The sequence below is a fragment of the Pseudorca crassidens genome, chromosome 11 (genome assembly GCF_039906515.1).
Source record: "Pseudorca crassidens isolate mPseCra1 chromosome 11, mPseCra1.hap1, whole genome shotgun sequence".
In the NCBI taxonomy this organism is placed as follows: Eukaryota; Metazoa; Chordata; class Mammalia; order Artiodactyla; family Delphinidae; genus Pseudorca; species Pseudorca crassidens.
In genome coordinates, this window is record NC_090306.1 from 87,942,207 (window position 1) to 88,518,922 (window position 576,716).

The 576,716-nt window shown below is 43.0% G+C and overlaps 7 protein-coding genes and 1 pseudogene across 34 annotated transcripts; 5 read left to right on the forward strand and 3 right to left on the reverse strand.

The window, feature by feature from the left end:
- Positions 1-96,257: 96,257 nt before the first annotated feature.
- LOC137202941 (voltage-dependent anion-selective channel protein 3 pseudogene) lies at positions 96,258-97,687 on the forward strand (annotated as a pseudogene).
- A 3,133-nt stretch (positions 97,688-100,820) lies between these two features.
- On the forward strand, positions 100,821-266,859 carry STAB2 (stabilin 2). The gene is made up of 69 exons (XM_067697744.1): positions 100,821-100,898; positions 104,829-104,962; positions 107,436-107,551; positions 130,363-130,448; positions 131,313-131,382; positions 137,972-138,067; positions 143,095-143,220; positions 144,718-144,914; positions 146,687-146,820; positions 157,977-158,110; positions 159,992-160,074; positions 161,450-161,599; positions 162,868-163,011; positions 163,423-163,479; positions 163,629-163,754; positions 168,688-168,741; positions 169,017-169,097; positions 171,403-171,555; positions 173,563-173,625; positions 176,250-176,336; positions 177,417-177,503; positions 178,971-179,082; positions 181,552-181,732; positions 183,723-183,816; positions 185,019-185,177; positions 189,823-189,918; positions 191,578-191,673; positions 194,168-194,215; positions 195,707-195,843; positions 196,275-196,389; positions 199,209-199,286; positions 201,333-201,431; positions 201,519-201,626; positions 206,176-206,307; positions 209,020-209,148; positions 210,606-210,662; positions 211,694-211,789; positions 213,365-213,560; positions 215,038-215,133; positions 218,421-218,466; positions 219,726-219,802; positions 222,500-222,625; positions 223,417-223,490; positions 224,185-224,256; positions 225,697-225,816; positions 226,591-226,638; positions 227,481-227,564; positions 228,830-228,976; positions 229,815-229,955; positions 231,020-231,079; positions 232,405-232,581; positions 233,960-234,049; positions 236,451-236,597; positions 238,193-238,249; positions 239,375-239,501; positions 241,065-241,214; positions 242,968-243,072; positions 244,375-244,482; positions 246,215-246,408; positions 247,513-247,654; positions 251,436-251,569; positions 253,124-253,289; positions 253,435-253,541; positions 256,070-256,189; positions 256,978-257,118; positions 259,331-259,438; positions 260,370-260,498; positions 261,483-261,599; positions 266,346-266,859. The coding sequence occupies exons 1-69, from the start codon at positions 100,821-100,823 to the stop codon at positions 266,394-266,396; spliced, it is 7,650 nt and encodes a 2,549-aa protein (XP_067553845.1). The 3' UTR covers positions 266,397-266,859.
- Positions 266,860-268,706: 1,847 nt separating this feature from the next.
- Positions 268,707-323,897, reverse strand: NT5DC3 (5'-nucleotidase domain containing 3). Of its 2 annotated transcripts, XM_067697745.1 has the most exons (14): positions 323,645-323,897; positions 305,574-305,758; positions 299,570-299,644; positions 299,060-299,115; positions 293,429-293,519; positions 292,345-292,482; positions 290,543-290,603; positions 290,019-290,121; positions 289,773-289,874; positions 287,418-287,499; positions 286,056-286,142; positions 281,085-281,225; positions 275,822-275,886; positions 268,707-273,096 (listed from the first exon to the last, which is right to left on the reverse strand). In XM_067697745.1, exons 1-14 carry the CDS (start codon positions 323,844-323,846, stop codon positions 272,844-272,846), a joined length of 1,641 nt encoding a protein of 546 aa, XP_067553846.1. In that variant the 5' UTR covers positions 323,847-323,897; the 3' UTR covers positions 268,707-272,843. The 2 variants fall into 2 exon arrangements, with proteins under 2 accessions (XP_067553846.1, XP_067553847.1); XM_067697746.1 differs by lacking the exons at positions 305,574-305,758; positions 323,645-323,897 and adding an exon at positions 300,186-300,306.
- Positions 323,898-326,161: 2,264 nt separating this feature from the next.
- On the reverse strand, positions 326,162-407,215 carry LOC137202343 (putative tetratricopeptide repeat protein 41). Its single transcript, XM_067697749.1, has 8 exons — positions 406,277-407,215; positions 405,353-405,422; positions 392,753-398,015; positions 388,633-388,810; positions 371,752-371,950; positions 350,613-350,761; positions 326,914-327,038; positions 326,162-326,822 (listed from the first exon to the last, which is right to left on the reverse strand). The coding sequence occupies exons 3-5, from the start codon at positions 393,090-393,092 to the stop codon at positions 371,752-371,754; spliced, it is 717 nt and encodes a 238-aa protein (XP_067553850.1). The 5' UTR covers positions 393,093-398,015; positions 405,353-405,422; positions 406,277-407,215; the 3' UTR covers positions 326,162-326,822; positions 326,914-327,038; positions 350,613-350,761.
- HSP90B1 (heat shock protein 90 beta family member 1) lies at positions 407,173-424,434 on the forward strand. Its single transcript, XM_067697748.1, has 18 exons — positions 407,173-407,359; positions 408,377-408,479; positions 409,184-409,325; positions 409,889-410,005; positions 411,359-411,690; positions 415,650-415,761; positions 415,988-416,107; positions 417,396-417,512; positions 419,220-419,357; positions 419,441-419,518; positions 419,653-419,718; positions 420,188-420,457; positions 420,727-420,972; positions 421,489-421,625; positions 422,934-423,012; positions 423,104-423,259; positions 423,522-423,644; positions 424,141-424,434. The coding sequence occupies exons 1-18, from the start codon at positions 407,311-407,313 to the stop codon at positions 424,168-424,170; spliced, it is 2,415 nt and encodes an 804-aa protein (XP_067553849.1). The 5' UTR covers positions 407,173-407,310; the 3' UTR covers positions 424,171-424,434.
- A 23,464-nt stretch (positions 424,435-447,898) lies between these two features.
- On the forward strand, positions 447,899-473,129 carry TDG (thymine DNA glycosylase). Of its 9 annotated transcripts, XM_067697759.1 has the most exons (11): positions 447,899-448,114; positions 455,451-455,484; positions 455,871-456,007; positions 458,188-458,429; positions 459,253-459,322; positions 461,143-461,278; positions 461,477-461,559; positions 461,639-461,733; positions 463,889-464,060; positions 464,482-464,607; positions 472,774-473,128. In XM_067697759.1, the coding sequence occupies exons 3-11, from the start codon at positions 455,920-455,922 to the stop codon at positions 472,980-472,982; spliced, it is 1,221 nt and encodes a 406-aa protein (XP_067553860.1). In that variant the 5' UTR covers positions 447,899-448,114; positions 455,451-455,484; positions 455,871-455,919; the 3' UTR covers positions 472,983-473,128. The 9 variants fall into 9 exon arrangements, with proteins under 9 accessions (XP_067553860.1, XP_067553855.1, XP_067553856.1 ...); XM_067697754.1 differs by lacking the exon at positions 455,451-455,484 and having other exon boundaries at positions 472,774-473,129; XM_067697755.1 differs by having other exon boundaries at positions 455,451-456,007; positions 472,774-473,127.
- GLT8D2 (glycosyltransferase 8 domain containing 2) lies at positions 452,134-525,337 on the reverse strand. 15 transcript variants are annotated; one of them, XM_067697774.1, is made up of 13 exons: positions 523,620-523,779; positions 521,277-521,416; positions 513,305-513,660; positions 490,228-490,274; positions 488,017-488,109; positions 480,589-480,760; positions 477,900-478,017; positions 476,520-476,604; positions 475,779-475,891; positions 473,342-473,508; positions 470,791-470,903; positions 460,336-460,363; positions 452,134-453,213 (listed from the first exon to the last, which is right to left on the reverse strand). In XM_067697774.1, exons 4-13 carry the CDS (start codon positions 490,244-490,246, stop codon positions 453,081-453,083), a joined length of 1,041 nt encoding a protein of 346 aa, XP_067553875.1. In that variant the 5' UTR covers positions 490,247-490,274; positions 513,305-513,660; positions 521,277-521,416; positions 523,620-523,779; the 3' UTR covers positions 452,134-453,080. The 15 variants fall into 15 exon arrangements, with proteins under 15 accessions (XP_067553875.1, XP_067553881.1, XP_067553867.1 ...); XM_067697766.1 differs by lacking the exons at positions 452,134-453,213; positions 460,336-460,363; positions 523,620-523,779 and adding exons at positions 464,316-464,693; positions 467,786-467,906; positions 525,204-525,333; XM_067697765.1 differs by lacking the exons at positions 452,134-453,213; positions 460,336-460,363; positions 523,620-523,779 and adding exons at positions 464,316-464,693; positions 467,786-467,906; positions 524,353-524,449.
- On the forward strand, positions 524,462-571,242 carry HCFC2 (host cell factor C2). Of its 5 annotated transcripts, XM_067697751.1 has the most exons (17): positions 524,462-524,669; positions 526,102-526,250; positions 527,724-527,884; positions 536,811-537,019; positions 537,762-537,846; positions 539,398-539,504; positions 539,609-539,797; positions 543,549-543,716; positions 544,256-544,308; positions 554,578-554,755; positions 557,870-558,073; positions 558,588-558,661; positions 560,573-560,710; positions 562,076-562,135; positions 562,308-562,493; positions 563,129-563,414; positions 570,497-571,242. In XM_067697751.1, the coding sequence occupies exons 1-17, from the start codon at positions 524,507-524,509 to the stop codon at positions 570,502-570,504; spliced, it is 2,418 nt and encodes an 805-aa protein (XP_067553852.1). In that variant the 5' UTR covers positions 524,462-524,506; the 3' UTR covers positions 570,505-571,242. The 5 variants fall into 5 exon arrangements, 4 of the variants coding, with proteins under 4 accessions (XP_067553852.1, XP_067553851.1, XP_067553853.1 ...); XM_067697750.1 differs by having other exon boundaries at positions 563,129-571,242; XM_067697753.1 differs by lacking the exon at positions 524,462-524,669 and adding an exon at positions 525,002-525,147 and having other exon boundaries at positions 563,129-571,242.
- The last annotated feature ends 5,474 nt before the right edge of the window (positions 571,243-576,716 follow it).

The following is a 576,716-nucleotide window of genomic DNA, read 5'->3' on the forward strand; positions in this document are numbered from 1 at the left end:
AGTCCAATGAATTCACTCAAAGTGCAAATGACCTCAAGATCCAGTCTTTCCTTTTCTGTGGAACTAATAAGTGAATCTTATGAGTCTGGACCAAAAAAAAAAAGCGACTGAAGTGAGCCTCTGAGAGACATTTGTGCTGATGATGACAGCATTTTCATGGTAATTTGTCAATGTTCTTGCAAAGCAATGGTAATTTACTTCAGGAAAACCAGCTAATAGCCTTGTAGATTTGAGGCCTTCTTCCAGAAAGGCCACATGCACGCCATGTCTAGTGCCTGCAGGTCCCCATAGCCACGCAAAGATCCCCAGCTAAACTTTGCTCTGCCTGGACCCCTGGAACCTCCAGACCTGCTTTCCCCATGGTCACAATCTCAAAGTCAGTGCCCAGTATGGGAAGCCCAACTGGGGTGAGAGGGAGTAGGGATTTGAGGGAGGAACAGGGCACAAGGCACAGTATTAATGAACATCAGACTTTTGAGAGGTCTTAACGGGACCGCTTTCTTTCTGAGCAGAAACAAGATCAAAACAAACAAACAAAAACTGTGTAAAAAGACATCTATCAATACCATTCATTTCCTTTTCTGATTATAAAGAAAACACTCATTCATTACAGATTTTTGAAAAACAGGAAGATCCAAAAAGGGACAAAATCATCAGTAATTTTATCCAGATATCTTGATTCAGTTCCTTCCAGTTTTTCTCAATGCAGACTTTAATTACTCTATGCACGTTTATCGTGTATGAACACTTTTTTTGAAAATACAGTTCTTGTAGCCACATAGTATCACTGTCTCTATGCACCTGTAAATTACAGAATGTTCCTATTACTGGACAACATAGGTGGCTTCAATTACTGCATAACTAAACATAACATCATCATGACCATCCTTGTACAGAAATCTTGGTCTCACACTCTAATTATTTTCTTAAGAAAGATTCTCAGAAGGGATGAGTGGTATCAATGAATATGGACATTTCAACACACTTGATACATAAAATTGAGCCAGTGGTTAGGACTCCATGCTTTCACTGCCGAGGGCGCGGGTTCAATCCCCGGTCAGGGAACTAAGATTCCGCAAGCCTCGTGGCATGGCCAAAGATAAAATAAATAAATTTTTAAAAACTTTTTCTTAAAAATTGAGCCAAATTGCTTTCCAGAAAAGCTGCAGCAATTAGACACTTGTTCAAAAGCAAAATAAGAGAGTCTCATATTAATGCACTTTCACCAACACTGAGTGCTAATCACGGATCAAAGTCATTTTTGTAGTTTATGTATAAAAAATACATTATGTAAGGCTTGGTCTGCTATAAAATTAACATATTTGGCCCATTTGGAAAACCACAGGAAACAGAGTAACCTCAAAGAGCACATGATATGCCGAAATTGAAGCGGTTTGCCCTGGGGTCACCTGACCTTTTAACAATGAATTTGGGACTAAAAACCAAGATTTCTAATTCCCAACCTTGTTCCTAAGTAGTAGAGGTTGTCAGTAAAAATGAAAGCTATTTTAAAATGTGGAGAGAATGGAGAGATAGGAGAGACTTTTGACTGTTTTTTGGTAAATAAACTTTTTCCCCACTGATGTTTCATGTCTTTACAGAACTGCCCCACGCTAGCACTCCTTCCACCCAGCAGTTCACCAATTATCACCTCCACCTCTCAAAGGGGGTCCTTTGGGAGGAGAGGAGTCACAAAATGCAAATACTATGTTTCAGAAGTAACCAGAGCAGTGTCATTAGGAAGCTCAGTCTATCCTGAAGATCTCTCAAGTGACAATCTAAAATCAACTACAAATGGGTCCTCCCTACCTCTCTGTATACTCCCAAGTTGTCTGTGGCTCATTTATACTGAGAACATTAAAGTGAAGGCCATCACTAAAGACTTTCCTTCACATCTCAAACCTCCCTTTAATTTTTGCATTCAAGTCTCTTCTCCATCGGACCCTACCGTGGCTTTAGAACACAGCCACAAATTCTTCCTGATGAAAGGAGGCATCTATGTCCCCTTCTCTTGAATCTGGATGGCTTGTAACTGCTTAGACCAACAGAGTACAGGAGAAGTGATGCTAGGTGACTCATGAGGCTTCGTGATAAAAGGCTATGCAGCTTCCTCCTGGTCTGCTGGGGACTCTTGTTCCTGGAGCCATCGTGTAAGGACCCGGACTACACTGAGCCCACCATACAACGAGGAAGTCCACATCACATTGAGAGGACCAGGGAGACGCACCAATGACAGTTCCAGATAAACTCGGCCTTCACGTCAGCCCAGGCTACAGACATGTGAGTGAGGAAACCCAGACCATTCCAGTCCCCAGCCATTCAAGTCAACCACAGCCTTCATGATTTCCCACTAATGCCCCAGGCATCGTGGAGCAGAAGCAAGCCATCCCCCCACTGTGCTCTGGCTCAATTCCTGACTCACACAATGAACACAATCAAACGACTGCTCTTTTAGTCACTGTGTTCAGGGCATTTGTTATGCAGCAGTAAGTACTGGAATACCTCCCCTCGGGCCACACCCTCACACCCTGCCCCACGGCATTACTGCTATGGTCTAAGCATTTGTGTCCCACTCCCCCATCCCCAATTCACATGTTAAAATCCTAATGTCCACTATGATGGTTTTAGGAAGTGAGGCCTTTGGGGTGATTAGGTCATGAGGGTGGAGCCTCATGAACAGCATTAACGCCCTTATAAAAGAGGCCCCAGAGAGGTCCCTTCCACCATGTGGGGACACAGGAAGAAGTCCCTAGTCTACAACCTGGAAGAGGGCTTTCACCAGAACCTGACCGTGCCGGCACCCTGACCTCGGACTTCCAGCCTCTAAAACTGTGAGGAGTAAATCTCTGCTGCTTATAAGCCACCCAGACTGTGGTATTTTGTTTACAGCCTAAACGGACCAGGACAATTACTCTCGCTCTTTTCCTTTTCCTTCTATAGTCCATGAGCTACCAGGTCTCCTACCTTTCTTTCTGGCTGCTCCTAAATGGTACAGCCAGAATTTGAATCCAGGGTCATAGGACCTCAAACCCAGTTCTTAACCACTACAACAGTAGCTTTCAAGCTTTTGGGCCACGTCCCATGGTAAGAAATGCATCTTACATCATGGCCGATGAACACCCACACACATGAACTAAAAGTGTCAGGAAACAATAAATACCTTACCAGGTACATAGCACATTGATCTTCTCTAATTTTTTTTTTTTTTGGTCTAGTTCTCCTTTTTAAAATGTAGTTAGTGTTCATCAAATTGTATAACTTGTTGCTAACTTATCACAGCACAGAGGCTAAAAAAATCACTGCATACCTTCTCCAACTTGACTTAAAATCTGGGAGATTACTCCAAGGCCCTTTTCTACTTTTAAACTAAAGATTACTCCCCAAAGAGCTAAAAACAAAAAGTTTTAATACAACCTTTTTTTTAAATTAGAAACAAACTTTAAAATTTCTATCAACATCTTCTCTTTTTAGTGTGAGACTGTTTAATAAAAAGCTGTATTTGATAAATTTAATGAACAAAACTGAAACCTCAGTCACATACTAGATCTACTTGCTGGACGGGAACAGAAGATACAGGAAAGATATTCACCCCGAACTTGCCTCTGCTCCAACCCCTTCCCAGGAGAGCTGATGGCCACAGCCCCTGCCAGACACCACAGTGCGGGACACCACTTGCCCCTCGTCACTCCAGCTGTTTGGACCATCAGCTGCGTAGAGAATGGTGATGTGTCATGGCACGAGAAGAGGAGCTGGACCAATATCAGGAATGAGAGTGAGATTGATGGGGAAATAACCCAAAGAATCAGGAAAGTAGACACTGAAAGGTCATGAGGCAGCATTGGGCCTGGAGAGGCCATAGTGACCACGGACATACCACAGTGATGATGAAACCGGAGAGGGCACGTGAAGGGCAAGGAGGACGGAGTGCATGTGAAGAGAAGGGCAGAGAGGCCCTGTGCCCCTAGATGGTCAAAGAGAAGCTAGTCCCTCTCCTGGCGGTAGGTCCCACTGGCTTTCTGGTTCCACTCCAGTGGTGGGTACACTCAACATAAAGACACATCTTTCTTCCTGGAGATTTGAAAAGCTTTTACTTCTTTACAATCCTAAGTTTCTTAATTAAATGGACTCCCCATATAGCCTCACAGCAAGAATCCGAGAGAAAGGCAGGGTGGGACAGCCAGAGAGTCACAGACAAGAGACAGGACTTCATAGAGGACTATTCCCCTGCTTCTGCCTCCTGGAATATTAAAAATATTAATTATAATGCCTTTTATTTGAATAATACAGTACCTCATAGTACACACACAAAAGAATGATTACACACAATCATCTGTAAAGTGGGGATAATAATTGTACTTGCTTCATATTTTTGTTGTGGAGGGTAAATGAGTAAACACATGTAAAATGTTTAAACTACTAGATTCTCAGTAAATAGGACTTGATCCTATGACAATACTGTGACATGGGTGGGTATTACATTTGATAGGTGAAGACACGGGCACTCAGAGAAACCCCAGGCCATGCTAAAGGGTACAGAGCTAATACGTGGTAACAAAGGTCTTTGGGCTTTGTGACATCCATAAATATTCCATAGATATTTATGGAGTCCAGGATCAGTGCCAGTTTCACACCATACACAGTGAATGAGACAGATGCAATTCCTGTCTCCACAAAAATTACAGCAAAATATTCCTTCCCCAAGTCTTATCATATTTCTATAATATAGGCATCAACTAAAGACTTGTTCTTTTTTTTTTTCACACCCTACAAATAAGATTCAATTAAGCCCTAATAAAAAGCCACAAGACCAGAAAGGCATGCATCTCCTGCCGTCTTGAGAAATTAGAGTTGGTGGCTTCTCTGTGCCTGTCCACAGTCTCCCAGGGTCACTGCACTGTGGCACTGGGCACACTGTATTGTAATTCTTTGCATAATTTTGTCCCCATCCTTCAACCCAAGATTATCAGCTCCCTAAGGACAGGAACTATCCTCAGAGTAGCACAGAGCAGGTGCTAAATAAATATTGGTTGATTTTAGTTGAATAAAAGGGTTCTTCTCATATCAGTGCAGATACCTTGATTTTTCTTAATACTCCAGTTGGCCCTAGTTTTTAGAGTCACTGAGAAGCTTTTATTCCTTGGGTTTTCTAAAGTGTCTTTGTTTGTGGGCTTTCCCCCCATGGTGGTTTTCAGTTTAAGAAGTGCATAAAGGGGCTTCCCTGGTGGCGCAGTGGCTGGGAGTCCGCCTGCCGATGCAGGGTACAGGGGTTCGTGCCCCGGTCCGGGAAGCTCCCACGTGCCGCGGAGCGGCTGGGCCCGTGAGCCATGGCCGCTGAGCCTGCGCGTCCGGAGCCTGTGCTCCGCAACGGGAGAGACCACAACAGTGAGAGGCCCGCGCACCGCAAAAAAAAAAAGTGCATAAGGCTCAAGGAGACCAGGAACTAAAATGGCTTCCACCACAACCACCAATGACACTTCAACACCTTTCTTAATAATTTATGTATACATTTATTAATATATTGTTATTTATTATACATATTAGAGAGAGAGAAAAAGAGAGAGAGATCAAGAAAGATCAGTGAAAAACTGGTGTAGAACCCTTTGAAGTCTTTTATTAGAAGTAAACCTTATTCTAAAGAACTACCATAACTGCAAACGTAAAATCCACTGTGTTCAAAGAAATCTATCCACCAAAGACACAGTTCTCACTATGAAATAAAACCACCGCTTTGAGTGGATTAAATCTTGCCCAAAATGGGTTTTTCTTCATTATTAACATATTTCATTCCTATCAATTCAGAGTAGAACAATTTTGAGATCAAAATGGCTTTCCACCAAAGCCAGAGTTTACAAAGTCAACAGTTCTAAATGTTAATGGATTCAGCCCTCACGAACCAGGGGTATGGGAAGGTGGCTGGATCATTTTGAAACGTCATAAAAACTTCATAAACACCAAAGATTGGGAGTTAGCAGTGAAGAGATGAAGGTTTAGAGACACTCAAGATAAATTTTCCAGCGTTTCCAGAGTTAGGCTTCTCTCCTGGTTAACCTAAGTCAATGGAGTCTCTGGGGAATATAGTAAGTTTGAACTTTTGTGTGGCCTTTTTATTTGCATGTATGTGTTTTAGCAAGCACCCTGGAATGGCAGAGGCTTCCTCGTCCGTGGAACCATGTAGATTCAGAAAAAGCCATCTTCCATTGAGAAGACAATTGTTTTCTATAGAGACAAGAAACAAATGCCTGTGACCCAGGTCACCTCGTCCCAGCAGGCTTTTGCTGCGGCTTCCTCTGAGCAAACACAACAAAGTCCGGAGCAGTCAATCCTGCCGCCCCACACTGGGCCCCTGCAGTTGTGCTCTGCTATTTACCCTTCCTATTAATCTGTCAATGTTCTAGTCAAACATGCAAAACAATATGGTGGGCGCATAGTTTGATTGGCCATTGCTAAGTAACTTGGGCCAAAGATGAAGAAATGGAACTTCCAAACCACAAAATGTGAGGCCCAATCTGATTGTTAGAAAATGTTCAACAATACTGGCGCATGACGATTTTGCAGGGTGGCTGTGACTTAGCTTCCCTCTCACCAGAAAAGAGTGGTCCCATTAGTGACATTCCGTTCTAGAATCTAAATTCAGCCCGTGTTGCTGTTCCTATCATTGTGGGATAGGACTGTCTGGGCATTTTGTAGAGGAAGGTGTTCCATGTAAGATGCCATCATCCTGTTAATGATGGGACTATTGGATTTGGTTTGGCACACAGGTAAGGCCCTGGCTAACAACTGAAACATTCTTTGAACTGAAAAATCATTGTTGTTGATTCAACACTCCCTGAATACTAAAACCTTATAGCTCCACAGTTCCAAGATGTAATTCAAATTATCAAATATTTTGAGCAAATTTAGCAGCTCATTTCCTCACTCCACTTTCCTCCTTTTCTGCTAGCCCAGAGTAAGCCTCAGAATCCTTCTCAACACAAAGCTCTAGGTAGCCATTTCTAATCCACTGGAATTAGCACAAAAGATGGAGCCTATTAGTCATTCCAGCCCTGGAGTATCAAGTAAACAAATTCATCAGAACATAAGATGAATAAGTGATCAACAACTGTCTTTTAAGACATTCCCTGCTAGTAATACAAGGCATGCATTTCCCTGCTGTGTGTTTTCAGAAATCACACAGAATGGGAATAATAGGTAGAGTTATTTATGAATCTGAGAGGCCAGGACACAATACAACAAAGTGTAAGAAAATATGGCTATTGAAGTCAGGCTGACTCAGGGCTCAAATTCCCCCTTTTATTATTTACTGGCTACCCAACCTCTGGCAAGTATAGAAGTCTGCTCTATGTTTGCTCATTTGCCAAATGGAGGAAACAAGGCTGTATACTGTAGAAGTCAGGACTTTTCAACTCCTGTCCCTGATTCATTTTTTCCAACTATTTACTTCACAGACCATAGGCAGCTTTGGGTTCAAAACTACAGCTTTGTAGTTTTGGGTCCAAGAGGAAAAGGAGCCCTCTCTTCCCAGCTTGAGTTTAAAAATTGAGAAAAAAATTCTGATTGGCTTGACTGAGGTTATGACACTCACTGGACTCCCACTATGGGGACTCTGATTGGTCCAGACTGGGTCACATGCCCATGTACTGCCAAGGTCCTGTGCTCAGGCTATCCTCAGAACCAACTGGTCGGAGTGGTAGGAGCAGTTTCCCAAAAGAAGTCTTGAGTGGAGGGAATACTTTCCTGGGGTAGACAAAATAGTAAATGCATGCTCTAAAACCACATGGGGTGAAAAAAGTAAATAAAATAATACAGGTAAAGGGCTCAGTAACTGGCACATAGTAAGTATTCCATAGACGGTAGCAAAGGTGATGGTAATTATTATTATCAATCTCCAGTCTAGAAAGGTATAATCAATAGGAGGGGTATTCACAGAAGGATACTTAATGTTTCAAATTGAGTTCCTCACTTCCTGATGTCAGCTTTAAAGCCGGCTACTCAGATTATACACTCAAATAGCACCCTCAGTGAAATAACTAAGTGCAATGGTCATACTTTGCATACTTCAATTTAAATTCAGCTCATAATTCCACTTATAGAGATTTCACTTCAGTCCAGGCTCACTAAAGAAAAGGTTATGTTAAAGGATGCAATTAACAATTTGATTCACTTATGCATTTACTTGAGCTCCTACGTGCCAGGCACTGGGCTAGATGCTGGGTGACACAGGGGGAGCAAAAGTGACCAAGTCCCTGCCCTCAGGGGAGCCAGAGAGGAGTGAGAGGAGCTACGGGGGAAAATGAAGCACAATAAAATGTTAAAAAGCACAGAGTGGATTTTAGATAGAGGTGGGCCCTCTGAGGGGTGGCATCTGGACAGAGATATGAACAAAGTAAAGGAGCTATGAGAGTCCCTGGGAGGCAGCATTCCACATCGAGAGAATGGTGAGTACTGAGTCTGGAGTGGGGCAATGTGGTCAGAGCAGGAGTGAGCAGGGTGACAGGGACAGGAAGTGATGGTAGACAGCCTGGCCACCCTCTAAGATGTCCGTGTCCTAATGCCTAGATATGTTACCTTACATGGCAAAAGGGACTTTGCAGATGTGATTAATTTAAGGACCTTGAGATGAGGGTATTAGCCTAGATTATCCAGGTGGGCCCAGTGCAATTCCAAGGGTCCTTAAAAGCTGAAGAGGGAGGGAGAAGAGGAGGTCAGAGGGATGCACTATGAAAAAGAGTCAACCTGGTATTGTTGGCTTTGAAGACAGAGTAGAGGTGACAGGAGCCATGGAATGTAGACAGCCTCCAGAAGCTGGAAAAGGTAAGGAAATAGAACCTCCCCTAAAGTCTCCGGAAAGGAATGTAACCTTGCCAACACCTTGATCTTCCAGTGAGACCCATGTCAGACTTACAACCTGCAGAACTGCAAAATAATAGATTTGTGTTGTTTTAAGCCGCTAAATGGATGGTAATTTGTTACAGCAGCAATGGAAAACTAATACAGTATCATCCTTAACCTTACCAGACGTTACGTGTCAGTGAAAAGTCTCTTTCAGTGAAAAGTCTCTTTCTGTCTTCTCTCGAAAGCCTTGACTTATGCAACTTCTCAGAAGTAACGCCAGTTGCTTTCAAGTGAGTATGTAAGCCTCACGCCAACAGTCTGGAGCCACCTTATAGATACACTAAAGAAAGAATGGCAAAGAAAACGGGCTGTGTCTCCAGGTTTTCCTAGCAGAGATGTCATGTATCCCTAGGGTGGTAAAATTCTGTATGAAAGGATATAAAAATACGCTGTAATTTACAACGATGTGGATAAATATGGAAACTAAGGGGATGTTCCAAACTGTAAGACCAACAGCACTGAATCAAAAATCAAAATTATTGGCTGAGGGGCTTCCCTGGTGGCGCAGTGGTTGAGAGTCCGCCTGCCGATGCAGGGGACACGGGTTCGTGCCCCGGTCTGGGAAGATCCCACATGCCGCGGAGCAGCTGGGCCCGTGAGCCATGGCCGCTGAGCCTGCGCCTCCGGAGCCTGTTGCTCCGCAATGGGAGAGGCCACAAAAGTGAGAGGCCCGCGTACCGCAAAAAAAAGAAAAAAAAAAATTATTGGCTGAAATGGAGCAAACCTACTGACCTAAAAAATATGTAAGAAGATGCATTATCTCTCATGCACTACCTTCATGCTAATTTGAAAGAGTCTGATTTGTAGTCAGTGAAAATGCCTCTTCTCCCATTGCTCTATATTATATCTCTTTAGACATCCATTAGCTGAGTTCATCTCCCTAAAAATAGTATGTGGAGAAAGAACAGGCTTACAATGATGCTACAATGAGGCAAAAAATGACATTTTTAAGATACAGAATCATCCTAACTATGAACATATTTCTTCCCAGGGACTGTCAATAAAATTTTATACTTTTCTACATAAAGTTCTTGACCATCTTTTGTAAGATGTAATCCTAGGTACTGTTGGGATTTTTTGTTTGGTTAGTTTTGGTTATTTTGCATTATAGATGGTATCCTTTATGGGATTCCCCCAGTGGTCCAGTAGTTAAGAATCCACCTTTCGATGCAAGGAACGTGGGTTTGACCCCTGGTCGGGGAACGAAGATCTCACATGCTGTGGGGCAACTAAACCCGCACGTTCTAGAGCTCACGCGCCACAACTAGAGAGGCCGAGCACCACAACTAAGACCCAAAGCAGCCAAATAAATAAATATTTTAAAAAAGATGGTATCCTTTAAATTACGTGTCTTTCTAATTATGTCCAGCGTATAAAAATGTGATTTAATTTTATATATTGTTTTAAAACAGCAAGTTCGCTAAACTCTCATATTAATTCTGAAATATATGTCTATAGATTATTTGGGGGTTTGATGTGAACAACTGTTATCACCTGCTAATAGTGACAGCTTTGTTTCTTCCTTTCAATTTTTTTATTGTCTAATACTGCACTAGCTTACATCTCTAAAACAGTGTTGAACAGCGGGCATGGTGGTAGTGGGCAATTCGTGTTTTACCCCCAGATTTACTGTTGATATACTGAAGCAAATAAAGCTTGCTTGCACAGGCCCCTGTGAGTTCTAGAAATTATTAGAATTTGCACCGTAGAGAGGGAGAAGAGGGGAAGCCTAGTGAAATTCTAGGTAGAGAGGGGAAGCCTAGTGAAACTGGGAAGCACTTCCGATAAACTGCTTTAAAAGGTCTCAAAATGACAAAACTAAACACACTCTCACAATATGATCCAGCAACCATGCTCTTTAGTATTTACCCAAAGGACATGAAAACTTATGTCCATACAGAAAACCCTGCATATGAATGGAATTGCCAAAACTTGGAAGCAAGCATCAAGTACAAAGTTTGCTGTCTATTTACTTATATGCTCTTTGTAGATTGCTTTATGAAATTAAACAAGTTCTCTTCCTTGTTTGCAAAGGTTTGGGGTTTTTGGTAAGGGGATGTTGTTTGTTTTTAATTAGGAAGAGACGGTGAATTCTATTGAATGTTTTCTCTGCATCTATTAATATGATCATATTTTTCCTTTTAATCTGTTACATTAATTACATTTAAGCTGTTACATTAATCAAATTTCCAATATTAAACAAACCAAGCATTCACAGGATGAAAACAACTTGGTCATAATGTATTTTCTTTGTAGTATATTGCTGGATTTCATTTGTTGATATTTCATTTAGCTTTATTGCTTCAATGATCATGATTGAAATTGACCTTTTCTCCCTTATAATGTCCTTGCCTTGCTTTGGTATCAAATTATGCAAGCTTCATAAAATGACTTGGAGAATATTCTCCTTCTCTAATTGCTGATAAAGTCTGTATAGGATGGAAATTACCTATACCTTAAATATCTAAATGACTGTATTGGTAAAACTATTTTATTCTGATGCTTTCTTTAGGGAAAAATTTTAACTACTGATTCAATTTATCTAATGGCTATAGGGCTACTTATGTTTTCTACTTCTTTTGAGTCATTTTTTAAATTGTGTTTTTCTGGGGAATTATTCTTTGATTTTCCAGTTTTCCAAAATTGACATTAAAGTATAAACATTATCCACTTATGCGTTTAATCTATTCATTAAGAGTATATGTTCCTGTTTTAATTTTTAATGTTATTTATATTGCATTTCTCTCTTCTTTCTTGACAAATCTTGCCAAAGCCTTGTCAATTTTATTAGTCTTTTCAAAGAACCAACTCTTACCTTTGTTAATCCTTTTTATATGTTTATTTTCTGATTTATTAGTTTTTATTCTGTGCTTTTTAAATTATTGTCTTTCTTATGCATTTTGGAAGCTTATCTGCTATTTTCAACTCATTGATATTTAGTTTTTTAAATAGTTTACCCAGCATTTTTGATTTGTCAATTTAGAGAGTCATATTAGTCTGCAATTCCCTTAGAAATAGAAAACCCCCACTGTATTTTCTAACTTATGTTTATTAATATTTTTAAATTATTAAATGTACTTTGGTATCAATTAGTTTATTCAACATGATCATTTTTCCACTGATTTTTCTCAGATTTTATTGGTGAGCAATACATTATCTGTAATTAGTAATCTTTTTCTTCTTTTCAACTGGCTATCTTACTTACTACTGCTTCATGTCTTTTTTAATTTCCTAGAATTTTCAGAATAATCTAAAATAATAGTGACACTTAGGTATCCTTCTCTTACTTATAATTTAAAAGTCCTCCAGGATTTTTTTAATTAAGTATGATAATGACTCCTATATTAAGATAGATTCTTTATATATTAAATTAGTATCTGCCTGTTCCTAATTTATAAAAAATTTTATAAAGAATAGTTGTATGTTATCAAAATGCCTAGTATTTAGTAACATTCGCCTATGATTTTTCTTGTTCAATCAACTATTGTGATATATTTGGTTCCTATAATTCCTAACATTAAAACAATCCTGAAATAATATCTACTGGGTACATAAAATATGAGATAATACATTGATATTATTTATATATTCATATAAAATAATATATTTTATGTATAGTGATGAATTTAATGTGTTCATGGGGATTTTAGGACATGGGCATCTATATTCACAAGTAAAAAATTTTATTGACTTATTTTTATTATACTAGTTTTGTCCAGTTTGGCTATCAAATGAATTAAGAAAATTTCACCAGTTTTTATGTCCTATAACAATTTCTATAATGTAGAACTTCTATTTCTTTAAAATATTGAAAGAACTCACTTGTAAAACTGTCTAGGCTCAGAGCCTTTTTTAGAGTTAATTATTTGAAAGAATTTTTCATCTTTGTCATGACTACTGTTCTAGTTAGGTCTTCCATCTCTCCTTGAGTTAATTTTAATTGTTTTTGCACATTAATATGATAATTTTATTGAGGGTTTTAAATGTATCACCACAAAATTTTACATAGTAGTTCTTATATTTTAAATCTCTAAATTAAGGGAAAACTCTGGTTCACCCATTTTATTTCCTTGGAATTGTAGATATAGTAGTTTCTGTTCTACTCCTCAAGAGAAAATATAGAAACAAACAGTCTTCCCCTCAAGAGATAATCGGCGAGATTAGAAAAAGGCTTATATCTACAGGGCTAAATTTACCAGGAGTTACACCATTTAAAAGGTAATAAGGGGGACTTCCCTGGTGGTCCAGTGGTAAAGAATCTGCCTTCCAAAGCAGGGGATGTAGGTTCAATCCCTGGTCAGGGAACTAAGATCCCACACGCCGTGGGGCAACTAAGCTCACATATCACAACTCCTGAGCTCATGTGCCTCAACTACAGAGCCTGCATGCCACAAACTACAGAGCCCATGTGCTCTGGAACCTGCACACCACAACTACAGAGCCCACACACCCTGGAGTCTGCACGCCACAACTAGAAAAGAGAAAACCCACATGCCACAACTATAGAGAAGCCTGAGCGCCTTAACAAAGAGACTGCGCACCACGATGAAAGATCCCTCATGCCTCAACGAAGATCCCGTGTGCTGCAACTAAGACACAACGCAGCCAAAAAATAAATAAAATAAAATAAAAAGGTAATAAGGGTATATATCTCATTCTGTGTTTTTATTATGCTTCCTCTTCTGCCTTCCTGTGCCCAGACATAGCAGGTATGGTTTCTACATGGCAAGCAGACCTCACAGACCTTGGCAATAGGCCTGCCAATCACTGTTTTATGTACTCAGCTTCTCCACTGTGACCTGTGAGTTATCCTCAGTCATTTCAGACTGGAGAGAGTGGGAAATCCATTCTGGCTTAAAACTCAAGCCTCAATCACCAATTCATCTTTATCAGGAGCCCCTTACTTGGAGAGTAATTTGGCCTACGTTAATACAGCTGATAAGTTGATGGAAAACAGGCCTTTATTCTATGAAGCAGAACTGAAGGGGGATGAAGGAATTACTGACTTCCCAAACATAACCCCTAACTTTTTAGACACACTTCTTGTCATTCTCAATTTTACGTGTTTGTGATTTGTCTTTTTTCTTAAATCAACTTCCCAGCAATTTGCATGTCATTATTATTTCATAGTCTAAAATAAGAGACTCAGTCTGGGTCAAAAGTGACTGTAAAGATCTCAACGGCATGACTTTATACATCTTCATTCTAATGTCACTCTAGTCATATGGCACAGTTTCCTTACGTAAACTTGCTTCTCTTTGCCACCTTCTCTTCTCTCTAACAAATAATTTCCTCCCCCTCAACTGTATTTCCTTCCACTTAAAGTCATCCATTTGATTATGATCTTTAATGATTCTTTCTCCAGCTCATGACTTTTCACATCCTCTGATGCTCAGTATTTCCAGTTAAGATTCAGGAGGTAGGGAAGCTTCCTAGCCCAGCTCATGCCTTCATGTCAAGCCACATGACAGATCCTGAAGAGCACAGGGAATGACAGAGGGCCTAGCGCCTGTCAAGTGTCTGTCCATCTTGACTTGGCCTCCTCAATAACGGCTCAAAATCAATACAGAGAAGCAGAATTCTTGATTCACACCCTTTTTCGAGCCTGTCTCCCATCTTTGTTCTCTTCCGCATCTCCATAATGTGACCACTGTCTCCAAGTTATTCAGCCCTATATCCTCTCCTTGGTTCCTCCCTTTCTCTCATCACCTCACTCATACAATCCCATGCATCAGGTCCCATCGTTCTTTCTCTAAAGTAGATCCCAAATTCATCCATTCTCTTCATTTTCATGAACATCACCTTAATCCAGACACCAGTATTTCTTATCTGGATTATTATAACAGCCTCCTAATGGGTCCCTAACCAGTCACTACACTCCTGATTCTTTCCATCATTCTCGCCATACTCCACACAGTAATGACCTTGTTAAAATATAAATTCAATCAAATAGCTCCCTCACTTAAAATCCTCCAGTAGCTCCCTACTTTTCTTAGAATAAAATAGTCTTTTCTCCTGTGCCTGACACAGCTTTCCATGATCTCATCCTGGCTAATCTCTCCACCTCATCTCACGCGTTCTCCCCCTACTTACAGTGTTCCAGCCACACCGCCTTCTTTCAGAGACCCAAGACCCTTAAAGCTGTTTTCTGCCTTAGGGCCTCTGCACACATCGCTCTGCTTGTTTGACTGTCCTTCTGCTCCTTCACTTGCATTAGATATTTGATCTTCTCCAAGTGTCTTTACTTGGCCACCCTATCCAAAGGAAATTTCTCCCAACTTGTAATTCTTTATTTTATTGCCTTATGCTTTCACATTTTTGCCTGTCTCCCTAAATTATTGGGAAAGAAACTACAAAGAGCAGAGCAAAAGAAAATGCCAAAAAGAGAGGCAACAACAACAAAAACCTTCAAAAGATAAGAAAGATGGGGGAAAAAGCAAGAAATTGAAAGGAAATAAGCATAAAATTATTAACCTTCCTGGAGAAAAGAAGTTCATAAAATTTTTAAATAAATGCAAAGCTTGTATGAACCACTAGTGAACATTCTAACCATTATTTTTCTAAGTCTTATGTACTGATTTCTAACTTTCCTGCCTTCAAGATTTATGTAAATCGATTTTCCTTGAATTCTGGTGATGACAATATTCTGTAGTTTGAGAACTTATCATAATGAAGGCTCAGAAGGAGTTAGAAGCATTTGAAAACGTCATTATGAGCCACTAGAAGAGTCTAATGCTTCTTTTCTCATTGTAAGTCTGCATAGCAAGCATCCAAGACAAGTTTTAACATAAAACAACTCTTAGGGCCACGGGTACACGGGGCATCATTTCCCCACAATAGCCTGGCTCTCTCGCCTCCTTTTCTCTTCTGCAATGCCTCTTTGTAAATCACAGGTGTTTGTGGGCACAAAGCCCATCAGAAGGGAGTTGATTGTGAAGAGTTCTTTCTTTTCCACTTGTTCTAAACCTGTTCAGAGAGTGCTGCATGCCTTAGACCAAATCTCCATAAAAATCAAGAAACAAGAAGTTTTCTGTACTCCTGCCCAACAGTCACACTATGACATCGCTTCGACAGCTCTGTGACCCTGTATTGTCCCAACTTTATTCACTAGTTTCTTTTCTCTTTCTCCCTCCCTTCCTTTTTTTAAGCCTTCATTGGCATTTTTTTATCTACTGTAAAATGAAAAGGAGGAGGATGGTTTTTTGTTAGGTTTTTTTTAAGCGCCCTATGTTGCAGCTAGAAAAAGCTATCTGCAGTTACTGTAGTAATGGTTTCAAGAAACACCTGCAAATCAAAGAAAGACACCATAACAGTGTCTTCAGTTTTTTGTTTTTTTCCCTTCCCTCAGAGTTCCTTCTTGACCATTATAGAGTAGGTCGGGAATGAATTTATGTGACAGCTATGAAGTTAGTATTAAAATTGTGAATAGTGCCTAGCAGTTTTCATGCGCTTACTATAAGATCGCCTCAATTTGCCACACAGCAGTGAAAAGGGTAAGGGGGGTGGGGGGGAAAGGGGGGTGTCCAGTGAATGGGAGGAGGAAGGTCTGTGAATGGGAAGGTTTCCCTGGAGCGAGCAGCACGGGACTCACAGGAGAAATGTGATTTATTTTTGAGATTCCAGAAAGAAAGCCCAGGAGAAGCTGCCTAAAAGTCCTGAAGCATGAGGGTGAAGGATGTGAGATATACGATATGTCTGTACACATTTAGCAAGTGTCAAAGCCAACTCTAGAATCATGGACTGGGCGGGGGCGGGGAATGGGGGTGGAAATGGAGGTGCGATGGTAAATCCATTCCTCTGGTCTTCCAAGATTGAATATTAAATGCCAGCAGGGAGCAGACGCGGGTAGGGGCTACAGAATGGGGGTAAGGGGCATGGAAGCAGGGCGTTAAGCGTTTATCTCAATGGAAATGAACCACTCGAGGAGAATCAGAAGAGAGCTGGAGCGGGCTGGGCAGGGGAGACTGTCTCTTCTGTGCGGGGATTTGAGGAGCGCCTTCAGAAAAATGAGGTGAGCCGGGCTGCAAAGAGCAAGGCGGGGCGTGCCCTCCGCAGCCCCCGGGGCCCCGCCCCCGCAGCACCCCCACCCCCGCATTAGCATGCGGGCCGCAGCGGGCCGGCCGGGCGGGGGAGGGCGGCAGTGGGATCGCCGCGCTGGGCTCTTTGTGGGCCGCGCTCGCCTCCGCGGGGGACCATCTGCTCGCTGTCAATGCATCACCTGCTCGTCTGGGCCGTCGCCGGGGCAACGGGGGGCGGGGGATTAAGGAGCGTGTGCGTCTGGGTCCCGGCCGCGGCGGGGGCGAGGGCGGGGCGCTCCTCAGCCGCCCCAGCCCCGGGACAGGTCCGCCCTGCGGAGGGGCCAGGCGACCACCGTGGCGGGCGCCGCCGCCGCTCGCTGCTGCCCCTTGGGCTTGGCAAAGGCACCCGAGACACCTACTCGCGGAGGCGGCAGTCTCGAGGCGGAGCAGACAGCCGACGGCCCCGCCCTTCAAACTCACCGGGAGGGCTAGAACTGCGACCCGCGCGTCTACCTGGAGCAGCGTGGGCCAGGTCCCGGCGGTGCCGCCTGCTGCCTCATCTGGGGAGCTGGCCCGCTCAGCCGGTCCCTGGGGGCGCAGTGCAGCGCGGTTCTGAGCGTCCCGCAGTCGCTGAGCCACCGCAATGGGATCAGCATCGCGGGTAGAACCTCCCGGCTCCAGACTGCCATCCAAGTCACAGATAACTTCCACACGTCTCCTCTGACATTCTCGTCGGCCGCCCATCGCCAAGCCTGGGGAAGCCTTGGAAATCAGAATATGAGTGACACCTGCTCTTTAGATTTCTCTAAACGGTTGATTTTCCACAGAGGGAGTAGTTCTGGAGATAAACCCCCCCCCGAAATCCTGAAATCCCCCTTCCACCCACTCCTATTCCTGCACTCGACATAATTTTGAATACAGGAGAAGTGTAGTGAGTGATTTCAGCCAACAGCAGGGGGCAGAGCTAGGCTGCAGATGGGACCACGTCCACTCTGGGATTATATTGGATCCAAAGCCATGCTCTCTGGTTTAGAAACTTCCAGGAAAATCTATCCTCTGCCCTTGCCCATCTCCACCCCACCCCCCAACTGGTCAAGGACGCCAGCTGCACCAACATAAGTCAATCATGTCTGCCAGAGGATTCCATGCCCCTGAACTATAAGAGCAGCTAACTCCCCGACGTAAACTTAACATGGCCTACACAGAACCAAGGAGTTCAGCTTTAATCACAACTCATATATTTTTTTTTTCTTTATGGGCTGGCCAACTGCTTTTATTCCTTTGCAGAATAACAGAAGCTGCAGAAAGTAGAGATTCACTGAGTCCCAGGCCCGACACCCCTACCTCCTCCCCAAACCCACATCTAAAACACTTCCAGCCGGGTAAAATTCTAGCTTTTTTTCTAAAGCTTTCCGAGTTAAGAAAGCCCAAAATCTTTCGGGAATAGATCTCATTCCAGAAGCTGGCAGCCCTTGAGGAACCAAGAGTCTTTGACTAACTTAGTAACTCAAACCCACTTCCTGCAGTTCTGCTCTCTGAAGGAAGAGAAATTGGCCTCTTTTCAAATGAACCCTTTGTGTTGAAGAAATTATTAAATTGTCTATTAACCTTCTCAAATTTTCTCCAGTCTTTACTATTTTTCTTTTCTTTAACAAAATCCATATTTCAAGTTACACCAAATCAAGTTTGTGATATTGACCCTACATAACTTCAACTAAAATCTCATAATCATCAAATAAAATTTCTCCCATACTTTTATGATTTCTAGATATGAACACCATGAATTAGACTACTTTTGTGATTAAAATCAAAATTTTAAAATTTACTGTTACCATCATTTATTTGTTGTTCCTATCATTTAATGCAAGAGAAAAAAGTCAACCATAAAAATATACATGCACTTTGACATGAAAGGAAGGAAAACAAAAAACAAGTGTGTAATGTATAAACTTGCCCAAAAGATTAAAAAAACAATTTCACCCATCCAATACTGCTTTTAATTGTGACTTTTAAGAATTAAAGGTGAGAGTTCTTAGAAGGCATGCTCTTTGATTCAAAAGGTACTTCCAGATAGACAGAATCATGGCATCATTCCCACTTTAAAAAGGATGAGTTTGAGTCTAACCATCCTATCTATAGAAAAGATAACTGAAACCAAAAGATAAGCAACTAGCCCAAGACTGTTATAGACAGTGGCTGGGGGTGCTCAGACCACCTTCAGCCCCACTAACCTCCCAGAGGAGCAGGCTTCCACACCAAGAACACCTCAAAATGCCCTTAATCCACTCTATTCCCACTGCTACAGCTGCTGGCCACACAGCAGAGATGAGAACTCTTCACCAGTTCAACAAATAATCATTGAACACCTGCCATGTGTAAGGCAAACTAGACAGACACCACCCTCATGGCGCTCACTGTTCAGTAGGGGTAAATAGATTTTTTTTTAACTTTTTATTCATTTACCCAACAAACATTTCTTGAGCACCTAATCAACTACTAGGATAGGGGGAAATACATCCACAAGTAAGATGTGGGTATCTGTCTCAAAAAGAGAAAAACACACACAAGAAAAACCAGAGCATAATGTAATTAATTAGAAGATCATATCAGTACGCCAAAGTATCATGGAAGTATAGAGGAGGCATCAGATGATTTTGTCTAGATACTGCCACAGAGATGTCATAAACTGGGCTATCAAGAATTAGTAGGCATTCCCAGCACCTAAAACAGGGCCTGGCACATAGCAGATGCTCGATAAATAGTCATTAAATGAATTACGTATTTTCCAAGTAAGGAAGAAATTCCAGGTGAAGAAGTTACAGTATGAGCAAAGGCTCCAAGCATATTGTTTAAGGAATGAATGAGCAATTCATTATGTGCAAAACAATACAAGGGAGGAGAAAGAGGATGATGGAGTGCTGGTGTGGAGGCATGTGGAGAAGGGATGTGGGTACCGTGCCAGGAATCTGGACTTTGTCTTGGAGACCAATAGTTTTTCAAGAGCAGAACACTTTCTTTAAACAGAATCTTGCAAGAAACTCAAATACAATAAAACTGATCAAAATACAGCTGCCCTAGTTGAAACAGGAATAGGATCTGACATCCTGCTCCCTGGCCACAACCTCACCCTTTAGGCACTGCTGGGGAACCCTTCTATTGCCCCTGGAACACTTTAAAAAACAGTGCCATGGGGGCTTCCCTGGTGGCGCAGCGGTTGAGAGTCCGCCTGCCGATGCAGGGGACACGGGTTCGTGCCCCAGTCCGGGAAGATCCCACATGCCGTGGAGCGGCTGGGCCCGTGAGCCATGGCCGCTGAGCCTGCGCATCCGGAGCCTGTGCTCCGCAACGGGAGAGGCCACAGCAGTGAGAGGCCTGCGTACCGCAAAAAAAAAAAAACAGTGCCATGGGCAACGGGCTATCACTGAACATCACTAAGCATGAGAGTGTGAGTTTGGATGGGAAGGAGTCTAGGAAAGCATTTAGGTTGCTACTGAAATTGTCCAAGCACAAAATAATGAGGACTTAGTGAAATGGATGATAAAGAGATTTTGAAGATGGAATCCTTAATACATATGGTCTTTCTGCTTCAGGGAAAATAATTTCACCTCTGGTACATTCTGAATTTGGATATTTTTAAATAGTAATATGTAATAAACTGTGCTGTGCATGATAACTGTTACTATGTCCAACACATTCCCACACTTGCAAAAGTTTTGAAAAAAATACAAATTCCTTTGCATTAGCTGCTTAAGATGTGGCCCATATGTCAGAATATAGATTTTTGGATCTTAAGATGAGTAAGTGGAAGATTTATAAATCTAACCAAAAGGAAGGCAGAGATGAGAGATATCTAATGCTCCTTTAACTTACTAATCAGGGGAACCAATTTTTGAGCAATGATCAAAGTTATGGTGTACGGTGACCCTTCCCTGCACCCGCTCAAATGTAAGCATTCAGGTGCTTTTCTTAAAAGTCACATGAAATTCATCACTGATCACTTACAGTTAGCTATAATTGCCCATTAAAAGCCCCTCGTGGGTAGAAAACTTGTGATTTAAGGAATCCATGGCACTTCTGAACTGGGTAAAACAAAGATATATGCTCACGCAGGTAAGCTGAAGGAAGAGAGGCAGCAAAGGGGAGCTGGGAAGCCAAGGAAATTCACATGACGAAGATAGCTGGCATTTAGCCAGAAGTGAAAACTATAAATATTAATCAGATGAGAATCAGTGTCACTCTACTTCAAGAATGTTCTGTAATTAAAAGGGTGGGTATTGTGTTGTGCATGTTAGCACAATTGTCACCGATAATATTGGATGCCAGCAGCTCCTGAGTGCCGGAGAGAACACAGGTTCCTGAGGATGTCACCTAGCAGAAAGTTTACTACATAAACATCAGCCATTTGTGTCCAATCCAAATAACACTCTAAAATAAAGGGGGAAAAAAATACCTGGGTTTCAAAATTGTGTTTCTGTTTTTAAAAGAAAAGGCAAGGAAAGAAATATTTGTTGGATACCTATTATATGTCAGGCATTTTCTAGATGCTTTCCATATGTCGTGTCACTTAAACCTTACTTCAAGCTTGCAGAAAAAGTGCCATCATGACCACATTTCAAAGATGCGGCAGTTCCTACGTTGGCTTGAACGTCCAGGGTGTAGCTGTTGCTGAGTGTGTCTGAAGTGGAGGAGAGAAGTGGTGTCCCTGACATTGGTGAAGTTACAAAGTCATGAGATTAGGATGCTCGGTGGGACATCCACATGAGCACTGAGTCTCCCAGGAAGCTGACGACTTGGAGTAGATGAGAAGGGTAGGAGGAAGGCACCAAAGCTCTCATTTGGGGACATCAGCAGTCACTCTACTCAGTGGTCAGGCAAAGGACGTGTGAGCAATATACCAAGTGTGTCAAAGGAGAGGGGGTTGTTAGAGATCAGAGGAGGAATGGTTGAAAGAGCCAATGGGGGACAAAAGTATGTTGTTCTCTTCTTCTGCGTCTGGTCAAAGATGAGCAAGGATGAAGAGCTTATGCTCCGGGGGGTACAGAGGAAGTCACCTCGTCAAAGGAAAACAAAGTTTTAGTTGGGTCAGAAGTGGAGGGGCCTTTGAATGAAGAGGCGAGGAATGCAGAGGAATTCTGATGAGGTCACTCTCTTGTCTCTCCCTTGCCTACAGTTGAAATCCAAATCCTTAAAGGTAATCCCAGCCCTCAAGGATGTGATCTTGTCTAGTGGTGCCCTGGTCAATGTTTAACAACCAGCTCTCAGGGAGGATAAAGCCCTGATTTGTAGCATTTGCCAATTTCCATGGTGTAAATACTCCTACTGTGACTGATTTCAAGCTTCCAATGTGACATTAGTGCGTGCAGATTTGGGAAAAGATGTGTACAATCAGCTTTGATGAGTCAGTGCAAGTTGGCTCAAACACACTACTGCCCTTGACTATATTTCACGTTTCCTGTCACTTCTTCCCACCGTGTATACTTGTTCAAAGATGGGGCTGCTAACTTGTGCAAACTCTACACTGCACAACTCTAGGAGTGTCACGTTCATCACAGTCCTCACTGGTATGTCTAAGTAATATGACAATTTCCCTTCAGATGGTGGGAAGTATAAAGAAGGATACCTTCCTTAATTTTCACAAAGGCATCATTTGGTTGTCGTGCTGCTCAAAGACCACATACCACAAGTCACAAGCCAAATCCAGTCCACAGACATGCTGGGTTTTAAAATGTTTGTTTTTTTAAACTACCTTGCTGACGTTTAAAAATAAGGAAACAATGGGCTTCCCTGGCGGTGCAGTGGTTGAGAGTCCGCCTGTTGATGCAGGGGACACGGGTTCATGCCCCGGTCCGGGAGGATCCCACATGCCGCAGAGCGGCTGGGCCCGTGAGCCATGGCCGCTGAGCCTGCGCATCCGGAGCCTGTGCTCCGCAACGGGAGAGGCCACAACAGTGAGAGGCCCGCGTATCGCAAAAAAAATAAATAAATAAAAAATAAAAATAAGGAAACAAGAACTCAAATTTCTAGGTTCTCTTGGAAAAATCAGAGCAGGCTGTATTATTAACACATGGAAAGTGCCGATGCCTACAACGAGGTCGTCATTCAAAAGACGTCAGTATTCTTCAGCCCACCCTGGCTGATACTTTATACTCACCATTTTTACCTCCATAATCCATGGAATCCACATCATCTGGACTCTATCTCCCCTGCAGCTCCTCTCTTACCGTCTCTCAGTTTCTAGAATAGTCTTTCCACCTCAGCACCTTGTACCTGCCATTCTTCCTGAAACACTCCTCTCTCCACCCCCTTCACGTGGCCAAGTCCTTCTCCTCCTTCCGTTCCAACTTAGACATAATCTCCACCATCAGCTCTCACCAAGACTCCCTAATAGCCTCCAACCTGCTGGTACCCACATCATGTGCCACAGAGCACTCGGAGTGACCTTTTTAAAATGTAAATCATAGTGCAGTGCAATTATAATGAAACACAAACTCCTTAAAACGACCTTTAAAGACCGAAGTGATTTGGGCCCTCTCTCCATTTTTCAGTCCCACTGTGTCCCTTTCTCCTTCACAAACACACCATGCCTGTACTCTGGCTGCCCCTTCTGCCTGGAATTCTCTTTCCCAGGTCTTTATAGAGACCACAGCTGCGTATCATTCAGGTCTCAGCGCCAATCACCTGCACGTGCTCAGAGAGGCTTCCCGGCCATCCACGTAGAATAGCAGCCCTCCCCACTACCAGCCTCCCTGCAATGACTCTCTCTCTCACCCTTTGTTACATATCTCAGATACATCCCCACACCTCCAAATCGCAGTTCCTGCTGGTGGGCCTGTCAACCTGTGCTTCTTCTGAGCTACCCTTGATGATTCTGACGTGCACCAACTTGGGATGCCCAGGCTATGGAACAATGGGTGAGAGAAAATAGTGGGCATGTTAAAGAATGCTGTGGTTCATTGTTAGTGATTTGTTCCTTCTGAGTTTTTGTAGTTCAGTATTGCAGTGATAGTATAATACCACATGCCCAGCATAATTTTATGACCATCAGTTCTCTGCCTGTTTATTAGTGATTTCTAAAGCCTCGATCATCAAAATTCCTCTAATCCCCATGAAGAACAGTTATGATCATACTAGTGAAGGGATGGAATGAAGGATGGACACCTAGAGGGGAACTCGACAAACTAATAGGATGAAATAAACACAGACATGTGTTAAAAAAAAAAAAAGCTGGAGAACCTGGGGGTGCTGAAGAATCACTGGCAAAGTATCTAATGTCGTGAAGAATTGTAAGATTAAAATCTTACTTAATGGTTATGAAAATACAAAGACTAAAGGAAAAGAAATGGAAAATGCCCATATGATCAGCAAAGGTTAATAAATCGTGTGAGTGGAGGGACTGTTTTCCTGACAGGGTGAACATGAGAATCACAGAGAAATTATTTCCCAGCAGCTTTGTAAGCTATTGAGTTTGTCTTAGCAAAATTGAAGCCATTTGGGATGTCATTTCCATGGCATGCTTCCAAATTTAACACTTAAAGAGGAAAAAATATCCCAAGTCAAATTTGAAAGCCCACACCAATAAATGGAAATGCAATTCAGTCAATATAAGACTGAAAGTATTGCAACTGTCCAGACCCCTGCTAAGAGGAAATATCACCCTTCTCTGAAATATTCCTCATCTCCCCATTTGATAGAATCTCTCCTAGGATCTTTCTCTTTTTTCCCTGGAAATTACAGTTTTATATCTATATACCTATATCTATATAGATATACATAGATATCGTCCCTTCTGCACTATAAGTTCCTTTAAGGCAACATAATACAGAAGGTCAATAAGCCTAAGCATTGGAGGCAGAGACACTTGATAGCAAGTCCTGGCTTGGCCACTTGCCAACTGCATGACCTTGTACAAATTATTTGACCTCTCTAAGTGTCAATTCCCCCATCTATAAAAAGGTTGTCATCATTTAAGTAATAATAACTAAATAAATAAATGCTTATGGGCCAGGTAAGTACTAAGTGTTCTAAACGTTTTACATGCAATATTTTAGTCAATCCTCACAAGAATCCTTTGACGTAGCTACAATATTTTCCCCATTTTATAGATGAGGCCAACTGAGGCTTAAGGCTGTTACATAACTTGCTCAAGGTCACACAGCCAACAGGTAATTAAGATGTCATTTAAATCCAGCCTATCTGATGCCAGAATGAGATAACTTGTAAAGCACAGCAGCTGTATGCCTAGGGTGATCTTTTCACACCGGGGTCTCCTCACGCCATCTGTGACATTTGGTAGTATTAACCTTAAACTACCTTATGCTTCAATCATGCAATGTTTGTTGCTGAAGAATCGGGGTGGGGGGTGGAAATATAAGAGTAAGTCTGTAAAGTATCTCACTCCTTCTGAAGTTAATCACCCAACTACGAGGCTCAAGGAAGAACTATTTTGCCGAAACATTTCCAAATCTGCCATTTTCAAAGGGAAAAAAATTAAATCTCAGCCCCTGAGCCGAGACTGAACACCTCTAGATAGGCTTGAAAGTGCGATTTAAAAAACAACCGAAAAAGCATCTTTGTATAAAATACAGATGGTACTGCCGAAGAAAAGAAAATGGTAAATCGAAGTTAATTTCCAAGCCTGAACCAACTTAGCATCACTTCTGAGCAGAGCAGGTACTGGATGTTATACATGGGGATACTGACCCTAGTCAACTCACATTTTTATTCTGAATTCCTGTTTTGAGCAGTACAACCCAGCTAGCTTTCAGAGGTCACACCTATACATGGTATAGAATAAATCCTAACAGGGAGACTTTCTCTTTTCTTCCCTAAACACATAATAACAATTTCCACATCCTGTTTCATCTTAGCCCTTTAGACTTCTGAACCCAGGGAGTCCTAACGTGGAGATATAATTTTCTTTAAATCCCTCTGAAGCACTCTTTTCATTTGTGATGAAATTACTGTATCACACTCCCACCCTGGGCTCCCTTGCTTTGTGCTGTAGGCTCGAGAGAAGCTGGGTCATAAGCGTTCGAGAACAGAAAACTTTGAAGCGAAATCAATAATCTTCTATTTTGCCTCTTCTCTAATGGCTGCAATTTGGTTTTCAGCCCATCCTTAATCCCAGTTGCACTTCAGCACAATGCAGTTCTCTTCTGTATCCTGTCCATGCACATCAGGTCCAGCCCCCTCTTCTACCAAGAGACTACACGTCGTTGGGTGTTCCCAAGCTAGTAAGTGAAAGACATTACCCGACCACATTGGAGAGCTGTCAAGGTTCCCTTCCTTGAGGCCGGGCACAGGATCTTCCATCCTAACTCTCAAGAGGCTCTGAGACGAAGCCCTAATTTTTAAAGCCCCCAGAGAAGAAATGGTGAGGAGGATAGAAATACCTTTGAGAAGAGAATTTCATTCACTTAGGATGCTAGCCTCATCATGACCTTCAGTTGGATCCCAGTGATGTTTAGAAAGTCTAAGAAGTAAAAGAGAACCAAAATAAATATATTTTTAATATATGTTTAGTAGAATTATATTTTATATAATTTATAATTATATACATTTATATAAGTATATTATAAAATGTATGTAATAAAATTATATAATATGTGTGTGTATATAACGCATACATGTATATACATTCATATATATATTGGATGTAACAAAGATTATCACTATAAAAACACCCTTTAGTCCTCACTTGGGGGTGTAAGGTATTCCAAGCTGGTTCATTCCATTGCTCAACTCTCCTTTTTCTTCTCTCTCCTGACTTTACTCTCACACTCTCTAGAGACACATATAAACACATTCACTTACTCAAAAGAGCCACTGACATGTTTCTGCATCGTCAAAAAGTACAACTAAAAGCAGGGCCAAACAGACACGTGTTCCATGGTCTCCAAGTTGGCCAATAATGTAACATCCCCGGTGAGGTCAGTAATGCTTTGACGCCTTTCCAATTGGTATTCCTTAAATTTTTACACATCTTTACATTACAGTAAGTCTTTAAACATATAAATATACTTTTTAAACTTTTGTTTAAAGGACTAGCTTCACTCATAGGAATTGGAAAGCTACGCTCTTGCCTCAACTGTGCTTTAATCTACTCTGCAAAACAGAAGCCCGGGAAGCACCCTGACCAGTCTCCTTAGAGAGTAGTTTGGGAAATGAGTGCTTAGATTCGAGCCTGCTCCTTGGGAGTCCTGGTCCCTTCCCAAGAGAATCAGCCATATTTTTATTCCTGTCACTATGGTTCTCTCCTGAGAAGTACTGGTATATTTTATTTTCTCCCTCTCATTACATTTTCAGCGAGATTTTGCTTCCTTTCATGGAATTTATAGCCCACAGCCCCGGTGGCCTGCCCTCCAGTGAAACTTTGGGAACCTTTCAGGACAGTCGTCTTGACTGTGCAGCAGACACCTAAGACACCTATTGCTGTCTGCCCAGCATCCATTCCTGTTTCTTCAGGTAAGAGTTTGCTAATAGTCCTTTGGGGAAATGCTCACCCTCCACTCTCAGTTCATGTGTCCAATGGGGCATGTGTCCCAGAAATGGCACAGTAACCGATTCAGAGAAGGACATGTGACCTCATCCAGGCCAAGGAGAGTCAGGATGCTTGCATGAACTCTCAGGAAGGGGGAACTCTTTCCATGGAGTTTCGTAAGCCAGCAGGAGAGAAACCTGTAGCTCCATTTGGCTGTTTGCTGCCATCATGTGAAAAGGAGAATGAAGCCACAGGGAGGGAGGACAGATCCAGGAAAGAGAAAGGTTCCTGAGGACACGAATTCACAGCCAATCTAGCCACGCCTAAGGCCAGTTATGACCCTGAATATCAATTACATAAGCAAATACCTTCCCCTCTTTGCTTAAGCCCATCTGGGTTAGGTCTTTTTTTTGTCCCTTGCAACTGAAAAAGTCCTGATTAATAAAAGCAGTTTCGCTATAGAAAATGGGTAGGAGGTAGCAGGGGGCAAGGACAGAGTCTGAGAGATGATGTCCCTCGGCAATTCCACTCAAGCTTTTTTCAGAAGCAGTTTTATATAAAAGCCTCCAAATCCAAGTAGTCTGTCAGAAGTCTACTATAGGCTCTAAAATGAAGAACTGAGGACCTCTGAAAACAATTCTCAATTATACCTGCAGAGAGTTCGAAACCATAGTGCATAGATAATTATCATTTTAGTCCCTCATAGTTCTAGACCAGTGGTTCTCAATCAGGGGACATTTGGCAATATCTGGAGACCTTTGGGGTTGTCACGACTGGCAGCGGGCAAGGAAGGGAGAGAGCGCTCCTGGCGTCTTGTGGATAGAGGCCAGGGAGGGTGCTAAACAGCTACAACGCACAAGACAGGCCCTCCACAACAAAGAACTATCCAGCCCCAAAGAGCAATAGAGCCGAGGCTGAAAAACCCGAGTCTAGAGAATGCAAAGAGTCATTGTCCTTAGTTTTTGCGTTAGTGACTCTTAAACTTGCAATAAATATGAAATCAGAGAAGCGCAAAATGAGTTTGATTATTTTCCTCCTTGGCTAATCATCTGAAAGGCAAAGACTACAGTTGCTGTTTTACATTTAAGACCACTTACTGGAAAAAAAAAAAATGAATAGTGGCCTATGTTCTCAAACAGACCATTAGAGGGGAAAAAAATAACATAAGAATATTCCTAAGTTTGCGGTGGAAGAAAACTTAATTTTTTTTAATATGAAAATGTCATTCCAGGGAAACAAAAGTACCTGGCACAGATTTTGCTGTGGGGAGGAAAATGCCTTTGAAAACCCAACTAGTTGTATAATTAAGTGATAATGAATGCAGAGCTGTACTTTGTATTCCATTCCAGCACATTGGAGTTGAATCTGAGCTTGAAAAGCTAAATCCCTCAGTGTTCTGGCCCCTCATCAGTGAAGTGCAAATCGAGGCCTTTAACTGCTACAGAAGGGGTGGCTCCAAAAAAAAGTGTGAACTACAAATATGATGTTTTCCAACTGCCTGCTTTCTAATGATATGCTAACTGTGTGTAATAAAAAGAGATATTTCATTGGAACAAGAGAGCAAACCATCATATGTGATGTTTTACGTACAATGGAGCAATAATCTACTTAAAATAAAAGAAAGAAAGGCTCCTAATTTCCATTTTATATGGAGAATAGAAAGGCTTTCTGGATTTTTAACTCACTGATGATTTCACCTAGAGAAAGACTAAATAATTGTTTATGTTTGTGCTCTAGCTAACATCACGTATCAGAAAAATGTGTGAGAGTACATATGCACGTTGGAATGAGTTTTTGCTTGGTTACAGAAACATTGGGTTGGCCGAAACGCTCGTTTGGTTTTTTTTTCCGTAGCATGGCTCTAGCAGCCCTTAGTTGTCTTTAACTTCATTTGAAACAAGTTTGTTAGATTGTATGTGACAGCTGTCATATCAGCGTGCATTTAAAAAAAGCCTTATCAAAATTGGTGAATTTTTGTGTAGCCATTTTAATACTGAAGATGGAAGAAAAAAGCAACATTTCCAGCACAGTATGCTTTATTATTTCAAGAAAGGTAAAAACACAACTGAAACCCAAAAAAGATTTGTGCAGTGTTTCGAGAAGGTGCTGTGAGATCGAACGTGTCAGAAGTGGTTTGCGAAGTTTTGTGCTGGAGATTTCTCGCTGGACGATGCTCCACGGTCCAGTAGACCAGCTGAAGTTGATAGCCATCAAATCAAGACATCAGTTGAGAACAATCAACATTGTACCATGCAGGAGATAGCCGACATACTCAAAATACCCAAATCAAGCACTGAAAATCATTTGCACCAGCTTGGTTATGTTCCGCTTTGATGTTTGGGTTCCACGTAAGTTAAGTGGAAAAAAACCTTCTTGACTGTATTTCCACTGCGATTCTCTACTTAAACATAATGAAAACGTTCCATCTTTAAAACCAATTGTAATGGGCAATGAAAAGTGGATACTGTACAATAATGTGGAACAGAAGAGATCATGGGGCAAGATACATGAACCACCACCAACCACGCCAAAGCCCAGTCTTCATCCAAAGAAAGTGATGTTGTGTATATGGTGGGATTGGAAGGGAGTCCTCTATCATGAGCTCCTTCCTGAAAACCAAACGATTAATTCCAACAAGTACCGCTCCCAGTTAGACCAACTGAAAGCAGCACTCGACGAAAGGTGTCCAGAATTAGTCAAGAGAAAATGCATAATCTTCCATCAGGATAATGCAAGACCTCCTGTTTCTTTGATGACTAGGCAAAAACTGTTACAGCTCTGCTGGGTAGTTCTGATTCATCTGCCGTATTCACCAGACATTGCACCTTCAGATTTCCATTGATTTCAGTCTTTACAAAATTCTCTTAATGGAAAAAATTTCAATTTCCTGGAAGACTGTAAAAGTACCTGGAACTGTTCTTTGCTCAAAAGGATAAAAAAGTTTTGGGAAGATGCAGTTATGAAGTTGCCTGAAAAATGGCAGAAGGTAATGGAACAAAAGGACGAATACATTGTTCAATAAAGTTCTTGGTGAAAATGAAAAATGTATATTTTATTTTTACTTAAAAAACAAAGGAACTTTTTGGCCAACCCAATACAACATAGTACAGTTAATTAGTTAATCCTTGGAAACTTGTTTAAAGAAAAGTTGGAGAAACATTAACCTTAACAGAGGACCTGCAAACGTAAGAAATTCATAACTTGATGGGCTACTTAATATTTTCTCATCGTAATTTAAGGACATAGTATACTGACCTGAGGCTAAGCAATCATTCAAAGGAGCCACTATCATCTGATGTTTTTATCTTGAGGTTTAAAAACAAACAAGAATAAAGTTGGAAGAGATGGAAATTTGTTTTTGTTTCTCTACAAATTGGTATTTTCTAAAAGAAGGACTAAAACAAAAATTCCACATACAAAGAATTTAGGAGGTAAGCCTGATGGGGAGCGAAACAGACAATCTAATACATGTTCAAGTTCAAGCAGCATTTCTATAAATAGGTAGAGTTAAATATTTGAAGAAAAACAGGGCTCTACAATAGAGGGGCGGTAAACAAATGACCGAAGCTGTGAGAAAATACTTATCCATTTAATACAACTGGTGTCTGCCAGCTTTGGTAGAGAGCACAGATTCTTGCCTAGCTTTGACCCAGGCACATGCCGTGGTGCAACAGCCCTGGGAAAAGAACCAACTACTCACAGGTCTGCTAAGGGGACCACCAGGGAAGACCAGGACAGCAGTGAGACAAGGCTGTCCAGACCAGGCTGTCCAGTCATTCTATTCCCTGCACAGTGGTGACATGATAATGGAAGGAACAAGTTTGGGCAAACCAGTTTGGTAACACAGTAAGACAGCCCCAATATACATCTCCCTTTTGTAAATACACATCCATCCAAGTCTGTCTGCTTAAGAACTTTCTGGGTGAGGCAGGCAAGTAGCTGCTTCGTCTGGCTCTGGTCAAACCAGTATAATTAATTAATCATGGAGTTGCATATCTACATCGCCCTGCCTTTACTGCAAGTCGCCACTCCTTCACCAAAAAAACTGTGGACTGGGAAGCTTGCAGTCTGCAGCAAGAGAGTTTCGTAGAAGTAGTCAAAGCCGTAGCACCGAGAGCAGGATGTGAAGGAAGTCGTTGGGATGCCTTTGCTGACGCCAGACATGAAATGGAGTCAGCCTGCTTGAAGTTCGAGAGTGGCGTGATCCACCTGATGGGTGACCCACAAATTAAATAGACCATTTCAGGGGAGTGGTTAGAGTTAGATGAACTAAAACTTCTTTTCTGATATTTTCTGATTAGGAGATACCCACAAGACAGCCCAGTGTCAGAAGAGAGGCTGGTCTCTGGGAAATGTATTACTTGAGCTGTGCTTTGAATTATTAAATTTTTAATTCAAAAAATTGGGTATGGGGCTTCCCTGGTGGCGCAGTGGTTGAGAGTCTGCCTGCCGATGCAGGGGACGTGGGTTCATGCCCCGGTCCAGGAAGATCCCACATGCCGTGGAGTGGCTGGGCACGTGAGCCGTGGCCGCTGAGCCTGCGCATCCGGAGCCTGTGCTCCGCAACGGGAGAGACCACAGCAGTGAGAGGCCCGCGTACCGCACAATAAAAAAACACTTCTGTCAGGATATAAGGATTAAAGAAATTGTGACTTTTGAGAAAGATGCACAGATGTTTCTTTGAACTCCAGGCCATAAACTGGCTCACAGGCTTGCTGCAGTCTGACACTGTATCTGTCAGAGTTCCTAGTAACAAATAACAGAATCTACTTTGGCTGGTTTAAGCAGAGAAGGATTTATTAAAAGTTATGTGATGTAGCTCATAGAATCTTTGAAAGGGACAAGAAGACCTGAAGCCATCTGACCAGGAACCCCAGCCATCCTATGGGATTCTCTAGAGAAACATCACTGCTAACTCTACTCAGCATCCTCTCTTGGGACCAAATACCAGAAGCTTCCACTGTTGCCCCAGATGAAGTGGACATCATTGCCCCACCACACCCAGAAAACTGACTCTCCTCCACGTGCGGCCATCTCCTCCCACTGCTGTCTTCTGAATCAAGTCTCTTAAGGGTGGACCCAACTGACAGAACCTGTCACACACGGGCATCCCAGGCGCAAGAGTCCAGGGACATGGACTGACAATAATGTGGAACAGAAGAGATCGTGGGGCAAGCTACATGAACCACCACCAACCACGCCAAAGCCCGGTCTTCATCCAAAGAAGGTGATGTTGTGTATATGGCGGGATTGGAAGGGAGTCCTCTATTAGGACCTCCTTCCGGAAAACCAAACGATTAATTCCAACAAGTACCGCTCCCAGTTAGACCAACCAAAAGCAGCACTCGACGAAAGGTGTCCAGAATTAGTCAAGAGAAAATGCATAATCTTCCATCAGGATAACGCAAGGTGAGAAGTTATCAGAATGTAGAGAGAATGTTCAAAGGTGGCAGGCAGCCACAAATGACTAAAGTCCAATATGAATCCCAATCTACCTCTTTCATCCATATTTCTTCTTTCAACCCTCCATTCTAGGCAGCCCGATCTCTTTATTATTCCCCATGCATCCTACTGCCCGGCCTTACAATATGAGGCTTATTTAAGTAGCCTACTCAAGATCACACAATGACTAAGAAGTAAAAACTCTGCATTTGAACCAAGTCTATTCTGACATCCTGGGTTTGCATCTCAGTCATGTGTTGAGAGTAAACTTAAAGTCTACCCTTCACGCTGTCCCCAAGCACCAAGTTCTCTATACTAGCTACTTAGTACCAGGTACGAAGCAGATAGTAATTTAATTCACTTCAACTGTTATGTTTTTAATGCTTGGAATGGAGTCTTAGATCAGCCACCTAGAAATTATGTAATGTTGGACAAATTACTTAACCCTCTGAGTCTGTGTCCTCATCCACAAAGTGAAATGATGAGTTTCTCACAGAGTTGATGTGATGACATTTTTTGGAAACAGGGCGCAAGCTTGGACTGGAATAGACACACAATGAATATCAGGTCCACACATCAAGGAGACGGGAACAAGCCTTATGCTTACTGGAGTAAGCAGGTGCCTAGCTGTATGATTACCAAGGTCCCAGGAAGCCCTTCCAGCCCTCAGCCAGTCCCCTTACACACACACACACACACACACACACACACACACACACACACACACACACACAGCTCACTGATGACTGAAGTCAGGGAGATGCCGGGATCCAGCCATGAGAAATGAGGCTGACAAGATCATGGATTTGAATAACCCACTTTGAGACAGAAGTAAGGGTTATGAGGTCCCATTCTGAGAGCAGTGGTACAGGAAGAGGAGGGAAGAAGGTAAAGGATGCTGGACGGGCTAGTGGTGGCAGGAGATGGGCACCACAGAGGGCCGTCGAGAAGTGAAAAGGGATGTGGTGGCCACTTCAGTGGCCCAGACATCCCTCAAAGGGACAAACGACAAACTCTGCTTGACCAGTGTGAAGAGTGAGCGGTGAGTATAAATGACCCACAGGACCCAGGATAGGAATCACAGAAGACTGGAAAACCCTGATGGCCGACATGCCTATTTCACCTTATAGAGGGAACAAACCACCCACAACTCCTTGGCACAGGCAGTCCCAGGTAGGGGAAGGGGGGAGCAGGAGAGATTTCACTCTATTTGGACCTCAGGGCAAAGGGTTGAGTCTATCATTCCTGGCCTATCAAAGACCCAATCTAGGTGTGCTCCCTGATCTCCTATGTATCACCTTACAATAAACAACCCTCCACAGGAACCCTCTATTTCTTATGACCAAAAGCAAAACAAACAACAAGAACACTAACTAAAATAGTGGCCTGAGCCAGGAACCCTTGAGAGAAAGAATGGCCATGTGAAGACTTCATGGCATGCCCAAGACACACATGCTCTGCCATCTCTCTCTGTCCTTGTGTGAATGCCCTTCATCCCTGTCACCACCTAGCAGACTCCTACTCATCCGTCAAGACCCAGCTTAATTATTTACTGCCTTCTGTGCAAAGCCTTCCTCCAGGACTACAGGAGGATTCAGCCATTCCCTCCCCAGCTGCAAGAGGTTTTCATGTTTCCATCCACTACAGTGTTTGCCTGCCTCCCCAACTAGGAAGTAAGCTCTTCCTTTATTTTGTCATGTCATACTCCTCTGTGTACTATGGACTGTAGGCTATGACACGCACTGTGCTCCATTAACCCTTCTAGCTCCAGCAGCAAACGCAATACATGGTACAGAGATGATGCCCAACAGGTACTGATAGTGACCAGCCCTGATCTCAGCTCTACTTTCCCCTTTGTTGTGCTTGTTTTTCCCAAGAAGTCCTGGGCTGGGGGTCTGCACATGGAGGTCTCTACGGCTTCAGAAATCTTGATTCTCCTTGCTGCCTTGATCTGGCCTTGCGCTGAGAACATCAACGTCTACCAGTTTCTTTTAAGCTAATAAAGGTGTGTCTGCAGAATTCAAACCCCGTCCGGCCAGCGGCAAGAACTCTGTCTTCCTAAAGTGAAAGGTCGGGCACCTCTTGTGTCCCACCTCCCGTGTCCCTAGTTCACTTTTTGACCCAGCCCTTGCTGTGGCACCAACCGTGTCCAGGAATTATCTGGCAATCTCGTGTCTCATCCACACCCACATCTCTCACGTTTTCCATCACAGCCTCATCCAGCCATCTTGACACAGGTGCAAACCTAGAAGGAAAAGGGAATTAACACCCCATGGGACAACCCTGACCATCAGAAGACAGGAGCCAGTGAAAACAACGCCCCACCCTTTCATGTCTCAGTGGATTTTAAAGTGCCTTCCACACAGCTCTTAAAGGTCCCCAATGGGATTGCATTCCAGCTGCCCTCATCAGTAACCGGGTAACAATACACCCTCCAACTAGCTTTCCAATCTTCCCAATTTCCCTGTCTTACCCCCCCCCCAACAACACACTCCTTGAAATTACTTCCCTAAATAAGCTACCTGCAAACAAGCCCTCATCTCAGGGCTCTGCTAAGATACGAGTTCACAATGGTTTGGATTGTAAAGTGCACGGGGAGTCAAACCGTCCACCACAACAACTACTCTCCTCAACAGGTCAGCTTGGAAACAAGTCCCATTGTTACGAGGATTATGGAAGGAGCTGGTATCTAGCAGGCTCTTGTGGCTGGAAAAGCACACACCTCTTGCTCCCAGAGAGGAAAATAACCCCAACTTTGAAATATGTGAGTCTGAAGAACTATCTTTGTATAGCAAGGCCATCTCCTACATCTAACTTGGCTCAGTATCAATAGCTAAGATACATGAATCCTCTCTTCTAAAGATGGCCCCCTATCATCCAGTCCTTTCAGATGGCGGCTCCCAGTCACCTGCTTTTGCAAGGGCCCGTGATAACTTATATGAGCATTGTGCCTTGTCTTCAGAGAGAATAAATGTCGCCTCATTTTCATCTGACCAACTATGTATGTAGATGTGCTGTGATTAATCAAAGAGAAATTCATTCCAAAATGTTACTGTATTATTTTCTCCGTCAATAATACATATCCTAGCATGAGGGGTATCTGCAAATTACTTTAACATTATAATGGGATGCCCATATTCCAAAAGCTTGACAACTCCTGTTTTAAGTGATATTAATATAAAACAATAATTGCTTAATAATATCTTCTGTGCATTGAATGCCTACATATATTATTATCTTAAACCTCTCAACAACCCTGCAAGAGAGTATTATTAGTCTCGTATTAGAGGTAAGAAAACAGATTCAGAATGTGTAAGGGACTTGCCTAAGGCCACAGAGATAGTAAGTGATGAATGAAAGATCAAAAATCCAGGCTTCTGAAACCTTGTTGTCATTATCACTCATTCATTCATCTACTCACTGAACAGGCATGTTTGGGGACGTGGCATGTGCTACAGACTTTGGGTAAACATAGTCATTACCCAACCTCTGCTCCTCAAAAAATGTTCCTTCTGCCAATTTAATTCAATTATTCTGTCTTTCTACTCAGTTTAAGCAGGTTGAAAGGGTAACAGAATCTGACCTTCTCTTTTGGCTTATTTTCACAGCCCCCAAGACCTATTCTGCCTATCCTTTTTCAAGGATTTCTTGTTTTTTTATTATCTGTTTGTTCTCTGGCCTTTATCTCACCTACAAAGGAAGATGAAAGAGGAAGTAGGCCCAGTGATTTGAGTCTCTCCAGCCACCCCGACCCCTTCCTTTTGTCTGGGAGGAGAGCTTGGGTCTATAGAGAGGAATCAAAAAGTTGGCTACAACAGGGCCCTGTCACGCCAGCCAGGCTTCCTGGAGGCACGGAGTGGGAGCAAGAGAGAAACGCATGGTCACATTTCCCAAGTGTGCCCTTCTCGTTCCAAAACCAGGGAGACACGCTTCCCTGGCCCCCTCCCCCATGCCTGCTCCCCTATTCACACCAAGTGACAGCTAACCGTGGGCAAGTCCTCCCTTTAAAATGCCACCAGTGAACAAACCCAGCAAACCCAGGCAGCCATCAACCTTGCCACTCACCAGAATGACCGTCAGCCCAGTGACACAGTAAGGCTGGACCGAATCGACTCTGATTCACTTGAACTGTACGATTCACTAAGTACATTTATTTGTCACAATGGCTCTGGGCATTCCCTGACAGGGTGTCTCGTGATGAATGGCTGCTCGGGGGCAGAACAAACAGAAGTACTGTTCCCAGATCCATCAACAGATAGGACATGGGTGAGCTAAGTGCCAAGAGAATCACAAGACATCTCCAGGAAATATTCTCAGGGACACCTTTGCTGTCACAGTGGCAAGAGAAGCCCAGCATTACAGCACCTGAATCTGGTTTTGATCAGCGCTGCCTCCTCTCCAGTCCAAGAAAGGCTAATGACAAAACACACCTGGCCCGGCTGCTAAGTTAACTACCGGCTCCATTAGATGGGGTTCTTGAGTCTTAAAGGAGCTGTGTGGCAAATGCTCTTTGCCTCAGCAATTCAGCTCTTCTGGGGACGTATCTTAAGGCACGCAGACATTTCACTACAAAGCTGTTCATCGCAGTGTGACGATGATGGTGATGATGACGACAGCAGGTCAAGCTTGGCACTGGTCGATGCACTTCATGTCTATTAACTCAGTTTATCTTCATAACAACCCCATCACGTAAATGCTGTTATTGTTACCACTTTACAAACGAGGAAACGGAAACATCAGTTAATAAATTTCTCACTATTACACAGCCAGTAAGAGGCAGAACTGGGCACGTGGCCCTGGCGGTCTGATTTCAGAGACTGTTCTCTTAACCAACTATGCTATTTGCAAGAAGCCAATCATCCTGGTGTGTTTCATTTTTCAACTATGCAGAACTTTCCAATTTACACCTTTTAGTCCTCAAGAAAGAATAACAGAGAATCAGTAATGATATTCCTATAACAGAATTACCAAGCTATCTTTGGGGAGAAATAATATAATCCTCAGGCAGAGTAAGACATAGTTTGCTTTTCTGAAGTATATTTAAGCTACTCTGGCTTCCTGGCTTGCAACAGCCTGCTGTATTCTCACATGGTGAAGGGAGAGGTCATCTCTGTCATGTCTCTTCTTCTAACGGCACTAATTCCAGTCTTAAGGGCTCCACCCTCATGACCTTATTACCTCCCAAAGGCCCCACCTCCAATTCCTATCACACAGAGGGTTAGGTCTTCAATTACATGAATGTTAGGGGGACACAACATTCAGTCCATAGCACCAAGACTCAGAGAAGTTAAGAAATGTGTTCAAAGTCACACAGCCAGTGAGTGGTAGAGCCAAAGTTCAAATGTTGTGAACCCAAAACTCAACATTCTTTCTACAATTTTATGTTTCTAAAGGACCACGAGAGTTTGTACCTAAAAAAAAGCACCAATGCAAACTAGCTTTAATATTTAATCCCATGGTCTTATGAAAACCAATAAACGCCTACCCTCCAAGTACCTGAGAGCTTCCATGAACGACATGACCTAAAAATGGAGATGATTCGCATCCCTTACCTATATTTGGTCTCAGACGATCCCAATAAAAAGTAGCTCAAGATCCCAACCTTTGCACCCAGTTACTTCACTCTTCTCTTTACCACTATTGATGGCCACAAATATTAAGTTTTAGTGAATCCTCTATGATTTCTTTTGATAAACAAGGATATAACTCTAAGGTGGATTTCCTCAGAATGCGATGCCTGTAATGCTAGATTTTGTTGATCTATTCATGGAAATGCTGTGATGGCTTTCTTGGTTAATGAACTATTTCAACTGCGCCTTAGCACACCCTCTGTTCTAAGGATATTCACTGCCAGGTAAACACCCCATTCTGAACGATACCACCACATAAACAAACTGCACTGAGCACAAAAACCCACCGGTCTGGGCTGGCAGCAGGAGATAGCCAGGGATGCGCGATTTGAGAATATGAGCTCTACAGGCTACTCTCTGGAGTGTACTGCAGGGTCCGAGTCCTGCTCTTCAGAAGCCTGGCAGCTGGAATAAATGCATTTCCACAGATTATTTCAACCTGCAATTTGCAGAAATCTGATTCCTTCTACAATGTTTGGCTATTTCAGTGGTGCGGCAGTACCAGCCCTCCACTTGAGCACTGAACTCCCAGCACTTTTTAACTTCTGCTTCCCTCACCTCCCCCTGCCCTGAAAAGCTACTTCCCAAAATTTCCTTTACGGTCACCTTCTGTCCTCGTTCTCCCTTGGATAGCATTACCCCTCTGACACTGTCAGAATTCTCCCCAGAGACCCAGGGAATGGGTCTTAGAAATGTACTTGTGCAATCCCCCCGTTTTGGTTTTGCTTCAGTCAATACGCTTGGGGCACAAGTTATTAAAAAGTGTATTACCGACTTGACCTTAGGCTTGGAAAGTACAAAGGAGGCTGCTCTTGACACAGCCAGCGGAGACGCTGAAAATAATCAAGCCCGGGATGGGAACGTTTCCATTTCATCCTTTTCAGAGCTTCCGAAGGTAAACCGTGCCAGGCAATCAGAATTACCAGGAAGTGTCTGCAGAATTGTCCTGGAGGCCCTTCTCTTCTGGAATCCAAACTGTCACCAGCACATGGAGCCGGCTGACGTATGAAGAGTGGGATGGGGGCCTCTGGTATTCTGCGAAGGCGGCGGCGCACGCTGGGGGCCCCCCGGGCGGGCTCTGCCAGGCTTGCTCTCCCTGCAGCTTGCCCCTGCCTCCCAGCAGGAGCGACCCGGGCTTGGAAAAGGTTAACTAGCACAAACAGCCATCATTTGTGCCGAGTGGGAAAGCCCCATGTGTTGCCCCAGCTTCTCTTTATGCGGCGTGCGGGGTGGCTTTTCTCTGTCGTTCAGCCCGTTGGCACGAGGTAAGTGCCCAGCAGGCTTCTGCTTTAGGGACGGGAAGGGCCGGACTCCAGGCGAGTGTGCAGGAGGCAGAGAAAGGAAGCCATCCATCGGCAACCCTCCCGTTTCCAACCCGGGGGAGGTGAGGGGTGGAGGGGGTCGGCAGAGAAGTTGGGGTGGGTGTCGCAGCAGAATAGCTCTTCAGTGTGCGCTGAATAAAGGCGTTCACCTCGACCTAATCGGTTCAAATGCTCTGTTTTCAGACCCCATCTGCTTATCTCGAGCGAAGTTTGGGGAACAGCTCCGTCCTATTGTGAGCCCATCATTTTGCAAATCTATTCCCGTCAGAGCTCTCATTATAGCAGATGTCAGCGGAGGAATCCGAGCTGTCGGGGACCGCCAACCATGAAAAGGAGGGGCCCGGGGGCGGCGAGGCAAACAAAACAGCCGCCCCCAAAAACGTAAACAGGCCTGTGTGTCACAATATTTTCCCACATCGCCCGGCCATTCCAGGGGACTTATTTCCAAAAGAAAGGGGGGGCGGGGGGGAATGACTGTAACAATACAGAGGCAGAAGCCGTCAAGTTCATTTCCTCCAAGTGGAAGGATTCGTAACCTCTTCCTAAAATCATCTTTCTCTGCAACAAAAGTTGATATGTTTATTCCCTATCAGAGACGTTCTTGCTAACATTAAAAATGGTGCACTAACTTTTAGTCTGGGCAGCAATCAATGTAAAGAAGTTGAATTCTTTTAGTTTCTTTTTTTTTTTTTTTTTAAATAAATCCTGCCTCCCCCCGGATTGTGATCAACACAAGACCTAACGTTTTGCACCTTGTAGAACGGAGAGCACAAGTTCTTGCCAGCCCTGTCCTCTCGTCAGAACATCAGGATAACCCAGGAGGGCCATCTGTAGCAGCAGGACATGGTCAAGGGCTGCTTACTTTGGGAGTAGTTTGTCTAAACAGAGTTTCCCGTTGTCAAAGGAAAGCAGAGTAGGGTTTGGGAACCGGAAATATTGAAGGATCTGGATTTTGCCCCTGCTCATTTCAGAGGTTTGAGTGGCAAGTTCTTCTCACTATATTTTAGGTAAAAGAATATTAACCTGGGAACTATTAAAAATTAGCATTCATCGAAACATATTAATTCCTGGACCCTGAGAGGCTTCCCTGAACTCCCACCCAACATCAAAGCCCCCCAGTGATTTTGTTTGAAGACTAAAGCCCTCCCGATATGTGCAAACAGGAGCTTCAGTCAGTCACACCAGCTCTTTGTTGAAAAGAAGACAAATCCGTAAAAGTATGTGCTGGTTCTTTAAGTTTTATTTTACTCAAAACTTTAAAAGCCGCATTAGGAGGAATTGTGGGATTAAAGTTTTGACATAACTTGGGTTGTGATGTTTGGTGGGCTTGTTTTTCTATTTTTAAGACCAAATGATTAGGCAGACTCCAGTGTTATGGCCCATCTGTGAAGTGTTACCCACACGTCCCATAAACACACCTATAAACAAGAATCCTTTACAAGCATAGCCTGTTCTAGGCGTCACAGAAACTCACTTAACTGTCATGACAACACTCCAAGGAGGCCAGTGAAATGTTAGTACTCCTATATAGTTGAGGAAAAATGAGGCCCTGGAAGAGCTGTGGTTTAAACTTGTGTCTTATTTTTTTTTAACATCATTATTGGAGTATAATTGCTTTACAATGAATGGTGTGTTAGTTTCTGCTTTATAACAAAGTGAATCAGTTATACCTATACATATGTTCCCATATCTCTTCCCTCTTGCGTCTCCCTCCCTCCCACCCTCCCTATCCCACCCCTCTAGGTGGTCACAAACCACCGAGCTGATCTCCCTGTGCTATGCAGCTGCTTCCCACTAGCTATCTATTTTACGTTTGGTAGTGTATATATGTCCATGCCTCTCTCCCGCTTTGTCACAGCTTACCCTTCCCCCTCCCCATATCCTCAAGTCCATTCTCTAGTAGGTCTGTGTCTTTATTCCCGTCTTGCGCCTAGGTTCTTCATGACCATTTTTTTTTTCCGATTCCATATATATGTGTTAGCATTCGGTATTTGTCTTTCTCTTTCTGACTTACTTCACTCTGTATGACAGACTCTAGGTCCATCCACCTCACTACAAATAACTCAATTTCGTTTCTTTTTATGGTTGAGTAACATCCCATTGTATATATGTGCCACATCTTCTTTATCCATTCGTCTATTGATGGACACTTAGGTTGCTTCCATCTCCTGGCTATTGTAAACAGAGCTGCAATGAACATTGTGGTACATGACTCTTTTTGAATTATTAAACCTGTGTCTTTCCTCTACATCCTATGTATAAAAAGCCCCAGAAATGTTCACACCCATTTGCATCACGGAATACCAAACAGCCACAAAAAATTAAACAGGTAAGAGATGACTATTTATCAAGACAATAAAATGTTTACAGCATACAAAAATGGAAAAAAGTCTGATACCAAAAGTATGTATAGTGCGATGCCAATTTGTTTTATAAATGGATTTATACCTAGGTTAGAAATATGTACCAAAATATTCACTGTGGTTGTCACTGAATGGTTAGAATTTTACTTTCTTTTCCATAGTTACTTTGAATTTAAAACATTTAATACCTTAAACTTGTAAAACAGTTATTTTGTCTATCAGGGGGAAAAAGTATTTATTTGTTCTCAAGGAGAGCAAATTTGATAAGAAAGGAAAATAGCTCTATTTTATTTTGTTTAATTTTCCACAAACTCCAGAAATTTCTTGGCTTTCAGATCTACGACCTCCACAGCAAAATCAAACATTGTCATCTGCCATTTGACTGATATGCTTATTAAATTATCATTAGTACTTGTGACCTACTATGTGACCCAATGCAGGCAAATGAGGATGACCGCTGTGTCCCCGTCCCGGGGTCTCCCGGCTTGCCAGCCTTCTCTTAACAACGGGGTGAGGCACAGGGAATTGTGTGTCTGCTGACAGGACTGGAACCAATGCCAATCACACTAAAGCTCGGCCTTCAGTTCAGTCCTTCACAGGATGCGATTCCTTTCAGGCCGACTCTGCCAACAGAGTGAGCTCCTGAATATATCCCTGCTGCATTTCATAACACTAATGATGTAAATGAATATTGAGCCTCGGATATTCACTTGGAGCAACAATGCCGGTTATGTCCTCTAACTCAGTAATCACTGCGCTTGTTAAATGCTATGGTGATTTGTCATGGCTAAAAACGGCAAATTCGTTTTGGGGAGCTTGAATTTTCTCAAATTGTCCCTTCAGATTTCCAGCCAGGAATTCACTCTGGCAGTATAAACTTTAGTATTTGTAAGAGCCCAGAAGATGGTTTGGCTCATCTGCTGTTCACTAGCTCAGTGATTTCAGCAGCTGCTGTCTTTATTATTGTTCTTTTCCACTGTGCTTTTTGGCCCTCATGGGTCTTAGTTGAGAAACATCCTCTCCCTGGTCCCTATTTTCTATGAAAAAGTCCCCTGGATGACCTCAGGGTCTAGGTAAATAGTAAAACTATGGTGCCAGGCATGTGTGGGGAACCAAAGCACATCCTGTACTCAGAATATTGATGTTTTTGAAGCTACTTTTTTGAAAACCACATTTTCTGAGATGTTTACAGCACACAGTTGAAGTGGAAATATGTGAAAGGGACATTTTTTAGGGCCAAAAGGTTCAAAGGTCAGCAACTTGATCTTGTTCAAGTGCACAATACTTGTCAAGCTACAAATTTTCAAATCATAGGATCAGATACTGATTCACTGAAAACACAGAGTATAGGCTGACATTCTACCACCCTCCTTCTCAATAAATGATAACCCTCCAACACTGGCATTTTATGGGCAGAGGGATGCTTTGTGTGGACTCATGCCTAGGTCTGAACACCAGCCCAGCACTTGCTAATGGCGTTGTCATGGTGAGTCAATTTCTCTAAGTCTCAGTTTCCTTGTCAGCTAAATAGGGCTAATATAATACCTACTTCATAGGGTTACTGTGCAAATTAAATGAAGTATGTTAAATGCTTAGCCCCACACCTAGTCCCATGCCTGGGCATATAGTGAACATACAATAAATTCTTTACTTCAATCAACAAAATGTATTAAGGCCTTATTATCTCCAAAAATACCCTCGTAGAGTTTACATTCTGATGGATGTTAACAGTTTTATCAAAATTCTTTGAGGATTATTTAAAGATTCTTCTTGTACCAGAAATACCCACCAGTCCCCAGCCTAGAGATAGAGTTAGATTTCAAATAAATATCACAGTCATTATCCTGAGGTTCTGTACACCCAACTTACATGCTCTGGAAGAGGGGAAAGGAGAAGGAGGATATTGGGATACCTCATAATCACATCATCCTCCTATTCCTGCAATTACACTCCCAAATACTTGCCCAAGCATGACCCAGAGGATCTATGACCCATTAGAACCCCAGCACTGCTTCCCAGATACTGCACTAGCCTTGGATAAGAAGAGCTAGATATGGAGCATCAATCCCAACCCTGTGTCACAAGTAGAACTGAGGGCATTCATTCATTCATTCATTCATTCATTCCACAAACATTTACTTCACATTTACTATGCACTAGTCACTGTCCCAGAGATAACGCAATGGAAACAGATTGTACCCTGCCCTCAAGAAACTTACAGTACAGTTAGAGAATATGTCAAATGAACAATCAGTTAAAATAACCTGTAATAAGTGGTATGAGACAAATTCTCCGTGGGTCTCTCAAATTTCTGCATGCCTTGTGAGCAGAAACATTCACTGCCCTTTTGCTCAGACTATCTTTTCAAGAATGCTTGCAGAGCAAACAGCCTTGGGAGATAGAAAGAGTGTTTCCCTCCAGAGAAAGGACAAGTTTTTTTACTGTCCAGAAAAATAAATATAAAGGCTCTCCCCGAATAAATTTTGGGCAGGTTTACTTGCAACCCATTATAAAAGATTCAGCTTCTCTAAGTCCAGGGTTCTGCCCGTGTAATACAACGCCGTGCATGTGCAAGTGTCACCTTACCCTCATTACCTCACGCTGTAGAAACTGAACTCAGAGAACCAGTAAGTACAAGAAAATGATACTCTGTCAGCTGCTATTTCTGTGAGCGATAAGCCTTCCCTTGTCTTTGACCCAGGAGTCTGTGTCCTCTAGGAGACTGGGGCAGACTAACATTTTCGAGTAGTCTTCCCAGAAGTAGGGATTGAGAGGCCAAATCCTGAAGGCTGTGTAGAGTTCACTTATCAAAGGGGAAGGGAAGTTGCCTCAGATGGAAAGAACGGTGTGGATATTGTTTTCCTGAAAGCTCGAAATGGCTTTCCTGACCTTCACCCACCCCCACACCCTGTAACAGATCCCTCACTGCTTGAAATACCTAAAATGGTTTCTGTTTTCCTGGCCCAAAACTTACTGATACAAAGAGACTGGCGAAGCAAGAGAGGACAGGATCGTTTATGGAATGAAGCATGGAGGCAACGGAGATGGGGATGGGATTCAGAGTTTGAGTGAAGGAGGGGCCTTAAAGAGGTGCAGGAATCCTTCCTTAATTATCTCAGAAGAGAAAGAAACCAGGATGAGTATGAACAAATCCAGGGGAAAAGGAGGGCATGGTGTCCAAAAAGTCTTTTCCCTCTCAGAAACAATAATCATAATTGCTAACATTTACTGATCCTCTAATCCATGCCAAACAATGATTTAAGGACTTTAAATGTATTAGCTCATTTAATGTTCACCAAGATGTAATAAGTATAATGATTATACCTCCATATTACAAAGAAGGGAACTAAGATACAGAGAGATTGAGTGCAGAGCCAGAATTTTAACTTGGGCAATCCATCTCCAGATATACATATATAGATAGAAATAGAGATAGAGACAGAGATAGACATATACTCAGTAGCACAGAATTTGATTTAAATGATCCTCAGTTCTTGTTTATTTATTACTTTAATAAGGAAAAATCACCTATCTACCCACCATCCAATACATGGACTAGAATACTAAGTTACGTTTACTTATGTGCTTCTCCAGTTCTGTTCACATACCTCTCCCCATTTGAAATGACTGTTATACTGGATCTTGTCTTCATCAAACCTTTACTTTTTAAATATAGTCTGAAGACATACATCTGGGAGACCTTGAAGACGGCAGAGGAGTAAGACATGGAGATCACCTTCCTTCCCACAAATACATCAGAAATACATTTACATGTGTAACAACTCCTGCAGAACACCTTCTGAACGCTGGTAGAAGACCTCAGACCCCCCAAAAGGCAAGAAACTGCCCACGTACCTGGGTAGGGCAAAAGAAAAAACAGAAACAAAGGAATAGGGACAGGACCTGCACCTCTGGGAGGGTGCTGTGAAGGAGGAAAAGTTTCCACACGCTAGGAAGGCCCTTCACTGGCGGAGATGGGGGTGTCGGTGGGGGGGAAGCTTCAGAGCCACAGAGGAGAGCACAGCAACAGGGGTGCGGAGGGCAAAGCGGAGAGATTCCCGCATGGAGGATCGGTGCCAACCGGCACTCACCAGCCCGAGAGGCTTGTCTGCTCCCCCACCAGGACGGGCAGGGCCTGGGAATTGAGGCTCGGGCTTCGGAGGTCAGATCCCAGGGAGAGGACTGGGGTTGGCTGCGTGAACACAGCCTGCGGGGGGCTAGTGCGCCACGGCTAGCCGGGATGGCATCCGGGAAAAAGTCTGGAGCTGCCTAAGAGGCAAGAGACCATTGTTCTGGGGTGTGCGGGAGAGGGGATTCAGAGCACTGCCTAAACGAGCTCCAGAGATGGGCGCAAGCCGCGGCTATCAGCACAGACACCAGAGATGGGCATGATGCTAAGGCTGCTTCTGCGGCCACCAAGAAGCCTGTGTGCGAGCACAGGTCACTGCCAACACCTCCCCTCCCAGGAGCCTGTGCAGCCCGCCACTGCCAGGGTCCCGTGATCCAGGGACAACTTCCCCGGTAGAACACACGGCGCGCCTCAGGCTATTGCAACGTCACACCAGCCTCTGCCGCCGCAGACTCACCCCACATTCCACACCACTCCATCCCCCTGGCCTGAGTGAGCCAGAGCCCCCAATCAGCTGCTCCTTTAACCCCGTCCTGTCTGGGCGAAGAACAGACACCCTCAGGTGACCTACACACAGAGGCAGGGTCAATCCAAAGCTGAACCCCTGGAGCTGTGCGAACAAAGAAGAGAAAGGGGAATCTCTCCCAGCAGCCTCAGGAGCAGCTGATTAAATCTCCACAATCAACTTGATGTACCTGCATCTGTGGAATACCTGAATAGACAACGAATCATCCCAAAATTGAGGCAGTGGACTTTGGGAGCAACTGTAGACTTGGGGTTTGCTTTCTGCATCTAATTTGTTTCTGGTTTTATGTTTATCTTAGTTTAGTATTTAGAATTTATTATCATTGATAGACTTATTTATTGATTTTGTTGCTCTCTTTTTTTTTTAATATATAGATTTTTTTTCGTTTTTCTCTTTCTGTGAGTGTGTATGTATATGCTTCTTTGTGTGAATAGAATAGCTTTGTATAGCTTTGCTTTTACCATTTGTCCTAGGGTTCTGTCTGTTTTTTTGGGGGGGGGTTGTTTGTTTGTTTGTTTTAGTATAGTTGTTAGTGCTTATTATCATTGGTGGATTTGTTTTTTGATTTCGTTCCTCTCTTCTTTCTTTCTCTCTTTTTTATTATTACTTTTTTATTTTTTTATTTTTAATAACTGTATTATATTTTATTTTTCCTCCCTTCCTTCATTACTTCCTTCCTTTCCCTCCCTTCCTTCCTTCCTTCCTTTCTATCTTTCTTTCGTTCTTTCGTTCTTTCATTCTTTATTTTTCTCCCTTTTCTTCTGAGCCAGGTGGCTGACAGGGCCTTGGTGCTCCGGCCAGGTGTCAGGCCTGTGCCTATGAGGTGGGAGAGCTGAGTTCAAGACATTTGTCCACCAGAGACCTCCCAGCTCCATGTAATATCAAATGGTGAAAGCTCTCCCAGAGATCTCCATCTCAGTGCTAAGACCCAGCTCCACTCAATGACCAGCAAGCTACAGTGCTGGACACCTTATGCCAAACAACTAGCACGACAGGAAAACAACCCCATCCATTAGCAGAGAGGCTGCCTAAAATCACAATAAGGTCACAAACACCCCAAAACACACCAACAGATGTGGTTCTGCCCACCAGAAAGACAAGATCCAGCCTCATCCACCAGAACATAGACACTAGTACCCTCCACCAGGAAGCCTACACAACCCACTGAACCAACCTTAGCCAGTAGGGTCAGACACCAAAAACAACAGGAAGAACGAACCTGCAGCCTGTGAAAAGGAGACCCCAAACACAGTAAGATAAGCAAAATGAGAAGACAGAAAAACACACAGCAGATGAAGGAGCAAGTTAAAAATCCACCAGACCTAAAGAATGAAGAGGAAATAGGCAATCTACCTGAAAAAGAACTCAGAGTAATGATAGTAAAGGTGATCCAAAATCTAGGAAACAGAATGGAGAAAATACAAGAAACGCTTAACAAGGACCTAGAAGAACTAAAGAGCAAACAAACAATGATGACCAACACAATAAATGAAATTAAAAACTCTCTAGAAGGGATCAATAGCAGAATAACTGAGGCAGAAGAACGGATAAGTGACCTGGAAGATAAAATAGTGGAAATAACTACCACAGAGCAGAATAAAGGAAAAAGAATGAAAAGAATTGAGGACAGTCTCAGAGATCCCTGGGACAACACTCAACGCACCAACATTCTAATAATAGGGGTCCCAGAAGAAGAAGAGAAAAAGAAAGGGACTGAGAAAATATGTGAAGAGATTACAGTTGAAAACTTCCTTAATATGGGAAAGGAAATAATCAGGTCCAGGAAGCGCAAAGAGTCCCATACAGGATAAATCCAAGGAGAAACACACCAAGACACATATTAATCCAACTATCAAAAATTAAATACAAAAAAAGTATTAAAAGCAGCAAGGGAAAAAAAAAAACCATACAAGGGAATCCCCATAAGGTTAACAGCTGATCTTTCAGAAGAAACTCTGCAAGCAAGTAGGGAGTGGCAGGACATATTTCAAGTGATGAAAGAGAAAAATCTACAACCAAGATTACTCTAACCAGCAAGGATCTCATTCAGATTTGACATAGAAATTAAAACCTTTACAGACAAGCAAAAGCTAAAAGAATCCAGCACCACCAAACCAGCTTTACAACAAATGCTAAAGGAACTTTTCTAGGCAGGAAACACAAGAGAAGGAAAAGACCTACAATAACAAACCCAAAACAATTAAGAAAATGCTAATAGGAACATACATATCGATAACTACCTTAAATATAAATGGATTGAATGCTCCAACCAAAAGACACAAACTGACTGAATGGATACAAAAACAAGACCCATATATATGCTGTCTACAAGAGACCCACTTTAGACCTAGGGACACATACAGACTGAAAGTGAGGGGATGGAAAAAGATATTCCATGCAAATGGAAATCAAAAGGAAGCTGGAGTAGCAATTCTCATATCAGACAAAACAGACTTTAAAATAAAGACTATTACAAGAGACAAAGAAGGACACTACATAATGATCAAGGGATCGATCCAAGAAGAAGATATAACAATTGTAAATATTTATGCACCCAACATAGAAGCACCTCAATACATAAGGCAAATGCTAACGGCCATAAAAGAGGAAATCGACAGTAGCACAATCATAGTAGGGAACTTTAACACCCCACTTTCACCAATGGACAGATCATCCAAAATGAAAATAAAAAAGGAAACACAAGCTTTAAATGATACATTAAACAAGATGGATTTAATTGATATTTATAGGACATTCCATCCAAAAACAACAGAATACACTTGCTTCTCAAGTGCTCGTGGAACATTCTCCAGGATGGATCATATCTTGGGTCACAAATCAAGCCTTGGTAAATTTAAGAAAATTGAAATTGTATCAAGTATATTTTCTGACCACAACACTATGAGACTAGATATCAATTACAGGGGAAAATATGTAAAAAACACAAACACATGGAGGCTAAACAATACGCTACTAAATAACCAAGAGATCACTGAAGAAATCAAAGAGGAAATCAAAAAATACCTAGAAACAAAGGAAAATGAAAACATGATGACCCAAGACCTATGGGGTGCAGCAAAAGCAGTTCTAAGTGGGAAATTTATAGCAATACAATCCTACCTCAAGAAACAAGAAAAATCTCAAATAAACAACCTAACCTTACACATAAAGCAATTAGAGAAAGAAGAACAAAAAAACCGTAAAGTTAGCAGAAGGAAAAATATCATAAAGAACAGATCAGAAATAAATGAAAAAGAAATGAAGGAAATGATAGCAAACATCAATAAAACTAAAAGCTCATTCTTTGAAAAGATAAACAAAATTGACAAACCATTAGCCAGACTCGAGAAAAAAAGGGAGAAGACTCAAATCAACAGAATTAGAAATGAAAAAGGACAAGTAACAACTGACACTGCAGAAATACAAAAGATCATGAGAGATTACTACAAGCAACTCTATGCCAATAAAATGGACAACCTGGAAGAAATGGACAAATTCTTGGAAAGCATAACCTTCTGAGCCTGAACCAGGAAGAAATAGAAAATATAAACAAGCCAATCACAAGCACTGACATTGACACTGTGATTAAAAATCTTCCAACAAACAAAAGCCCAGGACCAGATGGCTTCACAGGCGAATTCTATCAAACATTTAGAGAAGAGCTACAACCTACCCTTCTCAGACTCTCCCAAAATATAGCAGAGGAAGGAACACTCCCAAACTCATTCTACAAGGCCACCATCACCCTGATACCAAAATCAGACAAAGATGTCACAAAGACAGAAGACTACAGATCAATATCACTGATGAACATAGATGCAAAAATTCTCAACAAAATACTAGCAAACAGAATCCAACAGCACATTAAAAGGATCATACACCATGATCAAGTGGGGTTTATCCCTGGAATGCAAGGATTCTTCAATATATGCAAATCAATCAATGCGATAAACCATATTAACATATTGAAGGAGAAAAACCATATGATCATCTCAATAGATGCAGAAAAAGCTTTCAAAAAAATTAAACATCCGTTTATGATAAAAACCCTCCAAAATGTAGGCACAGGAGGAACTTGCCTCAACATAATAAAGGCCATATATGAGAAATGCACAGGCAACATCATTCTGAATGGTGAAAAACTGAAACCATTTCCTCTAAGATCAGAAACAAGACAAGTTTGTCCACTCTCACCACTATTATTCAACATAGCTTTGAAAGTTTTAGCCACAGCAATCAGCGAAGGAAAAGAAATGAAAGAAATCCAAATCAGAAAAGAAGAAGTAAAGCTGTCACTGTCTGCAGATGACATGATACTATACATAGAGAATCCTAAAGATGCCAGCAGAAAACTACTAGAGCTAATCAATGAATTTGGGAAAGTAGCAGGATACAAAATTAATGCACAGAAATCTCTGGCATTCCTATACACCAATGATGAAAAATATGTAAGAGAAATTAAGGAAACACTCCCATTTACCATTGCAGCAAAAAGAATAGAATACCTAGGAATAAACCTATCTAGGAGATAAAAGACCTGTATGCGGAAAACTATAAGACTCTGATGAAAGAAATTAAAGATGATACAAACAGATGGAGAGATATACCATGTTCTTGGATTGGAAGAATCAACATTGTGAAAATGACTATACTACCCAAAGCGATCTACAGATTCCATGCAATCCCTATCAAACTCCCAATGGCATTATTCACAAAAATGAAACAAAAAATTGCACAATTTGTATGGAAACACAGAAGACCCCGAATAGCCAAAGCAATCTTGAGAAAGAAAACTGGAGCTGGTGAAATCAGGCTCCCGGACTTCAGACTATACTACAAAGCTACAGTGATCAAGAGAGTATCATACTGGCACAAAAACAGAAATATAGATCAATGGAACAGGATAGAAAGCCCAGAGTTAAACCCACACACATATGGTCACCTTATTTTTGATAAAGGAGGCAATAATATACAATGGAGAAAAGACAGCCTCTTCAATAAGTGGTGCTGGGAAAACTGGACAGCTACATGTAAAAGAATGAAATTAGAACACTCTCTAACACCATACACAAAAATAATCTCAAAATGGATTAAAGACCTAAATGTAAGGCCAGACACTATAAAACTCTTTGCGGAAAACATAGGCAGAACACTCTTATGACATAAATCACAGCAAGATCCTTCTTGATCCACCTCTTAGAGTAATGGAAATAAAAACAAAAATCAACAAATGGGACCTAATGTAACTTAAAAGCTTTTGCACAGCAAAGGAAACCATAAACAAGATGAAAAGACAACCCTCAGAATGGGAGAAAATATTTGCAAATGAAGCAACTGACAAAGGATTAATCTCCAAAATTTATAGGCAGCTCATGCAGCTCAATATCAAAAAAACAAACAACCCAATCCAAAAATGGGCAGAAGACCTAAATAGACATTTCGCCAAAGAAGATATACAGATTGCATGTGTATATCCATACACATGAAAGGATACTCAACATCACTAAGTATTAGAGAAATGCAAAGCAAAACTACAATGAGGTATCACCTCACACCAGTCAGAATGGCCATCATCAAAAAATCTACAAACAATAAATGCTGGAGAAGGTGTGGAGAAAAGGGAACCCTTTTGCACTGTTGGTGGGAATGTGAACTGATACAGCCACTATGGAGAACAGTATGGAGGTTCCTTAAAAAACTAAAAATAGAGCTACCATGTGACCCAGCAATCCCACTACTGGGCATATACCCTGAGAAAACCATAATTCACTAAGAGTCATGGACCACAATATTCATTGCAGCTCTATTTACAACAGCCAGGACATGGATGCAACCTAAGTGTCCATCGACAGATGAATAGATAAAGAATATGTGACACATATATACAATGGAGTATTATTCAGCCATAAAAAGAAACAAAATTGAGTTATTTGTAGTGAGGTGGATGGACCTAGAGACTGTCATACAGAGCGAAGTAAGTCAGAAAGAGAAAAACAAAAACAAATACCGTATACTAACACATATATATGGAATCTAAAAAAAAAAAAATGGTTCTGAAGAACCTAGGAGCAGTACAGGAATAAAGACGCAGACGTAGAGAATGGACTTGAGGACACAGGTAAGCTGGGACGAAGTGAGAGAGTGGCATGAACATATATATACACTACCAAATGTAAAATAGATAGCTACTGGGAAGCAGCCACATAGCACAGGGAGATCAGCTTGGTGCTTTGTGACCACCTAGAGGGGTGGGATAGGGAGGGTGGGAGGGAGATGCAAGAGGGAGGAGATATGGAGATATATGTATATGTACAGCTGATTCATTTTGTTATAAAGCAGAAACTAACACCACTGTTAGCAATTATACTCTAATAAAGATGTTAAAAAAGAGACATACCTGTGTATTCCTAAAAATTATGATTAATTTTTCTTAACTTTAATAAAAAGTTGACATGCTAAACAGAATCTGAAATGATTTTTCACTTTATATTTTATAGAACATGAGATCATATTTATTCTTTTCACTTTTCAGTTCTTTGATATATTTTTTTTAATTTTATTTATTTATTTTGGCTGCGTTGGGTCTTCATTGCTGCGCACAGGCTTCCTCTCTAGCTGTCGTGAGCAGGGGCTGCTCTTCGTTGTGGTGTGTGGGCTTCTCATTGCAGTGCCTTCTCTTGTTATGGAGCACAGACCCTAGGTGTGCAGGCTTCAGTAGTTGCAGCATGAGGGCTCAGTAGTTGTGGCGCATGGGCTTCGTTGCTCTGCGGCATGTGGGATCTTCCCGGACCAGGGTTCGAAGCCATGTCCCCTGCATTGGCAGGCAGATTCCTAACCACTGCGCCACCAGGGAAGTCTTCATATTATTATTGATGGTTTTGTCCACTTGATTTATCAATTACTGAGAAACGTGTATTAAAATCTCCCTAGTATGCTGTTAGATTTGTCAGTTTTTCCTTGTAGTTAGTTTCGGTTTTATTCATTTTGTGTGTATGCTGCTAGGCAAATTATCTTTAGAATTTTTATATTCTTCTCAGAAATTGAACCTCTTCTCATTACATGGTAACTTTCATTATTTATCATGGTGTTCTTTGTCATAAAGTCTAAAGTTATTAACATTGCTACACCAGCTTTCTTATGACTAGCATTTGCCAGTTATATCATTTTCTATGCTTTTAATTTTTCTGTACCTAAGGTTTTACATTTCTCACTTTTTAAAGAGCATATGGCCTTATTTTCTTGAAACCTAGTCTGACAGTCTTTGTCTTTCAATTGGAATATTTACAATTTAATTTTTTGCAATGACAAGTACATTTGGTTTTACTTCTACCAATTTATTTTGTACTTTCTACCTGTCTCATCTTTTGTTTAATTTTTTTTCTTTCTTACCTTCTTTTGGATTGATTTTTTATTTCCACTGCCTCTTCTGACGATTTAGAATTTATAATCGCTACTTCTATTGTTCTAGATTCCCATATAAATTACAGCATGTATATTTAAGTTATTAAAGTCTAAAATTAATTATATATTTATGTTCTTCCCATGAAATTCAAAGCCTTAAAACACTTTAATCTAATCAGTCACTTCCAATTTGCACACTATCGTTGTTCTGTGTATTTCATTCTCTTCGCTTATCACCATCAATGTTTTATACAATTGATCTTCGTTTTAGACTTATATTGGGTTGGCCAAAAGGTTTGTTTGCTTTTTCCATAAGATGGCTCTAGTAGCACTTAGTCTTTAACTTCAATTTGAAACAATTTGTTAGATTGTATGTGACAGCTGACATATCAGCGTTCATTTAAAAAAAGACTTATCAAAATTGGTGAATTTTTGTGTAGCCATTTTAATATTGAAGACGGAAGTAAAAAAGCAATATTTTCGGTATATTATGCTTTATTATTTCAAGAAAGGTAAAAACAAAACCAAAACGTAAAAAAAGATTTGTGCAGTTTATGGAGAAGGTGCTGTGACTTATTGAACGTGTCAAAAGTGGTTTCTGAAGTTTTATGCTGGAGATTTCTCACTGGACGATGCTCCACGGTCCAGTAGACCAGTTGAAGTTGATAGTGATCAAATTGAGACATTAATTAAGAACAATCAACGTTATACCACGTAGGAGATAGCCAACATACTCAAAAATATCCAAATCAAGTGTTGAAAATCATTTGCACCAGCTTGGTTATGTTCATTGCTTTGATGTTTGGGTTCCACATAAGTTAAGTGGAAAAAAACTTCTTGACTGTATTTACACATGCAATTCTCTAGTTAAGCATAATGAAAACATTTCGTTTCTAAAACAAATTGTGACAGGCGATGAAAAGTGGATGCTGTACAATAATGTGGAACAGAAGAGATCGTGGGGCAAGCTACATGAACCACCACCAACCACGCCAAAGCCCGGTCTTCATCCAAAGAAAGTGATGTTGTGTATAGGGTGGGATTGGAAGGGAGTCCTCTATCATGAGCTCCTTCCGGAAAACCAAATGATTAATTCCAACAAGTACCGCTCCCAGTTAGACCAACTGAAAGCAGCTCTCAGTGAAAAGCGTCCAAAATTAGTCAAGAGAAAATGCATAATCTTCCATCAGGATAACGCAAGACCGCCTGTTTCTTTGATGACTAGGCAAAAACTGTTACAGCTTGGCTGGGGGGTTCTGATTCATCCACTGTATTCATCAGACATTGCATCTTCAGATTTCCATTGATTTCAGTCTTCACAAAATTCTCTTAATGGAAAAATTCCAATTTCCTGGAAGACTGTAAAAGGCACCTGGAACTGTTCTTTGCTCAGAAAGATAACAAGTTTTGGGAAGATGGAATTATGAAGTTGCCTGAAAAATGGCAGAAGGTAGTGGAACAAAAGGGCAAATACATTATTCAATAAAGTTCTTGCTGAAAATGGAAAATGTGTCTTTTATTTTTACTTAAAAACCAAAGGCACTTTTTGGCCAACCCAAATACATAGATTTACAACTTTTTCACTAATCATTCCTTCTTGTATCTAAGAACCTTCCATCTGGAGATACCTTTACTATTCTTCAAGCACATCTTTTTAGAATTCTCTGTAGTAAGTGCCTGTTGGTATCAATCTTTCCCAGTTTCTATTCTTCTTGAAAATGTCTTTATTTCGCCTTGACTATTAGATATTTTGCTGGGTAATACTAGGTTGACAGTTATTTTCTCCGTACATTCACAAAATTCTACTTTTTTCTGGCTTTCATTGTTGCTGTTCAGAAATCAGTTCAATTCAATTGCCATTCTTTTGTAGATAGTCTAGTTTTCTCACAGATGATAGCTTTGAAGATATTATCTTTTTGGAGGGATTCTAAAGTTCGACTGTGAAGTTTCCAGGTGTGTATTTTTTATTATTTGTCCCAATTGGGATGGATTAGTTTCGTAAATATGAAGATTGATGCTTTTCGCTGGTTCTGAAAAATACTTAGCCATTATCTCTTCAAACATCCTCTCTCCTTCATATATCTCTTCTCTTTTTCTGAGACCCCGAATATTAGGCCGTCTCACTCTAGCCTTGTGTCTCCTCTTTTAACTATTTTTCATCTCTTTGTTTCTTGGTGTTTGATGCTGGATACTTTCTTCAGATCTAGCTTTGAATTTATTAATCCTCTTTCTCACCATGTCTAATCTACTATTAAAATCCATCCATTGATTATCTTTCTTCCTAGTACCAAGTTTCAAGGCAGACCATTTTCCTTGCTGTTCCCTACTTGGGGGGCTGGCAGCTTTATTTTTAGTTTACCCTTGCATACTCAGCCCGTTTGGGCTTGTGGGTTTCCAGCTATATGTGGGATTTCCCTTATGCTTCCTACATTGCGTGGAATCTAGTTTTTTCTCCTTTCTCCCATCCATAAGAGGCCATTACAATCAAAATCCAGCTTCATTGGGGTTTCGTCAGATGTCCTCAGAATGAAAGTATCTTTAGTAATCTGTTTACCTCTCTGGATTCATTGCTTCCTAACAGCTCATTAATGCATTTTAGGATTTTTAAAATTTTATTCTGCATTTGAGGATTTCACTGGGAGGTAAGTCAGAAATAGAAATTATCTACTATCTTATCTACTATTCTTCCAGAAATAGAAAATTGGTTTGTTTTCAGTTGGGAATAAGAACAGACACCAAATCTAGCACACATTCCAGGTTTTTTATGAGCAATTCAAACAGATGTTGGATATGTGTAATATATGAAGAGCAAGTTGTAAATAAGCATGTATAGTATAACACAATTTTTGTAAAAATAAACATTAAAAAACCTTTAAACATATATTTGTTTACATATGTGTATGAGCATAGGGAAAGATGTAAAGAGCTACATATAAACTGTTTTGATCACTTCAGAATGGCTAAGACAGGGTGTGAGACAATAAGGGCAAAATACTATAAAAAGAGGGAAAATATACAAGTTATTAAAATGTACATATTCTTTCAAATATGTAAAAGTTTAATAAGACTACAGACAAGGACTGAAAGGTAACATGGACAAATATCTCAATGGTTTAGGTGTTATCTTCCCCAATTATAAATGAGTTAACCAGATGATCTTGCCTCTATAAAAATAGGGACAACTAGTATTTCTTGAGCACTTACTATGTGTCAGGCACTAAATAGGTGCTTGTTCTGCATTATTTTATTTGTCTTTACAACAACCCGGTGAGGAGAGGTACAAATGCTGAGAGAACGCATCCTAGGGAAATCTGATTAGTGATGGAGATCAGAAAGTCATCCTGAAGAAGGGATGATGAAGCCAAGTCCTGAAGAATGGGTAGGAGTTAAACTGGTGATTCAATCCAAGAAATTCAATCTAGGAAACTCAGTATATAATGACTCAATATTAACATTTTAATTGATTGGCAAAGGAAACTATATAGATTTTTTTAAGACCAAATTACAATTTTGCCCCTAAAGGGGAGCCAGTGTTCGACGTCCCAATGAGCTTGAGGCTTTGACCAAAGGGTCCTGTCACGGCTCTCTCTGGAAGGACCCAGGACACGTCTTCTCTAATGGAATGATAAGATCAATTCTATTTTTTAATTATTACTATTTTCCTTGTTGCTTTTAGGTTTTTTGTGACTTTGTTGTTTAGATGATGGGTTAAACAAAATAAACACTTAGGAGAAAGAGTACTGCCTGGGGATCTTAAGGGATGTGAGAGAATAAGAGAAAGTAGAACCTGATGGGGATGTGGTACAAAATGTGAGGTGTCTGAAAGGCTGTCATTATAAGATAAATGATGAATGCTGAAGTTTGAAGCTACTACCCTTAATCATTTATCATCTAGGTTTTCTGTGTTGTCCAATATGACGCTGCTAGCCACATCCAGCTATTTAAATTATTTAAGCTAAATAAAATGAAAGATTAAATTCCTCAGCCACTAGCCATATTTCAAGTGCTCAATAGATATTTGTGGCTAGCAGGTAATGCCCTGGAGAGCTCAGATATAGAACATTTCCACTGTTGTAGAAAGTTCTATTTGAACTGAGAACAATAGCTCAGAAGGGAACAGCCCTCTCTAGCGTCCTACTACACACTTACAAATACAATTTTCAGTGCAGCTTGTAATTGTCTAAAGTTTGATGTCTTACGTAGAAATTCTACCAACCTCAGTCAACATTTATTAACCACCTTCTAGATGCAAGCCATTGAACCAGCCACTTGAGGGGGGATTTAAAAAAAGAAAAAAAATTAGACATGACCACTGCCTTTAAGAAGTTCATTACCTGGAGAGGAAGAAAGATATGTTACCTGCTTCACGGGCTGGAAGAACTCAGGAAACTTCTCCTTAGGCATAATTTCTCCCAAGACTGAAACTGTCAAAGACACCACATTCCAAATACCCCAATTATAGTGTTCAAGTGAAGGTTTCTGCAACTTTGGGGACAATGGAATGAGATTTGCACAGTGACAACAAAGGCCTTTAACAGAGAATCCAAGACCAGGATTCTTTCAAAGCTTTCTCCCTTGCCCATTTTGAAGGCAGAATGGAGCATGGCCACACAGCATCACGTGGCCCAATGTGGTTCGCTGCTGTCCTTTACTAAATTTTCACGTTCCTCCAAAGAGGGAATGTAAATTGGCTTGTCTTGGCCTATTTTCTCATTTGTAAAATGAGCAAGTTGGACTACAAGACAATTCACTGCTGCTGCAAAAAGATCCTGCTCAAATGATTTATATTAATTTTTATCTGAAAATACGAGAAAGTGGGTTTCACTCATCTGGATTGACACGAAGCCCTCACCTGGGGGCTGTGTCAGAGGGTCTGTGGTCACATAAGGTTTGTGAGGAATCCTGAGGGAAGAGCAAGAACTCCACAGCGTGGAGGCTCTGCAGCTCTTTGCCTTATGGTGACGCATTACAGTTGGGGACCCAGTTAGTAGATGTGTATGTTATACCAATTAGATAATCAGTTTTTCTAAGATGGACAAATGATTTAAAAAATTCTGCCAAGGGCTTCCCTGGTGGCGCAGTGGTTGGGAGTCCGCCTGCCGATGCAGGGGACACGGGTTCGTGCCCCGGTCCGGGAAGATCCCACGTACCGCGAAGCGGCTGGTCCCGTGAGCCATGGCCGCTGAGCCTGCGCGTCCAGAGCCTGTGCTCCTCAACGGGAGAGGCCACAACAGTGAGAGGCCCGCCTACCACAAAAAAAAAAAAGAAAAAAAGAACGAAAAAATTCTGCCAAAAAAAAATGTAGACTGAAGATAACGCAAATAACGCACCTACAGGTTAAACCACATGAAATTGCCAATATTCGCTCAGTTTTTACATAAGAAAAATAGCAATTTAATATGGTTCAAACTAACGCTTGCAAACAACAAGGAAATGGCACTATTCCTGGTGCCAGCCAATCAGCCACATTATCAGGCAAAATAATGCCCACCCTAATGAGACTTTACAGAAAGCGAGTTCGAAGAAGGTGAAATTATCAAGATAATTAGAAATACGGACAATATACCCACTCACCTTAACTACGAACCTGCCTGTAAATATATACTCTGCCTTAAGATATTAGCTAACAACAGAATGAAGATACCAACGTGGCTTATTTGCTTCATCCTTACATGATTTTTAATTCTCTTTAGTGGTTTATTTTATAATGTACATAATATGTTAGTATAACAGTGCTGATTGGACTGTACAATCAAAACCTGTGTGGATGACTTCTTGATCGCCAACCACAGGGCCTCCGCAGGAACTCTGATGGGGATGGTTTATGTTCTGCTGCCATCTCGTGGCGAGCAAACTGGGAACATGCTTTTGGGAACAGTGGGGAGGATTGGTTTGGACGAGTGAACTCCAAATTTCTGGGGATTCTAGAGCCCAAAGAATCTGAGTTATCAAGCGTGTCACTGCCACAACACCTGGAAAGTTTCACAACCCAAACCAGTCTCAGGTCAGAGTCTTATGACCTCAGCAGGTAATCTCACTTCTTTGGACCCCTCTTCCCTTACCTGTAAAATGTTGACAATTTTCTAACTCTAGATGAACTGCAAAAACACTTGCAGTTCTAAAATGGCTATGATATTAATCGTGTCATTTTTTACTTTACTAGTTTCCACACTCTTATTTACTTTCATTTCTTATTCCATAAAGAGCTCTAGCATCTCAGAGTTAGTGCCCCTTTCTCTGTTTCTATCACATTGTGTAAACATCTGACTCTTACAGTGCTTACTAGGTTAGTGTTTCGGTTTTTGTTGTTGTTGGTTGAGTTTGGTTCAATTTTACTTCTTATTTTGATATAACTATAGATTCACAGGAAGAGGGGGGAAGTGTACAGGGAGATCCAGTGCATCCTTCTCAACCTCCATCAATGGTAACATCTTACACAACCACGGTACATGAGCAAAACCAGGAAACTGACTTTAGTGCAACCCACAGAGTTTATTCAGATTTCACCAGTTTCATACGCACTTAACGTTTGTGTGTGTGTGCGTGTGTGTATAAGTTGTTCTTATGCAGTCTGTTATTTTAGATTCTCCGGCTCCTAGCATAGTGCCTGGCAGATAAATAACTTCCCTCAAATGTTGGTGAAGGGAGACAGAGGAAGAAAGGAAAGAAGGATGAGGGGAGGGAAGGGCAGAAGGGACTCCTGTTGATTAATAAAGTAAATCAAACAATCCACAAAGTAACAGCAATGCTTAAGTAACTTTTTCTGAGATAACATGGTAGATCAATGTTAAAACCCAGCTTTTCTAGAATTAGTCATTTTTTTAAAATATTACCCAACAGATTTTTATAATCCAATCTTCAAGACATCCATGCAAATTATAGACTTGGAGTTTTCAGAGGCCATTTCAGTGGCTGATGAGGCCCTAACGTGCATGTTTTCTTATTCTTTTCTTCTTTTAACACCATTTCTAAACGTGCTGCTGAAGGCTTGTTTTACTGCAGATAGTGACTTTACTCTCTGAGCCTCAGTTTTTCCACCTGAAAAATGGCAAGTGTCCCTCTCAGAAATGATATTCTAGTGATTCTGTGGTTCCACAATATCAGACTTCCTTTTCAGAACTACTCTTTTTATTACAAATAAAAGATCAAATATGAATGTATTTGAATGTATAAATATTTGTTTGTAACAAAAATATAAAAAGCATTGAAAAAGTAAATTCAAATCACCTATAATCTCATACACTGATGATGCGGTATTAATATTTTTACAAGTTATCTGATTTCAGTCCTTTTTAAACCTGTTCATTTCACTTTATGTATGTGTGTGTGTGTGTCTATACACACATACAAATACCTATAGAAAAATAATATATTTAATTGGGAATCAAACTGTACTTGAAGTTTTGGGGCTCTAAGACCCCCAGAAGTTCTGAGCTGTGTGTCTTTTTCTATTTAAGTTATCTCGAGGGTACTGCCTCAGATCATGAAAGTCTTCCAGTATTTGTAGGCTATTCCATAATTCTGACATATTGTTAATATATTTAATCATTTCCATATTGTCAGACATTTACTCTCCCCTGCTCTTTTTCCTACTATGAATAAACCTGATATGAACACGCTTGTATGATCGCATAGTCAAAGCATATTTATTTAAGACTCTTGATACAAGCCTATACTGATGAATAATATTCCAAAAAGGTAGTTACAACTTACATCTCTGCTAAGTGCAGATGCATACTTTCATTACACCTTTGCCAAAATAATTATTATTTTTAAAACGTTGCCTAGGGCTTCCCTGGTGGTGCAGTGGTTGAGAGTCCGCCTGCTGATGCAGGGGATACAGGTTCGTGCCCCGGTCCGGGAAGATCCCACATGCCGCGGAGCGGCTAGGCCCGTGAGCCATGGCTGCTGAGCCTGCGCGTTCGGAGCCTGTGCTCCACAACAGGAGAGGCCACAATAGTGAGAGGCCCGTGTACCGCATTAAAAAAAAAAAAAAAAAAGTTGCCTAAAATCTTATAGTTAGAAAATTATATCTCCTTGTTTTTATTTATATTTAAAAGCTAATAAAGCTAAACTTCTGTGTGCTTATCAAATAACATTATATTTATCAAACAGCGTGGTATTATATTTGCAAATTCTCTGTACTTTGCCCCTTATTTCCATTAGGGTGTTAGTGTTTTGTTAGTAATGTCATATTAATTTATATATTATGGATTTGAAGCCTTGTCATATTTGTTGTTCAATTTTTGCCCCTAATATTTATGAAAACTATCTACAATTTTCTTAACATCTCTTTCACGTTCTTATTCTCAAAAATCCATTCTCTAGAATCACTGAAATATTTAGGTACTTTTTTCCTTTCACTTATGATTTCAGTTTTTATATTTAAATTTTAATACCTAAGAAGTGACTATGGTATGAGGTGAGCTACTGTAGCATCATTTTTTCCTGACTAGTTCTTCTTCTCAAGAATTTAGGAATCTACCTCTTGCTTGTTTCCGCCATATTTAGACTGGAACTAGGCCATTGGCTTTCCTGGGTCTCCAGCTTGCAGGCGGCAGATCGTGGGACTTCTCGGCCTCCACAACTGCATGAGCCAATCCCTCATGGTCAATCTCTTCCTACATAGGTATGTAGATCCTCTTAGCTCTGTGTCTCTGGAGAACACCGACTAATACAGTAGAGGAGAAGGACAAATAAATAACTGGCATAGAGTGTGATCAGTGACACAGAAGAGCACCTGTTACAAGAGAAGGCTGAGAAGATGTCTCTACGGGGATCTAAAGAGATCTGGGAAGGTTTCACAGAAGACACAATGCTCGAGGTAGGAATACTGGGCCTTCAGTACAAATACCGGGACCACTCACACCCTCCAAAATGTTGCTGGTGAGCACCCGGTCTAATCCAGGGTTTCTCAACCTCAGCCCTATTGATACTGGGGACTGGATGATTCTCTGTGATAGTGCTGTTCTATGCATTCCAAGATGTTTAGCAGCGTCCCTGGCCTCCACCTACTAGATGCTAGGAGCACCTGCTCTCACACACAGCTGTGACCACCAAAAGTGTGGTGGTCACAGACATTGCCAAATGTCCCCAGGGGGCCACAAAGAACCTGGGTTGAGAACCACTGGTCTAATTCTGTCTCTTCTCTTTCTGAGAGCAAAAATGAAAGTCTGGATAATGTAAGAGAGCACAGGACTCTCAGGCTTCAGTTGGTTACCCATCCTCCCCAGAGACAGTGTAAATAGTCCTGCAGTCCTTAAAGAAAAAGCTTCTTTAGTCAACACAGCCTACAAGGAAGAATTGCATGAAGAGAAGGTTGTCCCATACTCCTTTTGAAAGATTCAGAGACTCTCATAATATCAGCTCCTTCACTGGCAGCACAGCATGAACAAAAAATGTTTATGCACAAAATGTATATATCCATAGAAGAAGCCCATTTTATCGAGTTATTTACAGCACCATGGTATTCTAGTACCACAAGTTCATTGGAAATTGTTTAGGTCAGTGGTTCCTAAACTCTCGTGCTGCTTGGCAAATGTGCAGATTCCCAGGCCCCGCCCTACCCTCTTGCTCCCTGCAGTAAGGAGCAGAGCCTGGGAATCTGTTTTTGGTAAGTGCCCCAGATGGTTCTTCTGATCAGGGAAATTTAAACAACACTGTTCTAGGGCAGCCTTTCATTTCCCCAGAGGAGACAGCTGAGCACCAAGGAAGTGATTTTCCCAGGATCCCCCGAGTAGAAAGTGACAGATCCTGGACTCTGGCCCCAGAGCTCTTTCCCTTTCACCAACCTGAGGCCAGCAGGGTCAGTGAATCCCTCAGGAAGAAGGCATGAGAAGGGGCTCTCCCAGGTGGGGTGGCAGGAGGGTTCAGAAGTGGTTAAGCAAATCATCTGATTTTATATAGGTCAGGGGTCAGCAAAGTTTCTCTGTAAACGACCTGGGAGGAAAGTCTCGACTTTGCAAGCCCTGTGATCTGTCTTAAGTGGATGTGGGTCCGAAACAGTATAGACAATACCTAGACAAATGGGCATGTCTGGGTTCCAAAAAACACTGTGTTTACAAAAAACAGGGTACTGTGGTTTTCTCACCCTTGATGTAAATGACATTTGGCAAAAGAAAAAAAAAAATCAAAAGTAGCCTTGAAAGGGGTTGAGGGGGAACAACTGGTAAAGAAGGAGGGCTGAAGTCTGGTCAGTAGTCCAAGAACTGCAAATAAAAATTTTATGCTACTCAGTAAAGTGTGTCTTAAATGACCTTCGACAGGATAAAAAGTCAATAAGTAAGTAAACTAGATAAACTGCTGTCCTTGTTTGAGTTCTCTAGAAGGCAACCCTGAAGTCAGGAGTCAAGTAAAAATACTCTTAGGGAATTAGGGATGTGAGACAGAGAAGGGCAATCAGGTAATGCTAGATTCTTTTCAAGTTCACTACCACTGTGGGCTTAACCCTGTAGCAAAGCAGAAAAGTAGGAGTTTTATGTGTTATGTCAAAGATTTAAGTCTTTAAGCCTTTTTGAGTTTATTTTTGTGTATGGTGTGAGGGAGTGTTCTAACTTCATTGATTTATATGTGGCTGTCCAACTTTCCCAACATCACTTGCTGAAGAGACTATCCTTTCTCCATTGTACATTCTTGCCTCTTTTGTCATAGCTTAATTGACCCTATATTTGTGGGTTTATTTCTGGGCTCTCTATCCTGTTCCATTGACCTATGTGTCTGTTTTTGTGCCAGTACCATGCTGTTTTGATTACCATAATTTTGTAGTATAGTTTGAGATCAGGGAACTTGATAACTTCAGCTTTGATCTTTCTCAGGATTGTTTTGGCTATTTGGGGTCTTTTGTGATTCCCTACAAATTTTAGGATTATTTGTTCTAGTTCTATAAAAAACGCAATTGGTAGTGTGATAGGGCTTGCAATGAAGATTGTATGGTAGGATGAATATGTTAACAATATTAATTCTTCCAGTTTATGAGTATGATATATTCCATTTATTTGTGTCTTCTTCAATTTCTTTATCAGTGTCTTATAGTTTTCATTTTAACACCTCCTTTGTTAAATTTATTCCTAGGTATTTTATTCTTTTCAATTATAGGTGTATAAAAATGCAACCAATTTTTGCATATTAATTTTGTATCCTGCAACTTTACTGAAAATATCCCACTTAATTATAGCCTATGATCCTTTTAATGTATTGTTGAATTTGGTTTGCTAATATTTTCTTGGGGATTTTTGCATCTGTATTTATGAGTGATATTGGCCTATAATTTTCTTTTTTTCTTTTATCTTTGTCTGGTTTTGGTATCACGGTGACACTGGCTTTGTAGAATGAGTTTGGAAGCATTCCTTCCTCTTTAATTTTTTGAATAATTTGAGAAGGATAAGTATTAACTTCTCTTTCAATGTTTGGTAGAATTCACCTGTGAAGCTGTCTGGTCCTGGACTTTTAGTTACTGGGAGTTTTGAATTACTGATTCTATTTCATTACTAGTAATCAATCTATTCCGATTTTCTATTCCCTCATGACTCAGACTTGGAAGATTGTATACTAGACATTTATCCATTTCTTCTAAGTTGTCCAACTTGGTATATAATTTTTCATAGTAGTCTCTAATGATCCTTTGTATTTCTGTGGTATGAGTTGTAACTTCTCTTTCATTTCTCATTTTATTTATTTGGGGCCTCTTTTTTTCTTGATGAGTGTGGCTAAAGGTTTGTCAATTTTGTTTATCCTTTCAAAGAACCAGATTTTAGTTTCATTGATCTGTTCTATTGCTTTTTTAATCTCCATTTATTTCCACCCTGATTTTTATTATTTCCTTCATTTTACTAACTTTGGGTTTTGATAGTTCTTCTTTTTCTAGTTCTTTTAGGTATAAAGCTAGATTGTTTGAGATTTTTCTTGTTTCTTGAGCTAGGCCTGTATCGCTATAAAGATCCCTCTTAGAACTGTTTTTGCTGTGTCCCATAGATTTTGGAAAGCTGTGTTTCCATTTTTTTTGTCTCAAGATATTTTCTTATTTCCTCTTTGATGTCTTCATTGACTGATTGTTTAGTAGCATATTGTTCAGTGTCCACATGTTTGTGTTTTTTCCAGTTTTCTCCTTGTAATTGATATCTAGTTTCATACCATTGTGTTGGAAAAGATGCTTGATATGATTTAAATCTTCTTAAATTTATTGATACTTGTTTTGTGGCCTAACATGTGATCTATACTGAAGACTGTTTATGTACATGTGAAAAGAATGTGTATGCTGCAGTTTTTGGATGGAACATTATATATCTATTTAGGCTATTAGTCTAATGTGTCATTTAAGACCAATGTTTCCTTATTGATTTTCTGTCCAGATCTATTTATTGATTTAAGTCAGATATTAAAGTCCCCTATTATTATTGTATTATTATCAATATCTCCCTAATGTCTATTAATATTTGCTTTACATATGTAGGTGCTCCTAAGTTGGGTGCATACTTACAAATGTTATATCCTCTTGTTGGATTGACTCCTTTACTATTATGTAATATTCTTCTTTGTCTTTTGTTACAGTCCTTGTTTTAAAGTCTATTTTATCTGATATAAGTATTGCTACCCCAGCTTTCTTTTTGTGTCCATTTGCTTGGAATATCTTTTCCATTCCTTCACTTTGAGCTTGTCTGTGTCTTTAGATCTGAAGTGAGTCTCTTATAGGCAGCATATAGATAGGTCTTCTTTTTTTATCCATTCAGTCACCCTATGTCTTTTAATTGGAGAATTTAATCCACTTACAGTTAAAGTGAATATTAATAGGTATGTACATATAGCCATTTTGTTGACTATTTTCTGGTTGTTTTTGTAGTTCTTCTCTGTTCTTTTCTTCTTCTCTTGTTCTCTTTCCTTGTGGTTTAGTGATTTTCGCCTTTAGTATTATGTTTGGATTCCTTTCTCTTTATTTTTGGTGTACTTATTATAGGTTTTTGGTTTGTATTTACCATGAGGTTCATATATAACAATCTATATATAAAGTAGTCTATTTTAAGTTGATAGTCTCTTAAGTTTGAGTACATTCTAAAAGCACTATATTTTTACTTCTCTCTTCCACATTTTGTTTTTAATGTCATATTTTACATCTTTTTATTTTGTATATCCCTTAACTACTTATTGTAGTTATAGTTGATTTTACTACTTTTGTCTTTTAACCTTTCTACCATCTTTTAACCTTTCTACCAACTTTATAGTTGACCCACTGCCCTTACTATATATTTGCCTTTACCAGTAAGATTGTTTTCTTTCATACATTTTCCTATTTCTAGGTATGGCCTTTTCTTTTCTACTTAAAGAAGTCCCTTTAACATTTCTTTTAAGGTTGGTTTAGTAGTGATGAACTCTTTTAGTTTTGCTTGTCTTGGAAACTTTACCTCTCCTTCGATTCTGAATGAAGCTTGCCAGATAGAGGATTGTTGGTTGTAAGGTGTTTTTCCTTTCAGTATCTTAAATATATCTTGCCACTCCCTTCTGACCTAGAAAGTTTCTGCTGCAAAATCCACTGATAGTCTTATGAGGGTTCCCTTATACTTAACTAGATTTTCCTCTTGCTTTTTAAATTCTCTCTTTATCTTTAACCTTCGACATTTTAATTATATGTGTCTCAGTATGGATCTCTTTGAGTTCACTTTGTTTGGGATTCTCTGTACTTCCTGGACCTGGATGTCTTCTTCCTTCCCCACATTAGGGAAGTTTTCAGCCATTATTTCTTCAAATAAGTTTTCTACCCCTTTCTTTCTTCTCCTTCTGGAACCCCTATGATATAAATGTTAGTATGTTTGATGTTATACCAGAAATCCCTTAAATTATCCCCATTTTTTTCAATTATTTTGTCTTTTGGCTATTCTGGTTGGGTGATTTCCATTACCCCGTCTTCTAGATCACTGATCCATTCTTCTCTATTATCTAATCTGCTTTTGAATCCCTCTAGTGTATTTTGTTTATTCCTGTTGTATTCTTTAGCTCTGATTGGTTCTTTCTTATATTTTCTAACTCTTTGTTGAAGTTCTTCTGGATTTAGTGAGCATCTTTATGACAATTACTTGGAATTATTCATCTGGTAGATTACTTATTTCCATATCAATGAAGCGTTTTTCTGAGGTTATGTCTTGCTCTTCTGTTTGGCACATGTTTCTGTTTTCTTACTTTGCTTGGCTCTCTGTGTTTTTTTCTAAGTATTAGGCAGTCTTGAAGGAGTGGCCTTGTGTAGGTGAGGATCCTTCTCATTCAAGCCTGCCCTAGCTCTTGATTGTCTCTCAAATCTTTGTGGCTCTCTATACGACCTGATTTTTTTTTTTGGCTATATCCCACAGCATGCAGAATCTCCCTGACCCAGGATGGAATCCGCACCCCCTGCAGTGGAAGCACAGAGTCTTAACCACTGGACCACTAGGGAAGTCCCCAACCTGATTTATTCTTGATATGCCCCTGTCAAGGGTGTGCCGAGACCTGCCAGTGTTCCAAGGCAAAGACTCTCATTTAGCACCCAGTTTCAAGCTGACTGGAAGCCAGACCCTCAGGTAGCAGCTGTTAAAGTACACAGATATATACAGTCCTGTGGGGTCACAATTGTAATCTCTGCTGGCCTCTGGACCAGGAGATCTGGAGGTGTCCCCTGGATGACAGTTGCAAAAATCAAAGCTCCTGATGAGGGTATAAGCTCCTTTCTGGGGAGTCTCACTGAGTTGTAGCAAGGCTGAAGGGGTACACAATGATGGTGTTTCCCTGCTTACATTCCCTGGGAGTGCCTCCTTAGCCTCTAGGTGTGCGGAAAACATGAAGCCTGTCCCTCAGGGTGATACTCCAGGCTAAGTAAACAGGCTTTTTTCATAAAAAGACTGGGATGTGTTCCAGTCTGCTGTCAGTGTGGTGCCCTGGGGGTGGTGACCTGCCAAGAACTGTATTCCTGATTATTACAGTCCTATGGAGCTCAGGAACATCAGCCTCCTTGACCACCAAGTGCAGACAATCAAGGGGTGTGTCCCCTGTGTGGACTGCATGTAACTCAGCAGCTGAAGAGTGTAGGGGTTAGGACTTGCTCTCTTGCTTCAGAAAGGCATCAGGAAATGACTTGACTGCATGCACCCACAGGTTTCAGCAATGCAGCAGGAGAGAGCCTTGTATGTACAGGTATCAGTTTTAACTCCAGCCCCAGCCAGGGAGTGGGGAAGTGCTACAACCAACAGGGCTTTTGGTTTCAGCAAGGCTGTTAATGCTGTGACTGCTCACCCATATCAGAGCTCTCCCACCTGTGCTAGCAATGTTAGGTGGGAAGCACAACAATGGTGTCCACCAGTGCCTACATCTCCAGGGACAATTTCTACCATCCCCTGCCCATCCAGCCAATGCTTTTAGCTTCGTAAATGACTCTCCTTCACACAGAGTCACTGCACTTTTCAAACTGCTGCTGTTTTACTGGGTCTCAGGGTGAACGAGGCCACAGGCAAGCCTTTTAAGAGGGCACTTCGGGATCTTTGGTTATCAGCTCCATTGGTTTTCTAAGCCAGACAGTTTGCAGGCTCATCTCTCTGGTGTATATTCCAGGGGACAGGGTGCCTGATGTGGGATGTCAGCCCCTCAGTCATGCAGGAGAAGCAGCCATCTGGTGAGATCCCTCCCTATGTGTGCCATCACACCAAGGTGAGGTTTTGGCAAGAGTGTTTCTCTGCCTCTCCTACCCCTCTCAGTGTGGTCCTTTTTATCCACTGTTGTGGAGCAGGTGTTCAGCCAGTTCTCAGGTTCTTTTCAGAGGGAACTGATCCGCATGTAGCTGTATATTTGTTGTGTCTGTCAGAGGAGGTAAGTTCAGACTCTTCCTATGCCACCATCTTGATTCAACTGCCCTCCCTCTAAGTTTTAGTCTCTATCTGCAAGTGGGGATATTTAAACTTTCCCTGATTGCTTATTGTCATGAACATTATAAGCAGTCAAAAATAATACCTATTATTACCGTTTGGGTATTTCTGCCAAGCTATGAACATTTCAACACTGAAATCACTCAGCCTCACTCAACACTGAAATCACTCAGTATCACTCAACACTGAAATCACATGGACTAAAAGTCAGGGCTTAGTCATAATGAATATCAGGGTAAGAACTCAGAAAACCATGTGTACTAGTCAGGGATCTCCAGAGAAATGGAACTAATTAGATAATAGAGAGATATACAGAAAAAGATTTATAGTGAGGTATTGGTTCATATGATGATAAAGGCTAAGAAGTCCCACAGTCTGTAAGTTGGAGTCCCAAGAAAGCCAGTGGTATAGTTCTAGCTCAAACCTGAAGGCCTAAGAACCAGGAGAGCTGACAGTGTGAGTCCCAGCCAGAGTTCAAAGGGCCCAAGAACAAGCACCACTGATGTCCAAGGGCAGGAGATGCATGTCCCAGCTCAAACAGAAAGCAAATTTGCCCTTCCTCCACCTTTTTGTTCTATTCAGGCCCTTAACACATTGGATGACGCCCAGCCACATTGGTGAGGGTGATCTTTACTCAGCCTATCAATTCAAATGCTAATATCTTCCAGAAACATCCTCACAGAGATACCCAGAATTAACGTTTCATCAGCTATCTGGACATCCCTTAGCCCAGTCAAGTTGACACATGAAATTACCCATCACACCATCCTCCAAGAGGTTAGTGTTGAGTGTTACTTTATCAGAAGCTTCTTCTGTTTGGAAAGCACCCACCTATATTTTAGAACAAGAGCTCTGAAGAAGAGCAAAGTAGCAGCAGCCTAATGGAACTCAGCTGGTTATGGAGAGGTCACGTGAATGAGTCTTCAAAAACATACATTACCTACTTTTAGACGAGAACTTTTGGCCCATGTGAATATCAGAGCGTTTCAACTAACAAACCTCATAGGGACTATAGTAGGTTATATGGCAAAAAGAAGTGTCCATGTCTTAACCCCCAGAACCTGTGAATGTGACCTTGTTTGGACAAAGAGTCTTGGCAGACATTAAAGGTCTCAAGATGAAATTATCCTTGATTATACGACAGATGGCCCCTCAATCCAATGCCAAGTGTTGTTCTAAGAGGCACACAGAGGGGAGACAGAGGGGTAAGAGGAGACAACCAGGTGAAGATGGGGCAGAGATTGGAGTTATGCAGCCACAAGCAGGGGAACACCTGGAGGAAATAAGGCAGGACTCTCCCCTATAGTCTTCTTAGGGAATGTGGCCTCCAGAACTACAAGATGATAAATTTGTTGGTTTTACGCCACTCGGTGGTAATCTGTTATGGCAGTCCTAGGAAACTAATATAGTATCTAAGAGCAAAAGAAACCACATTCAATTCCAAGAAACGATTTGAGCTCATCCAGAGCCATGTAAGGAAAACTATCAAATGACAGGAAGAAAGGTTGAGCACAGTAAAGAAGACAAAGTTTTGAAATCACAAAAAGTATGTCAAAAAATTTTAAACGCAAAAAAATTAAGTTTTTTTAACTCAAAACAAAAATGAAGTGCCTGTGCTTGTACGTGCAATTCTCCGGTCCTTTGAAGGAAAGCCGTGGTACGTTCTGTTTACAGAGCGTTTCAGTAACTGCTGACGCTGTTTTCACTGTGTGGTAAAAGCTGTCCAGCCCTCACCATGAAGGCCTTATCACTACAGTGCAATCTGGCCCAACTGCCAACATCTGCGCCTCTTTACCTGGGGTTTCCTCTGGCCACCAGAGCCTGCTCTGCCTGGGACACATGGCAAGGTGGAGTGCTGGGAAAGATAAGGCCAGCAAGTATCCATCAAGGAGTATGGATATCCATACTCCTTGATGGATATCCATCAAGTAGTATGGATATCCATCAAGCAGGGTTTATCCATCAGGAGTATCCATCAAGCAGGGTTTAACTGGAGTTGAGATATACACTCCCCCATGCCCCAAATCTTGGCTGGGATTCTCTGACCACTGAGTCACCAGCAGGACTAAGCCCCAAATGCCTAGAGCACTGACCTGCTCCACGATGGTTGCTTCCCTTCCCATCTCCTCTCCCTACTCCCCTACCAATGTCTCCTGGGATCACCTCCCAAATAAACCACTTCCCCTTAAATCCTTGTCTGCTTCTTGAGGAGCCCAAACTAAGACAGATCGCAAAAGCACTGAGCTGGAAGCAGTTCAGAACCAAAAAGCATAACATGAAGCCTTTGTCTTCTTTAAGAATTCATTTGGAACCACCTGCCGATTTCACGTTAACATTAGAAAAGGATCTAAATGTTAAACTGCCCTTGCTTGACATCCACATCTGCCACATTTATTCCAAGGAGATACACGCTGAGCTGCAGAACTCCTCTCTTTTTCTCAGCCTCAAACCCACCTTCCATCAAGAGGTGAGTTCTAAACCCAAAATATATCTCACATCAGTCCGCTACTCTCCTTTGCCACTGCCACTTCTCTGCCCTGATTCATCCCATCGCCACCTCCTGATAGATTGGCCATCCCCTGCTAGGCTGTCACAACAGCCTCCTGACTGGACCGTCCCCTCTTCCACTCTGGACTCTTGCAATCTACTCTCTGCAGAGCAGCTAAAGAAATCACCTAAAAACAGAAATAAGTTAGTGTCACTCCCTTCAGAAAAATCCTCAGCAGCTTCCCACTGCACATAGAATAAAATCCCAACTCCTCCTCCTGGCCTCCAAGATTTCCCCAGCTTCCATCTTAAGCCACTGTCCTCTCACAATGCTCCAGGAGCCTCAATTTCCTCGCAGTTCCTAGAAGGGACCCAGCGTCTCCCAGCCTCCAGAACTCTGTGCTTGTCCTTCCCTCTTCCTCAGATACTCTGCCCAGACTCCGGATATAGGACTCCTCCATATCTTTCAGCTCTCCTTCTCTGAAGGTCTTCTCCAATGACCTTCTCTAAAATCATCCATCCATGTACCCCACTATATCATCCTCTAGCATTTTACCTTGTTTACTTCCTTCACAGAACCAATAACAAGTGCTATTTGTTTCATTTCTTTGTTATTCATTCATTCAAAGAAATATACACTCAGCCCTTATTATGTGGCAGATCCGGTCCCCCTGCCAGGTGTGGGAGGTTTACAGTGATTAAAAAAACAGCCACAGCCCCACCATCACTGGGGAAAGAGTCTATTGAGAGAGATAGTTTTTTAAAAAATAATAACACATGCAATTTAAAAACTGGCAAAGTGAGAAGTGTTATGTACAGGGTACCATGAGACCTCAAACTAGAAAAATTTGGCCTAGTTAGGGAAAGCATCCCCAAGAAAATAAAAAATGATCTGAGGGTCTCTGCAGGAAAGGGTTAACTCAGCAGACCTGGGTTGTTCAAACCCTGCACATTCCCAAGAAAGGTTAGGATGGGCCCTGGAAGATGAGCTCTGAGCCCTTTGGAATGTTCTGCCTGTCAAGAGTGTTTCTGTATGCCTAAGGCCCTGGGCCATGTGGTACCAGTGTGATCAGCTAGTTTATGTTAACAGTATGATTATGGAGAATGCCAAGTTTTTGTTCTGGGAAGTTGGAGTCTGAGTAGCTGAGGTCGGTCACAAGGTACTGCCAGCTTACGTACAATCTTCGGTTAAAAACCCTGAACACCCACTTGGGCGAACTTCCCTGGCTGCCACCACTTTACTCGTGTTGTCATCATTGGTGGGAGGATGAAGGGGGTCTGTGCAACTCCACTGCGAGAGGACACCTGGAACCTTGCGCCCGGTTTCTCCTGGACTCTGTCCCATGAGCCTTTTCCATTTTCTGATTTTAATCTGTTTCTTTTCACTGTAATAAGCTGTAACCATGAATACAATAGCTTTTCTGAGTCCTGTGAATTCTTCTAGCAAATCATCCAGCCTAAGGTCGGTCTTGAGGCCCGCAGACACAGGGCTAAAGAGAGCATTCAAGACAGAGGGGACAGCAGGCCCCAAAGCCCTGTGAGAGCCCTGAGCACAACAATGTAAGAAGCCTGACCAATGCTAGTTAGGTGGGAGTGGAAAGGCAAGTAGGAATGGGATACAAGATCCCTGCATTCTCTCTTCACCACGAATGGCAGCCCCATAACGGTGGACACGGACCCGCTTGTTTACCAAGGCATCCCTAGCACCTACCAGGATGCTTGACACATCGTAGATGCTCAAAAAATATTTGTTAAATAAATGGATAACAAAGGAACAAATAAATAAATGAGTGAGTGAATGAATGAATCTGGGCTTTATGTTACATCCTATAGCAAAGGTAATTATTTTTTTTAATTGAAATATAGCTGATTTACAATGTTGCGTTAGTTTCTCGTGTGCAAAGGTAATAATCATTGATAATTGTTACCCATAATCATTTCTCAATAACTCAAGCTTGCTCAGTCAGATGTAATTACTTGGATAATACAATTGCAGCAAGACAGTCAAAACACTAGAAAAAAAAACTTATCCTAAAATATTTCAAACTTCATCTGAAGTTTGCAGATGATTTCCTGAATGTGCTGCAGTAACACATGGAATATGTAGAATTTACCTGCAGGATAGACTTTGAACTTGCACAGTAATAAAAGTTCCTTATAACTTCCCAACTTTTATAACTTTCCCCTGAGTCAAGTAGGGGAAAGTTAAATGGGGTCATTATTGTTCCCATTTTATAGACAAGAAACTACAAAATTACTGCTCTGTCCAAAGTCGCAAGCATATTAGCAGCAGAGCAAAGATTATACTTCTGGACTTCTAAATGTTCCTGGAACGGAGCTCATTACCTTCAGGGAAAAGCAGATTGGAGGAGAGGAAGGGAGATGCGGCCTTGGGTAAGGTCAGGCTCTGACGCTCACTAGCTGAGTGACATGGACACATCCAAAGAAAATTCCCGTTGAAGCCTGTGCATATAATTACTGGTGCAAGGACGCATACTTAGCTTTCATTAGATTCTCAGAGCGGTCGGTGACCCCAAAATGGTGAAGAACAGCCAGTATCTATTTGCGTGGTCAGTTACCAACAGGACAAGAAATGGCTGTGTTCAGGTTCTGGAGTGTGACTGGTTTGGAATCCAGTTCAGCTATTCCTAGTTCTTTCCTGAAGTCTGTGGCTCAGTTTTCTCATATATAAAATGGGGGTGAAAGAATACAGACCTCATGGAGTCACTGTGACGACTAAACAAGATAATGCCTGTAAAGTGGACAATATACCGCGCGTCTCAATAAATGTCAGCCACTACCACTATTGCCCCAAGTCATCCAACATGGAAATCTGTGGGGTCCTTGTGGGTCATCCTCTCCCTCACCCACAGCGTTCAATCAACAACAACTATGACTGATTTTCAACCTGAAACTCCTCAATTCATTCACCTCGTTTTCACCCAAATTTCATTTCTCTAATCAAGGTCCTAGCCTGTCTTCCAGAAGACCTCCATGCTTTGCCACCCTTGAATCCTCCCTCCACTGGGGTGACCAGTAGGCACTAAAATCCTAACATGACTTAAGACTCTAAGACCTTGGCCTAAACAGGGCTCTTCACACCACGCTCCAAGGGGCCTCTTGAGTGGCTGTGGGGAGGTGAAGCCCCTGCCATCCTTACTTGAACCAAAGCAAGGCAGGCATGTGGATTCTGTACACTGGGCTTCCTCCCAGTGTGAAGACAGGGCTGCATTGCTTCAAACAATCAGACCAAAAAAAAAAAAAAACACAAGCAATCACACCCACCACTCTCTTTTGAAAAATGGCGTAAAAGGTCCTAAACACCATTGCAACATGGTCCCCGGCTGCATCTTTGCCCTTTTCTCTATTTCCACATCACTCCCCTCTGCCAATATCACTGATCTAGATGATCCAGGACAGCGCTTTTCAATTTTTCTGGTCTCAGGATCCCTTTACAGTTTTTTAAAGTATTGAGCCTCAGTATTGCTTTTTCTATTACTACTGAAACAAATTACCACAAACTCAGTGCCTTAAAAACAACCCAAATGTATTATGGTACAGTTCCGGCAGTCAGAAGTCCGTAATGGGCCAGCGGGGCTGCATTCCTTCCAGAGGCTCTAAGGCAAGTAATTATGATCCGTTCTGATGCAGGCTTTGCAAAAACAATTTCTTATACCAAAAACCCCATTCCCTGGAGCTAGAAGTACTTAATTTCAGTTTTCACCTTTGCCATTAATACCCAACTGCTGATGCCAGAGTACCTGTTCCAAGTAGGGCTGCTGTCTTTTCTCCCCTTTCTCCCTCTTACTGTCGGAGTCATCTCAGAACTGCCGCTAACGTCATTTGGAATCTGGAAATGGCCCCCATTTGTCAAGCACTTCCTGTGTACCTGGCATTTGTTACCTCATCCTGTGCTTTCTCCCCTTCAGTCTTCTCCACAACGCCTTGCCAGAGGAATGGTCATTATCCTCGTTGGACCCGTGAAAGGGGACATTCAGAGAAGCCATGTGACTTCCCAGCTCACGCGATGAGAACACAGCGTTCACTGATCTAGAGAACAGACACCGTCCCCCACCACACAGCTGACGGTCTCCGCCAGGGTGACAACCCCTCCACACGGGGCTCCAACACAACTGCGCTGTTTCAGACAGTTCTTGTCCAGGAAGATGAAGCTCCAAATAACTCTGTTCCGGGAACTTTCTGAAAATCCACGCATCCAAACTAGACTATTCAGCTAGCCCACATCGGGGTGAATGGGCCCTTTCTCAGAACTCTCAGCTGAGGTCATCAAACCGCTGCTTACTCTGCAAGGCTCACTTCCAAACCACACCTCACCACGCGCAGCAGTCCCCCACCACCGTACTTCAAAGTGTGTCCCCTCACTGTCAGGCCCCTGCTTTGAAAGACCCACATTAACCAGACCCCTAAAACACTATCAATTTCCTGCCTTTGAAACATCACTTCCCCTTCTGTGATGTTCCTAAGACTGGTAATGTAGTGGTCCCCCTACTGCAATAAGCAATGTGTTTGGACTTGCTTGATCAACAGGTTATTTTGCCTGACAGTCAGAATGAGAGCCGACAGTCAGTCACCGGTTTCTCAAGTAGCTTGTGTGCATTCCCAACGTGTATCTACATTCTCTTCAGGTCCCTTGAGCAAGTAAACCTTCACAGGTACCTTGTCCAACAAAGCACTGAATCACCGATGGTACATCGATGGGAACCTGCCTCATAGTCAACCTGGTTCTGCTCCAGCCTCCAGAGTATATATCCTAGACTTATCCCAGATATTCTCTGGTCCCCTTGTCAGTTTCCATTGTATGCTACAGCCAGTTAGAGTCTATCCAAGAAAAGATCTAGAATTGCCTTGAAGATCCCAGTTGCACTAAAAATACACCTGGCATTTAAGGGCTGGGACAGAAATGAAATTCCCCGGGTCCATATACCAGTAAGCTTTCACTGCATAACAAATAACCACAAAACCTCATTGTCATACAACAACAGGCATTTACTTTTCACACTTTTGAGCTCAGCTGAGGTTTGGCCTGGGGGTTCTGCTATCTTAGCTCAGCTCAATCCCATGTCTGAGAGTTGGCTGACTTAAGCTGATCTAGACTGGCTTCGACTGAGGCTACTGGGGGTGACTCAGCTCGGCTCCTCTTGTCTCTCACCCTCCAGCAGGCTACCCCTGGCATGTTCTCACGGCGATGCCAGACGATCAGGAGATCAAGTCCCGCTGCTCAAGGCAGTTACAGGCCTCTGCTTACGTCACATCTGCTAACATTCCACTGGCCAAAGCCTGAGCTCAGGTCAAGCAGGGAGGGTACTACAGAGTTCTATGGCAAAAGGCACAGATGTAAGGAGAGGCAAAGAGCAGGGGCCAGACGATGGCTTCTCCTCCAAACCTCTACCTCACAACACATGCTTCTGTACAGCTCCCCATAAAAAATAAGTTCGTCCCATGAGGTTCAATCCCTGGGTTTCGAGTTTATGAACAATTTGCTTAACAAATCAAGACAAGAAAGCAGACCCTCTTGCATTTTTCATGATTTCTTATTCCTATGAGATGTCATCCCTGTCAACCCCATCGTTTAACAGATAAAGGTACTGGGACCCAAACAGCTGAAAAGACCAATTGAAGTTTACATAGTTCTTTGGAACAGAACTGAGTCTAAAGTTCAGATTTTCTAAAACCTAGTCATTGTAGCTTCTACTATTTCTCCAATTACCTCTGCCATAGCATTTGCATTTGGGGCTGACATTGTAGCACTTTAAATTGAGTTGAGAGAGAAATCCTTCTCATCCCACATAAACACTAACTGTGTGCTCTACCAGAAAGAGGCAATGCATCCCCAAAGCAATTTGCTCCCACAGAGTACAGGGATCTCCTCCAAACATGCACATGACCTAGCGCAACCCTAACTTGCAAAATCCAGGAGAAGGTGAGCTCTCAAATGCACACTCAGCATCCAACTCAAATCTAGCCCACTTGGTTCAGCACGCTCCCCAGGGCAGGCCTGTCCAGCTCCTGTTCAAATACAGCTTCGTTTTGCTGACAGCAATTGCGCCAGCTGAGCAACTCTTTTGAACCACACAACAAAAAGACACCCAAAGAGGCAGCTTTCAAGATCTAATCTATGGGTAAGACCACACCTCCCCAGGCAAGCGGGGTGGCTGTCAGCTGTCGACGCAGGGCCACGTTCCAGGGTGAAGCAGCCCAGAGCCTCTGCCCAGAGCCACCCCCTCGGCCTGATAAAGGCCTGGCTCCATCCCACAGGCAACATTCCTCCACAGAGCAGCTGCACTTAGGTTTTCATACATCCCACTGTCCTGTTGGTTTAATGAGGCCTCTTGGGCACTGTGTTTGTAAATGACAGTCATCGTAATGCCAAGGCCACAGAGACACAAACCATCTTGTATGCTGTCATCTCACAAGCTTGCACCATAAAAGGAAAATGTTTTTCACTTAAAAATAAAATACGATCGTAATAAAATCTACATGACTGTCTGGAATTTATTAATTTATTAATTCTCCCCTAGTCCGACAAGTCATTATAGCAAAGTGGTGAAAAGCATAAGCTTTGGAGACACAAACAAGTCCCACTCCACACTTGCTGAATGGCACAAGTTGTTAAACCACTTGGACCTCCAATTTCCTTGGCTAGGAATGGATATCAAAATTCCACCTTCCTCAAAGGGCTGCTGGGAGACTGAGCGAGGTCATGCGTGGACAACACTTAGCTTGACATCTGGTATTTTGTAAGATCTCAACAAATATCTATATAATTTAAATAAAATAAGTGTGTGTGTATATATATATATTATATATGTAGTTTATCTTACCAAAATATATGTGATACTGGAAAATAGCCAAAATTAAGTGTGTGTGTGTGTGTGTGTGTGTGTGTGTGTGTGTATCACTATTAAATAAACCTCTTTACCAGGTCTTAATCCCTTCTCTACCAAATCAGAGAAAACGAGTTACCATTTGGAAAGTGATTACAGAATGATTACAGGCAATAATAAGTGCTACATAATTGTCGGCTATTACCTTTATTCTTTTTGATCACGTTGTTGTTATCATTATTGAAAAAGAAACAAACTCTAGAACCTCTGGAACTGGAATTTAGTTAACTTGACCAATTGATTAACTAATGGGCTTCTTTGCTCTCCAATTCTGGGAGAAAAAGGAAGGTGAAATCTTATAAGGGATGGAGATGAACTATGGTTAGAATTAGGTCAGCGTAGGGGTCAAAAAAACTAGGACCACAAGGCAAATCTCGGCCACTGCCTACTTTGGTAAGTAAAGTTTTATTGAAATACAACCCCACTTGTTTACACATTGCCTATGGCTGCTTTTGCAGTACAATGGCAGAGGTGAGTAGTTGCAAAAGAGATCTTATGACCAACAAACCTAAAATATTTACTCTCTGGCCTTTTACAGAGAAAAATTTTCTGACCCCTGGGCTAGAAGAAAGCAACGGGCCTAGAACAGCCTTTGGTACATAGTAGGTCATCAGTAAATATTTGTTGGAAAAAATGAATGAACTGAATAAATAAAAAGGCAGGAAGCAGCTGATTTACTGCTGGTCCTGACCTATCAAGGACTTCATGAAGTCACAACCACTTCCTACTGATGTGTCAGCTCTATTCTTGTCCCAGGGAATTGTTTGAGCCATTGTTGGGAATGAATAGGGCATATATATCACCTGTAAATCAGACACAACAGTACTGGGTCCCTGCCAGTGGGTTCCAAGGGTCCCATCCTCCATTCAAGCAGAAGGAGAGAGGAAGCTGGGAATAGCGGAAAATACCCTGAACTTTACATTGAGATAATATAGGGAATAGAGAGGAAAGGGGGCAGACTCTAAAATGTGCATTTTGTCTCTAGTTGCAGCAAAGGAAAAGGATGTGGCCTATTCCGAATCCTGCAAAACTCTACAGAGAGCAATAAGTAAAGCAGACCTCCACATCAGAGAGATCAGTGAGTACAGGCATTCTGAAAACAAAAACAAGATAAAACCTTCAGTTTAGATTTGGCTAAGGCTTGGGTTGGACAAAATTATTTGAACATAATTGTCTGCTAAAACTTGTATCAAAATCCCTAGCTGAGGGGCCTAATCAAACTTACAAGCTTTTGCACAGCAAAGGAAACTATAAACAAAACAGAAAGACAACCTACGGAATGGGAGAAAATATTTGCAAATGATGTGACTGACAAGGGCTTAATTTCCAAAATATACAAATAGCACATGCAATTCAACAACAAAAAAACCCCAAAAAACCCAATCGAAAAATGGGCAGAAGAACTAAATAGACATTTCTCCAGAGAAGACATACAGATGGCCAACAGGCACATGAAAAGATGCTCAATATCACTAATTATTAGAGAAATGCAAATCAAAACTACCATGAGGTACCACCTCACACTTGTCAGAATGGCCATCATTAAAAAGACTACAAATAACAAATGCTAGAGAGGATGTGGAGAAAAGGGAATCTCCTACATTGTTGGTGGGAAGGTAAGTTGGTGTAGCCACTATGGAAAACAGTATGGAGGTTCCTCAAAAAACTAAAAATAAAGCTGCCATATGACCCAGCAATCCCACTCCTGGGCGTATATCCAGAGAAAACTCTAATTCGAAAAGGTACATGCACCCCTATGTTCATAGCAGCACTACTCATAATAGCCAAGACATGGAAAGAACCGAAATGTCCATCGACAGATGAATGGATAAGGAAGATGCGATACATACACACAATGGAATACTACTCAGCCATAAGAAAGGATGAAATAATGCCATTTGCAGCAACACGGATGGACCTAGAGATGATCATACTAAGTGAAGTAAGTCAGAAAGAGAAAGACAAATACCATATGATATCACTTACACGTAGAATCTAAAATATGGCACAAACGAACCTACCTATGAAACAGAAACAGACGCACTAACATAGAGAACAGACTGGTGGTCGCCAAGGGGGACGGGGTTGGGGAAGGGATGGAGTGGGAATTTGGGGTTAGCAGATGCAAACTATTATATAGAGAATGGATAAACAACAAGGTCCTACTGTATAGCACAGGGAACTATATTCAATATCCTATGATAAACCATAATGGAAAAGAACATAAAAAAAGAATATATATATACAGATATCTGAATCACTTTGCTGTACAGCAGAAATTAACACAACATTGTAAATCAACTATATTTCAATTGAAAGTTTTTTAAAAATTCCTAGCTGAAATGTGAATGCCAGGTCTTCCCTCCTCGGAATAAGGGCTCTGTGCAGGCCCAGGCTCATCTTTGATCTCTGTTTCCACCCACAGAGCTTAGCACATTGCCCTGTGCTAAGGGGCCTCACATACGGGGCCTGAGCAAGACCAGATGAAGAACTGAAGCAGGTCTCAAAGAAATTGTGAACCAGCTGTCCCAGAAGGCTACTGGATAATAAGATCGACACCTGAGGACATCCTTGGCAAAGAGATCTGGAGCTGGATTCCTGGATCCACAGTTTGCCCTGAGAATTTGGCCCAGTATCTCCCTCACCTCCTAGTACCAGTAACCTGAATTTCCTCCAAGAAACTATCCTTTCCCTATTCCCAGCCATGTGCTTTAGCTGATGACCCCTTTCCTAGTCCCAGGGATGGCTCCTAATTGATTTACATGTATCACATCCCTCTAGCCATGTTGGCAAGCTATTTTATAAGAAAACCACTAAAATCTCCATGTCTTCAGTATAATAGGGTTTATTCCTTGCTCACATAACTGATGGGTGACTTTCCTCCATGCAGTGATTTAGGGACCCGGCTCTTTCTGTTTGGTTGATCTGCCCACCTTATACACATGGCTCCAAGGTCGCCCTGGGGGTCATCTCCATTCCAGTCATCCAGAAAGGAAAGAAAGTATCAGGATCATGTCACTTCTACCCATATTTATCAGCTAGAATTCTGTCACAGGGCCACATCGAACTACAAGGGAGGTTGGGAAATGCCGAGCTGTTTACACAGAAGAAAGAGATGCTTGATTTGGTAAACACTGAGTTGGTCTCTGCCACAGATGCATTTAACTTAATCAGAGCCAATAATGTGTGAAGATAGGTTTAAGAGAATTCTGGAGAAAAGATATTCTCTTTTCCCATTGATTGGGTGGGAGTGGGGGGAGGGTGCCTGAAATCCTGGGACTATTAAGCAATCTGGGAATAGGGCTAGCCTGGAAAAGCAGAGCTGAGACAAGGATGGTAAGTCATCATTCGAATCCTGAATCTAGCGATGCCTGAGCCAAGCCAATCTCGGGAGTTTTCACTATTGAGAACCAATACATTCTTTTTTTTTTTTAATTTTATATTGGAGCATAGTTGATTAACAATGTCGTGTTAGTTTCAGGTGTACAGCGAAGTGATTCAGTTATACGTATACATGCAACTATTCTTTTCCTTTCTTTTCTTTTCTTTTTTTTTTTTTTTTTAATTTTTGGCCACACCACAAGGCATGTAGGATCTTAGTTCCCTGACCAGGGATCAAACTCGTGCCCCCTGCATTAGAAGAGCAGAGTCTTAACCACTGGACTGCCAGCGAAGTCCCCATGCATCCGTTCTTTTTCAAGTTCTTTTCCCATTTAGGTTATTACAGAATACTGAGCAGGGTTCCCTGTGCTATACAGTAGATATACATTCCTTTTTGGTTTAAGCCAGTTTGACTTGGGTTTTCTTTCACTGGCTACTAAAATTATCTAAGTTACACCATTACTGTTGGCTATCAAACTCCACCCTCCTCTCCTCTCAGTTCTATTGATGGCAAAGAGACAACAGAAAGAGGTTAAGAGTTCAGAATCTGTAGCTGAACTGCCTGGATTTGAACCCCAAGCTTGCCCTTGGGCACATGACATCTTGGTCCCTCAGTTTCCTCACTGATAGATGAGGAATAATAATAGTACCTGTGGCATAGGATTGTTGACGATTCGTGAGATCACAGGTAAATGCTGAGAATAGAGCATAACACTGAGTAAGACTATAGAAATACTTGTCATTATTATGCAGTGCTGTGCCAGACCTCTGTTGCTCCCACTGACGACACTTCCAAGACTCCATCACCTTTTCAGCTACTTGATGCTTCCCCAGTCTCTCCTCTCTTTCCCTCCACAGCCCTCTCCTCTCCACCCCTGCCTCTCCTACTATCTTAATGGGCATGGATTGTGGGGGAAAAATTCTTTTACTACCCGAAACAGATCCACGAGCTCACCCTGCATGAAATGGACTTTTGGACCTTCCAGGTGTCATATACTAGCAACTACTGATACCCACAAGCCAAAACTGTCCAAGACGCAAAACTGTATTTTCCATCTATTGGGACTGAAAATCCTCCCTTGGAAGGTGGCAGGAGGGGACCCAAGTACACAGTCCAAAATGCCACTTTCACTCTATTAAAATGTAAGGGACATAAATATAAGGAAGATAGGTATTAACAACATTAGCAAATGTTAATAATTGTTGGAACCGGTTTAAGGGTACGTGAGGGTTCATCATACTCTTTAATCTCATATGTCTGAAAATTTATATTTTATGATAAAATGTTTAAAAAAAAAAAAGTAAGGGACATGAGGTGCTCCATGAACCAGAGGCAACTGTTTATTTTCTCAAATCACCTGTCAAGGCCCCATGAAACTTACTTGACATGAAATTTAGCATCTCTTTCTAGAAGATTCCTCCCCACCCCATCTCCCCATAATCCACAAACCCCAAGGAACTGTACAGTCCAAAAGCGGGGCTCACGTGGCTCCCACGCCCAGGCTGGGAGAAAATTGGAGCCTCGGGACCTGTCATGGCCCCTTTTCGCCACACGGGGCCACTGTTAAAAACAGATGCTGTAGGTCCTCGCTGCCATAGCTTGCGAGGGTCCTGGTACCTGCGCAGGCTGTCCTGAACTGACTCCCCAAGGAAGTCCACCCTGATCCCCGTGCCAAGCGCAGCAAGCAGGCCTGTGGCACTCCCAGGGCGACCACTTTTAGGGATCGGCTCTTTCAGTCCACATGCTGAGCCGCCTTCTAGAACATCAGCCAACCCCAGACTCCCAGAATCAGGATTCCTTCTAGCATCCTCCTCAAGGCTTCATTTTTTCAAATTGGTTGCATTACGCCTCCTTTCTGAGGAGACCATCCTCCATGGCTCCGAGGTGTGGTGCATTTGGAAGGGAAATTGCCCTCAGTGATTCCAAGCGGCACCTCTCTCTCGACAGAAAAGGGCACACGACACACTTAGAATCAGGCAGCCCATCCTGCGACAGGACCCAGTCAGTCTCTTGCTAATTCCTCGTGTGCGGGAAGGGAAGCGAGAAGGAAAGGAGCTTGAGGTCTGTGCAGTTCACCTCTGCCTGCCACCCTGTCCGGGTTTTTGCGGGCTCTTACTTCAAGAGATTGCTTGCCCTGCGTCTGCTGATACAACTCCTTCCATTATTTTTATTAAATCTACAGGACACGGAAGAAAATATAAATTTTGTGTTTCTTTTTGCTAAAATCCCATTGACTGTCCTTTTTGGACTGTTTCGGATAGTCTGTGGACTATCAGGGGGTGGCTCATATGCCTTTAGAGCAGGACCACAAAGGACCACAAAACGAGCCATGACTAAAGGACATGAGATGTTTTTTTAACTTGTTTTTTACCTAATCTGCATCCCAAAGCATGCGGTAAGTGATTTTTTTCATTATAATTTTTTAATAACCTCAATGCATACAAAATTTAGGTAATCATTATACAAATATACACTGTATTATAACAAATGCTGGCAGCAGGTGTATTTTTTTAAGAATAGGATTAAAAAATCAGATCTTTGCTTTTTCAACTGCCTGAGGTTTCTTCTCCCTGTTTTTCCTTCTGCCCATTCTTCTCCTGCTGTCTTCCTCCCTCACTGTCTCCCACTTTTTACCCTCTTGAGGTTTCATTGTTTTGCTCCCTTGATTGTTGGCCATATCCAACTGCAATGTTTTAATCAATTATTTATTGAAGAAAATATAATATTCCTGTTCTTTAAGAAACAGCTTTAGTGAAACTTTTTTTTACATCAAAGACACAAGCATACACAGGATTATGAGAATGTAAGGGCTAAAATTATAAAAAGCTTCTAAAAATGTCATAGGGGAAAAGTTTCATGACATTGATTTGGCAATGATTTGTTGGACATGGCACAAAAGCAGAATCAACAAAAGAAAAAAAACAGACAAATTGGACTTCATCAAAACTAAAAGCGTGAAGTGAAAAGACAACCCATGGAATTGGGAGAAAATATTTATAAGTTATATACATGATAAGGGATTAATATCCAGAATATATAAAAAACTACAACTCAACAACAAACAACCTAATTTCAAAGTAAAGGACTCAAATAGACATTTCTCTAAAGACACACAAATGTTCCATAAGCACATAAAGAGATGTTCAACTTCATGGATCTTTAAGGAAATGCAAATCAAAATCACAGTGAGATACCACTTCACATCCATAAGGATGTTTTCTAGGAAAAAATTTAAAATAACAAGTGTTGGCAAGGATACGGAGAAACTGAAACACTTGGTCACTCTTCCTGGTAATATAAAATGCTACTGGCGCTGTGGAAAACATATAGCAGCTCCTCGAAAAATTAAACAGAACTATCAGATGAGCCAGCTGCTGGAGGAGGTCACGGAGAGGACACTGACCACCGATTGACCCTGGCATCGGAAGCTCTTCACCCCTCCCCTGTCCTTGGAATGTGCATTCCGCTTGCCTTCCCTGAACTAGTAGCTGCCCCAAGGACACAGCCTTGAGATAGCAAGGGGTTGTCGAGACCATCTGGACAGTATAAGTGACTGAACCCTGTTAAAGCCTCTATCTAAACTTTTAAGATTCTGGCAGGCGGGTGCGGAGATCTGCTCATCTTGCAGCCCCCGTGACAAGCCTCGTAAGTAAGCCCCTTTGCTTGTTAAAACTGCACTTACCAATCTGGAACCATGTGCCTCTTTCTTGGGTCTCTCCTAGCCTTCAGCTCACAGGGGCCGGTTTCAGATTTTACCTGGGAAGCTCCCAAGTTTATGAACTGACACCGGCAACTCCACTCTCTCGGGAACGTGAGAGGATTTCAATCTAAAATGGACCCGGAGGACAGGAAATGGAGGCCCTCAGGCATGCGCCCTGGGAAGAATGAAACTTACCAACTGAGACTGATTTTCCATAAACGCCTGATTCACAGAAGACGGAGACTTATCTCCTGACCAATAAACGTCCGCCATGAATCTCTCCCCATCCTCAAGCCAGTGAACTCGCTGATTGGACTCTGGCTGGACTCCCCACTCTTTGCACTATTTGCTCGTAAATATTGATACAACCCACCCCAAACCCTCAATGACTCACCTGTGGCTTATACGGCATGCGTTTCCCAAACTGCAATTCCTCTGCTATTCCTGAAAAATCAATTTCTGCTCATTTGAGCTTGCCCCAGTTTACCTCTTTATTTGGGTTGAAAGGTCTAGACCCAAAAGAATTGAAAGCAGGGACTCAAACGGATATTTGTACAACCATTTTCACAGTAGCATTATTCACAATAGCCCACAGGTGGAATCAACCCACATGCCCATCAAAGGATGAATGGGTCAACAAAACGTGGATACATATACAGCGGAATACTATTCAGCTTTAAAAAGGAAGGAAACTCTGACACACGATTCAGTATGGATGAACCTTGAAGACATTCTGCTAAGTGAAATAAGCCAGACACGAAAGGACAAATATCATGGTTCCACTTATATTCGGCACCTGGAATAGTAGTCAAATTCACAGGGACAGGTAGTAGAATGGTGGTTGCCAGGGGCTGAGGGGAGGCGGGAAATGGGGAGTTAGTAGTTAAAGGGTATGGAGTTTTGTTTTGGGATGATGAAAAAGTTCTGGAGATGAATAACGGTTATGTCTACACAACAGTGGGAACATACTTAACGCCACTGAACTGTACACTTAAGAATGGCTAACATGGTAAATTACATGTTATGTATATTTACCACAATAAGAAAAAGAAAAGAAAATGAATTCCCTTTTAACTTATGTACCCTCGAACTGTATTTTTCTTAGGTCACTGGTCCTCAACTAGAGAGAGGCAGGCAAAAGAAAAATGAAAGAAGAAAAAAGTTCTGGTGCAGATCTCCAGGAAGACTCAGAGAAGCTAGAACAATAAGTCAAAACCAGAAGGGACTCAAGTTTTGAGCTCTTGAGGAGCTCAAGAATCCTAACAGTTACATGGCTTGTCCAAGATTACACAGCTCATAAATGGGAGAGCTAACATTTAAACCCTGGAGAATGTATGACAGTTTGGTGATTTCCTCATCTTGGAGTAAGAAGTTGGGAAAGATCTATTTCAAATGGTTTTGGGGTCTTGTCTAAGAGTCTATGACAGCTCCACATCCCCCCCTATTCCCAACAAAGGTATTCACTCCAGCAAAGTGAAAAGGGGTAAGATGTCCTGGAGAACTGCACAGACCACCCCAGCCACTAAAGACTACACATCTCGAGGACCAACCCTAGGCTGGGGCTCCAGTGAGGAATGTGGGGGGGTGGGAACGTTAAAGTGAGAGATGGGTGGAGTTAGGGCATAAACCACTGGTTTATGGGTGTCACATTGTTACTTAGGACAGAAAATGTGTGTGGGGGGTGTGTGTGTGTGTGTATACTAGACTCTTTTCACAGAGCCTTTTTAAAACTTATCTCCCTTTCATCTGGAATACAAACACAAGGAATAGTTGGTTAACATTTGAAAGCTTCCATCAGAAGCCTAGAGGCCAGAAGTAACCACCAGTTCAGTATCTATGCATCACAGTAACACCAGGTAGTGAATTTAGTATGATACAGATAGGGATGGTTTTTCAATATTGAAATTAATCATGATCATCATCCCATTTTCCTTCCCTGCTGGAACATTCCCACGAGCATACAAAAATGCGGTTATTTCTCACAACTTCCAAAAATCTTTCCTTGACTCATTTCCACCCTCACCAGTTACTGCTTTATTCCTTTGCTCCCCATTTGCTGCAGAACCCAATTTTAAAAAAATCCTATTTCTCTCCTCTCACTCTTTCTTAAACCTATTCCATCCAAGTCTTCTTCCCTACCTCTTCACTGAAATTGCTCTTGACAAGTTCACTCAAAGCCTCCATGTGGCTAAGTCCAGAGACAGCATCAGTCCTCTCCACCTCTCATCGTTATTGGACACAGGTGAGCACTCCCTCTTGCCTGACCCATTCTCTTGCACCTCTTCATATCAGTGTCCCTGGAGCTGGGATCTACTCTCTACCTACTCCCACTCCTTTGGTGATGTACCCTGTCCCAAAGCCTTAAATAAAATTTACAGGGCTGGTGACTCTCAAATGTCTACGTAACTCCAGACTCATTTCTTCAACTACTGCTTGGCGTCTCCATTTGGGTACCTAACAGCCATCTCAAACGTATCATCAAACTGAATTCCTCAATATCCCCTACAAAATCCTGCTTTACTCACACCCTCCTATCCCAGTGGATAGCAACTTTATTCTTTGAATTACTCAGGCCAAAAGCGTTGGAATCATCTTTGACTCCTCTCTTTCTTACTTGCCCCCCACGCAAACTATTGACAAATCTTCTTGGTCCTCCTTGTGAAATGTATCAAGAGTCTGACCCCTTCTCATCACCTCCATGCTCCTCCATGGTTCAAGCCACCATCATCTCTTGCTTGGTTTATTGCAATGCCTGTTGAGAAGCCTTCTCACTTGCTCCTCCAAGGTCCATTCTCAGTACAGCAGCTGGAATGATGGTTTCCTAACAGAAGCCTGATCATGTCTTTCCTCTACTCAGAACCCTCCAATATTTCCCAGAACCCTCACAGAGGCCCTCTACCTTCCACCTCCCACCACCATGTCCACCTAAGGGCCTTTGCTCCTGCTGTACCCCAACTGGAATATTTCTCTTGATTATTCACTCAGCAAATTCCCTCACCAACTTTCAGTTCTTTCTCACCTTTCACCTTTTCAGTGAGGATTACCCTGACTGCCCTACTCAATATGCCTTTTCTAGCTCTCCAAAAATTCTTTACCCAGCCCGGCTGTCTCTGCCTTAAAATTCTTGATAATTTTTTAGCAAAGGGCCCTGCATTTTAATTTTGCACTAGACCCTACAAGTTATGTAGCCGGCCTTCCTTAAAGATCTCTACTTGTCTCTGTCTTTTTGATTTGTAAAAGAAAGAAAACAATAGTACCCTTTCCATAGGAATTTTGAGAGGATTAGGTAATATATGTTAAGAACCAGGCATACTAATATATATAAATTCATTCAACAATAATTTACTATTTGTCTGCTGTGCATCAGCCACTGTTCTTGGAACTGGGGAAATGCCTAGAGAAAATGGCTTTCATGGAGCTTGTATTCCAGTGAGGGAAAGAAAGCCAGTAACAAACAAGATACTGTCACATGGGGTAAGTACTACGCGGAGAACTAAAGTGGAGTGGTGTTATGCAGTGGCTAGATGACCACTCTTGCTTAGGTGATCAGGGGCAGCTTCTCTGTGAAGTGACATTTAAATGAGAACTGATGACAAGAAAAAGTCAACTGTGCAAAAATCAGAGGGAAGAGCATTCCAGGCAGAGGGAACAGCAGTTGAAAATGCTGAAGATGGGAACTAACTTGAGGTGTGGGGGACACAGAACAAAGGCAGGATGGGGGCAGCAGAGTGCATTAGAGAGGGCTTCAGGACAAGGCCAGAGAGAAGACCGGAGCCTAGATCAGGTAGGACCCAAAGCCACAGCGACCGGTTGCTGCTTGATTAAAAGTGTGATGGCAAGTCATTCAAGAGTTTTAAGCTGGGAACATTTGGTCTTACTTATATGTTTAAAAGGTAATTCTGACTGCTATTTGAAAAATGGATTGGGGGGACAAAGGTGGAAGGAGGGAGGTCAAGCAGAATGTTACAATGCTACTGTGATAATGTAAGTCAGAGATGATGGCAGCTTGAACCAGGGTGAGAGTGGTGGGGATGAAGAGAAGTGGTCAGATTCATGCCAGGATTCCAACCACTGAAGGTAGAATCAATAGGAATTGCTGGTACTCTTGGTGGAGAGGAAGAGAAACAAAAATAACTCGAGTAATTGGGAGGATAAATGTTCACTATGATCAAGTAAATATGAAAAATTATTATGTAAATATCAAATAAAAACAGCTACTAATAGTTGATTAGTAATGAATCCTAATTAAGAATTATGATGCTATCTTTTTTTTTTTAAGTCTTTATTGAATTTGTTACAATATTGCTTCTGTTTTTTATGTTTTGGTTTTTTGGCCATGAGGCATGTGGGATCTTAGCTCCCCAACCGGGGATCGAACCCACACCCCCTGCATTGGAAGGCAGTCTTAACCACTGGACCACCAGGGAAGTCCCTAGGATGTTATCTTGAAATAACATCCTAATTAGAAAGGTGCCCTGAGGATGGTGAATGCCCAGTAAACATTAGTTGATGGAATGAATGAACTGGGGGGAGGGAGACCGCTGACAGGGAGGGAGAGGGGGGAGGCCGGAGAGAAACACTGCCTACTTCACAATTTTGCCTAAAGCAGGACCTGCTGACTGGTCTTCACAAAAAGGAAAAACAAAAATCACAAAAAAAAGAAAGTTTGCTGCGTGGAAAGATTTGCCCTAACAAAGGAAAAGGAAAGGGCCAAGGGGACAGGGAGACACGTGTTTGGACACATCCCCTGCCTGGGAAAGCTGACTCCTGCAAGGGCCAGGATCTGATGAGTGTGCAGGAAACCCTTTTGCCCTGTCAGTTCCTAGTAACAACCGGGCGCATTTATTTACTCTCTCAAAGCACGATGCAGAGGAACCAGGAGGGGTGTTCAGGGCCAGGTGAAGGCATGGACATTTATTTATCCATCTGTGCATTCAGCACTTTCCGTCGGTTGGGAAGCATAAAGGAGAAGCGATGCCATGACCCCAATGTACTGCTACCTGGAGACATAGCACTTCAACCCAAACCAATAGTCTCTTGAGCCCTGGTATCTTTTTTTTTTTTTATTTATTTATTTAGGGCTGTGTTGGGTCTTCATTTCTGTGCGAGGGCTTTCTCTAGTCGTGGCAAGCGGAGGCCACTCTTCATCGTGGTGCGCGGGCCTCTCACTATCGTGGCCTCTCTTGTTGCGGAGCACAGGCTCCAGACGCGCAGACTCAGTAGTTGTGGCTCACGGGCCTAGTTGCTCCGTGGCATGTGGGATCTTCCCAGACCAGGGCTCGAACCCGTGTCCCCTGCATTGGCAGGCAGATTCTCAACCACTGCGCCACCAGGAAAGCCCAAGCCCTGGTATCTTATACTCGCAATAATAACCTTCCTATAAATTCAGCCCCTGAGAAATGGCAGGGTACTAAGAGGATGCCTCTCCTTGAAGATTAAAAGTTTAAACTATTTCCAAATCGTGAACAGTGCTGCACAGGTACATGTGGGGTGCACCATGTGAAGTTTAGTCCATTTTTGACTTAAAAGAGTGATATTTCGCATGGTTCGGCCTGATATTTACCTCTGCAGGCTGATGAAATAGTTTAGGCAAAACACCGCCATGACAATAAATCCTAGCTTAAGTATAGCCCCACTACACTCTCCTCAAAATCTTAGAATGTTGGTTTCCTTTGAGAAAGTCATTTTCAGGGATTTAAGCCAATTCAGATGACTTGGGGGAGAAAATAATTTACCTATAGTCCTCTAGGATGCACCCAGATTTCAAGCCAACCACCAAAGGTGTTCAAGGCTTAACGAAATTTGGAGGGAGAGAAATCTTAGGGTGAGAAACGTGAAAAGAAATGGTTTATGATATCCTGTAAATGTGGAGAAGCAGAGTGGATATCATGTCACTCAACCCCCTTATTTTATCATAGAGGTTGAAGGGCTTGCTTGAGGTCAGGGTCAGTGGTTTGGGGCACAACTGGAGCCTGACCCTTGTATGTATTGAACCAACTCTCTTTTCTGAACCAATATGCATCACAGATGGAAAGAGTCTGGGACTTGTGGATTAAAACCATTTTGTAAGAAATAGAAAAATATTTAACACAAGTTACAAGAATTTGATTTCCCAGGTATCAAAATAATAATCCAAAAGAAAACGATGTGGAAAAAACTCACCAAGAAACAAGGACACTTTAGAATGAGTCATTTAGAGGAGATTGCTGTGGCAGAGCTGAGTGGCATCAAGAACAGAAAGAACTGATCTTGGGCTCAGGGAATTTAAAGAAAAAAGAAGAGTATGTTTCAATAATGTTTGGGGGGGTGATGGTGGTATTTTACTTAAATTATCCAACCTTTTTATCTATATAGCTGAGAAATTTTCACTTCTGTGAGTTATTCTGTCAATCATCTGTATTGAGCCCCTGCTGTATACCAAGCACTCTTCCAGATATTTGAGATCTATCAGTTAAGTAAACAGACAAAAATCCCTGCCCTAAATGAGCATGTATTCTAATTAGGGAGAGAGGCAGCAAACAATAAATATAATAAACTTGTGGACTGTATGGTGACTTAGAAAGTGATACACGCCAGGGAGATAGAAAAAGATAAGGATAAGGGCTTCCCTGGTGGTGCAGTGGTTGAGAGTCCGCCTGCCAATGCAGGGGACGCGGGTTCGTGCCCCGGTCCGGGAAGATCCCACATGCCGCGGAGCGGCTGGGCCCGTGAGCCATGGCCGCTGAGCCTGCGCGTCCGGAGCCTGTGCTCCACAACGGGAGAGGCCACAACAGTGAGAGGCCCGCATACCGCAAAAAAAATTTAAAAAAAGAAAAAGATAAGGATAAGAAGAAGCAGGAGTAGCGGGGTGGGAGCTTTCGGTACAGTAGTCTGCATAGGTCTCATGGAGAGGGTGGATTTGAACAAAGGCTTGAAGGAAATGAAGGAGTTAATCAAGTGGCTCTTTAGGGGAAGATTTTTCCCGGACTAGACAAGTCATGAAGGGAGAGGCATGCGTGGCGGGTGTGTGCTCCACCACGTGCTCTGTAGAGCTGGTGTGGTAACTGGTCCTGGAGCATGGCTAAGTCCTTTTACATAGAATAGGAAGCCTCAATCCATCCAATTTGCCCATGTCATGCTATGCCATGGACAACAAGACCAGTAGATCACGGAATGGACCATCTGGAATCGGTGACACTTCAGTTCTGGCCCAAGTATGCCTGTAGTTGTATGAATCACAACCGTATGCCTTTATATTTGCTCTTCAGGACTTCTGGTGGCCATGACCTTGTCTCATGTGACAACAAGTAGACAGGACTAAATTCAGTTTAGCATTTTAATGACTGAATTAGATGAACCACAGATAATCCATTCATCAGCTTAGGCATCAGCTATCAGAATGGTGGTCTATCATAACAGGCAAAGCACACGATTAGAGTAAGATTACCGGGCATCTGTTACTAGCTCATGCTAACTTACTGACACTGAATAAATCACTCAATTCCTTTAGGCCTCCATTTTCATATCTACCAAATCAAGATATCACCTTTTACCCAGTCTATTTCCCAAGGTTGTAATAAAATTTAAGATAATATGTGCAAAAGTATGGTGGAAGTTATAATGCACGAGGCAATGTTACTTACCCACTTCTGTGTCCTCAGAGCCCAGTATAGTGTTTGGCATTCCATAAATGTCTGCTGAATGAATGAAAGAATGAGTGAAATTTACAGTGTGATGGCAACTAAAGAAAAAAAAAATCATCCTACTAACACGACATATGTCTATACAATCAAAGGTATTAGGGAGTATTCAGGACAACTACCTATATAAATCAAGCCAAATAAAATATTACTTAGACTTTTACTTGAAGACTTTTTAAAGAGATTATTTCAAACCATGATATTAAACTACAGGCTACTCTCAGTTTAGCTTGTTAAGTCCTTTGATTCAGAAAAGTGGAAGCTATTCTTACCCAAAGAGAAAGGAGAAGGGCAAAGAAAAAAAAAGAATTCAACATTGCTCAGCAGACGGGTACAAGAAACAGCTTAAAAAAAAAAAAAAAAACAGAAGAATGTGGGTTTCTTTTTAGTAATTTCTATATCTGGAATATAAACAACTATCGAATTGTTTCAATGTTGACTTAAGATATGAAGGAGAGAAGAAACTATATTGTGCTCTGGCCAAGATGTTTCAGGTGCCAAGAATTCTACCCAATTAGTACACAAAAAGAATATCGAGGAGAATCAACAGCAAGCTATTCCTATAATAAAACTGGATTCCACTGAAAATGCCTACTCAGCATAAAATCCACAAGCTAGGATAGAAAAATACATCTCTTCTCCTGGGAGACTACCTTTAATGCTACTTGAAATTATGAATTGAGATTCTGAAAGTCTGTTTTGTTAGTTCTGTTTGTTCCACCTTGGCCTGAATTTAAATTTTATCAAGGACCACATTTCCAGCTAGTTCTCTCTGATTTTGAAACCGTGGGTAATCATTAGTTAAATCCATTTCACCTGTTACCTGCCTTCACTAATCAAGGTCGTTTTAATTGTTGCTGCAAAATACTCACAAGTCCTGCAAGCTGCATGTAGCGTAAACGATAAGATGTTTGCCTGAGTCGTCGTCAGGAGCTTGAAGTCAGCTGCGTCTAGTTCGAGCTGAGCTGGTAAAGACCTGTTAAGACCACCGACTCTCCAACTGGGCATGCGCGAGTGTCCGCCCAGTGACCTTTCGAACTTGCGGAGGCCTGTAGCCTAGTTACACCTGCGCAGAATGTCAATTACCACCCCTTTTCCAATCAGTTTCCCCACGCTCCCCACGCCTCAGACAGTCCTGCTTCTTTGTTAGTTGTTCCGTAGATGCCCCGGAGCCGCTTGCCTTCGCGGAGGTGGATTTGAAGTTTGTTCTCCAGTTTCTTCGTTTGGTTGCCTTGCGAGTAAGCCCTCTCTTCGCTGCAAACCTCAGCGTTAGCGTTTTTTGGCTTGCTGTGCAGCGAGCAAGTCGAACCTGGTTCGGTAACGATTTCTCATGCTGAAAGTTTTCAGGGATGTAGTATTGTTTTCCCTTTTCTAAGTTTTTACTTCCCAAGGCACCATCTTCATTTGGAAAAATTCTACGAGTTCTTGGATTTGTTGAACCTAACGTGAAGCAACTTTTTCAATTTTCTAGACAGCTGCTCAAGAGAGACCAACAGGTAGCTGCTGTTCTGAGCTCTCTTTCTTCCTTAGTCTAGGAAAAATTGCAGGGAGAATGAAAAATAAATCTTGACCAGAAAACTCACCTTAGATATCAATTTCTGGCCTTTTTTATTCCCCTGCAAAGCAAAAGATACAATTGATTCCCCAGTAAACAGGTTTGTTCTACTTCAGAAGCATAAGCTTTGACCCGTTGGCCGTCTCACAAGGTCCAGAAATACCTTGTTCAAGATTCAAGATCCAAAGCAGTTCCTGGAGATGATGTTTCGGCATCAACCAGTGGCTTCACACTGCCTGGGTTCAAGTCCCCGCTCCACCACTTACTAGCCTTGTGACCTTGGACAAGTGAGTAAACCTTTGTCTGCCTCTGTCTCATACTGCAAAATGGGGATAGTATATGATACTAATACCTCTGTCCTAGGCTTGCGGTGAAGACTGAGTTAAAAGTTTAGAATGTCTGGCATGTGTGAAAGGTATGTGTGTGTTTGTGATGGTGATGATGAGGACGCTAATGTTGGTGATGGCGAGGATGGTGATTCTCCCTCCTTGGAATGCTGGTCAGGGCACACGTGAAATGCTTTATTAGTCCAAGTGACCAAGGACTAAAGTCTCGGTAGCTGGCATGATGTAGAGAAAGGACCACTGACAACTCAGAATGCTATAGCCATAGGGGATGCACAACAGTATTACCCAGGAAGCGTCCCAGCCCCTCTTTTGCCTTTTCCAATACGGGAAAAGCCTCCACATTCCAATCAGGAAATTAATCCTCTCACCCAAGAGGAAACTCTCACCTCTCATGTTGTCACCGCTGAGGACAGATCGCGGGGACAGAGGAGGTGAGTACTAGTCGAGGGGGACATAAGGAGGAAGCAATGAGAGAGCAGGAGGGCAGCCCTGGGCAGGAGAAAGCCATTCCCAGGTCTTAAGTGCAGCGTAGTAGGGGATACTGGAGAGAACAAACTACCTGTGTAGTATTGTTGATTTAAAATCCTCGTCTGGCTTCAGCGGTGCCCTGGCGGAGCGGACGGGCCATCCCGTCAGAGATACGTGTAACACGCCGTCTTACTGTGACCTAGGAAAGTCTGCCGAGGATGTCTTCAGCAAAGGATATGGGTTTAGCATGGTCAAAATAGATCTATGTAGTGGAGTGGAATTTTCTACTTCTGGTCATGCTTACACTGTTACAGGGAAAGCATTAGGCAACCTAGAAACCAAATACAAGATTTGTAACTATGGGCTGACCTTCACCCCAAAGTAGAACACAGACAGTACTTTTGGGACAGAAATCTCTTTGGAGAATAAATTGAAACTCAACTCAAGTTCATTAAACTCAAGGCATAAGTTCAACTCAAGGGTTGAAACTGACACTCGATACCATATTTGTCCCGAACACAGGAAAGAAGAGTGGGAAATTGAAGGCCTCCTATAAACAGGATTGTTTCAGTCTTGGCAATAATGTTGATATAGATTTTTCTGGACAAACCATCTATGGCTGGGCTGTGTTGGCCTTTGAAGGTTGGCTTGCTGGCTATCAGATGAGTTTAGACACAGCCAAATCGAAACTGTCACAGAATAATTTCACCCTGGGTTACAGGGCCGCAGACTACCAGCTGCATACTCACATGAACGATGGCATTGAATTTGGAGGGTGGATCTCCCAGAAGGTGAACAAGAAGATTGAAACATCAATAAACCTCGTGTGGACGGTAGGCAGGAACAACACACGTTTCGGCATCGCTGCTAAGTACAAGCTGGATTGTAGAACTTCTCTATCTGCTAAAGTAAATAATGCCAGCCTGATTGGACTGGGTTGTACTCAGGCCCTTCAACCAGGAGTGAAACTGACCCTGTCAGCTCTCATCCATGGAAAGAACTTCAGTGCAGGAGGACACAAGGTTGGGCTGGGATTTGAACTAGAAGCTTAATGTGGTTTTGAATAAAGTATCAGCTTTGTCCCTGGAGGTGGTAAGAAATGAACCCACTATGTTTTGGCCTTAAAATTCTTCTGTGAAATTTCAAAAGTGTGAACTTTTTATTCTTCCAAAGAACTGTAATCCTCCCCACACTGAAGCCCAGATATCGAGTCCATCCTAAGGGAGGTGCTTGAAGGCATGCCCGGAAGTTGTCATGTTCGTGCCACATTTCAGTTCAGTCCCGCAGTGTTATTTTCAGTGTGTTGCTCGGCGACGGTGTAGTGTCATGTTACAAAGGAGATGACCTGACCCTCCAGTTGTCCACACGTCCTGCACCACTTTTTCATGACCTTGTAATATATTGGTCTCTGTGCGATAGTGGAATCTTTGGTTTTGCATCAGAGTAAAATAAACCCAACACATTTGGGAAAAAAAAAAATCCTTGTCTGAAAACAACTTTGAATGGTTAAGAGACAAACTATAACAATCAGCAAAAAGGAATATGGACCGCAGTAGAGAAAATGACATGCCACCCCGTGAGGGACACACAGATCAGCAGAACTGTGTCAACCCGGGACAGAGGAAATCCAGAGCTACCTCACAGCTACACTGGGCTAAGGGTGTAGATTTGTGTAGCTGTTGTCTGTGACATTAGCATATTCTAATAATAATATTAAGAATGGTTGAGCACCCACTATGTGCTAGGCACCATTTTAAGCACTTGTTCATTGCAGGGAGGCAGTGGTAGGGATTTGAAATAACTTGAAGAACCTCTGTTCATAGCAATCGAATGAGCCTCACAGAAATAAAACTATTCAATTCCTAAACAAATCCACGTGTTTAGAAATGTTTCTAATGCAACTAGTAGATAAAGTCTATGAACAGGTCCTGAACTGCGGAATCCCCACGGCCCCTGGCAAGCAAACTTCTACATTCTGGTAATTTAAAAATGCAACATTCAACCTGCTAAAATCTAGGATAGTATTTCCCTAGTATTGCAAGAGCAATAGAACATAGATCTGGAGGTGCTAAGGTTAGTTTGCAAAGAGAAAACATCCCTTGGTCTAAAAGTTCTGGAAAATACTGCCTTAAGCAAAGTTGAACTGTTTTTGTTTGGTTTTGTTACCTTATGTTTTACTGAGGGATGTCTCAGAACCTTTAATGAGCTAACCAGCATGGTCAATCCCTAAGAAAAGGATGGCAGAGGCAGGGTTTTCCAAATTATCTGATAGAATTCTTCCCCAGCACCCCCTGCAGCATCTTTCACAACTATTTAGGAAATGCAAGTATGGTTCATTCTCCCCCCTCCAGGAATCTAACCCATTCCAAGACCCAGACACTTATCCATGTTCTTCAGAGAGAAAACAATCAGAAAAAAGCTTCCAATTTCTCTCCTTCACGTATTAGTTAAGGTAACACAGCTGCTATAACAGATTAACCTCAGTCTCATTGACTTCACACAATAAAATGTTTTCCTTAAGCAGCAGTCATCCATGAAAGTGGAATCACCTAGGAAGCTTTGAAAAATACGATTTCTGTGCCCCACCCCCAGACGTACTGATCTGATTGTTCTGAAGTAGGGTAGACATTGGGAAAAAAAAAAAAATTAAGCTTCTCCAAAATTCTAAATGAGGTTGAAATCCACCGAACCAAGGGATTGTAAGGACTTCCTCATCTGGCGTCTTCTCATTCAGACCTTTGGGTTAGCCTCTGAAGGGCTCATCTGTACCAGAATTTTCTTGGATTATTGATCAATATAATGTAATGTTATTTCAAAAATCCAGAGAGAAAGATTTTGCAGAGTAAGGATTATTTAACCAAAGCTAGTCTCTAACTGCCAGTCTCCCAATCGACTCAGTGTCATGAGATGTACCCTCATAAGCCTGTCTTGTTGATTAGCACAGACGTTATCCTTTGTGTTACTCGGCCTGACAGTTTTCTATCATGTCAATGAGATCGGAGCACCACCTGCTATTTATTCATTAGCTATTGTTTTAAGCAGTAGAGGGTAGTGGTTAACAGTACTGGATCTAGCGTCACCCAGTTTGAAAACTGGATCCTCACTTACTAGCTGTGTGACCTTGGAAAAGTTGTTGCCTAACCTCTCTGCCTCAGTTGCCACATCTATAAAATGGGGAGAACAATCCTATTTCACCAAGAATTATGAGGATTAAATAGTTAATCCATGGAGAAGTCTAACATAGTGAGAAACACATAGTAAGTTTTCAACAAATGTTGGCTATTGTTATTTTTCTTACTTTCAAATGCAGGTCTCTGCTCTAAGCTGCTGGGGACACAGAAGATGAAGGCTAGCCCCTCTCTGCAAGGAATTCACAACTGGGCACAGGAGACAGACATATAAACCAGAGAATTATGATGGATATGACTGGGCTTTTGTAGAATGATGCGCAAAATGCTGGGAAGGTCTCCAAGTTGATATTGGAGGAGCAGGACAGGAAGCCTTCTTGGAAGAGATGCCATTAGATCCGGGCCTCGAAGGGTAAGATGAGATCTGTAGACTCAGTTATTTGTTACTGAAGTGACCTGGAATAGGGGAGAGGATGGGTCAAAAACCCAACCAATGGCATCTGCAAAGAGACATTTCTTTGTGGTAGAGTTTGCCACCATCCTCGTCCAAGTCAAGGACCCGGCCTTCTGCAACATCCCCTCCATGCCTGGAACTGTGCCCATTTATGGGCATCCCTGCTTAAACTGCCTGATGGCAAGCTCAGACCTTTGCATTCAGGGGCAGAGGCCTGCAGTTTTCCATGGTATGGCTGCGTGAATGTTGGCAGGGCCTGGGGCCAGAAGTAGGCAGGACCAGAGGCGGATGGGCAGGGCAATAGGAGGCAGGAGCTTTTTCTTGGGAGTTTCATAAGGCACCCAAAATTCCGGTCCATGTCTCTGCCTCAGCGCCTCGAGGATATCCTGTCATTGAGCCAGACGTGTATACAGTTGAGAGTGGCCGATTTCACCACGACCTCTAGATTGGCCATTTTTCCTGTCTAGAGGCAGTTCTCACAGATCATCTGTTTCAATCCAGGAAAAGGAGAGGAAGAGATTTAAAAGCAAACACTGAAATGAGAAAGAATTCACTGGGCGTTCATCAGACTAAGTTAATGTAGCTAAATAGTCCTGACAGGTGCCTGACGTGGAGAAGAAGCAAATATTTCCTCACCATGCTACAAATTTTAATACTTCTTTTTCTTGGATTGGCGGCACAAACTCTCTGTTCCCTGCCTGAGACTGCAGAGCAGGTAAGATGAAACTTGCGTTTTTTTAAAATATGTTTACGTTCACGATTGTGTACATAAACTTTTTTGCTTTCCTACGTTGTCCTAGGTAAATGGTACTATCTGGACTTCACAAAATAGAAAGCTTGTGGAGAATAGGATTCTAATGGGGATCTGTCTGAAGGGGTGCGAACCCAGTTCTATTCCTGCGTCAAAATGCCATTGTTGGGATCTCTGATTTAAGTGCTAACATCCCTCTATCTATTGTGGATTTTGCTATCCTTTTTGTCAGTCTGCTTTACTGAATACCTCCCATTGCATCATTCTGAATGTAGAAAATAACAATGGCTGTAGAGAGCTGAGTAGAGAGGAGCTCTGGGGAATTCCAGGTTGGGTGATAACTGATGGAGAAACACAGTGTCACCAAATGTGCCGGGAATCCATCCATCTACCTACCGCGAGTTGAGCAGAAGTACCCAGGGCAGTCGAATGGCCAGTCCTTGTGGATGACGCCAGCACTCCTGCCTGCCCAGCAGGCTCGCGTGAGCTGTCATCCTATAGCAGGTTCAATACCAGTTCTGCAGCAAGTCCAGGCTAAAGGAGGGTATGGGAGGGACTCTCCTGGCAGTCCAGTGGTTAGGACTCCATGCTTCCACAGCAGGGGGCATGGGTTCAATCCCTGGGTGGGGAACTAAGATCCTGCATGCTGCACAGACAAAACTAAAAGTAAATAAAGCGGAGGTATGTGAGAGGCAATCTGAGTGATTTATTTAAAATGTATTTCACGAGATAGGATTTCTGCTCTATTAATAATAAAACATAACCATGATTCTGCATCTGTGCCAGGCAATTAGTTTTACATACATATACACTCTTCTTTCATATTCCTTTCCATTATGGTTTATCACAAGATACTGAGCATAGGTCTCTGTGCCGTACAGTAGGACCTTGTGATTTATCCATTCTCCATAGAATAGTTTGCATCTGCCAACCCCAGGCTCCCAGTCCATCCCTCCCCTATCCCCCCACCCCCTTCGCAACCACGATTCTGTTCCCTGTATCTGTGAATCTGTTTTGTGCCAGACACATTTTTATCAACACCAGTTTTACTCCAGTTGGCTATACTCTGATGAGGTTTTTCACTGAAACATTGGAAGATGGCATAAGGGTTAAGTGCTCCAGCTATGAGGTTAGATAGGGGCACGTTTGAACTGGGGCTTCTCTTTGTTTAACAGCTATTTGAGGACCAGTCACTGCTCCATGGCTTACTAGCTGTTGAACCCTGAGCATGTTACTTGGTCCCTCTAAGCCTCAGTTTCTCCCCATCATTGCTCCACAGACAGCAGTCATTATCATCCACGTCACCACCATCATCATCATTGTGGAGTGCTTGCTTTAGTATACAAGTCAGGCCTTGACTGATTTTAAAGCTGAGTTTACTTTTTAGACGGGACTGTGTGAGAGAGAGAATGAGCCTTTCCATTGGAAAAGGACAGTCTGAAGATCGAGGGGTTCCTCGAAGAGAGAGTATTCTGGCTTACTAAGAAAAGAGAAAGTACTGTCACCCCATAAACTTGTCCAAATGGGAAACCCTAATGTAAAGAAAATCCTACTTAAAAGAAGTGTAGGTATGCCCTAACCATTAAAGGGAATCAATTCAAACAATATCTAAGAGCGGCTTTTATTATTTCACAAAGAACATTCTAGTGTTGTTTTGGTTCATAATGATCACCAAATGAAAGCTGCCAGTAAAAACAGATTTTGTTTTCTATACACCACTGTACAGTATGGGGAAGAGCAATGACTGATCAAGGAATCATAAGGCCACTAACTGACAGTGTGACCTTGGGCAAGTCACTGGACCTACCCCCACCTCAGTTTTCTCCCCACTAAAATGAGGATGATGATACCTCCCCTACTTGTCTTTAGGGTGGTCAAGATCAAATAAGATGATGCCTTTGGAAGTGTGCATAACCATATATTGCCCTGTAAATGTAAGCTTTCTTCTTAGGCAGCCTTTACGTATTTCAATGAACTTAGAAGTAGTTATTTTCCCACCACCCGTAACCTAATGCTGGGCCCAGGGGATAAGCTGTGGGATGACAAAGAATTAGGAGAAGTGGACCTCTCCAGCAAGGGGTTTTTAAGTGGAGAGAAAGACAACAGAATGTGCTCCACTGTCCAGCCATAGGGAGAAGTCGAGAAAAGGAAGAGAAATGAGTGTGGTTTTGTGGACGTGGTGTTACACGGGGTGTTGAGGTGTGGATAGCCAAGGGGAGGGGAAAGAACACTCCGATGAGGAGAGGCAACAAGCCAAACACAGGTAAGAACAGAAATGTCACAGGAACAAGCATTTATGGCCTATGATATTCTAGATACTGGACTAGGTGATTTGCACGTGTTATATCACTCAGGTCTCAGTAACCTGCAGGGTGGTTATTCATATCCCCCCTTTACAGATGATGGCAAAAAGTAAGGAATTCATTCAAGACTGTATGCTTAGCAACATACAAAAGTTGATTCTAAACTTAGGTCTTCTGAGCCTCAAGTTCAGTGTCTCTTCATCCTACAAAGCTGCTGCTTCTTAAGCTTGATGGGGAGATGAAGGAAACTTGAGAAAGAGGATCATATCCATGAAGGATCAGCAACAGGATCGTGCACAAGGGATCCTGAAGACGAGGCCAAAGAGTATCTGTGTCATTCATTTTAACAGTGAATTCTCTGCCACCTGATGTTGCCAAGTGATTATTTCTAGTGTGTCTGTGATTTCCCACAAGTCATTCATTCAGATGTCCATTGACAGACGAATGGACCAAGAAGATGTGGCACATATATACAATGGAATATTACTCAGCCCTAAAAAGAAACGAAATTGAGCTATTTGTAATGAGGTGGGTGGACCTAGAGTCTGTCATACAGGGTGAAGTAAGTAAGAAAGAGAAAAACAAATACGACATGCTAATGCATATATATGGAATCTAAAAAAAAAAGGGGGGGCACTGATGAACCTAGCTGCAGGGCAGGAATTAAAGTTGTAGACATAGAGAATGGACTTGAGGACACGGGGTGGGAGGGGGAAACTGGGGCGAAGTGAGAGTAGCATCAACATATATACACTACCAAATGTAAAGTAGTTAGCTAGTGGGAAGCAGCCGCATAGCACAGGGAGATCAGCTCCGTGCTTTGCGATGATCTAGAGGGGTGGGACAGGGAGGGTGGGAGGGAGACGCAAGAGGGAGGGGATGTGGGGACATATGTATGCATATGGCTGACTCACTTTGTTGTACAACAGAAACTAACACAGTATTGTGAAGCAATTAACTCCAATAAAGATCTATTAAAAAAAAAGTCAAATATTTACTAAACACTACTATGTGCTAGATGCTGCTCTAGGTGCTTAAGGTACAGCAGAGAACAAGACAGGAAAAGATCTCTGCTCTTACGTAACCCACGTTCTAGCTGGATTATCATCAAAAGATTGCAAACATCTTTGGAGCAGGAACTGTATGCTTCACAGCATTTAGCACCCAAACTAGACTATTCCTATGGAATCAATGCTGAAAGAATATTCTTGAGACCTATTGATCTGTGATCAATTGATCTTGAATAACCTGCTTACAATTTCCCATTTGAAAAGTGTACCCTGCCGTATACTTCCGGTTTCGCATTTGGATATGTGTAAATAGCGACATTGCTCTACTTTGCTAGACTCCAGACTTGAGATCAGTTATGGCAAGTGGGTGGTATAAGCAGCACCTTCCCTTGCCCACAGCCGTGGTAGACATTGCTTGTTGATTCCAACACTCCTTGCAGATAAGAGGGAAAGACCCACCAGTCATTACCAATCAACCTCATTGCCATCCCTGTCGTTTCATTTACATGAAGCTAATGGAGAAGATTGGTCAACCCAGGCTCTGCTAATGGGACTTGATTTTTTTTGTAATGTTTTCACAGGCAAAAAGATGTGATAAGAAGTCTCGCCTTACAATTAGGACTGAGTGCCGATCCTGCTCATTCAACTTTGGAATGAAATGCCCAGATGGTTACACCAAGATTACCAATGGCACCATAGGGATCCGAGATTGCAGGTACCCATTATGAGAAAATATGTGTGCTGGAGTCTTGGAACTCAAAGGATTGTGAATCCAAATTGAAACCTCCCAATTCAAAAACTACGAAGCGGGCTTCCCTGGTGGGGCAGTGGTTGAGAGTCCGCCTGCCGATGTAGGGGATACGGGTTCGTGCCGTAGTCCAGGAGGATCCCACATGCCGCGGAGCGGCTGGGCCCGTGAGCCATGGCCACTGAGCCTGCGCGTCCGGAGCCTGTGCTCCGCAACGGGAGAGGCCACAACAGTGAGAGGCCCGCGTACCGGGAAAAAAAAAAAAAAAAAACTACGAAGCATTTCCATGATTTTCTCTTACTCTAAGGTTATATTGAACCCAAACTTAAGTAACTTACAACTATGACCTTGAGTCTAAAAAATATATTACAATTCATGTTTTCATACAAAATTGCACCAAAATATTCTGCCTTCATCTTGCCCTTCTTTATTTTGAAAATCTGGGGTTTGTTTCCTTTGGAAAAGGTTCTAGTCAGAACATGTTAAAAGCCTTGGGTCTGATAGTCATCTTACAAACTAGCTATGCACCCTGATACTAATTAGAACCCAAAGAAGGGAGACAAAGGAATTACAGCTTTCTTGCATTGTATGTGAGTGTAGCATTTTTGAAGCCCTCTTATGATTCAAAGCTCTCATAATTCAAGGTTAATCCTTGCAAAGGATGACAAGCAGTTCTGCCTGCCAGCTCGTGGATGCAGCCATGCAGCTCAAATGCAAACACAAATTTTAATTTACTCAGTCTACTAATTCAAAAATTAGTACTCAATGAGTTTGTTTTTAATTCAGGGGTGAAGAATTAGAAGAATTTTGTGTAAAATGAAACCATTAACACTGTGAGATCACACTGTTTTAAATTCACATTTGCTTAATGCGACTGTGCTATAGCCTAAAACCCCAAGTCATCATTTTTAATAGACATTTCCCAACATTACCTGGCCTGGAATTAGCAAGCATACACAGCAGTTAACCACTTAGTTACCAAAGTGGGCATACATTTGTAACCAGATCCCCTGAGAAAGTACATCAGAAAGCTTTGGGGTTCAAGGTTAAAATTATATGGGGACTTTACTGAGAACTCTTTATACTGATTTTTTATTTTCACGGCCAAAGTGCGTATTTGGTTGTGTATCCCACCCCACCTTCCCCCCACTTCCCACACACACAGCAGATAAGATTATTGCATTCAGGCTGTCTGTTTCAGAATTGAGAACTTTGATCTGTCATTCAGCTATGCTGAAACAAACCCAAGACTGGTGTTTTTATATAAATTTTTTAAATTGTAGTTGAACTCCAATGTTGTGTTAGTTTCAGGTGTACAGCAAAGTGATTCAATTATAAATATACATATATATATATTCTTTTTCATATTCTTTTCCCTTATCGTTTATTACAAGATACTGAATACAGTTCCCTGTGTTATACAGTAGGTCCTTATTATTTATCTATTTTATATATAGTAGTGTGTATCTGTTAATCCCAAACTCCTAATTTATCCTCCCCCCTCCCACTTTCCCCTTTGGTAACCATAGGTTTGTTTTCTATGCCAGGACTTGTTCTTGAGGGGACAGTTTGGTTCTCTCTTGGGCTCCCCCTGTCCCTTTCTTTGTGAAGAGATGTCCCTGCCAATATGCTCAACCTTTCAAAGAAATCATCAACTCTATCTCCAACTCAACTGCCCATAAAGCCAGTAGCTCTTTGGTGAATCAGCTACATTCCAGGGACTGGTTTAGGAGCACAACCTTGAACTCACCATCACACTATTCTTAACAGCCCCATAGTAAGAAATGATATTCATGGCTCTAGATATACTGAAGTCAAGTCCTAGAATAAGTCATCCATACAGAGATCCCTGTAAATAGACAAGCATTTAACCTCTGTAGACTAGCTATTCCAGAACTGTTCCTCAGCTGGTGGTACAAAAACGGTTCTAAGGAACTCACGATTATAGCAAGAAAATGGTGGCAAATTTTGCTCACTACATTACAACACCTCTCAGAAATTTTCTATCTATGGTATATGCAAAACATGTGCAAATCCTGAATGGTCAGTTTATTTTAAATCCCCAGGTACTGTGCATCACAAAACTCTTGATCTTTCCCTTCTTGCATTGGCTGCTAGGACACTCAGTGACAAGTCTGAAGCCCACCTCTAGTATGTGCCTAGAACCTAGCATCATTTCTTTCATCTACTAACCTCACTTCTAACATTTTAGATATCTCACCCTTACTTTCATCCTTCCCTGATTTTTTCACGTTTCTTACAATTAAAGATGAATCATGATCATGCTTTATTTTACCTAGGAAGCAAAATGTGCTCAATCTACATATTTTAAAATACAGGCAAGTATAAAGGCCTAAATAAAAATCTATGGAAATCTCGCTGCCCAGAGTTCACTGTGTTGCCCTAATTATGGGTTAATGTCCTCTCTTTACCCTCCAAGGTACACCTTTGAGGTCAGAACATACTCGCTGTCTCTCCCTGGATGCCGCCATATCTGTAGGAAGGACTATCTCCAGCCTCAGTGCTGTCCAGGCCACTGGGGCCCAGACTGCATGGGTAAGTGTCACAACACTTTCCTTTGATGGTATTTGGTTCTCAATGTCTCGTTTTACAGAAAATCAAGAGGAAGGAAGCCTGATAAAAGAGAATGTTAGCATCTTTTTCTAGAAATTTCCATTTCCGTCTATATGTAGAAAATCTTTCTAGCCCTGTCAGCTTTTATATCGATATCTGCTTTCCTCCATTTAGAGATCTCTCTTTAAGACAATTCCTTTACAAGTCAGAAAAGGGGACAATTGAAAGGATATCCATTTCTATAAAAAAGATTATTGACCATAGAGAGGAAGTAAGACTGCTGGGCTATTATAACCTCAATACAATTTTCTTTAAGAAAATATTTGATTACAATACCTCAAAGACTGTAGTTATTGTTTAGCAACCAAGATAATCATTAACTCTTCTAAAACTTTGTCTTAGGATGCAATATCAAACTCTGTAAAGGTCAGGTTCCATTGTAAGAAAAACCACTAATCAAACCTGAGTCAATGGTATAGTTAGACTCCTCTGGTCAAGCATAGCATCTGTCAGCTGAAATTGAACTTCTATCCTGATTAAAGATGTTAACACTCAAGTAGTGACTAAGTCCCTGATATGACGTGCAAATTACGTGAGATCCCTTTTGGGGCAGGAGTGATAGTAAAAATCAGGCGTTTTAATCATGAATTTACCATTTGTTTTCCATCTTCTAAGATGTAATGAAAACATCTCCTTAAGGATCTAAATACTTAAAGGGAGAGATTACTTCTCTTTTGCTTTGTTTTTCTCGTTGAAATAACATAAGCAAATTGTACACAGCTTGTAAAGTTTAGAAAGGTTTAAAGAAAGAAAAAATAGTGACCTGTATTCTGCCGCACATAGAAAACTATAAGTAGTTTGGCTTATTTCCTTGGTGTTTTTCTTTTTCCATATGGCTTCTAAATAGTTGAGCCCACATTATATGCATAATGTTTCCTCCTATTTTCTTAACTAATGATTAAATGAATAATAGTATCCATTTACTCCATATTGCTGACATTAGGTAATAGAGAAGTAGTTGGCCTATATAATCATTTCATTCTTAAAGCTAAACTTTAAGTTAGACTTTTTTATCCCCATTTTTCCTATGAGGAATCTGATTTAAAGATGATCTCTGTCTCCTTCGGGCTGGTAAGTGAAGCAAGTTCAAGTTCAGGGCTTCCTGGCACCAAAGCCTGCTCTCTTTCTACTCTGTCCCACTGCCTGGAGCAGAACTTGTCTTAAAAAAAGAAAAAGAGAGAGGTAGAGTCCCCAACGTGTTTCTAATTTCTCTTTTGTTCTGTATTTTGTATTTTATTTTTTCCCATTTTTTAATTTTTTTATTATTTTTTATATAAATTTTTTTATTTTTATTTATTTATTATTTTTGGCTGTGTTGGGTCTTCGTTGCTGTGCGTGGGCTTTCTCTAGTCGCAGCGAGCGGGGGCTACTCTTCGTTGCGGTGTGCGGGCTTCTCGTCGCGGTGGCTTCTCTTGTTGCAGAACACAGGCTCTAGAGTGCGTGGGCTTCAGTAGATGTGGCGCTTGGGCTCAGTAGTTGTGGCTCGTGGGCTCTAGAGCACAGGCTCCGTAGTTGTGGCACATGGGCTTAGTTGCTCCACAGCATGTGGGATCTTCCCAGACCAGGGCTCAAACCTGTGTCCCCTGCACTGGCAGGCGGATTCTTAACTACTGCGCCACCCGGGAGGCCCCCCATTTTTTTAAATTGAGGTATAGCTGCTGTACAATATTATATGTTACAGGTATACAATATAGTGATTCACAATCTTTAAAGGTTACACTCCACTTAGAGTTATAAAATACTGGCTATGTTCCCTGTGTTGTACAATAATTGTAACTTATTTTATACCTAATAGTTTGTACCTCTGAATCTGCTACCCCAGTATTGCCCCTCCCCCCTTTCTTTTCCCCCACTGGTAACCACTAGTTTATTCTCTATATCTGTGAGGTTGCTTATATTCACTAGTTTGTTGTATTTTTTAGACTCCACATATAAGTGATATCTTACAGTATTTGTTTTTCTCTGTCTGACTTATTTTGCTGAGCATAATACCCTCCAAGTTCATCCATGTTGTTGCAAATGGCAAAATTTCATTCTTTTTTTATGGCTGAGTCATATTCCAGTGTGTGTGTGTGTGTGTGTGTGTGTGTGTGTGTGTGTATATATATATATACACCTCATCTTCTTTATGCAGTCGTCTGTTGACGGATACTTAGATTGCTTTCATATCTTGGTAATTGTAAATAATGCTGCTATGAATATTGGGGTGCATGTCTTTTTCGAATTAGTGTTTTTGTTTTTCCCAGACATATACCCAGGGGTGGAGTCGCTGGATCATATGGTAGTTCTGTTTTTATTTTTTTTGAGGAACCTCCATACAGTTTTCCACAGTGGCTACACAAATTTACATCCCCACCAACAGTGTACGAAGGTTTCCTTTTCACCACATCCTCGCCAACATTTGTTATCTGTGTTTTTTTGGTGATAGCCGTTCTGGCAGGTGTGAGGTGACATCTCATTGTGGTTTTGATTTGCATTTCCCTGATGATGAGCGATGTTGAGCATTGCAGTTTCTCTTTCGATTGGTAGGTCCCTTCAGCCTTCCCAGTCAATGTCTGGATTATGCTCCTTACCCTGGAAAGGTCAAGGTTTTGGGGTTTAGGATACCCTGGCCCTTCTGTGTTAACCACTCTGCTCTGTTTCACCCCAGCACACGGGCACTTTATGTTTCAAAGCATTTGTCACATCAGAATCAAGCGATTAACCCAGAGTTCACGAACTTTTTTAGCATCAGATAGGGTCATGGTCACATCCAGTTCATATAGTCATCAGAATAAAATTGAATTTTTTATTTGCTTTTCTCTTTCTAACCCATGGAAACTAATGTGATCTTAAGTTAATTAGACACACCGTAGACAAGAAAAGGCTTTGTCTAAGATGCAGTAATGAAAGTGAGCACATCCAGCGTAGTGAATGACAGAATGACTTGCTGCTTCTCCAAGTCTCCTGAGCTGTCAAATGCGGGTAAAAAGTCCTACTCTACAAAACTCTAGGAGGGATTTTAAAACCTCAATATAGAGGAAAGTACTTAGCGGAGTCTATAACATAAAGAAGGCACTCTGTAGACATTTTATGAATAAATGAATGAGCGAATCACAATCAAAACAGACCTCTGATCATGAGAGGCGAATAAAGTGACTCCCTTTCCCTGAGCCCTTCTTAAACAGTGGGTTACTCGAAAAAATAGGCGCAGCCAACAGGATTCAGGATCTTCAGTGGGTTTCATGCATCGCTCTGGGCTATGCAAAAATTGTGCACTACTCACCCCTACAGTCAAAGGAGTCTGCAGGGTTCCTTGAATGTTCAGGTCTTTCCTTGTGATAGGTCTCGAGGCCAGAGAAGCAAAACGCGAAAACCAAGGCTGTCCTCTCATTGGGGCAAAAGGGCACTTCCCTTTATCTTCATCTCCCAAACATACTAAATGTCTCAAAAGACTTCCTTCCTTTGGCTCAGGAAAGAGATCAATGCTCTACTCTGCCACGTATTTCACGTCTCCCACTCTGTGGTGATGACAAGTGAGATCTTGGCTATCGCTGTACATTTCTGCAAGGATAAGCCCATTTTGGAGCTGCTGACGTATGTTCATCTTTCTTTTTGAGGAAGCACAAGCTCTGGAATAGCCTTCTTTCCAAGTCAAGGGCAGAACCCACTTCCTTTCTGACGCACTGACAAAGACATTCACACTTAACACCTCTGGGTTATTTATTTTTATTTTTTTTTTCTTTCCAGTACGCGGGCCTCTCACTGTTGTGGCCTCTCCCGTTGCGGAGCACAGGCTCCGGACGCCCAGGCCCAGCGGCCATGGCTCACGGGCCCAGCCGCTCCGCGGCATGTGGGATCCTCCCGGACCGGGGAATGAACCCGCGTCCCCTGAATCGGCAGGCGGACTCTCAACCACTGCGCCACCAGGGAAGCCCTGGGTTACTTTTTAAATTATTTTAATAGTACCTTATTCAAAACCAGAAAACTCGACGATCAATTCCGAAAACTTAGAAAACAAAGAGAAGCACAATGAAAAAAATTAGTTATCTTCTAAAGTTAGGAATAAGGCATGAATTCTCACCTGAGGAAAAAATATGTCATCCTGATGTAAGGAAGGTGTTTCTACTCAGGTTTAACTTGCTTTTCCCTCATTGAAACTTCTACAGCTTTGTCAGATCTGCATATGGGAGTCTCATATGTGTGTTATTAGCAGAGAAACGTATTTTTAAGCTTGAAACTTAAATCACATTTGAACAACCAATATTCTGTTTCAGAGGAAATACTTTTTTAAAATTTGAACATCCCAGTTCTTTATTATCCCATGGTGAACGGTAACAGATCTGTGCAAAAACTCAGAGTAATGGAAAAAGAATGTGGGCAGAGGGTTACACAGAAACTTGATTTTGGCCAAAGCAGTCTGATTATTTCAGAGAAAAATGGTCTTGATGCTCTGTGAGGCCAGTGTCATCAAATTATGCACATTTATTTTTTTGCATCATGTTATTTGCATTTCCAGACCTCTTTTTCTTTCCTCTTGTATGTTCCCTGCCGTTCACTGCCTGGGTTGCAGAAAATGGACTACGTGGATTTGAAACCAGTCTGTGAGGCATAAATAATGCTGAGTTCACGTGAGGAACCTATTTTCACAACAGTTTCCCAGGCAGACAGTTCCAACCAGAGCTATCAATGGAATATTTACGATTTTTAAAAACCAGGACATAGTCTCTGCCTAGCACTGTGCACCAGGCTTTGAAACAAAGGTGGAGACACTAGTAGCCACTTCTGGAGTTCCTGGGAGATAAAGTTACAGGGAGGTCCCTGGCCTCTTCCTGGCCAGGAAGTTCATTATCTGCCTTTAAAGGAACAGAACAGCTGATGATTTGCTGACAGCTTGTCAGGGGTAAGCCTCCTGCGTGAGCAAAGTCACGATGCAAGAGACCCCCAGAGTAGCAGTGACCAAAGGGAAATGTGATAATTATTGAAAACAGCCTTATCAGCCGCTTGAGCCCTCCACCAGGCCTTAGAAACGTGCCCTTCGAACAGATTCTGGAAGAGCTCTTTCAAGTGTGGTTGCTGAGAATGTCAGTTTTTACCATCTTTTTTTTTTTTTTAAACATCTTTATTGGAGCATAATTGCTTTATAATGGTATGTTAGTTTCAGCTTCACAACAAAATGAATCAGTTATATATATACATATGTTCCCATATCTCTTCCCGCTTGCATCACCCTCCCTCCCACCCTCCCTATCCCACCCCTCCAGGCGGTCACACAGCACCGAGCTGATCTCCCTGTGCTATGCGGCCGCTTCCCACTAGCTATCTACCTTACGTTTGGTAGTGTATACATGTCCATGCCTCTTTATTGCTTTGTCACCGTTTACCCTTCCCCCTCCCCATAGCCTCAAGTCCATTCTCTAGTAAGTCTGTGTCTTTATTCCTGTTTCACCCCTAGGTTTTTCATGACATTTTTTTTTTCTTAAATTCCATATATATGTGTTAGCATACGGTATTTGTCTCTCTCTTTCTGACTTACTTCACTCTGTATGACAGACTCTAGGTCTATCCACCTCATTACAAATAGCTCAATTTCGTCTCTTTTTATGGCTGAGTAATACTCCATTGTATATATGTGCCACATCTTCTTTATCCATTCATCCGATGATGGACACTTAGGTTGTTTCCATCTCTGGGCTATTGTAAATAGAGCTGCAATGAACATTTTGGTACATGGCTCTTTTTGAATTATGGTTTTCTCAGGGTATATGCCCAGTAGTGGGATTGCTGGGTCATATGGTAGTTCTATTTGTAGCTTTTTAAGGAAGCTCCATACTGTTCTCCACAGTGGCTGTATCAATTTACATTCCCACCAACAGTGTAAGAGGGTTCCCTTTTCTCCACACCCTCTCCAGCATTTATTGTTTCTAGATTTTTTGATGATGGCCATTCTGACTGGTGTGAGATGATATCTCATTGTAGTTTTGATTTGCATTTCTCTAATGATTAGTGATGTTGAGCATTCTTTCATGTGTTTGTTGGCACTCTGTATATCTTCTTTGGAGAAATGTCTATTTAGGTCTTCTGCCCATTTTTGGATTGGGTTGTTTGTTCTTTTGTTATTAAGCTGCATGAGCTGCTTATAAATTTTGGAGATTAATCCTTTGTCAGTTGCTTCATTTGCAAATATTTTCTCCCATTCTGAGGGTTGTCTTTTGGTCTTCTTTATGGTTTCCTTTGCTGCGCAAAAGCTTTTAAGTTTCATTAGGTCCCATTTGTTTACTTTTGTTTTTATTTCCATTTCTCTAGGAGGTGGGTCAAAAAGGATCTTGCTGTGATTTATGTCATAGAGTGTTCTGCCTATGTTTTCCTCTAAGAGTTTGATAGTTTCTGGCCTTACATTTAGGTCTTTAATCCATTTTGAGCTTATTTTTGTGTATGGTGTTAGGGAGTGATCTAATCTCATACTTTTACATGTAGCTGTCCAATTTTCCCAGCACCACTTATTGAATAGGCTGTCCTTTCTCCACTGTACATTTCTGCCTCCTTTGTCAAAGATAAGGTGACCATATGTGCGTGGGTTTATCTCTGGGCTTTCTATCCTGTTCCATTGATCTATATTTCTGTTTTTGTGCCAGTACCATACTGTCTTGATTACTGTAGCTTTGTAGTATAGTCTGAAGTCAGGGAGCCTGATTCCTCCAGCTCCATTTTTCGTTCTCAAAATTGCTTTGGCTATTCGGGGTCTTTTGTGTTTCCATACAAATTGTGAGATTTTTTGTTCTAGTTCTGTGAAAAATGCCAGTGGTAGTTTCATAGGGATTGCATTGAATCTGTAGATTGCTTTGGGCAGTAGAGTCATTTTCACAATGTTGATTCTTCCAATCCAAGAACATGGTATATCTCTCCATATATTTGTATCATTTTTAATTTCTTTCATCAGTGTCCTATAATTTTCTGCATACAGGTCTTTTGTCTCCTTAGGTAGGTTTATTCCTAGGTATTTTATTCTTTTTGTTGCAATGGTAAATGGGAGTGTTTTCTTGATTTCACTTTCAGATTTTTCATCATTAGTGTATAGGAATGCCAGAGATTTCTGTGCATTAATTTTGTATCCTGCTACTTTACCAAATTCATTGGTTAGCTCTAGTAGTTTTCTGGTAGCATCTTTAGGGTTCTGTATGTATAGTATCATGTCATCTGCAAACAGTGACAGCTTTACTTCTTCTTTTCCGATTTGGATTCCTTTTATTTCCTTTTCTTCTCTGATTGCTGTGGCTAAAACTTCCAAAACTATGTTGAATAAGAGTGGTGAGAGTGGGCAACCTTGTCTTGTTCCTGATCTTAGTGGAAATGCTTTCAGTTTTTCACCATTGAGGACGATGTTGGCTGTGGGTTTGTCATATATGGCCTTTATTATGTTGAGGAAAGTTCCCTCTATGCCTACTTTCTGCAGGGTTTTTATCATAAATGGGTGTTGAATTTTGTCAAAAGCTTTCTCTGCATCTGTTGAGATGATCATATGGTTTTTCTCCTTCAATTTGTTAATATGGTGTATCACGTTGATTGATTTGCGTATATTGAAGAATCCCTGCATTCCTGGAATAAACCCCACTTGATCATGGTGTATGATCCGTTTAATGTGCTGTTGGATTCTGTTTGCTAGTATTTTGTTGAGGATCTTTGCATCTATGTTCATCAGTGATATTGGCCTGTAGTTTTCTTTCTTTGTGACATCCTTGTCTGGTTTTGGTATCAGGGTGATGGTGGCCTCGTAGAATGAGTTGGGGAGTGTTCCTCCCTCTGCTATATTTTGGAAGAGTCTGAGAAGGATAGGTGATAGCTCTTCTCTAAATGTTTGATAGAATTCGCCTGTGAAGCCATCTGGTCCTGGGCTTTTGCTTGTTGGAAGATTTTTAATCACAGTTTCAATTTCAGTGCTTGTGATTGGTCTGTTCATATTTTCTATTTCTTCCTGATTCAGTCTTGGCAGGTTGTGCCTTTCTAAGAATTTGTCCATTTCTTCCAGGTTGTCCATTTTATTGGCATAGAGTTGCTTGTAGTAATCTCTCATGATCTTTTGTATTTCTGCAGTGTCAGTTGTTACTTCTCCTTTTTCATTTCTAATTCTATTGATTTGAGTCTTCTCCCTTTTTTTCTTGATGAGTCTGGCTAATGGTTTATCAATTTTATTTATCCTTTCAAAGAACCAGCTTTTAGTTTTACTGATCTTTGCTATCGTTTCCTTCATTTCTTTTTCATTTATTTCTGATCTGATTTTTATGATTTCTTTCCTCCTGCTAACTTTGGGGTTTTTTTGTTCTTCTTTCTCTAATTGCTTTAGGTGCAAGGTTAGGTTGTTTATTCGAGATGTTTCCTGTTTCTTAAGTAGGATTGTATTGCTATAAACTTCCCTCTTAGAACTGCTTTTGCTGCATCCCATAGATTTTGAGTCGTTGTGTCTCCATTGTCATTTGTTTCTAGGTATTTTTTGATTTCCTCTTTGATTTCTTCAGTGATCACTTCGTTATTAAGTAGTGTATTGTTTAGCCTCCATGTGTTTGTATTTTTTACAGATCTTCTCCTGTGATTGATATCGAGTCTCATAGCGTTGTGGTCGGAAAAGATACTTGATACAATTTCAATTTTCTTAAATTTACCAAGGCTTGATTTGTGACCCAAGATATGATCTATCCTGGAGAATGTTCCATGAGCACTTGAGAAAAATGTGTATTCTGTTGTTTTTGGATGGAATGTCCTATAAATATCAATTAACTCCATCTCATTTAATGTATCATTTAAAGCTTGTGTTTCCTTATTTATTTTCATTTTGGATGATCTGTCCATGGGTGAAAGTGGGGTGTTAAAGTCCCCTACTATGAATGTGTTACTGTCGATTTCCCCTTTTATGGTTGTCAGTATTTGCCTTATGTATTGAGGTGCACCTATGTTGGGTGCATAAATATTTACAATTGTTATATCTTCCTCTTGGATCGATCCCTTGATCATTATGTAGTGTCCTTCTTTGTCTCTTCTAATAGTCTTTGTTTTAAAGTCTATTTTGTCTGATATGAGAATTGCTACTCCAGCTTTCTTTTGGTTTCCATTTGCATGAAATACCTTTTTCCATCCCCTTACTTTCAGTCTGTATGTGTCTCTAGGTCTGAAGTGGGTCTCTTGTAGACAGCAAATATATGGGTCTTGTTTTTGTATCCATTCAGCCAATCTGTGTCTTTTGGTGGGAGCATTTAGTCCATTTACATTTAAGGTAATTATCGATATGTGTGTTCCCATTCCCATTTTCTTAATTGTTTTGGGTTTGTTATTGTAGGTCTTTTCCTTCTTTTGTGTTTCTTGCCTAGAGAAGTTCCTTTAGCAGTTGTTGTAGAGCTGGTTTGGTGGTGCTGAACTCTCTCAGCTTTTGCTTGTCTCTAAAGGTTTTAATTTCTCCATCAAATCTGAATGAGATCCTTGCTGGGTAGAGTAATCTTGGTTGCAGGTTTTTCTCCTTCAACACTTTCAATATGTCCTGCCACTCCCTTCTGGCTTGCAGAGTTTCTGCTGAAAGATCAGCTGTTAACCTTATGGGGATTCCCTTGTGTGTTATTTGTTGTTTTTCCCTTGCTGCTTTTAATATGTTTTCTTTGTATTTAATTTTTGACAGTTTGATTAATATGTGTCTTGGCGTATTTCTCCTTGGATTTATCCTGTATGGGACTCTCTGTGCTTCCTGGACTTGATTAACTATTTCCTTTCCCATATTAGGGAAGTTTTCAACTATAATCTCTTCAAATATTTTCTCAGTCCCTTTCTTTTTCTCTTCTTCTTCTGGAACCCCTATAATTCGAATGTTGGTACGTTTAATGTTGTCCCAGAGGTCTCTGAGACTGTCCTCAGTTCTTTTCATTCTTTTTTCTTTATTCTGCTCTGCAGTAGTTATTTCCACTATTTTATCTTCCAGGTCACTTATCCGTTCTTCTGCCTCAGTTATTCTGCTATTGATCCCATCTAGAGTACTTTTAATTTCATTTATTGTGTTGTTCATCGTTGCTTGTTTCATCTTTAGTTCTTCTAGGTCCTTGTTAACTGATTCTTGCATTTTGTCCATTCTATTGTCCATTCTATCTCCAAGATTTCGGATCAACCTTACTATCATTATTCTGAATTCTTTTTCAGGTAGACTGCCTATTTCCTCTTCATTTGTTAGGTCTGATGGGTTTTTATCTTGCTCCTTCATCTGCTGTGTGTTTTTCTGTCTTTTCATTTTGCTTATCTTACTGTGTTTGGGGTCTCCTTTTTTGCAGGCTGAAGGTTCGTAGTTCCTGTTGTTTTTTGTGTCTGTCCCCAGTGGCTAAGGTTGGTTCAGTGGGTTGTGTAGGCTTCCTGGTGGAGGGTACTAGTGCCTGTGTTCTGGTGGATGAGGCTAGATCTTGTCTTTCTGGTGGGCAGGTCCACGTCTGGTGGTGTGTTTTGGGGTGTCTGTAGACTTATTATGATTTTGGGCCGCCTCTCTGCTAATGGGTGGGGTTGTGTTCCTGTCTTGCTAGTTGTTTGGCATAGGATGTCCAGCACTGTAGCTTGCTGGTCGTTGAGTGAAGCTGGGTGCTGGCGTTGAGATGGAGATCTCTCGGAAATTTTTGCTGTTTGATATTATGTGCAGCTGGGAGGTCTCTTGTGGATCAGTGTCCTGAAGTTGGCTCTCCCACCTCAGAGGCACAGCACTGACTCCTGGCTGCAGCACCAAGAGCCTTTCATCCACAGGGCTCCTTAATTTGGGATGATTCGTTGTCTATTCAGGTATTCCACAGATGCAGGGTATATCAAGTTGATTGTGGAGCTTTAATCCGCTGCTTCTGAGGCTGCTGGGAGAGATTTCCCTTTCTCTTCTTTGTTCTCACAGTTCCCAGGGGCTCAGCTTTGGATTTGGCCCCGCCTGTGCGTGTAGGTCGCCGGAGGGCGTCTGTTCTTTGCTCAGACAGGACGGGGTTAAAGGAGCCGCTGATTCGGGGGCTCTGGCTCACTCAGGCCCGGGGGGGTAGGGAGGGGCACGGAGTGTGGGGCGGGCCTGCGGCGGCAGAGGCCGGCGAGAAGTTGCAGCCTGAGGCGCGCCTGTGCGTTCTCCCGGGGGAGTTGTCCCTGGATCCCGGGACCCTGGCAGTGGCGGGCTGCACAGGCTCCCCGGAAGGGCGTGTGGCTAGTGACCTGTGTTCGCACACAGGCCTCCCGGTGGCGGCAGCAGCGGCCCTAGCGTCTCATGTCTGTCTCTGGGCTCCGCACTTTTAGCCGCGGCTCGCGCCCGTCCCCGGAGCTCTCTCAAGCAGCGTTCTTAATCCCCTCTCCTCGTGCACCAGGAAACAAAGAGGGACGTAAAAGTCTCTTGCCTCTTCGGCAGTTCCAGACTTCTCCCCGGACTCTCTCCCGGCCAGCCGCGGCGCACCAACGCCCTGCAGGCTGTGTTCACGCCGCCAACCTCAGTCCTCTCCCGGCGCTCCAACAAAAGCCGGAGCCTCAGCTCCCAGTCCCGCCCGCCCCGGCGGGCGAGCAGACAAGCCTCTCGGCTGGCGAGTTCCGGTCGGCCCGATCCTCTGCGCTGGAATCTGTCTGCTTTGCCCTCCGCAGCCCTGTTGCTGTGCTCTCCTCCGCGGCTCCCAAGCTCCCCCACTCCGCCTCCCGAAGCCTCCACCCGCGAAGGGGCTTCCTAGTGTGTGGACACTTTTCCTCCTTCACAGCTCTCTCCCGCTGGTGCAGGACCCGTCCCTATCCTTTTGTCTCTGTTTAGTTTTTTCTTTTGCCCTACCCAGGTACGTGGGGGGTTTCTTGCCTTTTGGGAGGTCTGAGGTCTTCTGCCAGCATTCAGTAGATGCTCTGTAGGAGTTGTTCCATGCGTAGATCAAGAGGTCATTTCTGACTGGTGTGTTCTAGGAAAGCATCTGAGTGTAAGGAACTGTGTTTAACCAATCTTCAATTTTGTCTCCTGGAGGTAGCTTCATAGTCTATTGTTCTTCATGACTCTTGACTTCACCTTCTGGGAAGTCCTTCCTTTTCCAATATCCTGTTTGGGAGAAACTTCTGTTTTTGGATGCCAAACAGCTTCCTTATCCAATATCTGTTCCCAAATATTTCAGTTCACAGTTCTGCATTCTTGCTCACATCCTTCATTATGCGCATCCTTTTCTGACACCTTATCTGAGAGTAGGAAGGGGTTTAAGAAGTTAGCAGCAGTTCTCAAATGTATCTGTCATTCAGGTAGAAGTTGTCACTGGTCCCTTGTGGAGCTCTCTGTGAAGCTGCTTGGATGTCTTCAATGACATGGCATCTGCCTTCCCCAGAATGAGTGACCCCAAACCGGCTTCGGCGGCTCCCACTCCAGCGGCTCCAGCTCCAGCGGCTCCGCCCCCGCGCCCTCACAGACCTTCTTTACCATCTTTTTTTGCCTGATGGGGACCTGAGGTGATAGAAAGTGATTTGAGAAGCAGGAAAGAAATGTACACTTTTACTTTAAACTTTTTATTTTAAACCCGAACAAGTTGTTTTCATAAATTGTTAAAGCATTCAGTTTAGGACAACACATGAAGGACTCTGTATACTCTCACATTCCTGCTGTCTTTTTTCCAAAGTTCCTTCCGGGCTTGGCCAACTCATAAAGGTCGAGCATTTCTTGAGCCCCTACTGCTTGCTGCACATAATCACCTATATGACAAGCCCAGTCCATAACCCCAAGGAGCTCACAGACTAATGAGGGAGAGGGACACAAAAGCAGATGAGGAGAAACAGTCACACTTGAGGGTCCAGGTGAGGACTCTGGGACTTTGAGGGGGTTTGCAGCTCGCCCAACGAGAGCCAGCTAATAAGTGCAGAGCAGGGTAGGAAACAAGGGCCGTCCCACTGCAGAGCCCCAGCTCCAACCTGTCCCTGTCTCCTTACCCAAACACCTGGGTGTGTGGCCAAGTCAGCTGCTGGGAAGGCAGCCCTCCCGCCATGAGCCTGCTCCTGGCAAACTTGCTTCCATTAGCTGGGTGCCTGTCCCTGCATGGAGTTGATTCCATGACACCCGAGTTCCCCCTAGTTCCAATCTAGCCCTGAGGGGCAGTGTGGTTTTACTGTAAGATTGTAGACCCTGAAGTCAGATTGCCCGGCTTCCACTCTCAGCTTTACCACATTCTCCTTCTGGGACCTTGCAAGTTACTTCCCCTCCCCGCCCAGTTGCCAGATTTAGCAAATAACAATGAAGGATACCCAGTTAAATCAACTGCAGATAAGCAACAAATATGCCTACAGTATTGGGGACATGCTTATTCTAAACATTTATTCATTGTTTATCTGCAATTGAAATTTCACTGGCATCCTATATTTTATCTGGTAAACCAATCTCTCAGTCTCGGTTTTCTCACGTGTCAAATGGAGATGGTGATGCTGATACGACTACCTCCAAAGGCGGTGCTGAGGACTGAGTGAACTCGTCCGTGTAAAGAACGTAGGATGCGCCTGGCAGGTGGTAGGCATTCAGAATATGCCACTTACCGTTTCTGTCTTTTGTGGTTCTCAGATCACTGGCTGGCCTCTTGACTTCAGGAGGTGTGTCTTGGATTGGTTTTTTATTCTAAGGTACTGATCTTATGTAGCCTGGCTTAGTGTTAAGGACTCAGAATCTTGAGTCAGGCCTGATCACAATGGTAGTTCCAACCGTCACCAGCCCTGTGATCTTGGGAAAGTTCCTCTGCTCTCTGAGCCTCAGTTTCCTTATCTATAACCTGGGGAGGAGGACGGGAATGGTAGCTTCCCGTACGGTTGTTGTCAGAAGGAGACCGTGCATGCAAACTGCTTAGAAATAGTAAATGCTCAACAAATCCTCTCCGTCTATTATTGAGCTGATAACTATCTCCCTGCTCAGTTTGGTAAGGACATTTCTGTGCATCTCATTTTTTATGTAGCTTATGATCCCTTGGGTTTATTACTTTTCTTTGCACCATTGTCTGCCTTTCCGTGGACCCCGTGGGTCACCCTGATGCCTCAGGTCAAAGCAAAGGCCTACCCCTTCAGGAACGTGGGGACAGTAGGGGCTTAGTCCGCTCGAGCTGCTATAACAGAATACCATAACAACAGACATGTATTTCTCATAGTTCTGAGGACTGGGAAGTCCAAGATCAAGGTGCCAGCAGGTCCAGTTCCTGTTGCGGGCCCTCCTCCTGGCTTGTCGACAGTTGCCTTCTCTCTATGTCCTCAAGTGGCAGAGAGAGAGCTCTGCTCCCTCTTTTTCTCATAAGAGCTCTAGTCCCATCACGGGGTCCCCACCCTCATGATCTCGTTTAAACCTAATGACGTCCCAAAGGCCTCCCCTCCAAATGTCATCACACTGGACGTCAGGGCATTAGCATACGGATTTGGGGGGCATAGATATTCAGTCCATAGCAGTAAGCATTCACTTTGCCCTTTAGCCTGCTGACTCACAAGCCACTGGCAGAGAGCCCTGGCCAGAACGAGGAACACGCTGCAGAGAAAGCCTCCCATCCCCTGCAGCATATGTGATGTTAAGGCTGAGGAAAGCCCCAGGAGACAGCAAATTCACAACCGGCAGACACCCAATGGGCCCTGAGTGGAGAAGGCTGCTCATTTCAGAGAAGGAGGCATTGGGGCACCTCTCGAGAAATAAGCCCGAAGCCCAGAGGCTGCCTCATCAGCCCCTGCCTGCCCACAGCGAGAGGCAGGCAGGCCCCTTTCTGTCCCAGCTAAACCTTCACTTTCTTGTGAATAAACAGAGAAGACGTTGCCAGCTTTGAAGATGATTCTAGGCACTTAATGAATGTTGAATTCATTAATTAAACGAATGGCTTGTAAAACACTTGAGCCATTTAAAATAATTATATATATAAATATATAATTTATATATAATTATATATAGTTATAATTATATAAAATAATTATCCATACAGAGAAGCACAATTACAAGCCTTTAAAGTCAGACAGGGCTGAATGGGAATCGTTATCTCTGAGCCCAATGGCCCTGTGTGACCTATCTATGCCGCAGTGTCCTCATACGTAAAATGGTGAAAATAACCACTTCACAGGGCGAAGATTAATAGTTCACAGTTGTGGAGATTAAATATACTGAGATAATAAGTGTAATGTTCTTGGCATTCCACCCAGGGTCTAGATTGCTAACAATAACAATAATAATAACAAACAAGGACAGGACAGAAAGGAAAAACAAGTCATACTGGTCTTTCTGAGACCAACATCTGGCCCAATGGTTTGCTAAATGGTTATTTGGACCTGAAGAAATACTTCCAGTACATTGATTTTCTTATAACCACACTAAAGTATTCAAATGAAAAGATTTAGAGATTGAAGGTAGGAAATTGTATAACTTACCACGTGTTTAAAACCAGCCGTTTCTGATTCTAGTGTCCTAGTTAGTGTGTTTTCCTTTCCAGTGAGTATAATCTACGGAAATGGACACCCCTGAGGTCTACATAGAAGTAAAGTTTAATTATTTATAGGGACATTGACCACCTTTTCCAAATCTATCATTGAAGCACACAATCTGCTAATGGATTTTTTTCATTTATTCTTAAGTCATAATTTACATACAATGAAATTCACGCTTTTTGGTGGACAGTTATATGAGCTTTGACAACCCTAAACAGTTGTGTAACAAGCACCACAATTAAGATAGAGAACAGTTAGGTCATCCCCCAAAATTCCCTTTGTGGTCAAGTCCTCCCCCAACTCCCCACCCCTGGCAAATACTCATCTGTTTTCTGTGCCTATCATTATGCCTTTGTGTCCTGTAATCAGACTCCTACAGTACGGACCTTTGTGAATCTGGCTTCTCTCCCATAGCATAATGCATCTGAGATTCTCCATGTTGGTACATGTATCAGCAGATCATTCCTTTACAGTGTTTCATGGTCCACCATTATGTGGTTCTACCCAGTTTATCTATTCACCAGCTGAAAGACATTTGGGTTTCCAATTTGGTGCAAGAGTAAAGCTGCTATGGACATTCATGTACAGGTTTTAATGTGAACATACGTTTTCATTTCACTTGAGTAAATACTTAGAAGTGAGAGTCTTGGATTGTATAGTGAATGTACTTTAACTTTATAAGACCTGCCAAGATGTTTTCCAAAGTGTGTGCATCATTTTTTCATTCCTACCAACGTATGAAAGTTCCAGTTGTTCGGTATCCTTGGTAGTACTTGGTATAATCAGATTTATTTTTTAATTTCACCCATTCTGATAGGTGTATGGTAGCATTTTATTGCAGCTCATTTTAATTTGCATGGCTCATGTGCTTATTTGCTATTCATACATCATTCAGGTTGTTTTCTTACAACTGAGTTTTGAGAGTTCTTTAAGTATTTGAGATTCAAGTCCTTTATTTGATATGTGATTTGTAAATATTTTCTCAAAGTCTGTGGCTTGTCTTTTCACTCTCTAAAGAGTGCCTTTTGAAGAGCAAAACATTCTTAATTTTAGTGAGGTCAAATATTTCCATTTTTCTTTTCTAGACGTTGCCTTTTGTATCACATCTAGAAATCTTTGCCTAATCTAATGTCACAAAGCCTTTCTTCTATATTTTCTTCTAGAAGCTTTACAGTTTTAGGCATTACGTTTAGATCTACCATCCATTTTAAGTTAACTGTAATATGTGACTCATGGTCTGAATCAGGTTCATTTCTTTACATATAGATATCCAGTAATTCCAGCATCATTTCTTGAAAAAGCTATGCTCTCTCCATTGAATTGCCTTTGGACCATTGTAGACAATCAACTGACCATCAATGCGTGCGGTCTCTTTCTGGACTCTCTATTCTGTTCCATTGATCGATATGTCTATCCCTTCACCTTACCACACTGTCTTGATTACTATAGCTTTACAGTAAGTCTTGAAATTAAGTAGTATAAGTCTTCCAACCTGGTCATTTTCAAAATTATCTTGGTTACTCTAATTCTTTTACTTTTCCATATAAAGTTTAGCATCAGTTTATCAATTTCTACCCACAAAATTCTGCTAGGATTTTAACTGGAATTACAGTAAATCTATAGACCAGTTTAGGGACCACATAAAATATTGACTCTTTTCATCTATAACCACAGTATATCCCCATTCACTTAGGACTTCTTTTATTTTTTGTCAGTGTTTGCTAGATTTCAGCTTATAGGTTTTGCACAATTGTTGTAATATTCCCACCTAAGCTCTTCATGGCTTTGGTATTATGTTTAATTATATATTTTTATTCCAGTCACCAGCTGTTCCCTGTTAGTTTATAGAAATGTAATTGATTTTTGTATGCTGACCTTGTATCCTGAGAACTTATAAATTCATGTATTAGTTCTAATGAATTTTTGGAGATTCTTTTGAATTTTCTGTATAGAAAATCATGTCTGAGAATCAAGACAGTTTTTATTTCTTCCTTTCCAATCTGTATCCATTTTGAGTCTTTTTTCTTACCTTTTTGCACTGACCATGATGTATTATCTGTTTTGTATATTGTTGGATTCAGTGGGCAAAATTTTGTTTTAGAATTTTTTGATTTTTAATTGTTGTTTTAGATTTTTAAAGAATTTTACATCTATGCTGCTTAGGGATGTTGGTCTGTAGTTTTCTTCTCATAATGTATTTGTCAGGTTTTAGAATCAGTAAAAATGCTCTCCATATAGAAGGAGCTGGGAAGTGTTCTCTCTTCTTCAGTTTCCTAGTTTTTATATAATTGATATAATTTCTTCCTTAAGTGTGAGGTAGTATTCACCAGTGAAGCCATCTGGCATGAAGTTTTCTTTGTGGGGAGGATTTTAACTTCAAATTCAATTTCTTAAATAAATACAAGGATATTCAGATTATCAATTTTCTCTTGAATGATCTTTGGTAGTTTGGAACAATAAATTTATTCACCTCATCTACTTCATCAAGTTTATTGGCATAAAGTTGTTCGTAATATCCGCTTATTATCCTTTTCATGTCTCTAAGATTTGTAGTGATGTCCCCTCCCTCATTCCTGCTATTTCCTGATGAAAAATAATTCTAAATGAAGGAATTAGACTGTAATCTTCCTGAAGTCACAGAGTATATCTTTTTGATCTCGTGTCCCCAGTGTTCATTGAAACCTAGAATGTAAGCTCCATGAGGGCAGGACGCTGGCCTTCCACCAGCTACTCGGTGCTGCACTTTCCTCTGAAGTAAGTCTTGGTCCACTTGAGTGTCCAGGCACTCCCTCCTCAGTAAGCTCATTCACAGCAGAACCTTGCTGAAGCACCAAGGGCCCTGCCTGGTGCCCAGCCCAGGCATCACACAACCATCCCCATGCAAAGGCAGGCCCATCAGCTCATCACCTCCCAGCAGCCTAAGCAGCACCTTCACAGCCTCCCTGTCGGGGACCATTCACATTAACTCCTACAGCATAGCCGGCAGTTCTCAAACAACGCTGTGCAGTAGAATTACTGTCAAGCCTGTTAAAATGCATATTCCTGGGTCTTACACCCAGAGATCCTCATTCAGTGGGTGTGAGGTGCCAGACTTTGCAAAGTGGCAACAGGTTATTATTGGCCAACAGGGCGAGCGAGTCTAGACTGAAATCCAGCCCATGTTTGGCTCACCAAGCCACGCACTCTGGTGTGGGCCTGGTCCACCCTCAGGTAGGGCCACGTCTTGATTTGAGTTTCATCTGCTTGCCAAGTCTAGTGTCTGTGGGGATATATCCACAAGGGCAGTTGGGGTAGGGAAGGCTTTTTCCAATTTGCACAAAGCCTCTCTACGCCCTGGTGTATTAGCCTACATCCTCTCAAAGCACATGCCGAGGTAGGGCTAGAGGTGCGTGAGATTAATTAAAAGGAGCGCCTGCAAGGGAAGGTGAGAAAGAAGCCAGGAGAAGTGGGGAGAGCCATCAGTCAAGGATGGAGCGCTAACCCTTGTAAGAGAGAGAACAAAGAAAGGCTGGATGGAAGAGTCTTAGACTACATGGAGTTCTAAGAAAACTTGGTAAAGCTGATGGGGAGTCCTCCATCAGCCACAGTCACTCAACAGAAGGGGTCCTCTGTCTTGTGAGAATGGACCTACCCTGGTGTCCCTGCTGTGCTCAGTCACTGGCTGGAAGTGGAAAGTGTGGCTTCGTGAAGAGGGTGGTGGATTTCAGGGAAATTATGCCCTGAGAGGTGCACTTTCACAGCTACTGTTCCTGGAGAGAGGAGGGTCTTCAGAATCTGCCTTTGTAACCACTCCATCACAATCACACTTAGAGGAACACTTGCCTACATTTTTAAAAAGAAAGGATTGCTAACCATCCCCTAAGGAAAAAGGGAGGCCCAGACTTCCTGGATACAATGTCACAGTCTTGGGGGCTGGGATGAGGGGAAACTCCCCAATTCCTCTGCAATCAGCCTGTAGCCTAGAATCTAGTTATATCCACAGTGGATGACTCTGCCCCCATTTTCTGCTCTGTATGTGGTAACAAGGGATGAGCCGAGTAGAAGGGACACCCAGAGGATGGAAAAGTTGAATCTGCCTCAGAGACGGGGTCAGGGAGAACCACTTTGAGGGCGGACAGGCACAGGCAGAGTGTGGAGGGGAGGGCACTGGGGGGTAGCACATGGTGGTCTGCTTGGGCTGGACAGAAGGGAAGGGAGGGGAGCTGGCTAAAGGCCTGGAGGAGACTATTGGATGGAATGTGTTGGGGGGAGCCTGGGGTTCAGGCATCATTGCCTACAAAAGTGAGAAGGCCTGGGAGAGCATTTCTGCAAGGTGGCACTGATGACTGCGTCTCGGGGTGGCGGAGGCCCTGTGCTCTTCTGAGCCAGCCCTGAAGGCAAGCTGGGGGTCATCCAGAGAGCACCTTGAACACCTAGCCCTAGGGAGAGGCACGGGGGTCAAGAGAGAGCAACAGTGGCAGAGCTGTCACCTCTGTCCTGGCTCTGCCCAGAGCTGGGCCTGGTTCCCAAAGTACCATCTTATCCCAAGAAGGGTCCCATAGCACCAGGCAATGGGAGAAGAACTGTTTGATAGCCCATTGTCTATGGAAACCCTCTCTTAGCACCCCTTGCTCAGTATCATGAATTCAAGTGGTTCAGTTGGTTTTCAGATGAGCTTCAAAGGTGGACCTGGCACCTGCCTGATTAGGCCCTCTTCATCCTCACCTCCTGATGCCTTATTTTTTTTTAAACATCTTTATTGAAGTATAATTGCTTTACAATGGTGTGTTAGTTTCTGCTTTATAACAAAGTGAATCAGTTATACATATACGTATGTCCCCATATCTCCTCCCTCTTGCATCTCCCTCTCTCCCACCCTCCCTACTAAAGACCACGCTCTTTAACCAGGCCCTTCCTTAGTGATCCAGCTGTTGCCCTCTGTTGAACCCAAATCTCAGGGACCCGGGCCATGCAGGATTAGTGGTTTGAGGTCAGTGTTGGTGCCCTCCAGTAGAGTGATCAGAGCTCTAGGTCTCTTCCCTGGACAACCTCTCTCCTGGTTTGTAAACCAGTACTTATCTGATTGTCTGTTAATCCATGACTCTTCCCACACTGGACTGGCAGGACCGTGGAAACAGGGACCAGGTTTGTGTGCTCACCCTCTATACCCAGGACCTTCCATGGTCCTGATTCAAACAGGTGCCCAATCATTTTTTTCCTGAGTGGTGTTATCTGCTACAAGGCCAGCCTGAAAGAACAGAACCTGGAGAGGATGGAGAGTATCCACTCTAAGTACTAACTACCACCATTTCTTGGGCGCCTAATATTTCCAGTCCCTACCACAACCTGCCAGGAACATGCTTGAACCAAATCTCAGAGCCAGGCATCGACTTTCCCAAAGAGGTACAGCTAGCAAAGAGTTGTGCTGGGATTCAAACCCAGAACACTCGGATTGAAAAATCTGGGTTTTTTCCTGACAGCATTTCGTCTTGTGTAGTCACTGCCCTATAGCTGGTGAGAACAGCCCAAACCAACGTACTCGCTTTCTAAGTGATTTATAAACGGGAGCTACACCTCAGCGTGTCTTCTCCTTTACTCACTTCATAACCGCGTCTGCATCTGTGCTGTGATTCTGGGCTGGAGCGGTGCTGGGTGAGGATGAACAGCGATGAACAATGTAGTCGACTCTGGAGTATCTACCAGGGTTGGAAGCCTGGCTCTGCCACCGTTGTGGAAAGAAGGACCACAGGCTCAAATGGTGTGATCTAGCCCTGTGGTTGACTCAGATTCTGCATGTCTCGGGAGATGTATGACAGTAAGTTCATGGCACAGGAGAGCTTTGGACAAAGGTCTTTGTCCGTGGTGGTAGAAGGGGAGGGAGGGCAGGAAGGTTGGGTGCTTCTGGTAAGCGAGTCTCTCATTAAGCTTACCAGCTGGCTGACTTTGGCCGAGTCACTCTACTACACTGTGCCTTAGTTGCCTCATCTAGAAAATGGGGCTAAAAATGGGGCTTAACTTCAGGGTATTGCTTTGAACCCTTTATTATTATCTAGAACTCCATATCATTAGCTACTTTTTGGAAAGCATTTGCCTTGCTAACTTTAATTTGGGATACCATTTGATCCTGTCTCGTTCACACAGACAAAATTCATGAGCATTGCACCATTTCTGCTTGGTGTTTGCTAGTCCAGATCCCTCATTTTAACAATCAGAACTCAACCAAACCAGCATTAAACCCATGTCAACTCAGCACTCAAAGTGTAGAACAACAGCAAGTGTAGAAAGAAAAAAAAAAAAAAACCTTTTGTTCATCCTCATCACAGCAGTACCTTAAACTTCTGTCTCTTACCATTACTTTAAATCTTGTATTTAATTTTGGACATTTACTATCTGACTTTCTAGCTAAATGTCCCTCCACCCCAATGTGTAATATAGTGCCTGGCACGTGGTAGGTATTCCCTGAATGTTTAGTGAATGACTGTGAAATCCTCTCATAAATGTCTATAAACACTGATGCAGGTCTCGCACAGCCCAAACGTGCAAACTGATGTTTTTTTGGAATTAGCTTCTGAGTAAAAACTAAATTCCTTTGCTTGCCACACAAAGTACTTCATTAATTGGCTCCAGCCAATCTATTATTCCTCATCGACTACCATTTCCCCATACCCTCCCCCCAACTCCCAAGTTCCAAACCTGCCAAACTTTATAGCATTCCCAGAACAGCTCATGCCCTTTTACAACTCTAAGACTTTGTACTTGCTGTTCCCTCTTCCTGAAATGCTCTTCTCTTTTAAGCATGGCCAACTCCTACTGAGTCTTCAAAACCCCAGCTTAAATGACTCCTCCTCAGGGATGTCTCCTTGACTCCCCAAGGCAGTATCAGTAGCTCCCTTCCCTGGGCTCCCTCAATTCCCTGTCTAGCACACTGACTAACTGGCCTGGCTTTAGAGTCATACTAAGGGCTGAGCTAAACCCCTGGCTTTGCGACTTACAAAGCGTGAGACTTTGGGCGAGTTATGTGACCTCTCTGAACTTCAGTCTCCTCGTCTGCTAACTAGCACCAGTAGGAACCCCTGAGGGTTGTAAAGGGGATGATTTAATTAGATGATTGTAAAGTGTACAGCGAATGCTCAAGAAATGGCAGCCAATCTGATGCGTCCTAGTACAGCACCTGACTACTCTGTGATTCACTTGCCTCCCCTATGTAACCCTAGATGAAGCAGGCAAGGTCTTCAGTTATTTCTTATCCCTGGCAACTAGCACACTACCCGGCATGTAGTAGATGCTTGATGCGTCCTTGCAGCATGTTCTGTGCAGTCACAAACCAATGAATCTGCCCTTTGATTCCCCAGAGTGCCCGGGAGGAGCGAGGGCGCCCTGCAGTGGCCGGGGCAGTTGTGCTGACGGCATGGAAGGAAACGGAAGCTGCTCCTGCCAAGTGAGTTCAAAACCTTGTTCTTCTCCCTGACTCTGCTTTCTCCTTACCTGTGGGGTCCCTCTGTAAACACACACTGGGTGGAGACTCTAAGAAGTAGCGATATTAGTTAAAAAATTTAAAAAAAAAGATGCAGTGTACAACAAAATGACATGTTAGAGGCTGGGGGACCTTTGAGTGTATCCATCTGTAAAATGAATTTAAGCCTTAGGTGTATTCACCTGTAAAATGAGTCTAATAATAATACCTACGCGATTAGACTTGTTGAAAAAGTGAGATGAGATCATGTATATGAAGATACTTTGTGAAACCATGCAGGGCTACAGAAATTTGTCATTGTTACTGTTAAAAACCACCGTTATTAACAGACGAGTCTTCGGAGCTGTCCTCCGCACCCATGCTTGAGCACTGCGCCTGCCCATTGAGGCATTTCTTTGCTGTCCCACGAAAGGGACTTTTGCAAGCTTCAAGCCTTAGACAATGGAAATACAAAGAAATCCTTCTGAAAAGGATTGAGCTCAAGTGTCTTCAGAAATGCAGAACTGAAAGCGTTTTCATTTCCCCCTTGGGTGGAGTTATGGTTTAGCCGTCAGTACTTGTTCTCTGTATCTTTGGACTGACAAAGCAGCTTTCTTCTGAAGAGCTCCAGACTCTTAGTAATAACTGATGCAGGGCTGGATGTACAAATTATAACACAAAAAGAGCAATGAAGGAAGAAAGAGAAAGAAGGAGTTTCAGGACAGGCACAGAGGGAAGATAACACTTGAGAAACAAACGCTGACCAGACAAGTCAGTGAGAAATCCAAGGGCTTTGTGGGCAGCGCAGATCGCTTGGGTCTAACATCCTCTCCCTGGGGTGTCCTGCAGGAAGGATTTGGCGGGACAGCCTGTGAAACGTGCACTGATGACAACGTATTTGGACCCAGCTGTTCAGCAAGTATGTCTCGCTTTTGTGTCATCGAATGCAATTGTGAAGGTTGAAAGTCAGACATGGCTTATACAGCTCAAGACCCCAGAAATAAAGTTCCTTGGGGGAAAAACACAGAACAGTTCTCTATAACCAAGTCTACACAGGCAAAACAGAGAGTTGACAAGAAATCTGATAAGGAGAGACAGTGTGTCTGTGGTTTTCAGTGCTTGCAGGCAGCTACTCACCAGGAATGCTTCCTGGCAAACTCTGGGGCATAGGTTCCCTCTCTGCAGGCTCCAGGATCCAACATCCACCAGTTCCTTGCCTGCCCAGCTTCTCCATGAGGTCTTTCCAGACCATGGTCTCAGCACTGACCTTCTTGTCAGGGACCTCTATATCCCAGCACATCTAATCTGTCCTTCTTTGGGAAGTTCACAGATAAATACCTGAGGGTGATCAGAGGTGATCAAAATTGTCCCACTTTGCAGATTATGGCTTTGTTCCTGACATGGGTTTGTCCACTCTCTTATTTCTGGTTCTCCCCAGAAGTTGACCCGGAAGCATTCTGCAAGCATTCTAGTACAAGTCGCATATTTGAGAGGTGACCCAGGGAAACACTGAGAAAGTGACACAGAGGAAATAAAGGGGTGTGTTGTCAAGACAGAGGCCAGTGTGGATGACCAGAGCTTAATCCCCTGGGGAACTCCGGAGTCCGTGTAGAACACTCACCTTGGGGTTACTTTACCTGAGGGGGGAGGGAGCCATGGTGTCGTAGGCAGAATAATGACCACTCCCCAGAATGTCCACATTCTAATCCCATGGACCTGGGAATATGTTGCCTTCCGTGGCAAGGGAGAATTAAGGTAGCAGATGGTATTATGGTTGCTAATCGTCTGACCTTACCATAAAGAGACTATCCTGGATAATCTGAGTGGACCCAGCGTAATGACAAAGGTCCTTAAATGTGGACGAGGAAGGCGGAGGCAGAAGATGCGGTGTCAGAGTGAGGAGACGTGAGGAGGACTCCACCAGCCCTTGCTGGCTTTGTAGGTGGAAGCGGCTCACGAGCCAGGCAATGTGGGCAGCCTCTAGAAGCTGGGAAAGGCAGGGAGAGGGATGCTCCTCTCAAGAAAGGAACACAACCACCAACACCTTGATTTTAGAGCAATTACTTTGGATTTCTGACCTCTGGAACTGTAAGACAATAGATGTGTGTTGTTTTAAGATGCTAGGTTTGTGGTAATTTGTTACAGCAGCAATAGGAAACTAATCCATGCGGTCGTTAGAGGGGAGTTGTTCATTCCCTGGCACTTCCAACCCCCAGTGGGCACCCAGGCAGAGCAGGCTTCCTAGGAAGTGTTCACAGGCTACTGGAAGGCAGCTGGATGTGTGGGCTTGGTAAGGAAGGCCTAGAGAATGTGGGCGTAGTAGGGTCAGTGTCTGCCACATTCATAGTCTCCCAAAAAGGACAAGTCAAGTGGCCTTTGTCCAACACCACCTCAGTTTGGCTTTTATAGAAAAATCATATTTGGTAGACGCTGCATTGATTCAAATATTTTGGGCAAGAAAAATACACAGACATCCCAGCCCCCCCCAAGTTAGCTCACTCTGTAATAAGTTTCATCTGCAATAGCAAAGACATGGGATCCTTGAAAGCAGGTGTTGTCATACCTCTTTATCTCCAGTACCTGCCACAGCGCTGCCTGCGTGGTAGACACACACTACACTCTTGGCTGGATGAATAAACAAACGAGTGAGTGAATGAATGATGTAACTTGCTCCAGCCCTCTTGTCCTGACCAAGAAACATGTTATTGGGAGGCGTCGTGTAGAGGTGATTAGAGCCCCAGCTTTAGACTCAGACTGGGTTTCAGCCCCAGGGCTGCTGTAAATTGTGGGAACCGTAAGTTTACTAAGCATACTCTGTGCCTCTTCATCTGTAAAAATAGAAATAACATCGCCTCCTTTAGAATTATTACGAGGAACTCATGAGATAACCACTGCACAACAAATGATAGCAATTATTATTATTAATACCTACTATTCCCTAGTGTCCCCCAATCTTAGTTTTTTCTTCATCCACCACTTTATAAAAGATTATTTCATAAGAGTGTTAGCAAAAGCAAATTTAAAACAGATGTTAGCATTCTGAGTGGGTTTTTTTTAACATTACATTATATTAAAGGACAGTAAACTATTAAGTATAATCAATCATTTATAAAGAACATGTCTTTCAAATTGACCCTTCCCTACCATAATAGAATTTAAATCACATATTTTAAATAAATATTGAAATAGGAAGAAAGACAGCAACCAACACTGCTTACTCACCAAGAAAGCCAAGTAATTGTTTGTGGATGAAAATTTATAAAGAAGATGAGCTCATGTTGCCTCCAAGAAACTGGTGTTGGTTGCCAGTGAGCACAGATGTACATGGAGATTCCAAACATCCCTAAATTTAAAAATGGCTTCCCTTTCCACTTGTTTGTGCCATGGAGAAAGGGCAAGCGAAAGGGTTTGGAAACCCGTTTTTAAGTAAGAAAATTGGAAACCTAAACTGAGACTCGGGAGATAAGACTCCCACTTCTGGGTTCCGACAGAACTTCGTGAGATGATAACGTGTCCTGACCTACGCTCTCCAACATGGTAGCCGCAAGGCACGTGTGGCCATTGAGTACCTGACATGTGGCTAGTGCAGCTGAGGAACTGAAGGTTAAATTTTAGCCCATGTGACTCAGTTTAAATTCAAATAGCCTCACGTGGCTAGTGGCTACCATATTGGATAGCGCAGCTCTAGAACATGATGGCTAAGAGAGCAGGCTTCAAGTCAGCCGGTCTGTGTTTGAAACTAAGTCCAGTTGCTGTGGGACCTGGGGCAAGCTATTTAACCTCTCTAAGCCCTCCTCATCTACAAAACAGGAATAATAATACCTGCCTCGTGGGATTGACTCGTAGAAAAGCTCCCAGCAGCAAGTCATAAGCACACAAGAGAAGCAAGTATTAAGCAAGGACAAGAGCAATCCCACAGTCAGCTGAACATTCATTCACCTATGAACGAATGAGTGATGGCTGGTCATTTCCCATTGGCAGGTTCCCATAGAGGAACCTGGAAACCTTTTCAGCCAGGCATCCACTGGGTGCCAGTGTTGTTTCACCCGTGAGGCAGTGGTCGTTGGCGGTGGCAGTTCTGCCCGTAAGTAGGACAGCGCTATGAATTACAGTTTATTTTTAACGCTGACTTTAACCTGCTGCCAGAGCGTTCTCCTACCTGACTCTCGATTTGCTTAGAGATGATTTCAGGCTGCATCAGCCAGGGGTGTTCATCTCAGCTCCCAAGGCCCTCGCCTGCTCAGTGCCTCACCCCAGGTGAGGGCAGAAGGCAAAGCCCACTTTCTCTGATATGGCCCGAATCAATCCCACAATCGTGTCTTGTTAATAACAGTAGCTAGCATTTGCTGAGTGTCTGCCGGGCACCAGGCAGTGCACAAGGTTTGGCACGCAGGATCTCTTTGGAAAAACTCTGCAAGCTGGGTTCCTCATTTTATGGATGAAGAAGCAGAGAGGTTGCTCAAGGTCACGCAGCTATTACAGGGACAGGGGCAGGGTTTGACCCCAAGCGTCTGACTCCAGAACCTGGGCACAAAACCACTGCACCATTCAGCCCTGGCAGGCACCCGCCACGCATTAGACCCGTGACAGGTGATGGGCATCCAAAGAGGGGAGAGATTAGGTCCCTACTCGCAAGGAGCTGGAAATGTGGGAGACGCTTATGAGCCTGTGTGCACGGTACACATGGGATGCTATGGGAACATGAGAGAGGGCAGCTCAGTCTGCCAGGGGCACGGCACAGGGGCTCTGAGCTCTGTCCCTCTGACCCCAACGGCCCTGGCTTTGGCTACTTTAAAGTCATACACCCCAGGTTTCACATGTCTCTAGAGATTTGCTGAAGCAGGTTTAACAAATACTCAGGGCTCTTTAAATGACCTTTGGGAATCCCTCTGCCACTCACGTCTCCTTCCCAAGGACACTTTCTTGGCGGTGGCTGGCGGCCCTGCAGTGTGTGTCAGAGGCTCCCGAAAGCTACCCGTGCCAGGTCAGTTAATCCAGTACATGGGCTGTGCTGGAAGACAGGACTTGGGGAGAGGCTCGTGCCTAGAAGGAAGGCTCAGTGGCAAGGACGGCCCTTGTAGTTAGCATCTAAGTTGGGAGCAGGGGCTGAGTCACATTCGACTCCCTGCTTCCGCCCCCACAGCCTCTCCATGGGCTGCATGACAGCATTTAGGACGTGCAGAAGCAGTGTGTCTCTTAGAGTTCAGCTGCCCCACTATACTGTGAGCCGCTTGAATTTAGATATTGTGAGTTACTCTTATTTGTACACCCAGTGCCTAATCCAGTGCCCGCCCCTAGGTAGGAGCTGGGTAGATTTTTTTTTTTTTTTTTTGCGGTACACGGGCCTCTCACTGCTGTGGCCTCTCCCGTTGCGGAGCACAGGCTCCGGACGCACAGGCTCAGCGGCCATGGCTCACAGGCCCAGCCGCTCCACGGCATGTGGGATCTTCCCGGACCGGGGCACGAACCTGTGTCCCCTGCATCGGCAGGCGGACTCTCAACCACTGCGCCACCAGGGAAGCCCTAGGTAGATATTTTTTAACTGAATTAATTCGCGTCTTCTCTACTGAGCCCGTAGTACACCCCCTCCTCACCCCTATTATCTCCATGATGAATTTGACTTCCCTCTGAAACTCATCTGTTCCAAAAGCTACAGCCATGGGTGGACATCAAAGTGCTCTGCTAACATAGAAACAACAGCAAATCAGTTTTTAAAGGGAGGATGACAATTGCAAATCCAGTTTAATTCTTCAGTAATTTGAATGAGCGCTGGAGCTAGTTGTCTCCCATTTTCCATATGTAGTACCTCACCAGATTGAGAGAGAAAACCGCAGCCCTGACAGCTATCGGCTGGTCGCTGGCCTGCAATTTCATAGAATGTCACCATCAATGGCTCGCTCTATCTGTGCTGGAACAAGACGAAAACTAGGCCACTGCCTTATCCTGTCCGAATAGAGAAATAAACAGTGACAGTGGGCAACCCAATGGCCACCTCTCCCGGTTAACACGAGTGGCTACTGCTGCTTCTTCATGACCCCTCGCCCCTACTGCCGACTTTGACCACTGTTGTGTTCCTGGTGGTACTTGGCTGGCTGGCGTGACAAAAGTAGTAGTTGCAGCAGGAGGTGATAGTGGATGAGGTACAAAGGAAGTGCTGCCCAGAGGAGCACAGACTCTGCTTTGGCACCTCTGAGACGGCACCACCGAGGAGAGGGGCTTTAGCTGGCCTAGAAGGATAAGGAGGATTTCAGCTGAACGCGGAAGGGAGCAGAGTGCGGGCCTCCACAGGGCGTGCTCTTTCCTAGACCAGCTCCCCCCATCTCTTCCTGGCCAGCCCCCATGGCTATTGACCTGTCACATCTTAGCATCTATCACACCTCATTATGATGGGCTGCTTTCTTCTGCCTTCAGACTGTGAGCTCTTTGGGGGCAGGGACTTTGGGTCATTAATCCCAAGCACAGCGCCCTGTAAGTAGTAGATGTTCAACATGTGTTTTGAAGGAAGATGAACTCTAGTGAGTCATCCCGTGCACTTCAATCCTAAGACGCATAAAATGAAGTGGCAAAAGATGAAAATGAAAATTTTTAAAGGTTGGAGTCAGCTTGGAGAGGGCCTTGTATGCCAAACAGAGGAATTTAGATTTCATTTGGTTAGCAATTGGGAGTCACTGAGATATCTGGAGGAACATCACCTTGATACCATTACTGATCAAATGAAATGGATAAAAGGGAGAGGTGAGAAATCGAATAATGAGTCCAGGTAAAGTGCTACTGCAATAGTCCAGGCAAAACAAGATAAGGACCTGAAGGAGGACAGTTCCCGTGGGGATGAAGGACAGGGGATTGAGGTGGGACATGTAACAACCTTAGAGTTCGAACCTTCAAGTTGCAAACTTTCAAAGATGTGAGCATGCATCTGGTGGCAGCAAGGAACCAGAACCTGTGCCATTAACGTCAGGCGTGAGTGGAATTGCAGCTCGCCCTCCGTCTCCTGTTGCTGGCGATCCTTCAGCCCTACCATCCCCCACCTCCTCCAGTCAGTCACTCTTCTCGCCTGTTCACTAGATGCCAGCCCCTGTATGCCAGCTGTTGTACTGTACTACTGTACTTTTCAAGGTACTGTACTATAAGATTAAAAACGTTTTCTTTATTTTTTGTGTTTGTTTTTATGTATTATTTGTGTGAAAATCATTATAACCTATTACAGTACAGTACTATATAGCTAATTGTGTTAGTTATGTACCTAGGCTAACTTTGTTGGACTTACAAACAAGTTGGTCTTACGATCCCACTATCAGAATGAAACTTGTTCGTATGTGGGGACTTACTGTAAACTGAAGCTAAGAAAAAGCCAAGGTTCAAACTAGGGTCTCTAGGGCTTCAAACCCATGGTTTTCCCCACTTCATCAAGCAGAATCTCAATAAACACTATCTGAAACAGTATACCTCCAGAATCTTTGGAGGAAGTGTACATCAGGTAACGAAAAATTCCCATTTTCTGTCTGCAGTGTGCAGCTGTGTTCATGGAGTATGCAACAGTGGAATACGTGGCGATGGGACCTGTGAGTGCTACTCTGGGTACACCGGCCCCAACTGTGACAAGCGTAAGTACTGCTAGTTCCCTTAATACCACACCAGATCAGATGGGCACAGACATATGCATTTCAGTTGTGCATGCGTGTACTGGGGCTCTACATGTGTGACGTGTCATCAAATGTTTTGCTGGAAGATAGGCAACAATTTTAAAAGAAAGGGGACAAAAGGAGAGGAAGGGAGAGAAGGGGAGGGGAGGAGAGGGGAAGGGAGGAGAGGGAAGAGATCGTATAGAATATTGGAAGTCACGGAAGACTTGGGAACAATGCAGTGACCTGGCTGTAGCTATGTTTTAGGAAGGCCAAGCTTGTGGCAGTGTGAGGATAGACTGGAGAGGAAGACATTGGGGCCATTGCAACGAGTTAGGTACCTGAAAAGGGAGATAAGGCATGTTCTCCATTATAGGTCTGAAAGAGCACATCAACAGGAAATGGAGGCTTACCAAGGCTAAATGATTCACCAAAGTTCACAGAATAGCCAATAAGTGAGCTGGGACTCAAGTCATTGAAATTCTCTATACAGTCGATCACACTGGGTTTAATCAAAAGATAGAGACCACAGGGTGATTGCAGCAAGGGAAGTTTAATATAAAGAATTAGTAAACTATGTTAGGAGAGTGGCTATAAAAATGCAAAATGAACTGTAGGGCTGATGGGGCATAACAAAGAAGGGCAAACTTGGAAGGGGACAGCCATCCCCAAGGCTTGGCTCAAATCTTGCTGGAGAAGGGGTGGTGGCAGCCCACTTAGTAGGGGAGAAGTTTGCTGGTTTGCCCAAGCCAGCATGGGAGTACAGTCACCCAAAAGGCAGGCAACAACCCTTCAGGGCACTGATGAGCCGAGACTGGGGGACAAGTGGACAGAGGGAGTTGGGGCACCATGGGTGCTAATCCTGGAACCTTCAATGTCTGTACGTGGGGCGGGCTGTGGGAAGGTAGCCACTGGGTCCAGGCCAGGGATGCAAGGTCACCAATGAACTGTGTACTCTGAGTGCACAGTTGGGACAGGGCATCCCTGGATGTCCTCACACACCCACACCACTGGCAGGCTGTGCAGCAGCAGCAAACACAGCAGAAGCACAACACTGCACAGCAGAACCGGCCAGTGGAGCCCCTTCCTCCTGCAGTGGCCCTCCAGCGCCCTCTACTGGCCAAGATTAACATATCCCTGCAAAGGAGAAATGTTCAGAGTTCAACCCATTATCACAGAGCAGGTGGTGAAGGGTGAATTTGGAGCTTAGCCATTAGGAAATTGGACATGCTGCCTGCGACAATAGCTTCACTTAAGTTATCCTCTGGACTTTATTCTCCTGGTCTGTAAAATAAAAGGATTAGACAAGAATCAAATTCAGCAACTTCAAACTCGCTTTATTGAAAGTCGTTGAGAAGATATGAGCAGTGGTAGAAAGGAGGGTGAATAAAAGACAGCCTCTGCCTTCTTCCTGTGGAAGAGACAGACAGTCAAACAACCAATATGAATCAACGGCAGAATGAAACTCAGGTGGTTAGGGTGGACCCCTTCCATAGCCCTCAATCAGCCTCCTTCCCCAGCTACTCCTGTACTGCCCAGTGGACTCATGAGGAAAAAACACAAACAAACAAAAAACCCTTTTTAATAAGACCAGAGATCCAGCCTAATAGACAGCGTGAAAAGATTTGCTTCCAAATGACAAAATAATTCTGTTGAGTCAGAAGATAAATATAGACTGGGACAAAAATATTTGCAATCCACGCAGCAGAAACGTTTTTATAATAGAAAGTCCATGAGCCCACCTTTAATATCGGCCAAGGAGCAGCTAATTCTCAGGAAGAAATGAAAACTGGCCAACAAACATAGAAGAGGTGCTTAACCCCACTAGGAGTCACAGAAATGCAAATTAAAACCATAATGAAGTAGTACTTTGGAGTTTGGGAGGTTTTGTTTTGGTTTGGTTCTGGTTTTTTGCCCACCGTGTTACACAGGTTGCAAAGCTAGGTAATATCTATCTGTGGGTGTGAGAAAAATTACGCTACTGTCAGTGGGGGTGTGAATTGCTACAATCTATGAGAGATATGTATCTATTAAATTTTAAAGGATGCTTACAGTTTGAGGCTACAGCCCCAATTCTAGGAATTTACCTAGAGGACTGGAGGGGTGGGTAGGTGAGAATATATGTACAGAGAAACTCATGATAGTATTGTTTTTAAGAACAAAGCAAGCTGGAAACAACTTGAACGTCCATGAGTAGGAAGTGGTTGAGTGAAGTGTGGTACATTCTATTCTAGTTAGAAGAATGCTGGCTGCTGAAAGAAATCAACACAAAAACCCAATGGTTTAACACTACGGTTCCATAACTGCACCAAGGCATCCCAAAGTACCCCGTCAAACTCACAGGGCTGCTATGGGATATTTTTAATTTCTGAGGGAAACGGTGATACATCTGTAGATTATCGTATGAAATGTTAACCTGAGTTAGTACACAATTTCAACATTAGGTAGCACTACATTTTGTCCGGTGGTGTCATTTCTTTACAAAGCTGCATTTCCAGTGGTCACTGTGGTAAAAAGTAAGTACCACGCAAAAATCGTTTCAACTGGAAGGAGGGTGGTAGTTTCCAATCTGATTCCAAGGCTGCAGAAGTTGTGCCATCTCCAACAAGCTCACGGGTCCCGTTAGGAAGTAAATGTGGTTGTTTAAGAATAAAATATTTAATCTTCCTATTAACCATATTACTTTTTCAGATGGCTGCTACGTTATCATGACATAAATAGTCACTGAATTCTTTGGTTCTAACAACTTAGTAAATGAACCTGTAGATATTCCTTTTGTATTGGGGTCCCTTGAAAAAAATACTGAAACACTAAGGGCACTGTGACCTGGGAATTTGGGCAACCTCTAGCCTAACACAACAGAGGTATATTTCTTACTAATGTAACAGTCCAATGTGGGTGTTCCTGGCCTCCACCAGCTCCCCACCACATGGTGTTTAGGGATCCAGAGCCTTCCATTGCATGCGTCTGCCATTCTGTAGCACCTCCAAGTGCTCTGCTTTGAGCCACAGAAGGAAGGAGAGAGTGTAGAGAAGCATCTGCTTATAAAGTTCAGAATAATACATAGAACTTCCAATATTCCATCAACGTAGACTAGTCATATAACCCCACCTGGATGCAAAGAGGGGTGGAAAACGTGATCCTGAAAGGGCAGCCCCTTCTCAGCAACAATTCTACTTTATGGAAGAGGTGAGGGGATATTCTCTATGAAGTTTTGATTCAACTAGCCACTGTTGGAAGACAAACGCATACGTCACATTTGTGCACATCTTGAGAGCAGCACACTGACTGCCCTTTGTTCCAACATCTTTACAAGGATGTTTGTAGCGCGAACAGCCTTGGCAGATACAGGACCTCCCTCGGGAACAAGTGCGGGCACGCTTACTGCCTGTGCCAGTTATCAGTGGATTGCCTCTCAGCTCCAAATTCACCCTTTTTGCCTGCTCTGTGAATATGGAGGTGGGCTTTGGAATAGCTCTCATTTGTCAGCCAGTAAGATGTGAAGCCTTACCAATAGAGGGTGCTAAAGGGACACCGAAGAAGCAAGAGTTTTCTCTTCTTGTGTCTGGGTTAGCTCACTCACCAGGCTCCTGAAGAACACGGCTCTGCTCCGCTGCTCAGCCCTGCACAGTTTCTCCAGCACTAGGTTCCGGCAAGGCTTAGCATCCTCCAGTATTTGACCACTGCATACATTGTCTAGTGCTTGGCTCGGGCGGCAGAGCATAGCCAGGAGCCCTAGACAGTGCAGGCTGGTGGCCCAGTTCAGGAGCTGTTCTGCACACCCTCGCCTCAGCCCCATGCACAGCAAGGGCCCCGCAGGACCAGCCATCCAGAGAGCTGACCACCCACCTCCATGCCACACAGCTGGCCCCTGAGACCACCCCGTCCCGGTCACGCACAGGAGTACACCGTGCTTCTGAGAAGGTGGGCTTCTCAGCTCCTGCTTCCAGTAGCATCCAGAGGCAAGCCGCTTGCCCAGGCTTGGCAGCTCCCTGTGGATGACCTTCCTTGGGGCCCCAGAGGGGTGGCCTCCAGCAAGTGTCACCAGCGGACACGTCAGCAACCTCTCTGCTGTAGAGTGACCAAGGCCATGTCCTTGCCGGTGACATCCGGGTCTCAGCTCTGGAAGGGGAGGACTTACCCTTATCTTAACCCGAGAGGAGTGGTTGCTCTTTATTTTTCTTCCATTCCTTTATGCTTCTGAACTCTTTTTAGCTGTCAGGAGCCAATTCCCTGTTATTCCACTCTGTTCATGAATCTTTACACTAAAATTTTCACTGTTCAAACAATTGCATGGTTTCTCTCTCTTGCCTGGGCCCTAAGTAATGCACTGCCTATTATTTAAAAACAAACTAAAAATCATTTCAGTTCCCTAAGCTCAGGGCTCCTCTTCCGTAATGAAATCCACTGCGTGCTCAGGTCTTGTATGGCCCTCTCTGCATTGCCCTGTGGGACCCGGGGCTTGGAAGAACTGGTCCAAAACTGCTGACATTCTGACTACTGCTCCTGATGTGAGTGATAAATGGTCCTTTAGCTCTGACCCTGGCATCTCATATCTTCTAGCAGCAACCATGGGACCGTGTCAGCCCAACTTTGCAAGTTGGCTAATTATGGCAGACTCTATAGTATTTAACAGCCATCTAAGCCCCGTCTATCTTATAAAATACTATGCAGTCATTAGAGATTAAGGTGCACCCTTACATACCTCCATAATATATTCTTAAATTAAAAATCAAGTTCCTAAATATTTTAACAGGATCCCATTTCATCTTTTGAAAATCTTACACACAAATGTATTATATTGGTTGTTAACGTTGGTTATTGTGGGAATGGGATGGGAGAATGAGAATAAGAAGACAGCTAATTTTTGCTTTACTCGTTCTGTACTTTTTCAGTTGTTACAGTGAATCTGTGTCACTTTTGTAATAATAGGGAATATTGCATTTGTTGAGATTTTTTAGAACTGGTTGTTCTACTAAGGCCATTACCTCAACAATCTTCCTTTCCAGCCATCCCAGAATGTGCAGCCTTGCTCTGCCCAGAAAATTCCAGGTGCTCACCTTCCAGTGAAGATGAAACAAAACTAGAATGCAAATGCATCCCCAGTTACAAAGGCGATGGCAGACACTGTGAGCGTGAGTAGAACTTCGATCCTACTGGTTTATCCATTGAGACGGTTAGATTCCTCAACAGAAAAAACCTCACAACCTTCTTAATATTAACGCAATGACCACTTCCGTTTCTCTCTGTGTAGTTGCATGACATATATTAAAAATTCTAAGCAAAATCTCATCATGAGGTAGCTCTTCAGTAAATGGCAAGTTCTCATGTTATCAAAGCACATATATAGATTTTTACACTTTTTTAATTAATTTTTATTGGAATATAATTGATCTACAATGTTGTGTTAGTTTCTGCTGTACAGCGAAGTGAATCAGTTATACATATATCCACTCTTTCTTTTAGATTCTATACCCATATAGGTCATTATAGAGTATTGAATAGAATTCCCTGTGCTGTACAATAGGTTCTTATTAGTTATCTCTTTTATGTATAGTAGTGTGTGTGTGTGTCAGTCCCAGCCTCCCAATTTATCCCTTCCCCCTCCACTTCCCCCCTAGTAACTGTACGTTTTTCTTCTTCTATGTCACCTAAATCAATGTTAAGATAGAATGTAGTTTCTTACTTCCTTCTTCCTTCCTCCCTTCCTTTTTTTTTTTAAATAAATTTATTTTATTTATTTTTGGCTGCATTGGGTCTTCACTGCTGTGCGCAGGCTTTTCTCTGGTTGTGGTGAGCGGGGGCTACTCTTCGTTGCAGTGCGTGGGCTTCTCATTGCTGTGGCTTCTCTTGTAGCGGAGCACGGGCTCTAGGTGTGCGGGCTTCAGTAGTTGTTGTACGTGGGCTCAGTAGTTGTGGCTCGTGGGCTCTAGAGCACAGGCTCAGTAGTTGTGGTGCACGGGCTTAGTTGCTCTGCGGCATGTGGGATCTTCCCGGACCAGGGATCGAACCCGTGTCCCCTGCCTTGGCAGGCGGATTCTTAACCACTGCGCCACCAGGGAAGTCCCCTTACTTCCTTTCATGCTGTTTCACTTCATGAGTGGTTGTGTGTTGGTTATGAACATGCTATTGGAGCCCGGCTGCCCAGGTATAAATCCCAGGTCTGCCTGTTACTAACAATATGACCTTGGACAAATGCTTTAACCTACCTGTGCCTCCATTTTCCTATCTATGAAATGGGGATAATAATAGTAACTACGCTAGACGGTTGTAAGGATTAACTGAATTCACATATGGCAAATGCTTAGAAAAGGGCCCAGTACGTATTATAAATTCTATTAATATCAGTGCTTTCTTTCATGCGATTTTATATTTAAATCCACACATAACATGGTATAATAATACATCATCACAGTACTTGTAATTATAATTTCTAATGGCCATATGTAAATCTTTTTGGTCAATGGGGGTGATCAGGAGGGTAAGATGAAATGTTTTTTACTCTCTCCCTTGAAACTGTTGAATTGCCTTTGCAGCTTGGATAAGCTGTGATTTGCAATCCCTTCACAGTTCAGTTTTCCTTCTCCTTCCCTGAGTGTGGTAACCACCTTATTTTGTCATTGCTTCTCCAGCCATCAACCCATGTTCACAAAACATCTGCCACCCTCACGCTCGGTGCACCTACCTAGGACCAAATCAGCACAGTTGCACGTGCCATGAGGGCTACCACGGGGACGGCCAGGTGTGCTTACCAGTGGACCCCTGCCAAGTTAACTTTGGAAACTGCCCTACAGAGTCCACGGTGTGCAGATATGATGGGCCCGGACAGGTGAGCTAATGATGTTGGAACTGATGAGAATAGAAGTAGGACCACCCGCTGAAGGTAAAACTGTGCCGTCTCAGTTCTCCCTTTCCATGCTCAGGTCGGGCTTCCTGTCCAGACAGACCTCCGTGTGCTTGGGGTCAACCTCAGGGAGCCATGATCTACCCTCTGAACTCGCGCTTTCCCAGCTCTCCAGTCGAAACTTCACTGTCTCCTCCATCCCAGTCCTGTTTGATGATTGACAACATATATACACATAGCTCAAATTCTATTAACAAATTAACTGTTAATGAAGTCTTGGGAAAATATGTGATTGACTTTCCCCTGCATTCCTCCAGTCTCTCTAATGTCTTTTCAAAGTGAGAGGGGACTCTTAGGACCAAAAAACTCTGTCCCAAAGGGATGAATGCTGATAAAATGTCAGGCAGCACAGACAGATTTGTAGGGAGGAATGAAGATACTCTGGAGTGAGACATATGTGATTCTCTAAATCACGTCATGACCTTGACTGGTAAAATGCAGCCTAGCCGGGAGACCTTTGCTCCAGAGTCCAGATCAAAGAGCCCTTTCCTCAATATCTCATTCACCCACCAAATTTTAGTGGGTGCCCACTGCAGCCACAACTGCATGTCAAGGGTCCAGTGGAGGAAACCCATCCATACAAGAGACTACTGCTGCCTGGGTGAAAGGAAAGCCTTCAGTGTCTGACCAAACCCAGGCATGGTCCCCAGCAGAGAATCCACCCGATCTCACGTCCGAGAAAAAGAATACAACATATGACATTTCTGCTATCAATTTCTGAGGCTAGCTTGTAAGAAATTCAAAGGGCTAAATTCTCATCCTCTAAATGAGGTCCCTTATGGGAAAAGTCATGTTACATCATGAACCAAAGCCCCAGGACCTTGGGAGTGAGATTAAAACATATACTTTGTCACTTTAAAAATGGGTCCCGGGGCTTCCCTGGTGGTGCAGTGGTTGGGAGTCTGCCTGCCGATGCAGGGGACGTGGGTTCGTGCCCCGGTCCGGGGGGATCCCGCATGCCGCGGAGCGGCTGGGCCCGTGGGCCATGGCCTCTGGGCCCGCGCTTCCGGAGCCTGTGCTCCGCAATTGGAGAGGCCGCGGCAGTGGGAGGCCCGTGTACCGCATAAATAAATAAATAAAATTTAAAAAAAAAAAAAATGGGTCCCAAGGCATATTTTCAAGTCTTGGAAACCCTCCATCGTTCACACAGCAGCAGTGCCTTCATTATTCCAGAACAGGTTCCTCATCCTCGGTATGATTAGCGTTTTGGACCTGAGAATTCTTTGTTGTAGGAAGTATCCTGTGCATTGTATGATGTTTAAGAGCATCCCTGGCCTCTTGTGGCACTGTCCCCCAACCCTGTTGTCACAATCAAAAATGTCTACAAGCCCAGTGTCCCTTGGGTTGAGACTCCCAGTTGAAAACCACTATTCTAGAGAAATAATACCTCCCATCTGAGCCTCAGTCTCTACTCACCTAAATCTGAAAGCGGGAAGTACGGTGCCAGGGAGGCCCAGGGTTAGCAAACCAAAGAACTGAAAGTGTGAACTACAAGCAAGATGTATGAGTTTCCAAACAGCTGAGATGTGAACATGATTTCCAATTCTGGATCTGCTGACAAATTTTAGTTTCAGCCCACACTTTAGACCTACCCCAAGTCAGCTTTTATGGCAGAATAAAGATAGGAATTTAAGAAGAATGTCAGCCTAAGTGACTAACGAGAACACTCTTTGCTCTTCTCTTCCCATCGACTGAAGGCTCACTGCGAGTGTGCGGAACACTACCGCAACTTTGTCCCTGGAGTGGGGTGCAGCGTGACCGACGTCTGTGAGTCTAAGAACCCCTGCCACAGGGATGCGAACTGCACCACCATCGCGCCAGGTCTCACCAAGTAAGGCTTTCCAATTCCACCACCATCTTTCCAAGCAGTGAAGGTGGTGGCCGGTCAATGCGGAAACTTCTCGGGAGGTTGGGAAATGTGTCTTATTCAGCCTTGCACCATCCTCACGTAGCACAGTGCAAGGAGCACAGTAGGGACTCGATACCTTTGTATAATCAGTGAATCATTCAGTAATGGCTTCCTTGGTAATGACCGTGCCAACACCCTGAAATATTGACCTGGCCTGAGAACATGGTATGAAGTGATCAGAGCGTGGGAGAAAGAATCCACCGTCACTGGGAAAACAGATGTCTATTGTGATGACAGAGGTTTGACCTCTAATGTATATGCCTGTTTCCGCAATCTATGAAATATTGCTTGTTAGTGGTGCAAAACAATGGGAAAGGGAAAACTAGGGAAAGTGAATACACACGAGTGGTGTTTCCCAGACTCCAGGTTTCAAAAGAAGGGGTTTACTGTGAGTTAAAATATTTGTGTGAAAATTCCCAAGGCAGAGGCAGCTTGCCTGGTGGGAAGATGCTGTTCAGAGTTTAAAGACCTGGGTTTGAGTCTCCACACTGGTATCTATCAGATTCATGACCTTGGGAATGTGACAAGGTCTCTCTGGCCCCAGTTTCTCCATGTATAAAATGAGCACAGTGGCGTCTACTTCATACTGTTGCTGTGAAGATTCATGAGAGAATGTTCTGGAAACTCCTCTCCAGCTGTGTTTTGGTTTTTATCAGTGGGTGAACCAAACCTGGAACCCTAGCCTTTTGACTCCCAGACGGAGGCTTGCATCTTGGTGCCGCTTTCAGGTCTCATTGTCACCAGCATCAGCAAAGAACCTGTTCTCCTGTAGTGAGCTCAAAGCCACGGTAGACATGGAACAGTTTCTGTGCTTCCAGAGCCCGCCTCTGTCATTCCTTTTATAGCTGGGTCTTGAATGTGTAGATTCGCCCAGATAGGTTTTATGATCACTATGTTCTCTCTGGGCAAATAAGTGTATCTGTATGCACTGTGGGTGGAGTGGAAAGAGCTTGAGTGTCAGAACCCCTGGATGCAAGCCCCAGCTCTGCTGCTTCCCTTACTCTGTGATTTCTATTTCCTCTGTCGTAAAAGGGGGACAATTGTGCCTCCAACCAGGGCTGTGATGAGGATTAAATAAGGTTACATTCATCAGTCTCTGAGTGGAACCTGGCACACAGAAATCACTCCATACACACCCTGCACACGCAAACCCCTCCCAGACGTCTGTACAGGCACGTACACACCTACACAGCTATGCATACAGGCACGTCCTCTCCTGAAACCCAGGTTCTGACACTGACAACCGAACCAGCCAGCTTGCACACTTGGTACCATCCTCTGAGAAAGCTTGAGTAGAACACTTTAAACACTTTCTTTTGTGTTTGAGAAGATAAAATCGAAAAATGAAACTGGAACATCAGAATAATAGAAGTTGCATTAAAACTTGTGCCTAGAATGTCAGTGGAACTAACCGTCGATTTTAGGGGTCTGTGTGTCACTCACAAACTTCTCGACATCCGCCCCCCTCCAAAACCTGACTGTCTTCAGCTGGGAAGAGGCCTGTGTTAAGGCTGGCTGAGTGACACTGATAAAATATGGGGCTGCCAATAATTTAGTTCACCCCGGAGAGGGATTTATCTTGTTTATGCCTCCTCAATGTGGCAATCAGTCTATGCAGAGTATTCAAAGTCATGCAGCATTAGTCAGAGAAGACCACCCAATAAAGAAGAATGAGTTCCAGTGTGGGCTCCCCCACTCACAACTGGGGTGAACTTGGACAAGTCACATAACTTTCTGGAACCACAGTTCCCTCCCCTGACAGGTGGAGCTATTTCCCTGGGCAGAGCTGACAAGTTAATGTGTATAAGCCTGCTTTAAACTCTACACTCCACTTTCAGTATTACTAAGAAGAACCATTACTTCCTGTCAGTTAAAATTGTGCCTTTCTATTTTTACGTGGCAGAGGTGGGAATTAAGGCATGACAGAAGAGAAGGGCATTCCTGTCTTATTTGAGTCTGCAAAGCCTGGACGTGACAGAGAAGGCATACCGGAAAATGGGGACATTAGTGACACTAATGACAGGGTTTATATGCGACGTGTGCAGGTTAGGATTCCTTAGTGTGAACCATCTTCCCAAGAATCCTGTCCGAAGCAATAAGGTGCCTCGGCACCATGCAGCAGGATCATGGGCTTTCCCAGACAGACCCAGCTTCAAACCCCAGCTCAGCCACTTCCAGATGTGTTCCCAGCAGTGTGACCCTCAGACCTGGGCAACAGGGGCCCCTGCCCTGGGCACTGCATTTTAGAGGACCCCATTCTGGCCCTCCACTGACTACACTGGGGCAAGGAATCTGAAGGACGAAGGGGCCGTGATCTCCCAGAGCCGGAAGGCACACCAGAGACCCCACTCAAGTAACCAGGACCTCATTCTCTGCTCAGAGGGCTTGAAACCAGCCTCCGGAACCTGCACGGGCTCTTCCTGGGACCACTCCCCCCAGGGGATGGCCGAAGATGGCTGTTTGCAGAGGGTGTGCATGGGCCAGCTTTACCTCCACCACTGCCGTCAACGCACCCTTGGCTCTAGTGCCATTGAGCTGTTTATTGTTCTTCAAACATATTCCCCCAGCTTAGACCGTCCTTGCCTCCCCACCTCCTCTGAGTCAGACCAACACGCTGATCCTGCAGTGTCAACTTGAGTATCTTCACCTCTCTGATGCCTCCCCTGTCTTCCTGGTCCACTCAGGTGCCCCTCCCTCTGGGCTCCCAGAGAACCCTGGAATGCTTCTGTTATAATATTTATCACCGTAAACTTTGGGGGCACCTTATAATTTAACTAAATTTTATCCAACATTGAATATAAATAATTCCATCTCATAACATAAAATGCAGGTGGCTTGTGGGTGTTTTGAAAGCCTTGGGACAGCAGGTAAGAACTTTATACCTAGTAAAGAACCAATTTATAAAAGAGGTGATGCTATGAATGGGCCGTAGCCCAGCTGAGTCAGAAAATGGTCTCATAAAGTCTCAGACTTGTGGACCGAGATTTTAAATAAAAATTGAAAGAATATTTATGTCTCATACATTCCATTCAGCACAGAGACCATTAAAATATAATTCTCCTGCCATCCTTAGGAAAGACAAGTTAAGTGTCTTTAGACAAAATGGATCACTGGCCTCATAACAACTTAGGGAACTTTCAGAGAGAAATATAAAAAGTAACTTATAAAAGTTACTTGTCTTTCTATTGACTTCACATAGAACTTACATAACGTACAGCATGATTGGTTTTCCTTTTTTCTTTTTTTTTTTGCGGTACGCGGGCCTCTCACCATTGTGGCCTCTCCCGTTGCGGAGCACAGGCTCCGGACACACAGGTTCAGCGGCCATGGCTCACGGGCCCAGCCGCTCTGCGGCATGTGGTATCCTCCCGGACCAGGGCACGAACCTATGTCCCCTGCATCGGCAGGCGGACTCTCAACCACTGCGCCACCAGGGAAGCCCCCAGGATTGGTTTTCAATAGTGACTACTGTATCACTTCCAAGAGTTGCCAGTCTCCCTCTTTGTCACCTTACATTCCCCATCCTGAAGCTCAGTACTTACAGAGAAGGTTGATGTTTAAGTAGGAAACTGTCATTTGATTGTATTAAATAAGCTATTGTTTCATGGTTATATCTACCTTAGTGATTCTTCATAACAAGTTTTCTCAGCCTCGGCACTATTGACCTTTGGGGCCAGATAACTCTTTGTTGTAGGTACTGTCCTGTGCCTTGTAGCGTGTTGAGCCGCATCCGTCACCTCTATCCACTAGATGCCAGTAGCACCTTCACCCCCGTTGTGATGACCAAAAATGTCTCCAGACACTGCCAAATGTCCCCGGGGCGGGGGGGGGGGAGCAAAATTGTCCCTGGTTAGAGCAACTGCTCTATAAAAGCCCCTAAGGCTCAATCAGTAAATGATCTCCCAGTCATTTGTCTGGCTGGGAATCACATATGCATCCTTTTAGAATTAGCTTAAAACTTACTTCCTCCTAGAACTTGTTCCATATTTCTTCAGGCAGAATTAGTCACTTCCTCCTCCATGCCCCACCGCATCCTATTCAATCTATCACAGCGCTTCCTATGGAACTCGAGTCGTCTGTTTATGGACTTGTCCTGCTGCATCCCAGCCCCGTCATTGTCATTATCGCCACCGTCTCCATCGCTCTCATCATCTGCCAAGTACTGAGCTTTTTCTATGTGTCCATCACTGTGCCAGCTGTTTTCATGCATTGTCTCTTCTATCTACAGCCCTAAAGGTGCTAGTAAACCCATTTCGTAGATGAGGAAACTGGGACTCAAAGATGTTAAGTAACCTCATCATGTTGCCATAAGTGATTTGTTTTCAGGTTCATCTCCAGCATGTGAGATGCTAGAAGAGCAAGGTATCTGTTGTTATCATCTTTATAGCTCTCTTGCCTAGCTCAGTTTATAGAATTAAGTAGGTACCTAGAAAATAATCAGTTCGGGCTTCCCTGGTGGCGCAGTGGTTAAGAATCCTCCTGCCAATACAGGAGACACAGGTTCAAGCCCTGGTCTGGGAAGAACACACATGCTATGGAGCAACTAAGCCCGTGTGCCATAACTACTGAAGCCCACGCATCTAGAACCCATGCTGTGCGACAATAAGCCACTGCAATGAGAAGCCTGCGCAGCACAACAGAGTAGCCCCTGCTTGCAGCAGCTAGAGTGAAAGCCTGCGTGCAGCAGTGAAGACCCAACACAGCCATAGATAGATAGATAGATAGATAGATAGATAGATAGATAGATAGATAGATAGATAGGTAGATAGGTAGATAGATAAGGTAGATAGATAGAAAATCAGTTCAACAATGAGGCACTGTCCCAGGTGCTGGAATACAAGGGAGAGAAATAAGGTGAGAGAAATAAGGTGGGATCCAGGTTCTAGGAGAGCGTGCCAGCTGGCAGAGGCGAGAAACCCTGAAGAGGTCATTTTGGTACGATGAGTTGTGGTGGGGGAGTAAGTAGGGAGGCCGGGTAGGGCTGCCTAGGTCACACCTGAGCTATGAGGAGTGGGTGAGAGCACTCCCGGCAGGACACACAGCCTGAGAAGGGTATAACAGTCTAGAAAAAAAAGCGATTTGGTGTTGCTGGGATTTGCATGAAGGCAGGAAGGACACATAAACAAGATCCCTCCACCCCACCCTTTGTAGCCTTGCATGCGTGCTAAGCGTTTACACTGCATCCTGTAGACAAAAGGAGTCCCTGAGAGTGTTAAGCACACAGATGCCAGATTTCCCTTTGGGACAGACCCCTCAGGGCTTGTGTGAAAGACTGATTTGACGAGAGGAAAACTAAGGGCAGAAAGACCACGTAGGGAGTCATTGCAGCAATCCAAGCAGGGGTGATAAGACTCAGAAATGTTTGTTCAGCAAACTTGTTGGAAATATATCTGTGTGCAATGGTACCAATTTAGAAACACAAATGGATTAGCGAGTGTATAACTGTTCTTTGGAATCCTCTCCTAAGCATGAGCCACCTCTGTGGTATGCATGCCCAAGCATCCCTGCCTCTCTCCTCTCTGCAATGTTCTTCCCCTGTCTCCTGTTTGGTTCCTGACTTATCTCCAAGATTTTGGAGAATGTCACCGTCCTAAGCACCTTGCCAGTTTCAGCCAGCTGTCAGCCAGTCTTTGCCAGGTAGCAGTGGTTTGCTAGAGCCAGGGCTTATGGGTCACAAGAGCCAATGATTAAGTTTTCAGGGATGTGCCTGCTGGTTAGTGTCACAGTAGTTTGAGATTGGCCAAGGTGGGAGTGTGAACCATGGGAAATCGGCAAATGCTGCAAGGCAGGGCTATTTGTTCCCCCTGGAGAGCTGGATGTTTAACATCTACCAGCACACCACTGCTAGTGCCTTTTTTTTTTTTTTTACAGCTTTATTGGAGTATAATTGCTTTACAATGATGTGTTAGTTTCTGCTTTATAACAAAGTGAATCAGTTATATATATACATATGTTCCCATATCTCTTCCCTCTTGCGTCTCCCTCCCTCCCACCCTCCCTATCCCACCCCTCTAGGTGGTCACAAAGCACCGAGCTGATCTCCCTGTGCTATACAGCTGCTTCCCACTAGCTATCTATTTTATGTTTGGTAGTGTATATATGTCCATGCCACTCTCTCACTTTGTCACAGCTTACCCTTCCCCCTCCCCATATCCTCAAGTCCATTCTCTAGTAGGTCTGTGTCTTTATTCCTGTCTTACCCCTAGGTTCTTCATGACATTTTTTTTTCTTAAATTCCATATATATGTGTTAGCATACAGTATTTGTCTTTCTCTTTCTGACTTACTTCACTCTGTATGACAGACTCTAGGTCCATCCACCTCATTACAAATAGCTCAATTTCATTTCTTTTTATGGCTGAGTAATATTCCATTGTATATATGTGCCACATCTTCTTTATCCATTCATCCGATGATGGGCACTTAGGTTGCTTCCATGTCCTGGCTATTGTAAATAGAGCTGCAATGAACATTTTGGTACATGACTCTTTTTGAATTATGGTTTTCTCAGGGTATATGCCCAGTAGTGGGATTGCTGGGTCATATGGTAGTTCTATTTGTAGTTTTTTAAGGAACCTCCATACTGTTCTCCATAGTGGCTGCACCAATTCACATTCCCACCAGCAGTGCAAGAGTGTTCCCTTTTTTCCACACCCTGTCCAGCATTTACTGTTTCTAGATTTTTTGGTGATGACCATTCTGACTGGTGTGAGATGATAATCTCATTGTAGTTTTGATTTGCATTTCTCTAATGATTAATGATGTTGAGCATTCTTTCATATGTTTGTTGGCAGTCTTTATATCTTCTTTGGAGAAATGTCTATTTAGGTCTTCTGCCCATTTTTGGATTGGGTTGTTTGTTTTTTTTTTGTTATTGAGCTGCATGAGCTGTTTGTATATTTTGGAGATTAATCAATCCTTTGTCAGTTGCTTCATTTGCAAATATTTTCTCCCATTCTGAGGGTTGTCTTTTGGTCTTGTTTATGGTTTCCTTTGCTGTGCAAAAGCTTTGAAGTTTCATTAAGTCCCATTTGTTTATTTTTGTTTTTATTTCCATTTCTCTAGGAGGTGGGTCAAAAAGGATCTTGCTGTGATTTATGTCATAGAGTGTTCTGCCTATGTTTTCCTCTAAGAGTTTGATAGTTTCTGGCCTTACATTTAGGTCTTTAATCCATTTTGAGCTTATTTTTGTGTATGGTGTTAGGGAGTGATCTAATCTCATACTTTTACATGTACCTGTCCAGTTTTCCCAGCACCACTTATTGAAGAGGCTGTCCTTTCTCTACTGTACATTCCTACCTCTTTTATCAAAGATAAGGTGACCATATGTGCATGGTTTTATCTCTGGGCTTTCTATCCTGTTCCATTGATCTATCTTTCTGTTTTTTTGCCAGTACCATACTGTCTTGATTACTGTAGCTTTGAAGTCAGGGAGCCTGATTCCTCCAGCTCCGTTTTTCGTTCTCAAGATTGCTTTGGCTATTCGGGGTCTTTTGTGTTTCCATACAAATTGTGAAATTTTTTGTTCTAGTCCTTTGAAAAATGCCAGTGGTGGTTTGATAGGGATTGCATTGAATCTGTAGATTGCTTTGGGTAGTATAGTCATTTTCACAATGTTGATTCTTCCAATCCAAGTACATGGTATATCTCTCCATCTATTTGTATCATCTTTAATTTCTTTCATCAGTGTCTTATAATTTTCTGCATGGAGGTCTTTTGTCTCCCTAGGTAGGTTTATTCCTAGGTATTTTATTCTTTTTGTTGCAGTGGTAAATGGGAGTGTTTTCTTGGTTTCTCTTTCAGATTTTTCATCATTAGTGGATAGGAATGCCAGAGATTTCTGCACATTAATTTTGTATCCTGCTACTTTACCAAATTCATTGTTTAGCTCTAGTAGTTTTCTGGTAGCATCTTTAGGATTCTCTATGTATAGTATCATGTCATCTGCAAACAGTGACAGTTTTACTTCTTCTTTTCCTATTTGGATTCCTTTTATTTCCTTTTCTTCTGTGGTTGCTGTGGCTAAAACTTCCAAAACCATATTGAATAAGAGTGGTGAGAGTGGGCAACCTTGTCTTGTTCCTGATCTTAGTGGAAATGGTTTCAGTTTTTCAGCATCGAGGACAATGTTGGCTGTGGGTTTGTCACTTATGGCCTTTATTATGTTGAGGAAAGTTCCCTCTATGCCTACTTCCTGGAGGGTTTTTATCATAAATGGGTGTTGAATTTTGTCAAAAGCTTTCTCTGTATCTATTGAGATGACCATATGGTTTTTCTCCTTCAGTTTGTTAGTATAGTGTATCACATTGATTGATTTGCGTATATTGAAGAATCCTTGCATTCCTGGAATAAACCCCACTTGACCATGGTGTCTGATCCTTTTAATGTGCTGTTGGATTCTGTTTGCTAGTATTTTGTTGAGGATTTTTGCATCTATGTTCATCAGTGATATTGGCCTGAAGTTTTCTTTCTTTGTGACATCCTTGTCTGGTTTTGGTATCAAGGTGATGGTGGCCTCGTAGAATGAGTTTGGGAGTGTTCTTCCCTCTGCTATATTTTGGAAGAGTTTGAGGATAGGTGTTAGCTCTTCTCTAAATGTTTGATAGAATTCACCTGTGAAGCCATCTGGTCCTGGGCTTTGTTTGCTGGAAGATTTTTAATCACAGTTTCAATTTCAGTGCTTGTGATTGGTCTGTTCATATTTTCTATTTCTTCCTGATTCAGTCTTGGCAGGTTGTGCATTTCTAAGAATTTGTCCATTTCTTCCAGTTGTCCATTTTATTGGCATATAGTTGCTTGTAGTAATGTCTCATGATCTTTTGTATTTCTGCAGTGTCAGTTGTTACTTCTCCTTTTTCATTTCTAATTCTATTGATTTGAGTCCTCTCCCTTTTTTTCTTGATGAGTCTGGCTAATGGTTTATCAATTTTGTTTATCTTCTCAAAGAACCAGCTTTTAGTTTTACTGATGTTTGCTATCGTTTCCTTCATTTCTTTTTCATTTATTTCTAATCTGACCTTTATGATTTCTTTCCTTCTGCTAACTTTGAGGTTTTTTGTTCTTCTTTCTCTAATTGCTTTAGGTGCAAGGTTAGGTTGTTTATTCGAGATGTTTCCTGTTTCTTAAGTAGGATTGTATTGCTATAAACTTCCCTCTTAGAACTGCTTTTGCTGCATCCCATAGGTTTTGGGTCATCGTGTCTCCATTGTCATTTGTTTCTAGGTATTTTTTGATTTCCTCTTTGATTTCTTCAGTGATCACTTCGTTATTAAGTAGTGTATTGTTTAGCCTCCATGTGTTTGTATTTTTTACAGATCTTTTCCTGTAATTGATATCTAGTCTCATAGCGTTGTGGTCAGAAAAGATACTTGATACAATTTCAGTTTTCTTAAATTTGTCAAGGCTTGATCTGTGACCCAAGATATGATCCATCCTGGAGAATGTTCCATGAGCACTTGAGAAAATGTGTATTCTGTTGTTTTTGGATGGAATGTCCTATAAATATCCATTAAGTCCATCTTGTTTAATGTATCATTTAAAGCTTGTGTTTCCTTATTTATTTTCATTTTGGATGATCTGTCCATTGGTGAAAGTGGGGTGTTAAAGTCCCCTACTATGAATGTGTTGCTGTCGATTTCCCCTTTTATGGCTGTTAGTATTTCCCTTATGTATTGAGGTGCTCCTATGTTGGGTGCGTAAATATTTACAATTGTTATATCTTCTTCTTGGATCGATCCCTTGATCATTATGTAGTGTCCTTCTTTGTCTCTTGTAATAGTCTTTATTTTAAAGTCTATTTTGTCTGATATGAGAATTGCTACTCCAGCTTTTTTTGGTTTCCATTTGCATGGAATATCTTTTTCCATCCCCTCACTTTCAGTCTGTATGTGTCTCTAGGTCTGAAGTGGGTCTCTTGTAGACAGCATATATATGGGTCTTGTTTTTGTATCCATTCAGCCAGTCTGTGTCTTTGCTAGTGCCTTTTTAACTGCATCTTTAACTCCATTTCTCTTTGGTGAACCTAAACTATCATATACGATTCTGTGACTTCCATTGTTTACATATTTCTTTTAATTCAATTACTACTTATTTTACAACTATTAATTAAATACCTACTATGGACCAAGCCCTGTACTAGATCTTGGGGTTACGAGAGTGAATAATTACACACATAGCCCTTGTCCTTACTCTTTTCTCAAATTAGATGGGGAAGCAGATCTTAATCAAAAAACCACACAGGTTAGGTTGAAATTACAACTGGGACTGGTGCTGCAGAAAAGAGCTACATGGCACTGGGAGCTACGTGGCACACTAAGGGCGACACAGTGTACAAAGGGATGGGGAAGAGGATGGAAAATCAAGGAAGGTTTCCCTAGGAAGGCACAGTTGAGCAGAGACCTCAGGAAGGAAAGGGAGGGGAAGAGTCTTCCAAGCAGATCCACAGCTCTGACTCTTGAGGCTGGCTTCAGCAGCTTATTCTGATTTCGTGGTTCTGCAGTGGGGACCTAGACTCTACATTGATAGTAAGTACTCCTAGTGCTTCTGATATACATGGGCTCTTGCTTATGCTTTGAAAAAATACTGAGGCAAAGAATATACAGAGGGCTTCCCTGGTGGCGCAGTGGTTGGGAGTCCGCCTGCCGATGCAGGGGACGTGAGTTCGTGCCCCAGTCCGGGAAGATCCCACATGCCGCGGAGCAGCTGGGCCCGCGAGCCATGGCCGCTAAGCCTGCACGTCTGGAGCCTGTGCTCCGCAACGGGAGAGGCCACAACAGTGAGAGGCCCGCGTACCGCAAAAAAAAAAAAAAAAAAAAGAATATACAGAGTTATCTAGTGTTTACATATACACACATAATTTATTAAATATCCATTTCTTGTGGGGCTGCTCTGTGTCAGCCAGTACACTAGGAATGCTCACTTGTATTTGTCCCACTCTTCTGGCCTTGTCTCTGTCCCGCTCTGAGCATCCAGTCTGACTGTCCCAGTCTTCCCCATCTGCACAGTGAGGGGTTTGGACTGTATGACCTCAACATCCAATGGCTTTGAGACCCTGAAAGTGTGTTTTCCCCCTCTCTGTAGATGCACTTGCCGCAAAGGTTACGTTGGCGATGGCTCGACGTGTTATGGAAACATCATGGAGCGACTCAGAGAATTAAACACTGAACCCAGAGGAGAATGGCAAGGAAGGCTGACCTCTTTCATCTCACTCCTGGGTACACAGCCATGGGTGCACATTTCCACAGAAAGCGCAGTCCTCTGATGGGCAAGGACATCTGCCAGACACACAATCACTCAGCAAGGGGTGTGCAGGATAGGCAAGTCTTGTCTATTGGGATCAGCCCTTTCTAGGAAGGGCAAGTGGGAGGAAAAGGACAAGCAGCTGTTCCAAGGAGATGAGAGTTAGTGCCAAGAGATCCAGCAATGCAGCAGCTAAGGACAAGGTCCTGGGGTCACTGTCGATTAACAGGTCTGCAACAACAGTGAGATAGGCAGCTACCGATGTGAGGATGGAAATCATCCTCTTTCCCTTGACCTTATGGGTCCTCCAGATGGGAAACAATGTTGGCAGGTAGTACTGGGAGGCACTATCCATGCTCCTCAGTGAAGGTGCCATTTGAATGTGGGGCAGAGTCTTGACGGTGTGCGACCGACCATCTCACATATCGCTGGGTGTTTAGCATCCTTGGTCCCCCAACCACTAACAGTCTATAGTGACACATTCTCTGCCAGCCCCCAGGCAGGGTGACAGCCTAAAACGCCCTCCTGCCTTTCCGAACACCCTCTAGAGGTCATGACCTCACACTCCCATAAGAATGAAATATAGCTGATCACAGTGTTAGACAAGATTTCCAATAAAACACAAATTTTGCCAGTCGACAGGAAATAAAACACAGGCTTGAGCAATCAACAGAATCCTTAAAATATTATCATCTAGAACTGCCCAGTCACCAAGCATGATTTCCCAGAAAGAGCACGGGCGGAGGAGGAAGTGTTCTGCACTGGTCAGTGCTGTGTTCTCAGCGCAAATAATGTGCCTCCTACACAAATGACCCGCTCTTTGCAGGACACCCCCCAGGGAGTCAGGCATTACTGGCAGACCTCAGGGCTCTCCTGCCTTCCTCTACACACTCTTAGAATATCAGTGAGAGCAGACAAGGGGGACAGTGTCCTTTAGACATTTCTCTGGACAAAGTCCAGTCACCCTGTCACCTGCCCGGTTGATGAGGTGCGGGGCACACTGCCTCCTGTGTGAGAGCACAGAGCCCATCCTGCTGTCCACGCCTCCCCAGGGGCATGGAACAGGACCAGCTATAAAATTTCTAAAGCCCAGTACAAAATGAAAAGACCAGGGCTTCTTTGTTCACAAACTATTGAGCATTTCACGATGGCAATGACAAAGCATTGAACCAAGAATGAGACGCTTTTTTTTTTTTTTTTTAAGTATTTATGTTTGGCTGCGTTGGGTCTTCGTTGCTGCGCACAGGCTTTCTCTAGCTGTGGCGAGCGGGCGTCTCATTGCAGTGACTTCTCTTGTTGCGGAGCGCGAGCTCTAGGCCCGCGGGCTTCAGTAGTTGTGGCACGCGGGCTCAGTAGTGGCGCACAGGCTTAGTTGCTCCATGGCATGTGGGATCCTCCCGGACCAGGGCTCGAACCTGTGTCCCCTGCATTGGCAGGCAGATTCTTAACCACTGAGCCACCAGGGAAGTCCCAAGAATGAGGCTCTTCTGAGCTGGCCCTGATGGAGCAAGGGCTGCATCTTCACTCACTGAGATGGCAACAGCTCAGAAAGTCAGGCACAGAGGCAGAGGTTGTCCAAGGATGTTGTCACATGACCCTCATGGACCCTCTCATCCCAGGGTATCTTTGAGTCAAGACTGTGGCTATAGGAAAAATCACACAGTTGTGAGGAACACTTGGGGGCCTCACATTCTTAGCTTCCCAGTTCACCTAGGGCCTGCATAATACCAATTAGAATGGAGAAGCTCAGGAGTCAGAGGGTCTAAGTGGACCACAAGGGGCATTGCCTGATTTTACTCCTCGTGAGCTACTGACGCATTTAGTGTTTTCTTTCTTTGTGTATTTCAACTCCTAAGACAAAGCCTATGCTTGGCCACTGAGTAACCTGGGACCATTTACCGTGCTGTTGCCGACAGACAAAGGATTAAAAGGATTCAATGTAAGTATTTTAAATAACCTTGTTTTATAAACAAGGACTAATGTAAAAAAAAAAAAAACACCTTAGCAGACAGTACCCTCTTTATTTAAAGTGGGAAACCCCATTAAAATTAAACCTACTGATCATGAGATGCAAATTTTTTTATAAAATTCTTTGAGCAAAATAAAACGTCCTTACGGATAGTATACAAACAGTAAGTGCACAACTCAATGAACTGTCACAAAGTGCATGTCGATGTGTCCAGCAAGACTCCCCCAATGCCCCCTTCCAGTCATCACCCCTCAAGGGTAATCACTAAAGGTTCTTAACTGTAGTCACGTGATAAATAAGATTTGCATAATGCAAAACTGCTCACTTCCCACAGAAAGAATTAAATTAACATACCAGCTAGGTATTTGTTTCTTTAAAATCATCGTAAGTGGTAACAGTGGTAGGGGAAACTAGAAGAGAATTGTAGTCTTCAGTGTGAGCAGCTGCTGTCTCAGATAATGTCAACCAGTGGGAATGAAACCCATAGTGCCCAGTGGAGGTTTCCCATGGTATCAGTGCCATAGTTAGATTTGGTTTAATGTAGGTAATGAACACACTGATTTGTGTGAAACTGGTTTATATTGGTTTATATACGATCACAAAAATATCCAAGATACTTTGTGATCATAATTTGTGCTGCAGTCAGTTAACACCCAGCGAGTTTCAGACTCTCTCCTCCTAATATGCCACCACCATTCATCCGTCCAAGATGAATCTGTCATTAATCTTCAGAGATGCACTCACATGTCTCCTGTGGGGAAGGAGAACTAGTGAATATTGAAGGCATCTGGGCTAGACCCTTTGCATGTGGTCTCTTGTTTAATATACAGATTGAATTTCCACAGTTGAGAAAAGGTCTCTGAGTGATTGTTGACAATCTAATATTGACAAAACGTCAGTTTGATCCAAAGGATTTCGAAAATCTTAATTTTGCTCTTCAAAAGCTCCATCGGTCCACTCTACTGGGTCTTTTCACACAATTTCACATTTCATTCCCAGCTGCTTCCTGGGCTCAAGATGACTGACCTCTCAGCACCTGCCAACCACGTTGGTCCTCCCCGCCCCAGCGCTATGCTCTCCCCATGATGTCCGGTTCCCTCCCCGAGCACCCCCCATGGTTTGAGAGCATACCGTGCCTCACCTCTAGATTTCTGCTCCCTTTAAGGCCTGGCTTAGGGCAGCTTATCTCTGGGAAAGTTATCTGTATCTGAAAGAGCCCAAACTCAAGTCAGGGTGAACTAGCTTGGATGTTTTTGATGCTAAACAAGTCATAACCTGAATCACAAACCTCATTTTTCCCTTCAAACCACAGTAGAGACTGAAGGAATCGGCTTGCTTTTCTCAGGTAAAAGAGCTTTTGCTGAATAACGAAGCTGCTCAGTACTTTGTGAAACTCCACATAATTGCTGGACAGATGAGCACCGAGCAAATGAATAATACAGACACATTCTATACTTTGACTGGAAAGTCAGGGGAAGTCTTCAGTGATGATAAGGTAGGTGAGGGTCTCTCTGATTTTCACTCCCAGAATGAAGCCGCTCACTGAGTCGATGGCCATAGCCAGCTCTCTCTTGGTGTCCGGGGGTCATGAAAGGTTCCAAAGAACTTCTTTCCTTGTTCCTTATTTGTCAGAGCACTTCCCTACACAGGAAAGAAATGGAGAACAGCACTGGAAAGGGTCAGGTGGGAGAGGGGTGGGCTGTTACGGGAAGGGAATTGTAAAGTGATTTTGCTCTGGTCTGAATTAGTTTTCAAGGCAACCATCATTTAACTACCAGCAGGAAGGAGAAATTTACAGTAAACCTTTTTCCTGGAAGCATCAGCAGATCAGCACTCCTCTTACGAAAGGAAATGGATTGTTTGTTTTAGATTACCAGGGTTTATCCATCCTCTCCAACTCAACACTGCATCTCTCCTAATGCCATCAGTTCCGTTTTGTTTTTAAAATATCTTCCTTCTCTTTCACAAATAACTCTTTTTGTGATTTTACTGAGCTGAAGGGCACATGGTCAGTCAACAGAGAGAGTGTATGGGGGGAGGGGTTATGACCTATCCTGTTGCATTTCACCAAACATCAATAGTTGATAGATTAATGAGCACTTACTACGTGCAAGGTACTGGGGTAAATCTGGATTTGTGTTACATAAGGCTCACAACAGCCCTGTGAAAGCTTTTCCAATGGGAAAACTGAGAGGTAGCACAGTAAGGGCCAGAGCCACGATTCAAAAGCAGGTCTGCCTGACCCCAAAGCCTGAATCCTTCGCCAGTGGGTTGTACTGTGTGTGTGTGAGGATGGATGGATGGATGGATGGATGGATGGATGGACGGACAGACAGACAGAGGAAGATGTGGTTTCCTTTCTCACAAGGACATGCATTCATTCCTTTATTCATTCAACAAATATGTTTTATTGTGTGCCTCTTCTGTCCAAGACACTAAAGTAGGTAATGAATTTGCAATAAATTGAATAGTTTGGGGCCTTTTTGTAGCTTGCCATCTGTGGCAGGGAGACTATAATGCCTTATTCTCATTTAGCAATCACTGGTAGGCAGAAGTGATTTCCTATGCTATCTCATTTGATCTTAATGAAAGACCTGTGAACTCAACTGAGCAGAAACCGTCATTCCCATTTTGCAGATAAGTGACTCATCCAAGGTCACACAGCCAATAAGTGGCAGAACCCAAGGATTTAAGGCTTCTTCTAATCCAGTGCTCGATTTTTCAAGGGCACACATTAATTTTTATTTTTCCTTGGTGTTTTAGGACAGACACCTGAAGCTTAAACTCTATGGAGGCAAAAAGAAGGTAAAAATTATACAAGGGAACATAATTGCTTCCAACGGGCTCCTGCACATCCTCGACAGAGCCATGGACAAGGTGGCGCCCACGTTTGAGAGCAATATTGAGGTGAGATATTTCAGGTAAAAGTGACGTCACCTCAAATCCATCTCCCTTTGCTCCCTGGAGAGTCACTCCCAAAAAGAAAATGAATGCCAGCACTATGTGCTTGTACTAGGACCCCAACCATGGGGAAAATGGGATAATTTCTGTTTTTAGTAGAATTCTGGGCACCTCTGAGAGAGAGAGAAAGGCATATCGGAAGTGTAGGAAAGATGTTGATTTTGTGACCTTTTTCATAGTCACACCTGACAACTCAGACCAGCTGTCATGAAATTTACCCCTTCCTTGTGCTTTATGGAGGAGATCCACAGTTACGTGTAAACTCTGTCATCAGTCTTTTCATGTTAGAGCATCTAAATATTTCCTAAACCACCTTATTTTTTTTCACTAAATTTTAAGCAAGATGTCTCTTTTTAGCAAACCATAATGACAATGCTACAACCAAGATACAGCAAGTTCAGATCTTTGTTAGAGGTATGTACTTTTCATGAATTTCTAGAAAGTGTTTTATGTCCAGTCCTTTGTAAAATTAGCAGGGGGTATCAATTATAAATACTTGCTGGGGAATTCAGATATTTATCTGAGATAGGTTGCAGATATACATTTTCATTTCTCAAATGCAGGAAACCAGTGTGGGACATGTCTTAGATGAGGATGGGATTGGTGGACAATATACCGTTTTTGTTCCAAGTGATGAAGCATTGAATAGCATGAAGGATGGCACTCTCGATTATCTCCTTTCTTCAGAGGTATTGTATCCTACTGACTGTAATGGTGTCATGTCAGGATCACTGCTTCAGTCTCTGTCCATACAGGCTTTTTCTAAATTAAGGATGACAAGTAGCACATGTATCACCATCTATCCTTCTGCAAAACAAAGGCAGACATCATTAATCAATCACTGTACTCTGGAGCTAAGCCTAGATGTGGCTACAGTCTCCTCAGTAGAGTTCCAAGTAGCTAAAAGACCAGTCGATCAGGCTGGGCACAGGAAATAGAATCTATATGCAACCCCAGCTCTGAATGGTTGGTTTGATTTGTCCTGGCTCTTCTAATATTTCTTAATAGCAAAATCATAATTTTAAGTTCCCTATAACTCTAAAATCATCTAGAAAATGAAGCCTAATGTAGGGCATTCTGGGCCAGGTCTAGGCTAAACTTAAAAGGAATAAATGTTATTTTTAGGGGCTCCCGACTCTCCTTTCTGTTGTTTTCAGTTCTCTCCACAATAACCCTCTCCTTATACACCATAAACCTTCAATTCTCTCACGTCCTCCTCAAGAAAGGAGATTTTTTACTCTTTCACTCTAGGGTATAAATGACTGATACCATTTAAAGTGTTTCCTCTTCCAGGAATATCAGCCTTAAACTGAAAAGAAGGTTAGCTAATTATGGAATTTTTTTTCATTAGAATGTCAAATAGTGGAATTACAGGAAGGACCACAGGCTTTCTTTCAGTACCCTGAGGCCCTGCTACCATCTTGGCAATGGGGCAAAACTACCTATGACCTCATATAGATCAGTGTTGACTATATAGAATGAGGGGGTCTGAATCTTTTAGAGTAGTGATCCCCAAACTTTAGTATGCTTAAGAATTACCCATGGAGCTTGTTAAATAAGCTGATTGCAGAAGCTCACCTCAAGCGTTCTGATATCATGGCAGTGGAATGAGGTCCAGAAATAGACATTTTGGTAAGCACCAACTTTCTAACTCAGGTATCCCAGGTCACACTGGTTTTTTTGTTTTGTTTTGTTTTTTCGGGTTTTTTTTGTTTTGGTTTTTTTTTTGCGGTACGCAGGCCTCTCACTGCCGCGGCCTCTCCCGTGGCGGAGCACAGGCTCCGGACGCGCAGGCCCAGTGGCCATGGCCCACGGGCCCAGCCGCTCCGTGGCACGTGGGATCCCCCCGGACCAGGGCACGAACCCACGTCCCCTGCATCGGCAGGCGGACTCTCAACCACTGCGCCACCAGGGAAGCCCCACACTGTTTTTTGGCACTCAGAAACTTGTTGCCTGAATGATGTAGAGGCTCACATTCCCTTTCTGGGATACTTTCAGGTACCTACAGGATATCTTGCATTCAGAATACTTTGGATTAAAAAAAAAATAGGTATCAAGGAGCTAAGTCAGAAGGTAATCTCTTACATTACAAACAGATGTTAAACGTATTGATATGTGAAGATTTGCTACAGGTTTCCATTTAAAAAGCCAGATTTCCCAGTGCCTTTAAACTAGGGTGTTATTTTAAAAATATGATTCACACTCAAGTTTCCTGAAACCTAGCTATTACAGGAAAACTAACATTCTTCTCTTTAGAACTCACATTCATATTTAATTTTAAATCCAAGAAGTAATCATTTCTCCCCTGGGAAGGTATTAAAATTCTGAGATTATATGGCTTCTCTGAATGCATAGCTTCTAATTTGATACATATATTTTTGATAATAATAAAGGAGTTCTCAGACACCTAATCGGGTACATTTAAAATTAAAACAAAGCCTTTAGACTAGGACAGAAAAGATCAGCCTCCCTGCTTTTCTGTCAAGTACCTTGGCTCGGGAAGCTCCCCTCTTTCTCCTTGTAGCTCCTTCCAGTGGTGACTGGAGCTGCCTCACTCAGGCTCTCGAGAGTAGATATGTCTCTTCTCGTTCAGTGAGATCCCATCGGTAGCTTGAAATCAGCCTCTGGTAGGAATATTGACACCATGGAAATTGGCCAGCACTGTAAATCGGGGCTTATTTTCTTCCCCATAGAAGGGATTTACCAGCACACCATTGCCCCTGGCTCTCAATCTCATTTCTCTCAAAGGCAGTATCTTTCTGCTCGCAAAGAATATAAAACCCCAAGTCTCTTTATCCTGAGTCTAAAACAGTTTTTCCACTTCAACTTCTAGGTGAGGAATAGAACAATCATTTCTACCAGTTTCTCTGGTCCAGAGTCAGTGTGGGTTAAAATTCCTCAACCTATGGGAAGCTCCTTCTCTCTCCACCCATCTTAAGAGCATCCTTTAGCTTTATCTTCAGGGAGGAACCTTAGCTGGAGACAAGAAGATCCCCATCAGTTATGTGCCAATGAAATGGAAAAAAAATGATTTCCTCAGAAGAATACTTTCTAATTCTGCTTTGGGAATGCATCGTTTCCTTTCCAGTGTATCTTTCTGCTTCTCTTTGAAGCAAAATTTCAGTTCTGAACCATCCCATCCCTGCAGAGACCATGGCTATCAATCACAAACCCCAGCTTATGACTTCATCTAGACAGAAATAAGAGCAAAGGGAGCAAGAGACCAGCCCTTGCCAATTCACAAAACCTTGCAAGCTAAATGGGACAAAAAGAGGTGAATTTACGGAGTTCAAAGTCATAGTCACAGTTTGGTAGAAAACCTTTCCCTTTCTGTCTCTGGCACCGAAAGGCTTGGTTTTTGTTGTTGTTGGTGTTCGTTTGCATCTAAAACAGCAAGTAGGAAATGAATGTCCTCGTAAAGGAAAGAATGCACTGCTCCAAAAGGCTCTCCAGCGACAGCACCTGAAAGCACAGCCTGTTGCCCTGAGCCTAACTGGACTAAACTCTCTGAACGATATGGCCCCTGGCCAGATAAGGTGGCAGGCACACACGGTGGCACAGTGATGCTGGTCAATTCCTTTGTCCCTTTCATTCTCCCGTTTCTTGTAAAAAGGATCCAACGCCAATTAATTCTTGAGGCTTTCGAAGTGGATTATCCAGTTTATCAGGTCTTTGTATAGAATTAGAGGGTGGAAGGGGTCCATACAAACCCTGTTGTTTTGCAGACTACAGGTGCTGAGTGGCTTGCTCAAGGTCACACAGAAGCAGAACCACAATTAAACTCAGGTTCTTGAGGTCCAGTTCAGTGCCCTTCTCAGGACTCTTCCCCTCCTCGTTTTTACTTATTGACACAAATGTTTATGTAGGTCCTGTCGTGTGCCCTCTACTATGCTGGCCGGGGACACAGTTACAGACCCAGTCCCTGCCTTCTGGGAGTTTGCAGTCTACTTCTGTCTGATATTTTCCAGCGGTCCCTACTTTTTCCCACCCTTTCTGCCACTTAGCATCCAAACGTGTAGTGGGATTGCTTCTGCCTGCAAGTCCTCAGTTCTGGGTACCCTAAAGTAGCTGTAAGGGGAAGTTAAGACACAGAGGCTAAGTGATTTGCTCAGAGTCTCACAGTAACAGAACCAGGGCTACAGAAACCATCACTTCCAGGGCTGGCCAACTGGTGGTCAACTTCAGCATTCTTATTGGTAACCCTGCCCTGTACATAATGCTAGTGATGTATAGATATGGTGGCCTGACGAGCGTCCACACCAGGACACTTCCGAGAGTGAATGGGGCTGCCAGGATGACAGGTATAAAAGCCAGGGTTGTACTAGACAAACCAGGATGCGTGGTCGCTCTACTTACAGGTAATTCCCCTGGCATAGGGGCCAAGGGGGAATGCAGAGAGGGGTCTGAGTGAATGGAACTCAGGTTCGGCAGGGCTTTCTCTCCACCTGGGACCTCATGCTGTTGGAACATGTCCCTAGCATGGTCAGCCTCTTGGAGGTTATGGTGATCTTGATTTGTAATCCTTCACCTTTCCGAGATAGAGTAACCGTGGCAGTGCCACTGAAGTAGCAGAATTCAGCGCTTCGAAGCTTGTAACCCAGCTCTGATTCAGCTGGGAGATTACAGACATACCACAGCCGACCGCCACTGCTGCTGCCGTCTTCTACCAGAGAGAGAGGCCCTGTGTTCCTCAGTTCCATACACTGTCTCCAGGGCACCCGTACGGGGACTGTTCATCCTGCTTAGAGTCCCAAGACTCTCTTTTTTCCTCCACTGCTGCTTCTGTTTCCTGAAGCATGAGAAACCCTCGAAACGGCCTCGATGGCGAGATGAACATGTACCATGAGAACACAGAAGGAGAAAGAGCCCTGGCCAGATATTCCTAACAAGGACTGTATGTTCCTAAATAACCAGTACATGGTCTAACAAGCACATGGTTATGTAGAGAGAGTGAAACAGAATCATAAACTGAGGCTGTCTTAGAAAACCTGGAATGTAGCCTTAGACATGGAGAGAGGTGATGGAGCAAGGTGACTGAGAGCTTGAGTGACTTCTTCGGCTTGTATCCTAAGTTAGCTTTGTGACCTTGGACGTGGCTTTAAAACTCAGTGTTCTCACACATGTACTGAGTCAATAGTATCCCCACCTCACAGGGCTGTTGGGAGGCTTAAATGAGATGTGCATATAATGTTTTCAGAATAGCCCCTGCCATAAAGTAAAAATTTGAGGGCTTCCCTGATGGCGCAGCGGTTGAGAGTCCGCCTGCCAGTGCGGGGGACACGGGTTCGCGCCCCGGTCCGGGAAGATCCCACATGCCGCGGAGCGGCTGGGCCCGTGAGCCATGGCCGCTGAGCCTGCGCGTCCGGAGCCTGGGCTCCGCAACGGGAGAGGCCACAGCAGTGAGAGGCCCGCGTACCGCAAAAAAAAAAAAAAAAAAAAAATTTGGTGAATGTTAGCTGTTTGGGGGATGGGGCTGTTCTCACCCTGGACTTCCCAGTAGAGAGATTATGGGTCATTTGTTTTTCTTGACCAAGTGTCCAACGTCATTTGAGGAAGTTTGAACAAGAGAGGGAAATCTGTGTTTTCCTCAGTGACTAAAGAAGTATTTTGATTCCATTGCAGGGATCTCGGAAGCTTCTGGAGCTCGTCAGATACCATGTTGTCCCTTTTACTCAGGTCAGCCCCACTTTTCTCTGGTATTTTTTCCTTGCTTTCAAGATATCTGACCTTAAATTCCAATATTTTAGAACGTGTGACAGGTGTTCTTTATCTGGTGCTCTGAGCACACGCTGAACAGTGAATAATGAGCCTGTCATCAAAGAAATCTTCCAAGCCACCAAAACGCATGACCTCAAAGCTCCTGTCACTTATTTCATAAGCTTTCAAGCTATTTTTTCCAGCGAGGATTTGGGTGCCGCTCTCATGTCTCTATTGTTCTCTTGTTCTTGCAGCTAGAAGTGGCTGCCCTCATTTCGACCCCTCACGTTAGGAGCATGGCCAACCAGATCATACGGTTTAACACAACCAACAACGTAGGTGAAAACTCTACTGCTGACGTCATTGCTCAAACGCATTTTTCTCTGCTTATGATTGTTCATTGGGTTATCCTACCTCGACGCTAATTCACAGGCTTCGACTCTTTATGATTATTTCATTCATTTGTTATGTCTTTCAGCAAATACCTACTGAGCGACTCCATGTGTGAGTCTGAACTAGAAGCCAAGAATAAAGCAGTGAAAAAAACAGGCTTACATCCCAGCAAGGAAAACAACTTTAAGCAACTAATTAGTGACCAGTTAATTATTTAATTACAATTATAAACAGGGGCCCCAAGAGGAAGTTAAGAGGGCTGTGGGAGCTCACAGCGGAAGGAGACCAAGCAGATCTGGGAATCTAGAAGTCCTCAGTCAGGAGAGGATGCTTTGGCCAAGCTTCAAAGGATGAGTAATGTGAACTTGGGCAGAGATGAGTAGAAGAGAGTTCCAGGCAGAAGGGAGAGCAGGTGCAAAGGCCCTGAGGTGGGAGGGAACATGATTTATATAAGAAACTCAAACTTTGAGTTTATGTAAGAAACTCAAAGTATTATTCTGCTAACTTCTCAGGGTTGTAATATCAGCAGAAATATGGCAGCATAGAGCTTATGTCTCCTGTTGATTCACTTTGGATTGTGATGATGATGCCCTGTCGTCCTTTCAGCAAGTTCCTGTTTGTTTTGGTTTTATTTGTTTGTTTTGTGTTTTTGGCCAAGCTGCACAGCTTGTGGGATCTTAGTTCCCCAACCGGGGATTGAACCCGGGCCCACGACCATGAAAGCACTGAGTCCTAACCACTGGACGACCAGGGAATTCTCTCAGCAAGTTTCTGTTGAGTGCCTCAGATGTGTCAGACACCATTCTAGGCCCTCAAGGTTGGACCAATAAGCAAACAGATAAAAGTCCCTGGTTGCGTGGAACTTTCGTTCTAGTTCATAGGACAATAGATAATAAATGAGTTAAATATATCATATATCAGAGAGTAGTATGTGCTGAGGCAAAAAACAGCAAAGCAAGGATGGGAACTAGAAAGTGGGAGTGGGGCTGATGTTTTAGATAAAGTGTCTAAGAAATCCTCATGGAGAAGAAAATATGTGAGCAAAGACCTGATGGAAATGATGGAAAAGGCAATGTGAATAGCTGGGGAAAGAGCATTCCAGAGACAGGAAACAGAAAGTGAAAAAGTACGAAGCAAGGCGCGTGCTGATCGGGTTGGGGAACAGCAAGGTCCCCGGGGCCAGAACAGAGGGAGGAAAGGAGAGAGGTAGGAGGAGGACAAGGCGGTAGGAGGGAGGAGAGGTGGGGTCAGGTCACACATGGCCTAAGAACTTGGGGTCAGGATGTAGGTTCTTACTCTGAATGAGATAAAAAGCCATTAGAGGATTTTGAGCAGTGGAATGACGTGATCAGACATACGTTTTGGGAGACTGGTTGGGAGGTGAACATAATAGAGAAGAATGATGGTGACTAGTGGGGAGACAGGCCGAGGTGTGAGGTAGGCTCAGGGAAGTATTGTGCAACACGGGGCATAGAGCCAACATTTTCTAATAACTGTAAATAGAAAGTAACCTTTAGAAATGGCGTAAAAAAATTTTTAACGTATAAAATAAGAATGATGGTGACTCAGAGCAGGGTAGTAGCAGAGACATGGTAAGAAGTGGTTGAATTCTGAAGATATTTTGAAAGGCAGACCAACAGAAGGTGCTGATGGATTGGGTGGGGGATGAGGAAGGAGGAAGCCAAAGATGACTCCTGAGCTTCTGATTGGAGCCACCGGAAGGATGGTGCTGCCATTAATATTGCTGGGGGAGCAGATTTGGGAGGAAAGCAGAGATCAGAATTCTTTGCTGATTGGTTCATTTTCTGCTCCCTCGCCTACAGCATAAGCAGGAACCTGTCTGGGCTCGTTCCCTGGTATCTCCCCAGACCCTAAAGCAGAGTCTAGTACAAGGCCACTAAATGTATCTGAATGAACGGATCCCCATTTCACCACAGGGATAAAGCAGTTTGCCCAAGGTCTCCTAGCAAACATATTGCAGAGCCGGAATAGTTATGCCTCTTCCCCAGTCCGGCACCGGCAAGGACCATATCCGCAAGGACATCCTTGCTTGGAGTCAGTCAAGAATTCATTCAACAGGTTCATCTTTCCCTGTCAGCCAAGCCCTTCTAATCACCATCTTCCACTCAGTGGAAGGTTAAGTGAAGTTGAAGCCTCTTTCGAGAGGTCGCCGCCATTCAGCCCTGCGCAGGGACCCCTGGCGCTCCTCAGTACAGAAGGATGAAAGATGCCGTTGCTTCCTTCCAGGGACAGATTCTGGCAAATGATGTGGCAATGGAAGAAATGGAGGTCGTCGCCAAAAACGGCAGGATTTACACACTGACTGGAGTCCTCATTCCTCCCTCCATCGTCCCAATCCTGCCCCACCGATGTGATGAAACAAAGAGAGAGATGAAACTGGTAAGAAAACTAGGAAGCTCCACGAGGACCCTGAACAGCCCCACAGAGCAGACCGTTCTCTCCTCACAATTCTGAGGGAGCTGACGAGGATAGTTTCACACTTGAGCCTCGTTCGGGAGGCCTTTCCGTCTTTGTGAAGAGGCAGGAGGGTCGGAGGTCATATCTCCTCAAACGTGAACCGAAGTTCCTGGGGGAATTTCCAAACTGATAGTTGCTACCCTGGTATATTCGTTTTCTAGAGCTGCCATAACAAGTTACCACAGACCAAGTGGCTTAAGGCAACAAAAATGTATTCTCTCGCGGTTCTGGAAGCTAGAAGTCCAAAATCAAGGTTTCCTGTTTCCATTGCAACTTTTTGGCTCAGCTGGTTTTAATCAGAGCAACTAAAACTCAACAAGATTTTGAACAACCAGGAACAGAGCAACCCTGCAACAAGGCAGGGAGTTAGGGCTGCCCTTGTCCTCCAGACTGCCTTCCCTGAGCTTGAACGGCAGCTGCTAAGGGAGGGGTGGGGCGGGGAGCTCTGAGCAAGTCTAATTATTGACTCCTAGTGAGTCTTTTCTGCAGGTCGTTCAAGAACTTGTTCTCCATCTCCCCAAAGAAAAGAATTAAGATGTGGGTTTGAGCCACAACCAAAAAAACTTTGGTTAAATAAGAAGGGCTTCCCAATAGCTGCCTTAGACTGAGGTCTTCTTTTACTGTTTTCTCTGGGTTTAAAGTTAAATGAGTCTGCTCTGTGTGGTTTAGGGTGGTTTCCATTAGGTCTATTAAAAGTACAAATGGGGCTTCCCTGGTGGCGCAGTGGTTGAGAGTTCGCCTGCTGATGCAGGGGACACGGGTTCGTGCCCCAGTCCGGGAAGATCCCGCATGCCGCGGAGCGGCTGGGCCCGTGAGCCATGGCCGCTGAGCCTGCGCGTCCAGAGCCTGTGCTCCTCAACGGGAGAGGCTGCAGCAGTGAGAGGCCCGCATACCGCAAAAAAAAAAAAAAAAAGGACAAATGTATTCTCTGGAAAGTATTGATAACTAGTAAACAGTAGAAGCAGCCAGTCTCTTCTAGAAGTCTCAGTTTTCAGCAGACTGAACCCATAGCTGCCTTTGGGCATGTATGTTTGAATCTTAGAGGCTTCCTTAATAAGTCTCTGTACTAGTTAGGGTCCCTGAAGGAAGCAGAATTTATACCAAGGGTTCAAATTAGGAGACTTCAATGAAGAAGCTGCTACAGAGGGGTGGGCAGGGCTGAGGAAGCAAACACATGATGCCGGGGCATCCAAGGAGAAGCTCTGGCAGGAAACCATTACCACCAGAGAGTCAATGGTGGGGAGCGGGTGGAGTTACCTGAACCCAGTGAGAGTGGGGAGAATGGAAGAAGAGGTATCCATCAGCAGCTGTAGGAACGGTGCTCGAGCAGGGAGCGAGCAGGAGAGAAATACCTTGACCTCGTTCTCCCCCTACCCGCCAATATACTGCCGGTACCTCACCGAGACCAGTTGGAAACTGGCAAGGGCCCCAAGTGACCATCCTTCAAGGTTTACCTGCTAGAGCACAGAGCACAGTAGAGAAGGTCAGAGAATAGATCTGGAGCAATTTGGAGACACGCACCCCTTTTCTTCCTCCTGAATTCAGAACCAATGGAGGAAGAAGCCCAGGAGACTGAAAGGCAGAGGGTCAGTGTTCAGCCTCGTTACTGCTAAGCTAATTGGAGAACAGGGACTTGAGTGTGTGGCCAATGCCACCTGGCACAGGTGGGCAACTGCAGTGTCCCCTCAGACCAGAAGCCTGAGGCCTGTCAGACCCTGAAAGAGGATGAGGAAGGGGCTGCTCTGAGCGGGCCCACTTCCTTCTCCCAGGTTCCTTCTCTCTGGTGAGGAGGCAGTAGGGGCGGGGAGAGAGGCCAAGAGTGGTACACTAGTAGGACCCCTTCACAGGGAGGATGCATGAGGCCAGACACGTGGCCTGCCCCTCCTTCTTACAGACACGCCTGTACTGACCTGCAGTCTTTCCTTCCAGGGCACTTGTGTGAGCTGTTCCCTGGTGTATTGGAGCAAATGCCCTGCCGACTCTGAGCCCACAGTGAGTGTGACAGCTTCAGGGAAGCACACGTCACCCAAGCAACCCCGCTGGTGTGGTTTCTCATCCTTTCCATCTTCCCCTCTTAAAAGATATTCGTTCCAACTGGGATAACGTAAGGTTAGCTCTTAGCCTACTCTGTCTGGGGGGATGGTAGAAAGACAGCCCACAGATCTGTGTTTGAGTCCTTGCTCATTTATCCAAGGTAAGTTGCTTCACATATTTACGCTAATTTTCTTATCCACAAATGGTAATAATAATAATAACAACAAGAACGGTAGCAGCAGCAGCAGCAGCACAGGTAAAACTCCAAGTGCAATGCCTGAATCGCATAGCCACTCAGTAAATGTTCCCTCTCTACTTGCCCTGTGAAATAAAACCCAGTGTTTGCATAAGAGAGGCAAAGCTCTACCCTCACCCTCTTGCGGTCTCTGGCTGGGCCTGAGAATTAAGTTGACATAAGACAAATTAACAGGAGAAAAGCACAGGTTTTTACACATACCTAAGAGCTTCCATAGGAGAATGAAGACCTGGAGAAACAGCAAAACCCAAGTGTTTATATAGTATGTTGAGCAAAGACAGGTAACTGTGGAAAAGTAACTAAAATGTGAAATATATTTCACAAGAGATACCTACATCAAATCATTATTACTATGTTGTACATCTTAAACGTATACAAGTTTTTTGTATCTGCTATATTTCAAGTGCCTCTAGCACAAAATAATCCATATGCCAAAGTGGCACGTGTGGGTGTGGCATGTTCTGCTACCCTTCATTTGTATCTGCTCTTCCCAAGCATCATTCTGGAGAGAAATACAAGACATATCAAGAAAAATGACACTAGGACCATCAAAACCTTGTCAAGCTTGATAGAATTCTGCACACGTCTATTGAGGATTATAGATCTGGTTCAGGGAGCATAGAGATGAATAAGATATTGCTTTGTTTTGTCTTGGTCTTGAGAAGCTCTAATCTAAAAAGGAAAACAGGTAATTTTTCTTGGCATAATTTATATGCCAAGTAAATACTCCACTGGTAGCAAAAGCAACGTGTTCTAAGGTAAGATTGGTGATAGAAATTCCTGCCTCTAACTTCATCCTAAGAAAGGACTTCCCAACCAGCCAGTTCATTCCACACTAGCATAGATTGCTATTATAAAGAAGGTGATGAGTTTTTTTAAACACCATCCTATTGTGGAGCATTTCATAAAGAAAAACATTAACATTAAATAGGCACAGGTGTTCAGATATTTATTTTGCTCAGGGAAGCCTTCACCCCTGAGTCCTGCAGGATGCTGTCGACCAGGGAATAGGGACAGGGAGGAGGGAAGAGGAAACTGTGGTGACTGGCATCCCAGTGAGTGCTGTGTGCCAGACATTGTTCTAAGTGCATCGTGCAGCAAACCTACGAGGGGGGCACGTTATAACCAGAGCGTAACCTGGGAACTAAGGCGAGGAAACATAAAAGCCCTCCCACAAGGTCACACAGCTGGTACACGCACACCACGATCCTACATTGCCTCAGCCCAAAGGAGGAGGGAGAGAGGAAAGGAAAAAATGAGACACATGGGTCAGAGCCAACAGAACACCTAAGCTGCCCCTCCCGTGCTCCCATGGTCTATACTTGGCTAATTTTCCTGACAGCCAACAAGGGGGTTGAAGAGTCCTTCCTCATCGACCTCAGAATTCCTTTGGACATTTAAGATTTTAGGATTTTACTGCCCATGGTTTTCGCTGCTCTCTTCTTAAGTAGGAGCCTGAGATGAAGGAGTACCTCCATATCCATTTTTGTCTAACATAAAATTTGAGCCAAGGACTAAATGCTCAGCACAAACCTTGAGCTCAGCCTTTCGTCCTGTTTCACAGATGAGGCAGCTGAGGCTCACGAGACAGCATGACTTGCCTCTGAGATCCTAAAGTTAGGAGGTGGTAAGATCCATTCTCTCGACCTGCCACTTACTATCCGTGTTCTTAAGAAAAAGGATTTAACCCGTCCGGGCCTCAGTTTCCTCATCTATAGAAAAGGGATGAGGAAGATCCACATGGAGTTGAAGATTGATGACCTCCTACAGGCCATGCGTCTGACCCTAGTAGGTTCTCAATAAATGGTAGTTCTCCGTAATTCTGAGTGGGTATCAGAGGTTAGAGCATAGAAAGAAATCTGCCCCTACACCCCACAATTCCTAAGAGGAAAACTCAGACTCTCACTGTTTTTGTGGTGGAGCTTTGTACAAATTAGGAGGAAAATCTCTAATGGCTCCAAAATGTCTATATAGGAAGTGGTTAGGGATGGTTATTACTTGGAAGGGGAGGCTAAGCCACATCCTGGAGGCACAGGAACATGTTCCCTGATTGATTAACAATGTCTTCCAGGGCATGAGAAGGGACGGAAGGGTACGTATGCCCTGCGTCGTGCAAACCCTGGCCTGTATTCTTCCAACAAGGAAACAGAGGCTTAACAGGGTGGCAGCTCCGCCTGGGCCCTGTGTGTGCTCTGTGCTCTAGCACTGTTCCCTAGCGCTGACAGTAACACAGAATTAGATTGTCTAGTGTCTGCAGAAGCCGAGTCATGCCCAGAGGACCTCAAAATGCAGACTGCGATGCTCTTCCTCGTTGGCTTTCTTCCAGACACTCTTCATACGCAAATGTGTCTACACTGGCCGAGTCAGGAGCCTGAAGAATGGCTGTGCCAGATACTGTAATGCCACCGTGAAGGTGAGGCTTGTGTGTGGCCGGGGCCCTTAGCCAGGCCACCAGGGCCTGCACAGAAGCCCACAGGGCTGGGCGGCTCTTGGGCCCCAGGGTCTGTGAGTCACAGGTTGCCCTTGGGTTGGCCCACAGGTTGACCATGTCTTCTTGCGAAGGAAGGGAAGGGCAGAGTCCCCACACAGCGGCCAGGTCACCCCCTCCCTGCATCCATTCATCCCATGATTCCTATCACTCTTTTTTTTTTTTTTTTTTTTTTTTTTGCGGTACGCTGGCCTCTCACTGTTGTGGCCTCTCCCATTGCGGAGCACAGGCTCCGGACGCGCAGGCTCAGCGGCCATGGCTCACGGGCCCAGTCGCTCCGCGGCATGTGAGATCTTCCCAGACCGGGGCACGAACCCGTGTCCCTTGCATCGGCAGGCGGACTCTCAACCACTGCGCCACCAGGGAAGCCCCCTATCACTCTTAATATGGAGCCCACGCCCTTGACACTACCCTGCACGGCCCACCCTCTGCAGTGTCCCTGGCCTGTCTCTCACCCTCATTTCTACCTCAGCGGGTGTGCCTTTGCCATTCCCTCCTGGAAGAATGTTCTTCCAGGTTTTCTTGGGGCTGACTGACCTCTCAAGTCTCCATCCGACTCTCATCTCCTCTGTCACCGCCCAGTCCACGGTGCCCCCGCCAATCTCCCCACACCTCTGCTCCCACCTGCCACCACTTGGTAACGGCACTTTGATTTCCCGGCATTTACTGCTATCTGAAATCCTCTTTTTTTTCTTTTTAAATGTATCGTCTCTTCCCTGACTAGATGGAACACGGGCTCCGTGAGCCCAAGCCTTTGTCTGTCTTGCTGTCACGGTACCAGAGCCGAGCCAGCAGCCCGGGGCGGCCCTCAGGAGATTGGTGGTGAACAGGTGGCTGAGCACAGGCCACGCCGTCATCTGCAAGAGAAGAAGTCGTGCTCCTAAGGGTGGGAGGGGGCTGACACTGCTTGAGATCGTAACGGAAATTAAAATGTATTGATGTTTCCTTTGAGGAACTGGCGCTCTGCCTGGGATTCCAAAAGGCAACACACATTTTGTTTCTCAGGTACCAAAGTGCTGCCACGGCTTCTACGGGCCCGACTGCAACCAGTGTCCAGGAGGCTTCTCGAATCCGTGCTCCGGGAATGGGCAGGTGATAAAGACTGAGGCTTGCTTTTTCACAAATGCTGAGGTTGACCCGTGTTAAGTCGAAAAGTAATTTTTAAAACCACTAAACCAAGAAATGGTACAATGCCAGTCACTGTTCCCAGGGAGTAAAAGAAACAGCTCAGTTGCTAAAAGAAGAGAGGGTGTCTGCAGGAGAAGGAATTTGGCCTGGGGGAGTGGCAGGGGGCAGGGTGTCCAGTGATGTCGCTTCTGGTCTGCTTTCCTACTGCTGACGGCGTGACTTTGAGCAACTCAGCAAGGCTCTCTGGACCCCAGTTTCCCCGTGTGGGGTAGCAGGATTGGCCTGCATTGGTCGCCAAGTCTTTTTAGGGCCGAGATTTTACTATTCTTAAGGGGAAAAAAAAAAAAAGCACTGCCCAGTGAATGCTTTCTTTAAGATTTTTTTTTTTTTTTTTTGGCTGCCTCGGGTCTTAGTTGCGACACTCGGGATCTTCATTGCAGCGCATGGGCTTCTCTCTAGCTGTGGCGTGCAGGTTTTCTCTCTCTAGTTGTGGCACTCAGGCTCCCTGGCGCGTGGGCTCTAGTTTGTGGCACGCAGGCTCTCTAGCTGAGGTGCGCGAGCTCAGTAGTTGTGGCGCGCAGGCTTAGTTGCCCCACCGCGTGTGGGATCTTAGTTCCTGGACCAGGGATCGAACCCATGTCCCCTGCATTGGAAGGCGGATTCTTTACCACTGGACCCCCAGGGAAGTCCTGAATGCTTTTTTTTAGCCCATCTGCAAAACCTATGAAATGTAAGAGCCAAAACTGAACTCACCTAGCGTGGAGGCCAGGGCTAAACATACAAAGGTATGGTTCATATGGGGAAATTATGGATCTGCACATATAGGAAATCCACCTCGAAAACACGCCTCTTTCAAGGGGAAGGAAAAACTGCATGACCACCAAGTGGGGACGCCACACAGGCCAGGGGGATAGGGCGAAGCTGCTACCAATTAACTACTGTACCTGGGTGGTCCGGGACCCAAGCCCAGTTCTGATACGTGTCAGTCAGTACAAATCTAACCTGGAAATAGCTGGGGAGATGAGGGGTAAAATGCTCACACTGAAGGGGAAGACACTGCCGTTTGCAGTCACATAGCCGAGCGTGTGAGCATCTGGAGAGAAAGGCCTGCCTTCATTCTGAAGGTCAGTGGCTTATGGGGCTGCCCCTTAAGCATTGTTTAGAGGTTCCATTTCACCACTGTGATACCCTCCCCTCCCCGACCAAATGACTTCCTGTGAAGTTCTGAATCCTGGCTCGGGTCACCCATATGTCACTGTCTTAGCTTCCTACCCGATATCCGCGACTCCACTTTCCACAGGGGGCCCCAAAGAGTCATTTCAAGCAGAATTGAATCTGAGTCAGAGAAGCAGGCCAGGAAACGAAAGCATCTGGGACTCCTCGCCCGGGGCGTGTTGTCCTGACGGCCAGGGGCCCTGCCTTTGTTTGCAGTGCGCCGACGGCCTCGACGGCAATGGGACGTGCGTTTGCCAGGATGGCTTCCAGGGCTCCCAGTGTCAGTTCTGCTCGGACCCCAATAAATACGGACCTCGGTGTGACAAAAGTAAGTGTCGCTTCCTGAGCTGCCTTCTGCTCCTCACCCGGGGTCCCTGCAGCACTGCAGTGCAATCCTGGTATCAGGTGCCCCTCGGCTTGGTTGATGCCCTTATCACAGGGTATTTCTTAAGCACTTGGGTCCCAAACAGTGCACATGCCAGGTTGCTGGGCCCCACTCACAGAGCTTTGAGATAGGAGGCCTGGGTGGTACCTGGGGATTTGCATCTCTGACAAGTTCCCTGAGATGTCAACACTGCTGGCCCAAGACCACACTTTGAAAACCAGTCTTTTAGGGTTTCCCCACATACCTGAAGTGATTGTGGGCTCCGTATCAGAAAACAGACTCCCCACCTTTCAAGCAGTCCTCCTCCATCAGCTCCTCCCTTTGCTAAGTGTGCGACCTTGGGTTAGTTACTACACCGCTCTAGGCCTCAATTTCCTCATCTATAAAATGGGGATAATAATAGTAACTACCTCGTAAGGTTAGCACAAGTTATAAATGGAAAGCACTTGCCTTAGAACAATGCCTAGTGCCTAGTATGCACTACCAATATTATTATGTTATTGTTACTATTATCTATTATTGTTGGTACTGTTACTGTTATGCTAAGTTCAGTGATATAAACGTCCAGAAGCTCATAGAACATGTAGGAAGTTCCACAACACTAGGCATTGGAAAAAAAAATGCAGTTATATAATCTTAGAAAACACATTATGTTCTTAAAAATAACACCGTGTGAATATTTAAGTACCTAGATAGAAATATACATCTATCTGTCTAAGCTAAGATTAGAACTTGATAGAAAAAAAAAAAATGAATAGATCAGAGCTTGCTGTGGAGTCAAACCAACCTGAAGTTCAGTCTTCACTCTGCAACTTACTGGCTCTACGACCTTGGAAGAAATCTCTCATTGAAGCTTAACTTCCCCATTTATAAAATGAAGACAGTATTGGTACCCACTTCATAGGTTGTTGATTAAGTTAGATCATAATTTAGGACTTTAGCCCAGAGCGTGCACCTAGCAAATAATCAATGAATGAAGCCATTCTTATTACTATCACTACTAACTCCACGCATCTGTTACAAAACACACCACCCCTCTCCTCTCTTACTTTGTCTGATCTTCACGGCTACCTCTCAAGAAGGACGGGACACCAGAGCCCAGCAGATTTGTGGCTGCTGATCCTAGTCTGATGCTCTTTTTGCCAAATAAGGTTTCTGAGGGAAAAAAAATAGGGGTTTATTCCAAAGCCTGTTGACATAGGCATTTTTATGAGGCCAGTAGTCACGATGCCGAGGCCGGGGCGGCAGTGGTGGCTTCCCGCCCCAAAGCCTCTTGTCCAGGTCTGTTGCCGCCCACCGCCTCATGCAGGGGAGCTTCCTCTTCATTCTGGGGTCTTGTTCCTTGCTAACCAAGCCCTGACGTCCTTAAAAGTTTATGAAAAGTTTTCTTTGTTTTAAAACCAGCTGTGCTTTGCCAGCCCTCACTGTGTTTCTCTTTCCTGGACGCTGGCTCCAAGCCCCGACACAAATCCCTTTCCCATCAGTCCCTTCTGGGGCAAAACCACGCATTCCTTCATTTCTGATCACATTTAAGCCCCCAAATCCTTGCCACCTGCCTTTGAGAGTCTCCAGGATGTTCTTTTCACTTCCACATGCAGAGGAGCCTGAGTCTGATGCGCTGGCTCACGTTGCAACTTTTAAATACCTGTAATCAAAAGCAAAGTTAGCAGCTAAAGTCTAAGATGATAACAGACAGTGGAAATGGCAGTCGATACACTGATCGCCTGGTTACTCATGGTCACTAACGGAAATGGAATTTGAAGGTCTGAGTTCAAGTCCCTGTTTGGGAACTTGCCAGCAAGTCAGGCAATTTGTTTTACCTCTCTGGGCCTCAGTTTCCTCATCTGGAAAATGGGGCTGGTAAAAGTATTGATACCTAACTCCTGAGGCTGGTGACTATGAATGAGAGGGTACAGGTTAAAGGCTGGCCCGATGCCTAGAACAAGGTCAGTGTGCAAATATTGGGCATGAGTTAGCATTGGTTTGCTGTGATGGAGGGTGAAGTGCAAATATATAAGCCACACATCAGAGGCTGTGCCGGCAGGAGAAATCACTTCCAGAATGTCTTCAGGAAAAGGTGAGAAATTTCCAGACTAAACTCTCCTCCCGTGAAGTAGGTGAAAATGGAGCTCCTTGGCCTCTTTCACACCATCACAACCCACCCTCCCCCTGCACCCCACACACAGACACACAAAGCATCCCGAAGACCAAGCTCTTCTCACCGAGAGCTGTCCTGGCACACGAGAAAGACGCTGAGAAATAGCGTCCAGAGCCTTCCGCGTCTCAGCCCCGGGTTCTGCGCCTACAGGAGTGAGTGGGGGGTGAGGGGAGGGGGCCCTGTCCTCCATGACCCATGTGCCCATTGCTAAGCTTGTCCCCAAGCCCTGAACGGCCCTCTTCCTTCCCTTCCAGGGTGTCTGTGCAGTTTCGGAACGTGTGACAACAGAATTGACAGTGACGGCGCCTGTCTCCCCGGCACCTGCAGGGACGGCTCCGCCGGGAGATTCTGTCACAAGCAGACCTCAGCCTGTGGGCCCTACCTGCAGTTCTGTCACATCCATGCCACCTGCGAATACAGCAATGGGACAGCAAGGTAGGCCGGTCGGGGAGTGGGGATTGCCATCCTTAACGGCCCGTGGCCACTGTGTTACCTGTAGACACACCCAACCCATATCTAAACTCTTCATAAACTAAGCCCTGTTCTCTTCAGCTGCCAGTATGGCTTTTGTGGAGAAAACCTCAGACTGAGCTGGGTTCAAAGTTTGCAGCATTCCCTGCTTTGAAACTTACCAGCTGTGTGACCTTGGGCAGTTACTTAACCTGTCTGAGCCTCACTTTTGTCATCAGTACAATAAGGGTGATGTTGCCTACCTAGCAGGGCAGTTGTGGAGATTCGAAGAACTGAATGCCAAATCATCCAGCCCCAGGGCTAGTACATCATAGGTGTTCAGTCATGGAAACTGCAGTTATTACCATCACTCATGTGAAGGAAATGAAGATTTGCCCACCAACTTTCCAACCCTTTAAAAACGCCTTTACTTCCTAAGGTCATTAGTAACTACGCCCCTGTTAAAGGCATCTTACAAAATTGGATCGTTGGTCACTGGATCACCATTTGTTTTCTTAATGCTATCTAACATATGAAGTGGGCATGGGGGGAACATGTCAGAGGAAATTTTCCTCTCTGGGAATATCTGGTTCAAAGGCAGTAACCATGCAAAAAATATCCTGGGAAATGCAGACAACATGTAGAATTCTTAGCCTTATTTTTGCAGCACTTTTCTTAATTTGTAATTACCTAATCATTTGCTTACCTGTTTGTGATCTGTCTCCCCCACCAGTCTGTAGGAAGCATGGGGCAGAGACTGACTTTGCTCTTCCATGGTGGTACAATAGAAATGCATCCTCCTAAGGAGCTCGTATATACATCAGTGCATAAGGCGAAAGTCACAAGTCACCACAATTGCCCTTAAAACCTCTTAAGGGAATTCCCTGGCCGTCCAGTGGCTAGGACTCGGCGCTCTCACTGCTGGGGCCTGGGTTCAATCCCTGGTCAGAAACTAAGATACTGCAAGCCGTGAGGCACGGCCAGGAAAAAAAAAAAAAAGTAAATAAGTAAACAATAAATAAATTTAAAAACCTCTAATCACCCACAGGGGATCATCAACATGGGTCTGTATTTCCTATATAAACTTAGGTAAATCAGTGTTGAAACAGATCAATCTATTTCTTCATTTGGGGACCACCTAAAGTATTTAGTTCTTCTAGGATTCTTGATGCATGAAAAATAATTTTATTTAGAGTTTGGTGAAGCACGTATGACTGAAGCTGCAATAGTGACGTGCGCGTGTGATAGGCGTCCCAGCACCTATCACAGGGCACTCAGTAAATACTGGTTGACCAAACAAACGAATGAATGAATGGTCCTATCTAATAGCTAAAGTTTCAAGGTGGAGCATTTTGAGAGGAGTGCCTGAGGGCGTGGTGGATCATGGAATCAGGCACCTGAGAATGTTGTGCTCCAAAAAAAAGAACATCTGAGAGATCAGAGAAGGGAGAGAGGGAAGGTCTCACCTGATTGTCATGTTCAAATCACTGAACTGTCACACAGAAGAGAGCGTTGTTCTCTGCTGAACCAGAGGTAATGACTTGAGGTATAAAGAGACAGATTCCAGCCCCATAAGAACAGAAAAGCCGCCCAGTGTCGAGCCTGAGAAGGTGCAAGTGTGAGCAAGTGCCCTGCTGAACGCCCCATGTGCATTCACTCTATACCACAGCTTTATGAGGGAGATGTTAGACCCATTTTCCGGGTGAGGAAACAGTCTCCCAGAGGTTAAGGGACTCGCTCAAGGTCACATAACTGCTAAGAGGTGGGGCCTGGATACCCACCCAGGTGTATCTGACTGCAGACCCGGGAGTGCTGGTGGCCATCATGGTACATGGCTCCCCCGACAAGGGCAAAGTGTCAGGCCACCTGGCCGTGAACACGTTCACCCCTGGCTGGCTGGTCTTCTTGGGGAGCGGTGGGATAGTTGGTGCTTATATTTCTAGGGCTGACTTTGTGCGCTCACTCTTCTTTGCAGCTGTGTTTGCAAAGCAGGGTATGAAGGGGACGGAAGCCTCTGTTCAGAGATGGACCCTTGTTCGGGATTAACCCAAGGGGGCTGCAGCCGCAATGTGAGTGTTGGTCTTTATTTCCAAGCTGCCAGGTTTTTTAGGAAATCCTGAGGGAAGACCTTCCAAAAGGCAGTGTCCGATGACTTCATTGCATGAGGCACATTTTCTTGAACCCTGCATTTTAAAGATGGTGCCAGGTACCTTCTGTGAGCCTCCACTTCCTAAGTCCACGTGTGCTGGGGGAGCCCCAGGTTCACATGTGCAGGGGTATTGGGCTTCTAAAAACACAACCAAAGGATCAGATACTGGAGATCATTAGTAATAAACTTCTGATTCAGACATTACAGCTTACAAGTGACTTTCATGTAAGTGATCTCATTTGCTCTTCCCACCAACCCATTGAAGCAGATGTTGTTTATCCCCGTTTTACTGATCAGGAAACTGAGGCTCAGAGACCTTAAGTGACTTGCCTTAAGTTCTGTTAGTGTCAGGGGTATAGCCCAAACTGACTGTTGCTTTCATTAATACCTTCTGAATATCACCACCACCACCCGGCCAAGGTCACCTTCATTCCTTACCCACAGTTTAATAACTGTTCTCCCTGATGCTCCTCTTGGCTATAGCCACAGCCAGAGTGGATCAGATCATGTTTCCCCCTTCGGGAACTTCTCCTGGCTCTGAGGATGAAATCAGGTACAAACGCCTTGCCCAACCCTCCAGACTGGGCCTGGGCAAGCCCCACCCACTCAGCCTCATCTGGACAGCTTACCTTGCACCTCTCACTCTGTCCTTCAGCTTCCTGGTGTGGTCATCCTGAAAGGCCTGGACTTGGTACAGGTAGGAGCTTGGGCTAAAGCATCATACAGACCTGGGTTCGTGCCTCTTTACAGCTGTGTGACCTTGGGCAAGTCACTTACCTCCTCTGAGCCTCAGTTTCCTTATCTGTAAAATAGAGATAATCACAGTACCTTCCTCAAGATGATGGCTTACACCTACAAGACATTCAGAACAGTCCCTGGCTCAATAAATGGCAGTGACGTTGGTTAGTCACGGTGGCCATTAGCTGGCCAAAAACAAGCAAATTTGTTAAGTCATCTTATCTTTTCCGTTGATCTTAATGCAAATGTGTGTTTTAATCATTTCCTTTGCACTCCATGTAAATATAAGCTTCTTCAGTGTACCTCTGGAAGTCCTTGCTTTGCACTTGGAATCTTGCAGCTGGACTGGGGTTTCAGAGGTGTTGCTGCTGCTTCCTCCTGTAGGCAGAATGCATCAGAACTGGCAGGGGAACCCATGTCTGCGTATGCCATCAGGGATGGACGGGGGACGGAAGGGATTGCTCAGAGATCAACACCTGCCTGCTGCCCAGTGCTGGCAGCTGCCACCACAATGCAACCTGTTTGTACGTCGGCCCCGGGCAGGTAGGTGTGATGAGTGGAGAGCCAAGAGGAAGCAGGATTCCTGGAGTAGATGGTTTTCTCCCCTAGACACAGAAGTACTTTGGCTAGAATTTACTGCAGCTCTTTTATCATTTGTAGCAGTGGGAAAGGGTTAATTGTCGCAACAAACCTATGATGTAGGTACTATTTTTTTTTCACCTTTTGACCCCATTTACCCTCACCACACCCCACCCCACCCAGCCTCTGGCAACCACCAGTCTGTTCTCCATATCTATGAGCTTGGTTTTGTTTTGTTTTGTTTTGTTTTAGATTCCACATATAAGTGAGATCAGATGGCATTGGTCTTTTTCTTACCTATTTCACTTAGCATAATGCCCTCAAAGTCCATCCATTATGTTGCAAATGGCAAGATTTCATTCTTTCTTTGGCCAAATAATATTCTAATGTATAGTAGGCCACATATTCTTTATCCATTCATCTGTTGATGAGCAGTTTGGTTGCTTCCGTGTCTTGACTATTGTAAATAATGCTGCAATGAACATGGGGGTGCATATACCTTTTCGAGTTGTTTTTTTTTTTATTCAGGTAAATACCCAGAAGTGGAATTGCTAGAACATATGGTAGTTCTATTTTTAGTTTTTTGAAGAACCGCCATAACAGTTTTCCACAGTGGCTGTACCAATTTACATTCCCACCAACAGTGCACAAGCGTTCCTTTTCCTCCACTTCCTCTCCAACACTTTATTATTTCTTGTCTTTATCTCACTGTGGTTTTGATTTGTGTTCCTCTGATGATTAGTCATGTTGAGCAGCTTTTCAAGTACCTGTTGATTATCTGTATGTCTTCTTTGGAAAAATGTCCACTCAGATCTTCTGCCCATTTTTTTAATTGGATTGTTTGGTTTTTTGCTGTTGAGTTGTATGAGTTCTTTATATATTTTAGATATTAACCCCTTATCAGATTATGACTTGTAAATATTTTCTCCCATTCCATAGGTTACCTTTTCATTTTGTTGATGGTCGCCTTTGCCATATAGAAGCTTTATTAATTTTTTTATTTTATTTTTTTTTGCGGTACACGGGCCTCTCACTGTTGCGGCCTCTCCCATTGAGGAGCACAGGCTCCGGACGCGCAGGCTCAGCGGCCATGGCTCACGGGCCCAGCCGCTCCACGGCATGTGGGATCTTCCCGGACCGGGGCACGAACCCACGTCCCCTGCATCGGCAGGCGGACTCTCAACCACTGCACCACCAGGGAAGCCCCCAGAAGCTTTTTAATTTGATGTATTCCTACTTGCTTATTTTTGCTTTTGTTGCCACATAGGTACTATTATCATTCCATCTTATAAAAGAGGAAACTGAAGCATGGAGAGGTTAAATACTTTGCTCATATCACACAGAAACCAAATTACAGTGTGAGATTCACACCCAGACAGTCTGACTCCAGAATTGCCCTCTCGGTCACCACCCTTGACCACACTCTATTTCTCTATAACACTGTGTAATACTCAGTGGTGGGTCACTTTTACTTAACCTCATTTAAGGGAGACAGAGGCAGAGAAAGCTACTTCTTAGGAGTTAATCAGCCCCAGGGGAGGTGATGACAACTGTCCTAGGATTGTAGCCATGAAAAAGTCCTAGTCATGAAAGAACTCACTGCATTCTTATGTCTTGCCAAGCAAGTACCAACAATTCAATCAGTTTTTGACTCACCTGAGTCGCCACGTCGCATTTGAGAGAGAAAAACAATTTCTTGGTGTCAGTATCAGTTTGCTAAGGCTGCTGTAGCAAAGCATCACTAACTGGGTGTCACAGAACAACAGAAATGTGTGTCTCACGGGATTGGAGGCTAGAGGTCAGGATCAAGGTATCAGCAGCTTTGGTTCCTTCTAAGAGCTATGATGACAGATCTGTTCCATGCCTCTCTCCCAGCCCTGGGTGGTTCGCTGACAGGCTTTGGTGTTCCTTGGCTTATACACGCATCACCCTAATCTCTGCCTTCGTGTTCACGTGGCATTCTGCCACGTGCATGTCTATGTCCAAATCTCCCCTTTTTATAAGGACACCAGTCATATTAGACTAGGGACCCACCCTACTCCAGTAGGACCTCATCTTAACTCATTACATATTAACAATTCTTTTTCCAAATAAGGTTACATTCTGAGGTACTGGGGGTCAGGACTTCAACATATGAGTGCGGGGGTGGGATTGGGGGAGCACAGTTCAACCCATAAGAGTAGCTATTCCCTTCTGCTCTATCATCCTTTCTGCAGACAAATTTGAAAAGCATTCTGATGGGGGAGATAGAGGAAGAGAAACGACTTTCTATAGTGTTACATAAGAAATAAAACAGGCCATATCTAGGATTGCCCTCAGTAGTGTTATTAGTTGGCTCGAAAGCTTGTAGATATATTCCAAATAGGCACAAATCCTGACTACCATGAATTTTTATTTTAAAAGACCATGTTTGGGTCAATATGTCAGGGCTGTGGGTGCAGGGACGTGCTACCCCAATACCAAGTACAGAAGATTAAACACTCTTGCTTACAAGGTCTTGCCCTCTCGTGTAAAGTTGTATACATGTGCATATATTTGTATATAAGATACCCAATTGGGCTTCCCTGGTGGCGCCGTGGTTGAGAGTCCGCCTGCCGATGCAGGGGACGCTGGTTCGTGCCCCGGTCCAGGAAGATCCCACATGCCATGGAGCGGCTGGGCCCATGAGCCATGGCCGCTGAGCCTGCGCGTCTGGAGCCTGTGCTCCGTGACAGGAGAGGCCACAACAGTGAGAGGCCCGCAAACCGCAAAAAAAAAATATATATATATATATATACCCAATTTACCTTATAAAGCATATATAGCAAATAATACTTATACCCTTAAAGATAAAAATTCATAAATAGGAGTTCTATTCCTTTCTTCCCACAACTTAATGGGTTGTCTTGTGTCACCTCAATAACTCTTCACCAATCAAATGTTCCTACTTTCCCACCTCTGTTTATTTTTCTGACATGTACCCTCAGCTTTCATGGACTCCCCACTCCTCCCACCCTCTCCCAAGGTCCAGCCATGCCCCACTTCCCAGAAGAAACTTCCCAGCTCATCCTCCCTCCTCTGAAGAGCAGTGGTCCTCATCACAGAAGCATCTCATGTGCCAGTTCATCCATAAGACTTAGAGCATCTCTTGTTTTCCAGTTAAGATTGGACTATTCTTATTTACGTTGTATGCTTTATCTTCTTCTCTTTAGTGAAAGCAGCTTTGAGGTTCATTGCTGGTTCCATAACCTGTGTTTGTTATCTGTTGAAGAGATTACTCCTGTTTAAATTATAGGGTTTTTTTTAATTAATTAATTTATTTATTATTTATTTTTGGCTGCGTTGCGTCTTTGTTGCTGCTCGCGGGCTTTCTCTAGTTGCGGCGAGCGAGGGCTGCTCTTCATTGCGGTGCACGGGCTTCTCACTGTGGTGGCTTCTCTTGTTGTGGAGCACGGGCTCTAGGCGTGTGGGCTTCAGTAGTTGCAGGCTCAGTAGTTGTGGCTCGCGGGCTCTAGAGCACAGGCTCAATAGTTGTGGCGCATGGGCTTCGTTGCTCCACGGCATGTGGGATCTTCCCGGACCAGGGCTTAAACCCGAGTCCACTGCACTGGCAGGCAGATTCTTAACCACTGCGCCACCAGGGAAGCCCCCTAAATTATGTTTTAAATACAAGATAATGTTTAATAATGGAAGACATTTGGGAAAGTAAAAGAGTGGAGAAAAATGAAAACCATTCACAGCACTCCCACAATCACCATTTGTGTGCTGATGTATTTTTTCTTTCTGGTCTTCTTAATGCACAGGTTTTTATTTTTCTCTACCTTGTTGCGATCCACTGCGGTTTTGTTTGGTTCCTATTCTGTACTTAGCACAGACATTCCCCCATTTTATCATACAACCCACCACTATCATCATCATCGTCATCATCTTCGTCATCATCATCATCATCGTCATCATCGTCATATTTAATAACTGCATGATCAGGGCCATTGCTTCTGTGGTGTAGTTTGTGTACTACACAAAGTACCCAGCCTATGGGGCAAACAGGGGCTGAAACCCAGCCTGCACCCTGCTCACCAAGGTATGTACCCTGGTGTGGACCTAAAGCTTCCCAGATGGAGGGGGGACTTTTTTGTTGCATGATGACCCTGTCTACCTGCTGAGCCACTAGCCATGGGTTGTCCATGTAGAGATTTGCCTGCTCAGAGGCAATGCCTGTTCTAAATTACACAACGTGCCTTCCAGACTCACAGTGGCCGTGTGCATGGATCTCCACCAAGTGGTTGCTCCATGACTTGCTTCATCTTTCCCTCTTAGGTGGAGGGGCCAATTTTTCCAATGTGACGCTCTTTAGGATCTAAGTTCTCTCTGAGACAAACTCCACATGGCCCCTCTAGGGTAATGAATTCAAAACGCACCAAAGGACTGTCAGACTGGGAAATGTAACGTAGAACGTGGAGCCCAATAGCTCCGGAAGCTGAAGTGTAGTAAACGAAAGACGTTAATGGTGTTCTCTAAAAGAGCCAAACAGCGATGGCTTCCATACTTCATTTTGTGGTACAGTGTGAGGGCAGGGCATGCAAGGCAGTTGTTTTCAATAATCCGTTTGACTTTGCTCTTGGAATTACAGAATGAGTGTGAGTGCAAGAAAGGATTTCGAGGCAACGGGATTGACTGTGAACCAGTAACGTCATGCTTGGAACAAACTGGGAAATGTCATCCACTGGTGAGTGACTTGATTTTTTTCATTAATCCTTAAAAAAATGACTTGAGAAAGAAAGAAGGTTGGGTTATTTTTTTATCTGGGCCCAGTAATGAACAAAATCTCTCTTACTCCCAAAGGGAGTCCCTGAGCAGAATGTGAGTAATTATTTCAGCCTTCACTCCATTCTAAAGCTTGGAAGAACCAACATACGATTGCCAGATAAGATCCCGGTTAAATCTGAACTTCTAGTAAATGATAAATAATCCTCCAGCACAACTATGACCCAAATGTTAGATAGGACAAATTTAAACAAAAAATTCTTCATAACTTAGCTAAAATTCGTACTTGGTGTTTTTATTTGCTACATCTGGCAATTCTAAATCACCAGGATAATTTAAAGGGTAACTAGACTCCCATTTTGAATGTCATGACAAAGTTTTACCCAAATTATTAGTGAAAATGCCCATTCAAGGGTAGGTTGAGCCTTGTGTCTAAATTAGGGAAGAGCAGGCAGAGATGTTAGAGCTGGTCGTGTTCATGTTTTTAAAAGAACATCACTAAGCACCCAGCGTCAGAACCAATGAAGACGACACCTTAGCCACAGTGCTTTTGCTTGCAAGTAACAGAGTCCACGCAAATCCACTTAAGCTAAAAAGGAATTTGTTGGACAGATGCCGCCAGGGTAGCTCCGTAGTAAGGAGTTCCAAAACCTCCCAAGGGCTTAGCATCAACATCAAGGCAGCTTCTTCTCTCGGTCCTCTGAGACCATGCAGTTTCTCGTTTTGCCACTCCCTGTGCCTTTACTTTCTCTTTGTCTTTGTCTCCCCCTCTCTCTCTCTCCCAACTTTAAGTGCATTCTGTGCATCTTGGGATAGGTGACTCCCTGTTCTTAGAGGAACGTCTAGCCCACTACCAGAGATGCCCACTAACTTAGCAGCCCTCTGTGTCCCCATTCTAACTCATAGGAGAAAGGATCTGGCCAGCCCAGCTGGGTCCAGGTGTCCACATATGAGACAGTCAGTGATGGCCAGGGAGTGGGGTGACATATCATGAACAGGACTGCCAGACCCACGCCTAGTAGTGTGGGCAGGTGGGTGATAGTCAAAGACAGAAAAAATGGGAGGAGATGCCTCTAACGTATCCGTTACCCAGGAATCATGAAAGCACTTCATAAAACTGAAGAAGCTCCAACACTCTTGCTTAATTTCAGCCCAACCAAGCCCTGACATTCCACACGTGAGAGGTTATTGGAACTTTCACTTCATTCCAAAGCGTGGAAGAACCAGCATAGGGTTGCCAGATAAAATGCAGAACACCCAGTTAGAATTGAATTTCAGGTACACAGTGAATTCTTCTCTGGCACAAGCGTGCCCCCAAATACTATATGGGACATGCTTATACAAAAACCTCTTGGTTTATCTGAAATTCACATTAACTGTGTGTCCTGATTTCTGCTTGCTAAATCTTGGCAGGGATGAAAAGAAAGAATCTAATTGTGATTCCGTAAGAAGTGCACCAAACCTGCAGAAAGGGCTGAGGGCCTGTGGGTTACTTCCACCATCTTTCAGCCCCGAATTTGCACTTCTCACTGTAGACGGAGCCTGAGGATTCACAGGTGTACCTCATATCTAATGCTTTAGTTGGGAAAGCAAATCGTTTCTCTCATTTTCTTTGTATCAGGCAACCTGTCAGTTTACCTCTTCTGGTGTCTGGAGTTGTGTTTGCCAAGAGGGCTACGAAGGAGATGGCCTTCTCTGCTATGGAAACGCTGCAGTGGTAAGTCCTCTGAGATCAACTCCAGTACAGAATAATAAAGACAGAAGTCTTCAAATTTAAAAGAAAAAAAAAGCTCTCTTGGCTAGGATGGCTTTAAAGTGCTCTACGAATCATTTGCTCCAGATTTTATCTGAAGCAGACTGCTTCTCATAAATGGCATATGTGCTCTGTGGGTCACAAATTTTCTACAAGTTGAAGGGAGGTAACTTTTATTAGGCACCTTCTGTGTACCAAGCAGTCCTGCCTTCCCTTTCTTGTCATTCTGCCTCTTGCTAGTCCCAGACTTCCCAAATGAGCAAATAACTGGTCCCTGCTGAGCTCTTGGGCACTCCTGTCCGGGCTGTGTGCCTCCTATAGGCACCCAGAGCACCTTGTGCTTACCCCTGTCTGGGGGGGGTGGGGGGTGCATGTGTACACACGCGCACGCATGCACGCGCACCTTCTGTGTACCAGGCATCTTACTAAATCCTTAACATGCTGCAGCACCCCCTTTAAACCACAGCCTCTGGGCTTATGCTATTATTATGCCCATTTCATAGATGAGGAAACTGAGAGCCTAAGCAAACTTGCCTAAGGTCGCTCAGCTGTCTCCGTGCAGAGCCCAAGCACTTAACCGTTAGTATGTTCTATCAGCGTAGGGCACGTCCCACCTAATTGTCTGTCTCCCCACTGGACTGTCAACTCTTGAGGGCAGGTCTTTGTCCTTGTTTCCTACTTCACTCCTACTGTTCATAAAGATTTGTTGAAATGAGAAAGTAAATTGGTGAATTTTCTCATCACTCACTTTTTGTTTAACTCACTGGAGTTTGGTTCCTACCCCTCCTCTCAATGGAAACCACTGGCGTAACAGTGCCCAGGGCTGCACCTGCCCTAATGTGCTCCCTGGCAGCTGCAGCATCTGACCTTGGCCTCCCTGCCTATCAGGGTCCTTCCTGCTCTTTACTAAACCTGTTTCTCCTACTCATCCCATCAGGCCTGTCTCCTGACATTCAGACCGTGGAGCGTGGACCCAACATTTTCTCTGCACTGTCCATGGGCCACATTTCCTAAAACCTTAAAACCCTAACACCCTGCTTTCACAATGCCCCTCACCTCCCACGGAAAACAAGATCAAGTCCAAATGCTCGGCCTGGTAACTCTGAGGACTTCACATGGACTCAACTCACTTCAACCCGCTTAGCTGAGCTGTCGCCTATCCAGCTGTCACCTTCCTGGCTCCGTTCCCCGCCCCCATGGACGCAGCCTCAGGTCTTTCTGCCAGCAGTTCAGGTCCAGCTCATGCCCTCCTCTCCTTGAAGGGATTACCAGAGCATCTCAGCTCTCGTACTTACCTATTTACTAACTGATTTACTTTTCAACCGGTATTTACTAACTTATTCCGTAACCTCAACCACTTTCAAAAAGGAATTAAGACAGCTCTGAGATGTATTGCCTTTTGGTAAATTTGCACATAATTGTTGTTGCCACTTTCGTGGTGTTTAATAATTTTTTAAATGTTTTCACATACATTAATGCATGTAATGTTCATAATCCCAGGAGCAAGGCATCATCATTTTCATTTTTCAGGTGAGGCACTTGAGTTCTCAGAGAGGTTAAGTGACTTGCCCAAGATCCCACAGCTGGTAAATGGCAGACCCAGGAATTGAACCCAGACTTTTTAAACTCAAAGTCTAGAGCTTTCTTTAATCTATCACACCTTCAAACATCACTGATCTACCAGCCCCCTGTGTTATTTTTTCACACCCTAACATCCCCAAAACAACTGTAAGTTGCATGAGATCAGGGGCCATCTTTTCTCTTTCATATCTTATATCCTCCCTCACTCCAACCTGGTGCCAGTTGTGATGGTTCAGCATATATGTTCATTAACAAACCCCATGGCGGATAAGTTAAAAATAATAGTGGCTAAAACCTACTGACTGTGTCCTGCATGCCATCCTCTGTTCTAAGCACTTTAGAAACGTTAACTCTTCCGGTTTCCACATCAACACTATCAGCTGGAGCTTTTATCATCCCCGTTTCACAGCTAGGAACGTTGAAGCCCAGAGAGATGAAGGAACTTGCCTAAGGAACTAGGAAATGGCCAAACCAGAAAGAAAACCCGAGTGGTTTGGCACTGTGTCCCAAGCCCCTGCTCAATGCTAGCTCTGGAAGGGGGCAGTGTACTGAGTTCTGTGGCCCTCCTGTAGGGCTGGGTGGCCGTGTTCTTACAACATAAATTCTGATTGGGACGAATTCGACGTTGTCGTTTCATTTAACGTTTCTGGAATTACTCCTTTCCCTCGAATATAGAAGATAATTTAAGCCATTAAACATGAAAGAAATGCATGCCTCTGGCAACATGGGGATTCATCCAGCCTGGGCATCATTCATGTCGGCATCGACAAGGCTGGCAAGGACGACGCCCAGAGATGCCCTGGGATTATGCCTCTCGTTGATCCTCCTCTGTGTTCTCTCTCCTCTTTCCTCCCTCTCTTGCAACGAAATGAATAAGGAATTGTCCTTTCTCTCTGCCGCAGCTATATTTAACCAGTGGATAAATGTGAGTACCTTGGTTGGAATTAGGATTGGGAATATATAATAATTTTAGATATTTGGACTACATGTAACAGAAAACTGAAAATGCAGCTGGTGAGGGGGAGGGAGGGAAATTGTCTAGAACAGTGGTTCTCAGCTTTGATTGCACTTTAGAACCACATGGAACAGATGATTTTCAATAGCCATGCCTAGGCTCCCACCCCCAGACTCTCTGATTTGATTGGGTAGAGGTTTGACCTGGGCATCAGTGTATTTTAACACTTTCCCAGGTGATTCTAACATGCAACCAGGGCCAAGAGCTTCTGGTCTAAGATAAGCTGGGGTGGTCGACTTTTCAACCAATCCAAATATATATGTATAACTTCGTTCATCAAAAGAGGTATTTTTGAAAAGTCAGCATAATTCATCACGGTAATTCACCAAATTATATTTGGCATTTATAGTTGCAGTACTGTCTTATTTCATGTGTGTTTAGCCCTCAGCCCAACATGCCCAGAGGAGCTTTTCCCTCTCCTTTGGAAAGTTCTATAACAGAGAGTCTAAGCCCCACCATCCCCAGTTGTCTGAGTCTCTGTCATCTTTGCCTGAGTGGCCCAAGGTGGCAGGTTCAGCCAGCCATCGTGACAAGTGGTTTGTCCCTTTTAAGAAGACAGATGCCAAGATACGCAGTGTCTGGTCAGCAGCCACTCCAGGACGCCTTCCTGTTGCTTCCATGTGGGGTCCCTCTGACCCCCATCGCACGGGACAGCAGGGACTGAGGGTCCTAGAGCAGGTGCTCATTTTCATACAGACCCACCCCACACTCATAAGCTTGCCCTGTGGTGGGCTAGACCCACTCGTCCTAGCTCACAAGAGCACAGCTTCCCCAACTCCACTTTCTATGCTGTTATGACGGTAGCTTGGAATCAGCTATGATGGGAGAACTTACACCACAGAAATCAGCAAACACTGCGAAGCGGGGCTTTTGTTTGTTTGTTTTTCCTGGAGAGCCGGTTGTGAAACATAAGCCCACCACTGCTTCTACCCAGAAGTAGCTCTAGGTGAGTAGATAAAGTTTGATTTCAGGCCTCCAGTCTCTCTCTCTCATGCTGAAACTGTTCCTGTAATCTTGCCACCATCCTTATTCCAAAGGCATCCAAGGATTCTCAAGGTTCTCTGTACACACGTGTGCACACACACGCATGACACGCTCAAGAGTGTTCTCTGCCTCTTCATTTAGACTAAAGGGTGAATGACTGATAATGATTCAAGTGTGACCTGATCAGGAAAATTTGCCTTTTGTCAAGGTTCACACGTTTAAATAAAAGGGATGAGTCTCAGAGGGAAGAGGAGGCGTCAGCCAGTAGGTGGGATCGATTTGGGAAAGGGGTCCCTAGGACCTTCCCAGTATCTCTGAAATTATATCACATGGGAAATTGTCATCTCTGCCAAGCATTAAGTCAGCATTTGTCCTCTGACATGAGTCAGGCCAGTTTCTTTTCCTTCTGCGATTCAGAATGCTTCCCTACAACCCATGCTGTCAGCCGCCTCAAACCTCACCATCCTCGTGCCTTCCCAACAAGCTATTGAGGACATGGACCAAGATGAGAAAGCCTTTTGGTTGACCAAGAGCAATATTCCCACCCTCATAAAGTAGGTATTATGTGTGTTTTATTGTTCATGGTATCTTACTGGCATCAGTGTGAATGAAGTTCAGTGAAGGGAGGCCACGTGGTCCTTCAGATCCATGCAACTGACCATGTCCCAGGACCCCCTCACCTCCTTACCCCACGATGGAAGTCGTCAACATGACTGACAGCCAATTCTGTGCTAACTGCTCTATGTACAACCTAGTTAATCCTCCCAAGGACCCTGTGAAACAGACAGAATTATTCCCATTTTATAGATGCGGAAACCGAGGCACAGGGTGGTTAATTAACTAACCCCAGGTACCATGGCTGAAGTTGCAGGGGGAGATTTTGAACCCGGTAGTCTGGCTCCAGAACCTACTCTCTTAACTCCTCACAATGCCACTGCCTCAAGCATTGATACCTCATTACAGCCCTTATGGACTGTTGTCGTAGGTACCATACGCTCCTGGGCACGTATGGAGTGGCCGATCTGCAGGCCCTGCCACCTTCTGACATGCTGGCAACGTCTTTGCAGGGCAGCTTCCTCCACCTGGCGAAGGCGGATGGGGTAAGAGAGCGTCGTGTTGTGTCTGTTTAGTGGAAACTTGTGACCTACGTTCATAGTGTACTTTTAGTTTTTTTCTGTGAGGGAAATTTCCAAACGTGAGCAAAAATAAATGGAGAATAAAACCTCCCTGTAGGTATCACCCAGCTTCAACACTTAGCAACCTGTACACACACACACACACACACACACACACACACGCACGCGCACACACACACACACACACACACACACACACTCTTACTCTGTAGCAGGGAGAGTATGAAATGAAGCTCTCTGCCCACTGGTTGGCCACAGGCTCTTCCTGACAGACAACAGACTGATCCGGAAAGGCAATCCTTTCATTTCTTCTGGGTGAAGGCCGCGCAGTTTCACAACTTTGATTTTTATGTGTGGTTAAGAGCTGGTTATTGGAAACCTACTAATTGAGTCATTTGAGATTACTACAATTTTGTATTAAGCTAGGGTCAGTCAACAGATATTTATTGGGACTCCTCTGGTGATCCAGTGGTAAAGAATCCGCCTTCCAATGCTGGGGATGTGGGTTCGATCCCTGGTTGGGGACCTAAGATCCCACATGCCGCGGGGCAACTAAGCCTGCACGCCATAACTAGAGAGCCCACGTGCCTGAAACTACAGAGCCCACAAGCTCTGGAACCCGCATTCCACAACTACAGAGCCCATACGCCCTAAAACCCAAGCACTGCAACTAGAGAGAGAAAACCTGCACACCACAGCTAGAGAAAAGCCCACGCGCCACAACGAAATATCTCGCATGCCTCAACGAAGACCCCGCGTGCCGCAACGAAGACCCGATGCAGCCAAAAAATAAATAAACAGATACTTACTGAACACCTCCTATGCTCCAGGAACTGATCTGGGTGTTGGAGACAGGACAGTGCACAGGAGAGCAGAGCCCTGTAGAAGCTCACCTTCTGGCTTTTTCTATAATGTTTCAAGGACTTGGATTCAGTTTTCTGTGCGGAAGTCTGGCTGCCCTGCTGAATGCGGCAGTGTTTTAAAGTTCTTTCTGTGAACTGAACAAGATGAAAATGGAGACTCTACTGGGAAATGAGAACTGCCCCATCAATGGAGCATGGGCCAGGGTCAGAATATTCTAGAATTGCAGCTCTAAAGCATTTCTGCCTATCTACCCATCAGTGATGGCGCTGTGAAAAGGCTCTATGCCTAGTATTACCTAAATATATGTGCTTCCTCAGATCATTCCTTTTAGAAAGCAGAAAAGAGTTACATACGGTCCCATGGACTCTTTACATTTTATTACAATAATTCTAGAACGTTACATGCATATGTCAGACAATGGGTGGTTTTCCATTGCTGTTTGAAATCACTGATGCTCTGAGCAAGCATTAGTCGAACACCCACCCTGGGAAGGTTCATCCCAGGTTCCATAGATTCAGAGGTAAATCAATTAAGACCTGTTTGCTAGAGCAGCCAACCATCAAAGACACAGTTGTAATGGGTTCTTTCTTACGCCTGATATAAATGTCTCCCTGTAACCAGAAGAGATGTGCAAAGTAGCCAGGAACGTTTGTTTCAGGACCTCTGCTGATGTGCTCAGGGTGAGGCAAGTCCCCTCTGCACCCAGGGTTCCCAGGAGGAATTTCAGACAGAGGGCAGTGGTGGGAGAAGAGGAGAGGAAACCAGAGAGAGCGGAGCCCAGATGTGTCATGCTTGGTCGGTGGCTGCGTGAGCGGGCATTTGGGTTTACTTAGCTCCTTTCCCCGTGTAATTAATATTCTTGAAAAGTCAGTAACTATCTGTATTAGTTTGCTAGGCCTACTATAACAAAGAAACACAGACTGGGTGGCTTAAACAACAGAAATTTTTGTCTCAGAGTTCTGGAGGCTCGAAGTCCAAGGTCAAGGTGTGGGCAGGGTTGGTTCTCTCTAAGGACTGACGTCAGGCTCTCTCCTTGGCTCGTAGATGACCGTCCTCACGTTCACATGGTCTTCTCTCTCCATAGCTGTCTGTGCCCAAATATCCTCTTCTTATAAGGACACTGGTCATATTGGATTAGGGCCCACCCTAATGACCTCATTTTAACTTGATTACCTCTGTAAAGACCCTGTCTCCAAATAGGGTCACATTCTGAGACACTGGTGGTTAGCACTTCAGCATACGAAGTTTGGAGACGCAGTTCAACCCACAACACTATCTGCGGTGTTTTTCCAACTGCAGGGTCACTTTAGTGAGCCTCAGCCAGCAATTTTTTTTTTTTTTTTTTTGGCAGCATTGGTTCTTCTTTGCAGCGCACGGGCTTTCTCTAGTTGCAGCGAGTGGGGACTTCTCTTGTTGTGGAGTACAGGCTATAGGCAGCGCGAGCCTCAGTAGTTGGGGTGCATGGACTTCAGCAGTTGTGGCACGCAGGCTCAGGAGTTGTGGCTCGTGGGCTCTAGAGCGCAGGCTTAGTAGTTGTGGCACACCGGCTTAGTTGCTCTGCGGCATGTGGGATCTTCCCGGACCAGGGATGGAACCCGTGTCCCCTGCGTTGGCAGGAGGGTTCTTAACCACTGTGCCACCAGAGAAGTCCCCAGCACTTTTTGAATGAAATAGAATGAAATAGAGTAGAATCGATGATCAGGTGCCTCCCATATAATAGAGGAAAGTATTATTTCATTTCAATTGTGTGTGTGTGTGTGTAATGTCAAAAGGCTCACAGTTTAAAAATATTTCTGACTTTGTGTCATGGTCCAAAAGTGAGGAGGTCACTACTACTCAAAAAGTGGGAAACCCACAAATAATTCAATCCCTGGGTGTACTCTGTAGGGACTCACCTTCTCACTGTGGTGCGTTTACAGAATATCACAATCGAAGGAGCGAGCGTCATTGATGGTGACAACGCAGCCACAAACGGAGTGATACACATCATCAACAAGGTACCAAATCGCTTCCTCCCGCACACGTTGAATCTCTTCTCCTTTTGTTATTTATCCTCCTGTGCAGGATCTTTTTTGGGAAAAAATACTTAGCCTTAATATAAAAACAACCTGTATTGGGCTTCATTATTTTTGTTTTAAAACCATTTCGAGGCTCTACTCATTCAGTAAGACTCAGTTACTATATACTCAGCCTATATCCTGCAGTGGGTCCCGTATAATGTGTGGCCACATATATCATATTTCTTAGTTATCAGAACATCTTACAAGGTACACGGGAACCTTAGTATTGGGAAGTCCATATGCCCAGATTGGATGTAATCAAGAACTGGAGGAGACGCAACTGGCTGTGTGTCACTGGTCCTCTCCCCTCTGCATTATTGTGCCCTGGAAAAAAAAATGGAAAAGGGTAGGAAGGGTATTGTAGAATTTTTATTTTCTTCTAAGATGCAATTCAACAGTATTCAAAGGTATGAAATAGAAAAAAAAAAAGTTTAATGGGAAACAAGCTTTTAAACTATCCTGTAATTTTCAGTTACTATATTAATATCTTCATTTAAAATTAAAGTTCGAATTTAGGGTATATTGGGAAATTTTGAAAAGCGGAAGATTAGAAAAGACAATTAACTAATTGCATTTTAACTAAAATTATTCTCACTTGGCACTTACATACTTTTCTATTTCAAGTTACAGAACACATTAACTGTTTCTGTTCAGAAAAGAGAGGCTTTTTATAAGACTTCTGAGTGCAACACTTTGCAAAGACCTTGCAATTCTCTTGTATTACCAAGAGGCATTAAAAAATACACCATATTTTGAGCAAGTGATAGGTCATTTGCAGGGAACTATACTGGGCTTATGGCTTCATTTATCAGAAAGCAGTATTACTAAGAGTATTTTTCTTCTCCAATACTGGCTTTTCAAAGTACTAAAAAAAAAATTTTTTTTAAGTGTAAAATTACCTCTTCTTCTCATTTACATTTTTGATTAACAAAACCTCATTAGTAAAATGGCATCTCAACCCATGTCCTGCACTGAGCGTTATTATCACGGGGGCCAGGTCGAGTCCCACCTCCTCTGTGAAGCCATCCCTGATCCCTGCAGCCCATATCACCGAGGCTGACATAGTGTCAAGAGGGTAAGTTCTAGAATCATACAGCATCTCGTTCAGGCGCTTAACTAACTGTGTAACCCTGGGCAAGTTACATAACCTCTCTGAGCCCCATTTTTCTTCCCTATGAGTATTAAACAACACCTCCTCTCTCACTGCTGCCTAGGGAGACCTCGATAAATGTCATTTTTATTCCCTTTTCCTTCCTCTGAAATCCCGTGGGATTTCTCAGTATAGAACTCATTTGGCATAACTGTGCCCCCTTGTTTTGATAGTTCTTTATGGAATAGGTCGTGAGCCCCCATATAATGGCGTGTCCCGGAGGGGCGGAGCTGCCTCTCTTCTCTGTCCCTCATCAGCATTACCACCCCACCTTGTGTGCAGTAATATTGGAATGATGGCCAGCCCTCTAGGTGCCAGGTGTCATGTATTGCATTATCTCATTTGATGTTTATAACAACCCTCAGAAAGTGTGTGCCATTCTCCTCACTTCTCAAAGGAGGCCACTGAGGGTCCTCACGGCTGGGTAGCTGGGTTGAGGAAGAAGTTTATGTGGGCGCAGAGATCCATGGCTGCGCATCAACTGATTCAAGTTCACTGCTTAGCCTCTGCAGTGGCTCATTAAGGGGCTCCTTTTCTACCTGTTCATTGGACACTGTGGTCCCCTTTGTTAGGGCCACCATGAACAGTTGTGCAGGTTGTTCCCTGCCTAGAGGTACCTGGTCTGGTGGTGGAGTAGGGCTGAAATCAAACCCACTTCACTTCCCAAACTATGCACCCCTTTGGTCTTGCAAACGATCAAAGGAAAAGGTACCTTGTTCTCTATTTGCAGAGGCTTCATGATCACATATTGTTATGTGACATGAACCTATGTACTGGAGAGCAGCAAGTCCTACCAAGGCAGGCTAACAGAATTTTGGGGCTTCCTTTCCCAGGTTCTGGTTCCCCAAAGAGGTCTAACTGGCTCCTTACCAAACCTACTCACCCGGCTGGACCAGATGCCTGACTATTCCATCTTCCGGGGCTACATCATTGCAAGTACCACGTCCTCTGCATGACCCTCTGCTCGGGTTACCTGGGAACAGAAGTCCCTCACGCGCTCCTGTCTCTTTCCATCACAGCAACATAATCTGGCAAGTTCGATCGAGGCTGCTGACACTTACACGGTGTTTGCTCCAAACAACGACGCCATTGAGAGTTACATCCGGGAGAAGAAGGTCACAACTCTGGTAGTATCAGCAATAATAACCTGGGAAATTATTTCCTGGAAATTCAAACACTTAAAGTTTTTCAGTCCATCAACCATGTACCATTTCACTCTTTCATCAAAACTTCCTTGTCGATATCCAGATATTTAACGTAAACTTGAGCAGAGACTCTCTCATACCCGAACCTCCCCCAAGCCAGAGCTACTCATATATTGAGTTCGTACCCCTGGAAGCACACACTCAGGCTCACATACACAAGGATGAAGGCATCCCAGGAACCTGGAAACATCTTCATGGCCACCCCTCCTCCCCTCCCTGGCTTCTCCCTGGTCCCATGCAGTGAGCTGTCAGCAGCTGGGACCTAGAGGGAGTGCACTGTCTCTGTCTTCCTCCTATTCTCCCCGTCTCTGTCTTCCCTGATTCCTAACATCTGGGGTGAACAGTCAGAACTTGTCAAAAGACTTCGTGAAATAATAAAAAGCTCCAGTCCTGTCACTCTCTGGCTCAAAACCCTTGGGTGGATCTCCATTTCCTGAATGACTAAGTCCGAGCTACCTCCCCAGGTTCTTAGGGTCTCCATAAACTGGCCACGAGTACCTTCTATTCAGTGCTGGCACCAGAATTTCCATTTAGAAGGATCCCAGGGGTGCCCTGCACCCAGCCCCAAGTTTAAAGCTGTAACTGCACAGCAAGCACGCTGTTTTCACTTCTCTCTTTATATAGGGTGACTGAGATGAGGATGCTAAGGAGATGGGGGCTGATACTTGAAGTCCCGCTAAGCCACCCTTGGGCCCACTGCTGTCTCCCATCCATTCTCTGCAGATACCATGTGGTCTAACCAGAGTGATGTCATACAGCCCCTAAAGAAAGCAAAGGCATGTTCAGTACCTTGCTCCTATCTACACAAACAAACACACACACACACACACACCCGCCCCCTCAGTCAGGAAGGCTGCCCTTCCTCCTTCGATGCCTCCTGAAACCTCCCCACCCATTCTTTTTTTTTTTAACATCTTTATTGGAGTATAATTGCTTTATGATAGTGTGTTAATTTCTGCTTTATAACAAAGTGAATCAGCTATACATATACCCATTCTTCAAGTCCAGTCTCACCTCCTCAGACAAGCTGGCTCTGGCCCCTGAGCTGCAGAAAATCTCTCCTGCCTCTGAATTCAGACCATTAGTACGCCCTTCAGCACTTACACACCTGGTATAAGGAACTGTCTTTTCAGGTGGGTGTGTCTTAGCTCTCCAATTGGATGAAAACCCTGTGAAGGGAGGAACCGTGTGTTAGACTTCTGTAACTGCCGTGTTGAGCAAGCAGGACTCCTGGGATGGAAGTGGAAGCCCTCTTTACTGTGTCTCCTCACCCCCAGCCCTACCCCAGCCCTTTGAACCTGTTCAGTGGGGAATATTCTTCTCCTGCCCTGGGATAAACCCTCAGGCAATCCCACAGCCTTTTTTTTTTTTTTTTTAACATCTGTATTGGGATATAATTGCTTTACAATGGTGTGTTAGTTTCTGCTTTATAACAAAGTGAATCAGTTATACATATACATATGTTCCCATATCTCTTCCCTCTTGTGTCTCCCTCCCTCCCACCCTCCCTATCCCACCCCTCTAGGTGGTCACAAAGCACGGAGCTGATCTCCCTGTGCTATGCGGCTGCTGCCCACTAGCTATCTATTTTACGTTTGGTAGTGTATATATGTCCATGCCACTCTCTTGTTTTGTCACAGCTCACCCTTCCCCCTCCCCATATCCTCAAGTCCATTCTCTAGTAGGTCTTTGTCTTTATTCCTCTCTTACCCCTAGGTTCTTCATGACATTTTTTTTTCTTAAATTCCATATATATGTGTTAGCATACGGTATTTGTCTTTCTCTTTCTGACTTACTTCACTCTGTATGACAGACTCTAGATCTATCCACCTCATTACAAATAGCTCAATTTCGTTTCCTTTTATGGCTGAGTAATATTCCATTTTATATATGTGCCACATCTTCTTTATCTATTCATCCGATGATGGGCACTTAGGTTGTTTCCATCTCCGGGCTATTGTATATAGAGCTGCAATGAACATTTTGGTACATGACTCTTTTTGAATTATGGTTTTCTCAGGGTATATGCCCAGTAGTGGGATTGCTGGGTCATATGGTAGTTCTATTTGTAGTTTTTTTAAGGAACCTCCATACTGTTCTCCATAGTGGCTGTACCAATTCACATTCCCACCAGCAGTGCAAGAGTGTTCCCTTTTCTCCACACCCTCTCCAGCATTTATTGTTTCTAGATTTTTTGGTGATGGCCATTCTGACTGGTGTGAGATGATATCTCATTGTAGTTTTGATTTGCATTTCTCTAATGATTAATGATGTTGAGCATTCTTTCATGTGTTTGTTGGCAGTCTGTATATCTTCTTTGGAGAAATGTCTATTTAGGTCTTCTGCCCATTTTTGGATTGGGTTGTTTGCTTTTTTGTTATTGAGCTGCACGAGCTGCTTGTGAATTTTGGAAATTAATCCTTTGTCAGTTGCTTCATTTGCAAATATTTTCTCCCATTCTGAGGGTTGTCTTTTGGTCTTAGCCTTTCTGCTTCCCCAGAAAGTCCTATCATCACTGTAAGTCACAAACACAGTCTCAATTAAGTAAAAAAAAAAAATCCAGCTCCTTGTAAAAATCGACATTTTGAATTGAATTTAGAATTAAATCTTCTTTCCTCACTGCTCCATGCTGGGCTTTGTCCAGAAAGGAAACTAGAGGAGGGGGTTTGGTCCTTGAATCAATCAAGGTCCATCAGAGGGTGGCAGGAGGGATAGACTGGGAGTTTGGGATTGATATGTACACACTGCTGTATTTAAAATAAAATGCCTTTCCATGAAAAAAAAATCAGTATGGAAAGCTAAAAATGATTGCTAAAAAAAAAAAAAAAAAATCAAGGTCCATCAGGAGACGGAAACCATACCAGAGGGAATTCAATGTTATGAATTGTTTATTGGGTATAAAATTATATAAATATAATTGAAAGGTAAAAAATATAAAGGTGTATAAAGGTATATAAATATATATAAGGTATATAAAGGTATATAAATAAAATATATAAATATAATTGAAAGGTAAAAAAGAGATAGCATAGAAGCATCTATAACCCCAAAGGCTGGGAGAACAGAGGAAAGAGGTCAGAACAACTAAAAGTCAGAAATCTGGAGGAGCTGTAACGCAGACCTCTGAGGCTTGAGGCTTGTGGCTCTGACATTGGAGGAGGGTCCCTGGGGTCCAAGACCCAGGCGTCTCGGAGGTGCCATTGCCCAGCTGGTGCTGGCGTCTTGGGGGGAGGGGGACATGATAAGGCCAGTCTGGGAGTGACAGGCCTCTGCCGCTCGGATCCAGCTGCCGCTGGCAGGGCGATGAAGTGCAGCTGGGGTGATGCCCCCAGGACCAGGAAGCATGCAGGAAGAGGAGATCCCTCTAACAGGCCTCACGGTCTCCCTCGAGCACTTTCCACTGGTGGCGCCAAACAGGAGACCTGGCAGAGGAGAAGCGTGGGCTGTGGTCCCAGCTCCACCGCAGAAACAGTGTAGAGGGTGATTTGGAGCTGAGACAGTAATTCACCATCTCTCCTTCCCCATATGATGCTTCTATTTCCTTTCCTGATCTTACTGAATTCAGCTTTGGTCTCACCGGGTTTGCAGTTAGGACCTGTTGATGGTCGGGAAGAGATGTTAAGAGGGTAGAAAGTTCTTATCTAACTGGTACCGTCTTGAGATGCCATTGCTCTCTCGCTCTCTGATGGGTTCTTTGGAGACCCCACCCATCCCTGGTGGTCTCTGACTGCAGTTCCCCCCACCTGTGTGCATGCGTCTCTTCCTACAGCCACTTTTTTTCCCAGTGGACCCTCAGCGTCCAGAGGCCACCTCCAGCCTTTCCCTTGGGGAGGCCCGTCTGCCCTTCCAGAAAGCCATCTAGGATAGGACCTAAGGCACCAGCTCTCTCAGACACGGCCAACCCCCTGGTCCACAGGACACCTGTACTCTCTTGTCCCACGTCAGTGCTGGGAGTGCAGGCCTGTCTCCGTGCGGTGACAGCCTGCCCCCTCCGCTGGGGGTCAACCTGCCAACAGTCCCTGGCACAAGATTGCTCAGGCCTGAGTGACACCCCACAGGCTACCCTGTCTGCAGAGGACACAGATCAAGCCCTTTGAAATACCCCATTGAGCCTCCTCTCATGACCCCTGAGGTGAAAGGCAGGCTGGGGTGTGAGGACTCTCTTCACAGCTGTTCTCACCAAAGAAATCAACTTTAAAATCCCCCCCAACCTTTTCTGCCCTCACTCTGGGTTTTAGGGTCCCGTAGTGAGTTCCTGACCATCCTACATGGAAAGTCTGCAGGTTCCCCAAGGTGATCTGTCTCGGGTTTGGTATTTATTATCTACTGTGCCCTGATGCCTCGGGTGAAATTTCCAGTTCAACAAGCTATTGCTCTTAAACCCCGCGGTGCCTGGACATCAGGGTCGCCCAGTAAGTGCCCGGGGACCGGCTGATTTGTGGGTTGACTTTCCCTTCTGTGTGTTGTCCAGGAGGAGGACGTACTCAAGTATCACGTGGTCTTGGAGGAGAAACTGCTGAAAAATGACTTGCACAACGGCATGCATCGGGAGACCATGCTGGGCTTCTCCTGCCTCCTTGGCTTCTTCCTCCGCGATGACCAGGTGCGATCCTTTCCCTTAAAACCCACAGGCGGGTGTCCTAGCTCCATGTCCGCCATCACTTTTGCGTTGCATAATCTCCCCAGCACTTCCTAAGCCTTCTCTACAGAAGACGGTTGTCTGTGTTTCACCGTAAAGTAATGACTCAGCCAGACTGGGAAGCTCCCCTTCCCCTTGCCCGTCACCAAATCATCAGTGTGGCCTGGCTGACGATGGGATTGAATCCCAGCAGTCACAGGTGCCCTTCAGTTCTGATTCCTAACAAACAAACAGCCCCCCAAGCCACCTCCAAGAGGGAAGGGAGCCCGGCAGCAAAACCTGACGCCCAGGAAGTGGCACTGGCCCCAGGGTATAAGGAGCCTCACGGACTCCAGCAGCTACATGAATAAACATTATTATCATTGCTTGATCATACAGACGGCAGACCTCGGACCAACTGACCCCCATACCAGTATTCCAGTATTAATCTCACACAACCCCTAAGTACTTAAAGTGTTTAGAATTCGTAGAAAGAATTGAGACTAAATACATATTTTAAGTATTTCAATATAAAATTCTTTGTACCTACTTCAAACATCAATCAATCTGAAAATTCAACAAGAAATTCACTACATAACTCTAGTATACATTCTCATAAGAAAAATTAATAAAAACACATGATTATTTAGGATAAACTAAGCACTATATTAAAGTAAAGAAGGTATAATTGCAAATTTTTAAGCAATAATAATTGGTCCCTGTAAAAAAGTGCAGTTTTGAAAATAATTTTCTCAGTGTTATCATCATTGAAGTACAAGTGAATTTTGTGTACAGTTTTTCTTTCAACATGCTTGGGTTAAAAAAACAAAGTCTTCATGGTTCTTCATTACTTAGGGAATAATCTAACTCCAAATATTTCCCTCTGACTCCTATAAATAATCCTACCTATTGTGCAATAATTTTGAGGAGATCCTTTCAAATACATTTTCTTTTTTTTGCAGGTAAGGCAATTTTTGTCGGTAAAGACCTTACATTTTTGTTTTTAATCTATGTCATCTTTTATTTCATCATGTAGAGCTGAATATTCCAGTGCAGTTAGTTGAATCAGTTTTGATTCCGTCACATTTATTTTTCATGTGTTTGGAAAGTCTTTGATCTAGAGCTTTTTTTTTTTCCTCTCTCCAATAGAGGCTTTATCTTACAGTAAACAAATAGTTCGATCTTACAGTAGAGGCTTTGCTTTTATTGATAACTCATTTACTCTCAGGACGAAGAAGATGTAGAAAAGTGCTCTCTGAGTAAACTTGTGTGCAGCTCAAAATTTTAATGCAACCCGTAATTCTTCGAACACATCTCACAGTAAAAATGATTCAGACTTTTTCTAATGCCAAATCAACAGTATTACAGCATCCAAAGTTCTGCCATTTTGATATTTTAAAATAGCTCAACGTCTTGGAATTCTACAAATTTGTTTTGCAATAACCGTTTGACGCCACAAGTAAGGCCCCCTGCTTCTTTTCCGAGTCTACACGGACCCTGGACCACTTCTGTGGACCTTAGCCGTGATTTGTCCCAACATCCAGTGGAAATTCACTTGACTCCAAGTAAATCATCAGGGACTTTAACAGTCAGTGGAAGTTCAAATTTAAACACTTAGCAGAGTCATTTTAATCGTGACGCAGTGGGGAGTTTGAGAGATGTTAATCATTTTTAAACCCTTATGAGATATGAAGTTGACATCTGTTTAGTACAATAAAGAATTCCCTCTTCTCCCAACCTCAGCCCTGCTACACACCCCCCACACACACACCACCCCCCAATTTTTCAAACAACCATTTGTTTTCAGTTATATTAGTTATATTAATGAATGAATGAATGGCTTTACTTATTTTGCTAAGCAGTCATTAAGGTATGCTCCCATTTAAAAAAATCGAAACAAAACAAGTTACAACTCAAAGTTGAATTTAATTTGGCAACATTTAGAAATTTCGTTCCCGTGTCTTGGGTGCTTAGGGACACACAAGGCAAAGACAATACAAACATACCATGAACTCCTAAGAAGCCCCAAGGGAAACGTGGTATGGTAATGCAGACCTCAGAGCAGTCTCCTCACACCGGGAAGTAATGCTATCTGGTGGAACACTTTTTACAAACTCTAAAACACTCAAATATGCTAGTTGTTTTTATTCTTATATAACAGCCACTTAGCCTTACTTAGGGGTGCTTGCAAATGAACCAGGAAGTAGAGATACGCTAAAAGGACACTGAGTTTCGTTCTCCATGTCTTGGCTTTGGAAGGCATCCACACTTCCTGGACCACCAATATCCAGCACAGCCAAGCACATCCATCGTCCATGGAGCCGATTTATCAGGGGCACTAACATAACGATCATGACTCAGAATTTTTAAACAATAAAAACCGATCATTTGAAGGGTGGAGAGAAACCTTAGAGATCATCTAGAACAACCTCTTCCTTTTACAAAAGGGGAAATTGAGAGTCACAGAGGAAAAGCAACTAGCCCAAGGTCACACAGCTGGAAGGTGTCAGATGCACGACTGTCACTCAGACTCCCCTCTCCTAGGGCAGAGCTCTCTCCACTACACTGTGCTGCCTGCCAGGTGAATTTTGGAATATCTCCTAGGCCATTGTCATATTGATATCCTCCAATCCCCATCGTCCTTATTTCCCTTAAAATCACGGTAGTAAAAACTTACAGTTAACCCTCTGTTCACAGCTCTACGTAAATGAGGCTCCGATAAACTACACCAATGTAGCCACTGACAAGGGAGTGATCCATGGCTTGGGGAAAGTTCTGGAAATTCAGAAGAATAGATGTGATATTAATGACACTACTATCCTACGAGTAAGTTCTATCCGAGGCCAATGATGAGCTAAAGAGTGTTGGCTTATTTTTTATAATTTTGAGCATAGGACTCATCTATCAGAGTATCTCAATTCAGTTCAGAACACACTGCATGAGGGCTTCCCTGGTGGCGCAGTGGTTGAGAGTCCGCCTGCCGATGCAGGGGACACGGGTTCGTGCCCTGGTCCGGGAAGATCCCACATGCCGCGGAGCAGCTGGGCCCGTGAGCCACGGCCGCTGAGCCTGCGCGTCCAGAGCCTGTGCTCCGCAACGGGAGAGGCCACAACAGTGAGAGGCCCACGTGCCGCAAAAAAACAAACAAACAACACTGCATGAACATCTCTAAATGCCAAGGAGCATACTTGGCTGTGGCTCCACAAAGATAAATAAGACATGACCCCTGCCCTCAGTGGGCTCACAGTCTAGCGCCTTGAAAGGCTGCCTGGAGGGTTATGTTGTGGAGGGAGGAGGCTTCTGGAGCCACCAGCCTTCCTCAAAGGGAAAACGTGCCACACCCAGCATAGGCACGGGAGCAGGGGAGGCAGGATATGGTGCACCCATGACAGGTTTTGGCCAAGCCTGATCTAGCGGGAGAGACAATATGGAAATGGGTCATTTCAGTATAATATAGGATGCAGTAATGGAGACATTTTAGTCCATGAGATGGTGTAGGGTCTCTCAATAATAGTAATAACTGCTGAAATTTACTGGGCACTTTTTATGTGCCAGGCACTGCTCTAAACATTCTACATGTATTAACTCAGGTAACCCTCACAACACCCTTCAACGCAGGTACTATTACTCCGCCCATTTTTCAGATGGGGAAAAATGAGCCCCAGAGAGGTTGAGTAACACCCGCAGTGTCACAGAGCTAGCAAGTGTCAGGGAAGGCGTTCAAATCCAGGCAGTCTGGCCCTAGAGCCAGAACTGTGAACGACCACACAATACCGTCCAGTAGGTGCCAAGTTAAGAACTAGTCACATTGGTCTCCTTCTGTTTTAGGAACAGGCTGCACTTAAAAATGCTTGTCATTCTTACCTCGTGCTCTTTTATTTACGATAGTGAATATCATCTCCACGCGGACCCCATGGCTGGGCGCTGGGCGTGATGCATCCTTTAGTCTCTGAATCCGGCCCAATTCACTGAGTAGTGGGTTTTCAATAAATGAGAGTTGTTGTTAAAGGAATTAGGATTTAAGTGAGTTAAGACCCCCCCACAGGTTACAAGATGATGAGCATCTGGAGTGTATAGTAGAGAAAGTGATGCTCCAGTGTCCACAACCCGAAGTAGTTGAAGTGTTTGTCTCAAAGGACATGAAAGAGGTTGACCAGACGAGCTTCTGGTTTTCAGTTTTATAGCCTAAAACCTCCAGCGCCATGTCTGGAAAATATTTGTAGCCTCATTTTGCACTAAATGTAATAACCATGAGATACTCACTTTGGTTGTGTTTTACTAAGGGAAAGTGTGGGAAGTGTCCCCAGCAGCCGATCTGCCCGTTTGGAACTAAGCCACTAGTAAGTATTTTGTCTGCTTTGATAAAACTGTTTCTGGATCCCAGGGAGGTCCAAATTAGAAAATGCGTCTCAAGCACGACTCATTTCACTGCTTTCATTCCTTCACTTGATTTTAATTTAATCTTACCTTCTTACCTTATATGCATCTTTCTAAAGTCTTAAATCCATTTTTTTTGGACCAAAGCAAAAATTTAATTAATACATAAATAGAAACAAGGGTTCATCTCAACCAACGCCCAGTGCAGGAAGGGATTTTTCACTTTCTACATCTTTCATATTCCAGTAGCTGGTTAAAGACAGGAGCAAGAAAGCTTATCAAAGGAGGCAAACTCCATATCCAACTCGGTATCCAACCTGGAGGAGTCCCACCTTCCCGATTCCCTTTGCAGTTGAAGTTACAACTAACTTTCTCTAAGAAACACATGACAGACCTGCGGGGAGGTAGACATGTCTTTGAATTAACTACCCATCTGTATTTCTTATAGCTGTTTATTGCAAGAGCTAGCTCTGATGATGCTCCAACCATTACAAAGGATCAACTCTCATGTACCTTCCGTTGCATAATAGTAATTTATAGCTAACAATGCTGACTCTTCTCACTTGAGTTTGCATTTAATCTTGTATATTAGAAGTCTTTGTAAGCAGCCTTAATCTTGGCTCAGACCAAGGCAGAATATCAACCAATAAATAAACAGAAACCAAGCACCATCTCAACGTGGAATGTTGGAAGGACGTTTTCATCTGATTGACTCTGTGAGTCTTCCTAACTTGAAATGGTTCTAAAGAAAAGTTCTTTTTACATCGTACTACCATAAGGGATAATTATCTGAATTTTGCCACCTGGTATTCTGGCAGCCAACATTGTGATTTTGCATTTTCTTTCTTATGAAACAGCTCCAAGAAGCCAGCCCCCTCCTTTTCCAGAACGTTTCAGTTAGAGAGACAGCAATGTGCCACCCACCTACTTGCTTTTAGAGATTGGAAAGCTTTGTTCTAACTGAAAAGCTGATATAATCATTATTATTTCATAGGGTGCAGAGACGAAGAGATGTCTCTATACCATTTATTTCATGGGCAAGCGATCCCTGTTCATTGGGTGCCAGCCAAAGTGTGTGAAAACTGTCATTGTGAGTATAATGATTTAATAAGCCTTCTAACTATTGCAGCAGCATTGATAAATGTAATCATGTGTTATACTTTTCAAAGTGCCTTTCCATGTTTTTTTTTTTTGGCCGCTCGTTGCTGCACACAGGGTTTCTCTAGTTACAGCGAGCAGGGGCTACTCTTCGTTGCAGCGTGCAGGTTCTCATTGCGGTGGCTTCTCTTGTTGTGGAGCACGGGCTCTAGGCATGCGGGCTTCAGTAGTTGTGCCACGTGGGCTCAGTAGTTGTGACGGACGGGCTTAGTTGCTCCACGGCATGTGGGATCTTCCCGGACCAGGGATCAAACCTATGTCCCCTGCATTGGCAGGTGGATTCTTAACCACTGTGCCACCAGGGAAGTCCCCCTTTGCATGTATTCTTTCTGCCACCTCCCCTTCCTCCTTATCATCTTCATTACCACTGTCTTTCAGAGTAGTAGCGGTAGCACTAAAATTCAGGACAGCCCTGCAAGTCAGCCCATTGGTGAAAGCTGCAATATTCTGTTGCATGATGAAGAAATAGAGGGGGGCTTCCCTGGTGGCGCAGTGGTTGAGAGTCCGCCTGCCGATGCAGGGGACGCGGGTTCGTTCCCCGGTCTGGGACGATCCCACATGCCGCGGAGCGGCTGGACCCGTGAGCCATGGCCGCTGAGCCTGCGCGTCCGGAGCCTGTGCTCCGCTATGGGAGAGGCCACAGCAGTGAGAGGCCCGCGTAACGCAAAAAAAAAAAAAAAAAGAAGAAGAAGAAATAGAGGGACTGAGAGGCTAAGAGGATCTCCCTGTTCTCACAACAGAGGAAACGCCCCGTGAGCGAAAGAGACAGGAAATGGGCAGCTCTCCAGGGAAAGAACAGGTGCACCTGGTCATTTAGAAAGCGGGACCCCAGAGCTAGGCACCTCTGACCTGTAATTTTGGAATCTGCAGCAAAGTCTTTATAATGTCCTGTCCTGCTGCTTTCGCCGAAGACTAGACGCAGCCTCTGCCTATGCTGCAGAGGCAGCTGATTTGGCCCTTAAGTTGCGGAGCTTGCAGCTGCAGGAGATCTTGTGTTTTAACGCACTCAAGAATAAAGGCAGGCGCAAGCGAGCAGATATCCTGCAGGGCTTCCCTGAACTCAAAGAGAGTCATTCATAGAATGTCAAAGGTCTCACTCACCTCCCAACCTTCAGTACCAGGTTGAAATAACACACAACGCAAAGGTGCCAGGTTTGGGGATGGCGAGGGCCCCTCTGGCATCACTTGCGTTGTTTTTACTTTGTTCCTGCTGCCCCTCCTTCTTTCTCACTTTTCTTCGTCCTCTCCCCCTGCTTGCCTTTTTCCTTCCCCTCCTTCCTGCCTCCTCGGCAGAAGCCTCCACGCTGCTCCTGGCACGCCTGGAAATTTCATAGCCTCACCTGGTTCTCGGGGGCTGCTCTCCCCATCCCTCCCAACCCCTCCATGAGGGGTCAAAGCTACGGACACACATCCAGTCCCACCTGCAGGATGTCCACACCATGGCTGGACAAAACCAAAGGATGGAAGTGTGGCCTTGCCCAAGCCCAGCCTGGTCCTTCTGTTTCAGACGAGAGAATGCTGTGCGGGCTACTTTGGTCCCCAGTGCCAGCCCTGCCCAGGAAAAGCCAAGAACGTCTGCTTTGGGAACGGGATCTGTTTGGACGGAGTCAACGGCACGGGCACGTGTGTGTGTGGAGAGGGCTTCAGCGGGACAGCCTGTGAGACCTGCATGGAGGGCAAGTACGGCATCCACTGCGACCAAGGTGCGCACCCTCCCTGACCCAGGCAGGCTGCCCGAAACCAGCCGGAAATGCAGGAGAAAAGAGTGATTCGGCACGTGCTCCCTCACCAGCCTGTCTGGGGGGGGCGGGGGGGGGCAGACTGGAATCCCGCCCATTATCATGTGAATTACAAGAACTTCTGTGTTGTGTAATTTGCAATGGGCAGTGATTCCAAATATTTTCAGTTACTAACCTGGACTTATCAACCCTCCCCAATCTGCTCACTGACATTCTCCAACCCACCCACATTTCTGTATTGGCCTGCGTGTGCCGGTCCTCTGTGGGTACGCTCTGTTTTGGACATTGCTTGATCGTTTGAAAAGCAGATCTGTGCACATCATCTCATTTAATCCATACAGGAGCCATGTATAGTTGAGTATTCGCATCCCCGTTTTACAAATGAGGACTTAAGGCAAAGAGGTTGAACGACTTCCCCCAAGGTCACACCTGATGAGACTGGAATGCACACCCTGCTTCCCTCCAAGCTTTGTTCTTGAATCATGTCCCTTACGTGAAGGTCACTCTATTGATTCATCCTTTGCCAGACACATGCTTTATGTTGTTTTCACAAAAATCATGATCTGTTTTAGCCGAGTCATCTGCATTCTCTCACCTGACTTTCTCGTGCCCAGGGACACACACCTCTGAGCGGGCTGACGTGGAGAAGGGGTTTCCTAATCCATGATGGGAAAACGAAGCATTATTTTCTACTTTGTATTAAAAACTACATATTTGACCTGGCTATCGCTGTTTTCTCAACAGCTAGTCTAAGCCAAACAAAATCAATATATAATTGAGTCATTATAATCGGACCGTATAATATATAATTGGCATTATAGTGCTGATTTTTTTTCTGTGTTATATGGAAGAATTATCTGCTTGCATTTATGCAGGATTTCCTAACCTAGGATCCACAGATGACCCTCATGGGGTCCAGCACACCCCCAAGGCTGAATGCTTTCTTCTGAGGAAGGCATCCTTAACTTTCATCCAGTTCTCAAAGAGGTTCACAGTGTTGCTGCGTAACCAAGGAATCGGCATTTCTGTGTTGTCCAAGAAGGTGGTGGTGCACCGGCTTTATAGGAACCAAGTGGGCTTCTCTCTGAAGTCTACTCTCAGGGGACAAACATGACTGCGTCCCAAATGGGTCCCGTATAACCACGATTCCTCAGATAACCTCAGCCAAAAACACTCTCACACTGCTTGGGTCACTGGCCCACAGTGCTACACGGTCCCCAGACGGTGGTCTTTGTTGAAGCATGACCTAATTCACCTGTTAGCTCCCTCCTATGCCCCCGCCCTTCCTGGGAATCCACCCCCCAAACCCATGAGCTACAACGATCATCTAGAATCAGACAGTAGAATTACGTGCACCGAAGTGAACCTTAGTATTAGATGTAAAGTGAATTGTTGAACACGGGTCAGAAGTCTAACAATGTGTGGGTGTTTTTCCACTTAGTGTGTACTTGTGTCCATGGGAGATGCAGTCAAGGACCCGCGGGTGACGGCTCCTGCGACTGCGATGTGGGCTGGCGAGGAGTGAAATGTGACGATGGTAAGAGCCAGCCTTTCGGTACTTATGATCTGTTCTTAGCCTCACTTCTCAGCAGCTACATGTTTTTCTCCTTCTAAAATAGAAATGGCATCTTTATTTCTTCCTTTGGCGATAAGGTAATTCCTACTTGCAGCCAAAAAGATTGTAAAATAAAGAAAAGCATTAAAAAGAAAATTAAAATTACTCATACTCCCAAGACAGGGACAAAACAATCATTAGTGTTTTGTATTGGCCTTCCAGCCTTGTTCTAGGTATATACATGTGTGTATGGGACTGTACTCTTCACACAGTTTTGTAACCTACTCTTTCACTTCACAATATATATAATCAGTATCTTTTCATGTGAATAAATATAGGTAAATATCATTTTTCTTAATTTCTATACAATATCCCATTATCTGATTGTACCATGCCTCTTAAAATCAATTTTCTGCTATCATAAACAATGCTGCAATGAGTATCTCGTTCATATATATATATATATATATTCGTATATATATTCGTATATATATTTGCATTTGTCTTATTAATTTATTTGGTTAAATTCCTTGAGATGGTGAGTTAGAAGTTGGCAGTTTGGGGGAAAGTTTTGCTGCTTACTGCCAAGTTGTCCTCCAGAGACTGTATCAATTTATTTCCCCCCGAGTAGGGTCTGAGCAGGCTCATTTTCCCCAGCCCCCCACGCTGCACCGATGACTCCTAATGTGCCCCCATGAGAGTGATGAGAGGGGAGAGAATTTCAGGCAGAAAGAAGCTCGTGGCCCAGCCCAAAGATGTGGGAAGGCTCTGCACATCTACAGGACCAAAGGACTGCAGAATGGGAGGGATGTAGAGGCAACGAGGGAAGTGGGATGAGAACAGGCTAGAGGTGTAGGCAGGAGTCAGCTCGTGAAAGGCTAAGGAGAGCGGACCTTCTGCCGCAGCCAACAGGAGCCATTCAAGGGTTTTGAGCAGGGCGGCAATGTGATGAGATGTGCATTTTACAAAGATCACCCTGACACTGGGTTGGAGAGAATACCCCTGGAAGCAGGTATCAGAGAGTCCCCCTCACCTGGGGCAGGGGCTGGGGAGGAGTCACAGGTGCCTGCCAGCCCAATGAGGGCTCCAGGGATGTGGGGTTGTCAGAAGGAGTGTCTTTGCCCAAAGCTCCAGGTTATGTTAAAATCAAGAGAACTCAGATTTTGTTGAAAAGCTAAAGTCGGAAGTGTGAGTGGTCTCGAGCCAAAAAGACATCCTAGAGCAGATATCAAATGCTGGTGTGTGAAGCCAGGGTTCAGAGGGCCTGGGAGAGGGAAGCAGGGAGCAACAGGGTCACATAAACAGGAAGACAGCCTGGGGGAATCCCTAGATCAAGACATAAGTGGCAACCAGGGTTAATCTGGGGGTTTACCCTTGACTGTCATTTATATGCTTATAGGAGCATGGTGTATGGGAGGACCAGCCACATTTAAAGGGACAGGGAACAGTCTGGAGGCTGTGACAAGTTTTCAAGCCCGTCCCCCTGCTGCTCCTCTCACCAGCAGCCTTGTGATTCATCTCTTTGCCTCCTGTCCTATTTCCCTCCGTTCCATACTCCACATTGCTGCCAGACAGAACTTTCTAAAACATAGATATCTTAGTCTGTTCTGGCTACTGTAACAAAGCGTCGTAGATTGGGCGGCTTATAAACAGCAGAAAGTTATTTCTCATAGTTCTGGAGGCTAGAAGTTCAGGATCAAGGTGCCAGCATGGTTGGGTTCTAGTGATGGCCCTCGTCTGGGCTGCAGATGGCCGTCTTCTCATGTTATGGCAGAAGGGGCAAGGGAGCTCTCCAGGGTCTCTTTCATAAGGGCACTAATTTTGTTTGTGAGGATTCCACCCTCATGACCTAATCACCTCTCTAAGGCCCGACCTCCAAGTACCAGCACGTTGCAGATTAGGTTTCAAAATACGGGTTGGGGAGTGGGGACATAAACATTTGGACTATAGCAGCACTGTTACCCACCCTCCCCAGTACCTGACAACCTGCTCTGATTCTCTATAGCCTCCAGTAGGAGGAACTTCACTGCCTGTAGGAGACACACCTTAGCAAGGTGTGGTACAGAGCTGTTCACCAATTGGCACTCACCCAGTTTTCCAGCCTGGTCTCCACTGCACACTCTGCTTAAGGGGCTTCAGTCTAGTAATGGAAATAAATGTTCAATCGTGTTCAGAAAATTGCGATATGAGAGTGCAGAGTAAAGCGCCTCTAGACCAGACTAGACTGTTCTTTGTTCGCATGCAAACTCCCCACTCCCAAGCCATGTCAGACATCATTCATCGATCATTGCATTCCTTCCTCTGAGGTCAGATAGGGGCACCACATCCTTTTCAAAAGAGCACACCATGTAGTCACTTCCAATTAAGTGAAGTTGGCTCAAAGGTTTAGAGCAGATATCAGAGAGGAGGACCTAAAAGGTGATTGGGATTTCAGAGATAGAGAATGGAGAGAAAGAGATTTTCAGGCTCAAGGAAAAGCACACATAAAGGCACAGAACTGCATTGCATCTACTCTAGCCCACTGGAGCCTGTAAATGTTCCCTCTGACACAAAACAGACCACTTTCGCAGCCAGGTCTCTGTTTCAGGACCTTCTATACAACCAGGCCAGGCCTAATGAGATTTCTCTTGGCCAGGCCTAATGAGATTTCTTTCTCAAAAGCTCTTAGCCTGAGCAAGCAACCCTGTGGGTCCTTTTTCTCATCTCTAACAATTTCTTTCTGGATCTTCCCCTGCCAGGAAGTATCTGTTAGCTGGGCATCCAGGGTAAAAACATTATGCTGTTCCAGGAAATTTAGGAACTAATTTGGCAAATAGGTGGTGAGTACCTGCCGCATGCCAGGCTCTGCACTATTTCTGCACATGCAAAACAATAACAACAACTTCATCTTAATTAGAATTAGTATTTGCTTATTTATATCACTCTGTAACAAGATGATGAAAAATTAGAAAGAATAAGGAACATAGGAAGTATAAATAAAATAGAAAATTAAGCTCCAGGGAGGGATGTGCATCCTCACCACCTAGCATGGGGACCGGCACACAGGAGACACTCCATTGGTGTAACTGACCTTCAGATTTGGCTCTGAGCTTCCTAGATGCCAAGGTAAAAAAAGATTTACATGGTCACATAGTTTTACATAGTTCACGTGATGCATACCAGTTACTTGTGAGGAAGTAAATCTTTTCCTAGCATCAAGTACTAAAAGAAAGTTCTTGAGTGAGATTTAGTAAAGAAGGGCTGACACAGCATTTGGTTCTCTTTTTCAGAGATCACAAAAGATGAATGCAATGGGACCTGCCACACCAGTGCCAAGTACGTCCCCTTTAGCCTCCTTTGGAGGCGATGCAAGGGTTTTTTGGGGTTTTTTTTTTAAACATCTTTATTGGAGTATAATTGCTTTACAATGGTGTGTTAGTTTCTGCTTTATAACAAGGTGAATCAGCTATATGTATACATATATCCCCATATCCCCTCCCTCTTACGTCTCCCTCCCACCCTCCCTATCCCACCCCTCTGGGTGGTCACAAAGCACCGAGCTGATCTCCCTGTGCCATGCGGCTGCTTTCCACTAGCTGTTTTACATTTGGTAGTGTATATTTGTCAATGCCACTCTCTCACTTCGTCCCAGCTTACCCTTCCCCCTCCCCGTGTCCTCAAGTCCATTCTCTACGTCTGTGTCTTTATTCCTGTCCTGCCCCTAGGTTCTTAAGAATAGTCAGAAAGAGAAAATGCAAGGGGCTTTTTTTCCTAGTAGCGTGTGTCCACCCAGGCCTTATCTTTAGGGAAATAGTTTCCTGAGACCATTTCTGAGGATTTATGATTAATTTAAGTACGAAACTAAAAATGAGGCCACCATCAGCTTGCAGGTCCAGCCTTTTGAACACGCTGCCACCTGAGTTACCTGACATGCTGGCAGAGTGCCAGTTGTTACCCCCATTCAAGCCACAGGGACTCTTCCACAGAAGCAGAGGGAGGCCGGTGGGCCTCAATTTCATCAAACCTTACTTGCAATTCACAGCCAAGCCTTCCTTCTTTATAATGGAACTTCATACTCCTAACTCCCAGAGGGATTTAATGGGTTAATTAATTAAAAGCCCATTAGCTGGAGTTAGACCTGAGTTCAAACCAGCGTCTGTCATTTCCATTGACTGTGTGACCTTGAGTCACTTATTTAATGCCTCCAAGCCTTGGTTTTCTCATCTGTAAAATGGGAATAATGATAATACCTACCTGTTAGGGCTATTGGATATTGTGTAGGTTACATAAAATAATGTGTGAAGCACAGCTCCCAGCACATAGGATGCTCTCTAAAGATGGGCAGCTACCCTCCTTATCCTTGGGCCAATGCCTACATATACACACTCTGTAGTTTGCCTGATAACTGACTCCAGTTTTAGCTGCTTGTGGCAGCGCCATGCTAGGGATGGACTCTCCACCCAAGCCTTGGGCGGGGACCTCAGAGTGCCTCATGGGGGTAAGAGCTGGGATGCTAGGGGTGAAGGGTATTGTGAGTCCCGTGGCGGGGTGCTGTGCGTTTTTCTACGAACACCACTTGCCCTTTCTTGTTGCAGCTGCCTTCTCAGTCCGGATGTCGCCGCCTCATGCAAATGTGCAGCAGGGTTCCAAGGGAACGGGACGGTCTGCACAGGCAAGTCAAGAAGGAATTTGCTAGGAGGAGAATAGCATGAGCTGTTGAGGGATCTGTGTTCCTGCAGACTAAATGGGCAGCTGCTGCCAACCATTGCTGGTGAACTGGACGTAACAGGGCAGCTGATCGTGCCCGGGGAGCAGGACACCTGTTCACGGATAGGGCGTGTTGGTTTTGGAATGTGTGGGGCAACCGCCCCTGTTCTTTTCTCCCAGCCTTGGCCACAATTGGAATCATCTGGAGAGCTTTAGAAACCACTGATGTGGCTGACCTAGGATGTGGCCTGTGTGGGGGGACTCCGGAGTGGGGATAGAAAGAGGCTTGAGCCCTGGTTCTTCCCCCCAATCCCCACATGGCCTTGGGTGGGTCTCTAAACTACCCTGGGCTCCCTTAGCTCATTTGTAAAGTAAACGTAAAACTCTCTCCCCTCGCAGAGTAGTTTGGGGATGAAATGACCTCTCCACGTACAACAACAGAATGAGGCAGCTGTTAAAAACAGCCCCAGCGTTACACTCCCTGGGTTCGAATCTATGTTCTTATAGTTCGTGTCACCTTGGGCAAGTGGCTTGACTGCTCTTTGCATCATTTTGTCATCTGTAAGTTGTAGCTCATAAGAGAATCTCCCTCACTGGATTGTTGGATGATAACCTGAATTAAATAATACCTGTGAAGTGCTTAGAACATCCCTGGCACAGAGCACTCGATAAATGTGAGCTACTACTCTCATGGTGCCCAACACGTATTTGGTGCTAGAAAAATGGAAACACTTAGCACTGTGTCCAGGCAGGCTTCAGTGCAGATTGTGGTGGAGCTAGACAATGACCGCACCAATTTGTCCCCGATGTACCCTGCAGTAGGATGTGTACAGCACGCCAGTGAAAACAGCTGGAAAGGCAAATAACTGTAATGTTTCTCTTGCCCCCTGCTTTGGGGAAAAATAACAAAAGCAGAGGACACAATATAACAACCAACATTTCTGTAACATTTTCATATACATTATCCAAACCTGTAAGTAAACCTATACAGGTGGATCCCAAAGTTCTTATTAATTGAGTGATTTGTCCAAAGTCACACGGTGAACGAAGGCCAAGCCAACACTCAAACACACATCTTGGGGTCTCCAAATGGATCTAGGTCTTTGATCCACTTTGCATTAATTTCTGTATATATTGTGAGGTCCAAATTCATTCTTTCCCATATGGATATCTAGTTGTCTCGGTAGCATTTGTTGAAAAAATTATTCTTTCCCCCATTGAAATAACATCTTGGCCTCTTTGTGGAAAATCAATTGACCCTAGATGTATGGGTTTATTTCTGGACTCTTAATTCAATTCCACATAGATCCTTATGCCAGTTCCACACTGTCTTTATCACTGAAGCTTTGTAGTAAATTTTGAAATTAGGGAGCGCGAGTCCTCCAAACTTGTCCTTCTTTTTCGAGATTGTTTTGACTATTCTGGGTCCTTTGAATTTACAAATGAGTTTTAGGATAATCTTGTCAATTTATGCAAAGGAGTCGGCCAGGATTTTGACAGCGATTGCCTTGAATCTGTAGATCAGATTTGGGGAGTAGTGCCTTCTTAACAATATTAATTCTTCCCATCAATGAACATGGAATGTCCTTCCATTATTTAGGTCATCTTTTATTCCTTGCAACAATGTTTGTAGTTTTCAGAGTGTTTTATAGTTTGTTAAATGGAGTCCATCTTCTAATGCTATTGTAAGTGGAATTGTTTTCTTCATTTCATTTTCAGTTTGCTCATTGCTACTGTACAGAAATACAATTGATTTTTGCCTACTGCTCCTGTGTCCTACCCAGGATCATTTATTAGTTCTAATTGTTTTTAGTGGATTCCTCAGGATTTTCCATAGCAAGATCATGGCATCTGCAAATAGAAGTGGTTTTACTTCTTTTCCAATCCGGATGTCTCTTCTTTCTTTCTTGCCTAATTGCCCTGGCCAGAACCTTCAGTACAGTATTGAACAGAAGTGGCAAAAGCAGACCTTGTCTTACTCCTGATCATGGGAGAAAGCATTTGGTCTTTGATCATTAAGCATGATTTTAGTGGTGGGTTTTTTCATCAATGAAAAATGTCGTTTATCAGGTTAAGGAAGTTCCCTTCTATTCCTAGTCTGTTGAGTGTTTTTATCATTAATGGTATCGAATTTTGACAAATGTTTTTGCTCATTCTGAGATGAGCATGTTTTTGTCTTTAATTCTACTGATGTGCTATATTACATTAATTGATTTAGGGATGTTAAACCATCTTCTATTCCTACATAAGTCCCACTTGGTTATGGTGTATAATCCTATTTATATATTGCTGAATTTGATTTGCAAGTATTTTCTTGAGGTTTTTCTATCTATATTCATAAAGGATATCAGTCTGTAGTTTTCTTTTCTAGTGATGGCTTTGTCTGGTTTTGGTATCAGTAATACTGGTCTCCGAATGAATTGAGAAGTCTTCCCTCCTCCTTCAGTTTTTAGAAGAGTATGTGAAATTTTGGCATTTATTCAACGTTTGGTAGAATTCACCAATGGCATCTGGTGCTTTGCATCCTTTTGAGCCATCCATATTTAATCCAGTGCCTACCGTTTTGGAGTATTTTCCATTTCTCAGTGATTCAAGTAAAAGCGCATCGATTCCCCCCCCCCCCCCCCCCCGCCCTGCTCTGTGTCCTCTTTCTCTTCTGTAGCAATCAACGCCTGCGAGATCGGCAATGGAGGTTGTTCTCGCAGGGCTGTCTGTAAAAGAACCACCCCAGGAAGCCGGGCGTGTGTGTGCAAGGCAGGCTATACTGGCGATGGCATCGTGTGCATAGGTAGGTACCATCCCTCACCCGCGATTTCCAGCTGCCTTTAATTTTGACCCCTCGGTCCAGGTGCTGTCTGATTGCTCCACCGTACATTGACTTGTTTCCCCTTTGCTGCCCATAAGCAATCGTCTAGGAAACGCTTAACACCAAGCACATATCCTGCTCCACCCCAAAAAGTCCTCCTGAATTTAGCACCTACTGATGGTTCTTCTCTGAACCAATTATACGGTGATGGTGACAAGTGGTATATGTTTTAAATTCCTACATCTCTTCATTCACAGCACGTTAAGTGGCACTCCGAAATTTTATTATTTTGAGTCCCTGGCTGCAAACACTCATATTCAGTCAATAGAGGGACTGCGTCAAGCCCGCAGACATGCCTGAGGAGCTGGTTTTGAGAAACCACAGCTGGTGCCCTCCCTGTTGGGTGACTTCTGCCTCAGCGTTGTCAGAAAACCGAATCACGCCTTGACACTTGCTCCCCTCGGTCAGTTAGCCATCCTGGCTGGTACCTCAAGGCATTTTTTTACTTAAAAAATGAGGCTTGGGCTTCCCTGGTGGCGCAGTGGTTGAGAGTCCGCCTGCCGATGCAGGGGTCACGGGTTCGTGCCCTGGTCCGGGAGGATCCCACATGCCGCGGAGCGCCTTGGCCCGTGAGCCATGGCCGCTGAGCCTGCGCGTCCGGAGCCTGTGCTCCTCAACGGGAGAGAGTGAGAGGCCCGCGTACTGCAAAAAAAAAAAAAAAAAAAAAAAATGAGGCTTGACTCTCATGCCAGCTGTTGCTTTTTGTTTTAAAGAGATCAACCCGTGCTTGGAGAACCATGGTGGCTGTCACCAGCATGCAGAGTGCACGCAAACAGGACCCAACCAGGTGAGCTGTGTCTCCGCGGGGGCCTACGTTTTCCTAGGAGCAAATTCCTGGGTAGTTAGACCCAGGCCTGAGGGACAAGGGCTGAGGACAGACCTCTAGGGAGCAGCAGCATGAAATAAATACATTAGAGGAGGTTCTGGAAGAATTCCCCAGGAGGCCATTCTTTGGGAAGCAGGAGAAAAGGGGAGAGGGGCAGGGGACAAAGCGTGCACAGGGAGAAGGGCCTTCCCTAGAGTGGGAAGAAGTGGCATTTGCAAACACCACATGGCTCCAGAAGCACCTAGAAGGTCTCCAGCAATGCTCTCCTTTCGTTCAGCTTTCTGATGCCCAGAATCTTACCATTTTTCTCTGTCTTGAGGCTCTGAAATGCATGTGCCACAGCAGAAGATCACGGTGTTAAGGCCTCTGTCAGCCACATATTCCCCAACACTGTGCCCCTTGCGCCTTCCGCGGGAGCAGGTTTGGGGACGTGGGGAAATGTGAGGGCTCCAGCACAAAGGAGGGGGAGGTCGAGGGGTGAGAAGACTCAGGCGGGGAAGCTGGAGGCTCGGGGACCCAGGCTGTGCCTCCCTCAGTCCATGTCATGTTGTGAATGAGCAGGAAATTGCATACGTCAGAAACTGGATGATGACCAGAGCTGACAGCCAGCAGAACCTCTCTGTGAAATGACCCATTTCCCCTTCCTCCTGGACAGGCCGCCTGTAACTGTTTGTCAAAATATACTGGAGATGGGAAGGTCTGCACACTCATCAACGTCTGCTTAACCGTGAGTACGGCCCCCCACCGCGAGGTCTGGCCTGCGGTGCCCCCTTCTCCGCGTCTAGGGGCAGGGCATTGAGGTGGGCCCTGTCAGAGCTGCTTCTGGGCCATTTCTCCCTCGTGTCCCAGTTGCAGTGTTGGAGAAACTCCAGGCTCTGCCTCCATCTTCACGTGGCTTCCCCTCTGTGTCTGTGTCTCCTCTTCTAGTGAGGACGCTTGTGGTCTTAAGACTCCCTGGTTAATCTAGGACGATCTCATCTCGAGATCCTCCACTGCATCTGCAAAGACTCCTTTTCTAAACAAGGTCACATTCACAGATACCAGGGCTTAGGCCATGGACGTAGCTTTGCAGGGGGCCACGATTCAACCCACCGCAGAGCAGGAAGAACAGAGGTCTCTGCCCCAGCTCACAGAGCGAGCGCCCGGCACAGCCAGAACTTGAGCGCACGCCTGTCTGACTCAGAGGCCACACCCTTGACCACTTCTCGTGGCGCGTGGTGCTTGTTCCTCCCGCGAGGCACCGATCCCCCGCGGGGCCCGGTTCATACACCTTCCTTCCTCGTTCATGTCACTGCCCACCTGAGAGCCTCCCGCTGTGGGCGTGAGTACAGCACAGACAGCCCGTAATTAAAGCCCTTCCTCTCCAGTCGAGGTCCCTACTGTCCCCCGTGCTGGCCTGTTTCATACTGACTGCCTTCCAGCTGATGACTTTTCCCTTTGCTATGATGGATTAGAGTTCAGCCTAAAGCTGAGAAGTATCCAACATGCTTGCTGCCTTTCTAGTTAACCCCCAGGTGCTGAGAAATTTCCCATTTGGCAGCTCTGGGCTGAGCTATTCAGGGCTGGAGATCTGCTGGGATGGGCTGCCATCCTGAGATATGGGCATACCTCAGCGATATTGCGGGTTCGGTTCCAGACCACCAAAATAAAATGAACGTCGCAATAAAGCAAGTCACAAAAATGTTTGGTTTCCCAATACATATAAAAGTTATATTTACACTGTACTGAAGTCTATTAAGTGTGCAATAACATTATGTCTAAAAGACCAATGTATGTAAACCAACTATACTTCAGTTAAAAACAAAAGACATTAGGAGTTAAAATAAATAAATAAACAAGGTACATACCTTAATTTAAAAATATTTCATTGCTAAAACTTGCTAACCATCATCTGACATCGCCACAAACCTCCAATTTGTAAAAACCACATTATCTGCGAAGTGCAGTAACAGAAGGTGCGCCTGTGTAAGGCTGCAGGAGTGAGATGGCCCTTATAACTGTAGAGAGTTGGAAGGCAAGTTCAGGAAAAGGGCAACTAAGGCAAGCCGGTCAGTTACAGAGTGAGACAAAAAGTAAATTTCAATACAGAATCGCTGCGTGAACATTGGCAGAGCTGGCAAACTAACTGGTCTCATTCCTATCCCCCACTCCTTGGAAATTCTACCAGAAAAATGGCGGCTGTAGTGAATTTGCTCTCTGCAATCACACCGGAGAAGACGAAAGGACTTGTACTTGCAAACCTAACTACATTGGGGATGGGCTTACCTGCCGTGGCAACATCCATCAGGTAACACGAGGCATGTTTCCATAGAGTAAACTCCACCTTCCTCCCCGTGCCAAGAATCCAGGGAGCTAAGGAGGGTGCAAGGGTTTTGTTACCTATAAAACTATAAAATACAAAAGACTATTTTCATATAAATGGACAATGAAAAGAAATTTTCTCTCGCAGTGGGAATTCAGTGATTCAGATCAACAGTTCTAGAGGCAGAAACACCGGGGTTTGAATTCAGCTCTGCCGGTCAGTAACGTGGCTTTGGGCAGATTATATCACCTCTTTGTGTATCTGTTTTCTAACGTGTAAAAGAAAATAACCATGGTACCAGCCCCAGCAGGTTGTTATAAGATTTCAATGAGATAATGTGTGTAGTGGGCACAGAGCACACAGTACCTCAAAGGCATCGCCGTGATGTGGATTGTTGTTGGAGTGTGTGTGTGAACGCCCTCGGGCGGAGAGGGTGAAGCCTTGGGATACTTGTAAAGTTCTACCTATTACAACGTGAACATCCTGTTATTTGGTTTAAAGAGGGACTAGAGCATTCTGGCTGATCAAATATTCTTGTTGATAAAGAAACTAAATCTGCCATAAACCTATAACTGAGTTTTTTAATATTGAACTTTTAAAAATGAGTCGTTCTGAACATCAACTGTGAGCCTATAGATGAGGCAGATTTCCAGTTGAAATGATGGTAGATACTCTCAATCTTACAGAATTTGTCCTCCAATGACATTCTGGTATGTAATTCACAGATGTTAAGTGAACCTTCCTTGTCTTTGTTTCCAGGAGCTTCCCAAGAACCCCAAAACATCCCAGTATTACTTCCAGTTGCTGGTAAGAATGTGTGTGTCTGTCTAACTAGAAGAGTTGGGTCTCAAGCCAGATATGGGATAAATCTGTAACCTCCAGAGTAGGTGAGACTAGAATAAATCTGGGAAACTGCATTTCTGGAATAGGCTCTGTGTTGGTCATTTGTGAACTTCTCAGGCCCCAGGTGGGCAGCATAAAAGAGTGGAATAAATGTTGCACTAGCCCACTGCACACGTGAGAATGTAGTTTATAAAAAAAAACCTGCCATCATACCTGTGGAGACAAGAAGCATTACTGGGGCAATTGACTAATTCTCCCGGTGAAAGTATTAAGTTAGATCTTTCTGCACCTCTTACATCAGAATACATTCCAGATATATTGAAGAATAAAGGATAAAAATCTAGAAGAGTAAAATCATAAAACCTAGAAGAAAATATAAGTAACCGTAGGATCTTAGCATTGGCAAGAAGACAGTTAGAACAGTAAGTCATCTTATTGCTTATATTTGTATTGTTATCCCAAACAGAAAACATTTAGTATGTGGAAAAGACACTGGAAAAAATTATCTGGAAATAACAGAGATCCTTCTAGATGGTGGGATTATGGGTAGTTATTTTCTTCTTTATACTGTATTTTCAAATCTTTAATACAGTCAGCATATGTTATTTTTATACCCAGATAAAAATAAACATTATTTCAACATCTCAGAATCTGAATGACTCTGAATCTAAGACTAAATAAAACACCGGTCTCCCTATCCAGTTTTCTCTCCCCTCTGCCATCATGTACTCTCTGCTAGTTGTTTGAGCCCCTGCCTGTACTTATGTTAAGTACATGGCACGTGGCCCCCACCTTCCTTCCTACAGGAGCATTCTGTACGAGACCTGGTTGGTCCTGGCCCCTTCACTGTTCTGGCACCTTTATCTGCAGCCTTTGACGAGGAACCCCAGGTAAGCATGAAGCTAGAGACAGGTGAAAGAGGTTTGAGATTGGAACACAGTCTCTGGGCATTACCCTGGAGACAACACTGAAGACATTTCTGGACAGTAGATCTAGGATCGGCTGGAGCTGACCAGTAATGGAAGGGGCTGCCTCTCAGTGTAGGGACCCCTCTCAGGGGAAGCATTCAAGTGGATTTGGGGTAAACACTGGCCAGAGACTTTCTAAAGGACATTCCTGAATAGGGTAGGAGGTTAGAGAAGACCAACAATTCTTAAATAATTCAAAGCTCCCAGCGACCACCCCCCCCTGAAAAAAAAAAGGAATGAAAAGAAATGCTGTATTAATGGGATATAAATAGGTTCTTTTCTTGCAGGACTTATCAGAGCCTTTACTGTTTAACATTCACTTGGACTCTTCATGCTGGATTACCTATTAATATATAATAATGTAGCAAACATTTATTGATTGTGCCAGACACTGTTTCTAGTACCTGGCATGGATTAACTCATGAGTCTTCATGACAACACAGTAAGCTGCATGCTATTATCATCCCCGTTTAACAGTTGAGGACATTGAGAGAAGTAACTTTCCCCAGGTCACACGACTAGCAAAATGTGGAGCAAGGACTCAGACATGACTCTAGAACCTGCGTTCCCACCCACACTGCTTCTGTATGCATATATTTTGGACACCAGTGAAGCAGGGACACAGAAATAGTTTTTGGAAAAAATTTGACATTTGATTTTTTTTAAGCACCAAAGAGTTATCATGAAACGTTGATAACCTCGTGGGCTTTATTATCACACTGACTTTATGGTTAATATTGTTTGTCGTTTGATTTACGAATGACGAAGCATGGTGGGCTTCTCCATACTAACGGTGTAAATCTGGCCCAGGCATCTCCGCAACAGGGAGCTGTACTACGTGGTATTACCCGGCATTTTTTCACAAGAGCGCTTGTTTTTCGAGTAGCGTCTCACGGGACTTGGGGTCCTTGGCACATGTGCTGTGAAATGCTGGACCAGAGGAACTCCAAGTTCCCTTTTACTCTGAGATTCTACAATGGAAGCAGGAAAGGAACTAGGGCTGCCTTCTCCCTCTTGCCTGAATAATCTCTACCGTAACCGTGACTACAAGCCAACCCCGACTGCCGACTTCCCGGGGTCTGGGTGGGGACAGAGGTATGGGGGAGAGTCTGGAGGAGAGGACAGCGAAAGGGAAAGTTGGAGCAGAAGGCTTCTGACTCTGGCTGGAACCCTCTGATCTACGGCAGATTAAGGACTGGGACAAACAGGGCCTGATGCCCCAGGTTCTTCGGTATCATGTGATCGCCTGCCACCAGCTGCTTCTGGAAAACCTGAAATTGACCCCCAACGCTACTTCCCTCCAAGGGGAGTCGATTGTCATCTCCGTCTCTCAGGTAAGAGAGGCCACCTCTGGAAGGTGCCCGTTTTCCTTGGGCCCTCTCTCTTTCCTCTTCCTTAGGGTAGTAAGAGGAATAATAACAATAACAACTAACGCATGTGGAGTGATTGCTATATGCCAGGTACTACCCTAAGTATCTTATGTGTACTAACTGATTTAATCCTCAAAATAATCCCATCATGTAGGGGATTTCCCATCATGAAAACACTACTATTTTCCCCAATTTACAAATTAGGAAACTGAGCTTAGAGAGGTTAAGCAACTTTTCCAAGGTCACACAGCAAGTAAATATTAGAGCTGGAATTGAAACTCAGAGGCAAGGCAGCCTCAGGTGGTCAAGAGATCTGCTTTTGGTAGCACTGGTCAGAAGCTGGAGAGGGATGAAAGCTTTTGTTCAAAGCATTTGACCCTGCTGATCCCTTCCCTCCCACAAAGAGAAAGGAATGGTGGCTGTGGAATCCATTACAAAGGGAAAAAAGTGTGTAGTGGGGTCAGCAGGGGGGCTGGTGGTGTAGAGAACACATGTGAAAGAGAAGCCAATTTTGATGTGCTTTTTATTTCATAGTTGAGGATCACAGTGAAGTGACTGTTTTGGTTATTTGCTATTAACTTCTCCAGGTGAAAATTACATTCTTGTCTCAGTTTTTTTTAATATAATCATAATAAAAAACGTGCTCAAGTAATTTGTATCTTCAGATTTTTCCCGCGGCTCTACGCAAGTGTTCACTTTCACGATGATGTAACATGTTCGTGAAACGTTTTGAAAAAAGTGATTTTGTGTCTGTTTCTCCTCGTGCTCATTTCCTTTTTTTTTCTTTTTTGATTGATTTCAGGACACAGTGTTGATAAATAATAAAGCTAAGATCATATCCAGTGATATCATCAGTACCAACGGAATCATCCACATCATAGACAAGTTGCTATCTCCCCAAAACTTGCTTGTCACCCCTAAAGATGCCTCTGGAAGGATTCTGGTGGGTGAACTCATTGTCAGGCTCTCAGCGTGGAATGACTCACAATACTCATCATTTATTACCTCAGTTCTGATTTTGAGGCATTGTTTCAAGACGTTTTAATTTCGCTGCTTCAATCTCAAGCTACTATTAAAAACCTCATAAATACCATTCTTAGTAAGAAGTAAATAGGCAAAAGGCTATTTTAAATAAGTGAATGGATTTTATACGTTTTTCTTTAGTGTCCACAAGGGCAGGTGGTCTTGTGTAGATTTGGAAGATGGAGAAATTACATAGATGGATGGTGATGATGATGTGTGAGAGAGACAGATGACAGGTGATTGATAGATGATAGATAGATAGATAGGTGATAGGTAGGTAGATAGACAGATACCACTAAAACTGAACCAGGAGTAAAACGTCTTCTCAATTGACAGAAAAGACAATTTCAACTTTTTTGTTATTTATTAGTATTGGGTTCTTCGTTGCAGACAGCAGAACCCACTATATCTCACTTAAATAAAAAAGAGTTTCTAAAGATATTAAGTATATCACCAAATCTCTTAGAAAACCAAAGAGCCTAATTCAGATGCTACACAGCTGGGAACAAAGCAGCCCAGGGACACCTACAAAGGGAGGACACCTGACTTCACCGTAGGGCTGTCCTATACCAGCTACGCCCATGCCACCTGTCTCCAGCCTCATCACTAGGACATGAGAGTCTGGATACCAGATGCCTCCACCCTGTGCTCGTCGGAAGATCTGATATTCCTGCTAGCAGCCGCCACCACCTCATGTTGTTTCTTTTCACCTCTAAGTCTTGCACAAGCACCTCCGCCTGGGGTATCCCATATCACATATGGGACTCTAGCTGCAAGGCAGTCTGGGAAAATGCAGTGTTTGGCCATCCAGCCTCTGTAAAGCAGGAAGGCATGGGTACAGTGGAGCTGGGGTGGGTGCTGACGAGCCAACCTACAGTACCTGCCACGCTATCTTCCCCTCGTTTTATTCAGTTGAGCTTTTGTTAAAGTGCTTTGTGAACTGTAGGCAGAAAAGTTTCATTCCCATTCTTATTGTCTTTGCAGCAAAATCTTACAACAGTGGCAATAAACCATGGCTACATCAAATTTAGCAACTTGATACAGGTAAAAACCTAGCAGGAAAGTTACCTCAGGGGATATAACCTACCTAAAGAGGTTTGGTGTTTGGAGGGTTTTTTGTTTGTTGTGTGGTTTTTGTCTGCGGCACTAGCCAGCTGTTGTGGGATCTTTGGGAAAGTCCTACTTTTCTGAAGAACAAAGTATGCTCTGCCACTCCATTCCCCAAATGTTGTAGGGTTTGTTCCCTGGCTGAGTTAGAAATTGAGGTATTTGAGGCTGGAGCAAGGGAAAGGAATTAGGATGTGCCCGTTCCTGAAATAGGTGCTTCACATCTGGAATTATCACCCCTGTTACCAAGATGGGGAAACTGAGACACAGAGATGGGAAGTCTGTGCTGATGAGACGGGCAGAAATTACATTTCAAACCACATTTTTCTGACTTCAGGGGTGACTCCCACGAATTGAGTAGAGAAACTTCTTGTTCAAAGATTTCGGAGGAGAATCAGGAAAGAGCGGGGTTCTCCAAGACCCCTCTCCGCCACCTAACCCCAGCAGTCCCAGGAGGGCTCTAAGAACCCTGGGGCTCCCACGGCGCAGTCAACAAACCTGGTGTAGTGATTTCCAAAATGGCCTGGGGCTCGGGTTCTCTGGGGAGCTTTTTAGAAATGGAGATTTGAAGGTGTTCTTAATGAGACTCTCCAGGGGTGTTACAGACCAGTATCTTTGCCCACGCACCCAGCCCCTAAACCTTATACTACCCCCCATACCTGGACATCAGGTCTGCTTGAACACAGGCTTTTATTGCAAGGTAGCAAGCTTCTCTGGGGCTCAAAAAAAGGGAATAATAAAGCCTACTTCATAGTGTTGTTGGGAAAATTATAAGAAAACAAAGGTATGCTGTACCCCTGCTAGAGAAGGTTCTCAAAATGATTCTTACCCATTCATCTGGCAAGTTCTTTTTTTGACTCTGTGTGATCTAGAAGTCTTCTAAATATACAGGAGTATCTCAATATTGCATAGGTTTCACGTTTTTTTAATGAAATATGAGAAAAGTGCCAAGTGGGTCTTCCAGAAATTAAAATATTTGGACGAGAGTAGTGGCAAAAAAAGAGAGAAGGAGAGATACTTGCTAAAGTGTTTCCCTATTAACAAAAGCCCAGAATTTGACTTTCTGTTTTACTTTCTAAGAAAATGAAGCTCAGGATGACTGGAGTCTGATGGGCCCCTAGTTTTAGGGACCAGCCAGAGTCCCCAGAAGCCCCAGGGCAGGCACGGAGGGGACCCCAGGCTGGCTGGCTCTGGTCCTCAAGGAGAGCCTGTGCCTCTTGGCTGGGCTCTGCTGCGCATGTGACCAGCTCCCTGCGTTTCAGGACTCGGGCTTGCTGAGTGTCATCACTGACCCTATCCACACCCCGGTCACTCTCTTCTGGCCCAGCGACCAAGCCCTCCAAGCCCTGCCCCCTGAACAACAGGACTTCCTGTTCAACCAAGACAACAAGGACAAGTTGAAGGAATATTTGAAGTTCCACGTGATCCGAGATTCCAAGGTATTTTGTTTTCACACAGACGGGAGTTGCAGGGGTGCCCCTGGGGTGATCAAATCCAGGAATTGTCCATGCATCTCCCGCCCCCCCCCCCCCATGGTACGAAGGTGGCCTGAGCATCCCCTGCCCCACTGTGTCCTCCTCTGACTGCCTGTGGTGAATTGACCCCTGCAGTGTAGCACATCTCGTTCTGTTTCTCCCACTGGCCACTGTTTTTGTCCCAACTTTAACCAACACCCAAGAGCATCCCTCCCCTCTTGTACTGCAGACCAGCTTCCTCCCTGCCCTAGTTCACATGGCAAAGTGGCCGTTGACGACAGTCCCCAGGTTTCTCCCAGAATGACTCTATCTCTCCCAATTCCAGAGTTTCTAGGCAAAGGTCTGATTCATCCAGCTGTGGCCAGCTCTTGGCTCCTGAGCCGATCCTCTGTGATCAGGGAAGCAGGATCTTGTGGGAACATGGCAGCTCTTGCTAAAACCCTGTCTCTTTGGGTCCTCAGCCGGGACCCTGTTTCCCTCCAGGAATGAGACACCTAATCCAGGAAGGCCAAATGCCCTCCCTCTGGTGAATTCGTAGGACCTGTAGTGGTTTCCTAGGGCTGCCATAACCAATTACCACAAACTGGGTGGCTTGAAACAACAGAAATGTATTCCCTCGGAGCTCTGGAGGCCAGAGGCCTGAAATCACGGTGTTGACAAGGCTGTTCCTGCTGAAAGCTCTGGGGGAGGGTCTGCTCCCTGCCTCTCTCTTAGCTTCTGGTGGTTGCCAGACATCCTTGGCAACGCTGCCTTGTAGTGCGTCCCTCCAGTCTCTGGCCCTGTTGCCACATGGCTCTCTATCTTCTCCCTGTGTGTTTCTGTGTCTTCACGTGGCACTCTCCTCTCTTCTTAAAAAGGCACCAGTCATATTGGATTAAGGGTCCACTCTACTCTGGTATGACCTCATCTCAACTAATTACATCTGCAATGATCTTATTTCCAAGCAAGGTCACATTTTGAGGTAATGGGGACCAAGACTTCAGTAAAACTTTTGAGGGGACACAATTTAACCCATCACAGCGCCCTATGCCATCTCCCTAACTCCGATCCTGCCACAGGCTTCATACACCAACGCACCATCTTCCATGGACTCCCGAGCATAGATGGGGATGGAAGGCTGATTGAAACCAGCTGGAGGAGACTTTCCCCACAGAAAAAATGTCCAACTTCCTAGAGAGCCCACACTTATTCTTGCATTTGATTATATCTACTGTCATTTTAAAGCTGGAATTATTAGAACTCTTAGAAAAATTGTGTCTGAATTTGGTTTGTTGGGGAAGCTCCTTGGGGCCATTCTTCAGCCCAGATTTGGGGTGTTAATGTGGCATCATCACTCCTACAGGTTTTGGCAGTAGATCTCCCCAGGTCCGCTACCTGGAAGACCCTGCAAGGTTCCGAGCTGAGTGTGAAGTGCGGAGCTGGCAGTGACATCGTGAGTATCGCCACCCAGTGGAAGTTGGGAGTGCATTCTCCAACCACTGCCCCTTCCAGGAGTTGTTCATTTTTTCCCACGTTGACAGCAAGCTCTTTTCTCTCACTGCCTTCAGGGCTATCTCCCCTGAGTAAGTGGATATGAAAAACCTGAAAAGTCCTGTCCAGCCCAAGCCCTCACCAGGTGTCAGGGAGCCTCCCTTGACACTTGCAGAGAGCAGCTTTTGGTTGATTTTTGGGGAAGATTTATTTTCCAGTGTGAGACGCTTCCCTGAAGCAAGAAAGTACACTGTCATTCCTTTTCCTTCCTTCCCAGCCCTACTGCAGCTTCCCCTCCAGCCCTCTCAGAGCATGTCAGAGCCAGCTCTGGGTTACATCTACCTAGATAGGCCAACAAAGAGAAAATTTGCAATTTTCACCTTCCTTGGCTAGCTCCTTAACAATATTACCTTCCTGTAATTCCATGTGATGAATGGGTCTGATGGGATAATAGTAGCTACATCCTCTATCTTTTATTTAATGGAAAATGGCAGTGGCTTAAATATGTAAGGGTTTCTCTCTCTTATAAAAAAAAAAATCTGGAAGTAGCCAATCCAGAGCTAGTATGATAGCTCACTGGGGGAGCTCCTTCTGTCTTCCTGCTCTGCAGCACATGTTTCCAGCCTCACAGTCACCTCAAGGTCCAACATAACTGTTGGAGCTCCAGCCATCATGTCCACTTTCCAGGCAGTAGAAAGGAGAAAGGGCAAAAGGGATGCAGCTCCAAGCTGAGTTGATGACCTTCAAGGAGCCTTCTGAGAAGTCCCAGATAACATTCTGTTTACATCTTCTGACAAGCCAGAATCCCTTTGGTGATTGGATTGGAATTGCATTGAATTTGTTACCGAATGTGAAGAGTGTTAGCATCTTTACATCCCAACTTCTGGAAAGTTATCCTAATGTACGTACTCTCTTGAGATCAACTATACTGTCTCCATAGACCAAACTGGACATTTATCAAAGAAGAAGAAGACAAATGTTCACTGCTCATCCTGAGTGCTAATAGAACTTTCAGGCACTTTGTACTCAGAGTACTATTTTTTTTTATTTTTTATTTATTTAGTTTTTTGGCTGCATCGGGTCTTAGTTGCAGCACACGGGATCTTTCGTTGCGGCGTGCGGGCTCTTCGTTTTGGTACGCAGGCTTCTCTCTAGTTGTGGCGTGCGGGTTTTCTCTTCTCTAGTTGTGGTGTGTGGCTTCCAGAGCGCATGGGCTCTGTAGTTTGCAGCATGCAGGCTCTCTAGTTGAGGCGAGCGAGCTCAGTAGTTGTGGCACACGGGCTTAGTTGCTCCACGGCATGTGGCATTTTAGTTCCCTGACCAAGGATGGAATCCGCGTCCCCTGCATTGGAAGGCGGATTCTTTACCACTGGACCACCAGGGAAGTCCCCAGAGTACTATTTAGTTGGAACTTTATAACAACTCTATGCAATGGAATCATTAATCCTATTTACCTGGTAAAAACAATTAAACCTCAGGAAAGTTCAGGGACTTGTTCACACAGTGTATAAGTAGAAGTGGGGGGACTCAACTGCAGTTTTCCAGTGTCCTTTCCACTGAGTTACACAGTGTACATCCCATCAAACACTAGAGAGAGATTTATCTTTTTCTTTTCGTGGAACTTTCTAAAAGCATTTGCTTCCTGGGAGGGAAATATATCCATCAATTTACTAGCTGGGTGGACCTTAGGAAAGAAAGCCTGAGGACTGTTGCAAGCATTAAACAAAATCATGTATCTAGAGCACAGTTTAGACAATGCCTAGTATACGTGAAAAAGTTATCGTTAAAAGGGTAAAGCCCATCAGTGTATATTTTGGAAAGGAAGTTGTACCGGTAGCTGTGCTAGGTGCTGGCACTAAATATGAAAACCGGGTAACTGCACGCGAAGTGGCCATGTCAACCAGGTTTATCCTGGGCCACGGCCAGGCCATCCCTACCCCACCCTGTTACCCCCACTGCCAGCGTTTCTACTTTGGTAGAGGCAGTGTTGCCGAGTGGCCAGGGGTGTGGGCTGAGGCTGCCAGCCTGGGCGTGAACGCCTGCACCACCACTTACCGACTGCGTCACCTTCGTGAGTTATCTAACCACTCCCTGCCTCAGTTTCTTCATCCGTGAATGGGGATACCAGCAAGAGTAGCCACATCCTCGGGATGTTGTCAGGATTGAAAGAATTTGCACAGGTAAAGCATGAAGGACAGTACTCGGATGTAATACGTACTGCGTGTCTGAGATGAAGATGTTGGCCGTCGATACGTAGCAGTTCTTTGTGACTCTAGCAGGTGCTGGCCACATTCCATGGCCTGGGAAGAGGAGAAGTCTGAGGATTGTTGACTGTTCCCCTGCTCTCTCTCCCTCTGTCACAGGGCGAGCTCTTCCTGAACGGCCAAATGTGCAGAATTGTGCAGCGGGAGCTCTTATTTGACCTGGGCGTGGCCTACGGCATTGACTGTCTACTGATCGACCCCACCCTGGGGGGCCGCTGTGACACTTTTACCACGTTCGATGTCTCGGTCAGTCCTAAAAACACTACTGTAGTAAGGGAACCTTGGGTCAAGGAACAGCCCTCATGGGTTGTGGGACCCTGCTGTGAAGCCACAGAGGGCTGGTCCCCAGTGAACACAGGACCCAAGGGATCAGAGCACCACATGACAGTGCTCTTCATAAATTTATTTTATTTATTTATTTTTGGCTGCATTGGGTCTTTGTTGCTGTGTGCGGGCTTTCCCTAGTTGCGGCGAGCGGGGGCTACTCTTCGTCACGGGGCACGGGCTTCTCATTGCAGTGGCTTCTCTTGTTGCAGAGCACGGGCTCTAGGCGCGTGGGCTTCAGTAGTTGTAGCACGTGGCGTTAGTAGTTGTGGCTCGCGTGCTCTAGAGCGCAGGCTCAGTAGTTGTGGCGCACGGGCTTAGTTGCTCCGCGGCATGTGGGATCTTCCCGGACCAAGGCTCGAACCCGTTTCCCCTGCATTGGCAGGCGGACTCTCAACCACTGCGCCACCAGGGAAGCCCGACAGTGCTCTTCAGATTAACGTCTCCTTAGTCCCGTACGAGCCTCGCCCGCGCTCATTTATCCACCCACACACCCATCCATCCATCCCCCGGCCATTAAGGAAACAGTTGTTGGGAAGCAACTGTGTGCCGCTGTTCTACCAGCCATTTTCAAGCCCGCCCACCCGTTCAGTCATTCCCTTAACCATTCTACAAGCACTTTTTGAGCCTCTGCCAGAAAAAACCATGAGAAGTGCCGTACTTGACAGGGTATGACTACAAAAGTGGCAGTTTCATATGGTTCGATCTAATACATGCCACCATCCCTCCATTCATTTGCTCATTCATTAACACTGGCTGAACTTCCGTCCCGGGTCCTGCACTGTATGAGGCGTGTGTACATCTCACACACATTCATCCATCCAATGCTCATCTTACCCCTATCCAATAGTAGAAGCAGTTATCATCTGCTCTATTATGCAAACTTGTAAATTGAGTCTCAAAGAGGTGAAGTGACTTACATGGCAAAGTCTGTCACCAGTTGATTTCTGTACCGGGCGACTTGTAATCATTCAATAAATATCCCAAATTACTAGGATAACAGCCAGAGTAGGAGATGAAAAACCAGTTGTTAATTTCTTCACTTTCAAAGTATATATACAGACAGTTTTTTCAGTTAATCATTTTTCCTCACCCATCAATCCCCTGAAAATCAAATAGCAACAAGAATTATTATCCCTGTTTTATAGATCAGAAGACTAAGCATCAAAGAATGTGATTAGCTAGAACAATTACAGCTGATTTATAATGGAACTGACACCTGCATCCACGTTTCCCACTGCTGCTATACCGTGTGCCTGTGTGACCCCGCCCTGGTCCACCACCATCTAACAGGGAATTTTTACCTCAAAGAACTAGACTAAGGAATTGAGGTCCACGACATACCTTCAGAATTCTCTATGGCAAAGTTACAGAGTGTTTGCTTTTATATTCTTGATCATAGCCAGAATCTTAAGATTCATTAAGTTCTTAGTCACATAATCAAGGCATTAACCTGGGGCATTCCTTGTGTTTCCCAGTATTCTGGATTTTTAAGTGTTTCTTTTCTTGCGTACTAGGGGAACTGTGGGAGCTGTGTTCATACTCCCAGCTGCCCCAGGTGGACTAAACCAAAGGTAATTATGAACACAGTGATAACGTTTGGAGAGTGATAGGTTTGTTTCCCTATCAGACCCCAGTCTCCTGGTAGCTATGCGTGTGCATGTGTGTGCATCTGCAAGTGTGTTATAACTGTGTGTAATTAGTTCATGTCTTTCTTTCAACAGTCAGGCCAGTGGGATTAGAGATGAACATTCTTAGCCCAGGCAGCCTGTCAACCCACTATCCATCTTTTAAGAAACTGTCTAGGAGAGTCATGGGATTACAGACCTAGAAGGGGTTGCAAAGATAATTATAATTATAAAAATAATAGTTGTATTTTGTTAGTTGCTGTTCATGTCCCTGGCTCTGTGCTGGCCCCTTTGACATTATCCCTATTCCCCATTATAATATCTATAGAAAAATATATTACCTCCACTTACAACAGATGAGCCTCAGAGAGGATAAGCAATCAGCCTGAGGCCACACAGCTAGTAAGGAGCAAAGCTAGGATTAGAGCCCAGCATGCAATGTAAGAGTAATGGTTAAGCCAATGAAATTTGGGGTCCACAGTTATGGGGTCAAATTCTCGTGGGTAATCTTTGGCAAGTCATTTTATATGTTTTTGCCTCTGCAAAATGGAGCTAATAACAGTTCTGTGTGTGATTATTAGGAAAAGTAAGTTTTTAAATGTGGGTACAGAGCCTGGCACATAGCAAGTGCTCATTAAGTATTAGTTTTAGTACTTACTCCAAAGCCAAGCTCTTTCTACTCTACCAGTAACCCCTCTCACAGAAACACCCCTACAAAATGAACTGTAACCCCATACCCTCTCTACTGATGTTCCTGGGGCCAGGCCAGACCCCTCTTCTGATAGAAAGCCACCTCTTTCCCACTCCCTTCTCAGGCAATCACACCTTTTGCAAACAGCTCTAAGGGTTAAGATGGGGAGAAATCTTCTTTCTGTGGACTCCACCTCTGCCCCCTCCCCCATTCATTTGTCTCTCTACACCCCTAAGAAGAGAATTCCCTGTACAGGGCTCATGACCGTTGAGTCCCATTTTCTACTTGGGCAGTACCCGGGATTTCCCACTGGGGGCGCACTAGAGCCCAAGAGCCCAAGGGGATGGAAGGTGGAGGGATGGTTCAATCTCTTCCTTTAGGGTGAGAAGCGGAAGTGTCTGTACGACTTGCCCTTCAGGAGGAACCTGGAAGGCTGCAAGCAGCAGTGCACCCTGGTGATACAGCTCCCCAAGTGCTGCAAGGGCTACTTCTGGCCAGACTGTCAGGGTAAGGGAGCCTCTTACTGCCTTGCAATTCTGAAATGATTGTACAATCACTGTGGAGCATTTGAAAGTACTGTATGGGGGACCGGGGGGGGGTGGGGCACGGGGAGCAGGGGAGTATATCACTCTTCATGATTCTGCTAAGAAAAGATCCAAAAGCAATTATTCTGAAGAGCTGTGCAGCTTTCCTTCTCCTTTTTTTTTTTCTTGTCATATTTGGTTTTTACAGAGTTGAGATTCTACTGTGCATAGATTGTAAATCACGTGTCATGCTTTTCTGCTTGACGTTATAGCATAAGACATTTCCCATGGGGTTAGAAACACCATATTTCATTTCTGACACCAGTCTATGATACTGACAAGCATGCTAGTTTAAACGCGTCTAAAGACATCTACCTTGGCAGGTTGCTATACAACTGTGATATGAATGGGCCATTATTTCCTGAAATCTCCCGTTATGTGTAACATCGCCCTCCCTCCCTCACCTCACCCTTTCAGGAAAGGGCTCCTGAAACCCCTTTGTCTAGATACGACTTCTAGCCAATAACGCAGCAGCAAAAGCATAACAAATGCCATAGAACTTCCCATCCACCATGCATTGATTTAAGTGGGCACATGTATTGAGTGCTACTTCCCATATATGGGAACATCTGAACCTCACAGCAACCCCTAAGCAGTAGGTTCCATTGTCATCCCCATTTTACAGATGATGAAATCAGGCACAGATTGGATAAGAAGCACGTTTAAGGTCCCATAGTATGTCTCCAGAAGCCATGGTTTTAAGTACCATGCATACTCCATTCATCATGGTCCAGTTGAGAAAATTCTGGGCTGGGAGTCCACGCAATCACTCAGCCTCCACTCCACTGTCCATCACTAAAGCACAGACCATTGATAAAAGTCAGTGTCATCCCTTACATTTGTTCAGCGCTTTATATTTTCAAATGCTCTTGGTTACAGTGTCTCATCTGATCCTTAGAGTGGGTACTCTGTCATCACCCTCCCCCTCCTCCTCTAGAGCTAAGAGAACCGAAGCTCAGAGCAAGTTCATTATTCAGCCCAGATCAACACAAATCCAGGTCTCCTGACCCCCAAATACAGTGCACAGTTCAGTATATTGCTCTGCCAGTCCTATTAGATAGATAGATAGATGATAGATAGATAGATTTTTTTTTTTTTTTTTGCGGTACGTGGGCCTTTCACTGTTGTGGCCTCTCCCGTCGCAGAGCACAGGCTCCGGACGCGCAGGCTCAGCAGCCATGGCTCACGGGCCCAGCCACTCCGCGGCATGTGGGATCTTCCCGGACCGCGGCACGAACCCGTGTCCCCTGCATCGGCAGGCAGACTCTCAACCACTGCGCTACCAGGGAAGCCCCCCTATCAGATATAGTTAAGCCATAGGCCAGTGGGTTGCTCTGAACATCCAGTGACACTATGTGGCTATGTCCCCGGGGCCACAGAGGACAGAACCCACAGCTGAGGACGGTTTAGCAGCATGTTCACAAAGGCGCTGAGCTGCTCTGGGTCTGGGGAGGCTGTTGAGTCACTGCTGTTTCATCTCTTCCAGCCTGCCCTGGAGGACCAGATACCCCATGTAACAACCGGGGTGTCTGCCTCGATCAGTACTCACCCGCGGGACAGTGTAAATGCAACACCGGCTTCAACGGGACAGCGTGTGAGCTGTGCTGGCCAGGGAGATTCGGGCCTGACTGTCAGCGTATGTGGCACCCACTCCCCTGAGCTCCTGCCTGTCATTCGGCTCTGTGCTCCCTGCCCCAATGCACACCATCCACCTGAGCTGGAAGCATCCTTCTTCCTCTCTTTCCCGGTCACCCACCTCCCATCTGCCTGCCCTCACATGCTTTTTTCCTCCTTGGATATATTCCCAGTTTCCATCCACTGAAAGAGCCTCCCCTCTAGAAGTGAAACTCACAACCCCTGCAGCCACCAAGGCAAGCTGTGGCCGACCAACACTCATTCAGTCATTCAACTATGACATATATGCTGAGTCCTTACTAATGTTGACAGCTAATGTGTGTGGAGTGCCTGCTATGTGCCAGGCAGGTATGTTGTACCATCTAATCCTCACAACAAGCCTCTGAGGTGGGTACTCTTTATCATCCCCACTTAGCAGATGAAGAAGCTGAGGCACAAAGAGGCTTAGTGACTTGACCAAAAGCCAGGAATGGTTCTAAGTTATAGAACTTAGCTTTCAAAATCCCAGCTTTCAAGGAGTGTACATTCAAAGGGAGGAAACAAAGATGACAGAAACAAAAATAGATAGAAAGGCATAAAGAAGATGAAGCAGATGAAGGGAATCGAGATAGAAAGGAGGCACTGGTCCAGAAGACATCTCATGAAATATTTGAGTAGAGACCTAACAGAGGTGAGGGGGCCAGGAGTGGGACTGTCAATAGCAGCTCTGTCCGGTCAGATTTCAGTGGCGATGGAAATGCTCTGTGACTCCGCCACGAGGAGTGGTAGCCGCTAGCCACAAGTGGATGTTGAGTACTCAAAACCTGTGACTAAGGAACTGAGTTTTGGTTTTTTTAATTAGTTTACATTTAGATAGCCACGTGTGATGAGCGGCTGCTCTGATGGACAGTGCAGGCTAGAGGAGTGGCTTTCCTGGAAGAGAGACAAGCAAGTGCAAAGGCCCTGAGGCAGGCATGGGCTTGGCTTGCAAGGAACAGCAGAGCGGCCAAGGTGGCTGAGCAGGGTGGGCAAAGAAGAGGGAGAAAGGGAGAAGAAGGAATCTGAAGGTCGCCAGGGGCCAGATAACATAGGAGCTTCTTGCCCAGAGACAGGTCTTCAGCGTCTAATCTAAGTGTGATGGCGGCCAGTAAAGGATTGTGAATGGGGGGCGGGGGGGTTGTCCTGAGCAGATTGGAAAGGACCACCCCAGCTGCCCCGTGGAGAGTGCACCATGGGAGCGCACGAGCAGAAGCAGGGCCAGCTTTGGGGAGGCTAATGCCACGTTCTGGGTGAGAGCCGGTGATGCCGTGGGCTAGAGTGGTGCTGCTGGAGGTGGTAAGAAGCAGAAGGATTGGTATATTTCTTGAAGGTTTGACCATTCAGTCCCTTTCTCTGTTAGGAGGCCCAGATGATGTTCCCTCCCCCTACTGTTCAGTTACATACCCCATGATACCCTCTACTTCTGTGTTTACAACAATCACTGTATTTATAATTACGTGTTCGATAACCAGGTACTGCTAGACTGTAAGCTCCCTGAGAACAGGGACCTTATGTCTTGGGTTTTCTGCTGTAACCTCATTGCCTGGGAGTGTCTGCCTCATGACAGCCGCTGAATTGGTTATTTTTTGAAAGTCTGAATGAATGAGTGAATGGACGTGGATAAACACGGTGCCTTCCGAACCAGCAGCACAGCCAGCATGTGGTCGGTGGGCTGGGTTGACTGGGTTTCAATCCCTGACCTCTGCCGACTGATCACACTCCAACTCGCTCCACAGCCTGTGGCTGCTCGGACCACGGACAGTGCCACGACGGGATCACGGGCTCTGGGCAGTGCGTCTGTGAAACGGGGTGGACGGGCCGCTTCTGTGACACGCAGACAGGTCTGTCCTGGGGGCGGCCACCTGCCGGCAGCCCTGTGCTGCAGCGGACCCTGCCGGAGAGCGGCCGACTGAGGGTGGGGGTCTTAGCGACATCGGAAAGAAACAACAAAGCAGGGGTTCCCTTTTCCACGAGGAATAGATGACTTGGCTGTGTGGCCCCAGGGTCCAGAGATCTGGTGACGTGAAGGAAACTAGATGACACGATTTAACTCAAACCCATGAAACCAGCATGCAGTCCTGTCAATCGTGGAAGGACCCACCTCAAGCAAAGTATACGGGATTGGGCAGGAAGGGTCCCTCGGGATCGTGGTCCAGGCCCAGATGTGTGCAGACACAGAGGTGAAGGGTTTCACAGCAAACGTGCTGTTCCCTGGAGTCCAGGATATGACCCCTGATTCAGCTGCGTATTAGACAAACGGCCGCAGCTAAGCCACCCTCTCCGAGGCTTGATGCTCGTCCGAAGAAAGAGAGCCTGTTGCACGGCTTTCGGGGGAGGATTGTTGTGAGGGTCGGGGTCATGGCTTCGGGGTGTCCGGTGCATGTGGGGCACTCAGAAACAGTAGCTTCCATTATCACCATCCGTCATTGTCATCCTTGTCATGACCTTGGTCCTTACCGAGCTGTCAGTTTTCTGAGGCCTCCCTTGAAGCCCAAGCCTCGTGTTCCGGTCAAAGGTTGAATCCTCCAATGTAAAGCACTGTCACTTCATCCTCCCTGGGGGCAGAAGGGCAGGACCAAGCTCTTCCTGTGGGCATCAGCAACCTGAAGCTCCAGCAGCCCAGCAGTCCCCTTAACTTCAGTTCTTCGCCCTCTTCTCTCCCCTGTCCTCCTCCCGTGGCTTCATGCTGCCTCCTGATACTGCAGCCCCTTCCAGCCACCAAAGCCCCAGACTTCTCCCAGGCTCTGCAGCGCCCACAGAAGGCCTTGGAATTTCTCCTCCAATTTAACCATCTCCTCTGGAACCCCATGCCCTTAGGGCCAAAGAGCTAATCTGCTAAGTTCACCCTTGCTAGCGGACTTTGAGGTATAAAGTGTTCATTGGTTGCCCCTAATGGTAACATATTTGCATTTTAATCTGGATAACATTTCAGAAGTAATGTCTTAGTAATACAAAGGAGTGATTCCGGAATCTCAGAATCTCCAGGCTGGGAGGGACCTTAGCAAATCACCCCGTCCACCTGCCATAAGGGGCCACTTTTGAAACACAGTGGCAGGCCAGATGGGGTCTCAGGAAGATGCCTTAGGTGGGTCCCAACCCTTCACATCATGGTGTGGAATGAATGGTGACCTCTTTCTTTGCAGTTCTGCCCCTCGTGTGCATGCCTCCTTGTTCTGCTCATGCCACCTGTAAGGAGAACAACACGTGTGAGTGTAACCTGAATTATGAAGGGGACGGAATAACGTGTACAGGTAGGTCCCATCCGTGCATGGGTGGAATAGCAGCGAGGTGCTAGGAGCAGAGCGGCTCTTGGTCAGGGTGCCTGGGCTCCATCCCGGCCCTTCTGCTTCCTGCTCGGACTGCTTCGGCAATACCCACCCTCTCTGCGACTCAGTTTTCCTCGATGGGTTTGCTCATGCCTGACCTGCCCACTTCCCAGGTCATGACTTTGAAACTGCTTTGCCAACTGTGATGCACTTTGTTTTATGGTATTTCTGTGACTTTACAGATAATCCAGTCTTACTTCAAAAAAATTGAGAAACTATACTACAGTATTTAAAAAACAACAGTGAAACCTACACATGCTCTCACCACTCGGTGAGAACCACATTGAACACTGAAATGTCTCTGTCTCTAGTAGTTACAATATAGGTTCAGCCACACAGAGACCCAAATGAACAGTGGCACAAACAAGGCAGATGTTTAAATGTTTATTTTTATCTCTTATAGCAGTTTGCATGGAGGCATCCAGGGCTAACATAGGGTTTCACTCTGAAAGGTCACCTGGGGGCCCAGACTCCTTCTATCTTGTTGCTCTGCCATCGTTCACTTGCCTGGCCCAAGATGGTCACTACCAAAGCACATCCCAGGCAGCAGGATAGAGAGGGAGAGAGAGGAGGCAAACCTCCTCCCTTTAAGGACACACCTAGAAGAGGCTAAAATCCTGTCTGCTTCCACCCCATTGGCTGGAACCTCATCATCTGTCACACCTAGGACAGGGCAGCCTGGGAAATGTAGTCTTCAGTTGGACAACCATGAAGGCCAGCTGAAAATCTACTACTATAGAGAAAGAAGACAATAGGTACTGGGGGGAAGCTACTAGTCCTGGGCACGCATACTTTCTAACTGCTCTCGTGAGTGCATCTTCATATGGAGATATACACTTCCTTTACAGAACTGAGATCTTGCTATACCTGTTGTTCTGTGATCTGCTACGAGGCAGTCTAGAAGTAGCTCAGCAACAGCAGTGGCAGCAAAGACCCAGGTTCTGTCTTTCTGCTCTGCCAGCCTTAGGCCGAGGCCTTTTGTCCTCATGTTCATGCTCTCAGGGTCTCAAGTGGCTGCCACCACTCTAGCCAAAAAGTCAGACGAGAGAAATCAGAGCGCTTTCCAGCTACTCCTGAGGCTGGAGCTAATCTACTATTAGGTTGAAATTTGGGGGATCAAGAAAACAAAGGTTAAGGGGCACACAAAACAGTGGGGAAAGTGCAGGCTTTGGAGTCAAACCAACCTGGCTTTAAATCCCAGCCCCTCCACGTTGTAGCTGGTTTGCCTTTGTCAGGTCAGTTAAGCTCTGAGTTTCCATTTGTTAATCTGCAGAATGGGGGTAACAATGTCTATGTCACAAGGTGCTCACTAGTGCACTAACCCTACACACACACGCGCGCGTGCGCACGCGACTATGTCCTAACACTAAAAACCCAAACTCATTAGAAAACTACTACCAAAGTAAAGTATGTGATTAAAAAAAAGAGCAGAGGTAGACAGATGTCACCAGGCCTGGTCTATGAGGGTGTTCGCCACAGGACACTAGTGTTGGCAAATGCAGCACAGAGGCCACCAGGCACAGGGAGAGAAGGCACTGCAATGTTGGGGCCCGTTGTCTCGCCCAGCGCCACTGGCCCTGGGGTGACCCACACCTCCATCTGAAGCCTGTGTTACACAGAGCGTGGTTCATTGAGCCCTTGTCCGCTGCTCTTGCAGTTGTGGATTTCTGCAAACAGAACAACGGGGGGTGTGCAAAGGTCGCCAAGTGCTCCCAGAAGGGCACGAAGGTCTCCTGCAGCTGTCAGAAGGGCTACCAGGGAGATGGCCACAGCTGCACGGAGATAGACCCCTGTGCGGACGGCCTCAATGGCGGGTGTCATGAGCATGCCACGTGCCAGATGACCGGCCCGGTGAGTCTCATCTCCCCGGGGAAATTGGGGGTGGGGAGCCCTTGTGCCTCGCTCAGCCTTGCTTCTCTACTCGGGTTACCGTTGGCCTCTTCCTAAGCCTTCTTCCCACGTGAGTCTATTTCTTGTTAAGTCGGCGGGCTAAATACGAAGTGGTAGAAAAAGGACCTTACTGGAAAAGCTGGTGAAGTCCACATAAAGTCTGTTGTTTAGTTAATCATAATACACCAACACTAACTTTTTAGTTTTGACAATGAACTATGGTTTTGGAAGATGTTAACGTTAGGAGAAACTGAGTGGAGGATATAAGGAGACTCTCTCTCTGCAACTTTTCTCTAAATCTAAAATTATTCCAAATAAAAATTAATTAAAACCAAAAAAGTTGGTAAGAGGTGGCAGGAAAAGTGCAGTTTGGGCACTCACTCAGGTCTTTCTAGAATGGAATCAGTGCCCTGTTGCCCCATTTCTCTGGTGGGAAGGAAAGTTGGTGGGAGATGATGTCAATTATATTATAGTTATAAACATGAACTCAGAGTCAGGCAGCCTTTGAGTCTTTGTTCCTGGCCTGACACGCTGTGTGGTCTGGGGCTGGCTGCTTAACCTCTCTGAACCTCAGTTTCCTCATTCACAAAGTGGGCCTCATAATACTGCGAACCTCACAGGATTGTTGTGGACATTAAATGGGATCATTCATTGACTCAACAAACGGTCATCAAGCACCTACTTTGTGCTGTTGTAGCTGCCAAGGATGTAGCGATCAAAAGCTTATACACGAGTAGGGGGAGGGGGCATCTTCAGTACAGAAATGAGTGTACAAGATACCTTCAGAGAGGGCCAAGAGTCAGGAGGAACAAAAATCAGGCCAGTGTGATAAAAAGGGACCGGGAGTCAGGGAAGCGACATCTGAGCTGAGATGTAAAGGAGGACATTCCATCCTGAACCTGTGCAAAAGCAAGACAGAGCAGTAACTCAGTCCCCACCGGACCGGACAGGCATGTTTCTTACCCTTCTGAGCACCTCCTGTGCTGGATGGTGGCCCGCGGAGCACATGGGGTTCTGGGGGCCCAGAGAAGGGCCTTTTTCTTCTTTCCCACTCTTCCCTCCCAGGGCAAGCACAAGTGTGAATGTAAACGTCATTACGTGGGAGACGGGCTGGACTGTGAACTGGAGCAGCTGCCCATCGACCGCTGCCTGCAGGACAATGGGCAGTGCCACGCCGACGCTGACTGTGCTGACCTCCACTTCCAAGGTCAGTGGCCCGAAGCACCTGGCCTCAGGCATGGGGAAGGGACCTCTGCAAGAGCAAAGGGTCAGGGACTTCCCTAGTGGTGCAGTGGTTGGGACTTCGCCTTCCAGTGCAGGGGGGTGAGTTCGATCCCTGGTAGGGGAGCTAGGATCCCACATGCCTCAAGGCCAAAAAAGCAAAACGTAAAGCAGAAGAAATGTTGTAACAAATCCAATAAAGACTTCAAAAGTGGTCCACATCAGGAAAAAAAAATCTTAAAAAACAAACTGGGACCAAACAGCCCATGCATTGCCCAGGACCCAGTGGAGGCTGACATCAAGCACATTGAGGGTTCGGATTTCAACATACAAATTTGTGGGGGACACAGACATTCAGTCCCTATCACGCATCAAGTCCTAAGACACCTCAAGTCCATTTTGGGGATGAAGTGGAGGAAATATAAGCAGGAGAAATACACAGGAGATACGACAAATATATGACACTGTCTCTTCTTGCAAGGAGATTCCCAATGGAGTTGAGGACATTTTTTAATCAATAAGACCGGGGGAAGAAAGGTAATAAGACAGAAGATAGCGATTTATCTCATGCTGATGGTGCAACTGAAGGGAGAGAGCAAGCTGGTTAGAGAAAAATTGGAAGCAGGGACTCAAGCAGATATTTGTACACCCACGTTCACAGCAGCATTATTCACAACAGCCAAAAGGCAGAAACAACTGAAATGTTCAACCTATGGACGGATAGATAAAATGCAGTATACGGTGGGACATTACTCACCCTATAAAAGGAATGAAATTCTGTACATGCTACAGCGTCCATGAACCTTGAAAACATGCGCCATGAAATAAGCCAGACACAAAAGGACAAACATTGTACTCTTCCACAGACAGAAGGTACCTATAATAGGCAAATTCAGAGAGACAGAAGGAAGGATAGAGGTTACTGAAGGGTGGGGAGAGGGGCTCATTCTTTAATGGGTACAAAGTTTCTGTTTGGGATGATGGAAACATTCTAGAAATGGATAGTGGTCATGGTTGCACATGTAAATGTACTTAATGCCACGGAATTGTACACTTAAAGTGGTCAAGAGGCGAATTTTATGTTATGTGTATTTTACCGCAGTAAATTTTTTTTAAAAAAGAATAGAGAAGGGAAGGATCTCTGGGTGGGATGAGAGAGGGAATCCCAGGGAGCTGAATAGAGGCCTGGGGCTACAGTAGACGCTTGAAAGATGCTGGAGTTGAGCTATGCACAGAAGAGCTGGCAAGACTTTCTGCTGGGAGGACTCAGGGACAGCAGTTATCAGGGGTCAGCTGAGAAGGACGAGGCGATGGTGGGAGGGACAGCATAGTATCAAGGCTATGACCCCAAGGTAACAGGATCTCTGCGGGGAAGAGGAGTAAGATGAGGGAGAAAAGGGCACACCGTGGACATGGAGAGTGAAGAAAAGGAAAGGGTCAACCATAATGTAAGGTTTCCATCTCGAGAGACCAACCCAGTGGTGGTGTTAAAGCAGTCTGGGAGTGGGGGGCCCAAGAATTTTGAAAGCTTTGCTGGGGACAGTCTATGTTCAAGGTGATGATGGATCTTCCAAGTTCTATTTCAAGGTGATGGTGGGACTTCAAAGCAGGGAGATTCTGTAGGCGGTTGTTATTTAGGATGGGGTCAAGAATGAGCAGTTGGGACCAGGGACGTTGATTCATGAGTCATTTGCCAGGAGGAGTGTGGAGTCAAGAGGTGCTTGGCTTTTTTCTTTAGGGCGCGATTCATTCAGCCAGTCCTGCCTGTTCCCACAACTCACTGAATCTATTCAGTTCGTGGAACATCGCCCATCTTCTCCAGGGGGTTTTTCTCTTCTACTTTTTATGAATACTGAGACAGTGATGGTAGTGATATTAAGTGACTGAGCGTCACACTGGACCCACCTTCTGTTGTGGCTGAGTGGTTACCCTTAAGACGACGAGATGGCATTGGGATGCCTCAGCTGTCCCGGTGGGCAGGCTACGGAGGCATCCCACACTCAGGAGGAAGTGCCTACTCTCACACAGTTCCGAGGAGGGCAAACTCACACAGCCTCTGTGGCATCCAATTCGGCAATGTGTGCAGAGAGCCTCATGACATTCAAGGGACACATCCTATTGAAATAATCTAAGAATTGAATAACGGGAAACATACCATCCCAGCATTACCTAACATCACAAAAAATTAGAAATAACAAATATCTAACAGTAAAGGATGATCAAATATACTGTTATATCCACTCAAGGGCACTATTAAGAATTGTGGGGACTTCCCTGGTGGCGCAGTCGTTAAGAATCCGCCTGCCAGTGCAGGGGACACGGGTTCGAGCCCTGGTCCGGGAAGATCCCACATGCCGCGTAGCCACTAAACCCATGTGCCCCAACTACTGAGCCTGTGCTCTACAGCCCGCGAGCCACAACTACTGAGCCCGCGCACCACAACTACTGAAGCCCACACACCCTAGAGCCCGCACGCTGCAACTACTGAGCCCATGTGCTGCAACTACTGAGCCCACGTGCTGCAACTACTGAAGCCCACATGCCTAGAGCCCGTGTTCCGCAACAAGGGAAGCCTGCGCACTGCAGCGAAGAGCAGCCCCCGCTCGCTGCAACTAGAGAAAGCCTGTGCACAGCAACAAAGACCCAGCGCAGCCAAAAAATAATTAATTTTAAAAAAAGAATCGTGTTGACTTGGGAAGGAGACAAGGCTAAACACCTTTCCGTCCTTCCCCAAGCTGTTATATTGGTAAGTGTTTATATTTCAGGTGTGGCTGACAAGATTACATGGCCTGTGGATGAATATACTATTGTCTGCGGTCAAAGAAGAAAATCTTGGGAATTCCCTGGTGGTCCAGTGGTTAGGACCCCTGCAGGGGGCACAGGTTCAATCCCTGGTCAGGGAACTAAGATCCTGCAAGCCGGGCAGCCAAAAAAAAAAAAAGAAAGAAAGAAAGAAAGAAAAAAAATCTTAAACTTCGCTCTTTTGGGGGTAGAAAGTACCGTTTTAGTGGCATTTGATAAAGAACTTGACAATATAAAAATCTGACTTGTTTCTTGAAGTCACATGCATTGGTCTCTGCATTAACTGGTTAAAAAAAAGATACCAACTATTTAAAAAGGATTAAAATCTTCTAGTATCTTAGGGGGAAAATGGCTAGAAAGCTTTTGTAAAGGCATAGTGGCAATCAGAAAACACATGGGGTCCTTGGCAGAAATTCATTTTTATGTATTTTTTTTTCATGGCTGTGAAGTTCACAAAAAGTGTTCAACTAAAAGTGTCAAGGGGAAATTATGTTGCCAGAGAAAATTTATAATATTGGGAAATAATCGTGATTTCACGTTATAAGAAAGATTTCTAAAAACTAAATATGCAGCATACTGCCACACTTGTGGTATATATGACATGTAAACGGACAGGGAAAAAGACTGGAAGGGTGAAATTACATCAAAATTAAAAGTTACAAAAATAAAAATTCTGTACGGAAGTACATCAGAATGTTAGCCATGGAGTAATGATTATTTCCAGAGAGCGGGACTGTAGGTGATTTTTGTTCCTCTCTTTTCTTTTCCGTACGGCCCAGATTTCTACCAGACACGTGCTACTTTCATAGTTAGAAAAGAAATAAGTATTTTAAATGACATCTCAAAGGGGAGTGGCATCCCAAGAAACCCTGGGATACGGTCAGCCTTCCACTTTGAAAACCTCTGATGAAAGCACTGCCAGCCAGGGGGGCTGGCCTGGACGATTCCTCTCCTCCCCCTTCTAGATACCACCGCTGGAGTGTTCCATCTACGCTCCCCGCTGGGCCAGTACAAGCTGACCTTTGACAAAGCCAGAGAGGCCTGTACCAAGGAAGCTGCAACCATGGCAACCTACAACCAGCTCTCCTACGCCCAGAAGGTGGGGCCCAGTTGGCGGGCACTGTGCAGGCAGGGTCTTCAGGGGAGGAGATGCAGCTTCCTCTGGACACAGGGGAGACTCAGGCTGTTGCCTTCCTGGAGCGGGGAGTTCAGGGAGCTCCTGGAGCAATAACGATTCGTCATGTCCACCGGGAGTCTACCGTGTGTCAGGCACAGTGTGGGGTGCTTCCCTGACATTGCTGTCCATTCTTACAACGTCCCTGGAGGTAGGTATTCCTATCTTTTTACAGAGAGGGCAACTGAGGCTCTGAAAGGTAATGTGCCCAATGTCACCCAGCCAAGAAGTGGCAGGTCCAGCATTCCATGTACCCCTGACTCCAAAAGTCTTCTCTCGATCATGACATTCAACCACCAAGGCAGAGGCACAGACTGGGAGTGTGTACCTCATAGATGGAAACCAGAAAGAGATCAGTTAACCACAAGCCTAGGGTCTCCCTGAACCCACAAAGCAGCTGAGTTTTCTGGAATAGCTGGGGCTCTCTTTGTCTGGAGGGGCTGTGAAAGGAGGACATGGGAAGTGCTCCAGCTCTCAGCCACAGCCAGGGAGGAAATGGAGCTCTGGTCAGGGCTACTCTCTTAGCCTCTAAAACCAGAAGCCAATTAGGAAACGTCAGCGACTTTGAGTGACCTGCTAGTGACTGCTCACTGGGAGTAGAGGAGACCACTGTCCATCAGGATGATGTTACTGCCCTCCAACCTCCATCACTACCAGATGCTCAGACCTGACGTTTCTTTACCAAGGAGCAAAGCCTTTGATGCCAGGACCCAGCATCTTGGAGGGTCAGAATTTCTTGTTTCTCCTGCTTGCTGGTTGTATGGCCTTGATCAAGCCATTGAAACCTCTGTCCCACCGGGCATGTTTGTATAAGGACTAAAGGTAATATGGTACAGTGACTGGCACACAGTAGGAACTCAGTTTTTAAGATTAAGAGCTCTGGAGTAGACTGCATGGGTGTGAATCTCAACTCCGCTACTCGCTGGCTGTATGACTTTGAGCAAGTTACTTAACCCTTTTTGCCTCTATTTTCTCAATTATATGATAGAGGTTTTTTTTAAGTTTCTATCTCAAAGGGTTGATACAAGTGTTAAAGGTGCTGACACATGAAAAGCCCTTGCAACAGAACCTGGCCCAGAATAAGCTCTCAATAAGTGTTACAGTGAATGGTGATGGTGAGGATGATGACTGATGATCGGTTACAGTTCTATCAACGCATAAGCAGAAGAATTTGCACCCAGGGAAAAAATAGCTGATTGCAAATCCTTTCTCGAGAGCAGAGGGAAGAAAAATGAGTGTGAAGGACCCGGGCACCTACAGGAAAGAGAAGGCACCACTTTCATCCATCCAATGGCTCAATCAACAAAAATTTAATGAACACCTACTATGTTCCAGGCACGGGGTACAATAGGCAAAATGAGCCATAATTCCAAACTCCGTGGAGTTTTCAGTCTGATGGGGGAGTCAGACGTTACCCAAAGAACTCCACAACAAATATGAAATCACAGCTGACCCATGGCCACATCTGTGTCCCTACAGGCCAAGTACCACCTCTGCTCAGCAGGCTGGCTGGACAGTGGGCGAGTAGCCTACCCCACATCCTACTCCTCCCAGAACTGTGGCTCTGGTATCATTGGGATAGTGGACTACGGAACAAGAAACAACAAGAGTGAAATGTGGGATGTCTTCTGCTACCGGATGAAAGGTAACGGCCCACACGCCCCTTTAGATTCCAGGCCATGCAGCTGCTGAGCAGTCCTCAGCCTGGCCAGCCGACCTCCCAGGGTGAGATGGGGCAGCCCAGGCCCCTGCCTCACTGTGGCGGGCCCCCGTGTGCTCCTGCCTTCCAGATGTGAACTGCACCTGCAAGGCAGGTTACGTGGGAGATGGCTTCTCGTGCAGTGGAAATCTGTTGCAGGTCCTGATGTCCTTCCCCTCGCTCACAAACTTCCTGACGGTATGTATGTGCCATGTCTGTTTGCTTTCGCCTCGGGGTGGAGGGGTCGCCTCAAAGCAGGTATTAGAGAGGTGAGTCCTTCAAAGAAGACAGAGGTTCACAGTCATAGTTAAGAGCATGGACACTGACCAAAAAAAAAAAAAAAAAGGGACTTCCTGGCGGTCCAGTAGTTAAGACCCCACGCTTCCAATGCAGGGGCCGCAGGTTCAATCCCTAGTCAGGGAACTAAGATCCCACATGACGTGTGGCGCAGCCAAAAAAAAAAAAAAAAAAGTCCCGAAAGGGCGTGGACACTGAGCCTCACTGCCCGAGTCTGAAGCTTAGGTTTGCCACTTGGTGCATCACCTTACATGAGTTACTTTCCCTTCTGAGCCTCAGTTTGCTCATTTGTAAAATGGAGATGATGATAGCACCAGTCTCATAGGGGCACTGTGATAAATAGATGACCTAATATTTATAAAGTGCTTAGCCCTGTGGCCAGCAGATGCAAAATGCTGTACTGGTATCAGCTGGTATCCTTATCTCTGTGTGCACCTACAGCAGCTTCAGAGTCGGCCCTGGAGGAGTGAGGTGCTCTTTTATCTTTGTGGACCGGGTAGGGCACAGTTAGCTAAGTCTGCCTGGCGGTCACCCAGTGAGCCAAATGCTCCGCACGCGGTCAGCTTGCATTTTGCACTGCACTTTTTGTTTTTCTTCTCGGCTGCACCATGCGGCTTGCGGGATCTTACTTCCCCAACCAGGGATCGAACCCACACCCGCGGCAGTGAAAGCGCAGAGTCCTAACCACTGGACCACCAGGGAATTCCTGCACTGCACTTAAAGTCACTTTAACATTCTACAAGTCACGTCCAATGAAGAGAAAGCCCCTGTTAGAGAAGGAATTGGTGTTGACTGATGAAAGAACTGAGCTAATAATTTTAATAACAATAGCTAAAATTTCTTACGCACTTCCTTCGCACGGGGCATTGTACTGAGCCCTTTCAGGGCCCTTGTCACTTGGTTCATAGAACATAAGCTCCGTAAGGGAAAGGATTTTCTCTGCCTTGTGGCTGGCATATAGTAGGTGCTCAATAAATACTTGCTAGAAGGAATAAATCCTCATGCAACCTTATGAAGTCACTTCTGCTGTTATTCCCATTTTGCAGATAAAGAAACTGAGGCTTAGCAAGGTCAAGGACATAGCCAAGGAGAGGGGACTGAGCATAAGTATAGGGCTTGTAGGAGCAGGGCAGAAGCTAAACCAAGGACCCCACAATGGCGAGCCTTTTTCCACAGACCAAAGGTATCCACCTAACTCGTCTAAAAATTCAGCGTTACCGTAAATACTCTAAAGGTAAACACCCAAACCAATACTTGTGCTGCATGGGAGCCTGGCTTGTGACAGCATCTCAGAGAAAAGACGGTGTAGAACAAAACTCACTGGCTACGTGCCCTTCCGCAAATTATCTTCTCTGGGTGTCAGCGGTACTCTCTGCACAATGACAAAGCTGAACTGGGTAGTGTGACTTTTTAAAATTTGTTCAGTGAGTATTTATTGAGTACTTACAAAGTGCTTCAGATATATCAGTGAACAAAATAGACAAACAATAAACAATAAATAGTATTGAAAGCTAGAAGATGATCTAGGCTATGGGGGGTGGGGTGGGGAGGGTAAGGGGAACCACAGGGTTCCCATTTTTTTTTGTTTGTTTGTTTTTTGTTTTTTTGCGTTACGCGGGCCTCTCACCCCTGTGGCCTCTCCCATTGCGGAGCACAAGCTCCAGACGCGCAGGCTCAGCGGCCATGGCTCACGGGCCTAGCCGCTCCGCGGCATGTGGGATCTTCCCGGACCGGGGCACGAACCCGTGTCCCCTGCATCGGCAGGCGGACTCTCAACCACTGCGCCACCAGGGAAGCCCAGGGTTCCCATTTTGCATAGAGTGATGAGGAAAGGCCTTAGTGAGAAGGTGACACGTGAGTAAAGTGTGAACAGAAGAGAGGAAGTTAACCGTGCAGATTTGGAGGAAGAATCTTCCAGACAGAAGAAACAACCAGGCAAAGGATGAAAGGCAGGAGAGTGCTGGGCAAGCTTGAGGAACGTCAGGGAGGCCAGCGTGGCTGGAACAGAGTGAGCGAGAGGACAGCCGGGCACGGGGTCAGAGGAGCAACAGTCCAGATGGTTTGGGCCTCACGGGCCACTGTAAGGACTTTGGCTTTTCCTCTGGGAGAAGTGGGGGCCCTTGCAGGGTTTTGACAAAAGGAGACTCAAGACTTCACTTAACGTTTCAAAGACCACACGGGCTGTCGGGCTGTCGTGTTGAGAATGGCCTGTGATCTGGCCGTGACTTGGGACCAGAGGATTTGTTGAGGAAAGGAAAAATCCTCCTACAGTCTTCTCAAGGGGCAGTCAGACAGAAGAGCGGACGAGTGGCAGCCTGAGTTGGGACGACCAGCAGGAATATTCCCAGAGGGGTGATGCTACCCTCTCCAGCCACCCCGGTCCCTGCACACCAGGCTGACCCGTCTGACCACCTCCTTCCTCTCCCCAGGAAGTGCTGGCCTATTCCAACAGCTCAGCCAGAGGCCGGGCGTTTCTGAAACACCTGACTGACCTGTCGATCCGAAGCACCCTCTTTGTGCCACAGAACAGCGGGCTGGGGGAAAATGAGGTGAGTTGGGCTCCTGACGTCTGTGCTTTGGGCTAGCGCTTCTAGACAGTATCAGCGGCCTATCACCACCATAGCGCAAGGCTACAAACGACCCCAGAACGCAGTGGCTTCACATTTATGTAGCTCCAACAGCTGTAGACCGGCTGGCAGTCCTTCCGGGCCAGGCCAGGCGTGCTCGTGTGTCTAAGCCGGGCTGGCCGTCAGGTTACCTAGGCTGGCTTGTCTGGGGCTCTGCTCCGCAGGGCTCTCGTCCTCCAGCAGGCTAGCCCGGGCTTGTGGTGAGAGCAAGCCCAGTCCTGCCAGTGCTTTCTAAGCCCCCGTCTGGTCACATTTGCTAACATGCCACTGGCCCAACAGGTCATGTGGCTGAGCCCAAAGTCAGAGTGGGAGGCCCTCAGATGATGTGGTAAAGAGCAGGGATACGGGGAGGGGTGAAGAACCAGGGCCATGGGGGCAACTGATCTACTACATCAACCTTTTTCATGTCACGGCACACAGAGGAACTGGCAGTGTTTATTCAGCCCACCCACGGGCTCTGACAGCCCAGACCCCACTGAGGGCTGAGAGAAGCAATAGCTCTGCTCACTTGTTACTCACTCAAGACCCATTCCTCCCAGGACACCACTGGGAAGCTCTGCTTTGTCCATAAAAATGACTTTCAAAGTGGAGGCAGAAAAACCAAGGCTTTGCGAAGTGATTTTTTTTTCCCTGGGTCATCCTTGTCATTAAAAGGAGAAAATATTGCTTGGCCTTTAAAGACCGTTTTCGTGTCTCTTCTCTGCTCTCAGACTCTGTCTGGGCGGGACATCGAGCACCATCTCGCCAATGTCAGCATCTTTTTTTACAATGACCTTGTCAACGGTACCGTCCTGCACACTAGGCTGGGAAGCCAGCTGCTCATCACCTCCAGCCAGGACCAGCGCCAACTGGTATGAAAAGTCTTCTGGGCTTATAGGGGGAAGTGGGGATAATATATGCCAAGCTCCTAGCAGAGAGCAGGTGCTTAATAGATGGCAACTCTTATAATGTGAAAGTAAACTCCAAAGCTGCAGTTAGCGGTACTAGCTGCGCACCAGGACACACCACACTGCCTGTCAGGCAGCCCCTACCCTTTGGGAAATAAGCCATTGGTGACCGCCAGCCCCAGAAGCTGGTGAACCAGCTTTAAATGAAACCATTTTAAAGCAGTCTGATTCTCTGCCCTTATTTCTGTCAGATTGCCAGCCTATCCTAGGTGTTAACATGTGAGCCTTCAAGTCAAATGACCCTCGTATGAAAACCAGTTCTGCCACTCACTAGCTCTAGGAACTTAGACAAGTTATCTCACTTCTAAGTGTCCCAATTTCCTCATCTGAAAAGCAGGGATGTTGGTGATGTGTTAATGATGTTGATGATGATGGTGGTGGTGGTAACGGTGATGATGATTATGATGGTGGTAATAGTGATATTTTGATAATGGTGGTGTTAATGATGTTGGTAATGATGATAATTATGATGGTAATAATAGTGACATTATTTTGATAATGGTGATGTTAATGATGGTGGTGTGTTGATGATGATGATGGTGGTGGTGGTGATGATTATTTTGATGATGATGATGGATAATGGTGGGGATGATAGTGGTGGTAGTGATATTAGAAGTAGTGATAGTGGTGGTGGTAATGTGACCATGACAACCATGATGTTCAAATCATAGGCTTTTTTAAAAATATATTTTTTAATCGAAGTATAGTTGATTTACAATGTTGTGTTAGTTTTAGGAGTACAGCGAAATGATTCAGTTATATATATATTCAATTATATATATATTTTTTCAGATTCTTTTCCCATATAGGTTATTACAAAATATTGACTATAGTTCCCTGTGCTATATAGTAGGTCCTTGTTAATTATCTATTTTATATATAGTAGAGTATATCTGTTAATCCTATACTCCTAATATATCCCTCCTCCCTACCTTTCCCCTGCGTTAACCATAAGTTTGTTTTTTGTCTGTGAGTCTGTTTCTGTTTTGTAAATAAATTCGTTTGTATCATTTTTTTAGATTCCACATATAAGTGATACATATGATAAAATTTGTCTTTCTGCCTGACTTAGTGTGATAATCTCTAGGTCCATCCATGTTGCTGCAAATGGCATTATTTCATTTTTCTATGGCTGAGTAATATTCCATTGTATATATGTACCACATCTTCTTTGTCCATTCATCTGTCAATGGAAATTTAGGTTGCTTCCATGTCTTGGCTATTGTAAATAGTGCTGCTATGAACATTGGGGTGCGTGTATCTTTTCGAATTATGGTTTTCTCCAGATATACGCCCAGGAGTGGGATTGCTGGATACACCCTCTCCACCATTTATTATTTGTAGACTTTCTGATGACGGCCATTCTGACTGGTGTGAGGTGATACCTCATTGCAGTTTTGTCAGATCATAGGCTTTTATGGAGATTCAGTGATTCAAGTCTTCCGACGTGTGATAATAGTGTCTGACATGTAGCAAGGGCTAAATGAATTACTTTTAGCTTTTACCTAATAAATGATCTTTATTACCGACGATCAGTAGTTTAGACCAGTGCTTCTCAAACTTTACTATGCATTTTAATCACATACAGGTTTGTTAAAATGCATGTTGTGATTCAGTGGGTGGGTTGTGAGGCCTCAGGTTCTGCACTTCTAAGCACTCTCAGGTGACTGTCCACGCCACAAGCCAGTGGAGCCCACTTTGATTAGCAAGGAATTAGATCACTTAAAATCCCTTTCTAACAGTGTGGTGTGATGTTCACAGCAGTGGATCTGGAATCCAGAGGCATGGGATTTGCCACCTACGACCTGGGTGATCTTGGACATACCATTTTCCTTCTGAACTCTCATCTGTTAAACAAGTGGGCTGGACAGAATGACCTCCTGGGGTCTCTGCAGCTCTTAGATCAGCTAATTGGCACAAGAGCTACTAATGTGTTTTGGGCTGTCCAGAGGGTGAGCGCAAGTCCTATGCTACCTGTCAGTGAGGACTGGCCTGAAGCCCAGGCGCCACAACCTCGGGGAAACTGGACAACTTTCCTCCATGAAAGGGCTGCCCACATGGAGAGTAAGAGTCAGGTGGTCAGAGATCTCCACCAGCCTCTTCTCATCTCCCCTAGGAGACCAGGTTCGTTGATGGAAGAGCCATTCTGCAGTGGGACATCTTTGCCTCCAATGGGATTATTCATGTCATTTCCAGGCCTTTAAAAGCACCTCCCACCCCAGTGGTGAGTATCCAGGGTTCCTGGTGAGGGGCCAGGGGGAATCCCAATGTCCACTCCCCAAGAAGCAAACTACTCCCGGAAGCCCTGTCCACCCCTCCTCCGGATACTGGAGGCGCCTCCCCCATCCACGGCAGCTGGCCTCAGGGATGCCGGGCCCTGTCGCATCCCACCCCCACTCCAGTGCGTTAGCAACATAACACCTGTCACCATCAATATCTGCTGAATGAAAAGGGCAGGATGGGCCAATGGAGAAACCACTGGAAAGGGAGTGAAAATCCTGAGCATCTCCACTTCGTAACCGTGTGACCTTAGACAAGCCCCAGAACATCACTGAGCCCCATTTTTCTTACCTGCAAAATCGAGGTCGTAATGCCTTCCTCCCTGGGTTCTTGGGAGGGCGAGTTAATATAAAATAATGAAGACAGTCCCTGGCACATAGTACATGCTATATAAGAGTTGGTCGGCTGTGGTTGGTTGGTGGTGGTGATGTTAGTATTCTAACTTTGTTCTAAAAGTATGAGGGAGGGGCGAGCACAGCTGGCTGCTGGGAAGTTCCACAGCATAGTGGTTAAGCACATAAGTTCCAAAGCCAGGCTGGCTTCCAAAGCCCACCTCTACCACTCACAGGCTGTGTGATATTGGGCAAGTGCTTACCCGTTCTGTGTCTCCATTCTCCCATATGAAAGTGGAAAGAATAAAAATTGTTATCTCTTTGTGTTTTTATACATTTAAATGGATTATTTTGTGTAAGGGGGCTTAGAACAGACCCTGGAAATAGTAAGGGCTAGATACATGTTAACAATTTTATCATTATTTTTATCCCAACTGGTACCAAGATGCCTCAGGCCAGCCAGAATGGGGTAGGCTCCAGAAAGCACACCTCTTTGGGGAAGTCACAGTTTTGAGTACCAACCGCTCCCCTTTCTGTGTTCAGACTTCAAGCCACGCTGGCTTGGGAACGGGGATGTTCTTTGCCATCATCCTGGTCATTGGAGCCATCGCTTTGGCTGCATATTCTTACTTTCGATTAAACCGGAGAACAATTGGCTTTCAGCATTTTGAGGTAAGATGGAGAAAAATGGGAACATGGGCACGGGGGTCCTCTCTGAAACCCAGCCCCTGGCTCTGGGCTGCTTCAGAGAGCTCACGGGCAGCTGGGCGCCTGGCACACACTCCCCGTCTCCTGGGTGGGGCCTCTGCCCCTAAGAGAGCAGCAGTGGCAGCTCCAAGGCCCTCTTCCTGGCCGAGACAGGACACGGAGGAGGGTGATGGGCTGCCAATGGCCCTTCGTGCCAGGGGTCTGGCTTGGAGGCAAATTCACCAGGGGCCCAGGAGGCCACTCATCTTGGAGGATTCACAAGACAGGCACCCACCAGGACTGATCTGAGATTCAAGGCCGACTCTGAGGGTGGGGACAGGGTAGGGACCTACACAGCCAGGGGCCTCACGCCACAGCCAGGGAAACGCGTTGGCCCTCTTTGAACTGTTGAGCCCACATCCAGGTCAGCGGGTCTCGGCTGATGGTGGGGTGACCCTGGGGAGACACTGGGGACCAGGGTTACCAGCAGCCCCCAGGCAGCAGGTCACTTCCTTCTGGCAGATAGCCTGTGTATTTATCAGCACCATATACATGATTTATAAAACATCACATCTAGCCAAAGTGCACGTGCTGTATGACTCCTTTTATGCTAAGTTCAAGGACAGGCAAAACCACTCCAGGTGACAGGAGTCAGAATAGCGGTTACCCTGGGTGGGACCGGATATTGGCGGGCGAGGGGCATGAGGGAACCTCCTGGGGGGGCTGGAGATGCCCTATATGCTGACTTGGGTGGTGGTCATACCTGGGGGGACGTATTAAGAAGTCATTGAACTGAACATTTAAGATTGGTGCATGATATTATATGTAAGTCAGATCTCAATAAAAGGAAAAGGAAAAAGCTCCCGGAGGTGGGCGGGGGGTGGCTTGCTTTACCCCCCCAATTTTGATGAGACACTCCTGCCTCGGGGACTCGGTGGTGCTCAGCCCCGTGCTTGTCTTTCCGAGCAGTCGGAAGAGGATATCGACGTGGCAGCTCTCGGCAAGCAGCAGCCCGAGAATATCTCGAACCCCATGTACGAGAACACAGCCTCAGCAACCCCAGAACCTTCCTACGACCCCTTCATGGTGAGTGTGTGTTTTTATCTAGGAACAGGTTCAGCTGGGGGGCAGGGGAACGATGTCTTTCAGCACATCTCAGTGGAAAGCTCTGCACCAAGAAATCTCACTACTAGAACGTGTCTCCCGGCAACAAGCCTAAAATCGAGTGTTGTGAGCTGGGTGAAGCCGTGTAGTTGTGTAGCATTCTGAGCTCTCTTGGGTGGACGGCAGAGGCGTCCAACAGTTAGAGGCAGGGGAGAACTAGGGGTTGCCCAACCCCTACCTCGTGACCAGGTGAGAGGTCACAAGGAGAAGAAATCCTGGGCCAAATTCTGCCACAAACATTGACGAGGCAGCAGGCGCAAAGTTAAGACATAAACTGCTTCAACATTTACAATGTTGCCCAGGACTCCTGCCTGTTGTCAGAGCTGCGGCTTGCTTTAGGAGCTACGCTTCTTTGATAAGGTCTTTTATATCTCGGGGAGCATATTCTGCTCTGGTCTTCCAGGAAAGGACCACTTGTTTCTAGAGTTAGTGACGCCTGAGCTTAGACGGAACCTCCACCGACGTTAACCCCATGGCAGGGCACCCCATTCACGCTGAATGTGGAAGATACCGCCCTGCCTGTAATTTATTACCGGGTCTGGACTGAGAAGCTAGGAGGGAGATAAGAGAAAATGTATATTGGTCTCTGCCCCAGAGCTCATAAACCCTTGTAATTTCCGAAGTGATAAGAACACTAGGGGCATCTTCTGTTGTGATGACGATCTTCTGGGTGGGCTCCTGGATGGGGGCTGGTCACCAGAAAGACAAGCCATGATTAGAAGGTTGGAATTCTCAGCCCTACCCTTCACCCTTATAAGAGGAGAGAGGGGCTAGAAACAGCTAATAATCAATCATACCCACGTGAGGAAGCCTCCAAAAAATCCGTGTGTGTGTGTGTGTGTGTGTGTGTGTGTGTGTGTGTGTGTCTATTGTAGATTTTTGGTTTGTGGTTACCATGAGGTTTTGATACAGCAGTCTATATATAAACAAGATTGTTTTAAGTTGCTGGTCTTTTAATTTAAATGCATTTCCCGTATCCTGCATTTGCACTCTCCTCTCCTCATAATTGCTGGTTTTGATAATCATATTTGTATGCAGATGATTTCCTACCTTTACTGTATGTTTGCCTTTACCGGTGAGCTTTTCCATTCATAATTTTCTTGTTTCTAGTTGTGGCCTTTTCTTTTCCATTTAGAGAAGTTCCTTTAGCATTTGTTGCAAAGCTGGTCTGGTGGCGCTGAATACTCTTAGCTTTTGCCTGTCTGTTATGCTTTTGATTTCTCCATCGAATCTGAATGAGACCCTCGCTGGGTAGAGTAATCTTGGTTGTAGGTTCTTCCCTTTCAACCCTTTATATATATCATGCCACTCCCTTCTGGCCTGAAGAGTTTCTGCTGAGAAATCAGCTGTCAACCTTATGGGAGTTCCCTTGTATGTTATTTGTTGCTTTTAATATGTTTTTCTTGGTCTTTAATTTTTGTCAATTTGATTACTATGTGTCTCGGCATGTTCCTCCTTGGGTTTATCCTGTATGGAACTCTCTGCACTTCCTGGACTTGGGTGACTGTTTCCTTTCCCATGTTAGGGAATTTTTCAGCTATTATCTCTTCCAATATTTTCTCAGGTCCTTTCTCTCTCTCTTCTTCTTCTGGGACCCCATAATGCAAATGTTGGTGCATTTAATGTTGTCCCAGAGGTCTCTTAGACTGTCCTCATTTCTTTTCATTTTTCTTTCTTTCTTTTGTTCTGCAGCAGTGAATTCCACCATTCTGTTTTCCAGGTCACTTATCCGTTCTTCTGCCTCAGTTATTCTGCTATTGATTCCTCCTAGTGTATATTTCATTGCAGTTATTGTATTGTTTATCTCTGTTTGTTCTTTAGTTCTTCTAGGTCCTTGTTAAACATTTCTTGTATCTTCTCCATCTGTGCCGCCATTCTTTCTCTGAGGTCTTGGATCATCTTTACTATTATTATTCTGAATTCTTTTTCAGGTAGATTGCCTCTCTCCACTTAATTGTTCTTCTGGGGTTTTATCTTGTTCCTTCATCTGGGACATATTCCTCTGCTGTCTCATTTTGTCTTACTTTGGGTGATTGATTGCTGTTTCCATTCCGCAGGCTGCAGGGTTGTAGTTCTTCTTGCTTCTGCTGTCTGCCCCCTGGGTGAGGCTGTGCAGGCTTCCTGGTGGGAGGGACTGGTTCCTGCCTACTGGTGGGTGGAGCTGGGTCTTGTCCCACTGGTGGCCGCGGCCATGTCAGAGGGTGTGTTTATCACTCAGGAAGGCTTTAAGCAGGCTGTCTGCTGATGGGTGGGGCTGTATCCCCACCCTCTGGGTTGTCGGGCCAGAGGCGCTGAGCTTACAGGCTGTTGGGTGGCGTCACGTCTTGGTTGAGAAAATGGCGGCCTCCAAGAGGGCTCCCACCAATGAATACTCCCTAGAACTACCACCGCCAGTATCTTGTCCCCGCAGTGAGCCACAGCCGCCTCCCGCCTCCTCAGGAGACCCTCCAATACCAGAAGGTAGGTCTGGCCCAGGCTCCTATGAGGTCACGGCTTTTTCCCCTGGGTCCTGTGTGCACCCTCCAAGCATGAAGTTGGTTTCCCGCAGTCCTGTGGAATTCCTGCGATCAAACCCTGCAGGGCTTCAAAGCCAGTTTCTCTGGGGGCTCCTCCTCCCATTGCCAGACCCCCAGGCTGGGGAGCCTGATTTGGGGCTCAGAACTTTCACTCCTATGAGAGAATCTCTGCTATATAATTATATTCCAGTTTGTGGTTCACCCACCCAGCAGGTATGGGATTTGATTTTATCGCAATTGTGCCCCTCCTACCATCTCATCGTGGCTTCTTCTTTGTCTTTGGATGTAGGATATCTTTTTTGGTAGGTTCCAGTGTTTTTTTGTCAATGGTTGTTCAGCAGTTAGTTGCGATTTTGGTGTTTTCATAAGAAGAGGTGAGCTCACATCCTTCTACTCCCATCTTCATCCATAAAGTCCCAATAGTAGGGGATTCAGGGAGCTTACACGGTGGTGAACACATCCACGTTGGGAGGGTGACGCACCCCAACTCCACGGGGCAGGAGCTGTATTGAATTTCTGTAAGTTGGCACTGAAACATTACAGTACTTTATTGCACCACTGTAAGCATGTAGAGTGCAACATTTGTTACTATTTTTCTGCAGTGAACCAAATGCAAATATCCCATGGTTCTTAGTGCCTGTGGTAGATTTAATATGTCTGCAATATTGAAAAATAACCAGATCATAAATTCTGTTTTTTCAATCAAACCCATGTAAAAGTTTCCAGTCCAAATTGCAAGGGCAAGTTCAGCTAAACTGCATCTACTGATAGTCTGTTTCTGTAAGCCTTGTGATATTGAAATCAACCTCATTTTAAAAGCAAGGGGGAAAAAATTACACATCCTGTTCAATGCTCTCCATGAGCCCCGTGCATGAAAGACTCGCCGGAGGCAGGTGAGAGAGTATCCCAGATGCAGGGTTCAGCTCAACCCTTCTCATTCAACCAGGTGGCAAAAATGTTCCAGTTATGGGAATCCCAAGCTGAGGATACCAGCCCCAAGTGTGCTTGATTCTCATGCCTTTTATACTGAGGGAGCGGGCATTGCCTATAGACTATCTGGCGTCAATCTAGACAGCATGAACATCCATGATGCGAATTAATAAAACTTCAGTGCTGATCAGAGCCACAGACAGCAGACGGTTCAGAGTGGCTGCCTCTGGACTGTGGCTTCTGATTAGACCCTAGTTCAGGATGAATTTTCAACTGGAAAGTTTTTTTGTAATCAGAGTAACAGCCACCTTTTGTGGGGTGCTTTTTTAATCTTCCTTAATGTAGTATCTAATTTAATCCTCACACCTCCCTGTCAGGTAAATATTACTAGGATTCTTTATAGCTGAGGAAACTACAGCACAGTTCAAATGATTTGTCCAGGGCCACACACCTTCAAACAGCAGAGACTGCACCCGGAACGGGGCCCTCACCTCCATGCCATGAGCCGTGGGACAGCAGTGTGAAGCCATGCTCGCTCCCAACACGTGTGTCCACGAGGCACTGAGGGAAGAATCATATTTTAGGCTGTAGGGGAGGAAGAAGTTTTCCTTGACCCTCCTAAGTTCCCTAGCTGGGCCTGAAAAGTAAACTGGTAAAGACAGACTCACAGGACAAAAGCATGTACATTTTTTTGAATGTTTACCTGTACGTGGGAGCCTTCAGGAGAAACCAAAGACCCAAAGGAGGGACCAGAAGAGGAAGCTTTTGTACCTTTTAGACAATAGATGATGTGTGAGGAATTGACAAGGGAAAGAGGTTTGGCGCTAGGGGTAGTGAATGGTGAAGTCACTGGGAAGATAAGGGTTAGTGAACAAGGTTTGTTTGTACAGATTTTAGTCCCCTGATTCCCCATCTGTGGTGGTGTCTTCTTTCCTCCTGGTACAGGGAGGGCATCTTTCACGTGGGAATTCTATCACCTGTTTCAGGAAAGAAAGGCAAGGGGGTAGGGCAGGGGAGTCGGAGTGACCTTCCTGCTTCTGCCATTTTTAAAAAATTCCTTCAGTTTAAGACATTTAATGTGCCAAGGTGCTTTGTTTGGGGGTGGCGTGTCCCGAACCCCATCAAGGCCTCAGACCAGTAGCCATAAGAATGCTCGACCCGGGAGGATTCACAAACAGAAGGCCTGCACCCTCTGCGTGGCTCACAGACCTCTCATTTCCAGGACCCTGAAGACCAGCAGCTGGACAGCACTGACCCCCTGGGGGCACTGTGAGGGCCGGACCTGCCCCAGCCAGACATCACCTGCCGCCGCCTGGGCCCCTGGCGCTGCCTCAGAAAGGCCGTCAACTGTGAATCCTCAGCCCCAGTTGCCTGTGGGAAAAGTAAGGTCCTTTAACATTTCAGAGTATGAAACACTCAAGCCGTACCTCATCTCTTTGGTTGATCTGGGGGATTATTCTGTTTCTGTGGGTGAGGGACCATGTTAAATCCACCCACCAACCCACGGAGACTGCTCCCTCCCTGACTCTCTTCTGTCCTTCCCGTGTCCCTTTAGTGACCAACACTCTAGTGACCTTGTCTTATTTCCCTATTAGACTGTAAGCTCCCCAAGGCAGGGACCTCCCTATTCGTCTTTATATCTCAGCACCCAGCACAGTGTCTGGCATGTGAAATGTGCTGACGTATTGGTTACAGAATAAAGTCAATGAAACAGATCCAGTGTTTTGGGAAACAAAGCGACTGTTCGCCACAGGAGGGGTCAGACTTTGAAGGTAAAACCAACTTGTTGCGGCCTCTTAGGGCCTTTTCAATTGGCCACCATCTGCCTTAGGAACGCTTCTTAACTCTGTTTTGTTTGCTTGTGTGAAGAAGACATGAGAGCCACATTGAGATACCACTTCACACCCACTAGGATGGCCATCCTCAAAACCACAGCCAATAACGAGTATTGGCAAGGATGTGGAGAAACTGGATCCCTCCTGATTTGCTGGTGGGAATGTAAAATGGGGCCCCCAGCTCCTCAAAAAGTTAAACACAGAACTACCATGTGATCCAGAAACTCCACTCCTAGGTACAGACCCAAGAGAAGTGAAAACATGTCCACACAACAAATGACAGAGGTAGGTACACAGCAGCATTATTCGTAACAGCCAAAACGTGGAAACAACCCAAATGTCTACCAACTTATGATTGGATAACCAGTGTGTCTAGCCACACCATGAAATAGCATTTCACCCTAAAAGGGAACTAAGTACTGACACATGCAACACCACGGATGAACCTTGAAAACATGACGCTCAGTGAAAGAAACCAGACACAAAAGACCACATGCCGTATGATTCTATCTACATGGAAATGTCCAGAATCGGCAAATTCAGAGAGACAGAAAGGTGAGTGAGTGGTTGCCAGCTAGGGACTGGGGTAACTGCTAAGAGGTACGGGGTTTCTTCTGGGGGTATGAAAACGTTCTGGAATTTTACACAAGTGATGTGTAGGCTCAGGCCTGCACCGTGCAGGACTCTGCAAGGCAGGATGTCCACCACACCCTCAAAAGGCCCCAAGTGGCCTCGCCATCACCGTGACAACCGGGCACCCTCCAGCCCACCCACCACCCATTTCCAAGCTGTCCCTGGAGGTAGCACTGGCCATGCTCAGGAGCCAGTGCTGGGGATGGAGAAGCCCTGCTCTAGGCTGAGCAGACCTCAGACCCTCCTCTCCGTCGCCCTCGCAACCCAAACGACTTTGTTCCACATCATCAGGGTTTCTGCTGAGCCAAGTCCAAAGTCCAGAAGCCCCAGGGTCTCAGAAGCTTTCTCACAACTCTAGGAAAGGGAAGAAGCCCCCGTGGCCGGCACAGGAACAACTCACCACCTCCTCTCGGACAACGTGCCGTGATGAGGGCAATGCCAGGTTTCCAGAAACTCGCTCTCCGAAGGAACGTGGGACCGATTCACTAGTGAGTCCACCAACTCCACCATCAGAGGGACAGAAAGGCACGTGATTAAGAGGAGAAACAGCAGGTATCCGTGGGAGGAGTGAATGAGATGAAGTTCCTGGCACAAGGAGAGGTCAAGGACATTAAGTTGAAACACACACACAATTCAGGTTTTTTAGAAGGCTCTTCAAAATATAAATTTATCCAAAACCCAGCAGTGAACTGACTTCACAGCGTGCACTCCTAATTCAGTATTATGCAGTATTTTCTTCCCTTAAAAACATTGCTTCCAATTTCCAGCTTCCCTGGTAATTTGACTGCAGACAAACAGGTGGCTCACTGTCATCTCCTTGTTCTCAAGGAGGGAACAGTCTGTGAGAGACAGAAATTCCAGGTGGCTTACCTGCTGCCCACCTGAGGCCAAACGCATACCAATTTTCCTTCCGTGGCTTAGTTACATGGTCCTCAAGCTCTGAAAACAAGCAAGTGTGCTTTGCTGGGGGTGGGAGAACAAGGGTGGTGAGAAATGAACCATAAATCTTTCACCCTTGCTCTCAGGGATACTCTTTCTGGGGTACATTAGAATGTGATACAGCTTTGCCACTGACTGAAGCACACAAAACAGATGACTTAGAATAAACTGGACAATACAATTCAAACTTTTATTTGGCAACAAGTTCAAAGTCATGTGACGTAAAATCAACATTTAGAATAAATAGCAAATTCACATTCAGAATAAACAGTAAGTCTATCTAATTTGCATTCATTGTGCCTGAAATTAATTAAACAGGCACAATCTGTCATTCTACTAAAAAAAACAGTTTCCTAAGTCAGAGTTCAAGCCTGCAGTATAGAAAAGTACAGAGCACTGATGTGGGTTGGTTCCTTGGAGAGCAGACACTGAGATAGGGACTGTCCTTGGGATCAACACCCGGGAAGGGGAGAGGGGATGGGAAGGAAGCTGGGCTGCAGTGCAGACAGAGAGGCCTCAGCTGTGTGCCCTCCCAACAGCTCTGGAGCTGAAAGGCCTTCAGAGTTGCTCCAGGGAGGGAGCTTGACCACATCCTCATCCGAGGCAGGACTTTTCAGCAGGGGAAGCTCCCAAGGAGGACTGACAGCTGCAGACGGTAAGCCAGCAGCACACCCAGCAGCTGCGGGGATTAAGCCCTTCGGTCCTGAAGGGTCTTCTGGGCATCCAAGCCCATCACACGCTACTAGCACAATCACAGATGAGGGCAGTGAGAGGTATATTCAATGAATGCCGAGTCTGGCAGCTCAGTTACACAACGACAGTCGTTCCGTGTGCTGGAAACACAGTATTTTACCACTGGCCATAGAAGTAAATATGCCCAGAGAGTAGCTCGTAGGGGAACATGGCGCACTTACCTACAGAACTTCTTTCTACTGGCTGCACCCAACTGTGGGCTGCTTCATCTGCGTGCTTTCAGCAAGGTCATCTCGCCATTGCCACCAACACGATCCATCAGAGCAGGGCTCGGCAGACCACGGCCCAAAGGCCAAATCCAGCCTGCAGCCTGTTTTCATAAGCCATGCTGTACTGGACCACAGGCAGGCCCAGTCCTAGAGAGGGGCCGCAGAAAATGGCCCGCAAAGCTGAAAGTATTTACTGCCTGGCCCTTTACAGGAAAAGTTTGCTGAACCTTGCATTAGGGAAACTTCACTTCCTTTCTTTTCTTCAATCCACTAGGGTATTAAAGGTTAGCTGAACTTGGAACCAAGCTCCCATAGGCTAACGCAGAAAACTGGTACAAAAGGAAATCAATACTAAGAGGGCAGATCATAGGTTGGCTCCCTAGTAGTTGAAGAGAGCAATCAAGGAACCCTGCCTCTGGCCAAATGTAGTTTGAGAGCACATTCGAGACAAGGGCTCCCAAGTGCGTGCAGCAGGTGAACATTCCGCTGAGTGGAATCCAGTTCCAGTATTTAGCACACACTCTACCACTTTAGAGGCCTTTGGGGACAAAAAGAGAGGGAAAGCTATTGAGGTCACCCAAAGCTAAATTAGCGAGGAAGAAAGATTACTTTTCATTTCTCCTTTGCACTAAGAGGACCAATGCCTTCAAAGCGACTAGGAATTCAGTCTGAGATGTGCCTGCATCAGTAACATGTGGTTTACGTTGGATGGCATTAACGGAGCTGAAGAGAATTTTTAAAAGGGGGAAAAAAAGAAGAGGCCATGTTAGGAGGAAAGTGGGAGCTCTAAGACAAACTCCTAAAATATATTAAAAGCCAGGTTTCATCTATTAAAAACAACCCTGGAAAAACGAGTTGTGCAGGTTCCTTCCAGGGCCACCAGCTACAGGTACGTGAGCCTTGCGGGGCAAGGACTGCCCCTGGGCTGGGAATTTTTGCTCACATCATTCAGAGAAAATCAGTCTAACTGATGCTAAAAATGGAAAATATTTTTTTAATGTGCAAACTAATTTTATTCCGTTCACTTTCCAAACTGATGTTTTAAGTGGTAGAAAATAGACTCCCTTCCCTTGTACCCACATGCCTTTGTAAGCGTGTGCACCAGAGGACAAACCGGGAAGAACAGAATGCAGTGCATCGTGCTGAAAACCAGCTGAGTCACAACAGTGACAAGTTAAGACTGAGCACAGACAAGAATGCCTCTGTCCTGGCCCCAGCGCGGGTTCACATCTGCCGGGCACGTGCTCGGTTGGGCCCTGCGCAGAGAGATCTCAATACCGCCACGTACCATGGCCCACAGACCGAAACCTTCATCGGTAATAAGTCGTAAAATTCATTATTCACACCCAGAAAATCTATTTCTTCCCCCCAGGCTTGGGTCACCTAACCTAGATGTACATGAAAGCAGGTTGTAAAAATAGTTGTACTTCATTCTTGAGTAAACAAGACACCCTATCACTGGCACCTAGGAGATATCTAATGAATACCTGATAAAAACTAAGAAAATGTTTTAAAATAATACCTACTTCCTCACTCAGCTTCTCCAAAGCAGAAACTAGCAGCCCAAAGCACCAGTGTATCCTCTGAGGACCCCAACACTGAACATTTCTGGGCACCACCTGCACCCCCGAAACGCCAGTCTTCCAATGCACTCGGATGCGTAAAACCCCGAGCGCTAACAAACAGCAAACGAAATGCCTCCTGCTGTCTGAAAAAGGAACGGACTGCTGTGTTTCAAATAAAATTTAGAAGGAAAAAGGGGGCTAATTGGGCCTACTGGGTCTAGAGAATCACCTTCACTATTTTAGTTAAATACAAGAAAATATCACAAGCACACTCCCATTATAACAAGCAGCATTACAATGCGTGCTATGGGACTCACCTAATTTCCACACTGCGGCAGGTATCCTGTGGAAGGCCAAGCGAGCATTTCATCAACAACTGACTCCGTACACGAATCCATTAAAAACGCTGAATACGCGAGCCCTCTCTCCACAAGCCCCCTTCCTCCTGTACCTGCATCCTTTAGGTTTAAGGATGCGTGTCCCTTGCCTTGTCCTCAGAAGGAAATGGGAACACTCAGCCAGCTAGGTCATTTCCAACTCTGTTTCTCTTAGCTTCAGTGTCCTTTATCCTCTCCCACCTTTAACACAGACACCTAAAGAAAACCACCCAAACTCCCCAAATAGACATACAAACATGGCAGGAAAGCAATCTAAGAGGAGGAGAGGGTGGAAGATGGCTAAGAGGAGAGGGCCACCTCCCTCCCCTCCTGCTAGATTCAAGCCCCTCTCCTCGGCTGACAAGTCAGGAGAGACAGGCATCTGCTCGTTTCCCTCCAACAAGGACGGTTTCTGGTAATACACATGTTAATAAGACTGCAACACAGCCAGCAGGGGTCACGGCGTGGCTCTGCATTACGAGGACTTTTTTTTTGTTTCATTTTCCGTCCTCCAACGATCACATTCAAGCAATGTACAGGTAGCAGTTTCAGCTAAAATAAATTCCTGGGAGACCCAACACAAATGCACTGGCATTTGTCTTCTGACCTGTTTATTTCTCACAGCCTCATTCTACAAAGTCTGTTCTGCTGGCTGGAAATTTAACCAGAAGCTCTTCTCTCTTTGCCCACCTCTTCTGGGGAAAAGAGTGAACCTGCCCATCACTTGGGGCACAATGGTCCTTCCCCAGCAGGGGGCAGGACACGGGACACGGATACTGAGGACAATCAAGGCCAAGGACTTGCAACTCCCCTTGTTCTTTCTCACGAAAGACTTCCAGAGAGGCTGAGTCTGCTTTCAAGTGAGGCACCAGAGTGCCAAAGCCCTAGTACCAGAAGATATCTGGGAACCGGCTGCCGTCTGGGGACCATCTCTGCCGCTGACACAGTGGTATGCTACCGCAGCGCTCGCTCAAACATCAGCTTTCTGTGAGAAGTTCACCGGTGCACACCACTGGTCCCCTGCACTGCCTGTGAATGTTCACTTTTTCCGTGCGTTTTGCATGGAAGAGTCAAGAAGAGTTTCAAAACGTCACCTGCTGGAATCCAGAGATGGTATCAAGAAGCCTCCCCGTCCCAGAAAATCTGACGCCGGTCGCGGTACCTTAGTAAACAAGAAGGGCGATCACAGGGTGTTGACAGGAAGCCAGCCGCTGTCCCCACATGTACAGGAAGGCAGTCCCCCTGGGCTGCGAGCTCCTGTCTTCACGAGCTGGGGGGTATCCTCCGTAATGTACAAAATAGGTATCACAAGGCATGTCCGTAAGCACAGTCACGTCCATGCAAAGTCTGCCCGGTGCGGGGCCGCCGCCGGTCCTGGCTTTTCGCGCCCAGGGTGCCTGGGCCGCTGGCTACTTGGCCTGGGCCTCCTGCAGGAGCGGCAGCCTGGTGGCCGGGGACCTGTCAGACCAGGCAGGAAGCTCGTGCTGCAGCGGGGTTCTCCGGGGGTAGAACGTGTGGCTGACATCATAGCTCAGGAGGCAGCTCAGGGACGCCATGTAGATGTCGGCAAACCGCGACAGGCGCCGCAGGAAGTACGTGGGGTTCTGGTCTGTGCGGAACAAGCTTCCGAACTGGGTGTTGAAGGAACCTTTGGTCATTTCTCTGAAGAGGCAAGAGACAGTGATTCGCAAAAGGTCTGCTTTTAGCTACCGAAATCAAATAAAATCAAAATCACCGTTTCCCAAAGAACAGACACATGTATACGTATAACTGAATCACTCTGCTGTACACCTGAAACCAACACAACATTGTTAATCAACTCTACCCCAATGTAAAATAAAAAGTTTAAAATAAATAAATAAGCTACAAGGATATATTGCACAGCACGGGAAATATAGCTAGTATTTTATAATAACTATAAATGGAGTACAATCTATAAAAAATGTGAATCCCTATGTTGTATACCTGAAACTGATGTAATATTGTACATCAACCATACGTCAGTAAAAAGATTTTTTTTTTAGATCACTCTTTCACACGTACAGGACTCAAATTAGCCTAGAGCAGCTCCGATTTCTAATCGAGAAAACAGTCTGTCCATTCATCCATCAACTGGCTCTGATCACATTCCCCACTTAGGCCAGCCAGAGAGAACACTGCCGAAGGCTCCAGCGGCAACGCGTGAGCCTCTAAACCTGCACACCCCGTTTCCCAAACAAAAACAGAGGGTGTGGGAGCTGCTTCTGAAGGTCCACAGAGACACACAATGTTCTCAGAGCCTCCAAACTTCCTTTGTCTACAGAATGGGACAAAGGCCCCCTTTTCATCAGGTTATATTGAGAACTAAGTGAGGAAAGAGAAATAAAAGCATATCATAAACTCAAAAGTACTTTATGTCTGAGAGATTAAGGATTATTTTATAGTGATGTAAACACATCTCTACCATCCATTACAGAGCTTCAGGCACCTCCTCAAAGCCTGGATTACAGGCATCTTGCAAGACTGTTCACCCTACCCCCGGCTCTAAGCCCCTGCAGGTGTGCAGACACGTGTGTGTGTGTAAAACAACACCCCGTCACACATACACGGGATATGCACACCATCCAATCCAATGGCCAGGACCCCTACACACAGACTGCTCCAGCAAACTGGATCAATGCCATTTGACTGTTAAAAAATCAGTTATAAACACAGCAAAACCCATAATCCTTTACACAACTGTGTGATAAAAGCCACTAGTTGGTAGAGGCCTTCTTTCGTCATATGGTGACAGCAGATGCTACAACAATAAAAAGAAGAAAATTGGAAGACCTCAATTAGGTCTGCAGGTGGAGCAACATAAATGGTTTTCAAACGTTTACTGAAAAATCTCATTGAGATGTGAGGTTGTTAGAGATGCGAATTCAAAACAAAATCTGCCGGGTGAAACGATTCTTTAATTTGAGGTCCCTGGAGTGTAGGACTCAGATCTGGCCTTCAGGGGCAAGGGGCCCAGAGTCAAATGATATTATATGCCCATCACCCTCTCACCCAACATTTTAGACCAATAATCACGTTGGAATAAGCCCCCAACAGCCAGCACGCTGAGAGGGAAGAGGAAGGATTCAATACAGCCGTGGCTTCTGCTGCCCAGAGGGATGGACTCTGCCCCTCTCCACACACACCACAGCCCCCCCCCCCCCCGAGGCTGCCCACTGCTCAGAGGCCAGAACCCAGGAAGTGAGCACTACTAACAAACCTTAGGGACAGCTGTGCCCGGGAGGGGGGTGTGGGGGGAACCACAAGAGCAGAAATGGTCACATCAACAGTGTTTACATGCACAGCATCCATCCTCTTCTACAGGAAAGCACAACTGTCCACAGGGTCTCTTAAGAATAATCGTTCCCTTAAAACCAACCTAAATCTCCATTGACAGATGAATGGATGAAGAAGATGTGGTACATATATACGGTGGAGTATTACTCAGCCATAAAAAAGAATGAAATAATGCCATCTGCGGCAACATGGATGCAACTAGAGATTATCATACTAAGTGAAGTAGGTCAGACAGAGAAAGACAAATATTATATGGCATCACTTATATGTGGAATCTAAAAAGATAATACAAATGAACTTATTTACAAAACAGAAACAGACTCACAGACAGAGAAAACAAGCGAAAAGGAGAGGGGAGGGGATAAATTAGGAGTGTGGGGTTAATGGATACACACTACTATATATAAAACATAAACAACAAGGATGGAGAGCACATGGAACTATATTCAGTATCTTGTAATAACCTATAATGGAAAAGAATCTGAAGCTGTACACCTGAAGCTAACACAATACTGTAAATCAACAAGTTTAATAAAAAAAAAAAATCAAGAATAACCGTTCCCTTAAGACACACACCCACCAAACTTTCTGACAGCAGATGGGTTTTCTTCACCAATAGACATCATGATACTGAGTGACTGCACATTCCTAAAACAGCAGTGTTACAAACAAGCACCAGGGTTGTAGAAGCCCCAAGAATTAATTGTGGCTCGGTGGCTACTGTCCCACTAGCCACGCTGGGCCACCGGCATTGCCAACAACTGGACCAGTGGCTGCCCAAACGGGGAAGTTAAGTGGGCTGGAAGGAGGGATGGATGGGAGGAGGGATGGACAGACAACAAACTCGAGGGCAGGCAGCAGGTGTGAGGGAGCTCACTGCTGCCTCGAGGAAATGTCACTCATCACTAATGGCAGCTGGCTCGTTCTCGATGCTGGGGGGTCACAGTCACCCCTGGCAGCTGAGAAAGACTGTTTCGAAGCCTGCTTCAGGCAGGCCTTGCGCCAGGCATGTGGGCTGAGTGAGCGTGGCCAGGGTGGGGGATTTACTCTATTCAAAACAGGCCGCTCTTACCTCATCTCCTTCCTCTCCTTCTTCCACTCCTGCAAAACCAGCTGTGACTCCGCATCTCTGTGAACCTGCAGGACACAAGCCAATTATTGAGAAGGTTCTGGGTATGAATAAACCTATTAGGTCATGAGAATTTTCTAATGGGCAGCTCTTCTGGGAGGAATTTTATTCAGGTCTAAGAGGCAGGCACCTGCAGGACATAATACATTGTCAGACTTCCCAGCTGCCATCTGCCCTTCTCCACCAAGTGCACGTGGCATATTATGATGCCATTAAGCAAGGCTCCCATTAAACTAGAGATAGTAAAGTATTATTAAAGGCTTTGTATAAGCACAATGCATATGCATCCACATAAAATATACGTGTATTATACGTGCGTAATGTATCCATTACACATGGATTATCCACTACACACATAAACATACACTTAATACAGGCTACCTAATACACATTGATATATATCATAAATATACGTATTATACACACACACACACAAACGGCAGTTAAGTGGAAATAGCAGGTGTAACAGTACATCCACAAGTTACAAGCATGTAAAAAACATGTGCATATATCTGGAAATTGACAGGGAAATTTTTCCTTAATTTGTGCAAGGGTAGTTGAATTATAATTGGCTTTAATCTTTTTCCTTAATATTATCTTTTAAAGTGTTTAAGGAAAAAAAAATTGTTTTTATAAAAGGCAAGAAGGCAGAGCACCTCACCCAGACAGAGAAGCAGAGAATTTTCTGGGTGGGCTGAAATGTGAGCAAAAGGCAGAAAGAAAATGACAACCGTGCACACCCTAACGCACGGATTCTCACAAGTCTCTCTCCAAGGCTTCTGAGGCTGAACGGGAACTCTCGAGCGCAGCCAGAGGCACACGGGACCACGGGGGCCAGATGGGGCTCCCTGGAGACCATGGTCACAGGGGCAGCCTCAGGACCCGGAGGAAAACACCGAACACGCAAACCATCTGCTTCTGACGTGGCAGCCAAGGCCCTTCTGTTTATCACGTATGCCCGGGTCAACAGCTTGACTGAGTCACCTGCTACAGGCCTCTGCCACTCAGACAAAACCCTGAGCTTGTCATCTGGACTTCCGGCCCAGCACCGCTGCCTACACCAGCCGGAAGCAGCCACCGCTGAATGACCACTGGCCGTGTGTGACTGGAGCACCGGAAGACTGGTCCAGCACATCTGGAGGTGTTGAGGTAGGTCCTACGAGTGTGGTTTCAATCAGCGCTCACATTTTAGATCAACAAATGACTCACTATAGAACGCAGGCACTACAAAGCATGAGACTAGGTCAAGACTCTGTAGGGTGCCACAAGGAATTTATTTATATAGATAGATACATGCAGATATACACACATGCACACAGATATACACGCATACACGTACACACACGTGGCCATATACGTATTCAGCACCGACTGTGTGGCAAGCACCGTGCTATCTACTGAAGATGTAAGAGAGGAAAAGATGCAGCCCTGGCGGGGGGTACACAGATCAGGACAAAACAATGTGACAGCACACAGGATGGGCTATCAGCCTGTGGGCGGGAAGTTTCCCTCCCACCTCTGCCCATACGCCCTTCTTGGCCCACGAACTGCACTTGTGTCCAGTATGAAGGAGAAGCTCCTCCCGTACTTGCAGGACGGCAGAATTCTCTGACTAGTGACCAGAAGAAAGATGACCAGAGTGAATCTACTTGCTCCCTCCTTTTGGAAACCAGCTGCCACAGGCCATGTGAACGCTTCTCTCCACTCTCCCCTCAGGTGGGCGCCCCCGCAGACATGAAGAGTCTCCAAGTCCAAGGCACTTTCTCCAGCACAGCTTTTCCAGCATGGGGGGCAGCCAAGGATGGCAGATCATCTCCAGCGAAGCCCAAGGTTGCCAGAGGGACATGCTAAGGAGGAACGCCCCAGAGATCGGAGCCAGGAGCATGCCCAGAGGAGAGGGCATATGAGCTCGGGGGGTGTGCACCTTAACCCAGCCTCCCCTCGCACCCTCCCATCCAAGGCCTCCCCGCACCCCCCCCCACCTGCCCTTTCTCTAGCATTTATTGTCTCTCCCACGTGACCCACCTCCTTGGATGGACCCATCAGCACCGGACCCTTCCCATCAGCGCCTTCCCATCACGCCCAAGGCTCTCCCATTAGAAGAAAACAATTTCTCCTGAGGCACACCTTTCTCCAGCTCTGATCCCCCTACAAGGCCAAACTCTGTACAACAGTGATCTCAGGTGTCTGCAATCTACTTGAAAAGACTTCAAAGACTGGGTATTCATTAGTTATAATTAACCCTTAAGGGATACCATGTCCTCAAGGGTGGGTAGTTAGCACGGGAAAAGACTCAGCAGAAGCCCACACCAGAGGCTCATCCTACAGTCACCTCAGCCATCTTTAGCCTCACTCGTCAGTTAGCATCTCAGCCCTTCATGACTTCAATCTACACAAATGTGCTGTACAGGCCGGCCCAGCCCTGTGAGAGCACGATATCGCAGTCTAGCCAGCAGCCTTACAGCCTGTGCCAGGGGAGGCCAAACCCAGCCCAGCACCCACTCTTCTATTGGCCTAATGAGCTTAAGAAAGGATTTTCCTCTTGAAACTGTTGGAAAAAAATCAAAAGAAAAATAATTTCATGATGCGTGAAAATGATATGAAATTCAAATTTCAGTGTCCACCAATACACTTACAGGGATACAGCTACAACCGGTGGTTTACATACTGCCTAAGGCTGCTTTGGTGCTACAAGCACAGCTGAGTAGCTGCAACAGAGACCGGAGGACCCGCACAGCCTAACACGGTGACTGGCTGGCTCTTCGCAGAAGCCTGTCCACCCGGGGTTAATCGTGGCTCCGACGGGGTTACCTGGGAAGCCTCTACACTATACACCACACCATCCACCGGTACTACCGCCACGAGCCATACCACTGGAGAGGGCACTTCAAGGCTAGCGAACAAAAATTATTCTTCATAGCTACTTTTTTAAAACCAAAATTTCAACACCGGCATTGAATTCATCAGACTGGGCTCCAAACAACACGGCTGGCTTCAAAAAAAAAAAAAAAAAAATCACAGCCAACCTCAGAGGACAAATTTCTCTCCTCAGAAAACAGTCCAGATAATATGCTATGTGCGTACCATCGGAAAAAGGGGAGCTACAGAAACATTTGACACGGGATCACTGGAATAATGTATCGTTTTCCAGGTGAGCACAGAGGCAGAGGAGAGAGTAGATAGGGAACAGGGAGAAGTGATGCTCATTTGGATACTGTTTTAATTATCAGCCACCCTCCTCTATGTCCTAGTGAATCCACCCTGACGGAAGTGTTCCAGACACCGAGGTGACACAGCACAGAGATGAGGGCTCTGGGGCCAGACAGCCCGGTCTAAGCCCAGCAAGTTAGTTTCTCCTCTCTGCCTCCGGTTCTTCATCTGTAAAGTGGGGGTGATGTCAGTGCCTGCTTCCAAGAGCTGTTGTTGAATGAAAGGCCCGTAAAGCCCTTGGCGTCTGGAGCATAGTAAGTCCTTGCTTCTGTATCGCTTGATTCCGCTGTCACTAACTTTGAGATTCTGGAAAAGTTACTTATCTCTCAGCCTGTTTCCTCACCTGTAAAATGGGGCGGCAGCATAAATGTCAATTCCCTTTTCTTCCTTCCCTAACCCCACGCCTTATACAATTAATTCTATAAATCACAGAAATCTTCCCAGCACTTCCTTTCTCTAAAACACACACTCCTTATTCATTAAACTTTTTATACAGGTCAGAGACAGGAAAACAAGAAATAAATTTGTCCTCAAAGCTAAAATGCAGCGACACCATCTACCTGCAGGCTGCATCTGTGTAGCTGACCAGCTACCTGCATCACAGAGAGACCGCACCTAAGGCAAGGGGTCTGGCTACACCCAAGAGCTCTAAACCGCACAGCAAAGAAGCACTTCAGTGCAGCACTTGAAAGCAGGGACTTGGGCACCACGCAGCCTAGGTTCAAGTTCTTGCTCTGTCATTTTATGACCTTTGACATATTACCCAACCTCTCAAACACTCAGTTTCCTCATTCTAAGGTGGAAAAGCATACACTGGACAGCTGGGATGAGTTATAAGTAATGTTGCAGAGCAAGCATTCAGCACAATGCCCGGCATCTGAAGAGCAGCTATTATTACCGTATGACCTATGCGCAGACTTAAAGCTACGTTAACCCAGAACTGATGCCTTTTATTTTTGGACGGTCACCTCACAGACAAGCACAGGAAGGAAAACAGAACCGGTCCTCATGAGAGACGAGCCAAGGAGCAACGCAGCCAGAGCGCGCTGGAAGCGAGGCCTGGGCGACGTGTGAGGCCCCACGCCCTGCAAGGGTGCACCCTGGAGTGAGGACCTGCCACTCCCCGCAGCCCTGCCCGGGTCTGCTGCCAGCTGGGCCAGGCAAGGCGGCTCCCGGCCCATTTACAAAGCAGGCCGGTAGGCCGTGGGCACCAGGCCATGGCCGGAGCCCGCAGCCAGGAGAGCAAGCATCCATGCCCCTTAACCTACAGGAGTCGGCACTCACTCACCCCGAGAAGCTGCGGGCCAGGCCAGCTGAACCAGGGGGGAAAGCAAGGTGCGTCGTGAGACTGGGGAGGGGTCGCAGCTGCAACACAGGGCAGCTTCCACGGGCCAGGAAATCACTGCTGAAACAACTTTCCTCACTAACTGCCCCAAACTGGCTATGTAACTTACAGAAAGAAAAACACACCACTGAACTCCAGTGAGCCAGCCAACTGTAGGTGTTATCTTCAAAATCAGAGGGAGGCTGCACACAGGGATCTCGACTCTTGCTTTGAGACTCTTCCCAGCAAGCCGTGGTGCCCAGCCTGAAGCGTTCATTCCATTTTACAGATGGGGAAACGGAGGCCCCGAACGGAGAAGTCCCACCGCAGGCTAAAGACAGAAGCAGGACTGGACCCAAACACTGGCAGAGGTTCCTGAATCCCACTGGTCTCCCAGTGGGGCTTTAGTGGGGAAGTAAGGACACCAGATTTCCCACACGGGCCCCACAAAACTTTTCTCCAAATGGCTTTGGGAGCCATCTTAAAAATTCTCTTTAGGGAAAATGGCAAGACTCTTTTAGGGGCAAAATCACCCCAGTGGTTATTCTGCAGGATAATTTATGCCTCATACTTCAGGACCACAGTTCAATATAAAAATACCTGAAAATAACTTTGACCAGTGGACTAACCTCAGCCTTAAATAAAAAGTAGGAGAGAAAAAAAATCCCAAACCTGCATCTGCTCCAATAACCCAGTCAAGGTCTGTAGCCAGGTCATAGTTTGAATGTACTGCTCCGTGTTCATAATTCTGAGCTCAGATCGTAACTCTGGGATAATTGCACCCGTTCGCCAGCCATGCTTCAGGGTCAAGTCCTGAATGCAAAGATCACAAGAAGTCAACATTAATCTCAACAGAATTTAAACCATTTCATGACCTTTCCCCGACGCAACAGACATTCATTGAATTACGTTTTAATTTGGGAGAGCTTGCAGCTCTCCAGCAGCTTCCGGAACACAGTTCTGGCCAATGCAGCATGCCATGGACTTCTTTCTGCCTCACTGCCCTTGTCTGAGCTGTACTGAGAAAATCCCTCTGCTTTGCATTATTTCTAGGACCTCATACTTGAAGTCACTGTACCGCCAGGAGAAATTGTGTAATGTTAGTTATTAACCAAGCTAAATTCAATGAATTACACTTAATTAAAACAAATTTAGCCTCAGGCTTTGACCATTTCACCCCAAGAAAGTTTCTGTTCCGGAAATAATTGCGGTGAATCACAGACCCCACAGAAACACAGGATCTGGAATCATTAACCATGGTCTATAAAACCACATTTAGGTCAGGGGCAGAAAGAGGGTCAACTGAAATGCTACTGAAGGTCTTCGTTCAATTCATCCACAGACCACTGGGGAACACCCACCGCATGCCAAGCCTCCTGGGTTATGGGGAATCTCAGACTTGGAATGATCACACAATACCAACATATATGATCACGTTTTCATTCCAAATACTGTAATCCCATGATATGACATTAATAAGCCAGAATATCTAAGTTATGTCCTGGAAAATCTAAGATACACAATCACCATAATGCATGGCTGTTAATTTTCTCATTTGACAGTTACTAAATATTAGTTTGCCAGGCCCTGTTCTAGATACTGACAATAAAGTAATGAACAAAACTAACAATTCCCTGCTCTCATGGGAAATAGAGACAAAAAATAAGCAAGTAAATACACAGTGGCAGCTGGTGAGAAATACAATGGACAAAAATCAAGCAGAATAAGAGGGAAAAGGAGTTACCATTTTATATAGAGTGATTAGGAAGACAAGGCTAATACATCTGAAGGTAAGGAGAGTCAAAGTATGCAAATATGTGGGAGAAGAAAAATTCTGCCTGGAAAAAGAGCAAGTGCAAAGGCTCTGGGGCAGGAACAGGCTGGGAGGAAGGTGTGTTAAGAAACAGCAAGGCAGGTAGCTTAGAGCAGAGTAGGAGAGAGGGCAGAGGCAGGAGATGCCTTCATAGAGGGAGGCTGGGGAAGGAGAGATCAAGCAGGGCCTTGAGGGCAATTATAGGAAATCGGGCTTTTACTCTGAGGAAGAAAGAGGCGCTTTTAAGGAGAGAGCTTTTAAGGGTTTTAAGGAGAGAAGTGGTATGTGGCTTACTGTTTTGAAAATTCACTCTGCGATTCACCTAAAGCTAGAATCTCTGTTCTGTATTGTCCTAAGGATGCCTACCTTCTTCAATGGTTGAATTTCTTTAAACCTTTCAATAGTTCTCTTTCTCCTATAATATATGAGACACTACATACATCACATTCTTTTAAATATTCCCAGTGGTGACAAACTTTTGAAGGTGGATCTTATTTCTGAAAATAGGTTAAAAAATCATTTGGAACATTCCTAAGACTAAAGTACATGAAAATAAATTAATAATAATGAAACTAATTTTCTCCTATGCCTCAAATTGGCTCTCAAATATAATCCAAAAGGGGCATCTAAATGTATTTTGAAAAACGGCAGCAATATTAAAGGATCTACATTCTCAAGAGATTCCTTTGAAGGGTAATGTTCATTGCCCACATAACTTCTGACATGTTAATGAATTGGTCTGATCACGTTAAAACAGTGGTTTTCCAACTTTAGCATGAATCCAACTATATGTTGTCTACAAGACATTTATTTTTGATCTAAGGACACACATAGGTTGAAAGTGAAAAGATTAAAAAAGATATTCCAAGCAAATAGTAACCAAAAGGCAACAGGAGTGGCTATCCTCATATCAGGCAAAATAGACTTTAGATCAAAAACTGTTACAAGACACAAAGAATGACATTATGTCATGATAAAAGGGTCAATTCACCAAAAATATATAACAATTCTAAGCACATATCAACCAAACATCAGAGGTCCAAAATATATGAAGGAAACATTAACAGAACTGAAGGGAACAAAAGACAGCTTTACGATAATAGCAGGAAACTCAATAGCTCACTTTCTACAATGGATAAAACAAGCAGACAGAAGATCAAACAGGAAACAGAGGACCTGAACAACACTAGAGATCGATTAGACCTAACAAATACAGAACACTCCACCCAACAAAAGCAGAATACACATTTTTCTCAAGTGTACATGGAGAATTCTCCAGGAGCAACGGTATTTCAGACCACAAAACAAGTCTTAATTAATTTTAAAAGACTGAAATCATACAAAGTATCTTTTCTGATCACTAGGAATGAAACCAGACATCAACAGCAAAAGGAAAAAGTGAAAAATTCCACAATACGTGGAAATTAAACAACACACTCTTCAACAACCAATGGGTCAAAGAAGTCACAAGGGAAATTAGAAAATACCTTGAAACAAAATGCAAACACAACATACTCAAATTTATGGGATGCAACAAATGCAATACTAAAAAGGAAAATTAATAGCAATGCCATTTACCTTAAAAAAGATGTCAAAACAACTTAACTATATACCTTAAAGGAACTAGAAAAAGAACAAACTAAACTGAAAGCTAGCAGGACAAAGGAAATAATAAAGATGAGAGCAGAGATAAATAGAATAGAAAAACAACAGAGAAAGATCAACAAAACCAAGAATTGGTTCTTCAAAATAAAAGCAAAAAATCCCAAAATTGCCAAACCTTTAATAAGATAAAAAGAGGACTCAAATTACTAAAATCAGAAATGTAAGTGGTGACATTAGCAGCAATTCTACGGGGGGCGGGGGAAGGACTATAAAAGAGTACTGCGAACTGAGTACTGTATGCCAACAACCTGGACAACCTAGATGAAACCGACAAACTCCTAGAAACACACAACCTACCAAGACTGAATTATGAAGAAACAGTAAATCTGAATAGACCTCTAACTAGGAAGGAGATTGAATCGAGAATCAAAAACCTTCCAACAGTGAAAAGCCCAGGACCAGATGGCTCCACTACCAAACATGTAAAGAAGAATTAACACCAATCCTTCTCAAACTCTTCCAGAAACTGAAGAAGAGGAAACACTGCCTAACTCATTCTATGGGCCAGCATTATCTTGATATCAAATTTGAGTGTGGGAAGCTGTGTAGAACACAGATGGCTGGGCCCCACCCCAAGAGTTTTTAACTCAGGAGGTCTGGGGTGAAGCTGAGAATCTGCAGTTCCAGCAAGTTCCCAGGTGATGCCGATGTCATGGGGACCACATTTGACAAACTACTGCATTCCTGACAAACTACTTCTCACAGTGCTAAGGCCTGTCTGTGTGTGTGTCACCTCATGGGGCCATGTACCTACATGCCTCCGGGGTAGCACACAGTTAGTTATATCCTCAAGGCCCACAGGCCACACGGCAAGAGGTACATGCTGTGATGCCACGTCACCTGGCCGGACATTCTGGGAGTGCCAACATCCTGAAGGGAGCACTTTGTTTCTACTTTACTAAGCACTTTTGTATATATTAGCTTATCTCACTCTTCTTACAAATGGAGACATCCAGGCTTGAGGGATGTGCCCATGGTCACACAGCTAATAAAGAGCAGAGATGGGATGAAAACCTCAGTTTTCCAATTCTCCCACGATTCCTGCCACTAGACCTCAACCCACTGGACAGACATGATTATGCAGCACGTGTACTGGAGTCACCTGGGAAGGGTGTCGCTACACACAGACACTGGAATCAACCCTCTACCTCCACCACCTCTAGGAAGTTTGACTCCATACACCTCAGTGGGGCTCAGGCACGTGTGCTCTGAAATGCTTCTCAGATGGTCAGCCATTAAAGGCCATTAAAGGTCACCGTTTCGATAGTACAAGAGCGACACAGACGTGCACACATGTGAGGCCAATCCAGTGTGGGCCAAAATACTCAGAAATATCAAAATACTCAGAAATATCAGAGGAGTTTGACAGCCGGCCATGACCTACTCTTGTTACCTCCTGGACACCAAGCTTCATTCAGACTTTGCAAAATGTGCGCTGTGCAACCTCGCCTGGAATCACTTAACAAACATAAATTCATTCCACAAGGAACCAAGTGTGGTAACAGATGTGATTCACTCAATCCTGCGCTAATTATACATTAAATCATAATTCAAGTCCTGAGACACTCTAGTCATTCGAGGGGCACGAAAAGCCTCATTTTCACATAATAGCTATTTCCTGGAAATGCCAGTTTTGTACTCTTTCAAAATGACTGGCTGGCAAAAGAAACCCTGACTGGGCTTCCCTGGTGGCGCAGTGGTTGAGAGTCCGCCTGCCGATGCAGGGGACACGGGTTCGTGCCCCGGTCCGGGAAGATCCCACATGCCGCAGAGCGGCTGGGCCCGTGAGCTCCCCCCCCCCAAAAAAGAAACCCTGACTGATGTTTATGAGATTTTACGAAGCATTTGTATGTTTCTGATGCTTAATAATAAAAGGGAAAGGAAAGAACACGGACATTTATTTCTTACCATTACCTAAATGGAAAGATGTTTTTCTGACAAACTGAGTAAACTGCTAATTTCCATCATTTTCCAAAAAAAATAATCTATTTCATGACTCTGATCCACCCTGTTGCATAAAATATGGGACTTTTAAAAAAAAAGAAAATGTGGCCCACTCCTCACTTTTATGAAAGTATGAAAATGGTCTTAAACAAAAGATAAATTCCTCAATAAGTGGGCCTAACACTGTCCCCAACAAAGAAACAGGAAAAAAGGTTCCTCACCGCCAGGTCACTGTATATATGGTCACCAAAATATAACACTTTGGATCCCCTCCATCCAGTAAGCTTCAAAAATTCATATAAATTACCCTGCAATAACAGAAAAATATAGGTGTTATATTGTATGACAAACAAGAGACCTGTATAACCCATGGCCCAATATACCTACTTTTGTTTTTTAATTTCTATTTATAGTATTTATTTATTTATTTATTTATTTTTTAGGCCGCGCCATGCGGCATGCAGGATCTTAGTTCCCCAACCAGGGATCAAACACGTGCCCTCAGCATTGGGAGCACGGCGTCTTAACCACTGGACTGCTAGGGAAAGTCCCGATATCTACCTTTTAAAACTTAAAAAAATGTTTTCGCTTTTACAATTTATTTTAAATATCAAAATATAAAGATAAAAAACATTTTTATGTGAAATCTATTAGACCTTTCTTCTAAGTCAAATGTACTTTTCAGAAGGGCTTCATACTAAATATCTCTGTAATGATCTTTTTTTTTCACGCTTAACGTTCTGTGACCATGTCAATAAATATTTGCCTGCCATGTAGCTTTAGCAGCTGAGACCTACCATGATTCGTTTTACCAATTATCTGAGGCTGGACATTTACCTTGTTATCTATTTTGTAAGTAACTTCATGATACTTTGCTTGTAGCAAAGCTTTAGCTGCATCTTAATGATTTTCTTAGGCTCACTCCCTAGACTTGGAGGGCTGTTCAAAGCTGATCTTTCAGGCCTAAAAAATATACTTAGGGCCACATACAGCAGTTTGTTACATATCCAACAGGAATGTATCAGTACTTTAAAAAAAAAAACCTGTATAGTACTGTATAGTACTGTTCTGTAATTTTATGTTATAAATATTACACACATATAAAAACGTTTAAAGATAAGATAAAAAAACCTAATTTCAGTAACACAAAACTGGACAGCAATTCAATCATTTACTCAAACACGAGAGAGCTTTATATGATACTGAAATACATCAAAACTGTACACAAAACACAGTTCATCAGGAAATAATTACCAATTTGGGTGCGATGTCATGTGATCAAACACTTACTAAAGAGAAATTTCCAAGGTTTACTACTGGCATCTTAAATTTCATATCCTATGGAAAAAATGCTTTAAAATTTTTTTTTCAAAAACTGTTCAATTCTGAGCTAATTTACACACAGCACATTGAAAATGTATGGACTTAAGATTAAATTCTGCCACTAAGTTATAAACAGTCCATTGAAGCAGAGCCCTTGGGACTGCGCCTGGCACATGGCAAGCCTCAGCGAATGTCAGCTGTTATCATTATAACCGATCACAAAGCACAGCAACAAAAAGGACAGATGGGTCACGAGATACCTGTTTATAAATCTGGCCTTTCTGCAACTTGTAGATTTTATCCCAGAGTAAGACGCCTTTCTCATTCACCTTCCGGAAAGGTCTAACAACAGAAACAGGAAACATTATGATGTGTGGTAGCAGTGCAGGCTGTGTGCTATATGAGAAACTCCACGGTTAGCCCCTGAGAACAGAAAGGAGCCAGCCGAAACCAAGACCCCACCATCACGTTCCCGGGCCTCGTGCAATACACCCCAAACTTCGGACACCGGTATCCAAAGGTTAGTGAGAAAAAAGAACTCCAGGGTCAAATATATTTGGAACACACTATCCACTATCCACTATCCCCGTTCCTCCTTAAAAGTTACCGATGGCTCTGAAAAGCCCTCCTATAAAGAAACTCTCTTTAGCCCAGATTTTCTAAACATATTCAACCGTGTAGAAAACTTTTCACACACACAAAAAAAGCTTATAGAAATACTGCTTAGTATATTTATCCAGCTTTGTACTTGAAATGCAACCACTCTAGATACAATATACATCAGGGATCAGAGAACTGGGCATATTATTTTATGATGGAAAAATAGGAAAAAAAGAATAAAGGCCTCATTCCTCACCCTGGGGGTGCTAGTCCAAAAAACACAAGGTTTGTTTGTCCTTTTTCTTTTTTTTTAGGTAACACTTATTTGGATTGCTTTCCTGGTTATAAAAATACAAACTCACTGCAACAAAATCTGGAAAAATGCAGAAAAATACAATGAAGAAAAGGAAAATCATAATGCCAGTACCCAGGTAGAAACACACCATTTCAGTGGATATCTTTCAGTCTTTATGTATCTGTTATCTTTCTCTTTTTTATGAACATAAAACGAGCATCATTTGAGGATATTAATACGTATCTTTTTCTCTCCAAGGCTGTGAGCAATTTCCCATGTGATTATGTAACCTTCATACATCATTTTTTTCAGTTGTAAAACATGTTCACTGCCATTTAAAAAAAAAAAAAAAAACCTCATTTTTAATGGCTGCATAATATCCCCTCATATGGACGTTCCTTTAGGTTGTTTCTAACCTTCAACATTGTAAATAACATGGGGATGAACAGGGGTAGAGAATTCTTAATCCAGGCACCCGGAGTAAGGAAGAGCGCTGTGCTGGGAAAATCTAATCCAAGACAGGGTCCTGCCACTGAGTATAAACATGAAAAAGGAGGGAGGTGAAAGGAGATATGGGGCCCTTCCCCTGACCACTCCACCCCGCTGGGATCTAATAAGAAAATGCAGGAGAGCGTTTTATCACTGACCAAACAGCAAGCCAGTGTTTACAGCTGTTTTGTTTTTTGTTTTTTGCTTTTGTTTTTGTTTTGTGCGGTAAGTGGGCCTCTCACTGGTGCGGCCTCTCCCGTTGCGGAGCACAGGCTCCGGACGCGCAGGCTCAGCGGCCATGGCTCACGGGCCCAGCCGCTTCACGGCATGTGGGATCTTCCCGGACCGGGGCATGAACCCGCGTCCCCTGCATCGGCAGGTGGACTCCCAACCACTGCGCCACCAGGGAAGCCCTACAGCTGTTTTTGATCACTACAGGGCACCGAATTATTATGCTTTAAATCACCTAGCAGAGAGGGAAAGGCTGCATGGTTACCCACTGCGGAACAGAGAAATGTGGGTAAAAGTGTTTCAAAAATAGGTCACTGTTATACAAATACGAATTATTTTTATAATCCTAGTGCGGTTACTCTCAACACTACTGACATTTGTGGGGGATGACTCTTGGTGAACCGGTCTGCCCCGCACGTTAAATCACCTTTTAGGACCCCCGACCCTCTGTCACAAAACGCGAAGAGCACACCCCTGTCACCTTCACAACCCAAACTTTCCCATTCCTCTATTGCTCAAGGATACGGCAGAAAGACTTTAAGTTTTGGTCTAGATTTACTCCACTTGATGCAAAACCTGTATTGCAGAGAAGTTCTGCAAAATCTAAGTGCAATTGTCAGTGGACCATTTAGAGCTCTATTTAAAGAGATACCCACCAGGTGGTTTGCTGTTGCTGTTTTGTTATGCTTCACAAGGCATCTGCATCGAGAGATCTAATTTACTAGGTGATGCTAAGTTTGGAATTTTCATTGTTGTCAATTGTTCTCTTAAAGCCTGACTCATGGGACTGAAGTAGCCCGAACAACCGTTTCAAGAGGTGTCAGCTGTCTGCTATGTACTCATCCCACCTTCCTTGCAATTACTTGCTAGAGGGTTAAAAATCAAAAGCTATGATGTTAGATGCTTGTGATTTTCCAACTGGATTTCACCAAGACACATTATGTAAGTATTCGCAGCAGCAAATGAATAAAATCTAGTCCCTAAAAAGACAGACACTTACCTCCGCTTATCATTAAAGAAGTTTGGCTTCTCCGCCTGAACAATGACCACATCAAACAGGTCCCTCCAGTCTTTTCCAACAATATACCTCATCCCTTTGTCCCTAGAACAATATTTCAGCCAGGTTAGTCTAACACTGCAGGGATTAACTATTCTTGCAACTTTTTCTTTCGAATTTCCAACTATCAAAATACATGGAATACAGGAAGTGAGCCAGAAATTAGCCAGGAATCACAGAAGAACTTACACAAAGCTACTGGGGCTATTGGTGATGAGAAACATCTTCTTGCCGTGATCAGCCAGTTTGGCCAACACTGCACGGGTCTGCTCAGGGTAGCAGATGTACTTTTCTAAAGAGCAAGAGAAAAATGCACACAGAGTTTCAGGGTGAAGTCAGTCAATCTGCAAGCACTTCCTAAATGGGGTCCAGCACTGTCTAGGGCACTTGAGGGGAGAAAAGCCTTCAGGAAGCTTGGTTCGAGGCAGTATATCGGTACCCGGTGCATCAGTAACCAACACCCTGCCTCTTCAGTCTAAGTGGAAAAACCTAAGTGGCTGCAGCTACCAGCTCCTCTCCTTTCCAGTCAGGATTATGTCAAGTTCTGAGACAAAGGGGAGGGAGACATCTAAGGCGCCAGGATGCAAGGTCCCTGCACTGCACTCAGAAGAGGTACTACAGCCCCTGCTCAGCACCTGGAGTGAGAGTAAAATACCTGCGTAATTACATAGCAAAGGGAAAGGCTGATCTTCGCGATAACATCCAGTACCTACCAATATCTGCTTCAATTGCTCTGTACATGATTCCTTTGGTGTGCACGTCCCGAATTGAATCCTGTCAAAAGATACGTTTTTAATCAGTCAGAGTATAACTGAGACAGTCTGAGTAAGAGGACAAGCGAAATGGCCTTCAGGATAATGTCTGTCTGCAGAAGCCTGGCAACCCAAGCACTAAATGAAATCTAAATTCTGGTCCATTTATCACAGGTGGCCCCTGGGAAGAAACTTAAGTTGCCATGGTGATAGCAGCAGTTTCCAGTGCAATTTTCAAAAAAGCCACTTGGAGGAGGTAATTTGTATGAACAATTCTGAATAAAGTCCCACAGGATAAACAGTCATTTATATGCAGTATCATGATCAAATAATTCCAGGTCATCTGAACAAAAGGGAATTACTGGTCTTTTCATCTTTGCTCCCTTCCCTGGACCCCAGCAGCAGGTTCTGTTGGGCAGAGAACAATGATAGGATCCTCCTCTCTTCAGTGCTACCGAAGAGGCAAGGAACTGTCAAGGATCTCGGAACTCGGGCAGAGATGTGGTCCAGCCGGCAGACGTGAGGAAAAGCCACTGGCAGGTGTCATGCCTGGCAGGTCTCAGAGCACAGCCCCGCTCTCAGGTAGCTCTAAGCAGGTCAACTACATAGATGGGCACTCCTGGAGGCACATGGAAACTTTCTGGAGTCTGTAGCAGGGGACTGGGCTGCAGAAAAACTGGGCCAAAAGCCTTAGAAAATTGGTAGGTGCTTATCGTCGGGAATGAGCACCTCTGGACTGTAAAGTCAACCTCACTTATCTTCCACCACAGGCCTGTTTCAACTGCGCATCAGCAGAAGGCAGTGGTTAAGAGTAAGCTGGAGCCCAACCTCCTGGCCTGAAATGCAGGCTCTGCTACTTACTAGCTGGATGTCCTTGGGCAAGTTACTCAACCTCTCTGTGCCTCAATTTCTCTCTCTGTAAAAGGGAGGTGATAAGAGCTCAGGGCATTCTTCTGAGGATTTAATTAGTTAATATGCATAAAGCATTCAGAAAAATAGTGCCTGGAACACAGTAAACTCTACACGTGTGTTCACTATTAGTGGTAGTAATACTTCACAGTAAAAACTGAACTTTCTAGTAAACATCTTTCCTCATGAATGCTAAGGGTTACATAACTACCAGTGATTCTTAAAGATGAAGTATTTGTGTGAGCAAAACAGAGAACCAAAACTAAATATTTAAATTTAGTTCAAATAACACCAGACTGATACTGAGAAACTGTTCATTCATCCTATATCTTCTTAAAACCCATGATTCAGGGCGGTCAATACTTAAAATTAGTCATGAATACATAATAAAAACACCGTAGTATGTACATATGGATCTTTTAAAAATACAGATATTTAAATAATAGATGCTTAGAAATATGTATTAAAAATATATATTAAATAAGCAATATATAAACATATTTTTAAGTACTGAAAAAAGTTCAGACAGCTTAAAGAATATATCTATAGACAATGTGAATATGGATGTAAATTAAAATACATAAACACAAAGTCATGTAAATGATGTGTGTATGTACGCACATGGAAATCCAGATAGCAAGTACCCTCTTCTTTTAACAACCAATTTGACTCACTTCCAATTCTCCTAACATAACATCTTTCTTAGGATTTTTCAGGGTTAAACCACAAATAAAAGAGATCCCAAGCAAAGGACGATTTCAAAGACCCAGCCGACAAGGGAGGCCAGGGATTCTGTTACTTCTGCTGAGCAGCTAGAAGAGGTGCGGCGTCATGGCAACCCACGTCCACACCACCTTGACGTCTTTGTACAGGTGCACAGGCTCATAGTCAATGTTGTTCTTCAGAAAGTACTCGTTCACGCAGGACAGCAGGGTCATCTCGGGCAGGGAGAAGATGTCCATGAACTGCTTCATGGTGTTTCCGTGGGAACTCTGCAGGCAGGGAGGAAGGCTTCAGCAAGGGAGCCAACACCACAGTAGACTTTACACTCACCCAGGGGATTCTGGTCGTCAACATCTGGCTCCCTCCCCACAAGGAAAGGAAAATTCTAATAATGGAAAAGTAAAAACATTCACCTTGTTTCTTGTCATTCACGGCAGAGCCGACGTCTCACTCTAAGTGTAAGTGGGATTTCTAAGGAAATGCCCTGATTTCCCCCCAAAAGTCTAACCACCCTTCCCTTTCCTCTCCTTTGGCTCCATACATCTTAAAGCTCACACGCTTTCATCACACACAGAGGAAAGCCAGCAAATTGATTCTTACCCATGGAATGGCATAAAAAGCCACTAACTCTCCTAAATTTGAGCACCCACAGCCCACATGGGAGTTTGGAAAAGAGCCTTTCTCTGAACACCTGTGATTTATAAGACTAAGTTTACCAGCTGATTGGGCATCTTCACTGCATTTTGATCATGCAAATAAGAGCGCATCTAATAGTACAAGAAGCAGAAATTCAGAGAGCAAAGAGGACCACAAAAGTTAGAAAAGCAGAGGTTTCCCTTTGGCACAAAGTGACGTGCTGCCCTTAATCTCAGGGGAGGCAACAGCTGCTGTACAATAGCCCCCAGTGACTTAATCCAGAAAGTGGGGACACACACGAGGAGACAGTGGCAAGCGAGGGGGTACAAGGAAGGTATACAGAGCCTTCGCCAGGTAGGGGGGAAAGGGCTGAGAAAGGAGAAGCATGGAAGAACCCAGGAGAGACCCTAACATACCCATCTCTCTCAAATCGAGGGTCTCTCAAAACACAACCCCAAATGTCCTTGCTGATTCCCTATAAGCAGAGAGTCTAGTAGGTCAAGATCCTAAAGTTACCAGGCCATGTTTCGAAAAGGAAAAAGACAGGTTGCTTGAATTAAATAAATAATTTCTCGTTACCTTCCCATAAAAGTCGCTCATCTGTTCCAAAGGCACGTGGGAGCCCTCGTACATTTCAATGACTTCCTCATCAGGGACCACGCTGAGGCCTCTGGGAAAATCACAGGCGGCAGTGATTTTGATCAGTGAAATAATGACTCCATTATTTGTTCTTAATTCTCTCAATGTTTTTGCATTCACAAAGTTACTGGAGAATAACTGGCTCAGTAAGCATATAGCACTCTCAATAATAAAAATACAGCCATGGTAAAACAGATGACTTTGTGGCATTAAGACTAGGGAGTTAACACAAAAGATTATGGAACCTGTGTTCAGAAAAAACTGTCACACATTTACACGCACATTTAACTGACTGTAACACAGGCAGTTAGCATCAGCTAGAGACAGCAACAGTTTTCAGACCTCTGACAACTGCTGGCATTTTTGAACTGGGATGCAAGACGCTGCTGTCATAAAGAGGCAGGAGGTACCACCGCTAGCTGCTGTAAATACCAGGCATGATGCTGCTACTGTTACTACTACCATTCTACTGGTAATGAGAGCAGGAAAAATAATAGCTAATACCACATGGCCCCTGCTGAATGCCAGAAATGAATTCCACGTAGTCATTCACTTAATTCTCAGCAATCTTAGGAGGGAGGCACTATTATTCTTCCCATTTTCCAGCAGAAGCCACCAAGGCACAGAAAGGTCACAGACCTTGCCCAAGGTCACCAAAGTAGAAAGTGGTGGGTCAGGACTGGGTCCCAGGCTCTTCAACCACCACATCACACGGCTTCCCTCAACAAGGTACATGGCCTCCTAATGACCTGCTTTGGGGTGAGTTTTGGGGTTTTTTTTTTTAATGTTTTTAATACATTAGGGAGAGAGAGGCTGGTCTGTCCCCATCATCCTCCTGCCCTCTGATACTCTACCTTAAGAAGGTGAGCGCTGAGGCAGAAAAAGTCGTACACCAGGCTCCAGTGGACTATACGCCACATCAGGATGCCTGACACCACCTCTGGGAGGAATGACCCCAAATGCTGCAACACACTGAAGGCCAGTTTCCCCATGTGTAAAAAGTCAAGGTAACGTCCCCCATCTGCCTGCTTCCAGGAGCTGCAACAGAATCTGTAAATGAATCCAACTCCTCCAAAGAGAGGGAAAAAAGGATTGTGGAGTCTGACTGGCCGGGATGCCACCCCTGTCTCTGGTGCCCATGCTGTGAGCAGGTGGTTTCACGTGGGATTTAATGGTCTCAGACTTCCTCCCCTGGAATAGCCCCTCTAGAGAACTGTGAAGGGAAATATCTGTCCCCACCCCCTGCTCTAGAGGAGAAGGCACCTGGGAAACAGACACCAATGGTGAGGAAACCACAGAGTGAATGATGGAAACACCGGTTACTAATACACACAGGTTGCTTATCACACTTGGCCGATATTAAACTACGTATAAAACATAATTTACATGTGACGTGTAACTTTAATGAAAATATCACTTCAGCCTCTTTCCTCCATTCTCTACCCTTATCTTAATTTTAAAACTAGCCAAGGGGATTCATTGATATTTTGCCTCTGATCTTGATTAACTTGAAACAACTACTGGCCTTTGAAAACAAAAGAGCACTGGACTTCCCTTTATCTTTGCTCCAGAAATCAGATAAGACACTGGGACTAAACCAGATCGTTCTAGACAGTGACCTTGGAAGACAGCTCTGGCTACCGCAGCGGCAGTCAGCAGTGAACACCCCTAAGGCTCTGACACCTAGAGAGGGAATAGACAAAGTAAAGGGATTCTGCCGGGGGAGTTATTTTTCTGTCCCCACCCTAGGGGCTGCCTGGTCCTTCGGAAGCCACTGCCACCTCTAAGACACGTTCACGGGCCCGTGGCCACAAAAGCTGCATCTTTAAGGCCCACGCAGCCAAATGCCAGCTCAAAACATGCAGACAGAGCAGCACACAGACCTGCCGCACCCGAATGCGGCCTAAACCGCGCTGAAATCAGAATAAAACTTTACGTGGCCCTGTGTGCGTCAGAGAGATAGAAAGGGTAGGAGCACAGACCTGAAAGAGCCTGCCCTGGGTTCAAGTCCCAGCTCCCTCACCTGCTGGGGGGGTGACCTAGAGCAGCAACAAGTAATTTAACCTCTTTGGGTGTCAGTGTCATTTTTTAAATGGGGGGCAGGGGCAATAGCAGTGCCCACCTCCTGGTGGTACCTCCTGAGAAGATTAAACGAGTTGCTATAAACAGAACGGCGCCCGGTATGCGGTGAGTGCTCTCCAAGTCCTGCTGCTGTGACTACGATGGGAACAATCCTAGCTTTTCGCAAGGTTCCCAGTTAAGATCTGAAAACATGGGTATGAAACAGGACTGCGGCGGGGAGCCAGCCCGCCCCTCGGCCCAGCGGTGCTCAGGCACACAGCCCACACACAGTGACCCTGCGGGGATCAGAGAGGGACGAGGCTGAGACACAAGCCTTCTTCCCCGCCAGCTGCTCATTCGTTACCCCTTTGGAGGGGAGAGAGGAGACAAGTGACATTTCTGCCTGCCTAGGCTGTCCCAAGCATGCTCTAGTCCAAATGACCGGCCGCCCTGGAGGTGGGTGCTGGAATCATGCCCATTTTACAGAGGAGTAAACACCAAGGCTTTGAGCAGGTCGCACACACGTGAGCAGTGGGGCTGGGGTTCACACTCAGGAAGTGGGACTCCAGAGCCACACATGCACCCCTGCTGCTTTGGCTACCACACCCCCTCTCAGCCCCGAGGCCCCAGCGACCTTCCCAGGACCTCAGCCTGAGCACTCCTTCCCCTTTAAATGTCTCAGCAGCTCCTCCAGCCTAGCCCTGTCCACACCCCTAAAACGATGGATGATTTATCCACAAAACAAGGAACGAGATAATTAGGAGCCACAGGATGGGACGGACCACAGGAGAGGAAGAGCCTGTCAGGCTGAGAGGGCGAGGAGAGGCCTCAACACCAGTCAGCCAGGCAGAAGGACGGGTGAGATTTCAAGAAGCAGAGGAGAAGGAAAACCACATCCTGGGAGAACACCAGCCTGAACAGATGCCGAGCAGTGCGAAAGGAGAACTCGGAGGAAAGGAATATTTGTGTTGTTGCACCTGCCCGGCATCCGCTCCCTGAGACTGGCTGAAACTGCTGGGAAGAGAAACTCCCCTTCTCCCCTTGACCTGGAGCTGGGGCTGGAAGCCAGGTACTGCCAGGGGTCACCACGCGGAGGGGCCTGCTGTGAGCTAAGCCGGAGAGAAGGAATGCCAAGAGACGGAAAGAGGACTGACAACAACTACCTGGCCCCCTGGAGCCAGCTACACCTGCAACAAGCTCTGTCCCTAGACTACACAACTAGTGAGCCCAAACTGGGGTTTTTTTAAAGCCAGTTTGAGTTGGGTCTCAGTCACCTGCAACCAAGAGTCTTAACCCATCCGGGAAGTAAAGGAGGTGTGTACGGCAGAAGAGGAAGCTAAGGGTTTTAGAGAAGGTTGATGGAAAATTTAAGAGATCTGGGCTCTATCCTTCAGACAGTGGGGAGCCATCCAGGATTTCAGAAGAGAGAGGGGTTGTTGAAGGCAATGCTTTAGGTAGGTCAGTCTAGCAACTACGTCCAGGATGGACTGCACTGCAGAACACCACAGAGCCCGGAGAGATGGGCTAAGCGACTGAGTCCAGGAGCAGAGGGTAGAAACATAATTGGAGGGACAGGTTTGAAAGATCTGCCGGGGACTTCCAGTTAACCCTCACACATTCACAAATGCCTGCTGTACACAGGCCAAGAGCACAGACTCTGGAGCCAGACTGTCTGGGTCTGAATTCTACTTCTGTGTGGCCTTGGGCAAGTTACCTATTAACATCTCTGGGACCAATAATAGTACCTACCTTATAAAATTATTTGGAAGATCATATGAGTTAACTCAAAACCTTTATGGCAGTATCTGTCTCACTGCAAAACTCAATATTTGTTAGTTGCTATTTATTATTACTAATATTATTTTTCTCGTCACCACCACCACCTCTTCTCCCTCTTGAAACACCATTAAAGTGACAGCAAAAGGACAAATTGCTCAAAATCAAAGGAAATGAGTGCAAAGACATCAGCAGATAAGACGTTTCTACATGGTTTTGGAAAACAAACAGTTGGTGAGAAGGAGGCACCTGACTGAGCAACATTGAGAACGGGGCCTGCATGGGGACACCAACGAGAGGAACTGATGAACGACCACAGATCCCCAGAATCAGCCGTATCCAGCGCCAAGAAGCTACTGGAGGATGTGCTCCAGCAAAATGAGGGAGTAAAGCCAGAAAGAGGAAGAGATGGGAACCAGGAAACAGGGAAAGTAGCAAATGGAAGTCCCAGAATGAACAATCAGAGTAGATGAGAGCAGGAGGAGGTAGTCAAAAAGAAAAGTAACTGAGACATTATGTAACACACTTGAATTGTGAGGAAATAAATAGATGCTGGATATCTGTGATGGAACATTAAGGAAAAAACTAGAGATACCTAACTAGAAAACTAAGCAAATAAAAAATGAGGTTATTATTAAACCTAAAAACCAAGCACTGTAAAAGAAAACGATCTCAGTGCACTACTTGGCTTCAGAATGAACAAGACCTAGAGCCATACTGCAAACGGTGAAACAATCCGAGAGAGATCCCAACAGGGTTAGGAGGATGAGGCTGGAGAAGGGGGTGCGTGCGCAGGAGAGCCAAACCCTCAGCCCTCACAGCAGGGACAATGTCCAGAACTAATAAATTAGGAAACAGAAGTGTAAGCACATTTAGAAACAGAAAGACAAATACCAAATATATATGTAAATACAAACCACACTCCTAAATCCCACCCACGAATTTAAGAATTAGAAAAGGCAAAACCCTTCATTTCAAAGTTACAAAGATTTCTCACTGAGCTCAGTACTTCTATTAATTCTATCAATAATAAACAGGAGGGCTTCCCTGGTGGCGCAGTGGTTGAGAGTCCGTCTGCCGATGCAGGGGACGCGGGTTCGTGCCCCGGTCCGGGAAGATCCCACATGCCGCGGAGCGGCTGGGCCCGTGAGCCATGGCCGCTGGGCCTGCGCGTCCGGAGCCTGTGCTCCGCAACGGGAGAGGCCACAACAGTGAGAGGCCCGCGTACCGCAAAAAATAAATGAATAAATAAATAAATAAACAGGAGGAAAAGAGTCTTAATATCCAAACTACTCAATTACCATGGTGGGAACAACAACCTGCCCCCACCATCCCTCCCCATCCACACCTCCTCTGCAGGACCCTCACTCAGGTGGCCACCATCGCCTTTGGAGAGCCCGTCCTCCCCAGAGTCCTCCAAAGTGCTCCATAATGGCTGAGCACACGTCCATCATCACCTGGGTCTCCGTGGACTGCACTCATTGGTCTACCTGTGTGGCTTCCAACCTACGTACCGAGCTCCTTGAAGACATCCTCGCAAGCCAAACCATTAGCATCTTAACATGGTAGTGGCCTGATCAATGTTCCTGAATGAGGGAGGGAGTGGGGGAATGAGTGAATGGTTCCCAGATACACACACTGCAGCCCTCCCATCACTAAACACTCAGGGGGTCTTGAAACCCAAAGCCACACGGTTACTTCGGGTACATTAAATTTACTTCCTCTCACGCTTACCTGTAGACGGTTCCCAGCTGTATGTAATGAAAAGCATCGATCTTCATCAAGACTGCCTTCAAAAACACAAGCACACACACAGGTAAATGATGCAGAGGAATTTGCATATTTAATGAAAATGCCAGGTGTCATGATAAATCCTATCAACATCAAGTTGTCTTAAACAAAGAAGCATCCTGTATGTTTCTGAAAGCTTTGCTTGCCGAGTTCCTCATTAAGGAAACGGCCTGTCTGCAAAAAAAGATATGACAACCACCTTGTCCTCATTATGTTGAAAATGAATGACTATTGGAAATAAGCAAGTATCTCCCAGTGGCTAAATGCGTTCATGCTCTTCCAATACAGTCTCTGGAAAAAGACTTCATCCAAAGATGTTTTGGATAATTTAGTTCTTCAGCCCCAAAGAACAAAATTTAAAATCAATTTACACGTTCAGCAAAGAAAAGCATCAAGAGTACATTTGACTCCCGAGCATGCGTAACTGTAAACAAGGATGAGAATTCAACCTACCCGCTGCACGTCATAATGCAGTCCACGGATTGCAAAGTTTGGGTCATATTCATACTTCCTGATTTCCACGGGATACTAAGAAGGAAGAAAGGAACCGGTTTTAGCTAGCAACGTACTAAGTTCAAGACAGCATCCACACATGGCCCCTGTACGAAGGCTGAGACGGCTCGTGCACTTGGGTGGGAAGCTGGGGTCAGAAGGGACAGGCCACAGCTTGCCCTCTGCTTCCAGACCAAGCGCTGCCAGGCCACAGAGCACCCCTTCCGCCCTACTCCGTGTTTATCTGCCCACACACAGGAGAGGCCTCAGCCCCCCAGCTTCTTCAGCCCCCCGGCTTCTCTGGCCTTAACTCTCCCCTGTCCTCAGCTGCAGGGACCCCTCAGCCGTCGGTACAGCCTTCCTCCCACTCGGGCCAGAGACACCCTCTCTCAGCACCCGGCTCCCAGGTACAGCTCCAACTTTGGTTCAGAACACACAGCCTGGCTCCCCTGCTATTTCCTAATCATTAACCTGTCCCTCCTACTACACAAAAGTCCCAATCCCCTCCTTATCCACTGCACCCGGCATCCAAGTCCTTCCCTCTCTCCCGAGATCTCAGAATTAGAACACCATTTACCTCGCTGGCAGCACCGACGTACCGAGCACACTGTCTGCTGCTCTGCACAGCTGGCCCCACCATGCCCATTTGACAGATGGGACCTCAGAGGCTCCGGATGAAACAACCTGGCCTGGGCCACACAGCACGGAGCGTGGTGAGGCGGGGGGTCAGGCTCTCCCCACTGCCCCTGCCCGCAGAGCGTGCACCTGCGGGCCAGAATATCGACTTCTGAGACTAGGGAGGCTGTGTCCCCAGGATCTCCCAATCATGATGTGAACTGCTTACGTAAAAAACCTACACAACTGTCAACGGGCACAGGAAACCCCTCTACATGGCTGCACAGCTACCTCCCAGTGCACGGCCAGGGTCACGCGTGTGCAAGAACATCTCCTGGAACCACCAGGCTGACCCTCACGCGGCAAGTTTCCCGGCCAAGCTGCACAAAGCGCTGAGTCAAATGTCACATTCGGGCTCATTTATCTAACACCTGCCACGTGTGCCAAGGAATCACTCAGTGCTATTTCCCTCCTGCGCAGAAGGGTATAGAAACAAAGTTCTCCAAAATCCACACGAAACATGAAGCCAAGGCAAGAGGACCTGCATCAGGCGACTCTACACCGAGCACTATACACTCTCACTTAACGGTGGAATCCAATGAACACGTCAAGTATTTACTGAGCGCGTACTTTGTGCCAGGGCCTAGGAGTGCGGCAGTGAACAAAACTGACACTGTCAGGACTTCCCTGGCAGACCAGTGGTTAAGACTCCACGTTTCCACTGCAGGGGGCCCGGGTTTGATCCCTGGTTGGAGAACTAAGATCCCGCATGCCACGGGGCGCAGCTGAAAAAACCAAAAAAAACAACTGACACCGCCTCTGCCCCTAAGAAGTTTCCATTCTGTGGTGGGCAGGCGAACCATAAACATACCAACACATGGTACAGTGCCTCATAGTGATAAGTACTACAGAAAGAATGCAGTACAAGGGTTCAGAGATCTAGGGGGAAAAAAAAAATGCAGAGCATGGCTTCGGGTTGCCTGGAGTCAGGCAGGAGGTCCCACCAGAGGAACTGGCAGGTGCAAAGGCCCGAAGGTAGGAGCGTGTTTGGCGGTTCAAGGAGCAGCGAGGCAGCTGGAGCAGAGCGAGGGCAGGGGGAGAGGAGAGGAGGCTGGTGAGGAAGCCTGGAGCCCAGGAGCACTAGAGGCCTCTGCTGTCACTCCAAGTGTGATGGGAAGGCTCGAGGGGGCCTTGGGTCCAGGACCGAGATGACTAACGTCTGAAGGTTCACTCTCGCTGCCGAATGGAGAACAGACTAAGGGGCAAGAACAGAAGCCAGGGGACCAGTCAGGGGGCTACCGCACCATCGGGCGGGAGGTGATGGCGGCTTGGACCAGGGTGCAGGCAGCGGGGGAGGGGAGAAGTGGATAGAGGCAGGCAGGACATATTCTGAAGGAGTGAAAAGAGAGCTCACGGCTGTAGAGACTGACTTCCTCCCAAACGGTACAGTATGCGAAGGGAGATAAGAGTAATTTTGTAGTGGAGAGACCTGGTAAACACTGCCTCAGCCGGATGGTCAAGGCCAGCGTCGTCGGTAGTGAGTCACGTTGAGAGGATGTGATGAGAATGGAACTCTACCTCCATGGTCTTCCTCCCCAAATCCACAAGCCCAGTCTAACCATGAGGAAACGGGACAACGCCCAAGAGAGGGGCATGCTAAAATGTACTGACCAGGACTCTTCACAACCATCAAAGTCATCGACGGGTCACCAAAAATAAGGAACTTGTAAGAAACTGTCAGAGCCAAGAGAAGCCTAAGGAGACGTGACACCTAAATGCAATGTGGTGTCCTGGACGGGATCCTAGATCAGGAAAAGGACGTGAGGTAAAAACTAAGGAAACCTGAAGCAAGTACAGACTTTCATCAATAACAATTCATTAATATCAGTTCCTCAGCTGTGATAAATGCATCGAGTAATGTAAAATGTTAACATTAGGGGAAACCAGTCATGGGGTGTACTCTCTGTATTACCTTGCAACTTTTCTGTAACCCTAATACTCTTCTAAAAGGAAAAGTTTATTATAAAAAAGAGACAGCATGTGCTGAGAGATCAGAGGGGGAGCAGAGGCTGGCGTTAGGCTTTGGATTTGAAAAACCGGGTGAACGTCGGTAACCATTAATAATCAGGAACACTGATGAGGGTGCAAATCTGGGAAGTGAAATTAAGAACTCTTCTAACACTGTCCTTCTATCCCTTGGGGCAGACGTACCGAATGAAAATATAGATACAGTTATTACCCAACATTTATTTCAATTTTTGTAAAAACTTATTCTCGTGAAAAAAAAAGAGAAAGGGTAATTACGAAAGGGATATTTACATTTGCTTTTGGGGAAGACGCTCTATTACTATGCGTCTCGAAAGCAGATGTCTTTCATCTCCACAAGTACTTTTAGCCTTTGGCAGGAAAAAATGGCACCAAACTCAATGCTTCCAACAGCATCTTGGAAGAATTATTTTCCAATCCAAAACAAGAGAAAAACCTGCATTAGCATAACTGCCTCTATTAATATGCTTGATATAATTAGTGTTAGGACATAGTTCTTTTATCAAAGCAACAAACAGACATAATGGGAATGAAATATCTTAAATCTAGAGGCTTTTCTAATCATAATGATTGTCCCTTTTTCCCATCTATTTCATCTCCCTTTTCTCTCCAAAGTTCATAAATTTTTAATCTTCATGAATATTTTATTTTCATATGAACAACAAACCCACAGGGTAAAAGAAAAGGTGTTATTAATCCCACAAAAGGCAACGTGAACAAACAAGAGAGCATCTCTGCCTTGGAAATACACAAATCTAAGTTCAAATTCTGGTTTTGCCTCCAGTGGTCTTGTGGCCTTTAACTACTAGCTGAACTCCGTAAGCCTCTGTAATACAGAGTGAATAGCCATTTGCAGGGCTGTCACGCAGATCAGAAATAATAGCAGTAATAGCTAACCTGTACTGAGTGTATTCTATGTGCCAGGCATTTTACAGAAATTAACTCCTTTAATTATCACAATAACATGTGAGAAAAGTACTGTGCCCATTTCACAGAGGAGGAAACTGAGGCTCAGAGACATTAGGTCAGTTACTCGAGATCACCTAAGAAGTAAGTGGTAAAAGCCAGGATTCAAACTCCAGCAGTCAGGCTCCAGAACCCGTGCTTTCGGCACTAAGCAGACCACCAACAGTTGGTGTGTTAGTATAACGACCTTCGTTTTGTAAGTGGCATCAGTCACAGCAAACGTTGCAGATGACCTGGGATTAGAATGCCAGCACCAGTGCAAGAGCCCTTCCGCTCGCTCTCCAATGGGGTGGTGGGGAGATGGGATAAGCCGACATACAGGAGGGCAAGAGCAGGACCACCTTGCCCTTATCCTGCTTCCATCCTCGAAGTGAAGGGAAAGGACCGTGGGTTAGACCGAAGAGAAGAGTCTCTTGAACAAATGGAGAAATGCAGCTGGATGGCAAGTGGCTAGATGGGTTTGCATCTGATCAAGTGGCCATAACTAAAGAAAGCTCGGTGGCTGAAGGGAATGTTATTTTTGGCAAGTACCATTTCTGCATTTTGAATAAGGACAAATGAGTTCCTTATTAAATCCACTGATAACCAAAAGCTGAGGGGATCAGGAAATACACTGCACCAAACGGTGAGGATCCAAACAGCATTTATAAAGGTACGACACGCAGAACCAGGAAGGTGATGGGCTCCCTCTGCTCCACACTGGTCAGACCCCATCTGCAGTAACGTCTTCAGTTCAGAGCCTCACGTTTGAGAGGGATAAACCAGAGCACACACAAAGGACGGTGACCAAGACGACGAAAAGATGAGAAAAGACGCCAAATGAGAATGGCTGGAAAAACTAAGAATGATCCAACAGGTAAAAGAAGTCTTAGAGGGCATAATGGTCCCTATTACACCCAGCCCATTACTCAAATAGTCAAGTATAAAGCATCAGTTTTCATGATTTAGGTTTCTAGGTTACTCACACCCAACCTCCCCCACCCCCAGCCCACCTCTGTGGATAAACTCCTTCCAGATTCCACTGAAATATCACCTCCTTCGTTGTTTCCCCAATTCCCTCGGGCAGAGAAAGTCGTTCCAACCATCCTCTGCACACGCCTAGCTCTCTGTTCAGATGTCTGTAGGGCTCCACCAGGCAGAGGCTTCCTAATTTACCTGCCTACAGGATGGACTCCCCCACTAGACTGTTGGTTCTCCAAGGGCAGCACCTGTATCCTACTCACCTTCATCCTCCCTGCTTCTATGACAGAGCTTAGCACAGAAGAGGACTGAGTAAAGGGAGAATGAACGTGTGAAGGGATGAATGAAGAGGAGGGATCAGTGGTAAAAGCTGCATGAAGGCAGAACTGTTCAACCCATGGAAGAATCTCCCCAAATTCAGAACACCTGCACCCCAGGCACACTCCTCGGGATGCTGTCAGGGGTTCTCAAAGGGGACTGGTCCAGACGACCTCTGAGGATGCTTCTCATCCTGGTCCCTGAAACATGTACTCAAACTAGACTAGAGAAAACCACGTTTGGTTTTGAGTGTTTTTCTTCCTTCCTTATTATAAGCTTTCAACAACACCACACATCAAAAGACAGTCAAATATTCTTTAAGAACGCGATTCCGTTCAGTGATGAGAGGAAAACATTGCCCATGATTTCAAGAATTCCTTCCAACCAGAACTCAACAGTCTGCCGCTGCATCAGGCTTTGGGAGAACCTATGTCACTGCTCCATGAGAAAGGAGAGGGCAAACGTCCGCGGCTGAATCTCCACTAATGAGTAACTTGGGACAGTCTCTTTGTCAGAGACATCTAAAGATTCTTTATTAAACAAACAACTATCTTCCAGGTACAGAGTTTCAGTTACACAAGATAAATGAGTTCTGGAGACCTATTATATAGCATAGTACCTATAGCTAACAATATTGTATACCCAAAATTTGCTAAGTGGGTAGATCTTATGTTAAGCGTTCTTACCACACACACACACACACACACACACACACAAATAACAATAATGATAATAAAGGGGGCAGGAGGAAACTTTGGGAGGCGATGGATAGTTTATGACCTTGATGATGTTTCACACACTTATCCTGAACCTCAGTGAGTTACATACATTAAATACATATAGCCTTTCACGTGTCAATCATACCTCAATAAAGTGGTTTTTTAAAAAAACTATCTTCCAGATGGAGTCATTTGGAACGGAACCAAATCTACTCATTCATTCAGCAACAATTTACTAAGGGATGTCTATGGTACCATGCACGAGGCCAGGTCAGCTCACTGCTAGTCTTCAAACGCCAAAGGGGAAGGGGAGGAGGTCTGTGATGTCCCCATGCTCTTACCCTGTGTTCGTTGATGAGAAGGTCCCGAGCGGCATTAAATATCAGTGTGTGGAGGTGCTTGGAATAAAACACCAAGGTGTAATCATAATCAAAGCCATAGATTTCAATGTCCGACAGACTCATCTCATTGTTTGAGAAGATGGCATCTGGATTCAACAAGTTGCTCATAATTGAAGGAACCAATTCTAGAAGTAAAGGGAAAAAATACATTATACCCTATGATAAATAAAGGTTAGTATGATTTCGAAACAAAATGAGTAAATTAAAGTGCAAGTGGGATTAGCCTTCCCTTGAAAACATTATGCTAAGTGAAAGAAGCCAGTCACAAAGGACCACATATTGTATGATTCAATTTATATGATATGTCTAGACTAGGCAAATCCAGAGTCAGAAAGTATCAATAGACTGGTGGTTGCCTAGAACTGGCGGATGGGGAGAAAGGGAATGACTGCTAATGGGCACAGAATTTCTTTTGGGGGTGATGAAAATGTTCTAAAATTGATTGTGGTGATGCTGAACAGCTGTTTTGATTACACTAAAACCCACTGAATGGGAAACTTTAAGTGGGTGACTTGTATGGTATGTACATAACATCCTAATAAGACTGTTATAAAAAAAAATTTGCTTCGACATCACGAAAAGATTTGTTTTTGTTTAAAAAAGAATACATGCCAGTTAGAGATTTTAGAAGATAGAGAAACATGTAGATAATTAAATATCACCCACTGTAACATCACCCAGAAAAAAACTATTAACATTTCCTGTATTTGCCGCCCATATTGTTCTGTGTATGTAGTCTACATAGTTGACCTCACACGATATACACAGCTTTGTGCTCCACTCTAAATTTAATATCCTATCATAACGTGTTCTATCATTACAGACTTTCTAAGAATATAAATTTAAATCATTATATAGGGCTTCCCTGGTGGCACCGTGGTTAAGAATCCACCTGCCAATGCTGGGGACGTGGGTTTGAGCCATGGTCCGGGAAGATCCCACATGCCGTGGAGCAACTGAGCCCGTGCACCACAACTACTGAGCCTGCACTCTAGAGCCCGCAAGCCACAACTACTGAGCCCGCGTGCCTAGAGCCCGTGTTCCACAAGAGAAGCCACCGCAATGAGAAGCCCGTGCACCGCAACGAAGAGTAGCCCCCGCTCGCCGCAACTAGAGAAAGCCCATGCAGAGCAACGAAGACCCGACGCCACCAAAAATAAATAAATAAACTAATTTTTTAAAAAAACCCATTATATAAGATTCTGGTATATTGTGCCACATCAACCTTTTACTCTATGTTACACACTTAGGTATTTTTCCTGTTTAAGAAAAACAGCATTAAGTACCTTCAGATGTTCATCTTTGCCTTTCAGATGATTTGTTAGAAATGTGATTATCCCCAGGATACCATCAGGGTCCCCTGGATCCTATGTTAGTTTTGAGCTTCTTTTTTGAGCAGTTCTGACTATTTGTGAGGATTGCTATTTTCATGATCTTTATTCTTTCTTGGAGGTTTTCCAAAAACTCATCCTACCTTACAACTTCCATGAGCCCACTGGATCCTTTTAAAAATCTAAGATGCAGTATGGGAGGTTAGTGACCTTAGTTTCCAACATCTTGAAACATTTTGCTATTTTATCATTGCAGGCATTATTTCATCATTATCTAGCAATTATTCTCACCTATGATTTTAAAAAAAGACTAAATAAAGAAAGCAGGGTATGACAGGAGATTGCCCGAGATGTTGCAATAGTGAAGCAAATCATCGCTACGTCATCCTTCAGCTTCCTCATTGCCCTGCCCGAACTATCACATCATTTTCAGGAAGGTATATCAAAGAAGTCTGAAGATACCATCTCTGAAGTCATTTTTTTAGCTTTCATGGAACACAGTTGAGAATTCATAATTTTCTATTTTCCAGCATAAAACTGACAGAAGAAGACATTTCACAATTATTAGGTGAGTCAGAAGATAAATGCAAAGGGACAGAAAGCAGCTCTCTAGAGTCGGGTAATGACAGAGGTTGCACAATATATTTCTAAAGACAAAAAGGAAGTACAATATTCTCATCCAGTCATTTCACAGGTAGTCATTTAACACAAAGAATCTCATCGTGCAACATTTTGCAACAAGAACACAGACCGTCCCATTTTGCTAAGAGGATACGTAACAGCATTCTCTCACCTTTTATGATGTTTGTGCACCAAAATTTACCTGAAACAACTCACCAGTAAACGAATGCTGAAGGCAGGTGACTTCCTGGAGATATAGGTACAAAACCACCTGTAACGCACACACACGAAAAGTGAACTGTCCACATCTTACTACTAAAATGGAACTATCTGTATTTTACCACTCTTGACGTTACTAAGGGCCACCTCCTGGCTCTGTCGTAAGAGCTAATATTTATTAAGCACTTACCACGTACTATATGCTCAGAAGCGCTTTCTATCACCTCATTTAATCCTTACGACAACCTCATGAGGCGAAGGCTCTACTATCCCCACGTGATGTATGAGGACACTAGAAGCACACAGAAATTACACAATTGGCTGAAGGACACACAACCGCTAAACAGCAGAGCTGGGATCTGAACCTGGTAAGTCTGGCTTCAGAATCTGCGCTCTTAATGCTCTTCTCCAGGACTATGGGAATCAACAAGCATTTGAGAAGGGTGCACTTATTTTCGCAATACAATGGAGTCAATCCTTCCTCATTTCAATGCTTACCATAGAGTCTACAATGCTTCCTCCTTCCCTTCTGCTCACTTCTTTCTCACATTATTCACTTCTCAGGGGCCACCTGAAATACCCAAAAAGTACTTTCACAGGGTGACAACTCCAATCGGGGCACCGTGCCAGCCACAATGACGTATTCTGAGCCTTTCAGAAGGCTCCTTATAGCTGTGGGGCTTGGATCCCTTTGAGAACCTAACAGAAGCCATAGAATCCTCTCCCCACAGAAAAACACAAACAAAATTTTGTGGAAAACTTCAGGAAGGTTGACCCCTGAAGCCTATTCATGGTCACCAGGTAAGATGCCAAGTTCCTCTCCCACTGACAACCTAGGTATGACCAAGTCCTACTGAAAGCCCAAATAGCCAAGATTCACCAACAATTCCATTTCTTCTTAGTTCCCTTTGTCAAAATCAACGAGATGGTAACCTTGGCCTTTCTTTTTTTTTTTTTTGCAACTAAGATCCATCTGAGGATAAGAAAGACAGTAACATTTCAAGAAACTTGAAGGCAGACAGTTCACAAGAACCAGTCCTCAGGAAGGGAGAAGCCAGTGGTCCTAAGCTCTTCAGCATCCAACACTGAAGACCATCTGGCCTTACATCATCAACGGGCCACCGCAGAGGATGTCATTTTCCGAATAGGACCACATGGCATTGTCTGTATGAAGTAAAGCGGGATCGCTTACAGAGTGACCAAAAGCTCTTCTTTCACAAATGACCTTTCCAAGGAAGCTCTCATGGCCTGTTGACCTTAGAAGTTTCTATTTAGAAAGGTGTTGACAATGAAGTCTACGTCCCTTTCTGCTACCTGAGAAGAAGTTGTGAAGCCCTCAAGAAACACGACTGTGCTGGAACATGGTGCTGACGATCAGCACATCTCCAGAAGCTGCCCAGGAGCGTACGCCCCACTGGAGGGAAAGCTCAAGGTGTGTCAGTCACGTGAACATCATCACCGGAAAGCTTGCATGTTTAATTTGTCACCACTCGAAATAAACACAAGGAGCACCAGCAGCTTAAAAGGATCTCAACATCCTACGCAATCACTTCAAAAAAGTGCTAAGGATAAACGCGAGTCATTACAAGGCAAAAGGAAAGAACGCCAACCATTCAGGGAAATACGGTCTGTCTAAACTGAGGACTCCAAGTATAAACAGAAGGGCCCTTGACTAGTCAGTTATGTACTTCCCCAAAGCAGACACAAGACTGGGTACGAATTTAGAGAGCGAATTCCTTTTGCTCCTAACAGATGATGACAGCAAGACTACACAACGAGGACAAAGACATGGAGAGACAGCTCTGCCGCTCTGCCCAGAGCTCCGACCAGAGCTGGGTTCCAAGGCGGCCACCCTGAGCTGGGAGGTGAGCGCCTTTCCTGAGATCAGGCGGCAGACTGGGCGCCCCCTGCACTCGCACCAGCTTCCGTTACCTGCTCATCCCACAGAGCACTAGGACACGCAGTGGACCCCTTACAGGAAACATCTGTAAGCTTCCTGGGGTTCTGTGCTTGCTTATTTTTATTGTGGGAAAATACGCATAACACAAAATTTACCATCTTAACCATTTTAAGTGTACGGTGCAGTGGTATTAAGGTGATTCACACTGCTGTGCGACCATCCCCACCGTCCAGCTTCAGAACTCTTTCCATCCTGCGAAAGTGCAACTCCACACCCATTCCATTAAACGCCAGCTCCCCATTCCTCCTCCCCCAGGCCCTGGCAACCACCCTTCTATGTTCCGTCTCTAGGAATGGGACTCCTCTAGGGACCTCACATAAGGAGAATCACACAGTACTGGTCTTCTGTGAGTGGCTCATTTTGTTTAGCAGAGCATCTTCAAGATTCATTCATGTCGGAGCACGTGTCAGAAGCTCACTCCTTCTAAAGGCTAAAGAATATTCCACTGCATGTATATCCACATTTTGTTTATCCATTCATCTGTGATGACACATGGACACTTGGGTTGCTCTCACCTGTTGGCTATTGTGAATAAAACTGCTATGCACGTGGATGGACAAATACCTCTTTGAGCCCCTGCTTTCACTTCTTCAGGGTATATACCCAGAAGTGGACTTGCTAGATCATACAGTAACCTGATTTTTAATTTAATTTTTTTTTTTTTTTTTTTGCGGTACACGGGCCTCTCACTGTTGTGGCCTCTCCCGTTGCAGAGCACAGGCTCCAGACGCGCAGGCTCAGCAGCCATGGCTCACAGGCCCAGCCGCTCCGCGGCATGTGGGATATTCCCGGACCGGGGCACGAACCCGTGTCCCCTGCATCGGCAGGCGGACTTTCAACCACTGCACCACCAGGGAAGCCCCTGATTTTTAATTTTTTGAGGACCCACCATACTGTTTTCCATAGCCACTACACCATTTTCTGTTATGTTGGTTTTTTGGTGAGTTTGTTTTTGTTTTTGTAAGGTCACCACAGAAGAATTCCTTCCTTGCCTTAACTTTATCTTTACTTCTGAGTATGAATGAAATCAGAACTTAGGTATAGAAGTCAGACATTTTTCCACCTATTCAAGGAAAAATTTTTAAACCGTGTAAAGATCTGAGTTTGGGAAATACAATTTTTGATAAGTACTGTGTTCCCCGTAACGTTCAGAAATGCACAATGACTCTCCCTTAATAAAGGCCCCCAGACCAATGGAGCAGTGTGTGGGGACAGTGCCGAGTAGAAATCCATGGCCTGAGTCATGTCAAGAAATACTCCTAATGTCCTCAGAAAGGCAACATGACTGTCCCTCGGCCCTTGGGGACACCACACTGGGGAGCTCTAAAGGGATACATGCCCTACTCTCAGCACCGTCCCAGGAACAGGTCAGATAAAGTCAGGAGGAGAGGCATAAGGGGTGAGTCAGACCAACTGAGGTCCTCGAGGGAGCCTGTGGTAGGCAGTGACTGTGGGCCCTGGGCGTGTGTGCTACCCAGTGTGGCTGGGCCACCTCGTGCTGACTCACATTCTCTCCTTCCAGGCACATGGGGAAGACTACAACCCCCCCACTTCACCCCTAACCACCCCCAGTCCCGCTCTGGCCAGCTCTGGCCAACAGATTGTGGGCAGAAGTGACACGAGTCACTTCCAGACCAGAGCACACTCCCTCCCCTGCTGTATCAATCATGGACACATGTGCTATGGAGACACCACAAGATGGAGAAGCCTGGAAGGCTAGGCCACCACATTGAGGGCAGCTGTCCTGGAGAAGTGCCTGAGGCCCCAGGAAACTGCAGGAGTGAGAAATAAACTGTGGTTATAGCTGTTAATCCTAAACCGCTGAGATTTTTGGTGTCGCTTGTCACTGCAGCATAAGCTAGCCTAACCTGACTGACACACCTTCTGTTTCTCCAGTATGCTCAACTGCTCTGGGAAACCGCCCCTCCCTAACATTCGGACTATGTGGTCCTGGCGAGGTTCTGTTCCTGACTCTGGGAGGAGATCATGTGACCCAAACCTGGCCAACGAGAACCCCTGAATTCCCTCACCAACACGATTCATCTGGGGCAGGTACCTCCAGCCAATTATCCTCATATGTCCCCTGTAGCCACAGAGAACCAATGAGGCCAATCAAGGAAATTTCTGGATTTATAAGGGAATTTCAAGCAAGAGACATTCGTTTCTTCCAAACATGGACCTAAGAGGATATAAATCTGGAGATATGAAGGACCACCTCTAGCAACCTAAAAAAGAGGCCAGTGGGGAGGAGGGCAAGGTCAAGAGACGGAAAGAAGCCACCCAACGACATCAACTGAACTTGGATCAAGGCAAGCTTGAAGCTGGTACTACCTCTGGATTTTTCAACTGCACAAGCCCATAAAATATCTTTTCAATTTTTTGCTTAAATTAAATCAGTTTGACTCAGGCTTTTTTATTTTTATTGCTTGCAGCTGAAGGACTCCTAACTAAAAGTTCATTTCAAGGATATTCAGCCACTCAAAATTCTCACTGCCTACAAATTTCAACTTTTAACATGGCATCAAAGGCAGTCCCCACGTAGACTTCAGTCTGTCTTCCCAATCTTAAATCCTCCTTCATATGCCCTATTTTCAACAAGGTGGGCAATCTACTACTCTGTGTTCTCCAGAACATACTGTAATTGAATACTGATGAATAAAATTCACCTGGAATAGTCTATCTCTCTAACTAAATAAACACTGCTTAGCTATATGGAAAGGGTGTCAAGTAAGATGTTCCTTCACACTATGCTGCAAAACAAACACCATGTGAATCAAAGACTTAAGTTTTATTTCTAAATATTAAAAAGGTGGGAAAATATAGACTACTATTTACTTCATCTCAGGATAGAACATAACTTTCCAAATGTAAAAGCAATAGAATAAATCAAAACAAAAATATCAACAGATTTACAATATAAAAATTTTAAACATCTGTGTATCAAAAAGTATCACAAATTTGGGGGGGGAAGGGTTATATTAGACAAAATTAAAAGATAAACAGCAAAGACTAATATCCTTAATGTAAAAAAAGAAAAAGCCGGGGCTTCCCTGGTGGCGCAGTGGTTGAGAGTCTGCCTGCTGATGCGGGGGACACGGGTTCGTGCCCCGGTCCGGGAAGATCCCACATGCCGCGTCCGGAGCCTGTGCTCCGCAACGGGAGGGGCCACAACAGTGAGAGGCCTGCGTACCGCAAAAAAAAAACAGAAAAAGCCATACAAACCCAATAAACAAAAAGATAAAGACTATATCTCACAAGAAAGGAAATTAAATGGCTAATAAACGTTCAACCATTCCAATTATTTTTTAAAAAATCAAACTAAAACAATTAGGGACTTCCCTGGTTGCACAGTGGTTAAGAATCCACCTGCCAATGCAGGGGAAAATGGGTTCTATCCCTGGTCCGGGAAGATCCCACAAGCCATGGAGCAACTAAGCCCGTGCACCACAATTACTGAGCCTGTGCTTTAGAGCCCGCGCGCCACAACTACTGCAGCCCGCACGCCTAGATCCCATGCTCCACAACAAGAGAAGCCACCGCGATGAGAAGCCCACGCACCGCAACGAAGAGTAGCCCCCGCTCGCCGCAACTAGAGAAAAGCCCGCGTGCAGCAACAAAGACCCAATGCAGCCAAAAGCAAATAAATAAATAAATTCATTTTTTAAAAAACAAGACAATTAGACAGTTAAGAGTAGCTCTCTCTGAAAGGTGGGATTATCAATGGTTTTACTGTTTTTTATTTCAGTTACACTTTTTTCTATTATAAGCTTGTGTCACTTGGCTAAGAAAAGTTACACACCATTTTTTTCCAATGAGACTACAGTGGTGTCTTCGTTGCTGTTGTTGCTGTTATTTGTATGCGGTTTTCTTTGGGGGGGTGGGGTTTCTACCCTTTTTGTTTTTAATGATAGAACATAGAGTGGGTGCTGGTGCTGGAAATGGGCAGCCTCACTCCTTGATGTTTAATAAGAGTATAAATCAGTTTGAACTTTCCGGAAAGCAGGGTGGCAATAAGTACCAAGAGATGCAGATAAAGATTTATACCCAAAGATTTCACTGCAGTTATATTAGAAAGCAAAACCTGGGTGAAAACATGCTCCATGTGGAGGCCCAAACATACACATCTCAGATATCTGAACTCAGGAACCAAACATGTTAACAGGAAAATGTTCGAACAGAAAAGCTGAAATGCACTTGAAAATCCTTGAAGTTTAATTTTTTGGTAATGGAAAAGCCACAGTCTCAGAGACATTAAGATGTCATTTTTCTTTAATTAAGTAGACTTTTTCTTTTTGGAATATGCCGTAGACATCAAGCTGTTCTCCTAGAAAAAGAATATAAAGATATGAAGCCCCTGAAGAAGGAAAGGAAGAAGAGAAAAATGGGGAAAAAAACTTTTTCCCAGAGAATTTTAGAGCTTCAAAAAACAGAAGAAAAGCCTCCTTTTTGCCCCGTTTACAGTCAGCCCTCCATATCCTTGGGTTCCACATTCACGAATTCAACCAACTGCAGAATGAAAACATTCCCCCCCCAAATTTTTTTTCCAGAAAGTTCCAAAAAGTAAAACTTTCCCACATGCCAGCAACTATTTACACAGCCTTTACACTGTATTTACAACTATTCACACAGCATTTACATTTATTATTATAAGTAATCTAGGGATGATTTAATGTATATGGGAGGATATGCTTAGGTTCTAAGCAAATACTATGCCATTTTATATAAGGGACTTGAGCACCCGTGGATTTTGGTGTCCTCGGGGTCCTAGGAATGACTATACTACCACAAAGCCTTCTTTGAATCTTCCCAGGTCTCAATGGACCAACAAGTTATCCTAGTGGCTAGTAATTATGTGCATCTGCAATGTGCCAGGCACCATATGAAGCAATGTGAATGGACCCCACTTAGCATGAGACACTAGTTATTATCCCCACTTTACAGGAGAAAAATGAAGATGAGACAAGGTTACCAGCTCAAGGTCACATTTCTTAGCTCGTGACATATTTCTACATTCCTACATCAACAAAAGTTAGAGCAGATTTCAAATATTTATTTTCCCTAATTTGATCAAATCTTAACTTCTGCTTATATTTCATAACCCTCCTATATTTCATGAATATTAATATTCAAAATATTTTATGAATTAGTTCATATTCACTTAACACAGATTCAAATTCTCTTTTTAAAGGTCACATGTAGATTGAAAACAAGGTTCAAAATTTCTTTTAGAAGTATACATATAGGGGCTTCCCTGGTGGAGCAGTGGTTAAGAATCCGCCTGCCAAGGCACGGGACATGGGTTAAAGCCCTGGTCCGGGAAGATCCCACATGCCATGGAGCAACTAAGCCCATGTGCCACAACTACTGAGCCTGCACTCTAGAGCCTGCGAGCCATAACTACTGAGCCCTGTGCCACAACTACTGAAGCCTGCATGCCTAGAGCCCGTGCTCTGCAACAAGAGAAGCCACCGCAATGAGAAGCCCACACACCTCAACAAAGAGTAGCCCCAGCTCGCTACAACCAGAGACAGCCCATGCAGCAACGAAGACCCAACGCAGCCAAAAATAAATAAATAATTTTTTTAAAAAAAGTATACATATAGACTGAAAATACATGAAAAATAAAAGTGTAGGGGCTCGTATGTAAGGTGAAGCAGTATTTACATCTCCCCGACTGTTTCCACAAGTGAACTCAAGATTCCACAGCCAAATTTTAAACCCTTAAACTTCTCATCTATAACTGTCAATTAAAAAATAATGAGAAAAAGACAAACCCCACTATAGGCGATTTCTCTCTTAGCAAACTTCACCACGTTACAACTTCCTTCTGTGAAGTAACACTTGGGCAAAGGCCAGTCAGTTCTGCCACTGACAATTTCACATTCTCTGAAAAATGTGAATTTGTTTTGGCGCAACTGATATGTTAGGGAACGATCTGACCATAACACAAGTTTCACATGTATATTTAGACTGTTGTTTCGTGCCAACAAATGTTATTGGATATGATTATGTCCACGTAATACTCTTTCTGCTGATAATTAGTTACAGCCAGGGAAAGAAAACTGAGGAGCAAGTGTGACTTGGGATCAGACAATTCATAAGAGCATATTACTATCAGACCTTACAGATTTTAATACAGCTCTTTTTATACAGATGGCCAATAGGCACACGAAAAGATGCTCAACGTCGCTAAGTATTAGAGAAATGCAAATCAAAATTACAATGAGGTACCACCTTACAACAGTCAGAATGGCCATCATCAAAAAGTCTACAAATAATAAATGCTGGAGAGGGTGTGGAGAAAAGGGAACCCTCTTGCACTGTTGGTGGGAATGTAAATTGGTGCAGCCACTATGCAGAACAGTACAGAGGTTCCTTAAAAAACTAAAAATAGAATTACCATATGACCCAGCAATCCCACTCTTAGGCATATATCAGGAGAAAACCATAATTCAAACAGATACATGCACCCCAATGTTCACTGCAGCACTATTTACAATAGACAAGACATGAAAAAAACCTAAAGGTCCATCAAGAGATGAGTGATAAAGATGTGGTACATATATACAAGGAAATGCTACTCAGCCATAAAAAAGAATGAAATAATGTCATCTGCAGCAACATGATGCAACTAGAGATGATCATACTAAGTGAAGTGAGTCAGACAAAGATAAATACCACTTATATGATATCACTTATATGAGGAATCTAAAATACGACACAAATGAACTTATCTATGAAACAGAAACAGACTCACACAGATAGAGAACAGACCTCTGGTTGCCAAAGAGGGAGAGAGGTGGGGGAGGGATGGAGTGGGAGGCTGGGGTGAGCAGATGTAAGCAACTATACATAGAATGGATGAGCAACAAGGTCCTACTGTACAGCACAGGGAACCATATTCATTATCCTGTAATAAACCATGATGGAAAAGAATGTTGAAAAAAACAATGTGTGTGTGTATATATATAGAGAGAGATGGATATATAGATAGATAATTGAATCGCTTTGCTGTACAGCAGAAATTAACATAACATTGTAAAACAACTATACTTCAATTAAAAAGAATTTTTTACTAAAATAAAAGCAACTATTTTTAGCCAGAAACTGTTTTCCCCAGTATCTCCAAAACCCGTTCAGTTGTTACCCACTTTTACTTCTGCAACAGCCCAATGAAAGATGCCAAGATGAAACCAAGTATCTAAGGCATCCTACCCTTTTCTCCACAAAGGTGAACATCTACAGCGTTCCCTGCCCAGCACGCCCCAACCCTCAGATAAGCAATGACCCTCCCCCACCTCTGAACACACACATTCTGGGCTCTTCCAGGACACTGCCCCACCCCTCCAGCCACAGCTGTTCAGACTAGAACACCTCACTTGCACTGGGCCACTTCCAGGGTCCCACCTCAAGCCAGGATAAACCACAGTCCTTCCCTCATTGCTTTGTCTTTACTATATAGCTTTATTGAGGTACAAATGATACATAATAAATTGCACACAGAGCATACAGTCTGATGAGGTTCGACATACATACACACCTACAAAGCCATCATCAAAATAAAGACAATAAGCGTACATCTAACATCTCCAAACATTTCCTCACACCTTTTTTGAATCCCACCTCTCCCTCAGTCCCTCGATCCCCACCCATCCCCAGGCAACCGCTGTTCTTCTTTCAGTCAGATTCTTTTGCATTTTCTAGAACTTTATATAAATGGGAATCATACAATGTGTAATATGTTTGTACATTGATTTTCCCACTTACTAAACCCTCAGGAATTTTTTCAATAAGCACCCACCATGTGCCAGACACTGTACAGAGGCTTGTAGAGGGATTATTACAAAATAATAATAATAAGGCAAAGGCAGGCAGTGGGGAAGACCAAGAAATAAGAGGAACTTAACACCGGGCTGGGCGGAAGTCATTCTACTGCATTTATTCATCTCAAAAGAAGTTTTCATTTTTCCCAGACTTTAGATATTTTGCACCGTCTCCAGGGAAAAGCAATCCGTGACAAATAGAATTAGTCATCCAAATAATAATACACATGACATTTATACTACTCCCACTAAAAGTTAAACTTCTATCTTATTACTTTGTAATATCTGTAATTCTGACTGCTGCATAGAAATCCATCAGGCTTCCTAAAGTTCCAAACATAAAATTATATGCACCTGCACTTGAAATAAAATTATATACAGTAATGGTTTAATGACATCCTAATCTTAAGTCATTTTAATAAAAAACAAACAACTGTTCAAAAGAAAAGTACATTTGTTTCAAGGGAAAATCTTAGAAAATTTAGTCATATCAAAAGATCAAATACTAGGCAAAACTATCACAATTTTTCATCAAAGCATAGAGGAAATAGAGAAGAATAAACATCAGTGCCTTCCATATGCCATGCACTGCTTCCCTCCACTTTGAACCAGTAGAATCACATGTGGCCTCCTGTGGTCAGGACCAAGTACCAACAAGGGATATCAACAAACACGAGTGAATGTAAAAGCGAGCTTCCAAAAATAATGAAGTCAAAGGGGAGAGCTGGGATGACACACCGTCACCATCTTCTTGGAATTACCTACTCTGTGACTCAGGCCATCCAAAATAAAAACTGGCAGCCTTGTGATCACATGGCAAACTCAAGCAGATGCCAGGTGGCCACTAGCTAGGGCTATGGAAAAGGGATTCCTTCTCCAAGCAGAGGACTGGACTCCATGACCTCTAGCGGCCCCTCTGGTTCTCCATTTTAGGAACGTCTGTCCTACGTGAAAATTATTATGTGGCATGTTTCTCCCTTAAGCCCTTTTGCTATTTTTTCCTATAGCCATGGATCATCAATATCACACACCTAAACAAAAGGTTTCTAAAGAATGTGTCAGGCTACTGTTCTAAGATACACAGAAAGGTATAAATATAATACAAACAACACCCACAGCCCCACCATGCAGCTGAGGAACTAAACCCTCTAAGATGTCACCTGCATTCTCCTCCTGCAGAGGGGGTAACCACTACCCTGATTTGGGTGTATAACATTCTTCCTGCATTTCTTTAGACTTTGACCACATGCATGTGTATCCCTACAAGTGATCTACAGTATGTTTTGTGTTTTCAAATCTTTTATAATTAGTATATGTCTGCAACTTGCTTTTCTCCACTCAGTCTTGCTTTTGTGAGACTCATCCATGTTGATTGATATATAAGCACAGCTTAAGTTCAGGAGTCAACATACATCCTCTAGGAAGGCCCAGTTAGTAAACACTGTGGGCTGTGCGAGCCATACAGTCTCTGTTGCACCTGCTCAACTCTGACATCATAGCACAAAAGGAGCCAAAAAATATATACATGGAAACGAATGAGCGTGGCTGTGTTCCGATAAAACCTAACTAGAGGCTAGATTTGGTCCGTGGACTGTAATTTGCAACTCTTCCCATAGTAAACATTATTTCCTTTCAATGCCATTTCGGTACTTGTCTGATACTCATACTTGCTGGTTTTCTTTGGTTTGCATTTGCCCGAGACGCCTTCTCCCATTCTGTTAACTTCAACCTTTTCTACATCTTTGTTTTGGGGTGTATCTCTTTAAACAGCACCTAGCTAGACTGTGTTTCTTATATCTGATCTGACGATCTTTTAATCTGAGTTTATCATGATCACTGATATATTTGGAATTATTTCCACCATCATCCTTCATGGTATTTCCTGCTTTTTCTCAGTTTCTTTTACCTCCTCTCCTGCTCTCTTTCGGACTGATTTCTATACTGTCAATGTATGTTTAGATTTACTCACAGGTCTACCAATTTCTTTGCTCTCCCTTTGGGGCTAGGTTGAAGGTCTATTCATCCAGGAAGAGTTTGCATTTGCTTCTATCAGGAATCCCTGGATGCTATCACCAGATACATAAATATTACATGAAATCTCAAGTTAAAAAAAAAAAAAGGAACAAATTCCAAGTGAGGGATATTCTACGTAGTATGTGAGCAGTACACCTCAAAACTGTCAAGGTGGGCTTCCCTGGTGGTGCAGTGGTTGAGAATCTGCCTGCCAATGCAGGGGACATGGGTTTGGGCCCTGGTCCAGGAAGATCCCGCATGCCGCAGAGCAACTAAGCCCGTGCACCACAACTACTGAGGCTGCGTTCTAGAGCCTTCGAGCCACAACTACTGAGCCTGCGTGCCACAACTACTGAAGCCCGAGCACCCAGAGGCTGTGCTCTGCAACGAGAAGCCACCGCGATGAGAAGCCTGCGCAATGCAACGAAGAGTAGCCCCCGCTCGCCGCAACTATAGAAAGCCCACATGCAGCAACAAAGACCCAATGCAGCCAAAAGTAAATAAATAAAATTTAAAAATTAAAAAAAGAATTGTTTTAAAAAAGGAAAAAACTGTCAAGGTCATGGAAAACAGGGAAACTCTAAGACACTGTCACAGCCAAGAGAAGCCCAAGGAGACATGGTAACTAAATGCAGTGTGCTATTCTGGATGGGACCTTGGAGTAGAAAAGGACACTACGTTAAACACTAAGGAATTCTGAATTAAATATGGACTTTGGTTAATACTGATACATACCAACAATGTATCAATATTGGTTAACTGGGACAAATGTACCTAAAGGGTTCAGCACCCAATTCCAACGTGAGTGTTTTCCCCAGGCCACCAATGCTTCGACACAGCAGGGTGTCCTACAACACAACTCACTTCTGACACCTCCTGGGGAGAACATCAGATCCTACAGGCTACAGGCTCAGTCCCACAAGACTGCCCCCTGCCCAACTTCAGTTCCAAGTCCAGCTGGTCACCTGTGCCTCTGACAGACCGGCTACAGACTGGAGGTTCCACTGACCCCCCTCCACGGGGTCAATTAATTTACTAGAGTGGCTCACAGAACTCGGGGAAACATTTCACTTTCTAGATCACTGGTTTACTATAAAAGGACACAACTCAGGAAGAGCCAGATGGAAGAGATGCAGAGGGCACAGTACATGGACAGGGCAAGGAATTTCCATGCCCTCTGTGGGTGTACCACTCTCTCCAAATCAATCTCCATGTGTTCACCAACACAGAAGCCCTCAGAACCCCATCCTTCTGGGTTTTTATGGAGGCATTTACGGAATCTTCATTACACAGGGAAAGACTAAATCATTGGCCATCGGCAATCGATTCAATCTCCAGCCCCTCTCCCCTCCCCGAGGGGTGCGGGTCAGAAGACACAAAGTGCCAACTCTCTCATCACAGGGCTGGGCTCCCCGGCACCCAGGCCCCACCCTGTGGTTGCCCTGAGGTATTCCGAAAGTCACCCAATTAAAATAACAAAAGACACCTTTATCATCTCTGTACTGTACTTAGGAAATTCCAAGGGTTTTAGGAGCTCTCTGCAGTATTTCTGATTATAAATCTCAATATCACAGTCCCATAGTCATGAGAGAGGAAAAACTGCACATGGGGTTTAGAGAAACATGCAATTTTCCTGTAAATCTAAAACTGATCTAAAAAATACAGTTTATTTTTAAAAAAATTTTTTAATTTTGAAAAATAAACATAAAAAGAGGGTGGGAGAGAAAGGGTAAAACAAAGAGTAAAAATCATCTCTTTCCTGAGCAGGCTTCATTCTGGGAACCTCTTCAAAGAGAAGACACCTGAAGGGATTGTTTAGATTAAGGCAAGAGATCAAACACCAGAAAGCAATAATCAGGAAGGGAGAAAACAAGATTCTTTTGTCCTCTAGTAAACCGAAAAAAACCTGTGTATTTTTTTTATGCGCATCAGTACTTCTGAGCCCTCACTCCTACGAACACAGTGTCAAGCATTTCCTGCATCCCCTGGGACCGTTATTTATCTTCCCCAAGCTGGACTGTCACTTATCTGTTTACCAGCCTCCCCATCTGTGCAGCTCGGGCCCCTCTTGCTTGGCCCGGGCAGGCGCTCAGCCACTGTGGGCCGCTCCCTCTCACATGCGTCCATCTGTGAATCAACAGCTTTTAAGCCCACTGGTACGTGCTTAATAAATGCTTGGTGAATGAATGCAAGCTGGGCATGTGTACAGACTTCAGCTAAAGGCGGGGAGGGGTGGTGCAGCCCCAGACAGGGTGAAGGAAAAAAGTCCCTGAGTTCTCAGGGGTGAAACAGGGACTACGTGGGCATGGGCTGGGGGCGTGGAGACAGGATGCGGCACCCCGGCATACTGATTCTCAGACCTGTAACACTTGAAAAGGCTCACATATTATTTAGTTCAGTGGCTTCACTCTACAGAAAGAAGACTGAAGAGATTAGGTGGCTTGCTCAGCACCACATGTGGCACTGCCCCAAGCTAAAGGAGACCTAGACCCTAGTGCTAACTCACCTCCACCGTTACTAAGCGTGTCTTTATTTAATAACCAGCCGCAATAGCTACTATCTCCTGAGCATCTGCTGGATGCTAAGCCCACACTAAAAATCCTCAATTTATCCCCACATTACAGTTGGAAAACTCAGGTCAGAGAAGAGTAACTTGCCACCAAAGTCACAGAGCTAACAAACCTCAAAATCTCCCTCAAGCTGTCCTTCTCCAAAATCCCCCTGGGATTATCCCACACCAAAGGCCAACTCTGGCCTGAAGCTGATCTTTATCACCCAACCCTTCAACTGTCTCCTTTGCCAGGCACTGTTCTAAACACCTTTCATGGATGGACTCGCTCATTCCTCGCCACAACCCTATGATGTTGGTATCACCAGCATCCACTCCCATTTTACAGATGAGTAAACTGGAGCTCTGTGATGTTCCCAGAGTCTCACAACCTGCAGCAGCAAACCTTGTCTGTAAAATGTGATTCTACCAAATGTTCTCTCCACCAAATATTCTCTCCCTATCTCTCCACGCCACCTCTACCACCACCACCCCCCCCAAAAAATATATCAGTATAAAAATTTCTATTCTAAATCTTCCCTGAAAAAAGCAGCACCAATGGACTATCACTGGCCCTTTACACCAGTTCCCAAACAGTCAGCTGCTACTACAAGGCAGTGCAGGAAACAGGACGATGGGTTAGGGGCTGAGACAGACCCGAGGTCAAAGTGTGACCTTGGCCAGGCTTCTTAAACTTGAGTCTGGCCTGTCTCATCTCTAAGATGGGCATGTGGCACTTCCCTCCTAGATATGGGGAAGAATTCAGGGAGACAATTTATGTGTCTGACATTAGTATGTACTGGGTCCTCTTTGCGTCCCTCCCTGTTTCCCTAACCAACAATCAAACCAAGCTCATTTTATGTTCATCTGACCAGTAAGTGGTCACTCCCTGGAATCACCTCCTCGCTGAGGTTAGTAGATAACTCAGAACACTCTCAACCGAACCCCTCCAATTTCAAGAGCAGCAAATCCTACCCCATCCCCTAAAACAAAGAAGGAAAATAAATCAGCCTCCGGACACTGCCACCTGCCCAGCAGCGGAATCCACGGTAACCCGCCGCCTGCCGGACTCCGGCGGTTACTATTATTGTTGTTTATTAATAACAATACCGAACGGTGCCTGGGGGTGACCGTCTCCCAAGTGATGTCCGTGGAACCCCCAGGAGAGCCCAAAGCGCTTCCGATGCAGATTTCTGGCTAAAAATACCAGGAATTTATAAAACGGCTTTCCCGACAGGAGAAAGGCAAGAGTTGTAAAGTTTCTGGAGGCGCATTTTTCCGCGTTTCCCGGAAATCGCACTGCAGAGGCGATGTCGCCCGTGGTTGGGGACAACCGCGGGTCACGATGGGGGGCTCTGGAGGTCAGCAGCGGACCCACGCGGGTCCGAGGGTGCCGGCTTCCTCGATGGCCATATGGGACGGGACCTGGAGCCCCAGCCCGGCGGGGAGGGGCCTCCCCACGTACCAAGGGTGCGAGAGGGCGCAGCCTCACTCACCTGCCGTGCTCCTCTTCGCCTCCCGGTAGCGCTCCCAAAGGTAGCGCTTCATGTCCGGGGCGGTCCCAGGTGCTGTGCATAAGGACCGTGCGGGGCCCGCGCGCGACCGCCCCCGAGCCGCAGTCCGGCAGCCGCTCCGCAGGGCCGCCACCGCCCTTGCACCAGTCCCACGAGCCGCCGCCGCCGCCGCCGCCGTAGCCATGCCTGCCGCCGCCCGCCGCGAGAGGCGCCTGCCGGTAGGTGCTCTGCCAGCGTTCTGCCCGCTCGGCGGGACGTCCCTACGTAGGAGCACGTGGCGGCGCGGCCCGCCCCCCTCCGGCCGCCTCGGGGGCGGGGCCTTGGCGGGGCGGGGTCCTGGAGGGGCGGGGTCTTGGTGGGGAGGAGTCTTGGTGGGGCGGGGCCTTGGAGGGGCGGGGCCTAGGCCGGGCCCGGTGTGGGCGGGGCAGCAAGGGCCTGGGCACCCCAGGCAGTCGCGGCCACGCGCGGAGCCTGCTACAGCCGCTTCTTGACCGTGTGGCGCGCCAAGGAGGCTGTGCGGTGGCGCGAACGCCCCGTCAGCAGAGGTCACATGGAATAGGATGACTCTGCTGGCCCTGGACCACGAGACTTGACCCTGGGGCCGCTCGCCGAGCTCCGCAGCACCTTCCTCCCGCCGTCTGTGACCGTCCCCCCACCCTGGCTGTACTGACATGGTGTTTGTGACTCCGGCTCCAGGAGGCGACCTCTCCGCATTAATGGCCTCAGCAGTCTGCACCTCCCCTTGATCGCGGGGGCGGGTCTGGGACGTCCCCCGGCCCCTGACTTGGATCCTTCCAGTCCCACGGATGAGCCAGCAGCTAGGACCAGGACCCACACGTGGTCTGATGTGCCTGAAGGGCACCCCGACTGCACAGCCTGGAAGGCCAGTGCCCCTCCCGAGATTTCTGCCTCGCGAGGGAGGCCCTCGGGACACCACTCCCCCTGCTCATGCCCAAGCTGACCAGCACGGTGCACCTGTCTTCTCTCAGACCTGAGAGGCTGCACCCGTTCTGAGCGTTATGATTCCACCAAAGCCAAATAAACAGCAAACCCCACCACGCGACACTTCTGCATGGACTAAGTCAGACTTGGCTCCTGCGGGAAAGTCTGATGCGGCCCACCCAGAACCCGTCTGGGAATCATTGGACTGCGAGAGCTTGCCGAGCTACCCCGTGGTTACGGTGGAGCAGGGCGCTGGTGGACTGCAATGAATAACCCTCAAGGCTGGTTGTCTGCCTGGGAGACCACACTGCCATCTGTGAAATAGGTGGGGCACGATTTAAGACAAATAACCCAAAGCATTACTGTATGCTTAAGTTGTGGGCTGGAGGGATCAGGAGATGTTTTCATGGAAAAAGATGGGCTCTGGGTTAGACCATGACAGACAGTAACTACTATTTATTGAAGGCTTGCAATGTGCATTTTCTCATGCAGTCCTCTCAGTAATCCTAAAAAGTAAGCACCATAATTTCTCCCATTTTATAAGTGATGGAACTAAAGCTAAGAGAAGTGACATAGCATTCATATATATATATATATATATATTTTTTTTTTTTTTTATTATTTATTTTTGGCCGCATTGGGCCTTCGTTGCTGCGCGGGGGCTTTCTCTAGTTGCGGCGAGCAGGGACTACTCTTCGTTGTTTTGCGCAGGCTTCTTATTGCGGTGGCTTCTCTTGTTGCAGATCCCAGGCTCTAGGCGCGCAGGCTTCAGTAGTTGTGGCACGTGGGCTCAGTAGTTGTGGCTCACGGGCTTAGTTGCTCCACGTGAGATGTGGCATGTGGGATCTTCCCAGACCAGGGCTTAAACCCGTGTCCCCTGCATTGACAGGCAGATTCTTGACCACTGTGCCACCAGGGAAGCCCAACATAGCATTCTTAAAGTCACACAGCTGAGTCCATTCTTCCACTTGGATTCCTAAAGTAATAGGTAGGATTTAGTTGGGTGATAAGAAAGAAGCCAGTAAGTAATCCTCAACAGTTAATAGGTAATATGTTACAAATCACTGATAAAAGAGAGGCAATTACAATGTTTAAAACAGATATGGTATCAAATCCATGGACTCTAGTACTTTAAACTTACTTTATGTTTTAGTACCACAGAAATATGAATCACTTAAAAATTGTTCTTTTTAGCTATAATCTGTTAAAATATTTTAAGTGGCTAAAAAATAAAATCCCAATAACCTTGATTATCACCTTGATTATTTTCTTGATTAGAAAATATCTCATCAAAGAGTTCTAAATAGGGCTTCCCTGGTGGCGCAGTGGTTGAGAGTCCGCCTGCCGATGCAGGGGACACGAGTTCGTGCCCCGGTCCGGGAAGATCCCACATTCCGCAGAGCGGCTGGGCCCGTGAGCCATGACCGCTGAGCCTGCGCCTCTGGAGCCTGTGCTCTGCAACAGGAGAGGCCACAACAGTGAGAGGCCCGCGTACCGAAAAAAAAAAAAAAGAGTTCTAAATAAAGACAAGTAGAAAAAAATTACTGACACAGAAGAGCCCGTGATAATTTTTATTCTTTATTAGTATCATTTGAGGACTTCATCAATTTTGTTTCAAACTGAGATCTTCTCTGCAAAAAACACTTCTGAGAAATTGAACTGTAATCTGGGCTATGAAAAAGCCACTTCTCTGAGATGAGCTCATATAAGAATTCCCAGGGATTATTTGTGCTAAGAGACCCTAGCAGGGGATGCTGGTAAACTGCGGTAATTTGGCATTTTTCACTCTCGCTTTTAGCTGACAAAATCCTTTGCCGTGAAAGCTTTACTGCACCATCCATTTTACCCAAAGATAAAATCTTAGAGGAACAATCTTTCATGCCATATTGCAACATTACTTTGTGTCTTCAGTCATGTCTTTTCCTCAGCAGAAACGGAAATAATGGGTCTCAAGAACTTTTTCCCTTGTCCTGAAGCATATTTTGATTTATCTGAAATTGTATGAGGCACCAAGTCCAAGCTTTTAGCCCCCTGTAGCTTATCTGCCCTGGTGCACACTGCCGAGCTCACCGTGTCAGAACTCTGAGCGCTGTGATAGTTTAACTTAATCAAGTCCTCCCATAATGAGGCGCCATTCCTGGGACCCTCAGAATATTGCTGGCTCATGCCTTGAGGCCAACATCTCCTACCCCGGATCCACTCAGTGTCCCTCAGGAGGCTGCAAAGGATCAAAAGTTGTCAAGAGGTCATTTATAGAACATGAATAACCTGAAGCCTATTTCTTGTTGAGACATAGAATAGAAACTCACTGCAGGATCCCACTGATCGATGAATGAGAAGATCCCAGGTAGGTGGCCCTTAAATCAAGTGATCTGTACAAATAGCCCACAGCCTCCATCACGACTTGAAGAGTCACTTATCAATAATTGACCTGCTGGATATTTGAAAATAAGAATATTAGAAATTTTTAAATGACTCCTGGCTTCACACATTTAAAAGGATAAAAAACATTTATAAAAGGTGGCATTGGAACATCACCTGTGGTAGTATTCCTGCCAAAAACAATTAACCTGAGTCTAATTATCAAAAAACAGATACAGGGCTTCCCTGGTGGCGCAGTGGTTGAGAGTCCGCTTGCCGATGCAGGGGACACGGGTTCGTGCCCTGGTCTGGGAAGATCCCACATGCCGCGGAGCGGCTGGGCCCGTGAACCATGGCCGCTGAGCCTGCGCGTCCGGAGCCTGTGCTCCGCAGCGGGAGAGGCCACAGCAGTGAGAGGCCCGCGTACCACAAAAAAAAAAAAAAAAAAAAAAAAAACAGATACAAACTGAAGCACATTGGGGCAGGGAGGGTAGGGTAGAAACTGACTTAGGCTCTTCAAAACTGTGTCATGAAAGGCAAAACAAGCCCTACTTAAATGTTCTAGACTAAAGGAGACGACCAAATGCAGTGGAAGATCCTCAACAGAATTCTGGATCAAAAAGCAAACAGCTATAAAGAACATTTACTGGGAGGGACACTTGGGAACATTTGCATATGGACTGTACATTAGGTAATACTCTTATGTAATGGTTAAATTTCCTGGGTTTGATCATTGTACTGTGGTTATGTAGGGGAATGTCCTGTTCTCAGAAGACACATGCTGAAGTATTTAGAGATAAAAGTGTCACATCTGCAACTAACTTTCAAATAGTCCAGAAAACAAATATATATGTATGCATGTGTATGTGTGCGTATATGAAAGAAAACATAAGTATGACCAAAGTGTTAACAGCTGGTGACTAAAGATAAAGGGTCTATAGGTGTTCATTATACAGTGCCATGTGCCATTGTCAATAATTTAATGTAATTCTCTAAAATGTGTGAAAAGTAAAAAAAAAAAAATTACAGTCAATTTGCAAGTGGCACTCATTTACTCATTTTACCCATTTACAAGACTGCTTTTTAAAAAAATATTTATTTATTTATTCATTCATTCATTCATTCTTCACTGCCACGTGCCGGATCTTTTAGTTGCGGGATCTTTTAGTTTCTGGACCTTTAGTTGCCACATGCGGATCTAGTTCCCTGACCAGGGATCAAACTCGGGTCCCCTGCATTGGGAGCGTGGAGTCTTAACCACTGGACCGCCAGGGAAGTCCGTACATGACTTTTAAGGGGCTAAATTTATACCATTGATTATAAACATAATGTAAGCCCTGTGCATGTAGGGCATCAATCTGGATACATGATAAGAGACTGCTGGGTATTTAAAGGTAAAAAACACTGGCAGGTGACCCAGCCAGCATCCCTGTATTAATATTAATAATAATAAACACTGCAAATTAGCTGAGTACTATCTATCAGGCTTGTGTTATCCTGAAAGGTATAAACTATCATCACTTGTCTTTTATTTTTGTCATTTATTCTTTTTAATAGGATGCATATCCACATGATTCAAAAATGAAAATGTATAAAGGTATGAAGTAAAAACTGTCTCTCCCATCTTGGTCTTCATCTGTGCAGTCTTCTTCTAAAACGTGTATCCTTCCAGAGAATTTTTTGTGCACGTTCATTGACTTTTAAAGATGAGAAAACTGAAAGAGGTCAAGTAAGTCACTCCAGTTTGTGGTAGAACGATCCTGGGTCAGCCTCATCCACAAGCCCATGCCCTTTACTGCTATGCTAGGCTGCCTCTTCACCCCATACTGGATTGTCCTTCTGAGGATCCACGCTACGGCTTCTGTTTGCAGAGATGTTCTCTCTTGTAGCTCTGCTTCATGGGTCATAGCACAGATCTCACATTGCCCACAGCACCTGCTGAAAATCTGAAGGGGAGTTCCAGCTGTTGGCTCCACTTAGCAATCAAGGGCTATTTTTCTTCTGTGTGAATTATTTTCATGACTCTCTATGAGGTTCTCAGTTGCCCCAACATAACTCAGCAGAAAGCACTTGTGAATTACCCAGCTCAGGATGACCACGTAGCATTGGCCTTAACAGGCTTTAAGAGGTAAAGTGGGGAAGAATAGAGTCAGAATGTCTCAGGTCTGGCTAGGCAGGAACTCATTCTCAGAGTTCCTCTGGATGCCAATAACCAGGCCCGCAGACTGTTCGTTCTGCCTGAAGGCCCTTTAAGAGGCTCTGACTTGCTGGAGATTGAGACTGTCACCCAGACCAGCTGCTGATGCCCTTCACAGACACTATTTCATGCCTGTGCTCCCCACACTACCTCTTGGCACCCTCATGAACCATCTGGACCTGTACTGATAGCTTTGACCTCAGCACTTTCTTGAACACAACCTATCTCTTTCTGGCAGCAAAAGCACAGTAGTTGCCAGGAAAGGACATTCTTAGCTCAGGCCAACCCCAGCCCACCCCATCTTCCCTCAGGGTCGGTACCAGCTGGACAGCACTACCCAGCCAGGTCAGTCCTTTCAACCCAGAGAAAAGGAAAGTCCAGGATGAGTTCATTTCCACAGGAAAGAGGTCACTGAACCTCCTTCCCACTTCAAATCTTCATTCTGGACGAGGAGGGAACCTAATATTTAATTGCAGAGTCTGTTGGTTGTTTTGCATATAACATCTCATTAAATCTTCAGAATAACCCTAGAGGCAGAGATTATTATCCCCTTTTGGCTACCAAGAAACTTGAGACTCAGAGAGTTTATGTCCACAAGCCCAGAAAATAGCAGAACTGGGACTTAAACCCAGGTCCCTAGATCCAAGGACCATAAGTTCTAGAGGTGGGAAACGAGAACACTGTTCTCCCTCTCACGTTGGTTCCTTAGGAGATTTTTCTATAAAACCACAGCTAGACAGGAACCATCTGTTATCTTTTCCATTTTCTACATCTGGACAGCCACACCTACCCTATTTCCAAGGTACTGTGAATCAGGGATGAGAATGAGGGAAGGTCCCACTAACTAACTTCCTTGAAAAATGTGTTCTCAGATTTTAAATGGTAAGTTTTCCTAGTTTACCCCTTTTTTTCAGTGCTTAATATTAAAAAATAAAGTAGTATCTTTATTATTTCCTCTGGAAAAAGAAAGATATTTTATCCAAAGACAGTCCACTGCCCTTTTAAGTAATCTTCTAAAGTACAACTTTGTCTAATCTTTATTCTACTGAAATGTAAGCCTATTCCTCTTGCTTCGTATTATATTTGCTGTCAACTAACAGGTAGATTTTTACAATGCCAGTCCTGTGTTCATTTCCTCCCCAGGGCCCACAACTATAATTCAGGTTGTTGTCACCAGGTAACAAGGAAAATCGCAGGTGTTGGTGGAGAGCCTCAGGAAGTGTCCCTGAATGAGTCCAGACTCTGTGGACCCTGCCCAACAATGAGCTTCCCCACTGTGCTGGGAGTAAATGGGTAAAGAAGTGGAGACAATCACAGCCTTATATTCTCCATCCAGAAGACAGGCTGCCAATGTGTAATGAGGAAGGAGGATTATGCAGGATTTAAAGGTTCTCTGTTGCAAGTTTCTTTTTCTTTGATAAATACGCCATGTCTAAAGTTTGTCAGAAGTCCTTCAGTTTGAGAAATTAAGCTTGTTTCCTCGTTCTTTCAATAAATGTGTGTCTATAAACAGACTGGGGAGGGAGAAAGTTGTCAATCATTGTCCCAAATGGAGTAAAAGGTTGCAGTGGGATGTTTCCATGCGTCTTCAACTTCTGCCCTACAGAAAATAAAAGGTTATGGGGGGGTGGGGAATGGCTCTTTCCCTTCACCCTCTTCACTGAGACCATCGGCTAGTCTGCTCAGAGGGACCTGGCTGCAGATGACCTCTGTCATCGCCCCCAGTACTGCCTGAGCTCACTCTACCAATTCAAGGGGCTGAGCCGTTGCAGACCCCACCTTTGGGTAGAGGGAACAGATTCATTGTTCTCTCTTACACAGGCTGTTGTCCCTACCATTCCACCAAAATCGATAGTTCCCTGTGACCGTTCTGTTGCTAAAAGCAATCGTCTGTTCTAGATCTGGTGGTCAGCTCTCAGCCCTCTCCATTTTTTTTAAAATCAATTTTTACTGGAGTATAGTTGCTTTACAATGTTGTGTTAGCTTTTACTGCACAACAAAATGAATCAGCCATACATATACATATATCCCCTCCCTTTGGGATTTCCCTCTCATTTAGGACACTACAGTGCATGAAGTAGAGCTCCTTGTGCTATACAGTATGTTCCCCTCAGTTGCCTAATTTATACCTAGTATCAATAGTGTATACGTGTCAATCCCAGTCTCCCATTTCCTCCCAACCCACCCCTTTCCCCCCTTGGTATCCATACATTTGTTCTCTACACTTGCGTCTCTATTTCTGCTTTGCAAATAAGGTCATCTATACCATTTTTCTAGATTCCACACATATGCATTAATATACGATATTTGTTTTTCTCTTTCTGACTTACTTCACTCTGTATGACACTCTCTGTGTCCATCCACGTCTCTACAAATGACGCAGTTTCGTTCCTTTTCATGGCTGAGTAATAGTCCATTGTAAATATACCACATATTCTTTATTACTCCGTTGATGGACATTTAGGTTGCTTCCATGTCCTGGCTATTGTAAATAGTGCTGTTATGAACACTGAGGTGCATGTGTCTTTTTGAATTATGGTTTTCCCTGGGTATATGCCCAGTAGTGGGAATGCTGTGTCATATGGTAGTTCTATCTTTAATTTTTTTTTTTTGCGGTACACGGGCCTCTCACTGTTGTGGCCTCTCCCATTGTGGAGCACAGGCTCCGGACGCGCAGGCTCAGCAGCCATGGCTCACGGGCCCAGCCGCTCCGCAGCATGTGGGATCTTCCCGGACCGGGGCAGGAACCCGTGTCCCCTGCATCGGCAGGCGGACTCTCAACCACTGCGCCACCAGGGAAGCCCTATCTTTAATTTTTTAAGGAAACTCCATACTGTTTTCCATAGTGGCTGTATCAATTTACATCCCAGTGTTAAGAGGGTTCCCTTTTCTCCACACCATCTCCAGCATTTATCGTTTGTAGATTTTTTTTCTTTTTTTGGCTGTGTTGGATCTTTGTTCCTGCGTGTGGGCTTTCTCTAGTTGCGGCGAGCGGGGGCTACTCTTTGTTGCGGTGCACGCGCTTCTTATGGTGATGGCTTCTCTTGTTGCGGAGCACGGGCTCTAGGTGCACGGGTTTCAGTAGTTGTGGCACACAGGCTCAGTAGTTGTGGCTCACAGGCTCTAGAGCGCAGGCTCAATAGTTGTGGTGCACGGGCTTTGGTGCTCCATGGCATGTGGCTTCCCAGACCAGGGCTCAAACCTGTGTCCCCTGCATTGGCAGGCGGATTCTTAACCACTGCACCACCAGGGAAGTCCCAAGATTTTTTGATGATGGCCATTCTGATCGTGTGAGGTGGCACCTCATTGTAGTTTTGATTTGCATTTCTCTAATAATTAGTGATGTTGAGCATCTTTTCATGTGTTTGTTGGCCATCTGTATGTCTTCTTTGGAGAAATGTCTATTTAGGTCTTCCGCCCATTTTTTGATTGGGTTGTTTGTTTTTTTGATATTGAGCTGCATAAGCTGCTTGTATATTCTGGACATTAATCCTTTGTCAGTTGCTTCGTTTGCAAATATCTTCCTCCATTCTGAGGGTTGTCTTTTCATCTTATTTAAGGTTTCCTTTGCTGTGCAAAAGCTTTTAAGTTTAATTAGGCCCTATTTGTTTATTTTTGGTTTTATTTTCATTACTCTAGGATGTGGGTCAAAAAAGATCTTACTGCAATTTATCTCAACGAGTGTTCTGCCTATGTTTTCCTCTAAGAGTTTTATAGTGTCTGGCCTTACATTTAGGTCTCTAATCCGTTTTGAGTTTATTTTTGTGTATGGTGTTAGGGAGTTCTTTTACGTGTAGCTGTCCAGTTTTCCCAGCACCACTTAATGAAGAGGCTGTCTTTGCTCCATTGTATATTCTGGCCTCCTCTGTCATGGATGAGGTGACCATAGGTACATGGAGTTTATCCCTGGGCAGCCCTCTCCTTTCTTAGCTTCCATGATTTTACTGATGCTCTGCCTACTTCTAGAGCCATTCCTCATCTCTTGCTACAACTTTTTCCACTGCCCATCCCTTAAATACTGCACAGCATTCTCCCAAGTTCTATCTCCTGCCATCTTCTTGTCGTTTATTCTTCTTGGCTCTTCCAACTGTTCTACAGGGTTTGGCCACCATGTGTATACTAAGGACTCCCGAATGTTTTTCTCCAGCTCAGTCTTCTAGCTCCTAAGCACTAGACTCATATATTCTTCTACCTACTGAACACCTCCACTCAGATAACAGGCCCCAAATTAGCTCATCATGGCTCCCATCCCACCTCTCAACCTTGTGCTTCCTGCTGACAGCTCCATCCACCCAGTTGCACCGGCAGTGGGTATAGCCATAAACTGGGGAATACCTCAGACTGTTCCCTTTCCCTCCCCTGCTACCCAATCATGCACTGCTGGATTTACTGACTAAATCGCAAATACACCACTTTCTCTCCATCTGTCTTGTCCTCTCTTAGTTAACACAGCAGAGTCTCCATTCTCCTCTCGACCAATTCCATCCTCTATTCAGCCACGAGAGTATTGGATCTAAAATGCAAATCTACGGACTTCCCTGGTGGTCCAGTGGTTAAGACTCTGTGCTTCCACTGCTGGGGGCGTGGGTTCGATCCCTGGTCAGGGAACTAAGATCCTACATGCCGCACAGCTCGGCCAAAAAAAAAAACAAAAAACAAAAAACAAAAAACATGCTAATCTACCACCCTTAGTGCTGGAAATTCTACAGCACCTCCTCTGATGAACCCTTTACCATGGCAGACAAGATCTGCCATGCCCGAAACCTTGCTGACTTCTCCAATATCACCTCCCAACCCTCCCATTCCAGAGGTTCACACCCCCCTGATTCACCTCCCTCGCCTTTGTTCATGCTATTGTTTCTTGCTTGAAATGCTCTTCCTCACCTTCTTTACCAGACAAACGCCTGTCAGGACTCAAGGCCAGGTCACTTTCTCTGGAAAGGCTTACTTGTTGCCTCTTTTATATGCCCCCCACACCTTCTACCAATGTCCGTCACCACGCATATCACATTGGATTTCAGTTCCCTTTTAAGTGCTTATCATCCCAACAAGACCACAGACTCCTGGCGCCCACGAAGGGTAGAAAGAGCACAGGATTTAGGGTCAGAGGACTGGGTTCCAAGCCATAAGTCTACTACTTACTAACTGCAAAGTTCTGAAATGTCACTAGGTCTTTCTGAGCCTCAATGATTCTATTATCTAACTGATAGGATTCTCAGATCACCTGTACTGGGCTAAGTCATATGACATATCTGCTATTTCCTCAGCTTTAAGATAGCTGAGTAATCTCTAGATTACTTTTAAACCTTCCAGGTTTAAAAGTTTTCTAAGCTTATAAGGGATATTTGACATTTTCCTGCAACCAAGAGAATTTACAAATACATAACCTGTTAAAAATTATCCAACACACACAACAAGTTAAAAGTAAGCTCTGCTAACAGCCATAAAATAGACTGCTGGATTAACCCTCTATTTATTAAATAGGGCCCGCTATTTCCTCTGCAAAACTTTCTACCTGATGCCCAGGGCACACTAAATGCCTGCAGCTAGCAGGTTCATCCCTCCTGTGCTGGCATACTTCTGCTCCTAACTAGCATTGGTTCTAGCATGACCAAGAGTCAACTGAATTTGTTAGTCTAATTTTGGTAATTGAATTTAGTATGGTACAAACTAGGAAGATATGAGGGTGAAATGAAAGAGTTGTTTTCTATGAAAAACAGGCTGAATGCTTTGGAATTCTTTCAACTTGTGAGCAAACAAGAAAACCATAAAAGATTTAAGGCAGGAAAAGGTAGCAATCAAAAGTATCCTGCCCAAGATGACATGATACTATACATAGAGAATCCCAAAGATGCTACCAGAAAACTACTAGAGCTAAACAATGAATTTGTTAAAATAGTAGGATACAAAATTAATGCACAGAAATTTCTGGCATTCCTATACACTAATGATGAAAAATCTGAAAATGAAATTAAGAAAACACTCCCATTTACCACTGCAACAAAAAGAATAAAATATCTAGGAATAAACCTACCTAAGGAGACAAAAGACCTGTATGCAGAAAATTATAAGACACTGATGAAAGAAATTAAAGATGATACAAATAGATGGAGAGATATACCATGTTCTTGGATTGGAAGAATCGACATTGTGAAAATAACTCTACTGCCCAAAGCAATCTACAGATTCAATGAAATCCCTATCAAACTACCACTGGCATTTTTCACAGAACTAGAACAAAAAATTTCACAATTTGTATGGAAACACAAAAGACCCCGAATAGCCAAAGCAATCTTGAGAACGAAAAGTGGAGCTGGAGGAATCAGGCTCCCTGACTTCAGACTATACTACAAAGCTACAGTAATCAAGACAGTATGGTACTGGCACAAAAACAGAAATATAGATCAATGGAACAGGATAGAAAGCCCAGAGATGAACCCATGCACATATGGTCACCTTATCTTTGATAAAGGAGGCAAGAATATACAGTGGAGAAAAGACAGCCTCTTCAATAAGTGGTGCTGGGAAAACTGGACAGGTACATGTAAAAGTATGAGATTAGATCACTCCCTAACACCATACACAAAAATAAGCTCAAAATGGATTAAAGACCTAAATGTAAGGCCAGAAACTATCAAACTCTTAGAGGAAAACATAGGTAGAACATTCTATAACATAAATCACAGCAAGATCCTTTTTGACCCCCCTCCTAGAGAAACGGAAATAAAAACAAAACTAAACAAATGGGACCTAATGAAACTTCAAAGCTTTTGCACTGCAAAGGAAACCATAAACAAGAGCAAAAGACAACCCTCAGAATGGGAGAAAATATTTGCAAATGAAGTAACTGAAAAAAGATTAATCTCCAAAATTTACAAGCAGCTCACGCAGCTCAATAACAAAAAAACAAACAACCCAATCCAAAAATGGGCAGAAGACCTAAATAGACATTTCTCCAAAGAAGATATACAGATTGCCAACAAACACATGAAAGAATGCTCAACATCATTAATCATTAGAGAAATGCAAATCAAAACTACAATGAGATATCATCTCACACCAGTCAGAATGGCCATTATCAAAAAATCTAGAAACAATAAATGCTGGAGAGGGTGTGGAGAAAAGGGAACACTCTTACACTGCTGGTGGGAATGTAAATTGATACAGCCACTATGGAAAACAGTATGGAGGTTCCTTAAAAAACTAAAAATAGAACTACCATATGACCCAGCAATCCCACTACTGGGCATATACCCTGAGAAAACCATAATTCAAAAAGAGTCATGTACCAAAATGTTCACTGTAGCTCTATTTATAATAGCCAGGAGATGGAAGCAACCTAAGTGTCCATCATTGGATGAATGGATAAAGAAGATGTGGCACATATATACAATGGAATATTACTCAGCCATAAAAAGAAACAAAATTGAGTTATTTGTAGTGAGGTGGATGGACCTAGAGTCTGTCATACAGAGTGAAGTAAGTCAGAAAGAGAAAAACAAATACCATATGCTAACACATATATATGGAATCTAAGGGAAAAAAAAAAAAGGTCATGAAGAACTTAGGGGTAAGACAGGAATAAAGACACAGACCTACTAGAGAATGGACTTGAAGATATGGGGAGGGCGGAAGGGTAAGCTGTGACAAAGTGAGAGAGTGGCATGGACATACATACACTACCAAACATAAAATAGATAGCTAGTGGGAAGCAGCTGTATAGCACAGGGAGATCAGCTCGGTGCTTTGTGACCACCTAGAGGGGTGGGATAGGGAGGGTGGGAGAAAGACGTAAGAGGGAGGGGATATGGGGATATATGTATACATATAGCTGATTCACTTTGTTATACAGCAGAAACTAACACAACATTGTAAAGCAATTATACTCCAATAAAGATGTTAAAAAAAAAAAGTATCCTGCCCAGAAGCATCACAATTGTCTAAGTTCTTACCTTACAGAAACCAAAACTAGAAATTGTGTGTGATGCATTTTGAGAAAGGTGACATCCAATTCCAATCAGAGGACCCATTAAAAGCAAAAATCTTAACTCCAAATTTTTAAGTTTAGGTAAAGAATTACATATATATGCTTAAGTTAAAATGAAAATGTGAAGTTTGTCCGTATCACTTAGCTGACTTTTTGGATTAAGGAACCCCCTGCTATAGAGAAGAGGACTCTGGCTGAGACAAGCATTTTAAAACCAAATGAGGAGAAAAGGACTGACTCCCCCCACTGAAAGTCACCCTGTAGAGCCTTTGTTTAATTTCTTCCTTCTACATGTGACTGAAATGCTTGATATGTCTTCTATGAAAGAATCCCAGGGAGAGGGAAGTAAAATAATGTTCATCTACCATACTTCATCCAAAATAAACAATTCCGTATAGAACCCTCAGCTGATAGAAGAGAATATGAAAAGCCACATTTCTGCCTTTTCCTCCCACTGTAATGATTTCCCAGTAGGCGGATCTAAGCATTTATCAGAGAAGGAGAAGAAAAAAAAAGATTGGTCTGTGTCAGAGGTAGTAGGGAATATACATCACAAAAACCCTCTGTTCATGTCAGGATTAGTACTAAAATCTCTAGAATTAGCAGTTTCAGGAGGTTAAGATTTGTTCTTGAAACTGGATCAAAGAAGCTGAAAGGAGATGAGGAAATATTTCAAGGAAATATTGAACAGAAAGAGATTTCACTTTTGAATAAATGCCTCATGAAAATGTGATCAGAAGGAGAAACAAACTTTAGGATTATCACCCTCTCACAAATCCACCATTTTCATATGTGCTTAGTATAATCTCATGCATTAAAATGTTGTGAGTATAATTAAAATCTGAATGATCATTGCTGGAAGCCCACTATTTTTATACCCCTTGGAAGATTATACTGTATTCTATACATTGATTAAATGTAATAATAAAAGACTAAGGAAGGTGCAGGTGCCAAAACTTTCAAGCTAGCAATTAATGTCATTAATCTGTAATCCAAACTGATATCTAAAAAGTCACCTAGGGACTTCCCTTGTGGCGCAGTGGTTAAGAATCCGCCTGCCAATGCAGGGGACATGGGTTCGATCCCTGGTCCGGGAAGATCCCACATGCCACGGAGCAACAAAGCCCGTGCGCCACAACTACTGAGCCCGCGCGCCACAACTACTGAAGCCCCTGCACCCTAGAGCCCACGCGTCGCAACTATTGAAGCTTGTGCCGCCTAGAGCCCGTTCTTGGCAACAAGAGAAGCCACCGCAATGAGAAGCCTGCACACCAAAACGAAGAGTAGCCCCTGCTTGCCACAACCAGAGAAAGCCCATGCGCAGCAACGAAGACCCAATGCAGCCTAATAAATAAATAAATAAATAAATAAAGTGACCTAAAAATTACTGTTCTCAATAGGCTAAAATACAATTTAGGTCACTTCTTTTAATGTTGTTAGCCTGGACCAGAGCCATCACTTCTGTTGGAAAGCCAGGCAAATTGTGTAACCCCCCAGAAAGAAACTGTTTATCCACTTTCCTCACCCTTCCTGCATTGACAGAGCACTTATGCACAGCTAGCACTCTTTGTGATGCTTTGAAGATACAAAGAATAAATAAGTCCCCTGCCCCTGGGAGTTCACAGTCCGTTTGAGAGCTCAAAATACAGTAAAAAGAAATAGAAATGAAGTCAAAAAAGGGTTCTTTGAGGGCTTCCCTGGTGGCGCAGTGGTTGAGAGTCCACCTGCCAGTGCAGGGGACATGGGTTCGTGCCCCGGTCCGGGAAGATCCTGCATGCCGCGGAGCAGCTGGGCCTGTGAGCCATGGCCGCTGAGCCTGCGCGTCCAGAGCCTGTGCTCCGCAACGGGAGAGGCCACAACAGTGAGAGGCCCGCGTACTGCAAAAAAAAAAAAAACAAAAAGGGTTCTTTGAGCTCCTTCATGACTCTGGATATACAAGATGATTTTAGCATGCTGTGTGAGAAATCTCTTGTGATGATGATGCTAGAGGAATGAAGGACCCTATATTCCTAACACTCCCTCACTTTGCAAAAACCTTGCACTGGCTTCAATTGCTTTTTTTTTTTTAATTTTTATTGGGGTAGAATTGATTTACAATTTTGTGTTACTTTCAGGTGTACAGCAAAGTGAATCTGTCATACAAATACATTTATCCACTCTTTTTTAGATTCTTTTCCCATATAGGCCATTACATAGTATTGAGTAGAGTTCCCTGTAGGTCCTTAGTAGTTATCCATTTTATATATAGTAGTGTGTATGTGTCAGTTGCTCTTCAGGTAACATCCCAAATCCCTGAACAGGCCTCGGGGCCTGTGACACCTCTCTGACATCCTCCTCATGCACCCTCTCCCCCCCACATTGGTCTCTGCATACTAGCCCCAACTGGCCCTTTTTGTTCCTTCCAGATTTGCAAATTCTGTCCTCACTGCCTAGATGACTCCTTTCCCTCCCCACCACTTTACTTAACAAGCAAATCCACCTTCACATTCAGTTGCAGCATCATTTCCTGAGAAGCACCCCCGACCCATCCCCCTCCATCTAACAGATCAAGGTCCCCTGTTAGCACTTGTATTTTGCCACGATAGCACTTTGCACAACTGTGGTGCAGCCACTGTGTGTTTAGTTGTCCAACCACAATCTCTATGGTGGCATTTTCCACAATTGCAGCTAAACAGTCTTGTATTTAGTTGTCTGACAGCTGTTGGTCTCAGTGTGAGCTCAGTGAAGGCAGTGTGGGTCTCTACCTGTCCTGCTCACTGCTATATCCCCAGGAACCAAAACAGAGATTGTCACCTGGCAAAGATTCTCTCATTAACCAAACTCTACTCAGGCTCTCTGAACTCTTCTTCAGCTAGGCTTGACTTTTGGGTTTCTATGTTCATCTCTATGTAGTGCAATTGTAACAAGAATCCTGCTGAGTTTAGCCATGCTCAATACCTGATTACCCTCGATATCTAGTCAAGTTTCTCATTCTCCACCATCCCCCAGGTGATGTGTGATCACCCTGGCCTGCCTTCAGCAAGAATCCTGCTAGGTTCGTTTAGCCAGAATTCCCCTTATCCTTGGTGTTGCCTCTTAGTAATTTTCTATCCACTGACCCCCACCCTACTCCTTGGCTACAAATTCCCACTTGCCCATGCCCATATTTGGAACTGAACCCAGTCCTGTACTAATGTCTCTTTCCTCCTATTGCAATAGTCTTGAATAAAATCTGTTTTTACTGCTTTAAGGTTCAGTAAATATTTGTTGAAAGAATTAATGAATGAATTATAATACACGTAATTAACATTAAAATACCCTTAATAATAAATACTTGCTTTTCTAAAGTGGAAGGGTAAATCTGAATTAACAAAGTCATTTTCTCCATTATATGTTCATTCCCTTGGCAAATTTTTACTGAGAACCTAGTATGTGCCAGCCACTGTTCCAGAAGCTGGGCATACAATGGTGGAAAGACAGATCAAGTTCCTTCTTTTTAGCAAGAAAGGCAGATTTTTTAAAAAACTAATAAGATCTAAATAGACATTTCTCCAAAGAAGACATACAGATAGCCAATAGGCACATGAAGAGATGTTCAACATCACTAAGTATTAGAGAAATGCAAAACTACAATGAGGTATCACCTCACACTGGTCAGAATGGCCAACATCCAAAAGTCTACAAATAATAAATGCTGGAGAGAGTGTAGAGAAAAAGGAACCCTCCTACATTGCTGGTGGGAATGTAAATTGGTGCAGCCACTATGGAGAACAGTATGGAGGTTCCTTAAAAAACTAAAATTAGACTTATCATATGATCTGGCAATCCCACTCCTGGGCATATATCCAGAAAAGATGAAAACTCTAATTCAAAAAGATACATGCACCCCAATGTTCATAGCAGCACTATTTATAATAGCCAAGACATGGAAGCAACCTGAATGTCTGTCAGCAGATAAATGGATAAAGAAGATGTGGTACATGTATACAAAGGAATATTACTCAGCCATAAAAAAGAATGAAATAATGCCATTTGCAGCAACATGGATGAACCTAGAGATTATCACGCTAAGCGAAGCAAGTAGGACAGAGAAAGACAAACATCACATGACATCACTTATATGTGGAATCTACAAAAATAATACAAATGAACTTACTACAGAAACAGACTCACAGACATAGAAAACAAACTTATGGTTACCAAAGGGGAAAGGTGAGGGAGGGATAAATTAGGAGTTTGGGATACAAGCTACTAATAAAATAGATAAACAGCAAGGACCTACTGTATAGCACAGGGAACTATATTCAATATCTTGTAATAAACCATAATGGAAAATTATACATATATATATTTATATAACTGAATCACTTTGCTGTATACCTGAAACATTGTAAATCAACTATACTCCCATTTTTTAAAATGGCAAAAAAGACTAACAAATAAATACATAATTTTAGGTAGTGTGCTATGTGCTATGAAGGAAAATAGAGCTGAGCGAAGAAGTAATGAGGGTGGGCGTGCATTTACACAGGATGCACAGGGAATTCACTTCACTCTGAAATTGTAGGCAGGCTTCAGACAGCCTTGCTGAGTTCTCAATGATTCTAAAGAGTTTCCAAAACAGTCTCCTAAACAGAATAAGACCATGAAAGGGTAATTGGCCCCCAAGCCTTCTTCAGTCTTAAATCTCCACTTGCCCATAGACAGAACTGCCTTCAAATCAGCGCACTGCCTCGATTCTCCTACCACTGCCTGTTTTCTTACGTCTTCACCTCCCATCCCACCCTTTCTCATAGCCCCCCTGCCAGCTCCCAATTGGTCTTCTCCACGTCTTTGTTTATTCCTACCTTCCTGCCTTCGTTCATGCACACCCCCTGCCTAGCAGTGCCTCGTCCTCGGCCAACTCACACCCTCCATCTCCCTTAAGCATTCCTCCCGAGAGGCTTTCCCTGGAAAACCTCCTGCTACTGATCACTGTCTCCCTTAAATGTAAACATGGAAGAGTAACTCTGCAGAGAACTTCAAGGAACCCTATATCCTTAGTTACAGATGGAGCGGAGAGATAGACCTGGGCCAGAGCACTTGTGACCTGGCAAAGGTCACATAACTGGCTATGGCCAGGCAAAAACTAAAACCCAGTTCAGCCTCCTCCAACCAGGCTGTGCTTTAAATCTTTCATGTGTTATATATTTTATAATAGGTTTGTTTTGCCTCCTAACAAAACAAGAATTTGCTTAAAGGGAGAAATTAACTTCATTTGTTTTTGGATCTCCCAGATACAAAACATAGGACGGTTCTTTGAGCACAGGGGACAGAGTTCCCATCTGTCCCATCCCATTTGTCTATTACCGCATCTAGAAAAGAGCAAGACAAATTGTCATTTAGATTGAAATACAGGCCATACGGCATTCATAAAATTCACGTTGGAGGACCTAGGAGACCATTTCAAAGTAGTAAGCAGCCCCTGCAGAGCACCTGAGGAACTGCCCCCACAAGGAGAAAAACTCAAAGGAAAGGTTCTTACAAGAGCCTCCAATCCAGAGTCACAAAGGCAGATGCAAGCAATGACTTGTGATTGGGTGATTGGGCTGCCACTCACACGGGCAGCTTCAGGCTGAGTGCTGCGGGGGGGCGGGGGGGGGCGGGGTAGGGTGCGCAGTAGGAGGCTTGTTTATCTTAACCGGGTGAATGAATCTCCCAAACCACCCCAGACCTACAAACTGGTTAGGTTAAGATAACACATCCTTATGATCCTGTCATGCGTTACAATGTATAAAGCACTAAATCCTCACCGAATAGATACAGCGTAAGCGTCATACACCACAGTTCTTTCCTTCCCTCAGTGCAAACATCCTTAGAGAGGATCGCTCTGATGACTAACGTTCGGCAACACTTTTACTACAGAGGCCCCGAAACTTCTTTAAAAATGACTAATGATGAGTCCCAGCTACATGTGGTTCTGGCTTCCTTCTTATTTTATGAGTTCCTCAGGCACGCTCCATGTAGATAGACATTTTCCATTAAAGGTACATAGAGGGGATCACGATATGCCACCCCAAAGGAGGCCACACTGACATTAGAATTATTACGAGCCGAGGCATTTGATTCCGAGAGCCCTTATGTGCCTAAAAGCAGAGCCTCCCAAAAGGACTCAAGTGTTGTAAGTCCCCTCCCCAGGAGAGGGGGCAGGGGACAGGAAGCCAGCACCACACCCAGACAGACACTGCCACAAACTACCACATCATCTATTCTCCTAAGGGCCTATTTATCCTTCCAAAGAGTCATTTGCTTTTCCATGAGGGCCTTCTCTCCCCCCTCCCTCTCCCCTGCTAAGTTAGTATATAGACCCCAAGTTCAAGCCACCCCTTGGAGTTGCTCATCCCTGAGTAGGTGTGTTAAGTGTGATGCACACGTTAGTAAACTTCTGTTTGATTTTTCTCTTGTTAAATCAATCTTTTTTCAGGCTAATTTACCGGGCCCCAGCAGAAGAACCTAGGAGGGTAGAGGAAAAAAAATTTTTTTCTCCCCTACAGTTTTGGTGACAAAGGTGGGATTCTATCATCTAGTACTCCTTGCTTGGTCCAGAAGCTGCTGTTAAGAGATCCTGGGCTTCTTAATAAAAGCCACAGGAGATAGAATTTCTTACCAAAGTCAGCCTCTCAAATTTCTGCCTGCAGGGTCAGGTGGAACAAGGGTGGTGAAAGTCTGCCTTTTCAATTTAATTTTCAGGCTCAGCCAGGGACCCTAAGAAGACGGAAGAAACGTTTTTCCGCCCCTACATAGGAAAACTAAAAATATGTGAAAGAACAACTGATTCCAAGGTATCCATAAACTTAGTCTACCTTTCCCTCCCAAGGCTCTCATCCTCCTGTACTGAAGACACCCGTCAGCTCTCACCACCAGGGACTGAAACAAAAGCACAAGAATTCTGCCCTGACAGCTGACTTAACCACGCACGATGTTCCTGTGAGCCTGGATCAGGCCTTATGTGAAATGAATCAACTTCAATCACTAGCAGGTGGGAAAAACTAGAAAATAATGGCGAGAAAGTGCTCCTTACAGAAAAATACTTGATCATAACCACATTGAAAATTGACTGTAAAATGGAAACCTGTCATAAAGAATTATTTAAGAAGTCACCAAAACACTGTGATTGCCAGAGACCCTCTTATCGGAAAGTAAATGAATATATTATACTTTCACCACAGACAAGCCACCAAAACTAGTAACAAAAAATTAGGCAAAGCAACCAGATCAGGTAAACTAGTCCCTTTCCCATAAATGTTCTCTAGATTTGCGTCTGCAATTTCTGTTTATAAACAAAATCTTTACTCAGCCAGGACACGCTTACTGGGAGAAAAAAAAGTACACACACGCACACGCACGCGCGCGCACGCGCACACACACACACACACACACACACCCCTAAACCTGTAGAGTGAAAATAGAAAATATTCTTTCCCTGCAGATATCAAGTATCTTAAGCCTTTTTTGTCAGCAAATGACTAGGCTGAGAGCAATCCTGTTTTACTGTAATATGGATGACAAGCATACATGCTGGGGGAAGCGGTTGATTTAGGTCAGGGTTTCCTAGTCTTGGCGCTGTTGACACCTTGGGCTGGGTGATGTTTTATTGTCGGGGGCTGTCCTGGGCACTGTAAGGTGTTTAGCAGCCTCTCAGGCCTCCACCCACTGAATGTGCACCCCCCACCCCGAGCCAGGACAATCCAGTTTCTCCAGACTTTTTGTCCTGAGAGTCAAAATCAGCCCGGGGTTAAAAAACACCCTTTAAGGCTGAAGTAGATTGTGCCCTGTGGCAATGAGATTTCAGGAGCCCTGACAGTGTTGCAAAATTTTTCTAGTTGTAGCATTTATAGAAACTGAGATTTCTAGTGTAGCCTACTTAAAGAAAGAAACAAAGCTGCCCAAGGGCCCAGAGGTCTCTGTTGGACCCTCATTGAACCCTCACTCTATTTGAACCCACTCACTGGAGGCACAAAAGTTGGGAAGTGCTGTCTGTGGGAATCACATCCCTGACTACACCTACCGCACCCTCCAGCTGTGGCCTGTCCCCAGCCTCCTATCCAAACATTATTTGCAGCCTCCAATTCAACTCTCATTCTCCTCAGTTCCCAAGTCTGGCAGTGATGCTCCAGGCAAATGACAGAATTCATGTGTGGCAACTATTTGCAGAACAAGCTAATGGGCTACTGAGTCAAATAAGTACTGAGGCAGTAAAACATGAGGTCCTGCTACCCTGGTCCCTGGCAACAGCAGAGCCTGGAAAGCAGGACCTTTCTCTCAGAGGCCCCTGAGTTCTTCAACAGTGACCCTGGAGGACCACCCCTAAAATGTCAGTAAATTCCACCTAACCAATCTAGTACCAGGGATGAAGAGACTCAACAGTCACTATAAACCACAGGTAATAATATCAACATTCTGGTGGAAGAAACTCAGACAGAATCAGAACTCCTCCCATGAAGGGAAACAGAACAGTATGACAGAAGCAACAGAGACCAAGAGGAGGCAAGAGACCCAACCCCAATCCTCCTGGTAAGATTTAAGGCCAAAATTTTTCATTTCAATTTTTTTAACTTTCGTTTTACGTTTTAAATGTTTATCTTTAATCAGAAAATCTCTGCACCAGATCTGAGGCACTGAGTCCCATGAGTAAAATCAAAAGTGGGCCCATCGTGTTATTTCTGGTCACATGTTACTTTAGCAACACAGGAATAAGTATGAAAAGGCTACTGCTATAGAAACTGCATCTTAAAACAGAACTGGAAGGAAGAAGGGAAACTACACTGACAGGAGAGGGGTGTGGTTCGGCATGGTGCTTTGCCTACAAAAGAATGAAAAATGGGATGGAAAGGACTTTTAAAAGATATCTTTCTGTTGTGGTACGAATGTTTATGTCCCCCTTAAAATTCTTATGTTGAAATCCTAACCCCTGAGATGATGGTATTAGGAGGTGGGGCCTTTGAGAGGTGATAAGGCCATGAAGATAGAGCCCTTACGAATGGGATTAGTGCCCCTTATAAGAGAGACCCCAGAGAGCTCTCAGCCCCTTTCTTCCACTATGTGAGGACACGGTGAGAAAACAGTTGTCTTTGAACCAGGAGATGCGCCCTCACCAAATCTGCTGGCACCTTGATCTTGGACTTTCCAGGCTCCAGAACTGTGAGAAATAAAATTCTGTTGTTTAACCCACCCAGTGTACTTATAGCAACAGACTAAGACACTTACCTAATGAGGGAAGGCAAATAAGCCGCAAAAAAAAAAAAAAAAAGTTGAAAGTATGTGGAACAGGAGTTGCTTGCTTCAAAAATGAAGGCTTTTTTAAAAATAAGCAAAGTATGCAGGTGAGACGGAGGGAAAAGTCATCTGCTTCTAACAGAAATACATCAAAGCAATTACCTAATTTACACAAGGTATCACTTAGGCTAATGCTCAGCTGCTTCCTGACGAGTGAGGAGCTGGCCAGAGTGCCTGCATTTTCCTTTATTTTTATCACTGGTTTATAATATTCAATTGCTTGCTTCCTTTGAATCTAGAAACGAGAAATCTAATTAAGGCTTTGCATCCAAGAAGCATGGCATTCATCCATTTATCCAACAAACATTCACGGAATGCTGGCACTGGGGCTGCGGTTCAGAAATGAGGAAGACTAACCCTTGCCCTCTGAGAATTTCCCGGGGTAGGAGGAGAGACTGGAGGGTGAAACGGAGGACCAGCCACCTGTGAAGGACACTGAGTGCAAACCTAGGGGTTTGGGACTTTAATATTGAAGAGTTTTCATTAAGACAGTGATGTGATCCAACCCGCGTTTTAGAAAATTCACCTGGGTGCAAGTGCGGAGGATAAACTGAAGCAGGTGAGGCTATGGGAGGGGAGACCAGTTGGTCCAGAGGAAGAATGATAAGGGTCTGAGCTAATGCAGTGGCCACAGATGTGACCGAAGACCTGCCAAGTCCTGGCGTCACGTGGAATGTGGTGGTCCTGGTGCTGGGAGCGCTGGCATCTGCACGTGCAGTAGGATGATGAGGTTAGGAGCTTGAGCTCTGAGGCCAAGCCTGCCTGGTAGTGACGCGGTGGTTAGGCACCACGGCTCTGCAATCAGACTCCCCTGGTGCTAATCCTGGCCTTACCATTTGAAAGCTAGTCAAGCATCCTAATCTCCTAATCTTTGGTTTTCTCGTGTTCAAGATGAGGATGACAGAGCTGTTGTGAGGATTAAATGAGAAAATGTATGGAGTGGGTTTAGCATGGTGACGGATAATAAATACCACGAAAATGTGTCATTAAAGATGGTGTCTGTACTGGGTGAGATGGGAGAAGATGCATTTTGTCAGGGAGAGGGGTGGATGTTTTCAGGCTTGAGAATGTTGACTCTGGGCTGCCCAAAGACCCAAACGGAGATGCCCAACAGGCAGATGGCTGCACACGTGTGCAGCTGATGATGGAGGTCTGAGAAGGAGATGGAGACGAGAAGCCATCGCCTTAGGGAATGCTGGCTGAAGCCCTGGGCACGGGCGAGGTCGCGGCACCGCGGCTGATACATGTAGAGTCCAAGAACTGAACCCAAGAGAGCACCACCATCTGGACGAGAGTCGGGAAGAGAAAGAGGAAACCCACGAAAGAAACCGAGAAGGCATCATCAGAGAAGATGGCCATGAGGGTGGGTAGCTCAGAAACCAGGAGAGCGTATCTCAGGAGGGGAGCCATGGATGCTGTCAAAACCTCCAGCAGCAGACGACCAACAAGATCAAAGTGCAAAGAGACACAACGAGGATGTTCCTGATGATGTTCATGGCAGCAGGCGAAACGGAGTTGGGTGGAGGGAGAGGCGAGTAACGTCAGCGGCAAGTGAGGCAATGGAGACACTTGTCTGTGGAGGGGACACGGATGAAAGGACAGCTGCTGATGAATGGATACAAAGTGGAGAGAGAGAGCAATGACATTCACTGATTTCACTGAGAACATATCCCCGTTCCTCTTAAGCCAGTTTGCTCATTCTTCTCTGTCCTGGGGGAAGGGGGCGCCAGGGGGAGGGGGGAGTTGGGGGAGGGTTACTTTTAATTTTGTAATTTGACCTCATGAATCCATCCCTACCTATCCCCACTCTCCAAGGCCCCTTAGGGCCCTCTGATCATTTCCCTAGTGCATGAGAGCTGTTTTGAGGGCCCCTGGCCACCAAGACAAAGGATCTCCACATGTTTGAGAGGTGAGTTGAGTGGCACAGCGAAAATCTCCCAGTCTTAACCAACGTGGAAGGTGCGGTCACCTAAGGACAACCTTCAGGAAGGATAAAGGCTTCTCGGTCATTTCGGAAGGCTGACGGTTGACAATGAGGTCTGGAAAGAAGACTGCCAAGTACGGTCAGCTCCTCTGACACAGAGGCCACGCACACTGAACGGCGGCAGTGTTAAGTGTCTGATGAGTCACACGCTGCCAGCCCTGGATTCATGGTGGGGCAGCCCAGGCCACAGAGATGACTCAGTCAGTAAGCTACGTGTTTAGATTTCCCTTTTATGAGGCAATGGTTCTACTGTCAAGCTTTTTGCTTCTCTAAAGAAGGTCCTGTTCTCTGCTCACAGTGCTGACCTTAAGAGGAACAAAAGTAGGCTTACGTAGTGTCAAGTGCCTCAAAAATTCCCTGCTGGGGAGCAAAAGAATAATACTAAGAACTCAATTTATCAATTCAGTGCGCCAGGCGTTCTTCCAAGCACTTTACATAGAAGATCTCTCAGTTCTCACCATCATCCTGCAAGGAAAACACTACCACACTCTCGTTTTACCAATGAGGAAACAAATGAGACACCAACATGCTAAGTATGCGCCCAGGTTCTCACCGTTACCAAGCGGCAGAAACAAAATTTGAATCCAGGCAACAGGACCCCAGAGCCCAGCATCTCAGCACTACTGTAGAGCACTGGTAACTTTACCCTTAGAAACCCCTTTATTGGGGCTACTCTTTTCAAGGTAAATATTCTTCGAAAGGGTTAACACTGATCTACAGTTCTGCGTTAGAGATGAGTCACATCACATTTTCCTCGGGAGCAAAAGCCAGAAGAGAAGAGGTCACCTCCCTGGTGAGAGGAAAATTCTCTCAAGGATGGTGGAAAGGGAAAAGTGAAAGGCAGGACAGCCAACAGGGCGGGGAGAGGGAGGAGCTACAAAAACAAAACCTCACAACTTTACAATTTCACCTAGAGCGTCCCTGGCCCTTCAGCCAGCTGAACTGGCTGTGCAGGGGTGCAGGCTGGGCCAAAGGAAGGGGGTGGTGGACTCTCTGTGGACTCACAGAGAACTTTCTCTCATACCAACCTATCAAAGGAAGAAGTGGTCGAGCTTGGCAAATCCTAACACAGATTAGATCCGGACGGTAATACCTACAACCCCTCTTTTTTTTGTTTGTCTGTTTTTTGTGGGGTTTTTTTGCGGTACGCGGGCCTCTCACTGCTGTGGCCTCTCCCGTTGCGGAGCACAGGCTCCGGACGCGCAGGCTCAGCGGCCATGGCTCACGGGCCCAGCCGCTCTGCGGCATGTGGGATCTTCCCGGACCGGGTCACGAACCCGTGTCCCCTGCATCGGCAGGCGGACTCTCAACCACTGCGCCACCAGGGAAGCCCTACAACCCCTCTTTTAAACACAGACGCTGACAGTCTCTCCTGACCAAACTCTACTCAGGCTCCTCTGAGCAATTTTCAACTAGGCCCCAACCTTTGGACTTCGGTGTTCTTCTCTGCATTGTCCAACCAGCGAGAATCCTCACCGGCACCATCCCCCAGGTGACGTCTGATCACCCTGGCCTGCCTTCAGCAAGAATCCTGTTATGTCTGTTTAGCCAGAATCCAGCCCCATCCATACCCCCGACGTTTCCTCTTAGTAACTTTCCATCTACTGACCCCGCATACCCCGCTGCTTTTCCATGTATTTGGAGGTGAGTCCAATCTGTCTCTGCCGCTGCAGAACCCCTTTGCATGGAGAGCCGAGGAAAGCCCCACACGTGGCAAGAGAGTGACAGGTCTTCCCCGGCGAGGAGGGGTGGCAGGAAAGTGGGGTCTGAGGCACTGCAGGCTCTGGCCTAGGTCTGGCAGAAGACAGACCAGTGGGGTGTGGTACCGGAGACACAGTCCACAGAGGCCTGAAGTACAATGCATACATCTTCCTCACAGGGCCCGGGGTGATGCTGGGAGACACTCACGATGGCATTGTCCCCCTTTTTACTTTTCCTCCTGCGAAAACCTCTACACGGTTTGTGGGCTAGGAGCTCCTTTCAAATATATCATGGTCGGTGTCCTGACAAATAGATCAGGGCAGAACTCTCAGGCACAGTGAGTTTCTCTGCACAAGGCTGGAAGCGAAGAAGTGAGATGCCCCGATGAGTGACCCCTGACGTCCCTGTCACTAGTGGGGTTTTTTGGGGGGACTAGGGGTGGGGAAAGGAGACACACTACTTGAAACATTTCATAAAAACTTACCTTTCACTATGTCTCAGTGGGAAAAACAGTAAATCCGCTAAAAATTCCATAATTTCTCCAACTAGGAGGTTTTTCTCACCAAACTCCTCCTGATATTTAAGCCTTCTTGAAATTTCATCTTTGCAAGAGAAGCGTTTCCGGCAGCAGATCTGAAAATAAAATGCATGTGCGTAACTTACTGGGCACGATACATGTTGGCTACCTTCATTGTGCCACCAAAAATAATGCTCATAAACGTCCTTTATTCTATACAGGATGACACAGAACAGCAGAGCAGTTTATATTAGCAGAGACTTGAGACTTTCAAAGTGATCGATAAGATGTGTGTACATCTTTATAAGAAACTAGGGCGCTACGCTCAACCGCAGCACTATGGACATTTGGGGCCGGATGGTGTGTTGCGAAGGGTCCTGTATAATGTTTGCCATCTCCCCTGGCCTGTACCCACTAGGTGCCAATAACGACACCCGCAGTCGTGACAAGCTAACGCGTCTCCAGACATTGCCAAAGGCCCCATAGGGCGCAATCCTGCCCCGGGTTGAGAACCACTTAATCAGAGGATGGAAACGTTACAATTCATCCTTTCTTAACCTAATCAGTTAGTTGGGAAATGGATTAGCGAGGGTGGGTTAAGTATATTAATCATAACCGTAACAGCTAGTACAGAAAATAAAACATTTTCAAGCAAAAACACAGGTTTCCATCAGAACACCTTCAGTGTATTTCATGGTAGCCTGGTCACAGGTGTTGTTGTCCAGTAAGCTGGACATTTCAGTAGCACATTGCAGAATATGATTTTCTTTTAAGTACTCCTTAGATGCTGACTTTGCCAAGTTGTTCAGCACTCTGCCTGCAGGGAATAAATTTTGGCAAAGAAGATGATGCTCAAGGCTTTTTTTCCACAGAAGAGTTAAGATGTCACTAGGCAGGTCATTTAATATCATTTCTTCCTCGCTGCCAACAGCTGGGTTTTTTCTTAATAAATCAATCACTGACCTACATTGCATGGAGTTGGTTTTTCTATAACGAATTTGTGTGTGTGCAGAAGTTATAGGGCTGAGGAGCTGAGGCAATAGACTGAAACCAAATCCAAGTCTGTTTTGCAAATGAACCGGTCAGAAACAGAGTGAGAATACGGATGTAGTGAAACCAGCCATCACCATGGTAACCAAGTCCTAGAGAAGGCAAGCCGGTACAGCCTTGCAATAAGAAACAATAAACTGGTACAGCCTTACAACAAGAAACACGTGAATAAGCCCCATAACCCTAATTAATAAGTAATGGGCTGTACCTAGATACACGCTGCCTTGGGAATGTACCCTTTGCAAAGGCCTAAAATTTGCTAGTTATTGAAAGTTAGATATTCTACCAATAATAGACTTCTAAAAAGTAGACAGTTTTATGGTTTTCTAAGCCATACTTTCTTACGGAAAGAGATAAAAACCATAATTATATTTCAAGAAGGTGTTACTAGAGCATTGCTAGCAGTAAACAAAGCAGATTTAACTCCCTGTGCCAAGGAATTTAGTATTAAATAAAGGATTACCATTAAATTATCAAAAAGCATCTTTCCCATCATCAATAGTACCCCATTCATTGCCCAGTGCCCACTCCAGGGCCTCAGGCCTTGCATCTGCACACCAGGGAGGGACAGGCATGTACCTGGTCTCCCTATGTCCATTCTCCATACAGCAGCAAACGTGACCTCAAAACAGAAATCAGGCGATGTCATCCCCAGCCTAACTCCTGCAAGGCTTTCCCTCGCACTGATAATAAAATCCAAATGTTTCCTGGGGCCCGAGGCCCTGAAGGATGTGAGCCCAGATGCCTCCTGTCCTTTGTTCACAAAGGCTTCTTTTTTTTTTTTAATTTTCTTATTTAAGTATAGCTGATTTACAATGTTGTGTTAGTTTCTGGTATACAGCAAAGTGATTCAATTATATATATATAGATATACATATAGATAGATAGATAGATATATAGATATATAAAAACACATGTGTGTACTTTTTCAGATTCCTTTCCATTATATGTTGTTACAAGACAGTGAATATAGTTCCTTGTGCCACACACACAGCAGGTCACAAAGGCCTCTTTTCATTGCTAGGACAAGCCGAGCCCTCTCCCACCTCAGGGCTCTGCACACGATGTTCCCTCTGCCACGAATGCCCCCATCCCCACCACATGCGGCTCCTGCAGTCTGTCACGTCTCAGCTTCAATGTCCCCTCCTGGAGATGCCCCTTGACCACCCTTTCACAGGTGGTCCCTCCCCCTGCTTATGCTCTACCTCCATCTCGTTTGTGTCTCTCACTGCATTTAGTACAGCCTGTAATTACTGCATGTGTCCGCTCCCTTGTGTGTCATGTGTCACCTCTTTTCGGGGGCAGCATTGGTGACTCTGTCCTGTTCAAGCCGCTGGACTCAAAACAGTGTCTGGTGCACAACAGGTGCTCAGTAAAGAGTTTTTGAATGTGTGAGCCCTGGTCAGGCTGGAATCCCCTCCCCTCCCCCTTTATCTGCTTGCCTAGACCCTGAATCCCCACCTGACCCTCATCAAGAGACCGGAAGTACAGTGCACTCCCATCAAAGCTGCTGCTAGGGCTTCCCTCGTGGCGCAGTGGTTGAGAGTCCGCCTGACAATGCAGGGGACACGGGTTCGTGCCCCGGTCCGGGAAGATCCCACATGCCGCGGAGCGGTTGGGCCTGTGAGCCATGGCCGCTGGGCTTGCGCGTCCAGAGCCTGTGCTCCGCAACGGGAGAGGCTACAGCAGCGAGAGGCCCGCGTACCGCAAAAAAAAAAAAAAAAAAAAAAAAAAGCTGCTGCTAATGACACTGATCTACCTCTGAGCATCCCTGTTCACCAGGAGCCGGCCCCACCTGCTGTTTTCACCCCCTTGGAGAACCACACTTGTCTATACCAGGCCAAGGTCTGCCAAAATCCTCGGAACTCTGTGCTTTGGAAAGCCCGGCTGGCTCTAGAAGGCCAGTCCCAGAACCCACAGAAGTGTCCCTGGTTCCCACACTGGTTTCCTCTGCTCACCAAGGTCCCAGCATGTCCATGACCAGCCCTGCCTACATTAGGATGACTTAGAAGCTAGCCTCTATGTATGGAGGATTAGAGCTTTATAAATGCCAGTGCTAGAAGAGATGCCACATAGCAAGGAGTAATGCGGTCAGGCTTTAGGGTCAGATAGGCCTAGCTTGGACCCCCAGCTCCAGAGGTGCTAGCTGCGGGAGCTGACGTAGTTGATTTCACCTCTCTGACCTTCAGTTTCTTCATCTGTAAAGTGGGGTAACAAAACATACCACGTGAGGTATATTTGAAGGTAAAAGAGCTTGTGAGCATAACGTGCCTTGTACATTGTAAGCATGAAACGAATGATAACTGTTACTATACAAGTGGATTTACAGGTGAAATGCAGAGGGTAAGTAGCTTGCCCAAGGTGACCTTTGATCTTACAGTAGCCTGTAAAAACAGCTGTGATTCTCCATGCCAACCTGTACCCAACTCCCCTTTGCAATGCCACTCTGCACCAGAGTCTCTTTCTCTGCCATGGAATAAAGCCTGATGACTTGCTGTGACCAGTCGAATGCAGCAGAGGGGGTGTCATGCCAGTTCTGAGCCTAGGCGTAAACCTGTGCTCTCCCTCTCGGAATTGTGCAACCACTGGGTGAGCAGGCCTGGGCTGTCTTCCCGAAGGATGAGGAACATGTGACCCGAACCCTGTCACCCAGCCAGACAACCACCGGACATCTGAGTGAAGTCCTCTGAGACCAGCCAGCCCCACTGGCCCTGCCAGCGGATCACAGATGTTTGCCTGAGCCCAGACCAGATCTGCTGAGCCTACCCTGGACCAGGGGGATCCCCTTGGTGGCCCATAGACATGGGCAGTAATAGGCGGCTGTTGGTTTTATTTTATTTTATTTTTTATTTTTTTGCATGTGATTGAGTATTTATTCTAAACCAGGTATTCTACATCCTTTTTTTTTTTTTGCTCCTTGCAACAATAATATGAGGTGAAAACCATTAGCATTTTAGAGTTAAGGAAACAAACCGAGGTACAGGGAGTGTCATTATGTTGCCATGGGTCATGACCATGCAACTAGTAAGTGGTAGAGACTCAAGTCTCTCTGTCCTAAAGACTGAGCTCTACACACCCATGTCATAGAAAAGTTCCTTCATATTCATATTCATCTGTATAGTGCAGCCTTTGGACTAGATGATCTTTTGCTTGTAGTTCAAAAAGAGTAGGACTGTAGCTCAGAAAGAGTATGATTCTTTGTTGGCTGTTGGTTTTAATCTGTTGAGTTTTGGGAGTGCTTTCTTATACAACATAAGATAATTGACACAGCCACTTAAATATGACATAATTCTAGACATTATGTTTAGTCTGAGTGTAAATCAGTGAGTAAAAATGCTTAGTATCTGCATTCACCGAACGTTCTTTGTTCCATTAGTGGTGCCACGGCAGCGTCGGGCATCAAATACTGGAGAACAAAAGAACGAGCTACCATGAAGGAGTACTTAACTATGCGTCAGGCACCATCCTGTGTGCTTTACGGTCTCCCTTGAACGCTTTTAGTCTCACAACGACCATGCAACGTAGGTGCTGTTTTTATTCCTATATTTTTACAAATATGACAACTGTGACCCAGAAAAGCTAAGTCTTGTGTCTAAAAGCAAAGAGCCAAAAAATAATAATTAAATTAAAATAATTAATACATAAGTAAATAACTTTTTAAAATAAATAAATAAATAAAAAGCAAAGAACCAGTAAGTGGAGAGGTGGGATTTGTACCCAGAAAGGCTGGCTTCACAGTCAAGCTCTGAGTGGCCCTCTTACTACTCAAAGCGTGTGAGGTACATCACAACAGCCTTCAACATTCTAAAAGGGTGGTCGGTCACAGGAGGAGCGCTCATGCTCAACCCTCATACGCCCAGCAGCCCAACAAAAAGTCAAGCAAGCAAAGCACACACACCCATTCCCCTTTCTTCACAGGTGGGAAGAGCCCGGGAGTCTGACTCTGAACCACAAGAGTTTATGCCCTCTGCACGTGCCCACCCTACCTTTTTGCTTCACTAAGTCCTGGTTGTCTTTTAAGTTGCTGGATGAAAATTCCATCAGGTTGGACCACGCTTCCTGGAAATACCAGAAGCCTTCCTTCCTGAGTCATCCCTATTTCCAGATAGAGTTCCCCGATAGCATTCTGTACTTTGGGAAGCATTCCTGTCATGGACCAACTCTACACAAAATGAAAGAGAACACACTCCTGAGGGGACACAGCGTTAGACTAGGCACAGCCGTCAGACACCCGCCCAAGAAAGGCTCATTTCATAATGAACTTGCAAAAGATCGCATGCTTTACAGCATTTCTTGGGGAATTCTAAATACTTATGAGAGTTATAGAGAAACATTTATGGGGAGACACTGCAAACCAAAAATAAATTTTGGAAAATGTTTTCACAGGTTGTTAGTTAATGGTAATGAAAATTTTTGAAGGTAAGAATAACATGATGATGTCTTGCAGCTGTTAAACCTCCCAGAGGAGGTATTATTTAAAATCCTAATGAACACCTAAAAACGCTGTCTATGTGGACCTTGAATTCAAGTGTGACCAGAGATCTGCTAACTTTACGTTCGATACACTTTTGCTTAGAATTTCAATTCCCTTTCCTGGTTTAGCATGTTTATTTCAGGGGTACTTAAACTTCATTACCTTAAATCACTCCTCTATCAAAACCTTACCAATGCATAAGAATACACTAGTCAGTTATAATCTTTTAAATGAGAGTTAGTTATTTAAATAATAATGAGTTATTAATATTTCAGAAAACTTAATATTAACAAGACTATATGTGAATATGTTTGGTAACTAATAAAGCCCTATTCAAATGGTCAGTATTACCACCATCACTGGTTATGGAATACTTTATGCTGTACTGAAATATTAGCCCGGGACAGGACTGACTGAGCCTGGCTCCCTGGCGGGAATTCTTTCTGCTCTCCTGCACCTACTGAAAGTGACAGTCTATGGCTTGACCCAGAGCTTTCCAATAAGTGTCTTGCAAACAGGTTACACCTACTCTGAGATACTGATCTCAGCCCTGGAGGCAGCTGGTTGTGGTGTGGAATCCCTGGACCCATAGTCTTTTACACTCCCTCACAGGTATCTTTCAAAGTGCCCCTTTCTCGGCAGCTATCCTAGGTCTCAGCCCTAGTGCTCACACTTCCCATCCTCTACTTCAAGATGGCCTGCATGCTGACTTCACTGAGGTCAAACCTACTATGAAATTGCCCTCGGATATTGGTTAGGATCACGATTGGCTGCAATTAACAGAAAACCCAAACTAACAGTGGCTTGATTTCTCTCTCATGCAAAAGTCAGAAAGTGGATGACCCAGGGCTATAGACACACCACAATGTCAGAGACACGGTTCCTCTTATCTCAGTGTTTGACCTTGCCTGACCTCCATTCCCAAGGACACCTCTTGGTCTAAAATGGCTGTTGCATCACCAGTCATCACAGCCACAATCCAAACAGCAGGAAGGAGGAAAGAGGAGAGGGAGGGCACACCTTTCACTTCATGGAAACTTCTCAGAAGTTATCCATAGCACCTCCATTTACATCCCATCAGCCAAAACTTAGGCATGTGCTCATATCTAGCCTCAAGGGAAGCTGGGAAATGTAGTCTTCTTTCCAAACAGTCCAGGGTGAGGTGGGGACATTACTTACTACAAAAGGGGGACTAGATATTGGGAAATTACAGTCTCTGGTATACCTCACTTACCCTTTTCTTTTAAATTTCAAATTAGCAGTGTTTTCACCTATTTTCTTCCCTCCTGCCTATGCCAGAGGAAGGGATGCCCAACCTCCTTACCAAGGACCTGCCCCTTCCCAAGCTCTCGAAGTCCTGTGTTCCTCACAGAGTCCCCACCAGCATCTCCAATCCACCTCTCTCCCTGGCTCATTTCCTCCTCCACACAAACACATAAATCCTGGATGAAACCTAACTTGAATCTGGTACTATCTTGACTTTTCATCTTTCTCCTTTTACTGACACACTTCTCAAACAGGTATTAACACATGTGCTTCCCCATTTCATTATCACACACTCACCTCTTAAAGCCCTGCAGTTTGGCTCCTGCCACATATACTCGCTTCCATCTCAGGGGTTACCACTGACCTTTGCTCACCAGACCTAGGGGCCTTCTTTCAGTCCTCACTTGCCCAGGCCTCTAAGGAGCAGTTGATGCTGTTAGTCACTCCCTCTTTGATTTGGGGAAACTAGGATATCCTTATTCTCTTCCAATCTCTTACTCCTGTACAGGTTTTTTCCCTTTCCTCCTTTTAAGGATAAGTAATTTTCCAATGACCAATTCCTACTGTCATTCAGAGATCTTGTCTCCTCATGGTTTTAGCATTCACATGTATGTAGATGTCTCTCCAGTCTCTTTCCAGACTTCTAATCCTATGTTTCCCCAGCTGGCTGGATACTCCCCTTGGGTATTTTTCCTGAACTGCAAACTCAGCAGTTTAAATGTTAAAAATTCATCATCCTCTCTCCAAATCCAGGCTCCTCTTTGAATTTCCCCACGTCCATCATCAGACTCAAATCCTCAGGGTTTCCTTGATTTCTCCCCATGTCATGGCCACATTTCCAATCAGTCTGAGTCAGGCAGAATCCCCTGTCACAGGGAGGACGACAGCTCCCAGTCTACCACCAGCCCACAGTGGTCCTTTGACCCTTGAGTCTCACTGCCCACATTGCCAGGAATATTAATCGGCATGTCAAATGCAGCCATATAGTGTCAGTATCCTCTTTATGAAGACATGCCTTTTATTCCCCTCTTACTCCAGGCCATCTGCTTCTTGAGGGCAGAGACCCCACGATCCAAGAATTGAGTTCTGTGCTTCATGGCTCTTCAGTAAACATTGGTCGATATGCCCAGTGATTGTGAAGCATTCTTAGGTCATGGTCTGTACTGGCCACCACCTATGGAGCCCTGACCGAGCAAAGCTCTTAAACTGCATAACCTCAGTGGATATCTGCAGAAACCCTAGGAAATAGGGATTATTACTCCTCTGTTACAAGCAGGGAAACTGAGGCTCAGTGAGGCTAAATCAATCCCCCAAGCTCACGTGGCTAGCCAGTAGGAGAACAAGGGTGTCCAACCCAGACCGGCCTATCTCCAAAGCCCTGCTCTGCACATTTTCTTAACAAGTGAGCCTCTGATGCATAAACAGAGGCCCCTTCACAAAAGTATCCTTTGGTTGTCCTGCAGCCTGGTGCACCTACCGTGAAATGCTAGGGGGAGAGTCATGAGACTTACTTTTTTAACAAGCATACTTGCTGCTATAAATCAGGGTTTCCCAGCCTCAGCACTATTGACTTCTATGCCATCTAATACTTTGACATGGGGGGCGGCAGGGCTGGCCTGTGTAGTGCAGGATGTTTAGAGCATCCCTGGCCTCTACCCACTAGATGCCGTTAGCAAGCTCCCCGCCAAGCTGTGACAACCAAAAGGTCTCCAACGTCGCCAGATTGTCCTTGACAAACAAAATTGCCTCCCAGGTGAAAACCTCTGCACCAAAACTTTAAAATAACCTAATCTGAAGAAATTACAAAAGTGGTTTGGCACGGAATGTATGTAGCACAAATAATAAGCTCTTTCCCCTCAAGAATGTTCAGTACATATTTCAAAGAAGTGGTTATTGCCCAAAATCATTTTAGAACTTCTCTTTGGGAAGGGCCCTCAGAGCCTAAAAAAATTATTCTGATAGTCTCCATGATGGCTAATCCCAAAGAACTGTTGCAAAAATATTTTGAGAATACAATCATAAGACTGATGCCTCTGGAAGGAGTGCTTTGAAGTGGGAAATCCTCTCTGAACGTCTCAGCTTTGTCATGCTTCCCGTGCAGCCACCTTCTCCCTTCACCCCACCTACTCCACAGGTTACGCTTCATCACAGTTGGAGATGCTGGCAGTGACTGGGATCTCCATGAGGGCAGAAACTGTGCCCACCTTGCCTACTGCTATCATCCCAACTCCCAGCACAGAGCTCAGGCTGGGCAAGGCCCTCAGGGAATGTTAGCCGAGTGGAGGACTGAGTGAATGAATGAGTGAGTGACTCAGTGAGTGAACGAGTCAACGATTGAGTGAATGGCTGAGTGAATAGATGACCGAATGAGTGAGTTAATGAATGAATGAGTGAATGAGTCAGTGAATGAGTGAATGGATGAGGAAATGACTAAGTAAATGAGGGAATGGATGAATGAATGGATGGATGGATGAATGAACGAGTGGTCGACTGAGCGAATGGCTGAAATCAGGCATTCAGTGATGACCTAATAAAATAATTGGTGCTTTCCAGAAAGACACATGTCAGTGATGAAAATCTGGACCTCGTGGGGAAAAAAGTATTTGGTGCAGGGGGAAATTCCATAATCAAAATAAGATATCAGAGAATCACTGGACTCTACTCTCTGAAAATGCAAGAGTGGTCAAAATAGCTTAAGTCAAACTCTTATTATCTCTCACCCAGGCCTCAGTGACTTGTTAACCCACGGACGGTAATAACCAAACAGCTTAAGATCTCACCGTGTGCCGCGCATTGTCTGAAGTGCTCTGTGCTACCGCTCGCTTCACCCTGATAACAGCCCCGTGAGGCAGACCTTAGAACCCGCAACAATGAGAACTCTGAGTCCGAGGTTCAAATTTTTGCCAAAGCCGCAAGCAGGAAATGCCAAAGCGCTTGAAATCTGGGTCAGTCTGTAAATAGCCCAGGCTGATGCGCTACTCCACGCTACCTTCTAAGGACACAAAGTACTGGCAAATTCAAATTGATTCACTGATTCAGTTGTCACATTTACTGAGCACCCAGAGGTTGTAAGACACCATGGTACATACAAAAATTGGTAAACAAGCATGGCCTCTGCAATAAAGGGACTGCAGATCTTGAGTCTTATAAATCTCTTTAGATAGAATTCCTTCCAGAAAGATGTATGTTGATGGAGCAGAGACAGAGCTTTATGAACATTTGAAGGCCTTTGTTTTAAAACAAAAGTAGCTTTGTCTTGGGTTACATTACCCGTGGCCCATAAAATACTACAATACTACAATCGGTAAACATTTATAATTTTTTAAAGGACAGTTAAATGTCATCCTAAGAACAGTTACAGTTATATGTCATGAGTGAAATTTTCATTGTAACAAGCCCAAAAGTTTCTATTTCAGGAAAAGTAAATCAATAGAGGGACAAGATAATCAATCAACCTTCCCCAACATCTTTATGAAAATTATAACCACCTAGAGGGGTGGGATAGGGAGGGTGGGAGGGAGGCTCAAGAGGGAGGGGATATGGGAATATATGTATGCATATAGTTGATTCACTTTGTTGTACAACAGAAACTAACACAGTATCGTGAAGCAATTATACTCTAATAAAGATGTAGAAAAAAAGAAAATTATAACCAACTCTTTAAACAGTATTTTATTAGTTTATTTCAACCCACTACTCTCATTCCCATCTTGTTTTAGGAACATTCCTTTTTTCCCTCCAAAATGACACCTGTTGGTTTCATTCATTCAATCGTGACTCCCTTCTATTTACTGGTTGTCGTCACTAATACACAGTTTAGGACACGGATTAAAATCAAAGCTTCCTCACTGATGAACATAAGTAATAATTATTTATTATTCATTATTCATTAGTTCCTCTATTTGTGGACTAAATTATAAACAAACAAAGGTAAATGATGTCTGAAAATACCTAACACAAGTTGAATAACGTTTGAAGGATTTAAAAAACTATTTCCCAATTTACCTGCACTAACATGTTCTCAACACTCAAGAATAACTCTTCTGCTTCATTGGTCTTGCCCAGAAGCTTCAGAAATCTCACAATAAAGGACATTAATCGGCATCTGTCAGTGGCAGTAACCTCAAAAAGTCTGCGTTCCAGCACTAGAATGGAAAGAAAAGTAAATAATCCTAAAGCATATTTGGAAGGGAACACAGAGTGCTTACCACTTCATCTTGATGCACGTTAAATATTAAATACATTTTCTATATTTCACTGTTTCTCTCTCAAAGCATCAGCACTTTGCTTTTATTAAGGTTTACATATATTACCAAGTATCTTAAACTACCACGTGAAAAATAAGTCAAGGCCTTCAACTAATCCTCATATGTAAATTTGGAAAACCAGAGAGTCGAAAAAGAGTATTTCTCTAGCTCAATCCATATATTGTTGTCATTTGTATTTGGGAGTGATTTTCAGGCAAGAAATAAAAGGCGTTTAAGTTTCTTATACAATTCTGCCCTCTGCTGCAACTGTCTTGAATTAGTAGCTTCAGCAGAAAGAACAAAATGTTAAAAGAACAAAATAGGGAGCATACCTGTGTGTGTGTGTGTGTGTGTGTGTGTGTGTGTGTGTGTGTGCGCGCGCGCGGTTATACCTTATCATATACAAATGAAAATATACAGAATTTTTGAACTTGAAGACTCAATTAAATACATGGTACCACACAGTCATCATTTTCAGAATTTCTCTTTCCAAACATTCCAGTATCTAAACTTCTACATTTGTCCATTTGTTACATTTCAAACTGTTGTGCCTAATGTGTCTGACACAAGTATATTCTTATTCCTCATCTGTTCCTTTGGACAAACTGTAGGCAACCCAGACCTTGGCTACCCTCTTGCTTTCTTTCTGCCAACCTTTCTGTGGATCCCCATTCATGCACGGAATAAATATTCAGTGAACACCAATGTGTCAGGCAGCATTCCAGGCTCTGAACACCAAGCACAGCAGACGAGGGTGCAGCCCTCAGCATCAGGGAGGCCGCCAGGAGCCTCTGAACCATAGCTATGGTGCCTTGGGTTGGGGAGCAAAAACTAAACAGAGCCAGGGGAGAGAGAGCGCTGAGGGCCAGAGTCCAAGACATTTGTCTGCAGTGGCTGTCTGAGCAAAGGGGCCTGAGGTGGGTAAAAGAACTGAAGGGTGGAGCTAAGTGATGCGGGACCCTAAGAACCAGAAGTGGCTGCTCAGAACAGGCAAAAAAGGGCAGTGTGGACACAAAGCTAAGGGACAGGATCCTGTCTAGAAGTGGGACTTTCGCACATTCCAAGAGGGCTACTAAGTCCAGACTCCTGTCAAGAGCTCAGGTTGGGATGGATGGTGTTCATCACTAAGGGGCCATTCAGCACCCACACCATGCCTGGTGTCGCTCCAGGCACTGGGGGTACAGCAGTGAACACGAGAGGTAGAGCCCTGCTTTCAAGGAGCTTATACTCCAGCAGCTGGGAGGGTCAGAGGCAGGGGAGAGGGGAGCAGAGACAGACAATTTTAAAAGGAAACAAGACAAAGTCTGGTAGCAGTAAAAGCCATGCAAAGAATTAAAACATGTTAACATAACAGAGAATGACTAAGTACAACGTTAGATTGGGAGGTCACCCTGAGAGGGCGACACTGCAGCGAGATCTAAATAACCAGAAAGAACCAGTACTACCATGAGTGGGAAGAACATTCCTGGCAGAGGAAACAGCTGGTGCCAAGGCCCAAAGGCAGAATGTACTTGAAGGACAGAAAGAAAGCCAGGGTCTTACAAAATGATGCTACCCAGCCATGGAGGGGCCAGACTGTATAGGGCATTGTAGGCTAAACTGAGGAGTTTAGATCTTAGTATAAGTGCAACAGCAGACTAGTGGAGTTGTCTTAATCTGCGAAGTGACATGATCTGGTTTACATTCTTAAAAACTCATCTTTTTAAGTTATTTAAGTTAAGTAGTAGCTTTTTAAGCTACTATGTAGACAATGGACTTTGTAGGAACAAAAATGAAAGTAGGAAGACCAGTTCAGAGGCTGTTATAACAGGCCAAGGGAGAGCGGATGGTGGCTAGGGCTCACTAGAGGGATGCTAGTGAAAAGCCGAGGTTAGTATGACACCTCTAACCTCTCCTCTTCAACATCATCCTGGGAGTCCTAGCTAGTGCAGTAAGACAGGAAAAGGAAATAAAAGATATATATATATATGGAAGGAAGAAATAAAACAGTCTTTCTTCACAAATGACATGATAGTCTATGTAGAAAATCCAGAAAAATAAAATACCTCCTGGAAATAATAAGCATTTATAGCAAGGTTACAGGATACAAGATTAACATTCAAAGGCAATTGTGGGACTTCCCTGGTGGTCCAGTGGTAAAGAATCTGCCTTCCAATGCAGGGGACGTGGGTTCAATCCCTGGTCAGGGAAATAAGATCCCACATGCCATGGGGCAACTAAGCCTGTGCGCCACAACTACTAAGCCCACACGCCTCAACTAGAGAGCCCATGTGCCACAGCTACAGATCCCACATGGTCTGGAGCCCGGGAGCCGCAACTAGAGAGAACACATGCACTGCAAGGAAAGATCCCACATGCTGCAACTAAGACCCAATGCAGCCAAAAGAAAAAAAAAGGCCAATTGCTCTCCTATGTACCAGCAATGAACAACTGGAATTAGAGATTTAAAACATATTACTATTTATAATAGAACACCAAAAATGAAGTACTTAGGTATAAATCTAACAAAATATGTATATGATCTATATGCATAACACTATCAAAGTCTGATGAAAGATATCAGAGAAGATCTAAATAAATAGACATACCATGTTGATGGATTGGAACGCTCAGCACTGTTAAGATACTTGACCTATAGATTAAATGCAATCCCAATAAAAATCTTGTATAGATGTCCAACCAACCTTTGACAAAGCAGCAAAGACAATTCAATGGAGCTTGTCTAATTGACAAATGGTGCTGGAATAATTGGACATTCTTGTGTAAAAAAAATTAATCTAGACACAGACATTACACTTTCACCAAAAAATTACTCAAAATTGATAATAGACCTAAATATAAAATGAAATACTATAAAACTTTTAGAAGGAAATGCAGAAGAAAAGCTATGTGCCCTTGGATTTGGTGATGAGTTACAATACCAAAGGCACAATTCATGAAAAAATATTAAGTTAGACTTTATTAAAATTTAATACTTCTGCTCTGTGAAAGCCACTATTAAGAGAACGAAAAGACAAGCCACAGGGGCTTCCCTGGTGGCGCAGTGGTTGAGAGTCCACCTGCCGATGCAGGGGACACGGGTTCGTGCCCCGGTCCGGGAAGATCCCACATGCCGCGGAGCGGCTGGGCCCGTGAGCCATGGCCACTGAGCCTGCGCATCCGGAGGCTGTGCTCCGCAACGGGAGAGGCCACAACAGTGAGAGGCCCGCGTACAGCTAAAAAAAAAAAAAAAAAAAAAAGACAAGCCACAGATTGGGAGAAAATATTTGTAAAATATGTATCTGATAAAGGATTTCTATCCAAAATACATAAAGAACTCTTAAAACTCAACAATAAGATATGTAAAGATGCTCAACATTATTTGCCATTAGGGAATTGCAAATTAAAACAATAAGATATCACCACACACCTATTAGAATGGCTAAAATCAAAAAAGTTGACAATACCAAATGTCAGCAAGGATATAGAACAACAGAAACTCTCATCCACTGCTCATGGGAATGCAAAATGGTACAGTCCCTTCAGAAGACGATTTGGCAGTTTCTTATAAAGCTAAACATAGTCTTACCATACAGTCCAGCAATCATGTTCCTAGGTATTTACTCAACTGATTAATAAACTTTGCATGAAAATGTTTATAGCAAACGTTTGTCCCTCAATAGGTGAATAGGTAAACTGTGGTACATTCGTACCCTGGAATACTATTCAGCATTAAAAAGAAATGAGGGGCTTCCCTGGTGGCGCAGTGATTGAGAGTCCGCCTGCCGATGCAGGGGACACAGGTTCATGCCCCGGACTGGGAAGATCCCACATGCCGCGGAGCAGCTGAGCCCGTGGGCCCGTGAGCCATGGCCACTGAGCCTGCACGTCCGGAGCCTGTGCTCCGCAATGCAAGAGGCCACAACAGTGAGAGGCCCTCGTACCGCAAAAAAAAAAAAAAAAGAAATGAGGTGTTGGGATTTCCCTGGTGGCACAGTGGTTGAGAATCCGCCTGCCAATGCAGGGTACACAGGTTTGATCCCTGGTCCGGGAAGATCCCACATGCCGCAGAGCCACTAAGCCTGTGCTCCACAACTACTGAGCCTGAGCTCTACAGCCCGCAAGCCACAACTACTGAGCCCATGTGCCACAAATACTGAGTCCGTGGTCTAGAGCCCGTGAACCACAGCTACTGAGCCTGCGTCCCACAACTACTGAAGCCCGCATGCCTAGAGCCCGAGCTCCACAACAAGCGAAGCCACCGCAATGAGACGCCTGCGCACTGCAACAAAGAGTAGTCCCCGCTCGCCGCAACTAGAGAAAAAGCCCGCGCGCAGCAACAAAGACCCAACGCAGCCATAAGTAAGTAAGTAAATAAATAAATATATTTCTACTACTAAAAACAGAAAGAAAGAAAGAAATGAGGTGTCAAGCCATGAAAAGACATGGAGGAATCTTAAATGCATATTCTTTGCGGGCCTCTCACCGTTGTGGCCTCTCCCGCTGCCGAGCAGAGGCTCCAGACGCGCAGGCTCAGCGGCCAAGGCTCACGGGCCCAGCCGCTCTGCAGCATGTGGGATCCTCCCGGACCGGGGGCACGAACCCGTGTCCCCTGCATCGGCAGGTGACCTCTCAACCACTGCGCCACCAGGGAAGCCCTTAAATGCATATTCTAATCACAACTGTGTATAACATCCCTGACAGCTTAGAGAAGGGCAGTGATGGTGGAGGTGGACACGTTTGAGAAACATTTACGAAGTAAAAACTGCCAGGACTCAGTGATGAAACGTATTTGGGGAGGGGATAAAGGAGAGAAAAGTGTCAAGGATTACTCCAAGGTGGTAAATTGAGAGACAGTCCCTGGAACAGACCCTGTTTTGGAGGGATGTTCATGAGTTCAGTTTTAGATGTGTTGGGTTTGAGGAGCTTTGAAGACATCACTCAAGTGGAAAGTAGGTCGTTGGGTATGTGAATCTGGGGCTCAGACGATAAGCATGGCTGAGGAAGTAAATGTGTGAGTCACATACACATGAACAATCACTGAAGCCATAGACACAGGTAATATTCTTACAATGGAATTAATGAATGAGAGAAGAGCCTTAAGGAATTCTAACACTTAGAAGCCAGGTAGAAGAGGAGGAACTAAAAAAGAGACAGAAAAGCTACAGCCAGAGAGATGGAAGATGAACCATGGGAGTATATACCAGTAAAACAGAGACCAGAATGTTTAGAAGAGGAGGGCCAGGTCAAAAAATCCATTGACGGGGCTTCCCTGGTGGCGCAGTGGTTGAAAGTCCGCCTGCCGATGCAGGGGACACGGGTTCGTGCCCCAGTCCGGGAAGATCCCACATGCAGTGGAGCGGCTGGGCCCGTGAGCCGTGGCCGCTGAGCCTGCGCGTCCGGAGCCTGTGCTCCGCAACGGGAGAGGCCACAACAGTGAGAGGTACCGCCAAAAAAAAAAAAAAAAAAAAAAATCCATTGACGCTAAGAAGTAAAGTCAGACAAGGACTGAAAATGTTCTTTGGATGACCTGTTCGTGATCTTGCCTATTTTTACTGAAGTGTTCATCATTTTCTTATTGATTTTAAGAGCATTTTTACATATTAGAAATATTGCTATTAATCCTTTGCCTGTTGTGTGTGTTACAAATATTTTTCCCAGTTATCACTTGCCTTGTAGTTGTGTTTCTGACTTTCTCAGAGTTGATTTGTGTTGTTTTGTTTTACATATGGGAACTTCATGTGTTTATTTAGACAGATTTATCAATTATCTTCTCTTTCATGATTTACTCTTTTGTTTTCTTGCTTAGACTCATCCATATTTTCTCATAGTTTTCTTTATATAGAATTTCACTTTCTTATATTTAACTCTAATCCTCCTGGAATTTATTTTCGTGCAATGTTTCAGGTAACTTAACTATATTTACCAAATAGTGTATCATTATCACAGCACTATTTATTCCATAATCCATCTAATTTGAAAAGCTTCTATCATTTACTAATTTCTTATATCTGCACCTGAGTCTGTCTGAGCATTCTATTTTGTTCAACTGAGCTATTTTTGCTGCCAGTAGCATTTTTTAAATTGTTATTATTGCTTCATAATATGTTTAAATAACTTGAAATTCAAATTGCTCTCATTATTTTAAACTCTTACTCTCGTATATTTTTTCTCCAAGAATTTTGGAATCATTATGAAAATTTAGAAATGTTTTCATCCCATTGGGGTTTCAGTTAGAATTGTCTTACGTCTATAAACCAATTGGGGAAGAACTGACAGCTTTATAACACTGAGTTGCCCCATCCTAGAATATGGTATGTCTCCCTACATACCGGAATCTTATTTTCTGTAATTCTGAAGCTTTTTTATAAGAATAAAGATTGTGCACATTTCTTATTAAATTTATTCTTAGATATTTCATATTTTCTGTGGCCATAGCAAATTGTGCCTTTTATTCTTTTAATTTTTCTGTAGAGCGATTTTGTCCCATTTACCCAAAATATTTAGAGATTCTGGAGGTAGCAAGGGCAAAGATTCATACATTAATCATGAAAAGCTGGTGTTTTCCCATGTACTACAATCTTCTGACAAGATTCTGGAATGTAATGCATTTATCCTTTGCCCTAATAGGAAAGCCTGCCGCTTAAAAACAAGATGATTCTCCTCACCCCACCCCATCCACCACCTGGAGGGCAGCCAGCCAGCCATCTGTCAAGACGGAGCCAGGCTGGGGCTCATCCTTCTGCCACATCTTCTTCTCACCTTTGACATTGTCCGAAAATGCAACTGCAGCCAGAAATGGGTTTTCTTCAGTTTGATGTGACCCAGGGCTCCAGCCAAAATCAAAAGTATCATGTTGAAGAGAACCTATAAAAACTGACCTGACCATTAAAGTTGTCTTCTTGACTCAAAGACCTCTCTACTGGCCTATCAATCAGAGGTGCAGCTTCCCCAGCCAGCGCTGCTGGGTAGGGTAGGGGTGGGTCAGGAAGCATCAAGGGAGAAGTGAGTCCCAAACTCAGAACTGCGCATCGTTCCATGAAGCCAAGAAATTAGGCTTCTTGTTCTTGCTGCAGCCACCAGAGGGAGCCAAACCACACAGTCGGGAGGGAGAACTGAGAAGAGGGCATACAGAGCAACAGCCTGGTGGACCAGGAGAGATGTCAGACTGTCTTCCACCCGCAGTCAAACTAATGCCACTGGGCACTCTTAGAAAACTCTCACTGTTAAAGGAAACTACCAGAAGCAGATAGGGGTCAAAAGTATAAGTAGCTTATTTACCTTTCAGAACAGAATGCAGATAAGGAAGAAGGAGCCTCAAAAAGAGAATTCTTAATCATCTCCCGCATGGGGAGGGAGGCTAGGCACTGTGGTTGCAAGGATGCTCTGAGGTCCCCATGAATCGGAGCTTTCTTGCTACTTGGAAGTGTGCCTACCTGGAAAGCTCCTCTCCACCAGGCAGCAGGATCTGGCCCTTCCTTCCTCAGGTCACTTCTCCCCGCTGGTGGATTTGGGGAAAGGAATCTCTGTCCTGCATCCACTCCCCAGCTGGGCCAGTCCTGCCTCGCAGTCATGGCTGGCTCTACCTGTGCTCTTGGCCCTAAACCCCTGCTCCCATCAGGGCGCCTCGTCCCACCTGGGCCTGTGCTTCAGAAGGCAGTGGCTTCCCGAGGCTGCTTGCTGTCCCCTCTCTGACCCACACTGCCCTAAATGTGCAACACGATGGGTTCTCCCTCCTGCCCCCAAATAGTTTGTAACAGACTTGCTAAAAGTGTAGGGGCGTCAGAGCAGAGTTCCAACAGGCACAGAGAAGAAAATCATTTAAAATGGAATATTAGACACTCAACTGAATGCATTTAATTGATATCCATCCTCACTTTGGGAGTTTCTAACTCCCTAGTCTCCTGGTTTTCCTCCTATCTCTGTAACCCCTCTTTCTCTTCTCCTCGCTGCGTCCTTCTCTGTTCACCCCTCGGAGTTTTGTCCTAGGCCCACCTCCCTTCTTCCTGTCCCTGGATGCCCTCATCCCCTCTCCTGGCTTCAAGGCCCACAGTATGCATGTATCCCTGGCCCGGCTGTCTTTACCTGAGCCCAGAGAATATCTCTTCCCAACATTCTACCACCACTCCAAACTCAGCACAGCTTCTGTCCCCTAAAGCTGCTCCTTTGGGAGTGTTTCCTGTTTCGGTTGATGGCCAGTCATTCAAGTCAGAACCATGGGAGGCACCTCTGACTCCTCCATCTCCTCTACCCACTTCATGATCAAGTCCCGTGGATTCTACCTCCCAACCTTCCCCTGCGTCCCCACTGCCTCCCCCTTGTCAGAGCCAACATCGCCTCTCACCTGGGTTATTACCCCTATCAGATGTCTGGCAAGCCAAGCTTGTCCCTTTTTTATTTCATTCTTCACACCGCACCCAGAGCGAACTTTCAAAACCAAACCTGGCACCATCTTGCTTAAACCCCCGGTGGCTTCCCACTGCTCTTCAGATCAGAGCCAGATCCTTAGCTTGACCCTCCATACTTGGGTGCCTGCCTGCCTCTGCAGCCCCGGGACTCCCTTCATGCCCACCTCTCACGTGCCCATACTGGACTTGTTCAGTCCTTCATGCTCACCACTCTTCCTCCCGACTCTGGGTGGCTGTTCCCTCTGCCCTTTGTCCAACCAGCTCCCACTCATCCTCCAAGTCTCAGGTGAAATGTCACTGCTTCAGGGTGACGTCCACTGTCCCTGAGGCCAGGTCACACGTCCCCGCTCTAGGCCCTGTGCCACCACTGTGTAGCACTCCCCTCAGGCCGAATTTCTCCACAGTGTCTATCTTTTGCACGCCAGCAAAAGCTCCATGAAGGCAGGAACCACGCCTATCGTGTCCATCGCTGTATCCCTGGCATCTAGCATCATGCCTGGCATAACCTAGGCACTCAGAAAAGACTGCTGAATTAAGTTGGAGGAGTGGCAGCACTTGCCCAGACCTTTCAATAAAGAGGGCAGCTCTCCTGAAATCGCAGACTATAAAACAGGATTTCTCGAAAACCTCATTGGAAGAATATTCCAGCTGCACCCAGGAGGGCAGATTGACTCCAGGTGTGTGCAGCTGCGTAACCATGAACCATGGCAGAAAACCAAATGTTTGAGGAGGCCCAGGCAGCCAACTGGACCTCCTATGGTTACTATATGGGATTCCTGCTGTAATTAAACCTTGTTCTGATGAATCTAATGCATCTTCTGTTGCTTAGGTGGTGATACTTGGCCTTGTGATTTGTACTTTTAGCAACCCCAAAAGGAAAAAAAGGAACCTACACAGTCCTGGAGGGACTTCAAGGATCCCCCGCACCCCCAAGCCCCGCACACACACGGCCATGGGCTGACCCTACCAACCCGGTGGGAGGTAAGACCCAAAGGTGGACACGCAGTGACGTAATGACAGCTTCGCTTCATGAAGATTGACCAGAGAGGGGAAATGAGGGCCAGGTAGAGATGACAGAATGGACATGAGAGGCTCTACGGAAGTAAAATCTAAGGACTTGGCCTTGGTTGAACATGAAGGGTGAGGAAGACGGAAGGTGTCAACGGCAGTGATGGAGGCCAGGACTCCCTGCTGAGCAGGCCCTGGGGGCCGGGGTAACACAAGAGACTAACCAGTGGCATCTTAGTTGATTGTACAGACAACAACATGCTTGCAGAATCACCAGAAGGGCCCTGTGGATGGCTCCAGCCTAGTCCAAAGGGACACATTCTGAACTAGGTCCATTTACGTCTTGAAAATCCTCACACATTGAAACGTTAGGCAATTCCCTCCCACTTTCAACCCAGCCCCTGGCCCCTTCCATCACCATGACACCCATGTGATGACAAGCTACTAATAGTATTATTGCTTGATCAACGTGTAGCATTATCAACTAGAAGCATCATCAGGAAGGACTTCTACCCCACCTTGGAGATCTGATCTTCACCGGATCTGAATGAACCGGTGTCGAATGAATATATGAATGGATGTGTCTTGCTCAAAGGAACCATGGAGACCTCAATGCAGCGCTTAGCAAAAGGAAAAGCGAAATCTGCCGAACACGATATAAAAACGAGACTTACCTAGGACTTGAGAGAAGGCTGCACAAATCCTCCCAGCAGCTGCTCATCTTCATGTGCCAAGGCGGCTCTTGATACACTCTCCAGAAAGCTGTTTGCCTTTGGAAGTATTTGACCAAGATTCGGTGGAGATGGGCTCTCTTGTGATTCGTTGGGTTCTGAAAGGCATATGGACTGCTCTCTCTGGCGGGAGTGATTACACCTATTTAAAAATCAGTTACAGTTACTTTGCTATAGAGCAGAAATTAACACAACATTGTAAATCAACTACACTCCAATAAAATACTTTTTAATTAAAAAAAATTTTTAATAAAATAAAAATCAGTTACAGTAGAACACATCTGACTTTTTAGCCTATGAAGACACTATAGCAAACAGATAACAGCTCAGTGGCCATAATTAGAGACAACAAAAGTCAAGGTAGCTGGAAAAAACCCTGAAATATTAAAAATATATCCTCTTAGAAGGCAGTCAGAATTCATCAAGAATTAGTTACAGCTATGATCACTGACCTAGACTCTGAGAAACTTTGTCAGCATGTTGACTTTTCATGTTGTCTGCCCCCTCCCCCAAGGAAACATTTGTAACCTACCTTTCAGTTTTAAATATACACCATGGTTACTGCTTAAGTAAGCACTTTGAAATATTTGAGGGCATGCATTTTGGAGAAGTTAATCTGCTGCCTGCATCTCATATACGGCAAGGGGGAGCCGAGCAAATTGAAAGCAAATTGGATTTTGGAGCCAAGATTACTGTACTGCGTTTCCAAAGAGAAATGGTTCCAGTAGATCATAATACCCAGAAACAACCTTCTCTAAAAAAAAAGGTTTTGCTTAATTCAGTCTTGGTGACATATATTCTTGAAAACTGAAATAGAAGTATTTTTAATTTCCTGCTTGACACTTTTTCTTGCAAGACAAATGGGACGCACAGCTGGATGACACGCTAAGCCCAGCTCTTCAGAAGAAATATAACAAAAAGGGAGCCCATTGTTCAAATTACCATTCTGCATTTCCGCTGAAATGAATTTTAGGTCATCTACCCACTTGGAGAGGCGCCGTGCTAGCTGGTCTAAAATGTGCAGATCTGCCCAGATGGCATGTGTGGTGCTTAAAAGACAACTCCCCTCCCCCAGTGGGTGGGGCAAAGGCATTTTGTGGGTAGTAAATTGGTAAAGTGGGTAGGGAAATGAGAGAAAAAGAGAACTGGGACAAATATTATCCTGACTCCAAGATTTGGAGTGTTAAACACAATGCTTAAAGTATACAAAAACATTTTCGTACCGAACACTACATTTAATGTTATCTTTTTACAACATAACCTCTTGAGGAGGATATGGAAACCCCTGTGCTGGTTAATTTTACATGTTCACTGACTGGGCTAAGGGGGGCCCAGATAGCTGGCAAAACTTTACCTCTGGGCGTGTCTGTGACGGTGTTTCTGGAAGAGATAAGCATTTAAATTGGTGGACTGAATAAAACAGATTGCCAGCCCTCACCAAAGCAAGTGGGATGAGGGCCTGAACAGAAAAAAAAAGCAGAGGACAGGCGAATTTGCTCTCTGCTTGAGCTGGAACATTTATCTTCTTCTGCATTCAGACGTCAGCACTCCTGGTTCTCGGACCTTCATGGACTGGGACTTAGACCACTGGCTCCCCTGGTTCTCAGGCCTTTGGACCTGGACTACAGCCGTATACACCGTGGGCTTTCCTGGGCCTCCAGCTTGCGGACAGCAGATCATAGGACTCCTCGGCCTCCATAACTGCATGAGCCAAACCCTCATAATAAACCTCTTTCTATAAATCTGTGTATCTGTATAGTGTCAACAACAAACTGGCACTTGCCATTAGCACTTGCCAGCTACCTCTACAAGGATCAAACCATGAGCCGCTGCAGCTGCTGACCATCAACACCCCTGAAAGGAGCTCAGGGTGGAGAGCAGAAATGAGGTCCTCTGTGCTCTGGGAAAAACTGGCAGAACAGGTCATCAGATGGTCAGATATTTTCAGAAGATTTTATGAGCCCAATTCTTGCATCTCCTCGTATCTAGAAAAGCACTAAAATCCTTCATGGTGACGTTGCGCCTCGTGACTAGCAGTAACCTTCACAAGAGTAGCAGAAACCTTCTGCGAAGAATGTGTGCTTGGTTGCATGTGCTCCCCCTGCACCAAAATCACATGTATACTGACCTGACCCCCACCTCTTCGGAGCAGTTTCTCAGAGCTATCTGAAATGCTGTCTCCTGGCCTATAGTCCTCATTTTGCCCCAAATAAAACCTAACTTGCACCTCTCATGTTGTGCAGTTTTTTTAAGTCGACAGTTTTATGGCGACCATGAAAGGACCCAGAGTGGACTTCTCTCCTTTGCCTGAACTCTGCAAGGTACCAGAGCCTTGGTACCAGCAGAGTCCCCTTGCACCCATCCGCCGCCTCGGAGAGTCCAGACAAATTTGGGTGAATCTCTCCTGGTTCTCGGATCTCCCATATTGGCTGATGATCCAGAGCTGTAGTTGGCGGTGTAGAGCAGGTACCTGCCTCTCCCAGTTGAAAGATACTGGCGGGGAGGGCAGGGGGCTAGTTGAAAGATTCCAGGCAATACCCACCCAGGTGAAAGATACTTGGGGGGGGGCACTGGTTGAACGATACCAGGGTTTGCCAGTTGTAGGAGACTGAGTGGTCTGTGCTGAGTGGTGGATCAGCTGAGAGGCTGATCTGATGCTTTTCCTCAAATCAGCTGCCTTAATAGAATTTGTCAGGATAAAAGTGAAGATATTACATGAGAGCTTTGCTCTGAAGAAAAGGGACAAGTTTTCTCCTGGCCGGTTACTGCTTTCTCAGGCAACTGAGAAATTTACGGGAGTGATGGACGCAGAGTCCTCATACTGTGCAGTGGTCCCATAGGGAAGGCCACTCATTAATTAAAACACTTGCTCGTAGGGGGGCTGCAGGATAAGAATTGGCCATTTAGGCCATCATCAAAAAATCTACGAACGATAAATGCTGGAAAGGGTGCGGAGAAAAGGGAACCCTCTTGCACTGTTGGTGGGAATGTAAATTGATACAACCACTATGGAGAACAGTATGGAGGTTCCTTAAAAAACTAAAAATAGAACTACCATATGACCCAGCAATCCCACTACTGGGCATGTACCCTGAGAAAACCATAATTCAAAAAGTGTCATGTACCACAAGGTTTACTGCAGCACTATTTACAATAGCCAGGACATGGAAGCAACCTAAGTGTCCATCGACACATGAATGGATGAAGAAGATGTGGCACATATATACAATGGAATATTACTCAGCCATAAAAAGAAACAAAATTGAGTTATTTGTAGTGAGGTGGATGGACCTAGAGTCTGTCATACAGAGTGAAGTAAGTCAGAAAGAGAAAAACAAATACCGTATGCTAACACATATATATGGAATCTAAGAAGAAGAAAAAAAAAGGTCATGAAGAACCTAGGGGCAAGACGGGAATAAAGACACAGACCTACTAGAGAATGGACTTGAGGATATGGGGAGGGGGAAGGGTAAGCTGTGACAAAGTGAGAGAGTGGCATGGACATATATACACTACCAAACGTAAAACAGATAGCTAGTGGGAAGCAGCCGCATAGCACAGGGAGATCAGCTCGGTGCTTTGTGACCACCTAGAGGGGTGGGATAGGGAGGGTGGGAGGGAGGGAGACCCAAGAGGGAAGAGGTATGAGAACAAATGTATAACTGAGTCACTTTGTTATAAAGTAGAAACTAACACACCATTGTAAAGCAATTATACTCCAATAAACATGTTAAAAAATATATATATATATATGTGTGTGTGCTTGATCACATGTACTCCCCCTTCACCGAAATCACATATATACTGACCTTCCCCCCACCTCTTCAGAGCAGTTTCTCAGAGCTATCTGAAATGCTGTCTCCTGGGCTATAGTCCTCATTTTGCCCCAAATAAAACTTAACTCGCAACTCTCACGTTGTGCAGTTTTTTTAAGTTGACAGTTATCACCTACATTGTCACAACTCCATCTGTGTCAGCTACGGTTACAAACTGGCAAGCCTGCCAGTTATGACACTTAGCATTTCTGCTGAGCAGTCTTTATTAAGATTTCCAACATCAGATTTGCACGTATGGGTGTGAGAGGGTTTTCTGTATGGTGGCTGTCCTGCCACACAGTCACACACACATGAGCCAGCCACTCATTACTCACCTGACTCTCAGATTTTTTCCACTGTAGCTGGATTTCCCACTGGATCAACCAACTCTAAAGAGATCCTTAAGACCACGGAGAGAAATGACACCAAGGTCTACCATTCAAAATTGATTTCCTATGCTAGGATTGGGGAATGAGCCCCCAATACCTGCAATCTTTCAGCAGAGACAGCTGTTCAGACCCAACTGCACAAGCTTCCTGCGAGGTTTACCCCAGTTTAACCAAGCTCTTCCCGTACCTGTGGCTGAGCTCCCTGGGCCTGAGTGGGGGTCAGTGGGCAGCAATGGGAGGAAGAAAGTCACCTGGAAAAAGAGCAGTGCCTGGAGAGGAGGACCGGGCTTTCCTGCACAATCCTGGAGACGTGGGGATAGCCAAGGGCACAGCCGTGGGTGGCTCTACCTGAATGATTCTTCCCTGGGCACAGAGACCTTGTTTCCACCTCCTTGTAGGTGGGGGAGGGCACAGTAAACTTGAAGTTCACTTTCTTTGCAGAAATGCAAACTCTAGAGCAAAACAATGGGACAGGACGATATGCTGCAGCACCAAACCACGCGTCTTTCATTCCCAACATCTTCTGCTTCTCTCTCCGCAGCCCTGCCTCCCCATCACTGCTGCATTCTAATTCACTTAGAAGAAGGTTGTTACAGCAGAAATGAAGAGAGAAAAACTCAGGTTTCAAGAGACTTCTGAAGCTCATGGTAGAGCCAATGGCTCACGAGAACAAGCTTGGGCTCTCGAAAGCCTGATAGTTGAATATCAAAAGACAGATTCCTGGCCAACTCCTGGAATAATTTTTTTTTTAACCACAAAAAATAGACTCAGACAATTACAGGAAGATCTAAAGATTATTTTCCCCACACAGGAAGAAAAGAGATTTTGCTGAACTCAGAAAGGTGTTAAAAAAGAGACAGAGACAGAGAGAGAGAGAGAGAGAGAAAGCAATCAAGTTGTATAAGTGGGTTTCTGAGAAGGGGCCTGTGCCCTCCCCTGAACCCAAGGTAGCTTGCAGCAGGGAGAGACTGGCCTCTGGATGCTTCTGAGACCCGATAGTAGGGAGGACCTGAGCTCTGCTTCCCATCGGAAGCCTGGAAGGCAGCAGCTTTGCAGATTTCCCAATGCCACCAGGAAGAACCAGAGAGGAGAAATGGCTGTGGGGACAGTGGGGGAGACCTATAGGGCCTGGGCCTCCAAGTGGGGCAGTGAGTGGTGACATCCTCTGTTGGGAATGTTGAGTACCTACAAGACTGTAGGCTCAAGAAGAGTGCAGAAGGGAGCTGAGGGGTGCGTGTGAGGATGAGGGAACATGGCAGCAGATGGCAGCACAGATGGAACAACCCAAGAACAGACGCGACCACAGGAATCCCCGAGGATGCCAAAAATGGGGGCACGTCGGTGTCTGTGGACCATGTGGAGCCACGACCCCCTTGGTGGAAGATGGCAGGAACAGATGACAACCAAGGACACAGCACCAAGGCCCTCAGATCCAAGCACAACCCAACAGGGACACAGCAAGGTCACAAAGCCTCACTTGACTGAAAAAAATCCTGAATTGACTGAAAACAAACTAAACTGATGAGATTAACCTGAATTAACCTAGTTTCTGCCATCAGTGGGACTGTAGGCTCAAAAGAGAGATTAAATTGAAGTACAGAAATAATAAAGGCTCATTCCTTAGACCCCTGAGAAATGTGACTGAAATTTGTACTTAATGCATCTCTCCTTACAATCAATACATGCACCTCCCTAGATAGGGCTGCCAGGTTTAGCAAATAAAAATATAGAGCCTCCAGCCAAATCCAAATTTCAGGTAAACAATAAATCCATTTTTGGCGTAAGTATATCCCACGGAATATTGGGCCATATACTTATACTCAAGATTATTTTCCTTATCTGTAATTCAAACAGTTTTTAGTATAAGTATTTCCCATGCAATATCTGGGATTCACTTATACTAAAAAGTTATTGGGGGCTTCCCTGGTGGCGCAGTGGTTGAGAGTCCGCCTGCCGATGCAGGGGACGTGAGTTCATGCCCCGGTCCGGGAAGATCCCACATGCCACGGAGCGGCTGGGCCCGTGAGCCATGGCCGCTGAGCCTGCGCGTCTGGAGCCTGTGCTCCACAACGGGAGAGGCCACAACAGTGAGAGGCCCACGTACCGCAAAAAATAAAATAAAATAAAAGGTTATTCGTTGTCTGAAATTCAAATTTAACTGGGCATCCTGTACTTTCTCTGACAATCCTCTCCCTAGACCCTCCTCCCTGGGTGGGATCTTTCTACCTGTGGAATCGTACCAGATTGTTAATATTGGCTAACGCCTACCTTCTCCTGAAGCCACAGTGTCTGAATTTGCCTTTTTTTTGTTTCAAAGTCCAACTATAGTCTTCAGTCCAGCATTTCAGAATCAATTCCCAGAGCTCCTGAATGGGGACCACCCCCAAGTACTCCTTCAGACACTGAAACTCATTTCAGTAGATTCTGCATTCTTTCAGTTCATTTGCCAGGACTGTGAGTTTTAAAGGACTCAGGTTTGGTTTTTTCCTCAAGCTGTGTCTGTTCTGTCAGAAGGGGTCTTTGCTGGGAAGGGGGAGATACTGTCTAAAGATATGTAGTTTCACTTCTTCATCTTCTGTGCTGATGAGCTCCACCGTCCTCACGTCTGGGGGGCACACAGTGACTTGTAGGACAGGCTGGAGGAGACAGTGCTCATGATAAACTTGCAATGAGGAGACAGCAAGCCTGGCAGCCAGGAAAGGTCTTTTGCCTGACAGAAGGAGTCAAAGGCAGTTGAAAATGTCACGACTTTAAAACTACTTTGCTGATGGTTTTTAAACTTAAGAGTAGGTGGTGGAGAAAAAGGAACACTCCTACGCTGTTGGTGGGAATGTAAATTAGTGCAGCCACTATGGAGAACAGTATGGAGGTTCCTTTAAAAACTAAAAATAGGGCTTCCCTGGTGGCGCAGTGGTTGAGAGTCCGCCTGCCGATGCAGGGGACAAGGGTTCATGCCCCGGTCCGGGAAGATCCCACATGCCGCGGAGCGGCTGGGCCCGTGAGCCATGGCCGCTGGGCCTGAGCGTCTGGAGCCTGTGCTCCGCAATGGGAGAGGCCACAACAGTGAGAGGCCCGTGTATGGCAAAAAAAAAAAATAGATTACAACATAATAAGGTGTGTAATTTCATTTACATGAAGATATCCACAGGAAAAAGGCTTAACAGTGGTGAGGCTGTGAGTATATTTAATTTTCTATTTTCTTCTTCTTTATCATATTTCCTATGAGAAACATACATGCTTACATAATTCATAATTATGCATGTAGAAGTTTTAGAGAAAATGCTTCACAAAGTAATGACTGATACTAAGAAGCATTAGAGGTTCCATTGATCCAATATCACTTCAAACAGAAGAAAAACTAAAGATAGCAACCAATCAATGGGATTTGGTATGTGCAAAATCAGTATAGACAAGGCAGATCAAAATATACAACCTAAAGACCATAGTAGGGGCCCAATAAATGTCTGATCAAAGTATAAAATAGAGGGGCAGAACCATGCAGGAGTAAAGGCCAGCTTCTAGAACAAGGCTGCCCACACCTGAATTCCAAGTCCACCATCATCTTAGGACTTTCAACAAGTCATCTAATATCTCCAAGTCCAGTCCCCTCTGTGCAAACAGGGATGATGGTCACAATCTCTCTATCGCAGGGTTGTTGTGAGAATTAAATGTTAATATCTCTAAAGTTCCTAGAATGGTACCTGGCCCACTGTAAGTGTTATATAAGTATCTGTTCCATAAAATATTCAGCAGTCGCTAGCAGCAGTGCTGGCTGTAACTACAGATAGGCAATGCAATGGAATGGTGCTATGTACATTCTAAATTAAGGGGTTTTCTTTTTATTAAATAGTAATAAAATAGGTATTATTTTAAAAAGAGATTACCTTCTCTCCTGAAATCCCATAAATGCCAACCAATTCTTTGATTCCATCTAGTACAAGTATACATGGCTTTACACTGACGGAAGCAATGCACACTTCTACAAGAAGTGAAAAGACCAAGATATCTGCATCTTCATTGAGAATATCAGTCTCAAGCTGGGTACCTACAGCACAGAAATGTGCTCAAGTCAGCTGAAAATGTTTCCACCATTGCTAAAACATGTTAATGGGATGCAGAGGCAGAAGGGGTTGGGAACAATGAGTGCTACTCACAGCTGTACAGCTGACACATATACTGACAGGTGTGATTAGCAGCCTCAAAATATTCAGCCCCAAACAGGTGATGATATTTACCACCGGATGTCTCCTATGTATTTTCAGGATTTTATATAAAAGAATATTCTGTATGATCAAAAGCACTATTATCACTTTCCAAAATGCAAATGTTGATCATCACAAAGAGTTGGATGGGAAGAAAGAGAAGTCAGGCTCTGTGACCTGTGAAGCTTCAGCAGATCCTTAACATCAGGTGCCTCCTTAGGGGGTCACGGCCACCACCCTGGGTGGTCCAGCAGTGCACACACACAACACCTCCCACCCACCACCTAGCCTCTTGGGTCCTGGCCCTTTTTTTTTTTTTTTTACTGGTCCATTTTTAAACCTAACACAACCAGTCCTAAATTTCTCAGCCCATAGTAATGGACTCCAGAGCTTGGATTCTGGAAATTCCCAGGGAGAATTAAGTTATGAAGCAGCAAAGAATAGAGGAAGTAATTTGAGAGGACCAACTTGCAGACTGTGATTAAGTGACATAGTAGCAGCGACCCCAAATTATAATCAACTACCTAATATTCTAAGAGTACTTTATTACATACAACTTCCGCCTTGCTTTTAATTTTCAAAAGCAGTATTTTTCGAAGAAATTTAGGCATGTTAGGATCTAGAAAATCAAGTTATGCAGAGAAGCTGGAATGGATTAAATTTCTCAGATGTATGAAGATGCTGTTAGAGTCACTGAGAGTAATTAGGTTTAACAAATATTTATTGGCTGCCTATTATGTACAAGGTTCTGTGCTAGACGCGTAGGAGATAGACGAGATAAAATGATCTATAATATAAAGTCAAAAGCTAAAGGAAGTGGAAATGGGGTCTGTAGACACAGTTTAAGGCAGAATATGAGTCTGAAGGCTACTGGAGTTTGATGCAGACCCATCACAATAAAGAAAATCTTCATGCAGAAGACATTGGGAATGAGCCTCAGAGAATACACAGGTAGAGTTGAGGGCAAGGGTATCTCAAGCAAGACAAGGCAGAGATGAAGGCCTGGAGGTAGGAAATCCCATGAACATTCAGAGACCAGGAAGTCACTTAGAGCAGTGGTACTCACCAGCGGCGTTCAGGGATTCTAGACATCCCACAACACAGCCAGTCACACACAATGAAGCTCTGTCCCGGGGTCTGACTTTCAAACGTTCTGTCAGACAGTCACATGGTGTGTGTGTGGGGAGGGACTTTATAATCACTAACCTAGAAACAGCTCTATTTTACACATAAATGCAAAGTGCTTTTCGCATGGGTTTAAAACACGCTGAATTTTCTAAGAACGTAACTACCGTGTGAGACTGATAGAAGCTTATATGTTGTTCTGTCTGAAATGATACCAACATTTGTTCACCATTTCAGAAAATCACACCCTGAAAGAATACTGCTCATGATGTTTGTGCCTTGAATACAGCTCACGCACGTCAGTCTAGACCATAGCTATTGCTTTCAGGGTCGTTTCCCACACAGAGGCAGGCACCAGCCTACTCCACTGTGTCTTCTGTTGGAATCATGTCTGCGCGTTTACATGTTGAAATACATATTATTTTATAATAAATTACTTTCTCTGTCTTTGTCCATTGTATTACAGTAGAGAGTTGCACTGATACTTTTTTTTTTTTGCGGTACGTGGGCCTCTCACTGTTGTGGCCTCTCCCGTTGCGGAGCACAGGCTCCGGACGCACAGGCCCAGCGGCCATGGCTCACGGGCCCAGCCGCTCTGCGGCATGTGGGATCTTCCCGGACCAGGGCACGAACCCGTGTCCCCTGCATCGGCAGGCAGACTCTCAACCACTGCGCCACCAGGGAAGCCCTGCACTGATACCTTAATTGAGGTATCATTATGCATCTCATTATGCACAACATAATGATTCAATATTTGTATTCATTGGGAAAAGATCACCACAGTAAGTCTAGCTACCATCCGTCACCATACAGAGTTATAAACGTTTTTTCTGGTGATAAGAACTTTCGAGATTTACTCTTTAGCAACTTTCAAAAATGCAATACAGTATTGTTAACTAAACTATAGTCACCATGCTGTACATGACATCCCCATGACTTATTTTATAAGTGGATTATTGATTTTTAAAAATATTTTTATATCAGAAAATGACCACAAAATCAATGACTTGAAAGTCATATACGAATGTGAGATATAAAGGAGAAGGCATCAAAAAAGGCAGAGTTTCAGCTTGTGTCACACAGTTAAAAACATTTTTCAAGAATGGGAAGAGAAAAATTAATCTTGATGCTTCATCCTTTGAGTTTAAAAAAACATTTCAAATATGGGCAATGTTGAGATGTCAGGCCTTCGATGACAGAATTTTAGAACAAAAGGGGTTCTTGCAGATCCTCTAGTCTCATCTAAACCCCTCATGTTGCAGATGAGGACACCCTGGCCTAGAGGTGAAGGGACTTGGACACACAGATGATCAGGAGCCTTTAAAGTACTTATTCTTCTAATAGCTTTTCTCCAAACAACAAGGAATCATGTAAAGACGACTCCATCTGAGTCTGCAAGCTGTGTGGGTCAACAGTTCTCGCGCAATCACAGGTGGGAGGTGTGGACTGCCTGTCTCACAAAACCGGTGTAGAGGTTAAATAACAAAACGGAGGTGAACGAACCTGAAAAAACATACACAGCCTGACAATCATAAAATGTAATGTCACTAATAATAATCAGCAAAAAAAAATTCTAAGAAAAAAGTATTCAAGGATGATTCTTGTTGATTTCTATCCTTGTATACGAAGGAAAACATATGTTCAGTGTTTTTAAAGTCACATTTTGGGTGGTTAGAATGATTTCTCCTCAAAATGATGTTGAAGACAAAAGTCAGCATCACTAGTATTGGAAAATGATCCTCAACATTTCTCTTTATTCTGGCAGAACCAAACTCTCTCCACTAAATGACAACAGCCTGTTGCCTAGTTTAAATGGCAACAGCTTAACTGTTTACACACCCAGTTGGGATAGCTAAATTAATGGGGAAAGAAAAAAAGTTAATTGATGCAATTCCATGATACTTAGTAACAAAGTGGCTTAGTGACTGACTAACTTTTTCTCTTTTGGGCAGTGTTGTCCTACTGTCTCTCATTATTCAATATGGATTTATTGAGAACCTTCTATGCGTCAGGCTCTGTCTGTGCCAGGCACTGAGTATGACAATAGCCAATAAAATAGACACGGTTCCTGAATGCACAGGACTATAGAGGGAGACAATAAAACGTAGAATGACAGGACCAGGTGTGAGTTACCCGAGGGCCCAGAAAGGCAAGCTGACAGTATTTGCAGGGAGACATCCACGTAAACTAGAATACACTGGGACTGGGGCTATCCTTGCCACCTGATCAAAGTTAGGGGTGAGGGAGAGAGGCACCCATCAGCCCCCCTTCTAGAGAGGGTGACCTTTAAATAGGGCTGTAAGAGATGAGAAGGATTTCCCTGACCTGAGGAAAGGGGAGGGCATTCCAGGAGAAGGGAACTGAGTGGGCAGACTCAGAGGGATGGACATGACCGGCTGCTCCAAGGAAACCATCCCCTTGGAGCAAAAGGCTGGAGAAGTCAGCCGAGCCCAGGGCACAAGGGTCTGGCAAGGGCTGCCAAGGATTCCTGCTAGTATTTCTACCCGTTCCACATCAATGACCTCTCTGCAGACTCTCCTGATAATCGATGCTGGCAGAGGACCCCGATGGAAATCATCCAAGAGAGAAACGTCCCTCTGTTGGCTCAAAGGGGCAAGACAGTGCAGTAATGAGGAGTCGGGGCTCTGAACACAACAAAGACCGGAGTTTGAACTCCCTGCTCTGCCCACGTGTAGCTGTGTGACCCAGCCATCCGTCCCATCTCTTTATCTGGGACGATAATGCTGTCAAGGGCTTACTGAGAGCATTAAATGAGATGTCAATATTTTATGGTATGTGACACTTAATCATACAGTAAAATTTACTGACTAGCATTTTTTCCTCTTAAAAATTAAGAACCTGGCTATAGACTATAACATGGTTTGAAATGCTATGTCTGCATGATAAGTTAAAATGGAAAATTTATAATTTGTGCTCCAAAAGCTTATTTAGAATTTTTCTTGCACTGTTTTGTATAATGCAGAATAATGATTTTATTTTTACAGGCTTGGAGATCCTAACATTTACATATCTTTATTTTCATATGTATAGTTATTTTACTTTAAATGACTAAATAAGCTATTTTATTTCAAACACAGTTGAGTTGGTTCTAATTATTGAACTGTCTATGCACTGTACGTAGCAAGCATTTTTAATCTATTGTGTACAAGTGGAGAGGGTAACTGTATTTCACAGAAGCGTAACTGTACTATTATATCAAGAAAGACCTCTTGGGGGCTTCCCTGGTGGCGCAGTGGTTAAGAATCTGCCTGCCAATGCAGGGGACACGGGTTCGAGCCCTGGTCCAGGAAGATCCTACATGCCGTGGAGTAGCTAAGCCCATGTGCCACAACTACTGAGCCTACGCTCTAGAGCCGGTGAGCCACAACTACTGAGCCCACGTGCTACAACTACTGAAGCCCGCGCGCCTAGAGCCTGCGCTCCGCAACAAGAGAAGCCACCACAACGAGAAGCCCGCGCACCGCAACGAAGAGTAGTCCCCACTCAACACAACTAGAGAAAGCCCGCGTGCAGCAACGAAGACCCAATGCAGCCAAAAATAAAAAATAAAAAAAACAAGAGAGAGATGCTGATGAAGCCCTTAGCCACAGCACCTGGCACTTGAAAAGCCTTTAATAAATGGAACTCCGGTACTTCCCTGGTGGCGCAGTGGTTAAGAATCCGTCTCCTAATGCAGGGGACATGGGCTCGAGCCCTGGTCCGGGAGGATCCCACATGCCGCGGAGCAACTAAGTCCGTGTGCCACAGCTACTGAGCCCGCACTCTAGAGCCCACGTGCTGCAACTACTGAAGCCCACATGCCACAACTACTGAAGCCCACGTGCCTAGAGCCTGTGCTCCACAACGAGAGAAGCCACCGCAATGAGAAGCCCGCGCACCGCAACGAAGAGTAGCCCCCGCTCGATGCAACCAGAGGAAGCCCGTGCACAGCAACAAAGACCCAACACAGCCAAAGATAAATAAATAAATTTATTAAAATATATAAATAAATAAATGGAACTCCTTGCTAGTCAGGGCTGCCACCAGGGTCCAGAGGAACAGGGCAAGGAAACATGTAAGTGGGAAAAGCGGTGGCTCTACTTTGACCTTCTGTGAAGCCTGTCACAGAGGGGATGTCAGCTGCAGGGCAGGCAAGGGCACTTGGGTTGGGAGAGCTGGATACGGGTGGGCGGGCAGTTCTCCTCTGCTAGATCCCTTTATCCTGGCCAGCGAGGGTGTGGGTGGGGAGCAGAAATGTCAGCTTCACCCAGGGGCGTTTCAGCATCCCCACTAGGGAGGCGCCCAGGCTCACAGCCCACGCAGGAGCTGCAGCTGTGGACAGCTGAGGTGGGCACGGGAAAATGCTCTCTGCAAAGAAGCTGAATCTGCTCATGACCTCCCAGGCCCAGCTGTGCTCTCAGCAGCCGCTCCTACTCCCCTGCCCACGTCTACCTCCCCGGGGGAAAAGCCAGCTTCGTAGCTGAGGCAGTGATGCTAAATGGTGCTGGAGCCAGCCAGCCCTGCTTGTCCTGTTGCTTAAATTTTTGCAGTGAAAAGCTTCTGGAAATGCAGAGGAGTCCCAGGTCCATGAGTATCACTGCATAAAGACTCCAGGCCTGTTCCTCACGTAATTTAATAAATATGTGTCTAGTGATTTGTCATTGATGTAAGTTCCACGTGGGCACTTACCAGGCTTACCTAACTCACTACTGGATAGTTAGTGACTGGCACGGTACCTGATCATAAATTGTTGATTGAGTGAATGAAATAAAATAAACAAACCTGACACTCAGGTTCAGCAAAGCAAGAGGATCAGTCTGAAAACCTATTGAAATAGAAAACCTATAGCAGGATCATTACATAGGAGTTACTCCATAAGAATTCCATCTCCGTTGGGGAGGGTGGGAGGGAGGGAGACGCAACAGGGAAGACATATGGGAACATATGTTTATGTATGACTGATTCACTTTGTTATAAAGCAGAAACACACACACCATTGTAAAGCAATTATACCCCAATAAAGATGTTAAAAAAAAAAAAAAAAAAAAAAAAAGAATTCCATCTCCGTGACTATGAGTTAGGAATCAATGCCTTATTGCTTTAGTCATCTCACCATCAAATTTGAATGGCAGGATTGGATTGGATTTGATGCCCCACTTTCACCTTTGCCCGCTTTCAGTCTCTCGTCAGCCAAGCCACCAGAGTGAACTTATCAAATGTCACTGCCGTGCTCAAAAGAAGTAAAAGTCTAAGCCCTTACAATGATGCATGAGAACAGACAAGACCCTCCTCTCATCCCTTACATCTCCAACCTCACCCCATCACCCTCCCTACAGCTCTGACTTCCTTCCAGCTGTCTGGCCTCCCTGCCGTTCCTCCAGCCTCAGGACCTCTGTGTTTGCTGTTCCCTCTGTCTGGAATACTCTTCCAACTCATATTGGCAAAGCCCGTTCCCTCACCTGCTTCTAGCAGTCACCCAAATGCCACCTTCTCTCCTACCAGATGGCCTATTCCCTTTCAGGGTTTCATCTTGCTCCATGGCACTTACAGGCATCTAGCCTACTACATATTTTCCATATGTATCATGTCTGTTGCGTGTCTCCATAATACAAGCTCCATGGAGGCAAGGATGTTTGTCTTTTGTTCATTGCTGTATCCCCTGTGTCTAGAACATGTTTGGGCACTTAGCAGGTAAAAACCAATGAAGGAAAAATACAAATATAATATACCCCCATAAATAAACTAGGGTCTTAATGATTTCTTCTCAAGAACAAATAGAAAATGGAAGCATTGCAAAGCAAACTGTAGCTCCCTTCAAAAGAGAAAAAATAGAGAATGCTATTGCTCTAGATGGTTGGTTATTAAGAAAATGCTTTGAAACTCCAAAAGAACACCCTTTCCTGTTAGCTGCACACACTATTCAGGAACTTACAATACAAGGTGTTATTTCCAAATGGCAAAGCTCTGCTTCCACACAGCTAATCTCAAAGGACTTATTTAATTGCTGTGTTTTGATTGGGCACAACTGGAGTTGTGTAATTGCAATAAAATTTATTAAATGTCTCATCCACTCTGAAATACTTAAAATTATAACCTAAGTGAGATATAATTCACATACCAAAAAAATCCACCATTTTAAAGTATACAGTCGGTTTTAGTTTACTTAGTATATAGTAAATATCTTCACTATCTAATTCCAGACCATTTTCAGGACCCCAGAAAGAAACTCCAGACCCATTAGGGGTCATGTCCCGGTTCCCCTCTACTCTCATCCCCTGAAAGCCACTAATCTACTTTCTGTCTCTATGGACTTGCCTATTCAAACCTAAGATTTTTAACAGATGACAAATATTTCATACTCTTGTAGTTTCAAAAACCTTGACTGAGCGCCATGTTGTTTTAACCAATTAAATTGTCTTCCTCTTGCATTGGTTCCCAGAACCACAAGAATGTTCGTAGCTCTGCACATCATAGTGGGTGCTGAGACCGTGGCAGACATGGTGGAGCAAACCTTGAGCCACCCTAGCCACTGTGAGTTTATTTCAAATCCCCAAACTCTCACAGAATAAATGAGATCTGTAATAAGAACTGGAGGATGAGGATGGAAGAAAATAAAATGATCCCAAGAACCTCCCTATTTCTAGGGTTGAGACTGGAAAGGACACCACAGACAAACCCAATTCTTTCCTCACGCCCCAGTCTCTTCATGCCTGTGGGTGGTGAAGAGAGCATGTCAGCACCCGGAGTGGGAAAAGATATGGGGGTTTTAATGCAGACGACACTGTGAAGGAGTGCAAACTTTGGGTAAGATAACTCCATTCTCACAAACGCAAATAATGCTATGGCCCATAGTCGGCAATTAACAAGTATTGGCTGAATATCTTAATGTAATTAATAATGAGCTGATGATGTATGTGGAAGCTCTTTGTAAATTATACAATACTGTACAGATGCATTATTCATATTTCCTAATCCAGTTTCTTCTCCTTAAAATCATTCCATCACTGACAGGAATGACTTAGACCAACTTTGATCTATGGGATTAAAAAAGAAGGCAAGCTCTCTGCCCTCCAGCATTTATAATCTTTTAAGGAGACTGAAGGGAAGTAACTTGGCAGTTGCAGAGTGATATCTGATGAGGAGATTCTAACCTGGGGGTGACTTTTAGGGAGCCTCTCTTGCAGGCAAGGATGGACATAGAAAGGGGGAAGGGAGGGAAGAAATTCCCAATTTGGGGGCTCATACTCACTGAAGTCAGGCTGCTTTGCTTGGGATTTCTTGACATCTTACCTGAGAATAGATAGGCTGGGGCCTGCTGCGGCATTATTAAAATCAAATTCCACATCCTTTAAGGCAAATCTTTCCAAGATTTCAAAGGTTCTGTTTGACTCCTTGGAAATAACAAACACTTCCTTGCACTTCTCAGGGAACTCTTCGTGATAGAAACGTTCAAAGCTGTGCTTGAAGTCTTTAGACACAAAAAGATATGTTTTGATACCTTAGGTTTATAGTTTTGCATTTTCCATTACCCATGGTTATTATGAATACCAAGGAAAGTATCTCCCCTTCTGTGTCTATACCACCTTCTTTCTATGTTAGCACCAAATTTCATAGCCCGTTCTACATTCTAATGAAAGGAAGCTATAGGCAAGCAATTTAATCTTAATGCTATTTGTACATGAAATCCTATGTAGGATTCCAAGTTATTTCATGACCTCAGAATGACCAAGGCAAAAAAAAAAATTGGATTTGCTACATGTATCATCTTGTATTTTTAGACTGTTAGCTAAATATGAAGTCACCTAATTCAATCTCGTGGCATATGTGTATGTTTCTATCCATGGCAATGGTTGGGGGAGTGGAGTGTATTTTTAAGATAAGATGCCCAATGACAACCATGGGTACAGCTGCAACTCTGCCACTGGGCAAGTCCCTTAAATTCCCAGGTAAAATAAGTGGCAGGGCCAGACAACTGGATCTCTTGAGACTCCTTCTAGTTTCAAGGCACTGTGTTTCTAAACTCATTGCCTAATTAAAGTCAAGGTGTTCTGGACTGCCAAAATGTCCTCCTGTCTCTGGAGACACCTACGTCTCCCAGAGTTTGGGTGGGGTTTGTTTTTTTTACATGCAGTGAGGCAGGAAAATGAACATCAGGTAGTTTAACCTGGTAAGGTCTCAAGCCATCTTATACCCCCATAGTTAACTGGGCTGCCTTGTGGCTCAGGTTAGGGCCAGAATAACCTAGAGGACCAACAGTTTGGCCAAGGTTAGCTTCAAATTTCAAGATCTTGGACAGAATTGGAAATGATCCCACAGTCTAATGGATCTCTTTAGCTCACCCTGAACCTCACCCACTAGTCTCAGGCATCTCCAAGGACCTCAGAGTGCTTCTGAAGGTCAAGAGTATGAACTGAGGGCTTCCCTGGTGGTGCAGTGGTTGAGAGTCCACCTGCTGATGCAGGGGACACAGGTTCGTGCCCCGGTCCAGGAGGATCCTACATGCCGTGGAGTGGCTGGGCCCGTGAGCCACGACCGCTGAGCCTGCGCATCCGGAGCCTGTGCTCCGCAAGCTATGAGATTCTGGAACTATCTGGGTGATTAAAGGGTATCGAAGATCCAAAAGAAAAGTAATTTAGCCTTTTTTCTGAAGATTTTGTAATAATCCATCCATTCTGTACCTTCTACTGCAGACATGTAGTCCATATATTACATATTCAAAACTAAAGTCTAAAACAAGCTAATATTTCAATAATAACCAAAATCAAAGACTAAGGAGAATACTATGGAGAAATAATCTGTCTCTAACCCAAATATACAGGAAGGCTTGATTCTTGAACATGTTAGTAAATATTAATGAATGCAGTTCAGATTGAGACTAGTCAAAGAATATCACTATTAACCATACTTCAGGCCTTAGCCAAATATATACTATATTCTTCCAGGACTCTTTTTTTTTTTTTTTTTTTTTTTTTTTTTTGCGGTACGCGGGCCTCTCCCGCTGCGGAGCACAGGCTCCGGACGCACAGGCTCAGCGGCCATGGCTCACGGGCCCAGCCGCTCTGCGGCACGTGGGATCCTCCCGGACCGGGGCACGAACCCGTGCCCCCCGCATCAGCAGGCGGACTCCCAACCACTGCGCCACCAGGGAAGCCCAGGACTCATTTTTTACGATTCATTCTCATTAGCCTAATATGTGTCAGGCACTGTTTTCAGGTATTTTACACAATTATACACATTATCTTGAGTTCAAAGGTCGTTAATGCTAACTCAGTAAATAGAAGAAACCAAGGCTTACCAATATTACCATTTTCTCAAAGTCACAGAACTAGGAACTAAAAAATCTTGGATCTGAGAGCATTTCTGTTGTTAGACATTCTAAAACTCCGAGCTCGTAGTAAATATTCAGGATATTTTGGGGCTGCCCAACTTCTATTCACCCTACCCTAATTCCAGTAACAGCCCCAGATTATCATTTGGGGTCCCACCTTGTCCCAACTCTCACTTCATGTTATTGTAGTGGGTCTGACTCCCTCCAGCTCCAGACGTGGCATATGACCCAAGTTTAGCCAATCAGAGCATCACATTCTCTTGGCACCAGTGACAGAGTCAGATACAAACATATAGTCCAAGTCCGGCTAATCAGAGACAGAAAGACTTAATCCTAGGACTTTGAGCCATTCCTGCTGGACCTGAACCTGGAGCTGCTACAGCCACCTTCCCTCCATTATGGAGGCGCCAAGGAGTTGAGGCAACATCAGGAGAGCAGAGCCATGCAGAGAAATAGTGAGAAACCAGGGCCTGGTAACCTCATTTGAGCCAGTGGACGAAGCCTGAGCTGAACACAGACCCAATCCTGGGCTTTAAAGTTATATAAACTAAAATTCCCTGTCTGTTGGAGCCAGTCCGAGTCACTTTCAACCCAAAGAGTAACGATTGTTACAATATTCTTTTCTAGGACTCCAAAATAATTTGGCTTGTAGGCAGAGCTTTGTTTGACCAGCACAGGTGGGATTTTGTGCCCCACCCCCAACAATGGATGTGAATGACTTTAGGTGGGTCAACGCCCTTCCATGCAGTTGACTACAGATCCATCTGCCCCCCTATCATATTAGAAGGACTATGCCTGCCTGGTCCCTGAAAGCATCTGAGAATGCACCACCTGCATTTTGCACTCCCACATTAATTGGGCCCTTACAACAGTAACTCACAATCTTTTTTGGGTCATTAAACCTTTTGAGAATCTGATCAAAGACACAGGCCAACTTCCTACCGCCCAAAACACACATCTGCATATAAACATTCTCTTTTTCATATAAATTTAGGGCATCACAGATCCCTCCCAAAGTCTGTCTAGGTGAAGAATCTCTGCCCTGCTCTGATGTTGTTCCTCCCTTTTTAATCTGTACATGTCCATGACACAGTATTTTCAGAATAAATGTAACCATTTCATTCAGAGGCAACAGGATGCCAGGCAGTGCTTCTCAAACTTTAATGTGCCTGCAACTCACCTGGTCATCTTTATTAAAATGCAAATTCTAATTCAATAGACCCAGAATGCATTTCTAGGAAGTTCCTAGGTGATGCCGAGGCTACTGGTGCACGGATCACTTACTCTGAGTAGTAAGTGTGAAGGCAAACGAGCATGGATTTTGGAGTCAAAAGGACTTGGGTTCAAATCCTAGAATGATCCCTCACTGGTGAAGTGACATTAGGTAAGTCACTTAACTGCTACACAGCAGCTTTCATTTGTTCATCTGTAAAACAGGAATTAGAGCACCTACCTTGCAGGGCTAAACCTTGAAGATTAAATGCGATAACGTGCAAAAAGCACAAGACAATTAATAAAAGTTCTCTCCTCTTTAGATCAGGATTTCTCAACCTTGGCATTGTTGACATTTTGGGTTGGAAAATTCTTAATTATGAGGGGCAGTCCTGTGCACTGTAGGATGTTTAGCAGTGACCCTGACCTCCACCTGTTAGATGCCAGTAGTACACCCCCAACTGTGACACCAAAAATGTGACACCAAAGATGTAGCCAAAAATCCCTTGGGGCAAAATCAGCCCTGGTTGAGAACCTCTGCTCTATATCTACATGTTAACTGCCAGATATTTTAGGTCTTCTCTGAGCTCCTTGACTTCCTAAATCCTCTTCCATGACCCACTATTTGTTCTCAGTTTCAAAAATCTTCAAATGAAGAAATGCATGTTACAGGAATATGGTAATAACTTTAAATGCTCAAGGAATATTTTCAACCATTTAAAAATTCCTTTCACAAGGAAGACATACAAAACACATGGACCTATGACAACAGACTTAGCTATCTCCATATTTACTAACCTATATTTTCCATGATTAAAGTGGGTAAAGTTTCTCTATCACAACCAACCAGTCCTTGAGAACCAGGCTCACCCAACTCATGGAGATCTCTGTACAACCTGACAGGTAGTCCTTTGCTAATAATCTTGGCCTTAAGCTTTCCAATCTTTAATTTTTCCTCATTGTTGATCAGAAAACCTGCAGACACCATCTCCTCCTTTTCCTCGTCCATAGGCTTCAGCAGCATGGTTCCCGTCCTAAAGTAAAAATACTGAAATTGAGACTCATTCAGAAATGCTGCTTGGATGATCTCTAACTCAATCAGACTGCGGTTGGGATTCTCCAGGACCCAAGGATAACAGTTTCTTGCAGCAACATAGAGATTCTGTTCCATTATGGATAAACTTGACAAGTCAGTTGCCTTGGAGAACATGACAGGTGAGTAGTCAGGGAGAAAGTCCCCATATGTCTGACCCAGCAAGCAGATAAAAAAGGGAAAGCAGCTGTTCACGCAGTCCAGACAGAGCTTCAGATGTTGCTAGTGGAGACAAAAATGTTGTCTAAATAGATTGAAGGGTAAGGGCGCCTGGGCCTTCAATGCTGACCACCTCAGGTCCACAGCTTTGAAACACGCACCCCGGGAACTGCAGAATTCGCTCAGCTGAGGGAAGCTGGAGTTTGCCAAATAGTCTCTCTCTTCCTGAAAATCATCCAGAGTCGAGCAGATGTAAGGCTGAATGGGTTTCTGGGGCTTTAAAAGGAATTGGGCAGACCTGTCTACATTCTCATTTGCCTCCTGGCTCATTTCACTTTGCTCAGAGACGACATCACCCTTAAAACAATTTTCATCCTGGTGCAGCCACTGACCTCCACTGCTTCTATGACTTCCCCCTAATTATGTTCACTATAAACAGATTGAAATCTTTTCCCAAAATGCCTTCTTTCTTATAGATATTTGAAGGTGAGTGATGTCAACCAATGGACAGATCAGAGTTGAGACACAATCTAGTTTAAGTTAGGAGTGAAAAAGAAAAAAACACATTCTTTTTTAGGATTACAGGAAGTCCACGGCTCCTCTGTTTCCCCAAAGCTTTTGCTGAAGAGCTGAGAACCACGGGTGATGAGTGGGCACTGGTTACAAGGCTCTCCCTCTTTTCCTCAGCCCCCCATTCCACCTTCCCGGTGTTCCGTTGGCCACCTGCTCCTTCTGCCACCCTGTGAATTTGAAAACTACACAAGGGGACTTGCTAAGAGTGTGAAAAGGAAGGCAAATGCAGAAAAGGAGCCTAGTGTATCCAGCAACAGAATAAGCCAAGACCCATGACTGTGACCAGAAGCAAGAATGAAAATAGGTATGAAGTTGAGGTCAGGACAAGAGGAACAAATCAAAATGTAATAAGGGCCAAGACCAGTAATGTACCTGGCATCCGAGAGGCAAAGAAGTCTGGATCTAAGAATCTGATGGAGTTCTGTGATCATTTTTATCTTAAGTTGTGCAGGCTCATACGACACTCCATTCACCTACATGCACTGGGAATTCAATTCCACTGACCTAATGGAAAAACACACGCCCTCCAGCAACGATGTAGATATGCTTGCACATTGCTCAGAAGCAAAATATTCAATGAAAACTACTTAGCTTTACGAGCTTTTTCTTTTTTTTTTTTTTCCGGTACGTGGGCCTCTTACTGCTGTGGCCTCTCCCGTTGCGGAGCACAGGCTCCGGACGCGCAGGCCCAGCGGCCATGGCTCACGGGCCCAGCCGCTCCGCGGCATGTGGGATCTTCCCGGACCGGGGCACGAACCCGTGTCCCCTGCATCGGCAGGCGGACTCTCAACCACTGCACCACCAGGGAAGCCCACGAGATTTTTCTTGATGCAACTTATTTCCATACCAAATGTTGCTTTATTGGTTATGTTTGTTGCTTTCACCTACAGAGAAACATACCGTGTTATCACGTATAGGGCAATTTTCCATCAAGACCACCTGACAAGAATATAATAATACATTACCTTTTAAAAAAAGTGTTAACCCTTTTGCATTTAATTGTCACAATAATCCTACGATAGATAATATTACCACCCTACTTTACTGATGAAGAAAGAAAAGTTCAGACAGGATAAGCAACGTGTCTAAAGGTACCTGGCTAGTAAGTGAAGAGCTAGGATCTAAAAGCAGGTCAGCCTGACTCCAGGACACGTACATTATACTGCCTCCATATAATAGAGATAAGACTCTAGGTCTTGAAGATACCACAAATCAATAGGTACGAAACACCTATGCAATAATGATACTGTAATAAAGAGGCGACAATCTGAAAAAATTAATTTAATTTAATCTCACACAAACAAAATCTAAAAGATGACAGAATAGGCATCATGGACACTTTATTAATAGACTTTTCACCTGCCACGTAGGAGGCTAGAATTAGATTATCAGACCTTGAAAATATCCATGTTTTCCTATTCCCAAATGATCAGAGGTAGTAATTTCTATCTTGGTCTCTACCAGGTCCCCAACACCTAGTATAAGGACTGGCTCAGAGTAGGTGACAGGTAAATAATTGTTGAATGAAAGAATTTAATATGTTTTAAATGAAAAGAAAACATAATTAAATATTTATCAAACCTGGAAAGGACTTCCAAAACTTATACACTGTAGAAGAAATCACAAAAGAATAGATAATAACTACATTTTAAAAATACTTAGAGACTTCCCTGGTGGCGCAGTGGTTAAGAATCTACCTGCCAATGCAGGGGACACAGGTTGGATTCCTAGTCCGGGAAGATCCCACATGCCACGGAGCAACTAAGCCCATATGCCACAACTACTGAGCCCACGCTCTAGAGCCTATGAGCTGCAACTACTGAACCTGTGGGCCACAACTACTGAAGCCCACATGCCTAGAGCCCGTGCTCAGCAACAAGAGAAGCCACCGCAATGAGAAGCCCTCACACCATAATGGAGAGTGGCTCCCACTCACCGCAAGTAGAGAAAGCCCACGTGTGCAGCAACGAAGACCCAACACAGCCAAAAATAAATAAATAAATACATTCATTAAAATAAATAAATAAAAATAAAAATACTTAAAGGCAAACAACAGACTTTAAAAATATTTGCCACAAATAAATTTATCTTTATTCTAAGAAAAATACTGATATCCTAGTTGACATATAAGCAAAAGATACAAACAGATAAAAAGAAAAATAATACAAGAATACATATAAAAGCATATTTAACCTTTCCAGAATTCAACGAAATTTAAAAGTAAGCAATGATACAGATTTTTTTGAGTACACATAGTTATCTAAATATTGGTGAAATTTATACCTCACATATATCTATGGAATTGTAAACTGGTAATTCTGGAAAGCCATTAGAAGGTATATTTGGAAAGTAAATGGCAATATACTTCAAAATATATTAAAGTGTTTTTAATTTTTGACTCAATGATTCTACTTTCTGGGAATCACTCCAAGGAAATAATCAAAATAGTGAGCAACTATAGTCATTAGATGTTCATTGTTTATGATAGAAAAAATAGTAAAAGAAAGAAAGAAAACTAAATGGTCTCCACAAAGGACATAACTAAGAGGATAAAAGTATAACTAAGAGGATAAAAGTATAGCCACTGATGGCAAGTGGTACGTATGTTTAAAAGACAGTTACAGACTTCTGCTTCCAGCCATGATAAAATAACAGGGACTAGACTTACCTATCCTCTTCAAAAAATTAGAAAACTGGACAAAATATAAGAATTAGCTGTTTTCAGACATTATACATCAGGCAGTACAGAAGTGTGTGATCCCAGAAAGAAGTAAACTAGAGGAGCTATATTATTATCAGAAAAAGTAGACTTCAGAACAAGTGTTACTAGGAATAGAAAGTGACATTACATAATGATAAAGTAGTCGGTCTACCAAGAAGCCATAATAATCCTAAGTGTGTAGGCACCTAACAACAGAGCTTCAAAATACACAAAGCAGGGACTTCCCTGGTGGCGCAGTGGTTAAGACTCCATGCTCCCCATGCAAGGGACCCAGGTTCGATCCCTGGTCAGGGAGCTAGATCCCACATGCATGCCGCAACTAAGTGTTCACATGCCACAGATAAGAGGCTGCATGCCGCAACTAAAGAGCCACTGAGCTGCAACTAATGAACCCACGAGCTGCAACTAAGGAGCCCACCTGCTGTAACTAAGACCTGGTGCAACCAAATAAATAAATAGATTTTTTTTTTAAAAAACTTAACAATCATTTATTTAAAAAAAATACACAAAGCAAAACTGGTAAAATGAAAGGAGAAATAGATACACCCTTAATACAGTTAGAGATTTCAACACTCCTCTCAAGTAATCAGTAGTTTAAATAGACAGATATCAGCAAGGATATAGAAGATCTGAAAAACACTATCAGGCAACTTCATTTTTTTGAACATTCCACCCAACAACAGGAGAATACAGGTTCTTCTCACATGCACATAGAACAAGCACCAAAATAGACCAGGTTCTAGGCCAAAGGTCAGCAAACTACAGCCAAAAGGCTAAGGCCCACCTGTTGCCTGTTTTTATAAAGAACATTTGATCAGAACACAGCCACTTTCATTCATATTAAGTATTTCATATTACAACAGCAGAGTTGAGTAGTTATGACAGAGGTCAAAGGGCCCACAAAAACTAAAATATTTTCTATCTGGCCCTTTAAACAATAAGTTTGCCAACCTGAATTCTAGGCCATAAATCAAAACTCAACACATCTGAAAGAACTGAAATTATATAAAATATGTTCTCTAACCCCAATGGAATTAAATTTGAAACTGATAACAGAAAGATACCTGAAAAATTCACACAAATTTTGGAAATTAAATATTATTTCTAAATAACTCATGGATTGAAGAGGAAGGCAAACAAAAATGGTGACAGAAAGCAGATCTTTAGTTGCCTTGCGGAGCATGGGGAGGAAATAACTGGGAAGGGTCACAAGGGAACTCTTTAGGGCAACAGGAATGTTTTCTATCATAAATATAATGGTAGTTAGATGTAGGCATTCATCAGAACTTACCAACTGATCACTTAAAATGGGTGCAATTTATTTTATATAAATTAGACCAAAATATAGTTGATTCTTTAAAAATCTGAGGACTATATACCAAGGGAAAAAGGTTTATAAGTAAGGGTTAAGTGAGAAGGAGAAAAAAATAAGTATAGGCCATAATAATAACAGTGCTAATAAAACACAGCTAAATATGGGAAACAGCACAGTGCAGAAGTCAAAGGTCCAAATTCAGAACACCAGTTCCCAGGATTCAAGTCCTTACAGTAAGTGTCGTAAATTCACCATGCTTCAGTTTCCTCATCTGCAGAACAGGGATTACAGAATCTATATCATAAAATGCTTAAAAAGATTAAACAAGTTATTGGATTGCGAAATGCTAACAACAGTGCCTATAACGAATAGTCAGTGAATATTAAGTATCATTATTAGAGAAATGCACGTGAGGTAAAAACAGGAAAGAAAAATGATATAGTAGCTGTGTTAGAATGGTAAGATTAAGACAAATCCATTTCTCTGATCATAGTAACTATAGCTACATTACTTTATAATTAAAATTAAAAATGAAAAAACCATAATTCCACAACTTGCTCCACAACTGCTGATAAAGAACCCTCCCAGTTTTTGCAGAAATAGGGGATTAATGGTGGGGGTAGAGGGGAGAGGAACAGAGGAGACCTAAATAGAAGAAGGAGTTATTTTGGAGTAGAAATTAGATAAAGAAAAGTAGGACATGACTCTTTATTTTTCTTTAAAACAATGTTAAGTCAAAAAATTTAACTAGAAACTTTTCGTTATTACTGTAAGTGCAAAACCCTTATCACATGTCACAAATAGATAGTATCCATAAAAATAAATGCATTAAAAAGCAAAGTACTGAATAAATTCTGTTTAGATACACTTCTCTTTTTATGGAGAAAGTAGATTAACATGTACTTATTAGAGAGGCATTTAAGACAAACTTGGACCAAACTGACTTTCTCTTGGTATAATCAGAAACACCGAAAAAGAACTGAAAGGCTCCAACATCTGTGCCAGAGAATCAAAGTTACTTAATATTTGTCCCTGGCCCACCTGATGGCAGCAAGTGCATCAAAGTGGCATCTCCCACATTGTCGGGGATACAGAGGTTGAGCATGGGCTTTGGAGTCATATAAAACCTGCCCCAAGATCTCACTCTGACACTAGTTCCTGCAGCTGTAAATCTGGAAACAATGACCACCCATTTGGCAGGATTAAATGATACTTTGCATAATAAGCACCTAATAAACATTTTTTAAAATAAAAATTTGTTTTCTTTTAACACTGCTAAGGTGGACACTTTAAGAAAGAACATTCCCTAGTAAGGGCTGAGGCATCCTGTTGCAGTGCCTTAAAGAGAGTGTCCATGCCACTTGGATGCCCATTGCTACCCTGGGTCCTGTCAATCCTGAGGCCTGGTGTCTAGCTTTTCCTTCCATTCTGGGACCTGCTTCACTGTCTCTTCACTAAGTCTCCTGCTCTTGAAAGAGGAAGGAAGGAAGGAAGGAAGGAAGGGAGGGAGGGAGGAAGAGGGAGGGAGGGAGGAAGAGGGAGGGAGGGAGGAAGAGGGAGGGAGGGAGGGGAAAGAGACAGACTTCTCAACAGATTTCTTAAGCAAGTTATCACGGCTTAGTTTACAAGAATCTGCAAGGTACATACGAAGTCCTCAATGTTTGCTATTCCTACTGCTATTGTCAGTGTTAACATTACCTCTATTGCAAATGTTTGATTTCAAATTTTGCCATAAAGTAGCCTCAATCGTATCACTATATTTATCACTGCACTTTAGAACTAGAAGTTATAAGAATATCTACTAACTGGTCAAAAGTTCCTCTGACTTTTTTTCAGAGATTTCTCTCAATATTTTAAGGCTTCGGGATTTCTATATTCAAATACCCCACCCCCAAGCCCGCCCTCAATGACCACAGCATCTAACTTTAGTACTCTGACAACGCCAGGCTGTACTTTTACTTTGCTTTTCCTCTCTTTTCTTTTTTTTTTTTTTTGTAAAGCTTTTTATGCTTAAAATGTAAATCAGGGCTTCCCTAGTGGCGCAGTGGTTGAGAGTCTGCCTGCTGATGCAGGGGACACAGGTTCGTGCCCCGGTCCGGGAAGACCCCACATGCCGCGGAGCGGCTAGGCCCATGAGCCATGGCCGCTGAGTCTGTGCGTCCGGAGCCTGTGCTCCGCAACGGGAGAGGCCACAGCAGTGAGAGGCCCGCGTACCGCAAAAAAAAAAAAAAAATGTAAATCAGTGGGAATGTAAATTGGTACAACTCTCCTAGAGTGTAATTTGTCAGTACCACAACCCTTTGAAACACAAGTCACATACATTTACCAAGCATATCAATTTTAAGAATTTGTTCTATTTGTCTATAAGGATTTACATCTAAGAATTTTCAGTGCAGCAGTATTTATAATGGTTTAAAGATTGGTAAACTAAAGGGCTAACAATAATAAATCGATAATTATGGCACAGTCATGACATGAAATAGTGTACACCCACTAAAAGATACCTTGTAAAAATATTTACATGGAAAAATGTTTACCATATATTGGCAAGTTAAAGACAGTTACAAAACTGTTATTGTGTGATTCCAATTTTAATTTAAAAATGTATATATTAAACATTAATGAAGACACCAAGATGCTAGTAGTGATGTATCTAGTTAAGGCATATGGGTTATTTTAATTTTCTTCCTCAATCTTTTTTTAAAATTTTTTAATTTGCAAATTTTTTCATAATACACATAAAAAATAAAATTTCTTTAAAAAGCCTTTCAAACTTTTTCAAGTAGCCAAGAGGTACGTAGTAGCTAGAGCAATGTAAGAAATTTTTTAAATATGAGTTCCACTTTGTTCTACCAATAGTTAACTCTGAGACCTCATTTCTTTTCTCTGGACCTCGAATTTCCTTAGCTTTTTTTAAAAAGAGAGGGAGGAGCCTTGAGATGGGAACATAAATTGGTACAGCTTTTTTCCACCCCCCAGAGGAACTGGTAAATAACCACAGAATTTGAAGGCACATACTCTTTGACCTAACTATTCCAAAACTAAAAGTTTATCCTCCAGATAAGCTTTCACAAATAAAAAACCTGTGCAGATTAAAGCATTCTCTGCAGCACTGGCTGTAATAGCAACAAACTGGAAACAAAAGAAGTGCCTATCAAATAGGAAAGTAGATTTTAAAAGATAAGACATCCAAGATCTATTAAATGGAATAAGCTAATGTGTATTGTTCCATTTATCTTTTTTAAAATTAAGAATTTCATTTTTAATTTTATTACACACGTATGTACATTCACAAACACACATGCGTGCACACATACACACACACACACACACACAATTTCTGGAAGGATGCATAAGGAACTTCTATCAGTAGTGACCTCTAGAGAATGGGAACAATGGGGTGGGGAGAACCTGGAACTTCTACCTTTGATCTTACCCTTTTCTGTACCAACTGGAGTTTTTTTAAACCATGAAAATATCTTAGTTTTATAATTCAAAACCAAGAGGGTGAGTTGTGGAACTACATGATTTCTAAGACTTCTTCCAGCTCTGAAACTCCTATTAAGTCCCTAATGTAACATCATCAACATGGCTAATTAGATCATGTAAAATATCAAATTACCACAATTTAAAATTTAACAAATCTCTTATTTGAAATTCAATTCCTCTTGTGCTCTGCTGGTATCCAAAGTTGACAGAGGACAATTGGACATATACATATATATATATATTTTTTTAATATTTATTTATTTGGTTGCACCGGCTCTTAGTTGCAGTAGGCGGGCTGCTTAGTCATGGTTCATGGGCTCCTTAGTTGAGGCATTCGAACTCTTAGTTGTGGCATGCATGTGGGATCTAGTTCCCTGACCAGGGATCGAACCCAGGCCCCCTGCATTGGGAGCACAGAGTCTTCACCACTGCACCACCAGGGAAGTCCCGGACATATATTTTTTAATTGATCTGTTTTTCTAAGGCAGAGACTAGGGAGGTGTTCATTTTTAGGTAATAGAAAATAAAATGTAAACTACAAGACCACAGATGAATTTAATTTAAACTCTCTGATTGCATGTTAAGAGTCACAGCACCCACAGATTTTATTAGCAAATGCAGGTAACCATTATATAAACCCACAGTCAATGCTCAGGCAGGGTAACGTGATGTGAGTTGGGGCGGGGCCTAGGGAGATCACAAATAATCCACATTTGTGGTTAAAACTAGTCAAAAAGAAGACATAATGTAAACTGTAGTTACAATTACATTAAATATTTAGAAACACATTTACTGTTCTCTAGTCAAAAATAATACAAGTTCCACATTTCGGAAACATTAAACACCATATTAATTACTTGATGAAAACTACCGAAAGGTTAACATGAGGAAATAATTATGGCTGTTTAATGTCTTAGCTGAAATATTGGGATTTTTTTTTTTGCGTACGCGCGCCTCTCACTGTTGTAGCCTCTCCTGTTGCAGAGCACAGGCTCCGGACGCGCAGGCTCAGCGGCCATGGCTCACGGGCCCAGCCGCTCCACGGCATGTGGGATCTTCCTGGACCGGGACACGAACCCGCGTCCCCTGCATCGGCAGGTGGACTCCCAACCACTGCACCACCAGGGAAGCCCGAAACATTGGGATTTTTGAAACCCAATATTTGAACCCCAATATTAAAATAGGACCAAGAACATCTACATCTCCTACATCTACTTCCACATTCTACCATGAAGGACAATTCAAAGCAGAGCAACCTTCCTGCCAGAACAGAGAAGCTGGATAAGATACTTGAGGATTTATTTAAAGGCATCAGACAGCTACTCAGGCAACCAGGATTTCAGAAGACAAGATTCCAGAAAGGAAGGGTTAAGAAGTGATCCCTACATTCTCTGTTGCTTTTCCCCTTAAAATGCTTGCTGATTCTTACACCATGCAGAGCTAATATTCTTAGAAAGCAGCACAAGGCTGATGCGCTAGGCAACACTCAGCAGCCTCGTGGTGATAGTGCTAGTAGGACAAAAGTTGGAGTTCCGGGCCCACCAGAGAGGAGCCTGGTAAACACTGTAGGCTTTCTGCTGTATTTCCTGGATGCTCAATCTTGATTGAGTAGGTCTCCCCCATTCTTAGTGTGCACTCACAGACTTTCTTATTTTCTCCTAAACTGGATTTCTTTTTTTATATGATGTAAGATAGGTGTCAACTTTATTTTTCTTTAGATGGATAACCAGTCAAGGCCAGCATCTTTGGGAAACAAACTATCCTTTCTCCTCTAAATTGAAATATCACTTTTATCATGTATTAAATTGAAACAATCTATGTCTGGATTCTCTCTTTTGCTGCACTGTTCCGTTTGTCTATTCAAACACATAGTGAACATTTACCATTCTTTTTGACTGTGCAACATCTGAATCCCCTCCCTATTTTGGAGGAAATCCCCACTTCTGGTTCTTGTCCATTTCATGAGCCCACTCCTCACAAATGAAGCTGAAGATGCCAGCTAGAACCTTGCTCAGCTTCCCTTGCAGCTACGGTATGGTAGCAGGCAGCTTCTAAGATGGTCCCAATGATCTCTGACTCCTGGTATTAACCTCCTTGTGTAATCCCCTCTTCTCACTGAGTAGGGTTACTGCAGAAATGATAGTATGTGATTTCCAAAGTCGGTCATGAGTTCTCATGGCTCCTGCCTTGTTTTCTGACTTGGATCACTCACTCTGGGGAAAGCCAGCCACCATACTGTGAGCACATCCAAGTAGCCCAATGGAGAAGTCTGTGGTGAGGAACTGAGACCTCCTGCCATTACCTATGAGTGAGTCATCATAGGAGCAGATCCTCTAGACCCAGCCAAGCCGTAGATGACAGCAGCCCACGCTGACATCCTGACTACAGCTTCATGAGAGACCCTGAACCAGGACCACCCAGCTAAGTACTCCTAGATTCCCCACTACAGATACTTTGTGAGATAATACATGTTCATTGTTCTAAACTACACAGTTTTGGGGTAATTTGTTACATAGCAGTAAATAATACCCTATAGGGTATGGTACCAGACCCAACTTCTCCATTTGTTTTATATTCTTCAATAAGATTTTATGGTTTCCTTCATGTTGGAGCTATGTCTTTCTTGTCAAGTTTATTCCTAAGTATTTTATGGTTTCGGTCTCTAATATGAATGAGATTTTTAAAATTTCCATTTCTGTGTTTTTTACAAGATTACAGCAATTCTATTGATGTTTACATATTTCTTATAGTCAGTAATTTTTTCCCCTAGCTAGAGTCTCTTGAGTTTCTGGATAGGCAATCATTTCACCAGTGAGAAGGGATTTCAAAATAAAAAAAACCTCAACTTTTTAAAATTAATTTCAGTTAATTTTCTTAGACCCTCCTAAACAGTGTGGGACAATACTGACAATAGCGGGCATCTCTGTCTGTTTCCTGCTTCCTACTGAAATGGTTTCAGTGTTTTGTTGTTTAAATCAATGGCTGCTATTAGGGTTTCTTGGATTGAGGTATAATTTACATGACAAAGTTCACTCTTTTCGAAGTATACAGTTTGATGAGTTTTAACACCACCAAAATCAAGATCAAGAGCATTTCCATCACCCCAAAAAGCTCCCTCACATTCTTTTGCAGTCATTCTTTTATATCTTTGCTTTGGTTTAAATAAGATACATGCACTTATGCTGCAACTCCACTGTTAATATTTGTTCAAACTCTGCACAGACACCATATCAATACTGCTCACCCCTCTATTGCCAGCACCTTGCATAATACCTGGCACATACCAGGTCCTCAACACTTGCTGAATTAATAAATGAAAGAATGAATGAACCAACTGACCAACCAAAAAATTGACCTTGGTGCTCAGCCTCATTCCTCAATGCTCTCCGATGCCAACTGCTTTCCTGCCTCGATCTCCCAGTCTGCATCCTCCCTGACTCCTCGCTGCTGGACTACACCTGTCTACCAGTTGAGCTATCCATTGCTCCTAACGGCACCCCTTTGCCTCTCTGGTGTTTTCTCCCAAGTTCAACTGCAAAGGAGGGTGCTGTCTAGTGGGGTTAGCTGTGCTCAAGAAAAAGCTTAACAACAAAAACAACAAAGGCAGCTATTCCCTATACTAGTCATGGACATATAATGTCAAAAGGAAAAAACTAAAATTAGGAAGCGAGGGAATCAGATCCACAGGTCAGCAGTTTAAAAACAATCTGGAGTGTAAGTTCTGGAGGAGCTAGCCAAGATGCGACATGAGGATCAATCATAGGTCAAAGGCAGAAGAAGTGGAGACTACAGAGGAGAAACAGCAAGGCTGGGAAGAAACAGCAAGGCTGGGAATGGGGTAAGCTGCCCATTACCTTCACAGGGTGCATAGCCAGGGATCATGTCTTAAAGGGGCAGAGTTGAGCCTGACAACAACCAGCCATATTCTTCTGCCAGTCTATTGTCTTGCGTTCTGCCTGCCTCATACATTCCCACTGTTATCTGCAGTAACATCTACCCACAAGCAATGCATCTATTCTGGAGGGCCTGCCTCATTCTCAGTTCCCTTCAGGTGCAGCACAAATTACCCACCACTGACCAGTTAAGATGGAATTTGCAGTTTCAGAACTGGTTGCTTACTTGTTCAGAGCTAGAGAAAAAGGGGAAGAAATGTTGTGAAATGCAGAATAGTGAAGGAACTCATCTTTTTCTAAAAAGAAAAAATAAACAGGAGTTAAAACACACAAAAATGCAATTATTTGAGATTTCTGAATGTAATCCACACCCTAGTAACTCTTTAAACAAAAAAAATAAGCACAGAGGCATAACAAAAGCTTTGTAAGCTACCCTTTTCTTACTAATAACAAATTCAGATAATTTGGTTAGATGTAAATAAGGGACCACCACAACGTGTAAGTGCTGACCACAGAATTAAGACTGGCGAACCTCAATAGGGGAAGTTATAAATATATACGGTAGCCTGTCACTGAAAAGCTTGTCTTCAGGAATTCGGATGATTATCTGAAAACAAATTCGAAGTTCAATTAACCTGTAGGAAGCGGTAAGGAAGGCAGTGTTTCTGTGGAAACCGGGTGCGGGTCGGGCTGGGGGCTCTGTAAAGGCTAAAAAGCCATAGAAAATATTTCCAAAGGCCCAAGCTTTGGGTGAGGGACTTCCCTCACAAGAAAGCCACCTGGTGTTTTATGTCTTTCTGTATTTCTATGAAGTTACAAAGCTGTACTCTCTCGCTCATTTGCAGTCCCACAGGTTTTGCTTTCAAAGATCTGCAGGTGTATCCTCCTGCACCCGTCAAACTGAGAGTGTTTTTTTTTTTTTTCTTTTTTCTGCTAGACTGGACTTTAATACCATGCTCTTCACCTGACTCACAGCAGGGACTCTGGGACCACCGGTTCACCGCCTTTGAACCCTCCTGAGGGAGTCAGGGCATCAAAGTTGCTCGCGATTTCCCGTAAGGGAAGGGGGGAAAAAAAAAAGCCCCGCTACCCTCTTCTGTAAACCGAAACAGAAGGCCTAGCATTCCGGCTGTGAAAGGTGCAGACGTACCAGAAGCTCCGGCTGCCCACGTGACGCACGAGAAGCCAGATTCGGAAAGGCGCGTCCATGAACCGGAGGCTGGGCCGGACTCAGGCCGACCCCCAGAACGCTGGGCGGCCTCGGCCAAGGCCTGGCGGCTTTCTAGGTTCTGAAGGCTGTGTACACTAGAGAGTCTGGAATAGGCAGAAATTTCTACGGCACTGGCAACGAGATATAAATTCTAAAACACGCAGCGCAGAGTTCCCGCAAAGACACGCTGGGAAAAAGGCAGAAGAAAGGGCCAAACTACGCAGCTGATCAAAGACTACGATTCCCAGCATGCACTACAGTGTTTTCCCCCTAGTACGTTGCATGCCGGGAACTGTAGTTCCTCCCCAACCCCATCGAAAAGTGCGCCGGGGGATTTTCAACTTCTCACGTGTGTCTCGATTCCGAGAAGCACTGCCAGATAGAAAGCTGACTGCGAAAAGTCGCTCTGGAATCATTCCCAACGTGACCCCACGCATGGACAAGGGAAAGGTGAAGAACGCGTTGCCATGGCTACCGCTTCCCCTCGTCACGGAGTAAGCGCGCTCAGGATCCGGAAGTGGTTCCGCGTGACCTCTCCGCAAGGAGGATGTGTTCTGTGCTGACGTTCATTGGAGGGTTTCCCTTAGAGACCAGAGCAACACAGGCAAAGGGGCGGTCCCACGTGAGAGGGGCCCGCGGAACCAGTTGATTGGAGAAAAGGAGCCAGGACTGACCAATCGGAAGGAGCCACGCTTCGGGCATTGGACACCGCACCTGGACAGCTCCGATTGGTGCACTGCGGTCCCCCCCACGAGTCCCCATTGGGTACAGGTGGTGCGTGGTACGGCACGATTGGTGGATTCGTGTTTCCCGTCCCCCGCCCTCGAGAAGTGGGGGTGAAAAGCGGCCCGACCTGCTTGGGGGTAGTGGGCGGATCGCAAGGCTTGAGGTGTGAGGATCGAAGCCTGGCGTAGGGGGGGGGCGGAGGCGGCTCCTGCGATCAAAGGCGACTTGAGACTCACCGGCCGTGCGCCATGAGGGCCCTGTGGGTGCTGGGCCTCTGCTGCGTCCTGCTGACCTTCGGTGAGTGATCCTGGAGGAGCGGGCCCCCCTGGACGCCCCCCCTCCTCAAGCGCGGCCTCTTCTCGAAGGTTCTGGGGGCGTTGAGCTCGGGAGGGTGATTACAGGGCCTGTGCTTGGTCTGTGGGGTGTCCATTGCTTTTCCTCGAAAGAGGCTCAGGGGATTTCGTTTACTCTCTCCTTCCTCTGGAAAGATAAAAGGAGAACGGAGTCGTTTTAATCCCTTATACATCTCCTAGTATCCGCTCCTAGAGGGCTCAGCCTCCTCGCGGTGGGGCCTCCCTCGGGCTCGTGCCCCCCTCCCCGCCGTCCCCCGGGAGCATTGTGCGTGCCCTTTCCGGAGGACTTTTGTCAGATGCCGCAACCTTTGGCCATCAGAGTTTGAGGACCCCCCCCCCCCCCCGCCCCCAGGCTTCCACGCCTCGCCAACGCGAGTTTCCTTTCTTAGCCGCTGGGCTGTGGAGCGTGAGGCCCGCGGGCAGCGAACCGGCAGTGTCAGCGTGTTTGACTCACTTTTGCTCGAGCTCCTTAACATCTTAAAATCTCTAAACGTCTCTTCGCTTTCTCAGGCTCCTGAGCCCTTCAGTTCCCCTCGCTAGGGGTTGCACAAATCCTTTTCGTGTTCTGACTTGTGGTATTGAAGGCCTAAATTTTGGCATGGTCAGTTTGGAGGCCTAGTCTCGGCCTGCGGGCAACACGTGTGAATGTAGAAGGGGCCTGGAATCGAATCTGCTAAACAGTATTTATAAAGGATCCCAGGGCCGTCCTTTAGAAGTGATGGCTGCCTCCGTCTTTCAAAATCTCCTGGGAGACCTCAGTATCTGAACTTACATAAGAAATACGCTTACGTGGGTTTACACTGGATATTTAAACCAGTGGATCCATTCTTCCATCGCCCCCTCCCGTATTTGCCAAGTGACTTTTGCAGCCACTACACTGGCCCTGTTTGATCTTGTTTCTTCTGAGAAGTACATGAAGCAACGATGTTTAAGAGTTTTCTGGTGTTAAATCTGCCATCAGGGTCTGTCCAGGCTGACGATGAAGTGGATGTGGATGGGACAGTGGAAGAAGATCTGGGTAAAAGTAGAGAAGGCTCAAGGACAGATGATGAAGTAGTACAGAGGTTTGTGTTCTTCTGAAACTATACAGATAACCCGCTGGGAACTTGGAATACAGTAGCTTTTTTGTATCTCTTCTCAAAAGATCCAGATGAAGTTTAATACTCTGAATTTAAATAGAGAAAATGTTAGGGGTAGCAAGTGTGTGCATACATAGTAATGTCTCCTAACTTTGCCACTAAGAATGACTGGTCAAAATGAGATGAATTCCCTTGAAAACTATTTTGATAACTGTTTCAGAATGCTAGCACTATAGCCTTCCTAAGACCTTAGAAAAGGCGTCTCCTTTGGTTTTATACCCGGTGTGTACACTTAGTAATTTTAAAAAGGAATTCTGTCAGTTGAGCAATGTTTTGATTTGGCTTCTTAGGACTTAAACTTTTGTAGACCCTTAGAAGCCAAAGTTTCCCAGGCAGAGGGTTCCCTGTGAGGGAACGTAAATGAGTGTGACTTTGCTTTTTAGGAGAGGGAAGTTGGGTTTATTTTTCTGACAATGTTTAACACAGAGTATTTCCAACTTGCTGTTAAAGGTAATGTACTACTGTGATAAAATAATAATGAGATGGTAGACTAGTAATGTAAAGGTTTGCATTTTAGCTTTTTAACCATTAAGACAACCTTAAGAGATCACTCTGCTCTCATCACAGATCCTATATTTTTGGAGGGAATTAAGTAATGCAGTATTAGTTGATCAAATTTATTTCCTTAGAGAGGAAGAAGCTATTCAGTTGGATGGATTAAATGCATCCCAGATAAGAGAACTTAGAGAGAAATCAGAAAAGTTTGCCTTCCAAGCCGAAGTTAACAGAATGATGAAACTTATCATCAATTCATTGTATAAAAATAAAGAGGTAAGCAACATGTGGTTATGATAATGTTGTTTTGTTTCCGTATGGTAGCTAACTTGTTAACTTTCATAGTGAATGTGCTGACATAGCAATTCCAAGCAAGTAGTTGGCAAAGTTTAAAAACCCAGTATGTACAAGAATCACTACTAGATACCTATTTGTGTGTGTTTGGGGGGAGGGGGAGGGTTGCTAAACATTTTCCCTTTTTTTTTTCCCTTTCCCCTCCAACTGTTTTCGTGGCCTGCTAAATAGTTGTGAGTCTTACGTTCAGTCATAACAAACTAAGCCTCGAGTATTGCATACAGAAAGATCATTAGGAGGGAAAATAGAGTATCAGCTACGCTCAGCAGTTCAGGTGTTCCTTGTAGTAGCTACAGTCCTTTGTGTAGAGAGCTGTGCCTGCTTTTACCAGGAGAGTAACGCCACCTCTGTACCATAGAAGTCTAGTCCTTGAAGAGTGCTTTTTCAGAGTAAAGAGTAGAAATAAAATGAGTTTGCCATTAAATTTAATGTCTCGTGTATCTTGAGGCTAATCTAAGTGTGTATTAAATCTGGCTTCCATTTAGATTTTCCTGAGAGAACTGATTTCGAACGCCTCTGATGCTTTAGATAAGATAAGGCTAATATCATTGACTGATGAAAATGCTCTTGCTGGAAATGAGGAATTAACGGTTAAAATTAAGGTAAGCTTAGAACAATTTTCTTTTTAACTACAAAGAATTCTTAGAGATAGAGAATGCGTATCAGTCAAGATAGGCTAGGTTAGGAGCAATAACAATTCCCAAGTGTCGGGGACTTCAATCAGGGCTCAGCCAAATATGGCCTGTGGGTCAAATCTGACCTGCTGCCTGTTTTTATTTTTATATATATTTTTTAACATTATATTTTATTTTTTTCTTTGGCTGCGTTGGGTCTTTGTTGCTGCGTGAGGGCTTTCTCTAGTTGCAGTGAGCAGGGGGCTACTCTTCGTTGCGGTGCGCAGGCTTCTCCTTGCGGTGGCTTCTCTTGTTGCGGAGCATGGGCTCTAGGTGTGTGGGCTTCAGTAGTTGTGGAGCGAGGGCTCAGTAGTTGTGGCGCACGGGCTTAGTTGCTCCGCGGCACGTGGGATCTTCCCGGACCAGGGCTTGAACCGGTGTCCCCTGCATTGACAGGTGGATTCTTAACCACTGCGCCACCAGGGAAGTCCTGCTTTTATAAATAATGTTTTTGGAACACAGCCATGCCCGTTTGTGTATTATCTGTGACTGCTTTTGACAGAGACCGTATGGTCCACAAAGCCTAAAATACTCTCTGGCCCTTTTCCAGAAAAAGTTTGCCAACCCCTGGCTTAAATCATCAGTCATGGCTGCCTGTGGCCTTTGCTTTGCATCATCTCTATGACACAGGCTGATTGAGCAGCCACCATCTGAAGTGTAGCTGGTTGCCACAGTGCAGAGAAAGCTTGGAGGGGCTCGCATCAATTAAAGGCTCCAGCCTGAAAGCCACACTCCTGACTCCCACTTGCAGCTCCTCGGCCAGAGCTAGTCACATGGCCTTATCCAACCATAAGTGGAGGAAGTATATTCCTACTGTATTTCTGGAAGGCAGAGAGCTGGGAATGTTTAGTGAAGAACATTGGTCACCACAGATTCCAAAGACAGAAGTCATTCAAGTTTTGAATCCTTTTAATTTCTATCAAAGAAATAGGTGAAACATAGAATTTTATTTTTCTTGAATTTTTTTTCATAAATAGCTTGCCTTATTTAGGTCTGTCTCTGCCCTTTGACATTTAGACCAGTCCTTGCCCTCTTTATATGGATATTTTACCAAATACACTGAACTTAAAATTACTCTCTATAAAGATGCTTGTGCTTAAGATGTACGCTTTTTGAAAAGCCCATAAAATACTATATGGAGGAAAATATCTCAGTTTTGTTTTCTGTATTGAAATTGATGTGGTCCAAAGCTGGTAGTTTCTCAATATATAGCTCAGTATTTCCTTTTTATATCGTGAGTATTGAGCAAGTATAACTGTTTTGTTCTTGTCTTGGTTTTAGTGTGACAAGGAGAAGAACCTGCTCCATGTCACAGATACTGGTGTAGGAATGACCCGGGAAGAGTTGGTTAAAAACCTTGGTACCATAGCCAAATCTGGGACGAGCGAGTTTTTAAACAAAATGACTGAGGCACAAGAAGATGGCCAGTCAACTTCAGAACTGATTGGCCAGTTTGGTGTCGGTTTCTATTCTGCCTTCCTTGTAGCAGATAAAGTTATTGTCACATCGAAACACAACAACGACACCCAGCACATCTGGGAGTCCGACTCCAATGAATTTTCTGTAATTGCTGACCCCAGAGGAAACACTCTAGGACGGGGAACGACAATTACGTAAGTATTACTAATTCCTAATGAGAATTAATAGTCGTAACGAGGATGTTGATTCTCCGGTTCTGGCTCTGAGCAAACGGCTTATTCTGGGCCTTAATTTCTTTGCCTATAAAAATGAGCAACTTGAACAGTTTTCACCACTTGAAGTATTCTGAGGTCTTGCTAAGGGCCGGACCCAGAGTTATGGTGGCTGCTGTCTATGGAGGGCTTGAAGGAGGAAGGGTTAGCTCTTCAGGGAGAAGGCAGATCGGAGGCCTCAGAAACAAGTGGCTTGTCCAGGTTTTCCAGGTAAGCAGGACTTAGAAAAGTGGTGTCAGTCTGTGGAGCATCATGGATAACGGCAGTGGCACAGCGTGTTTACAAGATTCAAGGAATTCCTTTCAGGTGGTGGCAGTTACTGATGGAATTTCTGATGAACTTTGTTAAAGTTTTCTGAAGGTGGTGTGGAGGATGGCAGGACTGGATGAGAAGAGACTCTTGGGGTAGCCTGGGTAACGGTTGAAAACATGCCAAGATAGTAGCCAGGGTTGGGGGCGGGTTGGAGAGCACAGGAACAGATAAAGGACTTGAAGAGAGTTAAGAAAGTTCTTTGGAAGAAAACGTCTCATTCGAGGATAGTTACTAGTTATTGAATTTGATATGGAATTCATTTTAAGCCAGTACCTATTGTTGGTGTCGACGAGACATATCTTATGCCCAGTGTCTCCTGGTGCTTGCAGCACTGTGAAGTGTGAGACAGACAGACAGACGACAGGGCAGCTTTCTGCCTTTTGTTTTTTTCTCCATCTTAGAGATAAAGAAATTCCAATTTAGAGGTCAATTGACTTGCCCAGTTCTGCCAAGTGAAAATGTGCCCACAGTCTTGATTTTTTTTCTTAATTCAGTTTAAAATTTTCTCAACATTAAGGATTTTTAAATATTCAGGTAGGAAACAAGCATACATCTATGATTTCAACCAATTTTCTTCATCCCAGAAGACATTCCCTATTTTCATTGCCAGAGATTTTCCTTTCATGAAACTAGACAACTGCATTTTAGTATTTTTACTAATTTACTGTTCTAAATTTACCTTCTCCTGCCTTTCACATCTCCTGATCTCTTTAGGAGACATCCCTAATAGTTATACCCCAGGGCCCTCTCTGTTAGGTGGTAGGAGAATACAGGTAAATCGCATCTTTTAACTAGAAAGAGAAAATGATGTCCCAAGAGGTGCTAATGTCTTAGGTTGCCAAGAGACAGGTGAGACATCTAGATGGACGCTCCATGTGAGCAAACATTTTGTTAATACTCCATTCCCAGAGCCTAAGGCATGACTAGCAGGTATTGGTATGAATGAATAAGGGTCATCAGGATGGTTTCCTACGGTAGCATGGATGGTTGATCAGTAAATGAAATTTTACAACAGGTTCTCCTTTCCTTGGCAAAATTACCTTTTTTCTTTAAGCCCTCCTTCCCGACCATTCACTTAACAGATATCCATTTGAGTGCCTGTTACCTGCTAGGGTTTAGGGCTACAGTGGAGAATAAGACAGTTGCTGTCCCTACTTTCACATGGCTCATTCGACTAAGAAAGAAAAAACATGAGATAATTTCAGAGTAGCAAATGCCAGAAAGGAAGTTAAGGGATACCTCCCTTATCAGAAGGTCTTTCTGAAATGGTAATAAATTAGGTTCAGATATTCTAGGCAGCAAGCACAGCATGTTGGAAGTTCCAGAGGCAAGAGGCCCATTTGAGGAACTGAAAGTCTAGAATGGCCAAAGGGGAAAGGAGAGCAAAGGCAAGGAAGCGACAAGGTTAGGATCCTGCCCTGCATACATATGACTTTATCTTATATTTGACTAATAAAGTAGAAACCATCTGACAATTCAATTTCCTCCCTACTCCTGTCTGTGCCCCTAAATTAGCCACCACTGTACCCTTATGAGGGATTTAGTGAGGATTAAATGAGATCATGAAATTAGCATCCTGTAAGTGCTGTAAAAATTGCCTCTGTCCCTCCTACTACCATGAGGGAGTATTCTACATTTCTCCCCAAAGCTAATCTCTGCTTCTCATATGTTGTCTCTCACGCCACCTCCTCAGAGACTAAGCATAAATTGATGCCTGCCATGTCTTTTAAAGTCAGCCTTTCCTGAACACCTTCCTCTTTCCCATCAAAGTGTAAACGTATTGAAGTCTCTGGGAAAAGGAACAAAGGCAGGTGGTGCGATGCCCCATGCTGCTGTCAGACATGCACTCTCTTTTTCTCCCCCATCTACTGTTGAGCTTCTCAAAAAAGCATACTTGCCTTTGTTGCTACTTCACTTTCTGTTCACAGCTCAGCCCACTGTGTTTTGACTTTATCCACCATCTTTCCATTGAAATAAGTCACCAGTAATCCTTGTTGCTAAATCCAGTGGATTCAGGGTTATTTTAGTTGGTATGGCTCCCAGCAATGGGTTCTTTTTTTTTTGTAGTTTTTCTCTTGTGTTTTCTACAGAATTTGCATTCTACTGCTCATACCTTAAAACAATCCATTCAGTACCTAGCTTCATCTTTTTAAACTTTCCGTTGCCTCAATGTTGATATTCTCTTTCTTCAAAAGTTCAGTTTCAGCACTTTCCGTTATCCCGTGTCCCGCATGCAGTCTGAACCACTGTCTTGGATCCAGGTTCCAGCTCCTCCTCAGGGTTCTCTAATCTATATTCTTAGTCCAGATCAGGAGTCAGCAAACTTTTTCTTAAAGAATCAGCTAGTAAATATTTGAAGCTCGTGGACTATAGGATCTGTCACATGTCACAACTTTCCTATTCTAGTTTGAAAGCAGCCATAGACAATATAGGATGAGGTTGTATCCCAATAAAATTTCTTATGGGTGCCAGCCAGAGTTTGCCAACCCCTGGTCTAGATCTCTCTGCGGGGCCCTGGGCTCATATGTCTAATTGCCTCTTAAATACCTCTAACTAAGATGTCTAACCATCAGCTTCAATTTGCATCCAAAAGTGATGCAACTCTCCACTAACCCCGGATCACTAACATGTATGCTCCAAGACCAGAGATTTCGTCCCCTCACCAGGCTGTGTCATCATGTGCTGTCTACTTGTTGGCAGGTGCTACTAAACTGTAAGCTTTTTGAGGCAGGGAGAGAACCATGGATACAACATTGCCCATATTTATTGGGAGCACAAACATCACGACTACCTGCTGTGTTTGAGAGTACGTTGTGATTATTATTCTTGGTGGATGGAGGAGGTGTTTGCAGAAGGGGTAGTAAGGAAGAAGAGGAAGCAGTGCTACAATTTTTGATATTGTAATTATCTAAGCCAGTGCTATCCAGTAGAACTTTCTGTGGTAGAAATGTTCTATCACTGCTCTGTCCAATATGGTAGCCACTAGCTACATGTGACTATTGGAATGTGGCAATATAACTAAAGAACTGATTTTAACTTTTATGTAAATAGTCACATGTGACAGGTGGTTACTGTTTTCTTGTCTAGTGCAAATGTAAACGATAGTTCAGATTAATTTTCTAGCTTTTTTTAAGGAACATGTTTTTGTTAGGGGTTAACTACAATAATCACTTGATTTCTAGAGTTGCTATCAGAGTGCATAAGATTCTACTTTTCTCCAGAATATTGCAGTGATTTCCCACCTTCAGCTAACTTAAGATTTCTGTTCTTCAAATGAAAACATCCAGCACATTGAGAAGGTTGAGAACATTTTCATTGTTTTACTTGGAACTAAGAATATTTTCCACCTGAGGGAGTGCAAGAAAGTTCTTCCTTTACCATACCCATATTAGGTATATTTAGCTCACAAACCTTTATCGGTGATGAGAGTTCTTAACATGGGTAACGGGGACATTGTTGGTTATACACAGAATTGCTGGCTATTATAGTCATATGAGTATTTAGACAAATTTATAGTCAGATCTTTTAAACCATCATGTCTTTCTCTAAACGTCTTACTTTCTTTGCAGCCTTGTTTTAAAAGAAGAAGCATCTGATTACCTTGAACTGGATACAATTAAAAGTCTCGTGAAAAAATATTCACAGTTCATAAACTTTCCTATTTATGTATGGAGCAGCAAGGTAAATCTGTAGGAATACAATTCATGTGTATTACCTTGGCACATATTCGAGTATTTAACACTGAAAGAATGAACGTTAAATATGGTTCTTTCAATACAGGATACTCTCAGTGTTTTCTTACTGAAGATCGACTTTTTCAGCTGTAATTTTGTTTCATATCCTATAGATGAAATCAGAATTATTAAACAAATGAGTTCAACCGTAATTCTACTTTCTGCTTCAACAGACTGAAACTGTTGAGGAACCCATGGAAGAAGAAGCAGCAAAAGAAGAAAAAGAAGAATCTGATGATGAAGCTGCAGTAGAAGAAGAAGAAGAAGAAGAAAAGAAACCAAAAACTAAAAAAGTAAGTCTGGTTCATCTTCCTACTTAAAATGTCGTTTAGGTTATAAAGTACCAAACCCATAGAAAAAGAGATCAGATTTGTTGTTGCCGGGGGTGGGGGGGGTGTTGGAAGAAGGTACAAACTTCCAGTTATAAGGTAAATAAGTACTAGGGATGTCACGTACAGCATGACAAGTAGAGCTAACGCTGCTCTGTGGTGTATAGGAAAGGTAAGAGAGTAAATCCTGAGAGTTCTCATTATAAGGAGAAACTTTTCTTTCTTTGGTCCATTTTTTAAAATTGTTTATTCTTCTCATCTATATGAGATGATGGATGTTAACTTATTGTGGTGATCATTTCACAATACGTGTAATTCAACCTTTATGCTGTATGCCTAAAACTCATGCAGTGATGTGTATCAATTATATCTTGATAAAACCAGGGAGAGGGGAGAACTAAGGTAAAAAATATTGTTTAGCTTATGTTAGAAAAAACAGATGCAGAAAAAAAAAAAAACACAGAAACCCAAATATGCACAGACCGATTTGAGGGTAAGCTTCAGTTCTTAATGGTCTTCTTTTTTCAATGAGTGAGTCCCTAGGCCCAGCTTTTAAAACCAAACTCTGTGTGTGCGCGCGCGTGTGTGTGTGTGCGCGCGCACACACTCTAGACTCTCTCTCTCTCTCTCTCTCTCTCTCTCTCGAAAGTTTTAAGTAGCAAATGCAGATCATTTTTATGAAGAGTTCTCTGACTTCCATATATTGCCCAGGACTGATGGCTTATGATATGTTTTGAATTTTAAAAGCTTAAGAAGCTTTTTTGCATCTTCTTTTGTCATGTAGATATCAACTATAAAATTAGTTCTCTGGTCCTCTTAGGTAGTAGAGTAGGTAGAAGTAATGGTGGTGGATTTTGAGAAATATTTATTGTAAGATGTTGGATTTCTATAAGTCATGAAATAGAAATACGTAAGATGTATATCCTTCTAAACTCAAAACAGGTATTTTTACGAAATAACATTTTAGCTAGTTAAAAATAACTGAAAAAACCTTAATTGGATTGTTACCAATTATGATGAATAACCATTTGTCTTTGTTGTATTAAATAACAGTCTTAAGTGTTGACAGAAGTACTTTTTAAAATTTTTTTTGATCCAGTTGGCAAGAACCATACTACAGTATAGGTACCCTTTGGTGCTTCCGTATATTAATACTTTTTTGAAATGTTCTAAAGCTGTGGTTACTATAGTATAACTATTGATACTACTGGTATATCTGCTAGGAGAGACTAATCAAATACTGTAACTTCAGGTTGAAAAAACTGTCTGGGATTGGGAACTTATGAATGATATCAAACCGATATGGCAGAGACCGTCGAAAGAAGTGGAGGAGGATGAATACAAAGCTTTCTACAAATCATTTTCAAAGGTAAATGTTATTTTAGAATAATGTGATAATGAAACATTACTAAATCAAAAATATGCTGAAAAATAGTTTTATTACTATTTGAACACAACTGGTTTCCTTTTTAATCCTGTGTATTTTATATTATGCATTAAAAAAATTTTACTCTGGGGCTTCCCTGGTGGCGCAGCGGTTGAGAGTCCGCCTGCCAATGCAGGGGACACGGGTTTGTGCCCCGGTCCGGGAAGATCCCACATGCCGCGGAGCGGCTGGGCCCGTGAGCCATGGCCGCTGAGCCTGAGTGTCCGGAGCCTGTGCTCCGCAATGGGAGAGGCCACAACAGTGAGAGGCCCGCGTACTGCCAAAAAAAAAATAAAATAAAAAAAAATTTTTACTCTGAGAAGGAATCTGTAGGCTTCACCAAATTGCCAAGTGGTCTGTGCTACAAAAAGATTTAGAACTGCCTACTAGATACATGCTTGATTTCTACTACAGAACCTGTAAGACCTAAAACCATGTTATTGAATGACTTTTAACATGATATTGAAGAGCTTGTTTACAACATCAAACATTTCTTTTGAGGTCATATGCCTAGGAATAATTACTAAATCTATTTCCTTGCCAATGTTTTGTTTTACTGATCATTTCTTGTAACTCTTAGAATCCAAAACTAGCATTGACTAAAATTGTTTCAAGTTAACGTTTCCTCAAACATCTTGCACAAAAGAGAACAGTTTAATGGACTTAGCACAGCTAGAGAAAACTTAATATTCTGTGATTGTATTTGTTCTTTGCTCTATTCCATCTGCTGATTCGTTACTTAACCTTTGTTTTCCTTACCTTAACATCCAACCATCCTTTCAGCTTTACTTCCAAAAACTTTCCCTCGGTTCTGCCTCTACTTTCATTCCCGTGAACTCGAAAGTCCTAGTGCATATGTAAAGGTACTTTCGTCTCAAGCAGCTATATTAGAAATATGTGAGCAGTGTGTGATTTTAAGTCTTTTAGAGGCTACATTTTTTTATAGTTGAAACAGGTGAAGTTAACTTTTAATAATATATTTTATTTAACCCAACATACCCAACAGTGTTATTTCACCAGGTGATCATTATAAAAAATTGAGTTGTTTCCTTTTTGGTTTTTTTGTTTGGTTGGTTATTTTGTGAGGTGTGTGTTTTACACTAACCAGCACATCTCAGTGTGGACTAGCTACATTTCAAGTGTCCAGTAGCCATATGTGGGTACGGTAATGTATAATGCAGGAAATTTCTGTCCTTACGCTTCATAGCTATTTACATACCTCTTTTTATCCACTGCTGTTGCAAATTTCATGGAAGAATCCTGTTCCTGAGTACTTTTTTGGTTGAACAGTACACTCATGAAATGTTGTATATTATTTTGTCATTTAGGCAGGGCGGTGGTTTTCCTGTCCTGTTCTCTCACATGTGTGGAACCTAGACTCATCCATCCTTCCCCAGGTTTAGGCGATAGAGTAATATTATTGACAGTCATCATCAGAACAACCATGTACAGCCAGCTAGAAGTGCAATCTTAATTGTTTCTTCTTCCCTCCTTGCCCCCCACCTTCACTTTTTTGGTAAGGGTACTTTTTTGTTAGTTAAATGTTAAACTGAATGTGTACGACATAATAAATTGCTTTTTCCTGTGCCTTTTGAATCGCAAACCGCTTTTTCCTGTGCCTTTTGAATGACTAAGATACCAACTTTCTAGGAAAGCGATGACCCCATGGCATATATCCACTTTACTGCTGAAGGGGAAGTTACCTTCAAGTCAATTTTATTTGTACCCACATCTGCACCACGTGGTCTGTTTGATGAATATGGATCTAAGAAGAGCGATTACATTAAGGTGGGTTTTTAATGGTATAAACTGAGTTTAAAATTTCAAAGTATGATTTCCAGAAAGTCACCTTTTTTTTGGTTTCTGCTTAGCTGTATGTGCGCCGAGTATTCATCACAGACGACTTCCATGATATGATGCCCAAATACCTGAATTTTGTCAAGGGTGTTGTAAGTATCTGGAGATTAATGGGGGAAGAGGGGATTAGAGTGGGGGTCTGGAAGTGGCGTTTTCTTTGGGTTGGTTGGTTTTATTTTTTTCGAGTGTCTTTATTGCTAACTGGACTTTGTTTTGCCACCTGAAGGTGGACTCAGATGATCTCCCCTTGAATGTTTCCCGTGAGACTCTTCAGCAACATAAACTGCTTAAGGTGAGTGTCTCTGGGAAGAGACCGGCCGCCTTGCTCTTTGGTTGGGCCTCAGAGAACAAGACTCCATTAGTGGAGTTCCCAGGTTTTGAGACTAGTCCTTGGCTTTTCAGATAAAGAACTTAATTTTACTCTGGAATGATCAAATCCTGAGAATCTGATTGTTTTCCCCCCAACATTTTATAATAAAAAATTTTCAAACATACAGAAAAGTTGAAAGAGCAGTGAATACCCATATATGCCCACTACCTGGTCTTAAAGTTAGAATATAAACATTAAAACAATCTTGTGACTGTTTCCAGGGACAACTTAGTTTCTGCTCCATCTGACATAGGAGTACTCACCATTCCCTGCCCCTTGATAAATACCAGCATCTGTATCTTTCACCACTACTCCCCTGCTACCTTACGTATTGTATGTTCTCAAAAGTTTGCGATGAGCTTTTGTAAAGTTACTCTTTAATTTTGTTTAGGTGATTAGAAAGAAACTTGTCCGTAAAACCCTGGACATGATCAAGAAGATTGCTGATGAGAAATACAATGATACTTTTTGGAAAGAATTTGGTACCAACATCAAGCTTGGTGTGATAGAAGACCACTCAAATCGAACACGTCTTGCTAAACTGCTTAGATTCCAGTCTTCTTATCATCCAAGTGACATTACTAGTCTAGACCAGTATGTGGAAAGAATGAAGGAGAAGCAAGACAAAATCTACTTCATGGCTGGGTCCAGCAGAAAAGAGGTGAGGTGAACTTGAACTGGTCCTGGTATGTAGCTGGGCATTTATAGCCAACTCTTGAGGGAAAAAAAAAAGGAAAACTTAAATTATAAACTGAAGTGGTTATGAGGCCTGTCAGTCACTGATAGGAAGAAAGTCATTTATATTCTCTGCGCCTCTTAATTCTCCACCTGTAAAATGGGGTTGCTGGTATTACATAAATGTAGCTACTAGGATGAACAAATATACCAAGGCCAGACTTGGAAATTTTCGTTACTTTCTTAATTTTGTAGGCTGAATCTTCTCCATTTGTTGAGCGACTTCTGAAAAAGGGATACGAAGTGATTTATCTCACAGAACCTGTGGACGAATACTGCATTCAGGCTCTTCCTGAGTTCGATGGGAAGAGGTTCCAGAATGTTGCCAAGGAAGGAGTGAAGTTTGATGAAAGTGAGAAAAGTAAGGAGAGTCGTGAAGCAATTGAGAAAGAATTTGAGCCTCTGCTCAATTGGATGAAAGATAAAGCCCTCAAGGACAAGGTATTCTAGAAATTAGAAATTGTGAAAATTCTAGCATCTTCATTTTAAAAAAACGTGTTGTGTCAGCAAATTAAACTTTGCAGCTGGTACTTTTGTAACCATTAAAAGTTGTACAGAACAACATTTAATATTGTAGTTAAGTTATTGGGAGGCTGAGCTTAAAATTTATGAACTGCAAAGAATTGAAAGGATAAGTGTTATCCTGTGGGTGGGTATATTTCTTCCCTTTGTAATTGAAAGTTTTCCATAATTTAATACTGTCTTTGTAATAGCTTACATTTTTACCGATTAAACTTAAGTTTTAAATGTTTTTAAAAGTTGATGTTTAAGTATTTATGACTGAAAAATTCAGATTATTAAATGAGTTTCCTAAAAATCTGAGTGAGAGGTACTTTTCTGATCTGCCTCCGTTTATGATCTTAAGCGGTGAGCCCTTAAGGAGTTGAAATGCAATTACTTCACGACCTTAACTGTTGATATTTATATATCTCTAACTTTTGGTTTCCTTATCCTAAGATTGAAAAGGCTGTGGTCTCTCAGCGCCTGACAGAGTCCCCATGTGCCCTTGTGGCCAGCCAGTACGGATGGTCTGGCAACATGGAGAGAATCATGAAAGCCCAAGCATACCAGACCGGCAAGGACATCTCTACAAAGTAAGCATCCTCAGGGAAGTCTTGTACAGCCGTCCTTTAGAAGATAATGGCAGCTTCTATACAAAGAACTGAGGTGTTTTAAGCGTCTGTTGTATATTAGATAAGTTTACAAAGGGATTAGATTGCTACATTAGATTGCTAAAGAAAAGGTCTTGAGGTTGTGATTTATTTTATGGTATTTTATCTACAGATGGAAATTTTCTTAATCTGTTACACATAATGTCTTTTGGCATTAGATTATATGCTTGGCCTGGTATCTGGACTTCTTTCACATTTTTAGATAATAGTTACAGATGAAGTTAATGACACTTATTTTTCTTAAAGGCGTTAAATCCTTTTAATCACCCCTTTCACCCCCAACAAGTATGCTCCACAAAATAAAGGGTAGAGGGTGCACAAGTTAACGAGTATTTGAACTCAAGGGCCAAGTACTGGAGGTACACTGGATCTTTGGTACCCTTTATTTTCAAGAAATATGTATTTCAAGTTTTTATTTTAATGTTACAACAATAGCTTTGAAAATGACTTCTTCCTTGTTTTTATTCTCTTCTACTTGGAATATCTTCTTATTAGCTACCTAATAATCATCATACATTTTTTCCCCAGGCCTACCTTAAGGATTCTTCTCCTAAGTGTAGTTTCCATTGTCACAATCCCCAAACTCCATTTAAAAATATATCTATAATTCGTAGTTAGCGTGACTCACCAATGTGTAATATTTATAAAAATAAATTGTGACATTCAGACTAGTCAGGATGACAAATCATAATCCTCTAAGACTTGCGTGTATGATAGGTTATACCAGGATATAGGGAAAGGGGCTTCACCCTGTCCTCGGCATGCAGCTATAGGAGGGAGAACAGTCACAGGGGATGGTAGGATGCTAATGACGATGAAGGTATACTCAGAGGCATTGCAGCTGACTTCAGAGAAAAGAAGCAGTTTTTCTTAGAACCATATAGGTTGAGGCATCGTGGAGAAGGTGTTACTTGAGCAGCACCCAGAGGCTGTTCTGTTCCAGAACTCTGGGGAGACACAGATGCAATTAAGATAGTGAATACATTAAGAGGGGGTGAACAGGACATTAAATCAGTTCATCCACTCAACAAAGGCACTTGGGATTCATCAGTAAATAAGAGTTCATTATTGTACTCTTTCATCTAACCACACACATATAAAGCATGATGTAACAATATATAAGCATGTCGATTTTTCAAAAAGTTGTTCTCTGTAATTATGTGAGTTAGTAATAGAGTATGGGAAATGCATGGACCCTAAAATTCGATATGTTTGTTTACTTTGTAACAGTTATTATGCCAGCCAGAAGAAAACATTTGAAATTAACCCCAGACACCCACTGATCAGAGACATGCTTCGACGAGTTAAGGTGAGCAGTATCATAGCCATACTCCTTTGTCTCTTAATTTGACTACTTTGGACCCTTTAATATTAATCAGGTGTGACTTCTTCCATTTCAGGAGAATGAAGATGACAAAACAGTTTCAGATCTTGCTGTGGTTTTGTTTGAAACAGCAACACTGCGGTCAGGATATCTTTTACCAGACACTAAAGCATATGGAGATAGAATAGAAAGAATGCTTCGCCTCAGCTTAAACATTGACCCTGATGCAAAGGTTTGAAGTAATTTATTGAATGTTTGAATCCCCAGTGTCACGCACAATGCTAGAAATTAATGAGAAGCTCCCCGCCTTTTACATCCTTTTTTTGTCTGTCTCCCTTTGTTAGCGTGATTGTTAACTCTAATTAGAGGGTTGACTCTACAGTTCTGGATAAACTGGAGTGAGGTTAATTATGATCTTATACATTTAAATGAGCAAAGTGAAAATAGATCCAAGGTGTTCAATGCATTAATGGGCTCATAAATGTTCCCCTTAGGTGGAAGAAGAACCAGAAGAAGAACCTGAAGAAACAACAGAGGATACCGCAGAAGACACAGAGCAAGACGACGACGAAGAAATGGATGCAGGAGCGGATGAGGAGGAACAAGAAACAGCAAAGGTAGAACAAACCAAGAATGGGACTTGCATTTTCAGTTCTTGCAAAGTTAAGACTGTTACAGAAGTCAAGAAATAAATAGTCATCTAATTATCAAATTCAAAAGCTGGAGCAAATCCCTTTTTTCTTTATTTAAAGTGTGTACTTTGATCTTCCCACTTCCTTTATTCCCTTAGGTTAGCCATCCATTCTTGAGATGTTATTAAGCAGATTGTTCCTTAGCCCACGGTGCTTCTGTGTTCTTTGCCACTTGCTTCTGCCTTAACTCTAGCAACATTAGGCTATTTTAAATTTTTGACTGTTTGTGTTCAAGGACTGTTGATCTTGTTGTTGGGCTCTAAGTTATTTTGCAGATTAGCAAGGTGAGGTTCTAGCCTACAGCTCAAGTTAATGGATAGGCTGGGTCCATTTCAATTGTTTTTTCCATACATGAACCTTCTGTGAGCTAAGGTTTGTTGTGCTGGTTTTTAATGTCTTCTGATTTTTCTGTTTTTCACAGAAATCTACAGCTGAAAAAGATGAACTGTAAATTACACTGTCGCCGTTTGGATCCCATATGAAGAAGGAATGTGAAATTTCAGTCATTTCTTTTGGGAGAGACTTGTTGTGGATGCTCCCCCCAGCCCCCTTCTCCCCCGCACTGTCAAATGTTGGGATTTTGGGTCACAGGAAGAAGTGGGTTTTTTAGTTGAATTTTTTTTTAACATTCCTCATGAATGTAAATTTGTACTATTTAACTGACTATTGGTGTAAAATCTTGTCATGTGTATAAAAATAAAAAAGATCCCAAACATTCAGTGTCTTGCCTGCCTTTTCATAATTCGATTGTTTTTCCTTCCAGTTTTATTGTGATGTAATTGACATACAGCACTGTATGAGTTTAAGGTGTACAGCACAGTGACTTGCGTACATCAGGAAGCGATCACAATAAGTAGTGAACATCCATCGTCTCATATAGATAGAAAATAAAGGAAAAATATTTTTTAGATCATGTGTCTTGGGTTTTCTTCCTTTCAAAAATAATTCATAGTTACTAAAGAAAAGTGGTTTTTTAAAATTATCTTTAAAAACCACCCATAGAAAGAAGACATACTCTTCCTTACAGAAGAATTCCAAATAATACATGTAGAAGCTCCCCTTTCTAGGAAGTGGAGCTTAATCCTTTTCTTTTTCAATGTGGGCTGGATTTAATGACTGTCTTCCGGAGTATGGAAAGGAGAAAACAGTAACTTTCTATAGAGAAACTTGGCAAGTGCTACCTTAATAACCAAGTGATCAAGGTTCATATCACCAGGGATGTCATGTACCCGCTGATGCGATGAGGAAGGGTACCTCACCTCTGGTATTCTTTCCAAAACTTCCCAACCTTAACCTAACCTAGAATATGTGAACAGTACTCTTCAAAAATTTTTAAGGTCAAAACCAAAGAAAAGGAGGGTGGTGGGAGGGAGACACAAGAGGGAGGAGATATGGGGATATATGTATAGCAGATGCACTTTGTTATAAAGCAGAAACTAACACACCATTGTAAAGCGATTATACTCCAATAAAGATGTTAAAAAAAACCCAAAAAACAAATAGTCACAGACTGGAGGAAACTACATGGCAACTAAATGCAATGTAGTAACCTGGGTGAAAGCTGGTGAAATCCAGAGTCGGACATACTCATTTGTGCCTTAGCTCTGGCATGTGTGATGTCCAGCATGGTCATGTAAGATGAGGGCATTCATGGAAACAGGCAGTGGGATACAGGAACTGTGCTATCTTGGCAGTTTTCCTGTAAATCTAAATTTATTCCAAAATTAAAAGGCTGTCTTTTTAAAATCATCTATAGTCCTACCACAAGTATAACTACAGTGAAGATCCTCATCGATAGGTTTAATTTGTTTTAAAATGTGTTACGGGAGAAATGGTTTCTCTAAATATAGCCATCTGAAATAGTATTTTTTTTTAACTGGCTAGGGAGAGAAAATGTTACTCATTTGCATATTCAGAGATCATGGTGTGTGAGAAAATTCTGTGGAACCTAATTTTATGTACAATAAAGTTGTTGAACACTTCACAATTTTCCTGATAATCTAGGACACTTTCTAGGCTTCTCGTAATTCTAATCATTATATGCTTCCTACCCCTCCCCATCAAGCTCTTTTTTTAGTTTGCAATCATCACTTTGAAATTACTAGATACCCTACAATCATCTTTTTAAAAATCTGCCCTGCTTCTTTTCCCTTTTAAGAAAATGGGAACTCAGTCATAGAGAAACAGGCTATCAGTTAAGGTATAGCTTCCTTTCCTGATACAATGTTATATTAGCTATTAGTTGTATTTGTTTCCCATTTTTTGGCCACTATAAATGACTACTTTTAGTAGTAGGACATAAAAATTAAAGCCATCAGGTCGCATTAAATTTGTGGCATCTGAAACTTCTCAGAATCTTCCAATTACAAATTCTAAATTTCCATTGTTTCCATCAGGAAGTGTAAAAAGCAGCATTCTCCCTGAGGTTTTGGTAGAAACAGGCAGCTATGCAGCTATGCCATATACACCTTGCACTACAGCTGTTTAACTGGTCTAAATTATCTGACGGGTTACAGCTGAGCTGTCGTGAACTGTTCCCTCACAGCTTTATTAAGAACTAATCTAGTTCTTTTTTTTTTTTTTGCGGTACGCGGGCCTCTCACTGTTGTGGCCTCTCCCGTTGAGGAGCACAGGCTCCGGATGCGCAGGCTCAGCGGCCATGGCTCACGGGCCCAGCCGCTCCGCGGCATGTGGGATCTTCCCGGACCGGGGCACGAACCCGTGTCCCCTGCATCGGCAGACGGACTCAACCACTGCGCCACTAGGGAAGCCCTCTAGTTCTACTTTTAATACTTGGTTTTTGTCACAGGTTTGGTTCTCCAGGAAGTACTGAGATGGAGTTTAGTGTGCAGAATATTTATGAAGGCATGCCCTTAGATGAGCACCTGTGGAAGGAAAGCAAAGGAGACTGCGCAGAAGGAGAAGTCGAGCAGCAACGCAAGTCCAAAACCAGCCTCAGACAACCGTGCGGGGAAGTGAGCTGAACCGGGGTCCCTCACAGCTGCCGGCCCCTCTGTGCTGTGCAGCTTTGAGCCAGGTGGTGCTGGCTGAGGCCGTCCCTGCAGGAGCTGGCAGCTGAAGGGAGCCCGCTGACAAGCATTCAGCGCTGGGGTGACAAGCCTTTTCCTGGGAATCCGGAGGCCACATTTCTACACCCACCATAATGTCCATTTTTCACAATGGGGTCAGCTTAAAAAAAGGAAAAAATATATATAATATATACCTTGGTTAAAGTTACTTAGAATCAGCACTTACTGAAATGATGGCATTTTTTGCTTTTGGTACATTTGAATTTTAATAGCTATAAAATTAATTTTTCACCTTCATGAAGCCATTGTCTTGTAGGAAATTTGGGTTCAAATCATGACTTTTTCTTGTTGATTTATACTAAATCAAGTATCCTTCCCTGAAGCCTTTGGGAATTCCAACTACTTGCGGAAGTTAGGCACCTTGACTAGAATTACCAAATTAATATTTAGGAAAACATTTTTAAATCCCTTTAACTAAAAAAAAATAGACTTCTTCCAGTTTGATATAAAGCCCTTGCAATGGCAGCTGTGGCAAGCTTCACCATTTGTAAAGTGTACCATTTTTTTTTCAAGAAAAATGTATTCAGTTAACGATGCTATGAAATTTGATACAGAGAAGGGAAGACTCGTGCACAAGAGCACAGTAAATAATGTATCAGGAAACAGCAATCAGTCTCAACTAAAAAGTCCACCTTCTGGGGACTTCCCTGGTGGCACAGTGGTTGGGAGTCCACCTGCCAATGCAGGGGACATGGGTTCAAGCCCTGGTCCGGGAAGATCCCACATGCCGCGGAGCAACTAAGCCCGTGCACCACAACTACTGAGCCTGCACTCTGGAGCCCGTGAGCCACAACTACTGAAGCCTGCGTGCCTAGAGCCCGTGCTCTGCAACAAGAGAAGCCACTGCAATGAGAAGCCCGTGCACCGCAACAAAGAGTAGCCCCCGCTCGCCGCAACTAGAGAAAGCCCGCGCGCAGCAAAGAAGACCCAACGCAGCCATAAATGAATAGGTAAATGTATGAATAAATAAATAAATTTACATTTTTAAAAAAAAGCCCATCTTCCACCTCAGAATCCCGGCCCTTGTTTTCCTAGGGTAGGGTACTGCTCATCTGTGTAATGACACAGAGTAGAAAAGAAAAATCTGGTATATGAGTCTGGAAACAAACCATTTCATTTAGTTGCTTTATACTGTTAAACTAAAAGGGCACTGACTATGGAGAGAAACAAAAGCATTTTGTTTGCACTTAGGAATTTAAGATTTCAACATTGACCCCAAAGATCTCTATCATGTAGCAATCTGGTAACTGGCTAAGAAGTAATAAGCTTAGACATTATCATTAGAAATTCAGAATTTTTAAAAACTTCATTTGGAAAAACAGCCCTGAACACAGAGCTGACTGCTCTATAAATTACTTTCGACCTGCTTTCATAGACTCAGAAAAGGGCTAACACGTTGGTATTAGTTTCCCAGGGCTGCCATAACAAAGAAACACTAAGTGGATGGCTTAAAACAACAGAAATTTATTCTCTCACAGTTCTAGGGGCCAAAAGTCCGAAATCCAGGTGTCAGCAGAGCCATGTTCACAGACTCTGGGAAGAATCCTGCCCTGTCTCTTCCTAGCTTCTGGTGGTGTCCCCTGGCTTGTGGCTGCATCACTCCAATCTTTGCTTCTGTTATCACCTGGCATTCTCCCTGTGTGTCTGTCTTTACATGGCGTTTTCCTCTTCTTATAAAAAGACACCATTCACATTGGATTAGGGCCCACCCCAATGACCTCATCTTTACTTCATTACAACTGCAAAGACCCTATTTCCAAATACACACTCACAGGTACTGGGAGTTAGGACTTCAACATCTTTTGGGGGGATACAATTCAACCCATAACAATACTCATTTATGTTTATCAGTTATTTTAGAATATAGTTTATAAGAGAAATTAAATGCCAAATGGTGTCTCAAATTTGGGGGTAGAGAACTTGTGACCGTCCAAGTCACAATTGTTTATAATTGTGTTATATATACAACTCTGAAAGAATTTCAAACTTTGAATATTTCAACTGAATTCAGTTTAGTACAAATAGTACTTTCCGATATTTAGAGAAATATTAACTTCTCACCCTAAGCATTCATGGTCAATGTCACTTTTATTATAGTTAATTTATAATTCCCATTTGCCGTTATAGTCAAGCTTATTCAGAGAAATAAACCAGAATTATAAGGGTAGGAGACACTGCAACTGTGTTCTCTCACATGATATTTAAGACTAGGTATCTATCAAACCGCATTAGAGGAGCTGATGATATAAGTTTTGGCAGTTTTCAAGAAACATTAGTCAAACCATAACTAAATCTCAATGCATCGGTTAACATCTGCTGAGCACTTCCTCTTGCAGTTAGCATTGTATTAGTGCTTAAACACAAGTAGTTTGACTCAGTAAATTCTAAAACTACATATTTAATTCTCATAACATTATTCACAGAGTTCTTGGCAGAGACGAATTTTGAGGCTCATGTTGTCTCTCTTTCAGTCCCAAAAGCTCTGTTTTGAGTTCTCCAGGCTGTGGTGGAATTTCAGGTATTGTCTATAAAAAACAAAAATAAAAACAAACAAAATATATAGATACCAATGCTTTCTAAGACTGTAATTAAATGTAACCTGAAAAACCTCAAAGAAAGTAAAAAGTAAAAAAGAACAAAAAGCCTCCAGCTACTCAATGATAAATCTTTATTATGAGAACCTGCAGTCGATCTATGTCACTTTCTAGCCCTCTATTTACAGGACTCTATCATCTGGGCTACGTCTTAAGTCCTAAAGGACTCACAGAGGGAAAGTTTGCATCAGTTATCGATTGACAGATCACGAATTTGAACAAGGCTTTCCACACTGGGAAATTCATTCCTGCACTACTTACTGACCTCTCTACCATGTGCCTGGCACAGAAAACAGATATTAGGAATTAATTCATTTATTCAAAAACAGTAAGTGCCTATTATGCGCAAAGCATAAAGCAGTAGGCAAAAAAATACAAAACTGCCTTCAAGAAAGGTGATTTTGGGGACTTCCCTGCCGGTCCAGTGGTTAAGACTTCACGCTCCCAACGTAGGGGGCCCAGTTCGATCCCTGGTCAGGGAACTAGCTCCCGCATGCCGCAACTATGAGTTCACATGCCGCAACTGATCCCGCGTGCCACAACTAAGACCCAGCGCAGCCAAATAAATAAATAAATATATTTTTAAAAAAGGTGGTTTTGTTTTAACTTGTAACAGCTTTAGTGAGATATAATTCACACACCATACTATTCACCTATTTAAATAGTCAACGACTTTTGGTATATTCACAAAGTTGCACATCCGTCACTATAATAAATTTTAGAACATTTTCATCACCCCAAAATGCAACCCAAACCCATTAGCAGTGGCTCCCATTTCCACACACCACCACCACCACCACCAGCAAGCCATCTACAGACTTGCCTCTTCTGGACATTTCATATAAATGGTATCAGACAACATGTGGTCTTTTGTGACTAGTTTCTTTCACTTAGCATGTTTCCAAGGTTCATCGGTGTTGTCACATATATCAATACTTCATGCCCTTTTAGGAGCAAATAATATTCCACTACAAGCATATACAGGGGAATTCCCTGGAGGTCCAGGGGTTAAGGCTCCACACTTCCACTGCAGGGGGCACAGGTTTGACCCCTGGTCAGGGAACTAAGATCCCGCATGCCACGTGGTGCGGCCAAAAAATTTAAAAAAATAAAAATAAAAGGCTATAAATACCATCGATTTATCCACTCACCAGCTGATGGATATTTATTTGGATTGTTTCCACTTTTTGGCTAAAATGACAGTTCAACTTTGATTTAAAAAAATGTAGCACTTCTTATTTATATACTAAATATATAACCAATTTTTAAGAGTAAAGTGATTTTGGCATCAAAAGTTAGCAATGTCAGCAGAGGTTCTAAATAGCAGTTGGTGTGCGTATGCGTGTGTCTGGACACAACCAAAAATGAATGCTGTAAAATGAGTCCAGAGACTGTGTCTTTTGACCTTCTAAGCCTCCAATAGTAAACAGATTATAAATTAAGAAAAACAGGACAAGTACAAGTAATGTAAGAGAAAAAGGAAATGCAAAAGGGAAGCTCGAGCAGAAAGCACTCTCTATTCCAGGACGGAGCATCTGCCCTGAGTCTTTGCCTCCTCTTCTGTTTTGATGAGCTGGGCTGGACGACGAGGAAAAGGTGCCCTTAAAGCTTCTCCCTTAAGACAGCACTGAGCACAAGCCCTAGGCAGCCCTTGCGGTCTCCTCTGCTCTAGAATCCACCCAGACCTCTAGCTGCAGAGACTGAAAGACTCCTGCAAAGGCTGGTGGTGGTTACAATAGTGACTATAATTGCTGGAACAATACCAACAGACATAGGTAAAGGACATAAATTCCTTAAATGTTAGTAAAGCCAACAGCCTCCTACACACAGCCAGCCCCGGCCTACAAGTCCCTACAGAGGTGCCCCACTGCCAATGTCACCACCCAATCAGGATGAGGTGGCCTGAGACACTTCAGTATGCCCCTTCTAGAGATTCTGGTTTCATGCTGCCACATCCCAAGATCCAGGTAGCTGCTGGTAACAACCCTTGCATGTTCTGGCTTATGAGATGGGTGAATGAAAGGGCAAATTTCCCAGGGTCAAATCACAGGCATCCCTCCCTTTGTAAAGCCTGTCTGATGTCTATTCCTGCACAAGCTAGAGACCAAACTGCATTTCTGTGTAAGGTTCTAACCCCTTTCTGTCCCCACTAAGTATCCTTGATGCCTCCGTAGAATTCAAAAGAAGCAGTCTAAAGTGGTAAGAAAGAGCTACTGCAGCATTGTTTGTACAAAAGCTAGATACCAGCTAAACGTCAATAGGGAATTGAGTAACTAATATACGGAATATCAATAGTATGAAATACTATTCAGTGGCCAGAAAGAAAAAAGGCTATAAGTAAATCTATTCATACAGACATTAACCAAAACAAGCAAGCCGCAGAGAAATGTGTATATGAATTTCTATTTACATGGGGAAAAACACCCCATAAACTCTATGTATGTGTGTGTGTATTCAACAACAGTAAAAAGTCTGGAAGGATATGCCAACCAACAATGGTAGTTACCTTGGAGAGCAGATTGGATAAAGGAGGTTATCAGCGGGGGGATTTTCACTTTTTACTCTACATGCTTGAATTCAATTGGAACACTCCAAGGGTATTGTATTATTTCATTAACAGGTTCAAAAAAGAGAAACACTGAACAGAAAGCCTGGGCTTCAAATCGTCATTAAGCTATGCGACTTCGGGAAATCACCTTCACTCTGCTGAACCTGTTTCCTCTTCCGAAAACCAGAAAAAACACCTCCAAAACTGTAGTGCTAATTCACGGAAATTAGAAACCAACGAACGGTTGGTTCTCTTTGTTACCTGTCCAGAGTCCAGGCAGAAATGACTGCTCCCCGCGCTGTGCTCCACTCTATTCACGCCCACAGCATAACACGGAGCACACTCTTGGAATTATTTGCACTGTACTTCCTTGCCTCCACCTCCTCAAGACCATAACTCCTCAAAAGTACCTCTAATTCTCGGTTCTACTTCCGGGAATGCTTATTAAAATTAATTAAAATTCCTCCCTCCTTTGAATGCCTATATTCACTCCTTCCTCATTCAACAAATATTTATTAAGCATCTACTATCAATACATTCTACGGCCTTTTCTAGGTGACTGAGACACAAGAGCGAACCAGACAGGCACAGTCCCTTCCTGGAGATTACATTCTAGTGGAGGAAACAAAGAACAAGTAAAAAGACAAAGAAATAAAATAATTGAAAATCATGACAAGTGCTCTATCAAAAACGAAGGACTGAGACAACGGCAGAGGAGGAATCCTTTGGGGGCTGTACAAAGAACCCTCATTGCTAGAGGAGATATTTGAGCAAAGACTTGACGTTTTGAAGAAGTAAACCAAGCCAATATCTGGGAGAAAAGCATTCCAAGAAGAGAAACAGCATGACCTTGAGCTTGGGACAGGCTTGACGAGTTTGAGAAACAGCAAGGAAGTCGCTGTGGCTGCAAGAGAGGGAACAAAGAAGAAACACTAGAAGATAAGGCCAGTGGCAGACAGGTGCCAGACCGTGTAAAACTTCAAGACTGTGTAAGAGCAGGCCATGTATTGCTCTAACGGCAATGAGATGCCACCACAAGGTTTTAGGTCCCGGGTAGACGTGCTCCTAATTTCAAGATCACTTTTGCTGCTGTGAAAATGAAGTGGTCCAGGAGCGACGCGCGGGGACCCTCCTGCACTCACCAGGTCCGGCCGGTAGTACCGGTGCACCACCTCCGCGCCGGCGCACATGGCCAGGAGGCTGGCGGCGAACATTTTCAGGTAGGACGTCCAGGACACGCCCGCGGGCATGGTCGGCAGGCTTAAGGGGGAGGGAAAGCGTGCGATGTTAGAACGTTCCCAGGTCCCCACTAAGCTGTGGGGTAAACGAGCCCCACTGCAGCGCAGGGGCGGAGTCAGAACACTTGGGTCCTCAACCATGAAACGAGGGCGCTGAGCGCATGAACGCCCCGGGAGGCGGAAGACAAGAAGGCCGCGGGTTCTTAGTTGGGGGGGCCGGGATTTCTGAGTTCAAAGGCAGCTCTAGCAGAGCGAGCGGAAGGTCGCACCCGAAGATTTCCCTCGAGGCCCAGCAACCCCTGGGAGAAGAAGCACTACAGACCGCACTGCACAGCCTAGGGGTGCGCCCCGGGGGAGACTGTACCTCGAGCTGCACTGGCACTCGGAAGCGGGTCAGGGGACGGTTGAAGAGCGCTCCGGAAACGGAGCGGGCGGCCGCGGACCGGACCGAAAGTGCAGGGGATGAGGCCCGCGCCGGACCGGAAACCCGTTTCACTTCCGGCGTGGGCACGTGACCCGGACGGAAGTGGGATTTTCGGCCAGAGCAAGTGTCTTGTCTTTTTTTTCTTTTTAAACCGATACGCAGACCTTTCCCGGCCCCAGGCTCTCGGCGCCCTCATCATTCCCTCTATAGTTGAATCTTCCTGGCAGATGTCGAGTCTTGACCTCGGCTCTGGCTGGATTCTTGAATCATTTGTGCTTTCGCACCCACAAAGGAGGTTGCTCACGTTTACCACCTTTTAGGAGCGGGTGGAGATTCGCACACTGAGCCACGCGTGCTTAGGTGAGGTCACTCTGGAGTGAGTGAAGTTAAAAGCATTCTCTGTAGTTGTGCCCTGCACGTTCTTTGACACCTGAAAAAGAGCCACGCCCAGACAGCTATGACCTTGTGTTATGGTGCCACTGGAAAATGGAAGAATGAAATCGACATTATTTAATCCATGCGTTTTTAAGATTGTGCTTTGCAGACAAAGACAAATTTATGGTTACCAAAGGGGAAAGAGGCGGGAGGAGGGATAAATTGGGAGTTTGGGATTAAAAGATACACACTACTATATAAAAAATAAACAACAAGGACCTATTGTATAGCACAGGGAACTATATTCAATATCTTGTAATAACCTATAATGGAAAAAGATTCTAAAAATATATATTCTTATATATATTTATATGTATGTATATATCTGAATCACTTTGCTGTACACCTGAAACTAACACATTGTAAATCAACTGTACTTCAATTTAAAAAAAAAGATTGTGCTTTGATTATGGATTACTTTTTGTTAAGCAAAAGGTCAATGCAAGACAATTCTGAAAAATCAATCTTTTGTAGATAACATGTATCATGATACATTCACATTTTTAAAACCACTTTATGGCAGTACGTTTGACGTTCAGTAAACTGCACGTATTTAAAGCATACAATTTGATGAGGTTTGACATATTTGTACACCTGTGAAACCATTACTACAATCAAGATTATGAAAACATCCACCACCTCTAAAAGTTTCTTTGCTCCTCTTTCTAATTTCTCCCACACAGCCTCATTTCCTAGGCAACCTGATCTTGTTTTCTGTCACTATAGGTTAGTTTGCATTTCCAGAATGTTAAAGAAATGAAATCCTACAGTATGTACTATTTTTGGTCACAATTATTCTGAGATTCATCCACATTGTTGCATGTATCAGTAGTTCGCTCCTTTCTATTGCTGAGTATAGTTATACCACAACTGCCTTATCCATTCGCCTTTGGTTGACATTTTGGTTGTTTCCAGTTTTGGGCTAATACGAATAAAACTGCTATGAACAGTGAAGAGTGCCAGAAAGACGCGTATACAGGTCTATGAATATATGCTTCCATTTCTATTGTGTACATTCCTAGGAGTAGAATGGCTGCAGTTACGGTAGGTATATATCTAACTTTTAAAGAAATTGCCAAACTGTTTTCCAAAGTACTTGTACAATTGTAGGTTCCCACCAACAGTATGTGGGAGTACTAGTTTCTCCACATCCTCTCCAACACTTTAATCAGTCTTTTTAATTTTAGCCATTCTAATAGGTGGGTAATGGTATCTCATGACTAATCATGTTGAGAATCATGTGTTTGTATTTTCTTTGAGGGAAGTATCAGTTCAAGCCCTCTGCACATTTTTTAATTGGGTTTTTTTTATTATGAGTATTGAATCTTCTTTATATATTATGGATACAAGTCCATTATCAGATAGATTTGATCTACAAATATTTTCTCCCAGTCTATATCTTATCTTTTCGTTTTCTTAATCTTTTGAAGAGCAGAAGTTTTTAATTTTAATGAAGTCCCATTTTCATTTTTCTCTTTAATGGGTCATGCTTTGGTGTTATATCTAAGAAATCTAACCCAGGGTCACAGATTTTCTCTTGTATTTTCTCCCAGAAGTTTTAGAGATTTAGGTTTTACAGTTAAGTCTGTGGTCCCTTTTTTAAATTAATTTTTATTGTAGTATATTTGCTTTAAAATGTTTTAGTTTCTGGTGTACAGCAAAGTGAATCAACTATATGTATACATATATCCCCTCTTTTTTGGATTTCCTTCCCATTTAGGTCACCACAGAGCACTGAGTTCCCTGTGCTATACAGGAGGTTCTCATTAGTTATCTGTTTTATACACAGTAGTGTATATATGTCAATCCCAATCTCCCAATTCATCCCAGACCCTCTTCCTCCCCTGGTATCCACACGTCCATTCTCTACGTCTGTATTTCTATTTCTGCTTTGCAAATAAGTTCATCTGTATCATTTTCTAGATTCCACATATAAGTAATGTTATACAATATTTGTTTTTCTCTTGCTGACTTACTTCACTCTGTATGACAGTCTCTAGGTCCATCCATGTCTCTGCAAATTACACAGTTTCATTCCTTTTTATGGCTGAGTAATATTCCATTGTATACATGTACCACATTTCTTTATCCATTCTTTATCCATTTCTTTATCCATTTCTTTATCCATTTCTTTTGTTGATGGACATTTCTTCTGTTGATGGACATTTACGTTGCTTCCATGTCCTGGCTATTGTAAATAGTGCTGCAATGAACACTGGAGTGCACGTATATATTTTTTTTTGAATTTTTGAATTTTATTTTTTTATACAGCAGGTTCTTATTAGCCATCAATTTTATACACATCAGTGTATACATGTTAATCCCAACTGCCCAATTCATCGCACCACCACCCCCACCTCCCCACCACTTTCCCCCCGTGGTGTCCATACGTTTGTTCTCTACATCTGTGTCTCAATTTCTGCCCTGCAAACTAGTTCATCTGTACCATTTTCCTAGGTTCCACATATATGCATTAATATACGATACTTGTTTTTCCCTTTCTGACTTACTTCACTCTGTATGACAGTCTCTAGATCCATCCACGTCTCAACAAATGACCTAATTTTGTTCCTTTTTATGGCTAATATTCCATTGTATATATGTACCACATCTTCTTTATCCATTCTTCTCTTGATGGGCATGTAGGTTGCTTCCATGACCTGGCTATTTTAAATAGTGCTGCAATGAACATTGGGGTGCATGTGTCCTTCTGAATTATGGTTTTCTCTGGGTATATGCCCAGTAGTGGGATTGCTGGATCATATGGTAATTCTATTTTTAGTTTTTTAAGGAACCTCCATACTGTTCTCCATAGTGGCTGAATCAGGTTACATTCCCACCAACAGTGCAGGAGGGTTCCCTTTTCTCCACACCCTCTCCAGCATTTGTTGTTTCTAGATTTTCTGATGATGCCCATTCTTACTGGTGTGAGGTGATACCTCACTGTACTTCTGATTTGCATTTCTCTAATAATTAGTGATGTTGAGCAGCTTTTCACATCTTCTTGGCCATCTGTATGTCTTTTTTGGAGAAATGTCTATTTAGGTCTTCTGCCCATTTTTGGATTGGGTTGTTTGTTTTTTTAATATTGAGCTGTTTATATAGTTTGGAGATTAATCATTTATCCGTTGATTCATTTGCAAATATTTTTTCCCACTTTGAGGGTTGTCTTTTCGTCTTGTTTATAGTTTGCTTTGCTTTGCAAAAGCTTTTAAGTTTCATTAGGTCCCATTTGTTTATTTTTGTTTTTATTTCCATTACTCTAGGAGGTGGATCAAAAAAGATCTTGCTGTGATTTATGTCAGAGAGTGTTCTTCCTATGTTTTCCTCTAAGAGTTTTATAGTGTCCTGTCTTACATTTAGGTCTCTAATCCATTTTGAGTTTCTTTTTATGTATGGCGTTAAGGAGTGTTCTAATTTCATTCTTGTACATGTAGCTGTCCAGTTTTCCCAGCATCACTTATTGAATACACTGTCTTTTCTCCATTGTATATCCTTGCCTCCTCTGCCATAGATTAGTTGGCCATAGGTGCGTGGGTTTACCTCTGGGGTTTCCATTCTGTCCCATTGACCTATGTTTCTGTTTTTCTGCCAGTACCATATTTTCTTGACTACTGTAGTTTTATAGTATAGTCTGAAGTCAGGGAGTCTCATTCCTCCAGCTCCACTTTTTTCCCTCAAGACTGCTTTGGCTATTCGGGGTCTTTTTTGTGTCTCTATACAAATTTTGTGTCTCTATACAAATTTTAAGAATTTTTGTTCTAGTTCTGTAAAAAATGCTATTGGTAATTTGATAGGGATTTCATTGAATCTATAGATTGCTTTGGATACTATAGTCATTTTCACAATATTGATTCTCCCAATCCAAGAACATGGATATCTCTCCATCTGTTGGTATCATCTTTAATTTCTTTCATCAGTGTCTTATAGTTTTCTACATACAGGTGTTTTGTCTCCCTCGGTAGGTTTATTCCTAGGTATTTTGTTCTTTTTGTTGCAGTGGTAAATGGGAATGTTTCCTAAATTTCTCTTTCATATTTTTCATCATTACTCTATAGGAATGCAAGAGATTTTTGTGCATTAGTTTTGTATCCTGCAACTTTACCAAATTCATTGATTAGCTCTAGCATTTTTCTGGTGTCATCTTTAGGATTCTCTATGTATAGTATCATGTCATCTGCAAACAGTGACAGTTTTACTTCTTCTTTGCCAATTTGTATTCCTTTTATTTCTTCTTTTCTCTGATTGCCATGGCTAGGACTTCCAAAACTATGTTGAATAATAGTGGCGAGAGTGGACATCCTTGTCTTGTTCCTGATCTTAGAGGAAATGCTTTCAGTTTTTCACCATTGAGAATGATGTTCGCTGTGGGTTTGTGGTGTATGGCCTTTATTATATTGAGGTAGGTTCCCTCTATGCCCATTTTCTGGAGAGTTTCTATCATAAATGGGTCTTGAATTTTGTCAAAAGCTTTTTCTGCATCTATTGAGATGATCAAATGGTTTTTATTCTTCAATTTGTTAATATGGTGTATCACATTGACTGATTTGCATATATTGAAGAATCCTTGTATCCCTGGGATAAATCCCACTTGATCATGGTGTATGATCCTTTTAATGTGTTGTTGGATTCTGTTTGCTAGTATTTTGTTAAGGATTTTTGCATCTATATTCATCAGTGATATTGTTCTGTAATTTTCTTTGTTTGTAGTATCTTTGTCTGGTTTTGGTATCAGGGTGATGGTGGCCTCATAGAACGAGTTTGGGAGTGTTCCTTCATCCGCAGTTTTTTGGAAGAGTTTCAGAAGGATGGGTATTAGCTCTTATCTAAATGTTTGATAGAATTCACCTGTGAAGCCATCTGGTCTGGGACTTTTGATTGTTGGGAGATTTTTAATCACAGTTTCAATTTCATTACTTGTGATTGGTCTGTTCATATTTTCTATTTCTTCCTGGTTCAGTCTTGGAAGGTTATACCTTTCTAGGAATTTGTCCATTTCTTCCAGGTTGTCCATTTTATTGGCATAGAGTTGCTTGTAATAGTCTCTTAGGATGCTTTGTATTTCTGTGGTGTCCATTGTAACTTCTCCTTTTTCATTTCTAATTTTATTGATTTGAATCCTCTCCCTCTTTTTCTTGATGAGTCTGGCTAATGGTTTATCAATTTTGTTTTTCTTCTCAAAGAACCAGCTTTTGATTGTATTGATCTTTGCTATTGTTTTCTTTGTTTCTATTTCATTTATTTCTGCTGTGATCTTTATGATTTCTTTCCTTCTGCTAACTTTGGGTTTTGTTTGTTCTTCTTTCTCTAGTTCCTTTAGGTGTAAGGTTAGATTTATTTGAGATTTTTCTTCTTTCTTGAGGTAGGCTTGTATAGCTATAAACTTCCCTCTTAGAACTGCTTTTGCTGCATCCCATATGTTTTGGATCATTGTGTTTTCATTGTCATATGTCTCTAGGTATTTTTTGATTTCCTCTTTGATTTCTTCAGTGATCTCTTGGTTATTAGTAACGTATTGTTTAGCCTCCATGTGTTGTTTTTTTTTTTAAAGTTTTTTTCCCTGCAATTCATTTCTAATCTCATAGCATTGTGGTCAGAAAAGATGCTTGATATGATTTCAATTTTCTTAAATTTACTGAGGCTTGATTTGTGACCCAAGATGTGATCTGTCCTGGAGAATGTTCCGTGGGCACTTGAGAAGAAAGTGTAATCTGCTGTTTTTGGATGGAATGTCTTATAAATATCAATTAAATCTATCTGGTGTGTTGTGTCACTTAAAGCCTCTGTTTCCTTATTTATTTTCATTTTGAATGACCTGTCCATTGGTGTAAGTGAGGTGTTAAAGTCCCCCACTATTACTGTGTTACTGTTGATTTCCTCTTTTGTAGCTTTTAGCAGTTGCCTTATGTATTGGGGTGCTCCTGTGTCGGGTGCATATATATTTATAATTGTTATATCTTCTTCTTGGATTGATCCCTTGATCATTATGCAGTGTCCTTCCTTGTCTCTTGTAACATTCTTTATTTTAAAGTCTATTTTATCTGATATGAGTATTGCTACTCCAGCTTTCTTTTGATTTCCATTTGCATGGAATATCTTTTTCCATCCCCTTACTGTCAGTCTGTATGTGTCCCCTAGGTCTGAAGTGGGTCTCTTGTAGACAGCATATATATGGGTCTTGGTTTTGTATCCATTCAGCAAGCCTGTGTCTTTTGGTTGGAGCATTTAATCCATTCACGTTTAAGGTAATTATCAATATGTATGTTCCTATGACGATTTTCTTAATTGTTTTGGGTTTGTTTTTGTAGGTCCTTTTCTTCTCTTGTGTTTCCCACTTAGAGAAGTTCCTTTAGCATTTGTTGTAGAGCTGGTTTGGTGGTGCTGAATTCTCTTAGCTTTTGCTTGTCTGTAAAGCTTTTGATTTCTCCATCCAATCTGAATGAGATACCTTGCCGGGTAGAGTAATATTGGTTGTAGGTTCTTCCCTTTCATCACTTTAAGTGTATCATGCCATTCCCTTCTGGCTTGTAGAGTTTCTGGGGAGAAATCAGCTGTTAACCTTATGGGAGTTCCCTTGTATGTTATTTGTCATTTTTCCCTTATTGCTTTCAATAATTTTTCTTTGTCTTTATATTTTGCCAATTTGATTACTGTGTGTCTCGGCATGTTTCTCCTTGGGTTTATCCTGTATGGGACTCTCTGTGTTTCCTGGACTTGGGTGGCTATTTCCTTTCCCATGTTAGGGAAGTTTTCTACTATAATCTCTTCAGATATTTTCTTGGGTCCTTTCTCTCTCTCTTCTCCTTCTGGGACCCCTATAATGCGAATGTTGTTGTGTTTAATGTTGTCCCAGAGGTCTCTTAGGCTGTCTTCATTTCTTTTCATTCTTTTTTCTTTATTCTGTTCTGTGGCAGTGAATTCCACCATTTTGTCTTCCAGGTCACTTATCCGTTCTTCTGCCTCAGTTATTCTGCTATTGATTCCTTCTAGTGTAGTTTTCATTTCACTTATTGTATTGTTCATCTCTGTTTGTTTGTTCTTTCATTCTTCTAGATCTTTGTTAAACATTTCTTGCATCTTCTTGATCTTTGCCTCCATTGTTTTTCCGAGGTCCTGGATCATCTTCACTATCATTATTCTGAATTCTTTCTCTGGAAGGTTGCCTATCTCCACTTCATTTAGTTATTTTTCTGTGGTTTTATCTTGTTCCTTCATCTGGTACATAGCCCTCTGCCTTTTCATCTTGTTTATCTTTCTGTGAATGTGGTTTTTGTTCCACAGGCTGCAGGATTGTAGTTCTTGCTTCTGCTGTCTGCCCTCTGGTGGATGAGGCTATATAAGAGGCTTATGCGAGTTTCCTGATGGTAGGGACTGGTGGTAGGTAGAGCTGGCTGTTGCTCTGGTGGGAGGAGCTCAGTAAAACTTTAATCCGCTAGACTGCTGATGGGTGGGGCTGGGTTCCCTCCCTTTTGGTTGTTTGGCCTGAGATGACCTACCTGGGCTCTTTGTTGGGGCTAATGGCAGACTCTGGGAGGGCTCACGCCAAGGAGTCCTTCCCAGAACTTCTGCTGCCAGTGTCCTTGTCCCCACGGTGAGCCAAAGCCAGCCCCTGCCTCTGCAGGAGACCCTCCAACAGCAGCAGGTAGGTCTGGTTCTGTCTCCCCTGGGGTCATTGCTCTTTGCCCTGGGTCCCAATGTGCACACTACTTTGTGTGTGCCCTCCAAGAGTGGAGTCTCTGTTTCCCCCAGTCCTGTCAAAGTCCTGCAATCGATTCCCACTAGGCTTCAAAGTCTGATTCTCTAGGAATTCCTCCTCCCATTGCTGGACCCCCAGGTTGGAAAGCCTGACGTGGGGCTCAGAACCTTCACTCCAGTGGGTGGACTTCTGTGGTATAAGTGTTCTCCAGTCTGTGAGTCACCCACCCAGCAGTTATGGGATTTGATTTTACTGTGATTGTGCCCCTCCTACCGTCTCATTGTGGCTTCTCCTTTGTCTTTGGATGTGGGGTATCATTTTGGTGAGTTCCAGTGTTTTCCTGTTGATGATTGTCCGGCAGCTAGTTGTGATTCTGGTGTTCTCACAAGAGGGAGTGAGAGCACGTCCTTCTACTCTGCCATCTTGGTTCCAATCTGGAATGCACGTTTATTTTTGAATTATGGTTTTCTCCAGGTAAGTCTGTGACCCATTTTGAGCTAAACGTTTTGTATGGTCTGAGGTGTGCACCCCAGTCTTATTTTGTTTGCATATGCCTATCCAATTGTTCTAGCACCATTCGTTGAAAAGACTGTGCTTTCTCCACTGAAAGCATACCTTTGTGGAAAATCTGCTGACCAGTTGTCTATGTATGTATGTGTCTATTTCTGGACTCTATTATTTTCCTTTGATATATTGTTGTCTATCATGATACCACACTGTCTTGATTACTGTTGACTTATATTAAAAATCAGGTAGTGTTAGTCCTCCAATTTTGTTCTTTGTTCTTTCTTTCTCTTTTTTTGTTATATTCACTAGTTTATTTTTTTAGATTCCACATATAAGTGATATCATACTGTTCTTTCTTTTTAAAGAGTTGTTTTGGCTATTCTAGATCTTTGCCTTTCCATATGACTTTTAGAATCATCTTGTCAATTTCTACAAAAAAGCCTACTAGGATTTTGATTGCCGTAATATTCAATCTGTGATCATCTTCACAATATTTAGTCTTCTGACCTATGAACACAATGTATCTCTCCACTTATTTAGGTCTTACTTAATTTCTCTCAGCAATATTTTTGTAATTTTCGGGAAACATCCTTTATCAGATTTATCCCTAAGTATTTCATATTTTTTGATGCTATTGTAAATGGTGTTTTTTCTGATGGCTTGTTGGTAATATATAGAATACAATTGATTGTCCTATATTCATCTTTTCTCCTGCAGCTTTGTTAAACTCACTTATTCTAGTACCTTTTTTGTAGGTTTCATAGGATTGTTTACATTAAACCATAAAATGAACTCTTAATAAATACAATAAGTTTTTTATAGATGTCATTTATCAAGTTGAGGAAGTTCCCTTCTGTTCTAGATTGCTTAAAGGTTTTTTTTGTTTTTTTTTTTTAAAGAAGATGTTGGGCGTAGGAGTTTATTAATTAATTAATTTATTTTTGCTGTGTTGCATCTTCATTTCTGTGTGAGGGCTTTCTTTAGTTGTGGCAAGCGGGGGCCACTCTTCATCGCGGTGCGCAGGCCTCTCACTATGGCGGCCTCTCCCGTTGCGGAGCACAGGCTCCAGACGCGCAGGCTCAGTAGTTGTGGCTCACGGGCCTAGTTGCTCCACGGCATGTGGGATCCTCCCAGACCAGGGCTCAAACCCGTGTCCCCTGCATTAGCAGGCAGATTCTCAACCACTGCGCCACCAGGGAAGCCCTTTTGTTTTTTGTTTTTTTATCAGAAATGGATGTTGAATTTTGTCAAATCCTTATCTGTATCTATTAAGGTGGTCATAAGGGCTTTTGAAAAATTTGTTAATGTGATAAATCATATAGAATGATTTTTTTCAAACATTAAGTCAACCTTATATTAGAGTCGCTCCTCCATATCCGTGGGTTCCACAACCAGGAATTCAAGCAACCTCAGATTGAAAATATTAACAAAATCCGGAGAGTTCCAAAAAGCAAAACTTGAATTTGCTGCACTCTGGCAGCTATTTATATAGTATTTACATTGTATTTACAAGTATTTACATAGCATTTACATTCTATTAGATAATTGTAAGTAATCTAGAGATGATTTAAAGTATATAGGAGAATGTAAATAGGTTATATGCAAATACTATGACATTTTATATAAGGGACTTGAGCACCCATGGATTTTTGGTATCCACAGGGGGGTCCTGAAACCAATTCTCCATGGATACCAAGGGATGACTGTACTTGGATAAATTCCACTTAGTTGTGATGTATTATCCTTGTTATATATTGTTGGGTTTGATTTGCTCAATTTTGTTCAGAACTTTTACATCTATGTTCATGATAGATACTGGTTTGCAGTCTCTTTTCCTGTAGCATCTTTGTCCGCTTTTGGTGACAGGGTAATGTTGGTCTCATGAAATAAGTTAGAAAATATTCCCTCCTTTTCAAATTCTGGAAGAGTCTGGCAGAACTGGTATTATTTCTTCCTTAAATGTCTGCTGGAATTCACCAGTAAAACGATTTGGGCCTGTAGTTTTCTTTGTGGGGAGGTTTTTAACTACAAATTCAATTTCTTTGATATGGGGCTGTTCAGGTTATCTATTTATCCTGACTGGTCTTCAGTAGTTTGTGTCTTTAAGGAATTTGTGCATTTCATCAAAGTTGCTGAATTTATAGAAATAGAGTTGTTCAACATAGTCCCTTATTATTTCTTCATACATGTAGAATGTATAGTTATGTCACTTATTTCATTATTACATTGTTAATTTGTGTCTTCTCTCCTTTTCTTTCCTGTTAAATCTGGTTAGCAGTTTATCAGTTTTATTGATCTTCTCAAAGTACAACTTTTGGTGTCATTGATTCTCTATTGTTTTTCTGTTCTCGATTTCACTGATTTTACACTCTATATTTTCTTTCTTTTGTTACTTTTTTAAAAAGATTTATATATTATTTATGTTATTATTTATTTTTTTGGCTGCATCGGGTCTTAGTTGTGGCACGCAGGATCTGTGTTGAGGCATGAAGGACCTTTCATTGTGGCACGTGGGCTTCTCTCTAGTTGTGGCATGTGGGTTTTCTCTTCTCTAGTTGTGGCGCACAGGCTCCAGGGTGCGTGGGCTCTGTAGTTTGCGGCACGCAGGCTCTCTAGTTGAGGCATGCAAGCTCGGTAGTTGTGGCATGTGGGCCTAGTTGCCCCGTGGCATGTGGGATCCTAGTTCCCTGACCAGGGATCAAACCCACGTCCCCTGCATTGTAAGGCGGATTCTTTACCACTGGACCACCAGGGAAGTCCCTCTTTTGTTTACTTTGAGTTGAATTTGCTCTTCATTCTCTAGTTTCTTAAGATGGAAACTGAGGTCACTTTTTTAAATTAATTAATTATTTATTTTTGGCCGTGTTGGGTCTTCGTTTTTGAGCGCAGGCTTTCTCTAGTTGCAGCGAGTAGGGGCTACTCTTCATTGCAGTGCATGGGCTTCTCATTGGGTTGGCTTCTCTTGTTGCGGAGCACGGGCTCTAGGCATGCAGGCTTCAGTAGTTGTGGCTTGCGGTCTCTAGAGTGCAGGCTCAGTAGTTGTGGCACACGGGCTTAGTTGCTCCACAGCATGTGGGATCTTCCCGGGCCAGGGCTCGAACCCATGTCCCCTGCATTGGCAGGTGGATTCTTAACCACTGAGCCACCAGGGAAGTCCAGAAGCTGAGGTTATTGATTTGAGACATTTCTTCTTTGCTAACACAGGCATTTAATGCTATAAACATATGATGACCAGCTCTTTGGGCTTTGAATAGCCTTCTGTCTGAAGCCCTCCTTCCTCCTCATGCTCTGCTAAGGCTCACATATAGCTCTGAGAGGGTGGACTCTGGAGCCAGGTTGCCCTGGCAATATTCTTGACTCTGCCACTTAGCAGTTGTGTGAACTTGCACAAGTTATTTAACCTCGCTGTCAGTTTCTTTGTCTGCAAAATATAGATAATAATAGTTACTACCTCTAATGGTTAATTTTATGTGGCAACTTAGGCATGTTGCCCAGATACATGGTCAAACATTATTCTGGATGTTGCTGTGAGGATGTTTTTGGATGAGATTAACATTTAAATCAGTGGACTTTGAGTAAAGCAGATTGCCCTCCATAATGTGGGTGGGCCTCATCCAATCAGTTGATGGCTTGAACAGAACAAAAGATCTCCCTGAATAAGAAGGAATTCTCAAGCAGATGGCCTTCTGATTTGAACTGGAGCATTGGCTTTTCCTGGTTCTCCAGCCTGATAGCCTTCAAACTTGAGCTGTGGCATCGGTTCATAGGGTTCTCCTGAGAATTAAAAGAATTAATATATGCAAAGCACTTACAACAGTGCATGGTACATAGTCAGTAAATGTAAGCTGCTGTATTACCATCATTATTATCACCATTGTTATTGTTATGAATGTAACTGTTGTCATCCATTCTCCTTGTTGCTATGAGCTGTTGGCCTCCAAGGCCCCCATATTCAACAGAGACACTGGCACATTATTTAATCTTCCTCTTTAACACCTGTCAACAGGACCAACTACATAATTTGCAGACCCCAGTTCAAAGTAAAAATGCAGACCCCTCATTAAATAATTATTTAAGAATTTCAAGATGGCAGTAGCAGAGCATTAAATTAACTAACTATGGGGCCCTTATAAGAGTAGGGCCCTATTCGACTACACAGATCACACACCCATAAAGCTGGCCCTGCTTGCCAGCATCAGAAGCGATTTCCTACCCACGACTCTAGCTTCCTACTTCTTGAGCTTCCCACTAGTAACCTTCACTTCTACTTAATTTTCACAATATGCTCGCCTAATTCATGCATTTAAAAATACATACAGGACAGGGAATTCCCTGGCTGTCCAGTGGTTAGGACCCCTAAACTTCCACTGCAAGGGGCACGGGTTCCATCTCTGGTTGGGAAACTAAGATCCTGCAAGCCGTGACATGGCAAAAAAAAAAAAAAAAACATACAGGAGTACCTCAAAGATGTTGCTTTAAAACTTTTCTGGATTGTGGTCCTGAGTGGTTAGCAAAACCAGAGAGAAAGAGAGGTTGGGCTGTTGTTAATTCATTCACTCAACAAATAATCACTGAATACCGACCATGAGTCAGGTTCTGAGTGACACCTACTTACTAGTAGGCAGAGTATTCGTAGACATTCTGAAAAGTTTAAAAATGTTATAAGTTTCACTTAAGCAATTCATATAATACAAATCAATATTTCTGTATTTACTCATGAAAGCCCTTTCCTGGATCCTAGAATGAAGAAGACACAAGTGGCACAGAGCCTCAGCCATTTCCCAGCTTGTGTATTAATCAGTGAGAAATAAACCTTTGTTGCTGTAAACCACTGAGATTTTGGACTCACAGCATAAAATATGGAAAGCTAACTAATACAGCAGCCATGTGTCCCATCAGGCTAACGAAAGAAACAGAATAGCCTATTACCATTAAGAGTTATTTAATGAAGTCCTTGTACAAAAACCGGCGATTAACTTGAGAACTAAAGAAACAAAACCCAGCTTTAACAGCCAGCGAGAATAAAAGAGAGGTTAGTCCGGAAGGTTGTTACACGAGGAGGTGATGCTTGAGTGCCATCTACTCTCACAGAGTTTAAACTTTTATATTTTTACATATTAAAAGTAAAGCAGAGAACTGTTTACGTAAAGTTCCACATTTTACAAAGCTGTTTTACAATCACCCTCATTTTACAGATTAGGAAAGTGAGGCCCAATATGGTACAGCGGCCAGGACTCCCAGGTTTTCTGATACCAAAGTCTCTGCTTTCTCCTGCATCACAGTATTACCTGGTAATTAATGCAAATCGCAGTTTTTAATCGGAATAAAATTATCCAGGTGGAAAGGCCTGGATAATTGTGATAAGCATAACCGCCCCACCTACATAGCGCCCACAGAGAGGACTTCCCCAACTCGCACGCACCACCACCGGCCCACCACCGAAAAGGCGGGCGGACAAAACCTTACATCCCCAGAGCAGGCCCCCTCCCTGCCTTTTTATCCTCCACCTTTCCCGGAAGGCCAAGTGGCGAGCAGTAGAACCAACGAGAGGGGAGAGAACGTGATTGGACTGCCCTGCATCACGTGACAAGCACAGGGCGTGTGATTTGGCTCCGGGCAAACGGAAGCGCCGGACGGAGGGTGGGTCTGGCCTGGGGGGAGGGGGCACTAGAAACTTGGGGGAGGAGCTTGAGCGCCAGCCGCTGTCCCAGTTCTGCCAGCAATCGAATCTAAGTGTCTGGTTATTACCGTACCGCAGTACGTGCCTGGGCCGCGGTACTACAGTGTCCGGTCGCTCGCTTGCCAGGCAGGAGTAGCTGCGCGCGCGATCGGCAGCAGGGAATGGAAGCGGAGAACGCTGGCAGGTAAGGCCGGGGCGGGGCACCGCCCCTCCCCCCGCGCCCTTCGCCGGGTGGAGGGCCGCGGGCGCGCGCGCGCACGCACGCACGCAGGGGGGTCTTTAAGGCCACGGCCCCAGTACAAAGGCCGGTGCCGCGCGTGCGCACTGGCGGCCTGTTCGGGGCGCCCGTTGCTTAGGTCCCTCAGCCTGGGCGCCGCTTGCATCTGGGCTCCTCTCCCCAGTCCTTCCCGGCACCCAGCCAGCATTAAAATGCGATAATAAGCAACAAGCAGTCTCCGGTTAGTATTTGTTTCCGGTTACCTTTCTTGGCTGTATTTCCCTTCACCCTCCATTACCGTGCGGAGCTGTAAGGATGTAGTGTCACACGTATCACTCCAGGAGTCTTCATCTAAGACTTGTAGATTTACTGTGTCTTCCTTCCTCAAAGGTGTACGTCAGGGGCACGGGGTAGATAACATTGCCGCACTACAGCTCTTGAATTCTGGGACTAGGAATAACACTCCCAAGAAGTCGTGCGAAATTGTGTTCTAGTGGTCTTCGGGACTCCCTTAAGAATTTACTTGTAATATGTCCTTTGGGGAGTGTAAGAGGCGTGGAGAGTTTTGCAAAAGCAGACATCTCGAAATTGGAACCCCAGACGGAAAGCCAAATGAACTAAATATGGTAACAGAGTCTTTAAAAAGGAAAAAAAAAAAAAAGGTTTACATTGGAATACAGTACTGTTAGACCTAATGAAGAATTATCCTGACTTTCTGGCCATGGGGCCCTGAACTTGGGCAAGACACTAAACTTCTCTGGGCCTGTTCATATCTGTAAAATAGGGCGTCTGTGGAATCCAGTTGTGACATGCTGTGAGTCGGCGTTATGTGGAAGGGGTGTCTTAAGTAACCAACATAGATTGTCTTAGAGTTTAGAGAAGGAGATATATGTAGATAAAGTGCAGACTTCATCTTGACATTATGAATCAAATCCTGAAATAACTCCATTTCTTTCCGTGAAGAACTTTACAAATAAAAGAATTCACCAGAACTTGTGGAAATCACTCTCTGTGATCTTCGGATCTGAATTGAAACCTGGGTAACACCTTCCATGAAGTAAATTACAGTCATCTCTCCGTATCCGCGGGAGATTTGTTCCAGGCCCCTCGTGAACACCAAAATCTGGACGCTCAATACCTTAAATAAAATGGCAGAGTCCGGTCGGCCATCATGCCTGTTCCGGAATGCAGATTTGGGGAGGGCTGGTCGTTCACATTGTCAGACCGTACTCAGTGTCTTGCAGCAAAGTAATAGGTCTCTCTGGTACAATGTTTAGCTCAAAACTGTCTGACTTATATTTGGTCTTAACTTAATCCATTGGGTTATAGATCATTTTTTATTTTGATTTGCAAAGCTTTCACCTTGGGAAATATGGAGAATTCTGTGTTAGTACTCTGAGGAGTTTATCCTTGGGCATTCTGAAATGACTCAGGCCCCAGGTAATCCTGAGAAAGTGGTTCTCTGTCATCCTTGACTTTGTGCTAATCAAGGAATGGCATGGAACTTTGGGTATAGTGAATTTGCTATTTACTTTGGAAGATTAATTTCAAAAAATTCAAAGAAAAGAATTCCATAGATATAGACCCCTTTTTAAAAAAAGAGAGAATAGTTCAAGAGTCTAAACAAGTGCTTACAGTCTAACCAGAGAGGGAAAAAGGAAGAAGAGGACCAGTATGTTTCTAATGAGCTCAGGCATGAAAAGGATGTTTACCAAAGATGGGAAGTAGGATGCCAAGTCAAAAATGACTGGAAACGTGTGACACAGACCACCAAGAATACAGACAGTTAAGATTAACCCTCAGATGAGACTGGGCTTTCTAGAAATGTTCAAGAGACCAAGAACTTTTTTGAGTTAGTGTGGACAATAAGAAGGACAAGAAAGATTTGGGTTTTCTGCTTTGTTCACTGGCATGTTGTTAGTAGATGACAGAAAATATAAGCACTTAGTTCTGATTTTGATTTTTCATTTCATGTTAAGAAAAATGATTGTAGATGGAAAATGGCAGAATGATTGTTAGGTTTAAAGCTCAAGATCAATGAGGTCATTTAAGAGAACTTTTAGCAGCTCTAACAGAAATCATGTTTCCTGACCCAGATGAGTTGTATTTCAAGTGAGAGGCCAGATTACAGCATTCTTTAATAACTTGTAGACAACAGCAGGGGGGCCTAAAGTCTGAAAATAAACACATGGATCCCTTTTATTTTCCACAGGTGGAGTCTGTCGTGGAATTTATTGACTTTGATCCTAAATAAAATTTTTACTTCTCAGTGGTTATTGAACATATTTAAAAGGAACTAGTGACCACTAAGCTACAGTATAAGTTCAGAATAAAGCAAGACCTACCAGGCTAGGTTCATTCCCTTTTTGATAATGATACTAGGCTAGACAGCATCAGAAGGTGGATGACAGGGGTACCTAGAATATTTAATCATCCCCTGTTGTCTTTGTTACAACAAATGTATTACACAGCAGGCACTGTTTTAAGTGTTTTACATGTGTTAACCAATTTTATTCTCATAATCAATGAATTAGGTGCTTCTGTCCCCATTTTACAGATGTGGAAGCTGGGACATAAAGAGGTTAAGGAACCTGCCTACAGAACTAGTAAATGGCAGAGCTGAAATTTGAACCCACACAGTGTAGCTTCAAAGTCAGCCTCCCTAACATCTGTACGTTTTGTGGGCAAGATAAGGATAGACTGGTGGCAGTCCTCTTAGGTGAAATCAAAACTGCTTTACTACTGAGAGTCAAGGCCAGGCTGAAGAGAGGTCTATACTGATGTGCCATGTAGTCCTACCCCAACTTTCCAGTGTTTAACAGCTTCAAGGTGCTGAAGGCGTGCTGATAAAATATTTGACCCAACTCTGTGAGGGGTTTGTGGAATTGATAGATTGAGTCAGAATCCAGGTCAATCCCAACTGACTGGAATGTGAATCATCTATTACAAAAAGAGGCACAATCCCGTGCTTAAGTGTATAAAGAACAGTGTTACAGGTATGAGATGAGGGAGCGGTGATAAAGGGCAGTTTTCATTGATGGTAAATTCAGTATGAATCAACAGTATAATGTGGGTGCCAGTAAAGCTAATGTAATGATTTTGTAATATGTCTCCAGAATGAGGACGTTGATAGCCCTGCTCAGTTTCAGGATGATGAGGCTATGGAGTATTTTTATTTTGTTTTATCCTAAGCACTAGAAAAATGACCAGGTAGTGAGGAAACCTGAAATTATGCTATATGCACAATAGTTAAATGAGTTGGGGTTCTGGCTCATTCTCAGTTTCTTGTGTTTACAGTTTCTAGTAGACCCTGCACAGTAAGTACCCAGTAATGCATGGTGAATACACGCACTTCCACTTAGCAATATTGAATGTAGGCTTTAAATAGTTGTAATGTATTCCATCATAATTTATGTAACTAGTCCCGTTTAGTTGAGCATTTGGATTATTTAGCATTGATCGTTATTTTGTAAGTATTCAGTGTTGTGTATGCTTGTTTAAATGAAGGTAATAAAATGTTGCTATAGAGTGAATGTTTGTGTCCTTCCAGAATTCATATGTTGCAACCTAACATATGGTTAGGTTATTTGGAGGTGGGGCCTTTGGGAGGTGATTAGGTCATGAGGGCAGAGCCCTCCTAATTGGAATTAGTGCCCTTGTAAAAGAGATCCCAGAGAGATCCCTCACCCCTTCCCCCGTGTGAGGACACAGCAAGAAGTCAACCGAAAATGAACCATAAAGCAGGCCCTCACCAGTCACTAAATCTGCCAGCACTTTGAACTTGGACTTTCCAACCTCCAAAACTGTGAGAAATAAATATTTGTTGTTTATAAGCCACTCAGTCTATGGTGTTTTGTATAGCAACCTGAACAAACTAAGACAAATATATTTAGAAAAAAAGCAACTTACGTCTTTAAAATAGTAGAAAATAACTGAAGGTTAAAGAAGTTGGAGTCATTCATCTTAGAGAAACCTTAAAGAGTTAGTTTTCTGGGTTTTTTGTTTAATTTTTATTGGAGTATAGTTGCTTTACAGTGTTGTGTTAGTTTCTGCTGTACAGCAAAGTGAATCAGTTATACGTATACATATATCCTTTCTTTTTTAGATTTGCTTCCCATTTAGGTCACCACAGAGCATTGAGTAGAGTTCCCTGTGCTATACAGGAGGTTCTCATTGGTTATCTATTTTATGCATAGTTGTGTATATATGTCAATCCCACTCTCCCAATTCATCCCACCGCCCCGAGTTAGTTTTTTGAAATGCAGCAAAATCTGAATTAACTGGACTCCTTAGTCAACTCTGTGTGTGTGTGTGTGTGTATGCTCGTGCGCACATGCATGCCGTGTGTGTTTTGAGAAAGACCTTTGGAAAATACACACTTCATCACTTTCAGACAGTGGTAAAAAACCAGTCCTTTGAGCACTGTTGTTCAGGTGAAGGGGGTGTAAATGGAGGCTAGGAGAGAGGAAAGGGTTAACTGCAGGAAAGGGGAGAGGTGTCCAGAACATGTGTGTGTGTGGACAGACACAGATGATAGGAGAGAAAAGTCAACAAGGGGAAATAAAATCATTTATCATGCTCGTAAGTTTGATATCAGGGAATTATAGAAAATTAAAATGCTTTGGGGTTCGTTCTGAGTCTGGACAGGTTTGGTCTTATTTCCTACACTTTCTCCATATATGTGGAAATCACGGAATCTCACCCCTCATTTTCATGGGGAGGGAACAGAGGTCCTGAGAGGATGCTAAGTGCTCCTCTGTTGCTGTCTGTAATACAGAGAAAATTGTTGTTCATAAATATTGCAGAATTCTGAATTATGAAGTGGCAGTTTTCCTATATAAATATAACAAATGTATTTAGGAAATATTTTCACATTAAGGTTGAAATAGGTTCATGCTGCTTCCAAATTTAACCATTATTAGATAATAGAAAATTAAATTATCCAGAACTTTAGTTTCCTAGCATTCAGGTTCATAAAGGGTTTGGTACAGGTGTAATGCTGTCTTCTCCAAGTAGTAAGAACGTTGTAGTCCACCCTCTTTCCTTTTGTTCCGGCTCTTAGGAAGCTGTTAAGATAATCAAGCTAAATTGAATGCTCAAAAATGGTACATTACCTCAGAATTTATACATTCTGTTTTTCATAGCTTTCTCTATTTCTTTTCTACTTAAGCTTACTGTAAAGTGCCAGGGATAATTTTAGAAGGATTAAGGGACACATCCATATTATAGCCAAGTTTCTGGATTTTTTTAAAAAAATTGATGCATATCTCTTAAAATAAGACCACATTTTCTCTTCCGTATTTTTCACTTTTTCTTCAGCCAGCTGAATTCTGAAATTTTGGTTTTCAGTTTCTGAAAGTCAGAATTTAATGACCCCTAAATATGCGAAAGGAGCCACATTTTGGAAATTCATTTTTTGAAGTTCAGAATCCTTTCGTAATGGGAATGGTGTTTCCCTTGTCTTCATATTTTTAAGAGTGGATTTTTGTGAAGTGCTCGAAATGGGACAAATATGTGAAACTCTGAGAGCCGTAACAATAAACATGGGGGAGAGTGAGACGCTGCCTTCCTGACAATGCGACACTCACTTATTGTGACCACATGAGTTTTCTTTTATATATTCTAGCTAAAAGGGGCTATTAGATCTCAGGAAACCATCACTGGCCACAGTCCGAAGTTACAGTGCGTTTTACTGGAATTTCCAAGGGTAGCCACATGAGATCTCTCGACTAACCTAGCTATATAACCAGCTCCTCGTTAGCATATCTCAGTCATAAACACAGCCAGTATTTGGACAATTTATCCAAAAGTGCTATGAATATTATTAAAGAAAAGTGTGAAAAAAGAGAACATTTGACTTTGTGCCAGGCAAGGTTTAAGCCCTTTGCTTCTTTTCAATTTTACAACTTAACTTCTAGTCCTTGTCTACATACTTTCTCCATGAGCAGCCTTAGCTCACAGTGTTATTTTGTACCTTTTCCACTTTATTATAAACATTTTCTGTGCTTTTACATATCAATACATTTAATTTTTAGTAGCTGCATAGTAGACTCATGTTAATGTACTATAGTTTACTAAATCATTGTAATGTCTTTATTTTTTCACATAATTTGAAAACAATGTATTTAAAGAAATAAAACTCTTAAGGTATATAGTTTAATATCTTTCTCACTAATTCTTCATCTTTTCTTTACCATCTTACCCTTAAAGATAGCTTGAAGCTAGAATGCTTCGCCATTGTTTTGTCCATTGAGATTGGGCCCCTGTTTTTCTTTGAGCATCCAGTGTTCTAGCCTAGCCACCCACAGGTAGTTTGTAACCCTGTGTCTGCCTGGGCCGTTTAAGTTTATCCTGGGGAATGTCTTAGTTTGCCTTCTTTTTTTAAGAACCAAGTTATTAAGGTACGATTTACATGTTGTAAAGTGCATGCATTTACCGTGTACTAGTTTGCCTTTTTAACCTCCGCTTTCTGAGCACCCTGTTTTCTTTGTCCACACATCACAGAAAAAGAAACTATTAAGCTTGCCACAGAAAACATGGCTTTTCTCTCCAAATGGTAAATGGTACTTATCCATTTTATTTCCTAGTGTTTTTCTTCCTTCTGCATATTTAGTGGCATTTTTTTGGCATCAGCTGTAACTCAGGTTTCATAAAATGTGGGTTTACTTCCCTAGCTTTGTGCTGATAGCAACAGCTTGGGGTGGTGGTTTATAGTCACCAGAAATATTTTTAGCATTTGTTTTCTGTGAAGGCCTGTGTTCCTTACATTGAACAGAACACTTTGAACAGAGTTTAAATCGTGTTCAGAAGAGAGGTTTAGAGTAGTCTTTTCCATAAATTCACAGATATTTATGGAAATGTCCATTTCTAGTCCTCATTTAGTGGCAAAAAAACCCCAGCAACCATTAAAAAAAAACAGATCCAATGAATACATAAGTAAACAGGCAAGTAAATCAAAAGAGAACCTTACGTTCTTAAGGAATGGAGAGATGTTGGTCAAAGGGCATAAACCTCAAGTTATAAGATTAACAGGTTCTGGGGTTCTAATGTACAGCATGGTGATTATAACGAATAATGCTGAAGGATATACTTGAAAGTTGCTGAGAGAGCAGATCTGAAATGTTCTCACAACAAGAAAGAAATGGTAATTATGTGCCCCGGTGGAAGTGTTAGCTAAGGCTATGGTGGTAATCATTTTGCAGTATATGTGTGTCAGATCAACACTGTTGTACACCTTAAACTTATACAATGTTACATGTCAACTATATCTCAATAAAACTGAAAAAAAAAGTTTAAATTGCAGGGGATCTTTGTGACAAGAGGATTAAATACTGAAGGTAGGAATACAAATTATTTTTGTGGATATTTCAACCCTGTATGGGCTGGTGGGTCTTTCAACTGTCTACTAGAAAATTCCCATGATCTCATTTCAGGGAAGTACAGGCTTACCTGACAGGACTGGTAAGCTTTACTGATGACACATTTTGTCATTAAAACAGTGTGAGAGTTAATTATAGATGGTTAGTAGGTACCCGGTAAAGGATGGGTAAATGTGTACATATGGGAAGAGATCTTCTTCCCCTCTTTGCTCCTGTTGTCAACTCTAAATAAATACTATAATCTGGTTACAAATATTTGCATCCTGACGGTTTTTTAGAGCTGATCATTTAACCTTAGTTTGGGTAATTTTGTCTTCTTATCTTATCCTTGATTGTTCTTTCAGCTGTCCCCTTCAGCACGCGCAAGCTTTTTATACATTTCCATTCCAACAAATGATGGCTGAAGTTCCTATGGCAGTTATGAATGAACAAGAAATGCCGGAAGTTCCAGCCCCAGCTCCTGCTCAGGAACCCACACAAGGTAGTTTTCACCAGGATACTTTGGAAAATTAGCTACTGCATTAGCCAACATATTTAAGAAAGGGTTTAATGATTTTTTTTTTTTTTTTTTTGCGGTACGCGGGCCTCTCACTATTGTGGCCTCTCCCGTTGCGGAGCACAGGCTCCGGACGCGTAGACTCAGCGGCCATGGCTCACGGGCCCAGCCGCTCCGCGGCATGTGGGATCTTCCCGGACTGGGGCACGAACCCGTGTCCCCTGCATCCGCAGGCAGACTCTCAACCACTGTGCCACCAGGGAAGCCCTTATGATGGGTTTTAACTCTGTTTTTGTGTTAAAAAATTTAATCCACTTTTTAAGTACTTAATAAGTGCCAGGCACTGTGATAAGTTTTGGGGAATAAAAGAACATGGATGCTGCCCTCAAATATCTCCTAATCTAGTCAACATGGAACTCCTCTGTACACTAAGTGGTGCATAGGGGCACAGGATGCTGCGGGGCTGGCACCTAACTTGGACTGAGGCTCAGAGGCAGCTTCCCAGAGCTCTGAATTTCAAAAGTGAGGGAGTAGCACGTGAAGCACATGACAAATGGGTTGGGGAAAATTCCAGGCCAAGGGAGCAGTGTGCACCAAACCACAGACATGAAGAAGCATGACACAGTTGAAAAACCGTGATTCTGTGTTATTGGAGTCTGGAGTATAGCAAAGAAATGGTGAGAGGTGAGGCTGGATTAGGGGTCAGTCGAGGCTTCTTGTTTAACCTAAAGAATGTGTGTTCTATTCTGAAGGCGATAGGAAGCTGTTGAGAGAACGGAATTAGAGGGGGACTTAAATAGATTGATATTTTAATATCATAGAGGATAGACTATAATAGAGATATATCATACTATGTATCTAATAATAATAATATATATGATAATATGGTAGAGAGCAGGGCAGAACTTGGAGGTGAGGCCGTGGTTCATGGATTTCTTGCTGGAAGTGAGGGAGAAAGAGGTACCATTCACCAAGACAGGGAATTAGAAGAGAGGAGAAGAGATTTGGGGGTGGATGGTGGAAAGGGTAACGATTTTCCTCAGCGTAGCAGTACGGTGTAAGGAACGTGCTCAGAGTTTCAGTTTATGGTTGCAGGAGCACATCTAACTCCACTGCGTTGGAGATCCACCCTGCCCTCGACTCTTCTGTCTTTCCGGGCAGGGGCACTAGGACTTCTCCAGCCACCAGCCGATGGAGGTGGACCCCTTGGCATAGGGAGTGGCTGAAGCAGTGTGAGGAGGAGAAGAGAGGACGGATGGGAGGCTCAGTTGAGGAAACGCCAAATGGTAGCGGAATGGGATAGGGGCCCGAGACATGAAGTGCTACGGTAAAGCGTTACGGATGACAAAATCAAGACCCCTTTGGGTAATTTTATGTCCCTGGTGCTTGTCCACAGGTAATTTTCCCCCAAGGAACATCTGCCATTGTCTGGAGATACCTTTGATTGCAATGACTGGCAGGGTGCTACTGGCACGTAGTGGGTAGAGGCCCCAGTTGCTGTTAAACATACTTGAATGTACAGGACAAGCCCTCACAGCCCAAAATCATTCAGCCTAAAATGTCAGTAGGGCCAAGATTGAGAAACTCTGCTTGAGGCCCTGAGATCAGAGCCCTAGTCTTCCCTTTTGACAAGTACTGCCAGCCCAGAGAGTCCATCCCCAGCATGTCTCAATTCACCTCTTCGACTGTGTGGGGAACAGGATATACGCTCAGTCCCTAAAACAAGCCCACAAGCCATTTGAGTTCTGCTGGAAATTACGGGGAAACTGAATTAAAATGTTTCCCTTCCTCCCTGTTTTTCTATCTATTTATTCTTTCATTCGTTGACTTAACTATTTATGTATTTATATTTAGAATTCTTATAAAATGGTACATAGATACTTCGCATCCCTGGGGAGGCCAAGATGCCCGATAATAGTGTGTGGAAAATCAATCTATGATTATAAAGGACATTTCATCCCAAGAACGGCTAGCAGAGGAAGGAGGGTGGGATTGAGGCCACATAGACCCAGAAGGGAGGCGGAGGCATTGCAGAGGAGAGTGATGTTGGGAAATAAAAGAGAAAAGTAGAAAGGATGTTGATGGGGTGACTTTTCTGGGAAAGCTGCTAAAGCTTGTAAGTTAAGGTTTTTTGCATTTACGTCTTGGAAATCATTGTGTTTCAGAGACTCCAAAAGGAAGGAAAAGAAAACCCAGAAAAACAGAACCAAAAACACCGGTGGAACCCAAAAAACCCGCTGAAGCCAAAAAATCTGGCAAGTCCACAAAATCAAAAGAAAAGCAAGAAAAAATTACAGACACATTTAAAGTGAAAAGAAAAGTAGACCGGTTCAATGGTGTCTCAGAAGCTGAACTTTTGACGAAGACTCTACCGGACATTTTGACCTTCAATCTGGACATTGTGATTGTAAGGATATTTGTTCTCCTTTGGTTTTATAAATAGCATTAGTGGATTAACTTTACTTAACCATATCCTTGCAAATAGTATTTTGCTGAAAAGAACCATTTCTAAGATCCTCTTGGTAGTAAATGGAGTCACCTTCTTAAGGTTGTATTATATGGGTGAGTTTAAGAGGGTGGGCTCCGGGGCAGGGCTGTTTGCTTTCACATCCTGCCACATGGGTATGACCACGGACAAGCCTGAACCTTCCTAAACCCCAGTTTCCTCTTTGGTGAAGCAGGGGTGATGACAGGATGAAGGTGGATCCTTTGGCATAGGGATTGCAATTACATAAAATAATCCACGTGACTCACTTAGGTTGCATGACGCCTGTGGGTTCTCCGTACATGATAACACTGATTTTGGACTTTGATTTTTGTCAGTAACTGTAAGCAACATCAGCATGGAAACAACTGGGTGGATGATGTGGAGTCAGCTGCTTGTTGGGAGTTGAGAAGCAGACTTGTGGCTGGACCTGGGCTCAGGTTGATTGATTGCTCCAGCTCCTCTCTCTTTCCAGCCCAGTTGGGGGTGAGGCTGCTGGGGATATGAGGGAGTCAAACTGGTTTTTTAAAACAACACCAAAACTTGTAATATAAAGGAAATCTCTTTCCTCAAAATGGAATACTTTGTTCAGGTCAAGAGTTGGTACTTGATAAAGCAATAGCTTCTGACGCTGGATTAGATTTTTATTTTAATCAATTCAGTTTTATCCACCCCTCCTCCATGGAAGCCCTAAGACTTAAGCCTACTTTTCAAGACTAAAATGTACAAACATTTTGTTTTGTAGATTGGCATCAACCCAGGACTAATGGCTGCTTACAAAGGGCATCATTACCCTGGACCTGGAAACCATTTTTGTAAGTGGTTACCTTTTTTATTTATTTTTTTATTTTTAAAAATATTTATTTATTTGGCTGCATCAGGTCTTAGTTGTAGCACACGGGGTCTTCATTGTTGCATGTGGGATCTTCGTTGTGGCATGCGAACTCTTAGTTGCAGCATGTGGGATCTAGTTCCCTGACCAGGGGAAGGCCCCCTGCATTGGGAGCATGGAGTCTTAGCCACTGGACCACCAGGGAAGTCCCTGTGGCTACCTTTTTTAATATTTTACTTTTAAACTAGATATTCTTGTTAACAGTTTGGGTCTTTTTTTTTTTTTTTGGTTTTTTTTTGCGGTACGCGGGCCTCTCACTGTTGTGGCCTCTCCCGTTGTGGAGCACAGGCTCCGGACGCGCAGGCTCAGCAGCCATGGCTCACGGGCCCAGCCGCTCTGCGGCATGTGGGATCCTCCCAAACCGGGGCACGAACCTGTGTCCCCTGCATCGGCAGGCAGACTCTCAACCACTGCACCACCAGGGAAGCCCTGGGTCTTGTTTTTTTAAACCAAATTGTTTTATAAAAAGAAACTATATGGTTGAGTAAATATAATACATCTTTTCTATGTGTTTTTACACAAAAATAAAAGGTTTGAAATGATCTGGCGCTGTTAACATTTTGGTGTATAAGAGTGGCGGGGCATGCTTCCCTGGTGGCGCAGTGGTTGAGAGTCAGCCTGCCGATGCACGGGACACGGGTTCGTGCCCCGGTCTGGGAAGATCCCACATGCTGCGGAGCGGCTGGGCCCGTGAGCCATGGCCACTGAGCCTGCGCGTCCGAAGCAACGGGAGAGGCCACAACAGTGAGAGACCCGCGTACAGCAAAAAAAAGAGTGGAGGGGCATGAAAAAGGAGTACTTTCTCTTTTGTTTGAGTTGTTTTCAGTGAGTTTTAACACCTTTTTTTAAAATGATTTTTCTTTTTTGTTACTATTCTTTTATCTACAGAATAGTAACAGTAGTACATCGTTGTGCCAGTACAGACAGAATACTTACCTTTCCAGATTTCTGCTCATCTTATTTCCTAGGAGAAATGAAATGCATTGGCAATCAAGCTGTAATAGTTAAGAGAGACTCTGATTGGAGACATTCTCCACAGATGCTTTGTATCTAGCAGAAATTAGTATTGAAGACCCTCATACTTGTAGAGTGAGCTTTAAAACCAAGTATAACTCCTGTTGTATTGTCCTATATATAAGTCGTCTTATCTATTATAACACTGCCTAATAGACAAGGCGTGCAGTAGACAATCAGGAAACACTAGCTGATTAAGTAAACAGCATTAAAAACCTTTAGGACAAATGATAGTAATGTATTTTTGGAACTAATAACATGTTGTCTCCATTATTTGAAAACAAAATTTCTAGAGAAGTTTGAACTTTTCATTTTCTCCACTGTCAAGATGTTTAAATGCCCTGAGTCCATTGGTGTATGTTTATCTGTTTAGGGTTTTCCAGTAGCAGGTGGTGGTACTTCCAGTTATTTAAAAGCTAAACAGTGTTGAAGTTTACTACACTGACTAGCTGTGTACCCAACAAGCATTTACTTTGACCCCCTGTAAAAAGGAGAAAAATAATAGTAATATTTCATAGTTACGACAATTAAATGAGGTAATCCACGTGAAAGACTTAGCACAGCACCCAGCCCATAGTAATTGCTTGGTATGGTATTTGACCTATGTTATAATTTTTTAAATATCCAAAATCTTTTTTTTTTTTATTTCAAGAGTAGACCCGCATCAATACATGGGGCAGACAAACCTTTGACCTTCTACAGAAATAAACTGAACTCTCTTCTTCACAGGGAAGTGTCTGTTCATGTCAGGGCTGAGTGAGGTCCAACTGAATCACATGGATGATCACACTTTACCAGGAAAATATGGTATTGGATTTACCAACATGGTGGAAAGGACAACACCAGGCAGCAAGGATCTTTCCAGGTGATTGCATAACATTCGGTTTTGTAGGTTGGAACCTTGGTCGTGCTGGGTGCCTCGTGTACTCTAGGAACATCCCATGTATCTAGTTTAAGCTGAGCTTAACAGTTATATGAGTTGATCTTTTATAGAAAGCTATCTGAATTTAGCATATTATAAATATTGCCATATTTATATTTTGACTTTTTAATTCGATTTTAGTAAAGAAGTTCGTGAAGGAGGACGTATTCTAGTGCAGAAATTACAGAAATATCAGCCACGAATAGCAGTGTTTAATGGAAAATGTAAGATTTACTTTTAAATTTTATCTTTTTTCTTTGCTAACATTATGGGCAATGTAAATATGCTTGTATTTCATTTTAGGTATTTATGAAATTTTTAGTAAGGAAGTTTTTGGAGTAAAAGTTAAGAACTTAGAATTTGGACTTCAACCGCATAAGATACCAGACACAGAAACGGTAAGTCCTTAAAACTACATTTGTAAATCAACTAAATATGAATTTTCTCTAGCTAGTTTCCCCCTTTTATTTGTTCTGTCCATTTTTAATTTATGCCGTGAAAAAAAAAACACTGTATTTTGTGGAATAATATCTACATATCAACTTGAAGTAATGGTTGCAAATTAATTCAGATACTGTTATAGTTTTATTCGAAAAAGAAACATTTGTCAGATAAATGTCTTTATGACATTATGTTAGTTATGTTATTGGGCTAAAATATCAAGAGGAGCTGGCTCACAAGCTCATTCAAAATATATTTAATGGCATATTCTTGTCAAATTCCAAGTGGGTTAGCCCTTATTCAGTTGTGAAACAAACATGTAAATATAGACATGATCCCGATTAGTGAAACTGCTAATCACCCCCCGTTTATATATCCTGGCCCAATCTCATGTTAGAGCCATATAAACAGAACAGCCCCGTTGCAGACAGGCATCCAGCCAACCTGACTGGCATTTGGTGCTATTGTCTTTATACATAAAGGCATCATGAGATAACACATTGGTTTTCAAACTATAATTTCTGTGGAGTTTATGCAGGCATTTGATTCAAAGTTTGCTTCTTAAATATAGTTTTAAGTTTTGTTTACAACTTTTAAAATAAAAATACACATGCACAGACCTCTGTGTTATAGACAGCATTTTAAATGACGAGAAGCCAACGTGCTGACAAGTTTTTGTGGAGACCTCAGAATAAAGTTTCTGCCACCAATATATATTTTAACTTCTTTTTAAATTTCTTCTGTTTTTAACTAATACGTGATTGATAAAGTAGGTTGTAGCACTGGTCATTCTTTAAATTGCAGCCTACCCTTGTCTACTTGGGTAAAATTGTACAGATGAGTTCACTACTTACTATAAAGTACTGCATTATTGTCCCTTAAATGCCAGATGAGGCTCAGGTGTGTCTCTTAGATGTGTGATCATAGTAGTGCAATAAAAAGTGAACCTGAATCATATCAAGATAGGTAGTTTTAGCTCTTACAATGATCTGTGAGTGCATTTATCTTATAAAATTTATTCTTTATCATGAAGTATTCAGAGTTATTGATGATATTAGTGATCCAGCTTTGAAAAAATCTACTTTTTCAAGTTTCTGGATCACTTTAATTGAAGACTATCTTGAGCTTGGAAAATGTGCTGTTACAAAACCTGGTAGCGTTTGCACCTACATATCTTTCTGAATCAGGATTTTCTAAATGCTGCATAAACAAAAAAATGTAAGTCAATAACGGTTTGTTTTTTTCCTGTAATATATGGTATAGAGGCCAATTTAAAAATTGTAAAAACTTGCAACTGGAAAGTCCAAAATTCAGCAGCCTCACTCTTTTATGTAAGATATAAATATCCTGATATATTTTATGCTCTGTGAAGGACAATTTGTCATCATCATCCAAAATGATAAATGCAAATATCTTTCTTCCTAGCCATTCCACTTCTAGGAATTTATCCAACAGATAGACTCACACATATTCAAAAGTAAATATATACAAGGTTTTTTACTACAGCTTATAATATTAAAAGATTGGAAACAACCTAAATGCCCACAGGTGGGCTCTGGTTAAATTATGAAACTACTACACAGCTATAAAAAAGGAAGCTTGTTTTACTCTGATATAGATACCTGATACTGAATTTGATACAGAATTATCTCTGAGATACATTGTTGAGTAAAAAAAGCAGGGTGCAGGATAGGGAATAGAGCATGTTACCATTTGTGTGTTTTTAAAAGGGGTGAGGGAGAGTACATATATCAGATACATTTATTTGATTGTATATTCATGGAAAACCTCTGGAACTAGCAATTGATTGCCCTTGGAAAAGAGAACTAGGTGGATAGAAACAGAATTTAGAGGAAAGACTTTTCATTGTATACTTATATGTCGTTTTGTACGAACACTGGGGGAGGCGGGAAGCCTCATTGTTTTTGATTTATTGACTTTGTACTAAGCAAATATTACAAATTTGAACTCAAACACAGCTAGTTTTATTGATTTTGCATATATTTATATAAGTATCAAGTTATTAACCGAAAGAAAGATTTTCTAATCTCAAGATGAGTGGATTCAATAGAATTGTAAGATTTCTATAACTACAAAATGTTATGATTCTAGCTCTGCTATGTTATGCCATCATCCAGTGCAAGATGTGCTCAGTTTCCTCGAGCCCAGGACAAAGTTCATTACTACATTAAGCTGAAAGACTTAAGAGATCAGTTGAAAGGCATTGAGCGAAACACAGACGTCCAAGAGGTGCAATATACATTTGACCTGCAGCTAGCCCAAGGTATGTTACCACTGTCACTCCTGTTGTTTGTTTCATGTATATCTACATTATAGAAAGTATGCTGTGAATTTTAAATTAAGCAGGAGCGAAGAAAACAATTATATTAGCACCCAGAGTGCTCTGATAACAGGTGTTAGTCACTATTAAAATCCTTTTCCCAAGGACTTCCTGTCTCATCTGGGCGCTCCTGCAGATGTCTAGGAGCCAAGAAACAGTGCAGCTCACCTCAAATTAAATCTAATAGGTTTTGACAGCTTTTATGAGTTAATTTGGTTTATGTTACAAAGAGTTTAAAGCGAAAGTTGTGTCTCAGATGTGACATTCAAGAAAAAGATTTGTTCACGATAATGTTTTTTGAATAAAGCTATCTTCAAAATTGTTATACAAAATCAGTTTTAAATCCCTTTTACCCTTCTCACAGAGGATGCAAAGAAGATGGCTGTGAAGGAAGAAAAGTATGATCCGGGTTATGAAGCAGCGTACGGTGGTGCTTATAGTGAAAATCCGTGCGGTAGTGAACCTTGCAGCTTCTCTTCAGATGGGCTGAGTATGTCCCCTCCATCTGTTTGTTTCTTTCAAAGACTTGGTTTTGCCAGGATTGGGGAAAGAAGTTTTTTTAGAGAGAGTAAATTCCTGAAGAATGGGAACGGAAATACAAAAATCTATTTAGTGACTTAGAGTGAAAATTTGATTGTTATTTGGTGTTTAACTTCACAAGCTTTTACAGCTCATTTTCTTTAAGTCACTGACTCTAAGTCATCCTAAGTGCATTTCCCTCCTTGGATAACAAATGAGGATTTATCAGTCCATATCTTAAAATAGAATAGAAATTTACAATTGTATTCAAGAAGCTTGCTTAACTATTTTAATAACAGCTCTCCTTCACTGGACCGTTAAAATCACCTAATTAGATCATTTAAAGCTTTCAGATAGAGTAAACTAACATTCTTCCCCCCTTCCCCCCCCCTCCTGCCAGCAGCTGACAGTGGAGGATCAACTTTCAGTGACATTCCAAATGGGCAGTGGATGACCCAGTCATTTACAGACCAGATTCCTTCCTTTAATAATCACTGTGGGATGCAAGAACAGGAAGAAGGAAACCATGCTTAAGAATGGTGTTTCTCTGCCCTGCTTAAATGCTGCAGTTTTAATGCAGTTGTCAAGAAGTGGCCCTCTTGACACCACCTCAAAGTGGTTTGTTAACTGAAGTATTTTATTCATATTTTACTCTGGTGATGTAATCATGGTACAGTAGAACTACTTACGGACCTAAGTACTTTGGAAGGAGAAAGTAGAGTTTTTTTGTGTATGAGTTTTTGTATTGGAATTAATCATCATTCCAGCTTTTTATAAACTATCTTTCATTTATGAAGAAATTGATTTCCTTTTGGGAGTCATTTTTAACCTGTAATTTAAAAATGAGTCTGCATATTTACACTTGATTATTAACTGTGCATAAACTTAGACGCACCGTTATCCCTTTCATGCGTAAGAAGGGCGTGCTGATAAGATTCCCACTGGTAAAGAGGCAAATGTGCTGATTTTCATCTGTGAGGTTAACCCTCAGTGGAGTCTCATTTGGTAGTTTTTAGTGGTGTTTGATGGGCTTCCTGAGTTGTATTCACACTCAGACCTCCTTGCTTTACCAGGGGTGAGCATTTCTGAGAGTTGCTTGGTAGTAGAAATGGGGAGTATGGCCTTGCAGCAGCAAGGCTAACCCGGCCTTACATGTCAGGGCCATGAGCCCTGGCTTTGGCCCTCTCACCCCCATGTGTTGGTCCTCTAGTAGGCAGACACTATTCTGCTGGGATGGTTAAGTTCCAGAGAGTGCAGAAGACCTTTTAAATTTGCTACTTCATCTGTGTTTTACTTGAGAGACATACATTTGATAGGGAAGGAACTGAATTTCTCTCTCAGTATCTATCACCATTCAAATTTTATCCTCCTTGGCTTTAAGCATGTAACATGGAAATGATGAGAAATGAACTTTCAGACTGAGTAACAAGATGCTGGAGGTGTTTGATAATCTTATTTAAACTGGTGCTTTATGTACATGAGATGTACTAAAATAATACAGGATTTTTCTTGCTAGGTAAATTGAATAAGCCAGTAATTTTAAAAAATTCTTTCTCTTCATCATTGCTCTTTGTTACTGTGGACTAAGTGAACCTCATGGCCAGGTTACTTTGAAGTAATGTACCTTTGTGATTTTCTAATGCATTTTCCATGGTGCTACAAATAGTCCAGACTACTGGGCCTGGTGGATATCAAAGCTGGGTATTCAGAAATGCCAGTTGCATTTACTCCTGATCACTTCTGAATATTCTGATTTTATACCTACCCAGGGAGCATGCTGTTTCTTGATATGAAAATATTTATGAGGTTTTGTTTTTTTTCTAAAAGGTTATATGGCCTGGTTTTTTTTGTAATAAGAGATACAAATTATTGTTGTGAATCTTACCATGACTTTGTAGCTATAGCTCTGATGGATTTTATTTTTCCTTTAGTCTAGGTAAAGCTGTGTAAAAGTCATTCGTGTTATTTAAATCACGTACTGTACTGCTGTTTACATGGATGTTTTGTGCAGGTGCTTTGAAGTGCCTTGCATCAGGGATAGGAACAATTTAATTATTTTTTTCCTGGGACTCTGTAAAGCATGTAACTAGGTATTGCTTTGGTTTTTAACAATTACAGCCTTACATAGATTTTTTTTTTTAGTGGAGAAAATACCTTTTAAATTATGATGGACACGCACTAGAGAATGGGTTTGAAGATTTTTTTCAAGCATACAATAATGGTGTTTTTCATTAAATATGACAGATGAACAGTAAATGTTGATATACCCTATATACAACAATATGAGACTTTTTCATTAAATAATATTTAAAAAGTTTTTAAATTCATTTGAAAATCTGATGGTTTTTACAATAAAAAATATTGAATATGATTATCCTTAAGTTGCATTGTCTTCTTTAGCAAGACTTACTGGTATTCTTTCCCCTCGTTAACCTGAGATCAGTTTGTCTTCTACTATATTTAACATGTAGAATAATATATAATTAAAATCATTAAAAATCTATGAATATTTTATTTTTTTTTAGACATTTCATGTTTTAAATGTAATATATTGTTCTACCCAAGACAAGACTGACAACCTGTTAAAAAATATCTACATGTGAGGGCTTCCCTGGTGGCGCAGTGGTTGAGAGTCCGCCTGCCAATGCAGGAGACATGGGTTCGTGCCCTGGTCCGGGAAGATCCCACATGCCGCAGAGCGGCTGGGCCCATGAGCCATGGCCACTGAGCCTGCGCGTTCGGAAAAATTAAAAAAAAAAAAAAAAATCTACATGTGAAAAATATATTTAGAAATGTTTTAAATTTGTGGCTATAATTTTCATTCAGAGTTAAGCAAATTGATTGCTGAAATCTATCTGGGTTTATTTCTTCCCAATAGCATGTTTCACTCACATTATCTTCTATAATTGCCACTTGTGCTTAAGGAAGTAAATCAATACCGATATGATTCAAGGTACTATTTGTACACAGTAGGGTTTTTTGTTTTTGTGGATCATTTGTATCAAAGGTACTGTTCATAAAGAACGGTGGTATAGTAGGCTACAAATGGACAATTCCACATTATTTATACAGGAAATATTTAAAATGTCGTGTTATATCAGCTGTTGGGATGATGGAGTTTAAATATCCCTGCAGGGTCAGGAACAAACCAGCTCTCCCATAAGTCGTTGTGAACACTAGGGAAGTCCCAAGGTTTATGTCTTCCATTCCAGTGGAGTAGTTTTGCTTCCTGCAGAAAATGCTCCGAATATCTGGTATCTGGATTCCAGGCTTCATTGTGTTTAGAGGAAAGTAATAGGTTTGTTAGGAAATTAAAATTTTATATTAAAAATTCAATACAAGTTCATCATAAAACAAAAAAGAAATCAGACACATCAATGGGTATGCAATGAAGAATTTACCACCTACCCTAATTTTCCAAAATAACCACTGTTAAAGAGTTTCTCGTGAAATTCTTCCAGTAATGTTCTACCTGTATACCAGTGTGTGTGTGTGTGTGTGTGTGTGTGTGTGTGTGTGTGTGTGTATGTGTGTGTGTGTATTTTGTACCCTACCTTTTAAAATTACTGTCTTGGAAAACACATGTGCACAGCAGCACATGTGAATTCACTGAATCATTTTTAATGGCTGCACAGAATGGATATATGACTGTTGAGTGAGTTTCTTATTAAGGACATTTAGGCTGTTTCTGTCCCTTCACAAGCATAAACAATGCTACAATGAACAGTCTTCTATGCATATCTTGTACAGATAATATCTGTAGGATAAAATCTTGTATATGGAACTGCTAGATTGAAGGGTCCGTGCCTTATAAATTTTGATAAGAGATTGTCAAATTGTCCCCCAAAGACTTTGTATTAATTTCCCTCCCACCCAGAGTTTATAGTTCTTGTTTCTCTGCATTTTCCGTCCTTAATATGGCAGCATTTTCTTTTAAACAGTCTTGTGTTTACCCTATAAAATGTGACTGAGAATGAGATCTGCTTTTTAACGAGCAGCTGCCGCCATTTGGATATTACTCTCCTCATGAGTAACCGCTTAGAGACTATGCATTCACCTTGATATTGTTATTGCTCAGCATATTTTTAGAATATCTCTTCCAGAAGTACATTAAGATCTTGTGAACATAAATTTTTTAAATATCCCTATCATGTTGCATTTTCTTTCTAGGAAAGAGAATGTGGTGTTTTCAAAAAAACAACTGAAAGTCCATTGAGTCAGGAGAGGATGAATAGCTAGAACATTATTATTCTCGTTTAACGTATGATGTAAGAGGGAAACACCCCCCTCCAAACCTTTCTTTCATTATTCATAAACATGGCTGTGCAGGGAGTTGCAGAAGAGGAGCTAGGTGTTTGGGCTATAGTAGCATAATTGGAATAATTATCAACTTCCAAAGAATCTATACAAGGAAATGCTCATCTGGGGAGCAAAGCCTTCACGTGGGAAGTCTCCAGGAAGTAGGACATTGTCTCTCAGCCCCACGACTGAAGGACTCTGTAGGCGCTTGCAGTTTTGCTTTTAGCTAAATAAATTTCATAAATTTTAAAAATCTTAAGCCTACCTGTTTAGACCCAAACTTAATACCCATTCGTGTTACACTGCTTTCTGCTTTCAACAAACTCTAAAACGGAATCATTTTTCAAATGATTTCTGTGTAGCTTTACTTTGCAGACCATCCCTGATTCCAAAACGTTCAGCAGAGACGTAGGCTCTGTTCTACAAGGAAAAATGACTTCTCTCCCTTGGGAAGATTCTGCTCCTTCCTACTTGTCAATAAGTTAGATGGTTCATAAAATGTAATTCTGAGTCTCTGTTCCAAGATCATAAAATGCTCTAACCCTATCGATCTAAGCTCCTCATAGCTGTTCCTACACAACATTTTAATAGATATTCTACTTTGATGAGATTTTCTACACACTCATCACATGGAAATGTTGATGTTTGACCTAACAGTGAACCCAACATTATTATAAAGCGAATCAGACAGAATATTAGTGTCCTTAATGTCCCCGTGTCACCCTTCTATGCATACGGATGCTCAGAAAACTCGGGAGATTCTGGTGAGGCAGAAACAAACCTACACAGCATCATTCAGAGGAGACAGTAACCCAACTTCCACAGTTTTGTCTGTCTTTCCTTTTTCAAGGGAGAGTAGGGGACATATCACCTTGCAGGATCGTTCTGAGAGAAGGAATGTTCACGTCTATCCCTGGAGCCTAGCCCAGGGCTTGGCAGCGTATGGGCACCTGGTAAATATAAGTCCACAATCCACTGTCTCCAGTTCTAAAATAATCAATCCCCAAATGTCTGGAAACAAAAAGATTTTTAATAACTTCTTTGGCAGCAAAATCTATAACCCTCTCACGGTACTGCATAATGTAAGTATGTGCACAACATTACCTTTTAAAAATTCAAAACCTTTCTGTATTTCTAAACAGATCTGGCCCAGTGGTTTTGGCTAATGGGTTGTGGCCATATGTTTGAATGAATGTGAATGTCTTCTGTGCCAGGCTCTGTTCTAAGCAGTTTTACACGTATTAGGTGATTTGTTCCTTGTAAAAACATAAGGTTCTATTAGCTTCCTTTCACAAGTGAAGAAACTATGGCACAGAGAGCTTGAGTAACTTGCCCAAGGTCATAGAAAATAGCAGAGTTGGGATTCCAGTCCATACCCCAGAGCCTGTACTCCTGTAGTGAAGAGTGAATAAAAGACTTGAGGGACTCACGTAGTGCAGTCATTAAACAACTTCTTTTTAAAAGAGAAATTGCCGGCTATCTAAATTCATCATAAACTATTACGGTAATTCATTTGGTTTTGTCCACTACGGGCTACTGCAAGAGGGCAATAAAGGCATGTGAAAAAGTTCTGACAGTGAAAGTTCCATCGTAACAATAGTTCATGTTTAGCAAGCACGTACTATATGCTAAGCATGAGTCTAATTGCTTTTCCTGAATTCCTAGAAACACATCTCTCAGGTCATTTTTATCACCTGCATTTGCAGAATCTAAGGCTTAAGTAACATGTCCAAGGTTACCTCCAAGGTCACCTGGAGGATCTGAATTGAGGAAGCTGGTGCAATAGCACACGCTTCTCGCCTTGGTGCTCATTGGGTCTATAAAATGCACATTGGTGTTCTTCTGAAATACTTACCCAGGTGCCTTATGTGCCACAGGGGGTTGATGGTGGAGTATTTCCCGTGAAACACAATCAGCATTGGGGAGGTGGCCACCCCTCCTCCCAGGGAGCTGCTGTAGAGATTTTCCCTAAGAAACAGAATAAAAAAGCAACATTTGTCCTGGAGTCCCACAGACTCAGATGAAGCAGAATCTAATCATTTTAAAAGGTGTAAGACAGTCCCTCACTATATAACTATGGTCTTTCATTTTTCTCCAACTTTTTATTCTGAAAATTGTTAAACCTACACAAAATTGTAAGACGAATACCATGAACTCCCATATACTTTACCTTGATTCACAGAGTGTTAATATTTTGCCATTTTACTTCTCAGGCCTTTTTATGGCAAACTTCGAAGATCCCAAATTCTGATCCTACATTATTTAGAATGACTTTACTCACAAGTTCAAGGTTATGATAATATTAAAAATATCCAGATAAAAAAGACGGACAAGATATACAATGCCATGATAATAGTGGTTGCGTTATTTTTATGTTCTCTTAAAACTTCAATGATGAAAAATGATTTAAAAATTCAATCTTTATTTTACTTTACTTTTCTTAGCTTTAAGTCAGTCAACGTATCATGCATATTTTAAAGTTGATCTAGGACTTCCCTGGTGGCACAGTGGTTAAGAATCCGCCTGCCAATGCAGGGGACATGGGTTCGAGCCCTGTTCCCAGAAGATTCCACGTGCCGCGGAGCAACTAAGCCTGTGCACCACAACTACTGAGCCTGCACTCTAGAGCCCGCGAGCCACAACTACTGAGCCCACGTGCCACAACTACTGAAGCCCACGCACCTAGAGCCCGTGCTCCGCGACAAGAAAAGCCACTGCAATGAGAAGCCCGTGCACCGCAACGAAGAGCAGCCCCCACTCAACACAACTAGAGAAAAGGCCCGCGCGCAGCAACTAAGACCCAATGCAGCCAAAAATAAATTTTTAAAAAATTCTAAAGTTGATACAAAAAATTCAATCTTTAAAAAGTTGACTTTACAAACAGGACTTAATAAATTTCATTGGGGGCTTAAACGGACGAAAGACCAAACACAGACATTGCTTTAGGAAATCAAGCTGGATTCGTTTTTCTAAAGGATCCTTAAGGAAGTTAGTGATGTCAGGATACACAGCACATTTTCCAGGACAGATGGAAGGGCAAATTTCCACACCCTAAGATCCTGCAGTTATGGATTATAATCTCTAAGTGAATGAGGGTAATATCACTGTTCAGGAAACCCAGCATTCTCAATCTTAACAGGCCAGAGGAAGTCTGAGCATAGGCTAGTTGGAATATATGCCTGAGATCATCAAACTTGTTGTTATATAATATATTATTACCGAGAGCAATTCAATACAGTACATTCAGGCATCTCCCTCAACCCCTACAGGCCAACATGAGTTTAGTCCAGGTATGTTCCTAAACTCAGTACAGTGGGATCAGTACAAGGATCAATTGCTCTGATGTCTCCAGGAATCAGACTCACAGGGCCTTTGACTGGTTGTAGGCTTACCCCCTAACCCAAACAGGTATAATACCTGTTCTCTCCCTTCCTTAAAATGTTGAAATATCTTCCTGAACCTGCTCTTCCGGAATACTATCTTCTGTCTATGAATTTCAAACATGGCCTATAATGTTTTCCCCATCATATTTCTTTTGCTAATGATATTACATTTAATTAATTTACAATAAAAAGGTAGTTTATATGAATTCTTTGATATTTAAAATGTCTTATCAATATGTATAAAGATGAAGCTTGTAAACTGTCTTGTTCAACTCTTCTATAAGCTTTCTAATTTTTAGTCTTTATCATTTACTGAGAGAAGTATGTTAAAATTTCCAATTGGTATTGTGAATTTCTAAATTAGTTTTTGGAATTGTCAATGCATGGATTATAAATTTTAAGGCCATGTCATTAAATGTTGTTAAGTGATATTTTTTTATTTTTATTTTTTGCAGTACACGGGCCTCTCACTGTTGTGGCCTCTCCCGTAGCGGAGCACAGGCTCCGGACGTGCAGGCTCAGCGGCCATGGCTCACGGGCCCAGCCGCTCCGCGGTATGCGGGATCTTCCCAGACCAGGGCACGAACTCGTGTCCCCTGCATCGGCAGGCGGACTCTCAACCACTGCGCCACCAGGGAAGCCCGTGTTAAGTGTTATTTTTTAAAAAGTTGACTTTATAAAATAATTCTTAAAAATAAATCTATGTAAGAAGGAGAAACTCGACTAAGATAAATGATTTGCAGTCAAAAACGTTCACTAGAATTCTGGGAGAAGATTTAAAAATCACATTACTAAACAATTTATTAGAAAATGTTTGTATAATAAGGGATTGCACAGGATCTCACCTACTATGACATATCGTTTGAGGACGGATTTTTCATCCACTGCTCCCTTTTTTCTCAACAGTGCCTCTGTAAGAAAATCTGACCTCAGATGTCTGAAATATTTCTAACCCCTGAGCTATGCATAGAAAATTAATGGAATAATTTTACTCCCAAGCGTGGAAAAAATGGCCACACATACTCTACATTTTTTTGCATCCATTTCTCCAATTGTTTGGTGATACGCTGGTGCTTCCATTCCGTCATGTTGGCAACAATCACACCAGGATTGAAAGAGCAAGTGCTGGGGCTGATGCCAAGGTCTTTTATCGTCTTCTTCCGGTAGTCCAGATAGCCCATATACGTGTTCTATAAAGGAAGAGGATATGTGTGCTTTTGACCAAGGAATCTTTTGCTTCTGGAAAATAACCACTTTCTTGAGACCATCATGCAGCACCTGGGCTTCCTCCTGTGTCATTGGCCACTTCCTGGAGACCCTTCCCAGTTTTCTCTTGTTCCCCAACCTCTAAAAACTGAGTGCCCCTAGTCTCATGTCCAGCATCTGCTCCCTTCTGCAGCATCAACTCCCTAGGCAGCCTCATCTTGTCTCATGGCTCTAAATCTCTCCGTGTAGACAGCCCGGACCTCTCCTCTGGATTTCCAGGTCTACTACATCTGCCAGCTCTATCTGTCCTTGTGGGTGCTTAGTAAGGCAGCTCTCCTTACACCCCAAAACTGACCCCAATCCTATCCCAAACCTGCTTTCCTACAACCTGCCCTACTTCAGTGTCCACTCCATCCTTCCAGTTAGACAGACACCTAAGGTCATTAGGTCATCCTAGACTCCTCACTCACTTTTCATCCAGATCTCAGCAAATCCTGTCAGTCCCATCTTCCAAATATATTCAGAAGCCAAGCTTTTTGACCGCGCCACATGGTTTGTGGGATCTTAGTTCCCCGACAAGGGATCAAACCTGGGCCCTCAACAGTGAGAGCATGGAGTCCTAACCACGGGACCACCAGGAAAGTCCCCAGTAGCCAAGCACTTCTTACTGTCTCTACTACCTTCCTGGTCCAAACCATAATTACCACTCACTGGATTTCTGCCAGCTCCTCCCAACCTGTGTCCTGCTTCCACCCTTTTCAATCCCACTCTGTCTCAGTGTTACTCATCTGCTCAAAGCCCCTCCAGTGGCTTCCCCTCTCATTCAGAGTAAAACCCAGACTCCCTAAAATTCCTGCCATGCCCTCCACCATCTACCCCACCCCCATTACCTGTCCAACTTCCATGATTCTCCCCCTTGACCCCTCTGCCACACTGACCTCCTTGTTCCTTTAATACACCAAACACACCCCTGCCTCAAGACCTTTGCATTTGCTGTTACCTCTTCTGAAATGTTTTTCCCCTAAATATCTATTAAGATAGTTGCCTCAGCTCTTTCAGGTGTAGGCTCAGCGACAACATCTCAGTGGAGCCTTCCCTGACCACCCAACTTAAAATCCAACCCCACCTCCACCCTGATCTTCTGTTCAATATTTTACTTGCTTGTTGACCGCCTCTTCCCACTAAAATGTAAGCTACCCAAAGGCGGAATTTCAGTTTTATCTGCTGTGTTACCAGCACCTAACACAGTGTGAGACACATAGCAAGCACTCAATAGCTAGTTTTGAGTGAATGTAAAATGAGGAAGGACACACTATTTCACCCACCTCATGGTATGCTCAAAGACAACATGGGTGTAATGGAACTATTTAAGCACTTTTCTATGTGCAGGCACTGTTCTAAGAACTTCGTGCATATTACCTCATTAGTTGCATACGATAGCTTTACATGTATTAACTAATTTAACTCTCCCAATAACCCTACCAGAGAAGTATTGATACTGTTATTACCTCTATTTAAGAAATGAGGGAGAAAACCACTGAGTAAGTAACTTGCCCAAGGTCACAAAGCTACTAAGTGATGGAGCCAAGATTTTGACAGGCAGTTCTGGGCCCAGGGCCTAGGCCTTAAAGTGTGTCACAGCTTAAATGTCACACATGTAAAATTATTTCCTGGAACTTTTTTTGAAGAACAGCATTCGATTCGTAAGAGCATCTTGTATTGTAAAGCCATTCTTTTGGTTTCGGTGTTACATCTGGGTCCGACTGTCTTCATTTCTACCAGGGTATGGAGCTCTTTACCTTGGAACAAAATCAGTATTTTCCTCTACTGAAATGAGGGGGCGGGGAATAATGGTCAAAACTCTGAAAACAGAACCAAAGGTTCAGTGAGTCTCTTTTACAGAAAACACCATCTCTGCCATAGAATGTGGTTGCGAGTGACTTAGATAACAACCATCGTTCCTGGAGCATTTACTGGACATTTTGACATCATGTTATTTCATCACAACTCACAAAAACACAACCAAATAGATGCTACTGTTGCCATGTTTCAGGTAAGGAAAGCGGGACTTGCAGGGGTGAGTAACTTGCCCCGGAGTCGGTGGGAGCAGAGCTGGGATGTGAATGGGAAGCCCGGGCCCCTGGCTGTTTGCCTCCCAGCAGTCCCCCAGTCTTCTCCAAGGTGAGGATGACGCTCGTTCTGAAGTGCAGGGAGGCGAAGGGGCAAAGGGAGGATTCCCGAGACATGTGCCCACCTGCAGCCCCACAAGTCTGTGTATGTCCTGGGAGGAGGGCAAATCGCAGTCATCTGAGAAAGCTGCCGCGTGGCCCAGGGCCAAGGTGGTGTCGTACAGCTCTTGGATGTCCCCTGGATTCACAAACACCACGAGTTACAATAGTATAGCACTCATTCTAGGGCTAGATAGAGCCTCGAGCTTCAACAACCCCTGATTTTGCTGTGGGGGAAAAGTATGTGATCCATGGTTTCAAGTGGCTTGGCAATTGTCCTGATAAGAACAGGTCATATCAATTTAAAAAGCCACTTGATAAGAAGCTCAGATCAACACTCGTCAGATTTCTTTATTTCTGTTGCTGTGTACGTACCACACCAATGCTCGTCTTATTTTGCACGTGCGCGCGAGAGAAGGTGACATTTAACACGAAAACTTAGCTCGCTTCTAAGAATGTTATCAGTGAGGTTTTATCCCCCTACATTTTAGGCGTGCAGAAAAAGGAAAGGCCACCTATTACAGACTTTTACAAGCTACTTATTACAGACTTTGACAATCAGAGAGTGGCTCTCAGAAAGTCAACTGGATTGTCCCAGAAAGTATCAACCCGTTTTCAAAGTATTCCCTGATTAACAACACTATACTCCCCAATTTAATAAGCGATCAAAATCACTGAGCCGCTAGATATTTCAAACATGAAGAGAGACGGTCATTCTACTTATCAGCTGCTCTGTTTCCGAGTGTTCTTGGCATCGGTGAGCATACCTTGTACGATTACATCATCATCCAAATAGATGACTTTCTCGTGTTGATGGATAAGCAGAGGGAGATAAAATCGAACAAAGTTCAGCTGTTAAAACAACAAAAGCAGTGATTGTGGGGAAAAGACAGAAGGCCCAGTGACTAATAGGTGTGCTGGGGGGGTCAGCTTTGACCATGGCCTCTGCTCAGCTCCAGGTCTGGAGCAGAATAAAACAGAGGCTGCAAAGAGGTCTCACCTGAGCTTCCTGATGCCCAGTTTACCTGGGCCCTGGGACCGAAACCAGCGCTGGTCAGCAGTTCTAGATCCAAACCCCCCACTGCTGAGACTGTCACCGCTTTCATCTCTGTGAACTGATGCAGCGGGAGTCACAGAGGCTGTCAATCTTTCTGGCCACAAATCGCCTGCTTTCCTCTACACTCAGTAATTTGACTACTGTCAACTAAAGCAGCCTTACACACACATGCACACTTACGTGCGCGCACACACAGTGCACACATACGTACACACATGTGTGCGTGAGCACACACATACGTGCACGCACACACACACACACGTGCGTGCGCATGTGGAGCTCATCTCACACGTCATCACATCACACACACAGGTTCACCCTCTTAGCTCCCTGAACCAGAAAAAAGCCAGAGAAGCATGGGCTGAGGATGGGGGTCTTAACGTTTTAATAGCTACAATACTGTATAATGCAAAGTCCCAACTCAGCTAGCACTCTTGATAATAAATATCTGGAATTGGGAAAAGATCTTATCATCAGAGGGCTTCGAATTTAGTTAATTTTCAAGGATGGATTTAAATAATAATCACATGTAGAAGGTGGCTGCATTTTCTGTACACCTGCCATCAAAAACACCACTCTTTATGCAGAAGAGGGTCCCTTTTGTAAGAGCTCTTGCAGTAAAACACCTTAAGATTCCCAATGCCAGGAAGCAAGGTGGTGTCTCCTGAAAGTATGTCAATACTCTGAAGTATATAATCCATCTTGCTACCATTTTTCCTCAGCTACTGGGATACTCTGAGCTACGTGTAAGGTCCCGGCACGGTACACACAACTGCCTCTGAGCTGGGAATGCTTTTTCTAGGCCTCATAACTCGGGCCCTCCCCTGCCGCACAGGCATATTTACACACATAAATGCATCCTGCATCTTCTTACGCTTCGTTTCTTTTTTCATAGCTTCATTATGGTTAATGTAAACCATCTTACATCCTTTCTGCAGTAGGTGGCTTTTGAATTATAAATAAGCAGCGTTTGGTGGACACCTAAAACTGTTAGGCTTCTACAACATTCTGTGGGCATCCCAGTGGCTGGTGTTCACACCGAACAAGGTCTCACCGAGAACCATCCCCGACATGTGCGATCCCTACTCACAGGCTGGAGCAGTTCAGGCCTCGCGGAGTCTGGTCTGATCTTTCCTTTGAGGACCATAGGGTTGAATTCCACGATTTTAAAGTTTATTTCTCTCAGTTTAGAATGTTCGATCCATTTTCTAAAGGGATGACAAAAACAGAAAAGAACCTCGAGCACACACCTCCAAACTTTCCTCAATTTGCCTATTGCCTCAATCTCTTGCCTCCATAGAAAGTTAAAAATAAAATATGTGCAACCTTAGTAGAGTCTAGTCTATAAATCCTTCTGATTTTTTCCCCATCTGGTTTAGCTTTGAATCTTTTTTTTTTCATTCACATAACTTTCTGCAAAGGAAATGAAGCAAAATAGTAATAACCAGATATCTCCCCAGATCCACATAATCTCCACAGGAAACTAGAACAAAAAGTTCCTTCTTTCTTATAAAGCAGCATCTGTGGTTGACGGTGCTCTCCTTTTTATTTTTATTTTTTTTTGCGGTACATGGGCCTCTCACTGTTGTGGCCTCTCCCGTTGTGCAGCACAGGCTCTGGACACGCAGGCTCAGTGGCCATGGCTCACAGGCCCAGCCGCTCTGTGGCATGTGGGATCTTCGCGGACCGGGGCACGAACCTGCGTCCCCTGCATCGGCAGGCGGACTCTCAACCACTGTGCCACCAGGGACGCCCGATGGTGCTCTCTTTGCCATGGGTTAACAGCACTGTAAGGAAGCCCAGCCTTCTGAACCTGCTGCTTTGACTGAATCGTGTTTATTCTGCTGTTTTGACTCCAAGGATGATTTGAATTTACCTTTGCCTCTCAGTCTTCTGTCCTTGCTCCCCACTTTCTCTTCCTCCTCCTCTCCACCCTCTCTCCTTATGTGTTCTCAGTCTCACAGAACTTGAAATACCTTGAACTTCCCTTCATCTCTGCTCTCTCCACTTCCTCCATCCTCCTTAGAAATAGTCGCTGTTAACAGCTGGGGATCTTTCTGGGTCTTTTTCTTTACAGAAATACATATATGTACATGTACAAATTTACAGTTTGGGTGTTTTGATTTCATTGCTATAGATTGAATGTTGTGTCCCCACAGATTTGTATGTTGAAACCTAATCCCCAGTGTGATGGTATTTGGAGGTGTGGATTGTAGGAGGCAATTAGGTCATGAGGATGAAGCCCTCATGAATGGGACTAGTGCCCCTTATAAAAGACGTTCATCCCAGTGAACTCCCTTATTCCTTCTGCCATGTGAGAACACAGCGAGAAGACAGTCTGCTATGAAGCATGAAATGAGCCCTTCCCAGACATGGAATCTGCTGGCACCTAGAACTTGGGCTTCCCAGCCTCCAGAACCTGAGAAGTAAATTTCTCTTGTTTTTAAGCCAAGCCATCCAGTCTGTGCATTCGGTTACAGCAGCTCAAACAGATTAAGACATTCATCAAGTGGGTCATCCTATATGAGGTGTACTGCAACTTGTATTTTCCACTTAGTAATATGTCTTGGAGATATTCTATGCCTTCTTTCTTTGTTAACAGCTGGATCATATTCCATAGTTCATTTAAATATTCTTTCACTGACGGACATTTAAGCACTTCACAATTTTTTTACCACTTCACATAATGCCGAAATTAACATTATTGTACATATACTTTGGTCATATGTACTAGAATTTCCGCAGCACAGATTCCCAGCTGTTGAAACGGAATGGTGAGTCAAACTATATATGCATATACCATTTTATTAGATATTGCCATATTGCCCTCCCAAGATTGCTTTACCGATTTATGAAGTGTACATTGTGTAAACAAGGAATAAGCATGTCCATTTTCCTGCACAGGACGGTGTCGTCCTATTTAGTTTCTACCATCCTGATGAGTGCAATGACACGCCATTGTTTTCATTTGCGTTTCCCTATCAGTAACATGGAATGCCTTTTCGTGTTTGCTGACCATTTATAGTGTTTTTTTCTGTGAATTGTCTGTATTCTGTGCTCATTTTTCTACTATAAGCTCATCTTTTTGAATTTTTTTGGTAAGAATTCTGTATACATTTTGGATAGTAATCCATTGTCTATAATACATGTTGAAAATACCTTGCCTAATCTGTTGTGTGATCAGTTTCACTTAGTGTTTTTCACCAGTTAAAACTTTTTAAATATTAGCAGTCAAATCTGTCAGTTTTTTCCTTGGGCTCAAGGAGTCACTCTCCATACCAAAATGATACAATTATCCCACGTTTTAGGAAGACATTCAGAATTTTAGTTCCTGTTTATTTCTTTTAAATCCAACTCCAATTTATGTTTCAGTATGGTGTGTGATAGGAAAGAGACCACTCTGCAGTTTAAAAATTATAATTAGTGATGATTCTGAGCCATATTAAATTATTATACTAATAGTCTCTCAGGTTAAGACAGCAGAGAAAAGAGAAACTTTTAGAAAGAAAGACTTGTATAAACTGCTTAAGGATTGGGTTTCCTTCATTCATTAGATAATTCACTTCTGCAGAATGATGCATTGCCCTACCAGATTAATGAGACTTTGCTAAAATTTCCTTAGCTAGGAACACGTTTGTCAGGCCATCAGGTAAACCTCAGGTCATCCCCTTATTAATTTAAAGGACATTTATCAAACCAAAGAAGGGAATCCATGTAAAGAAAGACAAGGACAATTAAAAGAAAGTAGAAAACTCCAAAGTCTATAGTACACAGATTACCGTATTCTGGACAGAGTGTTCCGGAGTCCCACTACATAGAACAAAATGTTGGCATCAGTGTTGCTGTAGATGCTGTTGATGGCAGCCATAGCCGCACCCATCCTCCCTGCTGCTGCACAAATCACCACCGGAATCTCATCTTCCATATCCTCAGGAGTCTCAGAGTCATCATCTGGAAACATCAAAATCAGAGTCTTGGAACATGAAGGAATTTCACAGTGTGGAAGTCTTGCTTTCCACACTCCAGGGGGAAGATAGGATGGTGGGGAAGAGATTGCCAATTATTCTCCAATATCCCAGTCTCTCCTTCTTCTCTTAGAAATACAACATTGGAACTTTAGCTGGCACATAGCCAACCACTAAGAATATTTTTCCAGACTCCCTTGCAGCTCTGTGTGATCAAGTGCTGACCAATGGGATGTTAGTGCCAGTATATGTGCAACGCCTGAGTTTGCCTTTAAAAGGAATATGCTTACCCTCCCCTTTTCTTTTCCCCCTTCCCATTGCCTGGAATGTTGATATGATGATAGGAGTTCAAGCAGCCATCTTGTACCATGAGATGGAAGCTGCCTCTTGAGGACACCAAAACTATAAGATAGAAAGGATCCTGATCTGGATGATTATGGAACTGACACATCAGACTTTCACTTGAGAGAGAAAATAAACTTCTATTTTGCTTAAGTCACTATTATTTTGGAGCTCTCTTAAAGAAGCCAATCAGATAGCCCAACACATACACACAGTTGAAAAATATGTGAATAACTGAAAAGCCTCATTTGATTCAACATTCTTCAACTCTTGTCTGAATTGGAATATTTACCTTGCCTACATTGCTATAAAATATATTGCTTTGTGATCTTGCTTTCTGTTATCCATGCTCTTGTTGAGAGAGTCAAAAGTTGATGGCAAAAAAAGGAGATAAATGAAAAAGTATGACTAATGCATAAGATGAATAATTGATTATTCTTCTGATCCTTGGCTATGATATAAAATACTAATGTCATAACATCATATTTCGGTACCACAACACAACTTTCAGGTATGAAGAATAATAATTATCAGTATGTAGAGTATTCACTATCAAACAGATATCTGAGTTTTACTTAAAGCTCTCTCTTTCTTTACAGATGTCTTTTTGCAAAATCTCTATTATTCAGACCCAGGGTAGTTTTAGCTGATATTTAATCCAACAAACGTGTATGAAACTAACCACCAGGTACTCTGCTTTGTATAATTTAAGAAATATTGAAAGGCCTCCCTCTTTATCTCCTATATCCCTTCCTCCACAAGTGAAATTTCCACCACTACAATAATTTTTCACAGTATATTTGCTGGCATGAGATAATGCTCATAATATAATGTTAAGGGTGAGGGGGAGAGAACACAAAATCCTTTCCAGTATTTGATCCCAATTTGACACATGCATATTTGCAAACGGATCTGTCTATTTATAGAATTGAGTAATTTTAATTTCCTTATTTGTGTTTCTTGTACTTTCCAAATTCTCCAAAGTAATTACAGGTTGCTTTTATAAAGAGAAGAAAAAATTTCTTAAGGGACTGTTCCTTTTGAACTAAACTGTCATCTTGGGGAGGTCCCCTAATCATGTGGTATGTTGCCTAATCATATGGTACCTGCAGGCATCTAAGTGATTTGCCTAAATGAAAATTTGACTATGTTTCTTCATTGCTTAAAGTTCTCCCATGGTTTCTATAGGATAGAGCCACATTCCATTCCTGGCACACGTGGATCCAGTCCCTGTTCACTTCTCTAGCCTTGTCTACTTCTATTCCAGCGTTGCAAAAATACTAGCGGTTCCCTGAATACTGGCACCATGTTGTCCCTTATCTTAATGCCTTTTCACAGGCTGTTTTTGATACCTGGAATATTATTTTCATCCCCTCCTGCATGTCTAACTATTACATATTCATTCCAAATGCAGTATAGACATGGGAGCCCCCAGGAAGCCTTTAACAGCTCACTAACACAAATTAGTTCAGCCCTCACCCATGGTCACTCTGTCCTTGCTTGTGAGTGGATTTACCAGCTGCACTGCAATTTATTTGGTAGCATGTCTTTCCTTTCTCTCCTGTAACACTAGGAGCTCTGTGAAGGCTGGGACAGTATCTTGTTCACCTCTGTCTCCTCTGCAGCTAGCCCAGTGCTGGAACATGGTAGATTCTCAATACATTTTGGATGGTTGGCTGGCTGGCTGGCTGGGTGAATTCATTAGAAACCTCTATTTGAGAACTCACCACACTGCATGGGAAGAATCTATTCATGTGTATGCCTCCTATACTAGACTGTAAGCTCATTGTATTATCCCCACTGAGTCTGGCACCTAGCAAGCACTTAAAGAAAGTTTGCTGAAATCAACTAAACAGATATGGTGTATTGGCCTTAGAGAACAGGGCCCTAGAGGAATAATTCATGGGTGACTCTTAGGGGCAAAAAAAGAGGGAAGGGTTGAAAATCTGGGGCAGTACCTGGCTGTCAGGCTCAGATAGAGTCCTTTATCAGGCTATGGGCAGAATGAGGTTTGGAGGAACACGTCGCCTTGAAAGAAGAGCACCCCAAGGGAAGGTCAAACACTGAGTTTACAGCTCTGCTGCAGACACATCACACCACCATACTGCTTAAAAGCCTCTGCCAGTCAGAGAATCTGGGAGCTAACCTAAGCCAAAATGCTCTCTGCCTAGAAGTCTTTCCTGGACAGAATGATAGATGAAGGCACGTTGGAGGAAGGGTGGGAAGATTTTTCAACTGTAATTCTTCACCAATGCCCCATCCTAGCAGATCTTTGGGAATCAGCCATTGTACTACTTGGATCTGTTACACCAAATGCTGCCGGAGCCAGACCATTAAAAGGTTTGTTATGAGAAGCCATTTGGTGCCCATAAAAATCTCGTATAATAATGGCATATGGACCAGAAATTTATTATATTGCTTTAGACCCTTCTCACAAGTAACTCTTATCAAACAATGTCCATTTCTAGAAGAGGTGAAATGTCTGCACTCCCAGTGCCAAATCTCTGAATCCCATTTCAAATTAGAACTATTTTAGCCAAACATATAAACTTGCTGCACCCCAAGTGGGCCAAGAGTGAATCACCAGCATGCTGACTGCAAGGAAACTGTCGGGAGATTCCATGGAGTGTCATTATCAGGAGATTCCATAGAATGCTACCATGTTTTTTTCAGTACATGACTTCCCAGGGCCTCTGGACTTCACGTTATGACACTAGTTCTTTGAATTAATGTTTTAAAAATTGTGAAGATTAATATGGAATAGGTGAGGTACAGAGGATTTTTAGGGCACTGAAACTATTCTGTATTCTATAATGATAGATAAATGTCCTTATAAATTTCTCAAAACCCATAAAATATACAACACCAGGGGTGAACCCTAATGTAAACTATGGACACTGGTGGAAATTCCCTGGCGGCCCAATGGTTAGAACTCCCTGCTTCCACTGCAGGGGACATGGGTTTGATCTCTGGTCAGGGAACTAAGATCCTACATGCTGCACAGCATGGCCAAAAAAAAAAATTTAACTATGGACACTAGTGAAAATGATGTGTTAACATAGGTCCACAGATTGTAACACATGTACCACTCTGGTACGGGATGTTAATAGTGGGGGAGGCTGTGTGTGTGTGTGTGTGTGTGTGTGTATGAGCGCGTGTGTGTGAGCGAGTGCATGTGTGCGCGCATGTGTGCGTGTGCACGTGTGTGTGTGTGTGTGTGTGTGTGTGTGTGGTGGAAAGGGGTATGGGGGAAATCTCTGCACCTTCTGCGCAGTTTTGCTGTGAAACTAAAACTGCTCTAAAAAATAAAGTCTATAAAATATTAACATGCACCTCTGGAAAATTCCAGTCAAACAGAAGAGTATCTAAATGGTGACTGTTTTCTGCAGACCTCGCAGCCCACATTCCAAAGGTTACCAGTGTGGTATGTGCCTCTCAAACCCTTCTTAATGTACACACAAAAGCACATATACTACATATTATATAAATATTACATGAAATTTGATGTATTATTTTAAAACCAAAATACCACCCTCCCTCCCGCAAAGGAGAATCATTTAAGAGTTCTTTGGACTTCATCTTCAAAAGTAGCCAAAAAATTCAAGTGACAGGGTATCCCAGAAAATCTTTTGCAGTTAGTGAAATTAGGGTGTAACTAAGAACATTCAGAATGCTACACACACAGTTTAGGTGATCTTGGTATAGTGGTGGGACAGCAGTGATTATAAAATGAAAGTAATTAACATGTGCATACTCTGCTGGGTGAGACTAAAGGGAAAGAGGTGTCCAGCCTAGAAAAACATTTCTCAGTGGATTTCCTATGAAGTCAGTGTGTCTTGGGTTTAACTTTGAAACAAATTTAAAAAGTTTTAAACTGAAAAAAAAAATGAAATCATACTTTTCATAGTCTTCTGTAACCTGCTTTTTCCACTTACATACCACAGACATCCATCTTTCCATGCCAACTATGTTCTTTTGAGTGGTATTTCATAACACTGATTCCCTCTCTTTTTTTAAATTTTAACACTGTGTGGGATAAAAATGTGCTATTGGATCCATTCATGTGGTGAAAACACTTTATCGTATATAAATATATAGCCAATTAGTCAGGATGTGCATTTCCTCACAGTTCTTTTAACAGCTATTATAAAAGCAACTCATTTCTTTCCATGGAGAAAGGAATTTGCAATGCGATCTGCCGACTGAATGTGTTGGTTTATGGGCAGGAAGTAAAACGTGAGGAGTAACAAGCTCAAAGTTCAGACCACATTTGGCCTTGTATGACCTTCTCTCTCTCTTTCTGTCTCTGTCTCTGTCTGTCTCTGTCTCTGTCTCTGTCTCTCTCTCTCGACCTTTCTCAAAGCAATTTATTGAGTCATTAGTTACATACTGCTATGGACTGAATTGCGTACCCCTAAAATTCATATGTTGAAGCTCTAACCCCTAGTACCTCAGAATGTGACTGTATTTGGAGATAGGGCCTTTAAAGAGGCAGTTAGGTTAAATGAGGCCCACCCTTAATTCCATATGGCTAGCGTCCTTATAAGAAGAGGAAAAGACACCAGGCCACGTGAGGACACAGAGAGAAGGCGTTCCTCTGCAGGGCAAACCAGCCCTGCCGGCACCTTGATCTTGGACTTCCAGCCTCCAGAACTGTGAGAAAATTAATGTCTGTTGTTTAAGCTACCCAGTCTGTGGTATTTTGTTATGGCAGCCCAGGCAGACTAATACAGATTTCTTTAAACTTACCTACTGTAAGTACATAGTTCAATGATATTTAGTAAATTTATCCCATTTTAGAACATTTAGAATGTTCTAAAATCCCATTTTAGAACAATTTTCATCACCAGAAAATTTCCCTTCAGCTGGGTTGCAGTCAAGCCACTCCCACTCCCAGCCCCAGGCAACCACTGACCTGTTTTTCTGTCTCCATAGATTTGCCTTTCCTAGAAGTTTCCTTTAAATGGAATCATATAACATGTGGTGTTTTTGGTCTAGCATCTTTCATTTAGTATGTGTGTGAGGTTTATTCATATTGTATCATGTATTAGTAGTTTGTTCCTTTTTACTGTTGGAAAGTACTCCATTGCATGGATATAACACATTTTATATATTCAGTACTTGATTCCCATGTGGATTGCTTCCAGTTTGGGGCTACTATCAATAATGCCCTATAAATATCTGCATACATATCTATGTATGGAAATCATTCACGTTCCAGAGGCTCCTAATGTTCATCTAGACCTGATTATACATATTTTTAATTTTTTATGAATTTTAAAATAATTAATTAATTTTTGGCTGTGTTGGGTCTCTGTTGCTGCATGCGGGCTTTTCTCTGGTTGAGGTGAGCGGGGGCTACTCTTCCTCGAGGTGGCGGGCTTCTCATTGCAGTGGCTTCTCTTGTTGCAGGGCACGGGCTCTAGGCATGCAGGCTCCGTAGCTGTGGCGCACAGGCTTAGTTGCTCCGCGGCATGTGGGACCTTCCTGGACCAGGGCTCGAACCCATGTCCCCTGCATTGGCAGGTGGATTCTTAACCACTCGCCTCCAGGGAAGTCCTTATGAATTTTTTTATGTTGAAAAAGTCAGCTTTGCGAGAGCAGGGACATTATTTTGTTCCTTGTAGAGTGTCCAGTGCCTAAGCCTCTGGCTTAAAAAAAAGTGTGAATATGAATGTATATAATGCACCAAAATAGTAACTGTATTTGCCTTTGGCTGATACAGCTCCAGGTAATATTTTGTATTTTCCATAAATGAGTATATTCATTTTGCTGATATAAAACAGTAAACTAACGAAAAATAAAACACTACTGGTGCTACTTAATTTTTGTGTGTGTTGGCTTTGTATGTTTGGAGAAGTGAGGTTCCATCCCATGCAATTCACCCCTGAAGAGGGAAACTGGGCTCCCAGTGCAGCTGGAGGAGGACATATGGTCAATGCAGCGATTTTGCTCATAAGCGAAATTATTGAGAGACTCCAGAAGGGTGGATGCAGAGCAGGCCACTCAGAGTGAGGTCCGAAAACCAACAGCCTCAGCATCAACTGGGAGTTCATCAGAAATGCAAATTCTCAGCCCCACCCCCGAACTACCGATTCAAAACCTGGGGCCAGGACTGTGTTTGAACAAGCCCTCTGTGTGATTCTGATATGTGCTAAGTTTGAATAGCACTGATCATTCTACAACACAACTGAAAATTTGGCCTTGGGTTGATATTCTAAAAGCAGGTACTTGGAAGCTGACTGAATTTTTGTTTCTCTCTGAACCCAGCTATTGGAAGGACTCAAACTGTGTTCTTAGGTATCTCATCTTGATGGACCACATGGCTGCCTGCCTGCTCCGTTCTTCTTCTTTTTTTTTTTTTTTTTTGCGGTACGCAGGTCTCTCACTGTTGTGGCCTCTCCTGTTGTGGAGCACAGGCTCCGGACGCGCAGGCTCAGCGGCCATGGCTCACGGGCCCAGCCGCTCCGCGGCATGTGGGATCCTCCCAGACCGGGGCACGAACCCGTGTCCCCCGCATTGCAGGTGGACTCTCAACCACTGCGCCACCAGGGAAGCCCCGTTCTTCTTTTTTTTTAATATATTTTTTCTTTGCGGTAAAATACGCAACATAAAATTTACCGTCTTAACCATTTTCAAGTGTACAGTTCAGTGGTATTAAATACATTCACACTGTTGTACAATCATCACTGTCATCCATCCCCCTAACACTTTTCATTTTGTAAAACTGAGACTCTATACCCATTAAACAACAACTCCCCTTTCCCCTCCCCCCACCCAGCCCCCGGCAGTCATCACTATGCTTTCTGTCTCTATGAATTTGGCTACTCTAAGTACCTCATGTTGGTGGAATCACAGAGTATCTGACTTTTTGTGACTGGCTTAGGTCACTATGCATACCTGTTTCGTTCCTGAGCACAGTCCCCCTATGAACTTTCTTATACAGAATCCCACAGATGGTCACAATCAAAAGGAACAGCAACACCTGGTTAACTGAAATAAAAACAGAAACATGTTCAAGTACAACCTATCAAACTGAAACTGTGGAATAAGTTTAGAATAGCCAGTGGGAACAGACGCTGTCCCTGACATACACAGGACTGGAGGCCTGGAACCTTTCTCTAAGCAGGTAGCACGTGGAGTCAAGAGTTAATCTGTGATACTGCCGATACTCAAGGCCACACAGATGTAGTTTAAGGACAGCCAGGGCTAAACCCAGGCAGTCTGACGGCAGAAGCTACAACCTTGATGACTGCATGATGTTGCCTCTGGAGCCACTTTCTGTGCAGGAATACTTTGTTTCAAATAATAGCCAACATTTATATGACACTTATGATGAGCCAGTGCTTATTATGAATACATGTTCTTAGTCATTATAACAGCTGCTTCTCAGTTAGTTCTACCACTGGTCAAGGATGATGTACATAAATCTCTTGCCCTGAGTAAGAGGTTAGAAGATCCCAATAACTCTTCCCAGTCTAAGCCTCCAGGGCCATCCTTTCCAAAACAGTGATGCTTGCCCTTAGGATCTACTGAGAACTAGAATGGTGTCGGACAGTGTTTTCCTAAGTATGAAGCCATACACCACTGGTTGTACATGGGATGATTCAGGAGGCTTGTGTTCATAGCATTAAGTAACATTAAATCACAGTGAGAAATCAGTCCTAATTTCACATGCAGGCAGGTAAACAAAGCTACCCAGAACTGAATAACATTACTCTAACCATATATATTTGTACGATCAGCTTCTTCTGAGACATAACTGTTACGCTACTTATAGTAAGGATATACACTTTCTATTACAAAATACACTTATAATTTTTTAAATGAGTCAATTTAAAGAAAATAGTAAGTCATGCACAGAACAGAAGGAACGCAGATGATGAAAAGTTGAGAAAGTGGCACACTGCCATATGCAGTACACAAATGCCTGCAGTTTGGTAAACGTTGGTAGAAGGGGAAAGGGCTGGAATTTGAAGTCAGACTCAAATCTCATTTTACCACCTACTAGCTGTGTGGCCTTGGACATGTTACTTAACCTCTCTGAGCCTCAGTCTGCTCATCTGCTAAATGGGGATTGTAATAATAACCACTACCTTGCAGGGGTGTTTTGAGAGTTACCAAAGGCAATGTAGGCCCAATAAAGACTTTAAAATTGTTTCGTATTATTATTTACTATTTTTGTGTGTCAAGATATTTATACTTATTGGCCTCATACTGATCTATTTTCTGGCCCCTAGGCCTCTGTCTTCACATTTGTAAAAGGAAGGAGTTGGACAATCTCCACGGATGCCTTCCAGAGCTATGTCCTAAGGCTCAATGGTTCTGCCTTGCTGACATCCATCCCTTCTCTGCCTTTCTGGGTTATCAGATTCAGCCAGAGACAACCAGATACTATACTCAGTTTAAAACAAAACTATACAGAAACAGAAGATAAGGGACAAAGTTCTATAGTTTATCGATACAACTGATTAACATTCGCTTCCCACAGCCACTTTGACGAAGCAGCCTAATGTCTACTACCATCTGACCCTTTTTTAGTATAAGTATGTCCCATGCAATATTGGGGATATACTTATACTAAAAAATTATTCATAGTTTATTAGAAATTCAAATCTAACTGTATATCTTGTCTTTTCATCTGCCACATTGGGCAACTCTATTCTGAGGGTAACTAACACAATTAAGTAATTATTTTTCCCCTAGATTCACAAACAACTGGATATAAAATCAGAGGCAAGTCCAGGTTTTGATGGGGTCTGAAGATTACATAATTTGAAGTGAATCTTTAAGAATAAGAATACGAAATTACAAACGCTAAATTAGGCAGAAACATGAATACTTATTTAAAATGAGAAAATAAATAATATTTGCAACTTTTACGGAAACATCTGACCCCTCTCACGAAAAATCCACCTCTGAACAAAACACTCAACAACTTTCTACGGAAATCATCCTCATATGATGATGCCAACAACTGTCTGTGGGAAAACTATCCATGAAAACCAACGAAGATTAAAAAACAAAAAGAAAAAGAATAAGATTCAGCATCAAAACAGTACTCCAAAATATCTATTTTTAATCATAATTTTTAAAAGTTTGTAATCTTACTTTTTCGTAACAAAGCCATGTGTGTTCATGTGGATAAAAACTGTGACCTGTGGATTAAAGAATAAAAATTATTTTTAAAAGACAATCAACCCAAAAGTCATAATACAATTATTAAGGACTATATCTCTGACCATTTGCTATGTGGAAAATTTTGCAATCATTCTTTTTTTTTTTTTTGTGGTACGCGGGCCTCTCACTGTTGTGGCCTCTCCCGTTGTAGAGCACAGGCTCCGGATGCGCAGGCCCAGCGGCCATGGCTCACGGGCCCAGCCGCTCTGCGGCATGTGGGATCTTCCCAGACCGGGTCACGAACCCGTGTCCCCTGCATCGGCAGGCGGACTCTCAACCACTGCACCACCAGGGAAGCCCTGCAGTCATTCTTAACTGTTCTGAATCTAGAATTTTTAACTGAATAGTTCTTGAATTCAGCGCTCACCTCTTCAAATTGATTTCTCTGGCTGTACAAAACGTACAAAGGACTCCCAAAGTGTAATCTTTTACCTTCTCCAAAAACTGCCCTGTCAGCCCTCTGGATTAGCAGATCAGATGGCACTAACTGGAAGAAATGTCACATAAGACGTTTCCCTTGATGTAAAATATCAATCCTGTGCCTTTTTTTCCTGCTACCATAACTTCATTCCTTTGATAAGGAAGCTTCTACATCTTCAGTAATCCCTTGTGAAAACAGAACCATCCTGAGAGGGGCACATTTTATGCTCCATTCAATCATTCAGTAAATATTTATTGAGATCCTACTAAAAGCCCAGCACTGTGCTATGTATTGGGGATGCAGCAACGCACAGATCAGTCCCAGTCCCTATCATCATGGAGCTGCTTTCAGTAGAGAAAAGAGATATTAAAATGTAACAAGTAAAATAATTAATTATGGTAAGTGATATGAAGTAAAAAACAGAAGTGCTGGGATAAAGATGAATAGAGACCGGGAGGCATCTTGGTGAGAAATCAGGAAACACCTCACTGAGGAGATGACATTTGATCAGAAGAAAAGGCAGGAGCCAGTGGAGAGAATGCAGAAGAGCATCCCAGGCAAAGGGAACAGCAAGTGCAAAGGCCCTGGGGCTGATGATTCTAAATACCGCAAGAGGTTCAATGAGGCTGGAACAGAGTGGAGTAAGGGAGAGACTGGCTAGAAGAGGCTGGAGACAAACTGTGGGGTCTGTAAAGGAATATGGATTTTATTTTATTTATTTTTTTGGCTGCATTGCATCTTTGTTGCTGCACGCGGGCTTTCTCTATCTGCAGCGAGCAGGGACTACTCTTTGTGTGGTGTGCAGGCTTCTCATTGCGGTGGCTTCTCTTGTTGCAGAGCACAGGCTCTAGGTGTGCAGGCTTCAGTAGTTGTGGCTTGTGGGCTCAGTAGTTGTGGCTCACGGGCTCTAGAGCACGCAGGCTTCAGTAGTTGTGGCGCATAGCTCAGTAGTTGTGGCTTGCAGGCTCTAGAGCGCAGGCTCAGTAGTTGTGGCACACGGGCTTACCTGCTCGGCAGCATGTGGGATCTTCCTGGACCAGGGATAGAACCTGTGTCCCCTGCATTGGCAGGCGGATTCTTAACCACTGCGCCACCAGAGAAATCCCTGGATTTTCTTTTAAATGCATGTAACCCCCTCCATCAGCCTTTGTCTTCCTTAAAGCCCTAAAGCAATGTTTTTCAAACATTCCCACAGAAATTCTGATGATAAAGGAGAGCGGACACTCCAAAGTCATCCCAAGTGAGTTCAAAATATCTTCCAAGTTTCTTGTTTTACCTTCAAGTTCATGTAAACTGTACATAAATATAGGGGGAAAAAATAGTCCCTTCATTGTCGGAAGAGCTCCTCTCAGGGAGAAAACTCTTCGTTATGTAATCAAGGTCTTCTATACACAGATGTGATGGATAGGGGTGAGATCAGGAGAAAGCTAACTGGGTCGAGTAAATGATGAGCTGGAATCCCCGGGTTTGGCAGCAGCCCAAGAAGAACAGCGTGTAAGGAGGAGAAAGATCACAGGACAGGAGCTGCCAGTCGCCCAAGAGAACTTCTTTCCCTGTGCAGATGGGCCCTAGGGACTTTCAAAGAACTGGAATTTCCAATATGCAGTCCACAGTCTCTGCCATGCTCTGCACCTTCTCATCCCCACCCTACCTCTACACTGCTTTCCCCTCTGGATCAACACACATGTTGCTGTGTTTAAGGGAAATCAAGGGAACGGGGCAATGTTCTTTATTTTGGACATGGAGGACAGGGGAGAGAAACAACTGAGCAAGAAAGTTCTGTGGGCACCGGACATGAGAATGGAAGTCATCAAGAATTGGTACAAAGTTTGGAGGGAATATTGGATGGAGGAAAGGTGAGTTAATTGTGAGTTAATTGCATTTGAATCTCCAAATCTATGGCAGATGGCAGGAATCTTAAACTTTTTTTGACATAAGTATCTTGGAAGTCTGGTGAATCCCATAGACCTCTTCCCAGAATAATGTTTTTAAAAGCTTAAAAGATATATTGTATTATAAAGAAAACCAATTACACACTTTTAAAGAAAATTATCAGAATATTGGGGGGAAAAAACAAATTTGTGATACCTATAGCATTAAACATGCTTCTTTATTAAATAACAAGGGCTATTAGCAGGTATAATACTTATTGTAGCTTTAAGTAGTAATGAGCTTTAAAAGATGTGAGATATTTGTAGCAGCTGTGATGTAACATGAAAGTACCTGATTTACACTGATGAGGAAGTCACAGGTACTACAGTTCCTTCTGTGGCTTGTTTCCTATATTCACAAACGAAGGAAATGCTCACATTTTTCCTCATCTAAGTACATGAGAAAATGAAATGTATCCATGGACACTCTGAGGGTCTGTGCATCCCAGGTTAAAGGTTACAGAATCCCTGGGGTAGGTTGATTCAACTGACATCTGGGTTAATATGTCATAGAAAAGTCATGTGTTTAATGTTTTACCATCTAGAAAAACTGCTGCTTTGGGAAGATTTGCCAGGTTTGTGCTGTGGCTTTTTGTAGTCTTAACCACTGGACACCAGGGAAGTCCCAGGAACAACTTCTTTTAACAGAAGAGGCAACTACTTCTTTAGAGAATAAAGAATTGGCCTTATGAGAACTATTTTTCTGCCAAGACATTTGAGACATGTTGACAAGGTAATTTCTTTATAGTGTCCTGGATTTCCACAAATTTCCTGTTGTGAACTTCCATAATTAGAAAGAGTGCTTCACTCAGGGAGGCACAAATGGTGATGTATAACAAATATTCAGTAAACCTGTTTTTTTTTAATAGACTTCCTGTGACACATGTAATTGATTAACTGCATATTAACAGGTCAGCTTCAAAATATGACTTGATTTTCTTTTTTTTGTTTGCGGCCGTGCAGCATGTGGGATCCTAGTTCCTTGACCAGGGATCAAACCTATGCTCCCTGCAGTGGAAGTGCAGAGTCTTAACCACTGGTCCACCAGGGAAGTTCCTTGACTTGTTGATTTTTAAATGTTTAAATTTTTACATATAGTAGAATTCACTTTTCTGGTTGTATTGTTCCATGAATTTTAACACATGCATAAATTCCTGTGATAATCACAACAAATGAGAAAAAGAACAATTCCAACACCTCCAAAAAATTCTCTTGTGCTGCCCTTCTGTAGGCAAACCCAACTTGACACCTAACTCCCGGCAACCACTGATGTATTCTCTGTGGCTATAGTTTTGTCATTTCTAGAATGTCACGTAAATGGATTCATACGGTATACAATCTTTAAAGACTCTCTTCTTTTGCTTAGCATGACGCATCTGGGATTGATACTTGCCGTTGCATGAATCAATAATTTGTTCCTTTTTATTACTGAATAGCGTTCCACTGTAAGAATGTATCACAGTTTATTTATCCATTAACCCATTGAAGGACATCTGAGTTCTTTCCAGTGTTTTTTGATTATGAATAAAGCATCTGTAAACACTTGTTTGGAGGTTTTTGCATGATTTTAAGTTTTACTTCTCTGTGGTAAAGACCTATAAGTGGGGTTGCTGGGTCATTTGGTAGATGTGTGTTTATAAGAAATTTGCCCGTCTGTTTTCCGGAGTGGCCGTATCATTTTGCATTCCTACCAGCAATGAAAGAAAAGTCCAGTTGCTCAGCATTCTTGTCAGCACTTGGTACTTTATTTTAGCTGTTCTAATACGTGTATTTCGTGGTGGTTTTAATTTGCACTTCCCTAATAACTACTGATGTTGAGGATCTTTTTATGTGTTTATTTGCCATCTGTATATCGTTGTGATGGTTAATTTTATGTATCAACTTGAAGGGGCCATAATATTTGGTCAAATACTATTCTGGGTGTTCCTGCGAGGATGTTTTTGGATGAAATTAATGTTAAAGCAGTAGTGGAAGGAACACAGATTGCCCTCTCTAATGTAGGTGGGCCTCATCCAACTAGCTGAAGTTCTAAACAGAACAAAAAAGCTGACCTTCCCCTGAGTAAGATAATGTCTCTGGTTTGACTGCCTTTGAAGTGGGACAGTGACTTTTTCCTACCTTCAGACTCGAACTGAAACTCATGCTCTTCCTGGGTCTTGAGGCTGCCAGCCATCAGACTGGATCTACACCAGCAGTTTTCCTGGTTCTCAGACCTGCAGACTCAGACTGGAGCTACACCTCTGGCTCTCTTTAGTGTCCATCTTGCTGACTCAGCCTGCAGATCTTGAGTCTTGTTGGTTTCCATAATCACATGAGCCAATTCCTTATAATAAGTCTTCTTCTGCATACATATACATCTGATCGGCTCTGTTTCTCTGGAGAACGCTGACTAATGCAATGGGGAAGTGTCTGTTTAAATCTTTTCCCAATGTTTTAATTGGATCATTGCTTTCTGATTTCTAAGTTTGGAGAGCTTTACATACTCTGGATACAGGTCTTTTGTTAGATGTGTGATTTGCAAATACTTTCCCCCAGTAGGTGGCTTGTCTTCATTCTTTTAACAATGAAAAGTTAAAACTTTCCTTTGCACAGCAAAAGTTTTCAGTTTTGATGATGTCAAATTCATCAATTTCTTGCTTCTACAGATCATGCTTTCAGTGTCATATCTAAGAATTTTTGGCCTAACCCAAGGTCAGGATGAGTTTCTCTTATGTTTTCTTCTGAGAATTTTGTAGTTTAATATTTTGCATTTCAATTTGAGTTAATTTTTTATATGGCATGAGGTATAGGTTAAAGTTCATTTTTTAGCATGTAAATATCCAGTTGTTCTGGGATCACTTGTTGAGAAGACTATCCTTTCCACTGAACTGATTTTTTTTTAATATTTCATTCTAATTTTACAGTGTTCAAAGGGAGGCTTGAGATTTATCAAGGACTTTGAATCTAGAGGATGATGCGTGTCCCAAAGAAGGTTTCTGATTCTTTCCTACACTTTCTAGATTTGGATAGCAATCAGTGGCTAAAAAGTAAGTTATATCATCAAATACAGATTCAACGTTCTCAAAATAGCACCGGGCCTAAGGAGACAAGAAAAGGGCTGATACATCATGAAAAATTTCAACCAAACATTTCTCCAAATCCAAATCCTATCTTTTCACAATATTCTGGAGTATTTTATTCGTGCTCTGAAAATCCAAGAGAGCTAACAGACTCTCTGTTCTCAAAATATGCCTGTTATAACTCTGCTTCCTGGATGCCCCAGTTCACAATTTATCTATATGCTTATCATAATACCTTATATATTCATTAGAAGAAGCAGTGGGCATTCAGAGAAGCAGAGGATAGCAAGGAAAGTTTGATGAAAAAAAATGAAGTTTAACCAGTAGAAAAGAATTTTAGATTATAAAATTCATCTTAGGAGATTGGTTCAAGATGGCGGAGTAGAAGGACGTGTACTCACTACCTCTTGCGAGAGCACCTGCATCACAACTCACTGCTGAACAATCATCGACAGGAAGACACTGGAACTCACCAAAAAAGATACCCCACATCAAGGGCCTTCCCTGGTGGCGCAGTGGTTGAGAATCTGCCTGCTAATGTAGGGTACATGGGTTCGAGCCCTGGTCTGGGAAGATCCCACATGCTGGGGAGTAACTAGGCCCGAGAGCCACAACTACTGAGCCTGCGCATCTGGAGCCTGTGCTCTGCAACAACAGAGGCTGCAATAGTGAGAGGCCCGCATACCGCGATGAAGAGTGGCCCCCGCTGGCCACAACTAGAGAAAGCCCTCGCACAGAAACGAAGACACAACACAGACAAAAATAAATTAAAAAAAAAAAAAAAGATACCCCACATCCAAAGACAAAGGAGAAGCCACAATGAGATGGCAGGAGGGGCGCAATCACAATAAAATCAAATCCCATAACTGCTGGGTGGGTGACTCACAAACTGGAGAACACTTACACCACAGAAGTGCACCCACTGGAGTGAAGGTTCTGAGCCCCACGTTAGGCTTCCCAACCTGGGGGTCCGGCAACAGGAGGAGGAATTCCTAGAGAATCAGACTTTGAAGGTAGTGGGATTTGACTGCAGGACTACTACAGGACTGGGGGAAACAGAGACTCCACTCTTGGAGGGCACACACAAAGTAGGACCCAGGAGAAGGAGCAGTGAGCCCATAGGAGACTGAACCAGACCTACCTGCTAGTGTTGGAGGGTCTCCTGCAGAGGTGGGGGTGGCTGCGCCTCACCGTGAGGACAAGGACACTGGCAGCAGAAGTTCTGGGAAGTACTCCTTGGCGTGAGCCCTCCCAGAGTCCACCATTAGCCCCACCAAAGAGCCCGGGTAGGCTCCAGTGTTGGGTCGCCTCAGGCCAAACAACCAACAGGGAGGGAACTCAGCCCTACCCATCAGCAGACAAGCAGATTAAAGTTTTACAGAGATCTGCTCACCAGAGCAACACTCAGCTCTACCCACCACCAATCCCTCCCATCAGGACGCTTGCACAAGCCTCTTAGATAGCCTCATTCACCAGAGGAGAGACAGCAGAAGCAAGAATAACTACAATCCTGAAGCCTGTGGAACAAAAACCACATTCACAGAAAGATAGACAAGATGAAAAGGCAGAGGGCTATGTACCAGATGAAGGAACAAGATAAAACCCCAGAAAAGGGCTTCCCTGGTGGTGCGGTGGTTGGGAGTCCGCCTGCCGATGCAGGGGACACGGGTTCGTGCCCCGGTCCGGGAGGATCCCATGTGCCGCGGAGCGGCTGGGCCCGTGAGCCATGGCCGCTGGGCCTGCGCGTCCAGAGGCTGTGCTCCACAACGGGAAAGGCCACAGCAGTGAGAGGCCCGCGTACTGCAAAAAAAAAAAAAAAACCCAGAAAAGCAACTAAATGAAGTGGAGATAGGCAACCTTCCAGAAAAAGAATTCAGAATAATGATAGTGAAGATGATCCAGGACCTCGGAAAAAGAATGGAGGCAAAGTTCGAGAAGATGCAAGAAATGTTTAGTCAAGATCTAGAAGAATTAAAGAACAAACAAACAGAGATGAACAACACAGTAACTGAAATGGAAAATATACTAGAAGGAATCAATAGCAGAATAACTGAGGCAGAAGAACGGATAAGTGACCTGGAAGACAGAATGGTGGAATTCACTGCCACGGAACAGAATAAAGAAAAAAGAATGAAAAGAAATGAAGACAGCCGAAGAGACCTCTGGGACAACATTAAACGCAACAACATTCGCATTATAGGGGTTCCAGAAGGAGAACAAAGAGAGAAAGGACCGGAGAAAATATCTGAAGAGATTATAGTAGAAAACTTCCCTAACAGTGGAAAGGAAATAGTCACCCAAGTCCAGGAAGCGCAGAGAGTCCCAGGCAGGGTAAACCCAAGGAGAAACACGCCAAGACACATAGTAATCAAATTGACAAAAACTAAAGACAAAGAAAAATTACTGAAAGCAACAAGGGAAAAACAACAAATAACATACAAGGGAACTCCCATAAGGTTAACAGCTGATTTCTCGGCAGAAATTCTACAAGCCAGAAGGGAGTGGCATGATATACTTAAAGTGATGAAAGGGAAAAACCTACAACCAAGATTACTCTACCCAGCAAGGATCTCATTTAGATTGGATGGAGAAATCAAAAGCTTTACAGACAAGAAAAAGATGAGAATTCAGCACCACCAAACCAGCTCTACAACAAATGCTAAAGGAACTTCTCTAAGTGGGAAGCACAAGAGAAGAAAAGGACCTACAAAAGCAAACCCATAACAATTAAGAAAATGGTAATAGGAACATACATATCAATAATTACCTTAAACGTGAATGGATTAAATGCTCCAACCAAAAGACACATGCTGTCTGAATGCATACAAAAACAATACCCATATATATGCTGTCTACAAGAGACCCACTTCAGACCTAGGGACACATCCAGACTGAAAGTGAGGGGATGGAAAAAGATATTCCATGCAGATGGAAATCAAAAGAAAGCTGGAGTAGCAATACTCATATCAGATAAGATAGACTTTAAAATAAAGAATGTTACAAGTGACAAGGAAGGACACTACATAATGATCAAGGGATCAATCCAAGAAGAAGATATAACAATTATAAATATATATGCAACCAACATAGGAGCACCTCAATACATAAGGCAACTGCTAAAAGTTATAAATGAGAAAATCAACAGTAACACAATAATAGTGGGAGACTTTAACACCTCACTTACACCAATGGACAGATCATCCAGACAGAAAATTAATAAGGAAACAGAAGCTTTAAATGACACAAGAGACCAGATAGATTTAATTGATATTTATAGGACATTCCATCCAAAAACAGCAGATTACACTTTCTTCTCAAGTGCACATGGAACATTCTCCAGGCTAGATCACATCTTGGGTCACAAATCAAGCCTCAGTAAATTTAAGAAAATTGAAATCATATCAATCATCTTTTCTGACTGCAACACTATGAGATTAGAAATCAATTACAGGGGGAAAAAACATAAAAAACACAAACACATGGAGGCTAAATAATACGTTACTAAATAACCAAGACATCCCTGAGGAAATCAAAAAATACCTAGAGACAAATTACAACAAAAACATAAAGATCCAAAAACCTGTGGAATGCAGCAAAAGCAGTTCTAAGAGGGAAGTTTATAGTAATACAAGCCTACCGCAAAAAAAAGAAAAATCTCAAATAAACAATGTAACCTTACACCTAAAGGAACTAGAGAAAGAAGAACAAACAAAAGCCAAAGTTAGTAGAAGGAAAGAAATCATAAAGATCACAGCAGAAATAAATGAAATAGAAACAAAGAAAACAATAGCAAAGATCAATAAAATTAAAAGCTGGTTCTTTGAGAAGATAAACAAAATTGATAAACCATTAGCCAGACTCATCAAGAAAAAGAGGGAGAGGACTCAAATCTGTAAAATTAGAAATGAAAAAGGAGAAGTTACAACAGACACTACAGAAATACAAAGCATTCTAAGACACTACTACGAGCAACTCTATGCCAATAAAATGGACAACCTGGAAGAAATGGACAAATTCTTAGAAAGGTATAACCTTCCAAGAATGAACCAGGAAGAAATAGAAAATATGAACAGACCAATCACAAGTAATGAAATGGAAACTGTGAAAAATCTTCCAACAAACAGAAGTCCAGGACCAGAGGGCTTCACAGGTGAATTCTATCAAACATTTAGAGAAGAGCTAACACCCATCCTTCTCAAACTCTTCCAAGAAATTGCAGAGGAAGGAAAACTCCCAAACTCAATCTATGAGGCCACCATCACCCTGATACCAAACCAGACAAGGGTACTACAAAAAAAGAAAATTACAGACCAATATCACTGATGAAAATAGATGCAAAAATCCTTAACAAAATACTAGCAAACAGAATCGAACGACGCATTAAAAGGTCCATACACCATGATCAAGTGGGATTTATCCCAGCAATGCAAGGATTCTTCAATACACGCAAATCAGTCATTGCCATATTAACAAAGTGAAGAAGAAAAACCATACGCTCATCTCAACAGATGCAGAAAAAGCTTCTGACAAAATTCAACATCCATTTATGATAAAAACTCTCCAGAAAGTGGGCACAGAGGGAACCTAACTCAACATAATAAAGGCCATATACGACAAGCTCACAGCAAACATCATTCTCAATGGTGAAAAACTGAAAGCATTTCCTCTAAGATCAGGAACAAGACAAGGATGTCCACTCTCGCCACTATTATTCAACATAGTTGTGGAAGTCCTGGCCATGGCAGTCAGAGAAGAAAAAAAATAAAAGGAATCCAAAAAGGAAAAGAAGAAGTAAAATCGTCACTCTTTGCAGATGACATGATAGTATACATAGAGAATCCTAAAGATGCCACCAGAAAACTACTAGAGCTAATCAATAAATTTGGTAAAGTTTCAGGATACAAAAGTAATGCACAGAAATCTCTTGCATTTCTATACACTAATGATGAAAAATCTGAAAGAGAAATTAAGGAAACACTCCCATTTACCACTGCAACAAAAAGAATAAAATACCTAGGAATAAACCTACCAAGGGAGACAAAACACCTGTATGCAGAAAACTATAAGACACTGATGAAAGAAATTAAAGATGATATAAACAGATGGAGAGATACACCATGTTCTCGGATTGGAAGAATCAACATTCTGAAAATAACTATACTACCCAAAGCAATCTACAGATTCAATGCAATCCCTATCAAACTACCAATGACATTTTTCACAGAACTAGAACAAAAAGTTTCACAATTTGTATGGAAACACAAAAGACCCCGAATAGCCAAAGCAGTCTTGAGAAAGAAAAAAGGAGCTAGAGGAATCAGGCTCCTGGACTTCAGACTATACTACAAAGCTACAGTAATCAAGACAGTATGGTATGGCACAAAAACAGAAATATAGATCAATGGAACCGGATAGAAAGCCCAGAGATAAACCCACGCACCTATGGTCAACTAATCTATGACAAAGGAGGCAAGGATATACAATGGAGAAAAGACAGCCTCTTCAATAAGTGGTGCTGGGAACACTGGACAGCTACATGTAAAAGAATTAAATTAGAACACTCCTTAACGCCATACACAAAAAGAAACTCAAAATGGATTAGAGACCTAAATGTAAGACTGGACACTATAAAACTCTTAGAGAAAAACATAGGAAGAACACTCTGTGACATAAATCACAGCAAGATCTTTTTTGATCCACCTCGTAGAGTAATGGAAATAAAAACAAAAATAAACAAATGGGACCTAATGAAACTTAAAAGCTTTTGCAAAGCAAAGGAAACTACAAACAAGACAAAAAGACAACCCTCAGAATGGGAAAAAATATTTGCTAACGAATCAACAGACAAATGATTAATCTCCAAAATATATAAACAGCTCATGCAGCTCAATATTAAAAAAACAACCCAATCCAAAAATGGGCAGAAGACCTAAATAGACATTTCTCCAAAAAAGACATACAGATGGCCAAGAAGCAGATGAAAAGCTGCTCAATATAATTATTAGAGAAATGCAATTCAAAATTACAATGAGGTAGCAACTCACACTGGTCAGAAAGGCCATCATCAGCAAATCTAGAAACAACAAATCCTGGAGAGGGTGTGGAGAAAAGGGAACCCTCTTGCACTGTTGGTGGGAATGTAAATTGATACAGCCACTATGGAGAACAGTATGGAGGTTCCTTAAAAAACTAAAAATAGAATTACCATATGACCCAGCAATCCCACTACTGGGCATATATCCAGAGAAAACCATAATTCAAAAAGTCACATGCACCCCAATGTTCATTGCAGCACTATTTACAATAGCCAGGACGTGGAAGCAACCTAAATGCCCATCAACAGATGAATGGATAAAGAAGATGTGGTATATATATATATATATATATATATATATATATATATACACAATGGTATATTACTCAGCCATAAAAAGGAACGAAATTGGGTCATTTGTAGAGACGTGGATGGATGTAGAAACTGTCATACAGAGTGAAGTAAGTCGGAAAGAGAAAACAAATATCATATATTAACGCATATATGTGGAACCTAGAAAAATGGTACAGATGAACCAGTCTGCAGGGCAGAAACAGAGACACAGATGTAGAGAACAAACGTATGGACACCAAGGGGGGAAAGGGGGATAGGGGTGGGTGTGGGGGGGTGGGATGAATTGGGAGATTGGGATTGACATATATACACTAATATGTATAAAATGGATGACTAATAAGAACCTGCAGTATAAAAACATAAATAAAATAAAATTAAAAAAAAAAAAAAGAGAAGCCACAGACCCTGTTTTTGTAGCCCTCCCAGCTTCCTTTTTCCCCTCTAAAAAAGTGTTCTCCTCTTGCCATGAGGGAACTTGCACGTGGCTCACCGTAGCTGCAGACTTCAAATTCTCTGCTAATTGTGAATAAACCCATTTTTGCTGGAGGAAAAAAAAAATTCATCTTAGTTTCGAAATCTAAAATTAAATTTTGTCACATATTCATTCACTTCTTTGTGGCATTTTCCAGGAGTTGGAAACTGACTTCCTTTATCTTAAAAAACAAACAAACAAACAAGCTAATTTACCATAAATAATTTGTCTTGAAAACTCAAAATTTATTTTAAAATTAAATTGATCCTTCTTAATTACGGTCCTTCAAAAGAACTTCTGAACTTGACGTTTGACTGGATGCAGCCGTCAGCAACCAGGAATAGTAACCTTTAGAAATCAGCAACATGACAGAGACGGCAGGATAGCATAGTACACCAGGGTTTCTTTATGAACCAAAGTGTTGTGAGAATTTGTTGGCAGTGATCTAGGGAAACTCTTCAACAGGGATTTCATTCAAGCCTTTAACTCACTGTAAACAACTGGCTACAATGTCCCTTTCATTTTCCCAGGATATAGACTGTACACCCAGGAGCTCTGAGTGCATTTGCAACGGCCCTTCTCCTTTTCCCCTATTGCACTTGGGAAAGAATTGAGTCAAAAAGCATGCTATTTATGATTCTTCTGAGATTGGTTTCAGGTACCTTTTATCCATTTACTATTCTGGATGATATACATTCGGCTAACTTTTTGAGGTAATGTCAGCCTAGAATGGTCTTTGGCCACATGTCTGTTCCCTTCCAGAGACCATCTGGTACCACAGGAGAGAATGAGGGGGAGACCAGAAGGCTCTGGGCTCCAAATCCCTGAGGCCAGCTCCTCCCTGTATATCCCAGTCAGCCAAGCCAATCAATTCCCCTCTTTTCCTTAAACTTCTTTGAAATGAGGTTCAATTTCTTGCAAACGAATCCTTACAAATACATTCCCTGTGGCCAGAACGGGATGGATATATTACTAATTCCATTTTTCAAATGAGGAAATTGTGGCTCAGAGAGGGTCAGTAACTTGCTCAAAATCACACAGCTGGTAAATAGTAGAACAGGGATTTGAAATTAGGGCTCTCTGACTTCAAATCTGATGCTCTTTAACCACAAGGTTCTGAAACTCATGAAAGGCTATTCTGGCTACCCCAGAGGCAGGTGAGGTGGGCTCCAGGTAACAGATGTCACTGTGTATTCATGAAATTTCACAGCTCCCAGGCGAGGTTGGTCTGCTCTCCCTTGAGTGCTCCGCTACTCTAACTACTGAGCTCATGCCAAAGAGTAAGTGCTGACTCATCTGGCAAGGGGGCTCATCTTTCCCCTGTCCAGCACGTTGCAACTCTAAAATCTCTTTAAGATAAAATAAGAGGGGCTTCCCTGGTGGCGCAGTGGTTGAGAATCCACCTGCCAACGCAGGGGACACATATTCAAGCCCTGGTCCAGGAAGATCCCACACGCTGCGGAGCAACTAAGCCCGTGTGCCACAACTACTGAGCCTGCACTCTAGAGCCCGGGAGCCACAACTACTGATGACCGTGCACCTGGAGCCCGTGCTCCGCAACAGGAGATGCCACCGCAGTGAAAAGCCCATGCACCACAGTGAAGAGTAGCCCCGCTCACCGCAACGAGAGAAAGCCCGGGCGCAGCATCAAAGACCCAACGCAGTCAAAAATAAATAAATTAAAATTTTTAAAAAAAGATAAAATAAGAGGATTCAGGAAACTGATATGCACATCTAATTGCAAGGCAGAGCAGTAGTGAGCCAAGGAGGGAAATTCCTGAAGCAGATTCTTGTAGGAAACCTTCTAAGGTGCTTTTAGAATACAAGGCAGAAAGGAGGCCCTGAGAAGCATGTACCTCCAAGAGAAAGCCTGTTTCATTTACTTTTTATTTTGGTTTTTTTTTTTGGTCGTGCCTCACGGCTTGCAGGATCTTAGTTCCCTGACCAGGGATAGAACCCCGGCCCCTTGCAGTGGAAGCATGGAATCCTAACCACTGGACTGCCAGGGAATTCCCTGTTTCATTTACTTTTTAAAAAGCATATGAAATTGTATAAAGATTCCGTATGCCTGATGGGCACACTTCTCTCCCTCTTCACAACGCGACCTCGTCTCTGATGGTGGCACGTTCTGTTTAAGCTGCTATAAGCGGGTATTTCCGGTGCTTGCAGTCAAAAGCATTCTAATAGATTAAGTAGGTGCGCAAGAGATGTTTGCAGCTTCTAGAGAGGAGCTGATGGTATGGATTTGGCAGAGGGATCAGAGCTGTAAAGGGGTAGAAGAGTGATGGGGGGAAGTCAGGGATGAGAGCTGGAGGAAACAGCTGCAAGACATCTTAAGAAGACATAGAATAAGAAGCAGAAATCTGGGGCCAAGGGAAACGAGTGTCTGGGGCAGAGCGTGAGAGAGCATATTCTGGGTTACCATGGTTCCTGCCTGCGAGCAAGTGCAGCACAGGACTCATTACTATGCGGGCGAGGCCCAGGTGCACGGGAGGTGCAGGCCACCTGCCCGCACTCTCCTCCTCTACACACGTCCTGTACGTAGCCTGCGGGACCCCACACTCGCCTGCTTTCCCACCACCTTTGGGGACCGCTCATCCTCAGCCTCTTTGGCTGTTCCCCCATCTCTGGAACCTTTAAATGGTGGACTCTCCTGGCTTGAAATACCATTTATATGCTTACAACTCCCTAATTACTGTCTCCAGCCCAGATCTCTCACGTGGACTCCAGACTCCTAAAGCCAAGTGTCCACTGGGTGGCTCCACTTGAAGGCATCCTCATGTCCAAATTCGAACTCCTGACGTTTGCCCAAAACACACATCTCCCATCATCTCCCCCAGGTGCACAACGGCAACTCCATTCTTCTAATTGCTCCAGCGAAAATGAACTTGGTGTGATCCTTGACCCTTCTCTGTTTCTCATTCCCCACAGATGGACTGGCCACAAATCCTGTCAGTTCCACCTTCAAAATATATCCAAGATCTTCACCACTGGTACCGCCTTCTCCCTGGCCTTATCACTACCATCCATTGACTGGATGATTCTGCCTGTGTCTTCTTTTAGTTGGTTGTGTTGTTTTCTGTTTAAACTTCTCCAAGCCCTCGCTATTTCTCTCAGAGTAAAAGCCAAAGTCTGTACAGTGTCCTACAAGATCTCACCTGATCACACTGGCCTCCTTGCCAGGCATTCTCCTGCCTCAGAGCCTTTTACACTCGTTCCCTCCACCGGGAATGCTATTCCCTTCACCTGGAACACTCCTGCCAGATATCCACGTGGCTGGCTCCTTCGCGTCCCCCAGACTCAGTCAAAACCCCCTAACCTCAGCAACACATATGTCACTTCTCCTCAGCAATGACCACCGTCCAACATACTGCCCATTTCATCACTGGTTTATCGTCTGCCCTCCCGGTGATAGGCTATAAGCTCCTTGAAGGCAGGGCATTTTGTCTGTTTTGTTCATTGCCATATGCCCAGCATGAGTGCCTGGAGATATGAACCCTCAAAAACATTTATAGGGCTTCCCTGGTGGTGCAGTGGTTGAGAGTCTACCTGCCGATGCGGTGGACACGGGTTTGTGCCCCGGTCTGGGAGGATCCCACATGCCGTGGAGCGGCTGGGCCCGTGAGCCACGGCCGCTGAGCCTGCGCGTCCGGAGCCCGTGCTCCGCAACGGGAGAGGCCACAACAGTGAGAGGCCCAAGTACCGCAAAAAAAAAAAAAAAAAAATTTACAGACTTATAAATATTTTTATAACATAAATATTTTTATAATATAAAAGATTTATAGAACACATGACCCTCTCCTCCAGGAAGCTGCGCAGCACCTCAAACCTCATCTGTTCACAACTGAAATCAGCACCTGCCCCACAGAAGCTCCTCCTCAGTGTTCTCTGAGCATCCTCTTCCACCGCTCCCTCCCAATCCCTCATCCAACCAACACCTGATTCCTACAGTTTCACCTCCTAAGTGTTTCTTTATCCATCTCCTTTCTACCCTGCTTCATCTCACTGATTAACTCTGCAGTAACTTCCCTCCTGGACTTCCTGCCTGTAGGATTTCTGCTCCCTCCCCTTTCCCAATCCATCACTGGTACAGCTGTCACAGTGACTATTTTTGTTGTTTAATAATTACAGTAAATTAATTTGAAATATACATGCAGGTTGAGTACCTTTTTTTTTTGGCCACACCGCATGGCGGATCTTAGTTCCCTGACCAAAGATGGAACCCGTGCCCCCTGCAGTGGAAACGCGCAGTCTTAACCACTGGACTGCCAGGAAGTTCCGAGTACCCTTATTTTTTTGTTCAATTTTTCCTTTTCTTTTTATCACTTGAAACATTTAAAGTCTACCAAAAAGTTGAAAGAATGGATTTTCATATACCCTACACCAGATTCACCAATTGCTAACACGTTGCCATATTTCCTTTCTCTCTTTCTCTCTCTCTCTTCTTCCCTCCCTCTGTATATATATATATGTATGTATACATATGTATACACATGACTCTTCAGCCCTAAATACTTCCGTGTGCATCTCTTAAGAACAAGGACATCCTCCTATATAATCACAATGCCATTATCACACCTAAGAAAAATAACATTAATTTAACATCACTGGATAAGCAGTCCATATTCAAAATGTCCCCATTATTCCAATATTGTTTTTTATAATTTGGTTGTCATATCTTTAGCTTCTTTTACTCTTGATCAGTCCCACCTCACCACACTGCCTTTTTATTTTTCATGAACTTTTTTTGGAAGAAGACAAGCCAGTTGTCTTGTAGAATCCTACTGACTAAAGAGTTACTATATGATCCAGCAGTCCCAATCCTGGGCATATATCCAGAGAAAACTAATTGGAAAAGATACATGCACGCCCAATGTTCATAGCAGCACTACCTACAATAGCTAAGACATGGAAGCAACCTAAATGTCCATTGATAGACGAATGGATAAAGAAGATGTGGTATATACACACACACAAACACACACACACACACACACACAACGGAATACTACTCAGCCATAAAAAAGAACGAAATAATGCCATTTGCAGCAACATGGATGGACCTAGAGATTATCATACTAAGTGAAGTCAGAAAGAGAAAGACAAATAGCATATGATACCACTTATATGTGGAATCTAAACTATGATACAAATGAGCTTATTTACAAAACAGAAACAGACTCACAGACATAGAAAATAAACTTATGGTTACCAAAGGGGAAAGGGATTGGGGGCAGAAGAATAAATTAGGAGTTTGGGATTAACACATACATACTACTATAATGTAAAATAAACAACAAGGACCTACTGTATAGCACAGGGAACTATATTCAATATCTTGTAATAAGCCATAATGGAAAAGAATCTGAAAAAGTGAATATATACAGTGTATAAAAAGTATATACAAGCACACACACACACACGCTCATATATATAACTGAATCACTTTGCTGTATACCAGAAACTAACATAACATTGTAAAGCAATTACACTTCAATCAAAAAAACGAAAACAAACAAACAAGAAAACCCCGCTACTCTCAGTGTTCCTTTCCTCCCTAAAGCCCTTCACTGGAAATCCAGTACCAGAAGGTTAAGATTGGAGCTTAAGATTCCCCTAGGTCCTCTGTGCCATGCCTTCCGTCTAAGCTGAACTGGTTGAAAGTTAGTCTCCAGCCCTCCACTGTCCTTCACACCCAGGTCTATGCTTCTCTTTTTTAAAATTTATTTATTTATTTATTTATTTATTTATGGCTGCATTGGGTCTTTGTTGCTGTGCGCGGGCTTTCCCTGGTTGTGGCGAGCGGGGGCTACTCTTTGTTGTGGTGCTCGGGCTTCTCACTGCGGTGGCTTCTCGTTGCGGAGCATGGGCTCTGGGCGTGCAGGCTTCAGTAGTTGTGGCACAGGCTCAGTAGTTGTAGCGCATGGGCTTACTTGCTCAGTGGCATGTGGGATCTTCCCGGACCAGGGCTCGAACCCGTGTCCCCTGCATTGGCAGGTGGATTCTTAACCACTGCACCACCAGGGAAGCCCTCTATGTTTTTCTTGTCACTGAACTTTGGTTCGTTCAGTCCCCTCTGCCTGGAATGCCCTTTCCCCTCCTCTTTCCCCAGTAAATTGCTACTTGTGCTTTAAAGACTCCTCCTCCTCCTTCAGGAAGCCTTACCTGATTACCCTGCCTGGGTGCTCCCCTAATCTCCATTCCTATGCCTATCCCTGCACTCAGAACACTGTGTTCTAATATCATGGGTGTGCCTGTCTCCTCCACTAGACCATGAAATGACAGAGGACAGGGACTGTGGCCGACCTACCTCTGTGTGCCTCAAGAAATGTGTGTGGAATGAATGAGTGAGAAATAGGAGAGAGGAAGAAAGGGCTCTTGTTGTTCTGTTCTTCAATCCCAGGAAGAAAAGGGTCTGCATACCCTCACTAAGGAAAAAGCCAGAAGGAGGGTAAAGCCAGGTTGATGGTCCCACTACAAGAATAAAAGCAGGGGCTTCCCTGGTGGCTCAGTGGTTAACAATCCGCCTGCCAATGCAAGGGACACGGGTTCGAGTCCTAGTCCAGGAAGATCCCACATGCCATGGAACAGCCCATGCGCCACAACTACTCATCCTGTGCTCTAGACCCTGTGAGCCACAACTACTGAGCCCACATGCCACAATTACTGAAGCCCGTGCATCTAGAGCCCACACTCCGCAACAAGAGAAGCCACGACATGAGAAGCCCGCGCACTGCAATGAAGAGTAGCCCCCGCTCACCGCAACTAGAAAAAGCCTGCACACAGCAACGAAGACCCAACACAGCCAAAAATAAATAAACAAACAAATAAATAATTTTTTAAAATAAAAGCGGAGGGCTCGGGTCTTCTTATTGGCCTTTCTCTTACCATCACAAGGAGCCCCAGAACCATGTCCCCTGAGCCTCTGTAAGCTTTCCTAAGCTGAGTGACTTCTGTGTTGTAGTTTCCCTGTAGTAACAAAGAGTCGCGCTTTCAGCATTAAGGGCCCATAGGCCTGTCTTCAGGACAGCAAGAAAGATGCAGCTGGGGAGTCATCTCACAGTGTTGGAAAGAGGAAATCCCTAGGTAAGGCCCTGGATGGTTGGAGCTTCAAAGGGGAAAGGTCCTAGGGCCTGTGACTAGGAAGAAAAAGGAGAGCTTAGGGAATTGATCTGGACCAGAGAAATGTCTATTAGGTTTAAAAACAGGTCCCAGAAGATCTTGCATGGGGAGTTGTTTTACCAAATGTCGAAGAGTTTGGGCCTGTTGTCAAACCTGGAAAGAATGTCTTAAGACCTGGCAGTGGCTAAGGGGATTAGCTCTGCCTTGGAAGAAAGGCAAAAGTGGGAGGGACTCCTGAAAAGTATTCCAAAAATCAGAGCCCATAAGTTTTATTTTACATGCCAACTCTATAATCAGTTGGTAGGAGCTTTCAGGACTGACAAATTGAGGAGTCTAAAGCCATCACAAGACTCAGTGAAAGAAAGAAGGAAAGAAGGAAGGAAGGAAGGAAGGAAGGGCACTGTGATTGATTAATCATGTCTGCCATGGGTTCAGGTAAGGAGGTAATAGGAAAGGACCTGGGAATCAAAAACGAATATAAAAGAGGGGCTCCTAAAATGTATTTTTGAACTACTTAAATCTGGCAGGGCATGTACCTGAGTGGAAATATGGGTTTTGTCATTAGACAGAGCTGACTTTGAATCCTGGTTCTGCTTCATTTCTTACTGTGTAATCTTCGGCAACTTACAAAACCCAGTCTGTAAAATGGGATTGTTTTGCAGGTTAAATTAAATAATTTATTACAATGATAAGGAGACACATAGTAATTTCTATTAGTGAGGCATTGTTCTAAGACCTTTATATGTATATTAATTAATTTGATTCTCACAACAACCCTATAAGGTTATTCTTCTCAGTTTACTGATGAGGAAACTGAAGTTCAGGGAGGTTAAGAGACCTGCCAAGAAGCTCTGTGATTTCACGGTATTCTCTAAGACTTGACCCTGAAGTTCACATGGGCATAAAATACATTTAATAGAGCTCTTCAACTTAAACCAGGCTGACTACAGAGTTATGAACAGGACAGGAGCATGGGTTCCCTTGAAGAAAAGAGAAAGAAGGACAAAACCAGGACTTAGGAATTTGGCCTCCAACAAAACACCTCTGGCCTTTTTACTTTTTGCTGGAACATCAAAGGCTTACTCCTGATTCACCAAAATAAGCAGGGTGGGGATGACTTCAGTTTGCGGACGACCCATCCTGCTTTCTCCTGTGATGGATTGAGGCATTCTTTCACAACATGGCTTTAGACCAGGTGCTGACAAACTACAGCCAGATCCTGCCCATCACCGTTTTTTAAAAATACAGTTTTGTGGGAACATAGCCAGGCTTATTCTTTGATGGTGCTGTTTGATGTTTTTTCCATGGCCATTTCCACACTACTTCCGCATAACTGAGTCGTCACGATGGAGACCATCTGGCCTGCAGAGCCACCTACCTGGCCCTTTGCAGGGAATGTTTGCTGATCCCTGCTGCCCACCTTAGGCCAGACTTTCTACATATCAATATGGCATACGTGATCAATTATCTGTCCTTAACCAGGGAAGGGAGAACAAGATGTCCCCTTGGGTGTTCGCCAGGAAAGGTATGAAGGTAGGATGTCCATGAGAGGAACCAGGGTGAAAACACATGTGGTCAGGATAGGATATTGCAGGGACTTCCCTGGCGGTCCAGTGGTTAAGACTCCGCTTCTACTGCAGGGTGTGCGGGTTTGATCCCTGGTCGGGGAACTAAGATCCCACATGCCACATGGCATGGCCAAAAAGTAAATAAATTTTAAAAAAGAATAGGATATTGCAGAGTGCCGATGTTAATCTATGTGATGTGATAAAATGGCTCTGTGTCAACTGGGAATCACAGTGTTAAAAAACAAACTTAAACAAACTTAAGCAGATTTCTCATCTGCAGCAGCGGTCCCCAACCTTTTTGGCACCAGGGACCAGTTTGGTGGAAGACAATTTTTCCACAGACGGTGGGGGGAAGGCTGCGGGGGGGAACGGTTCAGGCGGTAATGCGAGCGATGGAGGGCGGTGAGGGGCGGCAGATGAAGCTTTGCTCGAGCTCGCCCGCTGCTCACCGCCTGCTGTGCGGCCCGGTTCGTAACAGCCGCGGAGCGGTACCAGTCTGAGCCCCGAGGGTTGGAGACTCCTGTTCTGCGGGACTTCTCAGGACCTTTAAAATGCCATCATGCCTTGAGAGTGCTGAGAGGGGGATATGGCTCACAGAACGTATTTTCCCCACGGGACTATCTTCTTTGGAACATTCTTTGGCAGACGCTGAAATAAAAGAAATCTTTAGAATCATGCCCCCTGGGAACTAGGAATGAAAATGGTGAGGGCTGTGGCTTGCTGAGCATGTCTTTCTCTCAGCAAGGGAAGAAGCAGGAGAACTAAAGAGAGCCAGAGTGGAAAAAAAGGAGAGGTGTTTGAAGAGAAGAAGGAAGGAAGCAGAACCCGGGAGAGACAACTTGGACAGATGTGAGGAACACTGGACGACTGGACTATGGGAGGGAACAATGTGTCAAAAGCAGGGCTGTGGCCCAGTGCAGGGTGTGTGGTCACCTTCACCATCACCGTTGTCATCATCAGCACCACCAGAGAAGCTGACCTCCCCTGAGGCCTCACTACTCTGCAGATCCTGCATTATGTCCTTTAGACACATGATGTCGCTTAATTCCCATTTTACAGATGAAGAGATAGAGTCACCCAGAGTCAAAGTTTATAAAGCTTATAAGTGGCAGCGCACAGACTCTGTGAGTCGGACCCCAGAGCCCATGTTCCCACCACTGCCCTGCACTGCTCTACTGAGTTAGATGGAAGCCTGGAATTCCATTATGCAGCACGCAAAGGATACTGTACACAAATGCAACACCAAAACATTCAGAGGAAAAGACAAAACAAACCAATGTCACTTTGGATATTTGGCTGCACGGGCCAAACAGCTAGAGGACTGACTTTTTTCCACAGCACATTCAGATGTTTGGATATCATATTTTCTTCCTCTCTCTCTTCTTACTCTTTTATTAACTATCCCTTCTTAACTTATGTCATAAATTATATATCAGGCTTAGCCAAAGTATTACGCTTGCTCATAAAGTGAACAAAAGAAGACATTTTTTTGAAAGTTAAAAAGCATTTTCAACCCGACTGTTATGACTACCATATTTACAATAAGCCTCATTTAGATTTCATACAACTGCCAGTTCTTTGGGGGGGGGACTGGGGCCCTCAGAATAGCTTCCTAGGACAGGTTCTGAAAACATGAATCACAGCTCAATTAAATCTTCTGTGGCTCAGAAACATACCAGCGTTAAATGCTAGCATTTATACAGTCCTAGCTAACAGATGATTTCCACGCTTAAAATATGATGAAAATAGTAAGTAAATCACACTATTTGGGGGTAGGGGGACGGACATAAACCCAGGTCTGGAAAAGCAGTCCAGGATGTGAAAAACTTGCACATTGAATATTTTGGATTTGCAGCGATGGCAAAAAAAAAAAAGAAGAAGAAGATGCCGCCAGCATGCTACAAACAGCTGGAGCGCCTGAAGGTGGTTTGCGTGGGACAGTCCACCTCTGATTTACTTTCTTGCATCTACAGCAAAATAACGGACAGCTGCCAGCAGGCCAGGGTGAAACAGAAAGGCCATCACCCTGCTGTAAATGTCTGTTTACCTGGTGGGTGGTGAGGGCAGGGCTCCTTCGTCCAGAAGAGCTGCAGGGCAGAGCATTCAAATGGTGGCTGGCCCTGGGATGCTGCCCTTCACGCTGCTTCAGCTGCTTCTACGATCCCACTGGAAATCTCAAAGGGCCGGAGAGCCTCAAGGCCAATATTCCGTTTCCAAGACAGTCTTCCTCCCCCACTGCACCTCCCTTGCTTGTGCAGACTCTGGAGCAGCTCGGGTTTCTTCCACCCCTGTTCCAGGCAGCTGGGAATCTAGGCGTTGTGCTGGCTGAGTGATGTGGCCCCTGAAACCACTTCCAGATGTGCTTGGCGGGTCAGACTTCCTCTCGCAGCCTCCTCCGGCAGCCTGCAAATCATTTCAAAAACAAGGCTGCTCTGGAGGAAAACATTCCAAACTGGAGAAAAGCAGATGCTTGGAGGGTGAATTTCCACCACACATTGGGTCTAAGGTAAACTTTGAGAGGGCAGAAGTGAAAAAATTAAGTTCATACTGATTTTAAGAATATCTTTCCTGGCCACTAGCTTCTCCTAAAATGCCCTAGTCATTAAAATGCCGTTGTCCCCAAATCAAAGCCCAGATAAAAACTGTGGTCTCCCTTCGACCAAGGCAATGATAGTGACGGAAATTTCAAGATGGTGTGTTTTGTGACTGAACATGGGAAGGAATCAGGCAGTGAATCAACCCCACCCAGCTCTGTGCTGTTCTGTGTTCCTGCCATTGATTCTCAGAAATCCAGGAAATGGTGCCAGCACTTTGCCTGGGATCATGGAATTTATTTAGCAATGGCCTCTCTCCCTCATTCCTATAAAGAAATGAGTCTGCCTCTGCTCACTGCCACCTTCTAAAGTGGTATTGCCCAACAGAAATATAATGCAAGCCACATTGTCATTGAAAATTTTCTAGTAGTCACTTTAAGAAAAGTACAAAGAGGTAAAATTAATTTTAATGATAAATTTTACTTAACATAATATATACAAAAACATTATTTCAACATGTGATTGGTATAAAACTTATTAACAAGACATTTTACACTTTTTGTTTTGTATGAAGCCTTTGAAATCTGGTGTGTATATTACACCTGCAACACATCTCAATTCCCAAACTAAACTTCATCAGAAACAATTGATATGTATTTAGATTTGATAAAATTTACAGTTTAAAAAATAGATTCACGGGCTTCCCTGGCGGCGCAGTGGTTGAGAGTCCGCCTGCCGATGCAGGGGACACGGGTTCATGACCCGGTCCGGGAAGATCCCACGTGCCGCGGAGCGGCTGGGCCCGTGAGCCATGGCCGCTGAGCCTGCACGTCCGGAGCCTGTGCTCCGCAAGGGGAGAGGCCACAACACTGAGAGGCCTGCGTACCGCAAAAAAAAATAGATTCACATATTCAGGTTGCTCCAACATACTTCAAAATTTTCCAATAACTGAATTGTGAATCAGTTTTTCAATTTAAATTGATTAAAACTAAGTAAAATTTAAAATTTGGTTCCTCAGGACTTCCCTGGTGGCGCAGTGGTTAAGAATCTGCCTTCCAATGCAGAGGACGTGGGTTCGATCCCTGGTCAGGGAACTAGATCCCACATGCATGCTGCAACTAAGAGTTCGCATGCCACAACTAAGGAGCCCACCAGCCTCAACTAAGGAGCACACGTGCCACAACTAAAGGAGCCAGTGAACCGCAACTAAGGAGCCAGCAAGCTGCAACTAAGGAGCCTGCCTGCCACAACTGAGACCCAGTGCAACCAAAAATAAAAAATAAATAAAACAAAATTTAAAAAAAAGAAATTGTTTGTTTAAAAACAAATAAATAAATAAAATGCAGTTCTTCAGTGGCACTAGTCTTTTTTTTTTTTTTTTTTGGCTGCGTTGGGTCTTTGTTGCTGCAAGTGGGCTTTCTCCAGTTGTGGCGAGCAGGGGCTACTTTCATTGCAGTGTGGGCTTCTCATTTCGGTGGCTTCTCTTGTTTCAGAGCACAGGCTCTAGGCTCGCGGGCTTCAGTAGTTGCAGCATGCGGGCTCAGCAGTTGTGGCTTGAGGGCTTAGCAGTTGTGGCTTGCAGGCTTAGTTGCTCCAAGGCATGTGGGATCTTCCCAGCCCAGGGCTCAAACCCGTGTCCCATTCATTGGCAGGAGGATTCTTAACCACTGCACCACCAGAGAAGCCCCTCCTTTATTTCTGCTGGGCCATGTGCTGAGCTGCAAGAGGCTTACTGTCTATGACCTATATTTCCAAATTGGATGCACAGATTCTCCCCTGGGGAAGAAATGAGAATAGAAAGAGATGTAGGATATAAGGGGCACCCTAAGTGTAGTGGCTACCAGCTTGGGCTCTGGAGACAGACCGACAGACCTAGGTGTTAGCTCAGATGTTACACTTACACATTCCTGAAAATCTCACCTTCGGTTTCCTCATCTGTAAGGTGAGGAAGCTTCCTGTGAGGGTTAAAAGACCTCATGCATGTAATGCAGCCAGTAAGGGCTCAGAACATGGAAGTGATTATTATTGTTGTTGCATGAAGACACCCCAAGGTATAAACAAGAGAAAGAAATTGTAACAGTAAGCAATCGGTAACTTTTTTCAAAAAGCCCAAATGAGTTATATGCTGTTTCAAACACTGGTAGCCTGGTACAACTTAATAACCTCTCTGCTTCTTCCCTTCAAATAGAAACACTCTGTCATTTGAGGGGCAACTGTCCAGTTAAAAATACTCACCTCCTCAGAGGTCCTGAAGCTAGAGCGGCACGTGAGCAGAAGCTGGCTGGCTGTGACTTCCTAGAAAGCTACTGTTTTCCTGGCAAAGAGCTGTCTGGTGCCTTTTGCCCTTTCCTCCTGTCTGAAACCCAACCTTGGTGCCTGGAGGTGGAGTCGCCATCTCTCAGCCCTGTGGATGAAAGGCCCACCCTGTGCTGCTGCATATGGTCCCACGGGCTGTGCGCAGAGACCGCTGTGGTGAGTCAGTCAGGGTCCCGGCAGGACACAGATGGCCCACCCCAGTGAGCTAATGGTGGAGACTCTTAAAACAGGCACTATTTGAAAAGGTGTAGTCAGTGTTAGGGAAACTTGGTTACGAATTGATGCTATAGGGCTTCCCTGGTGGCACAGTGGTTGAGAGTCCGCCTGCCGATGCAGGGGACATGGGTTCGTGCCCCAGTCTGGGAAGATCCCACATGCCGCGGAGCGGCTGGGCCTGTGAGCCATGGCCGCTGAGCCTGCGCGTCCGGAGCCTGTGCTTCGCAACGGGAGAGGCCGCAGAGGTGAGAGGCCCGCGTACCAGAAAAAAAAAAAATTGATGCTATAGCACCAGGAGTGGGAGGAAGCAGCCGCAGGGGAGGGCTGCCCAAGAGGAGCGCCCTCTGTTCACCCCCACGAAAGGGACTAGGAGGTACATTACCCCAACCTTACAATCTCCCGTTGGTGGTGCCTCCCACTGGCCAAACCCAGCTGGAAGTCAGAGACCTGGAGACGTCCCGTGATGTAGTACATTTAGGTCAGCCTCACGGCACTGAACAAGTTAAAGAAGAGTAGAGAATAGATCTTCATAAGCAAATGGAAACTATCCATGCCCCGGCGCTGGGTGACTCAGCAGCCCTGCACATGTTAAGTGAGGAGGGCAGAGCAAGAACACAGGAGAAGCCTCAGTCCCGATGGCACCAGGAGTCACCAGAGCAGCCTGAGCTGACTACTTACGGAGCATCTAACCGTGTGAGGAAAATAAACCTGGATGCAGTTAAGTTACTTTGCTTAGGTTTCGGTTATCCGCCTGAACACAGTCCTATGTGATCTATATGCATTTTCGATTTGTGCTATCATTAGTCAACACAATGTATATCTGAGTCATTATTATTCCATGTTTATTTCTTATTAGTTGAAAGCCAAATGTTCATCATTTCTTACCCAATGGGCCTGCCTTGGCTGAGTGTATTACTTTGTAGATAAGTAGGTAAGATAAACTCTATTAAGGCTGATAAATGTGACTGGAAGGAAGGGAAGCAGCATTGTGCAGCAGCAGTGAATCACTGCACTGGGTCAGGCTGACAAGCCTCTATTTATTGCCTCTGTCTCCCTGGGCTGGGCTCCAGGATCATCCACATGGGGCAGGAAATACAACTATGGGGGCCTCAATTCCCTCTCTTTGGCTGGTGGGGCTCAGTGATGGGTCATCTCCTTGTCCAGAGCTTAGCTGCTCTGGCTCTTGCCTGCTACCCCCTGAGCTGCAGCAATCGCTCCTGCACCTGACTCTCTGCACACAGGGTCCCTTTCTCCCACGTGAGATGACTGCTTTTCCTCCCTGGCTTTTGCGCCAGCTCCTTCCTCTGGTAATTGGTGTAGGCTCTACCTGGCCTGGGGTCCTGCCTCGTTCTGGCCAGCTGCCCTCTCCAGGCCTTGGCCGCAGCTCTCGCCATGGCTGGAGCCCTGTGATCTGGGAGCAGACCTCTCAGACACCATCTGCTTCCTCCGTCTCAGGAACAGTGCCTGCCTAGGCTCTCTGCTGTTGAGCTCTGCCTACCTGCTGGCACTCCTCAAAACCCCTTCTCAGACTGCTGCCAATAAGCCCTTGGCCTGAGTTCTCAACTGAGATTAAGGCATCCGTTGGACACGGCCATTTTACACTCCTGGCTGAAAACACTGCACTGTCTGCCCCCTCCCAGCACCAGCCCCTCCCTCTCGGACTGACTCCTCAGTGGCCCGTAGTGGCTCAGGAGGGGTAGAAACAGTAGTAATATAATGAAAATGATAGAAGTTAAACAATCTATGACTTACTAAATGCTAACCACGTGCTAGGCATTTCATAAGCGCAGCACTGTCCTTGCTCTGCGTGGCATCAGCACCAATTTCAGTCACCACAGTGTAGTTTAATAACATCAGTCCCCCTACAACACAGTTCAAATCTGTTACCACAGTATATCAACTGAGTAATTGGATAATTACTAACTTTGCTGCTAGCTTTTCAGTCCACAAAATTACTACGCTGATAACAGAGCCACATCAATGATGAGTGACCAATCGTGTCACTTCTTTGACAGTCTGTCCTTGATTGGTCACTGGATAGCTGTTATTCGGCTTATGTACAGACAGCAAAGCATGTAGTTGTGTTGCTTCGTTAATTCCCAGTGAGAAACCCATGTGACATCTACAAAAATGGATAATAGAATTGGCCAACACAGAGAAATGTTAGCAAAGAAACAAAAAATGATAATAGTGGGAGTGACATTCAAATCAAAGGTAAATGAAGTTAGAGAAGAAATTAGTTGGCCGTGGGATGATACTGTTGCTATTCAACTCTAGCTATGCAGCCAGAAAAATCTAGTAAGGGTGATTTTACGAACATAAATAAGGAAAGTGGTTGTGATGAGAGGGATGGAGATGTTCCAGAGGAAATGACATGGGCAAAAAAATTCATATTAGAGGAACTCTCAAAGGTTATTTTATGATGTTAAAAGTGCAAAGGATAAAATATGGGAAGCTGATCCAAACTTAGAAAGGAGTATGACCATTTTCCAAGGCACAGAAAAGATGCTCACTCCTTACAGTAAGTTATATGGCAAGAAGGTTAAACACTGCTCAGCTGCTCTTGGTAAGTTTTATACCAAAACCAAAACCAAAACAAACCCTAAATATTTAATTTTCATCTTCAATATGTCCAATGTTTTAAATTACAGTAGAACAAATAAACATTAAGTTTACTATTAAGTCTACTATTTTTTTCATTTCTTTAGACATTTAAAACTAACAGTAAGAGAACTTTAAATTTTTTTTTTTTTTTTTTTTTTTTTTTGCGGTACGCGGGCCTCTCACTGTTGTGGCCCTCTCACTGTTGTGGCCCCTCCCACTGCGGAGCACAGGCTCCGGACGCGCAGGCTCAGCGGCCATGGCTCACGGGCCCAGCCGCTCCGCGGCATGTGGGATCTTCCCGGACCGGGGCACAAACCCGTGTCCCCTGCATCGGCAGACGGACTCTCAACCACTGCGCCACCAGGGAAGCCCGAGAACTTTAAATATTTTGACAAAAATTTTTAAAGATCATGAACAAAACAACTGTAATTTTTCCCATTAGTAATTAAGATCGCTTTGCAGGGTTTCAGCTTCCATGGCCATTTTCACAGAACTGCACTCTCATGCAAAGCAAGGACAGCCTGTACTTTGCATATATTATCTCAGTTGATCTTCAAAATAACCTTAAGAAATAGATGCTATTACAATCCCCATTTTATAGACAAAGCATCTGAAGCTCAAAAAAATAAATAATTTGACCAAGACCCCATAGCTAGTAAACGGCTATGCCTATTGAATTCTAAATCCCGTGATCTTAACCTCTATGCTATACTAAGATTCCAGGTAAATGATGGTGTTTGATATGGGGGAGCGGGAGTGAAGGAGAGAAAGTGGTGACAGATGAAGGCATCTTCTCTAATGTAACTTCAAAAGGCTAGAGCAGTGCTGTCCAATGAGCTTTCTGTTTTTTAATATATTTTTATAGAATATAAACAATTATATAATCTATGCAATAGACATATATTCAACCCCAGTCCATGTGTAAATCTTCATGTACTTCTGAATCCATCTTTTCTTGATCCTCTAGGATCTTGCTCAGTCAAGTTTCAACCTGCCCTGAGACAGGCCTACTTGGTTAACTCACCAATTCTCATTTCCAACCTTCTTCTCCCTTGCCTGCTTCTCATTACTGAGGCTAAAAACAAACAAACAAAAACACTTTCCTAGACTCCTATAGCCACCCTCCTGCAAGAAGACCCCCACGGTCTGCTCTTCTCTTCTTTCTTTGTGATAGAACCTTGACTATTACCCGAGCACTTGGCCATTCTAAATAAAAACTACATTTCACAAACTTCCTTCAACTAGCTGTGGCCTTGTGACTAAATACTGGCATACGGGATGTAAGCAGAAATACCATGTACAATTCCAGAATGTGTTCTGGAGAGGGGAACATTCCTTTCCCCTACTCTTTCCTGCTGGCTGGAGTGTAGATGCAATAGCTAGAGCTGGAGCAGCCACCTTGGATCATGAGCTGGAAGGACGAATTCCAATCTACAAAGTCTACAAATTCCTGAAGATGCGGTGAAATAGAGCTGCCATGCTGGCTTTGGACCGCCATTTCCAAAGTTCATTTAGATGGGAGAAACATAAACTTTTAAAGCCTATTTCTGTCACTATAGCTAATGTAATCTTAATATACCAAATGTCCCAGTTCTGGCCAGTGAAACCTAAGAGCAAGTATGCTGGGTGGCTTCTGGGCAAGATGCTTTTCCTCCCTGTAAAATGAAAGCCCTATTTCCCCATCCTGGCTGTCCTCCTGCTTCATGCCTTTGGGCATGGTTGTATGGGGACACAATGTCCAAAGGTACAACGACCTTCTTTTGACCATAAAGGAAAAGTCAAGAGAAACTCAGAACTGCTACCTGGAACCGTAACACCACTGAACTGCCAAATTAACCCTAGACCTACCTACCCCAGATTTCTTGTGCAAGATAATTAAGTGCCTTATCATTTAGCCACACTGTGTCGGATATTCTGCTACTTGTAACAAAAAGCATTTCCAAATGACATATTCTTTTGCTATGATTTAAATGTCTGTGTCCCCCTCCAAATTCATATGTTGAAATCCTCACCCCCAAGGTGATGGTGTTAGGAGGTAGGGTCTTTGGTATTTTGGTGCTTAGGTCATAAGAGTGGAGCCCTCATGAATGGGATTAACGCCTTTATAAGAGACCCCAGAGAGCTCCTTCATCCCTTTCACCAGGTAAGGATACAGTGAGAAGTCAACAGTCTGAAACCTACAAGAGTATCTTCAGCAGAATCTGACCATGCTGGCACCCTGATCTTGGACTTTCAGTCTCCAGAACTGTGAGAAGTAAATTTTGGTTGTTTATAAACCACCCAGCCTCTAGTATTGTGTTACAGCAGCCTAAGCAGACTAAGACATCTCTATTGCTTCTTCAGTCTTACCTTTTCAACTGGATCCTTCTTCTGAGCCCACAGTCATGTTCCAAGTCTCATCCTTGGAAAAGAATGAGAAAAGCTTGCTCTGTACACAGCCATTTCTCCCCTCCAGCCACTGTTTTTTCTTTCCTTCTGGGGGCAAGTGTCTGTAAAAAGCAGGCTATACATGTTATCTGTGCATCCTCACTTATTCATTCTTCGATCTTCTGTGGCTTCCCTCCTCCCGCTCCACTGAGTATTTTAATCTAGGCCATTAATAACCTCTTAGTTTGCAGACGTTGCTTCTTTGTCTTTTTCTTTTCTGACCTCTCTATGGCTCTTGGCTTTGATAACCACTTCCACTCTGTGAAAGCCCCTTAGCCTGTGGCTTCTTTGACATCGCCCTCACCCAGTTCCCTTTTGACTTCTCTCGCTATTCGTTCCCCATTTCGTTCACGAGAGCCTCCTGCTGTCTTTACCTCTTAAAAGTTGGTTTCTTCAGGGCGCTATTCTGCCTCATTCTTCTCTTCCCCTTCTACACTCACCTCCTAGATGGTAACTTCCATTCTTAAAGTTTCAAAGATTGAAGGTAGCTTTCCTGAGAATTGGGGACCTAATCTAGACTCCTCACTTAAGCAGCGTTGAGTCCAAGGTGCTCTGGTAAAATATCTTTCCCATTGGATTAAGCATCCTGTCATGTATTGAACTGTGTCCCCCCCAAAAACAGATATGTTTAAGTTCTAACCTGTGATTGTGACCTTATTTGAACATAAGGCCTTTGCAGATGTAAACAAGTTAAGGTGAGGCCATTAGGTGGGCCCTCATCTGATATGACTGGTGAACTTATAAGAAGAGAAGAAACACAGACACACAGGGACAACACCATATGATGATGGAGGCAGAGGTTGGAGTGATGCTGCTACAAGCCACGGAAGGCCTAGGATTGACGGCCACCACCAGAAGCCAGAAAGAGGCAAGGAAGTATTCTTCCCTACAGGTTTCAGAGGGATCATGTCCCTGATTTTGGATTTCTACACTCTAGAACTGTGAGACAACAAATTTCTGTTGTTTTAATCCACCTGGTTTGTGGTACTTTGTTACAGCAGTCTTAGGAAACTAATACAGACCTCCACCACTGTCCTGAAGCTCCTTATCTAAGCAACCAGTTATCACTTGTAATCTCCTTTGTCTTAACATTTTGCCTTCATCTCTCCCTAGTTCAGAGATTTTCAGACTTTCGAATATCATACACCAGTTTTGATTTTTTTTAATTTGAATATCAACATTGGGTTTGCAACTTTTAATTTTACCCTTAGTCTTTTGCTATAAGGACATTAAAAAAAACAAAACAAAAAAAACTACCACCCACTTACAGTATCAGTCATAAATAAAAGTTAGGACATTTTAACACTAAACTCTCAGAATAAAATATAATTCTTTAAATAAAGTATTTAAAGTTTTATGAAAAACTCATGGCTCTACCCCAACTTTTCCAGTATTGTTTCAAATACCTAAAAACTTTATAACTGAAACATTTAAGAGCCCATGTTATGTATGTGACCAAGAAAAATATCAGTACATAAATATTCATAGCTTGCTTTCTTTGTTTCCAGCCACCTTCCTATTACAATTCCAAATTCTCTTTGACCATATTATGAAACTGGGGAATTAATCAGTGACAGGAAGAACTTGAAAAGCAGGAGCTGGAAAGAATAGTAAGAATTCCTTTTTAAAAGGGAGAGAATTACCTCTCAAAAGGCAGTTTAGATGAACGAGAAGGTGGGAGAGGCATGGTTAGGTTTGAGGGAATTGGGGGAGGAGAGATGAGCTAGGCAATTGAAAGTAGTAAGATGAGGGAAATGAAATTTTAGGAAATTTGGCCTACATTATGTGTATTCCCTCTTTGATACCGTCTTTAGAGTGTGAGGTAGGGATTTAAATTGCTTTCATTCCCCGCCCCGACCTCTGCCGCTGGACTTGTATCTCTTTGAGTATGATTCTGTGTAGGACCAGATCACAAAGCAGCCCGGACTTAACAGGGTTACTTATGACTGTATTCACAGTAAGTATGGTATAGTGGTTAGGGGTTGGGGCTCTGGAATCAGAAGCTCTGCGTTTGAATACTGGCCCTAATTCTGCTGTGTGCCCATGAGAAAATTACTTTACTTTTCTGTGCCTCATTTCCCCATCCACGAAAGGGAAATAACAGTACCCACTTCACTGGATTGTTAGGAGAATCACAAATTAATTCATATAAGGCAAGGAGGACAGTGCTTGTCAATGAAAGACCCTCAAATGTTAGATAGTAATAAAAGATAAATCTATATATAACCTCCCACCTGCTTAAACAAAACAACTTTCGCGGCTCACCGTTCCTAAACTTCTTGGCATGTCACCCTCCAAATCTGATCTGCCTGACTTGCCTTTGCAGGCTTAGCTCCGACATTCCCTCCGGTGTTCCCAGCCGCGAGTGGCACGCAGCGCTCGCGGCCTCTCCACCATGGTCCAGACTGCCCCCCTCCCCCAGCCTTCAGGGGCATCCTCTACGCCCAGGCTCTCTGCGCGCAGTCACGCCCTCGGCGGAGATGGACTTCCCTCTCCTCTCCGCGCGCTCCTGGCACTTCAAAACCTATACGAGAGCTTTTCCCTTGCTGTGTTGTCATTGTTTAAAGCATCTGTCCCCAACCTTTTTGGCACCAGGGACGGGCTTCGTGGAAGCCAATTTTTCCACGGAATGGGGGGCGGGAATAGTTCAGGCGAAGAGGAAGCCTCGCTCACCTCCTGCTCAGCCCCTGCTGTGTGGCTCCTTTCCTAACAGGCCCGGACAGGTTGCGGTCTGCGGCCTGGGGGTTGGGGACCCCTGTTTTAAAAGGTCTGACTCGCACATCCTAGATGCTCAAAGTGGCCGTAAAGGAAAACGCTGTATCTTCTCCCACAAATAAAAAACTGGAGGCTCTGGATGAGGAGGGGAGACTGGTCGGTAGGAAATTTCCTTCCACCCTAAAATCCCTTGTCCAGGGTGCCAACACCAGCCACGTCACCCGGGGGGGGTGGGGCTCCCTTGCCAGGACCCCCTCTGCTCCCCGCAGCCCTCCATCCTCACTCTGGACGCCCGCGGTCACGTGACCATCACCCTCCTCCGTGGGGTTCCCCTCCTCCCGCGTGCACAGCTGGAGGCGGGTCCCAGCCCTCCTCCCGGAGCAGCGGCGCCGGAGCAGGCGCGGTGCATTGTGGACAGAGGGGCGGGGGTTGGGAAGATGGCGGCTCCCAGCCTCCTCAACTGGAGGCGGGTTTCCTCCTTCACGGGGCCGGTCCCCCGCGCCCGGCACGGACACCGCGCGGTGGCCATCCGGGAGCTGATGATCATCTTTGGAGGGGGCAACGAGGGCATCGCCGACGAGCTGCACGTCTACAACACGGGTAGGCGCGGCGGCGGCTCTTCGGCCCCGCCTGTGGGAGCCGCGGAGGGGGAGGGGAGACGAGGCGGCGGCCGCGGCCCTGACAGCTGTCACCGCCGGGTCACTGCCTCCTCCGGTGGGCGACGGGGAGCGAGTCTCGGCCGGGCGGCCCCAATCCCGCAGGGTCCCGGGCCGTAGCTCCGTTTCTCCGGGATTGCCGGGGCGGAACCGGCCCCCGTGCGGGGCGCGCCGGCCCTCGGGCAGGCGGTCCCGGACCCCCCCGCCCCAGCCCTGCTGGCGGACGTAGGCGAGAGAGACTGTTTCCATCCGCCTGGGCCTCTTCCCGAAGTCTCGCCCACTCCGGGGCCCCGAGATCCCTCCCTGTCAAAACCCACCTCCAAACCAGAGCTCCTCCGGGCCTTTCCCGTCTTTGCCTGCCTGCCTTCTTTAGGAGGAAGAGAATATAGGGGAGATGAGGAGGGAAAACGAGAGGCCTTCTGGTACTTTCACCCCAAATACAGCCCCGTACCTGGCAGTTGTTAGTCAAGATTCTTACCCCGTTGGTAGCGCTCTTCACTGGCGGGGAAGTGGCTCGTGGGTGATACCGATGCCTGTCTGCATGGTTGGGTGTGTGTGCCCAAGCTCAGCCGTTCAACGCTCGGGGAGGACTGTCGCCTTGAGCGCCGCTGCACATCAGAAATGCCCCCGGCCGCGGAGGCCCTGACTTTGAGTACCTCCGTGGAACAGAAAGGAGGTTGCAATTTCATTTTTCCCACTTGTCAATGCGCCAGCAGTCCTAAGGAAGCTCTTTTCTTGGTGTAAGGCTAATTAATGAGTTTGAAATCTATGTCGTGATCAATAACTTTTCTTTGACCAAACAACTTAATTATAGTGGTCATTTAGAAATTAATAAAATGGTGGAGTAGGGGAAACTTTATTTTTTCACCTTCTCCTCCTTCTGGCACCCCAGCATAAAAAAGTTAAAAAGTTAGTCGACAATTTGGTAGACTGTAAAAACCTTGGGTGTGGAATAAGTTAGACCTGGTTTGAATTTTGCTCTGCTAGTTGTTCAAGGATCAACCCTAAAGTTACTGAACCTAAGTGTCAGAGTTTTCACTTGTAAAATAGAGAGGATGATGCTCCCCAAGTAGGGTTTTTGTTGAGAAATTAAGTGATATAGATCAGGGTTTTCAACAGCAGCATGATTGACATTTGAACCGGATAATTTTGTTTGTTTTAAGGGCTGCCCTATATCCCCAGCCTTTTACCCACTAGTTGCCAGTAACACCCTCCTCCTGCAGTTCTGACAACTGAAATTTTTTTGTTTGTCCCTGGGTGGGCAAGACCATTCCCAATTAAGAACCACTGATATAAATGATTCATATAAAAGTACAGATTCATAGTTTGTGATAACTGTTTATTATAATTGGTTTTAATTTTATTTTGGCAACTAGTTACAAATCAGTGGTTCCTGCCAGCTGTTAGAGGAGACATCCCTCCAGGCTGTGCTGCCCATGGATTTGTCTGTGATGGTACCAGAATATTAGTATTTGGGGGAATGGTTGAATACGGAAGATACAGCAATGAGTTATATGAGTTACAAGTAAGTATATTTCAAATTTATTATCTCAACCTGAAATTTTAATGATATTGCTCATAATTCTTTGAAAGATTGCAAAATGTTTCATTAACATGCTTAAAATAGTGTGAGCTTCACATTTCATAGCTTCAAAGAAAACATTTCCACTTCACTAAAAAGCCAAAGTTTCCTTTTTTTTTTTTTTTTTTTTTTTTTGCCCGCACCGTGTGGCATGTGGGATGTGGGATCTTAGTTCCCTGACCAGGGATCAAACCCGTGTCCCCTGCATTGGGAGCGCGGAGTCTTATCCGCTGGACCACCAGGGAAGTCCCAAAGCCAAAGTTTCTAGTGTAAGTCTTTTTCCAATACCCAGTGCAACATTTGTAACATTAAGATACCTGTTACTTAGTCTCAGTTGTACAAGTTATATGTTTGAGCTTTTGTATCTTAGCGCAGTCTTTCTTTAACTTTAGCCTGCAGCAGAAGCACCTGGAGGGTTTGTGAAAACACAGATTGCTGGGCTCCGCCCTTAGAGTTTCTGAATCAGTATTCTCTACAGAGAATTTGCATTCCTTCTGAGTTTCCACCTGCTCCTGCTGGTCTCCAGACCGTACGTTTTTGAAAACTTCTGCCTTAGTTACAGAAATTGTTACCCTCACGCTAATAATCACTTTTTTCCCCTTTCTGGCAGTACATACAAAAGGGGTAACAGTTTCAAATAGCCTTTCTAGATTTTACTCTCTAATAAACCAGACGCAGAGCCCTCTGTGACAGCCCTAACTGACTTTTATTCCTGAACTGTATATTCCCACTTCTGTGATCTTAAGGATATCTGGTAGTTGGCAGATGTAGGTGAATTATGCCTATTTACAAGCAGTCCATTTAAAAATTTTTTCGAAAATAGTTTTAGGTAAAGAAAGCATCCATGGCTAGAGAATAAGTTTTGGAGTTTGGTTTGTTAAGTGATCTTTATGTTGGAGTTCCCTGGTGGTCCAGTGGTTAAGACTCCGCACTTCCACTGCAGGGGGCACAGGTTCGATCCCTGTTTGGGGAACTAAGATCTCACATGCCATGCAGCGGCCAAGAAAAAAAAAACTTTTTAATGAGCTTTATGTTTATTTAAAGGTTAAAATATATACCATCCATGGATTACCTAATTTCAAAAAGTGAGAGTACATAAATTACATTTAATCTTAAAGCTATAAATAATGTTGAATTTTTCATTTGGAAAATATTTTATAACTGTTAGTGTTTATTATTATAAGCTTAGTTTGCCATTGTGGAAAGCTGTGAATATGGAAGATTAGACTGAATTTCTATTGGAACACTCATTTTAATTCCTGAAGTTATCTGGTTAACTTGTCATTTGTCCCAAAAGTAGCTTATTGAAGTCTTCTGATCGGATTCAGATTAAAATGTATTGGTATGATGTTACACTATTGACAATATAGGAGCACTTTCCTGATTTTGTCTGAGAGTATTTATGCTCTTTTTTAGGCAAGTCGTTGGTTATGGAAAAAAGTGAAACCGTATCCTCCTTCTTCTGGTTTACCTCCTTGTCCTCGTCTGGGACATAGCTTCTCTTTATATGGTAACAAATGCTATTTGTTTGGTGGCCTGGCAAATGAAAGTGAAGATTCAAACAATAATGTTCCCAGGTATGCCAACACTTTTTCAGACCAAATGTTTATTTTACGATTTAGATTAAGAACATTTCATTTCTTCCATCTTTAATTATCAAAAGTGATGAAGCTTAGCCATTTTCAATTAAACCTAACAGTGAACAAATTTGTGTCCATTTTGTGTTTTCCTTAGTCCCTGGAGTATATCTGTTTTCAAAACTGCCTTTTCCGATCAGAAATCATCTTATTAAATTGATATTAATATAACTGCTTGTGGCAATATATTTGTATATGTTGAGCCATAATGAATTTTAGTTGTCATAAGCGATAATGAAAAGTAATAAATGGATATTTTCAAATTATATTTCTCTGAGAGTTAGTGACAAAAATCTGAATGTAGAATGAAGGCTATCATTTCCATTTTTCTCATAGGAAGCTGTTAAGAGTGGTTCACACAAGCAAGTACTTTCAGAACCAATTCTCTCCTCCTTTTTCCAAACAGAATTAATCACTGCCTCTTTTCTTTTTGCATAATGTTTTGATCACATGGTCATTATAGCATTCAGGATTTGGAGGTTTAGAATCCAAAAGGCTATTTTCTGATTCACTGCTTACCGTGTATGTGTCCTTTAGTGGAAGTAATCTAAGCCTGTTTTCCTTCACTGTGAAATGGGAGTGATTAAATACCTACCTTTCAGTGTCATTGTGATTGCTAAATAAGATTATTGGAATAATTTTCAAAGGACTTTCAAGTTGCCATCAGCAATATCAGTAGTTGTCATCGCCATTATAATGTGTCTTTTTACCTACATTAGACTGATAATAGAGTTAGCTTTTTTTTTCCTCCAGACTTTAAAAAATAACATATACTAAAACTACATGGAAAAATTGGAAACTGGAGAAAAGGAAAAGAATTTATACCACCACACTAATCCAGATACTTTTACTTTTAGCCCATGTCTTTTTTTCATTTTCCATTAAACAATTTTTTTTAGGTACAGACTTGTAAAATTCAAGAAACTAAAAAGTATACGAAGTTCTTTCTCATAGCATCACTGTTCCCCAGCATAGGCAAGAACACATAATTCAGTTTGATGTGTATCTTTTGGAACCTTTTTCATGTAACACATTGTATTAGCTTTTGTTGTGTTAAGGGTAAGCTTCTCAAGTTTATGCTGCTAGAGGGAATAACTAGATACACGTGATACTTTTTAAAACCTTGATTAAAGCTAGCACATTCATTTCTGTTGACATTCCATTGGTCAGAGCAAGCCCTAAAGCCAAGACCTGAGTCATGATGCAAGGATACATGTTCTGCTTTCTGGGAGAGGGGACTTGGGAACCTTAATCTGATTCTACGCAGACATGTATTTTTTTTATACAAGTGAGGTCTTTCTTCTTGCTTTATGACTTTGGCTGTTTACTTGTTTGGGTTTTTTGTTTGTTTTTTACTTTTAACAATATATCTTTACATGGCAGTAGATATGGATTGACCTATTTTTTAAAGGCTGAAAAGTAGTCTGAATTATGCAAATTATTTAACCATTCCCCTACAGATGGACATTTAAATATTTCCATTATTTTGCTATTACAGTTTTTGCACATGTATAAATATTTTTGTAGGATTGATACTTATAAATGGAATTGGGGGGGAGGGTGTTGGTCAAAGGGTACATTTAAGTTTGTTTAGGTACCCCTGAATCAACCTCCAAAGAGATGGAAGTATTTTATACTCCTAATAACTGTGTACGAGAGTGCCTTATACCCTCAGCAATACTGAATCATCTCACTCTTCTTAGTTTTTGCCAACATAATTGGTGAAATACATTTCATGGGTTTATCTTGATTTATTTTTAAACTAGGAATGAGCTTGATTAACAATGCTTATTGGATATTTACAATTACTTTTTTGAAATTGTCTGTTCAGGTCCTTGTTTATTTTTCTATTTTAAAAAGTTGAAGTATATATTATATACCATAAAATTCATCCTTTTTATATGTACAATTCCATGATTTTTAGTAATTTACAGTGTTGTGTAACCATCACCACAATCCAGTTCTAGAACATTTCTATCACTCCAAAAGAAACTTCTTATTCATTTGCAGTCAGTCTGCATTCCCATACCAATCCCCAGGCAACTACCAGTCTACTTTCTGTCTCCATAGATTAGCCTTTTCTGAACATTTCGTACAAATGTGCTTTTGTGCATTTATCTTCTTTCACTTAGCATAATGTTCTTAAGGTTCAACCATGTTGTAGCATGTATCAAATATTTCTTCCTTTTACTGATGCATAATACTCCATTGTATTGATATATCACATTTTGTTTATCTGTTCATCAGTTGGTAGACGTTTGGATTGTTTCCAGTTTTGGGCTTTTATGAATAATGCTGTTATGATCATTTGCATACAGGTCTTTCTATGGACATGTATTCATTACTCTTGATTAGATACCTAGTAATAGAATTGCTGAGTCATGTGGGAAATTTATACTTCTTAAGTACTACCAAACTGTTTTCCAAAGTGACTACCATCTTACCTTCCCACCAGCAATGTATAAGTGTTCCAAATTTTCCACATCCTTGTTAAAGCTTGTTATTGTCTGTCTTTTTTTTACAGCCAACCTAGTGGGTATAAGGTGGTATCTTATTATGGTTTTAATTTGCATTTCCCTAATGACCAGTGATGTTGAGCTTCTTTTCATGAGCTTTTTAGCCATTCATATATCTTGTTTGATGAAATTTCTATTCAAATCTCTGTTCATTTGTTAGATACACTTGACCAACAGGCACAAAAAAAGATGCTGAACATTGCTAATTATTAGAGAAATGCAGATCAAAACTGCAATCAGGTACCACCTCACACCAGTCAGAATGGCCATCATTAAAAAGTCTACAAATAGGGCTTCCCTGGTGGCGCAGTGGTTGGGAGTCCGCCTGCCGATGCAGGGGACACGGGTTCGTGCTCCAGTCTGGGAAGATCCCACGTGCCGTGGAGTGGCTGGGCCCATGGGCCATGGCCGTTGAGCCTGCGCATCCAGAGCCTGTGCTCTGCAGCGGGAGAGGCCACAACAGTGAGAGGCCACATACCGCAAAAAAAAAAAAAAAAAAAGTCTACAAATAATAAATGCTGGAGAGGGTGTGGAAAAAAGGGAACCCTCCTACACTGTTGGTGGGAATGTAAATTGCTGCAGCCACTCTGGAAAACAGTATGGAGGTTTCACAAAAAACTAAAAATAGAGTTGTCATATGGTCCAGCAGTCCCATTCCTGGGCATATATCTGGAAAAAACCATAATTCGAAAAGATACGTACATGCCTGTGTTCATAGCTGCACTATTCACAGTAGCCAAGACATGGAAACAACCTAAATGTCCAAAGACAGATGAATGGATAAAGAAGATGTGGTACACATATACAATGGAATACTACATAGCCATAAAAAAAGAATGAAATAATGCCATTTGCAGCAACATGGATGGACTTAGAGATTATCATACTAAGTGAAGTAAGTCAGAAAGAGAAAGACAAATACCACATGAGATCACTTATATGTGGAATCTAAAATATGACACAAATGAACTTATCTATGAAACAGAAAGAGACTCACAGACATAGAGAACAGACTTGTGGTTGCCAAGGGTGGGGGTGTGGGGGAGAGATGGATTGGGAGTTTGAGATTAGCAGATGCAAACTATTATATAGAGAATGGATAAACAACAAGGTTCTACTGTATAGCACAGGGAACTATATTCCATATCCTGTGATAAACCATAATGAAAAGAATATGAAAAAAATGTATATATTTATATGTATAACTGAATCACTTTGCTGTACAGCAGAAATTAACGTAACATTGTAAATCAACTATACTTCAATAAAATAAATCTAAAAATAAAATTTAGTTGCTTGTATTCTTATTATTGAATTATAAGTGTTCTTTATATATTCTGCATACAGGTTTTTTAAAAAATCAAATATGTGATTTGCAAATATTTTCTTCCCATCTGTAGCTTGTCTTTTTATTTTCTTAATGGTATCTTTTGAAGCACAAAGATTTTAATTTTGATAAGTTCAGTTTATCCATTTTTTCTTTTATGGGTCATGCTTTTAGCATCCTTTTTAAGAACTCTTTGCGTGTCTCAAGGTTACAAAACTTTGTTCCTCTATTTTCTTCTAAAAGTTCTGTAGTTATATCTGTGATTCATTTTGAGGTAATTTTTATGCCTGGGTAAAGTAAGTGTCTAAATTCATTCTTTTACATGTAGATATCCAGCTTTCCCAACACCTTTCATTGAAAAGACTATCCTTTTCCCACTGTATTGTTTTGGCACCTTTATTGAAAATGAATTGACCATAAATGTAAGGATTTACTTATGGACTCTCAATTCTGTTCCACTGGCCTTATGCCAGTACCACACTGTTTGGATTACTGTAGCTTTATATTATGTTTTGAAATAGGAAGATATAAGTTCTCAAATTTTATTACTCTTTTTTCAAGAATGTTTTAGCTATTCTGAATCCTTTACATTTCTGTATAAATTTTAGGATCAACTTGCCAATTTCTGCAAAAAGGTCTTCTGGGATTTTGATAGGGATTGTGTTGACTATATAGATCAATTTGTGGACAGTTGCTATCTTATTAGTATTGAGTCTTCCAATCTATGAACATGGAATGTCTCTACATTTATTTAGATCTTCTTTATTGTCAGTCAGCGATATTTTGAGGTTTTCAATGTACAAATCTTGCTCTTATTTTGTTAAATTTATTTCTAACTTTTTATTCTTTTTGATGACATTGTGAATAGATTTGGTTTCTTAATTTCATTTTTGGATTGTTCATTGCTAGCATATAGAAATACATTTGGTCTTTGTATATTGATCTTGTATCCTGTGACCTTGCTGAATTCATTTATTATTTCTAATCATATTTTCATGGATTTTTGTTTTTCTTTTTATTAGTGATTCTTAGGAGTTCTCTATGTAATTTGTTTTATATGTTCCAGATATTTTTTCCCAAGTCTTCTGTTTGCTCCCCCCGCTTTTTTAAGGGTTTTCATTTTTGTTTTATCAAGTATGACAATATACTTTTTAATGGCTTTCTGGTTTGTATCCTGCTTATTAGGAAGAATCTCCTGTCTCAAAACTATAAAAATAATTTTTCTATATTTTCTTCTAGTACATTCACAGATTTGTTTTTGTGTTTAAAATATTAATGCATTTGGAATATATTTCTGTGACTAGTGTGAGGCTTTTTACTTTTTCTTCTGAATGAATTTTCAGTTCTCCCACCATTTATTAAATAAGCCAGTCCCCCCCCCCCGACACAATGTGTTGAACTCCCATCTCTGTCATATCTTAATTCTCTTAGAATTGGGTCTTTTTCTAGACTCTCTAGACCAGGGGTTACAAACTACTCTCTGTAGACAAAATTTGGCCTGCTGCCTGTTTTTGCTAGTAAAGTTTCATTGGAACCCAGCCATGTCCATTCATTTACATATTGTCTCTGGCTGCTTTCATATTAAAAGGGCAGAGTTGAGTAGTTGTGGCAGAATTTATGGCCTACAAAGCTTAAAATATTTACTATCTAGCTCTTTCCAGAAAAAGTTTGTGAGCTCTTGTTCTAGACTCTCTTCTGTTTCATTAATATATTTACCTTTCTATCTTTAATTGTGATGTTTGCTGTAGGTCTCTGGTATATGCCTTTGATCAGATTAAGGAAGTTCTAAAAAAAAAGTTATATATATATGAAGTATAGTTGTATAATATTACATAAGTAACAGGTGTACAGTATAGTGATTCACAATTTTTTAAGGTTATACTCCATTTATAATTATAAAAGGTTGGCTATATTCTCCGTGTGGTGCAGTATGTCCTTGTAGCTTATTTTATACCTAATGGTTTGTAACCTCTTAATTCCCTACCCCATGTTGTCCCTCCCCCCCTTCCCTCTCTCCACTGCTAACCACAGTTTGTTCTCTATATCTGTGAGTCTGGTTCTTTTTTGTTACATTTACTAGTTTGTTGTATTTTTTGGTTCCATATATATAAGGAAGTTTTCTTAAATCTATAGTTTGCTAATTCATTTTTTCTTTCTTTTTAACCAAAAAATGGATGTTGAGCTTAATTTTTAAAATTTTCCAAATGGAGGAATTCTCTGGTGGTCCAGTGGTTAAGACTTGGGCTTTCACTGCCATGGACCTGGGTTCGATCCCTGGTTGGGGAACTAAGTTTCCACAAGCTGAGTGGTGTGGCCAAAAAAAAGAAAAATTTCAAAATGGAAAGTTTTGTTATTGTTGCTAATATCTAGTTTTATTATATTGAGGTTAAAAAAAATGTGGTCTATAGGATTTCTCCTTTTTAATGGTTGTTTTTGTGGTCTATTTCACAGTCATTTTTTGTAATTATTCCATAGTTCTTCATAAAGATTGTAAGTTCTTGACTGTTTGGCTAAAAGGTTCTTTATTAAATCAATGTTTTAAATTATTATTCAAAGCTTTTTTATCCTGTGGGTGTAGGTCATAACTTCTGAATGACATGTTAAAATCTCCCAGTGTGATTGTGAATTTGTGTTTTGTTCCTTACATATATAATTTCAACCTGTGTGTATTATTTTGTTGTAGACTTATCTTATGTAAATAGGACTAACAATTAACTAGTATGCACTGGTATAGCATACTGGCTGGGATTCGTTCTGATCTGTTTAACTCTATGCCATATCAGTTGTTAAATAGTTTTAATATCATCCTGCTATTAATAGCTTATAGTTGGATTTGGGGTTCTTTTGTTTCCCCTGCATACTCCCTATCTCCAAGAGACTTTGTCTTAAAATAAGGACGTTTTTTCCTGCCCTTGTAATTTTATGTTTTCCATCTACTCTGCTTGTTGTTGCTTCTCCACACCCCTTTCCCTGCCTTTGCTAGGTTTCTAAAAATTGTGATGAGATTGAATATTTGTGTATGTGTGTTTATATATTTATATAATTTTTATTTCCTGTTCTGTGAACTGCCTGTTTATATCCTTTTACCTATGTCTATTGTGTGATTGGTCGTTATCTTGATTTCATAGGAGCTCTTTATATTAAGAAAATTCTGTGATGTTTACTAAATTTTTTTTCAATTTTTCTCTTCTCTTTTGACATTGTTTATAGCTGTTTTTTCCCCCAGCCATCTTATTTCCATAGACTATGCTTTGCTTTTTTTCCTTCTCCTTCCTTTTTCTTGATTTATTGTTTTTCTTTGATTCTTTCTTTCCTGCTAATGATTTGAAAATTATACATGCTAATTCTATGCTTCCCTTAGTTGCTTGGAAATCATCATACACATTTAAACTGAAGAAGCCTTGTACTCTTTGGAAATAGATTACTGTCTTTTTCTTTAGCCTTTTTTTGCTTACTCCCTTTTTACATATGTTTCGTAGAGTTGTGAATCTTATTCCAGACTACAATAATGTTAAGAAATTAATTTTTTAGTCAGTCTTTCCCAGTGATTATTTAGACCTCACAGGCACGGTTATAAACATCAATTTAAATTTAATTATAAATTACTAGTTTCTTTGCACAACCATTTCTTTTATTCAGTGTATTCTTTCTTGGATTTCTTTTTATTTTTCCTGGATGATCTAGCATCATTTTTTCACAGAACAGTTATATGGCTAAACTGCAGTTGTTGTTTTTTTTGTTTTTTTTTTGCGGTACGCGGGCCTCTCACTGTTGTGGCCTCTCCTGTTGCGGAGCACAGGCTCCGGATGCGCAGGCTCAGCGGCCATGGCTAACGGGACCAGCCGCTCCACAGCATGTGGGATCTTCCCGGACCGGGGCACGAACCCATGTCCCCTGCATCGGCAGGTGGACTCTCAACCACTGCGCCACCAGGGAAGCCCTAAATTTTGCAGTTTTATATGTTCTAAAATGTTTAATTTTGCCCTCATATTTGAGTAATAATTTGATTACTCAATTTATTGAGAGATAGATTCTTATAAGTGTCACTTTGCTCAAAACACTGAAAACATCATGTCATAGATGAGAAGCTTCATGCCAATTTCTAGAGTAGAAAAGCTATGTAGGACATTGCTATGACATTATAGAGTGAAAATTTAAAAAGAAAAAAGTTGCAAAGCAATATTTGTAGTATATCTTGCTTATACATATGTGGGTATCCATAGAGAGAGAGGTCTGAAAGGGTATTTACTAATTATTGTCAATAGTAATTGATTGTTCTGGTTATCTAGTACCATGTAATAAACTGCCCCAAAAGTTAGTGATGCAAAATAGCAACCATTTTATTGTGTTCGTGGATTCTGTACATTGGGAATTCATACAGGACACAGCAGTGATGACTAGGCCCTCAGATGGGAAGGCTTCAGTGGTCACTGCCATGTCTGATGCCTCAGCTGAGATGGCTGAAGGATGAACTCAACTGGGACTGTCATCCTGCGTGCCTACTTGTGTCCTCTCCATATGGTGGTTTTGTGACAGTTGGACTTTCAGGGAGGTTCAGGATTCCAAGTGCAAGTGTTGTGTAGTGAAGCTGCATTGGCCTTCTGTGACTGAGCCCCAGAAGTCACATAGTATCATTTCACCACACTCTATTAGTTGACGCAGTCACAACCTGCCTAGCACCAAGGGGAGGGGACATAGACCCTACCTCCTCATGGGAAGAGTGTCAGGGAATTTGCAGCTATGTTTTGAAACCGTCACGGTATTGTCATGGACAAGAGTGCTGGCTAAATGATGGCAGGAATTTTTTTAATCTCTTCTGTTCACTACTGATCCCCACAAGAGTGCCTGGTACATAGTAGTGTTTGATGAATACATGTTGAATGAATGAGTTATGGGGTTTCTGCTCTTCTAATGGCTTTCTGTATTATATGAATAAGCATATGTTATTTTTATAAATAGAAACAAAAAGCAAATAAAAAGTGTATATCATGTTAATGTTTTAATTTCTTTCATTATATCCTAGATATTTAAATGATTTCTATGAGCTGGAGCTACAGCATGGTTCTGGTGTTGTGGGTTGGAGCATTCCAGTGACTAAAGGGATTGTGCCTTCTCCAAGAGAATCCCACACAGCTGTTATATATTGCAGAAGAGATTCAGGAAGTCCTAAAATGTATGTTTTTGGTGGAATGTGTGGTGCTCGCCTTGATGACCTATGGCAACTTGACTTAGGTAAGCTTAAGTTCATTCAGGCTCAGGAATTCATTATGATTGATAAAGGCAAATACAAAAATTGCTTTGAAAAATATTTTTGATTACAGTTTTTATTGAGTTGTACTTGATATGAGTGATTGCTGATCAGTCAAGTTGAACAAATGAATATTTGATTTATGACAGTAACTCTCCTGGGCTCCCTATAAGTCAGGTCACCATATATTCTGGTTTGCCTTGGATGGTCCTGGTTTATGCTTATTGTCCCACGTAATTATCAATAGTACCCCTTTCACTCTATGAGATGTCCCAGTTGAGGATGATTGAATTTATGTGGTTACTCTGTCTACAGGAAATGTGGCGTTAGTAATGTTACTGCTGGTCAGTGAAAAACCTCCTTGCTTAGCTATTTTAAGGGATCGTAGGAATGAATATTTGGAGGGTATGTGTGCTTCCACTTCTGAGTGTCTTCTACACAATATGCTCTTACTTAAAATGTTAAAATCCTTAATCTGGTTTTAATTCAAAATCAGTAGCACCCTAAATACACCTCTCCATTACAAATACTAACATTCAAGTGTAAATAGATTTCTGTGATTGGCAATTTATGTCAGCTGGAAATGTTTATTTTAAGATGAAATTCAAGTAATGGTTTTGAAACCCTTTGCTTCATTTTTGTAAGTCCTTTTTTTTTAAATTCTGCAAGTTGAAGTAATTTGCTATTATTAGATTAAGTTGCTAATATACTTATTTTTACTTTTAGAAACTATGTCATGGTCAAAACCAGAAACTAAAGGGACAGTGCCACTTCCACGAAGCCTTCATACAGCCAGTGTTATAGGAAATAAGTATGGTGTTTTTCTGTTTTTTAGTCTTCCTTTTTTTTGTCTTTTTAACAAACTTAAGAAAGATAGGTACAAAGAAGAGTGATGCTGCTAATTTCTTGAAAATGATTTAATAATGTTTGATTGTGCTTAGTGAAGATAAAGTAATATGCCCACAGGAGCTAAAATACTTACTGTGCATAAAGTAAGTATTTATTGGGCATAAAGTAATATGCCCATAAGAGTCAAAATACTTACCATTTTCTTGTCATGCTGCCTCTTTTACTTCTTCACATTCCTTACAATATCATGCACAGAGTAGGTGTTATATAAGTGTAAGGTAGAGTGTTGTCAAACTGATCTGTCCTCCATCAACAGATTTGACACACATAACTCACTGTTTCTTTTTACATATTTTACATATTTTTCACGTATTGATTTGTACCCAGGTGTGTATTCAGCGTCTATGCTCAATGATTATACTTTGGATGGTGTTATGGATAGAATGTGGACTCTGTAACCAGATTGCCCGAATTCAGGTCTGAGCTTTGATACTTGTCCTATCTGTTCTGGGGCAAGGAAACTTTATTTGTACCTCAGTTTCCTCAAGTATAAAATGTGGATAATAATAAAACCTCCTTCACAAGACTGTCATGAGGATTGAGTGAATTAATACATATAAAATGCTTCAAACAGTGCCAGGTACATAGAGAGCACTCCGTAAAGGTTAGCTGTTACTATCAACAAGTTCCCTTTTTTGTGCAACATTGGGCCAGAATTAGGAATATTGTTTAAATAGAATTTAAGTAAGTGTTTACCTGTGTAGGGACTTCACCTTAAAAGTAATGTTTTAGGAAACAGCTAGTTGTAATTTAGAACCTCATTAGTTCTTCTTAAAAAATAGCCATAAACAAAACCTAATAAGATGTTCATTTTTTTAAATAGCAGAACCCTTTTATAACATGTAGTTTTTCCATTGGAACTCTAATATATAAAATAGATTTAAAAAAAATAGAGCTTCTCTGGTTGACATGAGGCTACATGGCCTGAGCTCTTCCTGATGAGCCTTTCTTCTTCAGCAGCCATCGGGCATGTCTCGAGAACCCTTAGGGCCCTGAGGAACATAGTCTAATGGTTTTTGTTTGATGATATCAGTGACCAAAGTTATAAGAAACTTAATTCTCTTTGGTTACTATACACATACAATTCTAAATTTAACTTTGGATGTCATAGATCATTTGAGTATCCTTCTGGCAGGCAACCCTTAGTTTATTGCATATATTATTGATTTTCAAATGTATTATAATTGAAATATTTCCCACTTTGAATAACTTGCCAGAGAGTAATAATTTTGATTCTGTATTGCTTCATAAAATTATAAACTCTTGAAAGAAGACCACTTTATTCACTATCGTATTTCCATTACCTTGACAGTGATAAGTGATTTATTAGTCCTGAAGCTTTGAGTCAAGAAAAAATAAATTTGTCTATTCTTAGCATTTTAAATCTGAAAAATAAAATTAAAGCTTTAGAAAAAAAAACAGCTACTTTATGTTTTCTTTTTTTGTTGTTCAGGATGTACATCTTTGGTGGATGGGTTCCACATAAGGGGGAAAATATTGAGACTTCACCTCATGATTGTGAATGGAGATGTACCAGTTCATTTTCTTACTTAAATCTTGGTGAGTCTTTTAAGAGTTATTAAAATAAAGTTTATTAATAAAATAACTTTTGTTATTTTGTCATTTAAGAAAAGTAGATTAATCATGGATATTTCTGTCTTTAGATACAGCAGAGTGGACCACCCTAGTATCAGATTCTCAAGAAGACAAAAAAAATTCAAGACCAAGACCAAGAGCTGGACACTGTGCTGTTGCAATTGGCACTCGATTGTATTTTTGGAGTGGAAGAGATGGCTACAAAAAAGCACTGAATAGTCAAGTTTGCTGCAAGGATCTTTGGTATCTTGATACTGGTAGGTAAGAGTATTTAACAAATACAGTTTTTCCTTTAGATAAATAAATAATCAAATGATGTCTGTCTTTTGAGACTTACTGCAAAGCCACTGCCTCTCTTTTTCATGTTGGTTTGGCCAAAAAGTTCATTCGGGTTTTTCATACGTGGAGATGGATAAATTCAGGACGTGTTTTGGAGTTCTTGTTGACAGAACCGACTGATTTGGGTATGGCAGATGACAGAAAGAGAGGAAAGAAGGATGACGTTTTTAGCTTGAATAATTTGGTGGTATTTCTATTTATTGAGCTGGGAAAATTGCGGAGAAAACAGGCTTGTGGAGAAAATGGAAAGTTCCATTTAAACCCTGCTAAGTTTGAAATAAGGAGATCAAGTAGGCAATTGAGGGAATAAAGAAGTCTGGAAGCCAGTAGAGAAATCAGATCTGAAGATGTAGTATGTGTTGTTTTATGAGAAAAGCAGATTATAAAACATACCTATGATTCCAGTTTTTCTTTTAAGTGTATAAACAGGAAAATCTGGAAGGATACACTGTGTACCAAAGTATTATCTAAGAGGTGAGATTATACATTTTTTTAAAAGGTTTTCTCTCTTATCTGTATTTTCTGCAGTAGCATGCATTGCTTTTATAATGTAGAAAGTTTAATTTTAAAATTAAGATACTTGAAAAAGTAATAAGTGGAACAGTTAAGTTGGAGACTAAATGCTTTCTATGGAAGAAGTACATACTAGCAAGGAGGAAAAACTATAGAAAATTGAACTTACTGATTCATCTTTGAAATTGGAAATTATGAGCTGAAGTCCAAGGATAAGCTTCTAATCAGTCTCTGAGATTAGAAGAAAAATGTGCACATATAAATTTTTCTCAGTAGCAAATATGTCACTTTAACCAGATTCTATAAGAGATCTGTGACTTTTAAAAGATTAAAGATCATTGTCTCTGAATGGCCAGTTTTTCCATAAACCTTTCCATAAAAGGCTGTGGACAGGAATATCTTTCTAAAAGTAATCATGGCCACTATCATAAAGGCAAAATTTAGATTTTGCTTTTCCTTGTGATAACTTGGCCTCAGTTTGGGCAGGGGAGGGGAGTAGGGTTCTTCATCTTGCCTTTCTTCACTTTTAGTTAAGTTTTGTGCATTTGAGTTCATATAAAGATTAATATACTTCCATAAGTGTTTTTTATGAAAAATAACAGTCTTTTGCTCACACTTTCCTCCCATTTTCCTTGCTTCACAAGCATGTGCTTTCAGCTCTGTTAAACAGTTCTTATGGTATTTACTTACAGTTCTCCATATAACATGAATATGTTACTTTTATTTTTTTTCAGTTTAGGCATAATATGCTCACTTTCTACCGTGGAAGTTAAGGATTTCTCTCTTCTTCCCACCACTCCTCACCTCTCTCCTATGCACCTTCCCTAACCCCTACTCTCTGAGTATGATTGATTACACCATAATTTTGTTAGATGAGTGTTCAGTGTTTACATTATAACCATATAAATGCTATTCACAGGTGAGCTATGTAGAATATTGTGAATATTTTTTGTTTGCCGTCGATTAGTAATGGTCACTTTTTTTGTTTTAGATCTGTATGTATTTACCACTAATTCAGTCTATGCTCTCATTTGTTTAAATCTTCTCTCATTATGGTTAGATGCATCAGATATTCTATCACATTTCCTCATCTTGAAGAAATTTCTCCTCCTCCAATCTGAGATGATTGCCTTCCACAAATTGAGCACACCTATCATCTTGGAGTCTCCCTTCATCATCTTTCTGGGGATATCTTTTGCCTCTCACCTGTGCTGGATTCCCTGTTTCCTGGATCTCATATTTTTCCCTTCGTTAGTTTACATCCTCATTTTTGTAGAGCACATCCCAGGAAAAGGGTGCATAGGTGATAAATTTATTTTGAGATCTTGCATTGTTTGAAAATAAGTTCAGTCTTCCTTCCTACTGAATTTACAGTTTGAGCGGAAATAGAATTCTATATTGGAAGTCATTATCCTTCAGAATTTTGAAAGCTGGGAAAAAATTTTTTTGAAAGTTGTTATATTCAAACTTCAGGTGTTTTTGTTAGAATCTAAACCACTTCTGATTTTTGGTCCTTTTAAATGTGACCTTTCCCCTGATAGCTTTTAGAATTTTTTCTTTGTCCCTACCGTTCTTAAATTTTATGATGATGTGTCTTGTTGTGTGTCTATTTTTAATCCCTTGTGTTGAGTACTCAGTGGGCCCTTTCAGTATGGAAACTCATGTTCTTCAGTTGTGAGAATTCTCAGTTTATTTTACTGATTTACACCCTTCTGTTTTCTCTCTTTTTCTTCATGTAACTTCTTTTATGTGGGTGGTGTACCTCCTGGACTTGTCTTCTTATTCTCTGCTTTTGTTTAGGTATGGGTTGCCTTACTTTGAAAAACATAAATAAGCTGGATTGTGAATAGGATCGTGGAGGAATTTCCATGGGAATAGTTGGAGGAACTAGGCTTAATTACCCTCTAAAACAGGGACATTAGACTGTTTTTGTAAAGACCCAGAGGGTAAATATTTTAAGCTTTTTGGGCCATAACGTCTCTGTTACACCTACTCACCTCTACAGCTGTAGCATAAAAGGAGTCATAGACAATACCTAAACAAAGGAGCATAGCTATATTTCAGTGAAACTTTATTTATAAAAATAGGCAGAGACTGGATCTGGTCCATGAGCCATAGTTTGCTGACCCCTATTCTAAAAGATACAAAGAGATAGATATTAGACTTGTTCTATAAAGATTAAATTATAGTGTATAGATTTCAACTCACTAGAAAAATACATTTTTTTATATAACTGTCCAGAGATGGAGTGTACTGCCTTGGGATTTGTGAGTTCCCTAATTTGATAGGTAAACAAAAAGACAGGGATATTGTAGAAATAATCTTAGGTCCTTTTTTCCAGTTCTAATAGTCTATGATTGTTATTGTTTTAGAAATGTTGGTAACATTTTATTCCAAAATAATTACCTGTTTTGGTTAGTACAAGTTTTTCTTTTGTTTCTTTTTTTTTTTTTGCGGTACACGGGCCTCTCACTGTTGTGGCCTCTCCCATTGCGGAGCAAAAGCTCCGGACGCGCAGGCTCAGCGGCCGTGGCTCATGGGCCGTGGCTTATGGGCCCAGCCGCTCTATAGCATGTGGGATCTTCCCAGACCGGGGCGCGAACCTGTGTCCCCTGCATCAGCAGGCGGACTCTCAACCACTGCGCCACCAGGGAAGCCCTGGTTAGTACAAGTTTTGATAAGAAGGTATTAACTTCAAAGAAGTTACTTCAAAGAAGTTTTTCCAAAATATCATGTCCAAATCATTTTTGCCAACATTAACAGTATTTCTGACATGTATGCTGTTGGCTCAAAATTGGGTCATAAAATTAAAAACTTACCAAGAAGGTAAAATAGCATAGCTGTAACTATAAAGTACTTGGTTTTTCCCCACACTTCTAGGATTAAATATTTTTTTTAATTTGATGACTCAGCTTGGAACTAAATTATTTTGTTTATAGATTTATTCATATAAGGAATTAGATAAATAAAATCAGAACTCCAAATTATTTTTATTTGACCTACTATAGCTATGTTTATCTGAGTAAATTTTTTCCTCTTAGTAAACAGATGAACTGTTCATTGCTGATGTTTTCAGAACTCCAGGTCCACAAGCTATATAGGCAAACTGTTGATACATTTGAAACTTTAATACATAATACCAATATTGTTCTTTAGAGAAACCACCGGCACCATCACAAGTACAACTGATCAAAGCCACTACCAACTCTTTTCATGTCAAATGGGATGAAGTGCCTACAGTTGAAGGCTATCTTTTGCAGTTGAATACAGACTTGCCGTACCAAGCTGTGTCATCAGATTCTTCAGCAACACCAAATATGCAAGGTAACATAATTTTCACACTTAAAGCGTGTATGCTCATATGCTTCACGAAAGAAAGATAGTGTAGAAAAGCCTGTGATTAGACCTGGTTTAAGAAATTTTATTCTATGATGTTTCCTGCCTGAAAAATATGTTTCAACTCTGAAACTTGACTGTATTACCATTATGGTGTAGTAGAACACATAGGCATGTAGGGTAGAATGTTTTTTCTGGAGTTCATTTTGATGTACTTTCTTAATCTGACATGCTACTTGACTTCAGGAGATGGTTTTAATTAGTTTTCATAAATATTTCAGCTTCTTTCAAAAGTATTTTTAACTAACAGGCACTTGGAAGGAAAGTAAAGGCAAATTTAATTTTACATGTTCTTCCAAAAAGGATTTCAGTCAACTATTAAGCAGACTATTAAGAAAACAGGTAAACTTTGATAAATATGCAACTTTTTAAACCTTTAATATGTAACTTTTAAAAATATTTGATTGTAATGTATTTTCTTGAAGCTAATTTAGAGCATATCAGTCTGAACTTTCCCATTCCTACAGGAGTCAGGATGGACCCACACAGACAAGGCAGTAATAGCATCATTCCTAACAGTGTAAGTTGAAAAAATTTATAACAGTAAATGAATGTTTATGGTTACAGTCCCAATTTTTATTAATATTTTTAGCATATTACCCTAGGACAGGGGTTCTGAACCGTGGCTGCACATCACAATCACCTCTGAGATTAAAAAACAAACAAATAAACACAGATTCCCCATGCCTTTCCCCAGATCTAGTGAAGCAGAATCTTAAAACGATGCCCAGATAACTCTGTTTTTAAGGAAAGCTCCGTATATCATTGTGACAGTAGCCTGAATTAAGAACCCCTGGCCAAGAGATTGAAGTCTCATTACACATAGTATCAGAGGCTAATACAAACACACAAACACACACACACACTATATATATACGTGTATATATATATATACACACACATATATATATATACACACACATATATATGTATATATATGTGTGTATATATTTATATGTATGTATATATATATATGTTTGGTTTTTGTTTTTTTTTTAATTTATGTGGTACTACAAGGTTTATAATGAAGAGCAATAGTTTCCTGCTCTGCTCCTACTTGCCCTTGATCCTGCCTCTAGAAACAACTACTTTCAAATATTTTAGCTCTCTTCTGGTATCCACCTTTGTGCTTTTAAATAAAATCCTTGTGCTGCCACTTCTTGACTTTCTAGTTTTAGGTCAATTGTCTTTAGTAATGGAAGATGAAGATTTTATGATCTCTTAAAATATTGCCATTTCCTCCCCTTCCTCTTCCCACATCCTTTAAATATGTTTAGTTGAATCATTATTTGATATTTACATTGTGATGATGACATATTCATAGGTGAGCCATGTAGTGTGCTGTGAACATTGTTCCTTCTTCATGTAATTTTTTGTTTTTCTTGGCATTGTTAACTGCCTCACTTTTTCATTTGCTTGGTTTTCTTCTTGCCTATCATTAATTAATACTCAGATTATCCAATAAAATAATAAAACTCCTCTCAAAATATTCAAACATATAAGGTAGTCTCTTTTTTCTTTCTTCACCACCCCCTGCCCCCGGAACCATTCCTCCCAGGGCCTCTGTCTTGATGCTCTAGTCTGTACTAATTCTTCTCTAAGTCTGCTACTCAGCTCTCAGATTAGAACTTCCATTTGTTTCACTTTGGAAGTTTCTTTTACCTCTTTTCTGTGTTAGAGTCCATTGATCTCATTTCATTCTTTCTTGGTATTCTCCAGTAATTTCCTGAGAAAGGGTTTATGAAAGGTAAACTTTTTGAGATCTTACATATGTGAAAATGCCTTTTCTCTGTTCACGTTTGATTGGTAGCTTGGCTGCGTTATATATAGAATTCTGTATTGGAAATGTTTTCCTTAGAAATGGTAAGACATTTTCCTACTCTCTTTTAGCATTCAGTGTTGCTGTTAAGAAGTCTGTTGCCACTCGGATTCCTGATCGTTTATGTGTGACCTAATTTTTTTTGTTTTAATCCCCAGTTCTCTGAAATTTCAACAGTGATGTACCTTAGAGTGTGTGTCTTTGCTTCATTCACTGTACTGTGCAGTCAGTGGGCTGCGTCATTCTGGAAACTCATGGCTTTCATTACTGATTATTTCCTCCTTCCACATTCTCTTTCTCTTTTTTGGAAACTCCTGTTAATTGAATGATGGTCCTCCTGAACTAATCCTCTGATTTTACTTTTTACTTTCTATTTTTCCTCTGTCTGTTCTGCTTTCTGAAAAGTTTCTTCATTTATGTTATAAATCTTCTATGTAATTTTTAAATATATTCAACCACATATTTAATCTCTAAAAGCCTGCTCTTATTCTTTATTTCTTTTATGACATTTTATTTTTGCTTCATGAATGTAATATTTTCCCTTATCTCTTCAAGAATTATGCTTTTTTTTAAAAAAGGGAGTTATATTCTGCTCTCAACATTATTTCTTTTTTTCAAGCTCCTTTTAAAAAAAATTTGTTTTGGTCTTGGACTTCCATGTTAGAGGCTGTTATCAAATGTCTGGTGATGCTTGGCTGTCCTTTCATGTTTAAGTGAGGCGTTAAAAATGAGCTTGGAAGATGTCTTAGTCCATTTGGCCCGCTATAACAAAACACCACAGCCTAGGTGGCTTATAAACAATAGACATTTATTTCCTGCATTTCTGGAGGCTGGAAGTCTGAGATCAGGGTGCCTGCATGGTAGAGTTCTGGTGAGGAACCTCTTTAGGGTTGCAGACTGCTGACTTCTCATTGTATCCTCACATGGTGGAAGGGACAATGGATCTTTCTTGGGCCACTTTTTTTTTTTTTTTTTTTGGCGGTACGCAGGCCTCTCACTGCTGTGGACTCTCCCCTTGCGGAGCACAGGCTACGCCGCTCCGCGGCATGTGGGATCCTCCTGGACCGGGGCACGAACCCATGTCCCCTGCATCGGCAGGTGGACTCCCAACCACTGCGCCACCAGGGAAGCCCTGGGCCACTTTTTTTTTTTTTTTTAACATCTTTATTGGAGTATAATTGCTTTACATTGTTGTGTTAGTTGCTGCTGTATAACAAAGTGAATCGGCTATACATATACATATATCCCCATATCCCCTCCCTTTTGCGTCTCCCTCCCACCCTCCCTATCCCACCCCTCTAGGTGGTCACAATGCACTGAACTGATCTCCCTGTGCTATGCGGCTGCTTCCCACTAGCTATCTATTTTACATTTGGTCCATGCCACTCTCTCACTTCGTCCCAGCTTCCCTTTCCCCCTCCCCGTGTCCTCAAGTCCATTCTCTACATCTGTGTCTTTATTCCTGTCCTGCCCCTAGGTTCATCAGAGCCATTTTTTTTTTTTTTAGATTCCATATATATGTGTTAGTATATGGTATTTGTTTTTCTATTTCTGACTTACTTCACTCTGTATGACAGACTCTAGGTCCATCTACCTCACTACAAATAACTCAATTTTGTTTCTTTTTATAGCTGAGTAATATCCCATTGTATATATGTGCCACATCTTCTTTATCCATTCATCTGTCGATGGACACTTAGGTTGCTTCCATGTCCTGGCTATTGTAAATAGTGCTGCAATGAACATTTTGGTCCATGACTGTTTTTGAATTATAGTTTTCTCAGGGTATATGCCCAGTAGTAGGATTGCTGGGTTGTATGGTAGTTCTATTTTTAGTTTTTTAAGGAACCTCCATACTGTTCTCCATAGTGGCTGTATCAATTTATATTACCACCAACAGTGCAAGAGGGTTCCCTTTTCTCCACACCCTCTACAGCATTTATTGTTCGTAGATTTTTTGATGATGGCCTTTCTGACCGGTGTGAGGTGATACCTCACTGTAGTTTTGATTTGCATTTCTCTAATGATTAGTGATGTTGAGCATCCTTTCATGTGTTTGTTGGCAGTCTGTATATTTTCTTTGGAGAAATGTTTGTTTAGGTCTTCTGCCCATTTTTGGATTTGGTTGTTTGTTTTTTTGATATTGAGCTACATGAGCTGCTTGTATATTTTGGAGATTAATCCTTTGTCAGTTGCTTAGTTGGAAAATATTTTCTCCCATTCTGAGGGTTGTCTTTTCATCTTGTTTATGGTTTCCTTTGCTGTGCAAAAGCTTTTAAGTTTCATTAGGTCCCATTTGTTTATTTTTGCTTTTATTTCCATTACTCTAGGAGGTGGATCAAAAAAGATCTTGCTGTGATTTACGTCAAAGAGTGTTCTTCCTATGTTTTCCTCTTAAGAGTTTTATAGTGTCCAGTCTTACATTTGGTTCTCGAATCCATTTTGAGTTTATTTTTGTGTATGGTGTTAGGGAGTGTCCTAATTTCATTCTTTCACATGTAGCTGTCCAGTTTTCCCAGCACCACTTATTGAAGAGGCTGTCTTTTCTCCATTGTATATTCTTGCCTTCTTTATCAAAGATAAGGTGACCATATGTGCATGGGTTTATCTCTGGGTTTTCTATCCTGTTCCACTGATCTATATTTCTGTTTTTGTGCCAGTACCATACTGTCTTGATTACTATAGCTTTGAGTATAGTCTGAAGTCAGGGAGCCTGCTTCCTCCACCTCTGTTTTTCTTTCTCAAGATTGCTTTGGCTATTGAGAGTTTTTTGTGTTTCCATACAAATTGTGAAATTTTTGGTTCTAGTTCTGTGAAAAATGCCAGTGGTAGTTTGATAGGGATTGCATTGAATCTGTAGATTGCTTTGGGTAGTATAGTCATTTTCACAGTGTTGTTTCTTCCAATCCAAGAACATGGTGTATCTTTCCATCTGTTTGTATCATCTTTGATTTCTTTCATCAGTGTCTTACAGTTTTCTGCATAAAGGTCTTTTGTCTCTTTAGGTAGGTTTGTTCCTAGGTATTTTATTCTTTTTGTTGCAATGGTAAATGGGAGTGTTTCCTTAATTTCTCTTTCAGATTTTTCCTCATTAGGGTATAAGAATGCAAGAGATTTCTGTGCATTAATTTTGTATCCTGCTACTTTACCAAATTCATTGATTAGCTCTAGTAGTTTTCTGGTAGCATCTTTAGGATTCTGTATGTATGGTATCACGTCATCTGCAAACAGTGACAGTTTTACTTCTTCTTTTCCGATTTGGATTCCTTTTGTTTCTTTTGCATCTCTGATTGCTGTGGCTAAAGCTTCCAAAACTATATTGAATAATAGTGGTGAGAGTGGACAACCTTGTCTTCTTCCTGATCTCAGTGGAAATGGTTTCTGGTTTTCACCATTGAGAGCAATGTTGGCTGTGGGTTTGTCAGATATGACCTTTATTATGTTGAGGTAAGTTCCCTCTATGCCTACTTCCCAGAGAGTTTTTATCATAAATGGGTGTTGAATTTTATCGAAAGCTTTTTCTGCATCAGTTGAGATTATAATATGGTTTTTATCCTTCAGTTTGTTAGTATGGTGTAACACATTGATTGATTTGTGTATATTGAAGAATCCTTGCATTCCAAGGATAAACCCCACTTGATCATGGTGTATGATCCTTTTAATGTGCTGCTGGATTCTGTTTACTAGTATTTTGTTGAGGATTTTTGCATCTATGTTCATCAGTGATATTGGCCTGTAGTTTTCTTATTTTGTAACACCTTTGTCTGGTTTTGGTATCAGGGTGGTGGTGACCTCGTAGAATGAGTTTGGGAGTGTTCCTCCCTCTGCTATATTTTGGAAGAGTTTGAGAAGGATGGGTGTTAGCTCTTCTCTAAATGTTTGATAGAATTCACCTGTGAATCCATCTGGACCTGGGTTTTTGTTTGTTGGAAGCTTTTTAATCACAGTTTCAATTTCAGTGCTTGTGATCAGTCTGTTTCTATTTTCTATTTCTTCCTGGTTCAGTCTGGGAAGGTTGTGCTCTTCTAAGAATTTGTCCATTTCTTCCAGGTTGTCCATTTTATTCACATATAGTTGCTTGTAGTAATCTCTCATGATCCTTTGTATTTCTGCAGTGTCAGTTGTTACTTCTCCTTTTTCATTTCTAATTCTGTTGATTTGAGTCTTCTCCCTTTTTTCTTGATGAGTCTGGCTAATGGTTTATCAATTTTTTTTTTTTTTTTTTTTTTGCGGTACGCGGGCCTCTCACTGTTGCGGCCTCTCCCATTGCGGAGCACAGGCTCCGGACGCGCAGGCTCAGCGGCCATGGCTCACAGACCCAACCGCTCCGCGACATGTGGGATCTTCCCGGACCAGGGCACGAACCCATGTCCCCTGCATCGGCAGACGGACTCTCAACCACTGCACCACCAGGGAAGCCCTATCAGTTTTTTTAATCTTCTCAAAGACCCAGCTTTTAGTTTTATTGATCTTTGCTATCATTTCCTTTATTTCTTTTTCATTTTGTTTCTGGTCTGATCTTTATGATTTCTTTCCTTCTGCTAACTTTGGGGGTTTTTTGTTCTTCTTTCTCTAATTGCTTTAGGTGTAAGGTTACAGTTTATTTGAGATTTTTCTTGTTTCTTGAAGTAGGATCGTATTGCTATATACTTCCCTCTTATAACTCCTTTTGCTGCATCCCATAGGTTTTGGGTCGTCGTGTTTTCATTGTCATTTGTTTTTAGGTATTTTTTGATTTCCTCTTTGATTTCTTCAGTGATCTCTCAGTTATTTAGTAGCATATTGTTTAGCCTCCATGTGTTTGGATTTTGTAGTTTTTTTCCCTGTAATTGATATCTAGTCTCATAATGTTGTAGTCAGAAAAGATACTTGATATGATTGCAATTTTCTTAAATTTACCAAGGCTTGATTTGTGACCCAAGATATGATCTATCCGGCAGAATGTTCCATGAGCACTTGAGAAGAAAGTTTATTCTGTTGTTTCTGGATGGAATGTCCTATAAATATCAGTTAAGTCCATCTTGTTTAATGTATCATTTAAAACTTGTGTTTCCTTATTTATTTTCATTTTGGTTGATCTGTCCATTGGTGAAAGTGAGGTGTTAAAGTCCCCTACTATTATTGTGTTACTGTCAGTTTCCCCTTTTATGGCTGTTAGCAATTGCCTTATGTATTGAGGTGCTCCTATGTTGGGTGCATAAATATTTACAATTATTATATCTTCTTCTTGGATTGATCCGTTGCTCATTATGTAGTGTCCTTCTTTGTCTCTTGTAATAGTCTTTATTTGAAAGTCTATTTTATCTGATATGAGTATTGCTACTCCAGCTTTCTTTTGATTCCCATTTGCATGGAATATCTTTCTTCCATCCCCTCACTTTCAGTCTGTATGTGTCCCTAGGTCTGAAGTGGGTCTCTTGTAGACAGCACATATACGGGTCTTGTTTTTTAATCCCTTCAGCCAGCCTGTGTCTTTTGGTTGGAGCGTTCAATCCATTTACATTTAAGGTAATTATCAATATGTATGTTCCTATTCCCATTTTCTTAATTGTTTTGGGTTTGTTATTGTAGGTCTTTTCCTTCTCTTGTGTTTCCTGCCTAGAGAAGTTCCTTTAGCATTTGCTGTAAAGCTGGTTTGCTAGTGCTGAATTCTTAGCTTTTGCTTGTCTGTAAAGGTTTTATTTCTCCGTCGGATCTGAATGAGATCCTTGCTGGGTAGAGTAATTTTGGTTGTAGGTTTTTCCCTTTCATCACTTGAAATATGTCCTGCCGCTCCCTTCTGGCTTGCAGAGTTTCTGCTGAAAGATCATCTGTTAACCTTATGGGGATTTCCTTGTATGTTATTTGTTGTTTTTCCCTTGCTGCTTTTATTATTTTTTCTTTGTATTTAATTTTTGATATTTTGATTAATATGTGTCTTGGCGTGTTTCTCCTTGGATTTATCCTGTATGGGACACTCCGCACTTCTTGGACTTGATTGACTATTTCCTTTCCCATATTAGGGGAGTTTTCAACTATAATCTCTTCAAATATTTTCTCAGTCCCTTTCTTTTTCTCTTCTTCTTCTGGGATCCCTATAATTCGAATGTTGGTGTGTTTAATGTTGTCCCACAGGTCTCTGAGACTGTCCTGAATTCTTTTCATTCTTTTTTCTTTATTCTGCTCTGCAGTAGTTATTTCCACTGTTTTATCTTCCAGGTCACTTATCCGTTCTTCTGCCTCAGTTATTCTGCTATTGGTTCCTTCTAAGGAATTTTTAATTTCATTTATTTTGTTGTTCATCATTGTTTGTTTACTCTTCAGTTCTTCTAGGTCCTTGTTAAACGTTTCTTGTATTTTCTCCATTCTGTTTCCAAGATTTTGGCTCATCTTTACTATCATTACTCTGAATTCTTTTTCAGGTAGACGGCCTATTTCCTTTTCATTTGTTAGGTCCGGTGGGTTTTTATTTTGCTCCTTCATCTGCTGCGTATTTCTCTGTCTTCTCATTTTGCTTAACTTACTGTGTTTGGGGTCTCCTTTTCGCAGGCTGCAGGTTTGTAGTTCCCCATTGTTTTTGGTGTCTGCCCCCAGTGGGTAAGGTTGGTTCAGTGGGTTGTGTAGGCTTCCTGGCGGAGGGGACCTGGTGCCTGTGTTCTGGTGGGTGAGGCTCGATCTTGTCTTTCTGGTGGGCATGACCGCATCCAGTGGTGTGTTTTGGGGTGTCTGTGAACTTAGTATATTAGGCAGCCTCTCTGCTAATGGGTGGGGTTTTGTTCCTGTCTTGCTAGTTGTTTGGCATGGGGTGTCCACCACTGGAGCTTGCTGGTCATTGAGTGGAGCTGGGTCTTAGCGTTGAGACAGAGATCTGCGAGATCTCTCACTGATTGATATTACGTGGGGCCAGGAGGTCTCTGGTGGTCCAGTGTCCTGAACTCGTCTCTCCCACCTCCGAGGCTCAGGCCTGCCACCCAGCTGGAGCACCAAGACCCTGTCAGCCACACAGTGTTGGCGTTCACCATCAGGAAAAGGGGGTGCTCATGCACTGCTGATCCACTTGTGAATTTTTCAAGTTTTTGTGAAAACAATCTTGCACAATCTGTTTTAAAAAAAACCAACAAAACTCTTGGGCCACTTTTATAAGGCACTAATCACAGCCCAAAGCTACTTCCTAATACCATCACCTTGGGGGTTACGTTTCAACATATAAATTTGTGGGGGACACAGACATGTCAGACCATAGCAGCTCTATGCCTATGGGCATGCTTGATTAGTAGACCTTAATGAGGGTTTTTGAGTGAGGATCTACAAATATCAGTATCTTATCTTGTGAACCAGTGGGTTTCCCCTGAGACTTCTCCAACCTCTTGCTTAAGGGCTCTAAGCCTGGCTATCAGTATTCTGGGAGCTTAATGCAGAGAGGGCAGTGTCTTTCTGTTCAGTATGCAGACTTTCAGTTAATCCCCATTTTTAGTATCGGTGCCCCTCCTCCATCCTCACCAGAGAGACTCTGTACCATGGTCCAGAGACTCCCATTTTAATCTTTCTACCTATCTCCCTTCTTCAGTTCGAATGGAGGTGAGGAATCTGTCTGCCTTTGTATGCTGGAAGAGCAGAGCTGGGGCTGCAGACACTTTTTATATAGTCTTCTATATGATGGTCCTCTGGTGTTCTGCACTCTGCACTTCAGCCTCCAAAGAACCTGATGCCCCCAATTTCCAAGCCTTTCTGGGCTCTTCAGCAAAACCAGTTCACCTCTCAGTCACTTTCCACCTATAGGCTCTTAGCTTTAGCTTTTTCTGCTTTATAAAGTCATACCTCATTTCTTGCACTTTGCTTTACTGTGCTTCCCAGATAGTATAACATGGAGACTTGGTAGTGAAATAAACTTAGGGTCAAATTCTAGCTCTGCTACTTGCTGGCTGCCTGACCCTGGGTGTGTTATTTAAGATCTCTCTGAGTCTCATTTTTTTCCATCTGTAAGCCAGGGGTGATTTTATCCAATTTATAGAATTCTTATGAAGATTAAATGAGATACAGACTTTGTAACTATGTAGCACAAGGCCTGTCACATAATACAATGCTCCTTAATGGTTGTGGCTGTCATCATCATCATTTATTAACAGTAGCACAATCACTATCAATTAGAAGGGAAGTAGAGGGCATATTATGGACAAGTATTCTTAGAGCTATGAGAAATTATAATTGATAATATAGTTATAATTGACATTAAAGGTGGAGACAGAAAAGTAACAAAAAACATGTAACAAAAAAGAGGCAACGATATTGGGGTATTAGAATGAAGCCAGATCACTTTTATGGTTCAGTAGACCTGTAATTATTGCTATATAATAACTGATGTTCACATTGATGATTTGAATTATCAAAAGGTTTAAATATGTTTGTTATAGTGTCTTTAAGAAGACAAACAAATGTAATTAGGAAGATTCCTATCTAGACTGTTTAATAGTGAAGAATATTGATATGTATGTATTAAATCTTGAAGCCTATATGGAAAACTCAGTCATATAGAATAATTCATATGCTTGAAGGTTTCATATAACTGAGATTTTTCTCTTAGGAGTCGTAAAATCTTTAGTGTACATGTCTGATCTTGTTAAGAAAATTTGAATGTTAAATTCAGTATCTTGGGTGTTGTCACCTATGTTACGTATGTATTTACTTGAATACTAACTACCACTTGTAAAAATGTAGATTTTTTTTTTTTTTCCCTGAAAATGTATTGTTCCTTTTCCCTTCAGAACTGGTCTTTTGAGAATGAATATTAAATGGAAAGAAATTGTTTCCTTAAACTATTATAAAATTTAAAGTATAATCCTGTACAAATTAAGAATATTATTTAAACTGTTTTGTATTTTGGAAAATTTATTTTCAAAACATTTAAGTTATAAATTATTTTGCTTGTTTTTTACATGTATTTCTATTTAATTGAACATTACTTGCTACAATAAATTATTTTACTTCTTATAGATCAGTGATACAATGAACAGTGCAAAATCTGAACATACAGCTATGAAAGGAACTTCACTGAAAAACAAACCAGAACTCAAAGCATCAACTGATTCTAATGCCACTTTACATTCATCTTTGGCAACTAACGCTTCTAATCATAACAGTTGTGTGGTGGATATGCTAAGGAAAAATGAAGGTATAAAGATGGCATTCTAAATAAAGCTTAAGCTTTTTATAATAATGGTAAAAATTTTAGAGTCTTTGAAAAAGTAAATGTTATATGGTTTGGATCCATTTTCAAAATATAATATATACCTGCCATATTAACCCTAATTAGAATGATGTCAAGATACCAAGCAAGAACTTACCTGAATAGTAAAGATTAGTTATTAACTATAGAATTTAAATGAGGCGAGCTCTTGTGTACCATTTGAGATTGGCCAGTGTGTTCAGTATCACTGTTCCATTACCCTGTTGTCCTAGCACTTATAACTATCTGCAGTAATTTATTTGGGGCCAGGATTTTGTCTACCTTGTTCACGTAAAGTTCTCCAGCACCCAGATTCATGCCTGGTAAATAGTAATCACTTAATAAATAAATACATATTTGTTTACCAAGTAACTGGATTATCCCCAGAAAGGTAGTTCATTTATGAAACTGTTGATTAGCCTGTTGAATTCATGGTACAGCTTGTAATTTGGTGATCCTTATATTTTAAAGTATTTAATTTGAATATTCTGATACCATTCGAGATATATTAAGTGTTGCCTCTGATTTCATTCTCTAAAATTACTTTATAAATCTCATTCTGATATATCCCTGACGTAGGAATATGTGGTTTTATTTTTAATTTGAAAAAATTACGACCTTAAAGTATTCAAGGAAAATAATTTCCTATAGTTTTTCTAATTTTATTATTTGTGGAAGAGGAGAGCACTTTTGTTTTGTTGATTTTCTGATATAAGGGAATCATTTGGTCAAAATTATAAAAGCTTGGTCTTGGACGTCAGTTTAAATTTTTTTTATAGTGATTTTCTATGTCTATCATATAAAGAAGTTTATACTCTTGAAAACAAATACGAGATTTGAGAATCTTAATGTACTCTGAATCCTACTTGTAAGGCAATTTGGATAAAATTAATATTAGTCAAATGGAGAAACAAGAGTGGTTGTACAATGACAGTGTCTGGCACATAGTAGATATTCAAATGTGTGAATGAATGGTTACCCAATTTCAGGTTAACAAGAGGAGATTGGGCTTTTTCTCTGTAGGTTGGAGTAGCTGATATGTTTCTTTCTTTTTTCCTTTTTTTGTATGTTTCAAAAGTGAAAGAGTGACACAATTAGTTGTGTTTCTTTTAATTAATTTATTTAATTAATTTATTTTTGGCTGCGTTGGGTCTTCGTTGCTGCACGTGGGCATTCTCTAGTTGCAGCGAGCAGGGGCTACTCTTCATTGCAGTGCGCGGGCTTCTCATTGTGGTGGCTTCTCTTGTTGCAGGGCATGGGCTGTAGGTGCGCAGGCTCCAGTAGTTGTGACATGCAGGCTCAGTAGTTGTGGCTCGCGGGCTCTAGAGCACAGGCTCAGTAGTTGTGGTGCATGGGCTTAGTTGCTCCACGGCATGTGGAATCTTCCCAGACCAGGGCTCGAACCCGTGTCTCCTGCATTGGCATGCGGTTTCTAAACCACTACACCACCAGGGAAGCCCCGCGATTAGTTTTTGTTTTTTATTTTGGAAAGGACATTCTAGCCTCACCCTCAGGAAGAGTTATAATAGGAAATGGTTGGGAGACTCGTTAGGAGGTTCTTTTAGGACTCCAAGAGATGCATAGAGACTAAAGCAGTGGGTGGGATGGAGAGGAGAGAATACATCAGTTCAGAGACCTTTAGAAAGTAGCACCTATTAGATTTGGAAACTGGTTAGATATGAGAAATAAAAATGAGTTGAACATGGCTCCCAGTTTTCTGGGTTGGACATTCAGTTGTTGATGAAGATAGGAAATACAGGAGCAAGAACAGATTTGGGGATAAGATAGGTTCAACCTTGAACTTACTGTTTTTGAGGCACTTGAGTAACATATTGGTAAAGATTTCTAATAGGCAGTTGGATACTTAGGTCTGGAGTCTATGAGGCAGTTCTTGACTAGAAGTATAAATTTAGAAATTAAGAGTATCTAACATGTAAGCTCCACAAGAGCAGGGACCTTGTCTGACTTGTTTACTGCTGGATTCTCAGGACCTGGCACTGCACCTGGGACATGTATTTGAGAGATGTATAATTCGTGAATGGTAGCTAAAACAACAGGAAAATATGCAAGGGGAGAAAAGAAAAGGCTTAGAAACACCTGCATTTAAAGAGTCATTTGAAGAAGAGAAGCCAGCTAAAGAGATTGAAAAGGCATTCCAAGAAGGTTAGGAAAAAAGATTGGTATCATGTTTTTTACCTGTATAGTGGGCATCACTGTTTATGACTATGCATTTATGATGTATGCATGAGTGAATACAAGTCATAGACAGAAACAGTTTCAAAAAAGAGTATGTGGTGAGGATTGTTTACATTGCAGAGAAGTCAAGTAAATGAAAATAGATAACTATCCCTTAGAAATAAGTATCCCTTGACATTTGTCAGAGCCATTTCATTAGAGTTGTGTGCTGGATCAAATTTGGGGAGGTCAAGGAAGTAGAGACTGCTCTAAAGGAAGTTAGCGAGGGGAGATGGTAACTGGAGAATACTTGTTTATAATGTTTATAGACTGAGGGCCAAAACTACTGAAGAAGAATTTGAAAACACCAAAAAGAAAGGAATGATTGATAAAAGAGGGTCCCAAAGTATGCAGAAGGAATGGGACCAAGAGCACAAGAGAATAGATTAAACTTCCTTAGGAGAGAAGTCATCATCTGAAATGGAAGAGAGGACAGAGGGGTTGGGCACAATCATAAATACATTTCTAGTTTAGGACAAGAAAAGGCAGAAAATTGGTGGCATTCATGCCTGATCACCTCTTTTTCTTTTCCTAAAATGGGAGGAAAGGCCATTTGATCTATGACTGAGTAGAGTTCAAGAACAGTGATTCAGTGTTTAGAATGGAAGAAGGAGCTGAGAAGTTGGAAATCTGTTATGGATATAATGCACTTTATTTTTCTAGATATTTTATGCCTAATGGTTAAGTCATATGACTGACTTTCGTGGTGCTCACGTTTACGATTTTAAAATTGAAAATGCCAAGAATTGGGTGACAAGAACTACAAGATACAGCAGTTATTTGCAGGTGTTATGTTAATAATTAATCCTTTCCCTTTAATTTTAGGTCCTCACACTTCAGTAAATATAGGTGTTCTAAGTAGTTGCCTGGACTTAAGAACAATAATCCCTGAAACTTCTGTATCCAGTACTGTCTCCAACGCACAAACTATGGTAACCCAGCAGACCATTAAAACTGAATCATCCAGTACAAATGGGGCAGTTGTTAAAGATGAAACTTCACTAACAACATTCAGTACCAAATCTGAAGGTTTGAAATGTGTTTCACATACTGTATTTTGAACCATTTTTGTATATAAATTCATCAAACGTATTTGTTTTAGATGGGAATTGCATTTCATCTTGGATTGAATCAAATATAAAAGGATAAAGTACCTTACATAAAATAGTTAAATTAGCACACACTGTAATACAATCAGAATGTATCTTTCCTACCATGAACTTATTCTGCAAAATTTTTTTTCCTTAGAAAAGATTAGTTCTAGGCTGTGGAGTAACAATTCTCCCAGCTTGATTGATTTCTGATTTTGTAAATTCTCATTTTATTCTTTTGCAATAGGAATTGTGTTTCATGTTTGGTGAACATTCTCTGAAGTTCCAACTAGTCATCAAATCCTTAAAAAATGAACTTTGTGAATTAGTTCAAGTTAGAGGGTCCATATTTCCAATTATTGTGATTTTTTGTATATTTATAATTATATTTTAATATATCTGTTTGATAAGTGATTATGTAAGTCTTATCTGATGAATTGTTTAATTTTTAGTTGATGAAACATGTGCATTACCTGCAACTAAGATCAGCCGTGTAGAGGCACATGCTGCAGTGATGCCATTTTCTGTAAGTATATTACCTGCACATGATATATGTTTACAGACGGTTAAATATGCTTTAAATGCTGAGCACCTTTAACATAAATTCAGGAAAAGACTCGGGTATCCTCTAGTAATTGTTTGACATAGATTGGAAAATGAAGGGTTAAAGAGAAAACTGTTCACAGTACAATGTTAAGTGGAAAACTGTGGACAAAATATATATACTGCATTCCCAATTTTATTAAAAACACACACAGTGTGTACATTCACACTCTCACGTGAGTCCTCACACATCTGCACTACGATGCTAGATGACTTTCTTCAGGTTGTGGGGCCAGAGATAATTTTCATTTTCTTCTTTATGCTTTCAGGATTTTTCTGTAATAAAATGTTACTTTAATAATCAGAAATGTGTGTGTATACATACATATGTGTATATATTGAAATTATATTAATGGTTTAAAGAGTAAAAGGACATGTCATAAAACATAAAACTTGAATGGCTTTATTGCTAACTACTTAATAGGAGAACAACAGAATATTGCAATACCGAGTCAGGCATACCTGTAGGGTATCCCAACAATCGCTGACATTGGGTTTTTTGGTGGAAGGCCAGAATTAGTCTGCCTGGTACCAAATTTAAATGCTAGGAATGTGCCTCACAAATAGTATACTAAGATTGTTTCACTTAGATGAATACATGTGTTTGTGTATATCTTTAAATTTATTTTTAAATTCTCAGTCATTTTAACTTTATTGCTATGAGCAAGAGTTTTTATTTGACCTAAAATTTACCTTTTAGAATCTTCAAGATTAGTCTATAGTTGTAGTTTTCTTTCAGTCATGATCTTATGGCTTTTGATTCCGTATTTACCTTCATCAGCTTTCACCTTTCCAGAATGTTAAGTCCCAGTGTTCTTAGACTCTTCTCAGAGAAGAATTATTCAAATGAATTTTTATCTCTTAAGTCTATTTTACAATGCATCAGCCAGAGTGGTATCTGTTATTTCAGTTGGAGCCAGTTGTTTTATAAAAGTTGTTGAAGAGAGTTTTTACAACTTTAAAATGAAAACAAGTTTAAAGCTATTCCTTTTCTAAAAACCTTAAAGACTCTTCTAGTTAGCTCGCTTTGTCATGTGTGATAGCCTAAGTAACAAGTAATGTGAATTATAAGCATGTACCTCTGCTGTTATATATTCAAGACAGAAATAAATAACTGAAGTGCACATTTGTTTTGAGCTTCTGGAAACAGTGTCTCATTTATAAAGAAGATGGCTTAAAAAGGTTAGTTCCAGGGTTAAGTATAATTCACTTATCACTAAAAGTAGCTTAAGGTAGAGGAAGTTTATTAGTCTTAAAGCAAGGTAAAAATGTAAAACTGTTTAATCTGTTCCTCTTTAGTATATAATAAATTATATTCAAATTGCATTTTAGTTTTGAACATTTTTTCTCCTTTTAGGTTTGGAGAATCACAGGTATTTCAAGTGCAAAGATCACTGAATTTCTGCTAGTTGTTTTTGAATCTAGAAATAAGCCAGCTTGGAATGAATTTTTCCTTATTTGCTCCTTTTGGAGCAAGTTGTAGTGTCACATTAAAGGGATTATTACATTTTCTGAGAGAGTCTCTGAAATGACAATGTTCTATAAAACAGCTGGCATTTTAACGTATCACTGATTGGAAAGCATGCTAACTCCAGCTAGGTTGATAGCACAGAGCTACTGACTTGGAGAATGCCTGTCACTCCCTATGTTTGAATTGGCAACCCTGTTTCACTGTCAGTTGACCTAATCTGTTAAGAGTTTATTTACTTGTGAGCTATTTATTGTGGTGTTTACCCATATACCTACTTGTAGATCACTGCATGGATTATTAAATCTTGAAATTTCTTGTATGTTCAGTAAGAGTCTTCATAAATGTTTCTTTCTCTGAAATTAGAAAGAGACTCCTTCAAATCCAGTGGCCACAATGAAAGCAGGAGAACGACAGTGGTGTGATGTAGGAATTTTTAAAAATAATACAGCTTTGGTGAGCCAGTTTTATTTGCTGCCAAAAGGGAAGCAAAGCATCTCAAAGGTAGCTATTGACATACTTTCTACACTGTTAGTTATAAGCCTCAAGAATGAGATTTTAAAAAGTAATCCTGATTCAGGACATTCGAATGAGTGAAATTGGGATCTGTTTACAATCTATAATTGCGAGTTCTATATATAGTTATCTTGTATTCTTTTTTAAGACTCTTTTTATAGAATATATCACAAGCAGGTTATTTTAAAAAATCTCATACAATCACTGGGCTGAATTTTGAGTCATAAGTGATATGGTCTGGCCAGTACAAATAAAGATTTTTTGAAATATCTCTAATTTTGTTACCTGGTGTGTTTAAAGAATGTTTAAAGAACATTTTTTTACTTAGAACTTTTGTTACTCCTAATTTCACAGTTTAAAAAGTTTAAAAACCCCTATGCTATTGAATACAATCTAATTTTCCCTTAATTCTAAAGTCCCTTAAAGAGGACCTCATATATATAGATGAGACATTAACCCTCTAAGAATTATGAAATAGATAACAGCTCCAAAGCATATTGAACTAATATTTTTCTGGAATGGGGAATTTCAGAGAGGGAATTGCCAAAGAAATACATATTCAGTTTGAATCTCCCAAAGATCTTACTAATGGGGAATATATTATTTATCATTATATTTTAGTTTCTCTAATATTACTTCTGGTGTCTCACTTTTACATATTGAATTCTTCCAATTCTTGACAAAAATAGATATCCTAGTTAATAATTTGTTGGTATTATGCCTAACAAAATTTCTGGCTGTAGTTTGATTTCATATACATGGAAATATCCTTATCTAAGGGCCTAGTAGCTATGTTTTTCCCAAAAGAAAGAAAAGAACATAAAATTTAGAGCCAGTAAACTTGAATTTGAATCATTAGTTCCAGTACTTGACAGTGTAACGTTGGACAAGTCACTTGTTTAACCTTGCAGAGACTCAGTTTCCTCATCTGTGAAATGGAGATGACCTAACTTCCTTAAAAAAATGGGATGGTACATTGGCACTACTTGTCTCACAGTGGTGTAGTGAGAGTTAGGGAGAATATGTAAAAATTGTTTGAAAGTTGTAGATGTTATGATCTTCTTATGCAGAGTATGCAGTCCAATTATTTAATTTAACATTTTTTCAGCATCTGCTGAATATTAATTATTAAAATGCTCTGTACTACGTGCTAGTCATTCCTTTTCTATCAAGTTTGCTTGCCTGTGTCCAAAGGGTATTGTTCCTGGCTAGACTGTTTGACAGTAAATTTTCTGAGGTTTCTACTCCACGTTAAGTTTACATGGAGATAGTTGTTACCTTGTTTATAGTGGTCAGTTTTTTTCTATCTCCATACTCTTCATGTGCAGAATACCCTTATATTTCTTTTTATAGCCAGTGATTCTCAACTGGAAAGGCACTTTTCCTCTGGATGAGAATCACCAATTTATGGGCGTAAGTTACTTTTGTTTTGGGGGAGGGGGGGTTCATTCCATGTATGAAAGAGGAAAATAAATAATGTGAACTACAACCCTAAAACATAATTCATTCTTTAAAAGTTTTGTTATTTAATGAAAAAATAATTAATTCCATCTTTTCTTTGACTTTTGCATATATTATATTTTAGATAGGAAATGCAGATGTACCTGACTACAGTTTACTTAAGAAACAAGATCTTGTTCCAGGCACAGGATACAGATTCAGGGTTGCTGCCATCAATGGTTGTGGAATAGGCCCTTTCAGCAAAATCAGTGAATTTAAAACTTGTATTCCCGGTTTTCCTGGAGCTCCTTCTGCAGTCAGAATTTCAAAGGTGAGACATCAGGTCAAGACTTAATGATTTAAATTACTGAGACTTTGTACATGAAGTAAAACTATCAGTTTAGAGATTCTTGTTAGTGTCTGATGAAATGAGAGGTATCTAAAAGGGGTAGATTAAAAATTTTTAAAATATTTTTCTCTAATCATTCATGATATTTTTAAGGACCAAAATTTCAAGCAGAATTACAGCATCCAAATTTTAGAAGGTCAGGGAAATCTGTGTATGCTTCTTAATATTAGCTTTGTTCTTGTTATTATGGAACCAAAAAGTTTTGTGCTGGAGAATTTTAATAGAACACATTTAATTGGATTATATTTTATTCTAAGGTCCTATCCCTATTTAGAGAAGATAAGGTCTGCTTTCAGATAAGAAAAATCCCTTTCTTGGGGTAGTACAGGCAGACTTTTAAGCCTAGTTATGTTTTTTAAAAGCACATGAATTAAACACTATAGATCGAATTAAGTTTGGTTTTTAAAAATCAACAATAAAAGTTCTAACATCTAATGCAGTTACTTTAGTGAAAAACGTCTTGTGTTCTAAAGATAGACTCAACATAATAAGTGATATTAGAGAAAACTTCAGAACTTTTACCTGTTTTTGTTTTTGTTTTTCCCCCACTCTTCAAGAATGTTGAGGGTATCCATCTTTCCTGGGAACCTCCAACTTCACCTTCTGGAAATATTTTGGAATATTCAGCCTACTTGGCTATCCGCACAGCACAAATACAAGATAATCCAAGTCAGCTTGTGTTTATGAGGATTTATTGTGGTCTAAAGACATCATGTATAGTAACTGCTGGGCAACTTGCAAATGCACATATTGATTATACATCCAGGCCTGCCATTGTGTTCAGAATATCGGCAAAGAATGAAAAGGGATATGGACCAGCTACACAAGTTCGATGGCTTCAAGGTAACAATAAAAAAGCACCTTTAAATTGATTTTTTTTAAACTGAAGGTATTGTGATGATTATTTATTAGTAACTGGTTTTGAAGATTTGTCATTTAAAAGAGTATTCTCTGACTGTATTTCTAGCAGTTATGAATTTGAGTTTGTAAGTTGTTCTTAAAATGTATTTGCTCAATTCTAGATCCAAATAAAAGTAGAAAAGAAGCAAAGCCTCTCTGAAAACTAGTATATGAATTCTTCCTTAAAGTTATAGCTCTTTTATAAAGGAAAATAGTAAAATTAAGATAAAAGCTAGAAGGCTTTATTACTCCAATATCTTTTATAAAGGCCATGTAACTCAGTCATCCTAGAGTTATTGAGATGATTCTAGTAACTGGCTGTTGTACACTGTGCTGTCTTATATAGTAAATGTTCTCTACATTGTAAAGGCCCTGTCTTTGAGTATTCCCTCTAACTTTATTCTATATGAGCAGTGGTCCTCTAACAGCTATCTTCTACTGGATAATATTTGTAATACTGATTTTAGTAGCCATTTGATTCATTTCTTTATCTACAGTTAGCACAGAGCTTAAGAAGTTAAAAAAAGAAAGGCAAGTTCAGAAATCTGCTTTTGAATTTTCATCATTTTCCAAGAATCATGGCAACATACAAAAAGGATAATGGATTTTCTTGATTCATACCAGGTTGATATATTGGAATATATTTTTGGCCAAAGCACTTAACTTATCTGGCCCTCAATTTCCTGATTAATAGATGAGGGAGTTAAAAGAGTTTACCTTTAAGGTCCCTTTCAGCAGTAAAATTCTGTATGTTCATCAGTAGTAAAGTATATCCCTAAACATTTTAACATCTGTCTCAATGGATCTAATTTTACTTTTGCTGAAATTAAAATGTTCATAGTTTAAAATTCAAAGTTAAAGTATGTCCTTCTTATTGAAGAAAGAAAGAAGCACCTTAACTGGACATGAGTTTTGAAATAGTGTTTTAAACATTTGTAAGATTTTTGTAAATGCTCTAAATGTTTTATTTTTGCATTGTTTTTACCTTGAAATTGTATAAACTTTTTTACAACTGAAATATAAGCATTAGACAGCTTACTCAGGTTCCATTACAACCTTAAAGATGCATATAGGCATTATGGATACTCTGCTACAGGTAACTTGTTTTAAACCTTTTAGACGTTTCATGGTTCCACTGCCTATTCGAATCTGGAATGAATATACAGAGCAATAATTGCAGAAAAGATATTTCAGACTAAGAGCTGCAGTAACTGCAGGGGCACAGGTCTGTCATTTTATACCATGTAACCTTATGCCAGTTTAGGTTGACTGAGTAGCTATGTCCTCAAACTTCATGTATAATACTCCAAGCAAAGATGGATTTAATTGTGCAGAATTGATATATATGTATGTTCCAGTTACTAATTTAAAAGTGTATAGAATATTTTAATATATAATTTTTGTAAAGAACTGGGATTTTTATACTACAGTATTTGTAATTAATGTGTCTCACTAATTTTCTCTTGAAGAAAATATGCAAACTGTTAGACACGTAATGAGTGATTTCCAAACTCTAAAGGTAAAATAAATGCACTACTGTGGTGTTGTTAGAATACCTTTTTTGTGGCTATATGAATCCTTAATCTTTAAATGTGTACTTTACAAACAGTGTTTACAAGGAGCTTCTCTGGTTTGTTATCCCAGCACCTCCCTTGGTGAGAGCTTCATTCTGCATTTGTTTAACTCATATGCTTTGCTTTTGGCATATGCTTGCTTTTTGCACTAGTAGAATTTTAACTTACCTCATTATTATGTTTGTAATCATTTGTGTAGCTTCCATAATATGTCTGATATAGGCTAAAGAAGTACTTAACCAAAGTTAAAATAAATGGTAAGCAATTTTGCACATATTAAATGCTAGGGTTTGTTGTGTATATGTGTGCGTTTAGTTATAAAAAGAATAACTATGGAAAGTTATAGTAAGTATGTGTTTCAAGCCCAATCATTTTAATGATCTGTTTGCTTTATTAGGAAAAGGTCTGGCTTTTAACCCTTTATTCTCTGCATTAATTAACAATTTGCATCTTGAAGCACTTCTCTTAATGACAAGGAATAAGTTGACTTTAAGCAAAGAATAGAATATTTGTTTGAGTGTGTACATTTATACCTACTTAGTATTTTGTTTAGTTTACTTTGTTTAAATATCTCTTCTTTTCTAGACTAGGAGGTGAATATGAACCTGTGGTTCTAAAATATGTCTTATTTTCTAGAGAGAAAGGCAGTCTTTCTATACCAAGGGATTTGTTAAAATAACATGTTTTTACTTTGAGAATCAGCCCAGTTTCTTACCATTTTTTCACATTTGTACATTAAGTAGTAATCACATTTATCGCTGATAAATGATTGGTGACTGAAAGACGCCATTAGGAAATATCTGTGGCTTTCACATTAATAGTTAATAAGAGATCATTGAGCTATGTGTTTATGAATAGAATGGATTGGGATAAATAACAAGAGAAGTGCATTTAGCTTCTTATGATTTGCACATTTTCTACGTGAAGATCCCTTTGTGTAGCAGTGGGTTATAACATGCAGGTATCTTTCATAAAAGGATTTACCCTGAGTTAAATTACTTTCTTTACTCCTCCCAGCTGGATAAGCAATTCAGATGTACAAGCCTTTGTGCCATAGTCCTCTTCCTGGACTCTGCAGATTTGGTTCACATAGGTAGTAAAAAGATTTTGCTGTTGCATGCTCTTAGAATTATGTTTTCTAAAATATTGTATTGGCTTCATTTTAGTTTAGTAAACTGTTTGGCAACTTAACTAGAAATAGGGTATTATAAACTCACTTTTATCTGCATTAAAAAAAAAAACAGAAATAATCCAATTGCATGTATGAGGGCCCCCTGCCCTATAACCCAACTGCATACATATAATCATCTGTAAGAAGGTGAAACTGTTGATCCATTATTTCAAAGAGTTGTAGACTAGCAAAGATTTGTTCCAGTTAGATATATGGTCTACTATAACTGGAGATATTTTTATTTTTAAAAATTGCAGCACTTGTAGCATAAAAATAACTTGTAACATTGGATATGAAGAGATTATTAGTATTTAAAATTACTGTAGTCATCTGATCATAAATGAAATAGGTTACAAAATAGACTTGGTCCTTGACCATTTAAGGTATAACTGACAGTTATGTTTTCCAAGACTAATTTTAGGCAGTTTTATATATTGTGTACCAATGACATGTAAAATAAAGCACCTTTTCTACTATAAGCAATTACAGGTGTTATTTATTTTGAACTACATGGAAGAAAAATTAGTGGTGGCAGAGTAAATGTGTAGAAATGCTGATGTTGTATCATTCACTTAAAATGATACAGGCAGGCTCATAAAGAATGAACTTTGTCTAAAAACTTGTTTATTTAGTGGATTGTGTTTGGGAGTCATTTTCTGATAGAAATGTAGAGCCTATCTAACCTTCATTGTAACTAAACTAGTATGCTTGAAAGTAAAAAGGCAGATGGCTCCAAGAAACAGACTAAAGTTGTTGTCACCTTTTTTTGGTCTTCTTTACTCTTAATTTTTTTTTTTCTTTATGCTTTTCATTTTAATTCATAGCAGCCAGTCTTCTGTCCTGCTACTCCATCAAAATGGCTCTAGCAGAGGTCAGGGATAACGTCTCATTTCCCAAATCCATTGAATTCTTTCATTGTACTTAATCTTGTCGTTTGAAACTTAAACCACTCCCTTGACACTTTCACGTTTTTTTAGTTTCTGTCAGACTGTGCTCTCTGTCTTTTTATGCACCTCCTTTCGTCTGCAGTCCCCTTTTCCACTCCCACCTGTCTCCATTCATATTTTCAAGATTTAGGTAAAGGTCTCCAACCTGCTGAAGCCTTTCCTGACATACTTCATTTCTAGGTAGATTTGACCCCTTTTTCTTATGCCCCCACTGTCCTTTGTTCAATCTTTTGTCATAGCAGCCTAAAAGCTCTTGCGCCCTTACTCGTTAGTGTTGTTATTCCTCTCCCTCTGCCAGATGGTCAGAGACTGGGTCTTTATCTCTCTTCCATATCAGCCATTTAGCTGCTACTTAAATATTTTAACAAATGACTAAATAAAATTGCACCTTTACATCTCTCTCCATACTCTCACTCCCCTTCTCAAATTGGGTCAAAGTGAGAGGGAGGCTTTGAAAGGGAAAGAGATTTTAGCAGATTTAATAAGCCTCTGGAGGAAATACAAGCTTCACCTTTGTCTTACCCTACCCTGCTGTTACTTAGGTTCCTAAGAGAAGTTCTGGGATAAGTAAGAGATATGTCACATATTTATTAGGCTAAAAGGGATTTAATATGGGTGTGTATAGATCTCAAGAGGAATTCTTTGATCTAAAAAGATCTGAGAATTTAGTGAGACTGGTGGGCATTGCTGGATAATGATTTTTAACATTGGATGATCAGGAAAATGAGCTAAAAATATTTCCAAAGTCAGTCTCTCTGATTTCCATATAGGAAAGCCATGGACAATTGTCTAACTTTAGAAGAAGCTACCTACATATTTAATATGTAAGCACAGGGAGCTGCTGGAGGACACAGAGCACCAGCATTAGAACCTCACTGGAGTCTGTCAGGTCACTGTTGTCACCTCTAAGCTTACAGGACAAAGGATTCTTACACTACTGGAAAACAAGATGACATTGGCACACCTTCTTTCCAAGTTTCCCAGTTATAGTTGGGAGTCCTTATACTTATATATTTCTGTAACTCAGAAAAAGACTTTTTAAAAATCATGCCTGGAAAAACATGAACTACAACATTCTGGGGAGAGACAATTCTATAAACCGAATGATGAAGGAAAAAGCTATACCAGCCTCCTTATTCAAAATAGATCTCTATATCTTCTATTTCTATAACTATATAAGGTAGCATCTAGTGTTTGTTTTTGAGCATAGAGTAACTTTGTCCGCTAGTAAGTCATGGTCCAAGAAATGTCCACCTCTGACCAAGAGGATTATCCATTCCTCCTCTGAAAAGATAGACTGGAAGTTCCCTACAAGCTTGAGAAAAGCTCCCTCCCTATTTCTCTGTTTCTTATTGGAGGAGGACAAAGCTACAGGTATAATAATTACATCCGATTTAATTATTATACCTGACAAAGCTACAGGTATAATAATTACATCCGATTTAACAAAGTTGTGGGTGTGCCACTTAAGGCAGCGTAGCATGTAAGAGGGGGGCAGGGCTCTGGAGGTCCAGCCAACTGCTTGATCCGAAATCATCCTGCTGCCAGTTGCAGTTTAGCACCTCCTGGTGGCATTGTCCATTCCAGCTTACATATGGGTAAGATTTTGGGTCTTTTGTAACACGCAGCCTAGGATTTTTAAAATAGTACAACGATGTCTGGAATTTTCTGAATGTTTGGAACCTAGTTGAAGAGATTGGACCTGAAGGATACACTGTCTGCTCTCCATTTCCTGAGAATGTATTGCCAGCCATTTGCTGCCGGGCCTAGTCTGCCTCTTGCACCACCTCCCTAACCCAAGATAATAACTTTAGCCTGCCTTGTTGGGTACGAGGGATGGATCCAATGTTTCAAGACCTTTTTTTTCAAATTTCTAAATTGTATACCAAAATGTATAGCTAATCCCCTGAATCAGGTGAAAATGTACCTTAACTGTGCCTTGTTTAATTTGCAAAATGGCACTGCTGGTGAAGACCCTGGCAAAGATATGATTGCAAAATTGTTATGACACTTGTGACCAACCTGGGCACATGTTATTGACCAATGTGGAGAAACAGTCAGTAGCCACCAAGCACTTTCTGTATTTTTGGATTGCTTAACACGTAGATGCAGTATTAGGAGAATGTGCCAAAGGGAATTTGTACTTTTGAAAGTCAACAGAATTCAGTAAAGAGGCAGTGCCTCAGTTTATTTTGTGATTTGTATCACCTATCATTTCATTCTCCGCTTTATACAAATAATTATATACCCAATGAACAACATAACCAACTAACCAGAATCATGCCAGTGGCTGAACCAACTTGGCAGAGCAGTGCTATAATACTGCCATCTCGTTAGATCCTAGCTCTCTGGGAACCTAGTTAACGTCTGTGAAGAACAGCCCATATTCATTCCTTTTTTCATATTACTATGTACTTCTTCCCCACCAGTTACAATAATTGCCTGATATGCAATGCAGAACAGTGGCTGAAATAATCGGATGTTCCCTCTCTTTGTTGATGAAGTTATATCCCGTAACCTTATATCCTTTTTCTTTTACGATGTTTGTTGGGAATAAATAAAATGATCCCACATGTGCTCAATCTTCAGCTTAAGAACTAGAATACCCTCAGATGTGTAGAATTACCCCACTCTGTCTTCCCTCCCCACATACCACATGAGGTAAACATTATTCTGGATTTTTGGGTAAAATTCCCATGTTTTTATTTATGGCCCTGCCATCTATATTATGTATCCCTAATAATATATTATTTAGATTTACCTGTTTTTGAACTTTTATGTAAATGGTATTGTGCTGTATGTATTCTTCTGTGACTTTTTTCTGACACTGTTTTTGAGATTCTTATCCATGTTTATGCATGTAAGTGTATTTCATCTGTTTTTCACTACTGTATAGTATTCCATTATATGACTATACCACAATTTATCTATTCCTCTGTCCATGGAGATGTGGATTGTTTTCAGTTTTTGGCTATTCTGAATGATGCTGCTAGTGAGCATTCTGCCAGTTACAATGTAAGCTCCGTGTGGGCAGGGATTTTGTCTTTTTTGTGTGATTTTGTCTGTTTAACACATTCACAATGTCTAGAACAATGCTGGTACATGGTAGATGCTTAATAAATATTTGAGGAATGAGTGAATTCTTGTACATGTCTCCTGGTGCACACGTGCAAGAGTTCTCTAGGGCAGTTGTTTTCAAAGTATGGTCGAGGGACTCTTGAGGTCCCTGAGACCCCTTCAGGGGAGTCTGTGAGGGCAAAAGCGTTTTCATAAGAATGCTAAGACGCTATTTGTCCTCTTCACTCTCATTTTTCACTTTTAAATGTTTTCCAGATATATGATGACATCATCACTCTGACAGCTTATCAAGTGTGTACCTATATATTTTTGTTTTGAAAATGCCTGTTTTAATTTCTAATATGGTAAATTTTGATAACTATAACCCACATGAACAACAGCTCTTTGAGGTCCTCAATAATTTTTAAGGATGTAAAGAGGTTCTGGACCAAAAATTTGAGAACTGATGCTCTAAGAAGCAGGTTTTACTTAGTCATACTGAACTGTTTTCTACAGCATTTGTACCAGTTAAGCTCCCACTGGCAGTGGTTGTGTGTCATTGCAAACACTTATATCTTAGCAAACTCTTAATCTTGACTATCTTTTATATTTGTCAATTGGATGGCAATTGTATAGTATCTTACTGTGGGTTTAATTTGCTTTTCCCTGATTACTAATGAAACTGAGTGTTTTTTCGTACATGAATGTGTTTCCTCTTCTGTGAAATACCTATTCATGTCTTTTTTGCCCATTTTTCTATTGGGTGTGTGTCTTTTTTTTCATTGATTCATATGATTTCTTTATATATTCTGGATGCCAGTCCTTTGTCAGTTAAACATGTTGTATGTATTTTCTCCCAGTTTGTGTATTATCTTTTGTGATTGTATTGAATTTATTGATTAGCTTGGAGAAAATTGATATCTTTTCAATAATGAGTCTTCCCATCCAAAAACATTGTGTATTTATCCATTTGGTTTTCTTTTAATATCTGTCAATAAACTTTAACAATTTTTCTCCATAAAGGCCTTCATGTCTTATATTAGTTTTCTTTCTGGGAGTTTTATATATTTTTTAATGCTGTGGTAAATTTCTTAAAATTACACTTTCTATTCTAAGTGGATGTTGCTGATTATAGATATATTGCTGCTATGTGTTGATTTTGGATCCAGCAACCATGCTAAATTTTTATTAGTTCTAATAATGTATCTAGATGTCTTTCTGAGTTTTTTATGTAATCGCATCATCTGAAATGGTGGCAGTTTTCTTCCTTTCTGGTCCTTCTACCTTTTAAAAAATTTCTTCTTACATTTCTGTACTTGCTAGGACCTGTAGTACAACGTTGAAAAGAACTGATAGTGAACATCCTTGTCTCAGCCCCAATTTAAAGGGAGTGCTTTCGACATTTCAGTTGAGTATTTTTTTTTTCCCACAAATGGCCTTCATCACGTTGAGGTTCTCTTCTATTTCTAGTTTGCTAATAGTTTTATATGAATGAATGTTGAATTTTACTGAATGCTTTTTCTCATCTATTTAAATGGTTAAATTGTTTTTTCTTTTAATGTTAATGTATTAACTTATGATGGTTGATGTTTTAATATTGAACCAATCTTTAATTCCTAGGATAAACCCAGTTTGATCATGGTGTGTGTGTTTTAATACATTGCTGGACTCAATTTGCGAATATTTTCTTTAGGATTTTTGCCTCTACGTTCGTGAGTGAAATCAGCTTATAGTTCTCCTATTATGTCCTGTCATTGTCTGGTTTTGGTATCAAGGTTATACCAGTCTTATTAAATGAGGTTTTCAACTGTCTGTAGAGTTTAAGATTGGAACTAGTCTTTAAAGCCATGTGGTCATTAAGAGAAGATTTTAAACTATTGATTCATTTCTTTGAAGGTTTTAGCATCATTAGGATTTATTATTCTCAAGTCAGTTTAGTTAAATTTAATAAATTCTTCTAGGGATTTCTCCATTTCATCTTAGTTTAACTTTTTGATATTGTTATCCTTATTAGCTTTATATCGTTTTAGTTTCCACAGCATATGTAGTTATGACTCTTTTTCATTCCTGTTAGTTCATTTTTGCCTTCTCATTTTTTTTCATCATTAATCCTTCCAGAGGTTTGACTTTTTAACCCATTAGTCATTTTCAAAGTGTATTTCCAGATGCTAGGGGTGGGTTATAGTTGTCTTAATCTTTATTTCTTATGTCATTTTTCCAGAGAATATGAGCTATAAGATTTTCTGAAATTTGAGACTAGCTTTATGATTTATCTTGTGATCAGTTTTTATACATGCCCCATGTTTACTTGATAAGAGTGTATTGTCCTCGGTTTTTGAGTGTAGTGTCCATTAGATCAAACTTGTTAGTTGTGCTGTGCAGATCTTCTCCTTACTGATTTACCTTATAGTTAATTTCTTATTTACTGAAGAGTCTCAAGATCTCATTATGATAAGTAGATTTCTCAGTTTCTCTTTAAGTTGTGTTTGCTATCTTTTTCTTTGCTTTTTCTTTGGGCTTTATTATTAGATACATACCAATTTAGAATTTTTCTATCTCCCTGGTGAAAATTGAATTTTTTATAATTATGCAGTGACTCTCTGTGACTGCTGTTGCTTTCATCTTTTTGTTGTCCTTACTTACTATAGCAATGTTTTGGTTAGTGTTTATCTGAATATCTTAGATCTTTTTTTGGCCTCACATTTTGATACACACTTAAAAGATACGGCCACAGAAAACATACGGATGGTTTGGTACCTCTATTATGATTACAAGTATAATTTGGATTTATTTCTATGATTTCTGTTTTTATGATTTCTCATCATATCATCTTTTTAAATTTTTGTCCACTCCTCCCTTATCTTTCATTTTTCATTTTCTTATTCTTTTTTCCCTTCCTCTATTTGTTGGGGTTTTTTTCAATTATTATATTTTTTTCTTATGAGTTCTATTTGGTTTATAAATGTACTTCTTTTCCTGTGTAATCTTTTGCTCCTTATTCATATTTTCCATGCTTCTGTTCCTTTATACATCAGTAATTTTTCTTGTGTTGATACCAGTATTCTTTGTGGGTGAGTCTACTGTTGTATAAATTGTGTTGCTTTTCATTTACGGTGCCATTTCCCCTTGTTTTGTGATAACCTGAAACTTATTTTCCTTGGGAAAAAAGGAATTACTTGAAGTATGGACTGAAATTGAGATCCTTAAGATAATTTGTTTGTTCTGCCAAACACCCAGGGGCCAGTAACCTGAGACCACTTTAAATTATGAGCTTGAAGTTTCTCTGATTTCAGATCACAAACCTTCAGGGCTCACCAGTGATTATGAATTCAAGGGTGGTGGTGATTTATCCCCCTCCACCCAGAACCAAAATTGAACCAGGCAAGGTTCCTTGCTGCCCACTTCTCGGTGGTGGCCCAGCTAGACTCCAGCCTAAGTGAGCCTCAGGCTTTATGTCCAGTTCCCCCACTACTGGTAGCTTCTGGTCTCCAGAGTTTAACAGAACTCTCATGGCAAAAGCAGGCTTTGGTGCTGGCTCACCTCACAGGTGTCCTGTTTCCATTTCATTTTTGGCGTTTTGCAGATGCCTTATACTTTCCTGTCAACTCAGTGACACGTTTAAAAAGATATTTATTTAATACAACTTTACATTGTTTCTTACATTTTGTTCAGCATTTGGTTTTTTACAACAGGAGTTACTGAAGGTATCTAGACTGCCTTACTCTCAGAAATGAAGTCTAAATTAAAATTCATTTTACTTTGTCCTGATGTGAGTAGGAAACATAATAGTTTGTAGTCTGTACAGAATTGTAGGATGCCTCGTTATTTCCTTTGTACTGTCCTGCAAGACAGCACTTTTATGGTATGGGGACTGCTACTTGCAAGGTTGGAAATGTATAGAAAACCATTTTTTTAAAGTTACACTCTTCCTCCACAGTAAGGAATGGCTCTGCCATTTCCTTAAATGGCTATTAGCCCAGATATTACTTGTGTTCTTTGACTAGTGATTGCTTTGGTCTGAAAAAAAGGATTTGAATTTGGTTTCTTGTAAACCTAATGTTGGGCATTATATATGCGTGAATGGGCCTTCTTGGCATACCTGTCCTAGCTGAAAGGCACTGTCTGTTATGACTTGTCTTTGCCTAGCAACTTGTTTTCAACCTATTACCCAGTGTTTAAGGTTCAGAACTATCTTTCATTCAGATGTACTCTGAAACTGAGCCCTGGAAAAGAGGTACAAAAGTAAGACACAAAACCGTTACTGTTTGTACTTAGAGGACAATCAAGGAAGACCCAAATTATGCCTTTTTAAAAGAGGCAGAAATTTATGCTGTTGTGTCAGAAGTTTTTAATCTTATGTATTTTTGTGGAAGATGGAGGAATTACCTATCAACTTGTAACTTCCGCCCCTAAAAGGCATACATGGCCATTAGGCCTCTACAGACAGAGCCAGCACATATTTTACTGACTTTATTTGGCACGCTCGGTGCCACTAAACTTGGCAAAGGAGTTCTTACGATACATTGCCTTGCACAGGTATCTATTTAATATGCAGTGCAAAAGGAAATTCTCTGGAGTAAGGTCAGGGAAAGCTGTAACTGTATTTCTAGGCAAGCTTGTATCTCAGAATGTGATGCCCAGAAGCCAGAGATATGAATCCATCCCAATGCCATCTGTGGCCCATGGTTTGAAAGGATTCTGCCTTATGGTTTTAAAATCCTTAAAATCAGGTATGAAAAGCAGCATAGTCTTGAAGGAAATATCCATGGAGCAGTAGCAGCCAGCATATCGGCTAATTACAAACCGATTTTGGGTGGTGCTGTTTTCCGTATTTGATGATTAGTACAAAGTTTTTACAAAAGTTTTAAAGGCTTTCCTGATGAAGTTTAAGCTGAGACCTGAAGGATGAGTTGGCCTTATCCAGGCGGAAGTAAGTATATGTGTTTAAAGCCATGGCAGGGGGCTGGGAAGAAACAAAGAACACGGCACAAGGAGCCAAAGGACCCGGATGGCTGGAGCAGAACGAGAAAGAGGAAGCTAAACTTGGTGAAATTAAGCAAAGTAACATTTCCAGCTCTAAAAGAAACCGTAAACTAAAACTGAATAGTTTTTAGACAGTATAGTACAACTCTTTGAAAACAGAGTTAGTAGGGTTCTGTTTTTTACTCATGAGCACACTATATGACAATGTGAGTTTAATGTCAATATATATATAAATTATTACATAAACTAATAAATTGCCTAATTCAGGGATACCAAAATTATACACTTAAAATAGACTGGCTTTGGGAATTCCCTGGCAGTCCAGTGGTTAGAACTCAGCGCTGTCACTGCCAGGGTCCCAGGTTCAATCCCTGGTTGGGGAACTAAGATCCCACTAGCCACATGGCGTGGCTAAAAAAATAATAAATTAAAAAAAAAATTTTTTTAATAAAATAGACTAGCTTTCAGTATAGATCTCATCCAGTATCACTTATTTGAGTGACTCAGAAGTTTATTTTTTTTGGCTTTTATTTATTTACTTATTTTTTTTACATCTTCATTGGAGTATAATTGCTTTACAATGGTGTGTTAGCTTCTGCTTTATAACAGTGAATCAGTTATACATATACATATGTTCCCATATCTCTTCCCTCTTGCGTCTCCCTCCCTCCCACCCTCCCTATCCCACCCCTCTAGGTGGTCACAAAGCACCGAGCTGATCTCCCTGTGCTATGCGGCTGCTTCCCACTAGCTATCTATTTTACGTTTGGTAGTATATATATGTCCATGCCACTCTCTCACTTTGTCACAGCTTACCCTTCCCCCTCCCCATATCCTCAAGTCCATTCTCTAGTAGGTCTGTGTCTTTATTCCCGTCTTAGCCCTAGGTTCTTCATGACATTTGCTTTTTCTTAGATTCCATATATATGTGTTAGCATACTATTTGTCTTTCTCTTTCTGACTTACTTCACTCTGTATGACAGACTCTAGGTCCATCCACCTCACTACAAATAACTCAATTTTGTTTCTTTTTATGGCTGAGTAATATTCCATTGTATATATGTGCCACATCTTCTTTATCCATTCATCCGATGATGGGCACTTAGGTTGTTTCCATCTCCGGGCTATTGTAAATAGAGCTGCAATGAACATTTTGGTACATGACTTTTTGAATTATGGTTTTCTCAGGGTATATGCCCAGTAGTGGGATTGCTGGGTCATATGGTAGTTCTATTTGTAGCTTTTTAAGGAACCTCCATACTGTTCTCCATAGTGGCTGTACCAATTCATATTCCCACCAGCAGTGCAAGAGTGTTCCCTTTTCTCCACACCCTCTCCAGCATTTACTGTTTCTAGATTTTTTGATGATGGTCATTCTGACCGGTGTGAGATGATATCATCTCATTGTAGTTTTGATTTGCATTTCTCTAATGATTAATGATGTTGAGTATTCTTTCATGTGTTTGTTGGCAAACTGTATATCTTCTTTGGAGAAATGTCTATTTAGGTCTTC

Coding starts and splice junctions, on each gene's coding strand:
- HSP90B1 (XM_067697748.1), top strand. CDS start 407,311: ATGAGGGCCCTGTGGGTGCTGGGCCTCTGCTGCGTCCTGCTGACCTTC. Junction 408,480..409,183: donor GATGATGAAGTAGTACAGAG/GTTTGTGTTCTT, acceptor TTATTTCCTTAG/AGAGGAAGAAGCTATTCAGT. Junction 419,358..419,440: donor AGAAGAGCGATTACATTAAG/GTGGGTTTTTAA, acceptor GTTTCTGCTTAG/CTGTATGTGCGCCGAGTATT.
- LOC137202343 (XM_067697749.1), bottom strand. CDS start 393,092: ATGTTCTCCAAGGCAACTGACTTGTCAAGTTTATCCATAATGGAACAG. Junction 388,811..392,752: donor CAGAGATCTCCATGAGTTGG/GTGAGCCTGGTT, acceptor TTGTGTCTAAAG/ACTTCAAGCACAGCTTTGAA. Junction 371,951..388,632: donor CCCAGCCTATCTATTCTCAG/GTAAGATGTCAA, acceptor ATTTTTAAATAG/GTGTAATCACTCCCGCCAGA.
- TDG (XM_067697754.1), top strand. CDS start 448,092: ATGGAAGCGGAGAACGCTGGCAG. Junction 456,008..458,187: donor TGCTCAGGAACCCACACAAG/GTAGTTTTCACC, acceptor ATTGTGTTTCAG/AGACTCCAAAAGGAAGGAAA. Junction 461,279..461,476: donor GGCAGCAAGGATCTTTCCAG/GTGATTGCATAA, acceptor ATTCGATTTTAG/TAAAGAAGTTCGTGAAGGAG.
- GLT8D2 (XM_067697769.1), bottom strand. Junction 480,761..488,016: donor TGTGCTCAGGAACGAAACAG/GTATGCATAGTG, acceptor TGATGTTTCCAG/ATGATGACTCTGAGACTCCT. Junction 478,018..480,588: donor AACACTCTGTCCAGAATACG/GTAATCTGTGTA, acceptor TCATCCCTTTAG/AAAATGGATCGAACATTCTA.
- STAB2 (XM_067697744.1), top strand. CDS start 100,821: ATGCTACAAATTTTAATACTTCTTTTTCTTGGATTGGCGGCACAAACT. Junction 231,080..232,404: donor AATTTAGCAACTTGATACAG/GTAAAAACCTAG, acceptor CCTGCGTTTCAG/GACTCGGGCTTGCTGAGTGT. Junction 251,570..253,123: donor AGCTCTCCTACGCCCAGAAG/GTGGGGCCCAGT, acceptor GTGTCCCTACAG/GCCAAGTACCACCTCTGCTC.
- NT5DC3 (XM_067697745.1), bottom strand. CDS start 323,846: ATGGCTACGGCGGCGGCGGCGGCGGCGGCTCGTGGGACTGGTGCAAGG. Junction 292,483..293,428: donor TGAGCGACTTTTATGGGAAG/GTAACGAGAAAT, acceptor CCCTGCCTGCAG/AGTTCCCACGGAAACACCAT. Junction 290,604..292,344: donor ACCTGTACAAAGACGTCAAG/GTGGTGTGGACG, acceptor ATCTTTTGACAG/GATTCAATTCGGGACGTGCA.
- HCFC2 (XM_067697750.1), top strand. CDS start 524,507: ATGGCGGCTCCCAGCCTCCTCAACTGGAGGCGGGTTTCCTCCTTCACG. Junction 544,309..554,577: donor ATAGCATCATTCCTAACAGT/GTAAGTTGAAAA, acceptor TACTTCTTATAG/ATCAGTGATACAATGAACAG. Junction 560,711..562,075: donor GGAAGCAAAGCATCTCAAAG/GTAGCTATTGAC, acceptor TTCTTTTTATAG/CCAGTGATTCTCAACTGGAA.